Below are 568169 nucleotides of genomic sequence, written 5' to 3'. Positions count from 1 at the left end.
CTCGGAATGCTCCGACCTGACCTCACAGACAAGGAGGGCTGAGAGAGAGAATGTGGGAGGGCAGAGCCGGAGTCTTCCTCAGAAAGAGCCTTCCCAGACTGCCCCAGCAGGTAAACCTGACCCATCACGTCCCCAAATTACTCTGCCAAAGAGCAAAGCGCCAGCAACTTTAACCTAGACGGTTTCACACCAGTCAGCCAGTAAGGGGAAGCGTCCCAGGCCACGGTCACTGACACACTGCCTCTGCGGTGGGAAGCCCTTCGGATCATTTCAGACTTTTCGCTAATTCGGCCTTCGCAGCCCCCATCACCCTACCTCGCGCGGGCTAAACGGCCACCTCATTAGATCTGCATACATGACCCCTCTCGACCGGACTCCTGGTGACTGCGCCTGCCTTATCTCTCGCCTCTCTTCCCTCACATTTTCCGCTCCAGCAAAGCCAAACACAGCCCAGTGGGGGCTTTCACGCTTCTGTGCTTTGGACACGCTGTTCCTTCTGCCTGGAAGGCCTCGGGCCTCCGGCCCCGCCCCCCTCCTCGGCGAGCTCCCATGCATCCTTCAGAACCCAGCCCGGATGACCCCTTCCCCCAGGAAGCCTCCGCTGGACCCCTCGGCCCCACCTCCGCCGCAGCACCCATCTCTGGTTTGCTTCTCCGCACCCTAACCAGAGGTTTCTAGCAATCTCCCACCCCCCACCCCCAGACCCGGGCCTCCTCCCGCGCCGGGGCTGTGCGGGCTGCTCGCTCGCACCCCGGGGCGCCAGGTCCCGAGCTCGGCTCGGAGTGAGAGCTCGCAGCTAGGCCCAGGCTGGCCCGAGCGGCCCCCGGCCTGCTCCGCACCGCCCCCCCCCCCACTCCTACCCCGCCTCCCCTGCGGCCCGGCGGGCGCCCGCGCTGCTGCCTTCCGCGGGCGCGGGGCCGGCCCCTCGCGCGGCCGCCCAGCCCCCGACAGCCCCGGCCGGCGGCGCCCCGGCCGCGCGCGACTACAAGTCCCGGCACGCCCCGCCGCGGCCGCGCATGCCCAGCGGGCCGGCGTTTGAGTGGCAAGTTGTTTGTTACAGCGAACACCAGCTGCTCTCCGCGCCGGGCGCCGCGCGCCGCCGCTCCGCCAGCGCTGCCGCCCTCGCCCGCCGCCCGCCCGCCGCCCGCCCGCCGCCCGCCCGCCGCCCGCGGCCCCTCGCGGCTCGGCGGGCCTCCCCTTTGTCCGTCCCGGGCCGCCCGGCGCCGAGCTCCCGGTCCCCGGGCCGGCCGCCCGCGGCGCTCGGTGCCGGCAGGGCGCGCAGGGGGCGGGGGCCGCGGCTCGCCCCCCGCCGATGAGCCGCCGCGGAGCGCGGGCGGACGATGGAACTCCACATCCTGGAGCACCGGCTGCAAGTTGCCAGCGTCGCCAAGGAGAGCATCCCGCTCTTCACCTACGGCCTGATCAAACTTGCCTTCCTGTCCTCCAAGACCAGGTGAGCGCGCGGGGACGCGGCGCCGGCCGGGGAGAGACAAAGAGGCGCACCCGGGCGGCTGTCCTCGCCGCCGCGGCTCGGAAAACAACTTCGAGCCCCGAGGAGCGCCCCCGCCCCGCCGCCCGCCTTGTTTTCGACGAAGCCGCCCGATCTGCCCTCGAGCGGGGTCCTTCCACCCCGAGCCCCGCCTCGATGCACCCCCGCCGCCGTCTCCCGCGCCCCCCCCCACCCCCCGCCGCATCTCGGCCCGCTCCCTCCCATCCCCTCCCCGAGATCCGAAGGGCCGGGGAGGCTGCAGTGACGAATCCGTGAATGAATGAACGAACGAATGAATGAATGAAAAACAGGTGTGGGGACGCGGCAGTGGAAAAAACAAACTAACACCCCCATCCCCCAATCCCTCGGCTGGGCCGGCCCCCGTAGCCAGGGCCGGGGGAGGGATTCTGCTGAGCGCGGCTACCCAGAGAGCAGAAAATCATAAAATCATTAGTGGGTGTTTATCTCAAGGTGTCTGTGAGGGCTGCGGACGGCGCGCGAGGCCGTGGGGAGGGCCCGAGGAGGGGCTGCGGGTGAGGGTCGCGGTGTTTCTTTCTCCTCCAGGTCCAGGAAGGTTGGGGGGGGGGGGGGTTGCCGAACCGTGGAAGGGGGAGGAGCAGGCGTGTTTATGGCTCAGCCTCGAGGCTGGGCTTGGATGCTGCAGGGGGAAAAATAGTTGAAGGCCTTGGGAGGTTGGGGAAGAAACAAACAAACAAAAAAAACCACGTTGGATTTTCTCCTGCCGGGTCAGGATCTGACTGTGTGAGCCCCCCCGTGGGTGCTTGGTTTGGGGTGTGTTTTTTATGGTGCCGGAGCCCCATGGAGTGTGAGTGCGAGCTGGCCGCTGTAACTTAAATCCCTTGTTTGTCCACCATTGTGACTGTTCAAAGCCATGAAGTTGTTGCTGGTTGGGTTTTTCGGGGTTGGGGCCGAGGCGGTTCCCCCTGGCTGCAAAATGAATGAGTACGTTACAGGTCAAGGTTAAGGTTAAAATGACAGGCCCCTAAGGCTGCCCCCTTGGGCGCTGAGCCCAGGGAAGCTCTGGGGATGCAGGGAAATAATTCCATCCGAGCCTCTTATCTGCCTGTTAAAGTTCTTGCCTGGAAATCTCACTTTGATGTGTGTGTCTGAGCGGGCAGTTTAGTCCCGCCATTGTTTGCCAGATGGAGCGAGCCAGATCCGCCGGTGGGATCTTGTATACTTTCTTCTCCCGGCTGCTCGGTGGGGTATGGAGGGTTGAAAACCTCTCCTTTGCTGGGCCCTGGGCTCCTTTGATTGCAAAGGTAATTATTAAACAGGTCATTTGAAAACAAAAGCCAACAGCTGAAATTCTGAACCTTCCCCCCCTCGGCCCCCCTCTGGCTCTTGACCCCCCCCCCAACCCTCCTCTACCTGCCCTCTGCCCCCCACTCCCTAGCCTGTCTTGCGCTTGCTTCCGAGGCTGGAGGTGAGAGAAACCGGCCTTGTTTTTCCAACCCTTGGCCCTCAGCCCCAGGCAGCCCCCTGGCTGATGTGCCGGCTACCATTCAAACCAGGATGATGACTCAGGCTGTGGCTGTGTGGGGCCTGGGTGGGTGCTGGGAGGAGGGGGCATTTGGGGGCTTCTTAGAAGGGCAGCAAAGAGCCCCTCCCTCTGCCCCTCACCTTCTGTGTAGGGACTGGCCCTCTTCAGCCCCCACCGCAGGGTCTGGTCTAGAGGACTCACAGACAGACATGCTGGGAGGGGGGAGCGGGAGGGGGGAGCAGGAGGGGGGGAAGGAGGTGGGGGGAGCAGTGAGCCCCTGTTGACCTGTCGGACCACAGGATTGAGTCCTGAGTCCCCCTTCTCTGTCCCCTGCTGGAGGCAGCTGGTCTGTGGCCCAGGTGACCAGTCCAGGCTCCAGATGACTCAGAGGTCAAAGGTCATCTCCTTGTTCTCCAGGGTCTGGCTCCAGAAGGTGCTTGCCTCTTCTGCACTCTGGGCCGGAACACTGCCTTCAGGTTGCCCCTGGCCCCTCACTGCCTGAGTGACCGTGACCGTGACCATGGCAGGGTCCCTTTCCTCCTCTGGCTCTCCCTCTGTCTGTGATGAAGACAGCACCATCTGGCCCCCTGCTTCTCCCAGGGCTGCTGTGTGCAGCATGGAATGATTGTGGCCATTGGCTTTATGATCGAAGCTATTTTCGATAAAAAGTCCTCCAGGGCAAACTTTTGCTCCTTTTTGATTCTTCCACCAGCCCCTGCCCCCACGTGGTGGCCCATAGCCCTGTCGTTTGCCCCACCCCTCCCCCAACCTAACTTTAGCCCAAGCTAGTGCAGTATAGACGCATACACCCCCCTCCCCCAGCGTCCCTGTTAACAGATTCTCCACCGCTTCCTGTAGGGTCATATCCTTGGCATGGCCTTTGGGATCTAGGTCCAGAATCCTCGATCTTTACCCATTCTGGCCAATACTCTGGGCACCCACAATTTCCTTTTCCTTCCCTTCACACCTCTGTGCTTTCGTAGTTCCGATTCTGCCCGGAAACATGCCCCTCTGCCAGTAAACTTCTGTTCACCCCTCAAGAGGTAGTGATACCACCCTGAACCTTTCCTGACATCCCCCGCCCCCACTTCTCTTTATCCCCAGCAGACTTAATCACTTTTTCCCTCTACTTTCCACCTGGGTGGAGGGTTGGGGAAGACGTCGCATTGGCAGGGACCCCACTCTGGGTGGGGGTGCCGCTGGATCTAAGAGATGCCGAGATACCCTGCCCCTCCCTCTTCCGAGCCCAGAGCCTGATGGGAGAGAAGGAAGACACAGCTACAATAGAGCAAGGTGGAGTCAGGGAAGGGGGTCAGGTGGGGTAGCAGACAGGCCTGCGGGAAGCCTGGGAGGCTCCCTGCAGGAGGCGGCCTGGGACCTTAGGGGTTTCAAATAGGAGTTAGCCAGGCGGGAAGGGGATCCTAGTCCCAAGTTCCTGCACACGCCGGTCCACCGCTCCGCGAATTGGGTTTTTACACCTCCTCTGCAAAGAAGGAGTCTGAGGCTCAGAGGTCAGGCGGCTTGCTCAAGGTCACGCGGGCGAAGTGGCAGAGGCAGGATTCGAAGCCACAGCTTTCTGGCTGAAGCCCAGAGACTTGCTATTCCAGGGCTCAACAGTTAGGTCCAGCTCTCCTGTGGGCCGCACGCTGTTCCAGAGCCTTTAGGAGCACAGAGCCCAAGCCCTAGGCTTCCTGTATCCCTTCCGTCCTGCCCCTGTGGGCCTTTTCTCTCCCAGGAATGCTCACCGCTCGGCTCGGCTCGGCTCGGCTCGCCTCGCCGCTGGTCACCTGCCACCTCCACCTGGCACTTCCACACCGCCCCGTTCAGGTGCTCCCTCCCTGTTCAGCCATCGTCCTGCACAGCGTATTGTTGGCTTCTTTCTCTCCCACCCAGACGCCAGCCTTACCCTCAGGAAGTTTTTTGAGAGTCGTTTTGCTCACTACTTCCCTCCACCCCCCACCCAGTACCAGAGATACGGGAGCAAACCTTTGATTTCACCCTCCCTTACCAAGAGGGACAGATGCTGGGTTTGGAGAAGGAAGGCGGCTTGCTCAAGGTCACACAGCTGGGAAGAGACAGAATTGGGATTTGAACCAGGTCCTTTCTCCGCTGTGCTTAGCACACTGCTTTGTAGGCGCTTAGTAACTGCCTGTTTGATGGATGTCCGACTCCTGCACAGAGTGACCCAGATTTCAGCCAGTCTCGTCGGAGTGCCCTGGGGGCTGGAAGAGGCACCTGGAGAAGCGAGACCCAGCGCCCCCTGCCCCCTGCCGAGGTGTAGGGCAGCATCTGGGTATGGCTGGATCCCGCCCACGGCACCGCGCGCAGGAGGGCGAGACCCTGAGTGAATAAAATCAAGGCCATCCACGGAACTTCTCTGCCTTCGGGGTAACCTGGGGCTCTGCAGCCCAGCTGAGGGCTCCCTGCAGCCCTGCCCTCCCCTCCCCAGCCTCACCTGTCCCGGCCTCAGCCACAGAGATTATTTCTCCTGCGTGCACGTGCGTGTGCACGCACACACGCCCTATGGCCCAAAGCCTCAGACCTTTGTTCTGTCTGCCCGGGATGTTATTCTTTACCCTTCCCCCTTCCTCCGCCGGCTCATTCTTTTTAGATTCCATTTTCACCTCACCTCCTCCAAGAAGTCTTCCCTGAGTGCACAAGCCGAGCTTAGACCCTTCCTTCGCGACGATGGGCTTGATCTCAAGAAGATCCCAGCCACGAGATATCAGCAGGCTGCTTTGGGCTGCAGACAACAAAAAGCCTTGACTTTTCTGGCCTAAATAATAAGTGTGTGTGATAAGAGGTGGGAGGCAGGGCTGCTCTAAGGTTAATAACTTAAAGGCTTGGTGATGTCCTCAAGGACCCAGGTCTCCCCATCTTTGTCTTTGGCCATCCTTGGCATGACGGTGTGGCTCCCTCTGGAATGGCCGGGGCAGCTGCAGGCTTTATTGGCAGCTCAGGAGGAAACCGAAGGGAGGGAAAGGCCCCTTGCCTCCAGAATGTCTCTGAGAAACCTCTCCAGGAACACTCCCCAGTCCGCTCTGCTCCTGCACCGCCTCCTGGAGCAGAACTGGGTCACATGAACAGGCCTGAACCGGTCACTGCGCAGGGGATGAGACCATCGCAGACCAATCAAGATCCATCGCTGCAGGAGGGGCCCGCCGCCTGGGGACTCAGGGCCAGGAGGAGGTGGAAGCCCACCAGTGTCCTGTAGGACTCAGATTTGCTCTCCGCGGCCCTATAAGGCAGAGCTGGGGTCCACTGATGAGTATATAGTGAAAACTGTGACCGCTCCGAGTCAGAGTTGGAATATTCCCATTCTACAGATAAGGAAAGCAAGGAACACACAGAAGGGGCAGGGCTGGGATTTGAACCCAAGAAGTAAGGCGGTAAAAGCTGTCCTGATGACCAGGCAGCCAGGCCTAAGGGCCCGCCGGCTTGGATGCCCCGTCCCCAGGGGCCACTTAGCAGAGGTGCCGCTGAGAGGTCATAGCAGCAGAGGGAGGACAGGGGCAAGGTCATCATCCTGAGATGCATTCAGGTGGCAGGAAGCTGTAAGACCCCCTCCACCCCCCCCTTTTTTTTTTTGCCCATAAAATGCTCTTATCTTTAAATTCCACCCAAGGAAGTGCATCTCATTCGACTGGCAGAAAAAGCGCCCAGGTGAGTATGTGGTAAGCAGTGCCCACAAAAACCCACACCGCCCACCTGGGCCAGACCCACAGCCTGTAGGTGTCGGGTGCGTTCTGACCTGTGCGCGCCCGTTCGTGTTGCTGCCTGTGGGAAATCTTGCCAACAAGCCATCGTGAGCGCTGAAGATTTAAGAGGCATTTCTAGGAGGGGTGCCTGGGTGGCTCAGTCGATGAGCATCTGACTCCTAATATCAGCTCAGGTCGTGATCTCACAGTCGTGGCATTGTGGCATATAGATAGATAGATAGATAGATAGATAGATAGATAGATAGATAGATAGGCAGGCATATAGGCATATAGATAGATAGATAGATAGATAGATAGATAGATAGATAGATAGGCAGGCATATAGGCATATAGATAGATAGGCAGGTATATAGATAGATAGGCAGACAGATAGATAGATAAATTTTAAAAAGAAGCATCTCTAAGAGAAAAGCTCAAAATTGCAAAAAGTCCATCCAAAGCCCTCATCGTTTTCCTGAGTGCCTTGGGCTGAGGCCACCACTTGCTTGCAGTTTAGGCAAAGGTGGGCTTGCAGCAGTGTCCGGGCCTGGGACCGGGCACCTCGGGTGGCATCCCAGCACTGCTGCCTCCTGGCTGTGTGACCTTGGGCAAGTTGCTTGACGTCTCTGTGCTGTCAGTTTCTTACCTCTCAAACGGGGATCATGATCATGCCTACTGTCTAGGCCGCCGTGAGGACTTAACAAGACATGACAAGCGCTTCAGCGGAGTCTGGTCCGCTATAAGCTCCGATAAGCGTTAGCTGAGAGAAGATGCCCTGGTTAAGCTGGCGAGTGCCAGGGCGGACGTGGAAAAGCCCAGGGTTAGGAGACTTTTTACGGCTCCGCACATGCATACACTCTGATTCTAGCAAGTGGAGATTCTGTCACTGCTCTCCAGGAACCTGCCTGAGGACCTGGGTCACTTAGCCTCGGCAAGGGGAGGCCAAAATGCTACAGGACCCCGGAGCTGCAAGCGGGTAAAGCTTCCTGGAGGAGACGGCACCATTTGAGCTGAGCCGGGGCAGAATGGGAGGACGGCGGGGGGGTGGAGGTGTGGAGGATGAGGGAAGACAGGCAGCTGGAGGGGGTGGGCACCGGTGGGTCGGGAGGGTATGCGTGGAGAGCACGGGGGGGCCCCAGCTGCCGGGCGCCAGGTGTGGAAGGCACAGCATTGTCCTTGGCCTGCCCCACATCCAGCTGTTTGGCGTGGTCTACCTGTCCTCGCCCGTGCCCACTGCCCCCTGCTCCCGCCATGGCCCGTCCTTCTCATCTCTCCCCTGATTTAGCCAGACGGCTTTCCCCTGGGTCCCTCTGCCTCCAGGGCTGTGCAAGTGGCAAGCACAGCCAGAGCACTCCGGGCAGGGGACACAGCACGAGCAAAGGCCTAGAGTCTGGAAGGAGAGGTGTGTGCAGAGCACAGGCTGTGACTTGTGGTCGGTGGGACGACAACTTGTGCTTGGTGCACATGGGCGTTTCGTTCATGCAGAAACCTGGCAGCGTGCACCTGCTGTGTGCAGGGCCCAGCGGGAAACACAAACGGAGCTTCTGTCCAGTGGGAAGAAAAAGTGCATTCTCCACCCGAGATCAAGGGTGAGAAACCCAGAGGAAGGGGGCAGTGGGTCAGGTAGGGGCTGAGCGGAGGCTGTGTGGCCCCAATGGAGTCTGGTGCTGGGGCAGATGTCACGGTTCACTCTGCTTTGCTCAAAAGCCCTTCTCAGACCATCACCTGCTTCTCCCCTGGCATCGTGAATGCTCAGTCTGATTTCCTCTGTCCTGTCTGGCTCTGTCCCGTCTCTGCAGCACACATGCCCTATTTTAGAAGCGGTAGTTGTTAAACATCCGAAATTCTTCGACGCTTTTCCCTTCCGAAGCCAGGGCTCCCCTTCATTGAAGTGGGGCCTGGATTAGCGACTTTCTTCGAACAAGCAGAAGGTGGCAGAGATGATGGTGTAAGCCTCTGAGCCTCGGACGTAAACGGATAGCTTCTGTCTGGCCGTGTCTCTCAGTCTCTGTCTCCCTGTCTCCCTCGGGTCCCTTGCTCCGTGGGGGCAGCTGCCATGTCGCAAGGACAGCGAAGGAGCCCCGTGGAGGGGGGACTGAGGCCTCCCACCGACAGCCAGGCACCTTGAAAACAGACCCTGCTGACCCAGGCAAGCCTTCCAGTGAGCACAGCCTTGGCCAGCACTTGACTGCAGCCTCCTAAGAGGTCCTCCTCCGCAAGTGCCCACTTTCCTAACCCCTAGGACCTGTGAGAGACATAGAAGTTGGACGTACTTTCAGGCCACCGAGTTTTTGGGTAATTTGTTACGCAACAAGTAACTCACACAGTGACTGCAATTTATCACCCGCACGGGGACACTTTGGAGAATGACAGGGCGCACTAAAAATAATTACCCTGGACAACAGGGCAAACCAGAATGTGTGGTCACTACAGCTTTAGTCCAGCCCGACAGCCCTCACCGGTCCTCAGACTGAACATGGATGACCCCGGGGGTTGGCTCCTGCCTCACCTCCTCCAGGAAGCCACCCTGAGGCTGGGTGAGTGGTGTCCTGGGATCACTGGCACCTCGGGGTACAGACTAGGAGGACTGACCCCCTCTGTCCTCACTCCAGGTGCACGTCCAGGCCTTAGGACCAGCGCTCTATGGCACCGATTGATTTCTGCCCAGAGCCTGCAGGGTTTTTTCTTACGACGACCTCTGGGGGTACAAGGAACCAGCCCCGGATGGACCCGCCCGGTCCCGCCAGTGCTTGGGGCCCATTCTGATCGTCCAGCAACCAGACAGGCCCACTGAGATGTATGGCAGCTGACCGTGCACAGTTTGTTGTGAGTGCGTTCGATGAAAACGTTTGAGGGGAGGGGCGCCTGGATGGCTCAGTTGTTCGAGCGTCCGGCTCTTGATTTCGGCTCAGGTCACCATCTTGTGATTTGTGGGTTTGAGACCCGCCTAGGGCTGTGCGCTGATGGTGTGGACCCTGCTCCGAATTCTCTCTCTCTCTCTGTCTCTCTCTGTCCCTCCCCTACTTGCTCTCACTGTCTCTCTGAAAATAAATAAACTTAAAGAACTTACAAGAGGAAACTCACCTCTAGATGCCTTACACTCACCCTTGCCTTAAATGCAATATATTGGACATACTCCGACCTCTGAGATCTATGCTTAAGATCTATGCTTAAACCCATGTTTATGGGCTGCAGTATTCATAATATAGCCCAGAGGCAAAAGCAGCTTTGTGTCCGTCCACGGGTCACATGTGGTGCATACGTTCAATGGAATACCCGTCAGCCTTAAAAAGGAAGGAGGTTCTGACACCTGCTACGCCGTGGATGAACCCGGAGGGCATTACACCAAGTGGAATAAGCCATTCACAAAAGGACATATACTGTACTGCCCGATGCCACTCACGTGACGTACTTAGAGTGGCCGGATGTGTAGACGCAGAAGGTAGACCGGCGGCCGCCAGGGCCTGGGGAGAGGGGGGGATCGGCTGGGGAGGTTGTTGTTTCGCGCGCGTGCTGAGCTTGTGTTTTGCAAAATAAGGAGAGTTCCGGGGAGATGTCGCACAGCGATGTGATGTGATGCACGTAACACTACCGACCTGCGCACTTAGAAACGGTTCAGGTGGTGAGTTTTATGTCACGTGTGCTTTGCAAAAATTTTATGAAAAGAGAAAAAAAGCCCCAGGAGCCTGGAGAGCATGTGGAAGCCGAAGGGCTGGATGGCGGATTCAGGCCGAGGGAAGGAGCTGACGTCCGGCAAGACAGCTGCTCAGAACGTGTTCTGTTAGCTCACTTGGTCCTCACCGTGGCCCTTATCACGTAGGTACCGTCACTGGCCCCATTTCCCAGAGGAGGAAACTGAGGCATCGCATGGATCAGTTCCTTGCCCCAGATCACAGAGGCCGATAAGGGAAGAGTAGGGGGTGTTTTATTTTGTTTTTCAAAGTTTATTTATTGTGAAAGAGAGAGAGAGAGAGAGAGGCGAGCAGGGGAGGGGCAGAGAGGATCCGCAGCGGACTCTGGGCTGACAGCAGGGAGCCCGACGCGGGGCTCGAACTCACGAACCGTGACATGGTGACCTGAGCCAAAGTCGGACGCTCAACCGACTGAGCCACTCAGGCGCCTCAGAGTAGGGTTGTTTTTTTTTTTTTAAATAACCGCTTTACTGAGATCTAATTCGCATACCATGCAGTTCCCTGTCTTCAAGTTTACGACTTGCTGGCATCCAGTGTGCCCACGGAGTTGTGCAACCATCACGCCTGTCTAATTCCAACACATTCTCGTCACCCGCAAGAAACCACACCCGTTAAGCAGTGCCCGCCCTCCCCCCCACCCCCCGCTTCCCCAGCCCCCGGCAACACCCGTCTACCTTCCGTCTGTCTCTGTGCATTTGCCTCTTCCGGACGTTTCTTTTCAAGGCAGTCGCACCACATGGTTCTTTGCGACCGGCTTCCTTCACTTGGCGTTCTGTTTTCAAGGCTCCTTCCCGCTGTGGCTCGTGTCGGGACGCCGTCCCTTTTCACGGCTGAATAATACTCCACTGTATGGCCGTGCCGCCTTTTGCTCATTCGCCCACGGATGGCCATGTGGAATGGCACAGTTTGGCCGTCATGACTAACACTGCTGTGGACACCTGTGTGCACTTGCTGGCGTCGACCCGTGTTTCCGTCGCTCTTGGGTGTTTGTGTACCTGGGAATGGGCGTAGACATCATACGCCATCGCACGGTGACTCTGCGCTTGACATTTTTGAACACAATTTCTCTAGAGTTTCTTTCCTTATTTTGAGAGACAGAGAGCAGGGGAGGGGCAGAGAGGGAGAGAGAGTCCCAAGCAGGCGCCACACTGCCAGCACAGAGCCCGAGGCGGGGCTCGAACCCACCAACAGTGAGATCGTGACCTGAGCCCAAATCAAGAGTCGGGCGCTCAACCGACCGAGCCCCCCCCCCCCCCAGGCGCCCCTGTGCACTGAACGTTTTGAGGAAACACCGGGCTGTTTTCCGCACCACTTGTACCTTGTAACATACCCGAGGTATGGGGATTTGAACCTGGGGCCGCTGGCTGTGGAGTCACCGACTACCACGTGAGCTCAGTGTGGGGAGGAGCCTGGAGGCCCTTACTGGGTGACAACGGCCAGGGCTGCCGAACCTCAGAGCCACTCTGTTGCTTTGTGGGCAAACAGGATTCTGGGGAAATGATAGCCTGCGTAAACGCCTAGCCTGCGGCCGGCCCGTCCCATAGTCCTTCTGGTCCCGAGCTGGCGGGAAGTTGGGGTCACCTGCGTGGTCACACCCGTGAGTGGAGGTGAGGACGTGTCCTATATGGGTTCCGGTGCCTCCTGGGGCCCTCAGAGACTGCTCTGGTTGTCACCGGTCTTGAACAGGTGTTTGCTGGAGGGGTGAGCTTCTAGAGGGTACATCGGCCCTGGGGTGGCCACACCTGGTGGGGGGGCCCCAGTGAGGTGTCTCTGGAGGAGAGCGGCCCCCTCTCTGACCCAGTCTAGGCTGTAGCCACCTGATCTGAGCTGGGGGCTGCCAGGAGATGAGCAGGGAGGGAGGGAGCCAAGGAGGGAGGGCGAGTGAGGTCAGCCCTCCCTCTGCACTGGCCGAGCCCTGGGCTGTAACCAGGTGCTGATTTTCAAGGTAGGGTTAATTTTCCCTCAAAGGCTGGCTCTCCCCTGAAACCAGGCCGGGCCTCCTGGACGCTCCCCTGGACTTTCCCCTCCACTGTCAGGGCCTCAGCCTTCCTTTAGATCCCTTCCCCACCCCATGGTTGACTCCCTTTCCTGAGCAGCAGAGGCAGCGGGTGGAAATTTGTTCTCAAAGTTCAGTGTTTTTCCTTCAGAGCTCAAAAGTCACCAATGCGGTGACCGATCTGGGGAATTTACGGCAGACAAAGCTTAACCTCCGCGATCTTTCTGAAGCGCCTACTATGTACCAGGGGCTTTGCGCCATTCACCCCTGCCACGGCTCCGTGGGCAGGAGAGGGGCCCGCCCCAGTAACCGCCCCAGGTCACACAGCAGACATGTAGCAGATCAGGATTCGGGCAGGCTCCCCTGCTCCCAGCCCTTCCCTGCCTGGGCCCCGCTTCACTCATGCCCGCTCTTAACTCCGCACGGAAGATCTTACGCGAGTGGCCGCTTCTCTGGGATGTGCCTGCCACGGTCAAGAAAACGGGTTTTCACTCCCGGGTCTGTCGCTTGATCAGCGGTGTGACCGCAGGCAGGTTGTCGGGAGCCGCCCCCCGGGGCTCAGTGGCCTCACCTTTAAAATGGGCAGCATGCGGGGCGCCTGGGTGGCTCAGTCGGTTAAGCATCCGACTTCGGCTCAGGTCATGATCTCACAGTCCGTGAGTTCAAGCCCCGCGTCGGGCTCTGTGCTGACAGCTCGGAGCCTGGAGCCTGCTTCGGGTTCTGTGTCTCCCCCTCTCTCTGACCCTCGCCCGTTCATGCTGTGTCTCTCTCTGTCTCAAAAATAAGTAAACATTAAAAAAAAAAAAGTTTAAATGGGCAGCATGGTAATCAACCTCTTTGGGTTGCGGCGATGAAATTTTAGGTCGAGGGCTCAGGCGCCCAGCACGTGGCAAGCTGGTTATCCGTAGGAATTCAGTGGATGTTTATTGAGGACCCTGAAGGGGGCAGCTGCACTGAAATCTGATCCCTTCCCGCACACGTGTCACCTGCTCTGGGGCCGAGTGTGGCCCTGCCACCTGAGTCCCAGGCCCCGGCCTTGCCCTGGGGTCCTCGTCTAGAACACAGGTCAGCTGGTGGCACAAGGCAGCCTGGGGAGGTTCTGCCCAAGTGAGGGCAAGCGTCACAAAAGGCCCAGCCCGACAAGGGCAGGGGCTGTGTTTGCAATCACAGGTGGCCTTGAGCATAGGGACTTTTCCGTGCCCATCCCCCCTGGGGGTCCCTGCACAGCCTTGACCCCTCTCCGTCGTCTTCAGGATGCAGACAGAGTCCTGCGTGTCCACACTGCGTGGTTTGTGGGCGAGTCTAAACGTGGCGTCAGAGGCCTCGGGATGGGTACAGAGCTGTCACCCTGGCTGTGTGAGCCGTGACAGTAGGGAGGAGCCCCAGTGACTCCCGTTCTTCTCAAGGGTCAGAATTTGGAGCCTGCAGGAGGACCTGGAACACTGCCATGGAGCTGCGGGGCAGGGGAAGGTTTCAGAAGGCTCCTTGGACTCTTGCCTCCCGTAACCGCCTCAGGGGTGAGACTGGGTCGGGGTGAGACTGGGTCAGGGCACTGAGGGACGGGAGATGGCCCCAGCCCTCCCATCCGGGAGCTGGGACCTGTCCCTGATTCTTGTCTCCCCGTCCCACGGCTCGGCCCCAGGCAGGTGCAGCTCTGAGGTGGGGGGAGGGCTCCATGGTGAACTGTCTGGGAGAACTCGTTTGCACCCACCACGGCTGGATGCCCTCCCCCCGCCCCTCTCAGCTCAGCAATCCTTTGGGGACAGGTTGCCCACCCAGAATGTCACAGATGGGAGCGAGGGGACCAGAGGGGTTGCAGGGGTCACCTGTAAATGACAGGCTGCCGTATCAGCTCCCGGAGCTGGGCCTCCGCAGGCCCCCGGTGGGTGGCCCAGATGTCAGGAGGACCCGCGCTTGAAGGCAGTGAAGCCACGTTTCTTTTTTTATCTGTTCTTTCTAAATACTCTTCACCCCCCCCCTCAGCTTCCCTCTGGCCATTTCCCTCCCCCAGCCCTTCAGTCCAAATTAGCCTGGTTTAACCGCCTGTAGTCAGGTTCCCCTGGAAAACAGAGAAGGTGCTAGCGTCCGCATCACAGGGCTGTTCGCAGGGTTAGTGTGGTCACACAGATCAAGGTCTCAGTGGGTGCCTGGTCCGGAGCCCAGCGCGGTCAGGGTCACGGGACCTGGAGGCGGTGGCATTTGTAAGATCCCACGTGTCCCCCTGTACCGTGGGCCTGCTTTGCATTTGTGCTGCTAGAATGTCCCAGAAAACTCAAAGCATTGGGAAAACGCCCTGTGTTAACGCCCCAAGGAGTGCTTGTTCCCAAAAGCCGGGACCCCTGAATCCTCCCATAGAGTAAAGGTTCTCGCATCACCCCCACCCCTGCCCCACAAAGAGCCGTCTGTCCCTGTGAGGGCAGGTTTCCTCCACACTTCGCCCCTGCTCCCGCAAAGGAGGGTCCCGTGGGAGCAGCTCAGGTGAGCATGTCTCTGGGAAGCCTGTTCTCCAGCCTCCCGAGGGCTCATCTGTCACCCTGAGGGGCATCAGGCCCTTTGGACGGTGGCTGGGGAAGTCAGGGCCTGCACAGGGGGGAAGGTTCTCCCTTTCTGTCTGTGACTTCCTTATACCTGGCCCTTGAGGCTTCCTCCTTCCTCACCAGCTCACAAGTGGGTCTGGATGCCAAGCCTATGCTGAGTGCTGGTTCCACGGGGGCTCGGACCCCAGCCCTGGAGTTGGGGACAGCCAGGTGGGGGTAGACAGCTCTGTAAACCCTTAATCACACCGTAGTCTGGAGAGAAGGACGTGCTCGAGCACAGGGAAGGAACAGCATGTGCAGAAGCACAGAGGCCTGGGCGGTGCAGCCCATGGTGTGCTGGGGCAGCATGGGGGCTGGAGGGAATGGCCAAGGGTGAGGGTATGAGGGGAAGACAGGGTGGCCACGGGAGCTGAGGGGGTCTGCCCAGGCTCTTTGGTTGGGATCCATTTGTCGGCCTAATCCCAGGGCCAAAGAAAGCTACCAGGGCGGGAGGGCAGACAAGGAAGAGGACGGCTGGGGGTAGGGCCCGGTAGAAAAGGAAGTGAGAGAGAATAAGGTGTGGAAAATAGACACTAGCAAAATCCCCCGCTTGGCCGTCTATACCCAGGATTGAAAGCAGGATTTCGAAGAACTCTTTGTACACCCATGTTCCTAGCAGGCTGTTCACAGCAGCTGAAATGTGGAAGCAACCGCGGCTCCACGAAGGGATAAGCGGAATGTAATCCGTTCCCACGATGGAATATTACACAGCCTTAAACAGGAAGGGGACGCTTCCTTCCTGCCCCAGCACATGAACTCCGGGACATTATGCTCAGTGGCATATATGACACGATTCCACTCACGTGAGGTGCTTAGAGTGGCCAGATTCATAGAGACAGAAAGCTGGGTCCTGGGTGCCAAGGACTGGGGGAGCGGGAACGGGCAGATCCTGCTTTAGGGGTACAGAGTTTGAGTTGCACCAAATGGACTCTTGGGATGGTCGGAGGTGATGGCCACACAGCAATGCGAGTATGTTTGTTACCGCGGAGCTTAAAAATGGTTAATAGGGCAAACTTTGTGTTCTGTGCATTTGAATACAATAACACATACAGAATTGCAATGCAGAAATGCACATGGGGGGCGCCTGGGTGGCTCAGTCGGTTGAGCGTCCAACTGTGGCTCAGGCCGTGATCTCTCAGTTCATGAGTTCGAGCCCTCCATCCGGCTCGCTGCTGTCAGCCTGTCAGCACAGAGCCCTCTTTGGATCCTCTGTCCCCCTCTCTCTGCCCCTCCCCTGCTTGTGCTCTCTCAAAAATAAATAAACATCTAAAAAATGCATACGGAGTAACAGCAGCAACCAATCCACGTTAGCGAGAATAGGAAGAAAATCGAGGCGCAGGGGAGGGGGTGGCTGGAGGGAGAGGACTGTCCTGGGGTCTAGACAGATGTGAGTCTGAATCTCCTCTGTGCCGCCCGTATCCGTCTGCTCGGGCTGCGGTAACAAATACCACAGACCAGGCAGGCAGAAGAGCAGACTGATTTCTCACACGTCCCTGATCAAGGTGCCCGCCTCTGCTGGTCCCCGTGAAGCCTTACAGATGGCCGCCTTCTCCCTGTGTCCTCACGCGGCCCTTCCTCGGCAAGCGAGATCTTTCTCTTTCTTTTATGAGGGTGCTAATTGCATCCTAGGGGTCCCACCCTCGTGACCTCACGTAAACCCGATCATCTCCCAAAGGGCCGTCTACATTGAGGGGTCAGGGCTTCGACGTGGGAACTCGCAGGGAGACACGGGCATTCAGTCCATAGCCCCCCTGGGGAATTCTTTCGCTTAAGTAAATCACTGTTTTCTTTTCTGGGAGGTGGGGGTGCTGCTGCTGCCCGCCCCCAGGGTATTGTGGGAAACCCGTTGTTCGTGTGCGTCCAGTGCCCAGACACCCAGCAGGTGTCTCAGCAGACCTCAAGCGTCGCATGCCGTCTGGAGATCTTGGGATACCTCCCTCATTTGTGGTTCCCCCCCGGGCTCACCCAGCAGCTCTACTGGGAGCCCTGCAGGGAGAGAAGGCAGAACGCACCAGGGTCAGCTTTAGGATAGTGGGTCATTTGGCCTGTTAGGTGGGTCAGGGTCAGACTCTCCCCAGAGACCAGAGGGTTGCAGACGGGAAAGAGGTGGTGCACCCGTCTGGGAGAGGCAGGGAGCCCCATCCATTCTCCTGGCATCAGGTCATGGCCGGGATGTCCCTGGGCTCCAGGTGGGAAATGACTGCCAGGGTCACGGTGCAGGTACACGGCGGGCTCCTGACGCCATGCCCCTAACCGCTGAGCCCCTCCCTCCCGTACCCTCTCGGCGCACCCCAGCGTTACGCCCCTGCCTTTGCAATTCACCCCGGTCCTACCTCCTCCTGCAGGAAGTCCTCCTCACCTCACTGCTTTGTTTTCTCACTTGTAATTTTGGGGTAGATAACAAAGTCACAACTTGTCATTCCAAAGAGACGCAAAGGTGCCCAGCGATAGCTCCCCCCCTCGCTCCCCTGTTCTTCAGCCACGTGGCTCCTGCCCCACCGACGACGACGGGGTTCGTGGGGACTCTTGGGGAGATAAATATATGTAAACTTGCCTCTGTGGTATTTTCCCTCGTTTTTCTTTGCTTTCGTAACATAAATTGGTATTAAGCCACGCTCACTGCCCCCCGTTCCGCACTGGCTCTTTCAGCTGACCCTCCCCTTAGCCGAGATTTCTGCCAAAGTCCCGTCCTTCTTTTTAACTCTTACGCCATCAGCCACAGAACAGGTGACTGTCGTGTCTTCAACCTGTCCCCCGCTGGTGGACACTCGTTCCCAGCCCTCTTTGTTGTTGTTGTTGTTGATGACAGTTAATGCCATAACATACCATTCGGGACACGGACCTCATCTTGCCTGGGACTGCGTTTGCAGGCAAACGTCTAGAAGCTAAGCCGTGGGTCAGAGCATCTGTGTGCTGGGGAGGTCCTCACGCGGCCCCTCCAGAGAGAGGTTCTAGTTTAGACTCGCGTCACGGTGTCGCGGGCCTGCCCCTCACCGTCTTGGTGCCCATCGAGCCTTCAGACAGCCTGCTGGTTGAAAGTGCCCCCTTTACGTCCCCTTCCATTCTGGGGGTGCCTGAGTGTGCGTGCCCGTGCGTGTGGGCCCTGAGGTGCCTGGTCGCCTTCCTGTTGGGGGCTCTTTGCCACCGTTCACCTTAACCTCCCCCCGCCAGCTTGCCGGACCCCCGTGGGCTGCAAGAACCTTGGAGTCTTCCCCACCCTATCCCACCCCCAGCCCCTGCGTACCCAGCCGGAAGTCAGCCCGCAGAGTGAAAGCCCCGAGTTTATTTGCTCCTGTTGTGTGGGTATTGGCTTATCTGGATGGCCAGCTCTCCCTCTGTCCCCCCGACGTGCAGGTGAAGGCAGCTGTCTGTCCACCAGGCCCTGCGGCCCAGGCAGTGAGACCCACACTCAGCCATCCCCGGTGCACCCAGCCCTCAGAGCTGGGTCCCTCCACCCAGGGAACACCCCCTTCCCGGATCCTGGGCTCGCTCTCTCCTCCACGACCATTGGAGACTGTCCCAGGTACCAGGACCCCAGCCGTCCCACCCTCTTGCCGAACTTAACTGATTGAGAGGCTTCAGGCTCTGAGACTGGCTGGGCCTGAACAGCACCCTGCCCGGGGCCTGCATGGAGTGAAAGCTGTCCCCAGAGGTGACGGGTGCCACACCCCCATAGAAGCACCTTCCCACCCCAGGGCTGTGAGTAGGCAGCTTCTGGCCCCTTTCACCCTCAGGGGGCTCACTCCTGCCAAAGATGATCAGCCCTGGGGTCACCCACCTCCTGTGCAGTTAGAGAAGACGATGCCACGGAGGGTCTGACCTCTGGGGCCCAGAGGGTCTACTGACAGCCCCCGCAGACCACTTACCTGTCACGCGTGGCACATTCTGTCCACTTACCAGCTCATAGCCTTTGGCAGGGCGTTGACCTCTCCGAGCCTCGGTTTCTTCATCTGCAAGATGGGACGATAATGCCGACTCGGCCAGCTTGGCCATTTTTATGCCGCTTTCTAGACTTTCTCTCCTTTTTTCTATCACCACTGTCTCCCTCACTTTCTCTATCTCGGTGACTTCGGCAAATTGAACATGGCCCCGGGGGCGTTGGCCATAGCCAAGTGAGAATTCTAATAAAAGTGAGCAATTTGTCCCAAAGCCCGTGGAAAGCCCTCAGGGCCTAGACCTCCTCCCCAGGGGCAGGGCCGGTTGGCCGCTGGACTGTCACCAAGTGCTCAGGGCAGCTCCGAGAGGCGATGACAGGCGTAAACCGGGCACAACCAGATGCGGTGTCCTTGGGGAGGCAGCGCTGGGGAGGGTTAGGCTGTAAGGGGGGACCTGGCTCCGGGGCAGGGTGGGGGGGGGTTGCATGTGTCGGTTTTAGGCCCCAGTCTTGACGCGAAGCCATAATGCAGTTAGCCAGAGTGCAGGGGGCCGTGAGGCAGCTGGGGCCGGGGGTTTGTAGGTGGGTTTCAGCTCAAGTTTGACCCCCAGGCCAGGTGCCTGAACATTCTAGAAAGCTCAGGGGCCGGTGACCTCAGTCCACGTGGTAAACGAAGCCTCGCTCTGGCTGGGCCCACCTGGGGAGAGCAGACTGCCAGGGAGGCTGGAGACAGGGTGTCACATCCGCCCCTCTCCTGTCCCCACCCACAGGCCTTGCCCCCATCATTTGGGTAAGTGCTGTCTTCCTGGGGGAGAAGGATAGCACGTTGAGTCCCTAGTTGTTGGCTGCTCTGGGCAGGACCAAGCCTCGCATCGCGGGCTCCATTTTATTTCATGGATTTGGAACTGAACCCCAAAAAGAAAGGACTGGCCGTGGTGCACGGTGGTCACACCAGTCCCCCAGGGTATGGAGCTGGCCCCGGCCCCAGGGCCCTGCGGGTGGTGTCTACTGAGAGATGTCAGGAGGGCTGTTGCAGCTAAGACACGGGGGTGGCGAGGAGGGAGGGGGGCACGGCCTCAGCTCCTCCTCCCTCCGTGTGATCACGTGTTCCAGCTTCACACACTGTGCTGGGCCCTTCCCGGGGACCCCCTTTCTGCCCTCTTGTCCTTGAGGGTGCAGCATAGAGACCCCACGGGTGGGGTCCCCTCTGGGAAGCTCCCCCAGCTTTGTTCGCCCTTGACGTGGCTCCCCCCCATTCATGGCTGTGGGCCGAATGCCCGTGTCCCCTAAGGCTCACGTGCTGACACCCCAATCCCAAATGGGGACAGTATTTGGAGATCAGGCCTTTAGGAGGTAGTTAAGGTCAAATGAGGTCAGAAGGGTGGGGCCCTGACCCAGGAGGATTAGTGTTCTTATAAGAGGTGACACCAGGGAGTTCAAAGTCTGCCTCCAGCCTCCAGAACTGGGTGAGATCAGTTCCTGTGTTTTAAGCCGCCCAGAGGCTGGTGCTGTGTTAGGGAACTCTGTGCCCTCTGTGTCCCCCACGCCACCCCTGCCCTCCCAGGCCCTGGCAGTGAGGACCAGTGGAAGGAGCCCAGGCTCTGGGCTTATTCAGACCCTCTTCCTTCGCTGACGGGACTGTGTCCTGAGCCTCAGTGTGCCCACCTTGGTAATGGGGGGGGGAAGAGCGAAGCAGGAGGTCAAGGCCCCAGAGGCACAGCAAACAGTTTTCCTGCCCTTTCTTCGTGCCTCAAGGCTGAGCTCCTTGGGGGCGCCTGGGGGCTCAGGCGGTTAAGCGTCCGACCCTTGATTCCGGCTCAGGTCATGATCTCGCGGTTCATGAGATCGAGCCCTGTGTCAGGCTCTGTGCTGACAGTGCAGAGCCTGCTTGGGATTCTCTGTCTCCCTCTCTCTCTCTCTCTCTCTCTCTCTGCCCCTCCCCTGCTCTCTCAGAATATTTATTCTCTCAGAACAAATAAATAAACTTAAAAATTGTTTAATAAAAAAAGAAAAGCTGGGCTCATTTCAAGTGCTCAGGGTCAATGTCCGTCTTCTGCCAGGAGCTCAGCAAACATCAGAAGGACTTTCTGGGGACAGTAGTGAGTCCTGTGTCCCTGAGGGCCTTGCTGACGTTCCTGACATCACGGAGCCAGGATGGAACCCGAGCCTGGAATGGTCCCAGTGCTGACTGGGGGTGGGGGCGTCGGGGGGGAGTGGTTAACCACAGGGGAAGATCAGGGACCGGGGTGGAGGCTGCTGGCGTTCGAGCGAGTGGGGGACCGAAAAGTCCCCGAACTGCACCATCCACATTGGTACCCTCTAGCCACATGTGGCTGCGCAAACGCAAATTAATTAAAATCAAATCAAATCACGGCTTCCTCAACCGCACCAGCCACATCTCAAAGGGCTCAGTGGCCACATGTGGCCAGTGGCTATCGAACTGGACGGCGTGGGTGCAGGACGTTTCCGCTCTCCAGGAAGCTCTCCCAGGCAGTGTGGTTCTAGATCTGCTTGGACTGAGGTTCTTCTGCTTCCCGCTCGGGCACCACCACCTCCAGGATGCCCTCCCTGAGCTCCCGACTCCCCAGCATCTACCTGTTACCTGTCTCTGCTTATTCCCTGAATCCCGTCCCCCCCACCCCCCGCCTTATATAAACACATCGTCACCCACAGCAAACAGCACTGGGCCCGTGGAACCGTGGTGGACAGGCCACGCGTTCTGACTCGAGGAGTGCCAAGGTACAGCCCAAAGCTCAGAGAGGCACAGGACATACCTGGGGTCACCCAGCTTGCTGAGAGCGGGGCCGGGAGTCAGAGCTGGTGCTCCTTCCTGACTCCCAACTGAAGACCCTTGCAGGGGGGTGACAGGCGAGGAGACCCTGAGCTGTGCCTTCCCAGGCTCTGGGCTTGGGCACCGGCGAACTGCAGAGGGAGGCAGGCCGCTCAGAGCAGCGGGCTGCTGAGACTCCCACTTAGTGTCCAGAGCTGGCACATTGGAGCAGGCCGCTTGCTTTGATCTGGTTTACATTTTTGCCCCACCTGCTCCTGACCCCAACCTCAGAGGCCGCCCGGGGAGCTCTGAGCCCCCTCGGTGCTCCAGGCGCAGACCCCACGAGCGATCATATACACAGACACCCCTTGCCATCCAGGAACTTGACTCCCCCCCTCCCCCCACCCAAACCCAAGACCCTTGAGAGCTTTTAGGGGTCTGGGAAGGAAAAGGCGGTATTTGTAAGCCAGACGTGTTTTCTTCGGCCCACCCGGTGTGTTTTCAAAACATTTAAACGCGGAGAGAGATCACAAAACTCCGGATTTCCGTCTTCTCCGGAAAGATTGGAAGACCTTGTGACCCAGGACCCACAGGGTAATAGGTTATCAGAGCTGAGTGGCGGCTGACTCCCCTTTCAGCAGGGAAGGAGCCTCCCCACCGCCCAAGGCAGCCTCAATCCTTTCTGCTTCCTGCCCCCCGCCCCCGCCCCGGCCAGACCAGGTGCCGGACCCATTTGTCATCGTGTTATCACCGACCAGTTTCTTGGGTCCAGAAAAACACGTCTCTGTTCTTCTTTCCCAAAAGTGCAAGGAAGGAAACAGGCTGAGAAGGAAAACCTGCTTCTTGGTGCAATTGGTGGGCATTCCTGGGTGTTTAACATGCAAAGCAGGTCTTAACCCTGGTTCCCTTCACCCGATGAGCTCAGCCGCCTGCCCCTTGCGGGCCTTTGAGTGTAACCTCTGTTCTAGACATTTCCAAGCTCTTCCTTGACTGAGATCCACCCCCCACCCCCGTCCTCCTTCTCCATCCCACCCCCGCTTTGTTTCCTGTCCCTGGGACCCCTACAGGTGCATCTGTGTGCAGCTCCTGATCTTGGGGGGCCCTCGGGCAGGTACTGCTGACTTGGTCCAGACAGTGGTGGCTGGCTGGGCACAGCTCCTCAGGGCTCCCGACTGGAGGGGCACGGGAGGTGGGGGTCCGCCTAGGTGCCTGTCTGACATGGCCAAACTCACGGGCTTCCTTTCCTGGGTCCTGCGTCCCAGAATCCCCCGGGGTCCCCGCTTTGGGCTGCGACGGATGGAGCCTGAGCCCAGTTCCCCCCACCTGAGGGAAGACGGGACCCAAGCAGGAGCAGAAACCGCACAGGGACGTTGCGGGGGACACGCAGGAATGACTCTCCATGCCACCAAAGTGGGCTGCTTAAAACAGACCCAATCTGTTGCCGTCACCACCCCCCCAACCCCGCCTCAGAGGTTTCAAAGCTTTTTTTTTTTTTTTAATTTGATCATGCTGAATGGTTTTCATTAATTCATTTAGTCAAAACTTTACCACCTCGTCTGTGCCAAGTGCTGGGCTAAGGTTTTTTTTTTTACTTTTTTTTTCTTTAATTTAAATCCAAGTTAGTTACCATATAGTGTAATAATCACTTCAGGAATAGAATTCAGTGATTCATCACTTACAGACAACACTCAGTGCTCATCACAAGTGCCCTCCTTAATGCCCATCACCCATCTAGCCCAACCCCCAACAAACACCCCACCAGCAACCCTCAGTTTGTTCTCTGTATTTAAGAGTCTCTTAGGGTTTGTCTCCTCTGTTTCAAAGCTTTTAAAAAAAATTTTTTTTTAACGTTTATTTATTATTGAGAGACAGAGAGCATGAGCAGGGGAGGGGCAGAGAGAGCAGGAGACACAGAATCCAAAGCAGGCTCCAGGCTCCGAGCTGTCAGCACAGAGCCCGACGATGCGGGGCTCGAACTCATGAGCAGTGAGATCATGACCTGAAGTCGGATGCTCAACCTAACTGAGCCACCCAGGCGCCCCTGGTCTGTGATACATATTGATCCCACTTTTATTTTACGTTTGTTTATTGTTTGAAGAACAGCACCCCCGTCACTGCCACCATGGCATTGACGGTAACTGCCTCCTACCCACGCTTACCTTTCCCTTGACTTCTAGTTTGGTCCCATGTATGTATCTGAAAAAGGCACTCTGGCTGTGGGTCATCTTCTGGGCCTTGCTTTTGTTCCCACTCAACGTTGTATTACAAAGTGTAGAAGATGTTACACCTTTCCATGAGTGTAGACGTTCAACCCCATCACCGTAAGACTATTTCCCTTCCTTGAGTTAGGGTCTCTCCATGCAGGATCCCTCTGTGTGCTGTGTCCCCTGCCTAGATCTCTTCCTCCAGGCCTCGGCTTCTGTGTCCCTCCTCTAGCCCATCCTAGGCACCCCACCCATGGGGGGGTGGGGCTTAGGCAGGTTGGGGGGCAGTGGTCAGAATGTGCAGAGAGAGTTCTTGGGGAGAGCCTGAGCTGCTTTTGTGGAATTATGGGAATTTGGGGCCTAGGAAGCCAGCCAGGAGATTTGTTGTTATTGTTTTTAAATACGAAGGTTCATGGTGTCTTTATCCATAGTAGCCAAAAACCGGAAACAACCAAATGTCATCAACAAGAGAAAGGGGTAAATAAAAATATATAATCAATACATATAAACATATTTTTTAGCAATAAAAATAACTATAGACTCGACAGAGAAATGGATCGATCTCAAAATACATTAAAAACATTTTAAAAAATTTTTTTTAATGTTTATTTTATTTTTGACAGAGAGAGAGCATGAGTGGGGGAGGGGCAGAGAGAGAGGGAGACACAGAGCCCAATGCGGGGCTCGAACTCGGAGACTGCCAGATCATGACCTGAGTCGAAGGTGGACGCTCAACCGACTAAACCACCCAGGCGCCCCTAAAAAACTTTTTTTAATGTTTTATTTATTTTTGAGAGAGACAGAGAGAGTGAGAGCAGGGGAGAGGCAGAGGGAGACACAGAATCCAGAGCAGGCTCCAGGCTCTAGGCTCTGAGCTGTCAGTACGGAGCCTGATGCGGGGCTCAAACTCCCAAAGAGATCGTGACCTGAGCCGAAGTCGGACGCTTAACCGACTGAGCCACCCAGGCGCCCCTCTCTCTGTCTTTCAAAAATAAACATTTAAAAAAATTTTTTTGTAAGTTTGGGGTTAAGAAAAAAAAAGATCTGAGAAATTATGATCCAAGCCCAGCTTTGATCTCATTAAAAACATTTCTTGGGTCACCTGGGTGGCTCAGTCAGTTAAAGCATCTGTCTTTGCCTCAGGTCACCATCTCGCTGTTTGTGGGTTTGGGCCCCACATCGGGCCCTGTGTTGGAGACCACATCGATAGAGCCTTCTAGAAATAAGCCACCCCTCAAAAAGGATGGAATGAATCGCCTCAAAAAGGAGTGAGCTTCCCTAACCTAGGGGCATGCAAGCAGAAGCTGGGTCACCCTCTATCCAGGATCCCGTTGCTGAAAGAGGTCGCACACCATGGCCTTCCTGGCTTGACGTTGTGGTTTTTCTTTAACGGGGAACCTGTTTTAAGCTTTCTGCAAATTAAATAAACCCTCACCGCTCCTTTCCCTCTGCTCACTGGTCTGGCTCATAGATCTGAGCTCTCAGGGTGGGTCTGCTAGACGAGTTTACCTGGAAATCTGGAAGGGGACCTTCCTGACGGCCGCGGCCCCGCCCCCACCACCCTTGCCTCCTGTTGAAGGTCCATTGCCCGAACAGGACTCCCAACTGGCCGGGGCTTGTCGCATGCCTGAGGGGAGGCCCGTGTGAGGGCCTCGCTCTGCTGGGCTAGGAATCCAAGAGTAAACAGATCGAGTTGCCAGTGTCAGCTGGGCCTTCCGTAACAGACGCCACAGCAGTGGAAAACGAGAATGTTCTCGGAGATGACTCAACCTCCCGGCCCCCAGGTGGGGGCAGCCCCGGGCCTCGGCTCTGCCCTGGTGACTGGCTGTGGGCCAAGCCCAAGGGGGTGGCCGTGGGTTTTTAGGGCTGAAGACTGGGGTGCCTGTCAGGGTGAAGGGCACACACATGTGGCCATCTTGGCTCTCTGACAGGTTCCTGTCCTCGGTTTCCTCATCTGTGAAATGGGTCAACACTCTCTCTCCCCCAGGGCAGGTGTGTGAAGTGAGTCCAAAGCAACGTAGGCAAAGTGCACGTTGGAAGCTTGGGACCACCGCGGCTGGGACCCTGGGAGTGACAAGGGGGGCCCCCTCAAGGTCCACCTGCATCGGGGAGAAGAAATTACCACAGGAAACCAAAGAGAAGTGTCACTGTCAGAAGCTGGTAGATTCCAGGGTCCAGGGGAGGGCCTTGGCCAGCCGTGTGGGGTCCAGCAGCTCAAGGGCAAGGACGGGAGGGCGTGACGGAAGAGGCTGCGGAGTGGCTGGGGGAGGTCATTGCTGAGCTGAGCAGCACCGTCCAGGCCGGTGGCAATAGCCAGAGGGTTGGCGTGACCGGCTGGGGGAGGGGAGGGGAGGGGAGGGAAGAAGGTGGCGGGCCCGAGGAGGAGATGAGGATCAGGGAGGCTTTTTTTAGGATGTTGGAAACTTGAGCCTGTTGGTCGCTAAGACCAGGAAGCCAAGAATGAGATGGAGTCCCGAGAGGGAGGCGCCTGTGGGAGGGGAGAAAGGGAGAGAAGGTTGCCTTGGGACTGGTTTTCTCTGGCCAGAGACAAGGGATAAGATGGGTGAGAAAACCGAGCTGCTTTGAGAGGGGGCGCTCCCCAGCTGGCCTGAATCTTAGGAAATTGGGGGTGCAGCTTGGGGTGCGGAGGGGGAGGGAGGGCCGAGCTGATCCCGAGAGGGGGGATGGGTAGGAGCCAGGCCCTGGGGAGGGGGCATTTCCGGCTGGAGGCCATTGCTGAGAAGGACGGTGCTGGACAGGGGTCATCTAAGGATGGGGTCAGCCAAGGAGGCCGCCCAGGACACCCTGCCCCAGAGCCAGCCGCACGCGGCACAGCATCGGAGCGGCCACAGGAGCACTGGGGTGACCCGGCAGCCGGGGGCACTCATGGAGTCGCCAGGCAACAAGACAGCAACCCCAGGCAGTGCCCCTGCTTGGCTGTAAAGTCCTGCAATAGCAAGCCATCTAGGGACTCTTGTTTCTAACTAACAGTGTCAGGGACTTGGGGAGGGGGGTGGCCAGGACTACGATTGCTTCGGCGTCCAGTATTTTGGTTCTTGTTTTCAGCATCCTGGCGCAAAGCCGTTTGCATCCTTGGGAGGGCAGGTGGGCAGGCTGTGTGTGTGTGTGTGTGTGTGTGTGTGTGTGTCCTCAGCGGCTGTGTGAGGGTGCCGACCTCTCACCCTGGCCCCGGCGATCAGGGGCGGGGTGGGGGGACCCCTCCTGATGACTGGAGAGACGGGCTCAGGGGCCGTGGAAGTGCCTAAGGACACAGTGCCGACGCCGTCACTGGGACTCGAACCCAGGCCCCCTGACTCCAAAAGCAGTGCTCTTTGCCGAGCGTGAGCACGTGGCCCACAGCACCATCGGAGGGTCACACAGAGCCTGGACCGTGGGGACCGAGTTGGGGAGTGAAGCTCTCTCCGTGGAGCCAAGGTGAACCCCCAAATCACTGGCCAGCCACGGCCGAAGCGGATGAACTGGACCGGGGAAGGGGGGTGCTGTAGTCCTGGGGCCAGTCCCGTCCATCTCGTCCTGGGGCTCTTGTGGATTCTGGCGCCTGGACCCGGCTCCGGCAACCTCTTCCGGGTGGCTCTCAAGCCGCGTTCCCACACGGTCTGCCCTCAGGCCGTGCCTGCGGCCCCTCACGTTCGCCCCAGAGGACCTCGGCCCAAGCGTGTCCCTGTGACCCTCCGTGCGTCCTTGCACAGCCCGCCTTAATCACTTACCTGACCGACTCGCGTTAGCAGGTGCAAAGCCAGAGCAAAAGAAAGGTCTGGACAATAACCTGTGTTTGACCAGAGGGCCCCCCCCCCCGCCCCCTCCACCCCCAGGTAATCCACACCCTTCACCCCCCTGGCTTCTTTTTTTATGTGGTTAGGTTGCTACTACACGTGGTCTTAAAGGTGTTTTGTTTTTGTTTTGTTTTTTAATTTTCACACGATAGCTCCTAATTCCGCCAAAATGTACGACGCTGTGCATCATGTTTGGGGGCTTCCTTTTCCTTCTGCCGTCGTACGGCTGAGACGCATTCATATTCTTGCAAGTCACTGTGGACCGTTCGTTTTGATGGCTGGGTAATCGTCTTCTGTCATTGTCCTTCTCCTCGCCCAGTGATGGGCGTCTGGGTTGTAGCCAGGTTTCTGTTCCTGAGAACAGGCCGTTAGGAATTTTCTGGCCGGTGCCTCCCGTGACGTGTGTGTTTCAGAGGGTGGGCACCTCCGAGGGGAAGAGCTGCGTCACAGAGATGCTGCTGCGGGGCCACACCTGCCTCCCAGCTGTCCCGCCTTAGAGACCGCACGGCATAGTGGACCCGAGGCAGTAACAGCCTTAACCTAACTGAGCGTCAGTTTTCCTGCCGGAGAAGTGGGAACAAGTAGTTATGCCACACGTGCATTCAGTTGGCGCCGATGATGCCCAGACCGTGGCACATCCTGTGGCAGGCGCGGGGGGACCTGGGTAAGAAAGGCTCGGCCCACCGCCCTGATGGGGGGACAGGGAACAGATGGATGGCGGAGCAAAGTCAGATCTGGAAGTGAACGATCTCTGACATTGTCATCACGGGGGAGGTGGTGGACCGGGGCTCTGACCTGCCAAGGGGTGTTGGGCTGGGCTTTTCGGCTGGGGCCCCTTTGTGCGACTGACCCTCCTCGGCGAGGGTTGCGGTGGGGGCCACAAGGAAGGGGGAGATCTGGAATCCGGCAGAGATCATTTAACGCCAGAGAAGCCACGAGCCTGTACGCAGAAGGCGTTGTCCGATCCGCGAGGCCTGCGCGCTCCCCGAGAATGCTGCTGGGGGGGTGGGGGGGGGGTCCAGTTCTGCCCGGGGTCCCCGGGCCAGCTCCTTGACTCAAGGCATCGCGTGACCACACGTGCTGAAGCAGGACCTTTTTTTTTTTTTTTTAATGTTTATTTATTTGTGTATTTTGAGAGAGAGAGAGAAAGAGAATCCCAAGCAGGCCCCACGCTGTTAGCACAGCATGGGGCTTGAACTCACACTCACGAACCGTGAGATCATGACCTGAGTTGAAATCAAGAGTCAGCACTTAACTGAGCCACCAGGGCGCCCCATGCAGGATCTCGAGCACTGCTTTGTGTGCTTAGGGGCTCCTTAAATCCTACCCTACTCTGCAAGGGAGTTATTTCCAAACCTCTTTCAGAAATGAGAAAGCCGCTCCAACCTTGTCTTGGGTGGGTGGGTGTCAAGCCAAGGTCCACACTTAAGCCTTTTCCATCTCAGATGCCCCAAGGAAGAAAGAGAACCACCAGTCAGCTCAGATGTGCTCCGCGCTTGGGTATGTGTTCATGAAGCAAGAGGCTGGACTTCACCCAGACTGTGTCTCCACCCTGGCACAACCTGTTCCATCCTGTCGGGCTGCCCCAGGCCATTGGGACATGCGTAAGGAAACAATAAGGAAGCCACTCTTGGAAGCTTGTGGCCTTGGCCCTCAGGGCGGGGCTTGGCCAGCCCTTTGCCCCAGGTTTCTCACCTTCCCCTGGTGTCCCTGGAGGAAAGAAGTGAGGGGTCAGTGGAGGCCGGAGTCAGAGGTGAGGGCAGTCTGCTGACCTCCCTCCTGGTGCCTCTGGCCAGAGCGCTGGCTGTGGAAGACCACCGTTCCCTGCCATGGCCTTGTGTTTTTTCACCGACCTTATCTCCTCAGCTTGTGGAATCTTGTTTCCTGGCCGCATAGGGACCCACACCCACCGCCGCCAGCCTGGTCCAGCCCCCCCTACCCCGTCCCCCCCAGCTCCTGTCAGCCTCCTTGAAGAGAGTAGCCTCCTAGCTGGTCTTAGGGCCCTCACCTACCCCTTACCCTTGGCCACAAGGTACTCCCCTCCCCTAGGACCCTTCTATGAGTCTTATGGGGACCTTCCCTGTACCTGCTCAATTTTCTTTTTTATTGTGGTCAAATATACATAACAAAATGTACCATTTTAACCTTTTTTTTTTTACGTTTATTTATTTTTGAGAAAGCGAACACACATGAGCAGGAGAGGGGCAGAGAGCGGGATGGGGTGGGGACAGAGGATCTGAAGCAGGCTCTGTGCTGACAGCAGAGAGCCCGATGCGGGGCTCGAACTCGCGGACCGTGGAAGATCATGAGCTGAGCAGAAGTCTGATGCTCACCCGACTGAGCCCCCCAGGCGCCCTTAACCGTTCTTAGGTGCACGAGTGAGTCAGTGGCGTTAGGTATATTCACCCTGCTGTGCAACGGTCACCCCCATCGATCTCCAGAACTTTTCTATCCGCTCAAACTGAAACTCTGTTTCCATTGAATGACTGCTCCCCGGATCCCCCACCCCACAGCCCCTGGCAACCGCCCCCTGCTCGGTTTTAGATTGCAAACCCCTGTTCTGCCAGCCCTCTGCCCCTTCTCCACGTTTTTGATTGGCTCTGTGGCACAAGCATCTCATGCACTATGTCATGTGTCCCACCCCTCCACAGTAAATCCTAATTGTCCAGTTATTTAAGGTGGGGCCCCAGCACCCGAAACAGTGCTTGACACATAAAGATGCTTAGTGATTTGTTTGTCGAATGACTGAATGATCTAGCCGCCGGGTTTAGGCTGCTGCCTGGGTCCGGGAGCTTTCTCCAGACCCCAGTGATTCCTTGTGCCCTCCCCGCCCCCCCCCTTTTTGCAATCCTGTCCGTGTGTGTCACCCTGGAAGCTGCCAGCACCGTCCCCCACACTGTGATTGTCCTGGCCGCCCGTGACACAAGCACAGCGGGTTTTGCCCGTGTTGACAGAAGAAGAAGCCCCTTTTCAAGATCGTCCTTCAAGTCCAGAACTAAAGCTTGAAACAGCAGCCTCCAGTTGCCAAAGACAGCAGAAATGAAACGGAAGCAACCCAAGAGACCTATCGAAGACCCAGGAAAAACATAAAAAAGGCTGGTTGAGAGAACAAAGCCGGACCCACGCCATCCGCCTGGCTTTCCTTTGGGAAGGACCGCGCTGGACAGACCCCGGAGCGCTTCTGTCGCTCACGGTGTGCGGTTGCAGAAAAGCATCAGCTGGGGCCAGCGGGGTCTCGGGAGCAGGTCGGACCCCAGCCCCTCCGCCTCCTCACTGGACATGCTGCAGAGAGAGAGATGTGGCTGAACTTCCCTCGCTCCGGACCGAACCAGCCGCCCTTTGCAGGAAACGCTCCCGGCTTCCCAGACGGAATTTCAGAATGGGCTGGTGGGCATTCAGAGACCCCAGCGGAACGAAGGAACAAGAACGTGTGGAAGCAGGTCCCTGGAACGTGCTAGATGCCTGTTCTGGGCCCCCGTTTGCGCGGCCCATCCCGTGGGCATGAAGAACGTGGGCTCATGTTAAAGCTCGGCCGGCCAGGCTGTCGTCACAAAGGCTTGCACTTACTCTGTGATGAGCCGGCAGGTGACCTCAGCGGGGTCTGGCCGACACAGGGCATCATGACCCTGCAGGAAGCAGGCTCCGGTCCCAGACGGGGTCTGGCTCCCGAAGCCAGCTCAGGCCTCCCCCTAGATTCAGGTCTTCGGCTCAGGATTCCTCACACAGGGAACCCTTGCTGATCCCTGACTGCGTGGAGGGGTCGTCGTGGTGTCTGGGAAGGGAGGGCAGGGGAGTGCGACAGCCTGGCAGGGCCATCAGTCAGCCAGCAGGTGAGTGGAGAAGGTGACAGAGAGGCCCCTAGGGGCCCCGGCCTGATGGCGATGAGGCAGGCCACCTCCCCGGCTCCCCCCACGCGGACGGCCCGTGTGCTCAGCCACGGCGGACATCCGTGAAGATACCCAGGCCTCTGCGTGGCCTGGCGGGATGCTGGGGTGACGTCAGGCCCGGCCTCTTCCCTCGGAAACCATCATCCTGGCTGTCTGCCGGGGGCCGGGATGCCGGTGAGGCGGACGGAGACTTTGCAGCCAAAGCTTGTTGCTTTGGAGGGTCAGGTGTGCGAGAGCTAGGACTGCATGGGACCCTGGAGGTGGCCGAATTCATCCTCCCCTTGGAGACCTCATGCCCCCTGCAGCCCGCTGGTCTCTGTAGCCTCGCTCGCTTGTTTTTTTTTTTTTTTTTCCCCCATGTTTCTTCATTTTGAGAGAGAGAGGTGGGGGCGGAGAGCACAAGCTGGAGAGGGAGAGAGAGAATCCCAAGCAGCGCAGAGCCCCGTGCGGGGCTTGAACTCACCAACTGTGAGGCCACGACCTGAGCCGAGATCAAGAGTCAGACGCTTGACGGACTGCACCCCCCGGGCACCCCGCCTAACTGGCTTCAGAGCTTCTCTTTACTTGGAACACCAGCTGGCCTCCGTGTGGCCTCCCCGCCAGCTACCTCTGCCTTCCAAGAAGAATAAATAGCCGACGAGTTAACTGCTAAGTATAGTTACAACGGGTCTTCACTCACTGGTGCTCCTTTGACAACAACCCTGTGAAGTAGATGCTGTTATTATCCCCATTATACGCACGAGGAGACTGAGGCACAGAGAGGTTAAACTTAAGGTCACACAGCCATAAGCAGCAGCATTGCCTTCACCCCATGGTGCGCGACAGCCAGGTGGTGGCTGGAATCTTCCTCCAGGCCAAAAGGCATGGTCTGGGCCCTAGAACCCCTGTTCTGTTCAACAGAGCCCAGCGATGCACGGGCTCCCCCGAGATGGGGGACTTGCACAATTCTTGGGGTATGTCCCGAACCACAAGCTGCTGTCCCCCCGTCTCTCTCCTTCGTTGCTTGGGGCTGTAGAATTTTACGTCCTGTCTACCTGACGGCTCCGGCAGAACCTGCCCGGTGACAGTCATACACAGTTGCAAGGGTTGTGCACTGCTCAACTCCGAGAGCTCTCTTTCACAGAGACTATGAGGTGAACGAGCCCCACCCCCAGAGTTGTGATACACCACCTGCCCAGCTGTCTGGGCAGCAGATCGGTCCTGGGTTCTTCCCACAGCTGGATGGGATTTTGCCCGCCCTTAAAAGGTGTTCTCCAGACGCACTCCATGGTTCTAGAATCATCTTTCTGTGCCTTCTTGGCCAGGCCCCTTGAGGTCACCCTGCTGTGGAGCTGGCGGGGTTCCACGTGGCCCGAGGTGGAGCCGGATGGGAGCCAGGCCACCTTGAGCCTGCCCCTCACTGTACAGAGGAAGGAAGCAGCCCAGGGCTCAGCAGCCCCGGGTGCCAAGTTGGGACCAGAACCCAGGTCTCATCTCCAAGACCACGGTCTTCACTCTCTCCCCGGGCTGCTTTGTTTTCCCGTGTTGTTTCATCCCGTTCCTGAGTACTTTGAGGGCACGTAGAGGGCACCCCGCTCTCTTCCTCCTCGGGTTTCCCAACAGCAGTTAGCACAGGCTGGGTAATTGCTGGGTTTGGGTCCTCTCTGCAGACCTTCAGAGACAAAGTACAGAGAGGCCACAAACGCCGGGGGCTCAAGCATCTGGAGGATGCTTAGCCATGACTCATTAGAAGGCTGGGACTGGAGACTTTAGTGTCTCCCAAAAGAAGGGTAAGTCAAGGCAGCACCCCACAAAATACAGGCAGTTTGTCTGATCAGGGCTTCTGTGGCTTGGGGGTGGGTCAGTGGCCATAGTTCACTTCTTGTGAACAGTGAGTGTTGATTCTATTCCTACCCTGTGTCAGGTGTATGCACGGAGAATCCAGAGTCCTTGCCAGTGAGAGCTCACGGTCTTCTGGGGGAAACGAGCGTTATTTGTGATAGGTTGTGGAAAGCACCCACGACCATCATGCACAGTTGCACAGATTGTGCACTGCTCAACTCTCAGGGCATACTTCACATAAACTGAGATGAACGAGTTGTGACGCGCAACCGTCTACAGTGGCTGTCATGTCCTCTCGTGGACACAGTGTCAGGCTTCAGGTTGTCAAGGGAGGACGGGCTCTAGACTGGTGGCAGGCGAGGGAGGGGGATCGGTGCCAATGTGGAAAGGCTGTCCCCCAAAGAAGATGCTGACACCGGGTCGTGGAGGATAAGCAGCAAGGCTCCAGCCAAAGAAGAGGGAAGGCTGTGCCGGGCAGTAGAAAGAACATTTGTCAACCTTTGGAGGCTGGGGAGGGAGGCCGAGAGCAAGGGAGCGGGATGAGGGGGGAGGTCACGTGGAGGGGAGTGGTAGACAGAGGAGCTTGAGAGGCAAGACAGGTGGGGCTGAGCGCCACGGAGCAGGGGAACGGGGAGCAGGAAGAACCAGGGGCCCGTCGGTCCCTCCGGCTGATCCGCGCTCCCGGAGGCCCACCCACACCGAGGAGCGCATTTCGAGATGGGCGTCCGGTAGCTGGACCTCAGAGGCCCTCGACCCCGGGAGACGGGTCACATCAACAACACATTTATACCCCGTTTACACAGAGGCTGGAGCGACCGTCTGCTGGTGTTTATGCCTTTCCGGGACGGCTTCCATGGTCTATTTCTGGAGCATCCCTCACGGCCAAGAGGGCACAGGGAGCGAGTGCCGTATCTCCTTGCCTTCACAGACAGCTGGGCGGCCGCTGTGCGTGGCGGTCTGGTGACTGGGGGGGGGGCTGCCGGGGGTCCCCAGGAAGGAGCCAGGCCGGGCCGGGGTTGCCACTTACGGAGGTGGTCCCCGAGCAATTGCAGATTTTCTTTGTCCCCCCAGCATTGCCAGTTGGATGGGGGACAGAGATGTGACGTGGAAACCAAAGAGCCGGATGGAGCTTGAGGAGTGTGTGCGGCCGGTTGAGCAGAGCGTCAGCGGGGAGGAGAGTGACACCTTGCTCACGACTCTGGCACAAGAGATTTCTTTAAAGTCAGATGCGTCTGGGGCGCCTGGGTGGCTCCGTCTGTTAAGCTTCCGACTTCGGCTCGGGTCATGATCTCGCGGTCCGTGAGTTCGAGCCCCGCGTCGGGCTCTGGGCTGACAGCTCAGAGCCTGGAGCCTGTTTCAGAGTCTGTGTCTCCCTCTCTCTCTGACCCTCCCCTGTTCATGCTCTGTCTCAAAAAAAATAAATAAACGTTAAAAAAATAATAATAAAAAAAATAAAGTCCGATTCGTTGAGGTATGCCGCATTTGCATACGGTAGAACCCACCCCTTTTAGGGTATAATCCTTTGCGTTTTGACAAATGCGTGTGATCTTGTAACCACCGCCTCAGTCAAGATACCAAGCACTCCTGTCAACCAAAAATTTCCTTGATGCTGTTCTACTTCTGTCTTTAATTTGTTTTTAACGTGTATTTAGTTTTGACAGGGAGAGGGAGAGCACAAGCCGGGGAGGGGCAGGGAGAGAGGGAGAGAGAGGATCCAAAGCGGGCGCCTCGCCGACAGCAGTGAGCCCGACGCGGGGCTCGAACTCACAAACCTCGAGTTCGTGACCCGAGCCAAAGTCGGACGCCCAACCGACTGAGCCACCCAGGCGCCCCTCTTTCCCGTTTTAACCCCTGTGGGAGGGATAGTTGGGCCCTTGCTGGGGTTACTCGTCAGGCCTCTCGCTGCCGGGGCTCCCCGCGATGGATGGGTTTCGCACGCCGGGCACCGAGCCCGGGCCGGGCCTCCTCGCACTTGAGAGCCACAGCGACGCCAAATAACCACAGGCCGTTTCCGGCTGCTGCTGCCGGTGTCGCTCTGGGGGCCCTTGCAGCTGGATGAGGGACAGGGAGGCAGGCACCAAGGGGCAGTGAGTGCCACACCCTGGCCTGGAGGAATCGAGGGTCTCGTCTGGGGACAGAAATGAGCAGTGCACACCCGAGGCTGATCCGTATTACCGAAGGTGACGGGTGACAGTTGGGGAATCCGGGTCCCCCAAAGGGCACAGACGGCCGCACCTCTTTCTCATGCGAGGAAGAAAAGTACCGTAAAGGCTGGGCTGTCGGTTGGGTGACGTGACTTGGGTGTGGGATGACCGTGGGAACTCCCGAGTTGGTGGGGGATTGGGGGTGGGGGTTGGGGGGGACAGCGGTGGAGGCTTAGATGTCAGAACGTGGGGGGGCCTACAGAAGGCACTTCACCCACCTGCTCCCTGCCAGAGCCCCCCTTCGGCTTCTTCCCCTGGGAAAAAGCGGGATCTAAGCCCCTTCAGCTGTAGTAGGGCAACCTAGAGGCTGGCTCAGGGGTCCCCAAAGATTGGGGGGTGAGAGGGGACCACCAGCCTCTCCAGGCCCCCCTGAGGCCTCGTGAGTCGGAAATGGAGGGTCTTGGCAGGGGGGACTAACACCGTGTCCTCTGTCTGTCTGTCCGTCCGCCATCCAGGTGCAAGTTCTTCAGTCTGACCGAGACGCCCGAGGATTACACCATCATTGTTGACGAGGAGGGCTTCTTAGGTGAGTGCTTCCACCACTGGCGCTCGGCCGGACAGTGGCCTGCACTCCGTGCTGGCTGCCCGCCGCCTTATTTCTGCCCCTCCACCTCCTTACTTTTTGCCCGCCGCCTTATTTCTGCCTCCCCTCCGCCTTCCTAGCGGTGGGTTAGAGAGTCAGCAGGGGGTCTGTTTTCTTCTCTCCCTGTGCCCTGGCTGATCCCCTCCGTTTCCGCTTGTGAGACTCCCCCGGGAAAGGCGACGGCAGAGCTAAAAGGGTCAATAAAGACAGTGCTTACCCAGCTGGGAACTGAAGCTACCAAGAAGGCACCCGGGGCTTGTTTTCTTGAGCACCTGCTGTTGGGCGAGGGGCTTTAAAATGTCCTCAGTCCTTGTTCGCTTTGGAGGAAGCCCTGATTATCTTCCTTTTGTGATTTTCCTTTCCGTTGTTCCGTTTTTCAGATTGAGATATCATTCATGTATCACAAAGTCCACCATTTTATTTTAGTTTTGAATTTTTTTAACGTTTATTTATTTTTGAGAGACAGACAGAGTGCACACGGATGGGCAGAGAGGGAGACACAGAATCCGGAGCAGGCTCCAGGCTCTGAGCTGTCAGCACGGAGCCTGACGTGGGGCTTGAACTCACAAACTGTGAGATCATGACCTGAGCTGAAGTCAGTCGCTTAACCGACTGAGCCACCCACGCTCCCCATAAAGTCCACCATTTGAAAGTGTCCAGTTCTGTGGTTTTTGAAATGCACGGGGTTGTGCAGAACATTCCAGAACATTTTCCTCACCCCAAAAAGAAACCTCGTACCTGTTAGTATCACTCCCCCTTCTCCCCTTCCCCCGTGTCCTTTTGGTTTCATCAGTAAGGTTTTTACTATGTTTGTCCTGCTCTTAAGCTCGAAGCTCCTGGAGCAGAGGGGACGTCACGGGCCCAGGCTCACCAGCCACCAGCTGGGCTCCCCCCAGAGCAGACGTTCCTTCCAAGCCCCTCAGTTCCGTTCCTCAAAGCATGCAGAGAACGCAGCAAATTCAGAGTTTTTATAAAACCCCTATTCCGCCCCAAAGACAACTCCTGGTCACTTTTTTTTTTTTTTTTAACGTTTATTTATTTTTGAGACAGAGAGACAGAGCATGAACAGGGGAGGGGCAGAGAGAGAGGGAGACAGAGAATCCGAAACAGGCTCCAGGCTCTGAGCTGTCAGCACAGAGCCCCACGTGGGGCTCGAACCCATGAACCGCGAGATCATGACCTGAGCCGAAGTAAGGTAACATTTCCTGTGATAGCCCAGCCTCTCACCGTGCACGTCGTGGTGGACGGGGCCTGCCTCCTCACCGGGTCCCCAGCGGTTAGCATCCAAGTTGTTTCCTTGTTCTCTAGTGATAAATTTGTGAACTCCTGAAATGTGTAACATACATTCTTATCCGGGCTGGCTCCTTAAATGGGGTCTGAGACGTGGTGTTTGTGGGGTCACAAGTCAACCATCTGTGTGGTTCTCCATGCAAGCTGAAGGGCGGCCGAACGAGACCGTCCTCACTGGTGAGCACGCGAAACCCTGGGGGAGCAGATACGGCCCCCACCCGCTCTGTCATCGTTACACGCCCCTGCCCGGGGCACCTAGCCAAGGTTGGGGGGCTGCACCCAGCCCCCCCATATCTAAAGGCGCACGGTTTCCCTCCCTCCGAGGGGACAGCTGCCCGGCCACAGCAGGGACAGGACAGGCCCTACGGGAGGCCCTGCCCCATCATCAAAGTTATCTAGCTAGTCATTCATTCATTCATCCGTTGACTCACTCATTCACTCAGCAGATAGTTTCTGAGCCTGCGGGCCGCGAACGAGAACTTTTGCCTTGACCACAAAGCGCGGTCCCGTGAAGAGTGACTGCCTGGGCAACCCGAAGCCATCTGCATTTCTGCGTGGGGACGCGTGCCCTTGTGCGGGAGCACTGAGGAGCGCCCCGGAGTATCTCTTCTCTAGGATCAGATGCCCTGTCTGGTCCATCTCCCCGGACGAGACTGACTCTCTCCATCGTGAGGCTGCAAAGGAGGCATCGCGGGGAGCGGGGAGCCGGGGAGCCGGGCTTTGCAGGCCCTGGGAGCCCACGTGTGCAGGAATTGTCAGTAACTGGGGCGGGAGGTGTCCCGCAGCTAAAGGGCCGCCTGCTCGGAGCCCCCCCGGCCCCCTCCTCTGGATTGCAGGAGGCAGCATTTACTGAGCACCTGCTGTGTGCCGCATCTCGCTGGGCCCTGGAGGGGTAGCCGGGGGTGGGAAACACCACCTCTGACCCCATGAGCCTCAGGGCCTGCCAGCTAATGACACCGTTCTCGTGGTCGGTGCCGTGCAGGGAGGGTGTGGGTGCCGTAACGGCATGTCGCAGAACATACCCTGCTGTGCAGGAGACCCCCTGGGAGGGGCCCTCGAAATAGGAAGCAAGATGAGCCGAGAGCGGATACATGCGCTCCCTGAATCAACATATACTGCCTTATTTCACTGCCCCGCTGGGGCTGCTGTCTGTTGACGTTGTGCCTAATAAGCCCTGGGAAGGACTCTTTTTTTTTTTTTTTTTTTTTTTCTCACGCAAGGCTTGGAACGGGATATAGCATTTAAAAAAAATTTTTCAAGTTTATTTACTTTGAGAGAGAGAAAGAGAGAGCAGGGGAGGGGCAGAGAGAGGGAGAGAGAGAACATCCCAAGCTCTGTCAGCGCAAAGCTTGATGCGGGGCTCGAACCCACAAACTGCGAGATCATGACCTAAGCTGAAGTCAGGAGTCGGATGCTAAACCGACTGAGCCACCCAGGCGCCCCGGGAAAGACTTTTCTTACCTTCGTTTTATAGATGAGGAAAGTGAAACACAGAAATGTGTGTAACCTGCCCAAGATCTCACCGTTGGTGTCCTCTCTGGATGCCTCCAACGGCCAGGCCCTGGGCAGGGGAGGTCAGAAGCGCAGGAATCCAGCCTTTGCCCCTCAGGTCTCGGGAGGACAGAAACACAGGAACCAGAATGACAGCATCAGTGGAGAGTGGCGCTCAGCTTAGCGGGCAGAAGTGCAGTCCAAGAGGACTTCCTTGAGGAGGCAGGGCCTGAGGCAGACCCAAGGAAATGAGTAAAGAGCTACCCAGTGGAACCTATGCGGTTGGGGTTGGGGACACTTCCAGAGTGGAGGGTTGCTTGGCACTCTCAGGGAACTGAGGTCACTGGGCACATGAACAGGGGAAGGAAGCAGGACGAGTGAGACCAGGAGAGGCAGAGGCAAGGGGGAGCCAGTGAAGGGTGTTGCCTGAACTCGAAGGGCTTGCCCGCAGAGAACCGAGTGGGGAGGCTGGCACAGTGAGGACAGAGCAGGAATCGAGAAAGATTCCAGATCAGAATTTACCTGGGACTTTCCTGAGCTCCACTGCCGACCGGCACAGAGCCTCACGTTTTGGGTCTGGAAGAAGTAGTGAGTCTTCTTCAGGATGTCCCTTTCTTGGGGGGGGGGGGGCTCCGAAGAGGAGACTTTGGGGGAGCTCGTGTAGTCAGGGAAGGCTTCCCGGAGGAGGCAGTTTTTTGCTGCCCTTGATGGGCTGAGGAGGGAGAGAGCATGTCCGGTAGGCGTCTATGAGTAAGTACAGGAGAAGAAGCAGAGACCAGGTCCAGTTCTAAAACAGAGGTGAGCAAGGTAAATTTGCACCTTATTCCGCAGACAGTAGGGAGCCACTGAAGATTGTTGAGCTGCAAGAGAGTCATCACTGAGGCTGGATTCAGGTAGAGGCAGCTGGGTGAGTGTACGGGAGGGGAGTGTGAGGTGGGGGCCTCCCTGGGAAGTGTAGAAGCAGGCGCTGTCCAAATTGAGGTCTTGAGACCCTTACTGGCCCAGGGAGGGGATCACCCACCACCCTGAAGCCCTGAGGTTCCTCGGAGCCAGTAACAATCGCCTGGCTTCCCCCCCAAACCTTTTCCAGTGGCAGGGAAGTAACAATAGCAAAGGGCTCATCTGCTCAGTCTTCAAGTCAGGGGAAGGTGGGACCTGGGACAGGTTTGAACTATTCACCCAGCAGGGGCTGGGAGGAGGGGCCCAGCCTCTGGCCACCCTTAACTCTGTGACTTCCAGGTAGGGGGTCTTGCTTCCAGGCTGCAATTCCTGGCCAGCAAACCAGGCTTCTTGGTCATCCATTATTGCCCAAGAAGAATCTAGAAACATCGTGTGCCTCTAATGAAGTGTGCTGTCTCCTGCACTCATGTTCTAGACCTCTGGGGTGAGGGGGGGGGGCGGGGGCGGGGATACACAAAGCCAGACTCCTGTTCACCTGCACAGCCTTCCTGTTATGAGCTCAGTGGAGACGCCTCACCTCATGGGCTCGTTCCAGTGGTTAAGAGCAAAGACCCGTTTTACAAGTGAGGAAACATCACTGTGCGTGATGGATGGGGTGCGGATTTGAAGCAGGAAATGCCTTTGCGACGGTCCGGGCAGAATTAAGGAAAGTACTCTGACAAAGTGGTATGGGGGTTCCAACAACCGAGGTCAGGAGCAGCTGCTGAGAAGGGGGTGGGGTGGCAGGCAGTGGGGGAAGGCTCTTAGAGGCAGGATCTGGGGGAGGGGAGGGGAGGGGCGGAGGGAGCCACACGGTTCCACCTTCTTGCCCAAGCTCTGGGAGGCTTCTCTTCAGAAAGGGAGTTTGGTCTGTGGCCACCTCCGTGGGACACCTGGCTGTGCCAGCTGTGCAAACACTGCTTGCCCCCCAAAGGCCTCCCGTGGCCTCTGTTAGCATCAGCCAGGGAGCCTTGGTGACTGTTCACTGGCGTGGAACTTTCACGGTTGGGAACCGGCCGCCCTTTGCAGTTCACTTGCACGCAAGATGAAGAATCTTGGAGGGGGTGGGGACAGGACGTCAACCAGACAGCTCTTCGTTTAATGTGGAGATTGAGAGTTGGCTCAACTGGATGCTGTCCGTCTGGGTGGCAAACAGAAGCAGGAAGCGTGTGTGGGCTTCGATCTTTTACATATTGAATGAGCACTTACTATGTGCGGTGCAAGGTGTTCTTGGGGACCCAAAATGACAGTCCCTGCCCTGACTTCTGGGTAGTGGGCAGAATCTTAGGTTTGCAGTTTCAGAGGGGCCCGGGGGTAATTGGGCTCCCCATCACGGGCCCCCACAAAGTCCCCGTATCCGAACGTGTGATCCGTCGCACAGTGGCGAGGGGCGAGCTCAGGGGCCGCGATCGGTCCAAAGGTGGAGCAGGAAAGTCGTTGAAAAGCAACCCCTGGCCTCACCCTGGGCTGAGACAGGAAAGACCCAGGTTCGGGTCCAGCTCTGCCACTTTCGCTGCTTATGATTCTGGACGAGCTGCTTCATCCCAAACCCGGGATCACCCTTCCCTTCCAGAAGGCGCGCACGTGGCCATACTATGCACCTGTGCTCCATAGGCATCAGGGGAGTCGCCGCGTCTACCTTGCACGTCCACAGGGGCGGAGAGGGCTGTGCCCGCCAGAGCTCTGAGCTCCTAGCTTGTCATTTACCATTTCAGTAAGCGGAGGACAAAGTGGTGCCCCCAGCGGGGGTCGCCTCTCCAGGAAGTCCAAGCTCCCAGCTCAGTCCGTCCGGTTCTTATTGTTCCCCTAAAGCTGATCCTCCCAGGGAGCACTGGGGGGACAGTGCCCATCTGCATGTGTAGTGGCCTCCTACTCACTCCCCCTCCGCCCCTGCCTCGCGTGAAGTAACACCCCGGAGCTGAGATTGCGTTTGCCAGGGATGGGGAGAGAGGCAGGGAGAGCAATGAGGGAGGGGGAGGGGTGGGCCTTTGAGTGCCTGCCCCCTGCAGGGTCCTGGCCATTCCCGTGACACCCCAAGTTCCCACCCACCCTCCGACCTCCCTCCAGGGCCGCCTTGTGGCAGATCTCTTCCTGGGAGAGCTCCACGGTCTACACCCCCGTGCTGGCCCGCAGTGGCTATGCTTCCTGTCTTTTTATTCCACCCAGTATAGTCTCCTGCTCATTCCCCGATACCAAGTAGCCTTCCAAGGCATGCCTCCCTTCTCTTTACGTTTTGGCAGTTTTCAGACCCGCACCGCAGCTGAGAGCCCACTATGGTAACCGCCCCCGTACCCTCCCCCTGGAAGGGGGACTCCCCACCTGTTAACCTTTGAAGACCATTGCCCTCTCCCTCCTTCCGGTAAACACACGCGCACGCATTTATCATTTGCTGAACCATCCGAAGGACAGCTCACCCCTAACCACCTGAGCACCTGTCATTTGATAATAAGAGCCCCGTCCTGTTCATCGCGCCCGCAGAATGAGACACTCCTTCCGTCTCTAACATCAGTTTTCAGACAGCTACCCAAAGATACGTTGTGTAGCTGGAAAATGTGCTTTTTAACCGGATGTGCAGCGTTCTGTGGCTGATGAGCCGTGGTCCGTCCGCCTGGGTCTTCATTTGAAATCCCTTTGGGTTGAAGCCTCACCCGTGAGTCTGTCGTCGCCCCGCGTGTCAACTGCTCCTTCCCAGGGAAGCCGCACAGTGAGAACACTCTCGTTATGTTTTGCCCGACTGCCGTCCAGAAACCATCGAAACTACCACCAGCAATGTACTAACAAAGTCTCTGGCATGTGGTGAGGGCTCGGATGCCAGACGCTTAGCTAAGCGCTTGATGGGGATTATCTCATTTAATCCTCGAAGCATCTTCTGGACCTGATCCTGATTTCATCATTCTGTGTTTGAAAACTTAAGAAACCGAGGGGGCGTTGACTTTGTGCCCAGAGTCGTATCGGCAGGATTAAACCCTCCCGTCTGACCCCAGGACTCTTGACCCTGCTGCAGGCAGGGGAGGTAGCAGCTGTGTAGCACGGGGGACCGCGGGTCCTACAGCCGGAACAGGGGAGTCCTGGGGACGTGGGGGTGTGGTGAACAGCGCAGGGGGCGCTCTACCCAGCAACAGAACCGCCCCACTTTGTGGCTGGGGGTGACAAGACCAGTTAACCTCCTCCACCACGGAGCGTGTTCAGCTCTGAGTGGCTATTTTTAGGGTCTGGTACTATGTGCAGTGACAGAAATAATCCATTTCGGTCTTGGAATGGGTCCACTGTTCCTCTAGGGAAGGGCAAGCTTCCTGCCTCCTGGTCAGCCTCCTGGAAGCTCATCCCCACGGCCCCAGAATGGCAGCTCGGGCACCCTGAAGCTTGGCCCCGGGGTGAGGCTGGGGCCCGGACAGGCCTGCCTTCCCTCTCCCCTAGAATGCCAGGGCAGTGCTCTGAGGTCCCGGGGGCGGGAAGCAGCAAACAACTGTGGTTTCCAGATGCTTCTGCTCCCCTGGCAAAGCTCGCCCTTTTGGAAGTATGGTGACCACCGGTCTGAAACTGACCACCGTCAGTGGGTTCTGTCCGGGGCCGAGAGCCAGGAGCGGGGGCCCTGAGGCTGGGAGCAGGGCGGGCAGACCCAGACTGGCCAACGGTTGGATTGGCCTGAAATCCTGTGCTCCCACCCCCACCCCCACGCCCCCGTTTGCAGCCTCAGGCCTGGGCTTCTCTCCCCGGGACTCCTCCAAACCTGCCGAGAAAGACTCCCCAGAGCAGAGCCTTGGCCGCACCAGCACCCCTTAGCCATGCACACGCCCAGCGGTTCACCGACGACGTGCCTTCCCCGCTGTATCTGCAGCAGCTCCCTGGCAACCTCCCCTGGGCAGGGTGGAGCCAGGGTTTGGGGTTTGTCACTGTCCGAGAGCCCGAAGCCTGTGTCCTCTGCCCTCCTCCCACCTGCTCTCGGGAGACCCCCCCACCGTGCCCCGCTGGAATGCGGAACTCGGGTCCGCGGGGCAGAGGAGCTCCCACCTGCGCGGTGAAGGCCTCGCGGGGTCCACGGAGACCACATGAAGGCGACGCCTGGGTGTGGGACTCATGGTGTCCCAATTGGAGCCCCTGCTGGCCCAATGCCTCCACTTCACAGTCCTGGAGCTAAGCCTTGCGGGTGGCGGTGGGGGGCTTCCCTGATACTCCAGGGTGGGCTGGTGGCCAAGGTGGGTCTGGAAGGCATTCCACGGTGCCAGAGTGAGATTGCCCTGCCATTTACTACCCAGTGATCTTGGGGTCCGTCAGCTTCCCTCTCTGGGCCTCAGTTTCTGGCCCTGTGAAATGGGAGCGGGGGCCGACTTTTCAGCCTATTGTGCGTCCATAAGTAGATGAACAGCGTTCAGACAGCATCCCTGATTCGCCGATGTCTGGGCCCCTCTTCGGAGCCCCCTCCCTTATTGGGGACCTGGTCCTTCTTCCTGGTCCGTGCCCAGAGCAGAGCATGAGGTCTGTTTCCTAGTCGGACCTGGGTTTGAATCCTGGCTCTTACGCGTCTGGTGCGTCCACAAGCAGATGGGCACCGGTCCCCACTGGTGGATTGTAAATTCAGAGAAGTTGGCCGGCTCTGGGAATCGTCTCTGTGGGAGTGGCATCGGCTGCCCCGGGGCCTTTGCCCGATCCTGGGAAGGTGGATACAAGCAAGGGATGATGTCGGAGGCCACCCCCACCTCGGGTCTGGCAGGGTGATGGAGCGGAAGTTGGGGGATGGGGGGCGGGAAACAGGGGAGGTCGGGGGGTGGGAACTGCGCGGCCCGGACAGAGTAGAGCTGCCACCGCCCCACTCGTCTCACACCTCCGCGGGCTGGGCGCTGAGCCTGGCGGAGAATGAAGCCAACCGGGGCCAGCACCCCGGTGAGGGTGACGCCCCGGGGACTCGCACCCCCTGCCCGGGACGGTAACGACTCACCGTGTGCAGCCATCAGAATTGAAATGCACCAAAATTAAATAAAACTCACAGTCTGTTTTCTTCGCTTGCACCAGCCGTATCTCCTCTGGTGGGAATGGCGACCGTCTGGGGGCAGCGCAGGTGTAGCCCCCCTCCGTCCTTGCACAGAGCTCCCCGCACTCACTGAGGAGAGGACTTTGGCTTTTCTTCGAAGGATGTGGGAAGCCGCTGGGTGCTTTCGGGTTGTGAGCAGCTTGGAATGGGCAGGCAGAGGGTGGCTTTGCCAAAGCTGACGCGGCCTCGTGTTAGCATGCGGCAACATGAGTGAGCCTTCCGGAATTTTCCGGAGAAGGCTTCAGGGGTTCTGCCCTAATGAAAAGGGACACTTAAGATTTTTCGTCGCCAAATATATTACAATGGTGCCTGAGATGGCTGGCCACCATCGGGGCCCCGCGACTCACGGGGTGGACTATCGGGACGCCCCAGCCCCGGGGGGCTCTCAGTGCTGCCCCTTAGAATTTCAGAACTGAGCTCCTGGTTCTGGGGAGCATGGTTCCTCTGGAGGTCTGTCCTGGGGCTCTCCCTCTTCTGACCCCCCACGTAACAGACTAAAAGTGTCTCCCGACTCGTGATTTCAGCTCAGGTCATGATCTCAAAGCTCGTGAGTTCGAGCCCCACGTCGGGCTCTCTGCTGTCAGCACAGAGCTTGCTTCGGATCCTCTGTCTCCCTGTCTCTCTCTCCACCCCTGCCCCTCCCCCAAGATAACACCATTTAAAAAGCCTTTCCTCCTGCTCTTCCTCCCAGACTTTCCCCTTTTGTGGGAAGCCGCCTCCCTCTCCAGCCAGCCTGGCCAGCACGGTCCTTTCTCAGCAGCAGGACCAATGGGCTCACTAGCCTGTGGTTACCATGGCAACCGGAGCTGGGCAGGTGGGAGTCCAGGTGGGGCCTCACTCGGTTTCCCCTCCGTGGAAGCCGTCTTGCCCGAGGCCAGCTTCCTAGGGTAGCACTGTCCTCCTCACTGTCGTCCAGACAGCCCCCCTGATTCCCCAGTGGCTGAGCCCCTCTTCCGGTCTCCCGCCCTGACTGAGGACCTGGCCCTTCTTCCGGGTCAGTGCCCAGAACGGAGCGGGAGGTTTGTTTCCTAGTCGGACCTGGGTTTGAATCCTGGCTCTCACTCGCTAAGGGATCTCGGGCGGTCGCCAGCCCCCTCGGCGCTCTGGTGCGCCACGCCTACAGTGGCAATGACAGTCCTGGTACAGGGTGTGTCTGAGCAGACGCCTGTGATGCGCAGAGAGCCCCGTGTGCAGCCCGCGTCACACTCTGTAGCCGTGCGTTGGAGACACGTGCACCTGCGTGTACCCGCGTCCTGTGGGCCAGGCTCCAGTCCTGAGTCTCAGAGTGCTCTTCTGCGGGACCGGCTAGGACAGGTGAACATTTGGATTCCGGGGGTTTGTGAGCTGGTCGGTGATTACCGCCACTCTGACCCTCCCGGTGCTCACCCCCAGGAGCCCTGGGCTGTCTGGAGGGACTCGGGTGGCATCCTTAGGAACCCTCCTGGAGCTCTGTGTTCTTCCAAGACGCAAGTCTGATAGAAGCAGGGAGAGAAATCCTGGGGGCCCCCCACCCCCCGCCCTGGCGCTGGCCCCCTCTCTACCTCCGGCCCCCTAGGAGGGTCCCAGGAACCCAGTATGAAAACCACAGGGCCCATTCCACCAGTATGAGGGTGGTGATGGCAGCCCGACTCTGGAGCGAGAACTGGAAATAACAAAGTCACTACTGACTGCTGGACACCATCGTTGGTATGAGTATCATGGCGGAGGACATGGAGGCCCAGCCCCATAAGGCACTTGTCACCCAGGTTCCTGCCCTGCTGAGCTGCCTGGCGCATGTCTGCTCGGTGCTCCCGGCCCGGGACCCCGGATCCCATCCTCCTTTGACAGACGAGGGCACCGAGGCCCAGAGGGCGGGGCTGGCCGGGGTCACACAGCCACCCCCGTCCCTGCAGCCCTGCCCTGCCCTGCCCCCCGCCCCCCTCCGCGGGACCTGGGACCCAGCAGTCACAGGCCTGCCTTCCGTGTCCTCCCTTCCCTCCCCCAGAGCTGCCCTCCTCGGAGCACCTGAGCGTGGCAGGCGCCACCTGGCTGGCCCTGAACGTGGTGTCGGGCGGGGGTGGCTTCTCCGGCTCCCAGCCCATCGGCGTGACCAAGATTGCCAAGTCAGTCATCGCCCCGCTGGCCGACCAGAACATCTCCGTGTTCATGCTGTCTACGTACCAGACAGACTTCATCCTGGTGAGCCGGGGCCCCGCCCGCCGGGGCCGTGGGTGGGGTGGTCCACAGTGGTCCCCGGCCCCATCCCGTGATCCGCACAGAGACGTCAGGGGTGCCTGGGGGTCATCGGTCAGGGGTCAGCACCACCCAGGTGGGGCTTCGGGGCCCTGCCCGGCCCCACACACCGCCTGCCTTTCGCAAGCCATGCTTGCTTTGACCCGAGGGCCAGGAAGTAAGGGGCACAGACCTGCACCTCCCGGCCCTCCGTGCGGTGTCCTCTGCCCTGCATCCTCCCAGCTGCCCCTGGGGAGGCGCACGCACCCGGTTCCAGGCTCCCATCTGCGCCTCCCCCCCCCCCCCCGCCCTGAGGGTTGCAGGAGGGTCAGGGGCCACGGGACACTCACATCCTTGAGTCCCCGCCCCCAGGTGCGTGAACGGGACCTGCCCTTCGTCACGCACACCTTGTCGTCAGAGTTCACCATCCTGCGGGTCGTCAATGGCGAGACGGTAGCAGCCGAGAACCTCGGCATCACCAATGGCTTCGTGAAACCCAAGATGGGTGAGTTGGGGCGGGGGGGTGGCCTACAGGGGAGACCCCGAGACGTTACCAGGTCCTACCCCAGAGCGGCCCCAGAGCGGAGCATACATTAAGCACCAGACGTAACACAGCGTAACAATCCTGGTCAGACATTGCTGTCAAGGGTTAGCAAGGAGGGGAGACACAGACACAGCCGGCGATGGCCAGAGGCCACTCCTCACCCACCCAGGGTATCAGGGCAGACCTCCCAGAGGCAGTGACTCTCGAACTGAAGCTTGGGGCACAAGTAGGAGCTCAGCCAAGTGGTGGAGGTTGGAAAGGGCATTCCAGGCAGACAGCAGGGCATGTGCAAAGGCCCGGGGGTCTGGAGGTGAGCCTAGAGAATCAGGAGAGCTGTGGGTGATATTGGAGGCTACAGAAGGGACAAGGGCCAGGTCTCCTCCACCTTCCCGGGCCCTCCTGCCCAATGCTGCTCTTCCCTGAGCACCTGATGTCTTTGCTCTCCCAGTCCAGAGGCCTGTCATCCACCCTCTGTCCAGCCCAAGCAACAGGTTCTGTGTCACCAGCCTGGACCCTGACACGCTGCCTGCGGTCGCCACACTCCTCATGGACGTCATGTTCTACTCCAACGGGTACGGCCCCCTTGGGCATGAGAGGCTACAGAGGTATCAGGGGGATGGACATGACTCTGCCTGGGAGCCCCAGTCCGAGGAGGGAGACACAGACCTGCCCTGAAAGCTGGTCTGGTGGCAGAGGTGGAGGGGGTGCATCACGGCTCTACCCAAAAGGCCCGCTCCAAGAGGGGAGACATTCTTCCTGGAGAACCCCGAAACTGGGGGAAGCCCCAAGTGCACATGTGCATGTAATGAACACCCCACTGTCGTCCCCTGAGGTCCAAGGGCAAGAGCCCAGTCAGTCGAGGAGCCAGGATGTTGGGATTTTTCGCTCAGCAGACAATAGGCTTTGCATTTTTCCTCAGAGCGGATTTTAAGTTTAGGCCAACGCTGAGTGGGGTGGGACCAGGGGCCAGTGAGCTGGCAGTGACCACAGCCTGTGCCCTGAGACTGGGATCGGTGCAGGGACAGAGGACGCTGCTAAGGAAGGGACACGTGTAGTCTGCACTCGGGGCCTGCCGGGTCTCCGGCACTGCGAAGTGTGGTGCACACCTCGGTGAACGCCGTGGGCTCATCTGTATCTCACCGATGACGAGACTGCGGGGGGCGGGGACACAGGTTCAGGGTCACCCAGCAGGGCGGGGTCAGGGCCAAGTCCTGGGGCTTTCCCGGGCTTCCCAGCACTGTGTGCCGAGGCCTGTGGGCAGGCAGGCGGGCCGGGTGGGGGTCCTGGTGCAGCGGGGGCCCACTGCCCCCCCTCACCAGCGCCCCCTCCCCGGCCCCCCAGAGTGAAGGACCCCATGGCCGCCGGTGAGGACTGCGGCCACATCCGCTTCTTCTCCTTCTCCCTCATTGAGGGCTACATCTCCCTGGTGATGGACGTGCAGACCCAGCAGAGGTGAGTCGGGCCCAGGGTGGGCTGGCTCCGTGGTGGGTGCCCTTCGTACCTAGTGGGTGCTCAGCACAGCCCTGCCTCGTGGGTGAGCTGGGCCCATCTTTCAGATGACAGCAGCTCAGAGAGACGAAGGCCTGGGGCCGTCCGGGCGCTCCCCGTCTCTGGGGCCGGGGCTGGGGATGGCATCCCTCGTGCAGATTGGCTAAGGGGGGCATTTGTTCCAAAGCCCGCTCCCAGCCTCGCCCTCCCCTTCTGCCCCGATGAGGAGGGCACGGAGAGGGGGTCCTTGACACCCTGGAGCTCCCGAGCCCCCTCGCTGTGGCCCCGCATCAGTGCCCCGAGGGCCGGCCAAGGGACCACGACCAACGTCAGCCTCTGGAGTTTTCTCTCTTTGTTAAGGTTCCCTAGTAATTTGTTGTTCACGAGTGCGTCCGGAGAGCTCTGGAAGATGGTGCGGATCGGAGGACAGCCCCTGGGATTTGGTGAGTCCCATGGGGCTCCACACCGGGGGGGGGGGGGGGGGGGGGGGGCCTAGCATCGCCGACCTCTGTCTGGGGTCCCTCACCCTGCGGTGCAGATGGGGAGGCTGAGGCTTGCCGAGCCGAGGTCCCCACCGCCACGGGCCCTTGACCGGCGAGCGACAGGAGGCACGGGCCTGCAGAGGACGGGAGGAGCTCCTTCCACCCAAGCGCCCTTGTTTTTAAGCCACTTGTTAGCCCCATCTGCTCACAGGCGGTGGCTGCTGTTGTTTCGATGAGTTTCCCTTGTGTAGATCAATACAGTTGCCGAACAGTCTCCCAGTAAGACTCCGGACACCCCCACACTCACCCCTGAATATCTCACCCTTCCTGTTCTCTCCTCCGTAACCACGACAAACTGATCCCATGGGAAGAAATCCCCAGTGATTCCCCACGACTCCGTCTAGACTCGGTTTCCACAACTGCCCAAACAGTGTCTTTGGGCAGATAGTGTTTTCCTTGAGCATTTTACAAGGGGCCACAGGGCTCAGGGCCCTCGGTAGGTAGCAGGGCCACGTGGCACCGATCCGCCCGGTACTGGGTGGGGGCTGCTGGCCCCGTTACCAGGGATGCAGCCATCAGAAAGGATTTCTTTAGGCTGGACTCACTAGATGCCAGAGCTCGAACCCGGGAGAGGCTGTCAGTAAGTTACAGGGCAGTCGTTTCTGGGAGCATCCTCGGCCAGCCCTGAGCACTGATTTCCCACAGATGGAGTGAAGAATGTTGCAGATAAAGCTCAGACTGCTCCAGGGGCCATCGTGTCAGCCCTGGGCGCTCAGTTCCCGGGACAGGAGATGGAGGTGGCAGAGCATTTTGACCTGAGGGCGAAGGGTCAGTGAGGGAGCCATGTCCTGCCTCCTGCCTCACCCGCCTCTGGGTGAGCCTGCAGGTGGACAGTAACTAGCAGGACGGGACAGGTCTCCCCACCCCCACCTCCCACCCCAGCTCTGCTCACATCAAGGCCAAAGCCAGAGCCATGCTGGGGGCAGGACAGTAGGCTGTTCTCTGGAGTGCTGGGAAGTGTACACTGATGGCTCCTGGTCCGACCCTGGGACCCACAGCCTGCCTCTCAGGACCTCCTTCTCCACAGACCCCAGCCTTTCTCCCGCCTACTTGTGCAGGGTCATGGGGATGTGGAGATGAGCCCTGGGCTGGAAGAAAGCGGCGAGACCGCAGGCAGGCCGCTTAACCTCTGAGCCTCGGTTTCCTACTATGTAAGATAAGGATGACCGTAGATGCTGCGTCCGAGTGGCAAAGCAGGCTGCATGTGCTGTCACCGTCACATGGAAGGACCGGGTGATTGGAGAAGGGTCAGGAAGGGAGGGCTTCCCGGTGAAGGTGACTGGTGGATATTCACCCAGCCGCAGGGAGGAGAGGGCAGTAGCAGCAGAGGGAGGTATGACGTGACACCCAGGTGGCTCCCGGCGGCCGTGCCCAGGGTGCAGAGCCCAGAGGTAGAGAGGGTGAGCTGCTCAGGTCACCACAGGCAGCGCGGCCAAGGCCAGACCGAAGGGCCTGTCACTATTTCTTCCTGAAGGTGGAGGCGTCCGGCAGAGCTCGGGCGGGCAAAGCGGGGGCCGCCGGGGGGTCACCAGGAGACTCAGGCCAGAAGCAGGAGGACACGCGTGTCGGCTCGCCTTTCAGCCCCCAGCTCTGGCTCCGAGTTGATCGAAATAGACCGCGTAGAATACAAAAACAGAAAGTCCAAATAAAGAAGAGATACAGAGGGGATGGGTGGGTGAAACCCAAAACATCTCTCCATCGGCAAACGTCTGCACGTCGCCGTGAGGCTGTTTTCGTCTGCGCGGCCCCGCGGGCGGGCAGCCAGGGGAAAGGGTGTGTGTAAGAATCGGCCGCGGAAGCTGGGTCTGCCTGCCTTCCCGGGACGCCGCGGGGTTCGAAGCCATGCTTCCAGCTATAAATAGCCCCGCAAGAAAAATAGCTTCCCGAGAATCCAAAGGATTCTAGACCGGCAGATCCCATATGTTTTCGAGCGTGGTTTGGAGTAAACACGTTTTCTAATCCTAACCCCACGCGCGCACACGCACACAGCCCAGATTGCATTTGCACAAAACCGTACTCGCTCAAGCTCTGCGCTGCGTCATTTGGTCTTTTCCTTTGCCGTCGCATCATTTTGTAAAATGCTGGCCACCGGCCTCCTAGGTGGGTGTCACGGATGGGTCCCAGCCCACAGTTGGAAAGGCGTCGTTCTAGACTCTAATCTCCCGCCTCCGTCTCTGTCGGGATCGTTGCGTCTGGAGCTAAAGGGTCTTGGATACAACCAGTCTCCACCGCTTGGTGGCAGAGGGTCACCAGATGTGCAGGCCCCAGGCCTGTACAGCCACCAAAAGGGCCTTCGGGTCCAGCCAGGAGCCCCCCCGGCGGGCCAAGCGAAAAGCAGGAGTTTGAGAAGCCTAGCGGGTCGCCACACGGGTCCAGGGCTGGGCTGACAAGATCAGGAGCCGGGGCCAGGGAGTGAGGGGGCAGAGGGGAGGCTGGATGGGGTGATAATGGGGATGGAGATGGGGATAATGGAGGCTGGATGGGGTGTTGCAGTGGTGCAGCCGGGGCTGTTTCCCAGGCTTCAGCCTCAGAGTCACGGGGGGAACTGGTGACCCGATCTGGCCTCTCCCACCCAGTCGGGGACAGTGTTGGGAAAAATGTACCATTGTCAAAATCTGAACAGTGGCTTTGGGAGAAACCACGTGAAAACTTTGAGTGAGTTGTGTTGGTGACTCAGAGTGGTCCTCGCACCCTGGAGGTCTTCCTGTAGGAGGCAGCCTTGAATGGTGCCTTCAAAACAGACAGGATGCTGGAGGCGAGGGACTTTGCAGAAGTCCCGTTCGGGCCCCAAACAAATGCCTGGCACCGCCCTTAGGACAGGCAGAGGTCACTCATTACCCGGTGGGGACTCCCAACGGGGAAGGTTACGCTCAGAGAGAGGAAGTGACTGGACCACTCTGGCTAGAAGAGAGTCAGACGTCGACAGGAGAGAGGGCGTGGACCCATGTCCTCCCGTCAGCCACAGCTCCATCTCGGAGAACTCGAAAGGTGGCGGGGAAGGAGGCCTGGAAACAGGACCGAAGCCGGACAGAGCTGGGCCGTGAGGAGCCCCACAGAGGAGAGCTCGTTGCTGGGCAGGGACATCCGAGAAGGCTCCCGGACGGAGGGGCCTTGCGCTAAGGTTTCAGGGCGAGGGGCAGGAGCGCTTAGATACTGCGGGTGCGTGGCAGGCGCTGTCAGCAGAGCAGGGTGGAAGGCTGGCCGAGGAGGCTGAGCGTGGTCCCCACCTCTGTCCCCAGATGAGTGTGGCATCGTGGCCCAGATCTCCGAGCCCCTGGCTGCCGCAGACATCCCCGCCTACTACATCAGTACTTTCAAGTTCGACCACGCGCTGGTGAGTGTCGAGGGCGAGGGGGCGAGGGATGCCAGTCCGGGGCTCATGGCTACTTGCCCCCCCCTTCCTGCCCCCTGCAGGTACCAGAAGAAAACATCAACGCCGTCATCGGCGCCCTGAAAGTCAGCCAAGCAGAGAAGCATTAGGAGGGCCTCTTCCACTCCTCCCTGTCTGCCCCCCCAGGCCTGGGCCAGGCCCCTCCCCCGAAGATTCTTCTCACAGTATTTCTCACGGACTGGAAAATCGGCCCCGGGGGCCCCCAAGACAGGGCCTCAGGGAGACACCCCCTGATTGCTCACCCTGCCAGGCCTGGGGCCCAAGCCAAGGCCTCCCCATGCCCTCCTGCCTTCCTGGAGCCCCCAGACCCTCCAGAGAACCCCCCCCTCCCCCCAGCCGCTCCTCCTCCCCACCACCCCTACTCCAGAAAATGATGTCTGAGGCCCAGGGAGTCTGCGAGCCGACCCGCCTTCCCCTCTGGCCTGGCCCGCGGTGGCGGGGGGGGGGACAGATGCCGAAGGAAGCAGGCCCCCTCCTACGAGACAATGGGGTTCTGATTCTCGCGTCATCCTGGGGAGCCGGCCGAGCGGAGCCGAGTTCACGGAGACCGGGGAGGCCCCCGTGAGGACCTGAGGCTGGATGTTGTGGCCGCTGGTCTCCGGTTCCGTCAGCTCCGGGCTGGTTCCCGCAGAGTGGAGGCCAGTGGGCGGCCCTCAGGTCACGTGCTGGGGAGGCTCCGACAAGCAGGGGTGGGGCCCTGATCTGGGGAGGACCCAGGCCACCCAGAATCTCACCTGCCATCCACAGGGCCCGCGCCCCGACTCCCAGCAAGACTGCCAAGGGGGCCCTGTCCACACCCTCCCCGCCATAAGCACTCACTCCTGGGGGTGGTTCCCAGGAGCCCCACCAGCCTGGGGCACGAGCTCCTGTCCCCGCTGCTTTCCCTGGACCCTCCTTGGGCAGGCGGAGCCTTGGTTTCCCCGAAGCGGGGGGCATCCCCAGCATTTTGGACCTGGGGTTCCTTGGGTCACCCTCACCCCCCAGCAGTTGACTAGACCAGCACAGGGCTCCCCGTTATCCTGCCCCCTCCCCTGCCCCACTTTTGGGGGGATGTGGAAGGCCTCTGCCCCCAACTCACCTGCCTGCCCGCCGCTCAGCTGGGGCCTGTGGCATTCATGAGTACTTGACCTGGGGGGCAGCTTATCTGAGCCTTAATAGAGAAAACTATACCGTACGTTTTAGTTTCTTATTTAATGTATTCGCGCCCAGGCTGTGGTCGGCGGCAGTTTCAGGGGACAGGGGGCGACGCCTGCTGAGTTCTGTTGGGGGACCCAGAGGCTCAGGGTCCTTTGGCCGACGCCCTGTGGCTCCAGGGACAAGCTTGGGAGTCTGTAGGCGTCACAGAGGTATCAGCCCTTTCTCTGGAGCCACGGGGCAGGGGACAGCCAGGTGTCAGGCCGACCAGGGCAAATGGGGGTGAGCCCCAAGGCGGCCCCTCCCTCCCTGGTGCTCCTTCTCAGGCGACAGCTGCCTTGTGCTGTCCCTGAGAGGCTCAGAGGAGAAAGGAGGGTCTCTCTGGTGAAGGGCTTGTGTGAGCCCCACTGCCCTGTTCTCCCAGCGTCGGGGGACCCTCTGAGCCCGGGACGCCCACCAGATCCTTAAAGATGCTCGGGGCCCAAGCCCTGATGAGGAACCCACTTTTTTTTTTTTTTTTTAAGTTCATTCATGTTGCACAAAACTCTTAAAACAACCAAAACGTGTCCATCTGTTTGCTGGCTCCAAAACGGGGTGGGGGGTGGCCGAGCGGGCAGGAAAGCACCTGAGACCCCGAGTCCCCTTTCTCTCCCTGGAAGGCCTTGATTCTCCGTGGCGCGCCTCTCCAGACTCCTTCCCCGTCGGGTCCCCTGATGATGTCACTCCTCCACGCTCCCCCCCACCCCCACCCCGCCGAGCAAATGTGTCGGCCCCGTGACCCCGGAAACGTGTGCTCCCCAGGCCCACCCCCCCCCCAGGACGTATCTATTGTACACACTTATAAATACCTGTGTTTTATGTTGATATAGATATATACTGTAAATAGCATATATACTTGAGCAATATATATGTTAATATATACTGTGTGAGCACACACGCGTGTGTGCACAGTACGTGGATCGCAGACCCCGCTGTGTGTGCACGTGTGTGGGCGTGGGGGCCTCCTCCCGCCGCGTCTGCCGTGCACGCGGGCACGTTTTGAGCCACCGTATATTTTTAATGCAAGTATATAGGCAATACATTATTCGAGAAGCCCTGACTTGAGAGGGAAAAAAAAACCAGCAGCCCGGGAGCGGAGCCCCAAGACTCCCTCCCCCAGTCTCCCTTGAAAGCTGGATTCGGCCCCTGCCTGCACCCCCGTTTCCATGGTCAAGGCCCCCGGGCACCCTTGTTTTATCTGGGGGACGGTGGTATGGAGGGAGGAGTGTTGGAATTTCTCGCTCTTGAGCAGAAAGGCCCTGTGACCGTTGCTCTTTGCCCAAAGACCTGGGCAGGTAGGTGGTCCCGCCCTGCTTTCCAGCCTGGGCCCCCCTCCCCTCCCCTCCCCTCCCCTCCCCTCCCCTCCCCTCCCCTCCCCTCCCCTCCCCTCCCCTCCCCTCCCCTTCCCCCTGGCTGACTGCTTACCTGGTCCTTTTCACCGGCAAGCTGAGAAACTTCGGCTTCTTTTCTCAGGCCTCTTCCTGGACACTGGCCCCGTCTAGTCAACAAAAGGACCGAGGCCCTTGACCTTGTGTCCAGGCGGGGGCTGGGGCGAGGGCTGGGCTCTCCAGCCGCTTGGGTGTGTTGGCAGCCATCTGGGCCTGGGCCCCGAGCTGCCGTCTGGATCTTCCCGTTCCCTGGGCTCCCCTCTTGCTGTGCCCGTGACGAGCATAGTCAGGGATTTGGTCACCATGGCAGTTTGGGAGGGAAGAGTGCCCCACGTTTGCTGGGTGCGGGGGGCTCTCCAGACCCACCAGAGTGGCCTGAGGGATGTGCCATCGGGGCGGAGGGTGTCTTGGCTCTGGCCGGTGGGGCACATGGCAGGGGCAGGAAAACGGGGTTCCTGAGTGAGGCTGCCGAGAGGTAGGGGTGAGTGGTGGCCCCAACCTACCTCCTGGGCTCTGGGTGTGTATGTCTTTGCCTCTGTGCCACTCCGCGGTAAGAAAAGCTTGCACCAGCTTAAGGCCACCCTCACCCCTCACCTGCCCCGTCCCTGCACACTAAAGAGAGGAGGCGGGGAGACGGGAAGGCACAACCACCCCCTTCTCCCTCACTCCCGGTTACAAAAATCTCTGTGTCTCAACCCTCAGCATGGACTCCTCTGGTTTCCAAGAAACGCCTTCCTCCCTCTGTACCCCTTCCTCCGTGACGGGCTCCAGAGACCAGGGCACACATCCAAGCTGGAGAAGTGTGCAGACTTCCCCTCCCCAGGATTTGGGGGGTCCAGAGCGGCCCGAACACCAGCATCCTCCCCCTGCCTCCCACTCCAGGCCACAGGCCCCTGGTGGGAAGGAAAGGAGCCAGGTGACCCAGAGCTGCCCGCCATGGCCTCCCCCATCAGACAGCGTGGCCCTGGTGACCAGCGTGGTGTCCAGAAGAAGATGCGTGGTCTGGCGAAGCTTGTCCCCTGTGAGATGATAGAGGACGGCGGAGAAGGTTCTGGGTTGATGGGTAGGGTGAGGCCCCTATCCCAAGCCAAGGGCACCATTTGCCTGATAGTCAAAGATGAGGCTGTTAGAGGAGTCTTGTTCCCACCCTAGGCTGCCTTTGTGGGCCTCTGGACTGGACTTGGGGACAACTTGGGTTCCCAGCCAGGGTTAAGAGGGACCTTGAGGACCTCTCAAATGATAGCCAAGCACTCCTGTGCTCTGTGACCTAGAAATGTTTGGTACCACTTTCTGAGTGAACACTGAGTAGGGGGTAGGAAGAAACCCCCCAGTATGTCCATGCCCCCCTGTGCGCCAGGAGCAGCCAGTCACGGCTGTCACAGACGCTGGGAAATGGACCTGTTGTGTGGCTGGCTTGGTGAGCAGAGCTTGAGGGGCAAGGATAACGGAGTCTCCCCCCTCAACCCCAAAGACCAGAGCTTTGGCTTCTCGGGTTTCCCAGACGCTATGCTGAGGGAGGTGCTGGGCCTGGAGGGGGCGGTAGCCCTCCCTACAAAGAGGCCGCCAGAGGGGAGCCAACCAGGATGGCCGCTTGGTGGTCAACCCAGCAGAGGGTGGGCTTGGGGAGAGAGGCCCGGGTTGAGGGCAGTTGACTCCTACTCTAGCTAGTCCCTTTTCCTGTATCTCAGAGCCCATCCCCGCTCTTTTTCTTGCTTTCATTTTCAAAGTACAGGTAGCAAAAGGGCAAGCTTAACTGTCTCTTACTCCTTAGACCCTGGGGAGAAAGCCACAGGGTGGGCTGTGGCCTTCAGCTTTGACATCCACGACCTCCCGTGAAGCCTGCTCTCTTGAGAAGGCGAAGGCAAGGCGGGAGCTGTTGGCTGAGGCAGCCTGCCATCCTTGGGGCCGATGGTGCCAGGAGTGGCCCGGGTCAGAGGGAGAAAGAAGCCTGTGGCCTGGACCGCGGCATCCATGGTGGGGAGGGAGTTTGAGGCTCTCGGAACAAGGTGGGGAAAGGCTGGGAGTCAGGACAGTGTCGTGAGTTCGGCCGCATGTGTGTGTGTACATACACGTGGGGGTGTGCACGCCCTGTGTCCTACACATCGGCGTGTGTGCAAAGCCCACATCCGAGCCAAGGGCCTGGCTCGTTCAGTATTTTGAGGCCTCAAGGGCATTCTTACCCGGGGGCTGCCTGTAGAGTTGATAGGGTGTGGGGGACAGGGATGTCCCCAGCAGGGGCTCTGCTGTGCCCCACAGACCCCTGGCGGCCCACGCAGCCCATGCAGCCAGCCCCAAGGGGCTAGACCTGCCGGGCCAGCTCTTCAGGAGCGCCCAGCCCTGAAGACAGTATTCACGGGGAGACGGGTAGGGTGCCGGTGCCCCTTGCCTACCGGGGGCTCGTCTGCAAAGAGCGTCCAGTGAAGTCGGGGACCAGGGTGGGGAGTGCGGTTGGTGGTGGATGAAAAACGGGCCAAATTCGTGTCCCAAGAGCGAGGTCAAGCCCAGTGCGTTTTCCTGTCCTCTGCCTCAGTTTACCTATTCAGAAAATGGTCCAGGGAGAACTGAGCAGGGTTGGCTCCAAAACTGGGCGGGGTGGAGGTGGGGAGAGGGCAGGGGGCTGACAACAAACAAAATCCCAAGTCCTTCTCTTGCTCTATGCCAAAATTATTTCCGTTATCCTGAGATGGGGGTGCGTGGATGTTGGGTGCATGATGGGGCTCCGAGGGGCCTCTGCCCTGCCCAGGGCCTCGCCTCGGGGGGTCCGGCCCTCACCTGGCAATGCCCCGGGTCACCAGCAGCAGCAGTGGCACTTAGATCTGTCCCGGGGCCTGGGCGAGGGGGGAGCACCGGGTGACCCTACGCCCCGGGGGCCCTCACGCTTACTCTTTTTTCTTGAAGAAACACAAAACCCTCGAGATTCATGTACTGTATGACGGAGAGAAAAAAAGTACCTAATGTTCCCCCCAAAAAAAGACAGTATATTTTGTACTTTGTAAAGTGTTAATTAAAATGGACAAAAAAATGGGTGGTGGCTGACGGCTGTGTGATTCGGGGCTGACCCGGGACCACGTCTGCTATCTTTCCCTTCTCTGCCACGGTCGGGAGCGGGGGTGGGTGGAGGACAGGCCGGGGGTGCTGGGAGGAGGGAGAACAAGGCTTCCAGCCCAACACCCAGAGTCTTCTCGAGAGACGAGACGTGCCCCAGAGCGAGAGGCGCCGAATTGGTTGCCTGGTGCTGCGTAACGAGTGGCCCCCAAACTTAGCAGCTTGGAAAATGACTGTTTGCGCCTGGCGGTTTCTGTGGGTTAGGAATCCGGGAGCAGTCTGAGCAGTTCTGGCCCAGAGCCCCTCGCGAGGCTGCAGTCGTCTGAAGTCTTGGCCGAGGGACCCGAGGATCTGCTTCCAAGGCGGTTTGTTCACACAGCCGGCAGGTTGGGCCCGGCTGCTGGCAGGAAGCCTGTTCCTCTCCGCGTGGGCCCCCCCGCGGGGTTGCTCGAGTCTCCTCGCAGTAGGGTGCCTGGCCTCGCCCAGAGCAAGGGATTCGGGATTCGAGGGCCAAGGGAGAAGCCAGAATGGTTTTTTTCTTCCCAGGCCTCAGAATTCACACACCACCGCCGAGCGCCATGCCGTCATCCTACAGCCCAGCTCGGATTGGACACAGGCCGAGGCCGCTCAGGGGTGTGAGAGCCGGCAGGTCGGGGGCTCGGGGGCCATCCTGGAGACGGGCCACTACACCCGCCATTCCTTCCCAGACCTCTGGCAGAGGTGGGGCCGGGGGGCGGGGGGGTCATGGAGGACAGGGCTTCTTCCCCAAGCCTGGGGCCCTGCTGTGGACGTCACACCCCCGGGAAGGGTTGCTCGGACAAGATACCCTGGAGGCAAGAGGGAGGGCACCTGCCCAGCGCCCCTCCCATGGGCCTCTGGTGTCTGGCTCCTTGCTGCCTTGGTAGGTGGGCATTGGGGCTGCCTGGGCACAGAAGAGATCCTGGAATCTCTGGCATTTTCCGTGGAAGGCAGGTGTGAGCAGGGCGGGGCTGAAGGCCTAGGTCTGCGCTTGGCCCCACCCACCGACCCCCACGCCCACCCCACCTCACCCCTGCCCCTGGAGATGGACGGGCTTGGCGCAGGGGGGCTGGAGCACTCTTACCACCCTGAGCTCCAGAAAGTTCTGTTGCCCTGAAGGCTTTTCCCTCTGGGGTCTGCAGGCTGAGCGCCCTCTCAGGCCTTCAGATGACGCATCAGAGCCAGGACATCCACGGGGACCCAACTGCCCAGTGCCGGGGGGTCAGGAACGAGGGGACGGAAGCGGAGAGCCTGGCACAGAAGACGACTGTGGAGAGGGCCTGGCGTGTGGCTGACGCAGTCCGACCAGCCAGGCAGACCAAGCCCCACCGAGGGCGTCCCTTACAAGTGCCGTGGTCGAGGTGTCCAAGATGGAGGTAGTTACCGGATCCGAATCTGGGGTGGGAGGCTTCAAACCACTCGACGGACCCTGCCCAGCACCATCACTTCCTGCCCCTGAACGCCACCGGGGGGACCCCCGGCATGACCGTGGCCTTCTGGGACACTCCCCCTCTGTAAACCGGCGGGTGCTTTAAGATATGTAGTTCAGGGAGGACAGATTTCTGTCCTTCACCGCTGGGGCGACACGGTACGCGGCCCCACCATGAGTTTTGGGAAGGAAGGTGACAAAGCATTTTCAATTTGTCTCTCAAGTTTATGGGAAACCTTTGCTGTAAAGCTTAAGAACTGGTTCTCCACAGAGAAGAGGAGGTAAGCACGAGCCCGACAGGGGTCCCAGGGCCGCTCCCCCGGATGCAACCTGGCTGGTTCCTGCAGCCTCTGGCCACACACAGCAAGGACTCCTGCTTAAAGAAGTGACCGTTCCACGTTATTTTTTTTTTTTTAAGACTTTATTTTTGCAGCACCTGGGTCAGCTGAGCGTCCGACTCTTGATCTTGGCTCAGGTCACGATCCCAGGGTCGGGCTCCATGCTGGGCTTGGAGCCTGCTCGGGATTCTTTCTCTCTCTCTCTGCCCCTCTCCCCCACTCTTTCCAAAATAAAAAAAAAAAATTTTTTTTTAAACGTTTCTTTTTGAGAGAGACAGAGACAGAGCGTGAGTGGCGGAGGGGCAGAGAGAGAGGGAGACAGAGAATCCGAAGCAGGTTCCAGGCTCTGAGCTCTCAGTACAGAGCCTGATGTGGGTCTCGAACTCACGAGCCACAAGATCATGACCTGAGCCGAAGCTGGACGCCTAACCGACGGAGCCGCCCAGGCGCCCCATAAAGATTTTATTTTTAAGTAATCTCTGCACCCAATGTGGAGCTCGAACCTACAACCCAAAGATCGAGACTCTCCCGCTCCGAACCAGCCAGGCACCCCAAACATTCCACTTTAGACCGCAAAGCGCCCCACATCGCCAGCCCCCTTCCCCTGCTTTTTCTCCACAGCCCGCATAACCGTCTGACCGTATTTTCCATTTTGCCTGTTTACGGTGTTCCGCCTCCTAGAAGTCAGCTTCGTGACACCTGCTCGCGGGGCCCTTGGCCCCAAGTGACCCAGTGTGCTACACGAGCCTGGCATACAGGGGCTGACAGGAAGCATTTGTTGAGTGAATGGACAAAAGGAAGGGGGTGCAGCCACTGAGCTCCCCGGGTTGTGGCACGATTATCAATTATTTCAGATTTCGTCGTTTTCTCCCCACTGAACTGTGGGAGGACACCCTGTTCGGAAAAATTGCCTTCAGGCAGGACTGTCCCCTAAAGTTATTTGTCACTGGCTTCTAGCTGTCTCTTTGTCCAAAGCCCGGCTTTGGAAAGCTAATCTCTAACTGATCAGGTAAAGTGAAAATAAAAGACTTCTTCAGTGCTCAAAAATAAAAAGGCAGAAAATAGGCTTTATTGCAAAAGAGAGTTCTGAAAGAAGTTTTAAGCAAGAGGACAGGTTACGTTACTCCTTCTGAGCCTCTTCCCCGGGGCCGGCCCTCCCGCCAGGCTTCCGCGGGGCGTGTTCAGTGCCCCAAGAATCGGGCCTCGCTCTTCCTCCTGCGGGGGCTCCTCGGCTTTCCCCACCAGACGGGGAGAATGGTTAGGAGGCTCCTGACGGCCGTGGGCCGTGCGTGCCGCCTGGGGCCCACCGGTACTCTCAAGGGACTGCGGCTCGTGTCCCAGCGCGAGCCGGCCGCGGGGCAGCAGAGTCGGGTGACTGGCCGAGGCCACAGCCCGACTCCCTGGGTCAGGCCGGGGCTCGCGCTGGGGTCCACGCGCCAACCGTGAGCTCGGCCGTGGTCAGAAGGTCACAGAAGCCCTGCAGGGGCCCCGATCCCCCTTTAAGATCAAACATGCTGTGGAGCTAAGCTTTCCTCGGACCCGCCTCTCCGGCCAGAGATGATCCCAGGAGCCGTCGTGTGTTCCCCGGAAAGAGCGGAGACGTGTGGATTACCCTCGCCCTGCCAGGGCCGCGCGGCCTGGGACTCGTCTCACTGGAGCTCGGCCTGGTGAACGTGGCAGGTGTCACCCGCAGCCAGAGGGACTGAATCGTGGGACTTCTTCCAGTACGCTCCTGCTAAGGGCACCGGGAGAGCGTGTCACCCTTCACGAAGGGCCCCGATCCCCTCTGACCCCCTGCTGAGCAGTCCAAGTGGCTCTGAGGCCGGGTCCGGGCTCGAGCCGGTCAGGAAGCAGCATCAGATGAACGACTTGGCCAGAGTCACCATGTGATCCACACCACACGCCACATCCACGGGCTCCCCGGGCATCGTCACCTGCAAAACAGGACCCAGCACACGGTGAGGGGACAGGGCCGGCTGGGAGGCGGACGGGCTTGGAGGAGGCCCAACCTGGGCCTGACCCCTGGCTCTGCCTCTTGGTAGGTGACTTACCCTCCCGGAGCCTCGGCTCCCCACCCTGCAAATGGGGGTGCTTCTACCTAGCCGGCAGGCGTGTTAAGACGAATAAATGCGACCACCGTGGAAAGAGCCATCCCGACGTCCCACCCGGCCGATGGCAGACGGGACTCTTCATGCCCACCGTCAGAGAGGCTGCTAGAACATGCCTACTCCCCCAAGTATGACCCTGCCAGAGGTCAACACCTGCTCTCACGCCAGGTGCTTGCTGGCCATCCCTAGGGGTCACCACCACGGGTCACTGGGGCAGCTCAAGAAGCCCCTTCTCCTGCAGCCAGGTCCACTTCGGGAAGGAGGCTCCCGGGCCGGCGTCTTCACCCGAGTTAGCCGCCAGCCTCATTCCCAGGTCGGCCGTTTCCCAGATGACAGGCACCCTCGAGGGGTGTCCCCCGTGTCTCAGACGGTGCCAGAGGCCTCGCCGGCAGTCCCATCGGCACTGGCCACCTGCGCTGACATTTCACCGCACGCAGTCCAACCGGCGAGGTGACATCAGGCTGCCGTGGAGGCTCTGGCCTGCTCGCCTTCAAAAGACCTCTCACTGGGGGCGCCTGGGCGGCTCAGTCGGGTAAGCGCCCGACTCAGGATTTCGGCTCAGGTCATGATCTCGCGGTTCGTGAGCTCGAGCCCCGCGTCGGGCTCTGTGCTGACAGCGTGGAGCCTGCTTGGGATTTTCTCTCTCTCTCTCTCTCTCTCTCTCTCTCTCTCTCTCTCTCTCTCTCTCTCTCTCCCCCTCCCGTGCTTGTACTGTGTTGGTCTCTCTCAGGATAAATAAATAAACTTAGAAAAGAATTTTAAAAATAAAATAAAATGACTCTCATTGTCCTACAGGCCTTGGAAGTGACCACCCCGACCGGCTCCGGGTGGGCCCACAACTCAAGGATTGGCACGTCCCCACAGCCAAGCCTGTTCTCCAGAAGAGGGGCGCTTTTCTTCCTCCTGTGACAATATTATTATCATTATTTTCAAGAGGTGAGCCACTCTCATGGCTCCCCCATAGAATGACATTCAGTGAAAAAGAACGAAAAGGCATTAGATACCTTTTTTCCCCCTGATTTTATTTTTAAGTAATCGCTACGCCCAGTGTGGGGGCTTGAACTCACAACCCTAAACTCAAGAGTCGCACGCTCTTCCTACTGAGCCAGCCAGGCACCCTGGTATTAAATACCTTTTGGACGTTTATCAAATGTTCGTTTATTTTGAGAGGGAGGGAGAGAGAGAGCGAGAGAGCGAGAGAGCGAGAGAGCATGTGCACGTGGGGGAGGGGCAGAGAGAGAGGGAGAGAGAGGATCCCAAGCAGGCTCCACACTGTCAGCAAAGAGCCTGACGTGGGACTCGAACTCACGAACCGCGAGATCACAACCTGAGCCGAAATCAAGAGTCGGATGCTTCACCGACCGAGCCCCCCAGGCGCCCCCTAAATATGTCTCAGTCCCACCCTGTCAGCATCTCCCCCTTTATTCCCACCTTCCCTCGGAACTGGATTTTTAACTGGTTCCATGGCCTTCCAGACAGGATGCTGCTGCCTCCGACCCGATCCAAATGCTGCCACCCTCCCCGGATGGCAAGCGCTCCGCCAGGCAGCGTGACAGCTGGAAAGGGGGTCCGTAGCAGCCCGTGGAGTTTACTGAGCATAAGAGGGGGAAAGGGCTCCCCCAGATGGCCTGGCCTAAAAGCCCAGAGGCAGCGGAGCCTGCTGCCTTCCGTAGGGGGTGGCAAGTCCATTAGGGGCTCCTGGCCGGCAGGCAAATGGATGCGAGTGACTGAGTCCTGCTACCTGCCCCTCCCTCCCCAAACAAACGTCTTCAGCGACACCCAACACAGAAATCACTGAGCACACCGAGCAGCGCCCCCGGCTCATTGCAAAGGCACAGAGGTGCAGAAAGCGGGCCAGGCTGGCCACAGAGGCAGAAGAAAACAGGTTGCCTCTCGGGTGACTGGGCCCAGACGAACTCCTAGCAACCTTCCTGGGCCATTAGAGCGCATTTTGTTGACCTTTCCCGGGGAGGGTGCCGCCCTCGGCACTAATGTGTCCCCGGCCCCGGGCGCTCTGGCCATTAGGGCCCCCGAGCAGAGCAAACCACCTGGCCCTGGTCTACCGGCTCGGAGGCTGGTCGGGGCTAGGGCTGGCCTCTGAGCCCCTTCTGGGGAGCAGCGGGGTTCCTGTGGTTCCCGCTCCCCCTGGCACGTGGGGGCTCCGTCTCTCATGGCCTCTGAACAGCGTCCGAGGGGAGATTGCCCCCGGCCGTGTGCTCTGTGTCTTCAACGAGGTTGAAGTTCCTGGTCTAAATCACTTTATGCTCACGACAGAATTACTACAAAGGGAAACAGTTCCAAAAACTGAACCTACATCTGACCTGAAGGTTTGAGCAGAATCCTTCAGGAACATTCCTCTTCACAACGACAGGTGGTAAGACAAACATCCACGGGACAAAGGCAGGGGACTCAGAGGGAACACGGAGCTGGGCTCCCGGCTGCTCCCCGACTTGGCTGCGTCTGCCAGGTCGTTTGTGGCACCAAGAGGTCAGCTCCCCCAGACACCGTCCTGGGGCCCAGGGCCCATCTGCCAGCCTGTGCGCCCCAACCCAACCCGGTCCTGACCCAAGGGGCACAGGGCGAGGGGCGGCGCTGCCTGCACACAGAGCCCCAAGTTCGGGTCGCAGCCCCTGCTTCTGAGTGGCCATGAGACGGGGCAGCCCCCTTGACCCCTGAAGTCAGTGAGCCCGGCTGCAGGCTGGTGGGGGGTGGGGGGGCTTCAGGGGGTCCTGAGGCCGAGGGAGAACAGCAAGGTGCCCAGCACGCTGGAGAGCTGTCCCCTCAGGCAGGCAGCGACGCTGGCCTGGAAGGCCACACTGCCGGATGGGTGGGGCGCGTGCCCCAGTGGCCTGTTCCCACGCCCACGGTGCCGCCATACAGGTCGGAGGGTCCCGTAAAGACCTGGACGGTGAGTCCCCGCCTCTCCCCACCGCTGGGGACGTCCAGCTCCAGCCCCGGGCCCTCCCAGAGGGCGGCACGGAGAAGAGACCACTGTCTCCAAGTCAGACACATCGGAGTCTGAATCCGGGCCCTGCTGCTTCCTGGATGAGCGGCCCTGAAGACGTCACTGACCCTCCCTGACCTCTGAGTGTCAGTGGGCGGCAGGAAAACCTCCCGGAAAGCTTCCGGAAGGAGAGGGTTTTGAATCGGGTGGCTCTGCGGTCACTCCCTGGGCCCTCACACTGTCGGGGATGGCCGGGCTCTGGGAGCCCAACAGCAACAGACTCAGTGCCATTGTAGGAGCTACAAATAAGGCTTTACTGGTTTTCCTCCCTTCTTGGAATGCTTTTATTTTCTTTTTAATATGTTTATTTATTTTGAAAGAGAGAGCACGAGCAGGGGAGGGGCAGAGAGAGAGGGAGACAGAGAATCCCAAGCAGGCTCCGTGCTGTCGACACAGAGCCCGATGCAGGGCTCGATCTCACGAACCATGAGATCATGACCTGAGCTGAAATCAAGAGTCGGACGCTTAACCGACGGAGCCACCCAGACGCCCCGACCTTCTTGGAATACTTTTAAAATGATAGAACAGTCCCCCCCCCCGAAGATTAGTAAGAAAACACAGTTTTTAAAATGAAAGTCGCCTGTAATTTAAAAGACAGTGAATGCTGGGGTGCCTGGCTGACTGTACAGAGCCTGCTTGGGATTCTCTGTCTCTCCTCTCTGCCCTTTCCTCACACACACACACTCTCTCTCAAAAATAAGTAAACATTTAAAAAAAAGAAGCGAGTGCAACTGAACAGACTAGAGTGAGGTCCGACTGCCAATAAGAGGCTGATCTGATCTTGAAGGAATCCAGCCCCGCTGACCCCAAACCCGGTTCCTGCCACGGCCCTCCCCAGAGCCCAGCCCGACACAGAGCACGGGAGGGGCCAGGCCCCCAGCACCACCCTCTACAGTGCTCTCCTTCGCCGGCCCTCCCGAACCTGCAAACACGCAGGGCTCGGAACACGTGCCAGGGGAGGACGACGGTCTGGCAGCCATCAGGGGGACAGCCCGGGGCGTCCCCTCCCCAACCACGCGGGTGCCCCACTTGCTGAGTAGGGAGTCCGTGGAGGCGGCTCCGGTCTGAACAGCAGGTGGCCCCGGGCCCCGGAAGCCTGCTGATTCCAGCTCCCCAACGGATGCCAGAGCCCAGCCATTTTTCGCTGGTATGGCGATCAGATTTGCAGTCTTACCTCGTGGCGGACCGTCACTCCGATGCGGAGGACAGGAGGGCAGGTGGGGAGTCACGCCGGTCATACATCCAACACCCGGCTGCTCTACCGCGTCCCCAGCTTCCCCTCGGAGTGAAGGCAAGCGGGGCCTCTACCTTATCGATGCTCGCATCGCCTGGCCTGCCACCCGCTGGCCACAACCGGCTGTCCACTCCTCCCACGTCACGGGAATCCCAGGCTCAGGGGAACAGGCGCGTGAGCAGTGAGCAGCCTGCAGACAGCTCTGGTGCACAACCATTTGTTCCCAACCAACATCGAGCCTCAATCCTGCCCTGTGTTCTTAGAGACTGCATACATGGTTTTTATAAAGGGGTCAGGGCCTGCCAAGGTCACAGGGGGCCAGGACGGCGGGCAGCCAAGGGAAAGAGCCCCTAAAATGCTCAAGTGCCTCCAAACGTTTTGCAGGGGGATCTGGATGGGCAAATCCTCATTATTTGATTTAAGTTATAAATTCCTTTTGCATTTTTACATGTCGTTTCAAAAAATGCTTTACACAATTTCAAAACCTATTATTTTTTATTATTTTTAAAAAACGTTTATTTTTCAGAGAGAGAAAGCATGAGCAGAAGAGGGGCAGAGAGAGAATCTTAAGCAGGTTCCACACCCACTGTGGAGCCCGCCCAACATGGGGCTCGATCCCATGACCCTGGGATCATGACCTGAACCGAAATCAAGAGTCGGACGCTCGGCTGACTGAGCCACCCGGGCGCCCCTCACAACACATGATTAAAATCCAACGTTCACAGAAAATACTTTAAGCCGAGCACGCACACACACACACGTGCATACACACACGCTTTCTATGCAGAGCCTGCTGTTTCCGGAAGGGAACATAAGAAACCAGTGCCAGCGGCTGCCTCCGTTATAAGAGATGGGGGGGGGGGGGGGAGTCTCATATTTATAATACCTCTTGCACCATGTACGTTTGTGCTGTTCTCAAAAATACCAACAGCTTTTTCTGTTTTCAGGAGAACTTAGTAAACAACACTGAGATAAACTACAATTTAAGAGAGAACCTTTCTCCCCTTTAATTTTGAAACGAGCCTTTTTTGTGTAATTGCATCCTCCCCCTAAGAAAAACTTATTTTTTTCACTCTGCCGGCTGTGGTTAAGGCACTTTGACTATGAAACAGCCCGCTTTCCTCCAAATTCGCTGTCAAACTTTCCTCTGCACAGGCCTCTGGGGACGGCCCCCCGCACAGCACCTTCTTCGTCTCGAATCTCCCCCTCGCGGGGCCCGGCCTGCGCCCACTTCTCTCCCAGGCACTGGTGCGTCGTCTCCCCACTCCGCGTGCCCACGGCCAGCCTCCCACGAGGCTTCTCCCAGGGCACCGCGGGACCAGAAGCCTCGGCCGGGCGGGCCGCTCACTCGATGGGCCCCAGGACGGAGCCGAGGGCAGCGAGGAGCTGGAGCCGGGCACCGCTCGGGCTCCTCACCACGGCGCGGCCTCCCCTGAAGCCTCGGGGCGGCGGGGAGCGGGTCCCCGTGCTGCCCCCCTGGGGGGGGGGGCCTCCCTGTGGGTGTGGCCTGAGCCCGCCCGTGCAGCCTTACCCTCCACGGGAAATACTGGTCTTCCAGGCGACCGATGCCCAGGCACCCTCGGATGTTCTTGCCCCACACAAACAGCTCTCCTCTGTCTGCAAAGAAAGGAAAACGGTAGCTCGGTTGGGGCCAGGCCAAGGGCAAGTCTCCAACAGGGGGAAGGGTCATGAGAACAGGCTTTCTAGGCACCCACAGGGCCCGACGTGAAATCTCAATTTCTCCCAGGCGTTCACGCTTTCCTCTGAAGGGAACAGTTTACCGCCACCAGAACACGGCCAAGCCCAGACCCGCGCTGTGACCGTCACGTGGGAGGCTGGCACACGCGTGGGGCTCTGGCCACAAGCCCACTCTTATGCACACCCCGCCTCAAATCTCGAAAGCTGAGCACCCTCAATCCCTGGTCATGCCCTGGCGGAGTGAGGAGTAGGGCGATGTATTCCTTGCCTGGGTTTCTCTCTATCTCGGGAGCATCTGGTCGAGAGCTACAAAGTGACCAGAGCCTCTCTGGGCCAGGTCTTCGTCTGTGTGCTGGGAGCTGGGACACAGCAGTGACCGAACACACACACGGTCCCTGTCCTCATGGGGCTGGAGCTAGACACAAACAAATGAGCAGAACTCACTGTAAAAATGCAGGTTTACAAACTGTAAAACGTGCCGTGAAGGAGGACAGACAGGGTACCGTGGAGGGCGGCCGGGAGACAGAACCCAGACGGGAGCTCTGGGAATGCCAACCTGCCCGACGGAGCCCCAGCCCTAGCAGGGCACCGCCCACAGCCCAGCGCTCGCTTTAGACTTCCGTACACATCAGTTTGGGGTGCTCTGTGACACAGAGAAAAGGCTTTGGACACGGGGACTAGAAGAAAGGCCGCGGAGAAGCCGGGACGACAATAATCTGGTCTGATTAAATAAAGAATCCTTTTGTTCCGAGCTGGCAGATCCCCCTGATCCGACCGTCCTCCTTGGTCCTCCGCCCTCAGATGCGATGTGTTCAACAGACCCAGTCAGTCTGGGCCCCCAAAATGTTAGCAGACCTCAGGGTAAACCCAACGCCGACTCCCAGCTGGGCCCGGGGGCAGGGCAGAAACCCAAACTCCGATGCCCCCCCCCGCTAGGGACGGTGACCCCCACGTGGAGAGTGGCCAGGTCTTGGGGGAAATCTAAACGGGGAATTCACCTCAAGGTGACCCACAATGGCCACACGGCACGACCACAAACAGAAAACAGTCGCCCGCAGGCTAACACTCCGTATGGATTTCCGGGCAGGCGACTCTGCACACAGACGCAGAGGCCTGAAAACATCCTGCGAGACACATCTGCACTGCCTCCAGAATCCGTCCACACCGACGCTTACTTGCTAAAAGCAAAATAAGCTTCAAAAAACTCACGTGACTCAGGACGACCCAAACTCACCGTCCCAGCCCAGATGCTTAAAGAAAAAAAGAACACAAACCAGCCAATTCCTAACCGCGAAACGAGAAAAAGGGCTTCTAATTGCAAGGAAACCGCGAGTCTGCTTGAGAATCACAACACGAAACTCAGTTCAGTCTTCCTATTCGACTAACGTGGGCAAACTGAACCAGCAGTCGCTGTGGTTCAAGAGAAGCACGCAAGCTAGAGGGCCACAGAGGAACCGGATGCTTCACGGCCTCGTAGTCTGGCAAACCTGTGCGCAAACCCCGTCTCGCCTCCCCTCGGTCACGCTCCTGCCAGCCCTCCGGGGCACTCGCGCAGACTCACCTCCACAAAACCACAGGAGGGTCGACAGATCTGCCTCTTGCCACCCCACACGACCAGTTCCTAATTACCTGCCGTGGACTCGCCAAACCTCCGCCGGTTTCCGCCGGCATCCCCAACATGCTCGACGGTCCCTCTCCCACCACCGCCTGGGGTCCTCTTGAGAGAACTCACTTTAACGTTAACCCGACCACAAACCAAATGAACCAAAAACACAACTTTGGGATGAAGAGAAGGTACACATCATACGTCCCCAAGCCAAGCAACTCTGGATTAGCCGCTCTCTTTAATTATCCACGCGGAAACATCACCCCACTGCCTGGGGAGACAGCTAAGCTCTGCCCGTCTTTGGGGCCACACGGGCTCGGTCACTTACTGGTAAGGGCGGCAAAGTGGCTGAGGCCGCATCGGATGAGGGAGACTTGGACTTCTGGGTTGAACTCCGTCAGGCCAAAGAGGGTGGGTGGAATCATTTCTGGAAGTGCAGTTTCCACGAGGTTTGGTCCTTTCCCAAGAATTCCGTAGCCCCAGACAAAAACATGTCCTTCTCCTACATTACAGCAAAAACAACGGTCAGTAAGTCAAATCAAGTGCAGCCCGCCCTCATTAGAAATTCAGACTGTACCACCAAGACGCATTATGTCCACATGGATTTTTTTCCCCCTCCTTGCTTGGCAAGAACATACGGACAGATACTTAATGTTTCTTTTCTCCTCTTTCTAATTCTTGCTTGTGGCAAATGTCTAGCCGGCTAGCCCACCTCAGGATACAAATTCCCCACATCTTGAGGGTCACCTGGATGGGCCCAGTTCGTCAATCACGCAGAAGCCCCATGAGCACAGGGGAGGCCCAGAAGGATGGTTTTCCCCACAGTGACACTCTACGTTTCAAACGGATCCGGAGACCAACCCTAGTACACAAAGAGCCTCTGGCCCGATTTCTGCAAGTCTTAGAAATGATTCTTCTCGTCATAAAAGTTTTTAATGCTCCTCAGCGACCCTAGACACTTAATCCCAGGGGCACAGGCCTCGGTATCCAGACCCTACGGCCCTTCTCCTATCTGCCTTTGCCTCCTGGCACAGCCCTCGCTGGGAAGGCAGGGCTGAGTCTCTGGCCGAGGCTAAGGGAGCGGGAGAGACAGCTCGGCCCCTCCGGAGGTCTGCTGTAACGGGCCAGAGTGACTGTGCCTGTCGCTGTCCATCTGTCCACATCTGAATCACGACTATTACCTCTTGCCAACAAGTCAAGCTCTCCCTCTAGTAACTGAGCCCAGTCTAGCTGGACCTTCCCAGGGCCACGCTGCCCCCCCTCCCTCCCTCAGGCTAAGGTCTGTGGCTGTGACGCCAACGGACACTGACCCTTCTCCCGCCCAACCCGCTGGCCGTAGGAGGGTCTCACCATTTAACACCGCACAGCCTGTGCCACCGCACGCGGCCTGCTTCACCCTGCCCACTCCTGAGAAGGGCAAGCACCGGGGCACGTTCACCTGAAGCAGAGCAAGAACCACGCTGTTAGGAAGGCAAACTCGGGAATGTTCCGTCTTGTGGACAAAGCACGGAAGTCCCGGTTTGTTCATTCAATCTACAGATACTTCCTGAACATCCAGGATAAACTAAACATCTAACTGGGCACTGGGAACTCGACAGGGAACAAGAGACTCGGGCCCTCTCTCAGAATGGAGTCTGGTGGAGAAAGCAGAAGCCGGTCAAAATTAACATGAAATTAATCTGCGCTGAGGAGAGTCCAGGGTCTCTGAACGTCGGGGAACCTGATCTAGTTTGGGGGTAGGAGCGGTCAGGGAAGCACCAGGAAGGCTTCATTTGATCCTGTGACCTGAAGGATGAGCAGAGCTAACCAGGCAAGGGGAGAGAGGACATCCCAAGGAGTGGAGATGGCATGTGCACAGGACACCTTCGGGGAGTCTGAACAAGGTCGCAGTGGCTGAGCAGACGGGGGAGGGGGGATACGGAGCATGAGCTGGCGAGGAAGGAGGCCAGATCGGCAGGCCCGTAGGCCACAGTAAGGAGCTGGTCTCTATCCTGAGCACAATGGGGAGCCAGCAAGGGTTCTGGGTAAAGAGGCGATGTCAGGGGACGTGGGAGCCAGTGGAGGACCGGGATGTGGGGGATGTGCCTGCATTCCCTGGTGGATGTACCCAACTCACAGCGCCCAGGGACGGCCGAGTGGAAATGGCAGGTGACGCTCACAGATGCGTGACCCTGAAGAACAGTGTGGGCCCAACGTGTGAGCTGGGGAGTCACTGGCACACTGCCGGTAACTGCAGCCACGGGTGCGGGTGAGACCTCTGAAGGGACCAGACACAAGGAGAGGACCTCCAACGTGTAAAGCCCGGCACAGGAGGAGCACCAGAAAACGAGGCCAAGAAGAAACAAAGAGGGAGTCGGGAGGGTACTTAGGAGTCATTAGGGGGCCCAGGGAGGAGTGTTTTAACAGACAGTCAACAGCTCATGATCAGGGTCAAATGCTGCTGCGAGGTCAAGATGGATAAAGGCTGGGATATGTTCTCCAGAGTCTTGGCTATTATGTGAGCAACATGAAGGCCCTGGTAGCCCAGTGAGAAGCTCTCTGCCAAGTGAGAAGGGTGGAAGCCAAGTGGAATGGACTGAGTAGTGAGCGGAGGGAGACAAGAAGTGAATGTGGCTCTGAGAGTTGGCCCTAGAAGTGGAGGCAAGGGTGGGTGGAGATAAGGGGTGGGGGGTGGGGGGGAGTAAAGACGGGGGAAGGGGCAGGGTGGGTAGAGATGGGGGAGGGGTGGGGGTGGTTAGAGATGGGGGAAGGGTGGGGGTGGGACAGACGGCGGCGGGGGATGAGGGGTGCAGATGGGGGAGGGGGCAGGACTGGGTGGAGACCAGGAAACCCACACAGGGCTTCTACAGACAAAGGCCACAGGGGGTCAGGGGTAAGGATGGCTGGGGAGGGACCAGTGGAGAAGGGGAGGTTGAAGCTATGGGGAAGAAGGCCCAGTAGGTGGAGCAAAGCTCCTGAGAAGGCGGGAGGAGACAGGACCCGGGGCCCAGGGCGGGAGGTGCCTTCCCCCAGCCCTGCCCCCTGCTACAGAAGGGGTGGGCCTGGCTGGAGTGTAAAGGGCTCGGCGTGGGAAACTGGGGGCACTCCCATCTGACAGCACGTGTTTTCTCTACTAATCGGGGGCCAGACATGACACGAGGGTTGGGGGTTTAGAGGATGAGGTGCTGCCCACTTAGCTCTCCAGCAGGACTTGGTGTTGGTGCCTCCACCGAGGCCGAACCCCGGAAAGACAGACCTGAAGTGCTTCAGTGGCGGCCACGAATCTTTACGGAGGTACTTTCAGATGCGGACAGCTGGAGGCTGACAACCCCTCAGTTGACTCAGAAGGAACAGGCGGCCTCACTGATCCAGAAAGCGCCTGCCTGGACGAGGCGAGGCGGTCAGAGGGTCTCTACCTGCCCGTGCTCTGGCACGACGCGCTCGGCAGACGCCGAGGAACACGCCGGCACAGGGCCTCCGGGAACACCCCGCTGCCGTCACCGATAGGACGAGGCTCGGGCCACGGTTAGAGTCGGGCCGCGGTGGGCTGCTTCCAAGACCCACGCCCCCCGCCCCCGCCACGCACACCCGAGTGTAACGCTGCCCTCGTGTGGGGCTGGACCCCCCGACTGGCTTCCGACGAGCAGAGTACCGGGGAAAGCAAGGCGAGGCCACTGCCAAGACTAAATTACGAAACGCTGGCTTCTGTCTCACCGGCACTCTCTCGCCCTCTCCTTTGCCTGCTCTGATGAAGGCAGCTGCCATGTTGGGAGCTGCTACACGGAGAAGCCAGGGACCAAGGGAGCCTTGGCCGACAGTCAGTAGCTGGCTAGCCACCAGCAAGCAACTGGGGCCCCAGTCCAACAGCCCACGAGGATCCGCACCCTGCCGACAAGCACCGGGGTGGTCCTGGGAGCGGGGCTTTTGCCCGCGGAACCCTACGATGCCTGCAGCCTTTGGGGGACCAGGGCCAGAAGACCCGGCTAAGCCACCCCTGGATTCCTGACCCACAGAAACTGTGAGGTAATGAATGCGTGTTGCTTTAAACCCCTAAGTCTGGGGTTTAAACTAAGTTGGGGTTTAAACATATCGCTGATATGCAGCGATAACAATGCCACGACGCCGGACGTGTCCCCCACAGGAAGGCCGCGGGAGCCATTTTTCTCAGGACCGGTAGCAGGAAGTGCAACACTCTTCCCGAAAACAGCATTTGTTTGTCTTATAGAAACAGAGAATCATTTACATGGGTACGTTTTCTTCTCTGCTTTGGCTACTAGGAAGCTCAGAACCAAACCTGCAACTGCTTCTAGCCACTGTGTCGGACCCCAGGGAACGCGTTCTCATCTTCTTCACTGGCTTTTAGTTTCTCTCCGTGCTGATCTCTTTATCAATATACATTTAAAACCCTCTGTACCTTGTCAGCAATTTGGTGGTATTAAGGAATAACGTATGTTTTTAAAATAGTCCTTATCTTTTTTTTTTTCAGTTTATTTATTTTGAGAGATAGACAGTAAGGCACAGACAGAGAGGGAAAGAGAGAATCCCAAACAGGATCCACGCCTAGCATGGAGCCCGACGCGGCACTCGACCTCACGACCTCGAGATCATGATCTGAGCCGAAATCGAGAGTCAGACGCTTAACGGACTAAGCCACTCAGGCACCCCAGTCCTTATCTTTTAGAAATATGTATGGAGACTCTTATGGATAAAACATGACGTCTGACCTGAGCCTAGGTGGCTCAGTCGGTTAAGCGTCCAACCCTGGGTTTCGCCTCAGTTCACGATCTCATGGTTTGTGGAGTTTGAGCCCCGCCTCGGGCTCTGGGCTGACGGTGCAGAGCCTGCTTGGGATTCTCGGTCTCCCTCTGTCGCACTCGCTCTCAAAAATAAATAAGTAAACTTAAAATATATACACAGACCTGGGATTTAATCCCAGGAATAATCCAGGGCAGAGGAGCAGATGGCAACAAACACTGGCCATTAGGGCATGGGGCTTTTGGTGGGGGGGGGGGGGGGGGGGGAGGGAGGCGGCAGGTAATGAAACTGTTCTGGAATTAGCCCACTGCACAACCTGTGACTCCGCTAAAACCCACCAAATTCTACACTTGAAAATGGTGAATTATATGTTTTCTTCTTTTTAAATGGGCCATTAGTTGGTAATCGTTGAACACGGCTGAGAGATACATAGAGATTAATCATGCAGGGAGCTCTACTTTTGGTTCTTATTTGCAATTTCCCTTCACGTTTAAAATCCTGCCGTACTGTACTGACTGCGGGTGACTCCCTTCAGTGAGGAGGAGGAGGGCGCGGTGACCGGAGAGGCCACGGGCAGTGGCTTCTGAAGTACCGTGAGTGTCCCACTGCTTGCGGCGAGGGGGCGGGGGACACAGGCGTCCTCATCCAGGTGCAGACTCGGGATCTGCACCCTTTTGGGGCACTCATGTTACACTGCAATAAAAAAGCACAGGGCGACCCCACGGGAATGACATGAACAGCCTCGTACCCCTCGTGAGACGGGGTACACAGCCACACCTATCAGTCTGCTCTAGACCAGGACTATCGCATCAAAGGGTTGATAACGATGGCTTTGAACCCACGCTTTCTTTCCGGACTCCAACGAGATGGCCAAGGAGAGGCGGTCTTACAGGTGGCCAGGCCTTCACAGCCTGAAGGCCACACTTTGCTGAAGAATTTCTTATAAACACCCTTAACGCTTCGTCGTCTCCAAATCCCCCAGCCCGGCCGTAAGCGACCGCATACCTGCGTGGAGTCCGTGACGGAGGCCAGCTGCAGGTACTCGGAGTTTCCCCAACCGAAGAGGCCACCCTCAGCAGACACGGCCAGGCAGCAGTCACCGTAGGTGGCAAGCTGGACGACGCGCACCCCGGCCAGGTCTCCGCCCAGCTTGGTGGGTACGCTGGTGATATTGTAGTGACCCAGACCTAATACAGTGGGGAAGCGTTACTCTCGATTACCGACTCTCGGAACACTTTTGTAGACTTACTACGCGCCAAGCACAGTTTTGAACGCTTAACAAACATCAGCTCGGAAACGAGAATCTGCCTCTGCACTGTCTGCAACTTCCTTCCCCGGGCTCACTCAGTGCAGGATAAACAACGTAACAGTCACTGTTTATTCGTAAAACCCTTGAGACGGAGTCTGATTCACGCGAGAAACCCCTGTGAGACAGAATACCACTACAGTGAGACCAGAAGACCCTATGACAACACACACAAAGAATTCTCAACCAGCGATCTCTAATGTACTGCTGGACTTGTGAGAAGATAGAGGATGTCTCCGAGAGTGTATCCCACCTCAACCCCCCAACATCGCCCCCCAAAATCACAGCAAACCGAAACTGGCAACCTGGCATGGCAGAGGAAAAGACAGGGCTGGCCAGAGGATATCAGGACGCATATCACTGCCAGCACTGTGATGGCGTTAAGCCCTGGGCAGACCAAGGCAAAATGCACAGCACGGACTCCCGCCTTAAACCAGGCTTCTGTAAATAAACATTTTTTAAAAACAAAACAAAAACAAAAACCCAGGGGTGCCTGGGTAGTTCAGTCCGCTGAGCGTCCGACTTCGGCTCAGGTCATGATCTCACGGTTTGTGGGTTCGAGCCCCGCTCTGGGCTCTGCAGTGACAGCTTTGAGCCTGGAGCCTGCTTCGGATTCTGTGTCTCCCTCTCTCTCTCTCTCTGCCCTTCACCCACTTGTCCCCCACCTCCTCTCTCTCTCAAAAATAAACAAACATTTTTTTAAATAAAAATAGGCCAGGCTTCCGCAAAGGGACCCAGAGCAGCATCAGAATGGCAGCACCCTTTAGCAACAGGTAAAAGCAAATCCGAATCCTCCCTGGAGGAATGCATCTCCAATTAAGGCCCTGAGAATTTCCACCAATTCAATTCAATGAAATATGAGCCCACAGTTAAAACTTACTAAACACATAAGGAAGGATGGCCCTATGAGTCAGAGAGTAAACTGAACCAACAAACTACCAACTGACGGCCTCCGGGTTTCAGACCCTGGGATTATGATGTACAAAATAAAAATAACTCTGTGTGCAATGTTTACGCAAATAAAAGCAGGAATACGAGGCTATCGAAAATGGCCAGGTACATCTGAAAAGGAAGCAATAAGAAATGAAAAAAAAGACAGTTAAAATTCAAAATCTAAACGGATGGACAAAAAGGCAAGCCACCGACTGGGAGAAAACACATACAACACTAGAACTGCAAAGAATACAGATGAGGATAAAGAATTCCTAAAAATCAATAAGCGAAAGACACATAAGTCAACAAATGAGCAAAGAACACCATGTACATTTCAGAGAAGAGAAAATAAGACTGGCTTATAAACGTGTAAAACGGTGGTCACTCTCAAGCAGTTTTTCGGAAAACGAAATTGAAACCTCAATGAAATACTATGTCACACCCACGAGACAGGGAAAAACTTCAAACTGGACAATACCAAGTCCTGACGAGGCAGTGAAATACCACCCTGTGGCCGGGGGTGACTTATTACGACTATTTTGGAAAACAACCGTTTGAAAACAGCTCTAACCCACGACCACTCAAGGCATCTTCACAAGAGCGACGAGAGCTGTGGAACACGTGACCAAGAAGACAGACAGACGGCCCCGGAAGCACTGCTTGACATGTAACAAAAAGTTGTAAACCATCCAAACATCCATCAACACGAAACTGAATAAATGGAGGTATATTCCATGGTAGGATGTCATCCAGCTATAAAAATGGACTGCATTCAGCAAAGAAGCAGAATACAAAATCAACACAAAGAAATCAACTGCCTTTCTCTACACTAACAACGAGCAATCCAAAAAACAAAATTAAGGGGCGCCTGGGTGGGTCAGTTGGTTACGCCTCTGACTCTTGATTTCGGCTCAGGTCATGATCCTCGGGTCACAGGATTGAGCCGCACAGTCAGCACCTGGGATTCTCTCTCTCCTCTCTCTGCCCCTCTCCCACTTGTGCACGTGCACACATGTGCATTCTCGTTCTCTCTCTCAAACAAATATTCTTAAAAAAAGAAAAAATAATTAAGGAAGACAATTCTATTTACAGTAGCATCCAGAAGAATAAATACTCAGGAATTAACTCAACCAGCGATGTCAAAGACGTGTACAAGGAAAACTATGAAATACTGCTGACGGAAATTAAAGAAGGCATAAATATGTGAAAAGACATCTTATGGGGGCGCCTGGGTGGCTCAGTCGGTTAAGTGGCCGAATTCGGCTCAGGTCATGATCTCGCGGTCCGTGAGTTCGAGCCCCGCGTCGGGCTCTGTGCTGACAGCTGAGAGCCTGGAGCCTGTTTCAGATTCTGTGTCTCCCTCTCTCTGACCCTCCCCCGTTCATACTGTGTCTCTCTCTGTCTCAAAAATAAATAAACGTTAAAAAAAAAAAAGACATCTTATGTTCATGGGCTAACAGATCTAATATTGTTAGGACGTCATTACTATTCAAAGTGATCTACAGACTCAATGCAATCTCTACCAAAATCCCAATAATGCTTTTTACAGAAATATTTATCCTATTATTCATACGAAATCTCAAAGGACCCTAAATAGCCAAGTGATCTTGGGACGACTCACACTTCCTGATGTCAAAGCTGCAACAGTCCAAACAGGGCGGCAGTGGCATAAAAGACAGACATAGAAACCAATGGAATAGAACAGAGAGCCCAGGAATGAGCCCTTGCGTTTATGATCATGTGATTTTTGACAAGAGTCCCAAGACCGATGGGGAAAGGGTAGCCTTTTCAACAAACGGTGCTAGGAAAACTGGATATCCACCTGCACAGGAATGAAGTTGGACGCCTACCTAACACCACGTACAAAAGTTACCTCCAAATGGATCAAAGACCTACACACAAGAGTGAAAACCATAAAGCTCTTAGGAGAAAAACAAAGGGCGAGAGCTTAACGACACCGGGTTTGACAACGACTTCTTGGAAATGACCCCAAAGGGATAGGCAACAAAAAACAGACAAACCGGACTCACTACCAACAGGGTAAGAAGGCAACCCACGGAATGGCAGAAAACATTTGCAAATCATATATCTGATAAGGGATCAATATCCAGAACATAGAGAGAACTCCTAAAACTCTACACCACCACCAACAAACAAACAAAGAAAACAAAACCCAAAACCCCAAACAACCCAATTAAAAACTGGGCAAAAGGACTGGAACACACGTTTCTCCAAAGAAGACATCCAAATGGCTGCTAAGCCCAGAAAATGATGATCAACATCACTGAACACTAAGGAAATGCAGATCAAAACATGAGTTATCAATTCACATCCATTAGGACAGCTTCAATCAAACAAAACAAAAATTGAAAGTGGCCACCTGGGGCGCGCGGCTGGCTCGGTCAGTGGAGCGTGTGACTCTTGATCTCGGGGTTGTGAGCTCGAGGCCCACGCTGGGTGTGGGGATTACTTAAAAATAAAAATCTTTCTTTTTTTCATTCTTTTTTTTTTTTTTTTAGTTTAGCTTATTCATTTTGAGAGACAGTGAGCGAGCCAGGGAGGGGCAGAAAGAGAAGGAGAGAGAGAGAATCCCATGCAGGCTCTGCACTGCCGGCACAGAGCCCGATGCAGGGCTCGAACCCATTAACCACGAGAGTATGACCTGAGCTGAGATCAAGAGTCGGACGCTTACCCGACTGAGCCACCCAGGCGCCCCTGAAATAGGTCTCAAAAGTCTACGTCTTTAATTGGGTAGTACTCTCACAAGTGTTGATTTTATTACCACGTTTTATAATTTACATTTATGTTGCCTATCGCTATTTTATTTTTTGTATTTTTTTTAAAGATTTGTAAGTAACCTCTACACCCGACAGGAGGCTCGAACTCACAACCCTGAAGCCAGAAGTCGTATGTTCCACCGAGCCAGCCAGACGCCCCACCTGTTGTTTTTTATTGAGATAAGGTTCCCATGACACAAATTCACCATTTCCACTCTTCTGAAGTGTACAACTCAGCAGTTTTTAGTACATTCACGATGTTGTGCCACCGTCACCTTTAATGAATTTAAGGACATGTTCGTCACCCAGAAAGAAATCCCCTCCCCGTTAAGCAGTCATTCCTCACTTCCCCCCTCACCCTCAGCCCTGGAAGCCACTATACTTTCTGTCTCCATGGATTTGCCTCTTCTGGGCGCTCCATATCAATGGAATCCCACAACATGTGAGCTTCTGTGTCTGCCTTCTTTCACTTAACAGCATGTTTTCAAGCTTCGTCCACGTTGTAGCGTGCATTAGGGCTTCGTTCCTTTTTAGGGCTGAATGATATTCCACTGTATGGATATACTACATTTGGGAGCTTGGTTGGGTTAGCCTGACTTTGGTTTGGTCTGGTCTGGAAAAGGCCCAACGCAATTCGTCTCCAATCCTTCCCTGCACCGTCCCTGGGATTCCCCGTGTAGCTGAGCGGGTGAGCGGCGTGTGCGAATCCGGGCTTAGGGGGATCTGAAGTCCGAGTGTGCAACTCTGAGTTCTATGCCCTGGAAGTGCTTCCACAGGGCGCTATATACAGTCTGTATAGCACAGGACTGGCAAAAGGGTATTTGTGTAAATGACACCTGCCACGGGACGGACGTGAGAGCAGGCATTCGGGGTTGGGCCGTGGACAGAGATGAATGAGGCTGTGCTTACTTCTTCCACTGCTGGAATTTTTCCCTGGTGTGTTGGCTTTTTTTTTTTAATTTATCTTTTGACACCCCCCCCCCCCTTAAATAAAATGAATGTGTGCCGTTTATCCATTCAACAGCTGATGGACATTTGGGCTGTTTCTACTTTTTGGCTGTCATAAGGAATGTTGCTGTGAACATTTGCGCACAAGTTTTTGTGCAGACAAATGTTTTCATTTCCCGTGGGTCCCCGGCTAGGGGTGGGACTGCTGGGTCAGATGGTAATTCTCTGCTCAACTCTCTGAGCACCGGCCAAACTGTCTTCCACTGCAGCTGCACCATTTGACAATCCCCCCAACAACGTCTGAGGGCGCCAATTTCTCCTAAGCCTTGCCAACGCTTGTTATTTTCTGGGTTCTTTAAATAGTAACCATCCTAATACATGTGAAGTGGTATCTCATTGTGAAACCAATTTGCATTCCCCTAATGACTAATTAATGAGGATCTGTTCCACATGTTTATCGGCCATTTGTAGATCTTTGGAGAAATGCCTTCACAAAACTTTTGCCACTTTTTTTTTTTTTTTTTTTTTTTTTTGGGAAAGAGCAGGGGGCAGGCAGAGAGAGAGGAAGACAGAATCCCAAGCAGGCTCTTGCACTCGACACGGGGCTCAAACCCACGAACCATGAGACCACGACCTGAGCCGAAATCAAGGGCCAGACACTTAACCAACTGAGCCACCCAGGTACACTATCTTTTGCCATTTTTGAATTAGGTTGTTTTATCTTGCTATTGGGTTGTGAGAGCTCTTTATATATTCTGGTCCTAGACCCTTATCAAATATACAACTTATGAATATTCCTTCCCATTCTGTGGGTTATTTTTCCACTTTCTTGGTAGCATCCTTTGATGCATAAAACTTTTTCATTTTCGTAAGCCCAATTTACCTATTTTTCCTTTTTGGCTTATGCTTCGGGGATCATATTTAAGAAATTGCTGCCTTGGGGCGCCTGGGTGGCTTAGTCGGTTAAGCGTCTGACTTCGGTTCAGGTCACGATCTCACAGCCTGAGTTCAAGCCCCGCGTCGGGCTCTGTGCTGACAGCTTGGAGCCTGGAGCCTGCTTCGGATTCTGTGTCTCCGTCTCTCTCTCTGTCCCTCCCCCGCTCGTGCTCCGTCTCTCTCACTCTCTCAAGAATAAATCAACATTAAAAAAAAAAAAAAAAAGAAATTGCTACCTAATCTGAGGTCACAAAGAGTATACCCACGTTTTCTTCTAAAAGTTTTACAGTGTTAGCTCTTAAGTGGACTTTGATCCATTTTGAGTTCAAGTTTATTTATTTATTATTTTGAGAGAGCACGCATGCGTGCACACACGAGTGGAGGAGGGGCGGAGAGAGAGGGAGAGAAAGGGAGAGAAAGGGAGAGAGAGGGAGAGAGAGGACCCCAAGCAAGTTCCACACTGTCAGCACAGAGCCCGATGCAGGGCTCGAATTCACGAACCACAAGATCATGACCTGAACCAAAGTCAGATGCTTAACCGACTGAGCCACCCAGGTGCCCCATTTTGAGTTCATTTTTATAGATGGTGTAAGGCAGAGGTTCAGGTTCGTTCTTTGGCATGTATGTAACCAGTTGTCCCAGCACCGTTTGTGAAAGACTTTTCTTTCCCTCACGGAATGGTCGTAGCATTCTTGTCAAAAATAATGGATCACGTAAAGAAACTACGGTATACAGGTACAATGGAATATTACTCAGCCAGAAAAAATAATGACATCTTGCCATTTGCAACAACATGGATGGACTCTGACAGCATTATCCTAAGTGAAATAAGTCAAACAGAGAAAGACAAATACTGTATGGTCTCATATATATGTGGAATGAATGAATGAAAGAGAAAGAAATGGTGAAGGAAAGGCAGACAAACAAGCTCATAGATCCAAGAGAACAGACTGGTGGTTGCCAGAGGTGGGGGTGGGGTGTGAGCAAAGTGGGTAAAGGTAGAAACTTCCAGTTATAAAATAAGTAAGTCCTGGGGATGTAATGTACAGCATGACAACTACAGTTAATAATACTGTACTGCAGGGTGCCTGGGAGGTCTGACTCTTGATTTTGGCTCAGGTCATGATCCCAGAGTCATGGGATTGAGTCCCACATTGGGGCTCAGCATGGAACCTGCTTAAGATTCTCTCTCCCTCTGCCCCTCCCCCACTCGTGCTCAAGTGCGCGCGCACTCTCTCTCTCTCTCTCTCTCAAAAAATAAAAATAAAAAAGGGCACCTGGGTGGCTCAGTCGGTTGGGCATCCGACTTCAGCTCGGGTCATAATCTCACAGTCTGTGGGTTTGGGCCCCGCGTTGGGCTCTGTGCTGACGGCTCGGAGCCTGGAGCCTGTTTCGGATTCTGTGTCTCCCTCTCTCTCTGCCCCTCCCCTGTTCATGCTCTGTCTCTCTCTGTCTCAAAAATAAATAAACATTAAAAAAAAAAATTAAAAAAAAAAAAGAAATAACTCTTAAATGTGAAGGCCCTCCCTTCAGACAAATACCAAAACAAGAAAAGGATTAGATAAGCAGGGTTAATACCTCCCGCCCTTAATCACGTTCTCGTCAAAACAGTTAAATCGAGCTCCCTTTAGATGGCATTTGTGCAGCTATTTGTTGAGCAGCGGCCGTAACCCTGTCCCCAACCCTTCATGGGTTGTTCGCCGTGGGAGCTGGGGGTGAGGGGAAGGAGACAGAAGAGTCTAAGGAAGGGGGGTTCTGGCCCACGAGAGCCCTACAGTCCACAGCCCCCGGGGCGCCACCCCGGGGTGGGGGTAGGTCACCCACCTGTTTGCCCGTCGGCACCCCAGCCACACGAGTACACCTCTCCTTTATCTGTCAGGAACAGGCTATGGTCCTGGCCACAGACGACCTACCGGACAAACAGAGAGGAGGCCGATGAGAAGAAATCCACGGAGGCGCAGGATCCCGGTGGACGGACCCACAGCTTGCCACGAGCCCTACAGCAGCGAGCGAGACGGCCGGGTCCGGCAGGCTGCCCCGCTCGGCCTCCGCATCTTACTCATCCCCAGTCCGCCTCAGCCTAGCGTTTGCGTCCCGCTCCCCGAAACTGCTCCTGCTACAGCCAAGTGCCAGACGTACCGAGGAGACCTCCCCTCCGCCCCACCCCTGGGGAACCTCTCCCTTCTCCGTAAGCCTTTCTTTCCCCCCTTCCGCTCCTCTGCCTCTCTCTTTGGCTCTAGCTCACCATCTGCCCTTCCGAGCCCTCAGGCTGCACCTCCTTCTGCCGTGAAACCTCTCCTACCACCCAGCCCCGGTCTATCTGATACACCTGCTCTCCCTCCCACTCCACCCCTGGCAGACTTAACAGACCTCCTGCGCTCAGAGCCCTTCGTGTACGCACCCGCTTATGTATCTAAGGATTTTTCATAAGTACTTACCACGTGCCAGGCACTGCACCAGGGATGGAAATAAAATGGTGGGCCAGATGCAGCCAGCCTGGGACACACACAGAGCGCTGTGGGACACTGTGACACAGCTAGCCTCACTTGTCTCTGCCCCCTAGAGGGTTACCCCCAAACCTTATTACACTCTGTACCCCCATAACCTAGCGTAAATCAACACTCTCCTGACCTACAGGAGGCAGCCAAGACTTTTTACTAGAATAATTCACCAATTCAGAAAACTGCCCTAACCGAGTTGCCGTCACCCCACCCAGCTTTCACCCCTGCAAAAGCACCCCCGGGGGCTGGCTGAGTGGCTCTCAGCACGTGTCCCTTACCTGAACCACCTGACCTTCGAAGTCCTGCAGTCTAGTGACTCTGTGACTTTCGCTGCAGCCAGAAGCAATTTGGGGAGAAACAAAAGATACGGTCACGGCAAGCACTGTGTGGTCCTGCCCCTCTTGTCACCCCTGATGGCTGCCCCCCACAGGCACACAGTAACTATTAGGGAAATTCTCAAGGTCAAATGTAAGGCAGGGGTAGGCCTAAGCATGAAAGTAAAACAAAACAAAACAACATCCCTTCGGTGGTTTTTTTTTTTTTTTTAAGTAGGCTCCACACCCAATGTGGGCCTGGAACTCACCACGACCCTGCGATCAAGAGTCACACACTCTACTGACTGAGCCAGCCAGGGGTCCCCCCTTTGGCAATTTTAATACGATGTCAGAGATGAGACTGGAATTTAGACCCAACAGTATAATGTGAGGAAGGAGAGGGGAATTCTTTTAAAGACTAAAACAAACAAGGGGCTCCCGGGTGGCTCAGTTGGTTGAGCGTCCGACTTCGGCTCAGGTCATGATCTCACAGTTCGTGGGTCTGAGACCACATTGGGCTTGCTGCCGTCAGCGTGGAGCCCACTTTGAATCCTCGGTTCCCCTCTCTCTCTCTGCCTCTACTCTGCTCATGCTCTCTAAAAAATAAGCAACATTTAAAAAAGTTTATGTGTTATACATATATTATATATTATATATATTTTATATTTTATATTATATATATTTTATATATTACATACATATTTTATATATTATATATATATTATACATATAAACACATAAAGAATGGAACAGAGAGGAATTCTAATTAATTAATTTGGTAAAAATAAAAAACTAATTGGAGGGGCACCTGGGAGGCTCAGTCAGTTGAGCATCCGGCTCTTGATTTTGGCTCAGGTCATGATCTCACGGTTTGTGAGTTCAAGCCCCACATCAGGCTCTGCGCAGAGCGTAGAGGCTGCTTGGGATTGTCTCTCTCCCTCTACCCTTCTCCCCTACTTGTCACTCTCTCTCTCAAAATAAATAAATAAACTGGGGCGCCTGGGTGGCTCAGTTGAGCATCCAACTTCAGCTCAGGTCATGATCTCATGGTTCGTGGGTGTGAGCCCCGCGTCGGGCTCTGTGCTGACCGCTCAGAGCCTGGAGCCTGCTTTCGGATTCTGTGGCTCTCTCTCTCTCTGCCCCTCCCCCACTCATACTGTCTCTCTCTCTCTCTCTCTCTCTCTCTCTCTCTCTCTCAAAAATAAACATTGAAAAAAAAAATTTTTAATAAATAAACTTAAAAAAAAAACCTAACTGGAAATAAGTTCTACACACCACAATCAACGCTAGCCCGCCCTCCCTTCCACCAAGCTAATGTCCGGAGCTCAACCCACAAGGGAACGATGGCACAGCTTTCCAGTGACTTCTCACTGCCCCTCTCAGGCGTCAGGAAGCCTGCAGTTCCCTGCTCCATGGGTCCATCACTTAGTAACCACACGAGAAACGTTAAATGCTTAACGCAACTTGGGGAAGGGCAGTCCTTTGGGGCACTCACCTGTAAATTTCATCTTCGACCACGTTTCTTCCACACTGCCCGTAAGAATTGTTTCCCATGCTGAAGACTGAAGAATACCACCACTGATTAAAACCATTCTGCAGGTTCACGGGATCCCCGCACGTCAGGACTGCAAGGCGGTCTCGGAAGTGGTCTTAGTCCAACCGCTCATCCTCACCGCCTCCTGACCTCCTTCTCTGACAACCCCAGCCCGGCAGGCACACCCACAGGCGTGCTGGGGTCTAGCCCCGCACCAACAGCCCGGGCCACCGTGACTGTCCCTTCTGCCTTCCCCCCCAGGCCCTCGTCCCACCTCTCGAGAACTCCACGTTTTGAGGCCAGCCCATCCTGGGGAAGGCCCCAACAGCCCCACTCCCTGGACCTGTCACTAGGTTGCCCTCCACGTCAAAGCTACTCTTGAAAGAGTTCCTGAACGCCACTGTGGCCTTTTCCCGCAAAGCATGCTTAGCCAGAAGATGAAATTGGAAAAATCTAGTCCAGTGGGCCTTTCCGTAGACACCACCGGTCTTCTGGAGAAAGTCGGTGTTATCTGGACTCCGAAGCCCACCAAGTGAAACAAGTATTAGCAAACGGGCTTCTTTCAGTACAAGGGAAAGAGCTGTCTCCACACACGCACGCGCACACACGCCCCCACAGCCCAGCTCGGGGACTTCACAGCAAAGCGAGCAGGAGGCCTTGCTGCGGTATGCGCGGTCACATTTCCAAATCCCTAAGGTTTTCGAAGAATCGCAGAGAGGAGAGAACACAAAAGAGCTAGCAGAGTCTGCCCAACGTGGTGACCCTGAGCCATCCTACCGACTCGCTGGGGAAGTGCCGACAGCCTCACTGATGAGGTGCGGTTCAAGCAAACGAGCCACTGTGGACCCAAGGGCAACCGCGCGGCTCCCCCACTCCCCCGGGAACCCGGAGCAGGCCCGTTCACCTCCTTCGCGGTCTGTGAGGATGAGGGAATGGGCTCTGCCGCACGAGACCTGCAGCACCTGCGTGTCCTGGGGTCTGTCCAGAGGCAGCGGCACAGGCGAGGGCTCCAGCACATACTCGTATCCCCTGGCTGAAACGAGGACGGCCGGCGTCACAGCACGTCACACTGGCGGAGAGGCACAGCGCTTCGGGCATTAGAGATCACCCCCCACACCACAGTGCCCCGCGGCCAGAGATCAGAGCGGCTACTCAAGGCACGCAGGCGAGGGGCAGAGCGAAGCCCAGAGGCCCGGTCCCCATTTCTGGACCCACGACACCCTCCAGGACGCATCGGGCGGCTGAAAATCAGACAGAGTCTAATTAGCCTCCCCGCGTCAGCGAGCACCATTTGCGCCCAAAGAAAGGAAAGCATTTTGCTCCTGTCATACCCACTACCATTTCTCAGGAAGGAAAACAGCAGCATATACTGGACGATACCGCTTATGTTAAAGCTGCTTACGCTAGAAGGAGGCGGAAAGAACGCGTAGAGGCATCCGCTTGCCTACACGCTAAATCCCTCTAGAAGGAGACAATGGAAGCTGTGGACAGGTTGTCTTCCCGGGGAAAAACCGCGTGGCTAGGAGGGCAGAGGCAGAAAGCAGCCTTTTCACCATACATTCTACCGCACTGTTGGGATCCTAAAGGTACACGAATATGCTCTCTGGTCAAAAAAAAAAAAAAAATTTTTAGGGGCAGCTGGCCGGTTCAATCGGTAGTGCGTGCGACTTGATCTCAGGGATTGTGAGTTCGAGCCCCATGTTGGGTGTAGAGCTTTAGTTAATTAATTAATTAATTAGGAATTTCTCATTTAATTTAATTTTATTATTTATTATCTTTTTTTTAGGAAAATGTGAATTTTAAATAAGCAAGTGAGGGAGAACGTTTTTTAGAAGTCACTCTACAGAAGCACCCTAATGTTCTTTACAATCCTGCAGGAGAAGCCAGAATGGCCTACGTGGGGAATTCCCCTTACAGGTTTTAAACAAAGAGCTTTTCATTTTAACATCTGTAATGTTGACTGAGGTTAAGGTCTGCAAGTACCAGTTCTCAACTTGTCACTAACAACTCCCGTGGTTTCTCCTATGGACCCGTGTTTAAAAAGACTCTACCGAAAAAACGGCACTGTTACGGTCACAAGAGCACGCTTGCTCATTTGTATTCGTCAGCGACTGATAGAATATTCAGAGAGACCTTTCGATCAGCATGGAGTAACTGCTTTATCACTATGAGATGATGTCATTCGAGGCAAAATCAAAGAAACTGGGCAATGCTGTCAGCAGACGCAGCCTCATTAGCTGAAAATATGTGGTGCTTCCAAATACTAAAGAGTGATTCACATACCCCATTACTCTCTGCATAGAGCCCGAAGGGCCTGGGAAGCAGTAATTACCTAACATTTAAAAGGAATCTGGCTCTAAAAAAGAGGGGAGGGAGGGAAGGAAGGAAGGAAAGAGGGAAGGGTTGGAGGGTCAGTGGGTGGGTCCGGCTCTAAATGCAGCTATCAATTGACAGGAAATACAGAGGACAGAGGATCGTGTTAAATGGCACCACAGGGATACATTCAGCAAACTCCAGACTGGAGAATTCTATAGGGTAACCAGTGTGGTTTCTCTTCTTTTTGTTTTTATTTTTCAAAGATTTTATTTTTACATAGTCTCTGCTCAACCGACTGAGCCAGCCAGGCGCCCCTCGTTTCTTTGTTTCACAAATAAAGCTGGATGACTTCGTTGCCAAAGTCATTTCTTTGGCCAATAAGCCTTGTTCAAGGAAAAAAAGATTAAAATAGACTTAAAAGAAGTCTTATCAACAGGGGGCGCCTGGCTGGCTGAGTCGGGACAGCCTGTGACTCTTGGTGTCCCGTGAGTTCCAGCCCCACGCTGGTGTGGAGTCTACTTAAATAAATAAATCTGTACATACATACGTACATTGGTCTTATCAACTGATTGCAATGCTGGGACCTTATCTGGATACTGATTCAAACAAATGTTTAAAAACTGAAATAAAAATCTACCGACATTGATGAGACAACTGACCGCTTGAACACTGACTGGATATTTGATAATATGAAGGGATCGTGTTGTTCATTATTTTTATGCACTTGCTGTTTTTTAAGGGTCTTTTATTTATTTTTTAGATACATACTGAAATGTTTACTAATGAAATTAACAATGTTGGGATTTGCTTCAAAACAAATCAGGATTGAGTTGGAAACTGAAGCTGGCCACAGGACATGGCATGCTTTACAGGACTCGGCCCATGTCTGTGCGTGCCTCTAGGTGCTCCCAGTAAAGGGCACAGCAAATGGAATGTGGCATCTCACAGCCGAGACTTCAGGACTGACTTATAAAAGACTCTCGATATAAAACTAAGTGGGAAAAGGCAGAAAACATACAGTGATCCAAATTGTGCAAAAAACGGGCACATGACTAAGAGAACAAGGAAACAACAAAAAGGTTTATCCAGGCGGTAAAGGTACAGCCGGCCCCCCCTTAACCGTGTGGGATACATCCCAAGACCCCCAGTGGATGCCTGAAACCTCAGATAGGACCAAACCCCATATATACTGTTTTCTCCTGTACGTACATATCCATGATAAAGGATAAGTTATAAACTAGACTCAAAAAGAGGAATATCCTTGCTTATCAGCAAATGCTCTTTAGCCTAAAGGTTCAGTGTCCTTCCCAATGAGGCTGATAATCTAGTCCAGATGGTCTCAAATAACATCCGTTTAAGACGCTATCTTTTCTGTTGTCCCAGTCTGGCTTATGTAATCATGTTCTGGAAAACAAAAGGGAGCTCTCTCAGACCAATCACGGCACAGGGAAGCCAAGGTGACAACACTCACTAGTATCCTTGCGGCTCCTGTGAAATCCAAGCTGGGAATCTTTGTTGAGTCCCATGCCCCAGACTTTCGTAACATCCTTGGTTTTAGAGGACAGCAATGTGAATCCGTAGCCACAGGCAGCAGATGAAATCTGAAAAAGAGTTCCATGAAACACTGATTTGTGATAATCGAGTTTTCTCAGCAATAAATGAAGATTCTTTACCCAAAGAACACGTGCTATTAACGTAGCGAGTTAACATTTTTCTTTAAGATTTCCTTTTTAATTAATCTCGACACCCAACATGGGGCTCGAACTACAATCCCTGAAATCAAGGGTCCCATATTCTACCAACTGAGCCAGCCAGGTACCCCAAGTATAGCGACTAACATTTGCCGAACATTTATTGTGTTGATATGTAGTATCTCACTTAATCTTCATAAACACCCGAGAACGAGTTATTATCATCAACCCCATTCACCACGACACGGTCTTACATGGTAGTCAAGTGAAAACTGCCTTTGTTTGAATCTCAGGTCTACCCCTTACCAGCTCTGTGACCTGAGACAGATCACCTCTCTGTAAAACAGAAATAGTGTCTCTCGTACTGGGTTGTTGTAAGGACTAAATGAGTTAATAAAGCTGAAGCCTTATGATAAATAGTATGTGACTTCACCTAGAGCTGTACAATGTCCTGGTAATTATTATTGTTGTAGTAATAACAGTACTCTGCAGATGGGAAAACTGAGGTTCCTAGAGATTAACTACAGGCTATTGCTTCCAGAGAGCATGCTCTTAACCCTTATGTGGCACTGTGACATTCTCAAACCAGTGCCTAAAGAAGAATTCGTATCACAGCTATGGTAAATTTATTTATTATTTTTTAAAGATTTTTTTTTAATGTTTTATTTTTGAGACAGAGAGAGACAGAGCATGAGCAGGGGAGGGGCAGAGAGAGAGGGAGACAGAGAATCGGAAGCAGGCTCCAGGCTCCGAGCCGTCAGCACAGAGCCTGATGCGGGGCTCGAACTCACGGATCCCGAGATCGTGACCTGAGCCGAAGTCGGATGCTCAACCGACTGAGCCACCCAGACGCCCCAACATTTTTTTTTTTTTAAAGTCATCTCTATACCCAACACAGGGCTCAAACTCACAACCCTGCGATCAAGAGTCATGTGCTCCTCCGACTGAGCCAGCCAGGTGCCCCCAAAATATTTATTTTAAATGTGGTTTGCTTTTGCCTTGTTTTGTTGTCATCCACATGTGATTTTCCCCTCCTGTTGCCTTGTGATATTTTCTCCCACAATTTTCGTATGGAACTTACACACATGCAGCCATGTTCAAAAAATCTCAGTTCTCTGGCCTTCTGTAGCCCCTAAACTTCTGGAATGGCTCCAACTCCACAGAAATGACCCAGTGAGGAAGCAGGAGACACAGAAAAGGAATAAATCCTTAGGTGATACCCGGCACACTACAACTATTCTCTTTGCTTGTGATAATCTGTTTATTCAACCGTCAACAAATATCTCCTAAGTACCTACTTTAATATTAAATCTACTAACAGGCGAAAGGACTTTGAATGATACCTACACACAGTCAGCCTTACATAATTTTTGTGGTAACGTGCCATCGGGGGACTTCCAACTATGGTGGTATGAAGAGGTTAGCAAATCTCTCCCCCCAAAAAACTACAGAATTGGACAAAATTGTAAAACAACAACAACCAAAAACAAACAAACAAACAAACCTCAACCATTTCAGGGATGGAGAAATCAAACGCAAATAGACTGAGAAATGTTTACTTGTGAAGCGCTGGGGTAGCTCAGCTGGTTAAGCATCCAACTAACTCTTGATTTCAGCTCAGGTCATGATCTTACGGTTTGTGAGTTCGAGCCCCGTGTCAGGTTGATAGTGTAGAGCCTGCCTGGGATTCTCTCCTTCCCTCTCTCTCTGCCCCTCCCCTGCATGCATGCTCTCTCTTTCTGAAAATAAACAAATAAACATTAAAAAAAGAGGAAGAAATGTTTATTTGTGAAAAACTGCTAGAGGGGGAGCCTGGGTGGCTCCGTCGGTTAGGCGTCCGACTTCGGCTCAGGTCACGATCTCGCGGTCCGTGAGTTTGAGCCCCGCGTTGGGCTCTGGGGTGACGGCTCAGAGCCTGGAGCCTGCTTCCGATTCTGTGTCTCCCTGTCTCTCTGCCCCTCCCCCGTTCATGCTCTGTCTCTCTCTGTCTCAAAAATAAAATAAACGCTAAAAAAAATTAAAAAAAAAAAAAAAAAAAAGACTGCTAGAACTTCAGGTAACAAGAGCGGGAGTCTGCAGGTTTCCCGTCTGGGGCTGGACCATCTACTCCAGCTCAGTGCTCAAGTTTGAAAAGGCCAGTGTTGATCACCTTTGTGGCCAGGAAGGAAAGACGTACTTTAGGATATAAGGTGAAAACTCATGCCTGGTAGTGAACTCAGCGGGAAACAAACAAGGCAAACAAACCCACAACTCAGCCAGTCTGTGGTTGCGATCCTGACCGGGGGCAAGGGGAGAGGAAGACCAGCCAGAAGGGTAATGGAACGATCCTAGAAATGAAGTTGTCACAGAAGGCTCTCCACACATCCACGGCTGACAGGCAAACTCCACGAGGGGACATGGGAGACCTGAGCACCCAGGGCCACATAAAGCCGAGGCAGACATGAGAAGAGCCTGATCGCTGAACGTGGTCTCCAAACCTATACTCAGAATCAAAGGTAGAAGGTAGAAACCTTAGAAGCCCAAAGTGTTTGAGCACAACCTCTGCCCAAGTCATCGGCTGACCGCAAAAGTACACGGATGGGGGCGACACTCAAGAAGCCAGGCTAAAAAAAGGAGGGGGAGGGAGACAAATCAAAAACCTGAACAAAGACATCAGTGGCCGTGCACCGCAGGGGAGATGGATTCTACAGACGAATACAAGTTACTTAAAAAACCAAAAAACAAACAAACAAACAAAAAACCTCAAGGGAAAAATATCAGAATCCAAAGTCATGGGGACACGTGCTGGATTCATCAAAGACTTCAATAAACCATTGTTCAAAGAATATTTTAAAACCGTGTTTAAAGAACGAAAGGAAAACATGATGACAATGACTTCACAGCTATGGAATCTGAATGTAAAAATAAAAACATTAACAAGTTAAATGGGGGAGGGGGGGAGGGACACCTGGCTGACTCAATGGGTACAGCATCTGACTCTTGATCCCAGTGTCATGAGTTCAAGCCCCATGGTGAATACGGTGCCTACTTTAAACAGTTAAACGGGGGGCGCCTGGGTGCCTTGGTCGGTTAAGCGTCCGACTTCGGCTCAGGTCGTGATCTCACGGTCCATGAGTTCGAGACCCGCGTCGGGCTCTGTGCTGACCGCTCAGAGCCTGGAGCCTGTTTCAGATTCTGTGTCTCCCTCTGTCTGACCCTCCCCCATTCATGCTCTGTCTCTGTCTCAAAAATAAATAAACGTTAAAAAAATTTTTTAAAAAATACTTAAAAAAAAAAGTTAAACGGAATTTCTAGGGTTGTAAAGTATAGTAACAAAGAGAAAGAATTCTCTAACAGGCTCAGCAGCTGATGTGAGATGGCAGAAGAAAGAAGCAGTTCACTTGAAGAAATATCAAGTGAAATTATTCATTCCGAAGAACAGGGCGTAAAAAGAAGAAAAAAGAACAGTGACTCAGAGACCTATGACCTAGGACACAACATCAAGTGTACCAACATCTATGTAATTAGAGTCCCAGGAGGGCAAGAGAGAAAGGGGAGGAGGAGGGAAAAAAAAAAAAAAAAAAAAAAAAAAAAAAAAAAAAACTTTAAAAAATGGCAGAAAACTTACAAATTTTGTGAAAACATAAATCTGCAGATCAAAGCTACTCAATAAATCACAGTTAAACTGTTGACAGGCAAAGAGAAAAATCCTGAAGGCATCAAAAGAAAATGGACTCAGCAAGGACAAGGGAACAATAAGTTTAACAGCCAAGTTCTTATCAGAAACAAGGGAGACCAGAAACCAGAATGACATATTCAAAGTGCTGAAAAGATAAAAAGTGTCCACCAAGAATGAATTCTGATAGCAGGAAAGGCCCAAACAAAGACTGAGCAAATTCAGTAGACCTTAACAAGTCCTGAAGGGGGGCCTTCAGGCTGAAATGAAATGACAGAGCACCCGTTAGCGGAATTATAAAGGTAACTACAAAGCACTGCATGAATAAATCTTTTCTCTTTTTGTACCTTAAATGATTTAAAAGACAACTGCATAAAATAATAATGGTAAAATTGCATTACTGGGCTTAAAATGTATGAAGATGTAATGTGTATCACAATAACCACATAAAGGGGAGAGGAAGAAATGGAGCTTTGCTGGAACAAAGTTGCTCTAGTTTTTTTCAGAATTAGGTCATTATTAACCTAAAGTAGACTATGATAAGTTAAGACGGATATTATAACCTCAAGAAAGACCTCCTCAAATGTACAGCAAAACACCCAACAAAGGCATTTAAAAGGTACACTAGAAAAATACCTATTTAACACAAAAGAAGGGAGCAAAGGACAAACAGAGAAACAAGAAAGACATAGCAAAATGGCACATGTGATCCAACCGCCTCGGTAATTACATTACAAGGACGTGGACTGAGTGACATCAGTGAAAATGGAAGGGCAACAAAGAACTGGCAAGCGTCAGAACCAATTTTTTCAGAACTCTGAAAATTACCCAAAGACTTAAAGCAATCTAGGGAATGTTTACTCAAGGAAAGCAGCTGCGTTTCAGTAAGAACCGCAAGCTCTGCAGCATTTTAACTCGACCTATTCCCATCCACCTCTGCTCAGCTCTGCAGTGGCTCTGAAAAGCAACAGCTCACAATTACAGCGCGAGCCAGCGGTCTTGCAGCCACTGGAGGGGTCAGAAAGGGACTGAAGCAACTTCAAAGCTCCACTCCCGGGGCATTCCCAACCATCTGTCTGGTGGATCCCCGGAAGACTCCATTCACAAGGCTCCATTGATTTGACCTGACCCAAATATCACTCGGTGCGAACAGCCTTTACCCCCAGGGATATCTGTTGAAAACAATCAGCGGCTAACGACGAACACTGCAGCTGCCTGAGCAAATAATATTTTAGCCAAGAAGTTACGGACTAACTTGACCTGACATCAACTCCGCCAACAGCCGAACACACATCCCTTTTCAGGCACACGTGGAACATTCTCTAGGGTAGACCGTACGCTAGGCTACGAAACAAAGTCTCGATACATTTAAGAGGGCTGAAAGTAAAGAAGGTATATTCTGTAGCCACAACGAAATTAAACTGTAACTGATCACAACCCCGACTCCGGGGGTGACGTGCGAAGGACGCCAGTCGGGCACAAAACGGGCACGTTTCGGCCAAACGATAAATGCGAGCAGCGCCCTAACGCCTTCCCCTGCCGGGCCTGCAGCCCGCTCGAGGGTCCTCCTCCCTGACGTCGGACCACCCGGCTTCCCAACTTCTCGCAGAGGGCCTCGGGGAGCAGCGGCGGAGGCCGGAGGGCGCGACCGAGAGAGGGAGGCGCGGCCCGCACCTTCTGGTCCAGCTCCAGGCGGTAGGGCACAGGTTGGATCCTGCGTCGCGGCCGCGAGCCAGCGCGAGGCTCGGGCCCGGCGCCGGGCAGCACGAAGGTGGGCACGCCCAGCGCCCCCGAGAAGCTGAAGCCCCACACGAAGATGCGGTCGGCACGGGCCGCGCGCTCGCCCACATATTGGAACACGGGCGTGTCTGCCTCGCGCGGGCTCCGCGAGCGCCCGGCCGCCGTCCAATGCCCTCGCCCCGGCCTCAGCTCCGGTCCCGACCCGCTCAGCCGCCACCCCAGTCGAACCCTGGCGGCCAGCGCCGCCAGCCCCATCCTTAGCTCCACGCCTCAGCGCCTCCTGGGCGCCGCCATCTTGCGTGACCCTTGGCCCCACTCCGTGACGTCAGAGTCCGAGGCCACGTCGCCTACTGGCTGAAGGCAAAGGCGCCGAGGGCTGCCATTGGCTGAAGGGAGGCGGGGGGCGGGGCGGGGCGGAACCGGGGAGCGGCGGGCCTAAGTGGGCGGAGTGCCGGACTGGGAGTTCGGTCGCTGATCTGCGCTCCTGAGCGCGGCGGGTCTCCGAGCTGCGCAGCCGGCCGAACGACTCGTTATTGAGCTCCGGCAGGAGCGGAAGGCCTTTGTTGCTTGTCGATTAGCAGAGGTAAAACTTAGAGGTGGCCCGCTCTGCGCGACTCCCTTGTGGTGGTCTCCCCTTGTCCCTGTTTTCCTGCCTTGTCGCAGCCTTCCCGTCCGCTTCCAGGACAATCAGTCGTGCTCCAGCCAGAGCGCGCTAGAGTGCAGCTCTTACGGGCGCGGGCGCTGACCCTGACCCTGCCGCCTTCCAGAGTGCTTCCTCTTCCCCAGCTCAACTCGCCCCACAGCCCCGCACGCCACTGGAGTCAGGTAGCTTTACTTGTAATTTCCGAATCCCAGGGCCGCTTCAGGCCTCCCTGCTTTGCACAGAGTGCCTCGAATGTTCTTCCCGCCGCCCTCTTCCCTGCAGATGTCTGGCAGACTCCTGCTAAGATCCGGCACCTCCTCAGAAGTTCCGTGAAGGAACCTGGGGACCTGGGTCTAGTCCTGGCTCTGCTACTGACTTGATAGGTATCTTTAGCAAGTTGTGTCCTTTTCTCTGGATCACACCTCTATAGGAAGGTTTAAAAAAAAAAAAAAAAATCAAAACGTGAAATGAATTTTTTTAAGTGAATGAGCTATCTAGACTTGACCTCTTACAGCCCGTTATGATCCATGATAGATGTTCCCAAATACTAGTCCCTAATGCTGAGGACAGACTGTCCCGAAACTGGGGGCCCCGGAGGATGGTAGCGTTCCAGAACAGCAGAGCCAGGTAGCTGGACTTCGTCGTCACAAGTAAGGTAGGTAGAGTTGGTAGATGAAGCGAGGACAGGGTGGCAACCGCAGTGGCCATGACACCAGCGATCTATGCCGTTGGCTGTCCGACCATGATATTCCAAAGGAGGAGGTATAAGGGCCGACAGCTACAGTGCTGCCTTGACTTGAGGAACCAGAAAAAATCTGACCCCGTTCTCAGACCAGAGTCCAGCAATTGTAAGGGAGGTAGAATCCACTAGAGGAGGGACCCCATAGAGCCAGCACAAGTAGAGGCAATACTCTAATCATTCCCCAAAGGCATTTGTGGTTATTTACCAGAGTTATACACTGGAAAAATGTGTGCAGTGACCCCAGAGAACCTGAAACGCTAGCAAGGACCCCAGTTAGAGTGGGAGCTTACGGGGCCAGGCAGAGGCATGTCTCTCAGTGGGTCAGGGTGTGCGTGGACCCCCCCTGTGGAAATTTCCTTGGTTCTGAGCACACAATTGGGACAGACATACTCAGCAGGAGGTTCCCTCCTCCTGTCTTGACTCAGCCAGCATTAAATCAGGAGCCAGACCTGAGTGCCATCTTCAAAGATGAGGATTCAGGGGTGGTGGTTCCCTGTCTTAACCCCATTCAGTTCACTTGTTTGGCTCCTGCAAAAGGCAGATAAACTACATAAACTTAGCCAAGGGCATATAGCCCAATCATCACTGCTGTGCCAAGGGTAGCGTTTTACTGGGCCAGATCAACACAGCTTCTGGAACTTAACTATGGGATACTGATCTGGTGGATGGGTTTTTCAATTCCAATGGTAAAGACGCTCAAAGGCAGTTTGCCTGTATGTAAGAAGGACAGTATTGGAGCGCCTGGGTGGCTCAGTCGATTAATCATCTGACTTCGGCTCAGGTCATGATCTTACAGCTTGTGGGTTCGAGCTCCACGTTGGGCTCTGTGCTGACAGCTCAGAGCCTGGAGCCTGCTTCAGATTCTGCGTCTCCCTCTCTCTGCCCCTTCCCTGCTCACTCTCTGTCTCTGCCTCTCTCTCTCTCTCTCTCTCTCTCTCTCTCTTGCTCTCTCTCAAAAATAAATAAACATTTAAGAAAAAAAAAAAAGGACAGTATTATACATTAACTTTCCCTGCCCTTTCACTCCTGGTACCTCCCAAATTAAGTATCTGTGTACAAGATCTTGTCTCCAGCTCTGCTTTTATTTATCAATCTGAGACATACATTGATAAAGAAGAATTATGTAAATGTGATCACATTGGTGAGGGTTCTCCAGAGAAACAGAACTAGTAGAAACAGGAGTCCCATGATCCACCTGCAAGCTGGACACTCAGGAGAGCCAAAGGTATAGTTCCCAGTCTGGGTACAAAGGTCTGAGAACCAGGAACAGTGGTGTAAGTCCCAGGTCAGACACACTCAGAAATAATGTTTAACCGTCAGTCTGGGCAGCCCATAGCCCAGCCAAGTTGATGTATTTAATAGCATAATTAACCATCTCAGTTATTAACGTAGTTATAGAATGCTTACTCATGAAATGTGTATCCGGTTTTCAACTGTTCCTGCACAAACAGGACCATCCTTTTATCTGAGTTCATGGCCTCAAGTATCTGTTCTTTTACTGGCCATGATGATAGATTATGCTTTTAAAACATCCTTACTTGTCAGAATTTAAAAATTGATAACCTAGGGGCGCCTGGGTGGCTCAGTCAGTTACGCTTCCGACTTCAGCTCAGGTCATGATCTCGGTGCTTCGGGCTCTGTGCTGACAGCTCAGAGCCTGGAGCCTGCTTCGGATTCTGTCTGTCTGTCTGTCTATCTGTCTGTCTCTCTCTCTCTCTCCCTCCCCCTCCCCTGCTCACACTCTGTCTCACTCTCTCTCAAAAATAAATAAGCATTAAAAAATGTTTTTTAATTGATAACCCTACGTAGGTCCCTTAAATTTATTTTTTAAAGATTTTATTTTTTTAGGGGTGCCTGGGTGGCTCAGTCGGTTAAGCATCCGACTCTTGATTTTGGCTCAGGTCTTCATCTCATGGTCCCTGGATTTGAGCCCCATGTCGGGCTCCACACGGACAGCACAGAGCCTGCTTGGGATTGATTCTCTCCCCCTACCCCTCTCAAAAATAAATAAATAAATTTTAAAATTAAAAAAAAAAAACCACATTTTTTAAAGTAATCTCTACACCCAACATGGGGCCGGAGATCAAGAGTCATGTACTCCATCAACTGAGCCAGCCAGCTGCCACTGGTCTCTTGAATTTATAGAACATTTGACTGTTAAGGTATATCCAAAAGATAGAAGCATTAGTTTGAGATTAAGGGGACAAGAGGCACAGTGATGGATTCTGCAATGTGAGCCACAGCCACTAGGTGGCAATGCTTGCCCATCAATTTTGTGTCTCTTGTTCACCAAGAAATGGGATAAAATCGACTAAAAGCCGGTTTTGCCAATGAAGAGCTGGGTTTGTAGTGACAACTGGGCCTTTATATTTTACTATCAAAACCTGGTTGTTTTATATACTGGCTGTATGCTAATTCTTGCGTTTCTGTCCATATGGTTGCTGGGGAAAAAGATGGTCCTACAGTGAAATATCAGCTCCCCTGGAGTATTAAAATATCTACTAGTGTTAACCAAGCTCAGTTTTTCCCCCCACCTATGATGACGTTTTCCTGTAGACGTTCTCATTTCTTTGTTACATTGGGATAGCTGAAATTCTCTGGTCTGGGAAAGAGTGAACCTACCGAGCCATATATACTTTAATCATTGTTATTAACTTTTAATTATGCAATTAATACATGATGAAGTCTCTTTGTAAAATAATTAAGTGATTTATAGCGATAAAGGTAAAGGCTCCTTCCCCCCCTCCCCCGTGTTTATTTTTGAGAGACAGACAGTGAGCAGGGGAGGAGCAGAAAGGGAGAGGGAGACACAGAATCCAAAGCAAACTCCAGGCTCCAAGCTGTCAGCACAGAGCCCAACGCGGGGCTTGAACTCACAAACTGAGATCATGACCTGAGCCGAAGTCGGACGCTTAACCAACTGAGCCACCCCGGACGCCCCTAAAGGGTAAGGGTTTCTTTAACCATAGCCCCACATGTATCCATTGCCATAGAAAAAATATTTTTAAGTTGTTCTTGCATGTGTGTTTAAAGAAAATGATGTAATATGTACCTCATTCTGCACCCTTGTCTTTTCACTCAAAACTATGTTGGAGATTATTATTATTTTTTTTTTTTTTTAGTTTATTCATTTTATTTTGAGAGGGAGAGCATGAGCAGGGCAGGGGCAGAGAGCGAGGGAGAGTGAAAGAGAGAGAATCCCAAGCAGGCAGCGTGAAGCCCAAACTCACAAACTATGAGATCATGACCTGAACCAAAATCAAGAGTCAGACACTTAACCAACTGAGCCCCCCCAGGAGCCTCCATTGGAGATACTTTCATAGCAATTTATTTTCACTTAGCCCATTCTTTTTCACTCTTGCATATTAGTTTGAATAAGTCTTAGTTAACCATTCTTTTGGTGGATATTTGGGGTTTTTGTTTTGTTTTGTTTTGTTTTGTTTTGTTTTTGCTATTACAATATTACAATGAATGTTCTAGTACATGTTTCCACTTGCACCTGTGTGAGGGTATCTCTTGGGTAGATTCTGGTAGAACTGCCAGGTCATAGAAAATGCTCATTTTAACTTTTTTCTTTCTTTTTTTTTTTTTTTTAAGTAGGTTCCACACCCAATGTGGGGCTTGAACTCATGACCCTGAGATCAAGTCCCACGTTCTGCTGACTGAGCCACTCAGGTGCCCCTGGGAAATGCTCACTTTAAAATTTCTGATAGCTATTTTCAATTCGTTCTCCAAAAGTTGTGCTTCAGGAGTATGAGTTGATTCATTTTTTCTGTATACCCAGCACCTGATAGAAACTTTTTAAAATGTTTGTCAGCCCGATACCTAAAGCATAGCTCTCACTGATTTTTTTTTTTTCCCATTTCTATAATCTCTAGGAAGGTCGAATAACTTGTGGTTACTGGCATTACATGAATTGTTTGGCCATTCATATCCTTGGGCACATTTCTGTTGAATTGTCTCGTATTAATTTTTGGGAGTACTTGATATAATCTGCATGAAACCTTTTGTTCTGAGTTGCAATATTTTCTCCTGTCTTTTTGCTTAATACGTGGTGTCCTTCTTTCTACAAAATTTTATTTTCATGTAGTCAGCACTAATCTTATCCACTAGAGCTTTTCTTCTTATTGCTTTGCTTAGTTAGACTACCGGTTATATAAGATAATATAATTATGTTGTATAATATTTGTAAAACACCTAATCTAGTACTGCACTTTTATTTTTTATATTTAGATATGGAGTTAACTTTTGTGAATGGTATGATTGTATATTTATTAATATTTTATCTGATATATGATTGTCCCCAAATAATTAACTGGCTATAACAGACTTTAAAGATTTAAAATGTCATTTATAGGGGCCCCTGGGTGGCTCCGTCAGTTAAATGTCTCACTGTTGATCTCAGCTCAGGTCTTGATCTCAGGGGCATGAATCCTACTTTAAAAAAATTTTTTTTAATGTTTAATTATTTTACAGAGAGAGAGAGACAGAGTGTGAGCGGGGGAGGGGCAGAGAGAGAGGGAGACACAGAATCCGAAGCAGGTTCCAGGCTCTGAGCTGTCAGCACAGAGCCCGACCCGGGGCTTGAACCCGTGAACCGTGAGATCATGACCTGAGCCGAAGTCCGACACTTAACCGACTGAGCCACCCAGGTGCCCAGGCATGAATCCTACTTTAAACAAACAAATAAATAAACAAAATGTCATTTATAACATATGATGCATTTCTATATACAGGGGTCAATTTTTGGAGTCTGTTCCTTCTGATCTTTTCTTGAACTAAATACAAGGGTTCCACGGCTACAGCTTCACACTATGCTTTGAGTTTTATTCAATCAAGTCCTCTTTGTTCTTTTACAGAATTGCCTTTGCTACTCATAATACTGCCATATAAATTTTAAAATCATCTTGTCAGTTGCATGAAAGATCCCCCTGGGACTTTTGTTGGAACTAGATTAAATTCATGACCTAATTGAGATAAAATCACTAACAAATGCCGTTTAACAATCTTGAGTCTTCCCATATCACATAAGTGTGTGTACTCCCTGCTTGAATGAATTCAACCCTTTGCTTATAGATAAGTTCGTCTATCAGTTTTCTGAGAACAGAACCTTCCAAAGTTTTAGGGCAATAATCTCCAAATCACTTTGATTATATATCCATATGGGTAAAATTTGTGAGCATGAAAAAGCACATATGAATTATTTACACACATTACTGTCCTCATATGTACTTTATGAAACATACGAAGATACTATGTAAATAGCGTGATAAAGATTAAACAATATTTTTTTTAGTAAACAATAATTTTTAAATGAATGTCCTACTTTTTTTGATTTTTAAAGTGTATTTATTTATTTTGGAAGAGAGCGAGAGCATGCACCCGTGTGTGAGCACAGAAGCAGGGGAGGCACAAAGAGAGAGAAAGAGAGAGAATCCCAAGCAGCTCCACACTCCATGCTTTGCCCGACGTGGGGCTCGATCTCACAACCGTGAGATCGTAACCTGAGCCGAAATCAAGAGTAGGATGCTCAACCCAACTGAGCCACCCAGGCACCCCTGTCCTGTTTTGTTTTCTAAACCATTTACTCTCATTAAAAATAGTACTGGTAAAAAAAAAAACAAAAAAACAAAAACGGCCCGATTGGGATCAATAAAAACGCCAAATAGCGTCAAATAAAATAAAATAAAATAAAATAAAAAATTAAAAAATAAAAAGAGTACTGGTTAAAAAAAAAAATAGGAATGGTAGGAAGCTAGCAGTCGTAAGATGACGTGAGAAGAACAGTGTGACGCACGTGCTTAACTTCATGATACAGAAATGTCAACGGCTGAGTCATCAATATCGGGGTAAATTTTTGTATAATAAACTGCACTCATTGAAACTGTACAGTCTGATGAATTTTGAGAACTACTCACTTGTGCGAGCACCACGACTGTTGAGGTGCAGCACGGTTCCATCCCCCTAAAAGCATCTTCTTGTCCTTTGTGGTCAATCCCTTTTTCCACCGCCGGCGCTAGGAAATTGCTGTTTCCCCACACTGTGTGATACAGTTGATCTTTGAACAGTGGAGGGGTTGGGGTGCCCAGCCCCCATGCAGTCTAAAATCTGAGTGTAACTTCAGACTCCCCCCAAAAACTTAGGTAGTAATAACCTACACTTGACTGGAAACCTTACTGACAACACAGTCAATTAGCATACATTGTATGTTGTATGCACTATATATACTGAATTCTTCCAGTGAAGTAAGCTAGGGAAAAGAAACAGTCAAGAAAATCATTAGGAAAATGCATTTACAGGGGCGCCTGGGTGGCTCAGCCATTTGAGTGTCGGACTCTCGATTTCAATTCAGGTCATGATCCCAGGGTCGTGGAATCGAGCCCCACATTGGGCTCCATGCTGAGGGCGGAGCCTGCTTGAGACTCTGTCTCCATCTCTCTCTCTCTCTCTCTCTCTCTCTCTCTCCCCCCCCCCTCCTCTGCCACTGTCCCCCACTTGTGCATGCTCTCTCTTTATAAAATAAAATAAAATAAAATAAAATAAAATAAAATAAAATAAAAGGGCGCCTGGGTGGCTCAGTCAGTTGAGTGTCTGACCCTTGATTTTGGCTCAGGTCATGATCTCGTTTAGTGAGTTCGAGCCCTGCATCAGGCTCTGTGCTGGGCATGTGGAGTCGGCTTGGGATTCTCTCTCTCTCCCTCTCTGCCCCTCCCCTGCTCGTGCTCTCCTTCTCTCTCTCTCTCTCTCTCTCTCTCTCTCTCTCTCTCTCTCTCTGTCAAAAATGAATAAACTTTTTTAAAAGGTTAAAAGTAATAAAAAGGAAAATACATTTACAGTACTTTTTGTTGTTTATTGAAAAAAACCCACATAGAAGTGGGCCCGTGCAGTTCAAATCTTTTTATTCAAGAGTCAACTATAGTTTGCACTTTCTAGAATTTTATAAATGTACAGTCATAAAGTATGGATTCTTTTATGCCTGGCTTCTTTGACTAAGCATGATGAATTTGGAGATTACATGTACCCATAATTCATTTTCATTTTCTTTTTTTTTTTTTTTAAGTAATTGCTACACCAAAATGGGGCTCTGGCTCATAACCGTGAGAGCCAGAGTCACGTGTTCTACCAACTGAGCCAGTCAGGTGCCCCAATTCATTCATTTTTAATTCTGAGTACTGTTCCATTACATGGGGTACCACACAATTTGTTTCTTGATTCACCGGCTGATTGACATTTGACTTGTTTTCTGCATTCAGATATCATGAACAAAGCTGCTGTGAACATTGGCGTACGAGTTCTTGTATTCTCATATATTCCTTTTATCTTGGGGGTAAATTCTTGTGAGTGGCATGGCTACGTCATGTGGAGGGAAATTCTCACCTTTAAAGTGTTTGTGGTCAAATATACATAACATAAAATGCATCATCTTAACAATTTTTAAAGCTACAATTCAGTGCAATAAGTTGAATTCACAATGTTGGGCAACCATCACCACTTCTATTTACAAAACTTGTTCCTGACCTCCAACATTGTTACAATAAAGCCAGCTTTTATCAATGCCCATACACTTCCTTTTGTTGAGGTCTTTATTTCTCTGTATGGCTTCAAGTCACCGTCCAATACCTTTTCATTTCAGCTTATAGAACTCATCTGAACGTTTCCTGCAGGGCAGTGGTAACAAACCCTCTCCTTTTGCTTATATTCAGCAAGGGTGTCAGGGCCATTCAGTAGGGAAAGGACAGCCTTTTGTAACTTTGGTTTGTACAGGTTTTCCTTTCTACAGGTTTTAAGAGAGTAATGCATTTAAAAGAATTATTAGTTTGTGTTTCTGGGCACACAGTGTATAAAGATGTAATTTTTTGTGACATCAGCGATCAAAAGGGCAGGGTTGGAGCTATTCAAGAGCCGAGTTTTCAGACGTCGTTGAAGTTAAGCAAGTGTAAATTTAGAGTGTTAGAACTTTAGGATGTTAAATGCAATCCGCACGGTAACCCCAAAGAAGATAGCCATAGAATATTCACAAAAGGAAATAAGAAAAGAATTTAAACATTTCACTATAAAAGTCAACTAAGCACAAAAGAAGACTGTAATACAGGAAATGAGGAACCAAAAAAAGCTGTAAGGCACCTAGAAAACAAGTAGTGCAATGACAGAAGTAAGCCCCTCCTTATCAGTAAGTGCTTTACTTTTTAAGGAATCTCTATACCCAACATGGGGCTCAAACTTACAACCCCAAGATCAAGAGTCACACTCTACTGACTGAACCAGCCAGGTGCTCCAGTAGTTACTTTAAATGTAAATGGATGAAACTCTCCAATCAAAAGATAGAGATTGACCAAAAGATAAAGACACAAGATCCAAATGTTTGCCATCTATAAGAGGCTCACTTTGCATCAAAGACACAAACACTGAAAGTGAAAAAATGGGGAGCCCTGGGGGGCTCAGTTGGTTAAGCATCCAATCTTGCTTTCAGCTTAGGTTGTGATCTCATGGTTCATAAGATTGAGCCCTGAGTTGGGCTCAGCACAGAGCATTGGAGTCTGGTTGGAAGTTTTTATTTATTTTTATTTAATTTTTTTAATGTTTATTAGAGAGAGAGAGAGACAGAGTGTGAGTGGGGAAGGGCAGAGAGAGAGGGAGACCCAAAATCCAAAGCAGACTCCAGGCTCCAAGCTGTCCGCACAGAGCCCGATGCAGGGCTCAAACTCATGAACCTCAAGATCATGCACGACCTGAGCTGAAGGCGGACCCTTAACCGACTGAACCACCCAGGTGCCCCAACATGGAGCATTAGAGCCCACTGGGGATTCTCTCTCAAAATAAATAAACTTGAAAAAATAAAAACTAAAAAGAAAGTGAAAAAATGGAAAAAGATATTCCATACAAATAGTAACGAAAGAGCAGGAATGGCTATACTGATACCACACCAAATAGATTTAAAAACAATTCCAAGAGACAAGGAAGGACGTTATATATTAACAAAATATAGCAAGATACAATAAACATTCACCCACCTAATGATACACCACCAAAATATATGAAGCAAAAACTGACAGACTTGCAGGGAGAAACAGACAGCTCTGTGATAATAATTAGAGACTTCAGTACTCCCATTCATAACAACGGATCGGGCAACCAGACAGAAGGGGATAAATAAGGAAATGGAGGCATCACTAAGACAATAAACCACCTAGACTTAACAGACATATACAAAATACACTTACAGGAATAAGCTGGCTCTAAAAAGGCAAGTGCTGTGTGACTGTACTTATAAGGCACTTTAATAGGCAAAGTCACAGACAGAAAGTGGAATGATAGTTGGGCAGAGGGAGAATGAGGAATCCTATTGAATGGATATGGATGGAGCGTCAGTTTCACAAGAGGACAAGAATGACAGAGATAGATGGTGGCGATTGCACATTATGAAGGCATTTAATACCACTGAACTGTACCTTGAAAAATGATTAGGATGGGGGGTGCCCGGGTGGCTCATTTGGTTAAGCATCCGACTCTTGATCTCGGCTCAGGTCACGATCTCCTGACTCGTGAGGCTGAGCCCCACATCTGGCTAGATGTGTAATAAATACATCAGGTCATGATCTCCTGATCTGCGAGTTCGAGCCCCACGTCGGGCTCTGTGCTGACAGCTCAGAGCCTGGAGCCTGCTTCGGATTCTGTGTCTCCCTCTCTCTCTGACCCTCCCCTGTTCATGCTCTGTCTCTCTCTCTCTGAAAAATAAATAAAAACATTTTTAAAAATGTTTTTAATAATAAATAATTTTTTTAAATGGTTAGGATGGCAAATCGTATGTTGTGTGTATTTTACCACAATTTTTTTAATTGGGGGGAAAAGCTTATTGGGAATTTTTATATCTGTGTTCATGAGACATAGGTCTTATTAGTGCTTTTCTTGTGATGTCTTTGGTTTTGGTATCATGGCAATGCTGGCTTCCTAGAATGAGTTAGAAAGTATTTCCTCCTCTTTGGCCTTTGAGAAGAGTTTGTGTAGATTTTTTTTTAATGTTTATTTATTTTTTATAGAACACAAGCGGGGAGAAGAGAGAGAGGGAGACACACAATCTGAAGCAGGCTCCAGGCTCTGAGCTGTCAGCACAAAGCCCGACGCGGGGCTTGAACCCAAAGACCATGAGATCACAACCTGAGTTGAAGGTGGTTGCCCAATGGACTGAGCCACCCAGGTGCTCCCGTGTAGATTGCTTTTTACCTTAAAGTTTTGGTAGATACCATCAGTGAAATCATCTGGGCCTGGAATTTTTCTTCATGGGAAGGTTTTTAACTTAACTTTCAATTTTTTAAATAGATACAGAGTTATTCAAGTCACCTAGTTTTCTTTTCTTTTTTTTAAATTTTTTTAAGTTTATTATTTTGAGATGGGGGGAGGGGCAGAGAGAGGGAGACACAGAATCCAGAGCAGGCTCCAGGCTCTGAGCTGTCAGCACAGAGCCAGATGCGGGGCTCAAACTCTCGGACCACAAGATCATGACCTGAGCTGAAGTTGGATGCTCAACTGATTGAAGCACCCAGGCGCCCCAAATCACCTAGTTTTCTTGAATGAGCTTTGGTAACTTGTGTCTTTTAATTTTTTTTTTAAACGTTTTTTATTTATTTTTGAGGCAGAGAGAGAGCACGAACAGGGGAGGGGCAGAGAGAGAGGGAGACACAGAATCAGAAGCAGGCTCCAGGCTCTGAGCCATCAGCCCAAAGCCCGACGTGGGGCTCGAACTCACGGACCACGAGATCGTGACCTGGGCTGAAGTTGGACGTCTAACCAACTGAGCCACCCAGGCGCCCCAACTTGTGTCTTTTAAAGAATTTGTCCATTGCACTCAAATTGGCAAATTTAGTGCCCAGACTTGCTCGTAATTTTCCCTTATTATTGCATTTTTTAAAGTTTTATTTATTTATTTTCAGAGAGAGAGAGGGAGCTCAGGTGGAGGAGGGGTAGAGAAAGAGGGAGAGAGCGGGGAAGGGAGAGAGAGGATCCCAAGTAGGTTCTGTGCTGCCAGCGCAGAGCCCAATATGGGACTAGAACTCACAAACAGCGAGATCATGACCGGAGTCGAAATCAAGAGTAGGTTGCTTCACTGAGTGAGCCACCCAGGCTCCCCTATTATTGCGTTTTTTTATTCTCGTGTTTGTCTTTTAGTTGTTTCAGGCGAGAAGGTGAATCCAATCCTGGTGACCTCATCTTGGCCGAAAGCATAACTCAGGACCTTTTACTTCTGTTCTGAGACGGAAAAGTTACAGGACAACCGTGAGCAGAGGAGTGAAACGAGTTACGGGTTCCAGGATTTTTCCAGTTGCTGTGTTAAGAAGGGTCTGAAGAGAGTTAAGGGCAGGATCAGGGAGACAAATTAGGAGTCTGTTGCAGGAGACGATGGCGGCTTGGACCAGTGTGGTGGTGGTCGTGGTCGGAGGGTACTTAGGAAATCGGGGCTGACTGGCTTGTCTGGAGGATGAGCAGCGGGAATGGGAGAAGCGAAGTAACTGGAAGAATGGCGCTCCGGTAACTGAGATGGGAAAGAACTACAGGAGAATCCCCAGAGAGGGTGGGTCGCGTCTGGCTTGAGCTGCCTCTTCCTCCTCCACGCGAAGTGTCAAAGTAGCCAGTCGGTTGTACAAACCAAGCTGGACGTGAGCGGGCCGGGCTGAAGATACGCGCTTGAGAGGCATCACCATATGGAAGGTTTGTAAAGACCTGAGATTGGACACAGTCATCTAAGGAGTGGGAGCAGGCAGCGAAGAGATCCAGGGCAGCCCTGGGGAATGGTCATGTCAAGTGCTGACAGATCAAGCGACTCACAAACTGAAAAATGGCGAGCGATGCGGGGGTCACTCGTGACCTGGGAGTGAACAGTTTTAGTGGAGTGGGGTGGGGGGCTAACTGGAGCCGGCTCAAGGGAGAATAAGAGGAGAGAAATCAGACTCTTGTTGATGTCAGCTGCTCTTTCAAACCGCTGGCGTGTTTTGACATTTTAAACAAATGGTTCGAAACATTGAAACTCTTCCTGTGGAAGATTTTAAAAAGCGGATTAGAAAACTGTTTCCAGGTTCCGTTGTCAAGTAGGAGTTTTAGGCCGCTCCTTGTTTTTGGCAACAAAACAGAACCAATCCTCCTTACTCATCAATTTCATGTTTGTGAATTCACCTACCCACTCATGCTTTCTTGGTCATCCTCAGACACCGCCCAGTGGCAAGAAAACAACTGGGCATTGCCTGATGCACACTTCCCAGCAGAGGTGGGCACGCTTGTGTTAGCTCTCGCACTGTAAACAAGTGTCCTTTCCCTGGTCTTTTTTTTTTTTTTTTTTTTTTTAATGTTTATTTTTGAGACAGAGCATGAGTGCGAGAGGGGCAGAGAAAGCGGTAGACACAGAATCTGACACAGGCTCCAGACTCCGAGCTGTCAGCACAGAGCCTGATGCGGGGCTCGAACTCCCCAATTGCGATAGCGTGACCTGAGCCGAAGTCAGACACTCAACCGACTGAGCCACCCACGCACCCTTCCCTGGCTTTTTAATGCTACGTTTTCCACATTTTGTGCCTCTTGTTGGTGATTTTGCTGCTTAAAGTGGCTCTCAGACATAGTGCTCAACTGTTGTCTGGTGCCCCTAAGCACAAGAAGACTGTGATGTGCCTTAAGTAGAAAATACCTGTGTTAGGTAAGGTTCCCTCGGGCATGAGCTGTAGATAGTGCTGTTGGCCATCAGTTCAACTAATGAATTGACAATGCATGTTACATAAGGTGTCTTTGAACAGACACACACATAAAACAGGGTTACGTATTGACAGGTTCGCAAAAATGTCATGACCAGAGGCTGGCAGAAACCTAACCTTGTATTACCCCGCAGAGTAGTGGTTCAGTCTTGCTCATTGTTTGCCTAACTTCATAGAACACAACTCTTTGGAATGAGGAGAATCAACTGTAACATAATGGGAATATTTTCCAACATCTCTTTTAAAAATAACATCAAGGGGCACCTGGGTGGCTCAGTCCGTTGAGCATCCGACTGCGGTTCAGGTCATGATCTCATGGTTGGCGAGTTCAAGGCCCACATCAGGCTTTGTGCTGACAGCTCGGAGCCTGCTTCGGATTCTCTGCCTCCTCTCTCTCTCTCTCAAAAATAAATAAACATTAAAAAATAATAAAAATTTTAAAAATTAAAATAATGTCAAAAAAGCAGGCACTTTGAAAAAAAATTTTAATGCTTATTTTGGACAGGGAGAGACAGGGACACAGAATCTGAAGCAGGCTGCAGGCTCCAAGCCGTCAGCACAGAGCCCAACACAGGGCTTGAACTCATGAACTGCGAGATCATGACGCAAGTCGAAGTTGGATGCTCAACAGTCTGAGCCACCCAGGCGCCCCTGAAGCAGGCACTTTTCTAATTAAGTTTTTTTTTTTAATCCCAGTATCGTCAATATACACTGTTATATTAGTTTCAGGTATATAATATAGTGATTCAACACTGCTGTACATCACTGAGCGCTCGTCATGGTAAGTGTATTCTCTTTAATCCCCACCCCCCTCCCCTCTAAGTAACCAGCTTGTTATCTATAGTCAAGAATCTGTTTCTTGGTTTGTGATACTTTCAAAATTACTTGTTGAATTGTTAGCATTACTCTGAAAGGATACGGTTTTTTTAATGTTTATTTATTTATTTAGAGAGAGAAAGAAAGCGTGGGCAGGTGAGGGAGAGAGAGAGAGAGAGAGAGAGAGAGAGAGAGAGAGAGAGAATCCAGGCTTCACGCTGACAGTGCAGAGCCCGACTAGGGACTGGATCTCATGGAGTGTGAGATCTTGATCTGAGGTGAGATCAAGAGTCAGCTGTTAAACCACTGAGCCACCCAGGTGCCCTGAAAGGACAGGGTTTTTTGTTTTTTTTTTTTAACAGCATCTGCTAGGAAGCATATCTTTGATAGACACTTACAGAAAGAAAGTCTCAGCAAATTTGAGACATTTGTCTTTTTGCAAAATAAATGTATATTAGTGGGGCACCTGGGTGACTCTGCCGGTTACCGGACTCTGATCACAGCTCAGGTCTTGATCTCAGGGTTGAGTTCTGCCCTGTGCTGAGCTCTGTGCTGGGAGTGGAGTCTACTTAGAAGGAAAGACAGACAGAAAGCAAGCGTGTACTAGAACATATAAACTGCGAGACAGTAATTACCTGTGGGGAAGAGAAGGGAACAAGAACAGTGCCTTCGGTTGTGTCTCTGTAATACTTCTTAAAACTATGAAATAAATATGGCACACTAGGTTACATGTGAGCGATGGGTAGGTAAATGGTTTCTGTTCTTTTCTCCTTTTGGCACAATAATACACGTAAAGCGTAACTAAGAAGAAATAACACTACTGTAATACTGGGCTGTTTGCTGGAGCGCCACCACCAACGGATGAAAGGCTCAAGATTGGTTGGCGATGGCACTGACCCTACCAAAAGGTCGGGACACGCCGTTACAGTTCCTGACAAATAACTCGATGGCTTCAAGGCAGAGTCTCGGGTCCGTCGAGTTGCAACCTCACCGCTTTAAAGCCACAAGCTACAGGCGTGCAAAATACCATATTAAACAACTGCATGAAAGGAGGCCCACGTCTGGGGGCGGTGTGCAGGGGTGAGACGGGACACGTGCCAGCCACTCATCAAAGGCTGGGGACCGAGGCGCACGCCTGGCCTTCTGCGGACCGCGGCTGAGCCTGCAAACAAATCCGGCGTGCAGCTCCCCTGGATTCCACAGCACCGGAAACGGCAACGCCCACTGGGGGCGCTGCGGACACACGAGTGGAGGCTGCCTTCCAGGAAGCCAAAAAAAAAAAAAAAAAAAAACCACAACGGGGGTGGGGGGGTGAAGAAAGAAAGAGAAAAAGGAGGGATAGTGGAGAGCCGGGCCCCGGCCGCCGCCCCCACGCCGCGCCCCGCCTCTTCGCCGCCAGGGCCGCCGCCGCTGCCCACGGCCGCTCCCCGGCGGTCCAGCCGTCAGACCCCTCTGCCGACCCGGCGCTGCCCGCCGCCGGGGACCTCAGGTGCGTACCCGGCCCCCGCCGCGGCCGCCATTAAGAGCGGGTGCTTCTCCTGGAACTTTCTACGCTCGCGGGGGCTGGCCAGTGGGAAGACTGGGGCGGGGGAGGCAGGCCGGCCGTCCAGGCGCACGGCGGGAGGCGCCCCTGTCGCCGCCCCGGCGGCCCCAGAACCCCGTTCCCCGCGGGGCCGGGCTCAGGAGTGGGGGTGGGGCAGGGAAACCCCGCCGCGGGGACAACGGTCGCGCGCACGGACGCGCAGCCCTGTCCTCTCTGATTGGCTGGGCGGGGGCGGCGGGGGCGGGCGTCTGCAGGCTCTGGGCTCTCTGGGCCCAGTGCGCGTGAGGTCACGCTCGGCCTGGCGTACGTGGGGCTCTCCCGCTGCGTGCGGACGTGCTTGATTGGGTAGGTGAGGGGCGGGGCCGCGGCTGTTGCCTGGTAACTGCCGGGGCGACACGGCGAAGGCGTGGGACTCCGCCCCCCGCGTCGCGCGTGGCGAAGGGTCCCCCGCGTGGGTTCTCGCGTGGATTGTAGCAGCGAGCGGACTGGGGCGCCCTGTCTGTTAGAAGAGGAGCCGCCGACCCCGTGCTGCGGTCCGTCTCGGTGATGGCTTAGAGTTCAAGGGCGGAAGGGCATTCTCCGCCGGTCAGACCCAAGCTTCGCTGTTTTAGTAACGGCTTTATTGAGATAGGTCGTCAGGTGCGCCTTTTATAGTGTATGATCCATGGTGTTGGGTCCACTCAGAGAGCTGTGCGGTCACCACCGTCGTATCTCAGCACTTTTCCGTCACCCAAAAAGAAGCCCCCTTCCCCTTCCCAGCCCCCTGCAACCGCCAGTGTCCTGTCTACCTAGGTGGTTCTGCCTGTTCTGGACGTTTCCCGGTAGATGGGATCATCCTTAGGAGTCTGTGTCTTTAACTTCTTGTTTATGGCTGAGTAGTGATCCATTGTATAGTATAGATACGCCATGTTTCCCCCTCCCCGCCAATGGATATTTGGGTTGTTTCTACTTCTTGGCTGTAATGAGTAATGCTGTACGATGGACATTCGTGCACGTGTTTTTGTGAGGACCTGTTTTTTACTCTTCGGTATATACCACGGAGTGGAATTGCTGAGCCCAAATGTGCCTATCGAGGGGAAAAGGTTTCATGTTTTGGTGGCCTGCTGGTAATGGTTTGTGTGACTGGCACAGGGGGCCTTCAGTACCCACAGGACTTGGTGTCAGGCTGCAACAGGTGTTAAGCTGCAGTGCTGATGTGGACTGGTTCTCAGTTCTACCTGCCTGCCGGTTACTTCCTGAAATGGGCTGCCTGAGCTCTGGGGTCTTTACCAGGACCTTTACCCGGAATGCCTGGACGTTCTCTTCCTCATTCTCAAGCTGCCCAACTTGGAAATCATGCTGGCGTGCCTTCATCATCTTATCCCTTTCGGTTACTCTGTTTCCACATGCCCTGGACCATTTCAGGGGTGGTCTGGCTTTCATGTAGCCTTTATTACCTGCTATTCCGCCCGGTCTATGGAGGTCTGTCTCACTTGAGAGCAGTGGAGGTAGAATTTATTCACCTTTCTTTCTTGGTGCCCTTCCTGTGAGCAGTGTATGCCAGGTGCTCAAAATGTGGTTTTAAGTGTTTATTAATTTTGGCTAAGCTAAAGTTCTTGACTAGTTGTTAATATTTAAACTTGACTAATCTTATTCTGTGACCTTGAAAATACATATTATTTCTTGTTCTCTTCCATATTCCTTGCTAATTGCAGAATAGAATACCTTGTTGTCTCGAAATTTATTGATATTTATTTATTTTAATTTTTTTAATCTTTATTTTTGAGAGAGACTGCACAAGCAGGGGAGGGAGCCACAGAATCCAAAGCAGGCTCCAGGCTCCCAGCTGTCAGCACAGAGCCTGACGCAGGGCTCAAACTCATGAACTGCGAGTTCACGACCTGAGCCAAAGTCGGAAGCTCGACCGACTGAGCCACCCAGGCGCCCCTATTTATGTATTTTTTAATTTAATCTTTCTTTCATTTTTGGAAGGAAGAGAGCGCACCAGTGGGGGGCGCAGAGAGAGAGGGGGACAGAGGATCCAAGGCAGGCCCTGCACTGACAGTAGAGAGCCTGATGTGGGGCTCAAACTCACAAACCCCATGCGGGGCTCCAGTCCATGAACCGTGAGATCATGACCTGAGCTGATGTCAGAAATGTAATGGACTGAGCCACCCAGATGCCCCTGTTGTTATTTTTTTTAATGTTTATTTATTTGTTTTGAGAGAGAGAGAGAAATCATGCGCATGAGCCAGGGAGGGGCAGAGAAAGAGGGAGAGAGAGAATCCCAAGCAGGCTCCATGCTGCCAGCACAAAGCCTGATACGGGGCTCAGTCTCACGAATTCTGAGATAATGGCCTGAGCCGAAATCAAGAGTCGGACGCTCAACTGACTCAGCCACTCCGGCACCCCTGTTGTTACTTTCTTTTAAGTTTTTATCTGGCTTTATTGAGATGTTATCGGCATGTAACGTTGTGTTAGTTTTAGATGTACAGTGTAGTGATTTGCTATTTGTATGTATTGCAATATGGTCACAACTAGTTTAAGCAACGTCACCTCCTGTAAGTTACAAATTTTGTTTTTTAGTGTTTATTTATTTTTAGAGAGAGAGAGAGCACAGACAAGGGGCAGAGAGGGGCAGAGAGAGAATCCCAAGCAGGCTCCGCACCGTCAGCACAGAGCCGGACGAGGGGCTCAGTCTCATGAACCATGAGATCATGACCTGAGGTGAGGTCAGGAATTGGATGCTTTACCGACTGAACCACCAGGCGCCCCACGCGTTGTTGTTTTCTTGTAATGAGAACTTCTAACATTCATCCTCTTAGCAACTTTCAAACATACAGTACAGTGTTGTTAACTCCAGTTGCCATCCTGTGAGTCATAGCCCCAGGACTTCCTATTTTATGACTGGAACTCGGTACCTTTAACCCCCTCCATACATTTGTGTTGAATGGTGAATAGGTCCACTTGAGTTTATAGTTCCCACTTACTGTGGCCCGAACTTTGGAGAAGGTGACAACTCAGGAACTTAATTAAAATCAAGGTCTCCGAGGGGCGCCCAGACGGCTCGGTGGGTTGAGTGTCCCGACTTCGGCTCAGGTCACGATCTCCCAGTTTGCGCATTCGAGTCCCGCATCGGGCTCTGTGCTGACAGCTCGGAGCCTGGAGCCCACTTTGGATTCTGTGTCTCCCTCTCTGCCCCTCCCCTGCTCGTGCTCTCTCTCGCTCTCAAAAATAAATAAACATTAAAAAAAAAAGTTTTTTTAATGATAAAATAAAGGCCTCAGAGACCTGAAAAATTCACCTTTGGAAAGGAAAACCCAGAAACAGTCTGAAAAATAAACTGGGCCACTATTTCAAGATGTGAGGGGTTTGCCAAATGGAGCAGATGACATTCTAAATGATGAACAGTATAGGTGATGGAAGTGAATGCTGGATCAGGGATGGGCAAACTTCTTCTGTGAAAGGCCAGATAATAAGTATTTTCGGTCTCTGTCACATGCATGCAACCCTGTCTTTGCAGGAAAGCAGCTACAGCTGAGATGGAAACATCTGTGTTTCAGTAAAACTTTATTTACAAAAAGACGTGGCAGTCTGGATTTGACCCACAGGCTGCAGATTGTTTACTCCTGTTCTAGATGTTTGCTTTCCATTAGCAAAATTTTGCATTGAGCAGGAGAGACCCACAGCCCTCAAGGATTGCTGGGAAAATATGTGAGATTTGAGAGGGTTTTTTTGTTTTGTTTTGTTTTGTTTTGTTTTGTTTACATCTCCAGTCTTAGAAAAAAATTGGGGCCCCTGGCTGGCTCAGTCAGAAGAGCCTGTGACTCACTCGATCTCGAGGTCAGGAGTTCGAGCCCCACATTGGGTATAGATTGCTCAAATAAATATACTTTTTAAAACCCAATAAATACAAGAGCAAAAGGTTAAGCACTGTGTAAAATCTCTGATCTAAAGGAACATTGCTTATTCTTTAGATTTGAATAGAAACGAATTAATCACCAGGTAAGCTTTGGGAGATTCTACTCTGTGGTACAAGCTCTCACCGTTAAGGAATTTTAGCTTTGTTAGAATGAAACATGAGGACCCCTGGGTGGCTCAGTCAGTTGAGCGTCCAGCTCTGGATTTCGGCTCAGGTCATGTTCTCATGGTTCGTGAATTCAAGCCCTGCATCAGGCTCTGTACTGACAGCCTGGAGCCTGCTTGGTATTCTCTCTCTTTCTCTCTCTCTCTCTCTCTCTCTCTCTCTCTCTCTCTCTCTCTCAAAATAATAAACTTTTAAAAAAAGGGGGGGGGAGAATGCAGTGATTTTTTTCCTGGAAAATGTTCTCAGGGTGGGAGACCCCAGATCAGCTTCTAATCATGTTTCGTTGTATTAAGTAATCGCTACACCCAGCACAGGGCTTAAACTCACGACCCCAGGATCAAGAGTCACATGCTCCAGCGACTCAGCCAGGCAGGCGCCCCCAGCTTTCATTATTTCTGATGCTCCGTTACTGGATGGGGTCTTCTAAGTCAGAAAATTGAAAAGACAAGGTTCCTGCCTGCATTCGTTGCTAGGTGAAGGATGCAACAAAACGATAGTTATGCAACACTCGCTTTTTTGTCATTGCGGGTAGCGCAGTGGATACCAAGTGATCATATCCTTTTCAGTTCCACCTCGCTTGATTTTGCCTATCATGTATTCTCTTGTAAAAACCGGAGTTTTGACATCACAGTCCTCTTAGGGATTACTGTGGTGTAATTAGCAGAAATGATACCTGTACCAGGGGCACTAACAGATGTCAATCAAGCAGCTCACTCTTGGGTTTTGCAGGCAGGCTTTGCTAGAACCGTCTCCATGCAAAAAATCGTGCAAAAGGAGAGATAACGACGGTGCTTGCTTCAGCAGCTCGTACGCTCAAGTTGGAACAACACGGAGAAGAGTAGCACGGCCCCTGCACGTGGATGGCACACAAAATGAAATAGATACAGTGGTGTCCATACCTGCACTTGACTTAGGAGAGTTCAGCCATGGTCGAATTGCAACAGTGAAAAGAGGAAAATCACTATTTAAATATTTTAGGCACCTTCTGTCGTTCCAGTGGAGGAACATCCGACTTACGAGCACGCAGGACACAGGAGCCTGGAATATTCCAGTCCCTTAAAGGGTCTCAGTTCTCAGGGGCCTCTCAACAGGAGCATCTCAAAGCACCATATGGGATTCCAGTGTTTTAAAATGTGCTTTTTGGGGCACCCGGGGTGGCTCTGTCGGTTAAGCGTCCGGCTCTTGGTTTCGGCTCAGGTCATGATCTCGTGGTTCGTGGGTTTGAGCCCCGCATCGGGGCCTGTGCTGACAGTGTGGAGCCTGTTGGGCTCTCGTTCTGTCTCTCTCTCTCTCTCTCAAAAATAAGTAAATATATTTTTTAATGTGTTTTTTTTGGGGTCACCTGGCTGGCTTGGTCGGTGGGACGTGTGTGACTCTTGATCTCAGGGTTGTGAGTTCAAGCCCCAGGTTTGGTGTGGAGATTGATTAAAAATAAAATCTCTTAAAAAATGTGTGTTTTTCATACATCGTGGCCCCTAAACTAGTTCACTGGATGATTAATGGAAGAAACCATGTCAACACTGCAGGGAAAACTGGCTGGCGGGACTCCATGAAGGGTTACGATCAGAGACATGGTCACAGTGAATGTAGTAGTCCTGCCATCAACACGTGAGTCATCAAACAGTGGCATTTCGTGTTCCAGTAGCTGCTTGGTGACCAGCCAAATAGGTGATAAGATTTTAGACAGATGGAAAATATTAAAATTGTGGCTGAAAGACATGAACTCTGAAGATACAGTCATTGATGGCAAAATTCGGAAAGAAAAGGGAGCCCTCCCCCGACCCAAGAAGAATGGCCTTCTGATACGCAGCTCAAAGTCACTCTGAGTGGTTGACATGTTTCAGGACACTGCCTTGAAAAAATGTGCGTAGTGTTGGCAAAGTTGCATCGGGTGATAAAGAGCTAGAAGTCAGCTCCCTAAACAATTAACTCATAGAAGGAAAATGTTCCCTCTGGGACAGATAATTTATTGCTTCCTAAGATAATTTTGGCCATGGGTGAATTTGCCTTTGGACGTACCTACTTCCATTATAATATGGGACTCTGATGTAGGAAAAGTTTGGTTTTTTTTTTTTTAATGTTTATTTATTTATTTATTTTGAGAGAGAGACAGAGAGCACATTTGGGAGCAGGAGAGGGGCAGAGCGAGGGGGGAGAGAGAATCCCAAGCAGGCTCCTTGCCATCAGTGCAGAGCCCAATGTGAGGCTCTACCTCATGAACCATGAGATCATGACCTGAGCTGAAATCAAGAGTCAGATGCTTAACTGCCTGACCCCTGCCCCCACCCCCCTACAGCTTTTTGTTTTGTTTTGTTTTGTTTTGTTTTTTTAGCTGACAACACTCTGTCAGATAGGATACAGAGCACTTGAAATTGTCACGTATTAGCAATAGGAACACAAAATAGTACAGCCACTTTGGAAAACAGTTTAGTCCTTTCCTATAAAGCTTAAAAAGCCTACTTCTCTTGGGGCGCCTGGGTGGCTCAGCCAGTTAAGCATTTGACTTCAGCTCAGGTCGTGATCTCACGGTTCATGAGCTTGAACCCCGCATCCAGCTCTCTGCTGACAGCATGAAACCTGCCTTGGATCCTCTCTCTCCCTCTCTCTCTGCCTCTCCCCTGCATGTGTGTACATGCGCACTCTCTCTCTCAAAAAAAAATTACAGATCTTACACTCAAAAGAATGAACTTTACATAAATTATACCTTAATTAAAAAAATTTTTAAATGACACGAACAGGTCTTTCTTTAATAACCAAAGATGTGAAATGTAATCCTACTAAGGATCTAGTATACAGCAATTATAAATAATTTTAAAATAAAAACTTTCCTTTATTTAAAAGGAAACTGCGAGTGATCCATTTTTTTGACCATTTTTTTCCCTTGCTAAATAAAATCTGCAGACATAAACAATGTTTGAGTTCAGAGATGAGTGCCCCACTTTGATTGCTTTATGCTCCGCTTCATTGAGAGACCTCTGTACTTGGAGGTTATTTTAAGCACATGGAACACCATGTCCTTTTTCATGTTACAAACCACCCACACATAAACAGCTTATAATTACAGACTTCTACTTGTTCTCAAAAATGGGTGTGATAACAAGAAGACACTCAAAGGTTTTAGGATCATTATTTAAAAGCTTCAAATTGGGGGTGCCTGGGTGGCTCAGTCGGTTGAGCCTCCGACTTGGGCTCAGGTCATGATCTCACGGTTCGTGAGTTCAAGCCCTGTGTCAGGCACTGTGCTGACAGCTCAGAGCCTGGAGCCTCCTTCGGATTCTGTGTCTCGTTCTCTCTCTCTGCCCCTCCCCTGCTTGTGCTCTCTCTCTTTCTCAAAAATAAATAAAAACATTTAAAAAAGAATACAAAAAAAAATACAAGCCTCAAGTTGAAGTGTGTATATTTCCTCAATCACTCGTGGCCAGGTCATGCCTGGTATGAAGTCACATTCTATTTCATAATAGGGAGACTGATTTATAAAAAGTTTTAACCAAAAACATTTGCATCCTAATGGTTCTGCTAGCCTATGGTCTGTCTCAGGAAGAACATAAATCTAATTAAGGCATCCTCAAGTGTCTTCAGAGAATTTATTTATTATTATTTTCTTAATGTTTATTTTTGAGAGAGAGAGACAGAGCGTGAGCAGGGGAGGGACAGAGAGAGAGAGGGAGACACAGAATCCGAAGCAGGCTCCAGGCTCCGAGCTGTCAGCACAGAACCCGACGCGGGGCTCGAACTCACAAACTGCAAGATCGTGACCTGAACCAGTTAGACGCTTAACTGACTGAGCCACACAGGCACCCCTATTTTATTTTATTTTATTTTATTTTATTTTATTTTATTTTATTTTATTTTATATTTTATTTTATTTTATTTTTTTATTCTATTCTATTCTATTCTATTCTATTCTATTCTATTCTATTCTATTCTATTTTTAGTGTGTATTTAGTTTGAGATAGCACTGGTGGGAAGAGGGGCAGAGAGTGAGGAGAGAGAGAATCCCAAGCAGGCTCCACGCTGTCAGCATGGAGCCTGAAGCGGGGCTCGATCTTATGAACCATGAGAGCATGACCAGAGCCAAAATCAAGAGTTGGACTCTTCACCGACTCAGCCCCCCAGGCGCCCCGGTTTCTTCACCCATAAAGGGAGGTGGGAGCTAGGTCATCTGTGAGAACCGTCCCAGCTCTAGATGCATACTTAGAGGTCACTGAGGATTTCTACCACTCACTGTCTTGTTACTTCTCTTGGACAGGGATCATGGCCCAGGTGGCGGTGTCTGCCCTGCCCATGGAGAACGAGGAGGCCTCAGAGAGCAGGATGGTGGTGACGTTCCTCGTGTCCGCTCTGGAGTCCATGGTGAGGCGGTCTGCGGTTCTGTACAATGTCCCCTAGTTGGACCACTGTCGAAATCCTAGAGCTGGGCCACACTCTGACGCTCGGCCGCAGTTCTGTACCCTGTCTGTGTAACCGTACCCTTCTGCGTAGAGGTCACGGGCTGGGCAGGTGATTTTAAAGCCGCTTCTTACATGGTGGAAGTAATTCTGTCAATGTGAACTTTCCGGATCTGAAAATTTAATGAAGGCACCTCTCTTCCCTTGTTTGAGAACGTTTCTGCTCTAAATTCAAAAGCAAACCAATAGGCTATTTCTGCACGTCTATTTAGGTCCGATGTGCAAAATGTACCTCGTGGGTAAAAACATGGTGAGAAACGTGTATAACCTCAAAGTGTCTGATTGCAAGATACTTACCGATTAGAAAGGGAAAATCAGCACCTTAATAAAAGTGGAGAAACCTGAGAAACACCCCCTTTAATCAAGCGATCAGAGTGGACATCAGCAGTAATGGGACAGACCGACATCCCACGCCTCCCGACGTGACGCTCCAGGCGGGGGCTTCACCATTTCTGTGCCATTCCTGCCCAAAACGCAAGCCGAATCTAAGGGGGAAACACCAGGCAAGCCAAATTAAGGGACGTTCTACGAAATGACTGGGCTGGACTTTTAATAAACATCAATGTCACGAAAGACAAAGACTGGAGAACCATTTCAGATCGAAGGACAACTGAAGAGCCAGGACGTCATGTAGAAACTGTGACCCTGGGCTGGATCCTTGACCGGAAAAAAATAAATAGATTTTTTCTTTTTCTATAAAGAACACTACTTTTTAAAAAATTTTTTAATGTTTATTTATTTTTGAGAGACAGAGACAGAGAATGAGTAGGGGAGGGGCAGAGAGACAGGGAGACACAGAATCCAGAGCAGGCTCCAGGCTCTGAGCTGTCAGCACAGAGCCGGACATGGGGCTCGAACTCATGAACTGTGAGATCATGACCTGAGCCAATGTCGGATGCTTAACAGACTGAGCCACCCAAGTGCCCCTCTATAAGGAACGTTATTGGGTCTGGGCCCCTGGCTGGCTCAGTCTCAGGAGTATGCGACTCTTGATCTGGAGGTCGCAAGTTCAAGCCCCACATTGGGTGCAGAGATTACCTAAAAGTAAATAAACCTTTAGAAAAAGGATATTACGGGGTCAGCTGGCAAAATACCAAACACACACGAAGCTCCCTCTCATGCACACGTACATGTGCACACACACACGCGCGCTCACACCCCTAGAACCATCATGTTTGAACTAGAAAACCAAATGTAAAGAGAAATTTTGAAAGTAACCCGAAGTAAACTGAATAATGGCCCCCAAGATGTCTGTGTCCTCACCCCCTGTGCCTGTGAATGTTCCTACTTGGCAAAAGGAACCTTACAGATGTGATTAAGTTAAGGATCTTGAGATAGGGACATTATCTTAGGTTATCTGAAGGTAGATAGATAAAACTGTTTTAAAAAAAAACTTGGAATAAATTTTAAAAGAAAGTGTCAGTGTCTGTTTGAAGAACAAACTAGAAATGTTTTACTCAAGAACTGACCATCTTCCTTCCCTTGACAAATGTTCATAAAGTGCCTTCCACGTCTGAGCCCTTTTTTAGGCACTGGGGCCACAAGCTTTTTGAAAAGACAGATAAGGTCCTCCTCAGACGATCCCACGTCCTATTTGGGGAGACAGACGATAAACAAATTCCATGTGGATGTTTATATTGGTAAAGATAATAAATAACAAAAACAGAGGGTCAAGAAACACTTGGAGCGAGAACAAGTGGTTATGGCGGGGTGATCTGGGGGAGATTCTGTGGGCAGTTGCCTTTTATGCAAAGACGTGGATGAACTGAAGACGTAGGCCAGGCCGGTATCCAGCGGCAGAGTGCTCGGTAAGAACAGCTTGTGCAAAGGCCCCGAGGTGGAAACAGGTGTGGTATTTTGGAGGAGCATCAAGAAGTCCAGTAACGCTGCAGCAGGGGGAGGAAAGGAGAGGTGGCCAGAGGTAAGATTAACAAGGCACCAGGTGGCCAGATCATGTAGAGCTCGGGGCTTCTCTCCTCAGGGCTCTGGGAAGCCGTTGGAATGTTCTGAGTGAAGGAATCATTTGGGGGAGTGGTTCCAACGGCAGTGGACTAGGCTGGAAATGGTGGAGGTGGGGAGAAGTGATGGCTCCAGAAGGGTCTGTGGAGTTGACAGGACTTAGCGATGGGTTGGATGTGAGCCGTGAGGTTTTCTTGGGGGAAAAAAAAATCAAGAGTATTTTTCATATTGTGATAAGGTATATAAAGATCACAAAATTTACTGGTTTCACCACTTTTAAGCGCACAGTTCAAGGGCATGAAATGCAACCGCATTGATGTGCTGCTGTGGTCACTGTCCCTCTCCAGAGTTTTCCGTCTTCCTCAATCGAAACTCTGTCCTCATTAAACAAAATTACTCCCCACCCATCCTTCCCCTAACCCTATGGAAATCAAGTAGAGTTGTGTTGTTGTTGTTGTTGTTGTTGTTGTTGTTGTTGTTGTTGTTAAGATTTTATTTTTAAGGGGCGCCTGGGTGGCTCAGTTGGATGAACCTCTGACTCTTGTTTTCGGCTTACGTCATGATCTCACAGTTCATGAGTTTGAACCCCACCTTGGGCTCTGTGCTGACAGTGCGGAGCCTGCTTGGGATTCTCTCTCTCCTTCTCTCTCTGTCCCTCCCATGTGCTTGCTCTCTCTCTCTCTCTCTCAAAATAAGTAAAATAAACTTTAAAAAAAATTATTTTTTTTTAAATAAATAAAATAAAATTTTAAAAGATTTTATTTTTAGGCAATCTCTACCGCCAATGTGAGGCTCGAACTCACAACTCTGAGATCCAAGAGTCACATGCTCCACCGAGCCAGTCAGGCACCCCTGATTTTTTATATAATACACTTTTATTTAGGAATACTTCGTTTTTATTTTTATTTTGAGAGAGAGCGTGCACGCGCAAGCAGGGATAAGGGGCAGAGGGAGAGAGAATCCCAAGTAGGCTCAGACCAGAGCCCGACACGGGGCTCAATCCCACGACCCTGGGAAATGACCTGAGCCGAACTCAAAAGTCAGACGCTCAACCGACTGAGCCACCCAGGTACCCCTGTTTAGGAATACTTTAAAGATTTACGGAAAAGTTGCAGAGTGAGAGATCTCCCACGTGCCCCTCACCTGTCACTTACCTAACTACGGCACATTTGTCCAGATTGATAGATCAGTATTGCTCTCTCACTACTAGCCAGCTCCATACTTTCCTCGATTTTCATCAGCATTGTTTTGTTTTGTTTTTTTCAACATGTTATTGTTTTTAATTTTTTTTAACATTTATTTTTTGAGAGACAGAGAGGGATAGAGTGTGAGTGGGAATGGGACAGAGAGAGGGGGAGACACAGAATCCGAAGCAGGCTCCAGGCTCCGAGCTGTCAGCACAGAGCCCGTTGTGGGGCTCGAACTCACGAACCGCGAGATCAGGACCTGAGCCGAAGTCAGATGCTTAACCGACTGAGCCCCCCAGGCGCCCCAAGATTTTACTATTTTTAAACGATCTCTACACCCAGTTTGGGGCTCAAACTCACAACCTTGAGATCAAGACTCGCACGCCCGTCCTTTCTCTGTCCAAGGTCCACTGGTGGCACCACATTCCTTCCGGTCATCAGGTCTCCTTAGGCGCCTCTCATCTGTGACAGCTTCCCAGTCTTCCCTTGTGTTCCATGACCTTGACGGTTTAGAAGAGGACTGGTCAGGCCTTATATCGAGTCTCTGTCAATCTGGGTTTCTCTGAGGTTTCACCTCCTGTTTGGACTGGGCTTTTGGAAAGAAGACCACAGAGGTGAGATGCACCCCCCCACCCCATCACATTGTATCGGGGCGCACGACATCACCGTGACCCGTCGCCAGTGGGGCTCACCTCGGTCTCTTGGTCAAGGCGGTGTGATGGTTAACTTTATGTGTCGACCTGACCGGGCCACGGAATGCCCATTATTTCTGGGGGCGTCCGTGAGGGTGTTTCAGGAAGAGATTAGCACTTGAATTGCCGGGCAGAGCAAAGCAGGTGGCCCTCCCCACCATGAGTGGGCGTCACCCAGCCCGTGGAGAGCCCGAATAGAACAGAAACTCAGAGGAATGGTCCAGTCCCCTCTCTGTCCGACTGCTCGAGCGGGGACATCCGTCTTCTGCCCTTGCCCTTCTGGCTCTCGGGCCTTTGGACTCAGAGTTGAATCTATACCGTCAGCTCTCGGGCTCTCAGAACTTAGAACTGCCCCTCTTGTGTCTGCAGCTTGTGGACGGCCCGTCATGGGACTTCTCAGCCTCCGTAATCGCATGAGCCAATTCCTTATAAGGACCCGCACATTAGCGAAAGAGAGAGGCAGAGAGAAAGAGAGATCGATTATCTCCTAGTAGGTCTCTCGAGAGAATCCTAACACAAGTAATGTCTGCCGTGTTTCTTCATCATGCAGTCGCTGTATTTCCCCCTCCATGTCTGGTTCTTGGGAAGCAGGTCACAAAGTCCAGCCCACGACTGATGATCCTCGTAATGGGAAGGTGTCATGGCCTCTGTCGCGGTGCTGGTGGGAGTATGAGCCCCGCTGAAATGTTACCTGTAATACGTTTGAAGAAGCTGACAAGAATTGGGGGGCGCTGGGGTGGCTCAGTCGGTTGGGCCTCTGACTTCTGCTCAGGTCATGATCCCAAGGTCGTGGAATCGAGCCCTACATCAGGCTTGGCATTGAGTGTGGAGCCCACTTGGAATTCTCTCTCTCTCTCTCCCTCTCTCTCTCTCTCTCTCTCTCTCTCTCTGCCCCTCCCCCCCCCCCACACACACACACACTCTATGTGTCAAAAATAAATACCTATTTTTTTTTAATGAGTGACTCTAGGGGCACCCGGGTGGCTCAGTCAGTTGAGCATCCCACTTCTACTCAGGTCATGATCTCACAGCTCATGAGTTTGAGCCCTGTGTTGGGCTCTGTGCTGACGGCTCAGAGCCTGGAACCTGCTTCATAGTCTGTGTCTCCCTCTCTCTCTGCCCCTCCTCTGCTCACCCTCTGTCTATCAAAAATAAATATTAAAAAAAATTTTGGGGGGGGTGCCTGGGTGGCTGAGTCAGTTAAGCGTCTGACTTCGGCTCAGGTCAAGATCTCATGGTTAGTGAGTTCGAGCCCCGCGTCAAGCTCTGTGCTGACAGCTCAGAGCCTGGAGCCTGCTTTGGATTCTGTGTCTCCCCCTCTCTCTGCCCTTCCCCCGCTCGTGCTCTGTCTCTCTCTGTCTCTCAATAATAAACAAACATTAAAAAAATTGTTTTTAAATTTTTTAATGAACAACTCTACTGGATACCAGGTTCTCTATTTCAGATAGATTAAATGCCGAATGTCAGGTTCATTCGACACAAACACAGAGAGATTTTCCATGAAGCTAACAGAGCTTAAACTTCCTGCCCTCCTCTTACAGTGGCCCCTCCCGTGGCTGTGGGAGAGCCCCAGCAATATGTGCATGTATGCATTTGCACAGATTTCTAGGTAAGATATGAGCCTGGAGCCTGTTTCAGATTCTGTGACTCCCTCTCTCTCTGCCCCTAACCCACTGGCATTCTGTCTCTGTCTCTCTCAGAACTAAATAAACATTTTAAAAGAATTTAAAAAACAACAACAACATACACTTACTGTTAAGACACTTCTAGAGGTCCGGAGGCAGGAAATGGGGTTTTATGGGGCTCGGATCAAAGGATCACTGAGCCTCCATTCCTCCTGGAGGCTTCCAAGGAGAATACGTGGCTTGCCTTTTCCAACTTCTGAAGGCTGCCCGCATTTCTTGACTCATGCTCCCTTCCAGCAAGGGTCCACTCTGCCCTCTGCTTCCCTTGTCACCTGTTCTTCTTCCTCCTGCCTCTGGCCCTTATCAAGAACGTGGTGACTGCATTCGGTCCACCTGCATAGTCCAAGATAACCTTCCCCAAAACAGTCACATCTGCAAAGTCCCTGTTGCCACAGGAGGGAATATATTCACAGGCTCTGGGGATTAGGATATGGACATCTTTGGGGGGACGTTATTGTGCCTCCCAGGATCCCCTGTGGCAGGGGATACTGGAGTGGACACAGGCACCTTCGGGGTCTCAAAAGGGGAAGCTCCGTTGCATATACGTTTAGTTTTAGTTTAGCTTCTTAGGTGACTTGCTGTCATTTCTGTGTCGAGGTGAGCTATTGCTAGGGACCCCAGCATGGGAACGGTTTCCAGGAATATTCTTACGATCCAGTGGGTCCACTCACCCAGTGATGGGACATCAAGGGGTATGTTACGACCTGAGGTCACCCTGTGGTGTGAATATGTGCTCAACTCCAGAAGGATGTGGGGAGCAGAGGAAAAACAGGTCTTAAATGTGCAGAGCCAGAGGGGCCTGGGTGGCTCAGATGGTTGAATGTCAGACTCTTCATTTTGATTCAGGTCATAATTCCAGGGTCATGGGATCGAGCCGTGCATCGGTCTCCACACTGAGCATGGAGCCTGCTTAAGATTCTCTCCCTCTGCCCCTCTCCCCCGCTCATGCTTGTGCGCGTCCTCTCTCTCTCTTTCAAATGAATGATTGAGTGAATGAGTGAGTGAATCAATGAATGAATGAATGAATGAAGCCAGAAGCTAGTCCTGGAAAATCCTTCCAGTCGTTAAATGGGTAAATTGTAAATAGGGGACTTGTTTCTCTCAAAACAGAACTCCTCTCTGGTCAAGAACAGACTGTCCACTGTAGCATCTGCAGTCATAAATGCACCACACGTTCTTTTAAATCTGTGGAAGGAATTGCACAAAGTAGAATCTTTCAGAATTCTCGTCTGTAGGGCATATAGCCTATAGCACTGTGATGATAGCCGGCGTGTCTTACATAGGAATTTTCATGTTTTATGCATCCCTACCATCAATAATAAAAATGCAATCAACCATGTTGGAGGAAATATTAAGTTATCTCTCTGTTCTCTCTATAGAAAATATTACAGAATTATTGTCACGGGAAGAGGCAATCAAAGAGTCTGTAGCCAAAAATGTAGGGGAAGAGGGCATGTTGGAGAGGCATGTCACTGGTAAAAATACTGCACCCAATTTCGACAAGCAACAAGCACTTCTCTGGCCCCAGTGTCCTGCAGTTTAACTCAGTTCTGACTCTTATCTCTGTGGAGAGAGTGTCAGATCCCACAGGTTAAGGGCTCAACCCTCCGAGGCCGCCCATCGCTTCAGACACTAACATCAAATCCAGGTTGCCAGCTGGGCTTCTGACCGATGGCTATAGATCGGAAGTTCCACAGCCCCCCACGTTGGGTCTGCTTGATTGGCTAGAGCAGCTCACAGAACCCAGAAGCATTTTACTTACTGGATTACTGGCTGATTACAAAAGGATGTAACTTAGGAACAGCCAGAAACAAGAGATGCAGAGGGCAAGGTAGGGGGAAGGGTGCGAAGCTGCCGTGTCCTCGCCCAGCTAGCCACTCTCCCTAAATCACCAAGTGTTTACCCACCCGGGAGCTCCGACTCTGTCCTTTCGGGTTTTTATGGAAGCTTCATAATATAGGCACAGTTGATTACAACACTGGCCGTTAGAGATTGAAATTAACCCCTATCCCTCCTCTCCTTCCTGGAGGCCAGGGAAGCCACTCCTCCAATCACGCGGTCGGTTCCCCTGGCCACCAGCCCCATCAGGTGCCCACCTAGAGTTACCTCATCACCCTTGACCAAAGACACTGCTCTCAGGAAATTCCAAGACTTTCAGGAGCTCTGTGCCAGAAACAGAATGGATGAAGACCAAATATGTATTTTTTAGGTGGCTAATAAAAATATGGCCTTCTCTGGGTTGTATGATGTTTATAGTATTTGCTTAGTGGATGCGTTTCATTTTTCTTTCCTAAGGGGCTTTTCTTATTTAAAAAAATTTTTTTTACCTTTATTTATTTATTTTTTTGAGAGACAGAGAAAGAGCACCAGTGGGGAGGGGTAGAGAGAAAGAGACACACACACACACAATCCAAAGCAGGTTCCAGGCTCTGAGCTGTCAGCACAGAGCCAGACACAGGACTTGAACCCACGAACCATGAGATCATGACCTGAACCAAAATCGGACACTTAACCGACTGAGCCACCCAGGTGCCCCTGTATTTTTTTTTTTTAATTGAGTAATCTCTATGCCTAACATGGGGCTCAAACTTACAACCCTGAGATCAAGAGTCTCATGCTTGAGGCACCTGGGCGGCTCAGTCAGTTGGGAGTCTAACTCTTGATTTTGGCTCAGGTCATGATCCCAGGGTCATGGAATCGAGCCTTGTGTTGGGCTCCGTGCTGTCAGTGCAGATCCCGCTTGGGATTCTCTCTCTCCGTCTCTCTCTGCCCCTCCTCTGCTTGCATTCTCTCTGTCTCTCAAAATAAACAAACATTAAAAAAAAAAAAAGTGGGTGGCTTCAAAAAGGAAAGTTAAAAGAGTCTCGCGCTCTACCAACTGAGTCAGCCTGGCACTCCTATATTTTCTGCTTAAAGCAGAGCCTCTTAGGCTCCGCAAAATCTGGTATATAATACTTCATTCTTTGTTTCTATTTCAGTGTAAAGAGCTGGCCAAGTCCAAGGCAGAAGTGGCCTGCATCGCAATGTATGAGACAGACGTGTTTGTTGTTGGAACCGAGAAAGGACGTGCTTTTGTCAACGCCAGGACGGATTTACAGAAGGATTTTGCAAACTACTGTGGGTGTTAACAGTTTTATCCTTTGTATTCATGACTCTTAAAATACTTGCAGGGAAGACTTATGTAATGTTTTCTTCTACAACAGTCTCAGCAGGGGCACCTTGGTGGCTGTTGGGTGGTTAAGCGTCTGACTTCGGCTCAGGTCACAATCTTACGGCTTGTGGGTTCGAGCCCCGCATTGGGCTCGACAGCTCAGAGCCTGGAGCCTGCTTCAGAATCTGTGTCTGCCTCTCTCTCTTCCCCCGCCCTGCTCGTGCTCTGTCTCTGTCTCTCTATCTCTCTCTCTCAAAAATAAATATTTAAAAAACCTTTTTTAAAAATAGCCTACACGTTATCCTGAAAATGGTTCTGATACGTCTCTTGACTTGGCATACCAGCAAATATCTGCTTAACACTGATAGGTCCAAGAAACATGGTCAGTGTATTTTGTACTTTGTCCTCAGAGGCACCCTGGTTTTATAAAATAAATTTGAGGAACATAGAGTAAATTGTCTTTGATTCCTAAAATAAACCCACATTAAAATAAATTCTTATTTTACTTGTTCCCAGAGGAAAGGGAATAAAAAAAACTCTGGGCTCGTCAGGTGGTCCATTGAGTTAACAACCATTTTCTCTTTTTTCGCTATGGGACCTTCAGAGCCTTTTCTCTTTTCTTTAACGTTTGTTTATTTTTGAGAGAGAGAGACAGAGTGCAAAGGGGGAGGGATGGAGAGAGAGACACACACAGTCTCGGAAGCAGGCTTCAGGCTCTGAGCTGTCACTACAGAGCCCAGTGTGGGGCTCGAACTCACGCACTGTGAGATCACGACCTGGGCTGCAGTCAGACGCTTGACTGACTGAGCCAACCAGGTGCCCCTTTAGAGCTTTTAATGTGTTATAAGTGTCCAGCAGCTCTAGTGAGTGGATGTGGCCACATGCAACAGAAACTAGGATGTTAAAACCTACACCTTGTATAGCAATGGTCTCTACCATGGTAGGTCATCCACCTAGCACCTTAGTATTTTCTGGAACCAAGAAAGGAAAAACAAAACCCACCAAAGTTATGAGAGGATGTAATGTCATTAGGACTGTGGAGAGAGACAATAGATGAATATAGCTGTAGATGTTTCCAAAGGTCGTCAGAGGGGATGGGAACATGAATAAATATTTACATATGTCCAGATCATCAGTATGTATGTAAGGGAGAGAGGGATTGATTGATTCAGATTGGTTTCCAAGACCAAAATTATAGTCTCCATAATCAGGAAGATAGATTCAAATATGAAGCAATCTTTAAATAATACAGTAAGTGTATAATAGATGAACAGGAAGGGTGTCCTCAACTCATTAATGTCAGTTGCCAGATGGATGTCTAATCGTTGAGATTTAATTACAGACTTTTTCAAGTTTCCCAGTTGCATACTCATTTTTCAGATATAGGGCTATTCATACTTTCTATTTCTTCAGTGCCCATTTCAGTAAACTTTATTTTCAACTTTATTGTTTTAAAAAAAAATTTTTAACGTCTATTTATTTTTGAGAGGGAGAGACACAGAGTACGAGCGGGGGAGAGGCAGAGAGAGAGAGAGGGAGACACAATCTGAAGCAGGCTCCAGGCTCTGAGCTGTCAACACAGAGCCTGACGCGGAGCTCGAGCTCATGAACTGTAAGATCACGACCTAAGCCGAAGTCAGATGCTTAATACACTGAGCCACCCAGACGCCCCTCAACTTTATTTTTAACTTGTTCATTTCATGTACGTTGTTGAATCTGTTGGGGAAAAAAATGGTTTATAGTATTTGCTTTGTAATTTTAATGTCTGTGTTGATGTCTCTACTTTTGTGACGGTGAAGGTCCTCCTATGGTCACTTTCAGACCGTATAGCAAATAACATTTTTGTTATCGTTTCCTTTGAACTACTACTGTTCCCTCTGTGTTGAATTATTTATAGTTCTTTATCAACAGATTCATTTCAGAGGTGACCACCATGTTATACTATCCTGTTCATCATAAATACCCTTTCTTGGGGCGTTTGGGTGGCTCGGTCAGTTGAACGTCCCAGCGTCAGCTCAGGTCATGATCTCGTGGTCTGAGTTCGAGCCCCATGTCGGGCTCTGTGCTGACAGCTCAGAGCCTGGAGCCTGCTTCAGATTCTGTGTCTCCCTTTCTCTCTACCCCTCCCCCACTCATGCTCTGTCTCTCTCTCTCTCTCTCTCTTAAAAATAAATAAACATTAAAATGTTTTTTTTAATGTTTATAAAAAAATCTTGTTTTAGGGGCACCTGGCTGGCTTAGTCGGTAGGACATGTGAGTCTTGATCTTGGGGGTCGTGTGTTTGAGTCCCACGTTGGGGGTAGTTTACTTATAAAAAAAGATCTTGTTTTATGTTTATCCATTTCCCCCTCTTTCCGGTATAATACCAGAAGCGTAGACATTGAGGGAATGTTCGGAACAAGCGCTTGAAGACTGACTGTGCCTGTCGCTTGTTTACAGGCATTGCCGAAGGGGTGCGTGAGGCCAGATCCCCATGTCCTGCGAACGGGATGCAGATCGATTCAGGAGAAACAGAAATACTCAGAAAAGCAGTTGAGGACTATTTCTGCTTTTGTTACGGTAAAGTTCACGTCACCCATTAGGATCGGCATAGGTCACTAAGGAGCTGGAGTGTTACAGATCACTTTATTGGTGTGACTGTTTAGATGCCACTAACATTTAAGACTCTACATTCTCCTTAAGCCAAGAGCCAGATCTTCAGGACCAGAGGGCGCCTTGCAGAAGACAGCTTGATCTCTGCTGGTCCATAGAAACCTCTGATTGATCAGCCTTCATTCTTCATTCTTTGCTTCCATTTGAGGGAGCCCCCACTGCAAGGCCAACGCAATTGTACCTGACCCTTGAACCATGCAGGGGATGGGACACCCACCCCACTGCGGTCGAAAATCCATATCTAATCTTTGACTCCCCCAAAACTCAGCTAATAATAGCCTGCTGTTGACTGGAAGCCTTACTGGTAACAAAAACAGTCCATTATTACCTCTTTCGTATGTCATACGTATTACACAATGTATTTCTGCAATACAGTAAGCTAGAGGAAAGAGTTATTAAGAAAATTGTCAGGAAGAAGGGCATCTTGGCCGGCTCAGTCGGTGGAGCGTGTGACTCTTGATCTGGGCGTTGTAAGTTCGAGCCCCACGATGGGTGTAGAGATTACTTGAAAAAACAAATTCTTAAAAAAAAAAAAAAGAAACAGAAAATCATAAGGAAGAGAAAATACGTGTGTAGTATCATGATGTGTTTATTGAAAAAAGTCTACGTATACGTGGACTTGAGCAGCTCAAACTTGTGTTGTTCAAGGCTGAACTATATTAAAGACATTCGCTGCTGGTTCAGGCACCAACCTCAACCTCACCAGTCTCTCCATGTACTCATGTCTTTTTTTTTTTTTAATGTTTATTTATTTTTGAGAGAGAGAGAGAGCACGTGAACAGGGGAAGGACAGAGAGAGAGGGAGACACAGAATCCGAGACAGGCTCCAGGCTCCGAGCTGTCAGCACAGAACCCGACACGGGTTTCGAACCCACGAACTGTGAGATCATGACCTGAGCCGAAGTCGGACACTTAACCGATGGAGCCAGCCAGGCGTCCCTCCATCTACTCATGTCTTCCACAGGCATTAAGAGGGATTTTTCTTAAGTTTATTTATTTATTTAATATAATCTCTACACCCAATGTGGGGCTCAAACTCATGACCCCAAGATCAGGGGTCACATGCTCCATCGAGTGAGCCAGCCAGGCACCCCAAGATAAGGATTTTTTTAATACCTATGCAGAATTTTATCTCCTTTTATTATTAAAAAAATTTTTTTTAACACGTATTTATTTTTGAGAGACCAAGAGAGACAGAGCATAAGTCGGGGAGGGGCAGAGAGAGAAGGGGACACAGAATCTGAAACAGGCTCCAGGCTCTGAGCTGTCAGCACAGAGCCCGACGCGGGGCTCGAACTCACGGACCGCGAGATCATGACCTGAGCCAAAGTCACACACTTAACCCACTGAGCCACCCAGGTGTCCCCTATTATTTTTTTTATTTGAGAGAGAGAGAGAGAACATGTGCACACACAGGGACAAAGGCCAGAGGGGTAAAGAGAGAGAGAGACAGAGAGATTGAGAGATAGAATCCCAAGCAGGCTGTACATTCAGCACAGAGCCTGACGAGGGGCTCCACCCCTCAACCCTGGGATCGTGACCTAAACTGAAATCAAGAGTCAGATGCTTAACCGACTGAGCCACCCAGGCGCCCCCTGGGTGGCTCAGTCGGTTAAGCATCTGACTCTTGATTAGGCTCAGGTCACCGTCTCACAGTTCATGGGATTGAGCCCCAAGTTGGGCTGTGTGTTGACAGTGTGGAGCCTGCTTGGGATTCTCTCTCTCAATCTCCCTGTCTCTCTCTCCGCCCCCTCCCCCTGCTCTCGTGTGCCTGTTCTCTCTCTCTCTCAACACAAATAAATAAACGTTAAAAAATAAAATAAAATCTTAAAAAAGAAAAGCTGGGTAACTCAGTAACCATACAGGCGTTGGGCTTAGTTGTGACACAAGCGCCTGCCTTAGCCTCTCAGAGTCCTGTCATTTTTAGAGAGCGTCACACGTTTATGGGACCTGCAGGTCCCTGTGAGCATTTGACTGTGGGGGACCTCGAGCCTAGGGGATCTCAGAGTCTCAGGCTACGCTTCTGAGAGAAATGGGGCTCCTGCACCTGGGGGCTGGCCAGCCAGCGCAGCACGACTGACCCGGCCCCAAGATGGTGACCCGAGGCCACGTTGACTCCATAACTTCTCCACAGGCAAGTTGGCCTGAGTTGTGCAGAGCCACCTAGGGTCCTTGTGGACCTTCGGGTGGGGGCTCTCATCCTCTTTGGGCACTGAGTAACCGTGGGGCACCCTCTGCTGCCCTGGGTGTGCCACCTACAACCGAATGGAGAAGACCTGTTATTTCCTCTTTCTTATGTGAAGATGTAAAGTAAAACGTCTCATAAGCTTTTCCTGTGGCCCTTTGGGAATTCTATTAACGGGTTATAGAGGACTAGGATGCTTCAGCTGTTACTGTGGCTTCAAAGCCGGGCATTGCCACCTGTGTTTCTTTCTTTTTTGTTTGTTTTAAAGTGTATTTATTTATTTTGAGACAGAGAGGTGGGGGGAGGGGCAGAGAGAAAGGGAGAGGGACCCTCCAGCAGGCTCCGAGCTGTCAACACAGAGCCCGACGCGGGGCTCGATCTCACGAACTGCCAATCATGACCTGAGCCGAAACCAAAAGTCAGACGTTCAACCGACTGAGCTACCCAGGCGCCCCAGCACCTGTGTTTCTTTACTGCACTGAATGCAGCTGACAGGTAGGGTTTATGTTCGTACCATCTAAAGACATCTCCCCTCTTCTAGGCAAAGCCTTGGGGACCACAGCGATGGTGCCTGTTCCGTACGAGAAGATTCTGAGGGACCCAGCGGCCGTGGTTGTGCAGGGGCTTCCAGAAGGAGTGGCCTTTCAGCACCCCGAGAACTATGGTCTCACCACCCTGAAATGGATTTTGGAGAACAAAGCGGGGATTTCATTCATCATCAACAGGTGGCAGGCTCTATCCCCCTCATAAAGCCTAGTTCATTTGAGGATAAACTGACAGCTTAATTTCAATTCGTTTGTTAATTATGTCCTCTTACACTTAGAAGTTGGTTATTCAAATGTTTAATCTGTCTTTCACGTCGGGTAATAGTGTCGGTTTTCTTGCAGACCTTTCGTAGGTCCAGCGAATCAGCTCGGTAAGTGACAGCTTCTCATAATCGGTGACTGCCCTTGGCTACTAAGCCAGTCCTGCTTTTCTTTAAAAAAAAATTTTTTTTTGTTTTAATGTTTCCTTTATTTTTGAGAGACTGAGAGAGACAGAGTGCAAGCGGGGGAGGGGCAGAGAGAGAGGGGGAGACACAGAATCCAAAGCAAGCTCCAGGCTCTGAGCTGTCCGCACAGAGCCCGATGCGGGGCTCGAACCCACGAGCTATGAGTTCCTGACCTGAGCTAAAGTCAGATGCTTAACCGACTGAGCCACCCAGGCACCCCTCCAGCCCTGCTTTTCTTACTTGAAATGCAAGTCTGGTACATTCTAAAGCTTGTGTGTCCCTTGCCTGCTCACCATGGAGGAAGTAACTTCTGGCACCCCGGGGTGGGGGGGGGGCGTGCCTCTTGTGGGGTGCTCAGCTCAGGGAAGGACACACCCCGACAAGAGCTGAAGGGATTCTGCTCCCAGGTCTGAAGCCGGCAAGCTCCCACGGCCAAGCTCCTAGGTCTCAAGCCGGCAAGCTCCTACTGCCCACAGAGGACAGTAGGCCTATCTTGTCCTCGAGTCCAGGGTCATGAGGATGCTGGGTCACTTGATAGTCCTTTGACCCCCAGCCACAGGCCGGGCATCGTTGGGTTCGGGAGTGGATGGAGGAGGTATGGCCATTTCTCGTGCTTCTGAGACTCACCGTCTAGAAGGAGCAAGTCTGTCCAACAGAGAACCAGGGGTGACCCGAGGTCTCCCCAGGATGCCCGGCGGAAATCCCCGGGAGTCCTGGGGAGGGTTTAGAGTTGTATGATCAAAGGGGCTTTGTGGAGCCACCAGGTGGCTCTCAAGCCGAGCAGGGTCTCAACACGTTGGTTCTGCCGGGAGGCCCATCCACGTGCCCAGGCAGAAAGCAACGTGGATGGGTGTTTGAGGCCGAGTTTGAGAACCCGGGGCCCTTCGTAATCTCCTCAGTTTACGACGACGAATGGACCAAAAGAATAGCAATTTTTCCAGAAGCGTTTAGAGATCCACCTCTGCCCACTTCTTATTTTCCCAGATTATTAATCTGGAACATAGCTGGAAACTGTGGGCCGTACCTGTCCTGGAGAGACCAGGTCTGTCTAAGAGGGTGCTGTGCTGAGACTACCTAGGTACAGAGACAGGATGTCCAGAGAGGGGTGGGCAGAGTTCACGAGGCGCACGCGGGAGCGCACAGGGCTTGGGCTGCTCACAGAGCCCAGTCCGTTTCCAGAGCAATGGAACGTTCCCAGAATTCCCTAGCTTATGTTGAAGGGGAGACCTGAGAGGGAGGGGCGGCGGGTGACTGGGCGACCGTTGCCCCAGTTGGCTTGTATTTTCATCATAGAACAGTAATAGCCACACCCGCTAATTCATTGCTTCCGGCATACCCGGAATGGTTCTGTGTTCTTTGCACGTTTTAATTGATCCTCACCCAACCACCATTTTCAGATGAGGAAACTGAGGCCCAGGAAGGTTTAGTGACTTGCTGGAGGTCGCTGCGGCCCCTGTCTACTCCTCAGCCCCCACTCTGCCCACACACACGGCGCGAGGACACGGGGGCCGCTTTGAATTGGTCTCTCCCCACTACTATTCTGTAAAGGCCTGGAGCTGGAGTTCTGTTCTCTCTGTATTTACTTTCACGTTACATGCCTTCGAATGGTGTCATTTTCAAGGTGCAGAAAGGGGCTAGTGTGTGTCTTTTTACTCCTGCACAGGTGGGTCTTTGGTGGTCACGGATGCTAAGAGATCGGTGACGTCACCAAGTGAAAGGTAAGGGAAATAAAAAAATCCACATCTAACCCCAGAGTGTTAGTTTTTAGACCATGGAAAGTTTCCCTTGTTTTGTTATATATTCTTTATTCAAAAGGATGTTTGAGGTTTTAAGACTATGTTCAATGGACTCCTTTAATGTTATAACAGATTATTAAGAACGTTAATGTTACATGAACGAGTTAGTTTTGCATTGAGCTGGATGGCGGGCAGGGGAGGTAGGACGGCGTGGAGATCTGGAGATTGGGGGGTTTGAGTACAGTGCGTCCGGATCCCCGTGGTCACATCTCACCCCGGCCGGCTTGTCTTGACAAGGGTTCCCTTCTCCTTGCAGCTGTGGCCCCATCAGTGTGAAAACTGAACCCATGGAAGATTCAGGTATGTACACAGATGCTTATAGAATCGAGTATTTGGCAGATTATCATTTGACCCCTTTCTTTTGTTTTACTTCTAAAACATGGACTTGCAGTAAACTAAGAATGGGGGGCAGGGCGCTTCCTCAATTTGGTTTTAAAAATCTACAAAAAGCCGAGTGAGAAGCTAGAACCTTTCCCACTGAGGTCAAGAACGAGGAAGGATGTCCCCTCTTGAACTTCCTTCCAGTGTTGTACTGAAAGTCCTTGCTAATGCAATAAGACAAGAAAAGGAAATATAGGGCACACAGATTGGGAATGATGAAATATAACTGCCTTTGTTCACAGATGACATGGTCATCTATATAGAAAATCCTGGGGCGCCTGGGTGGTGCGGTCGGTTGAGTGGCCGGCTCTTGATTTTGGCTCAGGTCATGATCTCACGGTTGTGGGATCGAGCCCCGCATCAGGTTCTGTGCTGAACGTGGAGTCTGCTTGAGCTTCTGTCTCTGTCCCTCCCCCTGATCACTCTCTCTCTTTCTCTCTCTCAAATAAAAATAAATGTTAAAAAAAAAAACCAAAGAATTGACCAGTGAAAGGGGTGGTGGTGACTAGGGCACTAAATAACCTCAATAGGGGCCTTATCCCTGCCTTCCCCCACTCCTCAAAGAAAGAAAAATGGCATTGATTAGAGGGGAAATGTTAAAAGGTCAAAAAAATGTTTTAGATGCAAATGCTTGAGGGATGGGAAAATCTTTGAAAGCATTAAAGGGGCAAAGGTTAGAAAGTACATAAAACCAAAACTCAAAATTCAAGTTAATAAAAATGAACACAAGCTGGGGCACCTGGCTGGCTCAGCCGGAGGAGTGTGTGACTCTTGATCTCAGGGTTGTGTGTTCGAGCCCCATGTTGGGCGTCGAGCTAACTTTAAAAAAAAAAAAAGAAGAGCTGTGCAGTCGGTTAGGCGTCCAACTCTTGATTTCAGCTCAGCTCATGATTTCACGGTTCATGAGATGCAGCCCCCCCGTCAGGCTGTGTGCTGACAGCACGGAGCCCCCTTGGGATTCTCTCTCTCCCTGCCCCTCCCCTGCTGGTTCTCTCTCTCTCTGTCTCTCTCTCTCTCAAAATAAATAAACTTAAAAAAAAAAAATAGGTCTCTTTTTGTCTTTAAGCTCTAAACTGAACCCGGGGCTTGAACTCACAACCCCGAGATCAAGAGCTGCACACTCGTCCGACTGAGCCAGCCAGGCGCCACGAGGCCTCTTTGGTTGATGCTTCCTTTTGGAGATGTGGTTCAGTTTAGACAAAAATGTGCTCCCTACTAACATGACTCTCTACCTTGGATTTCATGATGCCATTCAACTCGCTGCCGGACGGCCCCTGAGAGCCTCATTTCTTGTGATATTTCTGCACCCCTTGCTACACAGAACAAGTGTCAAAATGGTTTTGAGTTTCAAATTTCTCTCTTTCTCTCTCTTTCTCCCCAAAACAAAGTGGCTTCAAACAATGATTAGTCTTTTATTTTTCTTTTATTATGTTTATTTATTTTTGACAGAGAGAGAGACAGAGCACGAGTGGGGGAGAGGCAGAGAGAGGGAGACACAGAATCCGAAGCAGGCTCTAGGCTCTAAGCTGTCAGCACAGAGCCCGACGCGGGGCTCGAACCCACGAACCGTGAGATCATGACCTGAGCCGAAGTCAGATGGATGCTTAACTGACTGAGCCACCCAAGCACCCCCAAACAATGATTAGTCTTTCTGGCAATTCCACACATTGGCCGGGTAGCTGTCTGCTCCCAGGTGACCTCGCTCCTGGGTCCGAGGCCGCTGGGAGAGCCTGGCCTCTGTCCGCTTGGTCTCACGTCCCCTGGGAGCCCGGGCGCGTTCACACGGCCACTCAGTTCCGAAGCAGCATCTCGGACGCACCTGCACTCTTCAGGCCTCGGCTCGCGTCCTGTTGGCCAACGTCCCATTGGCCAAAGTGAGCCATGAGACGAGGCCCAGCTTTACAGGATGGAGAAGTAGCCTCCACTTCTAGAAAAGAGCAAGAGAGACATTGCAGACAGGCATGCACACCGGGTGGGAGAAACCTGTGGCTAATTTTGCATGCTACCACACCTTTCCCTGATGACGGGTTTTGGTTTCACTAACGTAGTTCCCCCAGGTTTTGAAATTTTGAAATTCATGTCATTGTCGTAGGTAAGATTACACGTAGCCACCGAGTGATGTATGGAAGGCTTGAATCACCGTATTGTACCCCGGAAACTGATATTACACTGTGTGTTAATTAACTGGAATTTAAATACAAACTTTACAAAAAAGGGGGGCGCCTGGGTGACTCAGTCGCTTAAGTGTCTGACTTCGGCTCAGGTCATGATCTCGCGGTTCGTGAGTTCGAGCCCCGCGTCGGGCTCTGTGCTGACAGCTCAGAGCCTGGAGCCTGTTTCAGATTCTGTGTCTCCCCCTCTCTGCCCCTCCCCGCTCACTCTCTGTCTCTCTCAAAAATGAGTAAATGTCAAAAAAATTAAGGAAAAAAACCTTAAAAAGGTGACATGTGCAAATGCATATCGCATTGGAGAAGAATATTTTACCGTATTTTGCATAAACGCACGTATGTACGAAGCCTCCTTGAAAAGGAAAATGTTCCCAAACTGGGAACCAGACCTTCTTCTTCCCTTCTTTCCCTCCCTCCCTCCTTCTGTTCCTTTCTACATCCTTCTCTCCTTCCTTCCTTCTTTCCTTTTATATTGATTTTATAGTGTTTTGGTTCTGTTACTTGTATTGTTATACGGGAAAGCCGACTGTTCAGTGTGTGAGCCCCACGTTGTTTTGCTGGCGATCACGTTGCCCTGTTCATCAAGGCAGAGCCTGGAACTGTCCCAGCCGGTCCTAGTTCTCTGTGCCCTAACACGCGATTTTATGATTTTCATTGCTTCCAAAGGCTCGGCACCGAGAGCGACGGCTGTGTCAGTCAAGAAGGAGTCAGAAGATCCTAATTACTATCCGTCTAATATGCAAGGTAATCCCATTTCGTTTTCATTTCCTTCCCCAAATGTTGTTTGTGACAGGAAGTTTTTGTGTCGTATTTTTAAAAATTAATTTGTTTTGAGAGAGAGGGAGATAGAGAATCCCAAGCCGACTCCACACTGTCCGCGCAGAGCCGGACGCGGGGCTTGAACTCGCAAACCACGAGATTGCGACCTGAGCCGAAATCGAAGAGTCGGACGCTCAACCGGCTGAGCCACGTAGGCACCCCCGAGATGAGAAATTTTAATTAGCCCCCATCTGGAAAACAGGCCGAAGCAATACGTTTACTGGGATGTAGCATACTGCCATTTAAAGTAAAGCATTTTACGGTTAGGAAATAGATCCGTGTTCAGCCTAAATCCGCATGCTTCGAGGCAGACGTGAAGACAGAGGTATCCTGGTGCGTTTTACTTGAGCTTGTCTGTTAAGTATTCTTATTTTGCATGTTCTAAAGTATGTCCCCCTAATCCTTTGCTGTCCTGTCTGTCCCCTAAGTTACTAAGAAAATATCGAAAGATCAAGACATTCAGGTACCCCGTTCTTAATAATATTTGCCTCATTGATGTCATACAATTTAAACGGCGGAACAGCAGACACTGATTAGCTGGTGGGCGGTCTATGCACTCGCCTGGCTTGGCCCTGTCCCCAGAGACCGGATCCCTGCCGGTCCCCGACGTGGTACCAGTTTGACGACGTGGTGTTGTGCGGGATGGTTCTAAATCCTCGACCGAGACCAGGTTTGAAGCGCTTCCTACAAAATCTTAATTTTGAAGTTTTCCTGCAGCATTACAGAGCTCTGTAACGTAGACACTTTTTTCAGAATACCTGGGTGGCTCGGTCAGTTGAGCCACCCCCTCCTGGTTTTGGCTCAGGTCATGATCTCAACGGTGCGTGAGTTCGAGCCCCACGTTGGGCTCTGCGCTGACAGAGTAGAGCCTGCTTGGGATTCTCTCTTTTTCTTTCTCTCTCTCTCTCTCTCTCTCTCTCTCTCTCAAAATAAACAAACTGCTTTTTTCAAAAACTCTGAAGACCAGTGAAAAAGTGTCCATTGTCGCGGCACCTGGGTGGCTCAGTCGGTTGAGTGTCCAACTTCGGCTCAGGTCACAATCTCACTGCTTGTGGGTTCGAGCCCCACGTCGGGCTCTGTGCTGACAGCCTGCTTCCGATTCTGTGTCTCCTTCTGTCTCTGCCCCTCCCCCACTCACACTCTGTCTCTCTCTTTCTCAAAAATAAATAAACATTAAAAAATATTGTTTTTACATAAAATACTTAAGGGGCGCCTGGGTGGCTCAGTCAGTTAAGCAGCCAACTTTGGCTCAAGTCATGATCTCATAGTTTGTGGGTTCGAGCCCCGTGTCGGGCTCTGTGCTGACAGCTCGGAGCTTGGAGCCTGCTTCAGATTCTCTGTCTCCCTCTCTCTCTGCCCCTCCCCCACTTGCATGCTGTCTCTCAAAAATAAATACACATTAAAAGAATTTTAATACTTAAGAAAAAATTTAACCAAAGAATTGCAAGACTTGTACACTGAAAACTATAAAACGTTGTTTAAAAAATTAAAGGAGATCTAAATAAACGGAAAGATATTCTGTGTTCACGGACTGGAAGACTTCCTTAAGATTGTTATGGAAATTCAAGGAACCCGGAATAGCCAAAACAATCTTGAAAAAGAACAGAGTCAGAAGACCCACATTTCCTGATTTCAAAACCTACTGCAAAAGCTACAGTTATCGACTGTGGTCCTGGCATAAGGTTAGACAGTGGATATTCAGTGGAATAGATTTGAGAGTGCAGAAATAAACCCCTATCTTTATAGCTACTTGATTTTCAACAAGGGTGCCAAAACAATTCATTGGGGAAAGAATAGTCTTTTCAAAAAAATGGTACTAGAATAACCAGCTTTCTACATACAGAAAGATCCATTCGGACCTCTACCTCACACCATATACAAAAACTAACTCAAAATGGATCAGAGACCTAAATGTAAGAGTTAAAAATTCTCATGCACTTAGAACTCCTGGACGCAGATGGTTGTGACCTTGGATTAGATAATGATTTCTTAGCTAGAGCAGCCAAAGGAAAAAAATAAATTAAACTTCATCAAAATTAAAAACTTGTACTTCAAAGAACTCTATCAAAAAAGTAAAAAGGCCACCAATGGAATTAGAGGAAATGTTTGCAAGTTATATATCAGATGAGGATATCCTATCCAGAATAAGAACTGTTTTAACTGAACGACAAAAATGCAAATTATGCTATTTAAAATGGAAAACGGGGTGCTGGCTGGCTCAGCCAGTGGAGCATGTGACTCTTGATCACGGGCTTGTGAGTTCAAGCCTCACATTGGGTGTAGAGATTACTTACAAATAAAATCTTTAGGGGTGCCTAGTTGGCTCAGTCAGTTAAGCGTCTGACTTCGGCTCAGGTCACGATCTCATGGTGCGCGAATTCGAGCCCCACACGGGGCTCAGACCCTGGAGCCTGCTTCAGATTATGTGCCTCCCTCATCTCCCTGCCCCTCTCCCGCTCATGCTCTGTCTCTCTCTCAAAACCATAAATATTTTTAAAAAAAGAAAAAAGGCTCTGAAGATCCCATAGTGAAAAAAGGGGGCACAGAAAAACAGGATATGGAGTTGGTGACTATTGGCACCAGGGAAGGGCACGTGGAATTATTGTACCATCCCTGCTTCTGTAGGTGTGAAACTTCTCCAGAGTGCAGGTAAGACAACAAAAGACATAGAGAAAGGATCATTTGTGTGAATTTTATTTCAAGGAGTTGAAGTATTTTTCATGTGCATTCCTGCGTGTGTCTTGAACTGTTTGGACGGTTTTAAATGGATTCTTGTTTAGGGGAACCTGGGTGGCTCAGTAGGTTAAGCGTTCAGCTCTTGGTTTCGGCTCAGGTCACGATCTCACAGTTCGTGAGTTCCAGCCTCGTGTCAGGCTCTGTGCTGACAGTGCAGAGCCTGCTTGGGATCCTCTCTCCTTCTCTCTGCCCGTTACTCTTGCTGTCTCTGTGTCTCTCAAAATAAATAAATAAACTTAAAAAAATTCTTTTAAATAACAAACATAAATGGATTCTTGTTTACATTTTGCATTTTGCCCTTTTTAAATATCTGTATCATTTGCTTCCCTTTCAGACAGCCATCATCCTTCTGGGAGCAGCGACGTAATAGACATGGAATTATCCATGGAAGGTTGGAAAAGCCATTTTATGCTTTTTTCTTTTTTCTTTTTTTTTTGGTTTTGTTTTAGTCTACAGTATTTTGCAAAGAACACAGTCTTTGAAACGCCCATGACGCATGTTTGAAACTAAGGCAGCTTCCTGGCATGCCTTCTTAGAAAACCAGATGAGTCTTAGCCCTAGAATGTGGCTCTGGGAATCTGTGAGTCTCTTCCTTCTCCGACCTGTAAGAGATTCTACGTAAAGCACCTGGATTAGAGGTCGCGTGGTGAGAAAACTTCACATCTGTGTCATTTGTTGCTTTATTCTTTTCTCTTCTTGAATGGGTATACCAGAATTCTTTTTTTGTTAATGTTTATTTATTTTTTGAGAGACAGAGCATGAGCAGGGGAGAGCAGAGAGAGAGGGAGACACAGAATACGAAGCAGGCTGCAGGCTCTGAACTGTCAGCACAGAGCCCGACACGGGGCTCGGACTCACGGACCGCGAGATCGTGACCTGAGCCGAAGTCGGACGCTCAATGGACTGAGCCACCCAGGCACCCCAGCGTTGTTGTTTTTCTAATGTTTATTTATCTATTTTTGAGAAAGCACAAGCAGGGAGGGTGCAGAGGGAGAGGGAGACAGAGAATCTGAAGCAGGCTCTCCACTGTCAGCACAGAGCCTGATGTGGGGCTTGAACTCACTAACTGTGAGAACATGACCTGAGTCAAAGTTGCACACTTAACCGACTGAGCCACCCAGGCATCCTTGTGTGGTCTTTTGTTTTTGTTTATTTTATTTTATTTTATTTTATTTTATTTTATTTTATTTTTAACATTTATTTATCTTTGAGAGACAGAGAACAAGCAGGGGACGGGCAGAGAGTGGGGGAAACAGAATCTGAAGCAGGCTCCGGGCTCAGAGCTGTCAGCACAGAGCCCGACGTGGGGCTCGAACCCACAAACTGTGAGATCATGGCAGATGCTTAACCAACTGAGCCACCCAGGCGCCCCTATTTATTTATTTTTGATGAGGGTCATACAGAAAGGGGGAGGGAGAATCCCAAGCAGGCACGGGGCTGGAATCCATGAACCGCAACATTGTGACCTGAGCTGAAATCAAGAGTCGGACACCTTACGGACTGAGCCATCCAGGCGCCCCTGTGTCATTTTTAATAGCTTCTCTGAGGGGCGCCTGGTGGCTCAGTCGGTTGAGCGTCCGACTTCAGCCCAGGTCATGATCTCACGGTTCGTGAGTTCGAGCCCTGCGTCGGGCTCTGTGCTGACAGCTCAGAGCCCGGAGCCTGCTTCGGATTCTGTGTGTGTGTCTCTCTCTGTCTCTCAAAAAAACACGAATAAACATTAAAAAAAATTTTTTGTAAAAAAAGATAGAGGAAGGCCTACATGGGAATCCAGGTAGAACTAGTATGGAGTGAGAATCAGAGAGATGTCACTGGATGTTGGCCTTTGAAATACTTTGTTTCTGAAGAGATTTTTTTTTTAAGTATTTTTTTTTTTTAGTAATCTCCCCACCCAGCATGGGATTCGAACCCACAACCCCAAGATCAAAAGTTGCACACTCTACTGCCTGAACCAACCCACTCCCCCAAGAAGTTTTTTATTATTACAGTACAGCAGGAAACCCATTTATGATACACCTGAATTCGTTTGATTTGGGTTTTTTTTTTTTTACCTTTTTAACTAAAGATTCAGAAAAAGCTGCAAGAAGAGTCAGAGAGGTCTGGTGTCTTCACCCGTTTCCCCCCAAGCATTACGTGTTCCATTACCATAGTCCAATATCCAAACAGCTGATTTGTTTTGCGTCTTTCTCCCTTCGTGAACAATTAATGGAAGGTATTTTTTTTTTTTTTAGTGTTTATTTATTTTTGAGAGAGAGACAAGAATGCTTTCTTTGATCCCTGTGATTCCTGACAACAAGGAAACGCTATGACCACAGGAATTCCATTAGATGGACATTCTGTGTCCCCTGACGTGGGTAACCGGGTGTTGTGTTATAAGATCTGAGAGTTTCTTCTCTCCCCTTAACCCTTATAAGGTTGTCCTTTCTTACCCTGTGATCCCTTTGAAAGTTAAAATTACAGGGGTGCCTGAGTGGCTCAGTCCGTTGAGCGTCCGACTTGGGCTCAGGTCATGATCTCACGGTTCGTGAGTTCGAGCCCCACGTCGGGCTGTGTTCTGACAGCTCGGAGCCTGGAGCCTGCTTCAGATTCTGTCTCTCTCTCTCTGTCTCTCTCTTGGCCCCTCCCCCGCTCATGCTCTGTCTCTGTCTCAAAAAAAAAAAAAAAACATTAAAAAAAATTTTTTTTAATTTTAATTAAAAAAATTTTTTTAATCTTTTAGTCAAATAAAAGTAAAGTTAAAATTACCTTCAGGGATGCCTGGGTGGCTCAGTCAGTTAAGCATCCGAGTCTTGATTTTGGCTCAGGTCATGACCTCATGGTTCGTGAGTTCAAGCCCTGCATCAAGCTCTGCACTGGCAGCAGGGAGCCTGCTTGGGATTCTGTCTCTCCCTCTCTCTCTCTTCCCTGCCCCCACTCGTGCTCACTCTCTCTCTCTTGAAATAAATAAATAAACTTTGAAAATGCTTTTAGGTTTAGGGGCGCCCAGCTGGCTCAGTTGGAAGAGCGGGCGGCCCTTGATCTTGGGGTTGTGAGTTCGAGCCCCACGGTGGATGTAGAGATTACTAACAAAATAAAAATAAACAAAATTGTTTACAAAAATTACCTTCACGTTTATACCTCTACGTGTATTAAGTATGACACATGTCTAAAATGCCAGGATAAGCTCCTCTTGGAAGGCGAGATTACATAATAACAGATGTCATTTTAGAAATCTTTTTTTTTTCAAGATTCCACTCTGCTTGTCCCATCAGAAGCGTGTGAGGACCCCGAAGCCGAGGTGAAAATTGAAGGTCAGTTGCCTAAAGCCTTGTCAGAGTGACACGTGGCTGAGTGTGGCGTTCATCCATTCCTAAAGGGGTTATTGGGGGGGGGGGTGGTATATGTGGGGGTGGGGTGTGTATGTGGGGGGTTGGAGGTGTGTGTGCGTGCGTGTGTGTGTGTGTGTGTGTGTGTGTGTGTGTGTTTTACGCCATGCACATCAGCACCAGACTGTCCGCCCTCCCCAGTGAGGGAAGAAGGAAGGGGGATGGGCAGGGAGGGGAAGAGGGAAGGGGATGGGCAGGGAGGGCTGCATTTCCCTTAGAAAACACACCCCCACTTCCGCTAGATGGATGAAGAGTTTATAGATAACAACTGATCGGGCCTAGAAGCAGTAAACTCCGTTCAACGGCAAGTATCTCACAGAAGTCAAGTTCGAAGTGTGGTTTTAAACAGATTTATTTTTAAGATCCACCACGTAAGATAATTTTCATTAAAAGACTTACACACTGACGTGTAATCTGTTTGGGTTTTGTTCAGATGTCTGTTTCAAAACCACATCCAAGGGGCGCCTGGGCGGCTCAGTCGGTTGAGCGTCTGACTCTTGGTTTCGGCTCAGGTCATGATCTCACAGTTCGTGGGTTTGAGCCTCTCTCTCTCTCTCTCTCTCGCTTTTTTTCCTTTGCTTGTTTGTTTTGTTTCTTATATTCCACATATGCGTGAGATCATATGGTTTTGTCTTTCTCTGATTGACTTATTTGCTTAGCATTATACTTTCCACATCCATCCATGTTGTGGCAAATGGCAAGGTTTTTTTTTTTTTTTTTAATTTTTTAATTTTGGGGAGAGTACACGTGGTGGAGGGGCAGAGAGAGGGGGACAGAGGATCTGAAGCAGGCCCTGTGCTGACGGGTTGACGACAGTGAGCCCGATGTGGGGCTCGAACTCCCGAACCACGAGATCATGACCTGAGCCGAAGTCAAACGCTCAACCGACTGAACCGTCCAGGTGCCCCAAGATTTCGTTCTTTTCTTTATGGCTGAATAATGTTCCATTGGATATGTATATACATCCCTTCCTCTGTGGATAGACACGGGCTGCTTCCATAATTTGGCTATTATAAATAATGCTGCGATAAACATCGGGGTGCACGTATCCCTTTGAATTCGTGTTTTTATGTTTTGGGGGTAAATACCCACTAGTATGATTACTGGATCGTAGGGTAGATCTATTTTTCATTTTTTAAGGACCCTCCACACTGTTCTCCAGAGCGGCCGCACCAGTTTGCATTCCCACCAACAGGGCAAGAGGGTTCCCCTTTCTCCGCATCCTCGCCAACACCCGCTGTTGCTCGTGTTGTTGACTTTAGCCATTCTGACAGGTGTGACGTAGCATCTCGTTGTGGTTTTGATTTGCATTTCCCTGTTGCTGAGTGACACTGAGCATTTTCATGTGTCTGTTGGCCATCCGGATGTCTTCTTTGGAGAAGCGTCTGTCCACGTCTTCCGCCCATTTTTTAATTGGATTATTTGGTTTTTGGGTGTAGAGTTGTATCAGTTCCTTATATATTTTGCATAATTCACGCTTTATTGGATCTGTCATTTGCAAATATCTTCTCCCATTCAGTAGTTTGCGTTTTAGATTTGTCGATGGTTTCCTTCGCTGTGTAGAAGCTTTTTGTTTTGATGTCGCCCCAACGGTTTACTTTTGCTTAAAAGCAAGATTTCCCTCGCCTTGGGGGACATTTCTAGAGAAATGTTGCTACAGCCGATGTCGGAGAAATTACTACCTTGCTCTCTTCAAGGATTTTTATGGTTTCAGGTCTCACATTTAGGTCTTTAATCCATTTTGAGTTTATTTTTGTGTATGGTGCGAGGCGACGCGGTTTCATTCTTTTGCATGTGGCTGTCCAGTTTTCCCATCACCATTTGTTGGAGAGACTGTCTTTTCCCCCTCATATATTCTTTCCTCCTTTGTTGAAGATGAATTGACCATATAATTGGGGGTTTAGTTCTGGGTTTTCTGTTCTAGTCCATTGATCTATGCGTCTGTTTTAATGCCAGTCCCATACTGTTTTAATTACTACCGCTTTGTAATAGAACTTGAAATCTGGAATTGTGATGCCTCCAGCTTTGTTTTCGTTTTTCAAGATTGCTGTCCGAGGTCTTTGGTGGTTCCATACAAATCTTAGGAGTGTTTGTTCTAGTTCAGTGAAACATGCTCTTGGTATTTTGGTAGGGATCGCATTGAGTCTGTAGATGGCTGTGGGGAGTATGGCTATTTTAACAATATTTGTTCTTCCAGCCCATAAGCATGGAATGTCTTTCCATTTCTTTGTGTCGTCTTGAATTTCTTTCACTGGTACTTTTAGTTTTCAGAGTACAGGTCTTTTCACTTCTATAGTTAAGTTTATTCCTAGACATTTTATTGTTTTTGGTGCGGTTGTAAGTGAAATTGTTTTCTTAATTTCACTTTCTGCTGCTCCATTATTAGTGCACAGAAATGCAACAGGTTTCTGTATATTGGTTTTGTATCCCGCAACCTTAGTGAATTCCTTCGTCCATTCTGGTAGTTTTTTGGTGGAGTCTGTGGGATTTTCTATATATGGTATCATGTCATCTGCAAATAGCGAGAGCTTTATTTCTTCCTTACCAATTTGGATGCCTTTTATTTCTTTACATTATCATATTGCTTACATTATCAAACTCTTTCCATTATCAAAAAGGGAGTCCTTTTTAATTTAGAGATAATATTACTTCTCATGAAACACCACAGGGTCTGGATTGATTTTGCCACGATTAGGGAAATTTTGAGAGCAAATGAATGCTCCCATCTGGACTTGATTCTTCCATTTGTACTTTATATATTTGAATTCTAAAAATGGTGTCATCAAGTTCATTGTTCTAGGGGGAAAATCCCTCTCGTCACTATTTTTTTTTAAGTTTATTTTATTTTGAGAGAGAGTGTGTGTGCATGAGCAGGGGAAGGGCAGAAAGAGACGGAGTTAGAGAATCCCAAGCAGGCTCCGTGCTGTCAGCTCGAAGCCCAACGTGGGGCTCGATCTCATGAACTGTGAGATCACGACCTGAGCTGAAATCGGGAGTCGGCCGCTTAACCAGCTGAGCCACCCAGGCGCCCCTCATCACTGTTTATAACAGAGAAAAAGCAGGTGTGGCGTAAGTGCCCAGCAGTTAGCGAAAGGGTCGTGGCCACCCGCTGGGGAAAATGCTCATGGGCATTCCGTGAAAGTCAGCTGTCTGGCTCAAGACAAGTTAGAAACAAAACAGAGGGACACTCGAGTCATATTTTACAGTAGGATCTCAATTTTGTTTAGAAAGAAATTTCATATAGAAAGAGAAAACTTAGGGGGCGCCTGGGTGGCTCAGTCGGCTAAGCGTCCGACTTCGGCTCAGGTCACGATCTCGCGGTCCGTGGGTTCAAGCCCCGTGTCGGGCTCTGGGCTGATGGCTCAGAGCCTGGAGCCTGCTTCCGATTCTGTGTCTCCCTCTCTCTCTGCCCCTCCCCCGTTCATGCTCTGTCTCTCTCTGTCTGAAAAAAAAAAAAAATTAAAAAAAAAAAAGGAAAGAGAAAACTTAGGCGAAAATACAAAAAGAAAGAAAAAAGGAGCCATAGCCACCAGTATTAGAATTAACGTGATTTTACTTTTCTTCCTTTTGCCTTTACCGTTCCCCTGCCCTGCTCCACCGGAAGCATAGATTCGTTAAGTATTGGGGGAAAAGTCAGGTCCTGATGGGTTCTGTGTGAAGGGACCACTTCTCTGCAGGGTGTTAACCCTGAAAGCTTTATTGGGAATTATGTGGCGATGCCGTCAGGATAATTAGACTCGGAGGAGGTGCTTTCCTGTCCGGGGACGATGTCCCTGACCCCCCCAGCCAGCAGGGGTAGATGGATTTTCCCTTAGACGGGTAGATGTGTGCGGATTCACTCACATCCGAAGTCAGGGGGGCCTCAGTGGGTTTAAACGTGATATTTACATTGCCCAATTTCAGAGCCATCATAAGGCCTCCGGTACCTCCCATTCTGAGCCATACGGTGTGGGGCTTTTTCCCCCTAAAACCCCACGAAAGGAAACCCTTAAATTACCTTAAATGCTTTTTATTGTGGTGAAACTCACATCGCATAAAATTAACCATTTTAGAATAAATGATTCCGTAGCATGTAGTACATTCATGGTGTTGGGCAGCCACCACCTCTATCGCGTTCCAGAACATTTCTGTCTCCCCAGAAGGAAACCCTGTACCCATTACCATCCCTCCCCATTCTCTCCTCCCCCCCCCCGTCACGGTCATCCACCAATCTACTCTCTGTCTCTGGATTTACTTGTTGTACATAGTTCCTACCGGTAGGATTGCACAATGTGTGACCCTTGGGGCCTGGTTTCTTTCACTTAAAATCTCCAAAGTTCAGGGCTGGGTGGCTCCGTTGGTTGAGCATCCAACTTCAGCTCAGGTCATGATCTCACGGTCCATGGGTTCAAGCCCCACATCAGGCTCTGTGCTGACAGCTCGGAGCCCGGAGCCTGCTTCGGATTCTGTGTCTCCCTTCTCTCTGCCCCTCCCCTGTTCATGCTCTGCCTCTCTCTGTCTCAAAAATAAATAAACGTTAAAAACAAATTTTTTTTCAATCATGGTTTATCCGTTCTTCCATTGATGGACGTTTGGGTTGTTGCCTCACAGTACTTGTAAGAATATAACAGGGACGCCTGGGTGGCTCAGTGGTTAAGCATCTGGCTCTTGATTTCAACTCAGGTCATGATCTCATGGCTCATGAGTTCAAGCCCCATATTGGGCTCCGTGCTGTCAGTATGGAGCCTGCTTGGGATTCTCTCTCTGCCTCTTCCCTGCTCGTTATCTCTTTCCCTCTCTCCCTTTCTCTCTCAAACATTTTTAAAAAAATATAGCGGAACATGTCAACTCACTGTGTCGTACCCCTGAAGCTATTGTGACGTTGTATGTCACATCTCCTTCAATTGAAAAAGGAAACGGGGGAGCCTGGCTGGCTCAGTTGAAAGAGCGTGTAACTCTTGATCTCAGGTTCATGAGTTTGAGCCCCACATTGGGTGTAGAGATTTTTTTTTTAAAGAAATAGCTTTTTTTATTTTTATTTTTTTTTTCAATGTTTATTTTTGAGGGAGAGAGAAAGAGCGAGCAGGGGAGGGGCAGAGAGAAAGGAAGACATAGACTCTGAAGCAGGCTCCAGGCTCCAAGCTGTCAGCACAGAGCCCAACACGGGGCTCGAACCCACGAACTGAACCATGAGATCATGACCTGAGCTGAAGTCGGACACTTAACCGACCGAGCCACCCAGGCGCCCCTGGGTGAGCACCTTTAAACTAACTTACAGTTGAGCAGTAACTAAGAAAGACTCGTTTACGTACAGAGATAGTTTTAGGAGAGTTAAGGTTTACACCCATTCGTGAAAATACCATCCATTTATTTGAAATGCGCGGGGCCATCAAAATGGGTTAACTGCCAATTTATGCATTAATTACGATCGGATTTTGATTAGTTTGCAAATCGTGCTTGGTATGTTTTATGACAGATTTTACATGTTGAAGAGTCAGTTTTATCTTTATTTTTAAGTTTATTTGGGTTTTTTAAGTAATCTCCACACCCAGCGTGGGGCTCAAACCCATGACCCCAAGATCAAGAATCACACGCTCCTCTGACAGACAGCCAGGTGCCCTTGGAGGAATCAGGTTTAAGGATAAAACATTAGTACTTTATCAGATCATAATGCCTTATCTTCTGACACTGTTTCTTAATTGAGTCTGGTGACCCAAATTAGTTCTGGGCTTTTTGGAGGCTCGACGGCGTAAAGTGCCCTGAAAGATTTTTTGTTTGTGTGTTTGCTTTTTAATTTGAGAGGCGGTGCGGAGGAGGGGGGAGGTGGAGGTGGGGGGGGGGGGGAGACAGAGAGAGAGAAAGAGAGAGAGAGAATCCCAAGCAGGCTCCACATTCAGCATGGAGCCCGACGCAGGGCTCGATCCCACAACTCTGGGATCGTGACCTGAACTGAAATCAAGACTCAGACGCTCAACTGACTAAGCCACCCAGGCGCCCCGGGAAGGTTTTTCTTACTTCAAGTTGATGATGGAAATTGACAGTAGTTTCAGTAAGCTCTTAATGTTCAACCAGGTTGTTAAGGATAGGGCTTTCCAGGACCTACTAGATTTACCAGAAAAATGAGTCATTTTGAGGTCAAGACTTACAAACTTTGCCACATTTCCTCCCCAAATTCTGTGTTTGAAGCAGCCCCGGAACACTGCAGGATAACCTAATGGCTTTTGTTGACAATGTGGCTCATGTCCCTTTGAGGTCTTGCTCTTTAGATGCAGAAAACGGTGGGGCGCCTGGTGGCTCAGTTGGTTGAGCGTCTGACTTCAGCTCAGGTCACGATCTCACGGTTCGTGAGTTCAAGCCCCACATTGGGCTCTATGCTGACAGCTCAGAGCCTGGAGCCTGGAGCCTGGTTTGGATTTCGGATTCTGTGACTCCCTGTCTCTCTTCCTACCCAGCTTGCTCTCTCTCTCTCTCTCTCTCTCTCTCAAAAAATAACAGTAAAAAAATTAAAAAAAAAAAAAAAAAGCAGACGCCAGATGATGGATCGTTCACAGAACACATGGATTGAGCTTTAAGTTCTCAAGGGACTAGAAAGTTCCTTTACATTTCCCACATATAACTTCACTTGTGTTTGTCGTTTGACCAGAAAACGTGATAATGTCCACTCTGCTTTTGTTCTTTAACCCTGTCTGAGCCTTTCCTTGACTGCCTGTTAAATCGTTTTTCAGAGGACGTGTGCTTCTTAAATGTCCTCTTGGCCATTTATGTTCTATTTCCCCTCCCCCTCCCCCTCTTTTAAACTGAGTAACAACAAAGAAAATACACGTTTAAACATCCCTTTGAAGTCAAATTATACCGACTGATGCATTAGAGGCTATGAACTAAATAAAAACTTAGGCTCTTTCCCCTGTGACCTTGACACTGAACTGCAGAGACCCAACTATCAGTTATGCCGTGGCGCCTTGTTATTCTGCAGCTAATTGTTCTCTGAAGCTTTAAAAATCGAATCTGTGCTTCTGACCAAAGTAGCACCTTGGCATTTTTAGAGGAGAATTGACCTAATTTGCTTCGAGTTCTAAATTTCAGTTTCTACTTTTAGGAAGGACAACTGCCTCGGGTATTACACATTCCGCGGTGGGTGTTGAAGATCTTAACATCGTTCAGGTGACAATTCCAGGTATGGAAGCTTATCTGGCTTTATCATTATTTATTTTCTATGTTTCCTTTTGTTCTATTTTTTAAAATATTTTTTTGTTTTGTTTTTGAGAGACAGAGAGAGACACAGCATGAGCGGGGAAGGGGCAGAGAGAGAGGGAGACACAGAATCCAAAGCAGGCTCCAGGCTCTGAGCTGTCAGCACAGAGCCCGACGCAGGGGCTCAAACCCACGAGCTACAAGATCGTGACCTGAGCCCAAGTCAGATGCTTAACTGACTGAGCCACTCAGGCACCCTCCTTTTGTTCTGTTTTAACCATTTTGTGACACGGGTTAGTCCCTCAGAGCTGATATTTATCTATTTATTTATTATTTATTATATTTTGCTTCACCCTGTCAGCTAAGCAATGACAATTCAGAAATAAAAAATACGCTACAGATTGTCACACACTGCATATCTCGCTCATATCAGACATCATCAGATCTGTTTCTTTTCACAGCCATGCCCTGGAATTACCTGGAAAATACCCGCCAGGGCAGGCAACTCCAAACACCAGCTACCGTTAAATTGGAATTGGCCACAGAGGTGAAATTTATCTGCTTCCTGCCAAGCAATCTCTTCTGAATACATATATCTAAGGTCTATCTGGAGAGATGCAAAAGAATCTAATAACCTAGTTTCTCCAAGGAAAGAAACAGACTGAAGAGAGGGATGGGAGAGAGATGTTTCATTGTACACTATTCTGTGTCTCATGAATTTTGAACCATGTAATTTCTTTCTAATCCTACTACATCTTCTTCCTTTTACTTGTCATATTGCATTGGCTAGGATTGCTGATGTTGGAGAGTATTGGTGAAAGTGGACATCCCTGTCTTGCATGATGTTGAAAATGTTCCGAACCTAAAGTAGTATGGAGTGTGTTTACATGGAGTTATAATTTGGCAAATTCTCTGTCATCTGTAGCATTTTCAAAATGCTTAATTACTGCTAAAACTAAATTGAATGATAAGCCAGGTAAAGTGTTTTTTTTCATGTGCCATCAGGCACTTCCTCCAACAGCTTTCATGGGGGCAAATAAATACATCAATAACCCTTGTTTGCTTGATTGTCTAATTATTTTTAGATAACGAGAAGGACCGATTATCCAGCATTGAAAAGATAAAACAACTAAGAGAACAAGTCAATGACCTCTTTAGTCGAAAATTTGGTAAGTTTTTATATTGTTACGTATCCAAAATGTGTATTTTGAAGTATTTCTTTTTAATTGAATACTTTATCCAAGAAATTGATCTTTCTGGGGGCACCTAGCTGGCTCAGTCATAAGAGCGTGTGACTCTTGATCTGAGGGTCATGAGTTTGAGCCCCATGTTGCCTGCAGAGATTACTAAAAAAATTTTTTTAATGTTTATTTTTGAGAGAGAGAGAGAGATAGCAGTTGGCAGAGGGCAGAGAGAGAGGGAGGCACAGAATCAGAAGCAGGCTCCAGGCTCCGAGCTGTCCGCGCAGAGCCCGACGCGGTGCGCTCCAACTCACAAGCCACGAGATCATGACCTGAGCCAAAGTCGGACGCTCAACCGACTGAACCACCCAGGCGCCCCAATATTTTTCCAAAAAGAAACTGATCTTTCTACGAAGGGGTTATGATCAAGATGCGTGTGTATTTTTTCCCAAAGAGCTTTTACACGCACACACGAGTTACAATGATAATAGCTATTTTTGATTTCCTTAGTTCTTACCGTGGCTGAACATTGCTTTTAGCACTCACCTGTGATTAATCATGTACCCTTCACAAACCTTTACCCTCTTTCGGGTGGATGCTATGATTGTCTCTTTAACGGAGAGAGGAACCGGATCTGTTTTACGGCCCGTTGCCAGTTTCCCAGTCAGTAAGATTATTCGAGAAGTAGTAATGGCTGATCGCCCGTGTTGGTCACTTGGCGAGAAGGATTTTAACCTCTTGGCAGTAACCCCACGGTCTGGGCAAAAGTAAGTGACCCACTCAAGTAGGCCTTTCGTTGTCTGTCTCATCCCAGGGGAAGCAATCGGGGTAGATTTCCCCGTGAAAGTTCCCTACAGGAAAATCACGTTCAACCCCGGCTGTGTGGTCATCGACGGCATGCCCCGGGGGTGGTCTTCAAAGCCCCCGGTTACCTGGAAATCAGCTCCATGAGAAGGATCTTGGATGCTGCGGAATTTATCAAATTCACAGTCATCAGGTGAGTGAGAGCTCCCTGCTTGGCCACGAGAACCAACGTGCGGCTCGCCGTGTGCACAAGGTGGGCCTTTTTTTTTTTTTACCCCAGGAGGTGGGCGGTGGGTCCCTGAAGCCAAGCTTCTGCGCCAAGCCGCCTCCCCCACTGAGTTTACCGTACTCTGCTCCTGGGAGCCGTGTGTCCATGTCCCTGGTGACGGCGGCGGCCTCCCCCACTGCACCTAGCGTAGTGTTGACGCTCGCCGAAGCCCGTCAACCAGAACTGACCGGGCAAGAGGGGCCAGATGACCTCTGTTGCATTCACCGTGTCTCTTTCTCTTCAGACCGCTTCCGGGCCTCGAGCTTAGCAACGGTGAGTATCCCGGGTGGCGAGCAGGGCGTTCCGGCACCCAGCGTGCGGTGCGACGCATCTCGGTGGGCACTCCTTGCTTCTTGAGCCTTGAGCCTTAGAGCAAAGCGTGGTGCTCTCTAGATGCAGTTTCTTTTTTCCCCGCTGGCGATCAGGTCCTTTAATTCTGCTGCTCAGCCAGGCATTTCTTCTCCCGCGATGGTTTGGTGCGGCTCACTGGTGCGCCCTCATCCGGGAGCCCTCCAGGGGCTGGTAGGTTGATGCTGAATTAGCCCATCCTAGCCGGTAAATAGGGCCTGTCTGGCCACCACAGCTCCACCCGCCCCGTGATCCCCCACCCAGATCTCCCCACAGTGCAGACCCGAAAGGGGTACTGCCTGGCACAGACAGGGGCTCCCAGGGCCCCCTCAATCTGTTCTGACAGAGCAATGCCCCAGCCACCGTGCGTGGCAGATATCTCCCCTGGAGTCCTTGCACGCAAGTTAACACCCTGGAGGGTGAGTAAAGCAGGTGGAGAGCTGTTCGCAAGAGTGCGAGTCACGAGGGAACCTCCTCGTTTACAGTTTGAAAACAACGAAAACACTCTTGACAAACGCCCGACTGTTATTCCTAAACTCACCTTGTTGCCAAATGAATTTTTTTTTTTTTTGGTACGTTTTTGGTAGCTTTACTGGGGCATGGTTTACGTGCCGTAAAACTCGCTTGTGTGCAGTGTGCACACGTCAGTGATTTTTAGTAAATTTACAGAGTTGTGCAACCATCACCACAATCTAACATTAGGACATTCCTGTCACCCCCAAAACATTCCTTCTACCCATGTCCCGTCATTTCCCGTTCCCGCCCCCAGCCCCAGGCAACCACCGAATTGACTTTCTTTCTGTCTCTGCCTTCATTTTCTTAAAGTGAATTTTTAGGCCTGTGTTTTCTCCCAAGTAGAGCTCACCTGCATCGTGGCCAGATTTCTTTAAATTTCAAACAAGTAAGTTCTGTGCGGTCCCGTGGCTATCTATGACCATGGTCTTTTGTGACTCACAGCAGGTAAATCACGCGCCTTCTGTGGCCATCCATGTCTCTGTTATTTCAAAGTTATCTGGAGACCCAAATGAAAAAATATGCATTAAAATGCAAACATACTGCCACATCATTCTTGCTTAAACCAGATGTGGCAAACATAGGTCCTTGTTGAACTTTACAAAAGATGCCTTTCTTTTGGCTCATGTACCTTTTTTTTTAACTTTTTTTTAAAGTTTATTTATTTATGAGAGAGAGACAGAGAGACAGAGTGTGAGGGGGGAGGGGCAGAGAGAGAGGGAGACACAGAATCCGAAGCAGGCTCCAGGCTCTGAGCTGTCAGCATAGAGCCCAACTTGGGGCTTGAACCCATGAACCATGAGATCATGACCCGAGCCGAGGTCAGACGCTTACTGCGTAAGCCACTCAGGCGCCCCTGGCTCATGGACCTTTTAAAAATGGGAACATGCGGCCAACATTGAAAAGCCAGGGACTTTTGCAGAAAAAAAAAAAGAAAAGGAAAAAGAAAGCCACAGACTTTTTCATAAAAGTCTATTTCTGGGGGTGGGGGGCACCTGGCTGGCTCAGTGGATGGAGCACGTGACTTACTCTTGGGGTCGTGAGTTCGAGCCTCACCTGTGGTGTAGTTTACTTAGAAATTAAAAAAAAAAAAGTCAATTTCCAAAGTTTCTTTTTTTTTTTTTTAATTTTTTTTTTTTTTAACGTTTATTCATTTTTGAGAGACAGAGACAGAGCATGAGCGGGGAAGGGGCAGAGAGAGGGAGACACAGAACCCAAGGCAGGCTCCAGGCTCCGAGCCATCAGCACAGAGCCCGACGCGGGGCTCGAACTCACAAACTGCAAGATCATAACCTGAGCCGAAGTTGGTCACTCGACTGAGCCACCCAGGCGCCCCGTTTTTTTTTTTTTTTTAATTTTTTTTAATGTTTATTTATTTTTGAGACAGAGAGCATGAACGGGGGAGGGTCAGAGAGAGAGGGAGACACAGAATCCGAAGCAGGCTCCGGGCTCTGAGCAGTCAGTACAGAGCCCAACGCGGGGCTCGAGCTCACGGACCGTGAGATCATGACCTGAGCCAAAGTCAGAAGCTCAAGCGACTGAGCCACCCAGGAGCCCCTCCAAGGTTTCTTTAGAAATCTGAAGATCTGGCCACCGTGGGCCCACGTTCCCTCCAGCGGCAATTCGCTGGAGCGGAGGGTCTGGCCGTCCCTCTCCGCAGGGGTGGGTTAACCATGCCCATCCCCCAGCCGCTTTACCCCTGACATTTATCATCATGCTTTTGCAATCATTTTTCGTAAAGAGAAAAAGTGAACTATTTCTTGTCTCCGTGTCTCTATCAAAAGTGGGAAAGAGAAAGATAGACCAGGAGGGCCGCGTATTTCAAGAAAAGTGGGAGAGAGCGTATTTCTTCGTGGAAGTGCAGAACATTCCTACGTGTTTAATATGCAAACAGAGCATGTCGGTGTCCAAAGAATACAACCTCCGACGTCACTATCAGACGAACCACAGTAAGCACTACGACCAGTACACGGAGAAGCTGCGTGATGAGAAGCTCCACGAGCTGAAGAAAGGACTCAGGAAGTACCTCCTGGGGTCCTCAGAAATCGCGGGTCCCGAGCAGAAACAGGTGTTTGCGAACGCGAGTCCCGACGAAAACGCTGCCGCGCAGCCCGTAGAAGACGTGGCTGGGAAATTATGGGAGAAGTTACGTGAAAAAATCAAGTCGTTTGTGGCTTATTCCATTGCAATCGACGAGATCACGGACATAAACAACACCACCCAGCTGGCCATATTCATCCGTGGCGTGGACGAGAATTTCGACGCGTCGGAGGAGCTTTTGGATACGGTGCCCATGACGGGTACAAAATCCGGCCACGAGATGTTTCTGCGGGTCGAGAGAAGTCTTAAGAAGTTTCACATCGACTGGTCAAAACTGGTAAGCGTGGCCTCGACCGGCACCCCCGCGATGGTAGACGTGAACGACGGACTGGTCACGAAACTCAAGTCCAAGGCGGCAACGGTTTGCAAGGACTCGGATCTGAAGTCTGTGTGCTGCATCATCCACCCGGAGTCCCTCTGTGCGCAAAAGCTGAAGATGGACCACGTGATGAGCGTGGTGGTGAGCTCCGTGCACTGGATCTGCTCCCGTGGCCTGAACCACAGCGAGTTCACGACTCTGCTGTACGAACTGGAGAGCCAGTACGGCAGCCTGCTGTATTACACCGAGATTAAGTGGCTCAGCCGCGGGCTGGTGCTCAAGAGGTTCTTCGAGTCGCTGGAGGAAATCGATCACTTCATGTCATCCAGAGGGAAGCCCCTACCTCAGCTGAGCTCTCAGGACTGGATCCGAGACTTGGCCTTCTTGGTCGATATGACAACGCATCTGAACACCCTGAACATGTCCCTGCAAGGGCACTCGCAGGTCGTGACGCAGATGTACGACTTGATCCGGGCGTTCCTCGCCAAACTGTGCCTTTGGGAAACTCACCTGGCGAGGAACAACCTGGCCCACTTCCCCACGCTGAGGTCGGTTTCCAGAAACGAGAGCGACGGCCTGAACTACATTCCCAAGATCGTGGAGCTAGAGACTGAATTCCAGAAGAGGTTGTCCGACTTCAAACTCTACGAAAGCGAACTGGCCCTGTTCAGCTCCCCTTTCTCGGTGAAGATCGAGAGCGTGCACGAAGCGCTCCAGATGGAGGTCATTGACCTGCAGTGCAACACGGTGCTCAAGACGAAATACGACAAGGTCGGGGTCCCGGAGTTCTGCAAGTACCTGTGGAGCACCTACCCCAAGTACAGGGTCCACTGCGCCAAGATTCTGTCCATGTTCGGGAGCACCTACATTTGCGAACAGCTCTTTTCCATCATGAAACTGAGCAAAACCAAATACTGCTCCCAGCCGAGGGGCCCGCAGTGGGATTCCGTGCTCCACATCGCGACGTGACTTTGAACGCGTCCCCGGCCGCGCGAGCCTGCGATCCCCTCAGCCCAGGGGATCGTGAGGTGAGAACGGAGTTATGAAAGGTCGCCGTTTCCTGTTTCTTCCCCACTTTGACTCGGAAATGGAACTTGCCGTATCCCTGTTTGTATGACATTTTATGCTTCACCCATAGTCCAGTAAAAAATCAATACTGTTTTCTTGTATTTCTCTGGCGGTCCCCTTTTCTTAACGCCTGGCGGGTTTCACTCGTTCACCAACGCGCCCGACCCCCGCCGGCGTTGAGGCTGGCACGCCGAAGGTTAAATCAGTCAACAGAGAAACAGAGAGAGGGGTGTAGATCATGGAGGGGTATATTTGCACACACATCGGTCTCCCCGCTTGTTACACGGCGCCCCATGTGCTCTAACGGGTTTGCGAGCTTGGGGACAGTCCGCTGGAGACACATTCACATACTCCTGTATGACCTGTCCCTGCCTCCACGCCAACCCACAAAGGTAGGACTTACCACTGGAAAACCCCAGAAAACAAATAACACGGGCTTTCGAAGGCTAAGTTACTGGTCAAGCCTAGGCTTGAAAGTTGTCTTTTTTTTCCGGTAAACTTATTTGGAGGGGCACCTGGCTGGCTCAGTCATGAGAGCACCTGACTCTTGATCTCCAGGTGGTAAGTTCGAGCCTTGCGTTGGGTGTGAAGATGGCTTTAAAAATAAATACACTTTATTTTAAAATAATTTCTTTTTTAAAAAAATGTTTTTATTTTGGGGGCGCCTGGGTGGCTCAGTCGGTTGAGTGTCTGACTTCGGCTCAGGTCACGATCTTGCAGTTTGTGAGTTAGAGCCCCAAGTCGGGCTCTGTGCTGACAGCTCAGAGCCTGGAGCCTGCTTTGGATTCTGTGTCTCCCTCTCTCTCTGCCCCTCCCCTGCTAGTGCTCTCTCTCCTTTAAAAAAATAAAAACATTTAAAAAATTTTTTATGTTTATTTTTGATAAATAGAGACAGAGCGCAAGAGGGGGAGGGGCAGAGAGAGAAGGAGACACAGAATCCGAAGCAGGCTCCGGGCTCCGAGCTGTCAGCCCAGAGCCCGACGCGGGGCTCGAACTCCTGAGCCAGGAGATCGTGACCTGAGCCAAAGTCGGACGCTTAACCAACTGAGCCACCCAGGCGCCCCCTATTTTGAAATAATTTCAAATATGTAAAGACGTTGCAGACATGAGACTGGTACGAAGAATACTTACATGTCCTCTTGCCAGATTCTCACCTTGTTGAACTTTTACCCCTTTGCTTTACCACTTGTTCACCTGGTTTCTTTCATGTGCGTGTGCGTGTGTACACAGCATTGCCTGCAAGTGTGCACGCCTGAGTGGTTTACATACACCGTCTACCCCTGACTACTTGTGGGAACCTCTTCCAAGAACGGGGATATTCGCTCACACAGCCACGAGTCACCAGCTGCAGAAAATCGAACATCGATGCGGTGCTTTGATCTCGCTCACCGTGGGTGCTCCAGTTCCCTCCCACTTAAGCCAGGAGCGTCCTGATGACCTTTCCTTCACAGCACCTTCCCCGGAGGGGTGGCCTCTGAATGCGTGTGTGCGCACCCGCGCACGCCCTGTGCTTAATCCCTGTTGGCGCTGGAATTAGTGACCCAAAATTGTGACTACTTTCCGGATTGGAGGAATTAATCTGACCAGGGAACGGTGTCCTGCACGAGGCACCCGGCCCCAGCTGAGGCCTGAACCCATGGCCTCAAACGCAGGGAAAATGACCCCAGCCCGGCAGTTTCTGTCCTTGACGGGGCTGACCGCAGGCACAGCTGGGTCCGGCTGGCTCAGAGGCTCCCTTCCGGGGAGGGGGCGGGGCGGTGGGCTGGTTTACAAGGGGGTCGGAGGGGACCCGCCCCTGGTGTACCTGTGACGTTAACACCAGGAGGTGTCACCCCGTGGACCCCCGCGGGCAAAGATCGGCCCCCTCGTTTTACAGACCGGCAGTTAGGGCTCAGAGTGATGAACCGGCCTGCTGAGGCAGCACAGCAGAGAAGTCGTCAGGACTCACACCAGGTCTGTGTGACTCCAAAGTCCATGCCGTTCCGTGACAGGTGGCTGTCCTGTGCGGCTTCCTGGCAGTTAGCCAGGTGATGCCGAGGGAGGGGCTAGCAGGGTTCAGCCTGGGCTGCCTTCTGTGACGGGACCATCCGCGGGCTCTTCTGTGTTGAGTCAACCCTTCTGGCTCCAGCTTCCTTTTTTTTTTTTCTTTTTAAATTTTTTCTTAAGTTTGCTTATTTTGAGAACGAGAGCGTGCACAAGTTGGGGAGGGCAGAGAGGAAGAGCGAGAATCCTAAGCAGGCTCTGCACTGTCAGCACAGAGCCCGACCCGGGGCTCAAACCCACGAACCGTGAGATCATGACCTGAGCTGAAACCAAGAGTCAGACACTTAACCAACTGAGCCACCCAGGTGTCCCCCCCAACCCCCACCAGCTTCCTTCTTTACCCTACATGTGTGTTGGGACCACAGTGGCCCAGCACTGCCATTCATGTGACTGATGTGACTGAGCCAAGCCTGGGAGAATTGAATGAGCAGGTGGTATTCTGGGGTCGTGGTGATGGGGTGTCTGCAAATGAGAGCACTTAGGAGCGGGGTGGTCCGGCCCAGCCCGGGAGCTGGGAACTGGATTTGATGACCTCCATCAATTCCAAGGGCAAAACCCTACTGCACCTGTCCCAAGACCTGTCTTCTCATCCCAGGGTAGACACAGGACACTAGTCACTCCTCCAACACAGCCCTGGGGCAGGTGGCTCAGAGCTCTGGAAGCAAGGCCCCATGTCACCTCCCCCCTCCTCTGAGCACCCATTGGCCCCAGCACCACCACTAGGACTGAGCCACAGGTCAGGAGCACTGGGGGGTCAGGACAAAGTAATGGATCCGGTAGGGCTTTGGAATCAGAAAGAAAAGCCTGGCTCACCTCCCAGCTCTGCCACTTGCTGTGTTACCCTAAACAATTGCCTACAATTTTCTGAGGCTTGGTTTCCTTGTCCATAAAGTACCTACCTGACAGGTCGCTCTCAGAACCAGAAACCATGTAAGGAGCCCGGCTTTATGCCTGGCCTCAAGAAAACTGACCGCATAGGGCACTTGGGCGGCTCAGTCCGTTAAGCATCTGACTCTTGGTTTCGGCTCAGGTCACGATCTCATCGTTTTGTGGGTTCGAGCCCCACACTGGGCTCTGTGCTGACAGTGCGAAGCCTGCTGGAGATTCTCTCTCCCTCTCTCTCTGCCCCTCCCCAACTCACGCCCTGGCTCTCTCTCAAAATAAGTAAAATTAAAAAAAAAAAAAAAAATACTGGCGGCACACACACCATGCCCCTAACTCAGACCCAGACACCTACAGGCACACCCGCCCAGTGCTCTCTGTTGGCTCCACGGGGGACAGCAGAGGCCCCCGGACATGCCCCCCTGACCTCAGGCCCACACACCACCGGGGCCTACACATCAGCACATGACAGGGGGCATCATGAGGCCACCTCCAAGGGGACCAGAAATACAGAAAAACATGGGGGAAAACATTTGATCAGGACTTTAGCTAGGAGACATTGAAACTACAAATTATGAAGTATTATGAAAATATTTTATCTTATACAGTTTTTTTTAAAGTTCTAATTGCAACTGAACAAGCAAAGGGCTTGGGGTTGTTGGTGTTTAATTCTCCCACAGCTTTGTAAGATAGTCCTTGACGGGCTGGACTTTTCCAACAAAGCGGGTCTGCAAAAAGCAGTAGAGCACAGGGCTCAGTGATTTTCTCAAGGCCTTTTGGGGGTCAGATTATCCTCTTGAGAAGCATCGGCCTGCCGATTTTCCCCGACCTCTAAGGGGCCAGCCTTGGCCACCCTCAGGTGCCTCCTTCCACCAGCAGGAACAGCTCTCCCTGCTACCCCATGGCCTTCCCCACAAGCTGCATCTGTTCCCAGATTGCAGCCCTAGGTTGCACCCTAGTGTCTTTGCATTTTGCAAAAGATCGACCAGCAAAGACTTTGAGGCCGTGGGCTGGCAGCAATGCTGGGGTAGGCCGTGAGGATCTGTTCATCACTGAACAATTGCTTTCTGGAACAACCTCCAAACCGGGCAGCGTCTCTGAATAATCAGAGGCGCTTCCTACCTGTACCTCAATTACAATTTCTCTTTGTCACCTAAGGTGCAAACACCGCGCGCTGTGGCACCCTTCTTCAGTGGGACCAAAATTTCCGCAGGCAGTGTCTATCCAGACAAACGGCCAGCGGGCGGACCGCGGGTTCCTCTTGCACCCGACCCTGTGCAGTTCTTGCAACTCCCCCCACCCCAAATTCTGGCCCCAGCAGAGCTCACAGCCCTCAGTCCTAATTCTAGAAATACGGCGTGCCCAACCCAGTCCGGCCCGCTTCTCTACAGAACCTCAGTCCACTCCAGGCAACATTTATTGACAGCGGTTAACAGGTGGGGCGGGGCCCGGGGCTGCCGGAAGCGTCCGGACCTCAGGATCTGTACAAGTGTATACTGGAAAGGGGCGGGACGGGGCGGAGGGGCCAGGGCGCCATCTAGGGGAGACGCAGCGGCCTCAGACCGCGGACGCCAGCTTCCGCTTGGTGCTCTCGCTGCAGCGGTGCAGGATGAGGTCTGCGCTGGGCCGCGGGGGCACCGCGGGCTGTGGTTTTGCGCCTCCAGTCTGCGCCTGTTGCTTTGCTGCGGAAAGCCCAGACCCGTGAGCGGCCGGGCTCCGCCCTTCAGGCCCCGCTCCGCCCTTCAGGCCCCGCCCCGGGCACCGCCCACCACCAGGCAGCTGCAGACACTCACGCCGCCGGCTCCCAGCGCTCTGCGGCCCTGGCCGCGCCTGGCCCCGCCCCCAGGCCCCGCCCCGTCTTCCAGGCCCCGCCCCGGGCACGCCCCACCCCACCCCCGGCCGCGGGAGGCACTAAGTCCAGGGCTACCTGAGCGCTGCGGCTCGGGCCGCGCCTGGCGGCGGCGCTGCTGCAAAAAACGGACACTGTTGCGCCGATAGGTGTCCTGGCTGAGGCGCTTCCGCGACCGCTGGTGGATGCTGTGTGCGTTGCGGATGGACGACCTGGGCCCAGAGGGATGGGGACGTTGCTCAACTCCTGTCCGTCCCCCCCCTTCCCCCTCGTCCCTGCCTGCGGGGACTCGCACGACCGCTCCTGGAGTCCAACGACTGGCCGGGGGCAGTGGAAAGCGGGCCGGGACCCCACACGGCTGGGCGGGGCATGATTGCGGCTACCCAGCGCCGATGCGGACTCCAGTCGGGTCGCAGAGCCCAGGTCTATTTCCCACGCCCTTCGGCGGCCTTCAGCCCGTGTCCTCCCCAGGAAGACCTCTGCACTGCCGCCCCCCTCATGGGCGGTCCCCAAGGACTCTAGGCATCGACGCCTACGCCTTCACCTCCATCTCACACCCCTGCTTTCCCACCGCCCCCGTGCCAACCCCACGATGAAGGAGGGCACGTCCATCCTCGACCCAGTGAGGGTGCGGCCTCCCCAGCCTGTCCCTGCCTCCACCCCGGCCTCCCTCCCCAGCGCTGGCAATGCAGGGCCTGGACCGACCGGGGGACCCGTGGTACACCCCCCCTCCTCGGTCCCGCCCAGTCCCGGGACGCTCGCTCACCTCCGGGGCGGCGCCCCTCGACTCTTGATCTGGCGTTGGGCCTGGGCTGCATCCTGCCCAGACTTCTGTAGGTACATGGATGGAAAGTAGCCTGTGATGTCGCCTTTCCTGCAACAGAGGCAGCCCTTGAACCCCAGGCAGTCACGGCAGGGAGTAGGGGCCTCAGACGTGGGGGGCTCAGGGATCCCTCTAAACAGTCCGGGTTAAGGCAGCTGGGAGGTTGCAGACACCCCGGTGCCCGCGGACACCAGACCCTGCCCCTCTGGGCCTCAGTTTCCTCATCTGTGCAACACAGGCCCCCACAGCTGTGATGGTGGTAGTGGGAGGAAGTCAGCAGGTCCACCTTGCCCCTCAGGGACATGTGTTTGCAATGAAGCATCTGCAACAGCCTGTTTGTCAGATTTTTCGTTTATGGTCACTGCTTTCTGTATCTAAGAAACTTTCTGCCCATCTCCAGGGCACCAGGTTCCCCTATGCTTTCTTTCCAAAAGGTTTCTGTGCTTGGCGAGACCCACGACCCATCCCGAATACATGTGAGTGCTGTTGGGGTAGGGGCCTAGACGCCTTCTCTCCATGTGGACGCCCAAATGTTCCAGGACCACTTGTTGAAAAGATGTTTCTTTCCATTCTCACCACTATAATTTGAGAGCGAGAAAAAAAAAAAAAAACACTTTGCATAATACAAACCTCACTCTGTAAAACTGATTCCTCTTGGCTGGTGGGAGAATCACAGGCAGATTCTCAGAGGTGCGTGGCGGAGGGGGGGAGGGGGGTTAAACTGAGTGATGGTCAGAAAGATTGAGAAACCCTGCCTCGAAACCTCCAGCCCAGGGCCATGCTGATGGTGGGTACCGTGGCCACAGGCTCACTGGGGCCCTGGACAGACTCAGGGCTCTGAAAAGGTGGGTATGGACCTGGGGAGCCCCAGTGGGCCCAAGAAAACAGCTAAGTCCTCAGGGTTCTCCTTTTCTCCAGGAGGAATGAACAGATAAGAATCATTTGCAACAGGGCACCTGGGTGGCTTGGTCAGCTGATCGTCGGACTCTTGATTTGGGCTCAGGTCATGATCTCATGGCTTGTGGGATCGAGCCCCCCAAGAGGCTCTGCACTGCCTAATTGGGATTCTCTCTCCTCTCTCTCTGCCCCTCCCCCACTTGCACGCGCGCATGCTCTCTCTCTCAAAACAAATAAACTTAAAAAAAGAATCAATTGCAGCAAAAGATTTAAAAGGAAAAGGGATGACAGGGCCTGCCTCTACCAGTTCGCAAATACAATAATGAACACAATTGTGTTGTTTATAGAAGGACTAATAGATGGCGAGGTGACCCCAAGTCTCAAAGGAAAAAAGGTCCCCACTCAGACAAGGACACTGAACCCCGAAAGACGGGCGGGGTGGGATTATCCCTGGTCTACCACCAAAATGGAGACTGAGTCCAGAGACAGGCAGTGGCTTACCCAGAGTCACGCACCCCAGTGGGCACGGACCCCAAACGGGCCCTGCCCCAGGCCAGGGCTGGCACTCAGGGTGGGCGCAGCGGGGAGGGAGGGGTGCTCTCCTACCTGACGACCCACCAGCCATCCAGCAGCTTGTGAATGACATCGATGGTTTCGCCCTCCTGCAGGGACACTTCGTCCTCCATCTGGGCAGTGTAGGCTTTGATGGTGACGTAGGGCTCACCTGGTCGTCCGCGGGAGCAGGGACGTGGTGTGAGGGTCCGGCTGCCCCCCCACCCCCGGCTTGCCTCCCTTCCTCTCCTCTCTGGGCCTGAGGCTTCCTGCAGCCCCCGCCCCCGCCACGCCCTCCCTCGTCCCCACCTGCTCCTTGCGGTCTCCCTCTGCAAACTGCTGCCCCCCACCGGTGAGGGGACGCCACTACACCCAGGGGCTCCCACCTCCCACCACCCGCAGCAGGGGCCCAGGCGCCCGGATCCCAGGAGGGGCCCGGCAGGAGGTGCAAGGGTGGAGCGCCCATCCACCTGTCACCTGAGCCCCTTGACGCCCGCCAACTGCCCACATCCGGAGCTGCCTACCCAGTGTATAGACCTTTCCCCGCTTTTCCAGAGAAGCCACAAATCCACACACCGTTGTGAGGTCTCTCCCTTTTAAAATACGGGCAACCAACTCGAACTCGTCTCAACCTCCGCCTGAGCCCCATCCGGCCCAGGGGCTTCCAGTCAGCGAGGATGCCCCCGCCTCCAGGCAGTACGCCTTCCGGACCCTCACCCGTCGGCTTCCCGCCGGCCCGGGGCCCCGGCTGGCCCCACCACCTGTCTCAGGCTGGCCGACCTCAGCGCTTCACCTCTACTCTACCTCCCGCGTCTCCGTCCTAACCAAGGGCACCACCTCCTCCCGGGGCCCTCCAACCGGACTATGGGGTGTCCACCCTGGCTGCCCCACTGCCCAGCCCACAATCCTATCCAAGCCCACAGCGGTCACTTCCGGCTTCTTGGCATCCCAGGGCCCCTCCGGTCCCTTCCCCTCACATCGTTATGGTCGTGGAGGGCAGGCGGTACCTTCATAGTTGGGCTCGGGGTCCTCTGCCTCATCAGGACTGTCCAGGGGCTCCAAGTAGGATGCAGGGACCCAACCTCGCTTTGTCTTCGTTTGGCAGAACCACCAGCCTGTGCCAGGCGTGCAAGGTGGGAAGTCTGGGCGGGCCCGGCAGCCGCCCCCCTCCCCCAGGGTGGTAAGGACGCCCTGACATAGGCACAGAGACACCCAACACTAGGATTCAGAGATGTCACCTTCAGCACACGCCATGCCCAAATGACACACAGCCACACACACAGGTCACAGGGTGAGAGTTCAGAATCCACCTCACACACGTCGTGACCCGGCCACCCGGGGGGGGGGACATAAGCCCCGGAAGTGCACGGGTGCCCGCAGCCTCAGCTCGGGGACAGAGCGGGGAGGACAGTCAGGGCCCCCGAAGGAGCCACAGCCCGTCAGGTGGGGAGGAAGCCCCAGGCCGTCCGAGAGGCTTGTGGCCACGGCTGCGGGCACCAAGGGGAGGGAGGTCCCGGGAGGGCGGGGAGGCTGACCACTCTCGCTCTTCTCCACGACGTCCACCACGTCGCCCGTGGCCAGAGCCATCTGGGAGCCCGAGCTCTTCTCGAAGTCAGCGATGGCGCGGTACGTCTGCAGGATGATGGGGCCCGTGATGTCTGGGCAGAGGGAGGGCAGGGTAAGTGGACGCCGCGGGGCTGGGCTGCCTCCTCCCGGTGGTCCCCTGCGTCGGCCCCCGGGGCCCTGGTGTCCCCGCCCCACCCAGCTGCAAGCACGCCAGAGGGGTATGCACCCTGCCAGCTGGAAAGCAGCAGGGACAAGCTAGTTAAGCCCCTGACTCTCGGTCTCGGCTCCGGCCATGGTCTCACAGTTCGTGGGGTCGAGCCCCAGGATGTGCTCTGCGCTGATGGCTCAGAGCCTGCTTGGGATTCCGTTTCCCCCTCTCCCTGCCCCTTCCCTGCGTGCACTCTCGCTCTTAAAATAAATAAACTTTTCTTTAATGTTAAAAACAACAACAATGATCATGCAGTAAAGATCACACACGGTCATGCCCCTGTGTGAGCCATGAAGGCCACCTTGGCCCCCAGACCTGTTCACTCACTCAGCCACGACATCCCCGGGCTGTGGGCACCAGGGTCGTGCTGGGCAATGCAGCCACAGACATGAGCCCCCAAAGCTTCACGTCTAGTGACCCCCCCAAAGATCCCCACTCTTTAGTGCAGCCGAGACCCTTCAAGGCGCCTCTCCCCCACCCCCGGCTCCTGTCCCTGTACAGCCTGCGCTCGGGATCTCTGATCACGTTCCCAGACCCCACAGGGTGACCCACGTGTGACTGCCCATGTCTCTCACCCGTGACGCTGTTGTTCTTGCTGTCTTTGGGCACCAGGTAAGTCTCTGGCTTTTTCACCCTGCAGGAAAGAATAGTCCGGGTTAGACGGCTCAGAAGCCCCGGGCAGACCCACAGAACTCCCCAAGAGGAAAAGGAAGGTGGGATGGGGGAGGGCACTGTGGAGGAAAGGGCTAGAAAGGCCCCCCAGCCTCCGGCAGACCCAAAGAAGAGAATGCACTCGGGTCCAGGTAAGGATGCACTCCGGGATGGAAAAGCCTCTTGTCACCTCATGGGTCAGCCCCCTCCTCCTGGGGCCTGGGGAGAGCCGCCAACGGGGAGTGGGCGTCCCCGCCCCCCAGGCCCGTGGGAGCTGCCCCGCCCGGGACCAGCGGTGCGTTCAGGGGTCGGTCCACACTGCTGGAGTCTGTCCACGGCGTCCTCACCCATATTCAGTGAGCAGAGAGGACGGAGAGAGGGGCCACCCCAGCAAGACGGCACATCCCCCTGAGAGCTCATGAGGCTTCTCTGATATTTCCATGCTGGGCCCTGAGTACAGGAGACCCCAGGAGCAGGACAGGCGGAGAAGGAGGTGACAAAGCAGAGGTGTGTCCCGCAATTAGCCGTGGCCACCAACCCCCCACCCTGCTGGGGCTCTGAACTTCCCAGTTGGTAATGCTGTCCACGGCATCCATTTCTGCATCTGGCCCTTACCACCCCGGTACAGACGGGAAAACTGCTCTCAGAAGGTTCGGCCAGGCTGAGGATCTAGGATCTCAGGGTCCCGGCCCAGGGAGCCCCGCCCCCCCTGGCACCGGACTCCAGGGAAGAGACTTGGCAGGGCACCAAGTGGCTCAGTCGGTTGAGCGTCTGACTTGGTTTCAGGTCAGGTCACACTCTCGTGGTTTTGTGAGTTCGAGCCCCACCCCCACCCCTGTCGGGCTCTGCACAGGTAGCGTGGAGCCTCCTTGGGATTCTCTCTCTCTCTCTCTCTCTCTCTCTCTCTCTGCCCCTTCCCCACTCGAGCTGTCTCTGTCTCTCTCAAAATAAATAAATAAAACTTAAAAAAAAAAAAAAGACAGAAGGACTTGGCAGGGATGCTGGGGGACGGAGGGGAGGGGTTGCAGGTCACACAGGCCACAGCTGGAATCCCGCCTCCTCCTTTTTCAGGCTGTGTGACTTTGGGCAGGTCGCCTCCCCTCTGAGCTTTAGTTATCTGTAACACGGGGGAGGTCCTGTGCCCCCCTCCCCGGGCAGAGCTCACCACCCTCCCCCACTTCGGGGACAGAGTGACGGGGCCACTCACTGGTTGTCCGTGGGAAGCTTGAGGTCGTCGGGGCGAACCTTGAAGAAGTCGAGGAGGTGGGGACAGCGGGAAATCTTGACAGGCAGGCTCATGAGCGCACCGAAGTACTCGGTGAGGGTGCCCTGGCGACTCTCAGCGACCCGCTGCCCGTCGAACCACCGTGGGGCTGGCCAGGCCAGGGAGGGGCACCAGAGAACTAGTGAGCACCGTCTCAGGTCAAGGTCCCGTGGACGTGGGGGGAGGGCGGTGACCCTGCTCCTCACCTGGCAGGTGGGGGATGATCCTGTTCTCTGCGTTGATGTCCCCGGCCTCAATAGGAAACATTTCCTTTAACTGTTTCTAGACAGAAAACAAAAGGGGCAAGAAGGTCCTTTTTTTAAAAAAATTTTCAAGACTGTTTTATTTATTTTCGAGAAAGAGAGAGAGAGACAGAGTGCGAGCAGGGGAGGGGCAAAGAGAGAGGGAGACACAGAATCTGAAGCAGGCTCCGGGCTCTGAGCTGTCAGCATGGAGCCCGACTCGGGGCTCGAACCCACAGACCGTGAGATCATGATCTGAGCCGAAGTCGGACGCTCACCGAAGTCGGACTGAGCCACCCAGGCGCCCCCGAACGTCCTTTATTACAACACTATACAAGTACAGAGTTGGAAGCAACCCCTCGAATCACTCGGAGTAGAAACTTCTGGAAGCGTCCTTGGTTCTCTCTTCCTCTCTCACTTCACCTCCTTGCCACCAGCAGGTCCTTTTGCTTCTCCTCCTGAAATCTACCCAGAATCTGACCCTTCTCGCCACCCACAAGGCCACCACCTTGGTCTGAGTGCCACCGAGCCTGGGTTCTTACATACTCTCCCACCCTTGTCTGTCCTCAATCAGCACCCTCTTAAAACGTAAACTGGATCATCCGTCCCTCCTCTGCTCAGAGCCCTCCCTGCCTCTCAGCTCACTCAGAATGGAAGCCAAGAGCCTCACATCAGTCTACCGGGCCCCTCGGACCTGTTCCCGCCTGCCTCGCTGACCTCCTCTGCCACCACCCTTCCCTCCCTTGTTCACTCTGTACCAGACGCCCCTGGATACTCCGGGCCCACTCCTGCCCCAGGGCCTTTGCACTTGCTCTTCCCGTGCCTCCCCATTTGCCAATGGCGCTTTCTCTTTTTCTTTCTCCTTCTTCAGGTCTCTGCTCAGATAGCTCCCCTGCAGCGAAACCTTCTCCTTGACGATTTCCCTTCCTAACCCTATCCTCCCCGTCCCCCCTCCCTGCCTTATTTTTCCCATAGTTGTAATAACTAACACACTACGCACAGTACTTACGTGTTGTCTGTGTCTTATCCTGACTCCTCTGCTAGAACCTAAGGTCCACAAGGGAAGGCAAGGACCTGGGTCTTTCTTATGCCCTTGTCACCTTTACAGCACCTCCCGCCCCCCAAGTAGAATGCCCCTGGAGCTTAGGAAGTGCTCAGTAAGTAGTTGCTGAATGGACGAATGAGCCCAGCAGTCAGTAAGAGGGTCTAATCTTACGATGGAACAACCCAGCACACTTCAAAGAGGAGACGCGGAGCTGTGCATGGGCCAAGCAGGAGAGGGTCTCAAACACGTGACCCAGTGACGGTGGTGAGGCCAGCAGGCTGATGGCTTCTAGAAAGCCTGCAGAAAATGCGCGCTCCGCACTCCTGTACCTTGTTCTTGAACGTGTGTGTGTGCGCACTTAGCCGGGGCTGGAGCAGGGATGGCGTTATGGGACGAAGGATGCCTTCTACTTCTTTCGTAATGTTTTATTGCCTTTATCTTACAAAAGCCTTGCGGGGCGCCTTGGCTGGCTCGGTCGGCAGAGCGTGCAACTCTTGATCTCAGGATCATGAGATCTTGTGGGGCATAGAGCTTACACACACACACACACACACACACAGAAAGCCTTGTAGCAAACAGCACAGAGACATTAACTGTGATCCACTACAGTCTTCTTCCCATTTCTCTGCATTTGGTTTTAAACCTCTCATGCAAGAAGTGCGGGAAAGTGCACGGTTCCGAGACTCGCTACCCGGACCCTCCATCCACCTGACCCCGTCTCAGACCAGGACCCAGCAGCCACACTGTGCACACCACCACCACCCCATGACCACCCCCAGCCCCGCGGGGTTTTAGAGCCTATGGGATCCTCTCTTTGAAGCTGGCTGACGGCGGGCGCCCACAAAGCAAGAGAAGTCAGGGTTGCCTGCCCTCCTTCTCACCTCCCCGGGGACCTCATGGGGCCAGTGACCGGGAGTTAAAGAGCAAACTCCTGGGATGACAACCTGGTGGTGACACTAACCAGGCTGTCCCTTTAAGAACACCCCCAGGATCGGGCGCCTGGGTGGCTCAGTCGGTTGAGCATCCGACTTCGGCTCAGGTCATGATCTCACGGTTCGTGGGTTCAAGCCCCGTGTCTGGCTCTGGGCTGACAGCTCGGAGCCTGGAGCCTGAATCGGATTCTGTGTCTCCCTCTCTCTGCCCCTCCCCTGCTCACACTCTGTCTCTCTCTCCTACAAAAATAAACAAACATTCAAAAAACAATTAAGGGGGTGCCTGGGTGGCTCAATTGGTTGAGCGTCCGACTTTGGCTCAGGTCATGATCTCACGGCTCGTGAGTTCGAGCCCCGCATCGGGCTCTGTGCTGACAGCTCAGAGCCTGGAGCCTGTTTCAGATTCTGTGTCTCCCTCTCTCTGACCCTCCCCTGCTCACACTCTGTCTCTCTCTCAAAAATAAACAAACATTAAAAAAATAAATAAAATTATATATGTACAAAGAATGCCACCAGGAGTTTATGCGGACGGCGTTTCTGTGTGGGAAAAGGAAACTACCCTGGAGATGGACGGAAAGGATGGCTGCACGACATTGTGAATATACCTCTTGCCGCCGAAATTGTACGCTTGAAATGCTACATTTGTGTTCTGTGTACCACATCAAAACGGACTTTAAGGAAGGGCGCCTGGGTAGCACAGTGGGTTCAATGTCTGACTTTTTTTTTTTTTTTCAACTTTATTTTTTTATTTTGAGGCGGGGCGGGGGGAGGGAGGGGCAGAGAGAGAGAGGAAGAGAGAATCCCAAGCAGGCTCCATGCCGTCAGCACAGATGCCCAACACGGGGCTCAAACCCACGACCCATGAGGTCACGCACGACCTGAGCCAAAGTCAGGCACTTAACCAACTGAGCCACCCAGGCGCCCCGAGTGTCTGACTCTTGATCTCCGTTCTTGATCTCCGTGTGATGGGGCAGAGCCTGCTTGGGATTCTGTCTCTCCTTCTCTCCGCCCCTCCCCCACTTATGCACACACTCTCTCTCTCTCTCTCAAATAAATAAAAACTTGAAAAAAGTTTTTAAACAGACTTTAAGACAAATGTTCTCTTAAGTTAAGAAATACATAACGCCCCCTTAACTGTGGGTGGGGGGTGATCGGGGTTCTTCAGTCCCTGGCCACAGCACCTGGGCTGCCCCCCCCGCCGTCCAAGGGCAGAGCTGGGAGTGGGGGTGGTGTCCCCTCCCGCCCCCGCCCCCCCGTCCCCCCCCAGTCCCCCCCCGTCCCCCCCCGTCCCCCCCCCCCCCGTGCACACCCGGGCACTCACGTGGAACTCGTAGATTTCCGGGAACCCCCGGTAGACCACCTTCTCGGACAGGTCCTGCCATTTCACCAGGAACATGTACACCTAGGGGGTGGCCGGGGCAGAGGACCTCATTCAGCTTCCTGGTGGAAGCCCAGGGGACTTGGGGGGGGGGAAGAGCACTCTTTGGGGCGACCTAGGCCAAGAGAGGGCACCGGCTTCCTGGACCCCAGAGCTGCCACCCTCCAGCTTTAGGATCAGGGCAAGATGTTCAGCTTCTCTCAAATTAACTCAAATCCCTCCTCCATGAATTGGAGATACAGGGAGGGCCCCCCTCCTGGGGCCAGTAGGAGAGCGACAGGTGGTGAGACAGAAGAGCCCGGGCTGGGACAAGACAGCGTAAGGCTCCGTTTCTACCAAATGTCCAGAATGGACACATAGACACTGCAACGTAGATCCGAGGGTGCGGGGTGCTGGGCGGGCAACGCGGAATTTCTAATGGGTACAGGGGTGCTTTTGGGTGGTGACAAAAATCGAATATTAATTGTACGAGGGCCGCACAAGTCTGTGAATAGTAAAAACCACTGGACTGTACCCTTTACCTAGGTGGATTTGAGGATCGTATCTCAGTGGAGCCATTATTAGAAAGAAAAACAAAAAAACTTGGTAAGGAAAAACCAAAATACAGGCAGGACAATTCTACTCGGCCACAAAGAGGAACAAATTACTGACAGATGGCAGCCACACGGACGAATCTCAAGAGCGTTATGCTGAGTGAAAGCGGCCAGACACAAAAGGCCACACACAGGGCAGGACTCGGTATCTATGATGTTCCAGACAAAAAGCGTAACTAATTTAAGGTGGAAAAAAATCAGAACAGTGGTTGCCTCTGGGGGAGGGTGGAGGAATGGGTGGGGAGCAGAAGAATCTGGGGTGATGGTAACAATCTATATCTTTTTCTTTAATTAAAAATTTTTTTAATGTTTATTTATGTTTGAGAGAGAGAGAGCGAGAGAATGTGAGCAGGGGAGGGGCAGAGAATCCGAAGCAGGCTCCAGGCTCTGAGCTGTCAGCACAGAGCCCGACGCGGGGCTCGAACCCACGAACTGTGAGATCATGACCTGAGCCAAAGTCAGACGGCTAACGGACTGAGCACCCAGGCGCCCCTGGTAACAATCTGTATCTTGGCGAGGATTTGGGTTACATAGGGACATGTACCTTCAAAACTCGGCAAATGTCTCTAAGTCTGGTGGATTTCATTTCACATAAATTTTACATCAAACGAGGAAAACACTAGGGGCACCTGGCCGGCTCAGTCAGCAGAGCCTGTGACTCTTGATCTGGGGGTCGTGAGTTCAAGCCCCACGCCGGGCGTAGAGATGACTTCAATAAATGAATAAACGTCAAAAAAAATCCTTTAAAGAACTTTTTAAAAAGTGAAAGTAAAAAGACAAACAGTGTGATAGAAACATGAGCAAAAGGCATGAAAAGTTCACGGTTATACACCCACACATATATATGTAACCCTAAACATACAAAGAAGTGTCGACTTTACTTATAACAACATCAGGGCAGGGTCATTAGGTAATTGCCAGTTAGTGAGAACAATCGAAATGGTTGTTTGAGGACACAATGGTGCAGTCACACAACGGACTCTTATATACATGTAAAAAAAAATGGGACAGACTTAATGAACTAATTTGGAGGGAACTCTGTGATATTATAGGATCATGGGGAAAAGGCAGGTATAGCATATGTCATCATATAGCTTTGTTTATTGTCTGTGTAAAGAAGGAAAAATAAGAAAAAATGCATATATGTTTTAAAGTTTTATTTATTATTATTTTTTAATGTTTCTTTTTTTTTTTAAACGTTTATTTATTTTTGAGACAGAGACAGAGCATGAACAGGGGAGGGGCAGAGAGAGAGGGAGACCAGAATCTGAAACGGGCTCCAGGCTCTGAGCTGTCAGCACAGAGCCCGACGCGGGGCTCGAACTCACGGACCGTGAGATCATGACCTGAGCTGAAGTCGGACGCTCAACTGACTGAGCCACCCAGGTGCCCCTGAACTTTTATTTACTTAAGTAATCTCTATACCCCACGTGGGGTTCGAACTCACTACCCTGAGATTAAGAGTCTCATATTCCTCTGATGAACCAGCCAGGCACCCCAAGAAAATATTTATACATTTTTCTTCCTCCCTCCCTTCCTTCCTCTGTTTCTTCCTTTCTTTCTTTTTAAATATTTTATTTTTAAGTAATCTCTACACCCACATGGGGCTGGAATCCACGACCACGAGATCAAGAGTCGCTCAGTCCTCTGACTGAGCCAGCCAGGCATCCCCTTTTTTTTACAAAGAGAAATACAGGAAAGATAAATCAGAATGAGCCTTTGAACATATCTTTCTAGAAAGTTTGGTGATCGATTGCATCAAATATGTTAACATATGGCACATTTAAAAATAAAATTAAGAGGCGCCTGGGTGGCTCGGTGGGTAAGCGCCCAACTTAGGCTCAGGTCATGATCTCACGGTCCGTGAGTTCAAGCCCCGCATCGGGTTCTGTGCTGACAGCTCGGAGCCTGGACCCTGCTTCAGATTCTGTGTCTCCCTCTCCTCTCTGTCCCTCCCCCACTCATGCTCTGTCTCTCTCTCCCTCTCTCAAAAATAAACATTTTTAAAATATAAAAAAATTAGATCAACAATGATTAAAAAATTTGTTAATGTTTATATATTTTTGAGAGAGAGAGAGAAAGAGAGAGAGCAAGGCGGGGAGGGACAGAGAGGAAGAGAAAATCCCACGCAGGCCCTGAGCTGTCAGCACAGAGCCCGAAATGGGGCTGGAATCCATGACCTGAGCTGAAATCAAGAGTCAGATGTTTAACCGACTGAGTCACCCGGGCACCCCAGGATTTTGTTTTTAACTTCAAATTGGAAACAAAAACAAATGAACTTCACTATCTGTCAAATGGGTAACAACTGTATTAAAGAGAAACTGGAAAAGAAAAATTCCAAGTAACTTTTAGTTACAGTATTTTACTACCCTCGGTCCAAAAGGAGAAGAAAAAATTGCAAAGAAAGCTTAAAATGTGACTTAATGAATTTGCAGTTTGATTGTTAATAATGGTGCAGGAGCTGTCATTCTGGTCAAACAAGCCCATGTGGATTGCAGCAGTGAGCAAAGGACTAAATATAATTTTGTTGGGAGCCTGGGTTCTTGTGGAGAAAGGAAGGGTCTACGAATATAAAGCGATACAAGGCAAGAATGAGATGAAATGGCCTTCCGCACCCCCGCCCCTCATTGGTCCATTGAAAGGACAACAGGCAATGACACCCAGAGGCAACAAACACACTCAGCTTCCAGATCTAGGGTTTCTAACATCACTCCCCACTGCAAAGAAACAGGGGTCCTTAGTGAAAATGGCTGAGTCCAGGGGTCCGGCTGGAGGGCACCAGACGCTGGAACATCTCGTACCAGAAGTAAGAGTGTGCTCTTGGGGCGCCCGGGTGGCTCAGTCGGTCGAGAGTCCGACTTCGGCTCAGGTCAGGATCTCTCGGTTCGTGAGTTCGAGCCCCGCATTGGGGTTGCTGCTGTCAGTGCTTCGGTTCCTCTGTCCCCCTCTCTTTCTCTCCCTCCCCCGCTTGCGTGGGACGATGTGAGCATAAAGTAAGTTATGGTTCCCACTGAATAAAAGAGAAATCCATGCATCCGTATTGGCATAAGCAAATAGTAAGGAAGAGGGGAATAACTTTATGGTAAAACGCTGACTAATAAACGCAGAGGGAATTATAGAGTTGAAAACTCACTATTTGGCAATCGTTACAGGAATTTGACTCGGGCAAGCGTCATCCGCGTACTATACGACCAATGGGATATTCATATTGTTTCACAGAATCTCCCCGCACGAAGGGAGAAATAGTAACCTTACTTACACTAGAGACACTTGGTGATCAAAATTAGCCATCACCATCGGAAGAAAAAGCAAAATCGCCTGCCTCTGATAGGATCAACGAGGAGAACACAGGGTCACTTCCGGGGTGTTCCTGCCACGGACGCATAGCCTGAATCTGAGGAAGAAGGAGTAGCCAAGTCCTTCTGTAGAAGGGATGTCCCACAAAATGACAGGTCCCAGCTCTACAGAATGTCAACGTTGGGAAGGACCAAGAAAGGTGGATTAAGACTGACCCGGATTAAAGGAGTCTGAAGGGTCACAGGCAGGTGAAACACAGCAGGTGGTCCTGGATGGGATCCTGGACCAGATCATTTTTACTACAGAGGACAAGCAGGGGAACTGGTAAAATCTGAATGAAGCGGGTGGACTGAATAATGGTGTTTCATCTACGGTACTTTGCCGATGTGGACACATTTGCAGAGAATGTTGTTGATTTTAAGAAATACACAGTAGTATTTAGGAGGGGGCGCCTGGGTGGCTCCGTAGGAAGAGTGGCAGACTCTTGATCTCAGGGTCATGAGTTCAAGCCCCACACTGGGCATGCTGCCTACATAAAAAGGGGCGGGCCCCGAGTGTCTCCGAGGGCTGAGTGTCTGACTCTTGACTTCAGCTCAGGTCAGGATCCCAGGGTTGTGGGTGGGATAGAGCCCTGCTTCGGGCTCCCTCGTGGAGCCTGCTGGAGATTCCCTCCCTCCCTCCATCTCTCTCTCTCTCTCTCTCTCTCTCTCCTTCTGCCCCTCTCCCCAGCTCGTGCTCTCTGTCTCTAATAAATAAATAAATAATAATAATAATAATAATAATAATAAAAGAAAGGAACAAACAAGCAAACACAATGTCTCCAATTTCCTCTGGGATGGTTCAGAAAAGTTCTGTTCAGAGAGAGAGGGAGAGAGAGAGAAGGGGAAGGAGGGGGATGGGGGATGGAGAGGAGAGAGGGAGCACAGAGGTGGGTGGAGGAAATGTGGAGGAATTGGTGCTTTGGGGACAGCCTTTCTGTAAGTTTGAAATTATTTCAAAATTAAAACTGAGGACAGGAAAGGATACATTTGTGTCCTGCAAATACCAGACAAAGCAGAGCCCCTCCCCGGCCTTCCTGTCCTCCGGCCTTGGGGACCCTACGGCGGCGGGTGGACATGTCTGGGCAGATAATTCCCAGCCCCGAGGGCAGGGGGTCGGGGGGCCTTTTTGGGCCCCTTGGTGGTGTCACCCTACTAGAAGGGATTCCCCTGTAATGTCGCTGACTCCACGGCGGGCCGGGGGGGAAGAGGGGCGCCGCCAGCACACCGTCCTGGAGGAGCACTCCGTGAGAGCTGGGGTGGTCAGGGAGGGCTGCCCGGAGGAGCGCGCTGGGGGCGAACAGGGCGCCACAGGGAACTCCTGGCCCGGGGCGGGCAGGCCAGGAGGGAGGTGGGCTGGCGGGGGGGGGGGGGGGGGGGGCCAGGGGCCAGGCTGGTTGTCCTCCCACCGAGGGCCGGGGGCGGGGTGGGCGCGCATCAGTTTAAGGGACGCACCTCGGCGGGCAGCGCGGGGACGGCACCGTCGGGCACCTGCGCGGCCCCGACAGGCTCGGCCCCGCGCGGCCGCAGGGGTCCCCCCAGTCCCCCCTCAGGGCGCTCGGCTACTCACGTAGTGCTGGCTGGGGACGAAGCGCTTCTCGAAGCCCAGGAGGGCGATGTGGCGGATGAAGGTGTCCCCCATGGCTGGGCTGCGGGGCGCTCCCCGGCTGGCGGGCCTTAAATGGGCCAGAAAGAGGAAGTCACTTCGGGGGGCAGGGCAGGAGGGGGCAGGGAGGGCGCAGAGGAGCCTCTGCTTCTCCTTTCAGTTTCTGGGATCCCTCAGACTCCCCTGGCGGGGACGTGAGGGGCCACACGCAGGCATGTCCTCCCCTCCCCCACCCCGTGGTCTACGGGCCCCACAGTTTGGGGGGGGTGCCCACCCCCCACCCCTGTCTCTGGCTAACCCCAGGCCCCGCCACACCGGCCTCTCTGCTGCCCCTGGGACACCCCAAGCTGCTCCCGCCCCGGGGCCTCTGCCCTCGGAGCGCCCCCCCCCCCCCCACCCCCGGGACCATCTCCCGCATCTCTGGAAGTCCCTCCCTCGTCCCTTCGGGTTTCTGCTCAAAAGGCACCGCCTCCAAGAGGCCTTTCTTGATATGTTCACGCGAAACAGCAAAACTTCATGCTTCCCCACCCCGCTTTCCTGTTTTTATTCAGATGGACGTATTACGGAGCTCGTGTTTTTACAATGTCTCTCTTTACCGCAATGCGGGCCCCGGGAGAGCAAGGGCTTGGCCGCACCCCCCAGGCTGGAGACCGGCTGGCCGCGCCGCTTGGGGACCGTGTCCGTGGGAGGGCGCGCGGGCGTCAGGTGCACGCCGGCAGGTGTGTGTAACTGAGCCAGTGGCGGTGGGGACGGGCTTGGAGTGAGGCTTGCGTTCAACTCCGATCAAATCCGGGCGCCCGTGGGGCTGAGTCGGTTAGGAGTCCGATTCCGGCTCAGGTCATGATCTCACGTTTCAGTTCGTGAGTTTGAACCTTGCTACGGGCCCCACGCTGACAGTGCGCAGCCTGCTTGGGGTTCTCTCTCTCTCAATCTCTCTCTCTGGTCCTCCCCCACTCGTTCTTTCTCTCAAAACAAACTAAAAATTAAAAAAACAAAAAACCTGATCAAATGGATCCTCAAGGCTGCCTCAGTTTTCTCCTGAGATGGGACCATGGTCTCCGCCAGGAGGGGATTTGGATTTGGGGTGAAGAGATGAGCAGGAAGTGGCTGGGGTTCTCCCACTGGCACCTAGGAGCCTAGGACGGACATGAGGGCCTGGGAGGCTTAGAGGTTATGGGGCTGGTCCAAGGTCACCGGGCAGGTGGCCCAGTCTGGCTGCAGGCTCAGGGTGGAGGGGCCAGTTTGTGTCCCAGACGCGTGATTCCAAGACTGTGAGACGATGGCAAAGGCCAACCAGCACTCTGAGAGCCACGGGTCCCCCTGGACTACTGGGGGGTGAGGGTAGCCTCTGGCAGAGGGGAGCCAGAACAGGCCCTTTTGTGTCTGTTACCACGACTGGTCAGATTGGTGGTTGGATGTTCTTGGTTTTATCCCAGCGTGGGAGCCATGGGGCGCCTGCGTGGCTCAGTCGGTTGAACGACTGACTCTTGGTTTTGGCTCAGGTCATGATCTCACGGTTCCTGAGTTCAAGCCCCTTGTGGGGCAGCTCGGAGCCTGCTTGGGATTCTCTCTCTCTCCCTCTCCCTGCCCCTCCCCTGCTCTCTCTCTCTCTCTCTCTCTCTCTCAAAATGAATAAACTTTAAAAAACAAAGAAGGGCAGGGGCCACGCTCTCTGCTCTGAGATTTGGTCCTGTGGTCACGGGGAGGTCACCAGCCCTGGGTGTTGCCGGCCCTGCAGGGCCTTTCTCTGTTATGTATCTAGAATCTTCCCACACAGGATGACACGGTGCTCAGCAACGAGAAGGAACGGCCACATACCACATGGGCGAGGAAACTTCTAGGCACGCGGTGCAGGGAGATAGGGCACAGAGCACACCTTGGCTGCAGGGGGCCCTCACCAGTCTGCATAGTGTTGGATGGCAGGGTGACCTCTGGGGTGGGGGTGGGAGTGGGGGTGGCAGCCGGAAGGGAGCAGGAGGCGGCAGCTGGGTGCCCTTTCCTGGTGAGGCTACGCCTTTTTTTCAGAAAGGGCGCCGCTCGCTTTCTGAAAACCAACCCAGCCGGGGGCCCAGGGGCCACGGGACTGTGCACCGCCCTTTTCTGAGGGTCTGTTGTGCTTGGATGAAAATCTGCAAATGAGGAATCGATTGAGGTCCCGCGCAGGGCCCTCTGGCCCTTTAGGCACCACACAGACACCCCGCTCGCCTCTGGCCGGCCCTGTCCCACCAGGGGCTGCCCCGCGGTCCCCGGAGACAGCAGCCTCGCTCACCTGGGCGCAGAAGGGGAAGAGGGGAAGTCAGGGGCTTTGCCGCAAGCAGGACCTCCTGAGCGCCGGTCGCTTCCTGCCCTTCCTCCCTCGGTCACTCCACTCTTGCACAACTGGCCGGCCGGGCTGCCCTGTCCCGCAGACACCAGCCACAGCTGTCAGCTGCCACCTTCCTTTCCACTTCCCTCCTGCGGCCTCCCCGTACTTCCTCACGTGGCACCGGCAGGCAGCATGAAGAGACCAGAAATCCTGCTGTCCCTGGCAGTGGCCTCTGTGGCTCAGCGGGCTCAAAGCCTTTGTGAGGCTGAGACAGGACTCACGTGAGTGGGTGGAAAAAGCAAGAGATCAAAGGGTTTTAAAAAGGTGTTTGGGGGGGCGCCAGGGCGGCTCGGTCGGTTAAGTGTCCATTGGGCTCTTGATTTCGGCTCAGGTCACGATCTCAAGGTTCACGAGTTCGAGCCCCCAATAGGGCTCTGTGCTGTCAGCATGGAGCCTGCTTGGGATTCTCTCTCTCCGCCCTTCCCCTGCTCACACACTCTCTCTCAAAATAAATAAATAAACTAAAAATAAACAAATAAATAAAGGGAATGAACAAAGAAGGAGATGATGGATGGATAAAAGGTGGTTTTTTTTTGGGGGGGGAGATACAAAAATTTTAAAAAGCGTTTAAAACTTTTATTGTGAAGTATACAGAAAACTGTAGAAAATGGAGTTTAATGATTATCAAGTCATAACTATCACAAAGTAGATGTCTCACTACCTGTTGGCTGGGGATCACAACAATACCCCAGAGGACCTCCCCACCTCCCCTTGGTGGCTGGGTCAGGAATGCTTTCTCATAAACACCTCACATAAACAGCCTCACAACGAGGCTGTCAGGTGGATACTGTTATTTCCCCCACCTTATAGGTGGGGAAACCGAGGCACAGAGCGGTAAATAGGTTGCTGTGGCTAGCAAGGGAAGCGCTGGGATTTGAACCCGGGTAGTCTGGACCCCAGGCCCACGCAGCCAACCACTAGGCTCCCCTGCCCTGCCCTCGAATGTGAGTGAATGATGATGGACGTAACGGGATTCACGACGGAAGACTCAGCCTGTGTGAACACTGCAGAGAGGGAGACTCTCAAATCGGGCCAGCCTGGGAGGGCAGAGCTTTCCTTCCATGCTTGAGGGTCTTGGCCTCTTTCCAGGTGCCACCTTCTCCACCCCCAGGCCTCCCCCAGATGGGCTGGACTGGCCAGTTCCTCAACCAGGAAATCCCCAAGGCTGGGCCAACAGAGACAGGTTGAGTGGAGAGGGGTTTGGAATAAGAGCCTGAGGTCCAGGCAGTACCCTCAGGGATCCCGTGTTGAGAGGGATTCTAGGGCTTTCCAGGATTGGAACAAATCAGCCATCATTTTGAGGTGGTTCTTTCCCAAGTGTAACGCAGAGCCCTCCTTGGTGGAGAAAAGCCTGGATCAGCAGCCTGATGAGCCCTGGGCCAGCCCTCAGCACCAGTTCTCTTCTGGTGCCTGCACTGGCAGGATGGGGCCCTGGGCCCTGAGTCACCACCGACCGGTAGGCAGACAAACCACTTGGGAGGGTACAGTGGCCGTGAAGGGCAAGGCTCTAATGGCACGCAGGTGTCTCTGTGCAGAAATGCAGGTTGCTGGAGGTCTGCTTCCCAAGGGAACGCAAGTCTTCATTTCTCGGCCAACCTGGGCCAGAAATGGGTTCTGGCTGGGCCGGGGACGGACCTCATCGGCAGAGAGCCAGGTGCCTGCACCCGGGACACATCTGAGTCCCACCCCTGGGAATTTCTTCTCCCCTTGGCCTAAGGATTCTGGAGTGAAGGCTCAGACCCCGCCAAGGGAGGACGCGTGCATGCCAACCGCCGGCCGTGGGCACGGTGGACTCACACCCACTTGCTTGGGACTCAGACGCCTTCACTTCTAGTTCGGAGCCCTTGGCAAGGTAACTTAGTTGTTTCACCTGGAAGATGGAGCTAACAGCTGCAGATTTCGCAGGCCGTGTTCTGGATCACATGAGGCTCAAGTGCTTAGCTTGGCAAATGACTCTCATCAAAGTGCTGTGCAGGACCAGCCCGGGGTGCAGCGGGGTGCAGGGGTGGGAGAGGTCTACTCTGCCAGTTTGGGTGTGTGTGGGGGGGCGCTTCTCACTGTTGCAACTGGGACTTGAACGAGGGCAGGGCCGAATGAGTGGCGGCGGGCAGGTGTGAGGCTCAGACCCCTGGACTGGCTCTCATTCTGCTGGGAGTGGTCACCCGAGGCTGGGACAGAGGCTTTCCCTTCAAGGTCAGGCGGAGGACAGAAACCAAGACCGTGGGCTTCAGCTTGGGGCTGTCCCCACTGCACTGCAGCTCTCTGGCAGAGCTCCGGACACGCAGCGGCCTGGCAGATCCGATGGATGGAGTTTGGCGAGCCCTCCAGGGCTTGGCCTTGTGCCTGCCCCCCTCCACACCCCAAACCCACGGCCTGGCTGACACTTCCTTGCTGACTGGGCCCAGATGTGTCATGCGGTGCGAGTTATTTAAAGCTCGTTGACCACAGAGGATAAATCCAGCAGCAAGCTGCCACCGCGGGGGGTTCGCGATTTGCTTGAGCTTCAAGCTCATTCCAGTAGCGAGGCAATCGCGCCTCCAGGTGCAGTCACCAGGGCTGAGCTGCCGCGTGCACATCTGTCCGGGCCTGGGAGCGGGAAGCCGGCTGGCGGTGTGGCGTCCGCGACTTGCCAGGGGCTCAGTACCTCTGCCATCCCCAAGGGGATACGGGACACTAAGGACGCACGGGTGTGGAGTGAGGGGACGGCCACCTGCAGACAGGTGGGGCACACAGGTGTGAAGCGACCGCTCACGCCATCCTGCAGCACACGGTCTCGCGCCACTGGTCCCTTCTGAAGGCCAATAAGCCAACACTTGCTATGGCTTCGTGACCACACTCCGACCCTGCATTTTTGGAGCCCCTCACCCGTTATCTCTTACGAAGGATTTTTCCTAGAGGCTCTACACTGCTCACTATAAGGAAGAGGACGATTTTGGTCTGAGTTCAATAGATCCTCTCAGGGTCGATCTAGGCCTTCTTACAGCCTGTGACATCTCAGCTTCTGGAAGGCGGTCCTGTATTCTCTGCCTCTGGTTGGGTCCATCCAGTGGTTTTTATTGAAAGGATTGGGGACCTCTCCTACCAGGTCCCCTTGAGCATCGTCAAGGGCATGGTCCTTGATAAGGGTCATTACTGCTTTAGGGAACTTGAGGTTTAAATGAGCAGAGACCACACATGAAGTGGACACTACAAAATGTCCCTCAACCACCTGATCTCGCTTCTGAGAAGGAAACCCGGCAGGAAACCCCTTTACGAACGGGTGTACAAATGGGTGTTATGTCATCGCCAGCTTTCAACTTTGCAGGCACTTCCTTAAAATAAAACCACAAGGTATGCCTGGCTTGGGGGTGAGGTGGGGTGGGGCAGCAGGGGGAGGTAAGGTGATATACAAAACCATTGTTGACCAGACTAAAGAAGCTGGGGGAAAACCGAGTCTATGCACCTTTGTTTTGTATTTAACCCAGTTCTTGGTGGGGAGAAAGCCCCTCTGGGGCAGCTAAGCTAGGTCCACCCACTGTGCTTGTCAACTGGCCACCAGGCCCCAGGCCGAGACCCCTAGGTATACGTGGTTTCATAACCAGCCACAAGCTTTCTCCTTTGAGCTAAGAAGGTTGGCAGCCGTGGGGCAAACCCCTCACCTACTAGAGTAAGAGAGTCCAGACTGCAGAGGTTAGGAAAACAACTTCGGGGGGGGGGGGGGGTCGGTCTCAACAGAAGGACAAACAGCCCCTGACTCACGGGCCGGAAAAGCCAAGCAAGAGCTGCTATGCTAAAGAGAGCAGCCTACAGGTCACCTCAGTTCCTGAAACCCTGCTCCATTCTTTGCCCCCATCCTAGGGAAACCAAGGCGTCCCTGGGGGAGAGCACGTCTTCCAAACACACGCGTGTCCAGAAACCGGGGCTTCCATTTAGGAGAGCTACCCATTGGTGGGTGGCAATTCCCTACCCACTAAAGGTTAAGTCAACCAAGTCCCTTGAATTTCTTTAGACCAGGGCTTGTGGTGTTTAGTGGAAACTGGAAAGGCCAGGTCAGTCTTCCTCTCCCAGATTTTTTTCCCTTCCCGACACACCTTTCTGGTCTTTGGTGGTGGTGATGGTGGGGAAGAAACAAGGCACCAAGGTTGCTCCGAATAACAGACCTACTTCAAAGGGAACCAGCTGCCTGCTGCGGAAAGCAGTGCTGTGGAACATCGCAGGCTACAGATCTGGGCTCAAGTCCCATCCGTCTGTCAGTCTCAGGGGAAGACTGGGGCGGCGGGGGGCGCGACTCAAGTCTTCACTTCCTCATCTGCAAACTCTGAAAGCGACCTCGGCAAGGCGCAAGAGCACACTCAATACCTCTAACCTCCCCTCGGGAACCAGAGGTCCGGAGAGGTCTCTTCTGACGCACTGCCTGCCAGGAAGGACCATCCTGCATACGCTCAGCAGCCGCGTCTGGGTCGGCCGGGCAAATGCACAGATCCCTCCTGACACGTTCCCTTCCAGCTTCGGCGGGGGCCCTTCCCCTCAGCCCCACCCTCTGTGGAGAATCTTCGTTCTCCCCTCCCTCCACCGAAGATCCACAGCTGGGAGAGGGGGTTTGTGCTGAGCCCGACTCCGTGGATGGGATCTAAAGCGTACAATCCCGGCACGGACACATTTCTTGGCTTTTACGGTTCTCCCGAAGGAAGGTTCCTCGAGTAACAACTGTCCAGAAGTGGAGCTTGGATTTGGTCACAAAGCCCACCTTCCCCGTCGCTCCACTTCCCAGAAGGATTGTGTTTAACCAGCACTCACGGAATAAGGAGGCTGTTTTCGGAAATACTAACTGACAAGGCCTGAGCTGTGTTTTTCAGTTCAGTCCTCACTGATCCACCAGAGATCTCGGGGGGCAAGTTTCACCCCCACTCCCTCGCAGAGCCACACTGTGTACCTGTGGTCTCATTTACATACACACTGCTGACTCGTGAACACCGAGCGGAGGCTTCGTCTCCGGCCTTCCTGGGTGCCCCCCACCCCCGTCCATGGACAAGCCCCAGGGCCCCTGCAGGAAGGAGGCAATTGGGGAAGGCGGTCGCCTGGCCAGGAAGCACGGCTGCTCTGAGGCTACGGGACCGCGGGACGCAGGGGCCTAGGGCAACCGGACGCCTGGCCCCACACACAGGCTCTTCCAGCAGGATGGGACGGGAGCACTCCTGGCTGCGGGGAGCTCGTTCAGTTCAGAGGGGAGGTGGAATGGGGCGGGCAGCATTCCTCAAGCCTGTAACAAGTCAGGACGACGGCGGAGCGCAGATTCTGTGCTGTCTGCCAGGAGACCAGGAACAGAAACCGATCCACGGGGCAGATGTGAAACGAAAAAGGAAAAGCTTTCCGACAACATACAAAAATAAAAAATTTGCGTGTGTGTGCCAGATTTGTTGCTCTTGCACTGAAGGGTTAAACAGATCTCCTTGCTGAGTGTGATCCCACAAAATGGTAAAAAAAAAAAAAAAAAAAGTGTTAGGTGTAAGCCTCCGCTCTTTTAAAAGCCACCCGTGGAGGGGCAGGTTCTTAAGCAGCTGGGGGGGGGGGGGGGGCGGGGGGGGGCGTCGTGGGCGAGGGCGGCAGGGCCGCCCGAGCTTTTGGAGACGGCTTCACAGGAATCACGAGGCCCTCTACCGTAGCAGCTGTCACCGCGGTGTCGGGAGGCTAGCGACCAGGGTGCTCGTTCTGCCTTCCCCGAGCGCACCCGCGGAGAGAACAGAAAGTCCCCAGAGTGCATGCGCTGCAGGGTTCTGTCGCAGGAGGAGCTCCGGCTGGAGCGGCCCGGGGAGGGGACGGGGGGCGGCCCCAGCACCGCCCCGAAGGGCAGAGTCGGGGGCTCCCCGGCACGGCGCCCTCCTAGCCCTCGCCCTGCACGCCGCGTACCGCCGAACCTCCCGGGTTCCCCAGACAGAACCACGAAAACACCTTCGAGAGCAATGAGTTAGTGTGTGAAAGGCATGGATGGATTTTATTTATTACCCTATATCTACAATTTAATTTGAGGTAAAATATAAGCAACACATAAAAATGCCTATTTCTGCTACCATGTAATATAATTCTCCATCGTGAATATTGTGATAAAGCTAATGGAAACTCTATGCCGTCACGTACTCTAGCTTCTTATAGCTGGTATTTTACAACTCTCATTGTCTGTGAAATCCCAACACACGTACGATTCTCCCACGAAGGGCGCAGGACTCTCAGAGGGCGCAGAATCAGCTCGTGGGCCCCTCCCTCCCCACGCTGGAGCCTCAGTGCTACACGTCGAGATCTAAAATGGCGAAGGCAATGGAAACGCGTGGGGCCTGACCCAGGCGGGAGCGGCGTTCCGAGGAGACCCGCACCGCCACAGGTCACAGGGCGGTGAGGCTTTAGTGTCTCGGAGCTCGCCCCGACACTCATACCTGATCTTCAGCTTCTGGAACACCAGGCGTTTTATTCGGACGAGAAGTCAGGGTGGGAGAGGTTCCGAGGCTCCGTCTGTAAGCCACACGCCGACATGCTAACCTCTCGCTGGCTGTTAGGCGATCCGGATGGTGGTTTTTTTAATTATGATAAAAAAACATATGAACCATGATAGATAGCTTAGGAAAAGGTTTAGTCAAATATACAGATACTAGCTGTTCACTCAGTCGTCAAGGAGAGCCGTGAACAAAAGGATCATTTAAATGATTTCTCAAATAGAAAAAACCTAAAAGGACTGTCACAGGTGCTTTCTTCACTGCAGGAGCTGAGATGTTCCCGGAGGAGAGATCTTCACTTGATTGGAAAACAAAACACCACAGCTGAAGGCTCTGTTGCTGCGTAAAAAATCTGATGAGATTCATCCCTGCCATTTTCCCTGTCGTTTTTCCAGCATTGCTGTAAAATCCTTATAATACATTCCAAAGTAAACCAGCCATTCCAAATCTACAGTCACTCTGCTCTTTAATTCAATTCACAGAACTGCTGAAAAAGTAGACATTTCTATCTAAAAGTAGAAAAAAAGGTTTGTATAGAAGGTATTTCTGTTATACAAGTATATTACACAGCTCGGGGCAGTAACAGGTCCGAAAAGCTCTTCTCACCCACTGATACTTTAAGCTAAAACAGAAGAGAAAACAAACAAGCGAGAACACGGGTTAATCTGATTACAAGACTTTCACATCCGCAGATAGCACAACTCAATCAGCACTCAAGTCCATGAACTGACAGTATTAAAAAAAAAAAAAAAGCCCTCAGGCACACCTCAGAGCCCACTGCCGCGAAGCTACACCCTCCGACCAGCGCGTCTACATTCAACAGCTGGGGCCCGGGGAGGAGCGACGGGACGGGAGCGGAGGTGGCTGACTCCCGGCATAGGGCTCCGCTCCTGTTAACAACCGGGCCAAGTTCAGGAAGTCTGAACAGCAGGTTCAGGGTTGTAAGTAAATTATGCGAGCTGCAAAATGGATTGAGCAGCTTGGCCAGACTCTGCAAACACCATTATTGTGATTGGGGAAAAAGCCAGCGTGGTGATACGGATTCAGAGTGAACTCCATTCAATGGAGAGGTAAGATCTACCCTACAGATCAGAAACAAAACATTTTTCTTTTAGGGCAAAGCGCTTTTACGTCTTTGGCTCAAAGGCAGATATTGATCTAAGGAAAATCTTTCTGCTTGATCTTCTAACTCAAACCATCCGGTAGGGCTTACACTTGGACCTCATTATGGCCGAAGCAGCATTAGATTATGAGCATGCGGTGGAGGGGGAAGTTCAGACGAACACTAGACGGCATCCCAGACACAGATGCTGATTTACCCTAGGAGGGAAGAGGTCTACCACGTAGGGTCTGGTTCTTGCTTGATCTGAGAGTTTCCGTCAGTCTCCTTTATTTCTATCAAGAAAACCAAAAGGGAACTGATAAATTACACTACGAATGCAAATGTGTATAATTATAAACCCACTCAGATCAAACTATGTGCTAAAATGACTTATCAAGAATTGTAAAGATACTAAAGATAACATTTTCAGAGACAGTGTTTCCCTAACAGTTCTTAATTGTGCCACTTAAGTGTTCACAGTAACAAGCATCTTCTTATGTATCTATTTAAAAATCTACGTTAGAAAGTAGTTATTCCACTGGCTCAGAATTCATTTCGAGTCATTTGGAGAAAACGGAGCAGAAGAACCATGAGTCATCGCCAACACGCCATTTCTGGGCAAAAACGACACATCCAATTCACCCAGAAACAAAAGAAAACCCAAGCACACGGTTCTAGTGAGACGGCTCGAACACCACCGTCAATCCCTTGTCCTAAGAGCGCTCCTGGGGGCCTTCAGTCTTGGACCACCGGCTGCCCTACCCTTTTACCTTCTGTTGCAGGGCCCTCCAACTGGCTTGGCTCAGCGGATTCTGCAGAGAAACACATCAAGATTTGCTGTGACGCTGTTTTAACATTGCTGTGTCTCACTTATCTACAAGGGCCCAGAGGAAGCCAGGAGAAAGCCCTCCACACACCGCACACCAAGCGCAAGTCGCAGATGAAACAGCAGCCACGGCTTCTTGGGATTAAACACACGTGTCTCACGTGTCTCAACTAGTGTCTCAACTAGTGTCTCAACTGGTCTAACAAAAGTCTCCTTTTTCGGACATTTCAGTTTCCTCATGCAACCCAAGTCTTCAATAACAATTGTAGTTTCACATAGTTCTAACATGAGGGAACAAGTTCCTTTTTCACGTCCTTTTCCCTTTTCTGTGGGTTCCCCTTTAACGAAAGCCTTTTTTTGGTTTCAGTGAACCACAGTAGCAGGCTTCAACGCTGGTTTCTAAGGAATGTTTAAAGCCACAATACACGCATTTCCACCCGGCACAATCCGGCTCATGACCAGCAATGGAAATGAATGGCACCGACGGTGAAGTCTAGACAAGCTTCGCCCTCAGAAATTGCACTGTACACGCTTGGCCTTGGGGTCCCTGACCTCCTTCCCAGCTGACGGGGGCACTGGAGTCAAATGGCATATGCCCCACACTTGTCAGTTGGGACCCAGAGCTCGAGCACATACAGGCTTCCAAACACGGGAGTCAAAGACAAAGTCTAAGTGTGAGTGTGTAAATGACTTTCCCTAAAGTTAGGCGAATGTTATTAGCAAGTGAGGCCCCACAATTTTATGTGGTCCATTTTATCACAAAAGCAGGAATAATTCTATGTTTTACCCCACTTGATTTACCTTGTATCACTGGGCCTTCTGACTCACTCTGATCGACCAACTCTGAAAATAAAGTAGATTGATTTAAACAATAACTTAATGCATGCTGTTACAATGGAAAAGCATTTGTACATACATTCTCAATTTGGATGCTCCAACTTGGCCACAACAGGCACTATTTTCCTATGACAAGAAGGGAACACAAGAGTTCTGGCATGTCCCATCAGAAGAACTAATTTATAGTAATTACTGGAAAAGTCTATTATAGACTACTGCACAAGGATGAGAACAAAATTGAACATTTTAAACAAAGTTAAGGGGGCTAGGAGGTTTAAAATACAATGCTCTTTGAACCTAACAGTTATATAGAAGACAGATGAATTGGGATTAATAATTAAAAAAAAAAAAAAAATCCAGGGACGCCTGGGTGGCTCAGTCGGTTGAGTGTCTGACTTCGGCTTAGGTCACGATCTCGCAGTTTATGAGTTCGAGCCCCGAGTCAGGCTCTGTGCTGACAGCTCGGAGCCCGGAGCCTGCTTTGGATTCTGTGTCTCCCTCTCAATCTCTCTCTCTCTCTCTCTGCCCCTCCCCTACTCATGCTCTGTCTCTCCCTCTCTCTCTTTTAAAAATACACATTTAAAAAAAAGAAAAAAAAAGAGGAAAAAATTATCATGGGATTTCTTTAAATGACCAAATTCCCTGGTGTGATCCAAGCTGAATGTCACACAGATGATGAAAATATCTATGAAGCAAGGTGTGTGTCCTCTTTCATTACTGACATCACCACGGACTAACACACTTGGCCCAGACAGAGAATAAGAAAAACAGAACGTATGAAAAAAAAGTCATGGTTTGGGGGTACAATCAAATGAACACATTTTGTGATAAAGTGAAACCCAAAACTTGGGAGGCAGAGGAGACAGAACGAAATCCAGGACACTGAAGAGTGGAGCCCCCAGCGGGATGAACGGCTTGAGGACAGAGGGGCAGGCAGCACCTACAGTCACTGCGTGATTTCCCAGGCCGGCTGGGGTGGGGTGGGGGGGGGGGGGGGAGGGGGGCCACGCTGCTGCTCCGTGGGCCCCCAAAACTCCTGAACACTAAATTGAAGAGGCTCCCCACTTTCCCAGTGAACAGACTACAGACTGAGTACTCAAAGTAGAGGGGTTTTAGAGAGTTATAAAAATAATGCCAATTGGAAAAAAGACTGAAATGCTAACGGTACCGGGAAAGAGAATGTTCACTTTTGAAACATTTCAATGAAGTCGGCAGAACCTAAAACATACCAGCACATGTATATACAGTGTTTGCTCAAAATACAACTTAAAATGATAAGAACATCAAGGAATTGGAAGAACGGACATATATACATTTGCTGGTGCAACAACGTTTGAGAGCACATCGTGCCAGATGGAGGCTTGACCAGGAACGGAAGCAAGGTACGGCTCATTAAAGATCTACTTATCTAGCACAGTGATTACACAGTAACAGTAAAGTTACTGTGGTAATAGTATCGAATACAGATTGTATTTCCTGAGCACATAAAGTACTGCTCTGGGTTAGGGGTCAACAAACTTTTTCATCAAGAGCTAGGTGAGTGCGTATTTCAGGATTTGCAGGTGACGATGCTCTCTGTTACAGCTCCCAACTCCGCCTAAGCAAACAGGCCTTCTTGGAAACGTTCTTTTTATCTCCCCCTCCGCCCGCAATAAAACTTTATTTACAAACACAGGCAACAACTCTCTGATCCCCGTTTAAGAGGTCTGACACGTAATGAGTCATTTAAAATGCTCTAAAGCTCTCAATATGGGTACTAACATCACCATTTTAGGAACAAATAAAGTGAGATTTAAAAGCTCAACAAGTGACCCCATTTCACATGTGTAATGTGCACAGTGCTTTTACACTGAGGCTAAAACCCCAACTTCGCCCAGTTGCTGCTGTAGGTGAACGGAAATATCTACCGTGTGAGCAAAGTGCAAGTGCACACAGTCTCGCACACCCCGCACAGGACGAAACAAAAAGACTTCATGAAATTTACTCACGGTTATTAATCACAAGTCCCGGAAATGGTCTGAAGAGAGAAACAAATGGGGTAACCGTTTATTTTTACTCTACAAGCAGTTACATGTACATTCAGCTTATCTCACTAACTTGTAACTCATGTCACTTACGTGTCACAACGAGCACTGTTACCAACTACGTTTCAATCTCACACTTTTTAATCTATGGACACACAGACACGTGAAGAACTCTACAGGCCATTATTAGAAAAGGCCACAGTAAAGACGGTGAGAAGAGAACAGCAGTGAAGAAGAAAGAAGAGAGGAATTCCGGCAGCAGGGTCTAACGGAAGCAGGCTTTTACCGAGACCCCCGGGGAGGAGCACGGATGACAGACTCGGGTTAAGTGGGACAAAAACTGGGGGAAGATGAGCGGATGCCAGGAAGGAACCTCGGGAGAGGTTACCACGTGAGCTAGCTCCCAGAGCCAGACCTGAAGGACCTGTACCGGACACAGTGGGAACCTGGCAATGAGCTGACTGGGAGGATCTCGTGACAGCCACGTTTCTGGGAGGTGGGAGGAGCGTAAAGACGCCACGGATGCGTGCTCGGGCAGCTGGGAAGGAGGACACCTACTGCCAACCTCCTGGGACAGGCGCACGGTAAGGAATGGAATTCCCGACGGGGTTGGCGAGGAGGTGCGATCATCGCTCCCAACGCTGTGGATAAGGAGCTGATGCTCTCAAAGGTGACAACCCACACTATTGTTGTGCAGACAAGGAAGGAAACAAAAGGACCTGGCTGACTTGGGGTCAGACTCGACTGCCCGGAGCCTGCGATGACGGGCCCGAGACACGGGCTGGCCATTTTTCCTTAATGGGCCAGACAGTAAATATTTCAGGCTTTGCAGACGACGCTGTCTCCGTCCCAATGACTCAGTGTTACCCCTGTACCCTGAGAGCAGCGGTCGGCACTATGGACACAAGTGCATGGCACGGTGTCTTAATATAACTTTATAAGATAAACAGGTAGTGGGCTGGATTTGGTCCACAGGCGACGGTTTGCTAACCCCTTGCCTTAAAAACCAGAGAATCCAGAGTCAGCCCAGGGAGAAGAGAACCTCACAGTAAGATAACTGAAGTATTTTACGTGTTTCCCTTCGCCACATGGTGAGCTGGACTCTACTATTCCCTAGGCCTACATTCCGGAAGACGACGTAGCCTCATGGTCTGCAGATTCATTCTTCCAAACAAGCAGGGAGCTCTCACTTACCGAATGACTGTGAATTTAATGAACTCGGCAGAATCTAAGATCCTTCTCATGGAGCTGATTTCCAGGTAACTGGGGGCTTTGAATGACACTCCAGGAGGCATGCCGTCAACCACCACACAGCCAGGGTTAATTGTGATTTTCCTGTAGGGAACTTTCACAGGGAAACCCATACCAATAGCTTCACCTAGGACAAGACAAACAGCACAAAAGCACAGATTAACCTGTCATCTTAGAAGCGGCTAAAAAGCACAGGACCAACATTTAAACACGGTCTCCGCTGTTAATAAAGGCAATGCACACGACAAGCAACCTTACCTTTGAACCTCAGTTCTGGTCACTTTGATATCGACCTGATGGTCAAGAGTCTGACAGAGCTAAGGTTTCCTTAGGAAAGAACTTTAGAGAAACTCAAACACTTACGTTGAAAGCTTATTTCCTTGCATAACGGGAAATAACAACTATCTGAGCCTAAGCTACAGTCCAGTACTGGAACACCCAAGCTCACCACAAGCAGCACCCTGCAAATGCAGAACTCACCGAATTTCCGACTGAAGAGGTCATTCACTTGCTCTCTGAGCTGTCTCGCTTTTTCGACTTTTGACAGCCTTTCATTATCATCATCTAGAAAAGGTGAGAGGACAGTTCTAGCTTAATAATGCAATTAAAAAATTTTTTAAACGTTTATTCATTTTTGAGAGACAGAGTGTGAATGGGGGAGAGCAGAGAGAGGGAGACACAGAATCAGAAGCAGGCTCCAGGCTCTTAGCTGTTAGCACAGAGACTGACACTGGGCTCAAACCCACAAACTGTGAGATCATGACCTGAGGTGAAGTCGGATACTTAACTGAGCCACCCAGGCGCCTCAATAATGCAATTTTAAAGTATTTAAAAAAATTTTTTTTAATGTTTATTTTTGAGAGAGAGAGGGAGACAGAGTGTGAGTGGAGGAGGGGGAGAGAAAGAGAGAGGGAGACACAGAATCCGAAGCAGGCTTCAGGCTCTGAGCTGTCAGCACAGAGCCCAACACAGGGCTCAAACCCACAAACTATGAGATCATGACCTGAGCCAAAGTCGGATGTTCAGCCGACTGAGCACCGACAGGTGCCCCTAAAGTATTTTTTTTTAAATTTTTTTTTTTTTAACGTTTATTTATTTTTGAGACAGAGAGAGACAAAGCATGAATGGGGGAGGGTCAGAGAGAGGGAGACACAGAATCTGAAACAGGCTCCAGGCTCTGAGCTGTCAGCACAGACCCCGACGCGGGGCTCGAACTCACGGACCGCGAGATCATGACCTGAGCCGAAGTCGGCCGCTTAACCGACTGAGCCACCCAGGCGCCCCCCTAAAGTATTTTTTTAATGTCTATTTAATTACGGTGAGAGAGAGAGAGAGAGAGAGAGAGAGAGAGAGAGAGAAGTGAGTGCGCAGGAGCAGGGGAGGGGCAGAGAGAGAATCCCAAACAGGCTCTGTGCTGACAGCTCAGAGCCTGGAGCCTGTGTGCTGAGAGCACAGAGCCTGATGCAAGGCTTGATCTCATGAGCTGTGATCAAGATCAGAGCTGGACGCTCAACCGAGGCACCCCGGTGCCCCAATAATGCAAGTTTAATTCCAAGTCAAATTTTACGTGCTGAGTCAACCTGCTTTATGTTTTTGGAAGACTGAAGTATTTTACACTACTCAAGATTAAAACAACTTAACCAAATGATTTGAGTATGACAGCAACCTGAAAATGCTAAGCCTTTATTCCTATTATGAAGAGCTTCACCTGCTCTCTTGTACGGATTTCCTAAACAAGACGCGAGGTACTAGCTCATGCCGCATTCGGTAACCTCCTAGAGCGTTCTGCAAAGCAACCAATGAGATGATGTGTTTGGTGAGCGCTTTCTGAAGGGCAGGTGGGGACGCAGTGCTGCACAGGGCGAGCACCGGGAACCTGTCTACTCTAACACCCAAAGAAGGAAAACCCGACTAACGAGATAAAGGCAGAGAAACCATACCTGGAATCGTCACCTGAATGATGTTAAGATCTTCAACACCAGATGCAGTAGTATTAACATTGGGCGATGAATTTATTTTTCCTTAACATAGAAACATCAGATCAGAGTGTACACAGAATAGACTCAAATCCTCTCTACTCATGTGCTTACGATCCAGACTCCGCAAGATAGTATTTAACCTAACTTTGTTCCATGCTTGTTCCTTTTTATGGTCTATTTTGTCATTCTGTGGTATTAAGCTTCTTTAAAGACTTTCTCCCCCTCGCCACCTTTTCTTTCTTGTTGGGATTAGCATAGCACCAGACACACAGAGATTCTCATTCGTTAAACAGACTCCAAATCATAAACCAGTCACAACCCCACTTTATTTTTCTCAAAGTGGGCTCCACGCCCAGCACGGAGCCCAACACAGGGCTTGCACTAACTTATGACCCTGAGATCAAGACCTGAGCTGAGATCGAGAGTCGAAACGCTTAACCGAACTGAGCCACCCAGCTGCCCTCAACCACAACGCTCTGGATTTCATGGCAGTAGACCACTGCTGGGAGAGGGGCTGTGAACGGCACGTTTCCTGTAGCAAGGACACTCACTCGGAGGGCTCTTCGAGGAGGATGTGCTCTCCTTAATTGCGGTCTCAAACATTTCAGGCCTGCAACACGAGAAGAGAGGAAAAAACCATGTTTGCTAATAATCTGATAAGAAAACGTTAAACTTTCAACAAAATTAAAAAAACCATTTACTTTCTGTAAATATACATTCCAACTGTTAGGAATGGAAAAACAGAAAGAACAGCGCCTCAACGAAAGGAACGTATACAAAAAGACCAATTATACTTATGATCGTAACACCTGCCCTGCCCTCCCGAGCTTAAATTAGGGGCTTCTTCGCCCAGTTTCCACTCTACCCTGGAAGGATCCAGTGCTAGACTTGAGAATGGAGAGAGGGAGCAAGGCTGCACATGGGCAGCACGGAACCATAAGCACGAGTCTTTCTCTATTAAGTAGAAGCCGAGGCCTTCACTACTTACTGCCAGACCTCTGCAGACCCCAAAAGGTAGCCATTGCACTTGGTGGTGTTGCCTTCGAGTATTTGCCAACACTGCTGTGGGACTCCAAAGCAAGCACTAATAAATGGAACCTCAAAGTCACTGCAATTAATTTCAGATAATGCTTAAGCACCAATGAGTATTTTTAAATTCCAATTATTCCCCCCTATCTCAGTGGTGTTGGCCTAATTCATAGACCTCCAAGGCAAACAGAAATGAAAAACATTCTGTAAGCTGGAGAAGGAACAGGGCTCCACAAGACTCAACTACTACTCACCTTCCAGCAGCATCGACCAGTAAAATACGACGATGGTCGATTTCAACAAAATCAAGTCGTTAGGCCCTCTGGCAACCTGCAGCCCTCCTTCCCTATTTTAACCAATTATGGAGAACGTGAAAGGTCCTCAGAGGCACAGTTTAAAGAGTTTTGGATCCTACAGCTAATTTGGCCACAAAGCTGAATCCATGCGCCAGTCCGGCTGTGCCCCAGTACCAACTCGTTTCGTCTGCACGTCCTTACTTTATTTTTTGAAGTTAAAACATTTTTCAGGGGCGCCTGGGTGGCTTAGTCGGTTAAGCGTCTGACTTCGGCTCAGGTCATGACCTCACCGTTTGTGAGTTCGAGCCCCGCGTCGGGTTCCGTGCTGACAGCCCAGAGCCTGGAGCCTGCTTCGGATTCTGTATCTTCCTCTCTCTCTCTCTCTCTCTGCCCCTACCTCTGCTCATGCTCTGTCTCTTTTTCTTTTAAAAATAAATAAAGGTTAAAAAAACTTTTTTAACTTTTTAACTTCTTTCTTAACTTTTAGAGAGAGGGAAAGAGAAATAAAGAAAGAATGTGTGCCCATGTTCGCACGTGGGACAGAGAGAGAGGAAGAGAGAGAATCCTAGGCGGCTTCCACATTCCGCTCAAGTCTCGGCATGGGACTTGATCTCACAAACCGTGAGCTCCTGACCGGAGCCGAGATCTAGAGTTGGACACTTAACTGACTGAGCCACCCAGGCGCCCCTGAATGTCCTTACTTTTTAATGATGAACTTGATTTTGGCCTTGTTTCTGAGTATCTTCTCCAGCCTCGGGATGCCAAAAGTAGACGGCCGCCGGAAGGGTACACCCTCAGGCAGGCCCTCCACATAGAAGTCTTCTGGGAAAGACTCAAATAATGCAAACGGCACTTTCACAGCTTGCTTGAGGCCAAGAGCTTCGCCTGTAAGAGACACACACGTTTCTCTTATTGCTCACATTTGCCACTTTCCTAAATTCAACCTTTTTAAAAATGCATTTTAAATCAGTTTATAGATACGAAAATTACTCTTTTTTTAAGAAAAATATTTTAATTATAGAAAAATAGGTTCAATTTTGCAGTGCTCAGAAAAGTGGGAGAGATGATGGAATTCATGCTTGTGAAACCCACTTTCTTTAATGTTTATTTATTTTTGAGAGAAAGAGTATGAGCAGGGGAGGGGCAGAGAGAGGGAGACACAGAATCCGAAGCAGGCTCCAGGCTCCGAGCTGTCAGCACAGAGCCTAATGCGGGGCTCGAACTCATTAACTGTGAGATCATGACCTGAGCCGAAGTTGGGCACTTAACCGACTGAGCCACCCAGGCGCCCCAAACCCAAACACTTTCGATGACAGTAATATTAAAAACAATCTTTTTTTTTTTTTTTTTTTTAGTGTATTTATTTTTTGAGAGAGAGCAAGCAGTGGAGTGGCAGAGCGAGAGGGAAAGAAGGCATTCCACTGTCAGTACAGAGCCTGATGTGGGGCTCGAACTCACGAACTGTGAGATCATGACCTGAGTCAAAATCAAGAGTCGGACGCTTAACCAACTGAGCCACAGGCACCCCAATGATAGTAACATTCAAATACTGAACATTTTATTTTGTGCACATTCTTATAGTTGAAAAAGCTACCATATATATTTTAATACTCATCTTTCAAAATGACCTTACCGCATTTTTCATTGAAAAGATTTTCAACTTTCTGTTTTAGGTCTGTGATCTTGGCATTCCAGGCCTCTGCAAGTAAAAACCAAGACAGTTATTAGTAATACTTACCAAAATACGTCCACGCTCAGGCATTTCTCATTTTATTGTGTGTTTTTAAGAAGTACAGAATAAAAAAACCACAGGTTTTTAGCACAGTCAGGTCTGACAACTACTGTAATCCTACATCATTCAACTGTTTTATTATTACTAATATACTGGCCACAAATAAATGACATAGGCTAAAATAAAAAACAAATGAATACCAAGAAACCTTCCAAAAAAACAATTACAGCATCTACTATCTGCCTACTATCTACTCTGCAAATAATTTAGTATTTATAATCCTCATAATAATCCCATGAAGCAGGAACATTATCCCCATTTTACAGATCTAGAAACTGAGGCACAGGGGTTAAGTAACTATTACAATGCCTTTAATAGCTATTATACACGGACTTACCAGATAGAAAACAACTCACCTAAAAAATTAAAGTATCTGTATTGTTTCCTTTTATTTAAAAATTTTTTTAATATTTATATATTTATTTTTGAGAAAAAAGAGAGAGGGTGCACAAGCGGGAAAAGGCAGAAGAGTGGGAGACCCAGAATCTGAAGCAGGTTCCAGGCTCCGAGCTGTCAGCACAGCGCCTGATACGGGGCTCGAACCCACAAACCGTGAGATCATGACCTGAGCCCAAGTCGTACGCTTAACCGTCAGCCACCCAGGCACCCGGATTGGTTCCTTTTATTTAAAGTGATGAAAGTAAGAAAAAGAAAATCCATATTTACCAAAGGAAAACTCTCTCCCTCGAGGCTTGAAGGGAACATTAGAACCATTAGTCTGAGTAGGGGTTCGAACTGCTGAGGTTTGAGGGTTGTTGTTATTAGGGCCTAAAGAAGAATTAAAAGAGAATCCTGATCAATGCATGCATTCAATCACATTTAAGTACTGCTTACACTTTCTCTGGGACACGTGCCCAAAAAACAAAGTGACACTCAAACAGCACACAAGCATGGCGCAGTGGAAATGGGCAGGACGCACGGTGTCACAGCCCTCCCTCCACTCGTTTATCTACTGCCGTCCCTACAGTCAGTCATTTTTGCCCCAAACGTAATCAATTTTCTGGAACATCGGAGGTGCCCTCGCTTCACTTTGTGCGTCCCCGTGCCCTCTGGAGCCATTGAGTTTTTGGTCAGCTATGTTTGCCCACCTTCCTTTCAACCCTTACTTAACCACAGCTGCAGGTGCGAAGGTCTTTCCTTTGGACACTCTAGCTGACTCTGGAAACACCCTTCCTTTGAATTCTGGGTACAATTTAGAAACAATGTTATAGGAAACCGCTTTCTTCCACTGAATGTAAGGAGGGTTAGCTTAGGTTATTCTTAATAAACCCCAAGCCCTGAGTCTTCTTTATGTAGGGTCACCTAATGCTTAAATAATAAGCTGATTTTTTTTTTTTAATGTTTTATTTATTTTTGAGACAGAGAGAGACAGAGCATGAGCAGGGGAGGCGCAGAGAGACAGGGAGACACAGAATCCGAAGCAGGCTCCGGGCTCCGAGCCGTCAGCCCAGAGCCCGACGCGGGGCTCAAACTCACGGACCGCGAGATCATGACCTGAGCCGAAGTCGGACGCCCAACCGACTGAGCCACCCAGGCGCCCCATTAATAAGCTGATTTTAATCTTAAGCCAGCCAGCAATTTTTAAACAGTAAGGAAAATAGCCAAAACAATGGGAAAATAAAAAGAAATTAAGTTTATTCAGATTTCTTTAGAAAACAACCAATATTCTATTTTTTTATTTTTTTTATTTTTTTATTTTATTTTTGGGACAGAGAGAGACAGAGCATGAACGGGGGAGGGTCAGAGAGAGAGGGAGACACAGAATCGGAAACAGGCTCCAGGCTCTGAGCCATCAGCCCAGAGCCTGACGCGGGGCTCGAACTCACGGACCGCGAGATCGTGACCTGGCTGAAGTCGGACGCTTAACCGACTGCGCCACCCAGGCGCCCCAGAAAACAACCAATATTCTAAAGATTCAGCTTCAAACTCTGAATTCCCCGACTTGCAGAAATATCTGTATAGGCTCTGGACTTTCACCTAAACTACCTTTCTATGGAGTTACCTACTTCCTATGCTTATCTTCACATAAAAGACTTCTGCTTGGGGAACGGTCTGCAGTGACACTGCCACAGCTAAAGGTGCACACGGTCACTGTCCCAAGCACATTATGTGTTTTAACTAACTTAGTGTCCATTTCAACCATAGAGAAACGGGAGTCCCAGGGGTTATGTAATTTGCAGTCGACCGCACGGCGGCCAAGGTACGGGGAGGCGGGATAACCGTCGGGAGTCTGGCTCCTTGGTCTCCACCACCACGTGGTCTCTCTGATGTGCTCGCAGACCCGAACTTGAGTCTTTCCTACATCTGGGCAACGGGTGGCCTCAGCACGGGTGCGGCCACTTCCACCTGCTGTACTTAGCCTGGATGTACACGGCCTCAGAAAACCCTCACGAGTGTCAGAGGCGATGACGTGACTCAAGATGAAATGTATCTGTGATTCTCTATAAAATGTCAAGATGCAACATTCTACTCTAGTTATTTCAGAGCTCGTGAGTCAAAACGACAGCTTCTTCAAGACGGCAAGGTGATGAGAGCCCAGGGACTCTGGGCTAGCTGGCTCCAGCAGCCTGGTTTAGCCGGCAGGTATACCCACACAGAGGCCATCAGGCCAGCAGGCCACCCTGTCACCACGGCCCTCCAACAGGCTACTAGAGGCACCCAGCCCACACCTCTGCTTCTAACTGGATGCTGGCGATTCTAACAGGGTGAGACAGGGAGACACTTGTGGTCGGCAGACAGAACTGAGCGGATGAAAGTATCCAGCTCTTACCCTACGTGAATAAAGCAGCATTCACGCTTATGGTTACGTGAAATAACACCACACACCCACCACCCAGCTACATTTAAAATAACGACAACGTCAAGTACGGCGAGGATGTGAGGCAACTGGAATGCACGTATCCCTGGCAGGAGTATGCAACGAGAAAACCACTTTGGAAGATTGTTTGGCAGTTTCACAGAAGGCTAACAACTCCCCCATTCTCGACTACATAACCCTCGAGGGGAGGAGGGCGTATGCCGCACTTTGTACACAAACGTTTGCAGCATCGTTTTTAGACAAGGCTGGAAACAAACCCGAATGTCCACTGACAAATGTATCAACAAAACATGGTGAATCCACGCCACGGAGGAACACTCAGCACTAAAAATGGAGTGCTAAAATGCCGCATAAAACGTAAATCTGAGAGTGTTAGATGGAGAAAAAGCATCTGACCATAAAAAAAATAGATACAGTAGGACTCCACTTACAGAAGATTCCAGAACAGACAAAAGTATTCCACGGTGACAAAAAAACAGAGCAGTGGTAGCCAGGGGGCCGGGCTGGGGGGTGGGGTGGGGGGGACTGGCTGCTGAGGAGCACGGGGGCATCCCAGGGTGGTGGATGTGTTCCAGAAGCTGACTGAAGTAGTGGGACAAACATGTCTCAAAACTCAAACTGTACAATCACAATGGGTGCGTTTTACTAGGTCGAAATTATACCTAATACATTTATTTCTTAAAGTTAAAAACTCCCAAACCAGCACAATTTATTATTTAAAACAGAATATTAGTACAGTGCAAACAAAATACCACCCACCCACCCCCGGCCATAAATTGGCAGAATGTTCCTGGACACGGACACAGCTCTTCACTAAATAAATCCCCTTAAATACTACATCGGCCTCTGCAGACAATGGGTCCAGGCAGGGCTGATACTGTATCTCCTCTGTGTCTTGCTTTGCACGTACACCTAATCCCAGAAGCTCCACTGGTCATCTCGTATCCGTGAAAGAAGGGACAAGAGGAAACCGAGAAGCCAGTCTCCTAATTTCTGAGCTACTAAAGGGTAATCTACTTTCAAAATTTCTTTTAGGTAAGAAAAACATGCATCTCCCTCTTTGTAAAGTCACAGTTGGTTACAATAGAATACAATCTTAAAACTGTACTTGGTAAACTTACTTCTATAGACCCAATCATATTAACTCTTTATTTCTCTGTTTCTCTAACCTGTAACTCCTAACCAAGAGCTTACCTATACTCTCATTTTAAGTAGGCTCCCTGCCTACGTGGGGCTTGAACTCACGGCCCTGGGACCAACAGCTGCATGCTCTACCAGGTGCCCCGCCAAGATAACAAAATGGGGGCTGAGGTGCCACCTAGTACTATAAACCATTAACACAAAACTTGAGGTTATGTGACAACAAAGAATCATCCTACTGAAGCGGGCCTTTCTTTCTGTGTTAATTGCAGAGACAGAGGGTAGTAACCATCCCGGACAGCAGGCGGAGAGCCACCTATACGGGGTGAAGTACTCTAACCCCGTGAACCTGCAAAGATGAGTCCCTCCACAGACCCCCTGGGAGTGGAGAAGGAGTTAGTTTGAAGATGTAGGAACGAGTTTAATCCAAGGCACTGCTGTTTCAACCATACCTCAACTCTTTACTGCAAAGAATAGGAAAAAAAAAAGAGAGGAGAAAAGAACCCTACGTATTGCTCTCTGCACCCTTTACTTTATTAGGAGGAAAGAAAAGCCTCTCAGGGATCGTCCTGCAAGCAGATTGCAATGTGCTCCAAGAACACCACGTGGACCGTTGGGAAATTCTGAACAGGAACAGTTCTGAAATTTACAAGAGGCAGCTCTTCACACCTAAGCCCAGTTTTGTAAAAATTCATTTGCATAAAAACAAACTGTAAACTGAAGAATCATCAGAAACCTACCCCAGGGTGGCCTTACCTTCCACAGTGACCTCAATTTCAGGAACTTTTGAATTACTCCCAGGGCTTCGTGGTCTTTTTGGGGACTGCAAGGCTGTAAAATAAGCACACGATTACTTCTGTGTCCTGTAAAAAACAAACAAACAAACAAACAAACAAACAAACAACCCAGAAGCAGAGTGCGCCAAACACCCAGGCGCCTGGGTGGCTCAGTTAAGCGTCCGACTTCGGCTCAGGTCACGATCTCACCATTCGTGAGTTCGAGCCCCGTGTCGGGCTGTGTGCTTACAGCTCGGAACCTGAAGCCTGCATCGGATTCTGTGTGTCCCTCTCTCTCTCTGCTCCTCCCCTGCTCACACTCTCTCTCTCTCTCTCTCAAAAATAAACATAAAAAAGAAAAATTCAAAGAAAAAAAAAGAAAGAAAGCAGAGTATTAAAATTTATACAGTCTGGATTTTTTGGAGGAAACCGAAAGGATTCAATTGGAAGTTTAATCCTCCACTGAGTCTCAACAAAGCTGTGGACACGTGAATGAAGGAGGACTGCAAACATGAAATTTTCAACAAAATGTTAAAAAAGAAAAAGGGGTGGTGGTAGTTATGGGGGGGTCCATTACATAAAACACCTGGGGGGGGGGAGCAAGCAAACAAACAAACCGAAAGCCCCAAAAAGATACTGGCCAATGATTCCGTGTGACTTAGGTCATGTCGATAAAGAATGTTTTAATGCACTGAGGTTAATAAAGAGTATATATCATGTCTTACCTTTAGTGTTTATTTTGCTAGCCATTCCCGGAGGCAAATAGGAGATAACTAGTTCAGGTCTAGAAAGAAAACCAAGAAACATTACAAGAGCCAGGACACGATACTGGTCTTCACAGACCGTAAGCATCATCATGACCAGAGATTTTGTTACTAAAGGCTATCATCATGTAATACACAATTAATTCTGTGTATTACAGAATTAATTACCGCCCCCCCCCCAAGGTAATCTGCTACTTGGTTTTATGAAGAGTAAATGACTTCTTTCCTGAAAATGAAAATTCACTAACACCAGTTTAGTTGCTGCAACAGTGGAAATTCTGCAGACGTGTAAGTAAGGAACATAATTGTGGGAATTCAGCTGCACACAAGCTTAATGAGGAATAACGGAGCAGAGAAAAATCTGACTCTTCACCCTCTACTCAGCATTTAGGAATGCTCAAGAGTCAGCACAGCGTCTCTGCCCAAGCTGAACACCACCCCTGCGAGGCAGGTGTTAGCATTCTCCTTGTACTGACGGAGATCAAGTACAGGTTAAGGGATGTGCAAAGGCAGCAGCCAATGCCAGGACCGCAGCTCAGAGCTGTGTCTTCCCATCACGGACTACAAAGCCTTAGGGGTCGCCTGTAGCCAGAAAAAACTTTAAATAGAAACAGAACGTTACTGTTTTAATTCCAGGAATGACTACAGTGGCAAATCGAACTTACTTTTTAACAACAAACTTGATTTTATTACTCCCACGGACAATCCTTTCAAGTCGTGGGATTCCAAACCAGGTAGGGCTTCGGAAGGGAATTCCTTCTGGCAAGCCTTCTACATAAAGGAACTCGGGGTTTGATTCAAACACAGGGTATGGTACTTTTACTGCCTCTGTGAGTCCAAGAGCTTGAGCTGCAGGTGAGGAGAACATAACGTGCGGAAGGTAACATTTTACAGACATTCTTTTATTTTTGTCTGCAATCTTAATAATAAGCTTTTTAAATAACAAAAACCCTTCTTATCTTATCAAGGTGTATTTGACATATAACATTATACTACTTTCAGATGTACAACAGAATGACTGGTATTTGTACAAACTGCAAAATGATCACAAGAAGTCGAGCTAACATCCTGGCATTCTCAAACGTGTTATGCAAAAGTTCCCTACCACCTAGCAATCTCCGCTCACCATTATCTTTTTTTAAGGGGGAGCCTCCACTCAATTATTGGAAGCATTCCGCGTAGCATACCGTGCAAAACTGAAGAAAGGGCCTAAAAAATAAGTACTTGTAAAAAGAACATTCTAGCCAAAGTGATCTCTGTGCTCTGTGCAGAAACGAACTACGGGCCATTTCACGCCCAAAGAGACAAGTGGGCCGTTGAAAGACGAGAGCCGTATGCGGTGCACCTAAGCAGAGCTCATCACGTTACATCAGAGGCAGAGGCGGCAGATTCCAGATTCAGGCCACAGAACGTTCACACCAGGTACAAAAATGACGGATGGGAAGGCCCCAGGGACACTGCTGTCACTCCCACTCCTTACTTCCTTTTCCATGACAGACACACACCCAATCAACTGAAACACTCCTGCTGAATCTCCTCAGAATCCTCAAGACAGCGGTCAACAGCTAGCTGTCACCAAATCTAAGCTGAAACAAACGGGACTTATTTGCCGCCCGTGTGTGGTAGCCGGACTCGAAGTGCAGACGGTGGGGCGGAGATCCCCACCCCCGCGCCCCAGCTTCTCCCCACCACACACCACACAACTGAATCCAAGAGAAATAAAGTAAGGTACTCAGGGTAAGGAGCAGACATCAACTAAAACCCAGTTTCTGGGACCTTCCTTCCGTAGGTTCTGTAGTGCTATCATTCATTCAGAACCTGCCTTTCATTTAGGTTTCTAAACTAAGACATAATCACTGGGTTTTACTTACCAAATTTCAAATTAAAAATCTCCTCCACTTGCTTCCGTAGCTTGGTAATTCTGACATTCCAATCTTCTTTGACTAGAAAGCAAAAATAAACGTAATTAACAATGTTTCCTTCTTGGTGCGGACACACAACTAGGTTGGATGCCACTCTTCTCAGTGATGTTCTTTTTTACATTTTTTTTTTTTAACATTTATTTATTTTTGAGACAGAGAGAGACAGAGCATGAACGGGGGAGGGTCAGAGAGAGAGGGAGACACAGAATCTGAAATAGGCTCCAGGCTCCGAGCTGTCAGCACAGAGCCCGACGCGGGGCTCGAACTCAAAAACCGTGAGATCATGACCTGAGCCGAAGTCAGAAGCTTACGCGACTGAGCCACCCAGGCGCCCCAGTGATGTTCTTTTTTAAAAGACTGAGATGTATCTCATATACAACACTGTGGCAGTTTAGGGAGCACAATCCAGTGACACTCTTCATTCGATTTCGTTTACAAACAAAAACTTTGGGTCTTAAGGAGAAAAAGGATTCCCTGCACCTGTCAAATAGCAGAACTTCAGGAAGATGGAATTCAAGTATCAGTTCACACTGTCAACAAAGAACGTGCCGGCGAGATTGCTCTCGGCGAGTGCTTTACAAGTGGCTCCTCCGTGGAGACCCAGCACAGGATCCTGACAGGTCAAGGAGGACCAGCTGGTACAGAGCCAGGCTTCCCATGCCAGGTTCAACCATATTTCAATTATATTTGAAATCATAATTATATTTGCTTTCTATACAGACATCCTTGTTTTATCAAACGGATGTGTGGCTAGAAATCCGTAGAAAGCAAAATTTCATTATTCACAGAAATAAATGGTAGGAATACACGTTAAAGGGATTAGGGAGACGTCACTAAACACTCACATCTATAATCTGGTTTATTTCTTTACCCCTGTTTACAAGACAACCATCCCCTTAAAAATTTTTTTTTGTTTTTAATTTTTATTTTAAGTAGGCTCCACACCCAACCTGGGGCTCAAGAGTCACACCCTCTACCGACTGAGCCAGCCAAGTGCCAGGACAACCATCCCCTTTTAAATGTAAATAAAAATACAGGGAAATGGGCCATTATGGAAGACACATAGGAGGTCACTTACTTGAAAAGACACTCAGGGCTTATTTGCTGGAGCTGTGGATGGAGAGGGCCTTGGAGGCACTATTAGGTGATGGGAGAGGCTGGACAAATAAAGGAGGGAAGGAAAGAGAGAGAGAGAGAGAGAAGGGTGGGGAAGGCAGAGAGCAAGGGTCACATTCGGTGTGGAAGGGGTCTAGGGGTCTGTGTCTTCGGACAAAGGCAGGGGGAGATGCTGGGCAAGTTCTGGAAATGCTACTAAAGGTCAGTGGTTTCGGAAAACCTTGCAACACACTGTTCACTCTTACTGTAGAAGTACTTTAAAACTGTTCCTTTCAACGAAATCCTAGCATCTCAAGGGTTTACTATGGTGTGCCTCAACCGTTCAGCCGGAGGACATATGTTTGGTACAAACCAAATTTGAAATATTCCTACAAAGACATCCAGATCCCCTTCTCCACGGTCAAGGGCTTCTGCTCACCTACCCAGTTCCTGCCTCACCCAACACCTCCTTAGAACAGCTGGTACCTGCCATTCTAATGCAAGAAGATGTCTGAGCTACTTCGGGAATCAAGTGACCCTTCCTGTTCTGCCCCTTCAAAGCTCAGTTACCTGGCTAACTCCAAGACTTTCTCACGTGTGCCACCATGCAAATCTTTTACCAAACGGAGGGCAGAGTGTCCCCACGGCGTATTTAAGCCTACAGCTTTTACCGAATTGTGTGTCATTCCAAGAATTAAGTCGACCTCTTGAACGGCAAAACTAAATTCTGTCGTGCAGTGAGACTTGAGCTGGGCCAGCAAAAGACTAGTACCTGGTTCACTGGCAGACATTTGCCAACTTTAACTCTTCCCAAGATCACCTATGAATGGTGGAAGGCCAAGTATTATTAATGATTCAGATTACCGAGATTTTTCTTTCGATGACGGGCTTTTCGGCCATCTATGTCAGAAGACAACAGATCAAGTACTGCTAAAAACGGGGCTTCTCAATCCGTGGCGCCGGGCACGTATCGAACATCCTCAGGTTTGCAGTCACGATCAGAATTATTAAGAAGTGATCACATTGGGGCACCTGGGCGGCTCAGTCGGTTAAGCAGCCGACTTCAGCTCAGGCCGTGATCTCGCAGGCCGTGAGTTCGAGCCCCACATCAAGCTCTGTGCTGACGGCTCAGAGCCTGGAGCCTGTTTCGGATTCTGTGTCTCCCTCTCTCTCTGCCCCTCCCCCGCTCACACTCTGTCTCTGTCTCTCAAAAAGAAAGAAACGTTACAAAAAAAAAAAGTGATCACATTAATCACAACCTTGAATTGACATCTGCCTGGAGAAACGAAGACTCATACAGAGACTTCCATCATATTCATGCTAATCCACGTTAATCCGGTTCAACCCTGGGGAATACTTTCTATTACTTCCCTCAGCAAAAGTCTAAGTCATCTCCAATCTTCAGGTCATTACCAATACTGTTTCTTTGCCTAAATCAACAGCAGGCTGAGGAGGTCGTCATGTGGATTCTTGATGCTCAACTGATCACACTGTTTCCCCCGCAGGATTTGGGGCACAGGAGAATTCTGTTTCCCTTGTACAATATTTCTCAATCACTTTGCTCGTGGTTATAAACACAAATGACTTTACAACATAGCCGGCTTACTGGCTGACCTTCACCAGTTGCCCCCAGGTACTCTCAGAGCTGAGGGATCAGTATGTTGACCTTCATTTTTTAATTAATTAATTGTTTTAAAATATTTTTATTTTTAACTAAACTCCACACCCAAAGTGGGACCTGAACTCACAACCCCAAGATCAAGAGTCACAGGCTCCACCGACTGAGCCAGCCAGGCGCCCCTGAAGGATCTGTAGCTTAGTACAGGTATCTTGTATACCATAGCATGTATGGTAAATACCGCAATATTTACCAGAACAATTAGCTGGCCAAGTTCAGAAACGGCCACTACTTCTTGGCAACAGAAGTCTGTAACACTGTAGAAGACGTGCGAGCTGGGGTCACTTTTCCTGGCCTTATGCAGCGGTCAACAAAAAGATGGCAAAGAAATAAAGGCTGCCTTATAGCTCCAATGGAGGAAATAAAACCATTCACACAGCTGAGCCGGAGAGCCCAAGGTTCTGCTGGGCTACGGGGTCAGTGCAGCTGCTGCGATCACAGCCGTGCCGTTAGGACAACAGGCTGCGCGAATAAAGACGAAGGCTGGGATCTGCACGGTCGGCCGCACCGGCCACACGTGGCAGCCAAGCACTTGAAATGTGGCCGCCGCGGTGAGATGCGCTCCCAGTGCAACGTATGCGCCAGAGATTCGCCTGGTCGTGTGTTTACCCACACGGGTCGGGCTACCAGAAACGCCAGAACGACACACGTCACATCCGGCCACCAGAAAATTCAAAATGACACACGTGGCTTCATCTGTGAGGCACAGTATACGTCTACTGAACCCCACTGATCTAAACACACCGCCGAACTCTCTGAGTTTGTGCTGATAAATCAAGAGGACGGTGAGTGTCAAGTGTCCACGTATGACTGGGGGGCGGGGGGAGGAAAGACAAGTACATCACTTTAAAAGATCGTCAAAAAGCTTAAAAAACGCTGATCCAGTTTTTACAAGGGACTCACAACTATCTTACCTGGGGTATTCGTTCTCGGCTGAGTGACTTCAGTAGTACTGTGAGTCAGAAGCTCCGGTCTGTAAGAACGCGGCGGAAGTTAGTAACGAGAGCGCGGGAACACCCTGAAGGCCCTCCCCACGCGGCTGTGCACTGCCAACGATTTCCAACATGGATCATCCTGCCTTCATTTCCAGTGGGGGAAAATCGTTCTGAGGACGCGATCATTTTGAAAACAGCAATTTGCACAGCTTCAGGTTTAGAACCGGTGTGTCTTCAAAGGCATTAGGTACTCAACTTTGCAAAACAGTTGGCTTTTGGCCCCAAACAGTTCAACCTGCCGTTTCTAAAACCTCAGAGGAACGCCCTCCTAATAAAGCTCGAAATACCTATGTGTGTTGTCCTAAAGATCCCTCTCCCCGACACGGTGCGACCCAGTGATCACGTAGACAAATGCACGGGCCCCAGAGAGTAAGCCAGACCTATGGATTCTACCCCTATCGCACCCTTCTGTAGTAAAGACAGCCCTTCTGTATCCTCTCCCTGCCCCCCAATCATCCATTCTGCTACCTTCAAAATCAAGCCAGAAGAATCCTTTTAAAATGCAAATCCAAATTATTATTTTTATTTACAGCAATTTTTTTAAATGTATATTTATTTTTGAGAGAGAGGGAAACGCAGTGTGTGTGTTGGAGCAAACATGAGTGGGGGAAGGGCAGAGAGAGACAGAGGATCCAAAGCAGGCTCTGTGCTGACAGCTCAGAGCCAGATGCGTGGCTCAAATCCACAAGCCGAGAGATCATGACCAGAGTTGAAGTCAGATGCTTAACCAACTGAGCCACCCATGTGCCCTCACCATTTTTATTTTTACAGGAAGCTCTACACCCAACGCTGGGCTTGAACTCGCAACTCTAAGATCAAGAGCTGCACGCTATGTTGACTGAGCCTCCCGCAGGAACCCCTCCAAATCATTTTAAGTGGAACTGGCTTTAAAACCTTTTAATTACTCCGCTGACAGTGTAGGACAGAAGGCCTTCATCCGCGTGCCCACGTCGGCCTGGCTTACCACGCCATACCCACAAGGCACCACCACGTCCACCCAGAATGGTGCGGTTATGTGACACTTCCCTTCTCTACTTTTATTGTTTCCTTCATTTGAAGCCCCCTTCCCACTACTGTTCGTGCACAACTGTCCGACCTCCCCGCCACCCTTACCTCCTCCCCCAAAGCACCTAGTAACACCTTATTGCATGTATCTCTAAAATAAGCCTCCCGAGGACAGGGTTCCTGTTGGGCCCGGTTTTGTCTCTCTGGTGCCTGGTACTAAATAAACACCTGCACAAGGAATGAATCTAAATGCAACACACCTGAAGTTTTAATATGGAGAGTAAGTCCAACTGAGAGAGGAACAAAAGACCTGCTTTCATCAAATTTATAAATCTTTTCTTAAGGACAACATTACATTTGTTTCTGGAGATCATTATCTTACCTTTTAATAACAAACTTAATTCGATTGCCCACTTGAATGATTTTCTCCAGCCTTGGGATTCCGTACCACGAGGGACTTCTGAAAGGAATGTTTTCGGGTAGTCCTTCCACGTAGAGGTCATTAGGATGTGCTTCAAATTTCTGGTAAGGTACAGCCTTGGCCTCCGTGCTCCCCAACGCTTCCGCTTTACACAGGAAAAAACAATGCAGGAGACTAACTTTCTGTTGAAATCACAGTTGAGTACGATCCTAAGCAAGGTACGGGTCAACTTTTTGAAAAGTCTGGAAACACACCCAAGAAATGCTGAAATAGACCCAAGTCAGCAAATGCAAGCTGTTAAGTGGCCCGTGATCACGAGGTAACTTTCGGTGGAGTTGAGTCTCCTGAATCTAAGGCAACTTTTATAGTGCTACGGTCTCATAAACCAACTGTCAATATTGAGAAATAAAAGGATAAGAATACTACCACAGAGGACAAAGAATGTAACTCAAATACTACTTTTCCCAATATTTAGAGGGAGGCTTTTGCTACTTCATGCTTTGTGCAGGTGATACTCCGTTTACTGGTTCCCTCACACAAAGTGATTTCAGGCTATACTTTTACTTGTACTGCAACCATGAGACTGATGTTCTTTACCCCTTAAACCACACGAGTGTGGCATTTTAAAAGGAAATAACTTCTACAAAGAATTCACGGAATGGGAAATAAAGACAGTAAGCAGAGATTGGTTTACATTAAAAGAAGTGTTATCAACCAAAGCCAATGCATGAATCTTGTTTAGATCCAGACTCAACAACAACTTTTAAAGGTACTTTCCGGATGAATGAGGGAATTCAGAAAAGGACTGGACAGGAGTGGGTACAAAGGAACGGCTAATTGTGTCAGGCGTGACAGTGACACCGTGGCTGTGTTACGAAAATGAAAGCACTACTCATGGAGGCACACTGAACACAACATAAACGGCACAGGGCCTGGGATTTGCTTTATAATGCTCTTACGAAGGAAAGACAGGAAAGATGAGCAGTGTGGAAAAATCTTAACGATCAATGAGTCTGAAAAATAGGTATATAGGAACGCAACGCACAGTTTTTCTACTTTTGAATAGGTAGAGAATTGTAATTTTAAAATATAAAATGAAATTTCTAATCTCTGCTCTGAAAACACATCTGAACAGAGCTCTAAAAAAAGGTCTTCTCCTTCCTTATTTCATTAGCACCAAATCAGAAGGGCTCAAGTATAGGCTCTCTCTTTCTCTCTCTCTTTTTAAATATTTATTTTTGAGAGAGAGAGCGAGCAAGCGAGAGAGAGAGCACGTGCATGCAAGCTGGGGAGGGGCAGAGAGAGGGAGGTAGAAGGGTGTGAAGAAGCAGGCTCCATGCTGTCAGCACAGAGCCTGATGTGGGGCTTGAACTCACAAACCGTTGTGAGATCATAACCTGATCCAAAGTCGGACACTTAACTGACCGAGCCACCCAGGTGCCCTTAGACCTCTTTGATATAAAAGCAAAGCATGTATATTTGAAAAACCACACGCACTGTAACAAAAATCCTGACTGTTAAAAGAAACATTCCTTTAAGAAATATGGTAAAGTCTTTCACACCGCGCCTGGGAGAGATCTATAATGTGATGTGTAAAACAATAATAATTATTTGGTGAAACACATTAGCAAAAAAAAAAAAAAAAAAAAAGAATATAATCATAATTCTAACAAACTTCCTATGAAATAAAAAAGAATCAACTGCTGGAGTGGAGCCAGGAAGAGCAGAAGTTATGGGGAAAGGGGAAGAAGGGCAGCTGCACTGGCTGGTCATCAGTGAGGCTTCCCCTACAGAAAAGAACAATCCGCCTGTCTCCCTGTTGCCCCCTTTCCCACAGGCCATTCAACACCTTCTTGCATATGAAACGTTCACGTGTTGCTCTGCGGTGCATCTTCCCTCATCCGGGGGACGGGCACTGCCTCCTGCCCCACTGGGTTGTCGGCACCTGCAGCCTGGGCATTCATGGACGCCAAATGCCTAAAACTGATAATGCTGCTGGGGCAGGGAAACTTTCAAGACTTAGGATGCTTGATACTTCTGGAAAATGTAAGCTTTCCTCTTTTCCCTTCAGGAACCTTAAAGCAAGCAGCAAATCTCTCTAAAGTAGCTACAGTCCCAGACTCACCGAAGGCCACGAGCAAAAACAAAACTAGCTCGACTTTCACCGTTTATACTACAACAACACATAAGCTCTTACCTATTTTCTTAGGTCTGACACAATGCCAAAATATTTTCCACCAGCCACTGTTCACGGGAGTACATGGGCTCGTCAACGGACTCCTCCTTCCACGAGGCTTGCTTGGTAAGCATCAGTGGTGCTAAGAGGTTTGGCCGGCTGCTTTCCCAAGCTCAACTTCCAGAAGCACACACCAGGGCAAAATTTAAGCCTGTTTGTGCAGATACTCGTGAACTATACTGACACTATGGTGGCTTCTCTAATGATGAACAATGTTCTTCACCTGATTCATTTTACTAAGTGCCTTGGAAATATACTGATTTTTTTTTTATTAAAAAAATTTTTTTGACGTTTTATTTATTTTTGAGAGACAGAGTGTGAGCAGGAGAGGGGCAGAGAGAGAGAAGGAGACACAGAAACTGAAGTAGGCTCCAGGCTCCGAGCTGTCAGCACAGAGCCCGACGCAGGGCTGGAACCCAAGGACGATGAGACCATGATCTGAGCCAAAATCAGATGCTTAACTGACTGAGCCACCCAGGTGCCCCAGAAATATACCAATTTTTAAAGTGGTTAAGATTCCTTAGTTTCTAGCTCATTAGCTGATTTCCAACCAGCTGATTTCTAAGAGGAGAGAACGTGTCACTGAGGTCCTGTATTCATACTGCGCAGTCCAGAACACGGATGAGGAGGAAAAACTTAAACTCCGGACTTCCACAACGCCTTCAATTCTCAGGCAAACAGCAAGTACACGCATCCTGCGCATGACACTCCTCAGGGGCCCAAGTTTGTAGCTGCCATCTGAGCTGCACCTACAGGCTGGTTTATTGGGTCCTTTAAGACCCGGTGCCAGGAGCCCCTTTTGGAACCCGCGGGGCAAACAGAGTCCTCACCCAGGAGTCTTGGCTTTTTTGTGGCAGAACTCAAAGGGATTCTTTCACAGCACAGCGAGAACCGCTGCCGTCCTGAGGCCTGTGCCAGCCACCCCCGCCCTCCCCCCGTTGCGGTCTCCCCAGTGCAGGCCAGCCGGGTCCTCCCGCATGTCTGCGGGTCTTGTCAGGGAGTCCAACGTGCACTACACGACCGAGAGGCTCGGTGATTTCTCATGGCTCTAGCCACACTTCAGTGAGACCGACCCGTCCACCCGGAAATCTGTGCTCCAGCACCACGCACGGTTCCAGCAGAGGAGACACGCGGGGTCCTGGCTGTCATTATCTAGCGTGTGGTAGCGGGAGGCAGAAGACAACCGCTAGGCGCTGTGCGGAGAGAAAACGCGACAAGGTGTGGGGTATGGCAGACAGGTGACCCAGCAAAGACCCCACCAGAGCGGCCACACTGAAACGGAGAGGCACGGAAAGATCTGAGGTAGCAGCAGTGCAACCCTCCCCAGGAGGACGTGACCTTGGAAAAATAAAGGACAGGGAGATGGTCATTACGGCTGGTAGGAAGTGAGCAAGTAGGCCAGTACCATGAGGCGACATCAGAAGATTGGGGGGGGGGGGGGCCGGTGGCCATGACCAGGGACTGAGAAGCTTATTCCAAGAACAAAGGAAGGCCACCGAATGGAAAACAGGGAAGGGACAGGCCTCCATTTTTTGTTGGCGAGGAGATTAAAATCTAGCTGCTTGGCGGCCCTGGCTTTCCCAGCAGTGAGGGACAGCAGCCGAGAAAGAGGGGGTATGGATCTGGGGTGGGCCGAAGGTACAGTCAGCAGGAGGCCTGTAACCATCAAGAAATCCAGGGTCGCTCCTAGGGGTTTGGCCCGGACAATGGAGGGACAGGATGGGGGAAAGGAACATATTATGGGGGAGGGGGCACATCAAAGGCTCTGATTAGAATGTGTGATGTCTGCAGAGATATCAAACAGGCAGATAAAAATAAAGGTGTCTGGTGTTAGATGGAGTTTCCAGGGCTAGAAGCTTAATGCGGAAGCCAGCAGGGTATAGACAATCTATAATGTGTAAGACCCCGAGATAGAGAGGGATTACCTGCAGAGAAAGCAAAGCAGGAAAAGAGAAGCGGGGCTCAGGACTCAGCTGCCAGGCAGCTCTCCAAGATGTGAACACTGAACTAAGGGGAGGTATCATCGTGAGTGAAAAGGACAGCGGCCACTGAGACAGGAAGACAGCAACACTCAACAAGGTTCGAAACTGTCCACATAAATAGTTTAAATCGGTTAACAAAAGAAAAGGAAGAAACACAGCCACTGAAGGCCGCTGAGAGGCGGGACAGAGCAGGGGAGAGCAATCCTAGGGAACAAAAGATGCCACGCGTGACAAATCAACCCAAGGGCCAGCGTTTCGGGATGCAAGCCAGCAAGGCCGGGAAACAAGCTGAAAACGGTGTGGGTCACTCCGCGGTTTCCGATACCCAGCCCCTCGGTGACAGACTGTGACCGAAGGCCTCCTTTCCTACGAAGAGTCACAGCAAGTGCTGCTCAGGATCCGCTGAAAAAGGACTCCAAGGCTGCGAGATCCCCTGCACTGTATCAGCTCCCCACGTGCAGGAGTCGCCCCCCCGCAAGAACTCCCGGGGCTTTCGGCGCACTGTCCTCTCCTCTGTGCTGAAACCTTTTTACGATTAATGTATGCTATTCACCAATTAAGAAACAGTAGAGGGGAGTCATATTCACTGTTTTACTTTCTTAAAGCAGAACTGGGAAAATGTATTCAGTAATACAGTTTAGTCACGGGGAAAATGAGACTTACCAAATTTTTTGCAGAAAAGCTGGTCTACCATCTTTCGTAATTTAGTGATTCTGGCATACCACTCTTCCTTCACTGTAACAGGAACAGATACACACGCGTCCTCAGACTGATGGAATCACTAAGCCAGGTTAACTAAGTATTATGATTGTAACTTGGGCAGTACTACTACTCTGTTCGAAGAGTTTCTTTTTTTAACTCGTTAATTTTATTTTAAGTAGGCTCCGTACCCAATGTGGGGCTCGAACTCACAACCCTGAGTTCAAGAGCTGCTTGCCCCACGGACTAAGCCAGCCAGGCCTCCCTGTTCGAAGATTATTTCTGAGATTTCAGAAAGTGTTTCTTAAAAACAGTGCTGACACTGAATAAAAAGAGTAAGAACAGCTCAAACAATGAAAAAATGGAAACGGATCACTGAAGAGTAATTTTACACGGCTACTCTCAAGTGTCATGAACACAACTAGGAAACATCAGAGTTCAGCTCACTCCAGAACAGCCTACAGGTGAGCTGCACGACGATACGTGTAGGGATAGGATAAGACCGAAAACAGGACGCAATCTTTCCGTTACATCAGCTGGGAGTGACGGGACTTGCGGTCTTACGTCCCCACCCCCTGGCCCTCCAGAGCCAAAGGAAGAGGACCAACTGCGCTTGTCTTGCCCCCGAAACACGGCTCACCGACTTCAGTGATGACACCCGTGGCCCTGCGCTCTAAGAAGTAAACCCTTTCATGAGACGTGTATGGTGACGAGTGAGGATTCAGTCGACCGACACAGACCTGGGCAACGACACACCGTCCGGAACACTGTGCCAGGGAACATGTTCACATCTCGCAAGTAGACCAGGCACTGCTCCTTCGGGTCTACCTGGTGTGGGGTGTCTGCCCATATTTGTAACAGATCGTTAGGAACAAAATGAGGGGATTCTTCTAGGGAGCAGAGAACAGTATTTCGATACCGTCTATTTCTTGTATATAATGTTCTGAGTTGACACGGTTTTTTAAAAAAAGTAATCTCCACACCCAACGTGGGGCTTGAACTCAAGACCCGGAGATCAAGAGTGTCAGGCTCCACTGACTGAACCGGCCAGGCGCCCTGATCTGACACACGGGTTGAAACAAGACTGGAGACCTACCTCCTGAAGCGGGTTTATCGAGCTGTAAGTCTTCACGTGTTGAATTCAGAAGTTCATGTCTGAAAGGTGAGGAAAAAGTACTAAGTATTTACCAGGCAATATATGGCAAAAATAGTAACCACTAGCACTTATTTGATATTCAGTCGTGAAGGCCAGTTTTAAAAAGAAGAGACAATCTGGGCTCTTGAGCACAATTAAACCTTAATTTCCAGAGATTTCCAGAGAGTAACAAAACAAAATGGAAATTGCAAATTGTTTCAATAAGGTGCTTCTTGGACCATGTGTCCTTCATTCACTTTACAACCCAAAGGGATCTTATAAAAAGCGTTACCACCAAAAGAAGCGAACATAAAAACTTTAAGTGAGATCCTTTAATTTTACATTATATTCAAGATTCACTCAGTTCAACGTATCTATAAATTGGTTATAAGGACACTAAATATATTTTAATACTAACACATTTGCGAGACAGATTATAAGTTTTTTGGGGTTTGGTTTTCTTTTTGGTAATTACAGAAACCTCCCAGGAAATAATTTCTAGATCACAGAATTCCCATAATCCAACTTATATATGCAATCATTCCATTTTGATGTAATGGTCAAAAGTCCAGTGTTGCTAGTGGGGGGATTGGGAACTGGCTCAGATATCAGCAGGACCATGCCTATTTTAACAACCATCTCAGAAATGCTGCAAAGTAGCACAGGACAGAGTCAATAGTGCATATATAATATTTAAATAACATTAGTGACCTATAAACTCTGCTAAACTCTATAGAAATATCCTTCTAAATAAACAAAAGACTTTACATATATCCAGACTAACCACAGTAACCGTTAGGGAAAGGCTTATTTAAGAAGTCCCTTCCAAATGTGGAGGATGGCCTGCCATGAAGGAATATACTGAACGGACTCGAAACAGGATGCGGGCAGCATAGAGCATCCCGTGATAAGCCTGCATTAACATTTAAACATCCAAACATAGTTCTGTACACTTTAAAGTTAGCAAATGAGAGCAGCACCTAATAAAATAATTTGCCTGTGTTCTTTAAATAGTGTTACTTAAACACAGATTCAAAACCTCTAACGTTAGAAACAACCCAATAAAATGACAGTACAAAAGAGTTCTTAAAACATCAAACTTCTTTATGTATCAACATCCAGGGGGAAGGGGACGCCTGTTTATGGTTCTTGGCCAGGGTCAGGGCTGTAGCGTTTACAGGGCCGCCATCTGGTTTATAATTCAATTTCTGGAGCCTACCGCATCTTGAAACTACAATGTACTTGAAGGAAAACTAACGGTTAGCAACAAGTTCCTCTCTGAGGAGGACAGCTCACTTATTATCTTGCGGTGCCTCTCGGGTCTTTTCCATCCTTCGTTAAATCTCAAAAGCTGTCATCCCCTCACTGAACACCGAGAGGCCAGCATGCTTGGTTGTCATCTCTGATCAGAGTGGTCGTTAAATTCCTCACCTTTTCAACAGTACCAGTGTTCCCAACGTGATGAAGCTGGACACGTCTACCAACAATACTATCATCCCACTACTTTTAGTCACTTTACCGTTTATAGTTCAAGCTATGTCAGGAAAAAGTTTCAAAATCAGTTATAATATGCACACAAATTCAAACAGACTCACTTCCAATGGAAGGACTTAAAATGAAAGCCATGTCTTCCAAAAGAAGCGAACCCAGCGGCCCTCCCTGGGGCAGGAGTACCTCTTGGTCTAAACCCATAACAGCTTCTTTCTCGTGCCTGTACCTGGTTGAAGAGTAAGTACTTGACAGAATTCCAACCAGAGAAAGTAAGGCCACCTTCCAAGAGAAACACAGGCAGTTACTGTCTCTTCCCCATACACTGCCTGGCTGTGAGGCCTAGATTACTGCATCCCGTTCACGGCTGCTCTAAGGAGACGATCAGCCCAAGGAAGGAAGAATCTGGTGAGAGGTCCAAGTACCACTTTTAACCATCCTACCTCTGACCTCCTCATGAGGCGAGAGAAGCATCGTTAACTGTATCAGGTTGACTGACTTAGGGATTTCTGGCCCTTACTGCTGCAGATCCTAACTGCCACCCCACCTCTCCCATGTCAAAAAGTCTCTCTTTCCTTTCACAAATGCTTGGCAAGTTTGGCTGGCTCCCATCATTTGCACTTAGAAAACAGGGAGAATGGCTTGACAGCGTTAATATCCATTGCTGCGTAAAGCAAGCTTACCATCACTGTGACGGTTCATTCTTTATGAATAACCTGGTCTTATTCTCTAAAACCTAGTGATTTTTTTCCCTTATCCTTAGGGCACTAGGACATCATGAGGTGTGGCAAGGTATACAGCTTTCTTTGTCTCATGCTTAGCCCGCTCTGTAATTTTTACAGGCTCGGAAAACAACGGTTATTCATTTTTGATACTTCTAAGTGGGATGTCACTAGATAAAGACTCAACATTTTCATGTCTCATACATACAACTTTTACAATTTACAGGACTAACCAGCATCCAGCCTTTTAAGTGAAAACTTATATTGTAGCAATTATATTTTATAATTTCCGAAAAACTATTCTCCATCCGTTCCCCTTTATAAATACATGTAGCACTTGCTTCACGGATGTAACAGGAAGTTTCCATCTTTCTTCATTGGCTGAAATCTGTTGCAAATGTCCTCAGTTTTGTAAACCTTTCACTTTAATCTTAACAGAATACCAGAGGAAACTATGAGTGTGTCATGTGGCTGCCAGTTTTAAACGCAAGCATTTACGTTCCCAATCACAACTGTTGCACTGATGCTTTTATAAGAGCTCCTTATTGGACCCTTTATGCCAGGCCTTAGGGAATTTATAGCATTCTGCTACCTTAGGCTTTTTTTCCATTCTTCCATGGTTTCACTTATTTTTAATTTTGTAACTTACATGCATTTCCATATATGCTTTTAAAAATTCAGATCAAGGGGCACCTGGGTGGCTCAGTTAGTTAAGCATCTGACATGGACTCAGGTCGTGATCTCACAGCTCGAAGGCTCGTGAGTTTGAGCCCCACATTGGGCTCTGTGCTGATAGCTCGGAGCCTGGAGCCTGCTTCGGATTCTGTGTCTCCCTTTCTCTCTCTGCATCCCCTGCCCCCAACTCACACTCACTCTCTCCCTTTCTCTCTCTCTGAAATAAATAAACATTACAAAAAAAATTTTTTTAATTCAAATCTAAAATCAAGACACTGTTTTACTGATATTAGTTGGTACTGCATTACTTTTTATATTATACTGATTCCTTTACTTAGCAGCAAACTGGAAAAAGAACATGACGGCTATGTGGGAATCACGTACAGGCAGGTATTCATGTTCCGAGAGCCAACTCTGGGCATGACCACGAAAATCTTGTCCACAGACACATTCAAAAGTGGTAAATAAAACAATATATAACTCAATCTAATTAAGATATAGTCCTAGAGATTGATGAATGTTTGGTAACAATATAGAAAGATGCACTAAAGAACAAAGATGAGAGTCCACAGTCTTACTTCTTAATCACAAAACGAATCCTTTCCTTTGCCAGTAATATCCTCTCAAGGCGAGGAATTCCATAAGTAGACGGTCTCCTAAAAGGAATTCCTTCCGGAAGTCCTTCTACATAAAGATCTTCAACGTGTGACTGGAAAAGAGGGTACGGGATCGTCACAGGACCTTTGGCTTTTATAGCTTGAGCTTTAAGGATAAAAAGAGAAAGGAAAAATCATTCAATGACAAGGATTAACCACAGATTGTACAACAGAATAAATGAACACGTACTGCTCTGTACGTTTTGTAGCTTTATCTTTACTTCTGCTTACTGTAACTGAATCATCACAAGAAAAATAGTACAAAAGAACTAAAAGAAAAAGCACACCAAAGGTGCGGGTACTCTAACCCAATCTGCAATCAAATAGTGGATTATTGTGAGTCATGTAGATGCAGCCAGATGTCCTATTGAAACCTGAACCACCCATGAGCCACAAAAACACGTTGGTAAACATCAGCTAACACATACAGTAAAATTTTTCAACAATAAACTTTAGTGTAAGAAAAGAGTTTTTAATGAAATAACTCACGCAGAGGATTTTCTTAATTGGAAAGCTTCTGCCAAGATTGATTTATCCAAAGGTAAACTAATATAGCAGCTACAGGTCAAAAAAGCACGGAGACTCTTAGGAATCAAATAGAAGGAGAAAGACCTTGGTGATTCCATCAAACAAACTGCAAAGGATCAGGTTTTCTAAACAGCAGGGTAGTGTTTCCAGGTGTGATGGTGGAGCTGATATTAAGACCATGCTTTCCTCTCACCCAACTCCCCATTTTCAAATTTTTTTTTTTCGAGTAAGCTTTATGACCAAGGTGGGGCTCGAACTCACGACCCCAAGATCAAGAATGGCGCGCTCTACTGAATGAGCCAGCCAGGCACCCCCTCGATTCCCCATTTTGAATATAGACTTGACAGAGCTAAAATGACATGATGTCCGGGACACCGCAGGTTTAAAATATTAAAACAGGCTTGCATCAGAAAGAGATGGGACAGGAGAGAGCTGACAAGGAAAATACTGGAATGTTAAATACCGGCTGTTGAATCTGGGTGGTGGATACTTAGAGGGTCTGAACATCATTTACATTCTTTTTGTTTGGAAGTTTCCAGAATAAAAAGATTGAGAAAAGCATCAGGTGAGCTCATCCACAACACAGGCACATTGGTCGACAGTAGTAAAACTTTCACAGCTAAACCTTTTGACACGGAGTCAAACACACGCCAAGTGTCCTATGAGTGCAGAGCAGACACGCATCGCTCTTCTCACAAAGGCTTCTACTTCGTTCACGAACACAGCGGAGTCACAGAAAAAGTCTTCTAGCGAGTGTGCGCCGTAAGAACAGCAGAGCCGCTAAGGACGCGGCGAAAAGGCTCCAAGTCCCCAAAGGAAAATGACTTCTGTGCACTCCCTTTCTTCCTTCTCCTCCCGCGGGAATCCCCCTCAGCAGAACAGCTGCTCCTTTTTGCTAGTAATTTATGTGAAATTCGTCTGTTTGCCGAACATTAATACTTGTACTTGAGTTTCACATTCACCACGGTACACGTTAATACGGAGTCACGGTTAATATCCTTTGTTTACACCGTGCACCCGAAAATCCTGTTCCCACAGAACAAGGAAAATATCTTTCCTTGGGGCGATTACCATTAAAAAGGTTTCAAATTGTAAAATGTGAATACCGTGCCTCTCATCTCATAATGGTTGGTAAGCATTATTTTCTCATATGCAAACTAATGAAATGAATCACCATCACAACAAAAGCAAAAACATAATCTGTGCTTCTCTTTGTGAGATTTATAAAACTGTTAGGACAGTAAATTCTTCTTCCTCGAAACAGGACTGCGTTAAGTCTATAATAACACAGCTATAAACAGCGAGCACCTTCTCTGTGCTTACACACCACTTACAGGAAGCTCTTTACACACACTACGCTGTCTGTCTCCTCACATCTTCCCAGCACATCTACGCTCTCCTGACCGTTTCACAGGAGAGGACAGCAAGGCTCGGAGAGGATGAAGGGGAACGGCCAAGCCTCCTGTCCCAGGGCCCGGGACCTTACCAGCACGGGACAGTGCTTAATGTAGAGCGAATTAGGGGAGTCTCTGCTCTGAAGTGGGCCGATTAAAACCACAGGCAAAAAGCTACGGCTTCTGGAGAGGGAGAACTACTAAGAGAACCTGCAGGAAATAAGTGAATGCATTAAGGGCAAGTTACTGAATTTGCTACCGAATTTCCTCTCATTCTAAATCTTCGCTGACAGGTCAGCTGTCATCCATGGAAAGGATACAGGAGCTATTATTTCAAGTTTAGTAAAGTCAATAATGTCAGTGTAGTTTATCATGTAAGAAATTCACCCAAAGCAATTCAGTGATACCGGAGAGCACCCTAAAAATAGGGTTTTCAAGTTAAAAAATTCAATATACTGACCCATTTAAAGACCGTCAGTGAACTGCAAAGTAAAGAATCCTCCAAATAAAAACACAGCGAAACAGCTGATACTCTCCAGCGATGGTTGCTATTTTTAGGTGAGAATTTAATATATGCCGACCAGTAATAACACTGGTTGGTCACTTAAGATAGATGGAGGATAGAATACGAAAAGAAAAGGAGAATGTGAGACCTAACTTAAACAATTATGCATCAATAGCAGAACAAATAAGGACATCTAGTTGAATACTGGACTTAACACAGTGGATTAAGAAAGACTATGACTGAAGAATTTTATCTTCAATTAGCTGTCCAGGGTGCAACACATATGTACGTGAACGCCCAAACGCGCAAGCAGAAGGATTACAGGAGATGCTAACCGATAACCACAGAAACAAAACTTTCCCTAGGCTTCCTAGTGACAAGGTCTGTAACATCTGGACGGACCCTACCCATGACCTTGCGACGGACACATATGCAAGTAAGGCACACTTCACTGGGAGAAGCGGCCTTTTGTACACTGACTGGTTGAAAAGTAACCCCATTATTAAAATGCTTTTCAACAAACTACTCAAGAATTTTTGAGTTCAGACTTACCATATTTTCTTTCAAACAACTCTTCCACTTGTTTACGGAGATCAGTAATTCGAGCATTCCACTTCTCTGAAAAATTGGGAGTCACAGTTACATCTCAATGAGGAATCCCCGTTGGGGGCACTGCTGTGTTGAGATGACCCAACACCTAATGACTTATTTTCTACATCATACATTCAAATTAATTTTTTTCTAATTTTTCCCCCGACGTTTATTTATTCATTTTGAGAGAGACAGAGACAGACACAGAGACAGAGTGCGGGGGCGACACCGAATCTGAAGGAGGCTCCAGGCTCTGAGCTGTCGGCATAGGGACTCAAACCCACAAACCGCGAGATCATGACCTGAGCCGAAGTTGAACACTTAACTGACTGAGCCACCCAAGCACCTCCCCTGATTTCTTATTACATAATCTCTACGGCCGACGTGGGACTCGAACTCACAACCCTGAAATCCAGCGTCACACACTGCACCGAACGAGGTGGCCAGGTAACTCCAGTCCTAATTGCTAATAATCCAACTCCATCTATATGATGTTACTGCTTTCTTAAGAACTTTTCCCTTTTTTGTGGTTCTTAGAATTGGTCCAGTAAGAGATTTTAAGAGATGGTTTACAGTTTATTTTTGAAACACTTCTTACTGAATACCTCTTTTTAGCCTGGTAATTTCTGAAAAGCAGGACAGAAAAGACCAGTCCAATTAAACACTGTACGGTGGAGGCAGAAAAGAGGGAGGGCTCCAAGGTCGTTCAGGAAACCTTCTAAAACATGTCTAAGTTGTGTGGAAATAAGTATCTACGTACAGTTGCAACCTAAACTAGAGTGCCATGTAAACTTACTACTATCTATATCAATTCAATTTAAATCCGGTATTTAGGACTATGACAAATTAAAATACTAAAATGCTATTTAAAAAATGGAGACGTTCAATGTTTTAACTATACATCTTAAAGCAACCCCCTTCCCCCCAAAAAGAAAGGCTAGAACTCTGATCAGGAACAGAAAGCATTTGGAAGGACAGAGAGCAAAGGGGCCTGTATCTGACCCAGAACCTACCGAAGTTGAACTCCCTCACTTTCCGCTTCCCAGCATTGGCAGGCTCCGTGACCGGTGGCTGGGGCGGCTCGCTGCTCTTTGGTCTCTTGGTAGGTGGCGAGTAATCATCATCTTGAAAAAGAAAACCGTCATCACTGGAGGAACGGTCTAAGTGAGTGAGGGCCACCGTCTGCTCAATACTCAACATTCAAAAGGATGGGGGGAGGGGGCTTTCCACGCGCGCGTAGCAGCAGCCATCAGTAGGGTCCCTCTCGGCCTATTCCTTCCCAGGCACGCCTGCAGGTTCCCTACTCTTGGGTGATGTGCTCAGGTGAACATTCCTCACTTTCCTTGGCCTTACTTCATTTTCTTTCGTTTGCTCTCTTCAAATCACATCCTCATAAATCTCCCTTCTCCCCTAACTCCTCTCAGTTCCTAGGATTACAGTTTCTTTGAAGCCTTTCAAGAAAAAGATTTTGATAGACACAGATACCTACAATTATACAAATACATAAGAAAAAGGGGAGGAAATATATAGCTTGAAGAGAAAAATGCTCCAGCTTACACAAAATCCAGGCATGCATAAACAGGGAGGGCGGATACTACACGTCGAACACTTGGAACAAACACAAAACTCACAGAATTAATGAAACAGGGCGGCTACGTTATCTGTGAAACAGATAATACTGACTGAGTGAAGACAAAACCTAGCAGAAATGAGCAATCAGAGATTTCAGCACGGAACGTGGACTACTTAAGATGTTTGTAGACGTTTGTAGCGTGAGTTCATGCCAACCTCTTCACGGACAGGTCTGCAGCTCAACTCTGCTAGGACTTCAGCTAGTACGTGAATTAAGGACATCTGAATAAAGTAAGAGCTGTCAACGTCATCTTTTCTCTAGCCCCTGAAAATGTCACGTGGCACAGTACTAAGAGTTATGCTCAAAGCTCATCCATAAATTACTAAAAACCTCACTCTGAGAAATCCATACTGGAAACTAAATATGGGGTAGAGGAGAAATAGCCACTGTGTTAAAGGCCGTCACCAAAAGATGCCACGCAGGTAAGACAGGTCCCCTTTTAGGTCTTTCTCACTGTCGCCTGACAGTTCAAGACACCGGCGCAGGGAAAGCTAAGTGACCATGTCACAGCACTCGTCAAAGCAGCCGAGATCACATTCCAACCGGCACTCACACCAGCAGACTAACGCGTCACTCTCGCAGAGGCAACAAGAAATCCAAATCTCGCCAAATATACAACGTTGCCTGGGACAGCCACATGTAACTTTTATGTCCTTGGAATGTACATTTAACGTACAAGGGGAAATTTGACCGAAGCCTAAAATACTTGTATGTCGGTCCCATCACAGCAGCAGAGAGCACAACAGACGCTGTCCCCCTGGTTCGTGCACTCTGGGTTCTTCCTCTAATGCCAACCAACATTCCAATAACCTGAAATCATTTACTGATTATTTTATCCAATAGGAGAAAAAGTCACCAATATCACCAATACCAGATCAAGTCACATCAGGACACATTTATGAGCTGGGAAAGACCAAGATGCTACGTTTAGGGGATGCTACTTTAGGGAAATGTTATCAGATGAACGATTTACGACACTATAACTTCCAGGTGCTAACTGCCACTGTAGAAACCTTTGTTCAAATCCAGAACAAAAGGAAACCTACCATAGAAGATTTCAAAGTTACAAACCACTAGTAAAATAAAACTAGCCCGTGTCATCTGGGCTTATTTAATTACTACAAGGATTAGTGGTCAAATGGCTATAAAAATGGTCAAGAGGCTATAAAAGACTATCAAGTAATTAAATTCAACCTAAAAAGACACATTTGGGAAAACATACTGAAAAAAACCACCCCATCTTTTTCAACTCCCAGTTTTAGAAACCTAAGTATATTTTGATGCTAGTTGGTATAAGGTAAAACAAAAGACATTCGTTTCACCTATGAATAGTGTCAAATCATTTTATCTTAATTTTTAAGTAATCTCTATGCCCCTCACGGGGCTCAAACTCATGACCCCTCAGATCAAGGGTGGCAAGCTCTAAGAACTAAGCCAGCCAGGCACCCAAGTGTCAAAGCATTTTAAATGCTTCATGTTAACATTTCTTTAAAAACATTAAGCAATGACATTAAAAACAAAAGGACTGTCCCTGTAGGCTAATGTAACCTATTTCTACAGTCATCATTTGAGCTGACTGTTAACCGAATTACATAAAATGAAAACTGAAAGAGAATAAAAAAAAAAACAAAAACCAAAAAAACAAAAACAAAAAAACCTGAGAGCTGGAGGGTGGTAATGAAAGATACCAGCAATCTATTATATTGATCTCTACTACAAACTCTTTGAAACGGAGGCCAAGGGGAAAGGGCACAAGAGCGTTGTCAAAACCCCTTGAATCAGTTTATTTTAGACCATAAAAGATTTCATAGGATAAACATATTTTATAAACGCAACCTCATTAACCATCAAGAAAAAAAAAAAAAAAAAAAAGAACAAAGACAAATCTAGGGGAATATTTTCGAACCAGACAAATGAGGGAACAGATTGGAACATATTAAAAAGTGGTATCTCATTTCTTTCTCTCCAGCCAGAAATAATGACGTTCAACCTATACATGTGAACAAATGCAGAGAGATGGATTTAATTATTTGTGATAATAAAATATATTACCACACGTTCTAGCAAAAGACTACCCCATTTCATAATCACTTTTGGGGTGTTTTGTATTATGTGACACGTGGAACAAAATCAAAAGATCAGCTACGAACTTGCCCGTATCTCCCGTGGTCTTCTCCGCTCTTTGCGACAAAAAAACCTGTAATTTCTTTTGCGAAGAGCATGAGAAAATGTTATTCTTGACCTCGAAATCCTTTCCACAAAGGATCAAAATTACCTATTTCTCTGCAGGAAAAATACCAAATAGAGCTCTAAATGTTTGCCTCTATCTTCTAACCAGGCCCCGCAGAGAGAACGCTGGCGTCCTAATTATCGTGGTATTTCCCACATTATAATGTGGGAGCCACCACTTTTGTGTTAAAAGACACACAAGTTCAGGGAGCTTCAAATTCAAGCCCGAATTGAAAAGGTTTACTTCATCGATACTAAAAGCTCGTAAGATAAATTTCAAAATATTTTAATGCGAAAAGGTTGCTACGCCCGAGTATTTAGGCGCCACGTTGCCAGTACTAACACAAGCACCCACCGCATCTTGAGAAAAGGCAGCGACGTCCCGGGACTCGATACTTATATTTTATATTTAGAACCCCCCCCCCCCCCCCCCCCCGTCTCTTTTTTGCAACATATTTACAAACACATCTAGGGACAATACAGACTTCTGAGATCAAATGTATTATGGCATTCTTAAAGCTGAATGCATTAATAGAACATGAAACAAATTTTCTGATACTCTTATGTGCAACATACTCAAATGCTAATGTTTTCATCATACAATGTGATAGCTATGTTTTAAGAATTGAAATAAACTAGGCACTGTATCCCCTTCGAAATTAGGCAGAGCCGTTAAGAATTACATTACCCGTTTCAAATTAATGGATACCAGTTTTCACCCATGGACCCAGGTCCCAACTCCTCTAAAATTCTAATCTCTACATAAATAACTGCAATTTCATTAAGTGACTCTTTAGCAGTTACAAAACTGAAAACACAAACATTTCAAATACTAACCTCAATCATCCAGACGCTGTGAACGTGCCAGGAACGTTTGCACGATCAGCACAGCAAGTAAACACTGACGAACAGCAAAGCCTACGGGCTCCACTTTTAGGACACGCCCGGAATTCACCCACTTTTACCTCCACTGCCACCTTCCTGTTCCCAGACAGACAGACAGCCAGCCCTGCGTGGCTACCTACAACAGCCTGCTAAGCCGGTTTTCCGGATTCTGCTCTGGCCTGCTCTCGGTCTCTCACAAAGGAGCACAAAGCAGCGTTGTATCTTCAAAGTGAAGGACAGAACGTCTTGCCCAGAACCCTCCAGGTGGACCTGCCTATCTCGTCCACTCCTCGGTCCTTGGCACCTATGCGGCTGGGGCACATACAAGCCGCCTGGTAGCCACAGAAGGAAGACATGAGTACTTGAGCAGTGGAGTGCTAATTACAAGCAGTAGCCCAAAATTTACGAAGGTCCTACACATGAATATCACAGAAAAGGATACCAACAGAGGACGACGAGTAATCCGGCTGCTGAAGCTCTAAAACTGTTCTCCAATTACAGTCCGTGTGGGACTACATTCCTGGGTTGAAATATTTATGTGTACGTTTCCATGTACACGAGAAATAAAATCGAGTATTTCAAACACAGTTTTACTGAAGAAGATGAAGGATTAATTTCTAAGTGAATCTCTTTACAATCACCTTAAAGAAAAAACGAGGGTAAGACACGAACAGGAAGTGAGGCCACAGCAGAACGCACATGTGTGAATGGCTCAGATTTGGCGACCGATGCCCTGAGACGAGTATATGATAAGGAAACCTCTCTTTTGAGGCAAAAGAACTTTCCTTTATTAACATGCTAAACCCAACAATTCTGAAATATGATTTTCTCTACACTTAGCAAAGACCTGTCAGCAGTCTGGTCCCTCCAAAATGTGGGCATGATGTTGGCTAAATGAAGGCAGGCTTGGTCACATTATTCGGGAGGCTGTTTCCCAGACCAAAGCCATACAAGCCGGGATGCGTACACTGACTTCCGGGACAAACGGGGGTGCACGAGTAGGAGCACACTGCCAGTGATGGGCAGGGCTGTGATCCTAGGTCAGCATCTGCTGTAATGCCAAATGGGCCTCTTCGTTATCCCTACGTAATTTCAAAAACAGAGATCAACGATAAAGTGCGATGGAAAATCTAACAAACTTACTTGATGGCAAGTTCTTTTTTTTTTTTCTTTTCTAGAAACTATTTGGGAAGCGCAAAAAGACACAATGGGAGAAAATCAAAGTTATCCCCAGGCAAGTAGGATTACCTTCATTTATTTGCTCTAAAGCACAGAATTTTCCAAAACAAAACTAACACCAGTCTCTAGATACACTTTTCCTTTCCAACTTGCTCTGTTCATGAAAGGCAGGGATTTTCCAACCTCAAAACTTACTACAGTAGGGGTCTTTTTTTCGGGTCACTTGCTTCAAAGCAAACCAAACAAAAAACCAACGGCACTATTTCCATGCCCGTGCACTTTTCTACACAGTACATTTTATCTTCTAATGATATTTAACTAGTATCCACCGGTTCGCGGTCATCTTTCCAGAAAAAATATACGATATGCTTATCAAACAGATGTGTGTGTAAGTTCTCATTTGACCTTCCTTGTTAATATCACACTTAGAGTTTACCTTCCTTAATGTATGGATAAAAAGTTAATTATCAATTTAACTAAGGCTGATCCATATCATGTGCCTGAATGTATATGCCGTGGAAAAGGACAGCCTGAAAAGCAATTACTTTGCACGGTCTTCTGGCATTTCACTGGTCTTCCGAACATAGTAAAGAAACACTACTACTCGTTAATAAATCAGGATGGCAAATCAAACTTCTGGCGTAGGTCTTAGTTTCAAAGAACCAAGATTTATCTCTCCCTCCAAAGAGTTAGGATTGAAGAGACTGACAAGCGTTAGGCTCACAAGCCGTTTACTCCATGATTGTCTTTAAAGGTCTCTTGCTATAAAAGCAAGCATTTATTTTCTAAACAATTTTAATATAGTCTGTATCTGCTTTAAGGATTCATAAATCTAATGGGTTACTGGTCCTATTTAGAAGTTTTATTCTAATAATTTTTATAATCATCTATTTCTCTTATTCTCTACAGAAAGGACAAAGGTCTGAGTGTGTAGAATATTTATATGTTCGTAAGATGTTCTTCTCTGAAAATTAATGAGACTTCTAACTAAAAAACAATTAAATTCAATTATTTAATGCTGACTACAAACAATTCAAAATTGCTTTTAGGTTAGTAAAATTATATTAATAAAAGAAATATGTATATGAAATTGAGATTAACAAATGAAGTATGAAATAAATACTCATGAGAATCATCAATTTATATCTTAGAAGCAATGAAGACAGACATTTTGAGTAGTATGAAATAGGCAGACACGATAAATAACCAAATGACAACAGGAGACAGTTATTAAGAGAGAGAGACAGAGAGACAGAGAGAGAAAGAAATCAAACTAAGAAAGGTTAGGCAGCAGTTTAAAAAAAAAAACTCCCCAAAACTGAAACACCAAGATGGGGCGGGGGAGGAGGGATTCTTTGGAAATATGATGTAGGTGTATTTCAAATATTCGTTATAATGCTGCATGCTGCAAACACATATATTTTTGTGAAACTAAATATACACATACATGTGTACTTATACACAAAATTACTTTTACATGTATATACAATAAACTGACATCTACCCCTGAGTTTGGGGACTTTAAAACAAGGCAGGGGGTAAAGAAAACTTGACATAGTGCAATTTATTGTAGTGTTTCCATATTTTACCTTAGGAAAGAGCTACTCTGGGGGGGGGGGGGGCGCCCTTAGAGGAGTGGTATGAGACATTAACTGAGAAGGAAAAACATCACTGTGCATTTGGTAATTATGAAATATGAAAAGTGAGACTGTTAATTCTATTAGCTGAATTTATAAATCATTCTGGCCCATGTGCATTCATGCATTACCTTGGCAGAAAAACCAGGTTTGAAGCCCCGTTAGTTACAGGTATTACCTGAGAATGTATTTGTCGGTATGGCTTCAAAAACAGTTTTTAAAGACAGATCGTGTGTTAGCCTTCGACAGTATTCTAGGGGCAAACGTGAAGGAGTAACTAAGTGTCCACACCTTCCCTTCCACCTCACTGGGTTACTAGCTTGCTCTCTTCTATCACGACTCAACCAAGGTCATAAAATGTGTTCGCGAGCACCATCAGGTCTGGTCATGGTTCTCGTTTGTCTGTTTTCGGGTCCTGGGGGTAGAAAAGCATAGCTTGGTCCGCGTGCGGGCCACCGCTCGCGCCCGCGGCCTCCTGTGTTGTCTACCACTCCCAAAGGCCCGGCCGCGCTGCGGGGAAGCGGGCTGCTTTGCTCACACATACACAGAGATGCTGCACTTCTCTTCACAAGCTACCTTGAAGAATGAATGAGATGCACACTTAGCCATGTGAATGTGACAAATAGGTTTATGACCAGAAGTGAACTTTTGGAATCAAGGCTTTGAGACAACTAACCTTCAATAGTCACCTCAACTTCAGGGTCCTCACTTGTTTCTGAAGGGACATGCTGAGTAGAATCTTGAAAAAAATAAAATTCTAAAATGACATTCGTTATAAAGCACTTTCTATATGTTCCAACATTTTACTAATTTGTTACTCAAAAAGCAGCCTACTATATGAAATTTTACTGGCATTTGAATTCATCTCGTATTTGTTAGGTTAAAATATCTGACCCTTTTCATCGTAAACAGGGAGGAGAGAAAACAGAAAATAGGAAAACTCTGGAACACTATTTGATAATACCAAGTTACCTGCATCAATGGACTCAAAACACTCAGATTTTAGAGGAAGGAGATTATAATGGCATCCCTATTGCTTTCCTGCTGGAACTAGAAGATGCTGGGATAAAACCAAAGGCTTTTTTTCTCTTCTGTTTGCTATTTCCCCTCTCATTTCAGAAGTCCTAGGAGGGGTTTATATTGTTAAATAAAACCACAATCAATCTTTTGCTTTGGGGACCCTCCTACCAAGCCAATGACTAGGACAAATGCATACAGGGCTCTATCCCCTACCTTTATATATGCAACATCCTTTTAAAACTTAGATACTTTATTTATAGTTGTTACTACACAAAACCATGTACATCAGAATGTTAGTGCTAGAAAGCTCAGCTAGAGAGCATCACCATCAACTCTCTTTTCATTTTGCAAAGGTTGAGAGATTAATTGATTTGCCAAAGATTATGTTTACTTGTTAGTAAAGGAATAAAGACCAGAACCCAGGTATGACTCAACTCTGTTCATAGTGCAATGTGACAATAAAAATCTCAAACATCAAGTATTTCAAAGCCTAATATCTAATGACCAAATTGTGGACGATGAAGCAATGCAGACTGCCTGAAGAAGCCGTGTGCCATCTGTGTCCTGTACACAGGTATTTCACTGTTGCAAATATACCGCACATCTAAAACAGAGATTTTGTTACAAACGAAACATCTAGTTACCTCCACCCGGTAAAAAAGAAAAAAATTCATCCACATAATTTTCTATAAAAAGATCTCAAAAAGAAATGTAAAATATTGTTGAAAATGAGCATCTCGGTATCTCTGCAAGAAATGTTTCTCAGTTAGAAACCCTAATTCTAAAATTGAATTTGGAAGGCTTAGTCAACATTTCAGGGATCTTGAGATCTCCCTCTACTCAGGTGGAAATTCATGAATGATTTAAAAAAGTTAAATAAAAAAGCAAATATAAGGAATAAAAATTTACAGAATAGCCTCCCTTTTTATTCCAGGGGGGAAAAAAAAAAAAAAAAGACACAACATGACCAGTTTATGAGAGAAATAATAATACTGAAACAAAATTCAGGTACCTCACACCTGTCATTTTCCTTGGGAGAAAGCTCTAAGAATTCTTTTGGAGCTATATAAACTGCTTAGAAATAGGAAGTCATTCTGCATGATAACAGTTTCAACTCAAGGTTGCAAGAATTTAAAAAGCTGTACCACAGTTAAATTTTCACTTAATGCTAGGATCAAAGGAGGACTGGCTGGTAAACAGACAAAGGAGTTCCCCAGGGTAATTGTGGGTATAAAAATAAGCAGAGAGAAAATCCCTCCTCTATTAATCCTATGTGGAAATACTACCCTACTTAAAAAAACGGTGCCATTAAATAATATGTTTAAGAATGAAATATCGACAGAAGCCAGTCATATTTTTAAGTCTAAAACACTGAAGTCACTCTTTCCTAAGAGATTCTTAACATGGCACAAGACGACCAGGAAAAAGGGCAGCATTTTGCAGCATGAAGAGTTTTACTTACCGCTTATGTTTTCATCCCCATACGCTTTATTATTCAATACAGTAAAAGATGTATATTACATCTTAGGACTAAAACAGTAAACCTGTTGGCTAAGAAGGCATACCAAAACAATCATCTTTTTGGTTCCCAATAAGGTGCTTGAAGGGTAATATTCTCTATAATAGAGAGCAAGCAATACAAATATAGAAAATTAAAAATCCCTTCATTTCTAACCTTCGGCTGGTACTTCCATTTCTGTTCCTTCATTGCCCTCGGAAGAATGATGGCTTCCTAAAGAGAAAATAAACCACATATACTAAACCAGTAAAAACTTACATTGGAAGAAGAGAAACTAGGTAACAGTGCAAATAATTTAAGACTTATCATACAACATATACAGACTGATTAAGTCTTTCGTAATTACAACAATGTGATCTAATTCAGAAAAACATGTAACACTTCTATTTGAAAGCACAAAAAATTGTTTTAAAACATAGATAAAGCAAACCTAAGTAACTTTGGGGATTTAATATTATTTACTGCAACTACACATACAATTACTGGTAGATGTTGGAATTTGGATCTAGAACAATTATGGCTCAAGGTACCACGCTCATCTGTCAATGACGCACACACAAAAACACAAATCTTTGCTCACAGCCTCTACTTAGTCTAGACAAACAAGCTCAGGTTTTGCTATAAAATGTTTCCTGCTTTCCATTTTAACAATGTCGGAAGCTATGGAAACTAAATCCCCATCATTTAATCAAAGTTGTACTAAAAGGAAACTCGGAAGTTAAAATTTAAGACACTACCTTTAGTCTCAAAAGCATTTTAATTCAGGTAATATAATCTGCCTGCTTCTAAAAACTGGAACATAAAGCAATGTGTCAGGTTAGGCAGTCACAGGTAAACAGGCTCATCCTACAGAGCAGAAGTCTTACTCATAAATAGGAAAGAAGTAATCCACAACATTGGAGGGCCACTTAGGATTAATTGCCCGAACTGCCCCCCAGAATAGTCATCCTCTGTCCTGAAATGTCTGAGCTACGAACACGGAAAAGGCTGAAAATCACTGCCTTCATGTATTAATAAAACATATTACCTAGGAGTAAGGAGAAACCACACAGGAAAAGGAAAATCCAATCTATCTTGTCATCCACTGATAGCTGAGCTGATACTTAAAAACATAGGTTTTAAGTATATTTTACCTTGATTTTTAGAGAGCATCGATTACACTTTCAAAAACTGCCAGTGTCCAGTATTTTTTAATTTCAAATGCCATGCTAAGGTCAAATACTTTGGGTTTTTAAATGCCTAGCTTTCTGATGCCATAATTACTTAGGATTCTTTTCCACTTACTCCATAGTATAAAAACTCACCTGAGCTCAAAATGCTAGGCTAATCTACAAATCTAGAGCCACAAATTATTCTTTAATTAACTTTTCAACTATGCTTTCTCAACCCAGTCCCAACCTCCACCCCTTTAACGTTGTTAACATCTGAATGCAAGGAGCCCTGGGTTCTCTGACGGTAAAGTCAAAGAAAACTAAGGTGTAAGGTCAAAGGATAATGGAGCAGAGAGCAGCATTTAAAAATGCAGGGTGGTTAAAGGATAAGGAGTTAAGGTGGTTGTTCCACCCTATACTACAAGAGGGCAGGTCAACAATGATTCTACGTGTCCTTTCTGGTTTTGCTTTTGTTTTTTGGGTTTTTTTTTTAATCTGAAATAAGCAATTACATTGACATAAAACCAAAAAAAAAAAAAAAAAAAAAAAAAAAAAGGAAAGAAATCCCACCCAAAGAATAGATAAAAGTAAAAGCCATCACAAATAGCCTATGATCATCAAGTTAGGGCACTCTATACGACAATTCCCAGAAAAGTATTCAAGTAGCAAACTTTGGGATTCATTTACAAAGTGGCATTTCACAATCTTTCTAAAAACTAAGAATCAACATGACCTTATCGATATTTACATTCCTAACTACACAATAAAAACCTTATTTCTGACTATTCTGATATAAGGTATAAATGTGTACTTTACCTTAAATATGAAAGTGTGTCATGTACCCATTTCGAGATTCATTACTAGATTCACAAAAGGGAAAATTGGTTTTGAAAAATTGTTGCTTGTGAAGTTCATTTATGTTTAAAAAAAAGGCCAATACATTTTTTTCCTTTTCCATTTAGAAAAGTAACAATACAGATAAAATACTAAAACACAGTCTGTGCAATATAAAGAACATAACATGAGAACAGTATGTGGGAAAACAGAAGTGAAGAGGTTATACCTTGTAAAGACTTCGAAAGGGGGAGTTTGTCATCAACATCATCAGTTTCGGAAGGGCCTGCTTTGGAATACAAAGATAATACTTCAAAAGTAATCCCAAAAATGTATTTTGGGTCACTTTAGCAAACGAATTTGGGTGAGTGAGATGGAATAATACAGCCTTTTCATGAACAACAACAACAAAAAGGCAAAATGAAAAAAAAATGACGAAACGAGTGGCATCAGCTTATGGTCTTACTGAATGGAAAAGGTGTGCTCAGATGAATTTGTTATATAGACGGTCCAAAGTGATTTTGAAAATGACCAGACATGTGGATCGAACGGGAATGACAGGTCTCAAATGGCAGACATGGGTTTGTCTAAACAGTACAAGGTTGGTTTGTAACAGCAAACTGCAACTTTTATACTTCATACAGGTTTTAAGTGCAGGTTTATCTTATAAGGTGTATTTCTTCCTTCCTTTACAAGTATTTGCTTAATCTTTTGTCATGCTGAAGAACACTGCAGAATCAAATTGTTATATCTTCCTTAGAATCTCTAGAATCACGTAATTAAAATACCAGTACGCTTGAATGTCCACTGAAACAGAAACATGACAAGCTAAGTTATTAACTCAGAATTCCGTCTTTCCTGCAGGCCCACAGGATTCTAACTTCACACCGTTCTTCCCAATTATAAATGTAGGAAGTATTCTGAGTTAACTAGACATTCACATAATGCTATAAACATTGTGATGATATATTACACATAGGAACAAGCTTGTTAGTGATGAGAGTAATCAATCTAAAACAGAGAACAAAACATTGTGTTTTTAATGGCTACTTAAAATAGGGTTCGTGTATTAAAATGAATACCAACCACTTCACTATCTCGGAGTATGAACTGGATAGTACCCTAAGACTTTTGAAAGGTGTCGCTAACGAAGGAGCAGCTTCACAAAGCACCCAACTAAGCAAAGAAACAATTTCCTAGAAAATGCACAAACTGTATTTGTAATTTCAACTACGAGCAAGAGGCTGAATTCACTGCTTCCCAGTCAAGTGTTCCTGGGTAAAAAATACACAGAAAATAATTAAATTGTAACTAAGGTTGCTGCTTGACCTGTAAGCGTAGCTTTAGCTGTTTTTTCACAAGTTTGGTTTTGGAGTATTCTCAGTAATGCTCTGTTCTGTTCCAAGATTTTAAAAGTAAGGTCCTCTTTAACACAAAGTACATTTTTGTAGGATTTTCAATGTATAGGATTTCTATCTTTTAAATAACCTGTTTACTCTGGATTTCTCATTTTACTAATTATATTATGTACAGAGAATTTAAGATTATCTGTGATCTGTGAATCACAAGATTATCTGCGAACAAGTCCATTTTTGTAAAAGATCCACGCTTTGTAAATTTATCTGCTGGGTGCTGGGTGAGTTCTATATGTGCGTATCAATTGGCTTATCTTTCCAAACTGTAGAATGCAAATATTCTATTTATCATCTATAATAAGTATTCGTTGGCACATGATGTCTCAGTTATCAATGGCCACTTGTTGGAATCTCCCACATGACTGTAGATCTAAAAACTTATTACAGTTGTGTCAATTCTTTATTTCTATTTTAATTTTGATCTATATTATAAGGGATATATGAATTAATGCCCACTATATCAACTCAGTGAATTATAACTATCCATATCATGTAGTCTAACTTTGTATACCTGTTACTTTTTTCTTTTTCGGCCTCAAATCAATATTGCTAAGCTGGATTTTGGGCAGTTCCGATTTGCCCAGTATGACTTCACAGATCACTATCCCTTCACATCACCTATGAAGTTGGTTGCATTTTAGCTCTGTATGTTTTAACAGCACATATTTGGGTTTTCTTCATCGTAAAATACGCAGCCTACTTCACCCTCACGCTCAAAACGCTGGTTGTGACTACCCAGCATGAAATCAAACATTCCCAGTGCTCACACCTGAACACCACTATCCTGGGGAAAGACTGGTAAGTGCACGGAGATATGTCCTAGCCCATCTTTTTTTTTTTGTCCTAGCCAAAAATTATGGAAGAAAACACGTATGTGAAAGAACGAACTACAGCATAATTACACAATGTACTATCACAACAATACCATTAAATCTCTAGGTGACAAGTAAATCTCAAAAACTCACACTGAATGAGGGACACACAAGAACACGTACGTACCAATATATACAGTACAACACTGTGCCAAACTGTGCCATCTGTGTCAAACTTAAAAAACTAAGAAAATACTGTGTGTAAAATGCATGCTCACACAGACACTTTTGTGGGAACAGGTATGCAGTAAAGGCATAAAATCTTTGTTCGTAAGGACAACCGTCAACTTCAAGAAAATGGTTAACTCAGAAGAATAGAAAAGAAAGCAGAAGGGCACCTGGGTGGCTCTCAGGTCATGATCTAACGGTTCCTGAGATCAAGCCCCGTGCTGGGCTCTGTGCTGACAGCACGGAGCTTGCTTGGGATTCTCGCTCTCCTCTCTCTGCCCCTCCCCCTTCTTGTTGCACGCGCACTTGCTTACTCTCTCGAAATAAAGAAATAAACATTAAAAAAAAAAGAAATGGAAATTTGGGACCCATATTAACATGTTATATACTGGTGTGTTTTGGGGGGTGGGGAGGAAAATGATGAAATAGTAAAGATTCTATAAACCTTGGCAGATGTACGTTATGTGTGTACATTTCAATATTTTATTTAAAAAGAAAGCATTTTAGAAATACAATGCAGCAATGCAAATAAGCGATCTATAAGCATACCCAACAACATGTCTCACAAATTTTAGGTTTTATGTAAGAACCCTAAAACAACAGTATGTGCAAAAGGATTCCATTTATGTGAAATACAGAACCAGACAAAACTAATCCAAGTTCTTACAGGTCAGAAGAAGGGTTACCCCTGGAAGGGGGTTGCCTGGAAAGGAGCCCCAAGGAAGGAGCTTCTAGTGATGATCCTGGCACCTAACAAAAGCCCCCTCAGAAAGCACGAAAGGAGAAACAGATCAGGAGGCAGCTGGAGATCTCAGAACTGTATCCCTGAGGGAAAGAGCAGTCAGAAACAGCAGTAAGGCCAACAGACCTAGACGACTCTCAGCCCACCTTAACAAAGTTTAAACAACGGAAAGTATACGAAGAATAGTCCCCAGTTGTAACAGAAGTGGACAGAAAATCAGTAACAGAAAGATATCTGAAAGTCCCTAAGTATGTGGACATTAAAACTACACACTTCTGGGGCACCTGGGGGGCTCAATCAGCTGAGCGTCCGACTTCGGCTCCAGTCATCATCTCACAGTTTGTGAGTTCGAGCCCTATGTCGGGCTTGCTGCTGTCAGCACAGAGCCCGCTTCGGATCCTCTGTCTCCCTCTCTGCCCCTCCCCTGCTCACACTCTCTCAAAAATCAATAAACACTAAAAAAATTTTTTTCCAAACCCTACACACTTCTTCCACTATGATCTACATCCTGGGTATCTATCTCCCCAAAAAATATAAGAACACTAACTCAAAGGGATACATGCACCACTATGTTTGCTGCTGCATTACTTACAGCAGCCAAATTATGAAACAGTCCACATGTCCATCGACTGCTGAATGGATAAAGAATATGTGGAGGGCTCCTGGTGGCTCAGTCGGTTAAGCATCCGACTTGAGCTCAGGTCATGATCTCGTGGTTCCTGAGTTCGAACTCCACATTGGGCTCTCCGCTATCAGCGTGCAGCCTGCTTCGAATCCTCTGCCTCTCTCTGCCCCTCCCCTGTTTGCGTTCTCTCTCTCTCAAAAATATATAAACGTTTAAAAAAAAAAAAAAAAGAATACGTGGAATATAGCCACAATGGAGTACTATCCAGCTATCAAAAGGAATGAACTCTTGTCATTTGCAACAACATGGTGGGAGCTGGAGTGTATAATGCTAAGCAAAATAAGCCACAGAGAAAGATGAAAACCTTAAGTTTCCACTCATATGTGAAATTTAACAAACAAAACCTTAAGAACCAAAACAGAAAGGGACGCCTGGGTGGCTCAGTCGGTTGGGTGTCCGACTTCGGCTCAGGTCGTGATCTTGCGGTTCTTGAGTTCGAGCCCCGCGTCGGGCTCTGTGCTGACAGCTCAGAGCCTGGAGCCTGCTTTGGACTCTGTGTTTCCCTCTCTCTCTGCCCCTCCCCTGCTCATGCTCTTTCTCTGTCTCAAAAAAAAATGAAACATTAAAAAAAATTAAAAAAAAAAAAAAAAAAAAAAAAGAACCAAAACAGATGAACACAGGAAAAAAGAGTGATAAATCAAGGAACAGACTCTTCTTTAAAAAAAAAATGTTTATTTATTTATTTTGGGAGAGAGTACGAGTAGGGGAGGGGCAGAGAAAGCATCCCAAGCAGGCTCTGCAATGTCAGCGCAGAGCCTGTCACAGGGCTCGACCCACTAACTGTGAGATCGTGACCTGAGCCCAAATCAAGAGTAGGATGCTTAACCAAGTGAGCCACCTGAGCGCCCGCAAGAAAGATGCTTAACCATAGAGAACACACTGATGGTTGCCAGGGGTGGAGGTGGGTGGGGATTAAGGAGGGCACCTGTAGTGACGAGCACTGCGTGCTGTACGAAGTGTTGAATCGCTATATTGTATGTCAACTGCTACTATATTTAAATTAAAATTTAAAAAATAGCTACACACTATGGAAAAACCATAGAACAGAGGGGGAAAATGGATTTTTTTTTTTTTTTAGAGAGAGAGCAAGCACAAAAGCAGAAGAGAGTGGCAGAGGGAGAGAGAGAGAGAAGAATCTCAAGCAGGCTCCACACTCAGTGTGGAGCCCGACATGGGCTTAATCTCATGACCCTGGAACCATGACCTGAGCCGAAATTAAGATTCAGAAGCTCAACTGACTGAGCCGCCCAGATGCCTCGGTAAAAGCTGGATCTTTGAGAAAAATGAAAACATTTGAGAAAGCTCTAGAGCTGGACCAATGGTTCTCCACTGGTAGTGACCGTGTCCCCACCCCCCTGGGAGTGAATATATCCTATAACGTTTTTGATTGTTACAACTAAGGAGATGCTTCTGGTACCTAGTGGGTAAAAGGCCAGGGAGGTCTGCTAAACATTCTACAATATAGAGATAGCATAAAAAAGATACCAACGACAATGCACTGTTTGCTCAAAATGTAAATATTGACATCTTGAGAAACCTTGAGCTAGAGCAACCAAGAAAAAAAGACACAAATTACAAAATTGGCAACGAGAGGGACATCACTATAGACTTTGCAAATAGTAAAATTTAAAAAACACTACTTAAGGTAAAGTAGACAAATTCCCTGAGATACAAACTGCCAGAGCTCAATCAAGAGGAAATACATAACCTGAACAATCCTATAACTATTAAAATACATTTAAAAACTAAAAAATAGACCGAATTTGGGCGCCTGGGTGGCTCAGTCAGTTAAGCCTCCGACTTTGCCTCAGGTCATGATCTCATGGTTCGTGGGTTTGAGCCCCACATCGGGCTCTGTGCTGACAGCTCGGAAACTGGAGCCTGCTTTGGAGTCTGTGTCTCCCTCTCTCTCTGCCCCTCCCCCACTCACGCTCTGTCTCTCAAAAATAAACATTGAAAAAAAAACTTTGTTTAAAAAAACAAAAAACAAGCTTAAAAATTTTCCATTATGGAAACCAAAAGGTCTAGGTAGCTTCACTGGCAATTTGACCAAACAAGAACAGAACAATACCAATTCTACCAAAAAATTCTTCCAATATATACCAACAAATTCTTCCCAATTTGTTTTATTGAGGCCAACATTATCAAAACCAAATAAATACATTTACCAGAAATCATCTAGTATCTCTTAATAACAATCAATAATACATAAAAAGGAATACATTATAACCAAGCAGGGTTTATTACCCCAGTAATCCGTGGCTGGTTGAACAAGTGAAAATTAATTATCAACTACCACTTTAACAGACTAAACAAGAAAACCCTATATAATCATCAAGGGACACAGAGAAGACCTTCTACAAATTCAACATCCAATAATCATAAAAACTCTTCCCAAACTCTGAACACAAGAGAACTTCCTCAAACGGATGAAGGGCACCTACCAAAAACCCACAGCTATCATACTGAAAGATTTCCTTCTAAAATTGTGAACAGGGTAGCGATGTCTCCTCTCACTACTCCTATTCAGCTACTAGAGGGTCCCAGACAGTGCAATTACACAAGGAAAGGAAATGGAAGAAATAACACTGTCGACCTAGAAAGTCCCAAAGATTTTACCAAAAAGTTGCTAGAACCAGTAAGTCATTTTTAACGACATCACAAGATACAAGGTCAGTATGTGAAAATCAATTATCGTTCCATGTATTGGCCATAGTTGGAACCTGAAATGCAAAAGAACAGTAGCATTTACAGTAACACCAAAACCCATTAAATACTTAGGTATACAATCTCACAAACTGTGCACAATAGGATCTCTATGCTGAAAACAAAGCACTGATAAAAGAAATCTAGTAAAAACTAAATAGGTAAGAAATATAAACCATGCTTATGAATCAGAAGATTGGATATTAAGATACTCAACCCAATTAGCTGTATAGATTCAGCATAATCACTATTAAAATCCCTATAATTTTTTGATCACCAAGCTGATTTTGAAATTTATATGAAAAGATAAAGGAGCTATAATAGGCAAAATAATTTTAAAAAAGGAGAACAATTTTGTAGGACACTCACAATCCGAATTCGTAACTTACTATAAGCTGTAGTACCCAACACAATGTGATTTTGGCAAAAGGATACACAGAGACCAACGTAACAGAACATACAGAGATGTAAAGGAAATGCAGTGGAGAAAAGTTTTTTCAACAAATGGTGCTGGAAAAAGTGGACCACACAAAAACTAGACCTAAACTGATGAAGACCTATAGGTAAAACTACCGATTTTTCATAAAGCATAGATGAAAATCGGTGACTTTGGGTCAAAGATTTCTTACCTATGATATTTAAGGACAATCCATACAGTGAGGGGGGTGGGGATCAACAAACTGGACTTCATCAAATTGAACTATTTGTAAATCGTATCACACAGGACTTTTATTCAGAGTATCCTTTTACACAGAATATACAAACTCAATTGCTCAGAAAAACGTCCACATTGCGTGGACTAGATCTCTCAGCTTGCTAGCTCCTACCTTCTTCAACTGTACTGAAGATACTATCATTTCAAACAATCTTTCCCTCTAAAGCATCAGATTTCCAACTCTTACTTCTCAGGCATCACCTTTAAATCACTCACACTCACAATCTCAAAAGGGAACATACTCGTGGCGGGGAATAACACGTTGCTCAACAGGCAATACCAAAGACAAAGGCAGACTTTTTATTTTAAAAATGAAACATTATCTGCATATAAAAAGACTATTTTATTAAATAGTTTTTATCAAATAAATTAAACTTATTAAATTAATACACATGTATTAGTAAGGTACCAAGAACTCCATTTATAAAGGCTAAATATTTTCCAAAATTTTAACTGTTTAATTGAAAACCCATAGAATTATCTCAATCTTCTAGCCATGTGATTACTAATGTCAAAAGCAATAAAGTGTTCAAAACTGACAAATAAAAATAATGATATTCACTATGAAATGGTTAAATGTATGTTTACAGATAGTCACATGATTACAAATCAGAATACATTTTTCATTAAACTTTTACAATGCTCCAGAACTGATGAGGGCTTATCTTGTTAAATGAGCTACAACTATTCGGCGAACACAAATTACAACTGAAATGAGGTCTCAGGAGACAACCACTGAAATGGTTAAAAAGAGACGACTGACCGGACAGGTGTCGGCAAGGACGTGAACAACTAGGAACTACTTGGACGCTGCTGGTGGCAATGTAAAAAGAGTACAAGCACTGTGCAAAAATGGTTTCGCAGTTTCTTATGAAGTTAAATACCTACCATGTGTCCCAGCTATTCCATTTCTAGAAATCTACTCAGGAGAAATGAAGGAATATTTCCACACAACAATTTGCACACAAAAGTTCACAGCAGCTTTGTTTTTAATAGCCCCCCAAAGTAGAAACAACCAAAATGTCCATCAACAAAGGGATAAACCTGTGGGGCAGCCAAGCAATGGAATCAGCTACTGACACATGCAACACTGGGGATAAATTACAAAACAATTACGTAGAATCAAAGAAGGCACACCCCATCCCGACAAAACAGTACATACTTGATAAGGATTCCACTTATACAAAGTTCTAAATGACAGAAACTAAGCTAAAATGACAGAAAAAGATCAGTGGTTGGCGGGGGAGGGCAGTGATTGTAATAGAACACAAGGAAACGTGAGGGTTATAGAAATCTCATTTCGAGTGCAGTGAAAAAAGTTTTATCCGAACGTAAAGACAACAAAACTAATCAAGTTTTATACTTTAAATACTTTAATGTATTTTATGCAGCCATAAACACAAAACTGACTATAAAATATCAAAAACGTTCTTCTTCTAAACTAAAATCCAATAATGTGTGAAAACGTGCTGCATACTGTGAAACTACAGCCTTCCATTCCTCCCTAAATAAGCAAGCCAAAAGATATGGAACAGAGTGACCAATAACAGCTAATACTTACTAACGTCATACCTTTTACAGATTTTTAAGATAAGGATAATGCTTATACGGGTATTTTGTGTTGCACAAACAGAGCCACCCAAGGTTCAGAAGACCTCTTGGGTCTCCCAAATAATACTAGAAATTGGAACTGAATTCTAAATTGTGCCCCAACTTTTGCTTGTCCTTTTAAGAATATCAATGGCTATTTTACATTTCTGCTGTAGATTACTTATCTCACTGCCGCATTTTTGAAATCTATTTTATTGTAGTGATCAATCATAAGCACGCATGCCAGTCACACAAGCAAGAAGTATTTAAGGAGTTCAGACAATCAATAGATTTGAATTTTAACCGCTGATAACTTTTGGAAAGAAAACCTGTATTAATAGTATTACCTTGAATGTTATATTGATAGTAATCAGGATCTTCTGATTCTTCCTTTACTGTCACAGCTGCCATTTCCAGGGAAATACCTACAAAAGAAAATGACATTATTTACTTATACTTTAGGGAATGCGTTAGATGGTGTAGGAAAATCTCTTCTGTCCTAAAATAGTACAGAACAGAAGTGAAAGAACAGTGAAGGAACTAGTGAAAGGACAGAAGTTCGCTAGGTAGCTAAGGGACAAAAATCACCTAAAACCCAACCTACACAACGTTGTAATTATCACTAATTTTCTGGGATTACTTGCTGCTAACTTTTTTTCTCTGACATTCTTATCTTTGGAATTGGAGAACATCAGTCCTACTCTCTTTTCACTCAACATTAAAAATGCTTTTACAGGGGCACCCAGCTGGCTCACTCAGGAGAGCACACGACTCCTGATCTCATGGTCTTCAGTTCAAGCCCCACACTGGGCGTAGAGCTTACAGAAGGAAGGAAGGAAAGAAGGAAGGAAGGAAGGAAGGGAGGGAGGGAGGGAGGGAGGGAGGGAGGGAGGGAGGGAGGAAGGAATCAAATAGATAGATAGATCTTTTACCAACCACTGAAAAGCACTTAGTCATCAGTTATAATAACTCACTACTCTGCAGTTATGGTGGCATAATTTTAAACCATTTTAATAAGATACATAGATTTTTTTATCCTAATAAATCCCTTTATTAACAAGGGTACAAAATACACCTTTCGCATAATGCCTTGCCTACAATGAGGACAGATCATCTGGCATGGGCCTTCGTGGCTAGACATGAAGGAGCACGCACGGTACAATTCCACATGCAGGAAAGCCAACCACAACCATACAGTCCTCTGATCAACTTCATACTGAGCCGGTGCTACGTGACTTGAGAAGTTGGCATGTAATTTTTTCAACTGAAGAAAACAGCTCAAAAAGAGCTAGCCTGACGTACTAGAGGACACCTACCCCTAACGCAACGAGCAATTACCGATGGGAAACTGATTTGCTTCCCACGACGGCGACAGGGAACAGGTCTGAAACCGCTCAGATTCTGCAGGCTGTCTCTTTACCACACGAGTGGTCATCAGCAAAGGTTAAGAGGAAATCACAGCAAACAAAAAAGGCAGATCCACTGGGGATTTAGACCCTTCAGGAATGAAGGTCTGGGTCGCCTCAACCAGGGAAAGGTCAAGAACCTTACCAGCTAAGGTCCTGACCGAAGGCAAAGAAAGAAATACAATATAATGGGTCATGGATTAGGAAGGTGTGGACTTTTTGTGACAAGTTGTTGAAATGTGGACACTATACGTATTTGCTTCCTTGTTGGGAGTGTTTCTTTCTGCAAACACGTGTATCTGGATATACCAACTGTTATCTCTTCTCCTCTGCATTGTTATTTTACAGAAGTTTTGTTAGGTTTCCCTTGCCACTTAGCCTTTAGAAAAAAAGAATATTCAAACAGGCTGAGCGTGAATGTGAGACCTAAGTAAGATAGCTCAGGAGAGGACATTAATCAGTCTCCCAGAGAAGGGGACAGAAACTGCTAGAACCCTGGAACTCCTCATTTTGGAGAGAGAGCAAAAGTGGAGGAGTCTGTAGGAAGGGCAGCTACACGCTGTGAGACGGAAACAGTTGTCCTTTTGTTCCAAGGAAGCCCAAATATGTAGGGGCGGGTGTGGATGAGCAGCCACAGGGGCAGCAGCCAGTGCGGTCACTGAGCTGCTGTCCCAGTTCCAGACACCCTCCCCGACTCTGCTGGAGCCTGGACCGCAAACCGGTCGGGCTCCTTGCAAAAACTCCCCAGGGAACGCAACGGGGAGGAGGCTGCGAGGCCAGAGATGAGAAAACCAACCCGCGTCTCGTTCCGGTCAGGGTCACTCACTGCTGGCACCCTCCTTCAATCTGACACTTCCCACAGCGAGAGCAAGACCCCCTGGGAAATTCTTCCGACCCTAGCAGGACCAGTTTTCACACGTCGCCTCAGACAGCGACCGTCCCACGGCCTCCCACCTCAGAAGGCAAAATTGAGACTTTAGGGTGGCGGCCAGCTCCTCGAGTCGTTACTCACAGGGCTCCTCAGCTACTCCTTCTAATACGAAGTTAATCATTAGTTAACCTTTACATTAAATTGTCTCCATTCAAGAAATATATAAGAAAGAAGTAAGGGGTGCCTGGGTGGCTTGGTCGGTTAAGCCTCCAACTCTTTGGATTTCAGTTCAGGTCACCATCTCACCGTCTGGAGATCAAGTCCTGTATCGTCAGGATCTGCACCGAGCGCGGACCCTGCTTGGGATTCTCTCTCTCTCTCTCTCTCTCTCTCTCTCTCTCTCTCTCTCTCTCTGTGCCCCCCACAATCGCACGGGCTCTCTCTCTCTCTCTCTCAAAATAAATAAACATTAAAAAAATTAAAAATGGAAATATTAAAAGCAATTGCAGGATAAATTAAGAACATAAAGATACAAAGTACAAGGAGAAAAAAGAAACCCCTAGAAGAGCAGTGCTATTATATCCCCAAAGATGGTTAAAGAATTCAGTAAAATACAATCTTTCTCAATTCAGCACGTTTATCTTTAGATACAAACTATTCAGGAGATGACTCTATGAATAAAAGAGAGAAAACAATTTGCAAAATGATGATTTAGGTGCAATCAACTAAAAGCTAAACAGAAAACTGACGTTTCCTGTGGCATGAAAAACAACAACAAAAAGCCTTCTGTAAAACAATGCAACAGATTCGAATACTTCCTCCCAATAAAGACATTCAACACTACCACTCTTGCAGATCTCCCCAAAAAACGAACACTCGGCCTGTCTGCACCACACACAAAAGCTGTCCCCGCCCCACGCACACACGCAGGCACAATTAACACAGCTTCCCCTTTCCCCAACTATTCACCCCAAATGCCATTAGAGGGCACTGAGCAAGGCAGACAGCGGCACGGGGCGGTTCAGTGCAGCAGGGTGGGCCGGCTGAGTGAGAAGTGTACTCACACGAAGGGCAGGGGAAGCGAGGGCCTTAGGAGACCCAGGCTGATAAGAGGGTAGGCAGGGCTGCGGACAGCCCGACAAGGAACGTCAGAGCGGGAGTCCGGGCAGGACAGTGACGATGAGACATGGGTTAGACAACGGGACATGGGTCAAATGAAGAAAACAGACTAAGGACTCTCATTGCAACAGAGGGATACGGAAAACCCCTTGGGATGTTAAGAGAACAGAAGATGTGGGCATGAAAAACTATAGCTGTAAATGCATGTATGTATATATTTTTGTGTACACAAACTCCCCCCACACACGGATTCCTAAGCTGCGTCCACTGGGAAGCAGTAAGGGCAATGGACGCACCTCCCACCAAGATACTGACATCTTGAGATCATTCTCCTCAGAAAGGACCCGGGGTTTCTTGGAATGGTTGACCCTAGGGCTGGATTAGAGAAAGTGCGAGGAACCTTGACCACCTTGTACTGCAAGAAAGGAAGTTGTGAAAAATTATGGCGAGGGGCGTCTGGGTGGCTCAGTCGATAAAGCATGCAACTCTTTTTTTTTTTTTTTTTAATGTTTATTTATTTATTTTTGAGAGACAGAGAAAGAGAGCACAAGCAGGGGAGGGGCAGAGAGAGAGGGAGACACAGAATCCGAAGCAGGCTCCAGGCTCTGAGCTGTCAGCACAGAGCCCGACCCGGGGCTTGAACCCACAAACTGTGAGATCATGACCTGAGCTGAAGTTGGATGCTTAACCTACTGAGCCCCCCAGGCGCCCCAGGCATGCAATTCTTGATCTTGGGGTTGTGAGTTCCGACCCCACGTTGGGTGTAGAGATTACTTAAAAAGAAAATCTTAAAGAAATAATAAAATAAAATAAATAGTATGAAATACCAAAGCATCATCTGTAAGAAAGCAACAATTTAAACAGTCATCAAGAATTTTTAAGCCTGTGGCACCTGGGTAGCTCAGTAAGTTGAGCATCCCTTTTGGGCTCAGGTCATGATCTCGTGGTTTGTGAGTTCGAGCCCCGCATCAGGCTATGTGCTGACAGCATGGAGCCTGCTTGGGATTCTGTCTCCTATCTCCCTCTCTCTCTGTGTGCCCTTACCCTGCTCACTCACACACACCCTTTCTTTCTCTCTCTCTCTCTCAAAAATAAATAAATTAAAAAAAAAACAAACTTTTAAATCTGTTTCTCCCTGTTCTTTGTGGAGTATGAGCAGAATGTTTGCCATCTGCTAGCTAAACTTCATCTTTCTTGGATTTTTATCTACATTTCCTTAACTAGACTTGGCATTTTCCCTTGCTTCTACAATCTTTGATCGTTTATTTTTTGGATTAGCTCTTTATAAGTCAAATACAACAAGGTTTGTCATTTGTCTTGCAAACAGCCATTCCCTGTGTCTCACATGTGCTTTGACACATTTTGGCTGACCTTGTCATCCTTAATGTTTAATTCTTTCTTAGTCAAACATATTGCTTAGAAATCACTCAAAGGACTACTAATTTTTTTTTCTAAAGGCTTTAATTCTAAACTCTTATTATATCTGGAATTCTTTACAAAGTCACATCAAACTATCGGTATTTTGTTTCCCGTTTTCTAGTTGATTCTCTGGTGTTCTACATTCATAATCACACGTACAAGTCAATGGTGCCCTCCACTTTCTAATTACTTACACCTCATACTTGTACTGGTTTGTACTAGAATTCTGGTAAGAAACTGGTGAAAAGCTGCCTCTCTGTTTTACAAACAGTGCTTCTGGTAGTTCACTCTTAAACACAATGATGGAGGGGGTGTCTGACTTCGGCTCAGGTCATGATCTCATGGTCTGGGGGGTTCCAGGCCCACGCAGGGCTCTGCGCTGACAAAGTCTGTCTCCCTCTCTCTCTGCCCCTCCCCCACTCACACTCCGGCTCTGTTTCTCTCTCTCAAAAATACATACACATTAAAAAAAAATTCAACACAACGATGGGCTGGCATTTACAATTATGTATGACAGCCTGACACATCAGGTTAAGGATTTCCGCTGCCTTTTTATCATCTACTCAGATGATATATTATTTCTGGTTATTTCAGTAACATGAGAAAGGGAGTTTAGAGATTTTCTAATCTCATCCTTACGTTCCTAAGTGAATTTTAAGTCTGAAATTCACTGCACAAGGTAATTTGTTTTTAAAGATTTTTTTTCTTTTTTTAAGGAATCTTTCTACCTAATGTGGGACTCGAACTTACAAGCCTGAGATCAAGAGTGGCACACTGTAACAGCTGAGCCAGCCAGGAGCCCAGGATAATTTTTTAACCAACTTGGGAGGATGGTGAAAGCCCCACAATGACAAGTTCTGCAAGCGTGAATGTGATGTGACAAAACTGACAAACGGCTTCCATCCCCTGCAGGAGATCAGTCTGAAGATGTCACTTTTTAGCAATGATACAAAACTACATTTTACACAATTGAAACTTTTGGACCCCAGCTATAGCTGACGCTCAGGTTATAGTTTACGTTATGTCTTCAATACGAAAAAGCAGTAAATGTCCATTTTTTGTTGCCAATCACCAAAGCTAATCATTAAATATATTCTTAGTAATAATACAATGATCTTTTAAAGCTCTGTATTATTTTTTAGAAGATATTTTTTTTTTCAACGTTTTTTATTTATTTTTGGGACAGAGAGAGACAGAGCATGAACGGGGGAGGGGCAGAGAGAGAGGGAGACACAGAATCGGAAACAGGCTCCAGGCTCCGAGCCATCAGCCCAGAGCCTGATGCGGGGCTCGAACCCACGGACCGCGAGATCGTGACCTGGCTGAAGTCGGACGCTTAACCGACTGCGCCACCCAGGCGCCCCAGAAGATATTTTAAAAAATGGGGGGAGCACCCGGGCGGCTCAGTCAGTTGAGCATCCAACCTCAGCTCAGGTCATGATCTCACAGCTCATGAGTCTGAGCCCCACGCTGGGCTCACTCCTCTCAGCCTGTCAGCACAGGGCCTGTACAGATCCTCTGTCCCTGTCTGCCCCTCCCCCGCTTGTGTTCCCCCCAAAACAAACAAATAAAAAATAATAAAGTTATGTATTATTTTTAAACACAAGGTTGCTGTCATTCATAGAACCAGAGTAACAAAAAATCCTAACAATAAAATTGTCATCAAGTCAGGAAGAGCTGTATGTCTTATAAACAGGCAGAACCACTTGTGCCCTAGAAATGGGACATGGGGAGAAGCAAACGTTAATTGAAATATCCAAGACCATGCTCAGTTCTGAAAGTACTCGAACAATAAAAATCAACTTAAATATATGGTAAAAGTGGGAAAGGGGGGAAAAAAAAGTATTGAAGATAGTAAAAAAATTATATCCTCATTTTCCATATGTTAACAGATAATAAAACCAAACCTTAAAACGACAGGAGATAGAGTGTACTATTGGTCTAAGACTGGGGGGCATCTGAGTTCAAGGAAACAGAACTGAAGGCACAGAAGTACACCTGGTCACATGCTGTCTGACAGGTGCTGAGGCAATCCAACGAAGAAACGAGAGCTTTTCAACAGATGCTGGGGCGGCAGGGTAGTCCACACACAAAAGGATGAAATCAGACCCTTCCCTTCCCTTCCAACAAGCACAATGAACTCAAAACAGATCTTAGGCTTAAACATAAGAGTTAAAACTACACAATTCCAGAAAAATGCAGTAAGTGAGAAATTCTTCATGACCTCAAGTTAGACAAAGATTTTAGGTTTCCTAGGGGTAACACCCAAAGTAAAAGTGATTAAAGAAAAATCTGAAAAACTGAACTGCATCAAAATCAAAGCAGTTTTAAGGCTTCAAAGGATACCGGTAAGCAAATGAAAAGAAAAGCCAGAGTAGAAAAATATATTTGCAAAACATTATTTCTAATTTCAAAAATCCAGAATATATAAAAGAACTCTAATAAGTAAGAATTAAAAAAGAAAGAGGAAAAGAGAAAGAAAAAAGAACGAAATCTTGCCATTTGTGACAACATGGATGGACGTAGAGGGTATTATGTTACATGAAATAAGTCAGAAAGACAAATACCATATGATTTCACTTCTATGTGGAACTAAAAAACAAAACAAATGAGTAACAAAAAACCAACCAGACTCAAATACAGAGAACAAACTATTGATTGCCATAGCAGAGTTGAATCAGGAGATGGGCAAAGTAGGTGAAAAAGATTAAAAGGTACAAACAGTTATAAAATATACACATCATTGTGATAAAAAGTACAGTATAGGGAATATAGTCAATATTATAATAAGGTTGTATGGTGACAGATGGGGACTATATTGAATAATGTATAGAAGTATCGAATCACTACGTTGTACACCCGAAACTAGTAACACTGTATGTCAACTCTACTTCAATAATAAATAAATAGATAACCAAAAAGAAAAAAAAAAACAACATAATTAAAGAACAAGCAAAAAAATTAAAAAGACATTTCATCAAAGGTAATATATGAATAGCTAATGAGCACATCAAATGATGTCCAACATCATTAGGAAAACGCAATTAAATGTGTTCTGTTTGTTTTTTACTGTTTATTTATTTTTGAGAGAGACAGAGCATGAGTTGGGGGAGAGGGGGGACAGACAGAGAGGGAGACAGAATCCGAAGGAGGCTCCAGGCTCCGAGCTGTCAGCACAGAGCCCGATGCGGGGCTCGAACTCACAGACCACGAGATCATGATCTGAGCTGAAGTCGGACGCTCAACCGACTGAGCCACCCAGGCGCCCCAGGAAAATCCAATTAAAACCACAATTCTAGGACATTCTGGAAAAAGGAAAATGATGAAGACAGTAAAAAGATCAGTGATGGATGACCAGGTGTTAGAGAAGACAGACGGAAGAACAGGCAGAGGACAGGGGAGTTTTAGAGCAGTAGTACTATTCTGTATACTATAGTGCGGGATAACAGTAATCATACAGTTATCGAAACCCACAGAATGCACAAGACTGAACGCTAATGTAAACGAAGGAGTCTGGGTAATAATGGTTCATCATTTTTAATACCAATGTGACACGGGATATTAATAGTTTGGGGGGGAGGTATTGCTATGTATGTGTGGGGGTAGAAGATACATGGAAACACTCTGTACTTTCGTTCAATTGTCGTGAACCTAATAAAACTGCTCTAAAAATAAAATACCTATTTACAAGTGCACAAACAAAAAAATAAACCCCACACCCATACACAATGAGACACCACTTCATATTCACTAGAATTGCTATACTCAAAAAAGAGAGACAATACCATGTGTTGCCCAAGATGTGGAGAAAGTGAAACCTCCAAACACTGCTGCTAAGAACATGCAGCCACTTGGGAAAAGAATTTGCCAGCTGCTTAACTAGTTAGGCACAGAGTTACCATAGGACGAGCAATTCACTCCTGGGTATCTACCCAAGGGAAATGAAGACATTTTTTCTACACGAAGACAAATAGGAGTATTCCTAACCATCCATGTTATTCGAGACAGCCAAAAAATGGAAACAACTCAAATGCCTGCCAAACGGTAAATGGATAAAGAAATGGTAGTATATGCATACAATGGAATAACATTCAGGTATGAACCCTACAACTATTGTCGAAGATGATGCGGAGTAAAAGAATCAAAATGCAGAACACCACATATTGTATGATTCCATTCATAGGAAATGTCCAGCTAAGCCTACAAAACCCAAAAAGTAGACTAATGGTGGGAACAGGGCTTCTATTTGGGCACCAGCTTTCCATTTAGGATGACAGAAATGTTCCAAAATTAGACTGTGGCAATAACTGCAAAACTCTATAGATGTACTCAACACCACTGAATCTTATACTTTAGGGCAGGTGAATTCAATGGCACGTAAACTGTATCTCAATAAAGACATCCAAAACTATCTATATAGAATAACACTAAAAGCATGACATTTAAAAATAAGGAATTCAGGGGTGCCTGGGTGGCTCAGCTGGTTAAACACATGACTTAGGCTCAGGTCCTGAGCTCAAGCCTCACATCAAGCTCCCTCTTGTCAGCACAGAGCCTGCTTTGGATCCTCTGTCTGCCTCCCTCTTTCTGCCCCTCTCCCCCACTCATGCTCACCCTCGTTCTAAAATAAATAAATGTTAAAAAATAAAATAAAATAAGGAACTCAACACTCAAACCAGCTTAGAGTTAAAAGCAGTCTCCTTGGAGGGCAGAAACAAGAGTGCAGGGGAGAAGGGACAGTAAGAGGACATTTGATGGGTTTGTATAAAAAGCACTGTAGAACCAGCTGACATTTTACACTATTATTCCTATATAACTGGGGGGAAAACCTAATAATAAATTTTGTTTACAAATGGGTAATTAGCAACAAACTTCTGGGTAACACTTAGTAACTCAACTTTTTAGGTGTTAAGCATAATATGTCTAACACTTAAGAAATCATGTCACCGGTGGAATAAATTTGTTCTGTCTGCTTCTCATCAAAGCATTATCGGAAATAATGCGTCAAAATACAACCTTCTAAGTTAAGGGAAAGGTTTCCTTACTTAAATTTCCTAGAGGACTCTAAAAGCACAAGTACATACCAGAATCTTCCGTGGGCTCAGTTTTCACTTTGATGGGGCCACAGCTGAAAAGAAAATAAGGCAGGATAAAGCAGTGCGCAGGTGCGGGCGGCCACACAGCAGTCAGGTCCTCACGTGACCAAGCTCAACGCAAACCTGACTTAACTTTAAATGTACGTATTTATTTCTTTGCATATATAACTTGTCAACTGAATTTAGTACTTTAATCCCAATCAATTTTTGGGTACAACAGTATAATAGTAACTTGCAAATTCCACTGTACTACAAGGCCCTCCTATTCCCCATGTAGTTATCAATCTATCACATTAGCTTCCCCCAGGAACTACTTGGTCAGAAACTGCATTTTCATAGGACCCCAAATCAATCAGCTGAATATAAAACATCAAGATATGTGATATGGTACTTTTTAATATTCTACTACCTCAAATTCCTAAAGACTAAAAACCGCTATGGCATGGAAGTTTATTCGTACTGATGAACTATGTTTTACCTTCCACCCGGAGATAGCATTGACCTTTCAGCGTCTGTTACCATCACACGACCACCTATGTACAAAAAAAAAAAGAAAAGAAAAATGAGATTCAGGTTTTTCGCACACTTTCAATATGACTAACATTTCCAAAGGCCCTGAGCAGACAGTAGGGGAGGAGGGGTGCCCACAGCTCTGGATCAAGCTGGAGGGAGTACCCGGTGACTCCACACGACAGTGTCCTTTGTCCTCCCCTGTAAGGAAAGGAAGTGGGGTGACAATCCTGACGGCGTTCATCCCCTCACCGGCCAGCACCCTCCCCGACTTAAGGAAAAAGCTCCTATTTTTACCGATGCAATAAAGAAAAGCAATGTACTATTACCCTGCCAATGTAGAAGAAGCCTCTACTGATGCAGGAGTGCTGACAGAAAGTTCTATCATGACTCCATTTGGCTCACGAGGACTGGAAAGCTGTGACTGGCTAACAGGTACAGGGTTTTTATTTGGGGGTGACGAGAATGTTCTGGAATTACATGCTGGTGACGGTGTCCATCTTGTAAAGATACCAAGACCCATGGAAGCATACACCTTACAACCCTGAATGTTACATATACTAAAAAAGCATGCATTTTATGTTTGAAAAACATAAAAAGGAAACAAGAGAGATGGATGCCACCGCATGTTGATGAAAAAGTCGAGTTAACTGGAGTGCTCTCCCTTCTGGCGGGAACGGCCAGTGGAGTAAATCTTGCTGAAAACCAGTTTGGTGCTTTCCTAAAAAATTAAATACATAACCACCATTTGCCACTCCAAATTTAGGTATTTACTGAAACGTATGCTCGTATAAAGACGTGCCTTCAAACATTCACAGCAGCTTTCTTTATAATTAAGGCCAAGATATGGAAACTCAAATTTTCATGGGCAAGTGAATGAGTAAACAAATTGTGGTATAGCTATACATTGGAATACGAATCAGTAAAATAATGAACTACTGATAGAAAGAATAAGGATCAATCTTAAAATAAAAAGCAAAACAAGAGACGCCGAGGGGGTTCAGTCAGTAAGCGTCCAACTCTTGTTTGCAGCTCAGGACATGATCTCACAGGGGTCGTGAGGTCGAACCCTGCATTGGGCTCTGTGCTGTAGCAGGGAGCCTGCTTGGGATAGTGTCTCTCTGTCTCTCTCTCCCTCTCCCTCCCTCCCTCTCCCCCCCATTGCCTCCCTTGCTCACACTTGCTCTCTCTAAAAATAAATAAACATTAAAAAAAAAAGGAAAACCAAAAAAGTACCTACTATGATTCCATTTATACTTAAAAATCTAGAAAAGCCAGGGGCGCCTGGGTGGCTCAGTGGGTTGAGCATCCAACTTTGGCTCAGGTCATGATCTCACAGTTCGTGGGTTCGAGTCCCATGTCGGGCTCTGTGCTGACAGCATGGAGCCTGCTTGGGATTCTCCTTCCCTCTCTCTCCCTCCGCCCCTCCCCCGCTCATGTGCCTGTTCCCTCTCAAAATAAATAATTTTAAAAATCTGGAAAATACAATCCCATTACAATCTCAACTTTCTAATTACTTTGCAAGTTGGTATGATAAAAAAGTTGGTATACAAACCCACCTGCTTGCACCACTCAGTATAAAATATCCTATAGAAACATAGTTTAGGGGCACCTGGGTGGCTCAGTTGGTTAAGTGTCTGATCTGACTTCAGCTCAGGTCATGATCTCACAGTTCATGAGTTCGAACCCCACGTCAGGCTCTGTGCTGACAGCTCAGAGCCTGGAGCCTGTTTCGGATTCTGTGTCTCCCTCTCTCTCTGCACACCTCCCCTACTCACACTCTAGCTCTCTCTCAAAAATAAACATTAAAAAAAATTTTTTTAAAGAAACATAATTTAATTAACAACCAGGCCCCAATGTTTCAAAAGAAGTTTCTAAAACAGAAGACTTCAAAAAATACAAGTGGCAGATTAAAACTAATCTAGAACACTTCAGGGAGAAAAATATCAAGAAAAAAGTCGAAGCTTTAATTGAAGAAAGACAATAAATCTTTTCTCTCTCAATCTTAAGAGGGACATCTACAGAAACCCCACAGCTAACAAATGGCAAAAGCCTGAATGTCCTCCTCCTCATGTGGACAGGGCGATGTCTGTTATGGTCACTTCCATTTGATACCGTATTGGACATTCTTGCTAGAAGCACAAGATCAAGAAATAAAAAGCACTCAGACTGCAAAGATGTAAACCGTCCTGATTCACACACACAAGACCCACTATGCAGAAAGCCAAGAAACAGGCAGAAGAAACAAAAATGCCAAAGAAATTCTGGGGAGAAAGGTCAGTCTTTTCAACAAACCGCTGGAACAACTGGACAGCCACGGGCACAAAAGCTGAATTTACACGCTTACCATGCGCCATAATAAAAAATTAGCTCAAAACTAACCGCAGGGGCACCTGGGTGGCTCAGTCAGCTAAGTATCAGACTCTTGATTTCAGCTCAGATCGTGACCTCACTTTGTGAGGGTGGGCCTGCCATCGGGCTCTGTGCTAACACGGAGCCTGCTTGGGATTCTCTCGCTCCCGCTCTCTCTGGCCTCCTACCCACTGAGTGCACTCACTCTCTCTCAAATAAACATTAAAAAAGAAAACAAGAAAACACAAAACTGACCTAAATGTAACAACTAAATGTAACAACACAGGCTATAAAAGTGACAGAAAAAAACACGACACATCTTCACAACGTTGTGTTAGGCAACAATCTTATATACAAGATCAGAAGCACAAGTGATAAAATAAACTGGGCTTTGCAAAAATTAAAAACTTTTGTCCCTCACAGGACACTGTCAAAAGACAACTTGTCAAACTGGAGAACATCTTTGTATCAAAAATATGTAAGAACTCTTACAACTCAATAATAAAAACACAAACAACTTTGTGGAAAGGACCCGAACAGACCTTACTCCAAGGAATATACAGAATGGTCAATAAGCACATGAAAAGATATGCAACATTATTAGCAATTCGGGCTATCCCAATCAAAACCACAATGAGACCACTTCACACCCACGAGGATGGTTAAGAACGCAAAGTCACTAACAAGTGTTGACAGGGACGCGGACAAACTGGAACTCTCAGACAGTGCTAGCAGGAACATAAATGGTGCAGGAACGGTGGAGAGCAGTGTGGCAGTTTTTTTAAAGCTAAATGCAAAATCAGTCTATGACCCAGCCATTCCACTCGTAGGTATATATCTCTAAGAGAAATTAGAGTACATGTCCAGACAAAAACTTGTTCAAGTATGTTCACAGTAGTAACAGCCAAGTGGAATCTACTAATCTAATGCTCTACCAACCCGTGACTGGATAAACAAGTGGTATATTCATCCATAGGGATACTTAGCATTCAGCAAGAAAAAGGAAATAACTACTGATATACCCAACGATCTGGATGAGCCTCAACTGAATTATGCTGAGTGAAAAAAGATAATCTCAAGAGGTTACATTCTGTAGATCTAATTTATGTAACATTCATGAAGTAACAGAGAAGAAGATAAAAATATTCTAAAATTAGATTGTGACAATGACTGTAAACTTTTTAAACTTTATCACTGTAAATTTACCAAAGCCCACTGAATTGGATGCTTGAAACAGGCGAATTTTATGGCATGCCAATTATACCTCAACAAAGCTTCTAACAACTTAATCTTTTCATCATGGTAAGAATGAAACAAAGGTTACTTAACAAAAAATAAAATATATTGGGTGTGTATATATTATTTTGTCCTTTCTTCCTTGTACTGGTTAAGAGGTCGCCAATGATAATGGTCATTTATTTCCAAAAGTCTCAAACAAACGTGCCTCCAAAGGGCACCAGTCTCCTAAAAATCACTTTGCCCTTCAAATGCAATGGCTTAACCTTCCCCAAAGGAAGTTCTGTTGAAATCCTCCTCGCTCTTCAAGGACCCATCTTAATGCCCTTTCCAACTCGAAAGCCTTCCTGGGCTATACACAAATCCTTCTTACAACAAACTTGCAAAGCATTTTCTTTAGCTATCCCTACACTGTGCAGCTATGCTCTTGATGTAGTGACTTTATGGGCTTTTTATCTCTTTCCATTAAAGCTCAAAAGCTTTAATGCTTATGCACAGTTGTGTATCCCATCCCCACCCAATCTTATGCTCACTAATTCTGTGCCTGATCAATGAACACTAGATAAATTAAGCCATCCTCTTAATTCTGGCTAATGATGGCAGATCCAGTCTATGATTGAACATATTGCCCACAATAAAACCTTGACTATGTCATTAAAAAAGTAGCAAAGCAAGTCTCTACTTTTTCAGCTCAGTGACCTTTCATTGGTTTATATATAACACCCCACTCCAAAAGGTCTTATGTCATATTCTCAAAGAAAAAAGAGAAATTAGTAAAACGTGTTAAATTTGGCCCAAAAGACAGTTTAGGAAGTATGAGTAAGCAAAATAATCACTTACCTAGGTGCTTCTTTGGCTCCAGGAAAGGTCTGTATTAAAACAAAACAAAAAACTATACATGAATACACAAAATTATTGTAAACCTTAAATTTAAATGACTTCTACAGTAAACAAGAGTTTTTAAAATATATGGGGTGCCTGGGTGGCTCAGTCAGTTAAACATCTGACTGCGGCTCAGGTCATGATCTCACAGTCCATGGGTTCAAGCCCTGCATCAAACTCTCTGCTGTCAGCGCAGACCCCGCTTCAGATCCTCTGTCCCCGCCCCCCCTTTGCCCCTCCCCACTCATGGACACGCGCGTGCTCGCTCTCTCTCGCTCTCTCAAAAATAAAGAATTAAAAAAAATTTTTTGATATATTAAAATAAGGTGAATATTCAACTTTATATGAATAAACTCTTAATGGGCAAGGGAGAAAGTACTTCACCTCTTAATAATAAATGAAATTCCTGCTTTGTTCTCTAAAATCCATTTCAAGGTGGCAAGATCATAGTTCTCGGGGTGTTTAAAGGCAACTCCTTCCGGAAGCCCCTGCACAACCACAGCTGACTGATCTCGTAACATCTTCTCATATGGAACAGGAACCACTGTTGATTTGCCTAAAGCTTTCCCTGGGGGTGAGGGACAGGGGTGAGGCAGAAAGAAGTAAACATCATTCAATGTTAAGATTAAAAAACAAAACCATCATTAGTTTATCATGGCTTCACAAACGGCATTCATACTGTTTTGTAATATCTGACTTCAAAGCGACTTCAAAATATCAAGAGGGCCCTATTCCCATGTTAGAATTTCTAAGCCTGAAACATATCCACATGAGCAAAATAAAAAGTATATAAAATATTTATATAAAACCTACACAAAATGAAAAGAACAATAGCTCATTTCTTCCACTACTGTCTTTCTTTACAATGGCCTTGCGTTGTTATAACATGATCTTTTCATATCCAATTCAGCACCTGACAAAGCCTGGCAAATCCAACTGTTAAAAATATCCGGCGATGTTTTGCCAATATTCTCATCAAAAACTTATTACATAAATACGATCGCCATTCACAACGAAGTGTGTTCTAGCACTTTTGTGTACGGACATCAGGCAGTAAGCCCAGAGATGCTAGAAACCCCATTCCCCAGAGATGAATTTTACCTACGGCCTCACAGTGGAACTGGTATCCTCTCCCTCTGACTGTTTTTCTTAAGAGCTTTGTTTGCCGTGTGATTAGGTTAACAAAAAAGAGGGGATCGGTGAGATCAGCACATAAGTCAAAAACCAACAGGTCTCTGGGTGATTATGAGGTGTTAATGTAGGTTCTCTGGTGGGGGGGCGGCTATGCATGTATTGAGCCAGGGGCTACACAGTAAATCTACCTTCCTCTTCCTTTTCCTATAAACCTAAAACTACTCTTGAAAAGAAGAAAAAGAAAACAAAAAACCTTACCCCACAGCTCTAATAGGTGCATTTGCTTACTTCTGGGTTCTAGTTTGAACCAGAACTAGAAAGTGAGATCATTCCTGATGCTACCCCAAGAGGTCTGGGCAGTCTGTCAAGGTGTGCTGTACGAGTGTTAAACCAGTTACACCATCTACCCTTTACATAATGTCTCTTTTAGAAAATGCAAGTGTAGAACCTTACCATAGCAAAAGCAGAAATAGTCCTCAACTGTTTTCCTGAGCGTTTCAATCTCTACAGCGTCTACACTCATCCGATTTGCTGGGGTTGTAGATTTCATCTTATGCATCTCTGCAGCCTTTTCCTCTTCTTCAACACCTGTAAAGCAATTAATGACATAAAAGGCTCATCTCCACTACCTTAATACCTGGCTTTCAGTAAGAGTATTTTGTCCTAGGGGTACCTGGGTGGCTCAGTCAGTTGAATGTTGGACTTTTGGTCTCGGCTCAGGTCATGATCCCACGATTCAGGAGGTTGAGCCCTCGAGCTCCGCACACACAGCATGGAGCCCGCTTGCCATCCTGGCTCGCTCGCGCGCTCGCTCGCGCGCTCTCTCTCTCTCGCTCTCTCTCCCACCTCTCCCTCTCTCAAAAATAAATAAACTTAAAATTGTTTTAAAAAGGGTATTTTTTTCCTATATTCTTTGTTTCTCGCTTTATTTTTGTCAAATTTTTAAATTCTAGCTAGTTAACATACAGTGCAATGTTGGTTTCAGGTATTTTTTTTCTATATTCTAATATTTATGATTTGTTATAAAAAGACAGAGAAAAAGGGATGAGGGGGAATTTAAAAATAATTAAGCTTGGCTGGCTTAGTCAGTGGAGCGTGCGACTCTTGGATCTTTTGGGCTGGTGAGTTTGAACCCCATGCTGGGCACAGGGCTTACTTGACAGATAAATACAATTTTTAAACTTTAAAAATAAAAACATAAGACATAAATGGCTTGAATAAAAATACTAAGAAATGATCATTATCTCTGAAACAAGTGTTGCTATAACTAAAAATTCTGTAAAGTAAAAATTAACTACTAGTAGTTTTAAAAAAGACACGTCTTGGGGTGACTGGGTGGCTCAGTCGGTTAAGCATCCGACTTCGGCTCAGGTCATGATCTCACGGTCCGTGAGTTCGAGCCCCGCGTCGGGCTCTGTGCTGACAGCTCGGAGCCTGGAGGCTGTTTCAGATTCTGTGTCTCCCTCTCTCTGACCCTCCCCTGTTCATGCTCTGTCTCTCCCTGTCTCAAAAATAAAACAAACGTTAAAAAAAAAATTTAAAATAAATAAATAAATAATAAATAAACATTTAAAAAAAATTTAATAAAATAAAATAAAAAAGACACGTCTTTAGAGTAATTTATCAGCTACAAACTTGAATATGAGATTATCACCACCACAAAACACAGTCCAGGTTGGAAAAGTCTAACACATAACCACCTGTGTGTGGCTAATGAACACCTGAAATGTACCAGTCCAAACTAAGATGTGCTGTAGGTTTGCAATACATACTAGATTTTGAAACTTAGTACAAAAAAAGAGTACGCAAAATATCCCAGTCATAATTTTTAGGTTGATCACATGTTGAATGATAATGTTTTAAATAGACTGGGTTAAACTATAACCAGTAAATAAATTTCCCTTGTTTCTCTTTCTTATGAATGTCGTAACTAAAAAATTTCAAATTCTAGGAATGATTCGCATCATATTATTTCTCCTGGATAGTGCTTTTCCAGCCCCTGGGAAAGACAAGTCTCCCCCAAGAATTTCTAAAACTGACTCATAAACCTACTGATTAGGTTACAGAAGACCACTATTGATCCTTATCTGCAAAATAGATTCTATAAACAAATATTATGCACTTAAGAATTACAACCGAAGATTATTCTCTGGAGCACTGAATTACTGGTAACAAAAAGAAAGTATGAATACTAAATAGGCAGGGACTACAGTTTGCAACTGAGGACAAGTCCCCCTAATGCTTAGCTCTAACCACTGGAGAACCACATAAGCAAGGCAGTGTAGGGAACGGGAATATAAACACAGCTGCCAGGGGGATTATAGTATTCATGGGACAGATGGCAGCTGATACACACATAATCAAAACATTATTACTATAAACTTAAACACACAAACATAATCGAAGCCTTAAAATTCTCAAAATGATCAGAAATAATGAAAATAAAATTTTTAATGAATTATACTGCCATAAAGCTTATAAAGATTATAGTGGGGGTGGAGGGAGGCATGCAGTGGAGAGAAGATATTTTTTTTAAAAGGACTAAAAATACAATTGACAACTGAAATTAATAAATTAAGAAAACTAATTTTATTCACCCATGATCCACTCAATTTATCATGAACTGGATCTAACTAGATAATGGAAATTTAAGTTTGGCACTTAAATATATATACTTAGGAGGGGCACCTGGGTGGCTCAGTCAGTTAGGCAGCTGACTTCAGTTCAGGTCATGGTCTCCCAGTTGAGTTTGAGCCCCGCATCAGGCTCTGCGCTGACAGCTCAGAGCCTGGAGCCTGCTTCGGATTCTGTGTCACCCTCCCTCTCTGCCCCTCCCCTGCTCACAGCCTGTCTCTGTCTCTCAAAAATGAATAAACTTTAAAAAAAAAAAAAAAGATATATACGTATATTAAATGCCTATAAACAGACATCCCCACCATTTTGTTCTCTTTCCATGTTGAAGTAGAAGCTATATCATTGAGTCAACATAAAACCTGTGGACAGCGTTAGGTTAAACACAGATACAGAAGGGGCGCCTGGTGGCTCAGTCAGTTAAGTGTACAACTTCAGCTCAGGTCATGATTTCACCGCTCGTGAGTTCAAGCCCCGCATCGGGCTCAGCTGGCAGCTCAGAGCCTGAAGCCTGTTTCCAGTTTTGTGTCTCCCTCTCTCCCTGTCCTTCTCCCACTCACGCTCTGTCTCTTTTCTCTCAAAAATAAATAAATGTTAAAAAAAATATATTAAAAAAAACAAAAACAGGGGCGCCTGGGTGGCTCAGTCGGTTAAACGTCCGACTTCGGCTCAGGTCATGATCTTGCGGTCTGTGAGTTCAAGCCCCACGTTGGGCTCTGTGCTGACAGCTCAGAGCCTGGAGCCTGTTTCGGACTCTGTGTCTCCCTCTCTCTCTGACCCTCCCCCATTCATGCTCTGTCTCTCTCTGTCTCAAAAATAAATAAACATTAAAAAAAATTTAAAAAACAAAAACAGAAACACAACACAGATACAGAAACTGTGGGTCTGTGAAAGGCCATAGGTATTAACATCTTATGGCACATTTCTCTACTGCATTTGTGCCAGTATCTAGTAAGTTCTCACCGACTGGATGAACTCCCAACTGGAGGGTCCCAAAACTCACTGAGGACTCTGACCAGCTGGTTCCACTAAGAGAATCAGAGACCTAACTTTGCATTGTGCTTACACGAATTTAATGCACACTGAAAGACCTGTTTTGAACACACCAAATATCTATCAAGAAAATAAATGTTATTTAAATAAGAACCTTAAATCAATTCAAAATTTCTCTACCTTCTCTCTTTGTGCCACTAATCCAAAGTAATGCCGAGAAAGGAACACAGAACAGTACACATTCACCATTTTTCTTACACTCTTCAGTAAAATTTACCCTTATATATTACCATGCCTGTGATTTATTTGGAGCACGTGTCTGTAGACATTTTAGAACATCCTTTTAGTATAAATGTCATTCTGCTTAAGGCATAATAAAAGTATAATACTTACAATATTTTACAAAATCTTTCTGAAAATCCTTTCTGGTGTTGACAAAAGCACGTCCTCTCTCGGTTCCAACGACAAACACATCTGTTTCATACACTGCGATACAGGCCACTTCTGCCTTGGACTTGGCCAATTCTTTACACTGAAATACAAATAAGCAAACCTTATGTTACATACAGGTGTTTAAAAGTACTATTTCTGCCGGATGAATAAAACATCTCACTTCAACTCTTACTACAGAATCTGGAATTAGATGAAGTTCCTAGTTTCTGGCTTAGATAATCACATAAAGAAGAGAGTCACCATTTTTTACAAGTAGCTCTCTTTCTACATAGTTTTGAACCCCAATTTTAAACAGGAGAAAGCAGAATTTTTAAGAAAACAAGGCAAAAATCCCTTGCAATCTGTTACAGGCCAAATCCCCGTGAAACAGACTCAGATTTGCACACGGGCTTACTGGTGGGTACTCTCGATAGCAACACCCGTGAGACGTGAGGGGCACCGAACTCGGCACAGGCACAGGGAGAGCTGATCACTGGTGCAGCTGCATCAGGGGAGCTCCAGAGCTGGGATGCTCCCCCCCAAAGAAAGGGGAGACCTTGGGCAGGGGAGCCTCGAATGCTCACAGCAGCTGGGGGAATTAGTGCCATCAGTCCTAAAGGGAAGTTGAAGCCACATCACAACATCTACCACATAATGCCAACTCCACAAGTATCTCTGTATGAATATACACAATGGGAATCGTGTTGGGCGAGTATATTTTTACTAAGTAGGGCTTCTCCTAAGTACATTCCTATGAAATTAGAAGTTCTTAAAAATCTTAAAAGCTTCTATAACATTCCATTTTATGGATGTACAATAATTCATTTAGTACTAATATTATTGGAAATATCGGCGATTCTAAGTATCATTCCTTAAAATAACATTGAAATAATAATCCGGGGACAAAATAGAAACAAGAGTCAAAAAACTTTCGACTCTGAAAGCAAATACTTCTAAGGTTCTCAAAACCTACTGCAGACTGCTAAGAAGCTTCTATCAGTTTACACTCCCATCTGAGCTTCTACAAGAGCGAACTCACAAAAATCTCAAAAATGATACAGTGTAACATTTCAAGAAACATTTTAAAAGGGTATCTTAGTATAATCAATAATCCACTAATTAGCTAGCATCAAAATTAAAGAGTATTGTACCTTAGATATTTTTCTATAAATTAACATATACTCTGCTTATTCTTCTATGTTAGTAGTCTGTTTCCCTACTGATGCACAAAAGTACCTCACTTATTTTAGGCACAGAAAAGCTGTTTATGAAATTAAATATACAATTATATATTTTTTCTTCTGGTTTTTAAAATTTGCCCTGATATATTATTTTTTTTTACTCATCTAGAATTTCAACTTGGTACATAATAAACACTTGAAGTTTTTTGGGTTTTCTTTTGGTTTTTGTTGTTGATTTGTTTTGTTTGGACCAAATACTCTATGTTCTCAGTATCATTTGTTGCAAACCACAGCTTTCCTCTATTTGGTTTTTATTTACACAAGGACCATTCCCTAATTTCTTAAATAAAAATGATTTGCATAATACTGCTCTACAACATTATCATGTATAATTTTAAAACTACTGAGATGATCAGATATCTTTTGAAATATAATAAAGTCACAGTGCAGAACTTCTGACCTAGAGAGGAGTCAACAATTGTTCTGAGCATGAAGAATAACGCCATCCTATAATTTCGTTATGTTATATTTACATGAGATATACTGTGGCTGCTCACCCAAAAGGAAGTGTTATTTACTTACTTAGGTATGGACAGGGTGCTTGCCTACTCCACTATCCACACTTAGTTGGACATTCCTGTCACCAAAGGCAGTATTTATGAAATGGCAAAGCAAGATGCATGTACAGCCCAAAGATTAGATCAAAGAAATCTATGAGCCAAAGGAAAGATGAAACTGACCTATACACCTATAATGATACTTCATAATTTACAACCAGGAATGTGAGGAGGAAATAAAGGCTGAGAATAATGAAGTGACTTTGCCTAAGAAAATTATAAAGACAGTTTAAAGGAAGAGAATGGGTCCTATATGACCATGTTCTTCTACGTACAGTATAGTATTAAAGAAAATTATTTTAATAAACAGAGTAGAATTTAATCTCTAACCTATCATTTAACATTACAGCCACAGGGGCACTTGGGCGGCTCAGTCAGTTAGGCGTCTGACTCAATTTTGGCTCAGGTCATGATCTGAGGGTTTGTGGGTTTGAGCTCTGCATCGGGCTCTGTGCTGACAGTGTGGAGCCTGCTTGGGATTCTTTCTCTCCTCTCTCTTTACCCCTCATTCTGTCTCTCTCTCTCAAAAATAAATCAACATTTAAAAAAGAAATAAAACAGGGGCACCTGGGTGGCTCAGTTGATTAAGCGTCCAACTTCGGCTCAGGTCATTGTCTCATGGTTTGTGGGTTCGAGCCCCACATCAGGCTCTGTGCTGACAGCTCAGAGCCTGGAGCCTGCTTCACATTCTGTCTCCCTCTCTCTCTGCCCCTCCATGGCTCACACTCTGTCTGTCTACCTCTCTCCCAAAAATAAACGTTAAAGGGGCGCCTGGGTGGCTCAGTTGGTTGAGCGGCCGACTTCGGCTCAGGTTATGATCTCACGGTCCGTGAGTTCAAGCCCCGCGTCGGGCTCTGTTCTGACAGCTCAGAGCCTGGAGCCTGTTTCGGACTCTGTGTCTCCCTCTCTCTGACGCTCCCCCATTCATGCTCTGTTTCTCTCTGTCTCAAAAATAAATAAATGTTAAAAAAATAAATAAATAAATAAATAAATAAATAAATGTTAAAAAAAATTTTTTTTTAAGTAAATAAAATAACAGTATAGCCACAAACGTTGGCTGGTTTTAGGAACACAAGGTAGAAATAAGTTACGTTCAGAAAGTAACAGTATACAGCCACTGAACAGATACTAAACTTTCTGTCTTTAAGGAAATTATTTTTCAAAATTCTCAAATAGTACAAAGAAGGAAAATAATGCCTTAAGGCGGGGAGGGTAACCAACCCCCCAATTATTTTATACTGACACCTGTGAGATTAAATGCTATCTAATACTAGTCAATAACTAGGCTGGAAAATACATAGCCTCCTCCTACTTAGAGTATACTATATTTAATTTCAACATCAGAAAATACCTAAGTCTGATGCATAGAAATCTGCAGGATGAAATACTATGTTTCTAGCTATAGTTCTGTAAAAACATGATTAAGTTGTATTACTACCATCACAGTAATACAAAAATACAACAAAAGAAGAATACTTAATAGTTTGCTATAATTAAGTATACGATACAGGTTTCTTAAAAATAAAGAGCTAGGGGCGCCTGGGTGGCTCAGTCAGTTGAGCGTCCGACTTCGGCTCAGGTCACGATCTCGCGGTCCGTGAGTTCGAGCCCCGCGTCGGGCTCTGGGCTGATGGCCCAGAGCCTGGAGCCTGCTTCCGATTCTGTGTCTCCCTCTCTCTCTGCCCCTCCCCCGTTCATGCTCTGTCTCTCTCTGTCTCAAAAATAAATAAACGTTAAAAAAAAAATTAAAAAATAAATAAATAAATAAATAAAGAGCTAACACTACATACGCAGTAAAAGGCGGTAGGGTAAGGTGCACTGTGGGTCACAGCACATATGAACAGAAATAGTGAGCAGGCTCTCAGGGCCTCCATATCCTGCCAGTGTTCTTTATACAGATTCAATAAAACACCAGCACCACCCTAGAATATACAAACTCACTCTGAGTGGCTCCAAATATTACACATAAATTCAAAGCCAATGCTTGCAAAACAAGATATTGCCTAAGATATTGGTAGGTAAACAATTGCAATTGAATGTAAAACATAAAATATTGACCGAAGTTAAGAATATTCTGAAACATGGTAACAAAATGATTTGAAAGGCTTAAATCCATAATTATTATTTAAGCAAAAAACCTCTTCTTATCATACCAGAAAGCGTACTATATGTTTACAAAAACAAATCAGTCTCACCCACCAGCTCAATCCTATCCAACTATAAAAATTTTATAGGACAGTAAGGCCATCTCACCATGGACTCAAGAGCAGACATAAGGAACGTCACCACCATCCTGCTCTCCGAGGACTCCTCATCTTCGACGGGCAGGGTAGACATTGCTACTTGGGCCATGATCCCTGGGAAAGCAGTAAGAAAGTGAGCGGCAGAAATTCACAATGTTCTTCTAAACATACGTTCAGAGCTGGTGAGGGTCCCCCACAGATGGCCTCATTTACAGTTTTCTTGCCTGAGAGAAAACATAAGGCTCAGAGACTGAGTATTTGAGTTGTCAAAAACTCCTACCCTCTAAGATAGAAAATCTATCCCCTAGCTGTCCCACTAATTTCCATAATATGTCGGCATAACCCCCCAAAATAAATTCAGATGTCACCCACAACCAGTTAAAATCTCTCCCAAGTGAGAGTGAGAGGAGACTGTAAACTCCACAACCCAGTGACAGTTTACGACAGTTCAACACAGGACGTGGATGCAAAGCGGCGTTCATCCCAGGCCCACGCTGAGTGGGTACAGCAGACTGACGCTGTGGAAGAGAATTTCTTCTTTCTTACTGAGGAAATAGTTTGCTGGACAAACGATATCTAAGATTCCTTTATAATAAGCCTATCGGTCTCTTTGGAAAACACTTTCAGATACTCGGGTATCAGCAAGGAGCCTCAGCGGAATCTGAAACACTGTAAAAATACAACACATAAACACCAAATAGTAAATGTTGGCGAAGATGTGGAGAAAGCGGAACCCTTGTGCACTGCCATTAGGAATGTCAAATGATGTTCCACGGTGGAATACAATTTGGCAGTTCCTGGAAAAATTAAACAGAATTATCATGACACGGTAATTCCACTTGTGGGTACATACGCAGAAGAACTGAAAGCAGGCACTCAGCTGGGTCTACACCCATGTTCACAGAAGCATCACGCACCACAGCTACACAGGTGGAAATGACCCAAATGTCCACGGTCAGCTGAACGGATGCGCAGATGTGATACATCTATACGACGGAACAGAACTCAGCCTTAAAGAGGAAAGAAGGTCTGAAACATGCTACGACGTAAGTGAACCCTGAAAATATTCTTCTATGTGAAATAAGCCAGACGCAAAAAGACAACTGTTGTGATTCTACTCACATGAGAGACCTCGAATTCGTCTAATTTGTAGAGACGGGAAGTAGAACGGTGGTTGCCAGGGACTAGGAAGACTGAGTGGCGGGGACTTATTGTTAGTGAGCATAGTTTTAGTTTGGGATGATGAAAAGCTCTGGAACTAGATACTGGTGATGATTGCGGAACAATAATGAATGCACATAATGTCAGGGAAGTACTTTTAAAAATGGTTAAAATTGGAGTGCCTGGGTGGCTCAGTCGGTTAAGCGTCTGACTCTTGATTTCGGCTTAGGTCATGACCTTGCAGTTCATGGGTTCGAGCCCCGAGTCAGAGCCTGGAGCCTGCTTGGGATTCTCTCACTCTGGCCCTCCCCTACTCAGGCTGGGGCCCACACTAAAGTAACAGAGCACAGATACTTAGGAATTAAAACTTGACAATGAAAGACAGTAACAAAAATAATGACTACTTATCCCTGGACCTGTGAACAAATAGAAGCAATTCTGTTTTCTAAAACAAGATCTCTGTCTTGAATGGAGATGGAGTCAAGAAAAGCAGCATTAAGCAAGAGAATGGTTAGAAATCATTTTCCCTAACAGTTTTGGTCCCATTCTTACCTCTTAGACAAATAAGTTTTTTTTTAATTTTGGTTAGTGTTTATTTTTGAGAGAGAGACAGTGCAAGCAGGGGAGGGGCAGAGACAGAGGGGGACAGAGGATCCGAAGTGGGCTCTGTGCTGACAGCAGAGAGCCCCATGTGGGGCTTGAACTCGTGAATCATGATATCAGTACCTGAGCCGAAGTCGACGCTTAACTGACTGAGTCACCCAGGTGCCCCTCGGATAACTAAGTTAAAGTAAATTTATATTAAAATGTGGTTCACTCAATAGGGCGCCTGGAACTCAGTCGGTTGGGCGTCCGACTTCAGCTCAGGTCATGATCTCGAGGTTGGTGGGTTCAAAAGCCCTGGGTTGAGCTCTGTGCTGACAGTTCGGAGCCCAGAGCCTGCTTCGGATTCTGTGTCTGCCTCTCTCTCTGCCCCTCCCTGACTTGTGCTCTGTCTGTGTCTCTCAAAAATAAATAAAAACATTACAAAAAAAAATTTTTTTAATAAATAAATAAATAAATAAATAAATAAAATGTGGTTCAGTAAAAATGGACAACAAAGGTATATCATTTGCCATAGTCAGAACATTCACCTAGGATATACCGTCATTATTTCTCATAGTATTTCTTCATAATCTCAACTTTTCATTCAATTCTCCAGCAAGGGAAAGAGGAGGTATGTTCTCATTTTACGAATGCAGTGATGTGTCAAGGTCATATAGCCACTATCAGTGCCAGAACACAACACTAGGACAAAAGTTTCTGCCCACTGCTATTTCCACTATTCACCCTAAATTGCTGGAAATCTGTCATGAGGCCATTCGTGTTCAATGAGTGTTAAGAAACAGGAGACAGAGGCCACGCCGACAGCCCTGTGGGGGTGCCACACGCGACGAGAGGTCCTATCTCATTACCAGAACTCAGGAGGCATGTTCAGAACAGCAATGTTCAATGGGAAGAACGTTGGAGGTGACCAGTCCCGTCAAGCTTGATGGGGAAGGATGAATTCTGTTTGGGGCTTTCTGTTCTCAAGAAATGTGTGTATATCCGCATTACAACAGAAATTCTCTGAATTGTTCTCTGTCCGCCCCAAGAGGTCATTTCCCTGGATAGCTGAGTCAAGACTACTCAAGGAACACTCCCTGGCACCCTCCCTGGGCAACCGCTGCCTTTCTCTCCTCTTTCCCAGAAAGGAACTGCCATCACATAGCGGCATTAACGACAGATACCAGGGACACACGCCAGGCCAGGCTGCTGACACAAGCTTATGGGACAGGAGACGTGACAGTCACTGTAAGGGAGAAAGAGAGGACAAAAGCAAAACAGAAGTATTCACAGAACCTAGAAAAAAGAACTTCACAGGAGACGGTGTTCCCATAAAATACTTGAGCAGAACCCATGTAGTCTTTCTTCTTGCTTTATTTTAAAAAGGGTGTGTGTGTGTGTGTGTGTGTGTGTGTGTGTGTGTGTGTGTGTCACTAGAAATGAACAATAAAAAAAAGCACCACTGAAAGCAACTAAAATAGGGCAGTTAGCTCTGTGCTCAAGGAATGCAAATAGGCATATTTGTATCTCTGAATTTCATTAGTGATATTCTCTGGAACAAAAAGGAAAATGAACAAAATAATCATGTACTCCATATGACAGTAAATACAAAAACAGAACGGATCCCTTTGAGTCTTTTATATACAGGCAAGGAAGAAGAACTGACCTAAGACAATTCATAGGGCGAACCCACGTTAGACAAGAAAATGACTTCTGGTTTCTGGATTTGTAACCTGTGTTCACTCCCCACTGTATCTCTGATGAGGTCTTAGTAAAGGAGGGGTGGTAGACAGAAAAAAGGTGATCACTTTATAAGGCAGTCATCCAAGGCAGAAGACCAACGGTCAAGGAACAACCCAGTGGGTGTCCAATACTTAGAGATGTACTATCCGTACTATCCAATATGGTAGCCAGTAGCCACATGTAACTATTTTCATGAAAAACTAAAATTCTGTTCCTCAGTTGTACTAGCTACCTTTCAAGAGCTCGGTGTCCACATGTAGCTAGTGGCTACTATATTGCAGATCACAGAACATTTCCGTCATCACAAAAACCATACTGCTACAGAGATTACACCATGTCGCATAAGTCCATCTAAGCTTATTTGTGAGAAGTAATTCTCATGACCCCTTGAGCCACCATGGTGGTACCTGTAATTTCTCTGGTAGGTGTCCTGAGAGGAGGAACACAGAAGTACAGTTTTATGATACGTTATGATTAAAATGCCCATGAGACAGCAGGGACATAGACTCTCAGGATAAATTACTAAAATTCCAAGGAGGCTAACCCCCTATCAGGGCAATGACCTTGCCTCCATGATCAGCCAGCATCATCTACTTGCCACATTACATATTCTTATAGCATAAATTCTTCATCCCAGCTATGTAACAGCCCATCAAAATGGAATCATAACAATTTCTCTAAGCATCTTCATAAATATATCTTTTGTCGGGGCACCTGGGTGGAGCTCAGTCATATAAGCGTCTGACTTCGGCTCAGGTCATGATCTCGCGGCTCGTGAGTTCAAGCCCCGAGCTGGGGCACAGAGCCGGCAGCCTGCTTCAGATTCTGAGTCTCCCTCTCTCTGTCCCTCCCCCATTGGCGCGCTCTCTCTCTCTCTCTTTCAAAAACAAACATTAAAAAAAATTTTTTTAAATAGATATATCTTTTGCCTTATTTCCATATTTTAAAATTCTTCATACTGAAAGAGATAAATTGTATGAACATCTTTATAGCTCTTGATATATCACACCAAAATTTTTACACTGTTTCCAGAAATGTTTAAAATATACGAAATTCAGGGTGCCTGGCTGGCTCAGTCACTATAGCATGTGACTCTTGATCTTGGGGTCATAAGTTTAAAGCCCATGTTGGATGTAGAGATTATTTTTAAAAAGCACATTATTTAAAAGAATAATAATAATAAATTATGCTAATTCACCAGCCTCACCAACACTTTGGATGCACAGCTATGACCTAATCACTATGAATACCTTATTACTACCAAAGTAGTCGAATTTCCTTGCTTATTAAAGAAACACTTTTCATAGTTTTATTATTTATATTTCTTCTTAGGTGACTCAGATCCTAGGTCCATTACTAAACTGATGTCTGATGGTTTCATATTTGCATAAACTGTCAATAATTTTTTTTTAAAGCAGGCTCCATGCCCAAAGTGGGGCTTGAACTCACGATCCTGAAGTTGAGTCACATGTTCTACCAAAACTATCAGTAATTTTCATTCCCAATCCAGGCTTTCAATTCTGATTATTATTATACGAATGAATATTTTTTTGTGTGTTTTTATGTTTTTTCGGCTCTTTTATGTGTTTAATTCTGTACTTCCAAATGCAACATCATTTTTGCTTCAATCTTTCATTTTATTTAACCACACATTTAAGAGTCTTTGTTTATTCTCTTTGCACCTCAAGACTTTCCTTCTGCCTGAAGTTAATCCCTTAAAATTTCTTTCTCATGGCAAACTTTTGTGTGCTAAAAGTCCTTTATTCTTCTAAGATATTTTCACTAGAATAGAAATCTAGGTTGAGAACTTCTTACTTTCAGCACTGAGGTTATTTCATTATAGTCTGGCCTCCATCCTGTGAAGATAATCCCCATCTGTACGCCTGCTGTTTTTAGGATGTTCTTTCTTCGATGCATCTAGATGCGCCCTTCTTTCTATCCAGTATGTCATTCACTGGGCTTCTCGAATGAGGATTCCTGGTGGTAAATTCTCAGCTGTTACCTCTTCAGATACCGACTCTGTCCCATTCTCTGTCTGCCATCCTTCTGTGAGACTCAGATGGAATGGGTGCTGATAACTAAGACTCACACCCTCTTCTGCATTTTTCTCATTTTTCCTCTCTTTCGTAAACTCTTTCCTCAGACTCACTTTCTGCTTCACTAATTCTTTCTTTTTATTTTGTTCACAAATTTCATTTCTAAGATTCCTATTTGTTGTTACGAACATTTTAGTCTCCTACTCCCTAGAGACTTTGAAGCCTGACATACGTCTTTAAATACAAGAGAGGTAAGGGATGCCTGGTGGTTCCATTGGTTGAGCATCCAACTTTTGATTCTGGCTCAGGTCAGGATCCCAGGGTCATGGGATTGAGCCCCATGTTGAGCTGTGCAGTGGACACAGAGCCTCCCTGGGATTCTCTCTCTCTCTCTTCCTCTGTCCCTATCCCCTGCTCGTGCTGTCTCTCAAACATAACAGAGGTGGTTGTTTTATGGTCTCTGATAATTCAAAAAAAATCTTAGCTGTATTTCTATTGCTTATGGTTCTTGCTCATATTCATGGTACTTGTTCCCATGTATGCCTGATTATCTTCTACTATGTGCTGGTCACTTTACATTAAAAAGTTATTTTGGGGGCGCCTAGGTGGCTCAGCCAGTTAAGTGTCTGACTTTGGTTCAGGTCATGATCTCACGGTTTGTGAGTTCGAGCCCCGCTCTGTGTGGGGCTCTGTGCTGAAAGGTCAGAGCCTGGAGCCTGCTTCGGATTTTGTGTCTCCCTCTCTCTGCCCCTCCCCTGCTTGCACACTCCCTCTCTTCTCTCAAAGATAAATAAATGTTAAAAAAAATTTTTTTTTTACTCCCGGGGGGGTGGGGGGTGGGGGGTGGGGGGGCGGGGGGGGGCGGGGCTGGGTGGCTCAGTTGATTAAGCATCTAACTCTTGATTTCAGCTCAGATCATAATCTCGTGGTTCGTGAGTTAGAGCCCTGCATCAGGCTCCAAGCAGACAGCACAGGACCTGCTTGGGAGTCTCTCTCTCCCTCTCTGTCTGCTCCTCCCCCACTTGTGCTTTCTCTGTCAAAACAAATGAACATAAGGAGGAGAAAGAGAAAAAAAAAGAAGAAAACATTTCTTTAAAAAATTATTTTAATGGGACTCCTGGGTGGCTTAGTTGGTTAAGCATCTGACTTTGGCTCAGGTCATAATCTTGTGTTTCATGAGTTCGAGCCCCACGTCGGGCTCTGTGCTGACAGCTCGGAGCCTGGAGCCTGCTTCGGATTCTGTCTCCCTCTCTCTCTCTCTCTATCTCTGCCCCTCCCCCAGTCACACTTTGTCTCTCTCCCTCAAAAATAAACAAACATTAAAAAATATATTTTTTAATTGTTAAAAACATTTATTTTAAATGTGGAGCCTAGAGGCACCTGAGTGGCTCAGTTGGTCAAGCATCAGACTCTTGATTTTGGCTCAGGTTATGATCTCATAGTCATGAGACTGGGTCCCACATCATGTTTTGAGCTGAGCGTGGAGTCTGCTTAAGATTCTCTCTCTGGAGGCACCTGGGTGGCTCAGTCGGTTAAGCGTGCCACTCTTGATTTCAGCTCAGGTCACGGTCTCACGGTTCGTGAGATCAAGCCTTGCCTCCGGCTCGGCACTGACAGCACGGAGACTGCTTGGGATTCGCTCTCTCCCTGTTTTCTCTCCCCGGCCTCCAAAATAAATAAATACAATTAAAAAAAAAAAAAAAAAAAGATTCTCTCTCCCTCTCCCTTGCCCCTCCCCACCAGCCTCAGATTAAGACAGGTCCCTCCAGGTGTCTAGGAACACTACCTGCCTTGGATCACCATAATCCAAGTTCAAAGCTTCAGGTTCCTTGGGCCACCCAGATGTTAACACAGACCACAAATAGGGATGCAGACTAGCTTAATCACCCTCTGGAGTCTTACTAGGGGAAAAAAAAGGTCTATTTGACCCCCATGTTTTGTGCAGGCTCTGGGCTTCAATTTCTGAGCCTCTCATCCCACAAGGTGGTAAAACTGGTAGATACCCTCAGGACAAAAGTGATTTTTCATTTCTATTATCTAAGTTCCCACTTTCTTTTTCCTAGCAGCCTTTCTGTATTAGCCCTTCCAAGTTTCCATCTTATCAACTTTGTTATTTTTACCAGTTTTGTTTTATAATCTCTTAAAAATTATTTTAATGTTTATTTTTAGAGGGGGAGAGAGAGAGAGAGAGCGCACAAGTGGGGAGGGACAGAGAGAGGGGAAGAGAGAATCCCAAGCAGCCTCCACCCTGCCAGCGCAGGGCCCGAAGTGGGGCTCAAACTCACGAACCATGAGATCACGACCTGAGCTGAAACCAAGACTCAGACATTTAACTGACTGAGCCACCCAGGAGCCCCTGTTATACAATTTTAAAACATTCTTATTAGTTCCACCAACTTTGGGAACCACAGCTTATGACATTCTTTATTCTGAAGAATAACTTTATGAATTTGCTAGAACAAATTCCTATTTCAAACCACCCCAAGAAGGGAATTTTTACTGTTTTAGTTAATTATTCAGCCTAAAGGTTGCACCAGCTCCACCTGCAGCTAGATCCAGGAACACAAGATGTCACTGGAGTTCGCTCTACTCCAACAGTGTCCTTGAGCAGATGGGTTTCTTCCCTAAGGCAGAGATGAAGGCCACATGTATCTTTAAGCTTCCCACACATCTGGTACCGTGATCTCAGAGGCAGCAGACTATTGTATCTACTACATTGTGCACGAAATTCTGGGAGTTTGTGTCCCCAACCTGCCCCCAGCCTAGCCTAATTACAGTGGTTGGGCAGAACAAGATTATCTGGGGCACACTGGGGCTGGCAGTCTAGCCAGACCCACATGGAACAGTCAGGCAGTTGGGGGTGCCTGGCTGGCTCAGTCTGTAGAGCATGCAACTCTTGAGCTCTTCATCTCAGGGCTGTGGGTTCAAGCCCCACGTTGGGCGTGGAGCCGACTAAAGGAAAAAATAAATAAAAAGGCAGAACAGTGCTTGCCTGCAGCCACCTTACTCTGCTGTATGTTCTTTCCCATTTTTTCAATATCCTTAATTCGTCCACTCTGAGTGTTGTCTGACTTTATTTTTGTTTCCCTGATTTGACTTTAATTCTCCTTTATGAGTTTCAAAGACGAACTTAATTGGCCTGTTGCCGTTTCATAGGTCTTTTATCCTGGTCAGCTATTGTTTAAGATGTGATGCCTATTCTCTCTCTCTGAAAACAGACTCCAGTCAATCTTTACAATCTTCTTCTGTTTCTTGTTGGAGATCCATTTCAGGGATTAGGTTTATTTGTGGTCTTACTGTTCTGATCTGCTCTACCTCAAAATAAGCCAGTAACGAATTCCATATAAATTTTCATTTGGCCATACTTCTGCTTTTAGTTTATTGATCCTTGCTGTTAATGCTAAACAGCAAAATAACAAAAAATATTTTATAGTGAGTCAAATCGTGAAGATTTTCACAGGTGCCATTATCACTCTAACAACAACAACAACAAACCCTGAGGTCCTTAATATTTATTATGGTGAGCTCTAAAATATTACTGAATGTTCAGTATTTCTGATTCAAATCTAAGCTCCGGATCCCACTGGTAAATGGGGAAGGTACTAGATTACACTGATCCTATCTTTTTTTAAATTACATTCATGCCCTATTTCTTTTTTGTTACTTTGTTAATTTCAACAAGTTATCTTTCCATTTCAATCTTACAACACATAATCTTAGGTCAAGGAAAAAAAAAAAAAAAATCAACATATTTTGGTGCAACCTCCCTGCTCCATTATGTTATAAATGAGAGGTCCAGCCCAGAAAGATTAGCTGTCTTGCTAAGGTCATAAGGAAAGTTAATTTTATAACAAGCGACTGGAATCTGGGTCTCCAAATTCCAAATTACCTCTTTCATGCACAATAATAATCAAAGAAAAGCAGGTTAAATAAAAAGGAACCCAAAGTAAATAATTACACAGGGATTAAAACTGTAATACTAGGCAATCTTTATGAGGCAGTAAATTAACTGCCACCCACTGTAAACAAACTGAAGCAAAAGGAAAGTATCCTTTTTGTCCATAAAACAAAGATGACGGTGGACACTGAGGAATACTTTATATATATCAACATCGGTCACGTTCTATGAAGAATATAAAGGATTTGATTCAAAGCAAAAAAATGAATTACAAACCTAGTGTCTAGATGAACACGTAATTTGTGTCACAAAATGCTGACAGGCACGATCAGGAAACGTATCTCCTCTAACAACTACCAACAGCCCTCAGAATTGACTCAGTCAAATCTTAGTTAAAAAATCTAAGACCCAGGAGCTACTCTCAACCAGGAGGAAGTGGATTCAAACTGATAGAAGTACCAAGCCCATTATTTTATTCTTTTCTCAAAAACTTTATTTATTTTCAAATTTTTCCGCAGACTGCTAGGGTTATCTCAGCTATTTTTAAGCAATTAAGATCTAACCTGTGTATTTACTTAAGTATGGTGAAATAAACTTCAAGACTGCAAAAATCAGGAACTTTTCTAACTCAATGTTTTGTACAAAAAACCCAGCCAGATCTGGATCAATTAAAACAGAAAAATTTCAAAAGTGGCTAAAAGATCTACCACTAGGATACTGTCCATGGAAGACAGAATTCAGAATTCAGACAATTCAGGACAGATAATGGTACTACTGAATTCTGTAATTGTTTATCAGGCTTAAGTAACAAAACAAAACAAAACAAAACAAAACAAGGAATACTTTGACCAAGAGTAAAATCTTGAATCTTTTCAAATAGCTGAATCTTTCATTCAAACTTCTTCAATTGTTGACTTCTACCCTTCAATACAGTGTGGGGGGTGCCTGGCTGGCTCAGTTGGTGGAGCACGTCACTCTTAACCTTAGGTTCGTGAGTTCAAGCCCCTTGCTGGGTGCACTACACGCAAGACGAATATGATATGTTAAAAAAATGCCGTGTGACTTTCCATTATTATGAACGGTCTTTTTCTGGACCAGTATTTAAGATGATCTCTTCCTTGGTTTTTTGGTATCAGTTCCAGTTGTCTCCATTCTCTGAGATCTAGTCACACAGGTTATTATTTGCATATGAGGTAAAATGCAAATTTACCAACTCATTTTATTTAGAAACCTTAAAGTCAAGTTTTGACAAAATTTGACAAAAGCACCATCATAGTCTAAAATATATAAACTAACGAAAACGTCTTCAGGGAGAAGTATAAAATAACTTCAAGTATCATTTAATTCTAAGGAAAAAGTAAAATGGGATCTCAGACTTTTAAAAACATAAATTGTTAGGGCTCCTGGGTGGCTCACTCGGTTGAGTGACCTACTCTTGATTTCAGCTCAGGTCATGATCCCAGGGTCACGGGATGGAGCCCTGCATAAGGCTCTGCACTGAACGTGAAGCCTGCTTGAGATTCATTCTCTCTCCTTCTGCCTCTCTCTCTCTCTTTCTCTCTCTAAAATAAATAAATAAAATAAATGAACTGTTGGGATGCCTGACTGGTTCAGCTAGTGGAGCACGTGACTCTTTACTCAAGGTTGTGTGTTTGAGTCCTACATTGGGTACAGAAATTACTTAAAAACCAAATCTTTAAGTATAGTTATTTATAAAAGTTTCTTCAAAATGATGAGAACTAAAAGTTAAAATTCATCATCTGGGATGTTGCACATTTTGTCATAACACGGTCCCTAAAATAAACGGAAAGAATCCAATAGTGTGATCAGCCATCTTTATCCTTAACAAGATTTGGTTGCATGAAGATTAACTTGGGTGATCACGTGATACTGTATTCTGACAATCTTCTAGGCTGCCTAAGTCTTTCTACCTTTGCAACTGACGATACTTAATACCTTCACGTTCTACCTATAATTACTAACAGCTAAAAAATCCGTCTTTCAGGAGAAGAAACATTCATCCCTCAAATGGCAGCGTGCATTGACTACAATCAGCTTGGACTCTGCAAACACAGAACTTGTGTCTCAAACTTTTCTCAACACGCTACCGCTTGTTCTAATTACATCTGCTCGGTAGCTTCTGCAGAAAACGTGTTGAAGGTAACTCACTGACCCTATTCGTGTGTCTTCTGAAGGATACCAAAGGAATTAACTTGACGTGTTTATGACAAAAGGGGGGCATCTGCCTGACCTATTTTACAAAGAACTTTTTTTTTTGTATTTAAATTTTTTTATATGTTTTTACTTACTTTTGAGAGACAGAGACAGATCATGAGTGGGGAAGGGGCCGAGAGAGGGAGACACAGAATCCAAAGCAGGCTCCAGACTCAGCTGTCAGCACAGAGCTGGAGGGGGGTGGGGCTCGAACCCATGAACTGCAAGATCATGACCTGAGCCAGTCAGACGCTTAACTGACTGAGCCACCCAGGCACCCCAAGCGGAACTTCTTTTTAAAATCTAAGAACAGGGGCGCCCGGGTGGCTCAGTCGGTTGAGCATCCGACTTTGGCTTGGGTCAGGATCTCACAGTTTGCGAGTTCGAGCCCCTTGTTGGGCTCTGTGGTGACAGCTGGAGCCTGGAGCCTGGATTTTGTGTCTCCCTCTCTCTCTGCCCTTCCCATGCTCATGCTCTGTCTCTCTCTGTCTCTCAATAATAAATAAACGTTAAAAAAACATTTAGAGACCCCTAAAAAAATAAAATAAAATCTAAGAACAGCTTATACCTTGGAAAAACAAGGTAAACTGCTCAAGATTACAGAATTGTTAAGTAGAATCTAATCAAGATCTGACTGTTCTTAATTCTCCATGTTCTTTCAAACCACACCACCTACTATAAAATTTAATCTGACTTTTAATGTTCCCCAAATGCCACTATTCACAGTATTTAAATTACAGAAAAACCTTTAGTTTTCAAATACTTGGACAAAATAAAAATTCCCAGCCTCTAGAGAAAAAGTTTATCCTCAATTCTAAAGAGAGAGTTTCATTATCCCAAATTATTTCCACACAAAATACTTATTAACAAAGCCAAGCCTGGCACACACCAAGTGATCAAAGTTAACAACTAGTCAGGGAACAGACAGATATCATGTGCCAACCAACAGAACGTACTAGTACTGTGATACTCCCGCCTAAATGCATGGACAAACTCAAATTGAGGGACATTCTGTAAAATGACTACCCTGTAACCTTCAAAAAGTTCAAGAGTACGGAATTCAAAGACTGAGAAACTGTTCTAAAGTGAGGTGTATTAGAGGGACAAGACACCTGGGTGAAAATGTGATCCTGGATTAGACCCTTTTGCTACAAAGTAGCATCTGGCAAAACCTGAATGAGGTTTCTGGGTAACAGGTGTGTGGGAAAATTTTGTTTGCTGCTTCTGTAACTATTTTGTAAGTTTACAAGCGTTCCAAAATAATTTTTAAAGCACTAAGTACATATGTGCCAAGGAAGAAGCTAATTAAAATGTCTCTACTTTTGCCTTATTTCATGGGTGTTAAAGTCTTGCTGTTTTTGCTATCAAAGGTAAGTAGAATGTTAGAACTGGGAGAAAGGCAAAGAATGTTAAATAGTAACTTATTGATTACAATTTGTCTCTACTAGCTTCAATAAAACTGGAAATGGGCTGTTTTTCTCTCTGTTTACATTTGAAAGAGGGGAGCCCAGAAGTGAAAGCGCACACACACACACACACACACACACACACACACACTTCACTTCAAAGGTTATCAAACTTCTCTACAGACTGCACATCAACTGGTAAACCGGGGTCTTTTAGTTTGGACGGTATTTGCCACTGACCGTACTTCTGTCAACGGGTAGGTGGGGGGAGCCTCGCACCCCAGCACCAACACAGTGGTATCCTGCATAGCGAGCACTCTTCACACGTGCTGAATTCAACAGTGAACACTGGGCTCCTGGCTGGTGTTTTCTCCCAATACTAGAACTTAGTCCCACTGCATGCTATCAGAGTAGATCACTGGATAGAATGCATGTCAGAGTATGTAATCGATAATGTGACCCCAGGTATGCGTACGTGATTTTTCAACCTTGTAGCTATCTTCTTTACTAACAGTTAAGTAAAATTACTAGTTTATCACTAATATCTTCCCTATACTTTTTTTTTTTCAGAGAGAGAAAGAGAGAGAGCGCGCGCGCGAGCGTGAGCAGGAGAGGAGCAGAGACAGAGAAAGAGACACAGAATCGGAAGCAGGCTCCAGGCTCTGAGCTGTCAGCACAGAACCCAATGGGGGGTCCAGCTCACGAGCTTGTAAGATCATGACCTGAGCCGAAGTTGGACGCTTAACTGACTGCACCACCCAGGAGCCCCTCATTACCTATACTTTATAAACGTTATTATCAGAACTGGAAATTAGTATACCGTGGTGGTTAAGCATGGGCTCTGAATCCAACTACTTAAGTTTATACTAAAACAATCCCTTAGGGGGCGCCTGGGTGGCTCGGTCGGTTAAGCATCTGACTCTTGACCGGGCTCAGGTCATGATCTTGCTGTTAGTGGGATGGAGCCCCGCGTAGGGCTCTGCACTGCGGAGCCTGCTTGGGATTCTCTCTCTCTACCGTTCCCCTGCTCATGCCTGTGCATGCTCTCTCTCAATGGATAAATAAACTTAAAAAAAAACAAAACCAAAACATTATCCCTTGTGGTGCCTGGCTGGCTCGGCTGGTAGAGCATGCAACTCTTGGCGTGGGGGTTGTGAGTTCAAACCCCCATGTTGGATGTAGAGATTACTTAAAAATCTTTAAAAAACAAAAATCAAAAAACCTGTCCCTCACTATGGGTTGTTTTGGATTAGTTAGCATCCCCACAACCTCATTTTCCTCAACTTTCAAATGGGAGTCCTAATAAAGCCTGCCTACCTTGGGACACAGGATTGATTGCTCTGACAAGCGCCCTGATTCAGGTAGCGCTTAGAATAGCAAACACATAAAAAAACACTTCAAAAATGTTACTAGTGACTGGTATGCTTGCCCAACTCTCTTACTGCCCCTCAAATTTTGAAACATCCCAGAGAGCTTGTTACTTTTAATATTTTTTTAAAGATTTCAAGTAATTTCCACACCCAACACGGGGCTTGATTTACAACCCCGAAATGAAGAGTTACACGCTCCACTGACTGAGCCAGCCAGGCGCCCCGAGCTTGCTACTTTTAAATTTGCAATTTGCAATTACCGGACTGGTTTAATATTAGTCCTCCTAATAAATCAAAATCTGTCCCTGTGGCATCTTCCTCCTGGAAGAGCCTTATTCTACAAAAAGGCCCTTTCAATGCACTGTGCTCCTCCAACACTCTCATCTCAGAATGAGCATCCCCAGTCTGTCCTGTGCTTTAGCCCTAACATCCTTTAAACCTTCACCACACCATCCTCAAAATATTCCCGTTTGTCCAGGCAATGTCCCAGAATTGGACATAACATTCTGGGTAAGATCAGTTCATCAGACTCTACACTAGGACCTGCAACTCCCAGAATTTCCTTATTCCTTGCCTATTACCACGGAGAAATATTTTAATTCACATTTCTAAGAGCTTATCTCCACAGGCTTAATAGGTATTTTCCAAAGAGAAGAAAATTAGGTTAGCGTTTCATTCAAAGGTTCCATTTTACAAATATTTAATAACAGAATGTAAAATCATAATTTATATCGTTAACATATATACTTAACATATATACTCAGCAGACAGAAGAAACGGAGCCAAAGACCCATTTTAGTTCACTTAACTTCCATTAAATGTTAGAAATTCTATGTGATGGCAAGGGCTTCGAAATAAAATTAGAAATCCCTAAGACAAACCTTTGTTCAGATTTGATTTTTAAGTCAAGGCTTTTAAGTTTGTATAGTTGGCTCTGCTTACATTTTAAAATGTAAGTGCATGGAGCTCACGACCCTGAGATCAAGACCTGAGCTGAGATCAAGGAGTCTGACGCTTAACTTACTGAGCCACCCAGGTGCCCCTGAAAGGTTAGGATTGAAATGATCTGTAACTGTGTTATACATATACTTAAAACTTGACACCCTTCTCCACCATGTTTCAAAAACATGTTGAGATACCTAACAAAAATAGCTAAATTTAATTTTTTTTTAAAAACCCAGGTAAGGGGTGCCCGGGTGGATCAGCCCATTAAGTGCTGGACTCATGATCATGTGGTCATGGAACGGAGTCCCTTTCGGGCTCCGTGCTGCGAGTGGAGCCTACTTAAGATTCTTTCTCTCTCCCTCTGCCCCTCTTCTCCACTCATGCTCTCTCTCTCTCTCAAAACATTTTAAAAAGCCAGGTAAAAGGAAGAATGGCAAAATAATAAAACGAAACTGGGGAAAGAAGGTCTGCCCAGGTGAGGGATCCCACGTTCAGTCCTGAGCCTCAGGGTAGCCAAAGCAAGGGTCTTGAAAAACAAAAAATCTTACCAGCTATTCAGGAAGATCTGTAACTTTTCTTGGTACTACAGTTTGAGAGAAATTGTTTGCAAATGTAGAAGTTATCCTTTGAAACTGATGGTCCTTTAAAAAGCAGCAGCTTACTCTGCCAATACACAAACAATGTATCCCTTTGACCTTACTACAAGCTTAAAAATCATTTAGTACTGGAAAAGCTGGATCACTTGTTCTTTTTCTAACTTTGTATAAATGGGAAGAGGAAATGAAAATCAAGTAACTATGATCTAAAAAGTCCATCTTTTTTTAGTATACTGCTCACAGATGTTAGGCAACAGAGCACAGTATTTATGAACGCCAATTCTGGAATGACACCCAAGTTCTGAATTCAAGTTCTATCTACTAGAGAATGACTGACCTTGGGATTCTTTAACCCCAAACTTACTAGTCTTGAAAATGACAAGAATAGGTGTACCTACCTTACACACTTATCAGAACGTAAGTTAAGTACTTGACAGTGTTTCACACAAGCGTTCAGTAAATTAACCATTTAAAAATTTAAATTTTATTAAAATAGTTACTTGCAAAACACACATTTATGTATCTATTTACATACAAACTCTCCAAATCCAAGTCTGATAAAATGAAAATTTCCCAACTAATTGCTTTAATTACTACTAAATAAAATAACCTATTGTCTGATAGGGCAGGAAAACTAATAGAAAGTGTCAAAATAAGTCACTGCTTTTTTTCTCCCACTTATTTTTATTTACTTGTTTTCCCCAACTTCATTGAAGTATAACTGACATATAACATTGTGTAAGTTTAAGGTATAAATAAATCATCGCTCTGAAATGCTTTTAAAGCATCCATGTGTCAGCATGAAAAGTTGTTTACATCAAATGTAGTCCTCAAAAATTATGTTTTAGGGGCACCTGGATGGCTGTTGGGTGGTTAAGCGGTCGACTTTGGTCAGGTCATGATCTCATAGTTCGTGGGTTCGAGCCTCACGTCAGGCTCTGTGCTGACAGCTCAGAGCCTGGAGCCTGCTTTGGATTCTGTGTCTCTGTCTCTCTCTCTCTCTCTGCCCCTCCCTTGCTTGCGCTGTCTCTCAAAATTAAAAAAACAGTAAAAAAATTTTTTTAAATAGGTTTTAAATTTAAGTTAAAAAAGTCACCTTACTCCAAATACCTAAAACAAAGAAACTAGACTGAATATACACACTGAACTAAAGAGTCTTTACCCTGAAGCTCTCAACAATATAATTTGCCTAGACCAGTATTTTCCAAGAAATAGATTGTCCTGCGGCTTCACAGAATAGCTTACACACCCAGAAGGCCCTCAATATGTTGGGTAAGTGAATAAATAAGTACTGTTCCAAAAGCAATAAGGGATCTCTTCTTTTCCAAAGCTTAAAATACAGCAGATGAATAGTGAATAGCTCACTCATTTTGCTAGTATAAGAAAACTGTTTTTCCTACAGATAAGGCTATAAATAAAGAAAATTATGAAATAAGTAGACTCAGAAAGTGAATATCTAGTTAAGTGACTACCGCACTGTTTCCCAACACACCCAAGAAAAATTATTCTAAAAGCTCTGCAGAAGCAAACAAGACGACAAAAATACAGAATCAGAAAATAATTTTTAACTTACTATAAAAAAACCACTAAGCTAAGGACTATGTGTGCAAATAGAATCAAAACTCACACAGCTATTCTCAAAAGTATGAGACCCATACAATCAGACATCTTCACAGGTTCTAACCAGGGCTCGTTTGAACCAAATACCCTAAATCGGATCAAACTCTTCACTACTCCCTACTTCTACAACTATGCTATGAAATATTCACGCACAGTAGTTTCTTTGCCGTACCATAAAAACAAAAACTTCAAAAATCCAAGAACCACTGTAAGGATTTAAAAAGGAAGTAAATCCCGACACGCCCTTCAACATGGACGAACCTTGAAGACATTATGCTAAGCGAAGAAAAACAGTCAGGAAAAGACGAATACTGTATGACTCCACCTAGATGAAGTCCCTAAAATCCTCAAAATCACCCACAGAAAGCAGAGCGGTGGGTCCAAGGGGATGGGGTGAGGCGGAAAATGGGGAGTATTATTTAATGGGCAGATTCAGGTTAAGAAGATGACAGCGTCCTGGAGATGTGACAGTTGTTACAAAGTGATTGTACTGAATGTCTCCACTGTACATTTAAAAATGGTTAGAATGGGATGCTGGGGAGCCTGGGTGGCTCAGTCCGTTAAGCATCCAACTTCCTCAGGTCATGATCTCGCGGTTCGTGAGTTCAAGCCCCCCATCGGGCTCTGTGCTGACAGCTAAGAGACTGAAGCCTGTTTGAGATTCTGTCTGCCTCTCTCTGCCCCTCCCCTGTTCATGCTCTAGTCTGTCTGTCTCTCTTTATCAAATAAAATATCAAGTAAAATAAAATATCAAATAAACATTAAAAATTTTTCTTCAAAACATGGGTGCCTGGTTCCTTCACTTGGTACAGCATGTGACTCTTGATCTCAGGGTCATAAGTTCGAGTCCCACTTCAGACATGGAGCCTACTTAAAAAAGTTTAATAAAAATAAAAATGGTTAAAATGATTACTGATGTGATTTCTCTGTAGTACCTTTACTGAAAACATTATGTAGCTATCATAATAAATAATACACTACAAATAAATAAGCAATATAGGGCATGTGGGTGGCTCGGTGGGTCAAGCATCCCACTCTTGATTTCAGCTCAGGTCATGATCTCATGGTTCCTGAGCTAGAGCCCCATGTCGCACTCTGCGCTGGCAGCACAGAGCCTCATTGGGATTCTCTCTCCCTCTCTCGCTCTCTGCCCCTCCCCCACTTGCTCTCTCTCATTCTCTCTCTAAAATAAATAAACTTAAATAAAACAGGGACAATAAAAATAAATAAGCAATATAAATGAAAAAACGGTCAAGTTCTTTGGTGTATGTATATTTCACAACTCTTTTTTAAGATCACTGTAAGGAACCACTTGAAAGAAAGAGGTGTTCATGTTAGAAACGGTAGTCCCGGGGCGCCTGGGTGGCTCAGTCGGTTGGGCAGCCGACTTCGGCTCAGGTCATGATCTCGCGGTCCGTGAGTTCGAGCCCCGCGTCGGGCTCTGTGCTGACAGCTCAGAGCCTGGAGCCTGTTTCGGATCCTGTGTCTCCCTCTCTCTGACCCTCCCCCATTCATGCTCTGTCTCTGTCTCTATCTCAAAAAATAAATAAACGTTAAAAAAAAAAAATTAGAAACGGTAGTCCCAAATTTACTCTTTACAAAGGGAGCAAATGCATTTTACATAAACGCATTTATTCTATACTACTGGGAGATCTGTTCAGATCCATCCAAATTCTTCTCCAAAAAAAAAAGCATCGACAAGAAAAACAATGACCCAGCAATTCCACTCTTAAGTATTTATACACAAAAGATTTGAAAACAGGAGTCAAAATGTACTGGGGAACCAATGTCCATAGTTGCATATTCATAACAGCCAAAAGTTAGAAACAATCTAAATGTCCATCAACAGATGAATGTATACATAAAATGTGGTGTATTATATAATGAAACATTATTCAGCCATAAAAAGAAATAAAGATCTGACACCTGCTACAACACAGATGAACCTTGAAAACACTTTGCTACATGAAATAAACCAGATACAAAATGACAAATGTTCTATGATTCCACTTACAAGAGATATGTAAAACAGGCAAGGGGCACCTGACTGGCTCAGTCAGTAGAGCGAGACTCTTAACTAGGGGTCGAGAGTTCAAGCCCCACGCTGGGCATAGAGCCTACTTAGAAGTGAACAAGTAAAAGAATAAAATAGGCAAATTCAGAGACAAAAAGTATATTTGAGGTTCCCAGAGACTGAGAGAGAGGACAAATGGTGAGTTATTACTTAATGGGTACAGAGTTTCTATTTGGGGTGACAAGCAAAATGTTAGAGATAGTGGTGATGACCGTACAACATTGTGAATGTAATTAATGCCAAAGAATAAAAAATGTTAAAAAAAAAAAAAAAAAGAAAGAAAAAGCAGGAGGAAGAAGTGAAGCTAACGGATTTCCTTGTAACTGTTCAGACAATTTTCAAATGAATTCCAGAACTAGGGTTAATTTCTATTTCCTTACTTACAAAGCGGGCACAGGGAGATCGAGCCCCGAGTTGGGCTCTGCACTGATAGCTAGAAGAAGCCTGCTTGCATTTCTCTTCCCTTCTCTCTGCCCCTCCCCCACTCACTCTTGCTCTCAAAATAAATAACCATTAAAAGTAATAATAATAATAATAAGCCCGGTGGGCATAATACATGCTGTCATCCTTCTCTGTCAAATTATCAACGAAATAATCTAAGTGTCTGGGGCCTGGCCACAAATAGGATAGCTAAGCTTTTCTTACCTCCTTTAATTGCCCTGTAAAGGCAAAATTACAAATACCTTTCAGTTCCTTTACTAGTTTTCTATCTCAAATACATCAACATCACCAGCAGGGAAAGAAGGCACTACCTCTAAAACTTATAAGGGCTAAAGACAGTAAATGGGTGCAGTGAACTTAGGTGTTAAGTAAGCAATTCTAGAAGGTTATTTTTCAATTCAAATTCAGTATTCACAGGGTAGACATGTTTAGTCTCCATAATACAAACTTACAGATTCTGGGCTCATTTTAACTAGATACCCTAAATAAGACCAAACTCTTCAATACTCTCTGCTTGTAGAATTATACTGTAATATAATCATACAGTACTTTAAGGGGGGGGGGGGGAAACACACAATTTCCTTTGCCATCCCACAAAAACAAAACAACAGTCCCAGGGGAAAATCCCAAGAAGTCCTTGCCTTTCCAGAGCTTCTATTCTCCCATGTGGAAAGATAAATCTTGTAGTCAGTATTACTGGGATAATTTTTATTTTCTTTAAAAAATTTTTTTTTAATGTTTATTTATATGGGAGGGAGGCAGAGCGTGAGCAGGAGAGGGTCAGAGAGAGAGGGAGACACAGAATCCAAAGGAGGCTCCAGGCTCTGAACTGTCAGCACAGAGCCCAATGTGGGGCTCAAACTCAGGGACCGTGAGATCTCGACCTGAGCAGAAGTTGGACGCTTAACCGATTGAGCCACCCAGGTGCCCCTTTATTTCCTTAGAAAATTCCATTTCTCTTGGGGTGCCTGGGTGGCTCAGTCAGTTAAGAAGCCAACTCTTGATTTTGGCTCAGGTCATGATCTCACAACTGGTGGGATTGAGTCCGGCATAGAGTGAGCTCTTGGAGCCTGCTCGGGATTCTCTCCCTCTCTCTGTCCCTACCCTGCTCGTTTGTTTGCACATGTTCTCTCGCACTCTCTCTCAAAATAAAAAATAAACTTAAAAAACTTTTCAATTTCTCAAAAGTATCAAACATGGTGCTTTTATTGCTAATATTTACTGAATGCTTACTGTTGGCCAGATACAATCCCAAGCAGTTTTACCTCCCTCAATCTTCCCAACAATCTACAAGAGAAACAGGTTCTATCATTATCTTTCCTATTTCTTAAAATAGGGAAACCAAAGCACAAAAATGTGAGGTGAATTGCTCAAGGTAATAATCAGAAGTGGCACAAGCCAGGAGTTGAATCCAGGCAGTCTGATTTCGGAACCTGTGTCTATAGCCACACTAAGCCATCCTTCATCTCTTGCAATTTATAAATTCATTTTGTTTCTCAAGTTACATTGTAAACAGACTAATTCTTTAAAAATCCTCTATAGTTTTCAGCCAAGTTACAACCAAGGTGCAATGAGTCAATTCTCCCATCAACTCTGAAAATTCCTGACTATCTAGAACTTTCTCTTACTTTCCCACTAGGCCAAAGTGGAAAAAAAGCAGTGCCAGCAAGAAAAAGTAAGTGCCAGCAAGAAAACAGAAACGAGCCAGGGGTAGGAAGGCAAGGACTGTAGAAACAAAGAGAAAGAAAGAAAACAAAAACAGGAAAACTGCAGTGGGGACAGTTCCAGCAAACTACAGACAAGAGAGAAGAAAATAGTACAGGGCAAATGAGAAAAAATGGAAACTTGAGTATCGAGATACTACCTTCAGCACTCACGATGATTTAGCCGCATCATTTTTCCAGTGTACATATGACTTCTTAACTTTATTTCCCAGACAGGTCCCTCAGGCTACATGCTGGTTAAGTGAATATACTGCATGTTGTTATTTTAACAGCATTGATTACAAGGAATCTCAACTCTACAATTATAACCAAATGACTGATTGCATTTCCCATTTTCTTTCAGTTAGTAACAATGAATAAGCTTAAGCGGAACCGAAGTATACAACTTTTAAAGAAAAGTGCTACCGGTGATTAGGAGATTGCTAGTGATAAAATTCTTGGCCATTCTCTTTAGGGTAAATTGTCCTCTAATGTATTTCTAAAAAGTGAAATGCTGTTCTCAGAATATTACTTCTCAAACAACTCTTCACAAAATACTTTCCCTTAGACATACCTAAAAATCACTCGATCAGCATCTGTTTCAGCTAGTGGTTAAAACAATTTCACGTTAATGATACCACAGCAGTTATGAGGAGAACTGCAATATTTACACTCATGTTTTCAAAGAAGAATGAAACCACGGTAGAACTGAATTAGGTGTGGAATGCAATGTACAAGCTAGTCAGCAATAATAACAGGAAAGGTTAAGTGTTTAGTGATTTGTCAGTGTTTTATTTACAGCTCTCTAATAACAACCTGGAGAAGGGCCATGGTCTTTTCTATTTTGTTTTGGAACACACGAGCAATCTATGGATCATCAAAAATGACAGAACATAACTGTAAACCAATCCCATTCCTTCTACCTAATTTGAGTTACTTTCTTCCAAAAGGAAATCCATTATAATAAAGGAAAAATCTTCCTTTCAAGACTTGTGCTCCAAGAAAACGCCAGAAACCTACATTTTAAGGACAGTCTTTGCAGTCATTATTAAAAGGGAACCAAATTGGCATGCCAGGCTGCTCAGTCAGTGGAGCAAGTGACTCTTGATCTCAAGGTCCTCAGTTCAAGCCCCAGGTTGGGCATGGAGCTTACAAAAAAAAAAAAAATAAATAAACCAAATCACTGGAGGTACCCGGGGCTTGGAAGGAGTGGGGTGGGGGGAGATTCTGGGCTACAGGTGCTCAGCACCTCCCCCATCTAAATGTCAAGTTCAGGCCTATCACACTCCTTTCTGGCTCCCAGACTTTAGACTCTGTGGTGGAGATGGGATGCCTCAGCCATCTCTGGGAGAAGATAATAAATGCCAGTGCCATAAATAAATTGATAAATGACTGAGTGGGGGGAAAAAAAAAGCCACGATTATTTAGTCTTCTAATTTTATCCTATACTTAAATCCATGGCTCCTTTTAAAACCGGAGACTCATTAAACTTTTAATTTCGTAATCATAGCTAGCAAAAATTCTCAACTCTCAATCAGCTTTCCAAGCAATCGACAGTAAGCAGTCTGAATTATTTTTGGTTCCTTAAGACGCAGTTTTAAAGTAATGAAAAGCTTTAATGAGAATCTAGAATCCATTTCCCACACTTACAACTTAATTTTGCACCGCGGTGAATGGCTCTCAAAGTGCCGCGGCGGCGCGGCCTGGGAACTAGTTAGAAAGGCGAACGCCCGGGCCCCACCCCAGACCTGCAGAATCGGAATGTCTGGGGTGCGGCCCGGCAAAGAGTTTTAACGAGCCCTCCAGGGGTTGCTGATGCTCCAGACTTTGAAAGCCACTGGCTTAGGGGTTACGAGTCATACTGCCTCGGTTCAGATCTTGGAGTCAAGGTTGACTTGCTGAGTAATCAAGAGTAAACTACTCCGCTTCTCCAGACTTGTTCCTCATCTACACAGGGGAATTACGGGGCTGTTTTGAAGATTAAATAAGAAAATACGCGTTAAGCGCTTAAGAGCGATGCCGGGCACTTAAGAAACATTCAAATGTTAGCTATTCTTACTACTGTATACAAGGCTCTTGGGCGGGGAGTACACTTCGAGGGAGACAAAGGCGGAAAAAGTTTAATCCCTAGCCCTCCTACCTACCTACCTACAGACTAGTACACCAGACAACCAAACACACTCCTTGGGTAAATAAAATAAAGATGCCCTCCTAGGGGCAAACAAGTTGATTGGGACCTCGTACGAACAAATTCTGACCGAACAACGCAAGAGACGGATTCAAGCGATGCCTATAAGCAAGAAGGGAGAGCTTGAAGGGAAGAAAAAGTCCTTCCGGCCGAAAAGTGTGAGCCAAGGTCCAAACAAGTAGGCAAAAGGAAAGAAGCGCCGGGCAGAACTCGGGCTGAAGAACTGACAAAACACACAGTCGCAGGAGTAAATGTCACAGTCGTAGGCCTTAGTCTCGGGAGAAGGCTCGGCCTCCTCGGGGCACTCTAATGCACCCACATTTGCAAACTAACTTCCCCCTTTTGTTTCCAGAACACCCAAAGACTACTTTTCTGCATGGCCTATCAAGCCATTGTCTGCGAGAGGTGAGAAGTCTGCACGGAGCCACCCCATCAGCAGGAGCGAGCACTGCTCCAACAGTGTAAGTAGACCTCTGACCATGCTCAGCCGCAAAACAAAACAAAACAAAACAACCCAACTTGCTTTATTAAAGGGCAAAACTTGGATAAAAGTGGAGGGAGGGAGAGAGAAGGGAAAGAGGACAGTTTTTTTATCTTCTTCCCTCCCCGAAACCCCGTCTGGGTGCTGGCGGGATCCAGACGGCTTATTTTCATGGCCTGAAGGCTGAGGTTTTCCTTCCGGTCATTGTGTTTATTTCCCCCAAAGAACCGGGCCCGCGGGGCCGGCGCGCCGGCCGGGCCCGGGACAAAGCCCACTCCGGGCTCCACCTGGGCGCGGGCAGGGGCGGGGAGGGGCAGGGGCGGGGAGGGGCGGCGCTCCCGGGCCCGCCGGCCCGCCGGCCGCAGTTACCAGGCAGCGCGGCGGCGCCGCCCCGGCCGCCCGCCGGCCAATCCGGCGCGTCTGCTGCCCGGGCGCACGAGCCCCGGAGACACCAGGCCGAGCGCGACCCCACGGCTCGGGCCTGGCACCGCGCGCGCACCCGCACCGCCCGAGATGGCCAATCAGCGGCCGGGCATGCGCAGCCCGCAGGCTCGCTCGCGCGCGGGCCTCACGCGTGAGGCCCCCCCACGCAGCGCCAGCGCGCGCGCCCCTCCCCCACGCGCACCCAGGCGCGCGCGTGCAACTGTCGTCCCCCGCGACCGCGTCTGCTCCTGCCCCACCCCCACGCCGGCTGGCCGAGTGGTTGGGGGGGGGGGGGTGGTCGGGTACCCCCACACTGCGGCCGACGACCCCCAGACCCCAGTGGGTGCAGGCCCCCGAGGGGGCGCGTCTCAAATAAAGGCCCTACTCGCGATGGCAACCGGGGCGGGGGACGGGGGATGAGGCGACAGGGACTCACCCGAGTGCAGCCGCCTCCAGGCAGCGCCGGGGCCGGGGGAGCAGAAGGGAAGCGAGTGTGGGCCGCGCGAGAGCTGCAGCCGCGGCGGAGCAGCTTCAGGCTGAGGCGAGTTGGCGAGCGGGCAGGAGGTGAGAGGGCGAGGGGCCCGGGCGTCTCGGCCGAGCTCCTGTCACCGCCGCATGGCCGCCCGGCAGGGCCTCGCTCAGCACCTAGATCCGATCACAGGGGACCGAGGGAGAGGCCGGGGTAACCGCGGCAGGCGGGCGGCCTCAGCTAGAGAGCGCGTGCGGGGAAGCGGGGGGGCGATCGGTGGCCCCTTTTCTCTGCTCTCCGAGCTTCTCTCTCACCCTCCTCCTCCTCCTTTTTTTTTTTTTTTTTTTTTTTTTTGTTCCTCGAAGGCGCGCTGCGCGTGCGCACCCGCAGCGCCGCCCAGCGGGAGTTGTAGTTTCTGATCGGTCCCCACCAACGCGACGGCGGGGGCGGTGGACTACGACTCCCAGGAAGCCTTGCGCGGGCGAGCCCCGAACCCGAGGACGCGGCGAGCGCGGCGCCCGGCCCTCTCCGGCAAGGACTGTCAATGGAGGCGCGGGTGGTGGGAGCAAGAACATGGCTGCACCTGGGGCCTGCGCGGCCGCCTGGGTGGGGGAGGGGAGCCGGGGCACGGGGGCGCAAATCGAGGCCGGGGGTAGCCCCCGCCCGCTCACTGCCCCGATGCAGCCGGCCTCAGCCACCGTCCGGGACTCGCACCCACTCTTGCACCCCAGAGTCCCTGCCGATTGCGAGGCCGGAACTCGGCAGAGGCCGGGGAGCCCCATCCGGCCTGCCGCTCTCGGTGCTCCGCCAAGGGACTTCCTCCGCGCTGCACCACCCTTCGGGACACAAAGAACTTCTGTTAGTTTTGAAAAGCTTGCCTCAAAAGCGTCCGACAGAGACTGTTGCCCCAACTTTGGACGGGCGACGGGAGGGGACTCTCCTGTTTTTATTTACCGCCCTTCACCCCAGGCTTGCTTTCCTCACGCCCCCCTCACTCAACATTTAGAAGGAAAGTTGAGGGAAAGCCACCGAGAGCAGAAAACCTGCCGTGTAGCCCGTTTTGTTCTGTCAACCGCGAAGAAAGGTCACCGAAACCTCTCCCCCCGCGACTAATTCTTTTGCTTCTCAACTTGAGCTCTCGAATTTCGAAAAGGATGAGACATTGCTGTTCACCTAAGCGAAACTCCAAAGTTTACCAAACTCGAGCCCCGAGGGCTTAGACAGTTCTGTAAAGCACAAGATCGAGTGCTTTTGCGATTTTTACCCCCCAGCGGAGATGGGGGGGACCACGCCGGCCATCCTCCCCCTCCCCCTCCTCCTCGGTAGGTGGCGACCACGGCGCTTTTTCCAGCCTTTGTCGCTGGAAAGAAAACTTTCCGAGCAGCCAGGCTTTTGATGTAGGTCCAAGACCTTCCCTTTGACTCTTCGTTCCAGATTGGCGTTCCCCATCTTTCTTGCAATAGACCGCACCCATAAGGCAGCCGAATCTAGAATTTCCATGCTGGGATTCTTTAAGATAGAGGGAGACTTTAAAGATCCCTGCAGAAGCGGTCCGATTGCAGATTTCCACATTTTTACGATTTCCCCTGCAACGTTTTTACAGGCATTTTGTCCCCGCCTAACTCGATTGTGACTCTCCTTTGTCGAGTCTGTCCAAAGCGTTCATTTCGTTTTCATGAAAAGTTTTCTTTTTGCACTCGTATTTCATTAACATGCCGGACTATTAAATTCCGTATTCCCAGTAGCACGTAAAACTGACATCTATGTAAGGAACAAACCAAATTTTGAGAAAGTCTGCAATTGAGCTGCTGGGAGCAGTCAGCCTTCCAGGGACAAACATTCAGCCGCTGTGAGCACCGGTGAGTACGTTTTATGCGGCCGCAGTCTTAGATGGTTTCCTGAGGACACTGGATGTTGAGGACAGTGAAGGAAGGATTCACTGGGTGAATCGCTGGTGTCATGAAGTAGCATTGGGGAGTGTTAGAAAGTGAGTTAGTTGGTAAGGCTAAAAAAAAAAAAAAAAGAAATTCATTTGGCCAAGATTATGCCTGTCACCATTAAAAACTTGTTTGGGAGATAGCCCCTGGCTTCTATGCATTTAACACTTCGGTGTGGAATTTTGAAACTGCCGCTCCATGAACAACTCCCAACTTCTTTGAGGGTGAGGCAGTTCCCAAAAACTCTTAAATCCTGGGGCGCCTGGGTGGCTCAGTGGGTTGAGTGACCGACTTCGGCTCAGGCCATGATCTCATGGTTTGTGAGTTCGATCCCCGCATCGGGCTCTGTGCTGACAGCTCAGAACCTGGAGCCTGCTTCCAATTCTGTGTCTCCCTCTCTCTCTGCCCCTCCCCTGCTCATGCTCTGTCTCCCTCTGTCTCAGAAATAAAAAGATATTAAAAAAAAAAGATTTAAAAAATAAATACATACATACATAAAAACTCTTAAATCCTAAAACACTTTCTCAAGCTTTAGCTAGCTTTGAATTGCCTCTAGATAGAAAGCTGGCCCTTTTGGGACAGCGAACAGCGTATGGAATGGTGTGTGGTTTGAAGGGTGTGTGGGGGCCAACTCTTTTTTCTTTTTTCTTTTTTTTTTCTTCTTTTTTTTTTTATTTATTTTTGGGACAGAGAGAGACAGAGCATGAATGGGGGAGGGGCAGAGAGAGAGGGAGACACAGAATCGGAAACAGGCTCCAGGCTCCGAGCCATCAGCCCAGAGCCTGACGCGGGGCTCGAACGCACGGACCGCGAGATCGTGACCTGAGCTGAAGTCGGACGCTTAACCGACTGCGCCACCCAGGCGCCCCTCTTTTTTTTTTTTTTTTTTTAATCTGCCTACTGTTGTTGGGGGCTGTACCCCTCACATTTCTGTCTTATAGTCACGGATACACTTTTATGGTCTTTCCGAAGGCCTGGCTCACCACCTTGGCAGTTCCCGTTACACTTGTTCCTTTTTGTTGGCCAGTCGGTCCCTCTCCTCGGGGACAGGTGCTGTGTTCATTGTGATCGTGGTATGATGAGCCACTGAATACCATCTCAGCACCTCGAGTTGTTTTTCCATAGGATCAAGTTGCTGGTTTGGGGGGTTGTGCAACAGATGGGAAAAAAAAAAAAACAAAACCACGACTTGTGTTTAGGGGTGGAATCCTTTGTTAAGTTGCGCTCAGCTCACTGTGTTCAGAATCACACTCAGCATAGCAAGATGTGCGTGCTAAGCTTGATGTGCAGCTCTTGGATCGCGCTCACTTAAGACCAAAGGGCACAGAAGCCAACAGGTGGCAGAACCTTGCGTGTTATTTATTTTGGATTTTTTCAAATATTTCTCTTTTTAATGTTTAACCTGGTGTGTGCAGACGAGTATCCATATAGCATGACTCCGTTCTACTGAATACCTGAGAGACAACAGCCAAGTCTAATGGGCCTTGGCCAGTCAAGAGATGGATCTAGACCAGCTGTGAACTCTTACACCAGGCACAAATGCATTTTCATATAGACTGGGTTTACAGCCTTGTTGACTGCTTTTTTTTTTTTTTAGGTTTATTTATTTTGAGAGAGACAGAGACAGCTCGAGTGGGGAAGGGGCAGAGAGAGAGAGAGAGGGAGAGAGAGAATCCCAGGCAGGCTCCGTGCTACCTGCGTAGAGCACGATGTGGGACTTGAAGTCACAAAAGCACGAGAGCATGACCTGAGCCCAAACCAAGAGTCGGACGCTTAACCGACAGAGTCATCGGGTGCCCCCACTGCTTTTAAATAGCAAGTGGTAATGTCTGAATGTGTTCACCAGTCTTTAAGAAAAATGATCAGGGGCGCCTGGGTGGCCCGGTTGGTTCAGGGGCCAACTTCGGCTCAGGTCATGATCTCGCAGTTCATGAGTTCAAGCCCCGCAGCAGGCTCTGTGCTGACAGCTGGAGCCTGCTTCAGCTTCTGTGTCTCCCTCTCTCTCTCTGCCCTTCCACCGCTCTCTCTCTCTCCTTCTTAAAAATAAATAAACATTTAAAAGTAAAAAAATAATCACATTCTCCTGGGGTTTTTAATGCTTGGTATCAGAAGTATGCCTTCTCCATTAGCATGGGACTATTTGACATGGACCCACCCTGGATAGGAAACCCTGACCACCCATGCCGACAGAACCCTCAAGGTTACCGTTGTTGAGAGATCATTTAATGCTCTTTTTAAAGATACTCTTTTGAATCCAAACTGCATAAGTTAATCTTTCTGTGACTCTGTCATGTATTTTCGATCGTCCAAAACGGTCATTCTAAGCAAAAGTTGAAGTGCTCTTGACATACCCATTTTTCACAACACACCCAGTCTTTTGTTTGTTTGTTTGTTTAAAGATCTATTTTTAATTTTTAAGTAATATCTACACCCATCCTGGGGCTCAAACCCACAAGCCTGAGATCAAAAGTCCCGTGTTCTACCAACTGAGCCAGCCAGGCTCCCCAGTCTCTTTTTTTAATATTTTATTTTATCGTATTTTTATTGAAATACAGTGGACACAATTTACCTTAGTTTCAGGAATACATCCAGGCTTTTGATTGAAACTAAACAGAGGCCTTTTTTCCCATAACGGCCCCGATGCTGGCCCAATATCTTCTGGGTCCGGTTTCTTGGTTTTTCTTTACAGTATGCATAAGCACTGTTTATTGAGAGAATGGGCCATAAAATATATATCATTTGTAAGGTGCCAGTGTGATCTCTTATATCAGTGTTCTCAATTAGGATTTGTACAACTCCATCCAAATCACACAGGTTGGGCCACAGTGACATCGTTAGATTTTGGAGGGTATCTCCCTGTTAGAAGATAAATCCTTCGTTATTACAAGGATACTTTTTTTTTTTTTTAATTTTGTTTACTTCAGAGAGAGAGAGTGTAAGTGGGGTAGGGGCAGAGAGAGAGGGAAAGAGAGAGTTCCAAGTAGATTGTCAGCTCAGAGCCTGATGTGGGGCTTGAACCCATGAACCACTAGATCACAACCTGAGCCAAAGTCAGGTGCTTAACCAACTGAGCCACCCAGGCGCCCTACAAAGATACTTTTTTAACTGATTCTAAACCACTGTTTTTGGACAGTTTTCTGTTTGGATAATTTGAATATTTAGAATGCTAGATAAATGATCTTTTATCAGAACTCTTTCAAAAGTGGAAAACAAAAACAAAAACTAGATCCGAGCTATAATTTATTCATAACAATTAATAATGTAGATGTGATCTAAACCGACCTTCCAGCTCTTGCTGTGTCTTTTGTGCAAGCACCTGCCCTATGCAATAAACCTACTATCTGTGTAAAACTTGTTGAAATAAAGATATGGGGGGGGGGTTTACAGGATTTAGATGAATATGGTTTTCTATTTAACATTATGTTCACATTGCTGTAGTCGTGTAACAATTTTTTACTTTTTTAAACTTTATTTATTTTGATAGAGCTTGTGTGCACAAGCAGGGGAGGGGCAGAGAGAGATGAAGAGAGAGAGCCGGATGCAGGGCTCGAACTCACTAACCGGGAGATCATGACCTAGGGCCAAAATCAAGAGTCGGGCGCTTAACCGACTGAGCCACCCAGGCGCCCCATGTAACTTAATTTTTAAAATGTAAAAGCTCCGTAATATTTTCTCTGCCTTCCTCAGGGATTTGGGGGAATCAGATGATATGTAAACGAAAATACATTAGAAACTCTAAGTTGAGTGTTCTATAAATATTACATGGTATAATTTAGCATTCCAAACATTATTTTTAAATGCGAACAACACGTCCATGTTTCTTTTCTGACTGAAGAAATATATTGCTCATTGTAAAGATGCTTTATAGGCTAATATTTGAGAAAATACATTTACTGAGGCGAACTCTTATCATTGAATTAAGGTGGACCCGTTAACCATATCTGACTGATGAGATGATATAACTAATGACATAACTAGTAATGCAAAAGCAGCACACCCTTTCAGAATATATATCTGTCAAAACTATTGTAGAAGACTCAGAAACCTCAGTGTAAAGTTGTGTCAGCAAAGTTATTTCCAAAGCAAATGCATAACCTATAGCCTTGCTTTGATAACACCAAGAAAAGGAATCTCGTTTACATACTGAAAACAAATATCCCCATTCCTTCCTTCTTCTCTTTGTCCAAATTCTTGGGTCTTTATCTTTGCATTTTACAAGCCTTTCCTCTTTCTCTGGTGAAAAATGCTTTTTTTTTTTTTTAAAGCATATTTTATTTTATTTTTTAAATGTTCATTTATCTTGAGAAAGAGAGAGAGATAGCAGGGGAGGGGCAGAGAAAGAGGAAGCGAGAATCCAAGCAGGCTTTGTGCTGCACAGAGCCTGACTCTGGGCTTGAACTCACAAACCATGAGACCATAAGCTAAGCCAAAATCAAGAGTCAGACATTTAACCGACTGAGCCACCCAGGTGCCCCCATAACCACCTCTTTAACCCCCTTTCAGACCTTGTGTTTATTATAATAATTAAGGTACATGCACTTGGGGAAGTTTTCAGCTAAGAATAAAGGGAATTTTTGAACAATGGATTAGAGAGGAAAAAAGAAACCAGGGACAATGAAGCTGTTCAAATGTGCAATTAGCCACCATGGCTGTGTCAAGTACTTCCAGTGGTCTTCCGAACAGTGGGAAGGTGTTAAGTCACCCTCTCCTTCCCCTGCACCTGGGGAGCAGGCTGGCCGGCTCTGGGTTGTACCTGGGCTCTTAGACACACTTCATTTATTATAGCAAAGTGTGCAGTCCCATCCCAAATGAACTCAGATTGGCCCTGAGATCATCGGGGAAGGTAAGGGACACATAAGCAACTGGAAAGAATCCGAGTATCTATTCCATTTTGGAAATCTTGTGAGACTGTCTCAGTTGTCCAGATAAGACCATTCCTTTCCTTCAGTGCCACATACTGTGCTTAATTATTGCATTGCACGCTGACCTCTCCCCCCGCACCTCACACACACACACACACGCACACGCACACGCACACACACACACGCACACACATAGCCCTGTGCTGAGTGCTCAGAACCTCCCCCTTTGCTCAGAAAGCTTGAAGTACTTAGCCAAGAATACATAGATGGCCAAATCTAGACTCTGATCTAAATCGGCCCATATCCAAGCCTGAATTCTTAACTAGTACTATTGGTAGGCTACAGCCATCTCATCCAGCTAGATATGATAAGTGAATCAAATACAAGGTATACTCAGGTTCATGCCATGAGATGGTACCAGAAGGTTGGAGGTAAAGCAAGACATTTTTCATGGAGGAGGTTGCATTTGCAGTGAATGGATGGATGGACTTTTTTTTAAAATTTTTTTTAATGTTTCTTTTATTTTGGGGGGAGAGAGAGAGAAAGAGAGAGACAGAGCAAGCACAAGTGGGGGAGAGGCAGAGAGAAAGGGAGACACAGAATCCGAAGCAGCCTCCAGGCTCCAGGCTCTGAGCTGTCAGCACAGAGACTGATGTGAAGCTTGAACCCACGAACTGTGAGATCATGACCCAAGCCAAAGTCAGATGCTTAACCGACAGCCACCCAGGTGCCCCTGGATGGATCGATTTTTAAATTTTTTTTTTTTAACGTTTATTTATTTTTGGGACAGAGAGAGACAGAGCATGAACAGGGGAGGGGCAGAGAGAGAGGGAGACACAGAATCTGAAACAGGCTCCAGGCTCCGAGCCATCAGCCCAGAGCCCGACGCGGGGCTCGAACTCACAGACTGCAAGGTCGTGACCTGAGCTGAAGTCGGACGCTTAACCGACTGAGCCACCCAGGCGCCCCAGGATCGATTTTTAAAAACAGAATAACATGAATATGGTTTAAAAAAAAAAAAAAAAGCAGAAGTTCAGAGGACTCTCTTAGCCTTCTGTATCTCAACAGCAAAATGATCACAACAACCTGTGCATCTAAAATATTGACACACGTTGCCAACTTGCCCTTCAGAAAAATTGCACCACTGTACTTACAGGGTGTGAACATGTCAATTTCCTCCACACCCACCCAGTTCCAGTGGAAAGTAGCACTTTTTTCCGCAGCTCTTCTGTGCACATTGATTATGAACCGAGTAGAGTTGTCTTTTCATACTTGTATTTGCCATTTGCATTTACGTTTCTGCAAACAATATTCATGTTTGCATTTGCTCAGTTAGATCCTTTGCTTTCTCCCCCATGTTCTTTTGTGTGAGTGCTTTATAAAATGAAAGAAATTTGCATTTCTGTCCTTAGGTGTGTTACAAATATTTGCCTGGTTTGTCTTTTGACCATGACTTTTTTTGTGTTGTTATACTCAAGTTTCATTGTTGACCTCGTCGAATGTATCCATGCTCAGTGTTAAAAATCCCCGGTGAGGGCGCCTGGGTGACTCAGTCATTCGGTTAAGCAGCCGACTTCAGCTCAGGTCATCATCTTGCAGTTCATGAGTCCAATCCCCACATCGGGCTCTCTGCTGTCAGTACAGAGCCTACTTTGGATTCTCTGTCCCCTTCTCTCTCTGCCCCCCCAATAAATGAAAACGTTTTTAAAAACATTTTTTAAAAATCCCTAGTGAGAAAAGCCTCCCCCACACCAAGATCTATACAGACATAGATACAGAGACATAGATCTGCCGATAAAGGCATGTATGTATATAGGCACACGTACACACGCGTTCTGTCCAAGCAAGATTTCTGCATTTCCATCTCTGTACATCTCACTTGTTTGCTTGAGCCGTGTGGGCTTTCTATTTCAGGGTGCCTTTAAGGCTTTCCATCCCGGTCGGGTCCTGGTCTCTGTCCAGCCAGGCTGGCGGCAGGACCCCGCGCTATCTTGTTTCCCCTGCAGCCCAGGGCCATGGTTTTCCAGGTGGGGGCGCTCTGCCCTTCCCGCAGGCTCCCACCGCCCTCGGATCAGGCCTCACCAGAGGCAGGGAGCTCTCGGGTTCTGGGCGTGGCCGCAGGAGTGTTGGCAGGGCACTGGCAGGGGTGAGGATGTGGGAGACGGGGGAGGATACTCCTGAAAGCTGGTGCAATCTCTGGGGCAGCTGCCAGCGAGCGCAGACGTCCCAGTGCAGGTAGGGATTCCATGCCTGCGCGTTTGCGGACGGGACCTGAACAGCTTGAAACAAAAGCCCCGTCCGCTCCGTCTGTCGTGTCTGTCCGTCTTTGGAAATGGTGCCCAGGTGAACAGTATTCTGGTTTTGTAGCTCAGCCGGCCTGAGCTTGCTTAGTATGACTTAGCCTGCCCAGTCCTCGTCCTAATCCTGTTTGCCAGACAGCATCGTTGGCCCAAATAGTTGAGAGGGGTTTGGTTTTCGTTGCGGTAAATGAAACATATATAACATAAAATGTTCCGTTTGAACCATTTGTAAGTTTGCGGTTCAGCGGGATTCAGTACCTTCAGGATGATCTGTTTCCAGAACTTTGTCATCATCCAAAAAACTCTACCATTGGGGCGCCTGGGTGGCTCAGTTGGTTAAGCATCCGACTCTTGCTTTCAGCTCAGATTCGTGAGTTCAAGCTCCACATCGGGCTCCGTGCTGTCAGTTCAGAGCCTGCTTGGGATTCCCTCTCTCTTCCTCTCACCCTGGTCCTCTCCCGTTTGTTCTCTCTCTCTCTCTCTCTCTGTCTCTCTCTCAAAATAAATAAAACTTAAAAAAAAGAGAATTAGGGCTACCATTCAGCCCTAATACCCCATTTTCTTCTCCCTTCAGCGCCTGGTAACTTCTGTCCTACTTTCTGCCTATTCTAGATATCTCCTAAAAAGAGACGCCTACGATGTTTGTTCTTTTGTGATTGGCTGATTTCATCTGGTGAGTTTTCAGTGTCGTACAGCACGCAACACAAAATTCCTTTTTATGGCTAATACTTCACTGTATGTATATACCATATTTTGCCGATCCACACAGCTGTTATTTCCACCTTTTTGGCTATTGTGAATAGTGCTGCTGTGAGCATTCATGCCCAAATACCTGTTTGAGTTTCTGTTTTCAGTTCTTTTGGATATAGTCCTCCAAGAGGAATTGCTGGGTCCTATGGTAATTTCATGTCGAACGTTCTGAGGCAGCACCAAACTTTTCCCCCGGGGGGCGGCACCATTTTACATTCCCACCTGCAGGGTACTGTTGTTACAGTTTCCCCCCATCCTCGCTGACACTTGTTATTTTCCATTCTGCGAGCGCGTGCGCACACTCCCGTGTCTGATGATAGCCATCCTCCCTGGCGTGAAGCCGTGTCCCATTGGGGGTAGTTTGCGTTTGCATTTCCCTCATGACTAATGAAGCTGTGACCATGAGTATATCTTTGGAGAAATCAGGTCCTTGGTCCAATTTTTTTAAAGTTTTTATTTAAATTCCAGTATAGTTAGCATGTAGTGTTAGATTAGTTTCAGGTGTACAATATAGCGATTCAATACTTCCAACCCAACACCTAGTGCTCACCATGACAAGTGCACATTTTGATCCCCATCCCCGATTTCAACGCCCCGCCTCCCCTCTGGTAACCATCAGTTCTCTGTAGTTAAAAGTCCGTGTCTTGATGTGCCTCTCTCGTGCTCTCTTTTTTCCTTTTGTTTGTTTTTAATTTTTTTTAATGTTTATTTACTTATTTTTAATGTCTATTTTTGAGAGAGAGCACAAGTGGGGGAGGGACAGAGAGAGAGAGGGAGACACAGAATCCGAAGCAGGCTCCAGGCTCTGAGCTGTCAGCACAGAGCCCAATGTGGGGCTCAAACTCATGAGCAGTGAGATCATGACCTGAGTCAAAATCAAGTGTCAGTCTCTCAACTGACTGAGCTACCCAGGAGCCCCTTCCAGACTTCTTATAAGGTGTATATTCCTTATTGCATGTGGTCACTGACATTTCTTTTCCATTGTCTCTGCGGTCAGCCAGTAACCTGGGAAGATGTCCACCTCCTCCCCCCCTCCCCCCCCCCCCCCCCCCCCGCAAAAGGCTGTTCCCTTAAATCTTTCAATAGATAACTGCCAGGGAAGCTGCTGTAGCCTAAGGGCAGGTGGGGGGGGGGTGCCCAAAACTAAGCTAAGCGTCTACACTAGTCCCCTCCGGTAACCACCGGATTAACCAAAGTGTATGATCCCAAATTAGTGAAGGACAAGATCCCCACTGCCCTCCCTGGCACCTGTCCAGCCAGTCCAGGAACATAGGCTGCTGTCCCCACCTTCATGGCGGGGGCTGAGGAATGGGCAATAGTAGCTGCTTTGTGCACACTGGTTACGAAACAGCAGTCTCTCCCTCCTCAAGCACTCTTCTTTCTGGTTGTTACAAGGGTTTGATCAGGCTCCAGAGTTCTGAAATCGTTGATTACAGCCATTCCTTTCAGCTCAACATTTGCTTCAGTTGGAGGAGGGACCAACCACTAGGGCTTCCTATGTAACCTTTTTGTGTGGCACTGGAATGGATTTTTTTTTTTTTTTTTTGGTCATAGGTATTTATTTTTTATGTTTTCTGCCAGCTTTATTGAGATATAACTGACATAACACTGTGTATGCTTAAGGTACACAACCTGATGATTTTATGTATATAGTGAAACAGTTATAATAAGGTTAGTTAACACATCCATCACCTCACATAGTTACCTCGTGTGTGTGTGTGTGTGTGTGTGTGCGCACATGTGCGATGAGAACAAAATGGACTTTTTTTTTTTTTTTTTTTTAAGAGAGAGAGAGGTAGAGAAAGAGAACGACAGAGAATCCCAAGCAGAATCCATGCTTGGCAGATCTCAGCCTGAGGCTCAATCCTACAACCCTGGGATCATGACCTGAGCCAAAATCAGGTGTCGGATACTCAACCAACTGAGCCACTCCGCTGCCCCCAAAATACATCTTTTTTTTTATTAACTTAAATACACACCCATTTTAGGAGTATAGTTCTCAGTTCTTTGAGTTTTTATGAATACATGACAACCGTTGTCATAAAAATAGAGCCCATTTGTAGCACCCGCAGTCTCCCTTACGCTCCTTCCCATCCAATCCTCACCCCTTCCTCCCAGCTCACGAATCCTTTCTATCACCGTAGATTAAAATTGTCAGTCTTGGGGCACCTGGGTGGCTCAGTGGGTTAAGTGTCCAACTTGGGCTCAGGTCAACTGTGGATCCCACAGTTCGTGAGTCTGAGCCCCACGTCGAGCTCTCTCTGTCAGCACAGAGCATGCTTCGGGTACTCTGTCCCTCTCTCTCTCTGCCCCTCCCCGACTTGTACTCTCTCTCAAAAAAAAAAATTTTTTTTTTAAATTTTAAACGGTCAATCTTGACAATTTTATTTAAATGGAGTATCATAACACGTAGTTTTCCGTGTCTGTTTTCTTTCACTCAGCAGTTGTTGACATTCATCTATTTTATTGTCCATATTAGCGGGTTTTGGTGTTTTGTTCTGTTGTATTTTTTGCTGAGTATTTTACTGAATAGGTACGCCACAATTTGCTCATCCCTTGACTCATTAATTAACATTTGGATTGTTTCCACTTTGGGAATATAAAGCTGCTATGACGGGGCGCCTGGGTGGCTCTGTCAGTTAAGCGTCTGACTCTTGGTTTCAGCTCAGGTTATGATCTCATGGTTTGTGAGATTGAGCCCCGAGTCAGGCTGACAGCATAGAGCCTGCTTGGGATTCTCTCTCTCAGTTTTCTCTTTGCCCCACCGCTGCTTGCACTCTCAGCCTGTCTCAAAATAAATAAATTAAAAAAAAGCTGCTATGACTATTTTTGTACAAACATTTTCATTTTTCTTGGGTAAATACCTAGAAGTGCAATTGCTAGGTCTTGATGGTAAGAAATTTTATAAGAAACCGACAAACTGTTTTTCCAAAGTGGGTGCTTCATTTTACATTCTACTTTTCCCCACTGGATTACCTTGGTGTCTTTACCAAACATCAATTATTAAAAAAAAAATCAATTATTTGTGGGGCACCCAGATGGCTCAGTCAGTGGAGCATCTGACTCTTGATCTCAGGTATTGAGCTCAGGGTCATGAGTTCAAGCCCTGCATTGGGCGTGGAGCCTACTTAAAAAAAATAAAAAATAAATAAGAATAAAATAAAAATCAATTGGTCATATATAGGTGGTGTATTTCTGGACTCTGTTCTGTTCCAATGATCTGTATGTCTATACTGATTTTTTTTTCCATTTGAACTAGTTCTATTAAGTTTCCTTGTTAAATATATAAGTGTGCTTAAATTAAAAAGAATTTTTTTTTTTTTAAGTAGGCTCCATGCTGGGTGTGGATCCCGATGAGGGGCTTGAACTCAACGACCCTGAGATCAAAACCTGAGATGAGATTAAGAGGTGGATGCTTAACCAACTGAGCCACCCAGTTACACCTGAAACTCCGTTATATATAAATGTACGTAAAAATTTATATCATAAGTATTATAAGTTATAACATATTATAAAAATTATAATTATGTCTTCATTTTATATATAAAATAATGTTTTATTTATATATAAACATGGTAGGAATACATATAAATATAAAATGTAAATATAAAGTATGCAAATATATAAAATATATAAATATAAATATTTAAACTATTTAATTTCATAAAATATAAGTGTCTGTAAGTATAAAATATAAAATATATAAATATGATATTGCACGCTTTCTACCAACTTTTGCAGGCTCCAAATGGCACTTCCTTCAAGAAATTTTCTGTAGCTGGGAAGAAAATACTTGTGAATAAGTTATATTTAACTTAGCATACTCATAATGGCAGAAAAGTAACTACAGTCTCAGTGCTCAACAATAGGGCAATAGATACCATAATGTTGCATCTCTGTTATGTGATAAAATGCAAAAAATCGGGATTCTGAAGCAACAATGGTGTAGAAAATGCTCACACTATATCTTGGGCAGCCAAAAGCAGGCTATAATATGGTATGTCACTTTAATTAAGATATAAATAGAGGGGCATCTGGCTGGCTCAGTCAGTAGAGCATACAGTGCTTGATCTCAGGGTCATTGAGTTCAAACCCCACATTGGGCATAGAGCTTACTTGAAAAAAAAAAAAAAAAAAAGGAGTACACATAGAAAATAAGGTTGGAAGAAATACCAAAGGGACGCATGGGTGGCTCAGTCGGTTAGGCATCCACCTCTTGATCTCAGCTCAGGTCTTGACCTCAGGGTTATGAGTTCAAGCCCCATGTTGGGCTCCACACTGGGCATGAAGCCTACTTAAAAAAAAATAAATAAGAAAGAAAGAAATACCAAGGTGTGTGGAGGTATTATGATTGAATGTTTTCCGATAGTCTTTTATATGTTTTAATCGTCTGACTTTTCTATGATGAGAATATTTTATTTTATAATTGGGAGGCTCTCCATTGAGATGTTATGTCTTCCTTCTCTGTTATTTTATAGCTCTGTAAATCTGGTAGGTTACCCATCACATTCTATCTTGTATTATAGATATCTGTGTACTTCTCATTTATTTGTTTCTAACTTCTTGAGAACAGAGATCTCATCTCATTCATTTCTTTTTTTTTTTTTTTTTTTCATCTCATTCATTTCTTGATGTCTGATCCTGGCACAGGGCAAGTGCCTGTCACATGACAGATGCCTGATAAAATAAATATGAGTAAGCCAGTTGTTCCCAGTCAGGAACATAGTTCCATTGTCACCAGATTTTCTGATTCAGAGAAGCTGGAAATTTGGATATTGGTAGAACTCTCCTGATTTTTAATCATAAAATATTCAGAGTACAAAGTGAAAAAAAAAATAAATATGAGAGGAAGGAGTTTACAAATGAGCATTACGGATATTGGAATAGCGCTAGTTCTTGGGGCACCTGGGGGGCCCAGTCGGTTAAGCATCCAACTCTTGGTTTTGGCTCAGGTCATGATCTCAGGGTTGTGAATTCAAGCCCCGCATTGGGCTCTGCGCTGCCAGTAGGGAGCTTGCTTGGGATTCTCTCCTTCTCTCTCTCTCTGTCTCTCTCTCTTTCTCTCTCTCTCTCAAAATAAATAAATTAATTAAAAAAGTAAAGAGTCTCTTATGGTTAAAAAATAAAATAAAAAAAAGGATGGGGCGCCTGGGTGGCTCAGTGGGTTAAGCGTCCAACTTCAGCTCAGGTTATGCTCTCTCGGTAGGTTTGGGCCCCTCACTGGGCTCTGTGCTGACAGCTCAGATCCTGGAGCCTGCTTCAGATTCTGTGTCTTCCTCGCTCTCTGCCCCTCCCCCACTCATTCTCTCTCTCTCTCTCTCTCTCTCTCTCTCTCTCTCTCTCACGCACTCAAAAAATCAATAAACATTAAAAAAAAAAAAAAGGAATAGTGTAATAGCTCTTTAGTTTGCAGAATTGGCTGGTTTGGGTTGTCTGGAATCTGAAAATGACCCTGGACCTCATTTACCCTAGTCACATTTAACACCTGAACATTGTTTACTAAGCAAACAAAACAAGAAACCAGAAGGTGCTAACTTGGAATTAAACTGTGGGAAAATTTTGTTTCCATGTATTAGGTAGGTAGTTGTTCAGTTTTAAAAGGTATTTGTTTATTAAACAAATTTGTAAGAACAAATTGAGACAATCACATGGGGCAAAATCCTAAGAAATCAATCAATTAAAATAGATACAGGTAATGTTACTCAGCCCTAAGAAAGAATGAGATCTTGGGGCACCAGGGTGGCTCAGTCAGTTAAGTGTCCGACTCTTGGTTTTGGCTCAGGTTGTGATCTCACAGTTCATGGGTTTGAGCCCCACATCGGGCTCTAAGCTGATGGTAAGGAGATTCTCTCTCTTCCTCTGTCTCTCTGCCCCTCTCTCAAAAATAAATAAACTTTATTTATGTATGTATTTATTTATTTACACAACCTTTTTTTTTTTTTTAAGTTTATTTATTTTGAGAGCAAGAAAGCACGAGCTGGGGAGGGGCAGAAAGAGAGGAGAGAGCAAGAATCCTGAGCAGGCTGTGCACTGACAGCACAGAGCCTGATGTGGGGCTTGAACTCACGAACCACGAGATCATGACCTGAGCCGAAGTCAGTCACTTAACCAACTGAGCCACCCAGGCGCCCCCAAAATAAATAAGCTAAAGGAAGGAAGGAAGGAAGGAAGGAAGGAAGGAAGGAAGGAAGGAAGGAAGGAAGGAAGAAAGGAAGAAAGAAAGAAAGAAAGGAAGGTCTTGCCATTTGTGACAACATGGATGAACCCAGAGGGTATTATGCTAAGTGAAATAAGGCAGACAGAGAAAGACAAATACCGTATGATTTCACTTATATGTGGAATCTGAAAAACAAAAAAATGGACAAACAATCAACACAGACACAGACCCATAAATACAGAGAAGAAACCGGTGGTTGACAGAGGGCGGCAGGGGGATGGGCAAAAGGGATGGAGGGGCGTGAGGTCCAGGCTTCCTGTTAGGGAATGAGTCAGTCACAGGGATGAAGGGGCACAGGGAATGACTACAGGGAATGTAGTCAGTGGTGGTGTAGCCGTACCTGACAGACGGTAGCTACGCTTGTGAGCACAGCATAGGGCGTAGACTTGTGCAATCACTGCGTTGCACACCTGAAACTAATGTCACACGCTGCAGTTTAGAAAAACAGGGGCGCCTGGGTGGCTCGGTGGGTTACGCGGTTAAGCGTCTGACTCTTGATTTCGGCTCAGGTCACGAACTCACAGTTCATGAGATCGAGCCCCATGTCGGGCTCTGTGCAGAGTGTGGTGCCTGCTTGGGATTCTCTCTCTCCCTCTCTCTCTCTGCCCCTCCCCTGCTCATGCACACACGCACAAACTCTCTCTCAAAATGAATAAACATTTAAACTAATAATAATAGGGGGCGCCTGGGTGGCTCAGTCGGTCGAGCGTCCGACTTCGGCTCAGGTCATGATCTCGCGGTTTGTGAGTTCAAGCCCTGCGTCGGGCTCTGTGCTGACCACTCGGAGCCTGGAGCCTGCTTCGGATTCTGTGTCTCCCTCTCTCTCTGCCCCTCCCCGCTCATGCTCTGGCTCTGTCTCTCTCTCTGTCAAAAATAAACATTTAAAAAAAAAAAAAAGATTTTATTTTTAAGTAATCTCTACACCCAGCCTGGGACTTGAACTCACACCCCCGAGATTGAGTCACACGCTCCACTGACTGAGCCAGCCAGGCTCCCCACCTCTTTCTGAAGTTTATGTAAACGGAATCATGATGCATATATACTCTTTTTTTTTTTTTTAATGTTTTATTATTTATTTTTGAGAGAGAGAGAGACAGAGTGCAAGTGGAGGAGGGGCAAAGAGAGAGGGAGACACAGAATTCCCAAGCAGGCTCCAGGCTCTGAGCTGTCAACACAGAGCCTGATGCGGGGCTCAAACTCACGAACTGTGAGATCATGAGCTGAACCTAAGTTGGATGCTTAACTGACTGAACCACCCAGGCTCCCCTCTTTTTTTTTTTTTTTTTTTAGTTTCATTTAAGTAATCTCTTCACCCATCATGGGGCTTGAACTCAACGCCCGCAAGATCAAGAGTGCCACACTTTTCCGACTGAGCCACCCAGGCTCCCAGAAGCAGCAATAATTTGGTTTCATCATAATTTGACACTAGGTTTAGTTCTTACAAAGGCACAAAGTGAAACACAGGTACCAGTTTCTCAACTGCATTGTTCTGGGTGGTACCATGAGGTAAGATGACGTATCAGAATTTTATCCATTCTACCAATAAATTGGAAAGGAAGAGAAAACTTTATTTGGCTCCAAACAAAAGGTTATACTTTGTTTTCAAGTCAAGTGAAATTATCTGTGAGCAATTTTCAAACATATTGCAGACAGACATAGGAAATTAAAAGATTTTTTTTAAAAATCTGACCAGCAGAGTCTACTGCCTCAAAATTCAGTTTCAGAAAATGAGATGGGACAGAACTTACAACAAATACCAGAACATTTGCTACATTCCAGCCCTGTTCTAGGCACCCACAGAGCCATGACATTTATGCAAGGTTCACATTCTAGCCAAAACACAAGCCGTGCCAGCACGAACCTCGTTAATAAAATCAAAAGAGTTTTTATAATAAAGTACAAAACATAGCTGTGATGGGACACCTAGGTGGCTCAGTTGGTTAAGCGTCTGACTTCGGCTCAGGTCATGAACTCGCGGTTCGTGGGTTCGAGCCCCACATCGGGCTCTTTGCTAACAGCTCAGAGCCTGGAACCTGCTTTGTATTCTGTGTCTCCCTCTCTCTCTGTTCCTCCCCTGCTTGCACTCTGTCTCTCTCACTCTCTCTCAAAAATAAAGATTAAAAAAAACCTTACCATTAAAAAAAAGCAAAAAACAGGGGTGCCTGGGTGGCTCAGTCGGTTGAGGTCCGACTTCAGCTGAGGTCATGATCTCGCGGTTCATGAGTTCGAGCCCTGCATTGGGCTCGTTGCTGTGAGCCTGGAACTTGCTTCAGATACTCCGTCCCTCTCTCTCTGACCCTCCCCTGCTTGTGTTCTCTCTCTCAAAAATAAATAAAACATTAAAAAAAAGAAGAAAACAGCACAGCTGTGACTATAAGCCCAACAAAAAACTACGAATCCTTTAGCCAAACTAATCCCTGAAGTCCATAGCTGGCTGCCTTTAAGAAGGGTTATGCTGCAGTTCCGTGGGTTAGGTCCCTCTGGGGTGGGCGGGGGTAGGGGAGGAGACAGCACCTGTTGTGCCCACTCCTGCATGCTGCTGCAGACTGTAAGGGGGAGGGAGGGCGACTCGAATGAATGAATGAATGAATGAATGAATGAATTCCCTCGTGTCTCCATTCGGCCTATGTTTCCCACTATTTGTGAGCCTCTGTCCTCCATGAGCTCACTGACGGCTGGGACGGGGCTTCATTCACCGTCCTCCCTCTGCACCTGCCACTTAACAGTGCCACATCCCGCCCCTGAGGTCTTCAGCATCATCGCCTGAGCTCTGGGAGCCTCATGTCCTCATCTGCAAGTTGGGGAGAAGGTTCGGAAGGTTGTGAGTCTCTGTTTAGCTAACTTAGGCCTACCATCTTGCCCAACAGACATTCAAGGAATGTGCTAGGTACTTGGAAGGAATCAGAGCGAAATACGGCACCACCCTGGCTTCGAGGGGTTTCCGGACTGTGGGAGGATGGGAGGAGGGAGGACAGGAGGGTAACAGCCTATAATGCAATACAGTGTGGCTTGCAGAGCTGTAGGGAGAGCCCAGAGGAGGTGGGGAAGAGACAAGCGCTTGAGTCCAGCTTTCAAGGATGCATGGAACTTCCCCAGCAAAAAGGTTGGGGGTGAGTATTGACGGCAAAGAGAAGAGCAGGTCAAAGACACGGAAGGTGTCAAAGTGCACTGCTTGCAGAGGGAATTGGTAAATAGTTTGTGCTGGCCGGGGCTCAGGGCCAGGGTGCAGGACGGGCTGGAGAGAGACTCTGCGGTCTGGTCACAATGGGCCCTCTGTGCCACCTAAGTAGTTTGTGCTGGACACGTCGGTCAGGATGCCTGTCATTCCAGCTTGTTTCCAGGCGAAATGGTGCCACCCACTTGGGGAGGCTAGACTGAGCTGCTTTTTTTTAAAACAAAAACAAAAACAAAAACAAAAACACCTTTATCGAAGTGTGTTATTTACGCAGAATCAGATGATTCCTTTTTATGTGTTTCGTTCAATGAGTTTTTGACAAATGTATTTACCTGTGGAACCCCCACCAGAATCAAGATCCAAAACATTTCTGTCACTCAAAAAAAGCACCCTTGTGCCCCTTCGTGCTCGTTCTTCACCTCACCTTCCCACATCCCAGGCCCCCGAAATCTTCGATCTGTTTTCTTTCGCCGGTTTGCCTCTTCCAGAATTTCATAGAAATGGCCTCATCCGGCTTACAGCGCTCACCCAGCCTAACGCTTTTGGAGTCGGATTCATGTTATTGTGTGTATTAGTAATCTGTTCCTTCTTGCTGCTGAGTGGTATTTCTTTGTGCGGCCACAGTCACTCCATCCGTGATGAGCATTTGGAGCGTCTCCATGTTGGGGTTATTGTGGATAAAACTGCCGTGGATGTTCTTATATAAGTCTTTGTGTGGACATGTTTTCACTTCCCTTGGGTAAGTGGAAGTGGAGTTGTTAGTTCTTAAGGTAGATAGATGCATGTTTAACTTTTAGCAAGTGTCAAACCGAAAGAGAAGAGAAGGGGAGAGAAGGAAAGAGAGACACTCAACACAGACGTTAGCTTCCCTTGGCTGGTGAGGGATTATGGTAGGAGAGGGGAGGGGGCATGGGAGCTGTCACTCATCCACGCACCCACATCTCTGTGGCAGCCCAAACCACCGTGGCCACTGCTGGCATCCCAAGGAAGTCCCTTTTTCCCCCAGCATGTGGAATATTCCATGGGACCAGAGAAGCCCCCATGGAAATGCCAGGGCAGGTGCCTCGAGTCCCCAGGAAGCTGAGGCCCATGCAGGTTGGGGGTGGGACGGCTGGAGACGAGGCCTCAGGGAAGGTAGGGAGGGCAGGACATGGGCAAGGGGCTGTGTGGACAAGCAGTGCCTTGAAGGAGATCCGGTGGCCCCAGGAGCCAGCCCCACACCCCACAACCCCTCCCCCAACCAGGCCCCAGAAGTGGCCATTGTCACACTTGGGCAGTGGAGGCCAGTCTCTTGCAAGCCTTTGTGGTTTAAAAAGGAAGGACAGAACTATCTAGACAAACTGCACAGCAACAGAAGGTTAGGGGAAAAATAACAGTCCTGAGGCCTCGGTGAGGGCCCTCCCCACCACATTCCTGATGCCCCATCTTTTTTTTTTTTTTTTTCGTTTTTAAGTTTATTTATTTTGAGAGAGAGAGAGCGAGCACGAGCTGGGGAGGGGCAGAGACAGAATCCCAAGCAGACTCCACACTGTCAGCACAGAGGCCAATGCGGGGCTCGAACCCACGAACCGTGAGATCATGACCTGAGCCCAAACCAAAAGTCGGACGCTTAACTAACCGAGCCACCCAAGCGCCCCCTGAAGCCTGTCTTTGGAACATGGGTGAAGCCGCAGGTCAAGCCTCCTGTGTCACTCAGGCTGCTGACCTGTGCTCGGCCCTACCCTGGCCCTGCCGCCAGAGGACAGCCAGCAACGCCTTCTACGTTTTTGTAAAGTAAGGACACAGCTGTTTTCAGCATGGAGGCAGTAATAAGTTGTCCCTGATGGGCTCTGTGTGAGAGTCCTCAGGGCACCTGCTCCCCTCTCCTTCTTGGATCCAGCCTACCTTGACCCTGGGCCAGGCTGGCATGGGAGCTGCAGAAAACATGGGGAGGCATAGGAAACAAATCCTCAAAGCCAAATCTGCAGAAGCAGATGAGTCTTTTGTGAAATTCGCAGGCTAGTGCTCCGAGCCCCCAAGGCCCCTTTGCACACACCTGGCCCTGGGTTTGATCTCAGAGGTGGCGGCTCTTCCCTCCTGCAGCTGGTTTCATGTCGGGTTTCAGTTCCAGGTTGCATCCTGAGAACCCTCTCTGCAGGCCCATTCTTGTATAACTTAAAAGACCTTGACCCTTGCCAGTTGCCGAAAGCACACTTTTCTGCTCGTCCAGGTAAAACACCTGGAGAAGCAGTTTCACGAAACAGGCCTTCAGTGGCCCCCAGAGATGGACTTTGTCCCAAGCTCAGTTCTTTTTATTTATTTTTTTAAGTTTGTTTATTTTGAGAGAGAGAGCGTGTGCGCACAAGTAGGTGAGGGCAGCGAGGAGAGACAAAATCCCAAGCAGGGTCCGTGCCATCAGCACGGAGCCCGATGGGGCGCTGGAACTCACAAACCGTAAGATCATGACCTGAGCTGAAATCCACTCGGACGCTTAACCGACTGAGCCACCCAGGTGTGCCACCCCCTGCCCCGCCAAGCTCAGTTCTATCAGAATTGTGTGTTCGTGAGTATGTGTGGATGTGTGTGTCTGAGTATGTTTTACATACTTAATCGTAAAGTTCAAACTTTCAGACCTTCCGCTTTCTGGTTGTAAATTTGATGGGATGCAGTTGTGATTAGAAACATTTTGCTTCCAGGGACACCCGGCTGGCTCCGTCGGAAGAGCGTGTGACTCTTGATCTTGGGGTTGTGAGTTAAAGCCCCATGTCGTGTGTAGAAATTATTTAAATCAATAAATAAGCTTAAAAGAAAAAACATTTTGCTTCCCCAAAAGGGTGCAATACTTGGAGTAGTCATGTTCGTAGAGACAGAAAACAGAAGGGCAGTTGCCAGGAGCCGGGGGCAGGGGGGAGGGGGGAGTCGTTTAATAGGTATGGAGCTCCAGTTTTGCAAGATGAAATGAGTTCTGGAGGTCAGTTGCACAACAACACGATGTGCTTACCCCTAATGAACCGTATGCTGAAAATGGTTAAGACGGAACATTTTATGTTATGTGCACTTTACCACAATTAAGAAACAATCTGCCGGGTCTGCAGAAGATCATGAATATTTTGTGGCTTTGTACGACCTGACACTGGATGGCTTTGTGCCCGGGGATCATTTTCAAATGCAGTCAGCAGTTAGGATGTGCCATAGATGTGGTTAGGGTGATATAACAGAGGTGTTTCAGGTATGCATAGTGGCCACATCCCAGTGGATGGGTGGCCCCTAACAGAGAAATCCCTGGACCCCAGCAGCCTGAGTTTTGCTTTTGACCAGAAGTCTTAGTGTGTGTGGGCTGCTCTCTGGTTTCCAAGGCTGTAGGAAGAGAGTATCTCTATTTTGAAGACAGGAAGTTCATTGCACATTTGTTTTTTTTGTTTTTTTTTTACCAAGACATGTCAGGACAACGTTTTACAAGAAAGCCTGGAAAGGGAAGTGGTATGAAAATTGTTTGGGTTTTAATACGGAATATATTTTTTTAATTTTGCACATATTTAGAAAAATTATGAGTTCCATCCAGATATATGCAGCTACCTTCCAGAAAAAGGGGATATTACAGTAAATTCATCTTGATCAGGTGGCACAGAGAAAACTTCTGGAATAGTCACATTTGAAAATTCCTTATTAAAAAAATTAGTAATAAAAAGAGAAAATGCCTTATTAACGAATGCCTTTGCCTTAAAACTGATTTAGCCAAAAACTGTTAATATTTTCTCCACAGAGCCTTCATAACTTGGTCACAACAAATAGTACTTGAAACAGTAAAGACAAACAAACAGACAAAACCAAAAAGCAAAAAAACCCAAAGAACCACCTGAATTGAAACATCATTTTGGAGAAGAGAGAAGGAAGGAAGGTGTTGAAGTAATATATTGGAATAGTTATCTAGTGCCGTCGTTCACTTGACCATTAATTTCAGAAGTGTCCTTATAATTATGTTAAATTAAAGATCTTGCAAATTATAGGTCACAGATATCCACTTTCAATGTGGAATAAGTCTATAAAGATGCTCGTTAAGATGCTGCTCTAAGATCAGAATGAAAGTGTGTCCATTTAACTCGGTGAGGTCAGGCCCGCTTTATACCCCAAGGGATCTGCAAGGCTGGATTTGAAGCAGTTAACAGATTCATTTAAGCAAAATCTTTGGTTTCTCGGCTGGCAGTGTCCTTAGCAAGGAAATCACGTGACCACTCTGGGTGAGGCAGAGTCCCTTCAAGGACATTCAGAGGGTTTGGGAAGTGGCTGCTTCAAATTCACACCCCACCCAGAGGGACTGTGGCCATTGCCCTGGGCTGGGGCGAGGGCTCCAAGGCGATTCTGACATGCAGCCAGGGATGACCAGCGGCCCAACGCGGATCGACAAGAGGATTATGACTTTGATCTTATTTCCATCGTCTTTCCTGTGTGGGAAACAGGCAAAGGAAAAAAAAGAAAAGTCAGCGGGTAAACATATTTTAGCGACCCGATAAAGTATCTGCTGTAATTCCAACCAACTGGTGTGGCCCAGAGGACATTCTCCCCTTTGCACTCGGCAGTGCTGCGAAAAGGTATTGTCATTCTGTCTGCTGTGGAAAACCCTAGCTCTGGAGATCAGGTGAGGGCCCAGCTGGTAAGAGGCGGAGCCAGGGCTCAGACCGGCCTAATCCATCTGCCCCTTTGTTCTGGGACTGAAACAATCCTCTTCTGTGAAGGCCCATCCATTCTGTGTTTTGTTCCCTGCACTTGGGCTAGCTCCCTTCTTTTCTTACCCTCGTTTTCCTTGCTCAGGGCGGAAACTGAGATCAGCATAATGTCTGAGCAAATAGAAATTCACAGGACAGCCGGCCCGAGAGTGCGGAGTAAGAGGCGCGCTCACTTGGTGTGAAGCACGAAACACTTCCAGATGCCAAAATCACTTCCCGCCCGCCCCACGTTGTTTGGCAGGGCTAAAATTAAATCCTGCTTTCTAGTAGCTGTGGTGGGAATTGAATTTTGCATCTTTCGTCTGACCGCTCCGAAATGACCTTGAAAGACAGGAGAGCCTCGGTCGGTATTAGTGGGTAGAAAACAGCGTCAAGGGGCGCCCAGGTGGCTCAGTAGGCTGAGCGTCTGACTTCCCCTCAGGTCATGATCTCATGGTTCGTGAGTTCGAGCCCCGCATCCGGGCTCACTGCTGTCAGCACAGAGCCTGTGTTGGGTCCTCTGTACATGCCCCTCTGGCTGCCCCTCCCCCAGTCTCTCTCTCTCTCTCTCTCTCTCTCTCTCTCTCTCTCTTAAAAATAAGTAAATATTAAAAAAAAAAGAAAGAAACCAGCTTTAATTTCTAAATCAAAGAATTTTTAACGCATAGATTTTATTCAAAGACAGGCAATGTTGAAAGAGATCTCACTCTAATGGCAAACAACAACAACGACAACGACAACAACCTTGAATTTTCAGCTGAGCTCATTTTCCAGGACTGCTTGAGCAGCTGCTGCCACCTCATGGAAAATTTTTATAAATTTCCAGTTGAGGCAAGAATCCACCATCTCCATGGTCTTCCGGTTACTGCTACCAACGCACGTTCCCTCAGACCAAAAAGCCCCTGGAAGTCTTTGGGCCTGCCAGCCCAAAGCAGTTGAAAAGCAGTTAGAGTATCATAGACATGTGGCGATTAGAAATCAAGCAATTAAAAAAATTAAAACATCAACATTAAAAAACAAAAAAAGAGGGCGCCTGGCTGGCTCAGTCTGTTCAGCATCCGACTTCGGCTCAGGTCGTGATCTTGCCGTCCGTGAGTTCGAGCCCCGTGTCGGCCTCTGTGCTGATAGCTCGGAGCCTGGAGCCTTGCTTCGGATTCTGTGTCTCCCTACCTGTCTCTCCGCCCCTCCCATGCTTGTGCTCTGTCTCTCTGTCTCTCTCTCTCTCAAATAAAGATTGAAAAAAACAATAAATAAATGAAAAAAAAGAAAACAATAAGTAATATTTCTCTTAAAAATATTTCAGGGGCGCCTGGCTGGCTCAGTCAGAGGAGTTGTGCTACTCTTGATCTTAGGGTTGGTCGTGAGTTCGAGGCCCCTCTTGGGTGGAGAGATTACTTACTAAATTAAAAAATAGATATTTTATTTATTTATTTATTTATTTATTTATTTATTTAGTGCTGAGAGGAGAATCCCAAGCAGGCTCCAAGGTCTGCATGGAGCCCAAGAAGGGGCTTGATCCCACGACTCTGGGATCACGACCCAAGCCGAGATCGAGAGTCGGATGCTCAAACGACTGAGCCACCCAGGTGCCCTCCAAAATATGTATTTAATTTTTTTTAATGTTGTATTTTTTTTTCAGACAGAAAGTACGGGTGGGACAGGGGCAGGGAGAGAGAAAGAAGGGCAGAGGATCCAAAGCAGACTCCAGCGCACTGACCGTAGAGGGGCTCAAACTCACGTGAACCACGAAATCATGACCTGAGCTGAAGTCAGGCGCCCCTCACAATATGTATTTTAAATGTAAAGCTTTTTTTTAATTTAAATTTAAATTTTTAAAATATTTTTGGTTTAAATAAAATGTTATTTCAGTTGCAATTGAAATGAGCAGAGAGAGAAGACATAATGATTAAGAAAATTCTTCCGTGGGGGCACCTGGGTGGCTCAGTCAGTTGAGCTTCTGACTTCAGCTCAGATCATGATCTCACATTTCATGAGTTCAAACCCGCGTGGAGCCCCGCATCGGGCTCCGTGCTGACAGTGCAGAGCCCGCTGGGGATTCTCTCTCTGCCCCTCCCCACTCATGTGTGTGTGCGCTCACTCTCTCTCTCTCTCTCTCTCTCTCGTCTCTCTTAAAATAAATAAAATTATATAAAAAAAGAAAGAAAATAGTTCTGTGTAGCTCCTCCTCCCTATGATTTTAAGGAGAGCACTTCTGTAACATACAGCCCGATGCTAGCCGCACACCGTGAGCCCCTGCACGGCTGTCTGCTGTCACACCGACTTGAAACAACCTTCCCACTGTTGGGTTCTAGTGAATTCTTTTTTCAAGGCTCAGTGGAAACTCAACTCCACCAGGTAGAGTGAACTTCTTCTGCAGGACCCTATGCCCACTGCCAGAGTCTTATTTATTTATTGTTACCGTATTTACCGCTGTAGCACTTTATTTGTTCTGTTTTGATAGTTTTGTAGAGGGAGGGAATAGCACGATAGCTAAGCACTCCGGCTCCAGGTTCAAATCCAGACTCTGCCCGTCACCGGCTGTGTCACCTTGGGCAAGTTTTCTCTGCTGCGAAAGGGAGCAAACAAAAGCATCGCCTCAAAGGGTTGTTATGAGCTTTAGTTGCGTTAGTCTTCAGCAGGTGCTTAGAGCTGGGCCTGGCACAGAAGGAGCACTCTTGAAGTGTGACCTCCCACTGCTACTGTCCTCGTGTCATTGTCCACACACAGGTCCGTCTCTGAAATCCCCTTTGTTGACAAAGGATGTCAAGCATGGCTCGGTTGTGTTTGGTGAAAGCAGACGTACACGAACGGGGCACACTCATATTGTCACAGTAGAGATCTTTGTGGTGGGCCTGGGTGGCTCAGTGGGTTAAGTGTCCAACTTCAGCTCAGGTCATGATCTCATGGTTTGCGAGTTCGAGCCCCGCACCAGGCTCCGTGCCGACAACTCAGAGCCTGGAGCCTCCTTCAGATTGTGTCTCCCTCCCCCTCTGCCTCTCCCCCACTCATGCTCTGTCTCTCTCAAAAATATATAAACATGAAAAAATTTTTTTTTAAAAAGGTCTCCGAGGGGCGCCTGGGTGGCTCAGTCGGTTAAGCGTCCGACTTCAGCTCAGGTCACGATCTCGCGGTCTGTGAGTTCGAGCCCCGCGTCGGGCTCTGGGCTGATGGCTCGGAGCCTGGAGCCTGCTTCCGATTCTGTGTCTCCCTCTCTCTCTGCCCCTCCCCCGTTCATGCTCTGTCTCTCTCTGTCTCAAAAATAAATAAAACGTTAAAAAAAATTTTTTTTAAAAAGGTCTCCGAGTAAGTGTGTGTGTTTGGAGATGTGGGTCACTCACCACTGCCCTGGCATGTTCAAGCTCCACACACCAAGTCCAGCCCCAACATGTGCACATCATACCGGGCAGCCTCTGCCACATAAAGTCGACAATAGCTAACCTGCAGCCCAGAACAGATGCCATGATGGTAACGCATTGGTGTTAGGAGCCCAACATGGAAAATAGGGTTTCCTTTATAGACCCTGAGACACAGACATTGCCATTTGTCTCCTCATTATCGCTGTTCTCCCTCTGTCTTAGTTAATTTTTTGTAAGTTTATTTTATTTTGAGAGAGAGAGAGAGACAGAGCATGAGCGGGGCGGGGGGGTGGGGGGGCAGAGAGAGAGAAAGAGAATCCCAATCACAGAGCCACTCAGGTGCCCCAAGAGTACATTTTTAAAAAGAAGTGTAAGATTTGTATACTGAAAACTATAAAACATCATTAAAGAAATTAAGGAAGACTTCATTAAATGTAAAGACATCCCATGTTCATGGATTGAAAGATTTCGTATTGTTGAGATGGCAGTCCTCCCAAGTTGATTTCTAGATTCAAAGTGTTCTCTATCAAAATCTTAGTTTTTTTCCTCCAGAAATTGAAAAAGCTGATCCTAAGATTCATATAGAAACACAAGGAATCCAGGGGCGCCTGGGTGGCTCAATTGGTTGAGCGTCCGACTTCGGCTCAGGTCATGATCTCACAGTTCGTGGGTTCGAGCCCCGCATCGGGCTCTGTGCTGACAGCTCAGAGCCCGGAGCCTGCTTCAGATTCTGTGTCTCCCTCTCTCTCTGCCCCTCCCCCACTCACACTCTGTCTCTCCTTCAAAAATAAATAAACATTAAAAAAAAAAATTAAAAAAAAAAAAAAGAAATATAAGGAATCCAGAATAGCTAAAAACAATCTTGAAAAAGGAGCATAAAGTTGGAGGACTCACTACTTCCTGATTTCAAAATCACTACAAAGTTACAGTAAAAAATAGAGTGCAGTACAAGCTTGAGGATAGACATAGAGATCAATGGAATAGAACCAAGAGCCCAGATGTAAATTCTCACTTTTATGATTGGTTGATTTTTCAGCATGGGTGCTAAAACCATTCAATGGGGGGAAAATGGTCTTTTCAACAAATACCCTTTTACAAGAGATCCCAGAGAGCTCCTTCCCCACTTCCATTATGTGAGATTAACAATGAGAAGCTGGCCCTTAATGAGGAAGCAGGCTCTCACCAGACACTGACTCTGCCAGTGCCTTGATCTTAGACTTCCCAGCCCCCAGAACTGTGAAAAATAAATTTCTGTTGTTTATGTGCTACCTAGTCTATGGCATTTTTTTATAGTAGCCTGAATGAAATAAGACAATCTTTTTTTTTAATTTTTTTAAACATTTATTTATTTTTGAGAGACAGAGACAGAGCATGAGCAGGGAGGGGCAGAGAGAGAGAAGGAGACAGAATCTGAAGCAGGCTGCAGGCTCTGAGCAAGCTGTCAGCTCGAACCCACAAACTGTGAGACCATGACCTGAGCCGAAGTTGGATTCTCAACCGACTGAGCCACCCAGGCGCCCCAAGACAATCTCTATAATAGCCAAAAAAACCAGAAACAACCCAAATGTCCATTAACTCATCAAGAGACTTTTTTAACGTGGTATATTCACACAATGGAATATTATTCAGCAATGAAAGGAAATAAAATACTGAAACATGCTACAACAGGGATCGACCTTGAAAATACTGTACTAACTGAGAGAAGCCAGGTACTATGGGGCTTGAAATGTAGTGTGGCTGCTAGTAAGTAGGGTTTTTTTTGAGGGAATGACAATGTTGAAAATGGTGATGATAGGGGCACCTGCGTGGCTCAGTCAGTTAAGCATCTGACTTCAACTCAGGTCGTGATCTCACGGTTCATGAGTTCGAGCCCCGCATCAGGCTCTGTGCTGGCAGCTCAGAGCCTGGAGCCTGCTTCGGATTCTGTGTCTCCCTCTCTCTCTGTCCCTTCCCCATTTGAGCTCTCTCTCTCTCTGTCTCTCTCAAAAATGAAAAGAAAAGAAAATGGTGATGATAGTTGCACAACTGTGGAAATATACTAAAAACCATTGAATTCTACAGTTTAAATGGGTGAATTGTGTCTCAATAAGCTGTTGTAAAAAGTAAGTTATACTATATAACTTGTTGGACTATTCTATGGCCATTTATTTATAAACATTTCAACCATAAAGAATATGTTCAGGGGCTCCTGGTGGGCTCAGTCAGTTGAGCATGCGACTCTCGATCTCGGGGTTGTGAGTTCAAGCCCCATGTTGGGTGTAGAGATTACTTAAAAATAAAATCTTAAAAAAATATATGTTTATAGTATTACAATCATTTGAAATAATAAGGATATGAAATTATATCTTATCGACTAAGTAAATCTATTTGTGTAGGAGACACTGTTGCCACACATCCTCCTTTCCCTCTTCTTTCAACCTAAAAGACCATGTGACTCAGCGGAAACTGGACCCAGCTCTGGGGGTGATTGCTCTAAGTCAATGGCGGTAATCCCACCATGTAACCAAGTCTACACTGGTCACTTAGCCTGTAGCATTCCCAGTGATAGCATCTGGGTCAGGAGTGGGTGTGTGCAAATCAGACTGAAAAGGAGACTTTCAGCCCCTCCATCATCTTCCTGCCTAAAAGACCCTCGAGATGAAGTCAGTGTTTGGAAGGGAGGAAAATCACCTGGGTCCTTGAGAATGTCATTGTTCTCCACCAGCCTTGACATCTGACTGCCTCTAGGTTTCCTGTTCCCTGAGGCCGTTAATAGCTTTCCTTCCATTTTAGCTTTTTTTTGAGTCAGGGTGGTTTTTGTTATCTGACAAAAACATCCCAGCACAGAAGCACTACATGCACAGAAGAAAGAGTGGAAGGAAATGAATAAAAATGTAAGTTACAAGTATCTTTCAGTGGTGGGGTTAGGGGTGTTTGAGATTTCTCCTATTTTTCTGTGTTTTCAAGTTTTTCTGAAATTGGCATGTATTACACTTTCCATCAAAGTAAGGTTTAAACACAACGGCAGACGCCTGGGTGGCTCAGTCAGGTAAGTCATGGTTCGTGAGATCAAGCCCCACATCTGGTTCTGCCCTGACAGTGTGGAGCCTGCTTGGGATTCCCTCCCTCCCTCTCTATCTGGCCCTCCCCAGCTCATGTTCTCTCTCTCTCTCTCTCTCTCTGTGTCTCTCTCTCAGAGTAAATACATAAACTTAAAAATAATAATAATAATAATAGGAAAAAGGAAAAGGCAATATAAAAGAATATGTGCCCCCATATATTTAGCCAGCCACTGAGGGAACATGGCCGCCAGCATCCCCACCCCCAAGGTTCACACTCTTGTGCAGTCCTCCCCTGAATTATACAAGGGCTGTTGCGTGTAATCAGTAGCATAAGGCTGAAGTGATGACATTAGGTCATGAAAAAGACAGTGGTTCTGTCTCGGGTGCTCACTTTCTCTCTTAAATCATTCTTTCCAGGGGGAATCATGCTGCTATATGTGAGCAGCCCCGTGGAGAGGCCCAGATGCTGGGAAAGTGAAGCCATTGGCCAACAGCCACGTGAGCGAGCTTGGGAACAGATTCTCCTGCCCTGATTCCAGGAGGTGACTGCTACCCAACCATGGCTGGAGTGCAAGCTCCTGGGATGCTCACAGCCAGAAGCACTCCTCCAGCTGCTCCTGGATTCCTGACCCTCAGAACCAATACTAGACAGTAAGTTTGTTTTTCCTTAATTTATTTAAAAAAAAATCTATTAAAAACAAACAAGCAAAAAAATAACTCCACACCTAGCAGGGGGGTGGAACTCACGACCCCGAGGTCAAGAACTGTATATCGTACCAACTGAGCCAGCCAGGTGCCCCCGCTCCAGTAAGGTTGCTAAGCTATTAAGTTTCAGGGCTCTTGTTTCACAGCAAAATGGAGAGCAAGAGACACGCCAACTCTTCCACTCAGTAAGCCACTTAGGGGAAATCGTAACTTCAGACACAGAAGCAACGAAGGATGTATCTAGAGGATGTTTATTGCCACTGCCTTTGCCTCAGAAAAATATTGGGCATAATTAGAAATGAGGGTGATACCATTCTGTGGGACCGTTGCGCAGTTTTTGACAGGTCCGTAGTGTCAATCTGGAAAGATCCACGGCTTGTCAAGCTCGGGGAGCAAAACAGTTGTAGAATCACGTGTGTGGTATCTGTGGGAGCCATTGCTGGATGTAACTCCTCAACATCTCTCCTCCACTTCCTCCTTATTCACAGATCATGTTTCCAGCTCCCAAACTAAAATCTCGGGGCACCCGGTGGCTCAGTTGACTGAGCGTCAGACTTTGGCTCAGGTCACGATCTCGTGGTTCATGAGTTCAAGCCCCACATCGGGCTCGCTGCTGTCAGCGCTTCAGATCCTCTGTCCCTCTCTCTCTAACGACCCCCACTGCTTGCAGTCTCTCAAAAAACAAAACCAAAAACACCAAAACACTAAAATCTCGGTTTCTCAGCTTCCCTCGCAGCCAGGCACAGCCACGTGACATGTTCCTGGCTAATGAGATGTAACCAGAAATCCACAGGAAAGTTACTGGTTTTCTAGTAGCATGTACTACACATATAACCGGAGTCGGCCGGTACGTGCCTGTCCCCTTGTGCCTGCCTTCTTCCTCCTGCGTGGAACAGACTTGGTGCCCGGAGGGCAGGGCCGTCTTGTGACTGTGGGGACCCAAGTCACACTCTCAGGATGGGGAAGCATAAAGGCATGGAGCATGCGGCTTCACGGCCACGGCACCGTGCACTATGTGACCCCAAGCTTGTTGTCACCTGAGAAAGAGGCAACATATTTCTCAGTTAAGCCACTGTTTAGGTTTTGAATGTAATCCCGGTTACCGTTTTCATCTAAAAGAAAAAAGGGAGAAAAGTCACGTGTATGTGTATGTGTGTGATTACTTACATGAGCATGATGATGTAGGAGGACACATAGCTCACTGTTAACATTGACCGTTAGGGGCACCCGGGTGGCTCAGTTGATTGAGTGACCAGCTTCGGCTCGGGTCATGATCTCTCGATTCGGGAGTTTGAGGCCTGCATCGAGCTGCTGTCAGTGTGGAGCCCGCTTCAGATCCTCTGTCTCCCTCTCTCTCTTCCCCTCCCTTGCTCGTGCACGCTCTCTCAAAAATAAATAAAAAATAAAAATAAACTAAAAAAACAACAACAACAAACATTGACAGTTCACTGCAAGGGGTAAGACTGGAGGCAGAGGACAGCTGATGAAGTTTTTATTTTTACTCTGTTTACATCATTATACCAAACATTTATTAACTTTGTGACACACTATAATAATGTCCACAAAGCTTATAAAAAGAGAGGAAGAGTCGATGTGCTGGCTGGCTCAGTCAGAAGAGCATGTGACTCTTAATCTCAGGGTCGTGAGTGCAAGCCCCACATTGGGTGTAGAGATTACTTAAATAAATACTTTAAAAAAAAAGGAAGAGTCACATATACTAAAATACATGTTATATATATATATATATATATATATATGTATATATATATACACACACACACACACATATATAATACATACATATGTAATATACACACATATATAATATATATAATACATAATTATAGAGTATACCCACACATATATATAATATTTACACATGTATATATTTATATATAATACATAATTATATAGTACATATGAGAGAGAAAGAAAGAGAAAGTGTACAATAGCATTCTGGAATTACTGGTTATCACTCGACCAGCTCAAGCTCAAGTTCAAGGCAAAGCCAGTCCTCAGTGACTGGGCCGGTGCCTCCCATAATGCAGGGAGCTAGGAGTGGACAGGCTGAGCAAATGGAATATTTGGTATAGTTCTGCAGTTTGAGCCAACACTACAAGCTTCAGATTTGTTGCACAGGCCTTGGTGTGGAGGGCCAGATACTCAGGAGATCATCGGGACCCCACCAGGAGGCCCGGAGGCACAGTTGCAGCCCGGCAGAGAAGGGAAACAGACAGGGAAGCTGGGGTCTGGGGTCCGGGGCCAAGGGATGCAAGGCAGGGCACTGGCCTGTGACCTAGCACGGCTCTGGCACAGGGCGCTGGTCCCGGGCTCCCCAGAGATGGGTCCGTCTTTTCAGGAACAGGCCTCAGTCACCTTCCCTGCTCCGAGGACCTGGGCTTGTAGCTGGATCCCACCGTACAGGCACCTGAGCAGGGCTGAGGCACATAGGAACCGGGCGTCTAGACCAAATCACAGCGTCGTGCAGCTGACTGTGGACGTGACATATGTCTTCTTAGTCAGTGGCTCTTTGCTTCCTGGAGCCTTCATGGCTCCTATTCTGTGCTGGGCCCCCGTGCAGCCAAGGGGTTGGGGGTGGGGCGACAGGGCTGCTGTTGTGGACCCGCCTCCCTCCCCCGTCCCCCCCACCGCACTGATTTCCTCTCTTGTGGCCCCAGGGGTTTCCTGTTCTCTCCCCTGTCTGAACAGCTTCCCCATTTCTTTTGCAACATCTTGCAGCAGGTGTCTGGCTTGCTCCTGCTCTCGGAAGCTCAGACAGGCTGGGACCTAGCAGAGAGCCTCCGGGTTTGGTCCAAGGTGTGCCATGGGAGGAACAGCGGCTCAGCCGGGCGGCCGGGCCACGTGCAGGGGGAGCCCATGGAGGGGAAGGCGCCATTTTCCTGAACTGGGTTATGACCCAGATATCACACGGAACAGATTTACACTAAAGAATTCTTTGTCGCTTATCCAAAATTTCCATTTAACTGAACATCCTGTATTTTTATTTGCTAAATCTGGCAACCTGATCCTAAGACGGCTCAGCTTTCAAAGTTCTCTAATCAGATGTTCCAGAAAGGGAAGAGAGGGAGGAGAGAAGACGGCAGGAAAGAAAAAACTCCCCATGGAGAGAGAGAGCCCAGCCGGTGTGTGACTCCACAGCTGTTCCTCCCCTCCCACCCCCGAGGGCCAGAGACTGAGGCCCCAGGGGAGAGGGCAGGGCTGGGAGAGGTACCCGGTGCCAATCCCTGGCTCAGCCACCAACTTCCTGTGGGTCACCCTGGGCAGTGGCTGGGCCTCCCTGGGCTCCCTCGCTGGCATCTGTGGCCTCCAGCACTCACTCACTCATCACATTTGTCCCAAGCACCCACACGTACCCCTGCTGTGTGCCAGACCAAGTCTCAGAGAGGAGCCCTTAAGCAGCTGGCTGGCTGATGGCATGCGGAGGATATAGACATGAAAACGGATCCCCATGATCCGGGAATATGGAATTTCCACTTCCCTCCTTCCAAGGGAGAGCTACTCAGTCCCGGCCGGGCCCTGCACCTGCCCTCTCCCTCTTCCTGGTACCCAATGGCTGCTCGGGGATCTGGGAGGGCTCCCTCCCAGGGGCATGGGCTGTCGTGGTGCTGCCGTCCTCAACTGAAAGCCCTCCACGTGGCCATGCCTTGTCCGGTGGCCCCAGAATGGTGGCTGTGAGCTTCAAGAGCAGTGAAGTGTTCTGGGGGACTTGCTTTCCCTGGACCAGCTGGGTTGGGTTGATCAAGGCGAGCTTGCATCTTTCAGATGCCCACCTAGGTGCCCAGGGGCTTCAGATCTCCTGGTGGGCTGAGGACAAGACAGAGGTGGGAGTCTTTGAAGGGCAGACCCAGGGTGTTGTTAATACTACCCGTTTTTCCCAGCATGTTCCCATGGCGGGAGAAAATGGAAGGAGGGAATTTGATTTTGATGACCAGGGGAGCCACCATTCACCTCCACACAGCAGTCAGGATGCTTTAAAAAAAAAAAAAAAAAAAGTTTTGTTTTTTTTTAATTGTGGTAAAAATATATATAACATAACATTTACCATTTAGGAGTACAACTCAGTGGCATGAAATACATTCACAATGTGATACAACCATCGCCCCTATTTCCAGAGCTTTTCCATCATTCCAAACAGAAACTCTGTACCCATTAAACAATAATTCTCCTCTTGGGGCACCTGGGTGGCTCAGTCAGTTGGGTGTCCGACTTCGGTTCAGGTCATGATCTCGCAGTTCACAAGTTTGAGCCCCGCATCCGGCTCTGTGCTGACAGCTCGGAGCCTAGAGCCTGCTTCGGATTCTGTCTCTCTCTCTCTCTCTCTCTCAAAAATAAATAAGCATTAAAAAATTGCTTGAAACAATAATTCTCCTCTCTTTTCCCTTCCCTCCCAGCCCCTGGTCACCTCTAATGTACTTACTGTCTCTATGAATTTTCCTGTTCTCAATACCTCATTCAAGTGGAACCACATCCAATCTGTCCTTTTGTGTCTGACTGCTTTCATTCAGCATACTTTTTTTTTTAAGTTTTTATTTATTTAAGTAATCTCTACATCCAACATGAGGCTTGAACTCACCACCCTGAGATCAAGAGTCACAGGCTCTTTCAACTGAGCCATCTCGGCGCCCCTCGGCATAGTGTTTTCAAAGAGCATTCCTGTGGAAGCATGTATCAGAGCTTCATCCCTTTTTATGGGTGAATAATGTTCCATTGTGTCCCTGTAGAGGCCATATCTGGCTTATCAATTCATCTGTTGGTGGGCACTTGGGTTGTTTCTGCCTTTCGGCTCCCCAGAGTGGGTACTGCTGGGTAAGAAGAACAACTCTGTTCTCGACTTCCGCTCATCGGATGTGAGGGGGTTTTCCAAAACCAAACAATTCTCAGATGCCTGCAGGATGTCCTACAATTTAACTCAATGCTGACACTATTGACTCGCAGTTAACATCAGATCCCAGAGGCTGAGGGCTCGGTCCTATAGGACCACCCCCAGTTCAGACACCTGCGCTTCTGATGGGCCAGCTATAAACCGGAGGTTTCTGTGACCCCCTCCTCGGGTTCGGGCATTTGCCAGAGTGGCTCACAGAACTCGGGAAAACAGTTTACTTATTAAATTTCTGGATTTATTACAAAGGATATTTAAGGACATAAATGAACAGCCAGGTGAAGAGATACATAGGGTGAGGTCCAGAAGGGTCCAGGCACAGGAGCTTCTGTCCCCGTGGAGTTTGGGGAAGGTCACCCACCCATGTGGATGCATTCTTGTCCACCAACTGGAAGGGCTGTGAACGCATACTGTTGGGATTTTATCTATCTATCTATCTATCTATCTATTTATAAATGTTTTTATTTATTTTTGGGAGAGAGAGAGACAGAGCATGAGTGGCGGACGGGCAGAGAGAGAAGGAGACACAGAATCCAAAGCAGGCTCCAGGCTCTGAACCGTCAGCACAGAGCCCGACGCGGGGCTCGAACTCACAAACCGCAAGATCATGACCTGAGCCGAAGTCGGCTGCTTAACTGACTGAGCCACCTGGGCGCCCCATATTTTTAAGTTTATTCATTTATTTTGAGAGAGAGCGAGTGTGTTGGGGGTGGGGGGGAGAGGCAGAGAGAAAGGGAGAGAGAGAATCAGAAGCATGCTGTGTGCACTGTCAGCGTGGAGCCAAATGTGGGGCTCGATCTCACGAACCGAGATCATGACCTGAGCTGAAATCAAGAGTCTGCCGCTCAACCAACTGAGCCACTCATGTGCCCCAGTGTTTAGGAAGGCTTTCACTGATAATTAATTCAGTCTCTAGCCCCCTCCCTTCCCTGGGAGTCGGATGTGGCCATCCTTAGGGGCTTTCCAAAAGCCACCTCATTAACTAAACTCCAGTGTTACCAGAAAGTTCCCAGGGTTTTAGGTGTTGGTACCAGGAATGCAGGTGAAGGCCGAAATATATATATTTGATTATATAACACTATCCCACCGGGTCATATGATGATTTTTTTTTTTAACTTTTTTCCCCCTAAGTTTGTTTATTTATTTATTTATTTTTAAATGTTTATTTTTGAGAGAAAGCACGAGCAGGAGAGGGGCAGAGAGGGTGGGACGGAGGACCCCAAGTGGGCTCTGCACCATCAGCACGGAGCCCGACGCGGGGCTCGAACCCACGAACCGTGAGATCGTGACCTGAGCCAAAGTCAGACGCTTAACCGACCGAGCCACCCAGGCGCCCCTCATGTGATGATTCTATGTTTAGCCTTCTGAGAACTTGTTTCCCCTCGTGGCTGCACCATTTTACGTTCCTGCCAGCAATGCGTGAAAGTTCTAGTTCTCACACATGCCCACCAACACTTGTTATTTTGTGTTTTATTCTTTACAACTGCCGTCCTAGTGTTACCCATAACTGGGTCTGCCTCTTGGTGGGCATCGAAGCCAAAAGACACAACGAAGCCAAAGAAGGGAAGGGTATTCCTTGCGACAAGTAAATGAGGACCCTGGGACCGTCTCCCAAAGTGGTGTCTCCTCAAACCACAGAACTGGGAAGTTTTAAGCCAAGGATGCATATAGATTCGTGAAGGGGCTTGTGCAGCGGGGGATTCAGCTGGGAAATAGGGCAGGTCGTCTTAAGGTGATCTGTCTGTCCAGGGTCGAAGGCACGAGGGCCAGCAAGGGTCGGCCTTGCCAATTCTGTGACTACGTTTGAGTTTTATTTATTTTTATTACTTATTTTTTTTAAATGTTTATTTATTTACTTTGAGAGTTCTGCGTCAGCGCGGAGCCTGATGCGGGGCTCGATCCCACAAACCGTGAGATCGTGACCCGAGCTGAAATCAAGAGTCGGACACTTAACTGACTTGAGCCCCTCAGGCGCCCCGAGCCAGAGTTTTGATCCTGTAAAGATAACTCAGGAATGTGTGTCAGGACGATCTTGATGTTGAATCAGCCCTGGGAGTTTTGTCACTGATTTGTTGCCCCTGATATGATTAGGTTATCTCCTGGCCTGACAGTGGCTGTTTGTTCTTATTCTTTTGTTCCCTTTAAATCAGTTCAGGATACCCCAGGAAGCTCTGCAAGAAATGTGCTTTGGGCCGGGCGCCTGGGTGGCTGAGACGGTGAAGCTCCCGACTCTTGATTTCAGCTCCCGTCATGATGGCACGATGCGTGGGGTCGAGCCCCAAGTCGGGTCCGTGCTTTGAGGGCAGAGCCTGCTTGGGATTCTCTCTTTCTCTCCCTCTCTCTCTCTCTCTCTGCCCCTGCCCTGCTCTCTCTCAAATAAATAAACATTTATAAATAAATAAATAAATAAATAAATAAATAAATAAATAAAAAACAAAACCAAACATAAATTGCAATCTGTTGCTCCCCTGACCAGATGGACTCTGGCTGTGTCCTCCAGGCCCTCCGGTGAAGTCTCGCCTCTGCTCACCTCTCCAGCCTCACGGCCCTCTCCCCTTCACCCAGCGCTCACCACCTTCGCAGAAGGCAGGCCTCTCGCCTGCACCGCACCTCCCCCACCCCCCCACCCCCCCCCCCCGCCCAATCTCAGGGACCATTCTGTGCTTCCTCTTTCCGGGGGGATCTGTCTTCCTCGTGCCCTTGGCCTGGCGGACCCCAGCCTTGGTCCCTACACCCCGTTCATGTTCCTTCCCGGCTCTGGGCTGCATTTGCGGTTGGGAGTCTGCTGTTTCCCCTGCTTCTTGTCCATCCCAGGCAGGAGGCTCTGGGTCTTGGCAAAGCACGTGGCTGATGCTTGTTTCGTGGCCAGATGAGCCAACGAATTGTCTCTCCCGTGGGCTCACGGCCTTTTGGGAAGACACCGTGGTCACTTCAACCTCCCGCCCCTGACAGCCAACCCAGGAGGCTGTGTCTCACGAACGTACTGAAGTCACACCAGGGAACTCCCCAAACACTGCAGTCCCTTCCCTGTTTGAAGATTTTCTTCCAACCGTTCTCTTCCTTTGGATCCAGGGAACCAAGGTGCTGAGGCCCTGAGGACACCCTGAGGACACCCAAGGTTCCGGAGAGGAGAAACCCCTCAGGTAATGGGTGTGACAAGCGGGAGCTCACCCAGAGCACTGGGAACATCTCTCTTTCTCCACTTTATTTTATTATTTGAGAGAGAGAGAGAGAGAGCACAGTCAGAATCTTTTTATTTACTGATTTGGGGGGGGAGGGAGGCAGAGAGAAGCAGAGAGAGGGAGACAGAGAGAATCCCAAGCAGGCTCTGCACTGTCAGCGCAGAGACTGATGTGGGGCTCGAACTCACAAACTGTGAGATTATGACCTGAACCAAAGTCGGACCAAAGTCTGTGTCTGGGCCACCCAGGTGCCCCAGAGAGAAAGAGAATCTGTGAACAGGTTCCGTTCTCAGTGTGGAGCCTGAGGCAGGGCTCAATCCCACAACCCTGGGATCATGACCTGAGTCCAAATCAAGAGTCAGAAGCTCAACCGATTGAGCCACCCAGGGGCCTCTCTCTCTTTAAAAAAAACCAAACATATATTTGGGGTGCCTGGATGGCTCAGGTGGTTGATTGTCTGACTTCGGCTCAGGTCATGATCTTGCGGTTTGTGAGTTCGAACCCTGCGTCAGCCTCGCTGCTGTCGGCACGGAGCCCGCTTCGGGTTCTCCGTCCCCCTCTCCCTCCCCTCTCAAAAATGAATAAACATTTGAAAAGTAATAAAATTAAAAATATATATTTGTCGAGGTGCCCTAGGAGCATCTCTTGTTAGGAGGTGGGGCGGGAGTAAAAGAAAGAGAAAAAGAAAGTCCCAGAAGCAAAGGAGACAGAAGCAGACTGCAGCCACAGAGCTGGCCAACTACAGGACCACACAGGAGGGTAGAGCAGGGAGAGCTTGTGGGGAAGGACAAAGCATCAGAGACCAAAAAAACCAAGAGGCAACCTACTGAATGGGAGAATATATTTGCTAATCGTATATCTGATGAGGAATTAATATCCAAAATATATAAAGAACTCTTACAACTCAGTAGCCAAAAAAAAAAAAAAAAAATCCAATTAAAAAAGTGGGCACAGGATCTGAATAGACATTTTTCCAAAGAAGATATGCAGGTGGCCAACAGGTACGCGAAAAAGTGCTCAGCGTCGCTCACCATCAGGGAAATGCAAATCAAAACCACAGTGAGATCTCACCGCCTGCCTGTTAGGACGGCTTGTATCAAAAAGACCAAAGGCAGCCAGCGTTGGCGGGGGTGTGGAGACAACGGACCCCTCGTGCACCGTCGGTGGGAATGCAAATTGGTGCAGCCACGGTGGAAAACGGTGAGGAAGTTCTGAGTGTTTCTCTGAAGGAAATAAGAACACTGACTTGAAAAGATGTGGACAGCCCGTGTTCACTGCAGCATCATTCACAGTAGCCGAGACACGGAAGCAACCTACGTGTCCATCGATGAGTGGATGGCTGCAGAAAATGTGGTGGAGGGGGGCTGGCTGGCTCAGTGGCTGAAGCGCGCGACTCTTGATCTCGGGGTTGTGAGTTGGAGTCCCACATTGGGTGTACAGATTACTAAAAAGAAAGAAAGAAAGGAAGGAAGAGAGAAAGAAAGAGAATGTGGTGTGTATATACAATGAAATGTTAATCAGCAGTAAAAAAGGAGGAAATCCTGGCATTTGTGACAACATGGGTGGACCTTGAGGGCATTGGGCTAAGTGAGGTAAATCAGAGAGAGAAAAATACCGTCTGATCTCATTTATATGCACAATCTAAAACAACAACAACAAAAGTCCCCAAACTCTCAAGAACCAAAGTCCTAGGGGTGCCTGGGTGGCTCAGTCGGGTAAGCAACCGACTTTAGCTCAGGTCATGATCTCACGGTTTGTGGGTTCGAGCCCCGCGTCGGGCTCTGTGCGGACAGCTCAGAGCCTGGAGCCTGCCCCGGATTCTGTGTCTCCCTCTCTCTCTCTGTCCCACCACAGCTCACACGTTGTCTCTGTCTCTCAAAAATAAACATTTAAAAAAAAAAAAAAAGAACTAAAATCCTGGATACAGAGAACAGATAGGCGGTTGTCAGAGGTGGGCGGTGGGTGAAATGGGTGAACTTACACCAGTTATAAAGTAAACAGGTCCTGCGGGGGTTGGTGCCTGGGTGGCTCAGTCTGTTAAGTATCCAACTCCTGATTTTGGCTCAGGTCACGATCTCAGGATTCGTGAGATTGAGCCCTGTGTCGGGCCCCAGCCTGACACTGCGGGGCCTGCTTGGGATTCTCTCCCCCCGTCTCTCTCTGCCCCTCTCTCGTTCGCGTGCTCCCTCTCAAAACAAATAAGTACACTTAAAAAATAAATAAATAGTACAGCATGGTAGGGTGGGTTAAAGGGAAAAAAAAGCAGGCTTGAAGAAGGATGGAAGTCCTGTATCTCAGAGACTTCATAGCGTGACATCTGCAAGCCTGCAGGGAACAAAAGAACATTCTTTTAGCTGGAGGATATTTAGGAGATATTAGGAGCTTCTGTTTTAGGCCAGGCCTTCAATATCTTTTTCAGGGGACAATGGCACATGGCGTTGAGAGCACCTGCTGGGCTGGGCTGGCCTTGGGAGGACCTTTCTGTTGGATCATAAAGCGGGGCGGCCCCTTGTCAAGCAAAGGAAAGGGGAAGGGCCAGCCAGGCAGAAGGCCTGGGCAGAGGCGTGGGGGTACAAGAGGCTCTAGAATGTTCTGAGAACAGTGAGGACATTGGTTTGGCTGGAGCTCAAGGCACAGCGGGAGATACAGAAGGAGCTGGTGGCCGGGCCTCGGGTGCCAGGGTGAGGCCCGTGGATTTCCTCCTGGGGCAGCAGAGGCTGGAAGGGGTGAGCATTAGCAGGGGTGGCGCATGCCCAGAGCTGTGGCTCAGGTCAGCTCCTCGATGCCGCATTTTCTTTTTCAGAAGCCAATTTCTCAATATCCTCAAGCGGGGCTCTACACTGCAGTCGTGGATTGCGACACCTCCTCTAACAAGTTTTTAAGTGTGGGTGAGCGTGTGCCTGTGTGTGTGACCGTGTACGTGCGAGTGTGTGTGAGTGTGACTGTATGTGTGTGTACGAGTGTGTGCCTCTGGTCCCTCCAGCTGTGGCCTCCTGATGATGTTCCTTTCCTGCGGACTGAGAGCAGTGTCTGGTCTGAGCAAGCCCGAACTAGCTGGTACCCATTTCTTCCTTTTCCAGTGTACCTGTGTGTGTTTGTTTTTTTTAATGTTTATTTAAAAAAAATTTTTTTTAACATTTATTCATTTTTTGAGAGACAGAAAGAGAGCACAAGCAGGGGAGGGAGACACAGGATTCGAAGCAGGCTCCAGTCTCTGAGCTGTCAGCACGGAGCCCAACACGGGGCTTGAACTCATGAAACGCAAGATCATGACCTGAGCTGAAGTCGGATGCTTAACCGACAGAGCTACCCAGGCGCCCCTTTATTTGTTTATTTTTGAGAGAGAGAGTGAGTGAGCAGGGAGGGGCAGGGAGAGAAAGAGAGAGAGAATCTTAAGCAGGCTCCGCACTGCCAGTGCAGAGCCCGATGCGGGGCTTGAACCCACGAATGGTGAAACCATGACTTGAGCCGAAATCAAGAGTCAGCCGCTTAACTGACTGGGCCACCCAGGCACCCTGCCCTGTACTTGTGTTCTTTAAACAAGGGGAAAACAGGGGGCACCTGGCTGGTTCAGTCAGAGGAGCATGCGACCCTTGATCTTGGGGTCATGAGTTCGAGCCCCCCCCCCCCCCCCCCCGTCGGGTGTAGAGATTACTTAAATCAATAATAATAATAAACTTTTAAAAAAGGCGGGGTACCGGAAGAGAAGCTTCCCCGAGCCTGAAGTTGCCTGCTGCTTTTCCATCCATACTGGGAAGGGCAGTTGAGCGCCGGATCCACCCTGAGGTGGTCTTGGTGGCTTGAATCTTAGCTTTTTGTTTTGTTTCAAACACTTGTTTTAAGTTTGTATGTTTATTTTGAGGGGTGGGGGAGGGGTAGAGAGAGAGAGAATCCCAAGCAGGCTTTGCACTGATAATGTGACTCAGGGCTCGAAACCCACAAACCGCGAGATCATGACCTGAGCCAAAATCAAGAGACGCTTAACGGACTGAGCCACCCAGGTGCCCCTAAACATTCTTTTCTAAAATCTGTTTATTTTGGAGGCACCTGGGTGGCTCAGTCCGTTAAGCGCCTGACTTCGGCTCAGGTCACGTCTCGTGGTTCGTGAGCTCGAGACCCACAACGGGCTCTGTGCTGCCAGCTCAGAGCCTGGAGCCTCCGCCTCGGATTCTGTGTCTCCTTCTCTCTCTGCCCCTCCGCCACTCATGCTCTGTGTGTCTCTCTCTCTCTCAAAAATAAACAAACAGTAAAAAAATTACTTATTTTCCTTTAATTAATCTCTACACCCAGTGTGGGGCTCGAACTCACAATCCCAAGATCAAGGGCCGCGTGCTCCTCTGCCTGAGCCACCCAGGTGCGCCTTGAATCTTTGCTTTGAATCCTGGCTTGGTGCTCAGTTTTTCCCGGTCGTGTCACCCGGGATCGAACCCTTGATCTTTCTGAATCTCAGGTTCTTCATCTGTGAAAGGAAGAAACGTTTACTTTGCAGGGCTGTGAGAATTAACGGTGCACACAATCTTGCTTGACGTTAGGCTGTGACGTTGTAACATTTAGTGTATTTTTGATGTTTTGATGATTTTTGCAAAAGTTGCATCCAAGGCGGGGCACCTGAGTGGCTCAGTCATTTAATGCTCTGACTCTTAATAGCTCGGGTCATGATCTCACTGCCCTGGGATTGAGCCCCACTTTAGGCTCTGCTCCGAGTGTGGAGCCTGCTTAAGATTCTCTGTCTCCCTCTCTCTCTCTCCCTCTCCCTCTGCCCCTCCCCTGCTCACGTGTGTGTGCGCATGTTCTCTCTCTCTCTCCAAAAAGTAAAGAAACAAGCGTAAGCAAGGCAGAGTGCTTTTGGTACCTCTTCTGGCAGCTTCCTCTGCCTCTTCTGGCACCTCGTGTTTCTCCTAAGTCCCATCACCTGCATCTCAGGTGAGCTGTTTCAGGGACCTCAGTGTCGAAATCTCGGGCCTCTGGAGTGCAAACACGTGGCCAGAAATCAAGAAAGCGAGCTTTCATGGCAGAACAGGCAGAGGCACCGGTCATGGTTCCCCCATAATGGATCCCGGAGGTGGAGGTAAGGTGGGGGCGAGGTCACTGGAGTCACGTAGGAGGACTTCGGGCTAAGGGATCATCCGTTCTCTGCTCTTTGTGCATATGGGTGTGATTGATTCGTGAATCCCTGAGGCCACGGCGAGCGGTACTCCTGTCCTGGGCTCTGGGCTAAGTACCAGGGTACACCGTCCCCGCCATCATAAAGCTTAAAGCAGGGGTGGGGGCACCCAGGCGGCTCAGTCGGTTAAGCGTCCGACTTCAGCTCAGGTCATGATCTCACAGTTCGTGGGTTCAAGCCCCGCGTTGGGCTCTGTGCTGACAGCTCGGAGCCCAGAACTTGCTTTGGATTCTGTCTCCCTCTCTCTCTGCCCCTCCCCCGCTGGCGTCTGTGTCTCTATCTCACAAATAAACATTAAAAAAAAAATGAATTTTAAAATCGTGGGGTGGGGGCAATCTGCTTTGGACTGGGTGTTCTGGAAAGGCCTTTTGAGGAGGGCACATTTCGGTGAAAGGTAAACCCGGGAGGAGGTGCCACGCTGAGTTGGGAAGAAAGGGAGGGGGCCGCGTGAGGAAATGGAAGAAGGACCCCCCAACCCCACGTGAGGGAAAGGCGGGAAAGGCGGCACAGCGCAGACAGCTCTGAACATGGCATCTGAGAAGCACGAGGCAGAGGCGAAATCATGCAGAGAGTCTGAGGGTCACTGGGTGCTGGTTTTGTTTTATTTATTTTTATGTTTTTATTTTTATTTATTTTGAGGGAGAGGGCAAGAGGGGGAGGGATGGAGAGGGAGGGAGACAGAGTCCCAGGCAGGCTCTGCGCCCTCAGCACAGAGCCTGATGCGGGGCTCGAACCCACGAACTGTGAGATCATGACCTGTTAAGTCTTGCCAATGGCAAGAGTCCGTCGCTTAACCGACCGAGCCACCCAGGTGCCCCCATCGGGTCCTGTTTGCATCCACATCTCAGCTTCTTCCCACATCCCCACCTCGTACCCTCAGACATCACCCTGGACGTTGCCAACAGGAGTGGTACATTCTGAGAGCCGCTGCCCTGACACTTACCAGCCCGCAGCCCTGCCCCTCCACTCACCTCGTGCCTCCGTTTCCACAGTGAAAAATATTTTTTCCCCAAAGAGCATTTCCCTTTCACTGAGCCACTCCATATGGCGCCACAAAATTAAAATAAGTGAAGGGCTACTGTCCCTCTCCATCCTGGCTGGGCTGGGTGACAGGGAGGAGACTATACAGCTTGTGGTTCAGTAGACATCCCTTAATAAGCTTTTTATTTTTAAGTTATCTCTGTACCCAGAGTGGGGCTTGAACTCATGATTTTGAGATCAAGAGTCACAGGCTCTACCGACTGAGCCAGCCAGGTGCCCTGTAAAGCTCTGACTGCTTAAGAGAAGATCCTTTGCAGGATTCTAGCAAAGCCTCTGCCCCTGGAGCTCGGGATCACCCTCTTCTTAGCAGAAGGGAGGCACCTGGGCGGTGAGGGAGGAAGGCTGCAGGGGGAACAGGTGCTGGAGAGCCGCCCCTCCTTCCCCTCCCCTCCCGCCTCACCCTAGCTTTGTCCCTGCGCTGATTATTGCTTTATTACTGTTTTCAGTCAGATATAATTCCGGCATTTTCTACAATCTTGATCTTTTCACTGATACCAGATTTTTGTACAAAGATTTGTATATAAAATGATTATGTACCCACCAGAATACATTCCCCAGCAATTAGAACGTTTAAGATGCAGCTCGTAACACTCCTTCTGCACATTCCTCATTTATTACTTCTGAAAATGTTTTGTGATTTTTTTTTTTTTTTTGGTGGATGTGTTTACAAATCCAATAACAATCCTCATTTAGAGTTGCAAAACACGAAGCCATTTTGAACCCAGACAGATGGCAGCTAAATGAACTTTAATTAAAGAATGAGTGCTTTGAATCAAATCACTTTAAGAAGTACAGTACTCTGAGATTCTGGAGAGGTTGCATAAACAGCATCTGGGTTCTTCTGCAGGAAGCAGGCCTGCTTGTGGGAACTAGGAAGGCATCCCCAACGGATCCGGGCTGGGCCGGCACTGGGCACCGTGGGCAAAGCGAGGGGGCGGCCGGCCGGCCAAGCGGCCCAGAGCGCAGAGCTCCCGAGACAGGAGGTGAAACCGACGTAGGCCACCTCTTGGTGCAAAGGTTGCCCTGGGGGTGGGGGTCCCCCCTTCTGCTTTCGTGCAGTGAGGTCGGGCCGAGGCGCGGGGTTTTGCTGCACAACCCGATTAGGTGCACGCGCCTGCACAGCGGGAGTGGAAGCAGACAGATGGCGGAGGCCCCGCAGGCCGAAGCGCTGGGGTTCCCGGGCCCTCACCGGGCGCTCCACCCCCCCCCCCCCCCCCCCCCCCCCGTGCAGCCGCCGGCCAGGCAGGAGCCACTTCCGGCCGTGGCCGCGGGTCTGGGCGGGGGCGGCGGCTCGTCTCTAGGCGACCGAGAGGCGCCGGCCGGCCCGGGCGCGCTGCGGGGGCGCCCGGGGAGGCGGGTGTCCGGGCGGAAGCCGCTCGTGCCCGGTGGCCGCGGTGGAGAAGGAAGGGGACGGACGGTGGGGTGAGAGGCAGGGGAGGGGGTCGGAGGGGAAGAGCCCGAACCGCCCCGCCGCCGGCCGAGAGGTTTGCGCTCGGTGCGGGTGGGGCGGGGGCGGGGCAGGAAAAGCACCGGCGGCGCCTAATCCGGGGAGACGGGATTAGATGGGGGAGGACGGCCCCCAGGAGCGGGGTCTGAAGGCAAGGTGGCAGCTGCAGGGTTATCCTCGATTTCATAGTTTCTGCCTCGAGGGCGGTGGTGAATGTGGGGGGGGGGGGGCGCCCCTGCCCTGATCCTGGAGATTTGAAAGGGGCAGGGGTCTGAGGGTGGACAGTGGAGCGCCCTGGTGGGTCCTGGGGACACTGCAAGTGGTGGCGGCAGCCGCCAGAGGAACAGTGCGGGCACGGCCTGCCAACCTTGTGGCTTCTGGCTTCTTGCGTCTTTCCAGAAGGAAGCCGAGTCCGGAAGGCTGGGACGGGGCCTTCCCTCCCCATCTGGGCACCTCGCTGACCCCATGGGTTGGCAGAAGCTTCTGGCCTGTTTTGATCATGTAATTAGCTGACTCAGGACTCGGTTCCTCCAAGTCAAAGGCCTGGCTCTGGCCCTTGGCTAGACCCTGCGGTCACCCTGACCCTTCCGTGCCCCAGCACTTCTGTCCAATTGACTTCCAAGTCCTGTTGGCTGACCTCCTTGTTGTTCTCCACCTGGCTGGAACCTCGGCCAGCTCTTCCTGGAACAACTACAGGAGCCTCTGCGTGGTCTCCCAGCTTCCCCCCCCCCCCCCCCCCCCCGTGGCTGCCCCCTCCCTCCAAGCAAAGCCGCCGGGGCCTGGCCCCCAGGGCCTTCCACACTTCCACAAGGCCAGGGAGGAAAGGGATGCAGACCGGCCCTGGGGTGCACAGCTTTGCCCCACTCCCCACTTCAGCCTGGCTCCGAGTGCAGGGCCCTGCCTGGGGAGTGTCCCCAGGAATCCCTGGTCTCACCTCCAGCCACACCTTGTTCCTGGAACACCCAAGGTCTCGCTTGGCACAGCCCCCCTGCCCTTGGCACAAGGGGCTGTCCCAGAAGGCCGTCCTGCCCCACGTGTCCCGCTCTGCCTTGCCAACCCCAGCCTCGCTAAGTCTCAGCATCACGGATGGTTCTTGATTCGGAGCCGGGGGAGGCCGCCCTGCCTCCCCCATTAGCTGCCCAGGGCCAGGCCCTCTCAACCCCCCACCCCTTCTGCCTCCAGTCTTACCCCTTCCTTCACCTTCCCACCTGCCACCAAAGTGGCCTTTCCGAGACACAGCTGTGACCCATCCCTCTGCTGCTCAAATGCCCTGAGCTCCATCAAAAAGCCACCCCACCCCTCCAGGTCCAACCCAGAGCACCTCTGCCAAGGTGCCTTCTCTGCGGCCACGGAGATTCCACACTTGATCACAGTTCACACTTTGGACTTCACCTCTTCCTGGAGCTCAGGCAGTCCCCTACCACCTTGTGGCCCCGAGGCCAGGGGCTCAGTCTGGCACTTGGCCTCCCGGGACACGTCATCTGGAGGTCACGCAGAGAAATGAGTGAAGTCAGTCCCCAGACACCACGGCCCAGCGGTCAGGGACACCGCCTTTGCTTTGGCAAAGGAAGGGGGGACCTTGGCAGGCTGTCTGAGCCAGGTTTCCTGACCTCGCCTCAGTGACAGCTGTTAATTCCAAACGAGACTACGCAGAAGTTATGAGCAAGGGCAATACTTTTTTTTTTTTTTTTTTTTACTTATTTAAAAAGGCCTTGGTGGCAGGAATATAGTGTAAAAATCATTGGAAAAACTAAAAGGCATCGATACATATCCGAATATACACTTTGTACATAAATTACATTTCCTTTAGTCTTTCTGAGTGAGGTCCTGATTCAGCACTGAGGTCTAATAATTCAGAGGTCCCGGGAGCTGCACGTTCAGGCCGGCATAGTCCACCATGTACATTGGCCATTGCTAGAGAGAGGGGGACAAATGGCCCGAGTTAGGACTCCGGGTGACCCAGAAAGAACACCAGACCACTTAGCTCTGCTTTCTGAAGGGATTCCCCACTGGATTCATCTGGAGGCAGCCTGATGGTCCAGATGGGACCCGAGACCCGTCCAAGGTCATGCATTTTGCCAGTGGCCCTGGAGCCTGGGCTGGGGCCTTCTGACTCGCTCCCACCCGTGTGCCAGGGGCTATTCCGTGGACCAGGGGGAACCGAGGATTCGCTCAGAGAAGGTGAGCACCCCCACAAACTCCGCCCCCTCCCCGGCCTTATGCTAAAGAGCCAGTCCCATCTCTTGGAGGTGGGAAAAGCCAGTGACCCTCTGGAGGCACCCCTAGGTGGGGACAAAGGTACAGCCTACAGCCTGAACTTTGGGGTTTGCCAGGTTTAAAGGGAGGCACGATTATAGGCGCCTGGGTGGCTCAGTCGGTTAAGCGTCTGACTCTTGGTTCCGGCTCAGGTCGTGATCTCAGTTTTGTGGGTTCCAGGCCCGTGTCAGGCTCTGTGCTGTTCGGTGCAGAACCTGCTTGGGATTCTCTCTCTCCCTCCCCCTCTTTGCGCTCTCAAAATAAAAATTAAACTTAAGAAAAAGGGGGGGGGGGAGCAGGGTCAAAGGACAAAGACATCTCCAAGTCATCACCAAATGTGTTCCAGTATTCTCCCCACTGGGACTCAGGACTTCCGAGCTAGTGTTTTGAAGTCAGAAAGAACTCTCGAGTGTGTGTGTGTGTCCCTAATGAGGCTTGACCGCAGTAAGGCCACAGTCAACCAGCCTCTGCCCCTTGTTTTCCTCCTCCACACACTGTGGGTAACGCCTACAACCTCACGGGGCTGTGGTGAGGCCCAGAGCATGCGATGTGAGCAGAGATTAACCTGGCGACCGCACGGGGGTCCCCGTTCTGGCACCGCCCAGGGGAGTCCCCCGTCCCCTCTCCCGGGGTGGGGGGTGGGGGCTCGGCTTGCCCACCTGCCCAGTGGGGGTTGTGACTTCCCGCCCAGGGCAGGGACGCGGGAGCAGCCAGTGACAGGGTTGGACTATCTGGTGGGCCCATCGGGCAGACGCGACTGCCACCCCGAGGCTGCGGAGCCCCGCTCAGACCCAGCGCTTCCCCGCGCCCCAAACCCACGTCCCAGAGCGGCCGGCCCTGCCCGAAGGCGGGGCGAGGGCCAAAGAGCAGAGCGGTCAGGCCCGGATCTGTGCAACTTTACCACGAGTGAGAGCTGGTTGGTAGACGCCACGGACTCTGGGTTAGAGGACGAGGAGGAGGAAGACGAGGAGGAGGAGGAGAAGGAGTTCCCTTCGGAGACCCGCTTTCTCTTGCGCTTGGGAATGCTGCTGTCTTTGGCTGGCGGGAAAAAAGGTTGCTGACGCCAGACGCCAGGGCTGCTCTGACTCGGCTTCGGGCCCCTCTGGGGGAGGCCTCTGCTTTCGTGCTTCAAGTCCCCTTCTCAGCGCTCAGGGCTCCAGAGCCCCCAGACACCCCCGGCCCCAAGGCCCATCCCTCCAGCCCCCTTCCTTAACCAGGCCGCACAGCCCAGTGGCTCTCCGGCCTGCCTCGTTCCCCGGGGGTGGGGGTGGGGGGTCCCTAGTGGGCTCAGTTCAGGCCCCGGCCCTCTTTCTGCTCCCAGACCGTCCAGCCCGTGGGGCCTGGCCTCCCCACAACTCCTGGGGTGAAGGGCTCGGCCTCGGCCCTTGGGGGAAGTCACTCCACGGCCTTGTGCTTCCATTTCCCTGCGAGTGAAATGTAAGATCCTGTACGGTAGCTGGGAGGCTCCCGTGGACAGTATGCCCGGGCCCCCAGAACGACTTAGCGACCGAGAACACATATCGACGTTGGTATTGTTAGCTGTGGATGTGGGATGACCCTGACCTGGTAACGCTGTGACAGAGGACGGTCCACAAGTACCGTGAGTGGACAGGCAGCGCCCCCGTGGGAAGAGACTCTGGTTTACAGTCAGAGGTCGTAAATTCAAATTCCGTTACTGCCATTCCTAGCTGTGTGACGCCGGGCAAACTGATTCACCTCTCTGAGCCAAATGGGGAAAACAACGGGACGTGAGCCTCAAAGGAGATCATGTGTCGGCAAGAGCCTGGTACCCCGCCTGACACGAAGCACGACTCGGCAGGTGTTCTGTTGCTACCGAATTAAACTGGTATGAATATATGGGACTTCGAGAAAAGATGTGCCCCCGTGTGCTACACAAGCAGGGCTTGGTGCTTGACTGAGTGGCCAGGTCACTGAGTAGAAACCAGAAGGGTCGTAATAACACAGCATGAGGGTGGGCTGGGCCCACGAGGTGACTGTCCAGCTGGTGAAGAAATACCAGAGGCTGGGGGGTCTGTGACATGGCATAAATAGACACCCCGGGAAACAGAAGACTCTGGGGGGGCAGTAGGAGCCCTGGGAATGGGTCGGAGCAAAGGGATTTTGTAGAAGGCTCCGCCCGAAAATGAAGTCAGAGGTGCCGGCCCAGGGCGGTGGCCAACCCAGCGTCACTGTAGGACCGTAAAGACAGCCAAGGTCAGGGGAGGGCAGACGCAGGTCATAGCTTCTACCCTCTGAGCATGTGTCCCAGACTCTCCTCCCGAGGCCTCTGAAGGGCCATCTGCATTCTGCCTTCAACCTAGGGACAGCTCCCAAGCTCACGGCCTCCCTGCCTGCGAATCTAGTGCCGCACCTGGCCCCTGTGACTGGCGCAGGATGGGGGGGGCGGGGGCTTCTGGTCGGGCCGTGCCACCCTAGGCCGTGGAGTTCCTGGGGGACCTGGACCCACCCGGAGTGGGGGCCTCGGGTCTCAGGCCAGCATGGGGGCCCGTCACTGTCCCCACTGAGCCCTGGGTGGGGCCTGCGTGGTCCTGACGCCAGGCTCGAGGTGGCCACCAACTCCCCAGGTGGCCCTGCCGAGCCCCTTTCCCTCTCTGGGCCTCAGTTTCCCAGCTGCACAACGCGGTTGGGACGAGATGAGTGCTCTGAATCAGCGGCACGTCTCCCAGTCACCCGGGGAAAGCATCCCACCAGACAGTCTCCCAGCTTCCTGTGAACCCCAGGCTTCTGGGAGACAGGCCCGGGGCTGGCGTGGGCCTGCCTCCCCCTGCTGGCCACACACATCGGCCCTCTCCTCCCAGGTGGCTTCCGTGATCCCATGTGACATCCTCTCCTCCAGGCTCCCGCCTGCCCTCGTTGCCTCCAGCGGATCTGACCCGCTCAGCCGCCGCTGTGGCGGGGCCCCCTCTGGAGGGCACCTGCAGGCTCCCGGGGCCTTCTGGGGATACTGGCCCTGCAGGGGGAAGGCTCAGGCTCCCCGTGGTCATACTGGGCGGGGGCGCGACACTCTGTAGGTGGTCAGCCACCTACTGCATGCCACCTGGACCAGATCTGCCCGCAGACTCTGGTCCCCGAGAGGCAGAGAGGGGGCCTCCTCGGCCTCCGCCTTACCTGGCACCTTGGCGTCATTGCAGATTTCTGCAAAAGGTCTGAAAGACGAGAGACAGGAGGTGGCGGTTAGAAAATGCGGTTTCCGCTCTTCTTTCTCAGCTGCTCCCCGCAGGTGGGCGACCCCTCTCATGAGACGCTGCCACCGCCGCTGGACGGCCAGTCAGGTAAGACCCGGCTGAAAATGGCGAGCACCCGCCAGAGCAGGCAGACGATCGCCCCTGTGCGCCTGGTGTCCTCGTCCAGAATTCGAGGGTGACGCTCGAGCGAGGGATCGGGAACGTGTGCCTAGATTTATCTAAGTGAATATTCATCACGGTATCTTTTTTTTATCTCTTGATTTTTACCGTATTGATTATTTTACTTTGAGCATTATTATTTTGTTTTCATTTTTTAAGAATTAAAAAAAATTTTTTTAAATATTTACTTATTTATTTTGAGAGAGAGAGAGAGATTGAGAGGGAGAATGAGCATGCGAGGGGCCAAGAGAAAGGAAGAAAGACAAAGAATCCCAAGCAGGCTCTGTGCTGCCAGCACAGAGATCTCATGAACTGTGAGATCGGGACCTGGGTCGGAGTCAGACACTTAACTGACTGAGCCACCCAGGCACAAAAAAAAAAAACAACAATTGTTTTGATTTTTAAAGTAATCTCTACCCCCAACATGGGGCTCAAACTCATGACCCCAAGGTCAAGAGTCACATGCTCCACTGGCTGAGCCAGCCAGGCACCCCTAGAAATATTCTAGTCAATGAGTGTATTTTAAAAAAGAGACTATAAGGGGACACCTGGGTGGCTCAGTCAGTTAAGTGTCTGACTTCGGCTCAGGTCATGGTCTCGCGGTCCGTGGGTTGGAGCCCCGCGTCGGGCTCTGTGCTGACAGCTCAGAGCCCGGAGCCTGCTTCGGATTCTGTGTCTCCCTCTCTCTCTGTTCCTCCCCTGCTTGTGCTCTGTCTCTCTCTCTCCCTCCCTCAAAAGTAAATTATAAATTTTAAAAACACTTAAAAGTCAAAATAAAAAGAGACAATAAGGACATATGGTAAAATATGGACAGTAATTATCTCTGCACGATGGGAGTACTAAATAACCATTATTTTCTAAATAACTGAAATGGGGAAACATTAATGGTATAGTCAGAAAAAGTCAAATTTCATTAAATTTTTAAAAATAAACCGACACCCATGAATGGTGAGGCTGTGTGTTTGGAAAGGGATGGAATTAGGAAACACGGAGCTACGGACTGGAAGTCTGGGTCCCCCCTCTCCCCCCCACCCCCACTAAACTGGTTTTTTTCTTCGTAAACATAAAAAAAATTTTTTTTAATGTTTATTTATTTTTGAAAGAGAGAGACACAGAGTGCAAGCAGGGGAGGGGCAGAGAGAGAGGGAGACACCAAATCTGAACAGGTTCCAGGCTCCTGAGCTGCCAGCACAGAGCCCGACGCGGGGCTCGAACTCCCAAACCGCGAGACCGTGACCTGAGCCGAAGTCGGATGCCCAACTGACTGGGCCACCCAGGCGCCCCCCTCCTGAACTAAATTCTTATGTGGGGACCTAGTGCCCAGTGTGATGGCATTAGGAGGCAGGGCCTTTGGGAGCACTTAGGTCACGAAGGAGGAGCCCTCAGGAATGGGATCAGTGCCTTATAAAACAGGCCCCAGAGAGCTCCCTTCTCCCCTTCCAGCATGTGAGGACGCGTATGAGGACACAGTGAGGAGATGGCTATCTAGAAACTACGAAGTGGGTCCTCCCCAGACCCTGAATCTGCCACCACCTTGATCCTGGACTTCCCAGCCTCCGGAACTGTAAGAAGTAAATGTCTGTTGTTTATAAGCTCCCTGGTCTGTAGTCTTGTGTTACAGCGGCCTTGACTGGAGTGAGACCTCTGAGTTGGCAGCCCAGCTGACCCACCGTGACTTATACCGGCCCTTTCCTGGCTCTGGGTATCAGTTTCCTCATCTTTAACATGAGAGTGTCGGGGTGCCCGGGGCGGGGGAGGGGGGAGGGGGAGGGGCGCTCCGTGGGTTAAGCATCCGACTCTTGGTTTCGGCCCAGGTCGTGATTCCACGGTTTGTGAGATCGAGTCCCACATCGGGCTCTGTGCTGACAGCATGCACGGAGCCAGCTTGGGATTCTCTCTCTGCCACTTCCCTACTCTCTCTCTCTCTCTCTCTCTCTCTCTCAAAATAAATAAATAAACTTAAAAAAAAAAAAAAGATGAGAGTGTTAAGCTAGCCTGTCTCCTGGATTCTGTGCAAGTGAGAAGCACCTGTCTGTCCGTCTGTCTGTGTCTGTCTCTCGTCTCCTGGCTGGGCCTGCTTTGGGAATTTCCCCACCGGATCCAAGCAGTACCCTCTCCCGTGGCCCTTGTTCACTGTGCCCGCCCTGCCCCGGGCGCTGGGGGCACTCACTGGAGCTGGTTGATGATAACCATGCGGACGTGCTCTCGGGCCTTCAGGATCTTCTCCAGCCGGTGGATGTCGTATGTGTTGGGGTTCCGGAAAGGGATGTCGTCGGGCAGGCCCGTGACCTCGACGGCATCCGGGCTGTCCCGGATCAGTTTGTAAGGGACCAGCACAGGCCGGTTCAGGCCCAGAGCCTCACCTAGAAGACACGGCGGGTCAGCGCAAGGGGGAGGTGTCCCCTGTAGGGGCCAAGCCCTCTGGGGAAAGCGCTGGATGCTGGCATGGTCCAGCTCAGCCAGCCACTGTCCTAGGGAGTTTATAAATCTATACACACGCTTTTGTTTTTTTTTTTAAATCCACTTAGCAAAACTAAAAGTTTAATACCCAGTGCTGACAATAAAATGTACTTTCGGGGCACCTGGATGGCTCAATTGGTTGAGCGTCCGACTCTTGATTTCGGCCCAGGTCATGATCTCACGGTTCGTGAGTTCGAGCCCGGTGTTGGGCTCTGCGCTGACAGCTCGGAGCCTGCTTGGGATCCTCTCTCCTTCCCTCTCCCTGCCCCTCCCCGGCTCATGCTCTCGCTCTCTCTTGCAAAATAAATAAATAGAAAAGAACCCTACTATTATGTTAGAAGAAATACAAAGCCCTCACTTAAATATTTATGGATATGACATGGTGTCTTGAGTTTGTTTTTAAGTACTTCAAATACAGAAGTGTGTACAGAAGAAGATTGGTAAAATGTTGGCAATCGTAGAAGCTGCCTTTGGGTGACATGGTGGGTCACTCCCCCACCCCCATACGTGTTTGGATTCTGATTGCAAAATAACAAGTGAATAGAGAACCACCAGCCGAGTCGCTTCTCATCGTTCTGGAAATGAAGCCCCCATGCCTTCTTAGGCCTGCCCACCGTCCCCCCAGCTGCTCACCCGGTCACCCAGCTGTCCCCTCCGCCTGGCAAACTTTTCCTGGAATATGCATCCCCTCCTGACATTCGAGTCTTGGGGGGGGGGGGAGGGCTTCCCTGCCTGCCCCCCACCCCACCCCGTCCTGCCACTGCAGTTTTGTCTTTTCCTTCATCACTCTCTGAAATTCTACTTAAAAACATTGTTTTTATTCCTGTCTTCCTGTGCAAAGTGAAGATAATATTAAATTCAACACAAAGACAACGTCACGCATAGCGTGGCACTTAGCGATCGAGAGATGCTCACTTATAACCGTAGAGTTATTACTAAAACTCTATTTGACTTGATTTTTAAGATTTTATTTCTAAGTACTCCCTACACCCAACGCAGGCCTTGAACCTACACCCCAAGATCAAGAGTCGCAGGCGGCACCGGCTGAGCCAGCCAGGCCACAGGTGACCGTATTGTTAATTGTCCCATCTTGGGCTCCGCCCTGGCGCCCCGGATGCCGTCAGCACAGGGCCTAGCATCTCGTGGCCTTTACCTATTCCGCGTCCACCTCCCTGCACAGATTCTGAGCCCCAGGTTGGCAGGGATGGGACCTCCTTCCCTGGAGTCCTCACGGCTTAAATGTGTGCTGGGCAGATGCACGAACCGCGTCTCTGCCACACAGCCCGGCCCTAAAGGGGCGGAAATGCTGACCGCGGTCACCGCCCTGTTCTTTCCCCTTCCTCAGTCGGGGGAGTGGAGGGGTCGGCTGCCGGCAGTCGTGGGCAGGGCGGCTCTGTCCCCAGGGAGCAGGCAGGCCAGCTGGGGGTCACTGGGGGCCAGGCTGGCCGTAGAGGGAGGAGGGGCTGCCAGGGGAGGCGGGCCCCACAGACCCTGCCCCGCGGGCCCCGCTCCTGACGCACTGACCGTATTTCTCATTGAAGAGCTCCTTCACCTGCTCGCGGAGGATCACCTTCTCCCCTAGTCTGTTGGCGTCATCTTCATCTACAAGAGGAAGACGTTGGGGTGTGAAGGTCGGCAAGGGCGCGCCCCTGGACAGGCTCCTGTGCGACACCCACACCCTCCCCTGCCGCTGGGCTGCCCTGCCCACCGAGTTTAGTATAAGGCAGCCCTTCATGGGCACCTGCTGTTGGACCCTCGGCTCCCCTCGACCCTGTCCTTGGTCCAAAGGAGCAGCGGGTCAGATGAGCCCCATGACAGCGACTGGGCTGCGCAGGGGGACGTGGGGGAGGGTGTGGATGGGCCCGAAGGGTCCTGCGGGCTTGTGTCCTGGGGTTGGGGAGGGGGCTGGAGTTTCCAGGCAGGGTGCTCTGAGCTGGCTGGGCTCCCAGGGGCGGGAGTGCAGTGGAAGCAGGCAGGGAGCCAGGGCCTGGGAGACGTGGGGCAGAGCGGACAGAATGGATTTGTGGAGAAAAACAACTCCTGTTTTCATCTGGAAAATTTCACAGTTGCACGTAGGAGGCCAACTCAGGACCGGCGCCTGGTGTGCGCCTGGCTCCGCCCTCCCCGCCCCGGGGTGGGGGCCGCCCGCGCTGCCTGGCACTGCTCGATGCCCCTTCTTCCCGGGGCTCTTTCACCTGCCGCCTGGGGCCTCCCAAGTGCCGTCTGTGCCTCGTGTGGTCCCGGTCATGCCCACGCTCCTGACTCTGGATCTGCCGTGTCTCGGAGTTCTGCACAAGCCTCTCCAACCATGACCATCCAGCCACCCGGGTGCCCCTGACACGCGGCAAATGTCAGGCTTCCCAGCTAACGTCCTCCTCCTGTGTCCCCCTCTCGGGGAGTGACGGCCCCATCCGTCGCACCAAGACACCGAACTCAGCCCCCCTCGGAGCCTCCTTCTCCCCACATCCCCCAACATGGCTCTTCCAGACTGTCTTCAGGACCCCACATTGGCAAGAATCAACCCGATCCTTCTCCAGGTCCTGAGCGGACAACCTGGTGACCCAAGGGCCACCCAGAGCCTGCGGGGAGGCTGCAGACGCTTCCCATCTCTGCAGAGGGACTGCTCTGGTGGCCAGGGCTTTCTGCACAGGACAGGGAAGGACGGCCTGGGTTCCCATCAATGGGTGTCACATGCTCTGCCGGCAGCTTTCCCGGACACGATCACAGCCACCCCTCACCACCGCTAAGGACGCAGAGGCTCAGAGAGGTTAAGTAACCTCCCAAGACCACAGAGCCGCTAAGAGCCAGGAATAGTGTCTGTCTGACCAAGAGCCCTGGGTTCCCTGAAATCTGTTTCCCCGTCTGTAGAAAGAAGGGTTGACCGTGAGGGTGGTGTTGCCTCTGAATCTCCTGTCCTATCAGCTCACGGTCTCATCCGGATCTCAGGGCAGACACAGCCGCACTTGACAAAGCCGGCTGGATCGAAAGGGAGACGAGACCAGTAAGCTGAGGTCACTGTGGCTGTGGCCGTCTCTGGTGCATACAGGTGTCTCGCCCACCCTGCCTTGGCCTCAAGGCTCCGGCGGCTACGCGGGCGGAGAGAGACACGCACAGGACAGGCCTGAGCCTCACACCGCCCTCACCCCGGCAGAGGCCACGCCAGCCCCCGGAAGGGCACAGGACCTGAAGCCACAAAGCTGGACTCGCGCCAGCCCTGCCACATGGAGGGTCACGTGACGTCCCCCCCTCGGTGTTTCTGCTCAGTCTCGACACCGTATTTGTCTTGGACAAGTATTTCACAAGCACCAACCCCCACTGGATGTGGTGCCGTCCCTGGGCATTTAGCAGACCACAGAAAACAGCCGTGGCCCGAGGCGGGGATGGTAAAGGATGCTTGGTGACCCGCTGGCCTTGACAACTGTCAGTGCAGGGCTTGTGGGAGCACACGGGGGAATCCTAACCCAGCTGAGAATCAGGGCAGGCTTCCCAGAGGAGGTGACCGCCGCACCTCCCAAGGCCCCCTGGGATGCAGCCTCACGTGGGCGGTGTGTGACGCCCCCGGGCTTCCCGTGAGTGCTCAACGCACATGAGTGTGTGAACCCTGCCTGGTCTGGGCAGGGAGAGCACGGGGAAACCAGGCTGTAGGTAACAGGGAGGAGTGACACCAGGGGTCAGCCAAGAGGCAGCACACTCGGGTCCCGGGCGGCAGCCGGAAATGGTGGGACCAGTGACATGACAGGAAAGCGAGACCTGGGCCATCTGAGGGGTGCTGGTGGCACCGGGAAGTGTCCCGGACACCTCTGGAGCGTGGCGGGGACACCAGCTCCTGCCGTGTAACCAGCACATCCCACGTGGACAGACGGCCAGGCCCGATTCTCAGCTCGGCGCCAGGCCTCAGAAAGGATGCCTCTTGGCTTCTCCCACCTCTTTGTTTTTATTATTTTAATTGCAACTTGTCATTAATATATTATTAATTACCATTTATATTAACTTATTACTTTAAATGGTTTATTTTCTATTGGGGGGGGCGGAGAGAGGGAGACAGAGGATGTGAAGCCAACTCCGCACCGCCAGCACAGAGCCCGACGCGGGGCTTGAACCCTCAAACCGAGAGATCAGGACCTGAGCTGAAGCCTGGCGCTTAACCGACTGAGCCACCCAGGTGCCCCTGTTTTTTCTTTTTTTTTTTTAATTAAAAATTTTTTTTTTTTTTTTTTTTTTTTTTTTTTTTTTTTTTTTTTTTTTTTTTTTTTTTTTTTTTTTTTTTTTTTGCGGGGGGGTGTCTGGATGGCTCGGTCGGTTGAGCATCTGACTCTTGATCTCGGCTCAGGTCTTGATCTCAGGGTCGTGAGTTCAAGCCCCACCCTGGGCACGGAGCCTATGACAAAAAAAATAATTTTTTGTTTTCATTTAATTTGGAGGAAGGGAGTTCCATTTTTCTTAAAGGATACATATCTGAATGAAACAGGCGAGGGTGGGTTCTGGTGGGGCCTGGAGGGGAGAGGTCCCTGCCCCTCTGGGTGCTCAGAAGAAACAGGAGGTGGGACCGCCCAGGCCAACCACAGGGGGAGAGCTGGCCTGCACGGCCCAGCCAAGCGGCTCTCTGGGTAGGCTGCGGGCAGGTCATGAGACGGCGTCCCGACAGAGCCAGGCTTCTGCCACCACCATCCTACATTCACCATCCGGAGAGGGCGAGGCCAGGCCTGCTGGTCACCAGGGACTGCCCCAAGCACTGCCGTGGGGACAGCTGCCCCAGTTAGCCTTGGCTGGGGCACCACAGGCCCCAGGGGAGCTGTCACTCCCAGTCTGGTCTGCTTGTGGGCAAAACAAAGACCAGGAAACTGCCTCAGAGGACACAGGGTGGGGCGGAGAATACAACCACTGGGGGCCCTGTGGGGCCCCGGCCATAAACCCAGTGGTCTTCTGGAGCCTGAAGGGCAGCCCTGAGGCCAGGAGTTCGTGGTTGACTCTGATACCTGACTGCTTGGGTTCAAATCCTGCCTTTGGTATCAGCTCATGACCTTGAACACTTCTCCGAACCGCTGGACTTTGGGTCGCTACCACAACAGGGGAAACCGAGTGCAACTGCCCCGAGGACCAAGTGGGGCATTATGCCCGTGCCCGGCACGGCCCACGGGCTAGTTTTACTGCCCTGAAGCCTGAGTCAGCAGAGCTATTCTGGGGGGACCTGCCCGAGCTCCCCTGAACCCAGGCTGGCTATAAAAGACACCAATGGTTGCCAATAGTGTAGAATGTTCTCCATGTGGAGAGGTCACAGGTAGGGCTCAACGTGGCGTGTGTGTGCCCTCAATGCACCTGGGTGACTCCGTCTGTTAAGCGTCACGGTTCGTGAGTTCTGGCCCCGCATCGGGCTCTGCGCTGACAGTGTGGAGCCTGCTTGGGATTCTGTCTCCCTCTCTCTCTGCCCCCCAAATAAATAAACAGACATTAAAAAAATATATATACCTGCTTGAATGTCTGTATGAAGTGGGGAGGAAGGGGGCCCCCAGGGTCAGTGATGGAGGCGGTTTGGGGGGGGGCGGTCCCTGGCTCAGCAGGCTGTGAAGCAATCTTGATTCTACCCCTAATGTGATGTGGTGTTTGCAAAGTCATTCAACCTCTCTGGGCCTGTTTCCACATCCCTCAGCTGGGAATCCGGGCCGGCCCGGAGGATCCAGTGATATCACATATAAAAACGTTTAAGGCCTCACGTCATCAGAGTCAGGTTGTGGCTGACGTTATCAGTAGATCAATGTTTCAATTATCCTGCAGTCTCAGGGAATTAAACTTTACATGAGAGATTCTTCCAGATGATGGATGCTTATTCTCTCAAGTCCCCTGGCTTGGTTGTACCTCTCCGGGACAAGGCATTTTCTAAAATGCATCAAGTATACAGGGCGGGGGCGGGGGCGGAGCGGGGAGGAGGAGGGGTCACCCTGGGGATCCGTTGCACCTGCCCAGCGGTGGTCACCCGTACCCCCCACCCCGTCCCCTGGGCGGTGACATCCCTCGCGGACAGGCCGGCCCTGTGGGCATTTCTGCCCCCTCTTCCTGCTCATTCCAGCTTACTGGTCTCCTCTCTCTCCCTCCGGTCTGCCCCAGGAGCTGTCATCTGGTCGTGTCTAATCTGTTAGCCTGAGGATTAACTGAATTTTGCCCGAGGGAAGAAAGCAACCAAGCTTATTAAATCACAGCCACGCTACGTACACAATTCTAAAGCAGTCGGCTCGGCTCGGGGGCAAAGTACGAGAACCCTCAGCAGCTGTGTCCTCTCTCCACTAGTTTGAGGTCTGCAGCCAGATTGGTGACTGTGGACTGACAATCGTGATCCCAAGGCAGCAAGGGAGGGGCTGCTCGGAGCGGGACAGACGCAAGGTGGGGAGGGAGGGGGAACGATTTCTCCTCTCCCTTCTCCTAGCCCTTCCACGGGCCCCCTCCTCTCTGCCAGGCCCGGGCCGGGCGATCCAGGCACAAGGCAGACTCTCAAAAGAACAGAGGGCAGACAGCCACGGGTGGCCCCACCTTGGCAGGACAGCTGCCCTCCACGTCCCCTGCTCAGGGGCCCGGGGGGAGATCAGGCGCCTGATTTCACACACCCAAGAGAAACTTTTCACGTGTGCGAAAGGAAGCCCGTTCAAGAACGCTCGCTAATGGCACTCTTCTTAACAGGAAAACCACGGAAGCAGCCCAAATGGCCTAGGACAGCAGAACGGATGGGTCGATCGTGGTGCAGGCACCCGATGGAAACCCATGGAGCAGTGAGAACAAACCAGCGCAGCGTCACATTTCAGGGTCATGTTACATAAGGTCAAGTGAAAAGAGCGAGTCCAGACTTGATACATGAGGACGTACCGCGCTTATAAAAGGGAAAAGCAAGCAAAGATGAAACACTTTTGGTTTAAGCAAACACTGCACACAACGAAGCCACTTAAGAAGTCGCCTTGGGGGGCGCCCGGGTGGCTCCGTCGGTCACGCGTCCGACTTCGGCTCAGGTCATGATCTCACATCACAGTCCGTGAGTTCGAGCCCCGCCTGGGATTCTGTGCTGACAGCTTGGAGCCTGCAGCCTGCTTCGGATTCTGTGTCTCTGTCTCTCTCTCTCTCTCTCTCTCTCTCTCTCTCTCTCTCCCTTCCCCACTCGTACTCTGTGTCTCTCTCAAAAATAAATAAACATAAAACAAATTATAAAAAAAAAAGAAGTCGACTTGCGAGCGATAACTATCATGGGGGAGAAGAATAGATATTTTTGGGAAATTTGAATACGGACGGTATAGGAAATGATAGGGAGTTATTACATTTCCTAAGTGTTATCACAGCGCGGTGAATGTGTAAAAGAACACCACCGTTCTGAGATGTGGGAGGGATGTGCTGAAATATTTAGGCATGAAAGAGTCAAGATGTCTGCAACTCACTTCGAGTGGAGACAGAGACAGATATAATTGGGGCAGGGTCTCTGGGGGGAGGGGAGGGAGGGAGGAAGGGAAGGAAACATGGCAAAGTGTTAAGAAATAATGAATCCAGAGAAAGGATATACTATTATAATATAGTCATTACACTATTCTTTTTTTTCCTGCATTTTTCAAATTTTAGAGGAAATAACAAGAGAATGACAAATACAGGTGCAGCCCGGAGATACTGCGGGTTCTGTTCCAGACCACTGCAATCGAACAAGTCAAATGAAATTTTTGGTTTCCTAGTGCATATAAACCTTATGTTTCCACTTATACTGTAGTCTATGAAGTGTGCAATAGCATTGGGTCTAAAAAAAACAATGGACACACCTTAATTAAAAAATACTTTAGGGGCTCCTGGGTGGCTCAGTCGGTTGAGCATCCGACTTCGGCTCAGGTCATGATCTCACGGTTCGTGGGTTCGAGCTCTGTCTTGGGCTTTGCACTGATGGCGTGGAGCCTGCTTTTTTATATTTTTATTAAAAATTTCTTTTTTAATGTTTATTTATTTTTGAGAGAGAGAGAAAGAGAGACAGAGCGTAAGCAGGGGAGGGACAGAGAGGGAGGGAGACACAGGATCCAAAGCAGGCTCCAGGCTCTGAGCTGTCAGCACAGAGCCTGACGCGGGGCTCAAACCATAAGCCACGAAGATCACCACCTGAGCCGAAGTCGGATGCTTAACCGAGGGAGTCACCCAGGCGCCCCATGGAGCCTGTTTTGGATTCTGTGTCTCCCCACCTCTCTCCGCCCCTCCCCTGCTCACGCTCTCCCTCTCTCAAAAATAAATAAACATTAAAAAGATTTTCTAAATAAGTTTAAAAACATACTTTATTGTGTTCTAGTCCCCCTTTGTTTTCAGTGCAAAAAGGGTGGTTTTATTAAAGCACAGGGACAGGACTCGTGGGCAAAAAGAGCTGCTCTTTTTTTTTTTTTTTTTAAAGGAATCCCCAGACCGACGTGGGGCTCGAACTCGCAACCCCAGGATCAAGAGCTGCACACTCCACCAACAGAGACCGCCAGGCACCTCAAAAACACGTTACTGCTAAAAAAACGCTAGCCGTCCTCTGAGCTTTCGGCAAAGCGTGATCACTGATCACAGATCACCACAACAAATGTGATCAAGAAAATGATGAAATATCACAAGCATGACCAAAATGTGAGCAAATGCCACTGGAAAGAGGGCGCCGACCAACTCGCGTGACACAGACCTGCCCCAGGCCGTCAAGGTGCAAAACAGAGAGTTTCTGCAAAGTGCGGTAAAACAAGGTGTGACTGCACACAGTGGTTCCCCCCAATCCTTGGGGGTTCCAAGACCCCCGGGGCATGCCTGCAGCCGTGGATAGTACCGAACCTTATACACTGGAGGTTTCTCCCTATGCACACATACCTATGATGAAGTTTAATTTATAAATCAGGCACAGTAAGAGATGCACAATAATGATAACATAGAACTGGAACAATATACTGTCGTAGAAGTCACGGGAACGTGGTCTCTCAAAGCATCTTAGGGGACTGTACTCCCCCTTCCTGCGATGACGTGCGATGATAAAGTGCCTACGTGGGGAGAGGAGGCGAGGTGAGCGATGTAGGCGTTGTGATGCCGCGTTAGGCTACCATTGAGCTTCTGACGATATATCAGGACAGTCATCGGTTTCTGGGCCGCAGTTGACCGTGGGTGGCCACAACCGCGGAAAATGAAACCGCAGATAAGGGGGGACGGCTGTATTTGTTCTGGGGAGAGAGGAGGGCAGGATGAGGGAGAGCACTGGGGCGGGGGGCACATTATTGGTGCTGTTCTAATTCTTGGATGGATGGTGGTGGGTTCATGGCGTTCACTGTAGTATTTATTAACAAGAAGACAAATGAGCAGGAATACGAATAAAAATAAAAACAAATCGGGGCGCCTGGGTGGCTCAGTCGGTTGGGCGTCCGACTTCGGCTCAGGTCACGATCTCACAGCTTGTGGGTTCGAGCCCCGCGTCGGGCTCTGTGCCGACAGCTCAGAGCCTGGAGCCTGCTTCGGATTCTGTGTCTCCCTCTCTCTCTCTGCCCCTTCCCCACTTGCACTCTGTCTCTTCAAAAGAAAAAAATAATAAATATATATATATAAAAAGAAAAACAAACAAATGAGTGCTATGTGCAATGTCATATCCTAGACTGGATTCCAGAACCTAAAAAAACATTAGTGGAGAAACTCACAAAATCTAAATATAAAGCTTACAGCGTAGTTAATCGTGTTGCACCGATCAATGTCAATTTCTCAGTTTTGACAAAGGTACCCAGGGGCACCTCAGTCGGTTGAGCGTCCGACTCTGGATGTCAGCTCAGGTCATGATCTCACGGTTCGTGGGATCGAGCCCCATGTCTGCACAGAGTCTGCTTGGGATTCTCTCTCTCTGCCCCTCTCCCACTGTGCTCTCTCTCTCTCTCTCTCTCAAAAATAATAAAACAAAACAAAACAAAACAAAAAACAACACCCTCCTGCAGCCCTATGGCTTGAACCTGCCAGCCAGGCTTAGCAGATCAAGAACCAGGTTTTCTCATGGGGGGTTTATCCAGGACAGGCAATCCTGGGGCCAGCCGCACACATGATCCTTCCCGAGGGACATCACCTCCTTCTCTTCTGTTCCTTCTTCTGACATCCCAGCTACACAGTGGACAGGGCGAGCGACAGCCCTGACCCAAGGCCAGTCAAGCCCTAGGCTGAACCGTGGCCACGACCAGCCAGGCCCAGAATGCCATGCACTAAGTGTGATGAGCAGACCCGATGGGAAGACGGACAGATTCGGGCAGTTGAGGCACAGGCGAGGGCACAGAGAAACACGTGGGGATGGCAGAGTGTCCAAACCCCAGGCTTATGATTGTGCCGACTCCTTCTCAGAACCTGGTTTCTACACGTCAGGGAGGGGAGAGCAGGTCCTTGGACGCTGTCCACACTGCAGTCCTTCCTCCCTGTCTCTGCACCCGCACCCCCCAAACCCATGTTTCCAACTGCCTCCTGGAGCACCTTTGATTCTGCATATCCCCAAACAGCCTCACACCCGACCCTCCTCCTGGGCTTCCTTTTCAGGTCCCAGGCCCCACCCTTTCACCTGCTGGCTCAGGAGAGAAACCTCAGCTGCCTTCAACCCCACAGAGGGTTGAGCAGCGGCCCCCAGGCTGTCCTCATCCTGGTCCCTGGAGCCTGTGACTACGTTTTTTTTTTTTTTAATGTTTTATTTATTTTTGAGACAGAGAGAGACAGAACATGAGCAGGGGAGGGGCAGAGAGAGAAGGAGACACAGAATCCGAAACAGGCTCCAGGCTCTGAGCTGTCAGCACAGAGCCCGACGCGGGGCTCGAACTCACGGACCGCGAGATCATGACCTGAGCCGAAGTCAGATGCTTAACCCACTGAGCCACCCAGGCGCCCCTGTGACTATGTTTCTTTACGTGGCTGAAGACAGCGGCTGGTGTGATTAAGGTAAAGCTCTTGAGACGGGGAGGGTGTCCTGCATTATTTGGGTGCGCCCTCAATGTAATCACAAGAGTCCTTGTAAGAAGGAGTCAAGAAGGTCAAAGGCAGGGGTTGGGCCGGGAGAAGCAGAGGTCAGAGTGAAGAGCTCTGAAGCTGGAGGGGGGCCACAAGCTGAGTAATGGAGGCAGTTTCTAGAAGCTGGGAAAGACAGGGCAGAATTCTGCTCTCAGAGCCTCCAGAGTTAACCTGCCCTGCTGATACCCAACCCGAGCCCTTTAAGACTCATTTCGGGAGGCGCCTGGGTGGCTCAGTTGCTTGAGTGGCCGACTCTTGGTTTCGGCTCAGGTCGTGACCTCACGGTTCGTGAGTTCGAGCCCCTCGTCCGGCTCTGCACTGACAGCACACAGCCGGCTTGGGATTCTCTCCCCCTCTCTCTCTGCCCTCCTGCATGCTCCCTCTTTCTCAAAATAAATAAACTTAAAAAAAAAAAAAAAAAAGATTCATTCTGGATTTCTTACCCTTACAAGTCTAAGGGGAAAAAAGAGATGTGTCGTTTTAAGCCCCTAAGCTTGGGTGATCTGGTTCAGCGGCCACAGGAAACCCATGCAAACCCGTTGTGTCCCCCACGCCATCCACAAATGCAGGCGGTCACCACGATGGGCCACCTTCCCAGAGACGCTTCCTGCAGGCCCAGCCCACGGCCCATCCTACTGTGGCGAGAACTTTCCACCTGGCCTCCCCAAGCCCATTCCCTGCTCCGCAAGCCCTGTCCACCATTCTGAAGAGTCTATCCGACCCTGTCATTCCTTTGCTTTAAACCTGCTGAGGACTCTGTGGGGCAAACCCGTCCTCCTTCCCCCGGCACACAAGGTCCACTCTGCTGCTGCCACACTCCCCGTTTCCAAACGTCAGACCAGACGACGACCACAGACGTCACGGGGAACCTGCTCACTAGAACAGAACACAAAATGGGAACCCGGGGCTCCCCTGATTCATGGAGCGCGTGGGGCCAACCGGTTTCTCCTGCCCTGTCTTGTGTGGCATCTATACTCTGGCCACCGCAGAGCCACCACTGCTTAGAGCCTGACCCCAACATCTCTGCGAGATATTCAGCCGTCTCTGGGCCACGTGGGGCCTTCACAGCCACAAGCGGAGAAGGTTCTGCCCCAGGGAGAAACGGGGTTTTCCGCCCAGCTCCAGGGCACCCCCCCACCCCCGTCCTGGCTCCCCTCCCTCTGGCCAAGTTCCTTATCTTCCTGACCCACAAAGGACTGCTGAAGGGCACCTGGGCCACAGCCCTGCGACTCCCCTCACTCCTGATGATCTCATTCTGTTGTAGGGCTTTCAATACTAGGGACAGGCTTGTGATTCCCCAGGTGATCCTTCAAGTTCAACTGCTCCCTTGGACCCCCCACTTGTGCATCCAAATGCTACTGGATGACACCCCAGACTCAACACGGCATAAGTCAAGTGCTGATACTCTACCCACCCCCCCCCCCCAGCCCCCGCGACTCCTGCACCTGCCCCGTCTCGGCTACCTCTGAGCTACTGGTACCTTTGTGTTCCAAGAAGCCCAGCTGGAATCCGAGGTCAAACGGGACTCCAGCAAGTTCTGCTGGCTTTAGCTTCCAACTAGACCTGGAGACGCTGACTTCCCACTGTCCTCACCGCTCCCGCCAGGGGCACCACCACTGGGCCGTGACTTCCACCTCCCTCTGTCTCTTCCTGCTTCTAGCCTGTCTGTCCTCACCGAGCAACCAGAGGGACTCTGTTCAGTCCTAAACTGGATTCTGTCTCTCCCCTGCTCAGAGGCCTGCACTGGCTCCCAGCGAATGAGCAAAAGCCATGTTCTATCCAGCCTCACATAATCTGCCGCCTCTCCATTTCCACCTCACCTCCTACCTCCTTCCTCTGACGCCCCGGCAGGTGACCCCAGGGCCTTTGCAATTTTCCTCTCTGCCTGCACTGCTCTTCCCTAGCCCCCTGGCTCACCACCACCTGCTTTATTACTCAAAGGCCCTCACTGGCCACCGCCTCGCTCGTGTTGCAACCCCCTAAAAATAAACTCCACCTCTCCCATCTGCTTCCCCGCTTCTCCTGAGCACGCATTGAACGTTCTTTACATTTTGTGCGTTATTCTCTGCATCCGCACCAGAAGGTCAGCTCCATGAAGCAAGGCTTTTTTTTTTTTTTTTCCACTTGGTGTTGATCAAAAACCCAGCACCAGCCCACAGACACCCTGGAACAGTTCATGGACGAAGTAATACACCTGGGCTCCCAAAGGGGACTGTCCCAGTCCCCGTGCCTGGGGGGCTTCAGAAGGCTAGGGCTGTGTGTCCCCTACCCCCACCTCCCACCAGGCGGCCTCTTGTCGCCAGACCCCTCCCTGGGAGGCTGGAAAGATGGAGTCCAGCCAGTCAACCATACGTGCTGACCTATACTTGGTGCCTGGCCCCCACGCCTCCACTGTCGTGGCTCAAAGATGCATTTATCAGCCAGCGAGAAACTTCTGTTCACGTGGTGCCCAGCGACCCTTTGAGTCGATCTCATTCCAGCCCAGATTAAGGTGCTGGCTGTTCCTATGAGCTTGGGTGGTTTGAGCCAAGAGACTGGCTTCTGTGTGGTTTTCTGCAATGTTCCAGAAGAGTCTGAAGCCCCCCACGGCTTCCTTCCGTGGAGCCCCCAAGTCTAAGGATCTCTAAGAACCGTGGGGTCCCCCTCCCCAACTGGCAGGGCCCGGGAGGACAGGGCTGGGACCCCTAGCCAAGCCAGGGGCGGGATGGCGCTGCAGGGACCCAGCTCCCCACGGGCCTCCCGACGTGACACCGTTCAGCCGCCCACCGAGCTGCCCCGCCTGGAAGAAAGGAGGCAGTGTGCCAAGGCTGGGCCCGGCAGCGGGGCATCTGCCCACAGGGGCCCCCACGCCCTGCCCTTGCAGATGCCAGATCTTCCAGGGAAGGCAGAAGGGAGATCGTTACTGGAGCCTAATTAACAAAGAAAAGCAGAGATAATTAAGCGGAGAAACATGTGGCTGGCGCTGGAACTGTGATATCTTTAGAAACTTGAGAAAGGATGGTTTTATTTTGAGCTCTCGAGAGCGTGACAGCGTTGGAAGGGTGGGGAGGGGGTGGGAGGGCTGACGGCGGGGAGGGGGGCAGGGGCCAGAGGAAATGACCCTCCGGGCGGCTGAAGGGAGAGGGCCGGGGGGCCACGGAGCTGGGGGCCCTGCTCTGTGTGACCTGGAGGTCCAGAGACTGGAAGTTAACTTGTCCAAGATCACGCAGTTCAGAAGCGGTGGAACCTTCCTGAGGGCGCAGAAGGGGACTTGTCACTGCTCCTGCTGGTTAGTCCCCTTCCCCTCCATCCTGTGCTGTGATCCACCCCATGCTGGCTTCCAGGCCCCCCTCATCCAGGAAGCCCATTCCCCACAGCACCTGCTGAGTGACAGGAGACCCCACAGAGAGACCTAGTAGGGGCCCCGGTGGGGTGGGGACAACGACAAGAGATGCCATTCCCTGTCCCCCCTGCAAACAGGCCCTCAGCCCTCTGCTTGAGAGGCCCCACACCCACGGCCAAGCTTCTCAAACGGGGCCTCAGGCCGTGCTGGGGGTGCGAAGCGGGTGAAGTGCGATTACTTATTTTCCTCAGCGGAATAACTGAACGCAGTTCCTTAAATTAAAACTCATTTTCAGGGGCACCTGGGTGGCTCAGCCGGTTAAGCATCTGATTCTTGATTGTGGCTCAGCTCACGACCTGAGGGTTTATAGGTTCGAGCCCCACATAAGGCTCTGTGCTGCCACTGCGGAGCCTGCTTGGGATTCTCTGTCTCCCTCCCTCTCTGTCCCTCCCCTGCTCATGCTCTTTCTCTCTCTTTCCTTCTCAAAAAAAAAAAAAAAATAATAATAATAATAATTTTCAGTGGGGAGTTTAGGACGCAGACTGTCGGGGACTTCCGAGATAAAGCTGGCCCCACCCCCCACCCCCGCAGGAACTTCGGCTCTACCCCCAGGGGGGCTCTGGCTCCGGCCTCGGGGACGTCAGCGGAAGGGCTTGCCAAGGCCGGGTCTGCAGGGTCGAGTCCACGCTGCAAAGCCAGGCCTTCCAGGCCCTCCACGCTCCGCCTGGCCGGCCTCTCCGCCTCGCCACCTCCCGCACACGACGGGCCACCCGGCCCTCCCCTCCCGGCCCTGGCCGCGCGCCCCAGGACGCCCCTGGCGTGGCACCTTCCCGTTCCACAAGCAGGGAAACCGAGGCCCAGGCAGGCAAAGCTGACTTGCTGGAGTCACACAGGAAGTCGGCAGCCCTGCTCTGTCACTGGGACCCGGAGCCCCGGCTCTGGGGCGGCAGTGGGGAGGAGGGGGGCCTGCCTCTTGGCCCCCGGCTGGTCATCGCTCGAGCTGGCGGGGAGGGCTGCACCTCTGGGGTCGGGGGAGAACCAGGGGAGAGATTGCCGACCTGGGCCCCCAGGGAACCAGTGCACTCGCCCAGGAAGGAGCCGGGGGCCGGGCGGCCGGGCCTTGTACCCGGCTCGGGGTTACCATGTGGTTTCCAAACACCAGAGGGGGCCCCTGGGGAAGCTCGGGAGCCGGGAGGCCCCGGGAAGTGTCGAGGTGCGAGAGGAGGACCCTCGGAGCCCTTCCAGGTTCGAAACGGCCAGGATTTCCCTTTCTCCAGGCTGGCAGGTGCAGGTCAAGCCGAGGTGGCTCCGGCTGGGAAAAGCCGGTCCTCCCTCCCCAGCAGCACACCCTGTGGGAAGTGGTCTCTCTGCTGAGTGGCTGCTCAACCTCCACTGAAATGCCTCCAGGGACAGGGAACTCACTACCCAACAAGGTTGGTTGTTTGTTTTTTTTTTGCCACTGCTATTTGAGAAAAGTTCTAGAATGTGATTCTCTTCATCTTGCTCGTGTTGCCCAGAAGGACCTTGCTCTCAGCTCTTTTTACCAGCAAATTCTTCCACCTCCTTTCCCCGGGCTCCGCCTCCCTCTGTTCCTTCACAGGCTCTTTTCCTTCAAGGCCCTCTGGAGGTCAGTGTGCCCCGTGGGCCCTCTCCGCTGGCGACACACTGGCCTCAGTGGTGACGGCACCTGCCACCCTCACACAGAGTGCGCCCAGCCCCGTCGCCAGCCTGCTCTAAAGCACCGATCGGGTCCCACCAAGTGCCCATTTGCCCCTGGATGTCTCGTGGGCCCAAAGACCCAGCTTTGGGCAAAGGTACCATCATCATCACCCTTCTGGAACCTTCCGCCTGCCCTCCCTCCCACACTGCTGCCACCTCTAGATCCCAGCGCCACCTGTCTCCAGGTCCTGCCGCCTGCCGCCTGGGGTCAGCTTCCGCAACCCTCCCTGGCTTGGATGCCCCAGTTTTGCCTTCTCCAATCCACCCCTGGTGGGTGGATTCACGGTTGCCATGGTAATTGTAAGACAATTCAACTCGAATCCTATCATTTCATTGACCAAGAAAAAAAAAAGCCTCCGATGCTACAAGATAAAGCTTGAGTCACCAGCAAAGTCTGGGTCCGGGCCTTTCGTGATTCCGGCCTCATTCTTTTGCTACCCTCCTCCCCTAGAGCCCAACACCCGCTGCTCAGGCTCCAGAAGAGCACAGACCTGGGTACGACTTTGGCTCCGTGCTAAGCCGGGCTGCCTCTCGCAGCCTCAGTGTGCTCAGCTGTGAAATGGGCATAGCAGCATGTACCTGGTAGGCTTGTGAGGGGTGACCTCTGGGGGTTGCTCACCCCCCCCGGTCCAGTCTCAGGTCCCCCATACTTCATCTGGCCCAGGTGGTCACTCTGTAAGACTCTCACTTGGCTTCTGGCCACCTGCCTCTCCTTATCTCTCCAACCCCTACACGCAGGAGGGACAGAGCTCACATTTCGACCCCTTCCACTTGCCCACACTCTCCCCACTGTGATCTGGTTTCATGACTACAATACATTAGGTGCAAAATGGCTCCCGCCCTGCACGTCTCCAGCAGTCCCCGCTCTGATTTGTGGATCTGCTTCTCCAACCCAGCCACTTGGATGACACTCAGACCCCGACCCCTCTCGCCCTCCAGCTGCTCAGGACAAAATCTGTTGTTCACACCCCACACTCACTCTATTGTCCATCTTGTTAGCCCTACTTTCAAAATATGTCCAGGGCCTCAGGGCCTTTGCACGGACTGCCTCCTCCCGCAGATGCTTCGACTGGGATTTCTACACGGCTCATACCCTCATTTCCTTTCAGGCCTTAACTCCTGCTGGCTTATTTAAAATTGTCCTTTTGACAGTCCTGTGTTGAATGTCTCCACAGCACTTGTCACTATCAAATATGTTGCTATTTGTCCTTATTTATCTGTCTCCCTCGTTAGAAAAAAAAACCTCCACAAGGGTAGAGATTTTTTGTCTATTTTGTATTCCTAGATCTTGCTTGGCATAAATCTGGCACTATATATGAACACGCGCACGTGCGTGCCGTGTGTGTGTGTGTGTGTGTGTGTGTATGGTTTTTTTTTTCATAAGTAATCTCTACACCCTATGCGGGACTCAAACTCACAACCCTGAGATCAAGAGTTGCATACTCTTCTGACTGAGCCAGCCAGGCGCCTCTTCCATATATTTTTTTGTACAAATAAACCCAAAGGATTAATTGTGAGCCTGAGGGGGGGGAGGCAGGACCAATGTTATAGATGCTGGTAGCCAGAAGGGGGCAGCAAAGAGCCACCCAGTGTGGATAAAAGATTGGGGAGGCATGGGCACATGCTGTGTGACCTCGAACAAGTTTCTTAACCTCTCTGAACCTCGGTTTCCTCCAGTAAGATTAGTTATTGGGGGAGAGCACGGGGGCTGCTGTGGGAAGGCTTTGTAATCGGAAGATCAGAAGCACGATATGGATGTTAGGTGTCCACGGTGTGTGAGGAGTCGCCCAATGTCCCCAGTTAGGGGACAGGGCAGTTATATAACGATGATGCAGCCTGATGAGGGAATATCATAAGGCATTTTAAAAATATCGGAAAATGCTTATGTTTCCAGTGTGTGTATGTGTATGAATCTATAGAAAGAACAACAGTGAGATGTAAAATTAATAAGCTCGGGGGAAAATCTGGAAGAAATGTATCATCATAAAAATGAACAGCCATCTGGGCAGTTAGATTTCTGCACTTGCCAAATTTCCACCATGGGCACATATCTGCATCTCCCTTCAGGTTTTATGACCTGCTAGAATGTTCTGGGGTTGTGACTACACCAGCTCCCTGGGCTGAGGGCCTCTCCTTCCTCTGCTGCCACGGCTCCTTCCCAGCATTCCCTTGATCAGCTTCCTCTGCTGTCTTGGGTGTTCACGGCGGGGGGAGGGGGGTGCCCTCTGGGTTTGGGGAAAGTGCCTGGACTTGGTCTGCTGAGAACACACTCCGGGCTCACCCAGACCCCCTCTGTGGCAAACACCACCGCTGTGCTCAGTGGGGGCCCGATGACTTGTGGCCCCTGGTGCGCACCCGTTCCCGAGAGCGGAGTGCCTGGGACTTTGAGGGCAGAGAGTCCTAGGGCTCCCCAGCCACCTGCCTCTCAGCCCCACCCCGCCTCCCTGCTTTAACTCCGTGCCCTGCACGCAGGTAGGCGAGGCGGGGAGCAGCCCAGCGAGGGGGCAAGGAGCTTCTGCAGCGTGGATCCCCCCTGGGCCTCACTCACTAGGGCTCCTGAGGCCTGGGTCACCTTGGCCCACTGAAGGCAGGGCTGGGGCTCACTCTAGGACAAGCAGAGGGCCTGGTCCTGCCGTCCCTCAGCAGCCCCGGCTCCCCTCCCAGGCCCCCTCCGGCCAGCATCCCTACCCTTAGGGGTCCGTGAAGCCCACAGCTCTCCTGACCAGAGGCCCGAAATCCCACCCGCTGTCCTCTGAGACTTCGTCCGACGCCATCTTCTTTAGCCAGGCTCCCGCCCAACACTCGGCATGAGCAGAAAGGGGGAAACGGAGACCCTGAGGCCAGATGTGATGTCCCCAGTGGGGGCAACACTTACAGGCCTCTGGGATCATCTCTGTTGACCCGGAACAAAACTGGCCCAGGAACGGCCGTACCCCTCGCACCACTCTGGCCCGGTCCACAGATCCAGGAAGGATTGTGAAAAGGCCCAGGTTTAACGACCAATTTATCTTCAAAGCATAACGGTTTTCTTTAGAATTCACTTTCTCGGGTGGTTCTGTTAGGAAAGGCTTCTACGGGAGCCTTTGACAAACAACCTAGGAAATCTCAGAGCCATCTCCTCCCAGGAAGCCCCCCACCCTTCCCAAGCCTCATGCTCCTGCCCCCCCACCCCCCGCCCAGTGCTGCACAGTCACCTTCCCACGACCTGGTTCCACCCTCCCATCCTTGCATGGCCCGCTGACAAGGGCCATCCCCAGTCACTGGCCTGCTCATGCTCAAACCTCCACAGTGTGCAAGGGGCTACAGGGGCGGGCTTCACAGAAGGTTCCAGGCCCCGGGGAAGCCTCAACGGGTAGGAATAAAGGGCATCTCTCCAGCCATCTGCACGGACAGATGTCCGTGGGTATCTTGTAGGTACCAACGCAGACACGTGACATTCAAGACCGGGGGCGCCCTCCGCCTAACTCCTCGGCACTACGGATCCCTCCTGAACTTGGACACAGGCCCAGGGGAAAGGGGAATCCTCAATGGACTCAGATTCTGCCGCTACGCAATGGGGGGGCTTTCGGTAGAAATCTGGTTCAATTTTACATGTCTTGCGCTTCTGAGTTTGCATTCGATATTTTTGGAAGAGGACAAAAGAAACAGGAAAATGTCTTGAAGGCCCCACTGTGCCCAGGATGGGGCCTGTGTCTCCGTCATGACGTGCCACACCCTCCTGGCCACGGGGGTGTCACCCCCCCGACCCGTGCTCCAGCCACGTCCCCCGACAGCCCCTCTGGGCCTTCACTGAGGCTGGGCCCTGCATCAATAGCACCACGCACTGTTTTTGGCTCATCTCCGAGGCCTGGCTCAATGCCACCTCCTCCAGGAAGCCTTCCCAAGCCCCAGGAACAACCACCGCTGCCCCCCCTGCCCAGTGGCTGAGCACTTCCCATCACAGCTGGTCCAGGGCCGAAGCGTTTACAAACATCTCACTCAGGTGTCAGGATGCAGCCTCCCCAGGACAGCGGGGCGAAAACAGTCCTCACCCACCCCATTTACCTAGTTCTGCCCACCTAAGGGGGCACGCATGCCTTTTTCCATCCTACAGATGAGGAAGCGGAGGCTTGGGGGTGTGAAATAATGAGCCCAGAGTCACCTGGCCAGTAGGGGGGCGGTGCAAGGATTTGAACCCGGGTCTGTCTGAGCACCAGCCTGTGCTTTCCCACGGCCCACATGCTGCCATCTACCCACAACCCAAGTCAGATGATCTGCCACCCCTCCACGTGCCCAGGGCACCCGCCTCTGGTTCAGCCCACCTTCCCCCATATCGTGGCACTCGAAAACATGCCGCCGGAGACCTGAGCTCCTGCTCCAATTCCCTTTAGCGACTGTCCGATGGAGGGTTTGGGAACAGCCCTTTCTGGGACGGGAACGGTTCTCAAGTGGCCTCCGGTGAACCCTCGGAGGCCCCAGGAGCCTGGACACCTTCCCAGCCCAGCGTGACGAGCGACATGAGTAAGCACGGAGCCGGCTCGCCAGCCCGTCTGTCCCGGCCCCTCCAGGCTGCCACCGGCCGGGGATGCCAATGCCTGGAAAGGCGCTGGCAGGTTCCCTCCTGAGGGCTGGCCCAGAGCTCCCTCCCCATCTCCCCTTCCAGGCAGCCTGCCACCCTCTTCCATACCACGTGGGCAGACAAAGCATTTCCAAGGGCTCTCTCTGCGCACAGAAGAGCCAAAGCAAAGGCCGGGTGGGTGGGTGGCCAAGCGGACTGGCACAGAGGCTGGGGGGGGGGGGGGCAGCCGCCCCCCTCCAGGGGCAATGGCTGAGATTCAAGAAGCTGCCCCAACAGCCAGTGGGCCAGCGAGCTCCCCGAGCCGGAGGGCAAACCCTCGTTAGTGGAAGGGCCCAGAAGCGCTGCGGTCTGCGTGAAGGCTGCTGGCTGACCCCCCCTCTCCCGGCCCCAGACGTTCCACTGCTTGGTGGCTGTTCTGAATCCCAGGCCACCCATGATCACGGGGCCTCCCTGCAGGCCGCCAGGCTCTGGAGCTCCTTCACTGCAGGTGGGGCAGCTGGGCAAACCGCCGATGTCCCCCCACCCCGGCTCAGTTTCTTCCTCCACACAAAGCAGGCAGGAAAAGGTCACAGTGCAAAGCGCCCGTCTCGCAGCCCGGGACACGTTAGGTGTCACGAATCACTTTTCCTTTCCTGCTTTCCAAACTCATTAAAGAACGCGCTATGCGGCCCAAGCAGTCAAGCAGTCACGTGTTCGGGCCCCCACGAGGACGCCTCCTTCTGGAAGGAGGGGCTGGGAGCACACAGACCACCTCGCTGCAGTTCTGCTCTCCCTAAGCAGAGGGAGCCTGGCCATTCTTCCCGCTGCTGTTCTGTCCTTTCTCTGCTGCCCAGCAATGACAGTGACTCAGGCAGAAACCCAGGTGGGCCAGGCAGGGACTGGGAGCTGGGTCAGGGGCACTCAGCACTGAAGTCTAGCAGCCCCGGAGCCTGGAGCCAGCCGGGCCTGATGCCGCAGACTGGGCCCCTGCCGCAGGGCGGGCGAGCGGACCACAGGCTGTCTACCACGGTCCTGGAGCAAAGCAGGTCCACAGAGGGCCGAGCAGTCTGTCACGGCGCAGGGACAGGCCAGGGGCCACGGGTGGCTCCCACGGCCGGTGAGAAGGGAGCTGTGCAAGCCCCTGCTCTTGCTCCCCATTTTCGGGTCCCCACGGGACAACAGCAGTCGCCCCATCACTACACCCCTCGGTAAGTCCTGTCCCCTCGCAGTTTGATGGCCTCTCCTTCCCCAGAAGCTCACCGAGCCAGGCCTGGGCCCAGGGACTGAAAGCTCCAGGCAGCAGGGGTCAGTGTCCACCAAGGTGGGCAAGGGGACCAGTCTCCGTGACCGTGAGACTGGATTCCTGTCCTGCGGGTTGTGTTGGTTCCAGGCACTGGCACTCCTCCATTCCCAGCACATCAGTGCAGCCCCCCTAAGGGCGACATTCCCTAAGGGCGAGGGGCAGCTGCAGCGTCTTCCGGGCGGGTGCCAGGGCGGGGGCGAGGTCAGGGACAAGTCTCTCCGCACACAGGTTCTGGGGTCAACAATTCAGCACATGCAGCCTCAGCCCCGCAGACCCTGGGCGGCCCAGAGCACTCACGAGATGGTCACGTCACCCCTGCTCATTCCGGGTTTGGGTTTTTTGCCTTTTTTTTTTTTTTTGTAATCTCTATGGGGCTCATGGGGCTCGAACTCATGACCCCAAGATCAAGAGTCGCGTGTTCCACCCACTGAGCCAGCCACGCGCCCCTCTCGTTCAGGATTTGGGAGGACCAGGGCACAGCCCATGGAGGAGGTGGAGGGGGCGGGGGCCTGGAAAGGCGATCAGGAGAAGCATCCTACCATCAAGGCCAAGTAAGCACTTACCCACATCTTACCACCAAGCTCGCCCGCTCGCGGGTCCTTATGCGCAAGCCCCTCCCTCTGGTTAGAAACCACCTGTCAGCAACCTCACCCGCACACTCAGGTCAACCCGGCCCCTAATTAGGAGTGGAGGGCACCGACCTGCCCTCCTGATCCCTGGCTGGGCCTTCCTCTGGCTCAGGTTCCAGTGTGACCTTCCTCCTCGTGCCCGGGGCTGGTGCCCAGAGGACGTGGGAGGACGGAAGGGCAGGGCCTGGTGTCCCACGGGCATCTGGGCTCTGGCCTCTGGCCCCCAGCGCAGCGGCCGCCCCCCACGCCAAGCAGCCCCCCCTGCCCCTCAGGCCAGTGCCTCTTACCAGGCTTTGGGATGAGTCCTTGAAAAGGCCTGGAAGAGAAACAGAGACGGGGGCATCAGAGCGAGGACCTGGGAGCAGTTCGGAAATGTTTGGGGCCCACCCGACACCTACTGCATTGGAGCGGCATTTTAACAAGATGCCCGGGGAGGCGTCACTGGGGCAGGACGCTGACCAGGGGGCGGCCTGGTGACCGGGGCCTCCTGCTAGTCCCGCCCTGGTGGTTCTGTGACCCCTGGGCAAGTCTCTCGTCTCAGGGATCTCCCCTCTGACGTGGGCTGACCGCCCTTCCTGGGGGCTGGGAGGGCAGTGAGTGGGTGCTGCGGGCAGGTAGGAGGTGTCGTGAGGGTTATCCCTGCTGCATGGTGGTTGAGTGGGGTTCCCTGCACCCTGGCCGGCCCTCTGCCACCTTTCTGTCCCCCACTGGGACCCAGGATGGCACCGGAAAGCTGCCTTGTCCAGCAAGGAGGGCAGAACGAGGCAGGACCAGATCAAAGGAAAGGCCAAGGGCCCCCACCCGTGCTAGTCTTGCCTCCTCACCCTTCCCCTGAGCACCTGGTGACCGTGAACTTGATCTTGTCAGCCACTGCAAGGATCCTCTCCAGGTTCTGGGAGCCAAAGGTGCAGGGCTTTCGGAAGGGGATTCCCGGGGGGAGCCCCTCGATGATCACCGAGCCGGGGTTACTCTTGATCCGCTTGTAGGGGACCTGGACCGGGTACTTGATGCCCAGGGCTTCTCCTGTGGAGGAGGGACAGATGTGTCATCAGAAGCTAGAGCAGCGCTGGAGTGTGGCACGGGGGCACGCGGCGGGGGCCCGGGAGTCAGCAGTGGGTCGTGCAGGGGTGCGGTGTGTGTCCTTGAGGGGCTGAGGAGCGGGCAGGGCTCATATGGCTCCAGCCGCTGGGGAGAGGGCAGCGGGTCAGGCTCCTCGGCCTCACCGCCTGAGAAGCTGCAAGCCCCTGTCCGGGATGGTACCTGTGGGCGCAGCGGGCCCCTCCCTAGGAGGCCTGGCCCTCGGCCAGCGCCCCCCTCCCCTCCGGGGCCTGCCTCGCGCAGGCTCAGGACCAGCCTGGCCTGAGGGCAGACTGCATTTGGGGGCAAGGGCGCAGCCAGCCCGAGGCCAGCAGGGTTCGGCTCAGACCTGAGACCACCCTCCGTCTGCGTCTGGGCTTTGACCTTGCTCCCTGCACCAGCCCTCTGCGTGTGCACCCGTGTGAACGTGCTGGGTCTCACGGTGGCCTAGGGGCAGTGCTGGGGCAGCACGGCCACTGCTGAGCCACCCTCCACCGGGGCTTGCCGCCTGCTGTCAGTGGCCGTCCCCGAGGCACAGCACGGCCGGTCCCGTGGCTCCTGTCCACAGCGGCGAGGGCACAGGTGCAGGCCTGGGTGCCGTGAGGCTGACTGGATGGTGTCCACCGTGGAGCCCCTCCTGGGCAGAGGGAAGGTGCACACTGCGGTCCTTCTGGGGACCCAACAAGGGGCTTGTTGTGGTGCAGGATGTCCCTTTCTGAAGACAAAATCTCTGAACGACTCAGCACGAGAAGGAACAGCTGAACCTTCTCTGTGCAGTAAACTAATTTTTATCTCAGGGACACTGGGAATTGTGTAACTGGCCACATTTCCCCTTTTGCTCTGGCTCCCGGGAAACTCACAGCCTGATCTGTCGTCTGTATCTACCAAGTACAGAATTTCTGTGCCTTCGTATTTCCCCTGGCTTCTTGCCAGTGTTCCGGCCTGTTTTTGCTGGTCTATTTATTTATGTGCGTATGTATGTATGTGTTCTTTTATTTAAAAAAAATTTTTTTTAATTTTAACATTTATTTATTTTTGAGAGACAGAGCATGAACAGGGGAGGGGCAGAGAGAGAGAGAGAGACAGACAGACAGACAGACAGAATCCGAAGCCAGTTCCAGGCTCTGAGCTGTCAGCACAGAGCCCGACACGGGGCTCGAACCCACAAACCGTGAGATCAGGACCTGAGCCGAAGATGGCCACTTCACCGACTGAGCCACCCAGGCGCCCCTGTTCTTGTTTTTTTAATTGAGATCTAATTCCCACACTACAAAAATGACTGGTGTCACTTATGCAATCCAGTAGTTTTTCGAGGAGGTTGTGAAATTATCAACACACTCTAATTCCAGGATGCATTCATCACTCCAGGAAGAAACCCTGTACCCAGCAGCAGTCACTTTCCATCCTTCCCTGTGCCCTGGCAACGGCTAATCTACTCTATTTTGATAGGTTTCCCGTCTTTTTGATTCTTTATCCTGACTTTGTTGCTGACTAGTTTATATGGTAGGTATTGCTAAGCGATCTTTTTTTTTTTTTTTAAGTTTATTTATTTTGAGAGAGAGAGGGAGAATACATGCTTGTGTGCACGCGAGGAGAGGGGCAGAGAGAGAGAGAGAGAGAAAGAGAGAGAGAGAGAGAGAGAGAGAGAGTGAGGGAGAGAGAGGGAGAATCCCAGGCAGGCTCCACACCGTCAGTGCAGAGCCCGACTCGGGGCTTGAATTCACGATCCGTGAGACCATGACCTGAGCCGAAACCAAGAGTCAGATGCTCAACCTACTGAGCCACCCAGGCGCCCTGCTAAGAGATCGTTTTGGCAATGAAAAATAATTGGGACAGAAAGGAAAATGTATACCCATGATCCGTAAACAGGAACACTGCTGTCTCCACTTCTCACCTCCAAAACGGCTCTTGCTCCAATGACCCGTGGCCTGCAGGGTGCCTGCATTTCTCTTGGCCAAGTTTGGCACAGGTGACCGTGCTCCCCTCCCTGAAGCCTCCTCCTTGATGTCTGTGACCCCATACTTTCTTGGTTTCTCACCTTTCTGGTCACTCTGCCACTGCCTGGACCTGACCTCTACATACCAGGGCCCCTCGGCGTCTGGTCTGGCTACTCCTTCTTGTTCCTCTACCCAATGGCCTAATTTTTACATCCAATCCAGACCCTTCTCCTGAACAGCAGACTGGATCTCCACTTGCCTACGGCTCATCTCTGCTCAGCCCTCAAACTCAACACATCCAAGATGGAACCCATCACCTCCCCTTCAAGCTGTCCCCTCTTGGTGAGGGTGCTGCCCCTTCTCTTTAGCCGACAGCGTGGGTGTCCACCTGTCTCCACCCCCACCTCCCTTTTGTCACAGTGACAGGCCCAGTAACCCAGTGAGCACGTGGCACTTCCCTGCCACAGGGCTTGGGTGAGGGATGGACATGGGACTCAATGGGGGCCGATGAGAAGCAAGGGGAGGGCTCAGGGAATTCTAGGAAAGAAACCCCTCGCTCTCTGGAGAAAGGCCGTGGAAAAGCCAGTTCCCACCTCCTTCCTCAAGGCATAGGTGGGATGTCTCAACCTGCTGTGGTCATTTTGCCAGCAAGTGGGAAGCCAGCCTGGGACGATGCCAACATGGTGGAAAGACACCAAGGACATCTCTGAACTGCTGGATCCAGTTGGTCCTGAAGGCCGCCCCACTGCTGGATTTCCCATGCTATGAGTTATGGCTGATTATACTGTCCACAGACGGCCGCCCCAATATTTCTCCCATCCCACGTGCTCCTCTTAACGTCACATCGACACTCCCCCACAGAGAACTGGGGCCTGTGTCCCCTCCCCTGAACCTGGGCTTGGTGGGGACTTTGTAATGACCTCGACCAATAGAGTATGGCAGAGGTGACGACGCACAACCTCTGAGGCTGGGCCACAAAAGGCAACAGCTTCCACCCGGCCAGCAAACCCAGCTGTCCTGGAGTCGCTATGCTGGGGAGCCCACGCGGAGGGACGGCATGGAAATGTGGAGAGATGAGAAAGAGCCAGTGGCCGCTATTTTAGGCTGCTCGGTTCGGGGCGATCTGCTCTGTGGTCATAGTAACTGGATCAGGAGCCGATCTACACCCCTGATGGCTGAAGCCAGTGTGACTTTGGTTTTGTTACTCGAGACCATATAGCATCTAACTGCACTGGCCTGTTTTCTCCAAGCCAGGACTCAAACCGGACGCCTGCCTTTCCCTCCCTGCTCGCCCACTGATCCTACTTCTGAAGCTCACCTTGATTCCATCCGCTTTCCTCCGGCATCCCGGCCAGGGCCACCCAGGCCGCCATCACTCCCGCTCCACCCTCCGAGCTGGCCTCCCCACCCTGCCCTCTTGCCCCATTCACCTTTCTCATGGGGAGCCAGGAACATGCTTTAAAACCACAAAGTGGCAGGGCGCCTGGGTGGCTCAGTCGGTTGAGAGCCCGACTTCGACTCAGGTCATGATCTCACGGTACGTGAGTTTGAGCCCCGTGTCGGGCTCTGTGCTGACAGCTCAGAGCCTGGAGCCTGCTTCGATTCTGGGTCTCCCTCTCTCTCTGCCCTTGCCCTGCTCGTGCTCTGTTTCTCTCAAAAATAAACATTAAAAAAAAACCCCACAAAAACTACAAAGTGGCTTCTGTCACTTCAGTCCTCACCATAAAATACAAAACCGAGAACACGGTTGCCTCTAAAGGCCCTAGGTGATGGGGTGTCTGTGTTCCGGCCACCTCTACAGGGTCCCTCTCCTGTAGCTCTACTCCCCTAATTCAGCTTTCTGCCCCTTCCTAGGATAAGCCTCAGGGCCTTTGCACGTGCTATGACCTCAGCTGGACTGCCCTTCCTGCATACTCTGGTAGTAACTCCTTACCCACCCCTTCAGTTCTTTTTTTAAAGAGGCCTCTTTCTTTAAAGAGGCCTCCCTGGCTCCCAATTGAAGGTAGGTACCCAAGTTACTCTCTCTTGAGCAGCTTGCTCTTTTCCTGCAAAATTGTGGAACAGAGTCTCATTGTTATTAGATTCTGTGTGTAGTTTTTCTTTTTTTTTTTTTTTATGTTTGTTTATTTTTGAGACAGGAGGAGGGGCAGAGAGAGAGGGAGACACAGAATCGGAAGCAGGCTCCAGGCTCTGAGCTGTCAGCACAGAGTCCCAATGCGGGGCTCACACCCAGGGACTGTGAGATCGTGACCTGAGCTGAAGAAGGATGCCTAACCGACTGAGCCACCCAGGCACCCCTATAGTTTGTTTTTGTTTTTTTTTTTTTATGTGTATTTATTTTGAGAGAAAGAGAGAGACAGAGAGAGAGAGAGAGAGAGAGAGAGAGAGAATCCCAAGCAGGTTCCACGCTGTTAGCACAGAGCCTGACATGAAGCTCAAACTCAAGAATCATGGAGACCGTGACCTGAGCTGAAATCAAGAGTTGGATGCTTAACCGACTGAGCCGCCCAGACACCCCTGTGTGTAGTTCTCGAATTACAAGCCCAGTCTTGACCCCGCTGGTCTACAGTGCCCAAGAGGGCAGGGCCTCTGTTTCTTCGCTACCGTGTCCCCAGCGTCTGGCACATAGTAAGTGCTCAAGAAATGCCTGTGAGCGAGCGAATGGTTTCCCCAGAAATGACCACGGCTACCAGCAGGAAGCGTCTGCCTCTCTTCCCGCGGCAGCCAGGCTGCCCTCCCGCCCGGGCACCCCGGGGCTCACCGTATTTCTTATTGAACAGGTCCTGGACTTGCTCCCGCAGCGTGTTGGCGATGTCGATGCGCGAGAGTCGAGCGTCGTAGTTTTCTGCACAGTGAAAAACAATTACGGATTTGAGGCTGTCCAATTAAAAGGCACTTGGGGACTTTTAAGGAATAGGATTGCCTAATTATGGGGAACTCCTCCTCAGAGCAGGCCCCTCAGAGTCCTTCAGAACTAACATCTAGACGGAGATGTAGGTTTTTCCGGAAGGACGCACACTGTTGTGACAACAGCAACGAGTGGGAAATTTAGTTAATTGTTGACATTTGAAAACCACTAAACCAGTAAATAAGCCTGAGAGGTGAGAGACGGCACGAGGAAGAGCAGGCTAGGAGCAGGGGTTCGGTGGGGAGGGCCACCCCGGGTCCCTCTCTCACCCGGGGTGGGGGCGGGGTATCTGCTAGGGAGCCCATGTGCCAGCCCATGCCATGGGGGCCCCAGACAGGCCCCTGACCTCGAGAGACTGCAGCCTGGCACAGCCTGGGGAGAGAGAGAGGGAGGGAGGGAGTGGACCTCTGGGCGGTCAAGTGGTGGTGGGGGGGGTACGGTGAGGACCCCAGTCCTCTGTGAGGCTGGGTACAAGGAGTCACGGGTGGGGTGGGAGTCGTGAGCGCCCCTCACTGCGGCAAGTTCTGGCTGCCCGGGAGGGAGCGAGAGAGCCAGGGCAGTGAACAGCCGTCCCCCTGGGATTGGGGTCCTATCTCTGGGCCCCCCACTCCCTGGGCTGGTCTCGCTGACCTCACTCTCTCCTCAGAGCCGCAGGGACCACCCAGGGGCCACCCGGGGAACAGCCCACCCTCGGGGACTCATGGCCACACCCCGGAGCTGTCCCAACTCGGCACGTGGACTTCCTGCTTCTGGCTCTCCCCTGCATTTGCTCAAGCTTCTCCCGCCTTCCATCCATCTTCCGCCCCACTCACTGTCCCTCACCCCTTCGTGGCCCAGCCACGGTTCTCCTTGTCCATAGAACCCCCTTGCACTTGGGGACCTCGCCCTTTTTTGGCTTCAGGCATCGAGCACAGCTGACCGCCTCCCCCCGAGGGGACAGTGGGTGCGCTCCTGCACCCTGCCATCCCCCTGCACTTTTAGGGAGACTCTTCTTCCCGCCCCACCTGCCAGCCAGCCTCACTCAGACCCCCAGGCCGTGACGATGGGGGCCAGCCCCTCCCACCCACAGCCTGGCCCTCCAAACCCAAGCCAGGTCAAGGTCATGGCACTGGGACGGCGGACCCCATCCTGAGCTGCAACCTTACCTTGAAAACCCTGTCTCTTCAGGCTCTCGTCCACAAGAGGGTCCCCGGAATCCCTCTCTGGGGGCGGGGAAGGGGGAGGAGAGAAGCCAGGGTGAACAGCCAGCTCCTGGGACCCGGGGACAGGGGCAGTATCTCTAGGGGGGATCCCGGTGGAGAGGGCAGTGGGGGACGCCAGGGGAGGCGGGACCAGGAAAGAGGAAGAGGGAGAAGGGATGGTGGCAGAGACCTGGGACCCCTCCCACGCCCGGCGGGCGCCTCAGCCCGCGTCCCTGAACGGGGTACCTTGGCTGTCCGCGATGGGCTCTTTGACTCCCTCGGTGAGCAGCTCGGGTCTGGAAAACACCACAGCAGGGTAATCGCTGAGGCCCCTCCGGGCCTTCCTGGTATAGCTTCAGTCTGCACCCCTGGGCCTCAGCTTACCCAGCTGTGCAACAGGCCCTCCCAGCCCTAGACAGCCCAGGTGTGGGGTCCCCGTCCTTCGCCCTTGTCCTGCCGACCCACGTGTGGTACTGGGGGGGCTGTGCTGGGCTCTGAGGACCCCGCCCAGAGGGAGGCCAGCCTGACCCCAACCCATCGTCACTCAGTTCTGCGATGCTTCCCCACGGGGCCAGTTTGAAGTGCAGAAGCAGACGGCAAGATCTCAGAGCGACAGGGCAGGTCCTGGGTCTCCGACTCACACCCGAGAGCTGCCGGGTCACTTGCAGTCGGGGCCTCGGGGACCGACCCCGCTCTGCACTAATACCTGTATCTCCAGACCCCAAAGAGACCCCCCCAGATGTCATGGCGCGCTCTCTCGACCCCCTTGAGGCGGGTACTATTTCCATCACTCCATTCACAGGATGCGGAGACTGAGCAACATGCCCAGGACCACACAGCGGGATCGGGCAGGGCTCAGAAAAGGCCCCCGCACCGCCTCACGGCCGAGACACCTCCCCACCAGGGCCTCTGCTGTCTCGTCTGACACAGCGGGAGCCCCGCTTGGCTCCTGACTCTCGCAGGTGACAGTGGGGACGTCATTTCACTTTCTGGGACTCAGTTTCCCCATAAGGAGAAGGGGAAGAGGTAGTGGAGAAGTTTCTAAATGCAGCCTGAGGCCTCTTCTGGCCCCTGAGGCTGGGTTCCAAGGCAGGGCTGTGCGTCCTCCTCCCTCAGGCCCTGTGAGCCCAGCTCGGGGCACGTGCTCACGTGCCCACATGCCCGCTGCCAAAAAAGGCAGCAAATCCTCATCCACTGGCCGCCTGACCTGGGGTGGGGGTGCCCTGAGTCTGGCCTTTGGTCTCCCTTCTAGGCAGGGTCTCCTCTGGGCCACTTCTTGGTTACCCCGGTGATGGAGAGCTCATTACCTCTCCCAGCAGCCTCACCCACAGACCCATACTCACACTGAACCCTGGTCCAGCACCCCACCCCCACGACACCCGTCAGGAGATTCGAAGGAGTAGTTTTCCACTACCCGTCCCACTCCATCGTCCCCCCTGGCCCGTCAGCCCTCCTCCAGCCAGCCTGACCTCCCCAACATCCTCAGCCTGCCACAGACTCCAGAACATGCCTCCCTTTCTTCGAGCAGACAGGCCTGCTCTAGCTGGACAAGTCTGCATTACAAACGGCATTTAGAATCCGTGCTATATGATAAAGACTTTGGTCTCTGTCTCTGGTTCCTGGGAGGTAAACTCTCATCTTTGGTTATTTCTCGAGTGACGGGAGCGTCTTCGTTATTATTATTCCTGGTTGGGACCCTGGGATCACACCGAAGTTTCTGCTAGGGAGATGATTTGGGATTCTGGAAGACTGACCACGTGATCAGAGGGCTGAGGCTCTGAGCCACCTGCTATCAGCCCACCCTCCTAATTTCTACAGACTGAGCTCAGTCTCCTGGCCAATGACCCGATCGAGCATGCCTATGGAAAGAATCCCAATAATAATCATGGACACTGAACTCGGGGCTGGAGGGTGACATATGCCCTGATAACATGGGGACCTCGCCTTTAGTGAGTGCCATTTGGCTGGTCCTGGTCATTACCCTTTATATAAAACGGTAATTGTAATACAGCACGTTCCCGAGGTCTGGGAGTTGTTCTAGCTAATTATTGAACTTGCAGGGAGTTGTGGGAAGCCTCAGATTTAAGACCAGATGCTCAGAAGTGTAGGTGGCCTAGGGACCCCTGAACTTGCAGCTGGGGTCTGAAATGGGCGTGGTCTTGTTGGAGACCATGCCCTGAACCTGTGGCATCTGCTAATGCCCTGTGGTCAGGATCAGAACTCAGTGTAGCGTTACATCAGCCATAGCCCTCCGCCACGACTCCCGGGTAGCGATTTCCTATCCGTGTGAACCCACCCACAATTTTAAGTTTCCAAAAGGTTTCTAAACTTTGGAGAATTTGATGAAAGCAAGGGGTCCTCTCCCCACAAGAATGCACCAAAGAATATGAACATCTGGCTTACAAGCTCAAGGATCGGGGTGTAAAGAATGCTTTCCGATCAAAAGTTTAGAAAGTTTAATCTGATTTGTGCCAGTTGTAATGACTGGTAGAGGTTGTCCAAAGTATGTCCTCCACAAGGATGTGGAGGTCAGGTACAGGCAGAAAGTGTGTCGGTCAATTACTGATGTCTCCTGTAGGTGATGACTTCTCATATATACAAATGTGCAGTTGACCCTTGACAGACATGCGTTTGAACTGTGTGCGTCCATTCACATGTGGATTTTTTTCCAAAAAATACAGTTCAGTACTGTAAACGCATTTTCTCTTCTGTACATTTTCTGTATATAAGTTTTTAAAAAAATTTTTGGTGCTTAGTTTTGAAAGAGACAGAGACAGAGCACGAGTCGGGGAGGGGTAGAGAGAGAGGGAGACACAGAATCCGAAGCTCCAGGCTCTGGGCTGTCAGCACAGAGCCCAATGCGGGGCTCGAACCCGCGAACTGTGAGATCATGACCTGAGCCGAAATCAGACGCTCAACCGACTGAGCCATCCAGGCGCCCCTCTGTTTATAAATTTTTTAAAATGTTTATTTATTTTTGAGAGAGAGTGCACGTGCATGTGGGGAAGGGGCAGAGAGAGAGCGGACAGAGGATCTGAAGTGGGCTTTGTGCTGACAGCCCGACTCGGGGCTTGAGCTCCTGAACCGCGAGATCATGACCTGAGCCAAAGTCAGGACGCTTAACCGACTGAGCCACCCAGGCACCCCACTTCTTTACATTTTCTGAACATTTTCTTTTTTCTAGCTTACTTTGTTGTAAAAATATGGTATATAATACATACAACATACAAATTCGTGTTAACTAGCTGTTTATGTTATTGGTAAGGCTTCCGGGTCAACAGTGGGTTATTAGTAGTTACTTTTTTTCTTTTTCCTATTCTTTTTTTATGCCTGATTATAGTTGACATACAATGTTACATTAGTTTCGGAGGTAAGTAGTTAAGTTTTTGGGGAGTCAAAAGTGATACGTGAATTTTCAACTGCATGGGGACTGGGGGGTGTCAGGACTCCTAACCTCCATTTTTTTTTTTAATGTTTATTTATTTTGAGAGAGAGTGCACGAACACATGCTTACATGTGTGTGCGTGCACACGAGCAGGGGAGGGGAAGGGAGAGAGGGAGAGAGAGAATCCCAAGCAGGCTCTGCACTCTCAGCAGAGAGCCCTACATGGGGCTCAATCTCATGAACTGTGAGGTCCTGACCAAGAGTTGGACACTTAACCGACTGAGCCACCCAGACACCCCTCTAATCCCTGTACTGTTCAAAGGTCAACTTTATATTTTTATGGGCTGAACTGTATCTCCCCCAAATTTCATATATTGAAGCCCGGACCCCCCCGTACCTTGGGATGTGACTGTATTTGAAGCCAGTGTCTTTTAAAAGGTGGTTAAATTTACATGAGGACGTCGGGCGGACCCTCATCCCCTGACTGGTGCCCTTATAAGAAGAAGGAATTAGGTCACATGGAAAGAGCCACCTGGGAGGTATGTACACAGAGAAAAGGCCATATGAAGGCACAGTGAAGAGGTGACCACCTGCAAGCCAGAGAAAGAGGCCCCCAGAGAAACGCGACCTGCCAGCACCTTGATCTTGGACTTCCGGTCTCCAGAGCCAGGGGAGATAAATGTCTGTTACGCTTTGTTACTGCCGGCCCAGCACGCTAATATGCATATCTACATACATATACATGAGGCACATACATATGCCTTATTCGGATGGAATGCATATACCATAACATTCATCTTTAAAGTACACCAATCTCAGGCATCTGGGTGTTGGTTAAGCATCCGACTTCAGCCCAGGTCATGATCTCACGGTTTGTGAGTTCGAGCCCCGCGTTGGAGTTGGAGCCTGCTTCCGATTCTGCGTCTCCCTCTCTCTCTGACCCTCCCCTGCTCACACTCTCTCTTTCTCAAAAATAAATAAACATTAAAAAAAAAATTTAAAGTATACCAATCTGTGGTTTTCAGCACGTTCAAAGTTGTTTATACAGCTGTCCTTCTACCTAATTCTAGAACATTTACATCGCCCCCCAACGCACCCTTTCCTAAAGTAAGATTAAAATGAGACGTGGCTCTTTCTCACTTAATACTCCCAACAGTAGTTTTGCTGAGTTTTAAAATGAGAAATAACAAAGTAAGTACACTAAGCGCTCAGTCTCTTAAAATTACCCAGCAAAGCCTTTGCTCCACAGCCCCAAATGCCATGCCCGGCAAAAGCCATCGCTCTCTCCCACTTGAGCCATTTTCTTTGCTTGGCTTGCAGAAAACTGTAATCAGTTAAACTTACTTTTTATTTTATTTTATTTTAGTTTAGTTTAGTTTATTTTATTTTACTTTATTTTATTTTATTTATTTTACTTTATTTTATTTTATTTTATTTTACTTTATTTTATTTATTTTGAGAGTGGGCGAGTGCAGGGGAGGGGCAGAGAAAGAGAGAGAATCCCAAGCAGGCTCCACATGGTCATTACAGAGCCCGATGCGGGGCTCAAACTCACGAACCGCGAGATCATGACCTGAACTGCAATTGAGAGTCGGACGCTTAACCGAATGAGCCACCCAGGCGCCCCTAAACTTGCTTTTTAAAACTGATATATTTTAAAAGACGTGAAATCCTTATCCAGGCAACCACATGAATTTCTCTCAAAAGCTAAGAGAGAGAAGTCAACTCAAAAGGCTGTGCACTGGACCGCTGCATTTGAAGGACATTCTGGAAAAGGCGAAATGATGACAGAAGGTCGATCGGCAGTTGCCAGGGGCTCTAGGGTGGCCAACAAAGGGACACGGGAAATTTTGGGGGTGATGGGACTGTTCTGTGTCCTGATTACAGTGGCGGTTATACGACTGTAAGAGCTTGTCAGAGTTCAAAGAGGGTACACTTAAAAAGGGCGAGGGGCGCCTGGGTGGCTCAGTCAGTCGAGCCTCCGACTCTTGATTTCCGCTCAGGTTACGACCTCTCAGTTCATGAGTTCGAGCCCCACAACGGGCTCCATCTGGCAGCACACGGCCTGCTTGGGATTCTCTTCTCTCTCTCGGCCCCTCCCCTAAGTCTTTCTCTCTCTCAAGGTAAATAAACAACTTTTTTTAAAAAAGGGTGAATTTTGCTGAATATGAATTAAACCCTAACACACCTGATGCTAGAAAAAAACAAACCCATCTTGATCGAGTACTTACAGGGCACCAGGCCCTTGGCTGAGCCTTGACCTCCACACTGCCGCTCTGGGAAGCGTATGGTGCTTCCCATTGGACACCCCGAGCAGCTTGCCCAAGGTCACGGGCAGTTAACAGGAGGTGCAGACTCAGCCCCAGGAGACCGAGTGTCACCAGGCTCATCGGCCTCCCTTTCTAAGTATAAAGGGGCACAAAAAAATGCTCGTGAGCACAGGAGAAAGGCTGTCCCTGCACTAAACATCGAACCAGGTCAGCTTACCGAGGAGACGCTCTTGACTTGGCTCCTACCTCCGAGGCTTTCAGGTTCTCGATTTGGAGGGAGGGACGGGGCAGGCAGCCCCCATGTGTCCCTTCCCTCCTGAATGTGGACATTCAGGACATTTAGGTCCCAATGCCCTGTCCCCACCCTGACGTCTGCCCTGCCCAGGGGGTGAGTTTTGGGTATCCACCCACCAGAAGGCCCCCCCTCCACGCACCTCAAACACAACACGCGTCAGATTGACTCCTGACGGCAGCCTCCACCCCTTCCATCTCAGAGAATGGATTACCGCCCCCCCAGGGGATCAGCCTTGACGGAGTCATTCGGGCCCCCCTTTCGCTCCCACCCCACGGCCAACATGTCAGCAAATCCCGACAGCCCGTCTTCAGAATGCTGCCTGAACCTGAACTTCTCACCAAGCTCCTACCCTGTCCATGGGGCCAGAGGAAAGCCTCCTCGCTGGTCCCTGCTGCTGCCCCTGCCCACAGTCCCCAGGTCGCCCTCCACCTCATTTAAAAAAAAAAAAAAAAGACCAGATCATGTCATATTCTCCTCCGAATCTTCCAGCGAGTTCTCATTAAATGTAAAATAAAATCCGAACTCTTGAAGCCTGTCCGAGACCCTGCATGATCCAGCCCCTGCTCCCTCCCAGGCTTTACCACTCTTTCCTCCCTCAGTCTGCCCAGTCACACCAGCACCTCACTAGTCTTCAAACATGTGAACGTGCCCCTGCCTCAGGGCCTTTGCACCTGCCGCTCCCTCTGCCTGAACGCCCTTTCGCCAGATATCAACATGCCTTGCTTCCTTAAATAGGTTCCTCCTGCCCCTCTCTGCCCCCTGACCCTGTGTCATAGCGTTCGCCTTTGCCCGACATTATATGGTAGTTTTAGTCAATGAGACTGGCCAACTCAAAGGTAGAACTCAGCATTTGCTGCTTCTCACAACCTGCACATGGCTGGCACTCAAGATGTACTTGTTGAAGGAAGGCACCACATGTCCATTATTTGGGTCCCTCGGAGCACCCCCTTCCTTGTTCCTCCTGGTGCAAACCAGGCCCCGGGGGAGGGCGCCCTGCTCCACACCCCGTCACCCGCCTGCCACTCTAGGCACAAAGGCTGCCGTGAATCTCCCAATTTGGGGGGCCATCTACTCCCCCAGGGAGGGGGGACAAACTCTTAAGACTCTCCTCTTTCTTGCCACTTTCAACCAAACCAAGCCTAAATTTACGTGATGTAACAGCAGCAACAAACAGGTCACCCCAGACACCCCTCCCCGCCTTAAATCAGTAGCTGCCTCCACCTTTTCCTCAGGGATTTTATATCTGAGTTGGGCACACAGGCTGGATCCCCTGGCGCTCCGCTGGGCCCTCGAAGGCAAAAACAAGGGTGCCTGGGCGGTTATCTCACGGCTTTGTGGGTTCAAGCCCTGTGCTGGGCTCCGCACTGACAGTGCAGAGACTGATTGGGATTCTCTCCCTCCCTCTCTCTCCATCCTCCCCACTGGCTCTCTCTGTCTCTCTCGAAATGAACAAACTTAAAAAAAAACAAAAAAAAAAGACAAAAATGAGACGATTTTTTCCCCCCACGATTTGGTGCTTCTCCTAGGCGCCGGGCAAGCCCGGAGGGCCCCCCCGTGGACGCGGCCAGCCCTTACCTCTTGATGACAAACTGGATGCTGTTGCTGGCTTCCAGGATCTTCCGGAGCTTGGCGATCCCGAAGCAGTTGGGCCTGCGGAGGGAGATGCCTTCAGGCAGCCCCACCACAAACAGCTCCTCCGGGTACATCAGGAACTTGGAGTAGGGCACCTTGACGGGCTCCGAGATGCCAATGGCCTTGGCTGCGGAGACACGGCTGCTGTAGGGCCACCCAGGGCTACGGGGGCTATGAGCCTCCCGCGTCTGTGCGGGGTGTGTGCGTGTGTGTGTGTGTGTGTGTGCAGGTGCGAGGGCTCTCGAGAGTCAGGTGTTAGTTGACCCCCCCCAACCTTCCTGAGAGATGGATAGTGTTACCCCCAGTCTGCAGGTAAGAGACCGGGAGCTCAGAGGGGACATGATTCAGTGGCAGAGCCCCAGGGCTGCAGGGTGTGAACCCGAGTCAGTGGGACCCCCAAACCCACACATAGTCAGTGCCCTCATGCACTGAAACCACTGATGGCTGGTGACACCTGGGATTGGCTCCACCCAAGCCCCCTATCCCCTGTGCTGCTGGTACGGCCTTCCGGAGTCCCCCTCCCACCAGAAATAACCCCCAAACTCTGTGTGGCCCAGCACCGCAGCTTAGGAATGGGATACGTTGGAGACCCAGGCCAGCCACTCACTGCCACTAACGCTCAGACAAGCCGAATCATCTCCCCAGGCCTTACTTTTCCTCATCTGTAAAATGGGTATGAGGACGCAAGGGTTTTGTGGGACGGGAGAGCTCATGTGAAACCCTTAGCCAGTGCCCGGCAAACCACTGGGGCCTAACAAAAGAATAGCCTCCTCTCCCCTCCCATACCCTCTTTCCTGGACTCCCAAGTAGGAAAGTCCTTGCTATGTAAGAGTCCTCCTGAGGACCCTGGATGAGGCTGTCTGTGAGAACAGAAGAGCGGTCACTGCAGTGAACGGAATGGGCTCTCCAATGTGCGGCTGAGGCAGACCGAGGGAGCGTGTGGATGAAGAAGGCTGGGGGCCGCGTTTAGGGGGGGGAGGGCAATGCCTCAGTTTCCCTGGGTGTCCCCATCCCCTTCCCAGTGCGCCCCAGCCCCTGCCCCCCCCCGCCCCCCCCCTCCCTTGCCCCTGTGCAGGGAGCAGCGGGGCCCAGAGTCCCTCTGAAAACAGGGCGGCTGGAAGGAGGGCCAGCTGCCCTGGGCCTGTCCGGCTCCTTGCTCACCGTATCGCGTGTTGAAGAGCAGTTCCACCTGCTTCCGCAGGGGCCGGATCACGTCACCGTGGCTGTCTGGAAGGCAAAAGGCAGCCTGTTGGGCCTCCCCAGGGGCAGCAGGACCCCGCTCCTCAGCTCATGTCCCAGCTCTGCCAGCACCAAGAATGACCCCGCATTGGGACCTTGGAAGGGGGGGAAGGCCGGGTGGCGGCGGCGGGTAACCTCTTTCCCCAGAAATGGCACCCCCAGACTGGTCTGCAGGGTTCCCAAACTCAAACGTCTGCTCTTAAAATCGGGTCTAAGGTACCACCAGGGCTGAATGGTGATTTGGAAGATTTTGGCAATTTTGCGGCCGAAGAATGACCAGAGACCTTTCTAAGGGTGTGTCTGTCACTCTAGACCAGCTCGGGAAGTGACTTAGCTAGTGGCAGAATGGTAAGCCTGTAAATTGAGTATGCTGCCACCAGGTGGCAGTGGAATTTTCTATCCCTGCCCCTGGTCAGGCTGGGTTTGGGGAAATGACCATTCTCTCCTCTCACAGCCACTCATTCCGTTCCAGGGGCAGAAACCCCCAAGAGGAAACACACACACATCCCCACTCTGACCTCTCTTCCTGCACACTACTCTCACTCAACAGGAAGGGAATGAGCCGTGTTCCTGAGAATGAGCCGGTCTGTTGGACACAAAGCCAATTTTATGCTTTCCGGACTCCATTCTACTTGCTCAGTCTCCAGACTTAAAACCTTTGTGAAAGAAGCATGGTGTGTATAAAAAGAAAGAGAATGCTCTGCATTTCGCGCACCAGAAAGAGCTGCTTGTACCTCTGACCAGGTGCCTCCTAGTTCTAGAAGACACATCTGTAAACTCCTCCCACCTTTAGGAAGCCCACAGGACCCTCACCTCCAACGGGGTGTCGGAAAGAACTGGAGACAATGGGGAGAGGAAGGGCGGGGGAGGCGAGGAGAGGTGGGGTGTGACGGGGAAGGTGGACAGAGCCTCACCTTCTGTGGGCCTCTCCTCAGGCCGCGGGTCCTCGCTGGGGCCTTTCTCTGAAAGAGAACAGAGGGTGCCAGGAAGCCACGTGCATCATCTGCTGGGCCCTGTGCTGCAAAAGTCAGGCCGGACAAGTGGGGGGCGTAGAGCACAGCATGGCAACTCCCCAGGTGGGGCTGGGGACCCTGACCCCGCACAGGGACTAAACTTGCCCTCCTTGTGAAGGCACGAGGAGGGCACGTTCAGAGACCAGGTGTCGGAGCACATTTGGTACCTCTGGGGACCAGACCCGAGTCAGTCCGTTCTTTCCACGTGCTGGGTTCTGTTCTAGGCACTGAGAACACACGGGAACAAGACAAACCCTGTCCTGCTGTGACGCCAGATAGAACATGTGATGCCAGTCAGCAGTGATGCCGTAAGAGAAGCAGTTGGATGAGGGGACAGAGGGGGAGGGCGAGCGGGGAGCGTGGACCTATCCTGGGTCAGGTGGTCCAGGGGGCTCTCTGATGAGATGGCACTGACCTTGGCCTAAGCTCCCAGCTCGGACCCAGCCTCGTCCCCAGGAAGCGAGGACATGGTGAGTGAGCAACTCGAAAGGTGGGTGGTAAAGCTGCATGGGGGTGGGGGCTCCTGGTGGCCAGGGTGGGGGGGAAGGGCTGAGGAGAGGGGGCTTCCTGCAGGAGGGGGATACCCGCCTGGATACGAGGGTCTATGATACGAAAAGCAGCAGGGGGGGAGCAGGGAGGGAAGAGCAGCTTGGGTGGGGGGTAAACTGAGATTTTGGCTGCAGGAAGAAGTACATGTATGTGGATGGGGGGGGGTGCTGGGGCGAGGGGGCAGGCACACCGCGGGGCCTCCCTGAGCAGCGGCCCATTATTGCCAGGGTTTGGAGGAAGGAAGGCATCGGGGATTTTCAACGCTTGAAACAACCGGAAGGAGGCTATCATCTGGGAAGCCCGCTGGCACTCTGGGCGGCCAGGTGCTTTCACACGCGGGACTGACCCTTCACGACGTGTAGCGGAGCTGGAAAGTGGTGCAACAGGTGGACCCCAGGCCTGCCACACTCCCGGCCGGTGCCCGTCTGCTCCCCCGCCAACTCCTGCAGGGAGCACTTGGGGACAGAGGGATACAGGGTGCTGTCCCCGGTCCCGGACAGGATCGTGAACAGGAAGGAAAGGGGCTGATCCTGGGGAGAGCCGCCAAGAGTCAAAATTCGCTCAGGATGGAGGGAAAGTGAGCCTGCGTCTGGGATCACTGGACAAACCCAAAGTTTGGGGCTCAGCTCCGAAGGAGCTGAAAGGTTCTGGAGGGTTTCGCCTATGCTCAGCTGACTTGAAAAGGTAGAGGGCCAGCCCTGGGCACCCTGTGGGCGGTGGGTGCTGGGCCCTCCTGACTCTGCACGAAGGATTTACTCTGGCTGCAGTGACAACCCCAGCAAGCTGTGGTCCAGCACAACAAACCGCCTGGAAACGGCTCTCGACCAACGACACAGGGCGATTTAGAGGATCACTATCCCAGCTCCCTCCTCACTTGGCTGCCTAACTCCAACGCGTGCTTTACGTGGCTCTCTGGTCCCGTGGCTCAGTGGTCCGCAGCGGTAACGGGCCTCGTAACACTTCCTGCCTCCCACCCCACGCCGGCACACCTGGATCTCCTCCCAAATAGACGCATGCAAGCAAAGCCTTATCTCAGGGTCAGCTTCTGGAAGGTCCTGCGGTTTGTGCCATTTCTAGAGGAAGAGGGGGGCGGACAGGGAGAGAGGAGTGTGGTGGGACCGGCAGGGCCACCAGGGGATTTCCCTGGGCAGGGACCTGTGACAAGAGGAGTCAGGTAACTATCAGTCCCAGGTGAAGGGAACCGCCCAGTGTGAATCTGGAGCACCAATGAAGGTTACAAGGTGGTCCAGAGGGACACGAAGCCAGAGGGAGACCTGGCCAGGGAGTCCGTCCCTGCTGCGAGCTGTCCGTGTGCCGTCTTCCCGGCAGGATCAACAATCTGGAGAGCTGATAGGGATAGGACCAGCCCCAGCTCCCCACCGAATCCAGGCATCTTCAGCCCCACTATGGAGGGGCTTAAACTGGGGGGGCAGCACCTGGAGGGCTCAGTCAGTTAAGCATCCGACTTTGGCTCGGGTCATGATGTCACGGTTCGTGGGTTCGAGCCCCAAATCAGGCTCTGTGCTGACAGCTTGGAGCCTGGAGCCTCCTTCAGATTCTGTGTCTCCCTCTCTCTGCCCCTCCCCAGCCTGTGCTCACTCTCTCTCTCTCACTCTCTCAAAATAAATAAATAAGCATTGGAAAAAAAAAAAAAAAAAAAAAGGAAGGAAACTAAGCTGGGCCGACTCCTAGGGGCTCTGACCCATGTGCGTTGGGGTCCCAAATACCAAACGTGGGGAACTTGCCGGACCCTCCACCCAGACGTTGGAGGCTGGGCTATTTACCCTGAACGAGCCCACTCACGTGCTCACCGCTCCCCCGTTTTCAACCGTGAATAACCGGAAATAGCCTCAAGAAATGATCAACGACACGCAAATGCCATGGTGCCGTAGAGAGACGGCCAAAGCACCAGCTTGTGCAAAAGAGTAGCAGCATCTACATCCTACATCTAAGGATGTAGCATCTAAGTCCTACATTAGGACTTAGCAATGTGCAGAAAGAAAAGACACATGAAGTATGGATGCTAAACTAATAGCTGCCCAAGGAGGGGGCAATGCAGCTTTCCCTGCACGGTTCTATAGCATTTATTTTACAATGCACACGTGCAACCAGAAAAACACATGCCTGGACACACACACACCCTTCTGATCCACGGTGGTCCTGAAAACCTTCAAATCTTCACACTTGACCAGTGCCGAGCGGGGTGCTTTGAAAGAAGCCTTGGGTCGGCAGCCCAAGGCCAGGCCTCAGGTTCCCACTCGGCCAAACCAAAGAAGAGAAGCCTTTCCGATAGAAATGGACCAGGGTAGGGGTGCCTGGGTGGCTCCGTTGGTTAAGCGTCCGACTTCGGCTCAGGTCATGATCTCGCGGTCCGTGAGTTCGAGCCCTGCGTCGGGCTCTGTGCTGACAGCTCAGAGCCTGGAGCCTGCTTCCGATTCTGTGTCTCCCTCTCTCTCTGACCCTCCCCACTCACACTCTGTCTCTCTCTCAAAAATAAATAAACGTTAAAAAAAAAAAAGAAAGAAAGAAAGAGAAAGAAATGGACCACAGCCATACGGGTCCACGGCCGCCCAGCCCCCCTGGTGTCCAGACCTGAGACAGACACCCACGGTCTTCTCTAACAGCGCTGTGAACACAGCCAGGTGCCGTGCGACCTTAGCGGCCGGGCCGCTCTGTCCGCTCATCCTGAGCCTCCACAGTTTCTCCAAGACTGCTACCAAGTCCGGTCCTACCCGGCCCATCGAGAATATTCTTTCTTCATTTCCAAGGTATTAAAAGCACATCATAACCGATGGAGGGAATTCCGAAAAAGATAACTCGCTTAACCTAACATAGCTACTGTTCTCGCCGATCCTCTGCTTTGTTTATTGAACCAGTGATTATGTCTTCAACGGTTGCAAACAGCAGCCCTGTGCCCTCACATGCTCCCCGCCTTGTTGCCTATTTTTGGTGGCTGCTGACAGCCCGTCAGGAGGATGCCATCAACAGCTCCCCGGACAGGTGGGCTGGCTCTTTCCAGGTTTTCGCCGCTACCAGTAACATGGCCACGAACGTCTCTGTGCAGAAAACGGTGTCCGTATTTCAGATGATTTCCTAGGACTGGACCCCTGGAACTACCGACATCACTCATTTTGATGGCTCTTGCAGCTAGCAAATTTCTTTAAAAGGCAACTCGGGGATGCGCATTCTTCCCAGGACTAGGAGCACCCAGTTCCCATATGCTCCACGGAGGTTCTGCCCAACTAAGGGGTGCAAAAGAGATGCCCCTTAGTCCGAGCCCTCGTCTCTCGGAGGCCGCACGCGTCTGTTTTGCTGGCTGTCGCTTTCTTTTTTTGTACAATCATCCGTTCACGTTGTGGTGGACACTGGGACGTCCCGCTCCGGTCCCCTTCGAGGAAATGCTTGTTGGCCCAGCAGCAGGGAATGTGGGCAGCTGGCGGCAGGTGCCCCCGTGAGGGGCGGCTCCCATCCCACGACTGGTTGAGGATGTCCCAGCCCAACTCGGAACAACCCCACGGGGCCATTCTGGCTCTAGAGTTTCCCATGGTGCTGGCAGATGCCGTTGCTGGGGCTCCATCACGGCTCTAACTCCCCAGCGGCAACCTCCCCAAACTTCCATCCCCTGTCTTACATAGATGCATCTAATGACCCCCCCACACACATTAAACTCCATCCCAGAGTCCGTCCCCCGGGGAACCCTGCCCATGACATGGTCCTCGGGTTGTGAATGTTTCCTGTGGATTCCAGCCCGGTGTTCTGGCCACTGACGGCCATGGGGAACATCACTCCTCGGTGCACCGTCCATTCTTTCTGGAAACTGCATCGTCTTGCTGTCTGAACCGCCTTCACCCAACTGATAAAAAAAAGAAGGAGGACCGAGCCCAGCAGGACACCGTGGGAAAGCTCCCCCAGGAGGAGGCTGGAGTCCCCGTGCAGCCCTGCGTCCCCGGCTGGCCCACAGTCAAACCCAGATCCCGAGCCGACTCAGTCCCAAAGAATGAGCCCACGCTGCCTAGCTCCCTTCTAATGGTCCAGTCATCTGTGCGGAAATCTGTTTCCGAACCGAGCCTGGGACAGGTGCACCTGTTTGCAGTTTGGACAAACCGTCCTCTGGAAGTCTGTTTCCCATGGCCGGCTCATCCTCTGTCCCCCCATGACTTCTCAGGCGCTGTGGACAGTGGATCTTACGTATTGTCTGCCTGGGATCCAATTCCTCAGAAGCTGGAGACCTCCACTCCATCACAGCGGCTCTGTAGACCCTATCCCCTCACTGAGTGGGACTCCCAGGTCCTGCTCAGCTTTCCTGTTTCCAGGCCATTCTCTCTAACAGAGAAGATGGACGCGGACACGGAGCAGAGACGTTCTGCTTCCATTCGGTCACCAATTAACACGGCCCCATCCTCCTGGGCCAGCAGGAAACCTCCTGTATTTCTCCAGTCATGAATCTGTTTTTGGTTGGGGAAAAAATTTTAAGTGCAGAAAAGCACACAGAATGTCATAACAAACACCCATGTATCCACCAGCTGGAAAGGATATATGTTAGCATTTGTCATATTTGCACCTAATTTTTTTTACATGTTTATTTTTGAGAGAGAGAGAGAGAGACAGAGAGAGAGACAGAGAGAGAGTGAGAGAGACAGAGAGAGAGAGAGAGAGAGGGATTGCACCAAGGAGGGACAGAGAGAGAGGGAGACACAGAATCCGAAGCAGGCTCCAGGCTCTGAGCTGTCAGTACAGAGCCCAATGAGGGGCTCGAACCCATGAACCATGAGATCATGACCCGAGCCGAAGACGGACACTTAGCCGACTGAGCCACCCAGGCACCCCCTGCCCTAATTTTTTAAATAAAACATTAAATCACACCGTTTTTATGTTTCTAGACTTTCATAAATTCTGTATCTCCCCTACCCTTCTGCACTTGCTTTCCACACTGAACCTTACATTTTTGAGACCTCTTTGCACCGTTTGTTTATTTATTTTGTTTTCCTGTTGTTACATAATCTCTACACCCAACTCGAGGCTCAAACTCAACGACCGCGACATTAAGAGTCGCACGCTTTACCAGCTGAGCCAGCCAGGTGCCTCTGTGCTAGTCATTTATTTATTTTATTTACTTTTATTTTTTTTAATTTTAGAGAGAGAGTGCACGAGCAGGGCAGAGGGGCAGAGGGAGAGAGAGAGAATTCCAGGCAGGATCCACGCTGCCTGGAGCCCAATGTGGGGCTCGAACCCACGACCCTGGGATCATGACCTGAGCTGAAATCAAGAGGCAGATGCTCAACCAACTGAGCCACCCAGGCACCCCTGGGCTGGTCACTTAAGTGCCATATGGTAGCCTTAAGCACCCCCACTGCCCCCCCTCCCCAATAAGGCCTACACGGGGCATCACACACATGGGAAACAAACAAAAGCCAGTCCCCTCCTTCAAGTTTCATGGTCTGGCCCTGCATCCTTTACTACAGAGATTTCCAAATTTGAATCATTTGAGTACTAACGTCATTTTCTGCCGTACCTGTGAACCCTGTGTACTATATATTTTACGTACTACTTGTTTCGTCTTTGTGATAATCAACTTCTAAACTTTACCTATGAAAATTCTTATTTTTCCCATCTATAATAATCACAGAATGTCTGTTAATAATGCTTTGAGATGGGAGTTGGGCACCTGAGATTCATTAAATAACTCTTTTCACTTTTGGGTGTTTTTGAACACTTCCAAAATGAAATTAAAAAGACAAAACACAGAGAACACCGCGCCCTCCCCACAGCTGTCTACCTGCTGAACCACTCCTCTTGGCTAGGATAGCACAATAGACTGTGTCTGCCTTTGTTCTCATTCTTCCGTGGTTTATTCTCAACCCCACGGTCAGAGCAAATACTGTCAAAATGTCCCTCATGAGCTCCAACCACCCCCCCATGAGAAATTTCTGTCTCCTCAGAGTCAAGCCCTCACTCCTTCCTTCGACGTACTCGCCCTGCATAACCCACACCATCACCTACCTCCTTGACCTCGCCTTCCCTAACTCACTCTGCTCCAGTCACCCAGGCCTCCTTGCTTCTCCTTGAACATGCTGGATGCAACCCACCTCAGGGCCTTTGCACACGCCGGTCCCACTGCCTAGAAAGCTCTTTCCTGACGTCCAATGGCTCCCCCTCCTTCAGTTCTTTGCTCCAACGGCACTTTCTTAGCGAGCTCCTCTCTGACCACCCAAGGCCTGTAATAACCACCGCACGCCCACCCCTTCACACTTCCCCCTCCTGGCTTGTTCTCCCCCGACTGCATTTACCACCATCTGACTTCCTACTTTACCTATTGATTTCTTTACTCTTTGTCTCCCTACACTAGGAGCACAGGGACCTTGGTGTTTGGTATACATACGTCTCTGTCCCCAGCACCTCCTGGTACACAGTAGGTGCTCAATAAATACTTGTTGAACAAACGAACACATTAATTCACATGGGGGTTCCTGGGAACAATGCAGAGGCCAGACAATGTAAACCAAGGCCTACTTCAAGTTTCCAGAAAAAAATCTGGCCTGTACAGGGAGTCAGGCATACCCTGGGTTTTCTCTAAGTCAATAGCAAGGAAAGCCTGGGGGCTTCCTGGCCCACCCCTCCCAGTACGCCCCAGGGAGGTGGGGTCCTAGCCCGTTTCTTACCAGTCAGCATCTCCATCCCATAACCAGAATCTTCCGAGGGCAGATGCCCAGGCATTGAGTCTGTCATTTCCTCCGAGGCTGGCGAAGGGTCTGGGAAATGACAACAGCATCTTCTGTCTATCCTACCCTGTCACGGTCCCCCAGGGACCCCCCCAGAGCAGGACCCTTAAGGAAGCCGTGTCCTAGAAGTCTGGGAGGACAGCTTTAGTGACCAGTTGTGCCAGAGGCCAGGCAGGTGCCTGAGGGGTGTGGGACCCCACGCTGAGCCTCCAGAGACCAAATACGCTCTCTTCTTCACAGATGTGGAAACTGGCACAGGGGGTTCTAAGTCTGGAATCAAATGCAGGCCCTCTTATTCCTATACCTTTTCTTCTCCTCCCTCCTGCCTACAAACCCCAGGGGAGCCAGGCCTGAGCAGGAAGGTCGGAGGTGGGGAACTTCAGGAAGGTCTTGGAGCTGAGAGACATTCCCAACACAGAGGGCAGACATGGCTGCAGGAAGCGCAGGTGATACCCACCGCTGCTCGCAGGGTCAAACTAGAGAAACAGCGGCCTGGAGACCCCTTCTTGGCCCTCGGGAGACAGAGAGGACAGCCGGGGAGGGGACATGGCGGTTCTGGCAGGTCCAGGAGCCCTGCTCTGGGAGCTGCTCGATTCCTATAGGTTCAGGCTGGGCAGGCTGGGTAGGAGGGTCAGCCCTTCAGACACCTGTTCCTTACCTGGGACAGTGACCTGAATGATATCTAGATCTTCTGGTTCGATTTTAATGGGCCTCAGCCCACTCAGCTCCCCTGACGTTCCTGTGAAGAGGAAAGGAGGGGTCAGGTGTGGGTGGGTGCGAGCTGGGCTGGGCAAAGCGAACTGATTCTGGAGCATTCCTGTGTCTGTGACTTGTTAGTAGGGCCCGGGAAAAGTCAGGCTGGCCCCAAACTCCTGCCCAGACCAGGAGTGGAGGGTCAAGCAGGCCCTCAGGCCCATCCTGGTGTCTCTGGTTTATAGGCTCGGCAACTGAGGCACACAGAGGAGAAGCCACTTGTCACAGAGTAGTGGTAACGCCAGAATCCAGGTCTCCTGACATCCCCCCCACCTCCAGCCCCCCCACCAGGGAGCTCCCAGCATGCTCTGGGGCCTGGGGGGCAGGGGTGGGCAGAGGTAACTCATTAGTAGGACTCCCAGCTCATGGTCTGAGCTGGTCTCCTCCCCAAGGCTGCCGGGTGGGGCTGGCAGATGCCCTCTTACCCCAGGACACACACAGCAGGGTTCCGCGTCTCCTTACCTGGCCCACAGTCTTCAGACACGCCGTTCTTGTCTGACCTGTGGGAAGGAAGGAAGAAAGGGGGGGAGGGAGGGAAGGAAGGAAGGAAGGAAGTGGGGGAGGGAGGGAGGCAGGGAGGGAACGAGGGAGGGAGGGAAGGAAGGAAGGAGGGAGGGAGGGAGGGAGGGACGGATGGAGGGAGAGAGGGAAGGAAGGAAGGAAGGAAGGAAGGAAGGAAGGAAGGAAGGAAGGAGGGAGGGAGGGAAGGAAGGAGGGAGGGAGGGAGGGAGGGAGGGAGGGAAGGAAGGAAGTGGGGGAGGGAGGGAGGCAGGGAGGGAACGAGGGAGGGAGGGAAGGAAGGAAGGAGGGAGGGAGGGAGGGAGGGAGGGAGGGAAGGATGGAGGGAGGGAGGGAGGGAGGGAGGGAAGGAAGGAAGGAAGGAAGGAAGGAGGGAGGGATGGATGGAAGGAAGGAAGGAAGGAAGGAGGGAGGGATGGATGGAAGGAAGGAAGGAAGGAGGGAGGGAGGGAGGGAGGGAAGGAGGGAGGGAGGGAGGGAAGGAAGGAAGGAAGGAGGGAGGGAAGGAGGGAGGCAAGGAAAGAAGGAAGGAAGGAAGGAAGGAAGGAAGGAAGGAAGGAAGGAAGGAAGGAAGGAAGGCGGGAGGGAGGGAGGGAAGGAAGGAAGGAAGGAAGGAGGGAGGGAGGGAGGGAGGGAAGGAGGGAGGGAGGGAGGGAAGGAAGGAAGGAAGGAGGGAAGGAGGGAGGCAAGGAAAGAAGGAAGGAAGGAAGGAAGGAAGGAAGGAGGGAGGGAGGGAGGGAAGGAAGGAGGGAGGGAGGGAAGGAAGGAAGGAGGGAAGGAGGGAGGCAAGGAAAGAAGGAAGGAAGGAAGGAAGGAAGGAAGGAGAAGGAAAGAAGGAAGGAAGGAAGGAAGGAAGGAGGGAGGGAGGGAGGGAGGGAAGGAAGGAAGGAAGGAGGGAGGGAGGGAGGGAAGGAGGGAGGGAGGGAAGGAAGGAAGGAGGGAAGGATGGAGGGAGGGAGGGAGGGAGGGAAGGAAGAAAGGAAGGAGGGAGGGAGGCAAGGAAGGAAGGAAGGAAGGAAGCCAAGAAACAACACACGTCAGCCCTAGCTCTCCCCTCCAGGCAGCCAGGAACCCACAGAGGCTGCCAATGCCGAACGCACCCCTGTCCACGGTCACTCCTGTCCTCACAGGATGGGCCTCCCCATGAGCGAGATTCCCAGCGCCTGGTCTCTCAGGACAACAGTTGCCGGCTGGCCCAGCAGAGATTCTGCTTCCTATCCTGGGGTGAACAGTCTGGGCACCCACCTTCCCCACCGGGTGGGAGCTCCTGGGGCCTGGGTCTGGCCAGTCTGGGAGCCCCACAACTGAGCACGGTGGGGTTCAATCAGCACTTCCTGGTGGGATGGGGAGCTGAGAGGCCACCAGCCTGGAGTGGGGACAGAGGTCTGGGAAGAGAGGTGGGCAGCAAAGTTGGGCAGGGCCCCTGGGATGGGGAATTCAGTAACTCCACAGAGCACTGTCGGGGAGGCCTGGGCTGGATGCGGTGATTCTGGGACAAAGGGACCATCCCTGGCCCCCAGGAGCCCAGAGCCCAGGTCGGGGGGGCACCGGTGGGCGGTGACGACCAGGCCGTGAGCTGAGCGCAGGGCCTTGTGGACACGCAGGACCGCTGCCTGACCTAGTCTGGGTGCAAAGGAAGGGCTCCCGCGAGAGACATCAGGCAATATCCGGCTAAGATCCTGAGTGGGGACAAGGGTTCTCCAGCTGGAAAACGGTCGGCAGAGAATCTGTCCCTTCAGATTCTCCCTGGCCCGCAGCAGGGTGGGGACACAGGCGGGAGGGGGCTCTGCGTGGAATGACCCTGTGCCTACCCGGGGTGTCGCGGTGTGAGGCTGTCAGGAGACGCCGGGCACAGCATCCTCTGGCCAGCCCCAGGCCTTGCTCCCCGCTGCAGTGACACTATCAGCCCAGCGCCGGGGGGGGGGGGGGGGTCTTACCGAGCGGTCCCAGGCAGGTCGAGGGCAGTGGCACGGGAGACCTCTGTAGAGGTGTCCTCCGGTGGGCTGGCTGGCTCCAGCTTTGTGGGGTCTTTGGTAAACTTGTTCCCTGGGTGGAGAGACGAGGAAGGTCAGGACAAAGGCCCGCCAGCCTCCGGCCTGTGGGACACGCGGGCACGGGCCTTGGTGGGAGGCTCTCGGGGGCGCCCTTTGTGGGTCGTCTGGCCTCTGCCAGGCCAGGAACAGGTCCTGAGCAGAGATGCCTCCTGGGAGAAGGAACATGGGCCCCGGCGCCGGAGGAGGCCAGGGATCCGGGAGGATTACAGGACGTCTGTCCCCGACCTCACATACACTCCTAAGGCTGAGGGAACCCTCCAGAAAATGGCTGATGCCCCCAAGGCCATACTGCGGGACCCCTCTCTCACTTAATTAGCGGAGAACCCCAGAGGAAGTTGGGTGCCCTCATCGCCCCCCGTTTCACAGATGTGGAAAGTGAGGCTCCTATAACCCTGCCCAGGTCACAAAGCTGGCGGGCCGCAGGGCCAGGACCAGGACCCAGGTCTGCTGAGCTCCAAGATCTGTGCTCCCTTCGCTGCATCACGCAGAGCCCTCCTCTTCTTCCTGAGGGGCGTGCCGCCTACTGGTTACGGCCCGGGCTCGGGGCCACACGCCTGGGTTTGCGGCCAGCCTCACGGCTTACTGGCTGGGCTTCAGGGAGAAGAGCAGAACCCGCCTCACAGGACTGTTCAAAACGAAATTAAAGTAGAACGGACAGGCTCCCAGCCAGCCTGCCCGCCGCACGTTAGTATTCAGCAAACGTTAGCTTTACTGCCCCTGAAGGGGGCATCTGCACCGGGAGCTGGGGGCTGTGTCTGCCCAGGGTGCGGTGGCCACGCCCAGGCCCCCTCCCCACGCCAGGGTCCCCGTAGGATGGCGTCTCAAGCCCTCGGGGGCATCAGCTCAGAGGTTCAGAATGGACGGATGGTACCCGCACATACCTGTGAAAATTCGCTCATCAAACATCCTGGGGAGAGGAGAGAGACAGGTATGAGAGCAATGCAGGCCAAGGGCTCCCCCACCCCCCCGGGCTCAGGGACAGGCCTCCAGGCCCCCTCGGTGATGCTCACTCCAGTCCCAGGCACACGGCTGCCGCTGCAGCCCGGAGTCCTAGGCTGGCCACGCGTGGGGGAGGAGAGGCCACCGTTCAGAACAGCCAGGAGCACTTCTCTCCAGCCAGGGCGGGCTGGTCCTGGAGGGTCCGAGCTGTCCACCCCGGTGCCCCAGCCCCGAGCTCCTTCTGGCCATAGGTGGCAGACGATATATACCCCTTTCCTGCCAGGGCCCCGTGGGCTTCGACCCATCATGTCCTGTGTCTCAGTGACAGGTACGGGGACCGACCCTGCTCCCAAGAAGCTCCGTGTTGACTGCAACGAGCCAGGCCTGTCACCACATCGTAGCCATGCGGGTGACACAGGGGACCCCTCACACGGGAGCCAAGGCACCCCAGTCTGAGAAGGAGTCTGGGAAGACTTCGGGAGGGAGGGGAACAGCCTTCCATGCTGGGCTCGGGCACGTGCTCTCTGCCCTGTGGGCAATGGGGAGCCCCCGAGGGCAACGTGGCACTTTCAGACCACCCCATCACCACACAGACCGCGGACTGGAGGAGGGGTGGCTGGGGGCCTGCGACCATTCGGGACCCTCGCGTCATCCCGGAGAGACAATTGAAGTCTGAGCCAGGAACACGGGGGTGGGGTGGAGGTCGGCAAGGAAGCTGGGGTCAGCTGCCTGTCGGCCTTCAGGGCTGGTATTCTTTCTGTCCACCCGGGCTCCCACCTTGGTGGCACCCACAGGGGTGGGGAGCTAGTGGTGGGGGTTCCTGAGCAGAGTCTGTGTGCCATGGAACAGCCGGACGAGGGGACAGGGCCTCGGTTGTGACACTCAGGCTACAGATGCTACACGAGACACAAGAAAGGATGTCGGAGCCCGAACACAAGGGCCTAGTAACGCCCAAGGCCAGGCCGGCAGAAAATTCAGAGGCCAAAAAGTCAGCGTGGGAGGCAGGCAAGGCCCGGGGTCTGACCTCCCGTTCTCGTTCTGAGGAGCCCCGCCTTCCCCGCTGCTCCTGGGGGTCCCCACTTATCTGGGTCCCCTAAGGCTGAGAAGGAGCCATGGGACTAACTCTGGGAAGACCGACTTCCTCTCCGAGCCCTGCTTCCTGCTTCCTCTGCCCCACCCGGTGACAGGGAGGCTGCTGGCCTCGACTCTGGTTTTATCATTTACGGTGTTACCGTCGTCCATCAGGGAGACAGCGCCCGTGGCCTGCCAGGTTCCCTGGGAGGAGGATTGGGGGGCAGATGACAGGGAGGTCTGACGAGGCTCCAGGACCATGACAGATGCCCTCGGGAGCCGCCAGGCCCGCAAGGGCTGCTTGATGGGCACCGACCAGCAGTTGCGGTCAATCTTCCGAACACACCCCAGAGTCCCCGGACCCCCTCCGCATGCTTTTGCCCCTTATGTTCTGCCTTAGGTAGAACGGATGTGTCTGCCCCTCAGGTGTCAGCTTGGACCCTGACACTCGGGGCTGGTGTCCTGGTGGGAATGGGCGTTTGGGGGGCCAGGGAGCCCCCTACCGCCGAAAATAAGACCCCCAGGCCTTGTGGATCGGCTTCTCCCCCTGACTTGCCCCCGACCCTGCAGACACATGGGCCGCGGCAGAGAAAGCCTGCTGGCAGCTCCCAAGCCCTGCCTCCGGACTCACTTCTGCCCGACTCACATCTCAAATGCTCCACCGACCAGGCGAGGATGTGTAACAGCAGAAAAGGTCCGGAGGGCTCGGGAGGGAGGAGCTGCTGTTCTAGGTACTTCGCTCACCTCCCGCCATGTGGTCTCCCATCAGCGCCGTGAGGCAAGGACCACCACTAGCCCCCTTTTACGGATGAGGAAAGTGAGGCACAGAGCAGTTAAGTGACCTGCCCAAGGACACACAGCTGGGAAAGGTAGGGCTAGGACCCAAACTCAGGCCGTCAACACCGATGCACTTGACTACTTCTTTATATGTGAGGAAAATGAGGTCAAGTGAAAGGACTCATGTTTATTGAACATCTACTATAGGTCAGGTGTGTTAGGCCTGCCTCCTCATTTAATGTTGAGAAAATCTTGGGGAGAGGGCCACACCATTGTCCTTATTTTTACAAGCGAGAAACAGGCTCAGAAGAGAAGGGCTATTCAAGGTTATCACGCTTCGAGTGACTTTAAGCCCAATCTGCCTGATGCCAAAGCCTCCTCCTTCAGGAAGCCCCACCGGCTTGCCGCTCGCCACTTGCCATCGACTCGACACTTGGAAACCTGTTGTCCTCTTGTGCCCTGAACTCATCACAGGAGTGACCATCCCACGCCCCCTGCCGTGACTGGTGGTGGCCTCTGGGGACTGACTGCTATCTGTGAAGTCCTCAGTAGAGCCCAGCAAAGGGCTGAGCCTGTAACAGGCACTTGGCAAATACTAGCGAAGAATTAATTAAGCTCTGGTTTAGACTGAGATCAAGGTCAGCCATGGTGAGGACCCAAATACCATGGCCAGGCACATGGTGGGACGCTGGGGTGTCCCTGAAGCTTTCTTCTCACCTACCCTGTCCCCCTCCCGAGAGTCAAGCAGGAAAAGAACTCAGCAGCAGCAAGAGACATTTAAGCTACACAACACCAGGCACTGGCTGACAGAAGGGCGACTGGTTTCAATTCACTTCCAGAACGTGGCGGGGGGAAATCCTTTCTGAACGAGGGCGCCGGGGAGGACTCTCAGACCAGAGGTAAGCACACCTTGAACGATGAACACAGGTGGGAAGCTGGGGAGAGCTGATCCGGGCGGAGGGAGGAGCCTCAGCCAAGGCCTGGAGGCAGTAAGGCGGCCCGGACTCAGAGAAAGGTGTCCAAGGCTGTGCTCCAAGTGAGGGAGGGAAGGCAGGGGGGGGTTGACGACCTGCCTTGGGGCCAGAGTATGCCCTGTACCCCGGGGGCTGGAAAGGGCTCCAAACAGGAGACCCACACGGTCAGGGCGGACTTCCAGAATAATCTGCCCTCCCACCACGCCCCCAACCCCCCACTTCTCAGTCTCCTTGCTGGTGGCTCCTCCCTGCTTCCTCCTCTCCCTCCTCCTCCTCGCCCTGGCCTCTAAAGTGGGGACTCCCTTCTCCTCTCTCTCTCCACCCTGGCGAGAGCCCTACCTGGCCCACGAGGACAACTCTCAGAAATCTTATCTCCGACACAGACCTCCCTCTGGAGCTTCTGACTTCTCAAAATTCCGTATCCGAACATCTCCAGGTTAGCATACCCCACGCGAACTCTCCACCCCACACCAGACCTGCTTCCCCCAGTTGTACGCCCAGAAACACGGCGTGATCCTGGCCTCCGTGCTCCCCTCCACACTCCCACCGTCCACCCACCGGCGAACCCAGCAGAGCTCGGAATCCACCCCAAATGGAGCCAACCTCTCTCCTTCCACCCACCGCCAACCGGGATGATACCACAGCACCCTCCCGGATCTGCCCACCTCCAGGGCCCTGGTCGCCCTAGAGCCTGCTGTTCCCGCCCCCCCCCAAAGCAAAGGGGCCCAGCAGACCCCGCTCTGGCCTCCAGCAACCCTGCAGAGGTCCTGCCCACTGCTCTAGAACAGCTCCGTGCCCTGAGTGGATCCCCAGCCGCTTGCCCAGCCTCCTTGCACCCCCGGACGAGTATTTGTTCGTTCATTCACTCATTGCACACATACACAAGGGGCACCTACTGCATACCAGGGGCTGTTCTAGGCACTGGGAATTCAGCCACGAGCCACGCGCAGTCCTCGCCCTCAGTGCCTGCCTCTAGTCCAGGAAGCACGGCCGTGAGTACACGCACACCCTGGAGGCGTGCCCTCAGAGAGCTCCCGGAGCAGGTGCCCTGTTGCCTGGAGGCAGGGGGCTGGACGGCATGGCTTCTGGCCACCCTCCGTCTCTAACCACTTAGGAGGAAACATCCCAGGGAGTCCGCGCGTTGCCCGGAGACCCCGATGCTTGCACGGTGGGGGTCCAACCGGCTGTGAGGGCAAACTCCTTGCTAGAGTCTCGGGCAACGACACTGCGGGATGGGCAGCAGCAGGCTCCCCCCACGCCCCAACCCAGCCACCCTGGGGGTTTGCAGCTCTCAAGTGCATCCTGTCCTGCCTTCTCGCACCTACCCACACCTGCGCCAGGCTGCCTAGGGAGACAGGAGAGGCAGTCAGCCTACCAGCAGGTAGGGCAGCCCAAGGTGGGGTGTGACCTCAGGTGGGCCCCCCTCCAGGGGCAGGTAAGCTGAAAGGCCTGTCTTCTTTAGGGGGAGGAAAACACCTCTTACTAAGACCTTACCGTGCCTCAGTTTCCCCGTTCAATCCTCAGAAGAGGCCAGGAAGGAGGAGCCTTCCTGTCAGATTAAGGAGGCCGACTTCTCTCCCTGGCCCGCCCGTCCTCTCGGTTGTCAGAGCCCCTTCATCCCACCCAGGCGTCATCATCGCCTCCCCGGGCCCGGCCTCGCGCCTGCCGTGGCGCCCTGCCCAGCCCTTACACCGCGGCGCCCCGAGCCCAGGCCCGCACCCTGCCCTGTACCTCTTAATGATGAAGTGGATGCTATGTCGCTCCTCCAGGATCCGCTTCAGCTTGGGGACCCCATACGTGCAGGGGCGCTTGAAGGGGATCTTGTCAGGGATGCCCACAATTTCCACGGCCTCTGGGTCGCAGGCAATCTTCCTGTAGGGGACGGGGACCATGTGGTCCAGGCCCAGGGCTTCCGCTGGAAGGGCAACGGCAAGGCTGAGCGCGGGACGGAAGCTGCAGGACATGCGGGGCCCCAGGGCCGTGGTCACCATCACCTCCCCCCACCCCATCCCCTGCACCCGTCCGGCCATGGAGCAGCATGTCACTTCCCTCTTGAAAAATGCCCACGGGCTCCCATCCCCCTCGGTGACAGCCGAAGTCCTACCTGGGCTTACGAGGCCCCACGTGACCAGGACCCCATCACCTCTGACTCACCTCCCTCCTGTGCCCCCTCTGCTCATCCCCGTCTCTGCAGCCTCCTTGTTGCCTCCCTAACACGCCAGACACGCACCTGCCCCAGGGCCTTTGCACATGCTCTACCATCTACTCAGACTCTCTCCTCCCAGATCACCAGACACTGCCCTTCCTCCCTCTCCCCATTCAAGCGTCCCCCCAGATGTCACCTTGCCAGTCCCCTCCATCTCGCCCTGCTTTGTTTTCCGTCCCACATTCACCATGACCTGACACTATACATGTTTTCGTCTGTATGCTGGTTCACTGTCCAGAACCTCAGTTCCACGGGGACACAGGCGGCCAACCGCTCCTCATCTGGGATCTATCTAGACAGGATGGGACACAGACTAGCTGCTCCCTGTACTCGGTGAGCGAGTGAACGGCAGCCAGGCTTGAGGGGGCTCTCGGCAGGATTCCTGCAGCCTTCCAGACATGCTCTTTCCTCCAGGGAGGTGTCGGGGGGGTGCACATGATGCTTACTCATCAGGGCCAGAAATGAGACTGTAGGAACTTTGCCAACAGCAGTGCAGGCAGAATCCGGGTTTACAAAGTGGGTTCCTTGTTCCTTCCTTGTGGACCCTTGGGTTCAGTCTCAGGCCATCTCAATCATTCACTTATGTCCCATCTCCGTGTTCTTACTCATTCAGGCACCAAGTACTTCTTGAGCACCTACTATGTGCTTGATGGGACTTTCATGGGTCCCTGTTCCACCCCCCTCCACCCCCAGGGCCTGGGAGGTCTCAGGAGACCTGCTGGGCTGGGTGTCTGCTTCCCTCCTGCCTCATCCCTCCAAACTTCCCCAGTGGTCCCGCGTCTCTGTGCCCTTCCTCAGGCCCTTCCCCATTCCGGCCGCACCGCGTTTTTCCGTGTCCCAGCAGGTGCCAGCTCCGAGCTGGACTCCCCTCCGGCCACACCCGGAGCGGGACGGGGCCGAGCTGCCTGGGGCCCTCCCTGGCACGCCGTCAAGACTGTTTTTCTGTTGACACAGCCGGGTCTGCGTTGGCGGCTCTGGCAGCCAGATCCCACTGTGAAGCCACACTCAGCTCGTTGTCAAATTAAACCCTCGAAATCTCAACAGCTGTCAAACCATGTCTTTCCCCCAACCCCCAGCCCCAGCCCGTCAGCGGTAGCTTCTGCGAGTCTGTGTGAATTCATCTCCACTTGGGTTCCTCTCATTTGCTGGGCTTGTCTCTTCAGAGGCAAGGGGACCCAGTGCACAGAGGTCAATCCCACCTGGCCTCCAGCCTCTGCCCACTGAGACGGGAGAATGGAGGATCCTCAGTGCCTCGTAGTCTCAATCTCCTTCCGGGTGACAATGTTCTTGAGGCTTCCTGGAGGCTGGGGTTCCCCCCATTTCTTCTCTGTTCTATTTCCCTCCCCCCCCCACTCTGCACCCCAGCCCCATTGCTGGCCCACTCCACCCAGAGCTGGTGGCTGAAAGGGCAGAGCCAGGGACAGGATCCACTTATCCAGGGTCTGCGGGATACCTCAGGCCAGCCACAGCGTGCCCCTGGGGACTGCCTTCTCCCCAGCACAGCTGCAGGGAGAGCTCAGAGTTGGGGAAGCCGGAGAAGGGACACGGCCTCAACCACTCCAAGCCCAGTGCTTCTCCTTGGATTTGGATGTGGCCAGGCCAGGTGCCGGCATCCGCAAAAGGTTCAGCGTTCCGGAAACATCCAGAGGGCACTACAGGCGGGAAGACTGGAGGCCGCCGTGCCAGCCCGGCTGGGGCAGAAGGCTCCCAAGGCAGACAGGGCCAGCCCTCCCCGGATCCCTCCCCCTACTGCCCATCCAGCTCACACCTGCCTGGGGCGGTCCAGGCAAGAGGGGAGGAGCGGGTCTACCAGAAAGACCACATCAAAGACGCCCAGGCTGCGCCGGATTCCTTACTCGGCCTCCAGAGCCTGGCTCAGCCCCACCCCAATCCAGAAGGCACAGCCTGTCAAGCCTGCAGGCCTAGGCTTCCCTAGCCCCAGCGTGGATCAAAGGGCACCTCCTCCACGAAGCCACCCCTGACCGCTCAAGCCTGTGAAGACCTCACCTTTTTCTGTGTGGTCCTGTCTTTCCGAGGGCTCCTCCCACCACCCTCCACCACCACCCCTCCGCCAGGCACTACACTACAACCCGAGACACATCTTCAGGCACCTGCTGAAGTGCCTTGAGACCAGCGTTGGCTTGAGTGCACGACACAAGGTGGGAGGGCTCAGGATGCATGACTGATAAGTGGGTGAACCAGTGAAAGCGTGAGAAGAAAAAAAGAAGGGAGGGAGCAACTCGTGATCTAATAAGAAGTCCATGTGTGGCCTTGGACTCAGGTTCTTGGGGATTTCCTGAGAGAGAGGCCTGAGAAGAGCCTTGTTATTTATATTAAGCCCCTTTGAACCCACCTGAGTTTATGATAATGAGGGGGTGCCCCCAGATCCCTCAGGATGGGGACTGGTTTCGGGGCGGGGGGGCACGTGATCAGAGGGTTGCCCCTTTCAGCCCCACCCCCACCGCCCCGGACAGAGAGGGGCCGGAGACTGAGCGAATCACCACGGGACAATGTTTTAACCAATCCCTCCGACTTACTGGGACCCCTGTAAAAACTCTAAACCAAGGGCTCCCCCGAGCTTCCGAGCTGGCGGACGCACGTGCCGGGAGGGCGCACCCCAAACTCCACCAGGGCAAAAGCTCCAGCGCTCGAGAACTCGCCAGGCCTCACCCCGTGTACCTCGTCCTCTAGCTGTTCGTCAGTCCCCTTCACAATAAACAGGTAAAGGTAAGCAAGGTGTTTCCGGGTTCTGTGAGCCACTGTGGCAGGCTGGCTGGCTGAGCCTGAGGGGTCACGCGAACCGTGGATGTGTAGCAGAGGCGGACAGAAGCGCGGGTGCCCGTCTGGAGAACCATCCGGAAGACGCGGGAAAAATGACCGTAGGCCTCAAACGGCCTAACCGCGGGGCTGTCTTTTGGGACTGGGCCCTTAACCTGTGGGGTCTGCGTCGGGACTGAACTGTAGGACGCCCAGCTGGTGTCCAGAGGCCTGGAGAATTGTTGGGGCTGGGAAACCCACCCTTCCGGTGTCAGAAGTGTCGGAGAAAGGGTTTTCCTTTATCGAGGCAGGAGGGGAGGGTGGAAAAGAGAGCGAGGACAGAAAGACAGAAGGAGACGGAAGGAAGAGAGGAGGGTGAAGCCCCACGCTGTCCCTTCTGCTCAAGCTGAGAAGGCCAAGGTTACCGAGGGTGACGGCCAAGTCCAGGTCACCCGGCAAGTGGCTGTGGACTCCCAGCACAGTGCTCGTTCTGGACCGTGCACGTTCAGGGAGCTCCCGGGGCCCCTGCCCCATCTCCTCCCTTGGCCCCATCCACGGAGGGACTCCCCACCGTGGGGCGGCACCACTCAGCGGGTGGTGGCTGTCACACCTGCGGTGACCTGCGGGAACTCGCGTCATCTCTACAGTTAAGTGAGAGCCGCCCACGCAAGCAAGGGCCACACGTGGCCATCCGCTGAGTGGGGTTTACAGGTGGAGCTCAATAAAGACAGAGTGAGCAAGGACTGCCAGGGAGATGGGAGAGTGGGTGTGTCGGAGCGCGTGGCATGGGGTGGGGGGGTGGTGTTCAGAGCACCCAGGGTGGGAGGGGCTTACAGACCACCTGCTCCAGCCCCCGCCTTCCAGCCAACCAGTGGCCTCGCCGTCCACTGGGCGTGAAGCTGGACCGCGTGGAAGGCACGCCCACCCCGGCGACCAGCCAGGTGCAGAGGGCAGACATGCGCCCTGAGCCCGGCTCTGTCCCGGGTGCTGGGGACACAGGGAGGGGCTGGCGCGGTCCTGGCCGTCACGGGAACAGATACACACAAGGGGCATCAGGTGCAGGGCGTGTGACAGAGAGAACCCCATCACGGCTCTGGGGGCCCGGCCGGCCTAGGCTGAGTCTCGAAGAACGAGTGGGAGTGTGCTCCCCAAACACGCGGGGGGCATGGCGGGCGGAGGGCAAGGCCCAGAGGCCCAGAGGCCCAAAGGCACAGCGGCAGGAAACAGCGCAGCGCGGGGCGGACCCTGCAAGTGCGCGAGGCCGACCCTGCAAGTGCGCGAGGCCAGCGGCCGTTTTTCTGGGTCTTCTGGATGCCGACCCGCCCGCCTCCCACAGGTGAGTCAAGGCTGGGGCTCTGCCATCAGTTCCGCCCCCCCGGAGAAATCTGGAAGGGAAATATTGACACAACCGCCCCCCAGCCAGACAGGAGATGACATTAGCACTGCTGTGTGCCAGCATATGGCTCCCGCTGTCATGTTAGGGAACACAAGTGACTGCCACGTAATGAGATGCTCAGCACATTGCCGGGGCCACACAGCGGGCCGGGCCGCCCACTCACCATATCTGCTGTTAAACAGGATCTGCACGCACTCCCGGAGCGTGTTGATGTCCTCGGTTTCCTTTATGAAGGCGTCCCACTTCTCTATCAAAACACAGGAGGTACGAGTGAGGGCGGGTCGGAGCGGGGAGCCCAGGGCCTGGCTGCTTCGTGACGAGCGTCCAGCTCCCCGCTAGACCCTCCTCGCTGGGCCGGGGCACCAGGACAGCCACACTCCTTCCACAGCCGAGGCCACCGGGCTTTCTCCGGCAGAGCCCCCCGGAGGGGCCTCACCCCTTCCACCCACTCCCACGGGGGGCCCTGAGGCCCCAGCCTCCTCCAGGAGACAGCCCGACACAACGCCCTGCTGGTCTCCACTCCTGCTCTCTCCTCTTGCCTCTGTCTGCCCCCACGGGCAGTGGCTAATGACGTAGGCTCAGCCCGTCCATCCTGGGTGTCTCCTGCCCTAGACGGGCAGGGGGCTGAGAGGGTGCTCTCCCTGAGATGCCGAGTCGTGACCTCAGACCACTAACCCTCACACTTTGTACGTCTGGGGTCTTACCCAGCCTCGCTGGCAGCACAGAGCCTGACGTGGGGCTCGAGTTCATAAGCCCCGAGACCATGACCTGAGCCGAAATCAAGAGTTAGATGCTTAACTGACTGAGCTACCCAGGCGCCCTTCAGGGGACTAGGTCTTTTTTTTATTTTCATTTTTAAATTTTTTTTCATTTTCATTTTTTTTTAATTAAAAAAAATTTTTTTAACATTTATTTTTGAGAGACAGAGCGGAAGTGGGGGAGGGGCAGAGAGAGAGGGAGACACAGAATCTGAAGCAGGCTCCGAGCTGTCAGCACAGAGCCCGGCGCAGGGCTCAGACTCACGAACTGTGAGATCATGACCTGGGCTGAAGTCGGACGCTTAACCGACTAAGCCACCCAGGCACCCCGACTAGGTCTTCTTAAGGACCCTCTCACTGAAGCCGAGGCTGAGATCTCCACAAGGCATAATGGCTGGACAGTCTTGCTTCAGCCCTTTGGGTATAAATGAATCCCAAATACCGTGTGGTACTTTTAATATCTGCCCACATAATTTTTTTGTCTCTCATCTTCAAGAGGTGCAGTTTAATTCCTCTCGCTCCCTGTGAGTGTGGGTGGCTCATTTCTGGCTTCTAAAGGGTAGGACACGGGGGCACCTGGGTGGCTCAGTCGGTTGAGCATCTGACTTCAGCTCAGGTGATGATCTCGCAGTTTGTGGGTTCGAGCCCGGCGTCTGGCGCCATGCTGACAGTGCAGAGCCTGCTTAGGATTCCCCCTCTCTCCCGCTCTCTGCCCCTCCCCTGCTCACACACACACACACATACACACACACACTCTCTCTCTCTCTCTCTCTCTCTCAAAATAAATAAACAAACCTAAAAAAAAAAAAACGGGTAGAACATGGCAGAACTGATGGTGACCTGTGACGTAGGTCATGAAAGACATGTGGCTTCCTCCCTACTCTGCTTGGGATTGCTAACGTCAGGAAACCAGCCGCCACATCACGAGGACACTCGAGCAGCCCCGTGGGGGCCCATGCAGTAGGAAGGAGCCTTCTGCCACCAGCCACGTGAGTGAGCCTCCAAGTGGATCCTCGGCCCCGGTCAAACCTTCAGATGAGCGCAGCCCCCGCTGGCAACCCGATCACAACCTCATGAGAGATCCGGGGCCAGGACCACCCAGCTAAGCTGCTCCTGAATTCTGGACCCATGCAAACTATGAGGTGGAAACACTTGCTGTTTTAAGCTATGTTCCGGGGTAGTTTGTCACATAGCAATGCAGAACTGTCATACTCTGGTTTGACTCAAGGTCCCTCGTGCACAGCTCTCCTTTAAGACCCAGTGGATACATCTCCATTTCGGGAAGCACCACCCCCAGCCCCGGGTCCCCAGTCTGCTCAGGGCACTGCTATGGGCACCGTCCTACCTGACTTGTCATGGACGATGGAGAAGAGGATGCGCTTCGAGGCGTGGACATTCTGGATGAGAGGACCACCAGGCCCGGGGGGCTTCTGTCCTGGACAAGGCAGAGGAGAGGCACAGGTTCAAGGTGGGCCCCAAGAGGGCTTCCCCCAGATCTGGCCTGGGGTAACAGCCTCATCCATCAGGGAGACCCCAGAACTGAGCCCTGTGATCGCGAACTCTAGGCAAGTTCCCTGACCAGGGCCAGAGTCTGCTATCCAAACGGGAGATCAGGGAGAAGCTGTGATGTCCCAGGACACCTTTTACAGGCGGGGACACCTATTTCGGGTGTGTAAGTCCCACCCACCGCTCAGCCCACACATTTGGCGGTGGGGAGGGGAGGGAAGCCCTTTTTTCTCCTCCTGATAACAGCCCCCTCTAAGCACCTACTATGTACTAAGCATTGGACTCAGGGGTTTTGTGTGTGTGTGTTTAATTTTAGAGAGACAGAGAGCACAGGTGGGGAGAGGGGCAGAGGAAGAGACAGAGACAGAGACAGAGACAGAGAGAGAGAGAGAGAGAGAGAGAGAGAGAGAGAGAATCCTAAGCAGGATCCACACTCAGCATGGAGCCCGATGTGGAACTCGATCCCATGACACTGGGATCACAACCTGAGCCAAAATCAACAGTCAGATGCTCAACTGACTGTGCCACCCGGGCGCCCCGGACTCAGTGCTTTAATACAGCAGTTCTCAAGCTTGAGCACCATCTGAATCACCTGGCAGATTGGAATACACAGGCAACTGGACCCCGTCCCCAAAGCTTCAGATTCAGCAGGACTGTGGCAGGGCCTGAGAATCTGCATTGCTGACTGGCCCGGGAACTTAACCCGGACGATAACCTTGTGAGAGGTTCTACTGGCATCTGCACTTGACAGATGAGGAAACTGAGGCTCAGAGAGGTAGAGATTTGCTCTAGGACACAGTCACTAAGCCAAGGAGCCCAGGATGTGAACACAGGTCTCTCTCACATCCAGGTGTCCCTTCTCTATCTCCAGTACCCCCAACCCAGGCTGGGGATGTAGCATGTGACCGATTAGCATGTTTACGGACTCCAGACTCCTCTGGACATCGCTTGGCCCCAGGCCAAGGATACTGTTCACAGATGGCTGAGGGGAGGCCCAGGGTCGCCAGCTGTCCTGTCCCAGCCCCTTGTCCCAACGTGCCTCCTTCAGCCTGGGGTGGGCCCGGGCACCCGGACCTGCCCTGGGAGGGTGCCCCCACACGAGTGACCCCTGTCCCACCCTCAGACTTAGGGGTCCCGGCAGCAGCTTACCACAGCAGTCGGGGAAGTCCTGGGCACCAGAGGCCTTGGGCTCAGGCCCGGGCCGGCCAAGGCCCAGGTCGCTGGGGGCAAGCGGGCAGGCGGGCGCCTCCTGCTTGAGCTCTCTCGTGGTGTGGTTAGGGAGTGCACTGCTGTACAGGAAGCTGGCCACAGAGGAGGTGGTGGCGGTGGGGGGTAGGTCCTGGGGTGGCCCCTTGGGGGCCTGGCCATGCAGGCCACAGTCCCGAGACCCCTTGGCTATCAGGGAGACGCCGTTCAGCTCCACTAAGGCCTTTGAGTCCCGCCCGCCATCCTCAAGCGGCCTGGGTGAAGGAGAGAAGGACACGTGATGGCTTCATACACCTGACCCACCAGAAGGTCCCATCTCTTCCTTTAGACCCCCAGCCCGGCCCCTGCACAACATGGCGGCCTGCGAGGTACACAGGACGGGAGCTAGTCCCCATTTTACAGGCAGGGGTGCAGGCCAGGGCAGGGATGTAATGTGCCCAGGGCCGCTGGAGGAGCTGGGCCCTGCCCCTCGGCCTCCGTGCCTCCCACCCAGCCATCACATGCCCGGTCGCCCCCCAGCTCCTACCACATCCCTCCTCTTCTGGGCCTGTGCGCAGAGGGTGGTTGCTGAACACCCATGGGCAATGCCCCGGCCTCGGGCCGGTCTCCAGGCAGCTCCAGCGCTCGACCCAGCTCGCCAGCCTCCACCTCCTCGCCTCCCCCCAGCCCCTGACATAACCCCAGCGAGCACACATGATATGGCTCCCGGCCAGGGCTGTTCCAGCCTCTTTGCAACACCGAAGTCCCCTGGGGGCCCCCGTGACACAACGCCTGGCTCAGATCATGCTCTACGACCGGGCATTTGCCTCACCTCCACCGCCAGGCTGGGAGCTTTTAGTCCCCCTCGGGTGTCTGAAGTCCCCTCCCCGTGACTGGGTAAGTGGCCACAGGTGGCTGAGCCAGAATGGAAGCAGGTCGCCCTCCTGGCCCGTCCTGGTCCGGACCTCACAGTCCAGCCACCAGGCCCCGGGCCCACTCACCTCTTGAGCTTGAAGCGGATACGGTGGCTGTGCTCCAGGATGGCCATGAGGGCCTTGGGGTCGTAGTCGGCTGGCCTCCGGAAGGCCAGGCCCTCGGGCAGCCCCTGCACGGCCAGCAGCCCCGGCTCCCTGAGCAGCCTCTCGTACGGCAGGGGCACCACGCTGGCCCTTCCCAGGGCCTCGCCTGTGGGGGAGGGGGTCGAGGAGAGGGTCTAGTGTGAGAGGGCAGCCAGGCTGGGCTGGGGCCGCGTGGAGTCACTCCCTGTGGTGCCGGGTTCCCAGGAAACTGGACCCCACGGGCCCCTTCACTGTGAGCTTCACACAGGACAGGCTAAGTGGGGGGGGGAGGGGTGGGCGAGCACTAGGGACAAGTCCCCTTTGTGTGCACCCGAGGGCCAGGGCTCCCCCACGGACAGGGCTCCCAGCTTCTCTCGCCATTCTCTTCTCTCAGGGCACCCGGGCGGAGGGGAGGGTGGGGTGCAGGGTTGCGGGTGGGAGGTGAGGAGGAGACACGGGGGAGAGAGAAAGGAGGGCGGGAGAGAGATGGCAGGGAGGAAGGGAAGAGGTGAGGGGGGGGAGTGGAAACAGGAAGAACAGATTCAGGAAGAGAGGAAGCACACGGACAGAAGGTGGTGGGGTTGAAGAAGGGGTGAATGGAGGGGAGACTGGCTGGGGACTCAGAGTGGCCCAGGGGCCCTGGGTGAGGAATGACTGTTGTCACTCCCACCCTGCAGCCCCACCTGGAGCCAGTAAGAGGCCGCTCACCTCAGGGCCACCTCAGGTTCCACCGGCGGTGGGACAGAGTGGGGCGAGGCGTGTGGGGGGCTGTGGGCACCAACCCCGTAGCCGCCAAAAGGGCGGTGGCCTGGCCAACCACGTGTGACAAGTCCTCCCCTCCCACGGTGGCCAGCGTGCCCACCCAGACCCTCCGGGCCTCCCCTCCCACCCAGGCCTCCTCTTCCTCCTGACATCTAGACGACAGCGGGAGTTTCCCCACAGACCTTTGCTCCACACAACCAAAGGCTGCAGTAGAGAAGGGAACAAAGCCAGAGGTGGGACCCTTAGGGACCTAGAGAGTGTGAGGGCTACCACCGGGCCAGAGATTCTGCAACTTGACGCTTCTGAGGGAGGCCAGGCCCGCCCACCTCCCCCACAGGAAGGACTCGGCTAACTAGTTAAGTCAGCTGTCGCTCAGTCGTTCAACAAACACCCTGTCAACATCTGCCGCTGCTGGGCCCTGAACTACAGGCTGGGGAACAGCGGAAAGGGCAAGCACAGACCCTGACCCCAGAGAGCACTGCGCTGGTGAGGGCACAGGACACGGTGGGTACCCAAAGGGGGCATTAAGCCAGTGGAGCAGGGGGTTGCCCAGAGCCGAGCCTTAGACAATAATGTGGCGTCCACCAGACAGAGGGGCAGGCAGTCTGAAAAGGCACAGCGGTGCAAAGGCGAGGAGGTGTGAAACGAAGCCGGAGTGTGCTGGAGAACAGGAAACGGTTCCGTCAGGCAGGGCAGCGTGGCTGGGGGTGGGCGGCACCGGCCATGTGGGTGCTTAGGCCACATTGAGGGCAACGGGGAGCCCCCAGGGCAGTGGGAGGAAGAGCTTCCTGGTCAGACTTGTGTTTTAGGAAGAGGCCCTTGGTCAAGGACAGGTGGGGGCAGCAGGGAGCCGGCCTGGAGGCGAAAAGAGACCAGGGCGAGCCGGGGGCCATTTCCAGGCGACAGGTGGCAGTGAGCAGCGCCAGGCAGGCCGGGGCAGTGGGGACGGTGGTTCAGGAAGCAAGGCCGGGGTGGAGGAGCCATGCCTGGGGATACAAGACGAGGGAGGGCTGGGGGGGGGGGGCGGGGCACACCTTGAGGTCTTGCCCTGGGCCCGCGGTGGGGCCGGGAGGGGCCTCCTCAGCAGGGCAGGGACCGGGGCTCCCACCCGCCCGGGGGCCCCAAATGGAATGAGGAAGGATCTTACTATAAAGAACATCAAACACCTCCTCTACCATCTTCCGCAGAAGGTACACGTCCGAGCCGTGCTCCAGGGAAGACCGAGGGACGTTCCGGCCGCCACCCTCGCCCCGCGGCACCTTCTTGGGATGCTCTGCCTCCGGCTCCTTCCATGGGGCCCCTCCTGCGGGACACAGAGCATGTCGGGCCATGGTGAGCACCCATGTTACCACCTGCCCAGCGAGCTGGCATGTCCCTGCCCCGCGCTGAACCCTGCAGCAAGACACTCAACACGGAACAGGAATGAATGAACGAATGAATGAACGAACGAACTAACGAACAAGCGGGCCCTGCCCCAAACCCCTGCCCAGGGCGGGGCTGGTCATCTCTGAGTTCCTAGTGCCTAGCATAGGGCTTGGGTTTCCTCCTGGTCACCTCTAACTCACTGTGTGACCTTGGGCAAGTCCCTTCCCTCTCGGGGCCTCAGTCTGTGAGCTCTCGCATAAAAACCAGCTGGCCTGGCTCAGAACTGGGGTTCAGCCAAGGTCTGTTCCATCCAACCCTCTCTGGGCTTTGACACTAATGCTGTCTTAGACGATCGAGTCCCCAGTTTTCTGCTCTGCCAGACGAGGAGACGATGGGGACACCGCCAGGAGGCCAAGGGGCTGCAAAGAGGCAGGTTCATGCCAGGCTGGGCCAGGGTGGGGCCCTGGGAGTATCAGTGAACCTTTGGGTAGGGAAATGCTAGAAAATGCCTTGGAAAAGGGATGGGTGGAGGGTCTGGAGGGCCCCTCGCAGCTTGGAGCCGGCTCCCCTCCCGGGATCCGTGGAGCTTGAAATAAACCAGCCGAGCTCCTGGCTATAAATAGCAGCTCTGCCTGGCTCCGGGAAGCCAGGTGCACACGCCCCAGCCTGGCCGATCGGGGGCCACAGGACCCTGGCGCTGTCTACTCTACCCTGGTCCAGCCCCCACCCAACCTGGGGAGAGGGCACAGGCTCTGAGAGCTGAGTGGGAGTAGGGGTGGGGGCGGCTGGGGAAGCATCTGGAAGCTGGGAGCACTGGAAGTCCAGTGCCAGGGGACAGCCTTCCCTGAAATGGCTGATCTAGGGTCCAGACCCCGGGTATAAGGCAGATGCTAATATAGTGGCAAGGACAAAAACAGCCGGCGTATATTGTGTGTAAACCACGTGCCCGGCACTGTTCTAACCTCTAGGAGGTTTGTTTCATTCTCGGATCGACCCTCGAGGAGTGCAGCACTGTCCTCCCCTCTCACAGACAAGGAGGTTAAGGCCCACTGGGCAGCAGGTGGCGGAGCCAGGATAGGGCCCCAGACGTCTGACTTCAGGGCCTGCTCTTAACCCCAAGAGCTCTGAGTCCCAAATCGTGGGCTCGAATGGCCGGGGGGATGCTGGCCTTCAGCGCTGGGGCCAGGCCCCAACCCTGTAGGACCTAACCCACCACAAAGGTGACGCTGACCTCGCTCAGGAGCTTACCAGGAGCACGCATGGAAGCTTAGGGCATGGGAAGCTGGCACAGTGTGGGGAGCAAGGGCTGGGGTGGGGGGCAAGGAGTGGGAGCGGCACAGAGGGGGCCTGGGCGGGAGGAATGTGAATCTGGAGGCCGGGGAGGCATCTGCGGGCAGGGGAGAGGAGGGAGGGCCTTCCAGTGGGCAGAGGTGAGAATGCACCTGGAGGTGAGCCAGCACTCAGCACAGCACCGCCTGCGGTGGGGACGCGGGATGCTGGGAGGGGAGAACGCAGAGCCAGGGGCTGAGTTATGAGGGTGTAAAGGCCCAGGTAGCGTTGAGGAGTTGGAGGCTTCAGAAAGACCCCTGCTTCAGAGCTCCCAGCAGGGGGGGCGGGGTGTCCTGTTGTCCCTCCCCTATTTTGAAGGGGCGTAGCAGAAAGAGCACGGCGTTCAGAACAGAAACCTGGCCTCTACCGCTTGTCGGCTGTGTGTCCCTGGGGGACGTGGCTTATGCTCACTGGGCCTCAGTTTCTCATTGTAAACCAGAGGTAAGTATTTCCTGAGCACACGGCTTGGCCCAAAGCACTATGGATCGAGTTTATCAAGCATTTCCTTCGTGCTGCATGGGTCCTCAGTCACTTGGTCCCCAAGAGCCACTAGGAGGCGGCTCCAAGATTGTTACTATAACAATGAGAGTGCCTACCTGCCCTGGGTAACTGAGTTAGCATTGTAAAGGGTGCTGCACACAGCAGGGACTGAGCAAGTATTAGGTGAACAGATGCACTCGGTCCCCATGTCAGAGACTCACAGGAACCGGGCAACACTGGGCCTCAGTGTCCCTTCTGTCAATGAGCAGATGGAGGGGTCGGGCCTGGCCCCCCCTGGGGTTTGTGTGTCTGATTCCAATCAAAACTCTGCCCCCCCATAACGACGCCACACTGGGAAGCCTACATAACCCCACCCCCCACCCCGACACAGGGCCACCTGGTAATGCTCTGGGGACCCAGAGATGCGCCAGAGCCCCTGCCCTCAGGGACCGCAGGCCCCGCCCCGGAGCCCCGGGGTACTCACGGCAGAACCTGAGGAAGTCTGATTGCAGCTCCTTCCGTGTGCTCAGGAACATCCTCCCCTTCTCGGTGCCCACCACGAAGGCGCTCTCATCGTGCACAGCGACACAGGCCACCTCCGCATTCAGCTTGGAGAGCGCCGAGCACTGCAGGGGGGAGCAGGGTACGTGAGCCCGGGGAAGGCTCCCCCTGCTTGGGGACACCTCCAGTGACGGCTCTGGGGGTGCGACGGGAGTTCCCAGCTGCCTGAGAGCCCACCAGCAGCTCGAGGGGGAGGTCACCCCTCCAATGTTCTCAGTCAGTTCTGCAGCAGGAATGAGTGAATGATGCCCCCCGCCCCCGCCGAAGCTTGGTCAAGGTCAGGGGAGAAGACAGGAGAACGAAGACACATGGCCTCTGCCCGTCCCTCCTCCCAGGTCTGCCTTGCGCTGGGGGCAGGTGGCTTCCGCGCTGAGGCTTGGCCCCAGCCCCAGGGACAATCCTGTCTTAGGTTTTCTCAAAGTCCTAACTGAGGAGGAGGTGGGGGGCCCCAGGAGAACCAAGGCTCAGACAGATCCAGGCTTCAATCCCCCATCAGCGCCTTCCTGCTCTGGGACTAATGGGGCCAAACGGCCCAGTGCCCAGGCTTTCAATGGGCTTGGTCGTGGGGCCTGGTTGGCATGAAAACACATCTCTAAACCGGGGCACCTCGTGTGGGTACACAATCGGAGGGGTTACTTCAGCAGTCCCAGAGTTGAGGTTGGCCGGCCCACAGCACAGGAAGCCCTCACACAGGGGCCCTGTGGCCGAGACCACGAGCATTTCAGCCCTCTGACCTAGGTCAGCAGAAGAACTCTGCCTGCGAAGCTCTCAGCTTGCATTCGGCGCCTCATAAATGCTGGTTTTTATCTGAGTTAGAGCTCTGCTGGCAGTCAGGAAGCCTGGCTTCTCATCACAGTCCTGCTGCTGTGTGATCTAGGACAGGTTCCTCAACCTCTCTGGGCCATGATCATGCCTCTTGCGGCAGCTTCAGCTTCAGAGTCGCTCTGCTGAGGAGGCGGGGGGCAGGGACATTGTAGAGCCAGCAAGCCTGTCCCCTAGGCTCTCCCATGGTGAAGGGTGTGTGCTGATTTCCTCTGAAGATTAAAGCAACCTGCTGTTGGAGGAGATACTCACTCCCCGGGAACTGATGTCCCCAGAGACACAGAGACCTGGACTGTGAGGAAACGCCCTAAAAGAGGTCTGGCCCCATGCAGACCACCCGAGGACCCAGGCCCCGGGCCCCGGGCCCCAGACAATGCCACAGCCAGGTCACGGCCGAGCAAGTGTCATTGTTATCCTCAGGGTCCCTCAGGAAGGCCATGAAGGGACCCAAGGCCGGGGGAGGCGGGTCTTGTCCACGCCCCCAGGACAGCCACAGGGCCACTGCTCCCCCGAGGAGCCTCCGTGACACCCTCTAGGGCAGTGCCGCCCAACAGAACTCTCCGTCTCGATGGGAATGTTCTGCCTGCACTTCCGATGCCATAGCCACGAAGCCCCGGAAATGAGGCCAGCGCAACTGAACAACTGAACTACCGTATTTCATTGTAACTAATTACAACTTATTTATTTGGGAGCCACAGAGACAGCGGGAGCAGGGGAGGAGCGGGGAGGGGGGGGGGGAGAGGGAGGGAGAGGGAGAGGGAGAGGGAGAGGGAGAGGGAGAGGGAGAGGGAGAGGGAGAGGCAGAGGGAGAGGCAGAGGGAGAGGCAGAGGGAGAGGCAGAGGGAGAGGGAGAGGCAGAGGCAGAGGCAGAGGCAGAGGCAGAGGGAGAGGGAGAGGGAGAGGGAGAGGCAGAGGGAGAGGGAGAGGCAGAGGGAGAGGGAGAGGCAGAGGGAGAGGCAGAGGGAGAGGGAGAGGGAGAGGGAGAGGGAGAGGCAGAGGGAGAGGGAGAGGGAGAGGGAGAGGGAGAGGGAGAGGGAGAGGGAGAGGGAGAGAGAGAGAATCCCAAGCAGGCTCCATACTATCGGCACAGACCCGACGCGGGGCTCGAACCCACGAAACCGTGAGACTGTGACCTGAGCCGAAACCAAGAGTCGGACGCTTGACCAACTGAGCCCCCCAGGCGCCCCTCGACTAACTACAATTTAAATGTCAATTACCACAGACAACTCAGTGGCTGTCGTGGGGGTCGTAACTGCCCATTGTCACAGCTGACCTCGCCATCGCCGCCCCTGCAGCAGGCAGGGCTGAGCTCCTGGGGCTCCCCTCCTCACGAAGGACGCTCTGCACGGGGACGGGGTCGTACCCAGCCGACCTCCCCAGCGGTGCCTACCGCCTCTGGCCCACACGCACCACCTCAACAGCGCTCGAGCTGCCTAAGCAGGAACAGCCTGGAAGGAGGCCCTTGTTCTTGGAAACCGTAGACTTTGCACCCGAAAGGCCACTTTAAAAACTGATCATGCTGGGCTGCCTCAGTCGGTTAAGTGTCCGACTCTTGATTTCAGCTCATGATCTCAGTTTGTGGGATCGAGCCCCGCATCAGGCCCCGCGTGGACAGTGGGGAGCCTGCTTGGGATTCTCTCTCCCTCTCTCTCTCCCCCTCCCCTGATCACTATCTCGCTCTCTCAAAATAGATAAATAAACATTAAAAAAAATTTTAGAGACACAAACATGTTAAAACTATAAAGATGAAGGGGTAACTGGGTGGCTCAGTCGGTTAAGCGTCCAACTCTTCTTGATTTCAGCTCACGATCTCACAGTTCGTGGGATCGAGCCCCACGATGGGCTCTGAGCTGCCAGTGGGGAGCCTGCTTAGGACTCTCTCTCTCTCCCTGCTTCTCCCCAGCGTGTGCATGTTCCATCCCCGCCTCCAAAATCACTAAATAAACATTTTTAAAAAATAAAACAGAAACTGGCCAAGCTGTGTGACTCCAGGCAAGGTGCTGCCTTCTCTGGACTTGAATTTCACCATCCTAAAATGCAAGGGCGCAGCTAACTGATGCAGACAGATTTTAACACCCACCTACCCTCTGTCACAGAACTTTCCCCCAGGAAAAGGCTACAGGAAAATGACATTACTATTTCCTTACTTGGAATAAACTACCATAGGGTTAGGTACAACTTCTGAGGCCGCGTTTCTCTCTCCTGGTCCCGAGATGCAGTCCCAGATCTTGCTTTTAACATCAGGGATTACAGCTCTCGCACGAATCTCGCACGGTAGCCCACACGCTATCCTCCAGGGGACCCGAGGGGAGGGAGGGAAGCCTGGGACCCTCCCAGGGATGGGACTCGAATGACACGAGGTAATGAAGAAGAGGGGACGAGGGGACAGCGGTTACTCGCAGGGCTGGATTTTTCCATCCCGATCACTTAAGCCTCCCGCCCGCTGATGTGGGCAGAGGGCCCTGTTGCAGACGGGGCCACTGAGACTCAGGCTGGGGAGTGAGACCACGGCTCTGCGGTCGGCTTCGGCTCCTCCAGGGCAGACGGGGGCACTCACCATGGAATCTAAGGCAGACACGAGGCTGGTGATGATCTCGTCTTTGCGGGTGAAGGCGGAGCTCCAGCGGTCGGGCCCGCAGCCGTTGGTGGGAATGTCGCAGCGCTTCCCCAACAAGGCCATGGTCACCTGGAGGGAGGGAGGAGGAGGAGATGGGCGTGCGGGGCACATTCGGCAGCTGCCCACTGCCTAGGCCCCCAGGGGCCGCCTCTACTTCCCAGGTGGGACGAATCAAGAGCTGGCCACCTCTTCACACCAGGGTCTCGTACGCACGAAGGCGTTAGAGCCCCGACAGGCCTGGAGACACAGTCGCCTGCACACAACTCCACGGGGGCACGGGCAGAGATGGCAGGGAGACTGGGGCGTGTGCTCCACGAAACATCCCCCAAACCTGCAATGCCGGTACCAGGGCCAGTCTGCCTGGCACCTCAACCGCCAACTCTCCCCCTGCACGTAGCTCTGGCAGTGGCTCTGCCTCGCTCACACACCCTCCGTGGCTCCCTACTGCCCACCTCTGGACTCCTGTCCCCCATCCAGCTCCCCGACTCACACCCCACGCTCCAGGTACGCCAAGCATCACCGCCTCTGAAACATACCCACATCCATTCTCCCCGACCGGAGTGCCCCTCTGTCCTCTACTGACTGCCCGCCCTGCTTTTAATGGTCACCTCTGCTGGCAAGGTGCCCTCCGCTGCCCCACCTCCTGCCCCTTCCTGCCCCAGCTGGGCCAGGCATCCTCGCTGGCCTCCCACATGTCCCCAGCCTCCTCCGTCACAGCTTTCTCTCAAGCCACAGGCTTCCCCAGGCCAGGCCACTGCCCCGAGGCCCCCCGAGCTCAGAAAGATACCGTGGGGCAGAGGCCACTTCATCTCAGGACAGGGTTTCCCCAAGACAGGACTTTGTCCCATAGTCACGAGGATCCTGGAGGACAGAGGTGCATTTTCCCCCGCTGGGACACCCTCAGACCAGGGCCCAATGTCAGGGCTGCCCCAGGCAGCCCAGAACGGGCACCCACTAGATACACAGGTCAGCTTCCCCTGCTTCCAGTTCCTTCCTGCCCCTCCCTCACCAGAACCCCAGGAGTCAGGGCCAGGGTTTGGGGGCACCCCCCCACCCCACAGGCTGTCCCAGTGCCAGGGCCTTCCAGAGGCGGCTGCTCTGTCGCCAATCCAAGCAAAGGAGAGGGCAGAGAGTGGAGGCAGGGACTCTGGGTTTCCCTCTCTGGGCTCAGCTCCTCCAGGGCTCTGTGCATGGGCCCCAGGCCAGGTGCCGGTGGCCAGTTCAGGGGAGTGAGCCTCAGAGGGAGTCTGTGGATCCCGTCCCGTTCGCTTCCTGCACACGGGGACGCCGGGGACGGGCTGACAGCTGGGCCTGCTACCTTAAAGGGTGCCAGACCCAGAATGCCTTCTGTTACCACAGCTGCCCCTTGGACTGTAAGCCCTGTGAGGGCAGGGGCTGGTGACCCCCGGGGCCCAGCTCAGGCCCGATGTGCATGACGGGCCAAGGGGGGGTGTGGTCCACACCGCAGTCTGTAGGCTTCCTGTGAGTCATGGGTCGGTGACGCAGAACAAGTGTCAGAGTGCCTCACACATAACCAGGTGAGAAGCGTCCGAACTTCGGTTATGGAAACACGCAAACGAACGAGGAACACTCTGGAGCCCGGCTCCGGCCTCGGCTCTGGCCCCAGGCTGCTATTTGGCTGTGAATAAATATTGATTTTAACAACGGGCCAGGCAGCCGCTGGCCGGAATGTGAATTGGGTTCACTTCTGAATGTTTATAAAATTTCTTTCTTCTCCCAGGTTGCAATTTTACAAATGCTCGAAGTCCACAGTATTAAGGGATGCTGAGGGCATGACAGGCCACGTACGGGACATCCCAAGGGCCCAGCAGGCAGCCGGTGGCCTCCCCTGGAGCCTTCTGTGGCGCGAAGACCACCGGAGGGTCTGCCATGTGAGAAGCTGAGAGGTTTGCCCGCCCGGGGCGCTGGAAGGCTTCTCCCCTCCCTTCGGCCACCCCTCGAGCCGTCCCCAGACGGACCTCAGCCTGCCAGCCTCCCAGCTGCTGAGGCCCAAATTGAATCAGGGCAAAGCAGGAGGCACCAGACGGCCCCGGCCTCCGGGTCACCCAGACCGCTGTTGGCTCCTTCCTGCAGAGTCCTAATCCATTTAGGAAGGAACCAGGGACTCAGAGACGAAGGGAGGGAGGAAAAGGGGGCTCGGCTTGGGCTGTCCCGACTCCTTGTCCCGAGCAGGTGGGCGCACTTAGGGAGGCAAGACGGAGAAGAGTTCCCCCTCTGACAAATGGCCAGGGTTCGGAGAGAGGGTCCCATGTGGCCAGAGCTGCTGTGGACGGGACAGCAGGGCCAGAGCGCCGGGCCGGGAGCCGTACGCCACACACACAGGGGGAGACCCAGACAAAGGCCTGCCAGGAGGACCACGTCGGGTCAACTACCCCAAACCCTAGTTTCCTCATTGGTTTTAAAGGGTTTCTGGGGGGCGCCTGGGTGGCTTAGTCAGTTAAGCATCTGACTTCAGCTCAGGTCATGATCGCACAGTTTGTGAGTCTGAGCCCCTTGTGGGGCTCTGTGCTGACAGCTCGGAGCCTGGAACCTGCTTCAGATTCTGTGTCTCCCTCTCTCTCTCTCTCTCTCTGTTCCTTCCCTGCTCGTGCTCTGACTCTCTCTCCTTCAAAAATAAATGAACTTTAAAAAAAAATTTTGTTTTTTTTAAAGTTTATTTATTTTGAGAGAGAGAGAGCGAGCGAGCAGGGGAGGGGCAGAGAGAGAGAACCTCAAGGAGGCTCCACACTGTCAGCATGGAGCCCGATGTAGGCCTTGAACTCACGACCATGAGATCATGACCTGAGCCGAAATCAAGAATTGGACGCTTAACTGACTTAGCCACCCAGGCATCGCGCCTAGTTTCCTCGTTTGTAGGGTGAGGGGCTGGCTCTAACCTGAGGCGGGGAGAAAACACTCAATAAAACCAACAGACTACACAGAACAGAGAATATGAAAATGAGAGTGGTAAAGCAGGAGGCAAGTGCCTGGCATAAACAGGACAGACTCCGGGGGCCTGGGGGCCCGCGGTGAGGACAGAAGCCACAGCTGGAGCCCTCGAGCACTGGCGGCCAGGGCCGGGCCGGGCCGGGCCAGGCTGGAGGCAGCCAAGAGCTGCTCCGGGGTCCCCAGGAGGGGACGCCAGAAGTGACGCCTCAGGTGACAGGTGGCTGGCCCCAGAAGCAGGGCACAAGCAGCGAGGGCCTGCCAGCCGCCCTGGGGCTCCTGGGTGGATGAGGCCTGTGAGGGCCCGGAGGCCACGAGCTCTGTCTCTCTCCTCTCCTTCGACAGACTCTTCTCTAGAGGCTGCCAGGGTGCCGGCAACCTGATTCTCCTCCTACCTCCTGGCCACTCACACTGCTGGCATCGACTGCTAACCTAACCCGGGAGGAGGGCTCAAGCTCAGTTCCCACCCACCCCCACCCCACCGGCCCTCCTCTTCCCCTGTCCAATTCTGCCCCTCGCTGCAATGTTTTGGCTTAAATGTCACCTACAGGCTGGTGACTCTGGGCTTCTCTCTCCCTACCTGTCCTCTTCCACGTCTAACAAGCAACTTAAACGGAGTAGGCCCCGTGTTTCCCTGCTTAGACCTGCCTCTCCCGGCCATCTGCCCAGGTGCTCAGGCTCAAATGGAGGCCTCGTCCTCATCTCCCTTCTCTCTCATTTCTTTTTTTGTTTTTAAAAATTTTAATTTTTTTTCAGTGTTTGTTTATTTATGGCAGGGGTGGGTGGGAGGGGGAGAGAGAGAGAGAAAGAGAGAGAGAGAGAGAGAGAGAGAGAGAGAGAGAGACAGAATCCGAAGCAGGCTCCAGGCTCTGAGCTGTCAGCGCAGAGCCTGATGCGGGGCTTGAACTCACGAACCGTGAGATCATGACCTGAGCTTATGTCAGATGCTTAACTGACTGAGCCACCCAGGCACCCCGATTTTTAAAAGAAATTTTAACGTTTAGCTATTTTTGAGAGGGAATCCCAAGCAGGCTTGCACCATTAGCATGGAGCCCAATGTGGGGCTCGAACCCACAAACTGTGACATCATGACCTGAGCCAAAATCAGTCCTGGGACAGTCAACTGACTGAGCCACCTAGGCGCCCCTCTTTGTTTCTAAAACAGTCGGGGGAGAATCATGCTGCTGTGGCTCCAGAAAGCACCCAGATCTGCCTGCTTCTCGTCACCACCAGGGCCACCTGACCACCCGGGCCACCTTCCTCAGTTGCTCGGCAATGAACCCCTCGCTGTCCCCCAACCCCCGCCCTTCTCCTGCCCCCATGTGTTGCTCCTGCAAACAGCAGCCACATCGCTCTCACGCCGCCCTCCTGCTTAGCAGAGTGGAGAGAACCTCCCTGAGCACGTACCCCATGTGACCTGGGCCCACTTGCCCTCTCTGGCCCATCGGCCCTCTCCCCTCTGCAATGGGCTCTGGCTCCCTCCCCCTCGTGTCCCTCACCTGCCACCTGCACTCCCCTCCCCGGGTCTCCTGCCTGCAGTTCCCCTACGCAACAGGCTTTTCCAGGCCTCCAACTCCCACGGCTTCCCCCGCTCCACCAGCCCCAACTCCTCTGTGCACAGCCCCTGACCACGCAGACCACACAGCAGCACGCCCCCCCCCCCACTGATTGCCCAACTCTTTTTTTATAAATTTATTTTGTCTTTCTTTGAGAAACAGGGAGAGAGGGAATCTCAAGCAGTCTCCGCACCCCATCTCCGGACCTGAGCCGAAATCTAGAGTCGGTTACTTAACCCACTGGGCCACCCAGGCGCCTGGCTCCCCGTCTCAGAACCTGCTGCGATCTGAAGGGACCCGTTCATGTGTTTCTCACCCGACTTCCCCAACAGGAACGTGAGCGCCGGGAGGCCAGGGCCATGCCTGCTGGGTTTACGGTGTGCCCACTGCCTCGAACGCCTGCTCGGGTTTTCATGGGCACGCCCTGAATCCTCGGGGAACTAACCGGTGTGACAGTCGGCCACGTCAGGCAGGAACTGGGACGCTCACAAGCTATAAACAGAGTGACAACTTTGGGCTTGCCAGGCTCTCAGAAAACTAAAATTAAAAGGGGGGGGGCAATGTGGGACACTACAGTGCGGGATGTATTTGGATCAGAGGAACAGTCCAGGAAGTGAAACTGACAGAGGTTGCTGGCTCAGACAGGTGTCCTGGACAGGTACTCCTCTGAGCAGCCTGCATCGGTGCCCCTGGACACTGCTCTGTGGTGGGGCATCAGTGGCGAGTTAACCCTCTTTGCTTGCTTCCTCCTCCAACGCAGAGGCGCAGAAGGGGCTTGCCCGAGGCCCCCAGTCAGTGGGTAGCAGGGATAAGGTCTGTCTGTCTGTCCTCAAGCCTGGTCCTGTCTTCAAGAGGTGGTAAAGGGCGCCTGGTGGCTCAGTCGGTTGAGCATCTGACTTCAGCTCAGGTGGTGATCTCATGATCATGATCTCACAATCTGTGCTGACAGTGTGGAGCCTGCTTGGGATTCTCCCTCCCTCCCTCTCTCTGCCCCTCCCCCACGTGCTCTGTCTCTCAAAATAAATAAATAAACTAAATAAAGAAGTGGCAGGGGGACTGTAGTCCTCACACCCACCAGGACTCGGGGAACAGACAGATCAACTGATGGACTCCACGGATGATACACAAGGAGGGCGACCAACGTCCCCTGGTTCGCCTGGAACTTTCCTGACTTGAGCACAGAAAGTCCCCTGTCCTGGGAAACCCCTCAGTCCGGGGCAAACTGGGACAGCTGGTCACCCCACGACACAGGGCCTAATATACCAGAAGCCCAAAACGTCCCTGCCAGCTGCTGAGAACGAGACAGACAGGGAGGCAAAGGGATGGCCAGTAGGTCCTGTTTCCAGGTCCGAAAAATCAATTTTACCTAATAAGGTGAGAGGCAGGCTTGGGGGGGTCCCGGGAGAGGGGACAGGACCACTTTGTCCAGGGAGACCTCAAGGACAGGAGGAAGGCACTCTCCTGAGCTGTCTGAAGACCAGGTGTAAGCCACAGAGAACGGTCACTAAGAGGCGGAGACGGAGGGAAGACACCTGCCCCACCACTCTGTATCTGTGATCCCAGCCTCCTGCCCCCTAGAAGCCCCGAGGCGACAGGTCAGCAGCCGGGCTGGGGACACTGTATCTTTAAGTTCCCGGGCAAGACTGACCCACAGCCAGGTAGAGCCTGGATGATCTCCGGGCACGGTTCCAGTTTCCCAGCAGCTCTGCTCTCCCTGCCTGCTGCCCACGTCCCCTGCAGCTGGGGACTCCCTTGCCCAGACAGCAGCGGCTTTGCTGGCCGCCAAGAGCTGGAGCCAGCCCGGTCTCTGAGCCAAAGATTAGTCAAGCGCCTGTGTCCCTGTCTGAGTCACCATTGCCCTGACCCAGGGCAGACCTGTCTCCAGTGGGGAGGCACCCAATGGGAGTCAAGCCCAGAAAGCCCACCCCGGCGGGCCTCGGGGGCCAGTGCTGGCAGAGAGCACCCTCAGCTGGGGACCCCGATCCCAAACACCTTGCACTGCACTGGGCACTGCAGGCCAGCTGGGAGGCTCTGTGGGGGGTGTCCTTGCGCTCGTCCTTTCCGCCTCCCATGGCCTGCATGCCTGGGGAGACAGGAGCTTGCTCTGCCGGGCACCTGACCTCCCACAATGATCGCAAGAGCTGGCCGAAGTGGCTGATGGGGTCGGAGGTGGGAGAGGGGTATGCGAGCAAAAAAGTCATGGCTGCAGATAAACCCCCAGCCCTGCCCACTTAAAACTCCCCTTCCTGGGGGGCGCCTGGGTGGCTCAGCATCTGACTTAGGCTCAGGTCACGATCTCACGGTTCGTGAGTCTGAGCCCCACATCAGGCTCTGTGCTGACAGCTTAGAGCCTGGAGCCTGCTTCAGATTCTGTGTCTCCCTCTCTTTCTGCCCCTGTCCCGCTCACATTGTCTCTCTCTCCCTCTCTCAAAAATAAATAAACTTGTTTTTTAATTTAGGAGAAAAAAAAAAAAAAAAACTCCCCTTCCCAGACACCTAGGTGGCTCAGTCAGTTAAGTGTCCGGGTTTGGCTCAGGTCACGATCTCATGGCTCATGAGTTCGAGCCCCACACCAGGCTCTCTGCTGTCAGCACAGAGCCCGCTTCTGATCCTCTGTCCCCCTCTCAGCCCCTCCCCTGCTCTCTCTCAAAATAAACATGTAAATAAATAAATAAAGTAAATCTCCCCTTCCCCACCAGCATCTGGATGCCCCCTCATCTGAGGGTCCCACACCCCCATTCTCCCTCCCCCTCTCCCAGAGATCACCCTCATGACCACCGACATAGCTGTCCACCAGGGCCCTCTCGGACACTGCTGTCCCATCCACAAGCACCCTGACATCTGTGACCTCTGTCCAGGGAGCGGGCAGAAGGGAGGGGACTCCGCCCATTTTAAGGGCAAAAAAACCAAGTCCTGTAGGACATTCCTGCTCAAAAGGGAGCAACCAAGCCAGAATGACATTGGGGACATCTGGCACACACAGCCCCTTTTTGCTCCTACTCGGGGCGGGACTCCTCTAATTCTGATGCATGGGGCTCAGGGTGGAACCCCAGGCATGGTGACAGGCCAGCAAGGTGGCCGAAGGGACCCGTGGGGCTGGCCAGGCTCCCTGCTGGAGGCAAGCAGAGAGAGACTGAGGCAGGGCTTGTGCGCTGGATGGCAGGGGCTCAGGTAGGTACCAGTCTTCCGCACCGTGGGCCCAGGGGTTCAGAGCAACACACAGGGGACGCCCGAACGGACCCGGGCCCCAAACACCAAGTGTCAAAGATATGGGGCCGGGTCGCCACTCTCCACCGGGGGCTCAGCAGAGGGGAGTAAACAGAGCAACGTGGCTGCCTCCTGAGTACCCAGGAGGGTTAGACCCCGATGTCTGGTTAATCCTCTCAACCACCCTCACTTTCCAGAACAGGACGTCGAGCCTCGAGCACCCTGACTGTCAGCCCCGGGGCCAGGATGTGGCAAAGGCAGGGCCTCGGCCCAGATCACCCCGACCGAATCGGGGACCCCGTGAGAGCAGCCTTCGGCCACTTCCCTCTGGGATGCCTACAGGTCGGTGGGCCCGGCCCGGCCAGCAGGGAGAGGAGGGCCCATGGGGCCCAGGAAGGCGCAGGCGAGGAGACCCCGGCTGGGCCTGCGGGAAGTGGGCCTAACCCCCCGAGCCCTGGGAATCCACAGCCTCCTCTCTCTTTCCTCCTCGAGTCTGCTGGGGCCGGAACAGCACACGGTTAAGAAATCAGGAGTGTGAGTGGGTGTGCGGGTGTGACGGTACGTGTCTGAGACAGAGTGCAGCGTGGAACGGATACGGGAGGGCGAGGAAGGAGACGGCGCGGGCACAATCCCCACGGAGCAAGAGCAGCCCCTGGCCGTGGGGACGGCACGTGGCCCGGCCCACCAGCCGGGGAGGGTCGCCTGTCCCCCGGGGGCTTGAGAGCCAACCGAGGAACAAAAGCCGTCAGCCCTCCTACCGTCAGCATGTCTAGGGAGTGGCGAGTGAGGGGACGCCCCCGGGCTGGGTCTGCTCCAGGCCCCTCTGTATCAGGGACATGGGCGTCCCTCTCCTTCACACACTTGCTGATCCTCAAGGGTGCTCACCGGCCACCCAGCTGGGCCGCAGGGGACAGAACAGAGGGCACACCCCTACCTGGCCATCAGCTGGGCCTCAGTCCCCGGGCAGAGTACTGTTTGGAGGGGGAGGGCCAGCCCACAACAGCACGGCAGAAGCTGAGGCCTGGCTACCTCTAAGGAGGCCCCGGAGAGGGGGGGGGGGGGGATGTTTCCCTGGCCTCCCTTCACCCCAACCTGTTTATTCAATCCTCCTGGGAGCCTGCCCCGGGTTAGGCAGACTTGGAAATGACTCAGACAGCCCCACCTGCCCTCCTAGTGCTCACAGGGCCAGCCTGTCTACAGAGAATTACTGGACCATAAAATGAGGACAGGAGGGGAAGCTCGCCCGGGCTACAGAGCTTGACATGGGGGACGGGGGTTACCCACATTTTCTGTTTATTTTGCTTCGGGGGAGTAGGGTGTCTCCACACACGGTTTCCCTGAGTTGATGAATATTGAGATGGGTTTTGAAGGGTGAATAGGAGTTCTCCGGGAGCACAAGTGGAAAGACGATATTACCGTTTCTGTGGAGAGGGGCACAAGGAATCTTGCTGATACACAGCCTTCACTGCAGAAGTAAAGGGAAGAGTTTGGTCGTACTCACTGAGTGTCCACTCGCGAGTGTCACCCTCAGATTAGAGTGGACACCCAGTGGCCTTTGCTGGAATGGGGCGAGGGGGAGAGAGAGAGAGGGTGTACCTACAAGCGTATCTCTGACCCAGAGGTGAGTGTGAGGACGGGTAACTCAAACACTCATACACGCTCACACGCACGCACAGGTGCACGCACGAGTGTGCTCGATGCCAGGCCTCCTGGGGCCAATTCCAGCACGGTGCACTCCCTCAGGGTGCAGAGAGACCCTCACAGAGAAGGCGCCAACCAAAGCCCAGCAGGCCGACAGCACCACCCTGCTGAGCACACGGATGAACAGGACACAAGCCTTGCCCCCCGGGACCACGGTCCTGTCGGAGTCATTGCCACACCTCACCCCTACTCCATGCCCCCCACCCCCCACCAGCCTGCAGGCCCCTGGACACGCCTGTCCTCTGGCTTCTGGGAATCAGCACCTCTATGCCCTTTGAAAGAGACACCCCTGCCCTTTGCCTGGCCCGCTCTTAGCGGCTGTCAGGCACGTCAGTGCCTCGGGTCCTGACCCTCCCGGCTGGCCCGCTGTCCCCTGGCTGGCCACCCACAGCTCCCTCTTCCTCCCTCCCTGCAGCTCTCCCTCTGCCACGACGCAGAGGTATCTAGGTCCCCATGAGACCGCCGGCTCCTGCGTGCCTCCCTCCCTGGGCCTGCCAAGAACCAGCTCAGTACACAGAACTGGGCCAGGAGAGGTGTCTGGGGTGGAGGGGCTGTTTATGCAGGTCTGGAAGAATCAGGGGACAAGCAGAAGGTGGGGGGGGCAGGGAAGATGGGGAGTACTCTGGCCAGGAGGCAGCACTGGCAAAGGAACTGTGGCATCGGCCGGCGGGATGTGGCATGGGGTCCTTGGTGAGGCTGGGAGGGGAGCCAGAGCAGATCCTTGGGCCCTTTCAAGACCATAGTCAGATTCTGAGACTGTCGAGTGGGAGACACCCTGTGCTCTGTCCCCTACTCAGCCCCAAACCCCAGGCTTGTCCTTCAGAGGGGGCCCTGCTCCAGCCCCCCTCCGAGGGACAGCCTGAGAGGACACTCCCCCGCCCCCAGAGCATGAATGTGCCCCCAGAATACCTTGGAGGTGCTCAGGCCCCTGGAGTCCACTGGGCAAACAAATCCCCGTCCTGGGCCCTTCGGGGTCCTCTTCTCTGGCATGTCCTCCCTTGGTGGCTTTAAACATGACAGCAAATTCTTTGGCACATCTCCCAACAAGTAGAGACATCCAGTTCCTCTCCTCTTGAATGTGGGCCTTAATATTCACTTCTGGGGGTGCCTGGGTGGCTCATTCGGTTAAGCGTCCGACTTCGGCTCAGGTCATGATCTCACAGTTCATGAGTTCGAGCCCCAGCATCGGGGCCTGTGCTGACAGCTCAGAGCCTGGAGCCTGATCCATACTCTGTGTCTCCCTCTCTCACTGCCCCTCCCCTGTTCACGCTTGGTCTCGATCTCTCAAAAACAAATAAACGTTAAAAAATCTTATAAAAAAAAAATAACGTGCTTCTGACCAACAGAGTACCCCCGCAGTGCTGCCACATGACCTTCCAAGGCCAGGTTCCAAAGGGCACTAGGCTTCTCATTCTCTCCCTGAGATACTCGGCACGGGAGTTCCGAGCCGACATGCGTGAAGTCCAGCTGTCCTGACGCCACTGTGGTAGACAGGTGGGTCCAGCGATGCCTGAGGAGACCCAGGTCTCTCCCAGGGCAGCCGCCAGCGAGTAAGGAAGTCTCTGAGACAACCCCAACCCCAGCCAGCTTCTGCCAATGCAGGAGACCCTGAGCAAGAACCATCAAACCAAGTGTAGCCAAGCCCCAAACCGAGAGAGATTAAAATCTGAAATGACTGCTGTCTGACATTGCTAAGTTTGGGGCTACTTGTTACGCAGCGGTAGGTAACCGATACGCCCCACAGGCACACCATGCCGATGCAGGCACACCTCTGATGGGCAGCTGTTTGCGAGGGCGGCTAGAGCTTGGATACGTGTTTGGGGTGCCGAGTGCATGTGCACCCCCCCACCCCCCGCCCAGTGCAGACACAGCCGAGTTGGGAATAGGAAGGGAACCTCCATTTGCCCTTCTCTTCCTAGCCGGCATGTATTAGCCAAGAATGGCTGCTCTAATTTGCCCTTAGAGACTCACAGCAGGCCCAAAAGGGGCCCCCAGAAGACACTCATGCCCTAATCCCTGCAGCCTGTAAATGTCACCTTATATGGAGAAATCACTTTTGCAGATGCAATTAAATTAATGACCGTGAGATGCGGAGATTATCCTGGATTATCTAGGTGGGCCCCAAACGCCATCGCATGTATCCTCGTAAGGAGACGGGAGAGCTGACACGCAGGGACGAGAAGGCCATGAGAAGCGGAGCAGACAGAATCTGATGATGGTGGCTCCGGGGAGTGAGTGACGCGGCCACGGGCCACAGATGCCAGCAGCCGGCAGACGTTGGAGGAGGCCAGGCATACAGCCTCTGGAGGGAGCACAGCTCTGCCGACACCTTGATTTTGACCCAGTGGTACTGATTTGGGTTCTGGCCTCCGGAAGTGGGAGAGAACAGTTCTGGTTGTTTTAGGGCACCACGTCGACGGCAATTTGTTATGGCAACCTTGGGAAACAAATCCAGGGCATCCTCACCCCTCACTCCCCACCTATGAGTCCTAGTCCACACCTTCACACACGACCCCCCCACCCCCCACCCCCACCCCCACACACACTCCTCAGCCCAGACCTACAAAGCTCAGGCCCGGACTTGCCGGAAAGTTCTGCAATCCTTTCCTCATGGGAAACTCCAGAACCACCATGGGACAGGGCTGGATTTCTCTGGATGCCGGGAGAATGCCTCTGAGTCAAGTCTCAGTGCCCTAGGAACCAGCGGGCCTCAAGAGCAGGTGGGAAAAAAACGCACTCAGCCACGCAAAAGGCAAAGTCAAGAGCAGATACCACCCAAACACGGCCCCCACACCATCCGCCACCATATGCTTGTGTTTCTTGAAAAAGAAGCTTGAGAGAACAAACAAAAAGGAGATTCTCCTCCGGGGGGGGGGGGGGTGAGGGGTAGGGGCATCCCTCCTCCCCAGCAGCCTGCCCCCCCCCACTTCATTTCTTATCACAGGGGCTCCCCAGTGGGGACAGAATTGCCCGGGGCCCTGAATTCCTGCCCCTGCCCACTGTCCACCATCACAGCAGCTGGCAGAGAATAAAACAGGTCAAAGCCCTGACTTCCACTTCTACCTGCCTAGGAAGGATCCAGGCGGGGCAGCGGGAAGGGGTCTTACATCAGCCGCGGTGCACTGCAAGGCAGTCCAGACACCGAGTCCCAACCCCAGCCCTGACCCCTTCTTCCTGCGAACAGAGCCCTCGTTGTGTCCTGGCATCTAAAGGCAGGTGTTTGGGGCAGCGAATCATGGGGATTCTGGAGCGCTTAGATCAATCCCTTACCTGGGACCGGTTTAAAGAGAAGCATGCAACCCAATCCTGGCCACTGAGACTCGAGGGGCTTCTAGGGAAGTTCTCCTTGCTCTCAGGGCACGACTGAAGCCAGAAATGTCCTCCTTCTTCTGCGTGTGACACCCCCAGCCACGACAGCATGTGGGGACCAGGAGAGGAGCCGGCCCAGGAGGCGAAGCCATCATGCAGACAGCAGCACAGACCCGTGAAACAATGTGACTGACCTGTCATGACTCAGAATCTACCAACCTCTGGGCTTCGGGTTAGGTAGTAAATGTCCACGTTCCTTAAGTCGCCTTTTTTTTTTTTTTTTTTTTTTTAAGATTTTATTTTGGGAGGCAACTGGGTGGCTCAGTGGGTTAAGCATCTAACTTTGGCTCAGGTCATCTCAAGGTTCGTGAGTTCGAGCCCCGCACTAGGCTCTCTGCTGTCAGCACAGAGCCTGCTTTGGATCCTCTGTCCCCCTCTCTCTCCACCCCTCCCCTGCTCTCTCTCAAAAATAAACATTTTTTAAAAAAGATTTTATTTTTAAGCAATCTCTACACCCAACATGGGGCTCGAACCCCCAAACCCAAGAGGAGAAGTTGCACACTCCATCGACGAGCCAGCCAAGTGCCCCACTGAAGCCACCTTTAACGAGGTATCTTTCCCTTGTGGCTGGATATACATGCGTATACACAGGTAAAAACTTATCACACTGAACGTCGCACTTTTTAAAAGGTTGAAACCAAAGCGTCCTAGTGAGTCAGCATCTACTGGTTATAAAGCCACCCATTAGCTCTCGTGTCCTGGTCTATTTGATAACAGACTGAGATGCCCTTTCCAGTTGATGAGTAGACAGCATGTGTCCTGTTTGGTACCCAGAGCAAGAATCTAAGGGTCTGTAGCAGGACCCCCATGTGACCCTCTTCTCCCCTGCCCGTGGAACAGGTGCCAGCTGCCCCTTTAGGCCAAAGTGACCAAAGTCACTGCTTAGCATAGAGCCAGAAGACGGAGTGCTGGTTCCTTTGACGTCCCTGAGCCCAGGATGGGCCGCCCACCTCCAGACGTTCTCGTTACAGGAGAAAACAAGCCCCTCCCTTCTCCAATCCGTTTATCAGGTTACTTCTAACTGAGCGCATTCCTAACGGAAACCGATTCCACGGTATGCGTTTTCAAATTATATTCACTTCCGGCTCCGTTGTAAGCCATAACTCTTACTTTACTGCCCTTTTAATCCCATCTGACTACAGTTTATGTTTCCGTGGGAGTCTTTTAAGTCGCTTCTGAAATAAGGTAGGATGTAAATAAGTGAAAGTAAATTGATCCAATAAACTTTTAAAAGCCCCAGTGTTGGGCACCATTCGAAGAAAGACCTGCCTTCCCCAGGGCTAGTCTAATGAGCAAGTTATTCATCTCCCTGAACTTTGCTTTCCTCATCTGTAAAATGGGGCAAGTCAGACCTATCTCACTGCACTGTTGGGGGGGCAGGTGGAGGGGGAGCTAAGAAATATTAGTTGGAATAGACTCTATTCTTAAGAGACCTGCGTCTTGGGGCGCCTGGGTGGCTCAGTTGGTTAAGTATCCGACTTTGGCTCAGGTCATGATCTCACGGTTGATCAGTTCAAGCCCTGTGTCGGGGTCTGTGCTGACACCTCGAAGCCCAGAGCCTGCTTCGGATTCTGTGTCCCCCTCTCTCTCTGTCCCTCCCCTGCTCACACTCTGTCTCTCTCTCTCAAAAATAAACATTTAAAACAAATTTTTAATAAAAAAGAAAAGAGACCTGAGTCTCTACGATTCTCCTGGTAAATGTCACCATCCCTCAGTCCTTGTCCTTGCGGACTCTGTCCAAGCATCAACTAGAGAAGTTCTGCCTGCTACAGCCTCTCCACCTGCTTCCTTCTAGCAGGGGCATCTGGAGACAGAGAGGATGCGGCCTGTCCTTGCCTCTGCCGTGATCCCATTCATGAAGGCCCCTCCTGGCCCTCGGACAGTCAGAGGTGATAGAAGGAAGTAGGACTCTGTCCCATCCCTGGTGTGCGTCCCAGGGCGGAAGAAGTCTCGGCCGGATGCTGGAGAAATGGACTCAAGCACTGGGTAAGGACTGGAGGAGGTGACTTATCAGATCCACTCCAAGGTGGAGATCTTACATTAGAGTAATGTCGGTAAGCATACACAGTCTCAAAGGGATATTTATACACCCGTGTTCACGGCAGCAGAATTTATAGTAGCCAGAAGGCGGGAGCAACCCGAGTGTTCACCAGTGGATGAATGGATAAAGAAAATGTGGTCTATACACACAACAGGATGTTATTCAGCATAAAAAGGAAGGAAATTCTGGGGTGCCTGAGTGGCTCAGTCAGTTGAGCGTCTGACTCTTCGGCTCAGGTCATGACCTCATGGTTCGTGGGTTCGAGCCCCACATCGGACTCTGTGATGACAGCTCAGAGACCGGAGCCTGCTTCAGATTCTGTGTGTGTGTCTCTCTCTCTCTGCCCCTCCCCTGCTTGTGCTATGTCTCTATCTCTCAACAATAAACATTAAATTTTTTTTTTTCAAATAATACATAACAATTCTAAAAAGGAAGGAAACTGCAATATGCCACAACACAATGACCCTTAAGGACACCATGCTGAATAAAAGAAGCTGGGCACAAAAAGGCAGATGCTGTATGATTTCACTTGTATGAGGGACCCAGAGCAGTCGTATTCAGAGACAGGAAGCAGATCAGTGAGTGCCAGGGGCTTGGGGGGAGGCAGAGGGGTAGTTAGTGTCTACTGGGGACAGAGTTTCAGGGTGGGAAGATGAGAAAGTTCCAGAGACGGTTGCACAGTAATGTCATTGTACCTAACTCTACTGCACTGAACATCTAAAGATAGCTGTGACAGTCAATTTTACATGATGGGTGTTTTACCCCAGTTAAATAACCACAACAGCCATTTACTGAGCATAACCAGGCAACACCCACGACAGCAGGTCTGGGGATGCGCATGGTCTCCCCGGGCCTTGAGTCCGTCACTGGCTCTGAAGTCCCACACCAGCCCCAGGCTTGCTGACATCATAGCAGAAGTCACAGGGATACGGGCTTTGGTTTGACCCAAGGAAACACTTCCCAACCAGGAGGGCCGTCCCTGAGTGGAAGAACAGGACACCACGTAGGCATTGGGTTCCCCATCCCTGGAGGTCTGCAAGCGGACGCCGGCTGTTGACCAAGACCTTTTAACGAGTGGGGAGCCTGGGTGGCTCAGCCGGTCAAGCTTCCGGTCAAGCTTCCGACAGGATTCTGGCTCCGGTCATGATCTCCCAGCTCATGAGTTCGAGCCCTGTGTCTGCCTCTGTGCAGAGAGCACACAGCCTGCTTGGGATTTTCTCTCCCCCTCTTCCGGTACTCCTCCCCGGCTCACTCACTCTCAAAAATAAATAAGCAAACTTAAAAAAGAAAAAAAAAAAAAGACCTTTTAAAGAGAGTCTAGAGACTTCCACAAGTCACCTGGGGGAGGGGGAGGGGGAGGGGGAGGGGTCTCGCAGGCAGAGGTCAAGGACAGCTCACGGTAGCTTTGGGTAGGTAGGAAGTGAGGCAATATGGAACCAGGACAGCAAGAGCAAGTCTCAACCACTTTGGAAAAGCAGCTCTTAGCGCTTCTAAGTATACGATGTCAGAGCGTGCAGAGCTGGGTGGGGGCCCCTCACCCAACTGCTTCCATGTGCATCCGGGGAAACCCAGAGGGGACAGTCCGCACCCCAGATCTCTGCACACCCAGTGCACGTTTGGGACATGATGCCACCGTGCTCTCCCGTGCGCCTAACTGCTCTGTGCCAGTTGCAAATTCTTTCCTATTCACTGGTGCAGGTGCTTCAGGGAAACCAACTTGATTTCTTTGAAAATGGGCAACAATTCCGACGGTAGGCATCCCGGTTGTAGGGCAGTGCCCGCATGTGCTTGATTCCAGTGCGTTCTCCCGGGGGCCTGCTCTGTTGAAAAAGGCATCAGGCATATCAACAAACCACAAGTAGGCGCAGCACCACGGGCCGAGTCTCTCAAATACGACGAAAGCACCCAGGAGTGGAAGGTTACACCGTAGGGGTCCATTTACGTGCGGCTCAAAAACATCCGAATCCTGCGTTAGAAGTCAGGATGGTGGTCATTTTGGGGGGGGGGGGGGGTGGAGGAGGGTGGCTGGAAGGAGGCATGGAAGGCTTCTGGGAGCTGGGAATGTTCTGTTCTTGATCTGAGCTGTTACCTGGGTAAACTGGTTTCTAAAAACTTATCGAGCTGTTGACTTACAACAAATAGCTTTTCTTCTCAACACCAAGTTTTAAAGCGACCAGGGGAACTGGAATCCCCAGGGAGGCAGCGGACAACAGGAAGGCGGTCTTGACAGACCTCAAGAGGCTGTTGCAGCGAGGCCCCACCCTGTGACCAGCCGATTTCATGTCTATCAATCTACCCCGAGGAAATTACCCGGAACGCAAAGATTGATGTGCAAAGGCGTTTCGCCAAAGCATGCCACACAGCCGGAAATAACACACAGCACACACACACACGTAAGGGAAACAGCAGACAATCCCCAGTGCCCCGTGGGGCCTGGAGCCAGCACTGGACGGATGACCGGCCCCGGGCGCACATGGAAAAGCCAGGGATGAAGCAGACTGTCCGCCTCGCTGGGCTGGATCCATAAGTGACTTACCTTCCCTCTACGTTTTTTTTTTTTTTTTTTGTACGGTATCTGAGCTGAAGAGCTGTCATGGTGCGATTTGGAAAGAAAGAACAGAAACCTTCCTCCTTCCAGCAGCCCCGCCCCCAGGACAGGAAAGCAGGCCCAGGCCACGGGCAAAGGGCAGCCGCAGGGAAGCAGAGGCCTTGGGCTGCTTTCCTGGAAATCAAGGGAGGCCTCCTGCCTTCTCTGCCGAGGAGAAGCTAGGGGAAAGGGCAGGTCTGTGGCCTGGCCCTGGGAAGCCCGTCTCCTCTGAGCCCAAGGGTTCCAGAAGGTACGGCTTTATGCCGGGGCTCCCCAAGACCAGGTCAGGGCCATGCCTGTGTACCGGGCACTATGACCACGAAGAAAACCCTCAAACTCAGGTTTTGTCCTTTCTCTGCCGCCCCGCAGAAGGGAGGGTGCTGCTGGAGGTACAGGGTGGCCGGGTCGCCCCGCGCCTGCCTTGCCAGGAGGGGAGGCTGGGCTCTGGTGGGCAGACGCTCCGGGATCAGGTTTCCGCCCCGTTATTTAAAGCCTGGCTCCCGGCTCCTGGCGGGCGGGCAGGGGCAGCCGCCGCCTGCGTGACTAGGATGAGAAATGGCAATCCTGACTCGGGCCTGCGTGCCTATGGCAACTGGCGTCGTGGCCTTGGAGACTAATCTCCAGGCTGCCAGCCCCCAGGGGCCTCTCCGGGCAGGGCCCCTGCTCCCTGCAGAGGCCCTTGGCCGGGAAGGGGTCCAGCCCCTCTCCCACCAGAGGATGGGGCATCTGACCTTGCAGGGGAGCCCCTGGCCAGGCTCAAAACACACCAATACCCCCAGCCCCAGCCCATGCCACATCCCCCAGTCATGGTCACACCGGTGGGGATGTGGCCACCGTGCACATCACCAACGCATTTCATTCTGCACGGCATGGGACCCTCACAGCAGGTGCTCCTGCCCGTGGGAGCGTCCCAGGCTGGGGGTAGATAGGACACAGACAATAAAATGGGCTATTAAGGAAAAAAAAAAAAAAAAAGGTTAAAACATGGTGATACAGGGGCGCCTGGGTGGTCTGTTAAGCGTCTGGCTCTTGATTTCGGCTCAGGTCATGATCTTGCAGTTTGTGGGTTTGAGCCCCAAGTCGGGCTCTGTGCGCTCTCTCTCCCTCTCTCTCTGCCCCTCCCCTACTCGTAGGCTCTCTCTCTCTCTCTCTCAAAATAAAGTTTAAAATCAAACATTTAAAAAAATGAAAAATAAAACACAGTGATACATTTTGATTTGAGTGGTGGTTACCTAGGTGTATACACAGGTAAAAACCCATCATGCTAGATGCTGAAGATTTACGCATTTTTACTGTAAGTTATACTTCAGTTAAAGATAAATAGAAGTGGGGCGCCTGGGTGTCTCGTCGGGTAAGCGTCCAACTTTGGCTGAGGTCATTATCTCGCCGTTCTAAAGTTCGAGCCCCAAGTCAGGGTCTGTGCTGACAGCTCAGAGCCTGGAGCCTGCTTCGGATTCTGTGTCTCCCTTCTCTCTCTCTCTCTCTCTCTCTCTCTCCTGCCCCTTCCCCACTCATGGCCTGTCTCTCTCTCTCAAAAATAAGCAAACACTAAAACAGACAAACAAAAAAAGGTAAAAATAAGTGACATGTAAGTAGCATGGCCTAGTGGGTGGGGAAGTCGGCGGGGGGGCTCCCTGGAAGAGGTGACATGAGTGGAATGGCAGGCCGCGGGGCAGCGAGAGCTTGCAGGGCAGGGACAGAGCCAGGGGAACCGTGCCAAGCACTGCTCATCTGCAGGGGGGGTGACCATCCTGCCCCCCACCCCACCCACCTCCCTGGAAACAAATGCCGAGCAAATATGGCAAGACCCGTTTGAAGGAGTGCCAAATCACTGGCTGTCTGGGAAACCCAACCACCAGCCCGGCCGCCCACGTGTCTTGTGTCTCGGTTGGGCCGGAGCAGGGTGGCGGGTGGGGAGGGGCCGGCTCTGCCTGGCTGGATCATCCAGGTCAGGGCAGGAAGCAGTGGGCGAAGAGCCAGGCTCAGCCATGGGGACTGGGTCAAGGACCCTGCAAGGTCATCATTCAGAGGCCAGGAACCACTGAAGAGTTTGGAGCAGGGGCAAGATGTGGTTAGATGCGGGGAGCCTGGCAGTATTTGGCAGATAACGGATCCAGAGCCGGGAAGCCAGCAGTTACCAAGCTTCTGCAATGGTCCAAGCCAGAGACGGCCAGGCCTGAGGTCGAGGGTAGCAGCAGGATGGAGGACAGGGTGGCTGGGACCAAGGAAAGGGTGGAGATCTGTGACAGTGTGGACGGGGGAATCCGAGGAGGCGGCACTGGGAGTGATGCCCGGGTTTCTGATTCTGATGATGGAGAGGATGATGGTGCCCTCAGCTCAGCGAGGAACAAAACGGCGGGGGGGACCAAGAGGTGGAACCTCCAGTCAGGAGGGCCACCTGTAACCAATCAGGGGCTGGGGGCTAGGTGGGGAGCTCTGGGCTAACGGGGCAAGATCTGAGAGATTCAGGAGCAGCAAAGGCCCCGGGGGCCAACATGGTGGGAGAAGTCAGAGGAAAACTGAGGACGAGGGAGAGTCGAAGAATCAGAGGAGGGAGAAGGGTGGGAAGTTACAGGTCCGGTGGCCTATCGAGGGACCTACAGGAGCACAAGGGCTGGGATGGCACCCTGGGGTGGGCAGGGGAGTGGGTGTAGAGGGCTACAAAGGGCTTCGTGGTCTAGGATGGGAAAACCGGAACAAGGGGGTTGGATGGACACACTCCCAGGTCCTTCCAGATGGATCTCAGCACCTGAGCCAGGCAGGAGCCTCTCCTCCCCGGCCCTCTGTTGGTCTAGGAAGATGAAGGGCCCCTGCCCCGTGGCTGCTACGTTCCATTGGTTGGGGTGCTGTGTGCAGGACCGGGGAGGGGAACCACAAGCCGGCCCAGGGAGGTGTGCACGCCGGGGCAGGAATTTTGTTTTGTTCGTGGCTGTGCCCCAGAACCACGCATACTTGCTTGGTGGACAATCCAGAGGGGGAACCACAACATGAAGCTTAGCCAAACCGGACCGTCCTTGCCTTCCAGCCTCCCCACACGGGACCCCGGCTGCCCTGTCGGCACCAGGCTGACCCCTCGGCGCGCCAGGAGCGGGGAGAAACGGCGGGGAGCGGGCAGGTTCAACCCAAGCAGGGCTTGAGTTCCCCACCCAGCTCCCACCGGCCTGTGATGTCCATGGAGGCGGACGCCAGGCCTCAGTTTCCTCGTGAGTAAATCCGAGCCACCGATTCTGCTGCTCTCAGCATTTTGAGGAGGGCGCAGCTGACGTGAGACGAGTGACTGGCACAGGGCCGGAGATCACAGGCGCTCATTAAAGACACGGGAGCACCGATGCTGACATCACTGCGTCCCATCAACTCTGGGTTAGCTCTTGCACGATTCCAGACAGGCAGCACACTGTCGCTTCTGTTCCCGCCTCCAGGAGGGGGCGCTCGGCCGGCCGTCAGGGGACCCCGGCACTCTGTCCCCTGGTTCTGGGTGACCCCGCCAGGTCAGCGCATGCGGGCCGGGGGCGTACGCGTGTGTGGGTTCTTAAGCATCTGCAGCGCGTCAAGGGCGGGTGTCAGGAGACGGTGGGAAGAAGCCAGCGCCGCGGCGGTGCCAGCCCCTGGGGCGATCATGTCTCCCGAGAGCCCCCTTGCCAGACGTAAACAGGCCTTCTCAGAAGCATGAGCAACATGGATGAGGCGCATCAGGCCCTTTCTTGTCGGGAAAAGGCTGGGCGGAAAAAAGCTAATCACGGTGGGTGATCTAACGCCGGGGCTCTGGCTCACGGGCTCCCACCCCAGCCAGCCCTCCTGAGCCGCCAGCTCCCCCCACCCCTCCCCGCTATACCACGTGACCCGGTCCGCTGTGGGGGAGGTCCCAGGTAAGGCCACGCCCAGCTGCAGGCTGGGGATGGGGAGACCTGCCTTCTAACTCCAGACACCACCCCAAAGGGGGCCTTAACTGCTCCTATGGAAATTGGGAACTCAGGCGCAAAGTTCCCCGAGGACCTTCTCGCCCTCCGCCCCACGCGGAAAGACCACCACGCCCCCTCGCCTGGAGTGTGGCCTCCACACCTGCCCCGATCCACACCAGGGCAGTGATCACGGCCACCCTGCCCCCAACCCCGCACCTCTTGTGCCCGCCCTTTTATATCCCAACGCCACTTCCTGCAGGACCCTTTCCTCCTGCACCCCCCATTCCAGGGGCTCCCCCGTCCCAGCCCTGGGCCCACGCACCCCTGTGGGCGTCACACCCATCTGCTGGATGCGTGGGGCACAAACCCAGCGCAGGGTAATCCCACTGCACCTATACACCCCAGACCCGGAACGGGGGGTAAATCAGGCCCGGTCCCTGTGCCTGGAGCGCCCAGGTGGGGAAACAGAAGCGGAAAGTTATAAATGGTGACCACACACAAAAGAGGAGGTTCAGATGTCCGTTCATCAGGTATCCGTCAGATTACACCTGCCGCCTCTCCAGGCCTGCTTGCTGTCTGCGCATGCACGTCACAGCTAATGCAACGGCTCCCTGCCCCAGTCATTCCTCCTACTCGGGCCCACACAGTCTGTCCTGGGGGCATCCTACTTAATGACCTGGCCCCTGGGGGATGACACACTTTATTTTGTGGCTGGAGGGTCACAGGCACAAACACGCAGGTGCAGCAAAGCCCCCCACCCCGTTACAGCTTTCACACTGCATCACGTGTGATCCCCCAGCGCCCCAGGAGAGAGGCAGGACGGGACAGGGACCATCATCCATCCCACGCTGGACAACGGATGCACAACATGTAGGTGACCTTCCTATGATTACACAAGAACCGTGGGGGAGCCAGGACTCCATGGGCACATCCGTGCTCTGTTCCTGCAAAGCTCACACATCTCATGTGAAAACATTCACTGCAGCCCTGCTCACCGCTCCCTCACTTGGGCGAGGAGTGCCTGGCCACCTCCATCTACCAGGGACAACCCAGGCCCACCCGAAGCTCTGGCCAGGTAGTGTGACTCCACAGAGTGACCCCTGCCTGCCTGCCCTCCTCTCCCAGCCCCGGGGACGGGAGAACCTGGAGGAGCCCAGCCCAGGCCCACAGCATCCCCTCCCTAAGGGCCCAACGACCGGTGACAGAGCCCGAGTCTCAGGAGTGTGCACAGGGCCCGTCCTCGTGAGATCTGGGTCTAGACAAGGCTCTGCCAACCCAGCGGCTGGGTGATGCTGGCCAACTTGCTTCCCCTCTCTGGGCCTCAGTCTCTGCCTCCAATAAAGACACACATCCACAGCACCCCGCCTCTTCCTCCCTCACAGAGCAGTGGTGGGAGGTGAAAGCAAGACCCAACAGAGTCTTTCTATCCAAACCCTACCTTGGCCTTGGGCCTAGCTAAACCCCATGTCACATTACGGCCATCATTACCATCGGCAGCCACATGACTGCCCAGTGCTGTGCTGTTCGTATCCTTTTAATGTCCTGCAGCAACCCTAGAGCACAATGGTATCCCTCCCGTTGGACAGATGCAGACCTGGATGCTCAGAAAGGCTGAGTAACTTGCCCAAGGTCACACAGCCAAAAGAGTCAGGGGCCAGCTTCAAAGCAAAGTCTACTAGAAGGAGCAAACAGGCACCCAGTCCCTGACAATGTCCCCCAAGCAGCTCCCGGCACGCTCACTGCCCAGCGACTGGTGCACAGATATTTGCAGAAGGGCTCTCCTTCTTTGCCTCCCCCAGACGGTGAGAGGCTTCAGGACAGGGGCCAGGCTTCCTGTCTGGGGTCACGGTGAGGCCCAAGGAAGGCTTCCTGGAGGCAGTGTGGCTCCTGAAAACCAGAAGGGACCTCGAGGTATGGAGACATCATTTTTGGACCCAGAAACAGGGCAGAGGGCCCACAAAAGGGTCCCATGCTGCCAAGATCACAGGCCTTCTGGGATGGTGGGGGTAGAGACAGCACAGCAAAATGCCAGGGACCACCTGCCCTCCACACAGACCTCAGACTCAGGGTTGCCTGGTCTGCCCCTGGCCCCCACCACCCATCCACAGCAGCAGACACAGAGCCCCCCCCCCAAAAAAAAAAACGGGAGCAAGGAGTCACTGGCTTCCTGGCCCAGAAGGAACCCCTTCTAAAGCCTGGGATGAGAAAGTCACTCCACTTCCAAAGCCGTGTCCCCGCAGGGATGCAAGTCAGAGGGGAGGGGGGCTCCCCGGCCTTACTCCTGGCATCCTCATACCCACGTCCAGGGCACCCGCTGGCCTTCCAAGGCCTGCAGCCTGAGAATGCTCCTCGGGAGGCTGACACAGCTCTGAACTGGCTCCCTGAGGAGGGTGGCAGGAACCTGGACGTGAGCCAGCTCCAGCCCGGTGCCTGCCCTCCCCGCCCATACCCACCCAGGGGATTGCAGACCTCCCAAGCCTCCAGGGTGGACACGGCCCACATGCCAGCGGCTCCACATCAACGCCAGGATAAACCCAGGGCCTGCATCACTGAGACTGGGTCCACTCGTCTGCCCGAAGAGGGTCGCCACCCAAGATATCCCACCGGTTCCCGGTCAGGGTCTCCTGGGGTCTCTCCTTGAGGAGGTGCTTCCAGGCTGTCAGCCCCACACTGCAGGCCACGCCTGCTGGGATTCACCTGCACACATAATGGGGCTTCAGGGTGACCCGATGTCATGGGTTTCCAGGACAGAAGCCAGTGCCATGCTCTCGTGCCTCTCCCCAGGGGCCACCAGCCACTCCCACGCTTTACCACAATCGACCACGTCGCACCTCCAGCCTGCGAGCACAAGGTGCAGCCACCCTGTGCCGTCGTGGACCCTCTTCTCTCCTCGTTTAGGGTGTCTTAGAGGCCCTGACCATTCCCACTTCCTTACACTGACACCCCCCCCACCCCCCCCGCCTCGCCTTCCACCTGGGTCTGCTCCAAAACCTCCCGCCGTTTCGCCAGACCAGCCAGACAAGGGAGGCTCCGGGGCACCTGCGGGGGTGGGGGGGGGGGGGTTGCAAGGAGCCCTGGCCCAAGAGTCTCGAGATGAGGTCTGGGATCTTGAGTCTTACCACTCTGGAATCAGCCAAGTGCCTTCCCAGCCCTGGCCTCAGTTTCCCCATCTGAAAAGGAAAGGAGGTCAACATATTCTGACGTCCCTTCCAGCTCTAACTGTTCATGGACCAAAAGCACACGGCATACCCCATCCAGGAAGGTCAGGAACAGCAGAGGCAGAAGGGGGTGCCCGAGGAAGGTGACAGGAGGGGGTGCCAGGGCAGCCCTCGGCCCCAGCCCTAGGCATAAGTCACATGAGTCATCCTGAAAGACTCAAACTCAACGGTTACATGCATAAGGAGGCCTGCCACCAACTAAAACAAATGGAATGGCTAACCCTACATGGGGTTAATCCAGAAAGGCCAGTCCCCGGTTCAGGATGGGTTCCAGAAACTGAAGGGTAACACACACGGTGAAAGTCACGCTTTCCGGCGCACTGTGCTAGGAGTTTTTACAAATGCATACTGCTGTTTCCTCCACCACCATCAAGGCACAGGGCAGTCCTATCAGCACCCCAAGTCAACCCGCCCCCACGCAACTCCGGATCTGCTCCGTCCCTATAGTTGCGCCTCTTCCAACCTGTCACAGAAATGCCACGGGACACGACTTCCCGAGTCTGCCACCTTTCGCCCAGGCCGACGCTTCTGCGATTCACCCCTGCTGTCCGGATCAAGAGTTTGGTCGTTCTCAGCACTGACCAGTCTTCCTCGGTATGAACCTACCCGGGTTTGCTTATCCACGCACCGGCTGGACACCGAGATGGTTTCCAGTGTGGGGCAATTGTGAATACAGCCACTTGAGATATTTCTCTTCTTCAGGTTCTTATGTAAACCCAAGTTTTCATTTCCCTTGGGCAAATACTGAGGAACAGGATTACCAGGTCATACGGCAAGCCCGTGTTCAACTGTATAAAAAGATGCCCCAAATCCACAGAGATACCATTAGTGGTTGCTAGGGAGTGGGGGGTGGGGGGGAATGGGAAGAGACTGCTAATAGATGTGGGGTTTCTTTTGGGGGGGTGATAAAAATTCTTCTGGAATTAGATAGTGGTAACAGTTGCACAACCTTGTGACTATACTAAAAACCACTGGGTAGAATACTTTGAAATGGTGAATTTTATGATGCAATTATATGTCATAAAAATGATAAATAAATAACTGCCAAACTGTTTTCCAAAAATGGCCATGCGGCTTTATACTCCCACCAGCCACATGTGTCTGAGCTCTAGCCCCAGCGAGTTGTAAAGGCAAGACGTCCCCTGGCTTGTTCTGGGTTGCGGGGCACAGAGGGGCACAGGACCTGAGGCAGGACCTAGTGAGCCCTGGGCTACAGGCCTCCTGGGTTGAGTAGATAGGAGGTCTCTGGATAGAGAGTCACAAAAGTCTGGCAGGTGACTGACAAAGTGGGGTCCCCTAAGGCCCCAGACGCCAGTGGTAACTCTGGTCTGTAGAACAGCCATGCACCCATGATCAAAGTCCCCACCCTACCTACTGGGGGGCTCCCATCCCCATTCGTGCTCCTGGAGAAATGAAGATGTCCACACCAGTCTGGGCCACGAGGGGCAAAGCCTGCCCAAAGCATTCCCAACCCCCTTCCTCCCCAACAGGCATGCCTCTTTCTTCCCAGTTCCCTTACAGCAAGGGGGCATCAGAGGCCCAAAGTCCCATCTGTGCAAAACTAAAGCTCCTGAGGAGAGCGTGTATGAAGGCAAACCTTTGAGAGTAGAAGCATTCTGCCCTAACTCCCTGTCTCCATCTGGACCATGGGTGTGAGGACTGGAGGGAATGCAGCCATTCTGTGACCACGATGCATAAGCGTGAAGACAAAATCCAACAAGCTAAATCAAAATCACACAAAATCACAGCTCGGTTAGTTAAGCGTCCGACTCTGGCTCAGGTCACGATCTTGCTGGTCAAGGGGCTCGCGGCTGTCAGCGTGGAGGCCACATCGGATCTTCTGTCTCCCTTTCTCTCTCTGCCCCTCCTTCCCAATAAACAAAAACGTTAGAAAAAAAAATTCACGTGAGATAGCCCTTCACCCTCACTAGGATGGCTATGATCAAAAAGACGATACCAAGTGTTGGCAAGGATGCGGAAAAACTGGAACCCTCACACATTGCCGGTGGGAACATAAGATGTTGCAGCCGTCACGCAGTTCCCCAGGATGCGAAACACAGAACTGCCACTATGACCCAGCAATTCCATTCCCAGGTGTTTAGCCAACAGAACAGACAGCACACTGCACACAAAAATCTGTGCACAAGTGCTCACAACAGCCAAAAAGTGGAAATAACCCAAGCATCCATCAACCGATGAATGGATAGGCAAAAGGCGGCCCGTCCACACAGCAGAATATTATTTGGCCGTTAAAAGTGACAGGTTGTGACACCTGCCCCAACTTGGATAAACCTCGGAAACGCGATGCTGAGCTTAGGAAGCCAGACACAGAGGCCACATGTTATAGGGTTCCACTGACATGAAACGTCCAGAATAGGCACATGCAGGGACAGAAAGCGAACCAGTGGTTGCCAGGGGTGGGGGGCGGAGGGAGCAGAGGGCTGACGATGTAATGGGTTGGGATTTCTTTTTGAGGGGATGAAATGCTCAGAAATTTGACCGCACAGCTCTGTGAATGTATGAAATCATACTTCAGCGTATGCTTCAAAGAAAATATATTTTTTTAATGTTTCTTTATTTTTGAGAGACAGAGCGTGAGCAAGGAAGGGGCAGAGAGAGAGGGAGACACAGAACCGGAAGCAGGCTCGAGGCCCTGAGCTGTCAGCACAGAGCCCGATGCGGGGCTCGAACCCACGAACTGTGAGATCATGACCTGAGCCGAAGTCGGACGCCCAACCGACGGAGCCACCCAGGCGCCCCTAAAGAAAGTAATTTTTAAAAGAACTTAATCTAACAAGCTAAGGAGGAAAGAACCGAGCCCCTGAAGGCATCACTGAGCCCCCATCCCAGCCTCTGACCGCCTACCCACGGCTTTTTTTCTCGGGAGGAATAAAAGCCCTTGTCGAAGCCATTAAAGTTCAGTCTTTCTATTACCTGGAGTCAAACGCACTCCTAACCGACAGACTCGTCCCCCGTGGCCACCTGCCGGGCCTACAGGGGCTCTGTACCCTGAGCAGCCCTGGGGCCAGGCTGGTGGTCGGGATTCGGCTAAATGCCAAGTCATCCAACACAGTCCCCACCGGCGGCCTCCCAGAATGCCACACATACGTGTGTGAGCGCACACACGCACAAGCGTGTGTGTCTAAATAGCCCAGGGGATTAACTGTTCTGACGCGCCACACTTGTGCTCTGTCCATACACACACCAGCTGCCCTTCACAGAGGGGAAACCCCCCCAAACCAGTCTACACCCAACCCACGGAGACACAGGGCCCCGCCACCACCCCCTCCAGATGCCCCTGAGAGTCACAGCCAGGCCAGAAACGGGAAGCACGGGGGGGTGAGCCGGTGAGAATCAGTATCCGAAGGCAGAGAAGGCCCTTGACCTTCCAAGGCCCCACCCCTAGTGGCCCGACACCTCGCTTGCTTCTAACTCACTTAACAAGTTTACACTGGACACTCGCTCTGGGCCAGGCAGGGTGCCGGGGGAGGGGATGTGGAGGGATGAGGCGCCAAGGCCTGGACCCGTCGGAAGGTGACAGGCCAGGTCAAGGGCAGCTGGAACCCTCAGGGGCTGTCGGAACACAGAGGAGGGGCACCTAACACGGGCTCGGAAGGGGGCACAGGGAAGGCTTCCAGAGACACGTGGCATCCAAGCTGAGCCCTGCAAGTAAGAATCGGCCCAGTGAAACGGACAGGGAGCATTAAATACGTTCCACGGAGAAGCAACACCACACAGGGAAGCAAGACAGAAGCACGGTATGTTCTAGAAACCGAGGGAAGCTCACTGTGCTGGCACGGAAACAGGTGGGGCCTGGCCATGCCTAGTCGGGGAGGGAGGCGATCAGATGAAGGTCTTTGCCCAGACCCAGCACCTCGCCGCTTCTGCAGCAAAATGCTCACTTGGCCACATGCATCGTCATTCCTGTCTGTGGACCCTTAGGTTGTCACCCCCCTCCTCGAAATGTCCACCCCAGACTACTCCTGGGTCTCCACCCCACCCATCCTCCAGGGGCCAGTGAGAAGTCACCTCCTGCGGGCTGCCCTCAGGCATATCCCATTGGGAAAAGACGGCTCTCCCCAAACCAACCACAGGGCCACTGCCCCTGGGTAGCCCCAGCCCCAGGGGACTAACCAGCTCTACCCTTGGGGTTTTCCCAGCTTGCAGAAACAGAAACTGAGGCATGGCACACCCCATGCTCCATGAGCAGAGGCGGTAAGAGCACAGCAGGAAATGATGGCATCCGGTTCCTCTCTGGGCACGACTGGGGCTCCCAGTCCCCACCCGAACGAACGCGCTAGTCCTCCCAAGAACACTGCAGTGTAGGAACAAGCAGCCTCAGCGGTTCAGATGAGGCTCAGAGAGGTAAAGGCACTTGCCTGACGCCACACAGCAGGTCAGTGGTGAGAACTGGGACTTGCACCACGCCTGCCTGGCTTCAAAGGCCCTGCTGTTTCCATGGCACCCTGCTGGGAAGTAGGGAAGCCCCGTGGCAGGTAAAGGAGCTCCAAGGAGGGGCACCGGCCTCTGACCGGGGCAAGGAAGAGCATCTCTCCCTTGGACAATGGAACAGGACCACAGGGACGATGTGGTAGCCTTCCCCGCCCAGAGGGCTGCACCCCCAGCTGGAAGGCAGGGTGAGCCCGGGGGAAGAGGGGCAACCACCCCCCTTCCCAAAGGCCCTACCTCTCCCAACCTGGGCCTCTCGGCTGAAAGCCGGCACACCTGAAAAACCAGCTCCTGGATAAACATGAGAGAGACACCAGACTGGCCCAGTCCTAAGGCCCCCCTGGAGCCCGCCAGGACCACCTTGGAGCTGGGTGGGTGGGCAGGCAGGGGTCCTGCCTGCTCCAGGGAGCCACCCAGGAGCACCCTAGGGCCCTTCTGTATGGGCCTAGCCTGCACGGTCCTTCCTGACTTCCCACCAGCTACAGCTCCAGGGTCGGACTGAGGGGTGCAGGCTTTGCGACTGGGCCGGGGGAGGAGGAGGGGGGAGGGAGGAGGGGGGGGGGGCCGGGGGCAGCTGGGCTCATCAGGAAAAGCAAACGACTTGTTTACAAAAAAACAAAGTTAAAACCCCTCAAATCTCTTGAGGCACCCAGGCAGGCCGTGTCAGCCCCCAAGGAGCTCCCTTTCCTCAGGAGCCCGCACACCCCGGGAGGCCGGCAAAGCTCCCATTGGGCCCCCTACACTCAGACACCACAGTTCCCGACGCCCACCCACAACCCGCCCAGGTACTGCCGCCTCCTTTCTCAGACGGGCAAACTGAGGCCCAGCGACTGTGCAGTGTTCCAAAGCACACGCAGCGGGCAGGCAGAGCGGGAATCAGCCTGACCAGAAGCTTCCGTGACCAATCGAAACCTCAGGACTGCCCGCACGAACGTTCAGAACAGCCGCTGCCCACGAAGGGCCAACTTCTGGCAGACGATTTTATTTAGAATACCCCAACAGGTACCGTGGATACAAGTGGCCCTACTCTGGCTCAAAATGGGCCAGGGAACCAGAGGCCTGCACATCCCCACCTCCTCCCCACTCCCAGCGGCCCCCATGCCCTCTAGGGCTCTGCGGAGGCCCCCCGGCTGGTGTAACCACAGCTAAGTCCCTCACTGGCCCTACCATTTACAGACGACCAATCCGAAGCACAGAGATGAAAAGTCACTTGCCTGAGGTCACACAGCCCCCCCCCCCAAGGGACCCTAAATCATGCTCCTGACTGCAACGCCAGCCTATTCCTGGCAGCAATGTCCTGCCCTACCCTCCTCTCCCCGCACCCCCCGCCCCCTGCGGAGGACAAGCCCTGGCCTTGTTTCAGGAAAACACAGAAGTTCAACCCCAGGCTCCAAAGCTGCAGGAGTGGAGACCTGGGAGGCACTGCCAGGGACCCCCAGACTCCGGGGGAGCAGGGCACACGGAGATGGGTGAGACACCACAGGGCGCACAAAGCTCCCCGCCCTCCAGGCTCTCACCCGCCCCCCAGCTGTCCCAGCCCCGGGAGCATCACTGTCCCAGGAGCCCACCTGCACAGCAGAGGGCAGCCGCAGGAGGGTGTAATTTCATCGGGGGCTCGCTGGCTGTGTGAGTCACCAGAAACGGAGGATGAAATTCTAGGCTCTGCGGACAGAGGTGTGCACCTTTCTTGGCTCAGGACCGGCTCTCAATGGGGGTGGGGATGGGGGTGCAGGCAGTGCCCCTGTGAAAACGAGCACAGGCACCCCTCTTCTTCTCTGGGTGGTCCCGAGCAGGGCTCTGCAAACCCCGAGTGCTGGACTGCCACCAGCACAGGGTGGGTGGGGCCATGTGGCACATCCATACCGTGGCATGGCCCTCAGCAACCAAAAGGAAGCAGATTCCAATACGCTTGGGTCTAAGAAGCCAGACTCAGGCTGCATACTGTGTGACTGCATTTATGTGCCGTTCTGGAAAATGCAAAACTACAGAGACAGAAAACACACAGTGGTAGAAAGAAAGAGAGAAAGAGAAAGAGAGAGAGAGAGAGAAAGAGAAAGAAAGAAAGAAAGAAAGAAAGAAAGAAAGAAAGAAAGAAAGAAAGAAAGAAAGAAAGAAAGAAGAAAGAAAGAAAGAAGAAAACAAAAAAAGAAAACACAGTGGTTGCCAGGAGCTGGGGGAAGGTAAGGGGCTGGCTGCAAATGAGCTTGAGGAAACTTTAAGGGGTGGTGGAACGTTCCATGCCTTTGCAGAGGCCGGGCTGCATGAAGCAGCACATTGTACACACAGTGGTCAAACCCCTTAGAAAGCACATTTAAGACTTGAGCATTTCAGGGGATTCCCTCATCCTTCACCAAAATACACACCCACCCATGCAGTGAGGCTTTCCTCCGTGCGGGCCTGGGGCTGGATGCCAGGACCTGAGAATCTGTAGACCTGGGGCATCTGCAAGTTTCTCACTGCCTGGTGGAGTGACAGATAGACAGATGGACAGATATAGACTCCCCTATATGGTGGTTCTGCCAGAAGTCAGAAAATACACCTTGAGACCCCCCCGCCCCCGCCCCCGATCAGCAAACAGGCCTGGCCCCGTCCAAGCCTCCAGGACAGAAGCAGCCTGAGGGCCTCCTCCAGCTACGGGCTCAGCCCCCCATCCCCAACTATACAGACTTGCTGTGCACCTGCAGGCTACCCACGACCCAAGGCCCTCGGGCCAGGACCACTCACCTCTGGCTTCCCACATGGTCTCCACTCCAGGCCTGCACTGGGGTGACCCACATATCCACGCTCTGGAGGCTCCCCCCGTCCATCCACAGTATCTGAGGCTCAGGCAGGAGAGGGCGTATCATCGCCATGCTACATATGAGCACACAACCCAGACTTGGGGGCAAGGGACATGGTACACAGGACCCTGCCTCTTATTTCTTGGCTATAGCCACGGGGGCATCCCTCAAGGGACTGCCCCTCACCGCCTGTGACCCAACCCGGCAAAGATGCTCCCTTACCAGGGGCCCCTGAGGCAGGATCTCTAAGTCTTGAAGTGGGGGGAACCATCAGAGAAACGGCCTCCCAGCGCTCAGGCCTCGCTCTGTAAACCTTGATGGCAAATCCTAACTTGGGTGTCCGATACAGTGTCCCCAGCAGCTTCCCTTCCCCTCTACCCGCCCCGCCTCCCAACCACAGTGGCATAGAAGTCTCCGAAAATCAGGGCTTCCCAGAGCCCCCCACACCACCCAAGCTTAACAGGAGATCCGGACCCTGGGACCACAGACTAGAGAAAGCCGGACCGAGGTAACAGGAGTCAGCGCTGCCTGATTTAAACTCCCCCGGCCCATCCCCTGGAGCTTTGGGTTGAGCCCTGACCCCAACTCCAGGCCTCAACCACTCCCTGAACCTCTCTCCCCAGTCCCCGACAGTCCCCCTGCCCAGAGGTCACAGCTGCAAGGTTGCCAGATAAAATACGAGACCCCCGGTTCAGCTCCAGCTGAGCAAAGTCACATCCTCAATCCCGCATTATCTGTGGCTTATCCGAAATCCAAATTTAACTGGGCATCCCTATTTTTATTAGCCAGATCTGGCAACCAGAAGCAGGTGGTCCTGAAGGAGGGAGACAGGTGGGCACACAAATAGCTCTGGGTTGGCCAGGCCCAGCTCCGGACCAAGAGGAAGAGTGTCGGGAACAAGGGCTCTGCCTGAGACACACCGACCAGCCATCCCCAGCCCAGGTGGGGACAAAGTACAGCCCCCACCCAGCCCATTCAGCAAACTTAAGTCCCCACAAAGCGAACAAGGGCTCAGCCCCTTGCGCCAACCCCCCATCCCCCGGGGCTCTGAGTCCCTTACGGTCATCAGCCACAACCCACAGCACTGAGTCTGAAATGACAGAGTAGCTACCCCAGAGAGCACGAGGGTCCCAGGGCCCCAGCCAGACACGCCTGCAAATGAGGGGCCTTGGAACCAAGTGGGGGAGCTGGCTCCCCTTGGGCCCCGCCTGGACACCCCAACATCTACACACGTGTCTGCACTGTCTCCCTGCCACCGAAGGCGGGAGGTGGGGGGGGGGAGGGGGCACACATCTCATTTGCTTCTTCTAACCAATTCCATTTCTTCTCCAGTTCTCCCACATAAAACAATCCTTCCAATGCTCCACCTCTGCTTATGAATTAATTCCTGCTGGGAATTCCCTTGCGGCGGCCCTAAGGGTCCGCGTCTCCCGGGCCCCACAGCCTCCCGGAAGGTTCCGAGCCCCCGGCCCCGAGTCCTGCTCTGCTCCCCGGTGTTTGTGAATTCACCCTGAAAGTCGTGTTCCCGGGTGCCCCTTGAGGCCTCCGCAGGCCCCTGGAGCTGGGCACACATTCCCGCTTGTCCCAGGGAACCTGGCTGTGAGGCACTGAAGAGTCGCCCACAGACAGCCAAGAACCAGAAGTCTGAGAAGCAGGACAGAGGATATTCAGGAGTCTCACCATGGTGGGGGATCCTCCCCACAGGTAGGGATTCAGGGATAACAGGCTTAGCAATATGGGCCAAGGCTCTGAAGCCAGACTTCATCCATTCATTCCCTCAAGCAGCCACTCAACAAGTATTTGGGTGCCAGCCCTGGGCACCAGGGAATCAAAAGCAAGCCCCGGTCCCTGCCCTGCCCTTAGGGCACCTGGGGAGACAGATGTGGAGCCTCTGAGTGAGATCAACGTTGGGACAGAGGAAGGACAGGACGCCACGGGGGACACAGAGGTAGCACCGAGGCCAGCCCTGGGATTCCAGCCCGAGGACCGTCAGTGTAGTCTTCACGGAGAGGAAACAGGCAAATCCTACCACCCGTATCCCCGACTCTAGGCAGGGCCACCAAAGGAAGTCTCCCACCCCCTCAGAGGAAGGATGCGAAGAACCTTCCAGGGAAGATGAACAGCTCATGCAAAGGGCATTCAGGAAAACCGAGGGACTCAATGAACCGGTCGAGGTGGCAGTGGATGGACGGATGAGTGACGGAACCCAGAACAGGGATGGACCAGGCGATGCGGTCTGTGGCTCCAAGGTCACATTTTTAGGAGACGAACGCCCCATGGCGTCACCCTGAGATCCTCACCTGGGGTTTCTGACCATCCCCGACTGCTGCCAGACTGTGCAGGCGCTGGCTGCTGGGGACAGGTTGTGAGAACATCTGCCTCCGAGACCCCCATCATTATGTCTGCCTTTCCGACTATCTCCAAGCATCGAACACTAACAACCGCCACTGTGCCGGAAGGCGAGCCTGGCTCTGGGAGAGACTGCCTTCCAAGAACAGATAAAAAGTATTTGTGATGAGCACACTGCACATAAACGACCCTTCCTCTAGCACCTGGTGAACAGTCCTCTTAAGTAGGTTAAACGTGTCCCGACAACGCTGTCGTTAAGACCCAGGGTTGCCACCCTCGGCCCCAGGTCTCCCACATTTTATTTATTTCGTTTTTAAACTTTATTTATTTTGAGAGTGAGAAAGTGCATTTGCAGGGGAAGGGCAGAGAGAGAGGGACAGAGAGAGAATCCCAAGCAAGCTCCGTGCTGTCAGCTCAGAGCCCCATGTGGGGCTCGAACTCACGAACCATGAGATCATGCCCTGAGCCAAAATCAAGAGTCTGACGCTGAATGGACTGAGCCACCCAGGTGCCCCTCCCACATTTTAAATGTACCAGCAGAGTTCCAACCTTTGCTTGTTTCCTCTGCTGGGGTCCTCTGGGACCCTCTGAGTCACAGCCTCAACTTTCTAGGTCACTCTCCCAGCGGGCTGCAGAATGGGGTGTGGTCTTAAGCCTCTCAAATCCCAAAAGCAGGTGGGGGGTTCTGACATCCCCTCACCTTGGAGCCAAGTCTGTCCCTTGGTCCAGCGTCCCTGTTTGGAAGAGGTCAGAATCTACCTCAAACCCTCCTGGGCTCCCGCAATGGGTGGCTTGGGATGGGCACCTGACCACCCATCTTGGCCACCCCTGCGCTCAAGACCACCCCACCAGCAGCCACCAGCCTCCCAGCCACTGCTGCCTCCTGCTCCGAATAAATAATCAATGCCAGTGCCCTTTCCCTTTGGGAATGACACTGCTGAAATAAATGGCTGCTTGGAAGGCACCTCCCAAGCCCCGAGGACCCGGGCAGTGCCGAGGAGCAAGCAGTCCCAGCCCGGAGGCCACCAGAGGAGGTCAGAGCAGCTTCTGGCCGCCTCTTCCTTGGGAAGGCCCCTGCCAGCGCCCACTCCTCGGTCCACGCCTGCCCCTCACCCAGCTGCGCCCCCCACCACCAGGACCCCACTCCATCCAAGGACAGCGCTGCCCCCACTTGCCTGGCAAGGAGACCCCTGCGTGCGGAGTTCTTCCCTCACTTCCGCGGTGATGGGGGACACAGGGGTCTCCCCCCACCCAGGTCTGGTCCACGGAGGTTAGGTCACATGGCCAGATGTCCAGGAGGGCAGAACTCTCAGCTGCAACATCCCCCTCTGCCCTGGGCCCAGGCCAGGACATCATCCCTGTCCCTGGCCACACGCCGGGGCCGGAGCCCAGGAGAGGCACCGAGCCCATCATTTCGAAGGACTCAGGATGGGGGGGGGGTGGGCATCAAGCACCCCGTGACGCTCCACAGGCCTCCCTGCCCGTGTGCGGGAACTCAGAGACCACCTACATGCGGGGCACCCCCAACTTGCTCCTCTGAATGCTTTGTGGCCCCCACCGCCATCCTCTGAGACTCTTCCCCGCCCTCCTCCACAGGTTCAGCTGCCGCCACTCAGGCCAGCCCCCTCCCCGGGGTACCCCAACAGGAACCACTGTGCGGGGCAGTCCTCGCTGTGTCGGACTCAGCTTGCGAGTGGGGGGCACCGGCCGGGAGATGGCCCAGCCCGAGGAAGGCAGAGGTGGGGGGCGGGGGGGGGGCGGGGACCGGCGGCCTTCCCAGCCCCCTCTGCTCCCACACTGGCGCCCGCCGCCGCGGGCAGCACGACTGACCTCATTCGCCAACTGCAGCAGCCTGCGGGCGCCCGCCGCCCGCCCGGGACGCCCCCCACCTCCGGAAGGACCGGGGGGGGGGGTGACAGTTCCCGGCTCCCACCCCCCTCCCGGCAGGTGAGGGCGGCCGGCCCTCCCCGCCGCCACCAACCCCACCCCCCCCCCCCCCCGGCCCGAATTATAATCCCAGTCACGTGCCTCCCAAGGCACCCGAAAACCGGACCCAGATTCTGGAACACCTTGAGGGGGAGGGGCGGGGGCCACGGGGGTGGGAGGAGAAGGGGAGAAGGGCCTCGGCGCCCGCCCCCCGCAAAAGTTTCTCCTACCTTGGAGGATCCCCAAGCGCTCCTGCCAGCGGCGCCCCGGCCCCGGCCCGCGGCCAGGACTCAGCCTCCTGCCGCTGCCTCCTTAATTAATCCGGGAGAATGGGGGAAGGCGCGGCGGAGGGAGGCGCGGCGCGGCGCGGCGCGGCGGGGGGGCGGGGGGCGCGGGGCGCGGGGCGCCGGCCGGGGAGGGGCCGCGGCGGGGGCTCTCGGGCCGGCCGGGGGGCTGGCGCTCGGCGGCCCCCACCCCCGGCGCGGGCTGCGGCGGAGGGCGGGGCGCGGCGCGGGGAGCGGAGCCGAGAGCGGGAGCGCAGGGAGGCTCTTTGTTCTGTAATCCCAGTAAGATTGCCAGCCATTCGCCCCGGCCCTAATCCCAGCCCCGCGCAACACCACCCTCCATTGGCTGCCATTTACATACGGGATTAGCCCGCCCGGCCCGCCCCGCGCCCCGGCCTGGGCACCGCGGGGGGAGCGCCGCGCCCCCGCCCCGCCCCCGGCGCCCCGAGCGCGCGCCGCCCCAGCGCCCGCCGCCAGGGGGGCCCGCGGGAGGGGCGCCCGCGGCCTCGGCGCCCCCTGGCTGCCCGGCGACGCCCCTCCGCCTCCCCAGCGCCCCGTCAGGGGCGGATTAGGAAGCCGGGGCGCGGGGTTCCCGGGGCGCAGGGTCAAGGTCACTCAGCGGGCGCGGGGAGACACCCTGGAGCAGGGCCCGGCGCCCTGCGCGGCGGAGGCGGCGGCGGCGGCTGGAGAACCGAAGTCGTCGGCTGACTGGTCACTCCCACCTTGCCCAGGTTGGCTTCCGGTGGCCGGTCCAGGTACCTCTTTCAGCCTTTGTCCCCGGGGATGCGAAGGAAGGCAGTGGCCTGCCCAAGGTCGCAGCAGATCCAGCTGGAGGCTCCAAGGCCCATCTTGCCTGGGCAGCCCTCCTTCTGATCCCCGACTCAGGCGTTTGCCACCCCCTTCCCCTACCATACCAGCCGTCCTACGGAATCAGGGAGCACACCTCTCATCCTGTCCAAAGCTGCGCATCTTCATTCAGTAGAGGGAGTGGTGCCCCGAGCCCTGTGCTGGGCCCTTGCTATGCTGGGCACTCCTGGGAGGGACACGAGCCAGGCAGGCCCCAACCCCAGGGAACCCCTGGCCTAGATGGAGAGAGCCAGATGGAGATTGAGAACCTTGGAGGTCCCAGCAAAGCCCACGGAGTCTTCCCCCAACCTCCTTGGGGCCCTGCTGGGCGCACAGCGGGCACTTGGTAAAGGATAAACTTGGCTGGGCAGGTCTAGCCCACGAGCCCATCAGACAGAGCTTCTCCTGGGCAGGCCAGGTCCACAGTGCCCACCCCAAGGCCAAGCCCAGAGGGGCCCCTGGTGCCCAGAATGCCTTGCCCACGGTGTTGGTCAGAGGAGTGGGAGTGAGGAATGAGGCCACAGAAGCCCCCTTCGTCACACACTGCCTTTGCCCTCTCGGGGGTACCTCCCTATCCCCCTCATCACCAGAAGGCCTGGGGGACATCCTGACACCCTGTTGTTGTACTGGCCTCGTTTTACAATGAGGGGAGGTGACCCGCTTAGGGACGTACAGCATGTGCATGGCGCGGCTGGAACTGTCTCCATAGCCCCGGTTGAGCCCACTGGCCTACGGTCCATCCATCCAACTGCAATGGTGGTAAGGCGTGGCCTCAGTGGGTCCAGCTGGGGCAAGCTGGTCAGGAGGGGCTGGCTGGTTTCTGGGAGAATGCTTTCCAGACCCCCAAGTCCTGGGGCAGAGTGCCGGAAGCCTGTGTGCCCCAGGGCCTGGAGGAGCGGAGAGGCCTGGTGGGGAGGGAGTACCGGTGTGTGCTCACTACTGCCCTCTGCAGGCAGAATCCAGAGCAGCAATAATGCGAGTGGGGTGTTGCTGACCGATGCCCTCTTCCAACCTCTGGGCTGTTCTTCCCCGTCCAGAACAGCCAGTCTGCCCCCAACCTTGCCCAGGCAGACTGGGGGCAGCGCGCCACAGCAGAAGGCCTTGGCCCGGCACGTCTAGCCCCTGCCCCGCTACGTGTGACTAGGGTATGACCCCTGGCTTCACATTCATTAACTGTATGTCCTAGGCCAAGGCGATTGCCCTCTCTGGGCCTCAGCTTCCTGATCTGTAATATGGAGCCAAGGTACTCCTTTCTCTGTGTGATGATTGGGAGGGCTGAATGACATGTGCCACAGGGGAGATGCTTAGTGCAGTGCCTGCTGGGTAGTAGGTACTCGGCAGGGAGTAGTTCTCAATTTTTTAATTTGTTGGCTTCTTCTAGAAGAAGTCTTGCTGGACCGGGTCTTCCTGCAGAGGTGAGGATTCTAAGGACAAGGTCAGGGGCATTCCATTTTTGTCAAGTTCGGTTCCTTCCCCGGAGAAGGGCAGCAGGAGTTCCCTCGGCCGGGAGGGGAGTTTGGTTGAGAAGTCCTTGCTGGTGGCTGCTCCCCGCCTATAGGAGCCTCCACTGGCCTCACCCTCCCTCAGGCCTGGCTGCATCCCTGTCCTACACAGACGTGGAAACCGAGGCTGCTCTCACTGCCTTCCCCTTCATAACCTGGAAGTCACAGGACTCCTTCCATCACAAAGCCTCTTCCGTGCCCTCGTTCATCCCACCTTCCTGACAACCCTTCCGGCAGGTGGACCTGACAATCCCCATTTCACAGATGAGAACGTAAGATGCCAGGGCATCTGCGGAAGTGTGTACCTGTGCGTCCTGTCAGTTCAGGGACTCCCCGGCAGGAGCTGATCTCTCTCTCCTGGCCCAGTGCCTGTATCCCAGGGTCTCGGACCAGTAGACTGGCCAGAACTGCCCCCAGGGACTCAGTTCCCTGCTTCCCTGGGGTGTGGGCCCAGTCCTGGCTCCCTGACCTCCTGTGCGCATCATTTCCTTTCCCACGATCTTGGCCACGTCTCTTGGGTCCTTGCTCCTTGGAGGTAAGACTCCAGGGAGTCATAGAAGAGATAGAAGGACAGCCTCCTTACCTTGGGGCAAGCCTATGGGGAGGAGCCTAGGATATGCTACCCTAGACGTGACCACAGGGGCCAAAGGTGAGGACAGTGAAATCGGCACCTTCCATCTCACCGAGGGGGGAAGGGCTGACACAGCAGCCCAGTGGTGCAGGTCGGGGATGGACCTCAGGGCTCCCGATCCCCAACCCGCCGCTCCGTTTTGCCATCTCTGTGGGTTTCCTTGGATTTTCAGGAAATGATTTTAGCTGATAATTAGTATTCATCCTTTAAAAATAAGACTCAAACGGTTTCTGGAACCAGCTATGCCTCTTTCTCTTCAGAGCGTACCTCCTGTTCCATCGTGGAAATCAAAGGGAAAATGAGATTCGGTGTATGGAATGTGCAGGACCCATAGAACCCGTAGCCCAGATGATAAATGTTATCCCTACCGGCCAGGGTGCTCAGGTGATATGGGGGCTGCATGGCACCAAAGGGTAGCTGATGGGCTTGCTTGGGGACCTCCAAATCCTCCCCCCGCCTCCCAAGGCGGGCCATCCCCCAGGTCACCAGCAGCAACTCTTTTCATTCCCAAATCTTTCTTTCCGTGGCTCATCCAGGCCACCAAGGACAGAGAGCATTTCCTTCTCTGGGGTATTTGATCAGTCGAGTCACCTCTCAGAGTCCTCCAAGGCTTCCGGACCCCAACAAAATAGAGCCCACGTTCTGGGATTTCAGGCACCGAAGCTGGCAAGCTGGGGTAGGAAGCCAGGAGGTCTTCCACGAGGACCGGGCAGATCTGTGCCTCAGCCTCCCAGGCCCCAGGGTTTGGCCCTGGTAAGTAGTCTGGGGCAGTGCTGGCCAACAGAAATAGAATGCGAGCCACAAATGCACACCGCAGAGGAAATTTTAAATTTCCTCGTAGTTAGCAAAAATGAGAAAGGAACAGGTGAGATTAATTTTAACGATATATTTTATGTAACCTGACATATCCAAATTGTATTCGTTTCAGCACGTAATAATATTTTAAAAACTGAGATGTTTTCCGTCCTTTCCCTCATACGAAGTCTTCGATACCCAATGTCTATTGTAACACAACACATCTCAGTTTGGACAAGACAGGCTTTCATATGTGGCTAGCGGCTAAGGGGTCACCTGGAAGCATCTTCGGTCTCAGCTCGCTGCTGATTTGGAAGATCCTGGGCATCAGGTTCCTCGCCTCGTGTGCCTGTGAAAGGTGCAGGTCCGGGCCCTTCCAGGAGATGTGTTGACTCAGACACTGGCCGGGTGGGAGAGAGGCCCGGGGACTTTGCACTGCAGAACAGGGTCCCTGGCTCTTGTGATACACGGTCAAGTTTAGGGAGCGCCGTTCAAGCTCTGGCGTCTCTGATTTAACCACACTCAGCCACGCAGTACTGGCTCACTGCCATGTCCCTTGTGCCACGGGGCACTCGGTGCTGGCTCTCTGTCACAGGCCTGGCATCTGCCTGGATCAGACTGGCCCTGAGACGGGAGGGCCTGGGTTGTATACCAATGTACCCTGTCTGTACCGGATATCGTACAGACCCAGACCCTGAATCTGGGGGCTCTGGGCCGGCAGCTGTGGTGTGTGCAGCAATGAGCCAGAGGGGGGGGGGGCATCCATCTCAGTCTGAGGCCATGCCCCTGACCCCATGGGGAATAGGGAACCAAGCAGATGGCCCCCTCTGGCCCCCGTGCCAAAGGCCCACTGGGCCAGGGCCTCGGGGCTCGCTAAAATGTTTCTCTCCTACCTCGGGATTTTCTGGGAACCCAGGGTCCTCACCCCCAGGAGAAGGGTCCCTCCTGGGCGCCCCCCCCCCAGCCTTCCAAAACCCTCTTCCCCCAAAAGAGGGGTCTGTCCAGGCCCTGGAGTCAGATTTTAGCTTTTGCGTCGTGGAAGGAAAGCTGGCCTTTGCACAGTGTCCTGAACCCAGTGCCCTGCCTGTCCCCCACGGGGCCAGCCCCTCTTCCGGTAGGTCTCAGCCTTCCTGACCTCACCGGCCAGGCTGCCCGCCTAAGTGCCCTCAGGCACTCTTGAGTCCTCGGCCCGGTTGATTTTATGCTGGGTGATGCTTATTCGCTCCCCGTTGGATTCACCCATTCAACCGAAAGCTCAGGTAAGGGAGGAGGTGGGACGGACACTGTCACGCACCCAGGCCAGTGAGTGTACAAACATCTGCGAAATGAATGAATGGATCGACACGGGCCTCCTCTGTCTACTGTCAGGTGCCTCGTTGATCTCTGTTTTCTCCCTGCATGTTTCTCTCCCATCTGTTTGTTGCTGTCTTTGTAGGTCGCTCTCTTCAACACTACCCCTCGCTCTCTGCACCCCCCCTACCTCATGCCTCCTCTCTCTGCCTCCTCCTCCGACTCTCCACTGGAATCTGTCAAGAACAGAGAGAGGCATGTAATTGAGTTGGGGCCGTCTCCATGGCTGCAGCCGCGAGTCACTGAAAGATCAATTCGGAAAGACTGTCTCTGTAATAATTGCGGCTTAATAGTTTCTCCGCGGCAGAGTGGGGCTTGGTGTGAGGCCGTCAGGACAACCTCGGGACCCTGGCAGGAAAAGGCCACCTGGAGCCCCCGCCCCCCGCCCCCCCCCCCCTGCAGCCACCGTATCCCTGGGCCAGGCTCTGGAGGGGACTTGGCCTCAGCCAGAAACAGGAGGGGAGTGGGAGCAGGGGAGACAGGCCGGTCTCACCCCGCCCACACACACAGCTGTCCCTGCCCCCTGCTCTTACCCACTGTGCCCCGCTCCTGTTTATAATTTATGCTTATGATCGGAATTATCAGCAATAATGATAACATGATTATAATTGCCAAGCTTCCTGGCTCGATTGCAGCTCTGTTGGTAAATATTATGATAGAGAGTAGCGTGAGGTCACTGCCTCCCAGGGTTTGAGGGATGGCGTGGGGGATGGTAGCACCCCGAGGGGTTGCATGGTCCCTCCCTCGCCCCCAGCCAAGCCCCCACCCCCCCAACCCCAGCCCTCTCCAGAGAACCTGCGGCTGCTCGAGCATTGGCTCATCCATTTTAACACCCAACAGTCGTCCCTGCTTAAATCTAACTTAAGTCGCTCCTGCTTTTAGGCTCAGCAGGAAGCATTTAGAAGCCTGTGGGGTGTGCGGGACCGCATCTGTCACCCCACCAACAGAGGGCACTCCAAGGCTGTGTTGTGACTTCTGCCTGGAAGGCGAGGTGGCCCAAGGATGGTCCTTCCACACCCAAGTTGGTGTGACTGGCGATTCAGTCCCACAGGAACTCAGAAGCGGCCGAGGGGTCCTGGCGGGGGGCTAAGGGGCAGGACAGGGCCACTGTCCCAGGCACAGTTCCCTGGGGAACAGGGGACATCTCCTGCATCCAGGGGCCTTCCTTCAGGAGAAGCGCGTCTGGAGGCCCAGGGTAGAAACATGCACTCCAGACTGCCTTGGACATAAAAACAGCCCCTTTGAGGAGCACCTGGGTGGCTCAGTTGTTTAAACGTCTGACTCTTGATTTAGGCTCAGGTCGTGATCTCACGGTTCACTTCATGAGATCCGGTCTCGCGTCAGGCTCTGTGCTGACAGCACGGAACCTGCTTGGGATTCCCTCTCTCCCTCTCTCTCTCTCTGCCCCTTCTTCGCTCACGTGCTCGCTCTCTCTCTCTCTCTCTCTGTCTCAATTAAAAAAAAAAAATAGCCCCTTTGAGAGAGCCCAAGACAACCCGAGGCCTGGGGCGAGAGGTGCCTAGGGCAGCTACCCAACAGCCCTACTCAGAGCTGAGCCAACTCGGTCCATGGAACCAGGCCTTCCCTCGGCCTGCGCCCTCCAGCCGCCGGGGACTGCCTCATTCTCTGCTCTGTTCGACTGCTGACGTGCTCAAGTACATGTTAAGGAGAGGCTGGTGACACTGAGAACCAGATGAAGTCCACGAGCAAGAACAGCAGTGCCCAAGGGGAAGGCCGAGGTGGCAAGGACGGGACAGCCTCCGTGGGCCCCTCTGTGGAGGCGGGGAGAGGCTCAGGACCCCCATTTATGGCTGGGGGCTCTGAGGCTCAGAGCATCTCCCCAAAATCACTGAGCAGCAAGTGGCAGGGCGAGCTCTGCCCCAGGCCCGCGTGTGGCAACTTCAGGGACAGGACAGAGCTCGCCTGGCCCCCAGCCCCTGACTTGCTGCATTATTCATAAGCCCGACATTCCCGCAGGGGTAAACATTCAGGAGGAGCGTTTCAAATCCACTTTCCTGCTCTGAAAATAAATAAATGAGCAGAGAATGCCCGCGCGCTTGGAGGCGGTGGGCCCAATGCGGCACAGCCCTGGGAAAGCTCACAGATGGCCTATTTCTGTCCCCTCACCCGGGGCCCCTGAATGGCGGGCCCGAGACCCACGAGGTGGGCCAGCTGAGTGTGGGCCAGATTTCAGCCACAGTCTGTCCTCTCGGGACAAACCACCTAATCGCTGAGGCCTCGCCTGCCAGGGCCCCCAAGGCTGAGCCCCGGACCCCTTGAAGTCTCAGAAGGGGCGGTGTCCCTCAGGCGACAGATGGGGGCCTGTTTGCTCCCATTGGAGACTCTTTGTCTTTGTGTCTGTGCTGTGCAACTACAGACAAGTCCCTTCCCCTCTCTGGGCTTCAGTTTCCTCATTTTTAAATGAGAGGAGTTCTCTAACATTCTAACGAATTCCCCCCAGTTTAATCCTAAGTGGTGTCCATCTGAGCCAGAACCAAAGAGAACCAAGTGATAAAGAGAATGAGGTTGTCCAGCGGAGTGGTGAAGAGTGCCAATTCTAGGGGCGCCTGGGTGGCTCAGTAGCTTAAGCATCCGACCTCGGCTAGGGTCATGATCTCACAGTTCAGAGTTTGAGCCCTGCGTCGGAATCTGTGCTGACAGCTCAGAGCCTGGAGCCTGCTTTGGATTCTGGGTCTCTCTCTCCCTGCACCTCCCCTACTCGTGCTCTGTCTCTCTCTGTCTCTCAGAAAAATAAAACATTAAAAAAAAATTTTAATGCTAATTTTAGCCCTGCCCCTTGCTAGCTGTGTGTCTTTGGGCAAATAACCTCACCTCTCTGTGCATCAGCGACCTCACTGATCAAACGGGGGCAAGGAGCGTGCCCACCCCGAGGGGGTGCTGTGGGAATGAAATGAGTTCTGCAGGCCAAATGGTCAGAACTGTTCCTGGCACGTATAAGGCCCCGTGGCATTGGCTGTGAGTGCCCCCGCTACCTGGCCTCAGCACCCCCAGCCCTCTGCAGCCTGAGGGACCCTGGCGGGGAGGAAAGCCAGACACACTGACATGTAGACCGCCTGCTCCAGGCTTCTGAGGTCGGGCAGCACGCGGGCAGGCAAGCCGGGGCCACACTCAGCTCACCAGGGCTCAGTCCCAGGGCACCTCCTCGGTCCGCTGCATCTGCCTGGACCAGAGCCCCTTTCTAATTTGCTCAGAGGCCACCAGCGCCCTGCCCGCCGGGACTGCCTTAGAGGTGCCCTTTGACATTTGCGGACATTTGTAGGTCTCCTGCCCCAGCTCCTAGAGCGACATCCGGCTCTGAGAAACCCTCTGCCCGGGCCCACCCGCTAGACCTGGAGCTTCGTGTCGTTGCTGACGGCCAAGACCACCTCGCGCCAAGCTCTTGGTCCTTTCCGGCCAGCTGTCGCGTCGAGGCCAGGGCTCTGCTCCGCGTTCTTCTCGGCTCTGTGTCCTGCCCCTAGAATACTCCCTGCCTAAGTAGGATCAGTAGCTGGGTGTTCACTGAATGAGGGGTGGTGGGCCTGGATCTGGAGTGCTGGGGCTCCCCCCCCGCCCCGAGGTCCTGAAGGCTTCATGGAGCCGCTGCTCAGGGGGACACATGTGCCAGGGCCAGCCGGGCACTTGGAACCCCAAGGTTCCGAGACCAACGGCCACTGGGTGTCCTGAAAACCTCCTTGTCTGCCCCCCAACATTCTTTTTTTATTTTTTTGTTTTTAATGTTTATTTATTTTTCAGACAGAGTGCACGCAGGGGAGGGGCAGAGAGAGCGGGAGACACGGAATCTGAAACAGGCTCCAGGCTCTGAGCTGTCAGCACAGAGCCTGACACGGGGATGGAACCCACGAACTGCGAGATCAGGACCTGAGCCGAAGTCAGATGCTCAACCGACTGAGCCCCCCAGGCACTCCCATACCTTAATTTCAAAGTACTTCATTGCTTAAAAACTGCTAAGCCTCACCTGTGCTCTCAGTGACCACTGATCACAGATCATCGTAACAAATATCATAATAACGAAAAAGTTTGAAATCTTGTGAGAATTGGGGCGTCTGGGCGGTTCAATCGGTTAAGCGCCTGATTCTTGATCTCAGCTCGGGTCTTGCTTTCAGGATCATGAGTTCAAGCCCTACCTTGGGCTCCACGCTGGGTGTGGAAATAAACAAATAGGAAAAGAAATATTGTGAGAATTACCAAAACGTGACCCAGAGACACGAGGGGAGCGCATGCTGTTGGAGAAAGGGCACGAATAGACTTGCTCCGTGCAGGGTTTCCACAAACCATGCGTGTGTAAAAAACACAGCATCGGGGGCGCCTGGGTGGCGCAGTCGGTTAAGCGTCCGACTTCAGCCAGGTCACGATCTCGCGGTTCGTGAGTTCGAGCCCCGCGTCAGGCTCTGGGCTGATGGCTCCGAGCCTGGAGCCTGCTTCTGATTCTGTGTCTCCCTCTCTCTCTGCCCCTCCCCCGTTCATGCTCTGTCTCTCTCCCAAAAATAAATTAAAAAAGTTGAAAAAAAAAATTAAAAAAAAAAAAAAAAAAAAAACAACACAGCATCTACGAAGCACAATCGAACACAGGAGGTCTGTATTTCGTTCTTTCTCCGGCAATGGAAACACTGTCCCAAACTTACTCAACTCTGTCTGTTTCACTTCTTGATACACATGCATTCGACCAACGGCCTCTCCCTTTGGCTAATGATGTGCAGAGGAGCCTTGGACACTTTGTGAGACAGTCATCCCCTTCTTTCTATGTCCGGAGCAAGTTGGAACAGAAAGGGGGCCTCTCGAGGCTGTCTGTCCGCAGCTCTTTGACATGATACGTGTACTTTTTACTTCGAGTCTCACCGAATTCTTGCTCATCGTGGAGTTCCGTGCCCGTGGGTCGTTCCCAATGATGAGGACCACACCCCACGCGAATATGGTGGCATAGGACACGGGCACGCCGTTCTAAGTACCCCCTCTGTCCCATTCATGCTCATTGTCCTATTGGACTTCACCAAAACACACATCCAGGGGCGCCCGGGTGGCTCAGACGGTTAAGCGTCCGACTTTGGCTCAGGTCATGATCTCATAGTTCGTGGGTTTGAGCCCCGCATTGGGCTCCGTACTGACAGCTCAGAGGCTGGAGCCTGCTTCAGGCTCTGTGTCTCCCTCTCTCTCTCTGCCCCTCCCTGCTCACACTCTGTCTCTCCCTCTCAAAAATAAACAAACATTAAAAAAAAATTTAAAACCCCATGCACTCAAAGATAAAATTCTTAAGGATTTTAAGGCCGCAGCGACAGAGCGTTTAACCAAGCGCAGAGCCCTTCTGAGCTCAGTGTCCTGGGTGGCCCAAGAAGCAGGCTGTGCCAAGGAGAGCACAGTTGGCCACACACTTGTTTGCACAACGTTGGTGCCCACCTGTAGGACTGCCATCACCGGGGGCCCCACCCCAAGGCCGGTCAAAACCATTGCCACCAGCGGGCCTCCCTGAGTACTGGGCCCAAACTTCTGCTTCGGCTGGTTTACGTTCCCACCCACTCCCCCACCATCTCCATCTCCCCCCCCCCCCCGGCCCTCCATCCCACCCAGAAACCAGAGACCTGCCTCCCCACACCTGCAGCTGCACACGAGCTGTGCAACCTCAGGTAGGCCCCTCCCGTCTCTGAGTACCAGTTTCTCTGGGTGACGGCCGCAGGGCTGTGGGCTTGCCATCGGCCAGGTCAGGGGAGCGGCTGTCCTTCTATCCTGTCCACCTGTCCACACGCGGAGACGTTTTCGGGAACTCTCAGAGTTCACGGTGCACACAGCCCGGCCCCCTTCTTGGGGTGAGGGAGTAATCATCCCAAAGTGCGATGGTTTCTTACCCGCTTGGAGTTTCCGCTGACACAGCCGTATTTTCAGCACCGGCATTGTGCTTGTATTTAGGTCAGACCTATTTTAACTCCGTTGGGACCGGAGCTGAGCTGAGCTGGCCTTCCGGGGCTGACACAGACAAGTGCTAGGGCTGGTTGGTTCAGCCCAGCGGGGCTGTTGAAGGCCCCGGAGGCGGCAGAGGGAAGAGGAGGGAGGTGTGGAGGGAGGCAGGAAGGGGCAGACAGCCTTGGCCCCCAAACCCTGGCCCGTCTGAAGCCCCCTCGCCCTCGCTCTTCCTGGGAGACCTTCGACACCCACTTAGCTGGCGAGAAGGGAAGGGCACCCTGGACGGAGCCTCGGAGGACTTGGTCTGTGTTCACCAATGTGCGGATATGACTTTGGCGAGTGATGTCCTCTCCTGCCTCAGTTTCCCCACCTGTGTGATGATGGGCTGCTTTAGTGAGGCTGACCAACACGTCCGGGTTCTTGCTTCCCTGAGGTTAAGAGGAACCCTGACTGGTGTCCTGGTGCAGCCACCTGCTAGCTGTGTGACCCTCTCAAGTCACAAAACCTCTCTGTGCCTGCATGTCCCAGCTGCAAAATGGGGATAAAAATAGGACCGATCTCATGAGGCCGTTGGGATTAAGATGACAGAAGGGGGGCGCCTGGGTGGCTCAGTCGGTTGAGCATACGACTTCGGCTCAGGTTATGATCTCGCGGTCCGTGAGTTCGAGCCCCGCGTCGGGCTCTGTGCTGACAGCTCGGAGCCTGGAGCCTGCCTCCGATTCGGTGTCTCCCTCTGTCTCTGCCCCTCCCCTGCTCACGCTCTGTCTCTCAATAATAAATAAACGTTAAGGAAAAAAAAAATTAAAAAAAAAAAGATGACAGAAGTTACGTGCGAGTGGTCGGGTGGTCATGTGGCTTCTGTCCTGTCCGTGGTAACCGCTCTGCAGGAGGTAACTGGTGGTGGTGCTGTCTGCATCCACGACCGGTCGTCCAGCCAGGGTGCCCCTCACCTCCCACCCCGCCTCAGCCCAGGCCCCGAGCCACGGAGACCCGGTGCTCATTGACATTCCTACCACCGGGATCCTTCCCGGCCTGAGCAAACCTAGCCCACGTCTATCGCCAGATCTGGTAATTAATACCCTTGACGGTTTTTATTGGAACGAAGCAGGGCCTACACATGACTTGCTTTTTAATTAATAACCAGCCTCCCTCCTCACTCTGCTCCCCTCCCCTTGCTGTCCTTGAGGACAGCCTGGGGTGGGGGGCCCAGAGTCACCCAGGCCAGTTCAGCCAGCTTTGGAGGGAGGGGTGAATGGCAGAGCCCAAGGAGGCAGTCCTGTGGCCATTCCCTCGCATACACCCCAGATATTCTCTGCGCAGGGTGCAAGAGTGGGCTCCAGGCAGGGCCGGGCCCAGGGGATGCCCCACACGTGGCCCCCGACCTTGGGGAGCTTGTAGCCCGGGGGTGGCCAGACCCACAGGCACATCGACCCCGACAGCAGGTGCTATGGGAGAAGCATCTGAAGAACAGAGCCCAAAACAACCAGCTTGGCCCAGAGGCCCCAGGAAGGTGCCTTTGAGCTGGAGCTGGAATGATGACGTAGCTCTCCTGGTGGAAAAGAGGAGACACCAGCTGTTCTGGGCGGCAGGAGTGGTCTGTGCAAAGGCTCAGAGCCAGGGTGAGGCCGGGGTGATGAAATGGATGATCCCTCGGCAGGAGCCCTTGGGAGCACCTGGGGACCTGGGGCGGGGGGGGGGGGGGGGAGGAGAGGGAGCAGGCACAACAGGCCTTGAGCGCAGGAATGAGGCTTTAACCTGGGGGCAATGGGCAGCCTCAGCAGGTTATATACAGAGGAGTGACATGGTCACATCTGATCTATAGAACCATCGTCTGGGTGTCCAGTGCGTGGAAGAGACTAGTGGGGAACAAGACCATAGGGGAGGCCCCGGGATGTTGGCGGAGGGCCCAGGCTGAGGCTCCGAGGCCCCTTCACCACACCAGGGGCCCAGGAGCTTGGACCTTCTCAGCCGTGGCGCCTGGCGGCCTCTCTCCCACCCCAGGCTTACCTCCTTGCTCCTGCTATTTTTAATGTAGCCACCTTGTTGAGATTCAAATGAGCATCTCCAATCTGGGCTCCTTTGCATAATTTCCCTCAATTAACATTTCCAAGGTGCCAAAAAGAAGACAGCACACACACCCACAAGTGGGGACCCCCTCACTCTGGAGGGACTCAGACTTCCTGGCAGAGAAGACAGTCCCCTTGTCCTAAGAGCTGAGCCTCAGGCAGGGACTTGAGGCTAAGTGCAGTTGGGCGGGCTCTCGGCCTCCCTGGGCCTCAGTTTCCCCATCTGTGAAGTGAGGGCCTGGGTGCTGTGATCCTTATGGCGATTTGCCCACTCTTCGCTCAGAAACCACACGGATAGTCTCCTTTCCTTCTGGCAAACTTGTGAGGGTAATGAGGAGGATGAACCCATTTAACAGATGAGGAGACAGAGACTGGAGAAAAGGAGGAATTTGCCTGCAGTCACTCAGGGCTTTGGTGGTACGATTAGGCCCAGTGCTTTCATCTCATGGAGTGGGGACCCCTGTGGGCTCCCAGGATATTTGGGGAGACCAGACCCTCGTGGGAGAACCCTGTAAGAAAGAGCGAGGCAGCCGAGCCGGACCACATGATCCCTGAGGGCCGAGCCAGCTGGGAAAACTTTCCTTTTGTTCTCCAGGTCTCAGCCCCAGCTTGCCTCCTCCGAGAAGTCTTCCCAGATCTCTGGCTTCCCTGAGCTCCTTCATCCCCCGCTGCCCACATTGCCCAATGTCACCCATCGTCCTCTTCTACCAGGATGCACTGGTCTCCCCTCTGGACCATGGCTTCACCAGGGCAGCGCTGGGGTCCCCTTCTTTCCCGGCCTTCTTGCCTCCTAGTACCACGTGTGGCCTCGTGCAGGCCCAGGCAAACAGGACCAGCCGTCCTCGAACACCTGCATTTCCAGCAAATGGCAGGATACTCCACACGCACTGGACGTGTGGATGAGCGACAGTCCCGAAGGGCAGGGACCACTCTGTCTCCTCTCTTTGGCCCACACCTCCTACCCCAGGATTTTCTTGTGTGGGGAACACTGTCGGTGTTCCTTCCATAAGGCGCTCGGGGGGTTCAGTCAGTTTGCTTCTCACCTGCAAAAGGAAAACCCACGGGTATTTTACAGAACATCGGCTACGTGCCAGGTGCAGTGACAGACCCTGGGACCCGCAGAGCAGATCTCACCACCCCTGTCTTCTCGGAGCCCAGCGCTAGTTGGGGAGACAGGCACACCTAGGAATAAATACCAGGTCATTAGAAAACGAGAGAGGAGAAGAGAGATAGAGGGAGGAAGATGGAGAAGAGAGAGACACCAGTGTCTGAGCTGGACATAAATGGTGGGAGAGGACCTGGAACAGGAGGGAAGGAACAACTCCAACACAACCCTGGCGACAGAAGACAGTGCAGGAAACGTCGGGAAGGAGTTGTCCGGCTGGACCCAAGTGAGGGAAAGAAGGCTGGAAAGGGAAGCGCAAACCTCTCAGAAAGGGCCCTGAAGTTTCGGGGGTGGCTCGATCATAATGTTGGAGGGGACGTGGCACTGCTTGTGGAGGGGACATGCCCTTGACTCACCTGGAGTCACCTGCCGACAGCTTCCTGGGACTCTGCCTGAGGGTGATGTCTGGCTCCAGGTGAGTTCCTGAATTCCCCAGGGGGGAGGGGGAGACCCTTGACCCCTGAGGGGCGGGAGCTGGTGACTGAACGACCCCCGCCCCTGGCTGCCCCCTCCATAGGACGATCCTGAGGCACGTGGTGCCCAGCTTTCAGAGGGTCCCTAGCAAGACTGAGCCCCCAAACTCAGCTGCTCACTGATGCATTCTTCACTGGCTTCCCAGGGTCCTCACAGACACCCCAGGGTCCCCTCCTGACCACTTGCGCCCAAATCGTTGGGGAATCCAAGTGCAGACGGTCAAAATTCCTAGGTCCCTGAGACCGACTCCGTCAGGAAGGAGAAGAGGCATCGTGGAAGAGGTGGGAGAAGTCGCCCAAGGTGGAGCTGCGGAAGCCATGGGGAAGAGCGGGTGTCTCTCGCTATAAAGGTTGAGACGCTCCAGGGGCGCCTGGGTGGCTCAGTCGGTTGAGCGGCCGACTTCAGCTCAGGTCATGATCTCGCAGTCCGTGAGTTCGAGCCCCGCGTCGGGCTCTGTGCTGACAGCTCAGAGCCTGGAGCCTGTTTCAGATTCTGCGTCTCCCTCTCTCTGACCCTCCCCTGTTCATGCTCTGTCTCTCTCTGTCTCAAAAAAAATAAACGTTAAAAAATAAATAAATAAATAAAGGTTGAGACTCCAGACGTAAGGATCTATGGAGACACTTTCAGGTACTTACTTAGTTGTCCAAACTGCATTTCAGAGAGGATTGAAACCCACTTTTATGCACACATATATAGCACTCGTGGCAGTTGGGATTACCCTGTGCCTTATGAAGTGACACTGTCCCATTGCAGGGGCTTGGTCCATTCAGCCTCCTGTTGTGTACTCTGGGGCTCACTGTTGCCGCGACTGGTTTGTCTGGAACCCTCTGCCCAGACCAAAGCCATCCTCTGGTCTCTGTTGGGCGCCTGAGAGTAAATTTCATGTACTAGGTTTTTATCTTTTTTTTTTTTTCTTATTGATTTGTAGTTCTTTATATATGATAGACCTCAACTCTTTGTCAATTATGCACTCTGCAAATCTTTTCCTAAACTGAGATGCGTCTTTCATTTTTGTTTTCAATATTTATGTATTACAATAATTTACATCTTTTATGTATTCGGAGTTTTAGATTTTAAGTTAGTCACATTTGTCAATATTTTCCTTTAACATTGATGCCTTTTGTATCTTGTTTCGGAAAAACTTTCTATGGCCAATTCTGTTGGTGGCCTCCAATATCCAATCTAGTTTTCTTCCTTTATAATGGAATTTCAGTTTTTTAGCTAGACGTAACTGAAAGATTACATTTCCTAGTCTCCTTTTCAGCTGGCCATTAGACTGACCTCTGGCCAGTGAAATGTGAATGAAACTGCTCTGCGGGACTTACACGACATTTCTCTTCCTCACCTTTCTCATTCTGCCGTCCAGAAGGCAAATGTGAGTGGGGTGCCTAGCTGGCTCAGTTGGTAGAACATGAGACTGTATCTCTGGGTCTTGAGTTCAAGTCCCACATTGAGTGTGGAGCCTACTTAATTAAAAAACAATTTTATTTTTTTTTTTTTTAATTTCGGAAGGCAAATGTAATGGCTGGAGCTCCCACAGTCATCTTGGATATTGAGGTAATCTCAATATGAAAACAACATGCTGAGGATAGAAGGGCATTGTTATTTATTTATTTATTTATTTATTTATTTTAACATTCATTTATTTATGTTGAGAGAGAACACAAGTCAGGGGCAGAGAAAAAAGGAGAGAAGCCCAAGCAGGCTCTGTGCTGTGAGTGCAGAGCCAGACACAGGGCTCAAACCTGTGTGGGGCACTTGGGTGGCTCAGTTGGTTAAGTATCCAACTTTGGCTCAGGTCACGATCTCACAGTTCATGGGTTCGAGCCCCACGCCGGTCTCTGGTCTCTGTGCTGACAGCTCAGAGCCTGGAGCCTGCTTCGGATTCTGTGTCTCCCTCTCTCTCTGCCCCTCCCCACTCACACTCTGTCTCTCTCTCTCTCTCAAAAATAAGCATTAAAAAAATAATAATAATAAATCAAACCCATAAAGCATGACATCATGACCTAAGCTGAAACCAAGAGTCGATGCTTAACTGACTGAGCTACCCAGGGGCCCTGGGCATACAGTTAGAAGCTAAAGTCTTGATATCACTGTATCAGTCACAACAGCATTTCTGGTTTTATCTTGTTTTGTTTAGTTGCTTACCTCTAGGGTGATGATACCCGAAGTGATCATAAAGAAGAGAGTTTACTGAAGCCCCTATTGCCTTGGGTTTTTCCAATCGAATACACTTCCCTATCCTACACCTTGTGTTAAAAGTTTACAAGTTCACTTTTCGCACATAGTTCTTTAATTCATCTGGAGTCAGTTTCTGCTTCTGTGGGAGGTGGCAATCTAATTTTATTCTTTTCCATATGGACAGCTAATTGTCCCCGCATCAGTTATTAAATAGTCCGAAACAAGACATCAGGTGTGTTGGAAGAAATTTAGTGCAAGTTCCTCCAGACCTTTATAGATAACACTGTAACGTTAATGCGGCGACGTACATTTTAAAAACACGTAGGTAAACGGAAAGATATACCACGCTCTTGCATAGGAAGATAATTCCCTCCTGAATTAATCTAGAAAGTCAAAGCCTTCCGAATCAAATCCTGATGTGGGTTTTCCAAGGTGTACATGCAAGGATGAAGTAAAACAAAACAAAAAAAAGTTGGGAAATGAGGGGGAATCAGGGCAGGAGAATAAAACCAGACCAGAGGGCTCATGAGTTTGTCAGACGCGGGCCACACGTTTCCCTTCGAAATCTTTGGCAACCAATACACGGGGAAACACGATCCGTTTTTATCTAAAGGATTAAAAAAAAAAAAAAGCACATCGTTACCAGGTAAACACGATTGTTCCTGGGAGCGGTAGGAAGGCAGGGGCGGGTGGGGCGGGGGGGGGGCGGGTACAGCTAAGGGCACATGGTTTTTTTGGGGGGGATAATAAAATGTTCCAAAATGTAGTTAAGGGTGGTGTCACGATTCTGAATCTCCAAAAAGCCATCGAACCGCGCACTTTAGGGGGGTGAGTTGTGCAGCATGTGAATTACAGCTCGAGAAAGCTTTTTAAAAAAAATAAAGGAGGAGCAAAGAGGAACACTCAGTAAGTCATTGTAGATGTGTGGGTGGGAGCCTTGTGGCTCCTGACAAGCCCCCTGGGATAAATTGGCCCTAAATCACGCATCAGGAACTGAGCTGGGGGGGCAGCGGTGGGGGGGGGGGCAGATTTGCTGAAATGAGTTCTTACCTAAAAGTCTGTAAAAGCCTGGAGCATTTCCAAGAGTTGTGGCCCAGGATGGTGGGTTCTCATGGAGATAATTAATGGGCTGGCCAGATCTGGTCCAGGCCCTGGGAAAGCCATATCCTCTGCCTGTAGGAGAATACTTGCATTTTTGCTTAAAAAAAATTTTTTTTTATTTATTAAAAAAATGTTTTTAATGTTTATTTTTGAGAGAGAGAGAGACAGAATGCAAGTGGGTTAGGGGCAGAGAGAGAGGGAGACGCAGAAACCGAAGCAGGCTCCAGGCTCTGAGCTGTCAGCACAGAGCCCCGACGCGGGGCTCGAACTCACGAGCCGCAAGATTGTGACCTGAGCCGAAGTTGGACGCTCAACCTACTGAGCCACCCAAGCGCCCCTAAAAATTTTTTTTTAATTGAGGTGTTGCAGGGAAGTATATAAATCATACGTGCACAGCATATTGGGTTTCATAAACAGCAATTCCATGGGACCAGCACCCAGGCGGGGAAATAGAAGATGCCAGACCCCCAGAAGTCTCCTTATACCTCCTGCTGGTCATTACCTTGGAGGAAAACTACTCTGACTTCCAATAGCATCAATCCTGGGGCCTGTTTTATTCTTCTACACAAGGAGCCCCACGGGATGTACTGTTTCCTCTGGCATCTTTCATTTCAACGGATCTACAGTACTTTAAAAAAAAAAAAAAAAAAAAAAAAAAAAAACACTATTACTGGGGCACCTGGGCGGCTCATTCAGTGAAGCGTCTGACTTTTGACTTCGGCTCAGGTCGTGATCTCCAAGTTCGTGGGTTCAAACCCCACGCCGGGCTCTGCGCTGATAGCACGGAACCTGCTTGGGATTCTGTCTCCCTCTCTCTCTGTCCCTCCCCCGCTGACTCTCTATCTCTGTCTTTCAGAAATAAATAAATAAATAAACAATTTTAAAAAACCAAAACTTTATTTTCTCTCCTTTATAGCCGAGGGTGAGGGGTGGGGAAGGAGGTGAGACGTGCCTGAAGGACAGATATTCTGCGGGATCCTGGTGTTGGTCCCATGACCCTGGTTCAGCCACATGATCCCAGTGGTGGTCATGGTGGAAAGTGCTGGGTCGGGGTATCTAACTGGACAGCCTGAGTCATGAGCCCGCAGGTGAAGCAGCGTAGGTGACCCCAAAGATGATCCCTGTTTGGGACACATGCTACAGGTGTCCCGTGCTCCCTGACCCTCAGCCCGTCAGGCCTGTCCTTACAAGCTATCTCTGCAGGTTGCTATGTGATAGTGCCCCCTGGAGTCGTGCAGCATGGTGGCCCAGGTGTCACAGTGCCTTCTGGAGGACAGGTCTGGACCATCCAGGAAATCAGCGTCCAGGCAGCCTGGCATGAAGCTGGCCCAGGGGCCCGGTGCAGACCCTTCCCTAGCCTTCCTCGTGCCAGCTGTGAGGACTCCAGCATCATGTCCAGCTGCTGTCCCACCAGAGGGACAGGGCGTCTTGCCCGGCATTTCCTCCAGGTCGGTGGCATGCTAAGGGGCAGAATCAGCCCTGATCCCGAAGGCATGGGTGTAGAGACCACAGATTCAAAGACTCGCAGGTCCTTCGACGAAGCCCCACTGGCGTGAGGTTCCAGGCAGCCACGTGCTTTGGAAAATCAAGGGTGCCCTTTGCACAGAGGGGCTAGTGAGCCCCTCGAGTCTCCTGGAATGAGGGTTTCAGGAAAAGCAGTTGTGAAAGGCCGGGAGGTCCCCGGGGCAGCCTGAGGGGCCAGGCAGAGATAGCCAGGGGGACCCGAACCTCCTGGAGGGCACTGTCGGCACCTGGGGAGAAGCAGAGGGGGGGGGAGCCTGGACCCGCCATCCCTCCCGCCACTCACCAGCCCTGTGACCTCGAGCAAATGCTCACCCTTCTTGGGTCTCATTTGCTCAGCTGTGAAACTGGATTGATGATTATACTAGAACCCTGCTTGCACCCGGGTTGTAAGAACCGAATGCCTGGACAATTAAAGACAAGGAATCACAGAGAAGAGTGGGGATTTTACACGGAGGAAATCGGGTGGCTCAGTCGGTTAAGCGTCCGACTCTTTTTTTTTTTTTTAATGTTTTCATTTATTTTTTTTTAATTTTTTTTTTAACGTTTATTTATTTTTGAGACAGAGAGACAGAGCATGAACGGGGGAGGGTCAGAGAGAGGGAGACACAGAATCTGAAACAGGCTCCAGGCTCTGAGCTGTCAGCACAGAGCCCGACGAGGGGCTCGAACTCACAGACCGCGAGATCATGACCTGAGCCGAAGTCGGCCGTTCAACCAACTGAGCCACCCAGGCGCCCCTGTTTTCATTTATTTTTGAGACAGAGAGACAGAGCATGAGCAGGGGAGGGGCAGAGAGAGAGGGAGACACAGAATCCGAAGCAGGCTCCAGGCTCTGAGCTGTCAGCACAGAGCCTGACACGGGGCTCGAACTCACGGACTGTGAGATCATGACCTAAGCTGAAGTCAGACACTTAACCCACTGAGCCACCCACGTGCCCCTAAGCATCCGACTCTTGATTTCGACTCAGGTCATGATCCCAGAGTCACGGATCGAAAGTTGAGTCGGATTCCGCGCTAAGCGTGGAGCCTGCTTGAGATTCTCTCTCTCTGCCCCTCTCCCCACTCGCTCGCTCGCCCCCTCTCTCTCTCTCAAAAAATTAAACATGAAAATAGATAAATAAACTGAAAAAATCTAAAGCCACCATCAAAGTGAAAATCCACAAATACAAACTTACAGGTTTAAAACCAGGAAGTCGGGCTGAAAAGTCACCCTGAGCAACAGAGAGAAGAGGTTTAAAATAATGGTAAAATAAAGTGACAAAATGAATGTGATTTAAGGTAGAAGATCAAAGCCTGAAGTCTGAGATTAAAAGATTAAACCCGTGAACCTTAAGATGTAAGAATTTAAGAAGCTCCAGACGACCACCCCTGAGACAGATTTCCCAGAGGACGGGACCGTGGATGAACCTACTCAGAGAACAAAGACACAGTTCATCTTCTGAACATGAAGATGTTACTTTAATTTTGTTATATATATTTTTTTATTTTTTTAAGTTTATTTATTTATTTTGAAAGAGAGAGAGAGAAAGAACAAGCAGGGGAGGGGCAGAGAGAGAGAGGGGCACAGAGGATCTGAAGCAGGCTCTGTGGCTGGCTATATATATGTGGGCACATATTGTTTTCATTGCCTTTTTCTTTTTATTATTTTTTGATTATTATTTAAAAAAATTTTAACACTTATTTAATTTTGAGAGACAGAGACAGAGCATGAGCAGGAGTGGAGCAGAGAGAGTGGGAGACACAGAATCCGAAGCAGGCTCCAGGCTCTGAGCTGTCAGCACAGAGCCCAATGTGGGGCTCAAACCCACAAACCGCAAGATCATGACCCGAGCTGAAGTCGGACGCCTAACCAACTGAGCCACCCAGGTGCCCCTATATTTTTTTAAATTTTAAGCAGGCCTCATGCCCAGCACAGAGCCCAATACAGGGCTTGAACTCATGACCCCGAGATCAAGAGTCACACATTCCACTGTCTGAGCCAGACAGGTGCCCCAGGAAGCACTTTTTTTTTTTTTTTTTTAAGAGAGAGAGAGCGTGAGCTGGGGAAAGGGGCGGAGGGAGAGAGAGAGAGAGAGAGAGAGAGAGAGTCTTAAGCAGGCTCCATGCTCAGTGCACATGGGACTCAATCCCACAACCCTGAGATCATGACCTGAGCCGAAATCAAGAGTCAGACGCTCAGTTGAATGTGCCACCCAGGTGCTCTGAACATTTTTTAAATGGAGGGTGAGCCTGGCAATGTTTGGAGCTCAGGGAGTAGCAAAGAGGAGGGGCAACATTGAAGATTTAGGGGTGTGTGTGTGTGTGGGGGGGCGTGCATTGAGCATCTACGATGTTCCAGGCACTGGGCTAAAAGTTAGGGATACGAGGGAGCCCATTGTGGAGCCTGACCATGGAGAGACCCAGGTATTAAACGGGTTCCCTACAAGGATGTCCCCTCAGACAGAGATGCGTGCCGTGAGGGGGTGGGGGAAGGCAGGGGAGGAAAGGGTGTGGGTGTGCGTCACTTGCAATGGCTTCTCTGGGGGGGTGGGGGGTCTGGGCCGGGATCTAAGTTTCCCGGTTATTTGCCCTGTCCCATGTTGCCTTCTGAATTTACTCTGGACCCCAAATTACAGTCTTAAGACATTTTTCAGCCACTCATGGGGAACAGGAGAGGGACCAGGGTGGGTGTCCAGAGCTGAGAATGGAGAGGGCCGAGTGGTGACAGTTTAAGACAGAGACTCCAGGCTCAGGAGCCAGCTCTATGGTTGGGGGCAGTGCCTGGAGTCAGGAGGGCAAATCAGCCAGAAATCCTGCAGGGTCAGGGTCAGGGTCGATGGTGGGGAGTGGGCGCGGGGTGGGGTGGGAGGAGCACTGTGATGGGAGCGGGGAGATTTCAAGTCCTGGCCTCTTGGGGTCCTGGTGATAGAAGGAACATCCATCCTCCCCCTACTGTCCCAGATGGACACTCATAGGGAGGCCAGAACCACGTCTGGGAGGCCACATCTGCCTCGAGGCAGAGAACTCTAGGGTCAGGAGCTGAGACATCTGGGTCCCCAGGTGGGGCTGGCTTGTGAACTTGGCCCCGAGCCTTCAGGGCTCTGGATTTCAGTCGTCCCTCCCATCCACGGATGCGGATTGAGAGAGCCGAGCGCGACACCTGGTGGTGAGCTGGCAGCATTACAGGCAAGAGGGCCGGATGGGTCCCCGTGGAGTCAGGGGTCCAGGCGTCACCGAGAGCAAAGAGGCGAAGTGGGACGAGAGAGGCCCCTGTTCTTGAGACCACTCCCTAGCATGTGACAGACCCTGGGCTGGGAGGAAGGGATGTGGCATTTGATTGTCATAACAAGCCGGTGCAATGTATTCCGTTGTCCTGGTCATATTGGAGATGGGAAAGCAGGGGCTCAGGGAGTTTAGGGGCTCTGGTGAGGTCGTAAACCAGCTAAGTGGCTGGGCTGGAATTCAAACCCGGGCGGTCTCATTCTTTTTTTTTTTTTTTAATCTTTATTTATTTTTGAGGGGGCAGGGGGCAACACAGGAAAGGAACTGAGAGAGGGAGACACAGAATCCAAAGCAGGCTGCGGGCCCCGAGCTGTCAGCACAGAGCCTAACGCGGGGCTCGAACTCATGAACCGTGAGAGCAGGACCCGAGCCGAAGCCAGACACTTAAATGACTGAGCCATCCAGGCGCCCCCAGACGGTCTCATTCTTAAGCCTTTTCAGGTTCCTTTCCTAGCTCGGGGGGCCAGTGCTGTGAGCATCGGGTGGGGTGTCGAAGGGACCCCTGGTCCCCACTGCCACCCACAGTGGCTCAACCCCCACCAGAACACTGCTGCTCCGAGTTCTGAATCTCCCCAAAGCGGGCCCCACGGCCCCACCCGATCCCATCCCAGGAGGAGTGACCCAGGGAAGGATGCTCCCCCACACCCCCGCCACCTGCAAATTGCTGACATTTCCCTCCGCGATCCCCCATGCCTGGGGATTACACTCCCCACTTTACAGATGAGGAAACTGAGGCTGGGGGTTGCCCAAGGTCACAGGTGGGTTAGTGCCTGAGTCAGGGGCTCAAGCCGCAGTATGGTGCTGTCTCTTGATGACAAATGTTAGCTCTCAGGCACTGTTAGGCAATTCATGCCCATCAGAAACATACAAGGGGACTCCAGTCGAGGGTGATAAGAGAGAGTCAGAGAATTGCTTTGGATAATTCTTTGGGGGGGGGGCTGTCCGGAAGGGTTTTGTTTTTTTTTTTTAATGTCTATTTACTTTTGAGAGAAAGAGAGACAGAGCGCGAGCAGGGCAGGGGCAGAGAGAGAGGGAGACACAGAATCTGAAGCAGGCTCCAGGTTCTGAGCTGGCAGCACAGAGCCCGATGTGGGGCTTGAACTCACGAACTGTGATATCATGACCTGAGATAAAGTCGGACGCTTGACTGAGCCACCCAGGCGCCCCAGGAGAAGGGAATTTAGTAGCAACCCTGACCTCTACCAGTAGCGCAACCTCCCAAATGATGGACATTTTTGTGACCACCAAAAATGTCTTGAGACTTGCCAAATGTCCCCTTAAGGGAAAACTTACATTAGGTTGAGAACCACTGGCTTGAACAAGTTGCCCTTGGGATTATATCCTGTGAGTCCTGCTTGGCTCTTTGTCTCCGGCATTCTGCAAATTCAATGTAACGTGCCTCGGTGTGGATTTCTTTTTTATTTATAAAATAAATAAAACTCGGGATTCTTTGCATTTCATATCTTTCACCAATTCTGGAAATTTCTCAGCTGTGTGTTCTTTAAATGACGTCCCTCTACAGGGTGTCGGTTTAAGTGTCTGACTTCAGCTCAGGTCGTAATCTTGTGGTTTGTGAATGAATTTGAGCCCTGTGTCTGGCTCTGGGCTGACCCCCTCAGAACCTGGAGCCTGCTTTGGAGTCTGTGTCCCCCCCCCCCTCTCTCTGCCCCTCCCCTGCTTGTACTCTCTCTCTCAAAAATGAACATTAAAAAATTTAAAAAATATATTTTGGGGTGCCTGGCTGGCTCAGTCAGTGGAGCATGTGACTTGACCTTCAGGTTGTGGGTTTGAGTCCCACATTGGGTGGGACTTCCTTCCTTCCTTCCTTTCCTAAGTTTACTTATTAATTTTGAGAGGGGAGTGAGGGACATGGAGGGAGAGAGAGAATCCCAAGCTGTCAGTGTCGAGGCCGATACATGCACAGTAAGATCATGACCAGAGCCAAAATCAAGAGTCAGGCGCTAGCTTAATTGAGCCACCCAGGCATCCCTAGTCCTTATTTCTTAGGGAGTTGTAGCTCAGTCATTTTTGACTTTTGACAGGCATCTTGGTTCCAATTTTCCACCTTGCAAAGCTTTGTCCGCTGAGCCCCTTGTGGCCATAAAATCCCAAGCCTCGGGGTTTCCAGCACTGGCAAATGCCCTGGGGCAGCTGCCGCTTACAAGGGGCTTAACCACTCTCCGTGGCAGACATTTGTTTTGGGCCCTCGAGGATTTCCCGTACTTGCCTGCAGGCTCAGCTATAGGCTCAGAAGCATGTGGGTTGTATTTCATCCGGCACATTCCATCAGGAGAAATTATATCAAGAGGAATTTTTTTTTTTTTTTTAAATGACGTTTAGCCGGCTTTACGGCCAGAAACAGATCTCACCGTGTCTTCCAGCGCGTTCGTGACTTCTCTGGATTCTGCGGGCAGATTGTGTTCAGAGTTTGGTTCTTTGGCTCTGACTCTCCCCAGCAGCTGCTCCTTTGCCTTTCTTTGCTCTACCCTGGCGAGCTTTCCTTTCTCTTTCCTGCCTCACTGGTCTGGGAAGTGCGGACAGTCAGAAGCAGGGCTCTGTACGCAAGGGTTTGGTCCAAGCTGCGATTCCCAGCTGGAGTGTGGGTGGGAGCCTCGTCCTCAGTGGGACCCTCAGGATGCGCCTCTGCTCCGCCTCCTGGGGGCTGTCGTTGGGTTGACCGCCTCCCCCTCCCTGTCCCCGCCCCCCCCCCCAGCCCCAGCCCCAGGCAGCTTCTCAAGGCTTGAGTCAGGGACTCCGGGGCTTGGTTGATGGCGACAGGCCGTCCAGACTCTGCCGTCAGTTTGTCCATCCTATTTTATTAATAATGTTCTTACCAACATTCGTCTCTTCCCATGTCTTCATGGGCAGAGTACACAGTATTTCTCATCCTGGCTGAGCATCAAGAGAGGAATGGATAAAGACAAATACTGTATGATCTCACTTATATGTGGAATAAAAATTTTAAAAAGACCTCATACATGTAGAGAACAGATGGGTGGTTGCCAGAGGTGGAGGGGGCGCAGTTTGCAGGGTGGGTGAAATGGGCGAAGGGGGTCAAAGGTACAAACTCCCAGTTATAAGACACATTTTTTTTTAAATTTTTTTAACATTTATTTATTTTTGAGACAGAGAGAGAGCATGAACAGGGGAGGGTCAGAGAAAGAGGGAGACACAGAATCCAAAACAGGCTCCAGGCTCTGAGCTGTCAGCACAGAGCCCGACCCGGGGCTCGAACCCACGGACCATGAGATCATGACCCGAGCCGAAGTCGGGCGCTTAACCGACTGAGCCACCCAGGTGCCCCAAGACAAATTTTTTTAGTGTTCTTCTTACTTTTGAGAGAGAGGAGACAGAGTGCAAGTGGGGGAGGGGCAGAGAGAGACAGAGAGAGGGAAAGAGAGGGAGAGAGGGAGACCTAGAATCTGAAGCAGGCTCCAGGCTCCGAGCTGTCAGCACAGAGCCCGACACGGGGCTCGAACCCATGGACCGCGAGATCATGACCTGAGCCGGTCAGACGCTTAATCGACGGAGCCACCCAGGCGCCCCATTCTGGGGTCTCACTTAGGTCCCACAGTGTGTGAGAACGGTTTTATTTTCTGTATGTCACAGATGAGGAAACTGAGGCTCAGGGAAGAAGAGCAGGGGGGGCCTGGTCCACACAGTCAGAGGGTGGCAGCTGGGCTGGATGTCAAGGATGTCCTGACAAGGGTGCCTGTGCTCATTCCAGAGGGGTGCTGAGAACCCCCACCCCCACCCCGAACACACACGCAGGGTCAAGGCCACCCTCCAGGCCTTCCGCTTTGCACACACCCTCCCGAAGCCCCCACCCCCTATCCTTGGAGCCTTCTGTCCTTGAGGCTGTGAGCCCCTGAGGACGGGACATCTCCCCTTCCTCACCAGCCCCTCAAGGAGTTCTCTCATCCCGGCGCAGGCGTCTTCTATCCGGCACCTCTTGGGGGCTCCTTCCGTGAGATTCGGGCCCTCTGCCCTCTGGCCTCGTGTCCCCCGCACCCTCAGCGCTGGTGACAGTAAGACTTGTGCTCCAGCCTTGCCCCGGGCCTCTCCCTGAGCCACCAGGTCCCCTACTCTCTCTGACACTCCCTGCCTGCTCCCCTCTTCTTTCCTCCCTGCACCCAGCACCTTCTTCTTCCCAGCAGGTAACACGGGGTCACCCTGACTGCTGGCTCAGGAGCCTTGAATGGGCAGGGGCTTCCGGTCTTTTCTGGCCACAGGCCCCCAGCATGCAGTTTGCACTGAAGTCTGAACTGGTCAAAGAAACACTAGCCCCCCACCCCCCACAACACTACCGGCCCCCATCAGCAAGAGTGATGCATTTAGGGCCCTTAGTCTCAGTCGGTGATGGGGGGCCTGGGCGGGGGGCAGGGGGAGGCAATGGAAAGGAACCAGAAATCACAGCGGTGTCCGAGAAGCCTGGAGAGGAAAGAATCCTGTTTGCAGGAGCTCTCTGAATCTCAAAAGGTCGGTTCCAGAAGGACAGAGCCCATTAACATCTGAGGCCCCAGAGCTCCCCATTTGTTCCCACCCCCTCCCCAGACCCATTCTGCACCCCCTCTCTCCGGGCTCTGTGCGCCCAGGGGCTGGCCTCTCCCCCTCCAACAGGCTGCCTTGCCTGGGCTCCCGGTTGGGTTCCTCACCCTCCAGATCCTGCTCGCCTAGATCGCACCGCCTGGGGTGGGGTCCCCTCCACAGCTGCAGCTTTTGGTTTCACTCACAGCTCCTTTACTTTGCCCCTGTGGGGTGGCAGTGGTGCCCTGTGGGTTCCCTTAGCCGTGGCCACACCTGCACACACGGCCCCTTCCTTAAGCCCTTCACCCGAGGACTTCCTCCCCCTGCTTCCTCCCACTGTGCTGATGCAGCGCTCGGGAGACCGCACGATGCTTCCAGACTCAGCTGTCAACCTCGATAGCCTCATTCGGTCTCCCAGGGAGGCAACGTCTACTGCAAAACCTGTAAAATGACCACAGAGCTTGCAAAACCTCGACTGTTCCTTTGATCTCTAGAAAGCTTGCTGCAGGAGATAGAATTTGCTCACTAAGGTTAAATGTTCTCCCCGAACTCACTGAACTAGTGTTCGTCATTTGGCACGTCAGGGGTTTTCGTTCTTTTCCTTCTGGGCCCAGTCATACTTCCGGCAGATTCAAATCCAGACCCCCAGCCCTGCCCGGCCGCCTTGCCGTGCCTCCCGTCCCACTGACCTATCTCTCGGGCTCGTCCCGTCCCTGCTGGGTTCCTGCTCTTTGGACAAGGCCAGGTGCAGTCTCCCGGACTTCTTAATGCCAGGCCCTCTGAGGCCCCCATCAGTCATTCACAACTGAGTAGGAATTAGTTGGCAGCTAACGGGACTATCGACTCCTGGCATGCACTGGGGCGCCCACAGAGAAAAGCAGACAACGAAGGCCCCAGACCTCAGTCACAAGCTTTATTGTCTCGAGCACAGACTCGCCACACTTCAACAATTCCACTTTGGGGAGGGCAAGGGTGCGGGAGGGCTTGGGGACGGGGCACGGCTGAGCCCACACCGGACAGGCGGAGACGCTCGCGGCCAAGTGGCTTCTTTGCCACCTGCCAGCCGCCTTGGGGGCTCAACCCCTCCTGGTGTGGGCCTTTGGCTGTTAGTAGACTAATCAGTGCCTCCCGTAGGAGGGGCGAGCTGCCAGATTTTGCTGGAAAGAGTAGTATTTGACTCTGGGTTAGGCCACTAAAGCATCGCTTCTAGACTGTTGTTAAATAAAACCGCATGCGAGAGCTACCAGAAGCCAGTGGGGAGGTGGGGGGCTGATGGGACGAACTGGCTGCCCCCCCCCCCCAGGATGGGCTGAGTTTGGGCAAGGATGGGAGCCACACGCATCTGTGCCTGGGAGCACCCAAAGGCCACCAAGGTTGTTCCCAGGGCACAGTCTGCGTACCCATCCTGGCGCATTGCGGGAACACCACGATGGGCCATCAGGTTTCCCTTGCGAGCCTCTGGCAGGGGAGGGCCCCGAACGAAAACCCTCCCTGAGCTGCGGGAGGTGGAGGCAGGCCCAAAGCGGTACCCTGCGGGCCCTCCAGCTCTAGAGGTTTTTCTGAACTGGCTTTTCCCGCTACACACAGGTCTGGAGTAACTCAGCTGGACTCGGGGGGCAGAGGAGAGAGGCGGCTAGATTTTTCTCGTCATCAACATCCCTTGGGCTCTTTCCTTGGCTATAGGAGACGGGCTTACAAAGCTCTGGACAGGTGCCTGGTAAGAAAGGGGGCTGTTGGTACGTGTGCATTCCGATGCACGTGTGTGGCACACGCATCCCTGAACGCTCACCCACCTACGTATACCTGGGCGTGTGGGCACGCAGCCAGGTGGCAGGAACGTTTGCAATGTCCGTGGGCGCGGGCCTGCCAGACCTGGTGCTCGGTCCCAAGAGCGTGTGTCCTGTGCACCCCAGCGTGTGCGTCCTGAGCGCGGCTGACTGCAAATGCCCCACCCCACCCCCCACGACCGCGTGTGCGCACCTGCTCCCTCCGTGCGTGTGCCAAGGGTCAGGGGGTGCGCGTGGCGCAGTCTGCGTGGGCGTGTCCGCAGGGCACAGGCCCAGATTTGGAGCGTCTGGTCAACCCAGGAGACACGTTCCAGACCAGTCCAAACGCCCTGCGGCCACCCTGCCCCCGCTCCAAGCCAGGTCCGTGGTGGGGGATGGGGAGAGGGGCTTCTGAACTTTCCTAATACTGTGGCTCCTGGCCCTGGTGGCTACCCTCTGGCCAGCAGCTTGGAGCTGTGTATGTGAGATGGTGTTGGGGGCTGGGGGGAAAAGGACCTTGCCCCCAACACCTTGAACCCGGGCCTCACTGGGCAGACGGGCCGACGGGTCTCGGACCACTGTTTGAAGAAGGCTCAGCCTGTGGGGGCAAGAAGCCTGGGGACTGCGTAGGCCCGGAAGTGGCTGCAGAAAAGGGGGTCCCCACCTGGCTCCTGAGGCTTGGCCTGCCTTCCTTGGTGCCTAGCTGGGCCCCCTCTGACCCTTTCCCAGGACGATGGCTCTCTGGGGTCTCAGGGGAACCCGGGAGAAGAAGGAGAAGAAAGGGAGGGCAGGGACACACCTGGGGTGCCAAGATGGTCCTCAGGGCAGCTCGAGAGGGGCCTGGCCGGATCACCTCAGCCTCCCCAAACTCCAGAAACTGCCGGGGCGTCCAGGGTGTCCAGGCTGAAGGTCCCGGGGTCCAGGCCAGGACTGTACCGCTCGCTGTGGAAGGTGGTGCTTGAGGGAGCCTCCCGGTCCGGCAGGGGGGTCGGGGTGGGGGATTGTCCGCGGCAGTGGGCACGTTATCGTTACAAACACTGTTCTTGTCTCCAAAGTGACAGTCCTGGCCCCTGCCTGGAGGGGGCGCCGCCGGGGCAGGCCGGAGGGGCTCTGCTGCGGACTCGGCTGCTCCACGGTGTCCCTCAGGGTCAGTGCTTCTCCTGGGGGGAGCAAGGCCTTGATCAGCAAGCGTGTCTCAGATAGTGAAGGGAGTGGGGTGGGCTGTTTGAGAGCCCACTTGTGCCAGGTAGCGGGGACAGCACATGCAAAGGCCCCGGGGCAGGAAAAGCCACTCTGCGGTGTCTGGGGTGTAGTGAGGCAGGAGGTAGGGTGGGAGCAGTTTAGGGGAAGGGGTGAGAGCAGATGGGTCTCACGAAGAGCACCGAGCGCCCGTGTACACAAAAATGTGGCCAACGTGGCATGACATAGACCGTGGAAAGGACACTTGTTGACTTTTGAGAGCAGGAACAGGGTGGCAGAGGGTCGTCTGTCGGACCTCAGCTGGGAATGTGCACGTCAGGTGACTCGAATTTTTCTCCCCTCTGCACGTGTCCGTGAATGACCACACAAGTGCCGTGAGTATTGATTCTGGGGTCACAAATTTTATGGAGGAGGTAGGTTTGCAAGTAAGGAATCTGTGAATAATGAGGACCGACTGGGTATGCACACACACACACACACACACACACACACGCACACAGGAAAGTTCAAGAAGGATATCATTTAAAAATGTCAACCTTGGTCACCTCTGGGTAGGAGGACTATCTTCTTTATCTATTTTGGGTCTTTCCCCCCACCAAACGTTTCCTAATAGACATGTTTTAACTTTTATTATAAAAGTCCTTAAAAAAAGAGACACGAGACTAAAAGAGCAGATGATGGCCGAGCCAACTTTAACTGCACTGGCCCCAGGTCGTGAGCGACCCGACGGTAAAGCCTCTGGCGCAAACGCACCGTTGTGATTTTGGTGGCTTTTCGGGGTTTTTTGGCCAGAGGAGTCGGCCAGGGTGTCTCCCCGGGGCCAGGGCGCCCCTTACCTCTTGTTTGTGGGCCTTGTCTTGCTGGTGGATGCCGTTTGCAGATCCGGAATTGGGGACGGCCTGTTGAGGGAGAGTCATGCGCAGATGCTGAGAGGTTCACCAGGCAGCAGTTCCTGGTTTGGCCCCTAGGTGGCGAGGTGTTCCCCTTGGGGCCACCGGAGGCTCTTCGGAATGCGGGTCCCAGGACCCCGGGGGACCAAGGCTGCATCCCCAGCTTAGTCTGAGCTCCTCCTCAAGATCAAACCACGTACCCCTTGGGCCGGGACTCCCGGAGGACAGGGCCACGCTTCCCGAAGACAGTGCCCCGTGGCCGGCCGCCGGGTCAGCCGCCCTGGCCCACGGCTCACCTGGGACTTGTCGGGGCTCCTCATGGCCTCCACGAGCTTCTCCACCTGCTGAGCCTGGTCCAGCGCGTCCCGCAGAGCATCTTCTGTGCTCATCAGCTGGTGCTGCAGCCGCACGAGCTCAGGCGCCGAGGACGGGTCAATGAGCGAGTAGCGCCTCTGGTCCGACAGGGACTTCTCTTTGTCCTGGAAGCAGCAGGGAAGGGAGGGGGAGTACGCACGCGATCGTGTGTGTGTGTGTGTGTGTGTGTGTGTGTGTGTGTGTGCATGCGTGCATGTACCTGTGCACATGTGTGCTGGGGGGAGGGCAGTCTCTCCTCCAGGCAGGAAACTCTCCTGGCCCCCCCTGATCTCTGGGCCAGGCCTTCCTCCCCCGCTCGAGGGTCCCCACTGAAGTATCCTCTTTGTCCCCCGCCCTGAATTCCCAGGCTGTCAGATGCTTCAGATTCTCCAGGTCCTGAAATGCAGGACGCCCTCCCTTCTTTCCTTCTTGTGGCCCCCACTCCCCCCTTCCCCCTCCCCCACTGTCTTTATGTGGGTCCCTTCCCTTCACCCCTAGACCCACGGCTTCATCACCTCTTACCCTCCTCCCCTCCCCAACAGGACATTTGTGATGTTCAGCTCCCAAGTCTTCCACGACTGACCCCTGCCCTGGAGGGGAGGCCTGGAGATACACCCGCGAGCCTCCCTGCTCCCACATAAACTGCCCCTGGGCTGCATGCTTCCAGATCCTTCCGCTCCACTCTTATCGTCCGTCCACCTAAAACTCCCTTACTTTGGGGTTTTCTAACCACCAAGCCCTTCCCCAGTTTTCCCGTGGCACGGGGGGGAGGGGGGGGAGGCAGCTCAGAGAGACACAGGAGAGGCCGCCCCTGGGTAAAGGGGAACTTCCCACATCCATGTAAACTTGACCAGCCCGTTCCCCATGGAGAGGAGCCAGAATGCCACTGCCCCCACTCCATGAGGCTCAGGGAAAGTCTCAGAATCAAAACTCTGAAGTCTCCGCCAGCCCCAGGGCCTTGTCTTCTCCTGAGTTAGGTCCAGACTCACAGAGCCACAAGGACCGCAAGGGCCTTGGAATCCTGCCTGCTGGCTAGACCCGCCAGGATTGGAGGGGTGTGTGACACCCCTTAGCCCTTGACCCTACGGGCCCCCACAGCTGTGGGCGGGTCCTGCTCCTCCCCTCCGGCCCTCAAGGCCTCCCTTCTTCTGTCTCCTCCAAAGGCCAAACCCCGGCGGCTGAGCGGGAGGGCAGGGAGGGGCTTTGGAGCAACTTCCTAGGACAGCAGCCTGTCTTCCCAGACAGGGTCCTGTCCTTCCCTTGCAACTGACTAGGCGCGGTAACTGGCCAAGGGTTGTCCTCAACGCACAGCCCGCTTACTCCAGCCCCCACCTCGGGGACTCAGCCCAGTCAGGCTCCTGCTCCTGATGGAGGGGTCTCAGCTCCCAGAACCCCAGGGTCAGAAGGTGCTTCGATATACCCATCTCCCTCCTTCGACTGATGCGTGAGTCCCCACTGCCAAACCCTGAGCAAGGAGTTGGTTTCTGGCTTGATTCCTCCCCTGCATGGGGCGCTCACCCTGAAGCAGTCCATCCTAGCTCTGGACAAGCTCAAGTTCTTCGGAAGTCTTCCTTTGCCCTGAATCCCCCAGACGACCACATGGCCGGCTACAACGTCTGCAAACGGGTCGCCCGTGGCCCCTCCACCGGCTACATCGCTGACCCGTCATTCTAGGGCCTTCTGAACCCTCCCTGTGACTTGGCTCTAGGAGGCTGCCAGTTGCCACGGCTGGGGCAGCCTCAGCCCACCCTGCCATCCCCCCATCCCCAGGCCACCCCCTGGCCCACATACCAGCCCAGTGAGCTTTTCTCGCAGGCCCCGGATGTCATCCTTGAGTTTCTGCTCCTTGATCCGCCACTCAGCCTTGTGCACCTCACGGCTCAGGTCCCTCTCGGGCCCTGGCGAATGGCGATTGGCCTCCAGCAGCAACACTCGAAGTTCATTCAGGCTCCTGGCAGGGGCCAGTGAGGGGCACAGAAGAGCTAGTCAGCCCTGGCCCTCTGTTCCCACATTGTGGAGATTCGCCGGGATCTTACAGACAGGCCACCCTGACAGGGACACAGCACCTGTGCCACGAGGGGCCGCTGTGGAAACACGAGGCATGAAACCAAGAGGGGCCAGATTTGGGGATGGGATGGTCAAGAGAACTGGGTCTCTTCCGGAATGTTTTTCAAGTTAAAAAAAAAAAAAGAGAACAGGGGCCCCTGGGGGGCTCAGTAGGTTAAGCATCTGACCCTCGATTTCGACTCAGGTCATGATGTCATGGTTTGTGGGATCGAGCCCCATGTCCAGCTCTGTGCTCTCCCTTTCTCTCTGCCCCTTTCCTGCTCACATGCACACGTGCACTCTCTCTCTCTCTCTGAAAATAGATATATAAGCTTAAAAAAAAAAGATAAAGAGAGAACAGAAGGTTTAATTAAAAAATAAAACAAGGGGCCCCTGGGTGGCTCAGTCGGTTAAGCGGCCGACATCAGCTCAGGTCATGATCTCACCGTCTGTGAGTTCGAGGCCCGCATCGGGCTCCGTGCTGACAGCTCAGAGCCTGGAGCCTGCTTCAGATTCCGTGTCTCCCCGCCTCTCTGCCCTTCCCCTGCTCATGCTGTGTCTCTCTCTCAGAAATAAATAAAACATTAAAAAATAAATAAAACAAAACAAATAAAACATTCACCCAAGAGAGCTCATGTGGTAAGACATTCTATTTTTTTTTTTTTTACTTTTTAAGATTTTTTAAAAAATTATTATTAAAAAAAATTTTTTTTTAATCTTTATTTTCGAGAGAGAGACAGAGAGAGACTAGGGTTGGGAGAAGGGCAAAGAGAGAGGGAGACATAGAAATCTAAGTGGGCTCCAGGCTCCGAGCTGTCAGCACGGAGCCCAACATGGGGCCTGAACTCACAAACTGTGAGATCATGACCTGAGCCGGTCTGCCGCTTAATCGAGTGAACCACCCAGGTTCCCCTGCTTGCTACAATTTTTTAAAGTTTACTTATTTTAAGAGAGACAGTGACAGCACAAGCGGGGGAGGGACAGAGAGAGAGGGGGAGAGAGAGAATCCCAAGCAGGCTCTATGCGGCCAGCACAGAGCCCGATGCAGGGCTCGAACTCACAGACCGTGAGATCACGACCTGCGCCGAAACCAAGGGTCGGGCGCTTCATCTCCCCAGGCACCCTAGCTTGTTGTGATTTTTAAATGGATTAGGAAATATTTTAAAACTTCTGCTTGAATTGATAACATGGCAAATACAGAAGAAATAAGCAGAAGCTGTGGGGGAACCCTCATGACCTTGAAGTGCTGAAGTCACTTGGTGACTTGGTGCGGGGACCAAGAAGTGTGGGAACCACTCATCTTGCCTCCAGGCTCTGCCGCCTGGAGATCCGTGTCGACAAGGATTCCGAGGCTGCATCTGAGCTCGGCGGGGGACTGCGGCGGGCGCTGGCCATTGCCAGCCACCTGCCCCTCCCGCCCCGCCCCTGCCCTGCCTCTCAGGCAGGTGGAGGGGCGCCAGGGTCGGGGCCCGACGGGACCACAGCGCCCACGGCTAACTCACCGCTCCTTCCTGAGCAGCTCCTGGCTGATGAGGACCAGCTGGCCCGAGGCGTCGTGGGTCTTCTGGGACACGGCTTCCAGCTCAGCCTCCAGGCGCCGCTTCTCCTTCTGGAGGGTTTCCGCCTTCTTCTCTCCCGCCTTGCACTTGGCCTCCAGTGCTGAGGTCGGCCGGCAGGGAAAGCAGAGAGAGGGGCAGGATCGCCATGGGAATCTGTCCCACCCCGGGGGGGGAGGGGGGGCGGCGAAGGCCCCGGGCAGGGAGCCGGGTTTCTCGGGGGGACCACAACGACTCCACACACTCTACTGAGCGGGTCTCTCTCGTCCTGCAGAGCCGGGCAGCAAGGGGCCGAGAGGGCAGCTGCACAAAGCAGGCCACGGCCCCAAGCACAGCAGCGCAGGCCCTTCGGGGCCGGGGGAGCGGTCCGCCCTGCCCGAGACAGGACCCGGGCGCTTATGACCGTGTCCTGGACGAGGGAAAGCAAAATCTTCACCTTAGCCTTCCTTGGAGGGGTCTGAGGTCAGCTGACCTTGGCCGGGACCAATGAGGCCACGTGAACGTGGTGGGAACTGGACAGAAGTGGGGGGTGGGAACCATTCCCCAGGAGGGGGGCGGTCTCGTGGACACCAGCACTGGCGTTCTGGTGGGAGAAGCAGGGCCGGTTCACGAAGTCACCAATTCCAGACCCCTGCCTCTCCCCAGGCTCCCCCTCTGTCCTCGTGTCCTCTGTGTCTCGTCCCCTGCCGCGGCCGGCATCCTTCCCCCGGAATCTGAAATCCTGGTACTTCAGCTAGAAAGGCACCGGGGGCAGCAGCTACTCTATCTTTGTCACCCGTGAAATGGTCCTCAAGACCAGAGAGCAACCTGGTGGAGTTCACTGAGAGAACACGGAGAACTGGCCCCGGGGGAAGAGGCCGGCCGGGGTCCTTCATGGTCTCATGGACACTGTGGGGGCCACACCGGCCCTCTCACCACGGCTCAGGTGGAAACCCAGTGCGGGTGGACTGGCCCATGGTGCCCTCTGAGGGCAGAACGGGAGAGGGCGCCCTGACCCAGGAGCCAACCCACTCCACGCCCGACCGGCTGAGGCCCCCCCGTGAAAGCCCCCCGCACCTGCCCTGCAGGAAGGAGACTTACCACTTACTTGGGCCCTGAGCATCTCGGTTTGGGACATCAAGGCTACCACCTCTTTGTCCCTTTTGTTCAGCTTGTCCTGCAGGCCTAGGGGAGAAGGGAGAGACAAGGGGTCTGTCTGCAGTGTTCCAGGTGCAGGGGCGGAGGGGGTGGCCTTCCCGCAAGAACCCTAAAACGAGGCCACATTTGGCCTCCAGGGTCCAAACGCTCCCCCACACCAGCCCTCTCTCCGGGTAACCCGCTCTGGGTAAGACTCCAGCACTGTGTGGTCTCGGGCCACTTAACTCTCAGAGTCTCAGTTTCCTCGAGTGAGAAATTGGGGTCCTGGTACCCGTGTCACCCAGTCGTGTGGGTTCGAATACTGGATAGCCTCAAAGCAGTGCTAAAAAAGATAATCTATGGAAAGCGCAAGAAACATTACATTTCTGTACGCTACTTTATAAATGTAATGCCAATATAAATACCAATACGATTTTAGTTCTTATGGAACTAAATCAGCTGATTCTATTTTTGTTTTTGTTTTTTTAAATTTTTTTTAATGTTTATTTATTTTTGAGACAGAGAGAGACAGAGCATGAACGGGGGAGGGGCAGAGAGAGAGGGAGACACAGAATCGGAAGCAGGCTCCAGGCTCCGAGCCGTCAGCCCAGAGCCCGACGCGGGGCTCAAACTCACGGACCGCGAGATCGTGACCTGAGCTGAAGTCGGACGCTTAACCGACTGAGCCACTCAGGCGCCCCTCTATTTTTGTTTTAAAGCTTATTTATTTATTTTGAGAGAGAGCGAGAGAGAGAGAGGGCACGGGTGCTCACACGCACGAGTGGGGGAGGGGCAGAGAGAGAGGGAGACAGAGAATCCCAAGCAGGCTCCGGGCTGTCAGCACAGAGCCTGACACGGGGCTTTATCTCGCGAACCGTGAGATCATGACCTGAGCTGAAATCAAGAGTGGGATGTCTGACTGAGCCACCCCAGGGGCCCCCAGACTAGCTGATTCTAAAGCCACCTGGACAATAAGCAAGTCTAGCCAAGAGAGTCTGGCAAACACTTCTTCAAGGCGTTAAACACAGAGATGCCATATGACCTAGCAACTCGAAGGTGCACACCCCCCAAAGAACTGGAAACAGGCACTTGCAAAGCACCTGCACATGTGTGCTTACAGCAACGCGACTCACAATAGCCAAAGGGTGGAAACAGACCAAACGTCCACCAACAGGCGGATGGATAAAAAGTGGAGCGTATGACGGCATATTATTCAGCCGTAAGCAGGAATGAACCTGGAATACGGTATGCTAAGTAAAAGCAGCCAGACATAAAAAGCCACATATTGTAGGATGCCTTCTAAAGTTTTTTTAATGCTTACTTATTACTTTGAGAGAGAGACAGAGCGTGAGCGGGAGAGAAGCAGAAAGAGAGGGAGACACAGAATCCGAAGCAGGCTCCGGGCTCTGAGCTGTCAGCACAGAGCCCGACGCGGGGCTCGATCTCACGGACGGTGAGATCGTGACCTGAGCCGAAGTCAGACGCTTCACTGACGGAGCCACCCGGGTGTCTCGGGATGCCATTTATGTCGATATCCAGAATGGGCAAATGCAGACAGAAAGCAGACTAGTGGTTGTCCGAGGCTGGGGAGTGACTGATAATGGGTATGGGATTTCCTTCTGCGGAGATGAGAATGATTTGGAACTAGACAGAGGTAGTGGTCGCACAAGACCGTGAATGTACCGAATGCCCACTGAATCGCTCACTTTAAAACAGTTAATTCTATGTTAATGTTGCAACAGCTTAAAAAAAAAAAAAAAAAAAGAACAGGCAAAAAATTTTGAAAAAGCAGAGCGGGAAAGGCTAGGCTTGCAGTCATTATGATATAAATAAAGCTTCAATAATTAAAACGTTATAGGGGCGCCTGGGTGGTTTGGTTGGTTAAGCGACCGACTTCGGCTCAGGTCATGATCTCACGGGCCGTGAGTTTGAGCCCCGCGTCGGGCTCAGTGCTGACAGCTCAGAGCCTGGATCCTGTTTCAGATTCTGTGTCTCCCTCTCTCTCTGCCCCTCCCCTGTTCATGCTCTGTCTCTCTCTGTCTCAAAAATAAACGTTTAAAAAAAAAAATTAAAAAAAAAAAAAAAAAACGTTATAGAACTGGCCCACGAACAGACAGGTTACTAATGGAATAGAAGGTCCAGAAATAAAGTCAGTTATATAAAGGAATTTGAAGGTGGTAAGATTAGTAATTTGAATCAGTGGAGAGCTTGAAACGAGTTTTTCAAAACTGGTAATAGGACAAACAGGTACCCTTTTGGGAGGGAAAAATGGTTCCTCCTTCGCACCTTATAGAAGGATGAATTCTAGGTGGACCAGAGATTTGAGCAGAGAAAATAAAACTAAAGGAGTACTAGAAGAAAACATGGGATACACTTTAAAAATGAGAAGCCCAGAAGCCAAAAATGAAAAGGTTGACTTTTAAATGATTTATCCATTAAAAAAATTTTTAACGTTTATTTATTTTTGAGAGAGAGAGTGAGTGCAAGTGGGGGGTGGGGCAGGGAGGGCGCAGAGAGAGAGAGAGAGAGAGAGAGAGAGAAAGATTTTGAAGCAGGCTTCAGGCTCTGAGCTGTCAGCACAGAGCCCAAAGCGGGGCATGAACTCACGAACCACAAGAGCATGACCTGAGCCAAAGTCAGACACTTAACCGGCTGAGCCACCCATGTGCCCCTATTTATTTTTATTTTATTTTTTGAGAGACAGAGAGAGAGAGAGAGAAAGAGAGAGAGAGCCCATGTGCACACGTGAGCAGGGGAGAGGCAGAGGGAAAGGGAGAGAATCTTAAGCAGGCTGCACACCCAGCACAGAGCCTGATGTAGGGCTCAATCTCACGACCCTGGGATCGTGACCTGGACCGAAATCAAGAGTCAGCAGCTTAACTGACTGAGCCACCCAGGTGCCCCAGAAAAGAACGATTTGAAACAAATCCGCACGGCACATACGACCCTGAGAAAAGTCCAAAGACAAACCACAAATGGGGAAGGAATGTTTGCAATGTCGTACCTAGTTTGTAAAAAATCAACAGAAAGATGAACCACCCGCGAGGAACAACATGGGCAAAAGACGCCAAGTGGAACTGGAAAGGAAGCTTCGCTCACGGTAAGAGAGAGGCAAGGTGAAGTTATCTCACGGGAGAACCACTCGGACTGGCAAAGGTCACAAAGTCTGATGAAGTTTGTTGGCGGTGAGGCTCGTGGGGAAACACACTTTGAACCACAGCGTTCGGGGGTTAAACCCGTTGGAGCCCCAAAGAGGGGAAGGTAATTCACTGAAGCAGTGGTTACAATAGACAAAGACTGGAAACCGTTGATAAGAACGGCCTCCAAGATGCGGCATCATTAAATGGAAAGGAGAAAGGGGGGCTGGACAGCAGGGAGGCGTGGTACCATCCGGTACTTACGGGTTTGGATGAGCATAAACGTGTCTGGAAAGTAAACTGAGGTTGGCCAACGCGGTGCCTTTAGGGAGGGCACTCCGGCAATGCGGAGGGGGGACAGGGGTGGGGGGAGGCGGTGAGCAGAGGGCGGGCAGATGACGTCAAACAAAAAGCCCAGGGTCCCACCCAGCCCAGCAGCCACTCACCCTCCACAGTCTCCTTCATCCTGACCTTCTCCCCTGAAATGTCGTTGGACTCGATCATCTGAAAGAAGGCTCTGGTAAGAGGGATGCTTGGCCCCTGCCCCTGCCCCAGCCGGCCCACCTCACCCCTACACAGGGTGGCTCTCAGGGACTTGGTACGGTGGCAAGGATGTTCTCGGTCCTGCCTTCCTGACAAGAGAGGACCCCCGCCTGCCCCCAGCGCCCCCGAAGGCTGTTTGTGCAGCTCCCGTGTGAACACCTCCCACTCCTTCCTTTGTTGAAAACGTCTATTATATTAAACACATGTCTCCTTCCCTGGGACGCCCACAGAGATTAGTCCTGGAAGTCTGTTTCCATCATCTTCCAGAGGCAAAATCCCAGCCTTGGTTTCCACCCGTAAAACAAGCATCGGCTGTCCGAGGGCTGCGAACGAACGCAGAGCACGCCCCGGGGCCAGCTCCCGAGGAACTTTAATAAATGCTACTACTTTTTAATAATAAACCCAGAAACCAAAGAAGAAAAGATCAATTAAGAAAAAAAAAAAAAAACCTCTGAATGGCAAACATTAACAGGCTCCCCACGGCTTCTTGGAAAAAAGTTTTCAGCCTCCTGCCCAAGCAGGCTCTCCTCTGAGCATGCTGTCTGCCAGTCTAACACTGTGGATCAGACCGGCCCAGAGCGGAGCAGGCAGTCACCTCCATCAACCTGCCGCTCATACTTCTGCTCATACATCCCAAGCCCCCTTTTTCAGTCTCAGCCCATTGTCTTTGCACTGAAACCTCTGCATCTGGGAGTCATGTGGGTCCCGGCCAAGGCCCCCGGTGTGTGGAAATGAAGAGAAGGGCCTTGCTGAGATCACCGCCCACTCCTCGGGCTAAGGTCTGTGACCGAGAGGAAGGGGCTGTCCTCTGGAACCACAGCAGTCTAAAACGTCCTCTGCTACAGGAGTCCAGGTGCTGGGGTCCCAGGCCTGACTACCCCTGCTCTGAGAAGGCAGTGAGGCCATTTGCACACAAGCTACTCAGAGACTGTTCCTTTTCGCTCTGCCCAGGATCCTGGGACGGCACTTGCTAAAACAGTCCCTCCCTGGGAGAAAGGGGGCAGAAAAGGCTGCCACCCTGGGAGGACAAGGCATCATGCAGGCAGGGCTCCTTTTACGAAAAAGGTATCCTGTTCCTTGAGACTCCTCAACACTTCCTTATTGCTGGAACGCTAACTTCTAGTTCAAAGGCACAAGGGGAATCAGAAACTCGCGAAGCCCCAGGGCCCGTATGAAGGCAATGACCATGCTGCCAGCTGTCCTTTGGGTAGGGTTTGACTTTTGTCATCCTGGGCACCCTTTGTTGGCCTCCAGCTGCGGGGCTGGACTTGACCTCTGCCTCTGGTGGGCGGGGAACCCTGGGAAAGTTTCTCCGTCTCAGCCTCGGTTTGCTCATCTGTGAAACAGAGCGAACGCTGACCTAGCAAGAGTTAAGGTGAGAAAAGGCAACGTCGGTCCTGACCCCCCTCCACCTCCCAGCGCCCACTCTGGAGGCCCCCACACTGCGGCCGCTGGACGGCTGCTCGGGCTCATTGGGACTGGCGAGAGGGAGCCACCCGCAGCTCAGGTCACCTGGGTCGGCATTAGGGTGGGAGACGGGACGCCCCCCCCTGGGGACAGGCAGAGCTCGAGCCCCACGGAGCTCCCGGCTGCTGGCTCCTGGGGGAGGGCCGGGAGCCTGCGCAGTAGGACACGTGTGGGAGGCGCAGAGACCCGGGGGTCGGGAGGAAGCCTGTGCTCTGTGCTGGGGTAGGCACCTCTGCAGGCCTGGGCTGCGGGGACCCAGCCAGGTCAGCTCAGGCCACCTCGGGTCCCCACGGTCACCCTGCACTACTGACGGAGGCACGAGAGGTGCCCTCCGTTCTCGGCCGGGCCTGGCTGGGGAGGGGGGGCCGGCCGACACCGGGGCCCCCGTGACTGTGGGGGCTCCCCCCGCCCCTCCCCCCCCCGCCCCTCCCCCCCCCCCCCCGCCCCCCGCCCGGCAGGAGAGGCGGCCGCCTACGTTGCCGTGCTGGGACGAGCGCGAGGACTCCACGGCCTGCAGTCTGTTTTCGGCAACCAGAAGCCTCTCCCGCAGCCTCTCGGCCTCCTGCTTGCTCTGGGCTTCCGACCGCTGGAGCAGCTCGTGGTCCCGCATCTTCCTCTCGGCCAGGGAGATCTGCTCCTTGAGGAACTCGATGGCCTGCGCCTGGCCCCGGTACTCCGCGTCCAGCTTCTCCAGCTCGTGCACCCGCCGCTCGGCGTCGCGGCGCCGGTCCTGGGCCTCCTGCAGCTCCAGCCGGTGCCGGCTGGCCTGCACCTCCAGCTGGGCCTGCCAGTGCTGCCGCAGCCCCGCCAGCTCCTCCTGGGCCTCCTGCAGCTTCTGCCGCAGCCCCTCCTTCTCCTTGACGTGCACGGCGGTCTCGATGTCGTGCTTGGCTCGCAGGTTGCCCAGCTCCAGCTGGTGCTCCATCTTGATGCCCTCCATCACGGCCTTCAGCTCCCCAATCTCCTTCTGCTGGGCCCCCGGGCCCGAGTTCAGGGTGGCCTTGAGGTCCTCCAGGGACTTCTGGTGGTCCGAGGCCAGCGAGTCCAGCTTGGACTTCCAGTTGTCCATGAGCCCCATGTTCTCGCTGGCGGCCTGCTGCACCTTGGCCTTGAGGTCCACCACCTCCCGCGCGTACCTCTCGTTGGCCGCCCGCAGCTTCTCCGCCTCCGCCTGGCAGGCCCGCAGGGCCTTCTCGTATCCGTCCCGCAGCGCGCCGCTCTCCCTCTGGTGCTCCTCGCTGGCCGACAGCAGCCGCTCGCGCAGCCGCAGGGCCTCGGCGGCCTCGGGGCGGTCGGCGGGTGGCGGGCCCGAGGGCAGCAGGCGTCGCTGGAGCTCCTCGATCTCGCCGCGCCGGAGGCTCAGCTCCTCTTCCAGCTGCAGCACGCGCGACTTCTCGGCCACCGTGGTCAGCTGCCGGGGACGGAGGGAGACGGAGGTCAGCGGGCCGGCGGGCGGGCGAGGGGCCCCGGCCCCGCGGGGGCAGGCTCGTGGAGGGGGAAGGGCGCCCACCCCGCCGGGGCGTCCCGGCCTCCGGAAGGGCTCCCTGGGCCTGCGGCCCTGGGATCCCGGGACGGGACGGTCCCCGCTGCCCTTGGTGGCTTGGGACCCAGCAGTGGTTAAGAGAAACCGCCTGTTGGAGGTTCTGGCTTTCTTCAGGAGGGAATTTTGCATCATCTGGCAGCCGGATGGGTCGACTCGCGGAGGGGCTGGCCAGAGAAGGGCCTGGTTTCACTGAGGCGGTACAAAGTTGACGCTCCCAGACCCAGCCCCTGATGGAAAACGGAGATCAGAGGCTGCGTCTTCCAAAAACCCATTTGGATCACGACAGCGGTCACGGATTTGGACACAGTACGTCCATCGACACGTTTTAAGTCTTTCGCCAACTTAAAACCGTCTCTGAAGGTGACCTGTAGTTCAAGAAATCTGCTTTTGTTTTCAGAATCAGGCTGAACCCTAGATCAAGGCGCCTCAGTGTGGGGGGCTCCAGCCTGTCAACGTGACCGGCTCAGTTTCTGCAGGCGGAGCCTCCACGCACACGTGTGTGTACCACACGAGCACGTACGGTCACCCAGCGACGACCAGGGTGTGCAAAGGGACCCGTGTGTGTCTCCAGACTCCCCCCCGACACTCGCACACACTCGCGTGCCGAGGCGGGCCTGCAGAAACCGACCGTGGCTCGCCCCGCAGCCCTCCCTGCTCAGATGGTTTGAACTGATCACCGCTAGCTGGCTGTTTAGCTCCACTGCCAGAACCGCAGCTGGGCTGGGCCGGCCGGCCGTTTGGACGTGGGTACCTGCACAGGGGGCCCGGCCCCGGGAAAGGTATGGTGGGCACCGAGGGGCCGGCGGGGCCCAGAACCCGGACCTGGGCCTTGGCAGGACCTCCCCCTTGCTCCAGCAGAGATTTCCCTGGTCTGCTGTATCTCACCAGCCCCACCCTGGGTCTGACACGGAACCTCACGCCCTATGGACACCCCCACTCCCCAAAAGCCCCAGGTCCTTCTGGCTGGCCCCTCCTGCAACCATAGTTAAGATCCCCTAGGGGGCGCCCGGGCGGCTCAGTCGGTTAAGCGGTTAAGCTTCAGCTCAGGCCATGATCTCAAGGTGCGTGAGTTCGAGCCCTACATCAGGCTCACTGCTGTCAGTGAAGAAAGAGCCTGCTTTGGATCCTCTCTCGCTCAAAAATAAACATACATTAAAAAAAAAACAAAAACCCCTAGGCTAGAGAAACTTCGGTCTGCAGCCCCCTGACCGCCCGCCTTCCTCAGCCTCCCCAGCCCAGGGAGAAGGGAGGCGCCCCATATAAGGGGCAGGACGTTCCCGAGAGGCACCCCATTTCTGAACACGACAAAGCCTTGTTGTGGCAGTGCATGGGGCGGGGGGGGGGGGGGGGGGGGGCGGGGTCTCACAGGACATTCCCAGCCAGTGGGACCCTGAGCCGGGGCCCGAAGTCCCGGACAATCAAGACCCCCTGCTCCCCAATGGGCGTCACGTGGCAATGGGGTGGAAGGGTTCCCAAGCCTCGACTTCCCTCCTAGAAGGGGCTCGGAAGGCAAAACAATGAGGAAAGCAGCCAAAGACAGAGAAAATAATAAAACAGAGAAGCCGAAGGAGGCGTGATGGGGCCGGAGGGCGGCGTTACCCTGTTGTCGGCTAGTTCCCGGAGCAGACGCTCGGCCTGCGCCTTCTCCAGCAGCAGCCTCTGTTCCAGCTCCCCAATGCGCGCGTGCTCCAGCTGCGTCTGGGTCTGGTCCACCCGGGGCGGGTGGGGAGGCGGGCCAGGGGAGAGGAGTACAGGGCAGAGGAAGCCAGAGGAAGAGAGAGAAAGAGAGAGAGAGAGAGAGAGAGAGAGAGAGAGAGGCGGCGTCATCTTCCGTGAACAAGACAGGAGAGCGGGTCAAGGAGAGAGGGTGGCTCCCGGACAGAGGAGGTCTGGGGAGGGGACCGGGCTGGGTGGGTTTAATGGCAGAGGAGGGGCTGCCGCAACCCCGCCCCAGCCACCCCGCCCCTGGAGAGGGTGGCAAGAGGGCCCCGCGGTTCCTGCCGTGCTCCCCAGGTGGTCAGTCCTTCCCCTGGAGGCTCTGGGGAGGGGCCCCAGCCTCCTCGCGCTCCCCATCGGGCTACTGCTCATTTTAGGCACAGGATCCTGCACACAGGAGGCCCTCAGGATGGATGTGTCAGCAAATGAACCCAGGACTCCTGGCCCCGGGGGCCTGAGTTGAAAGTATAAGAACCAATCCGATGGGATGGTTTTAAAAAAATCTGTCTACCCCCCTTGCAAGGCCCTGCTTCCCGCTGCCCTGCCCAGAGCCCGGAGGGTCAGTGCCCCCCCCCCCCCGGGGGCCCCGCGGAGGAGGCCCGGTCTCCCAAAAGCACCAGAATGCTTTTGTCCTAGCTTCACAGGCCAACGAAGCCCGACGTTCTCAGGGCATCCAGCCTGGCATTTGGGTTTCCTCTAACAGATCTGCGAGGGTGGCAGGGGCCAAGGGTGCCGGCTCCAGGGCCCCCGGGGCAAACTGGAGACCCAAGTTCATGATGGGGAGAAGCCAGAGAGTCCTCCTCAGCCTCCCCCATCCAGGAGAAGCAGTTTAAGGCCAATCTGTGTGGCCATTCCGACGAGGCGGGACTTAGCCACACACATGCCCGTCTCTGGCAAGGGTGACGGGGACAGTGTAAACCCATCTGAGAAACACGCTTGCCATTCATACAGAGCTAGAGAGACGTTAACGTCCTCTGGCCTGTGATCTTATGCCTGCCAGTTTTCCTAAAGGAACAAGTGAAAAAGTACTCTACTCTCTCTCTCAAAGAGGGCGGCAGGCCACAGCGCTCACGAGCAGCCATGCTCCGTCTCTTCCAGAAAATTACAGGCTGACCGTGGTGTCTCCGGGGCCTCGCGCCCACCCTCCCCTCCCACAGAGGCTGGGCACCGCCACTCTGCCCGGGACCCACGCTAGGTGGCGCATGCCTGGTGGCCCCATGGGCAAGAAAGAGCCCGCAGCTCCACATTTCAAGGCAGCTTTACTTGGTGCTCCCAACAGGACTCCCTACACCCCCCCACCCAGCCCCATCAACCACTTTCCCAACTTCTAGACTCCTGGTCTGCGGGTTGGGGTCTCCATGGAGGCACAGGGGGGTCCAGTGTAATTGCTTCAGATGCTTGTTTAAGATAAACGCAACCACCGGACCCCGGAGGGCGGAAAATAGCCTTAGAGGCTAGATTTTAGGTGGGGTGAAGGACCTGGTCTTCCATCTGCTCTGGGGACACCGGGCAGGGTGGGAGGAGCGAGGCCACCATGTTCCTGCTTGTCACTCGCAGGTCCCCTGGAGTCGATGGTCGCAAAGCTACGGTCAAGCTGCGCGAGGCGGTGCAGGGGTGGCTGCGACTTTTGTCTGGTGCGCTAACTTTAGAACCCAACCCCCGCATAAGGGGCGTCTCAGCTGTCTCCCTGGGTCACAGGAGGGAGCGGCGACTCCAGAGTCAGAGCCTCGGGTGCAGAATCACACAACTCTGGCAGGCCCAGAACTCAGACGCCCCAGATGTCAGGACTGGTGTCTTTTCCCCTGAGCCGGCCTCACTCCATGGAGGGGAGACACAGATTTCTAGCAGCAACACGGGCCATCGAAGGAGGGTCCTGAAGTCGGGGACCCCCACTTCCTGCCGCAACTCAAATCCGGGAGCTCAGCCAAGCCTTACCTACGCCCTACTTGTAGTTCGTCTTCCCCTCGCAGACCCTGTGTCCGCACCTTTGCGAGGCACAGAGCCACCGCCTTGGGGTACCCCTCGGGTAACTGAGGCCTGGAAACGTTCTTTAATGGGGGGAGCAGATTCCCCACCTGCCCTGGGGGCTCCCGAAGGTCAAAGGCACACATCACCGCTCGTGACCTTCTCTGAGGTCTCACACAGCACAAATCAACAAAGAGGATTCTGAGTTCCTAAGCCCGGCCCTTAGTGTTACCGTGCGCTTCCCATGCAAGTGAAAAGTAACTAGCAAAATCATAACACGAGACCCCTGGATGATTAAACCACCACCACCACACCCCAAGAAGGTCACGTCTAAGGCGGCTACCCGACGTCCCCACTCAGGAGGCAGCAGGGAGCGGTACGCACATTTCCCTGATGCAAGGTGGCAAAGATCTGTTCCAGAACCATAAGACACGTCCGCAGCCCGTGGCCTGGGGTCGCCACCCTGGGAGAAGCACTTGCCCGCGCTCCTGACCTGTTCTGGCAGCGGGGACATAAGGGTGAGCGAGACAGAAAGGGTCCCGGCCCCTGCAGGGCGCCCATCGCGGGGAAAGACGCAAACAATGCAGTGCTATGGACAAGGCACCGGGCAGGGGGCGCGGGGGACGGAGAGAAGAGCAGAGAGGCAGAGGTGGCCTCTCTGAGATACAATTAGAGGCGAGGCCTGAAGGAGAAGCAGGAACCAGCACACGGAGAAGCTCAGAGGCAGAGCTGGGGGCGTCAGAGCAGCTCGGTGCCTGGAGCACAGGTGCACAAGGCCTGGGTCCAAGCGTCTTCCCTGGGCCACCCTGAAAGAGCCTCGGCTTATCTGGGGCCGTGGATCCGGACGGGTGAGCAGGGAAGGGGCAGGGTCTGGTCTACCTTTTCAAGAGATTCATTCGGACAGATGTCTGCGGTCTGCTTTAAAAATAACACAAGAGAGGGCTGGGGGTGGGGGTAGCTAGGGTAAGACTGGCCGTGAGTTGATAATCACTGAAGCCCGCTGACGGGCGAATGAACCTACTTACGTAGGTTCAAACTTTCCCACCGTTAAAAATCGAAAGGCTGTAGCGGCACCTGGGCGGCTCAGTTGGTTGAGAGTCAGACTCTTGATTTCGGCTCAGGTCATGATCTCACGGTCCGTGAGTTCGAGCCCCACATCGGGCTCTGTGCCGACAGCGCGGAGCCTGCTTGGGGTTCTCTCTCTCTCTCTCTCTCTCTCTCTGCCCCTCCCCGCTCATGCTCTCTCTCAAAACAAATAAATGAACATTAAAAGAAAAATTTAACAAGCTAGGGTGTCTGGCTTCAGCGTGGAGAATGGGCAGTGGAAGAACACGGGAGGAGACATAAGTGTCAAGTCGGGGTTGGTGCACTTGTCCGAGGCGAGGTGCTGTGGCCTGGCCCGGGTAGGTGGCCGTGGGGAAGAAGATAATTTCAGAAGCAAGGTCAAGGTCAAGAGGACTTTTTGACGGACAGATGAGGGAAAGAGAAGATTCAAGACGAATCAGCCATGGGCCCAACTGCTGAGCTGGGTATCGGAGGGCGTGGGGGGCAGGAACACACGGCACGTTTGGGACGCTCTACTGGGTTGAACGTCGTCCCCCCACATCTCACATTCACCCGGAACCTCAGAATGGCACTCTGTTTGGAAGGCCTTCCCGCACTTGGTTAGTGAAGAAGAAGTCATCCTGGATCTAAGTTGGCCCCAAACCCAGGGACTGGTGTCCTTATAAGAGGGGCCAAGCCAGAGACACGGGAACACGCAGGGACGAGGGCCATGCGGTGACAGAGACAGTGACGCGGTCACAAGCCGAGGAATGTCGAGGGCTGCCAGTGACCCTACCGGAGCTGGGAGTGAGGCACGGAACAGATTCTCCCTCAGAGCCTCCGAGGGAAGCCAAGCCTGCCAATCCCTTGATTTCAGACTGCTGGCTTCCAGAACAGTGAGAGAGTAAGTCTGCGTTGTTTTCAGCCACCGAGTTGCGGTCATTTGTCACAGCCGCCCCAGGAAAATGCTGCAGGCGGCGGTCGCCCCTGCTCCTGGCGGAGATGGCCAGTAGGCACGCCGGTGTGGAGCTCGGGGGGAGACCAGAGGCATCACGGGCTCACAGAGGACACAGACTGGCACGGACTGGAAGGTCTCAGGGGCAGCGCAGACCGAGGGGCGAACGGACCCTTGGACAGGCCAACATTTCGATCAGGAAGGAGGCTAAGAGGCTGGAACTGGGGAGTGAGGCCAGGAGGCGGACAAGCAGAGAGAGGGGGTGACAGCTGGAGGGAGACCAGGAGTTCGCAGGAATGTTCTGGGTTTTATTTTTGACTCTTAAGATGGGTGGGGATGAGTGGGACGTTGGGACCATTTGTGTTATGGTCGTCACGAATATGATCATAACAAAAGCAGCAGCAAGGCGACTCCAGTGCCCCTTTGGCTGACTGTTGCCGTCTATTCCTGTCTCTCCCTGTGTCCCCCACTTGGAGCTGTAGGATCGGCTGAAGGGAGGGTGGCCAGGAGTCACACAGTGAGAGAGAGAGACACACACAGACGTGCAGCCTGAGCACGAGTCAAGCAAGAGAAGAGGGAAGTCCCTGAGCAGAGAAGGAAAGGGCTTGGCTTGGCTCCTGAGGCTATTTCTTGCTTTGCGTCCTTGAACTGCTGGTGACACTTCCCCGTAGCCTTCGAAGCGAGGAGGGGTCTCTGTCCCTTGCAACCACGGGCGCTTTTGCCAGAAGCCCATCCCAACTCCTGCAAGAGGGCAGCTGCCCAGCAGGAAAGCCAGCCAGACGCAACCACGCGACCGGTCCCCGCGGCTAAGAGGGAGACGTACAACAGATCGTCCTAACGCCAGGCTGGGGCTGCTACATCGGGGCTGCACCCCGACATCCATCCTTTAAAAAGGCTCAGGCAACAAAATCTGCTCCCAGAGGGGCAGCTGGCAGTGACCCTACACAGATCACACACGTCCCTCCCGATGAGCAAACTGAGGCCCAGGAAGGGAAGAGGCTGTCCAAGGTCAGTTAGGGCCCGGCCAGCGTGGGGAGGACTGAATCACTGTCCCCTGCCCCATCCGGCAGCTCCAGGAGCCCTCGTCCCTTGTTGCCTCCCAGGGAGCAGGGAGGACCACAGCAGTGAGCCATTCCTGCCTGCCCAACTGTGGCCTCGTGAGCCCCGAGGTCTCCACACAGCATGGTGAGGAGAGCTGGGGCGGCGGGGGACGTTTACTGACCGATGGGAGCATCCCCCGTCCCTCAGCTCAGGAGGGTGTGGAACGGAGGGCGGAAGGTTCACCTCTGCCCAGACCACCCGTCCAGCAGTTGTAACTCAGGTGCCATCACTGGTCATCCTTATGGGCTGAGCTCAGGAACCAGGAGTCCTGGGTCCTGGTCCCAGGGACTGCTGCCTTGCCCCGTGCCTGGGTGACAACCTTTGGCTTTCTGAGGCTGTCTGGCCAGCTACAAGTTCTGTGACTCAACAGCAAGCTACCCCCAGCCAAAGTTTCACCCGGAATCCAAGAACCCAAGGGATACCTTTTAGGACTATTGTCCAACAAAGAAGGGACAGGGGAGTCCAGCCACTATGTCCTCAGGCCACATCCTGGGGATACTCAGTTCATCCCGCCCAGGTGCAAAACAAAAGGAACCACGGCCCCTCTGGGGCTCCTGGAGCTGAGCCATCCCGCCTCTGACACCCGAGTCTCTTGTGACCTGCCCCCTCCCCATTCTCCCAGGGGACCCTCCTGGGTTTCTCCCCCCACATGCCCCCAGCCCCCTCCCAAGGGGCCAGAGTTGCTGCCTGGACCTCAGGACCATCTGCCCTGCGAGGGCTGGGCCGGGGTTGCGGAGCGAGGCGGGGAGGGGCGGTCCTCTGGCCGTTACCTCCAGGTCTCCCTTGGTGATGGATTCCTCCTCCACTCGGAACTGCAGATCCTCCACCTTCCTGCAGGGGGAGACAGGGCTGAGCGCGCGTCGCCCAGAGCGGTGGGCGTCGCCCAGTGACGGCAGAGATGGGCGAGGCCACCAGGTGCTCAGACCCCGAAGAAGGCACTGTCCCAGGGTCATGGCCGATGGGGGCAGGGCCTCCTGGAAAGCTCCGGGCCTCCCAAATTCCCACCGTGTGCTCTACTCAGAGGCCGCCGGCCTCTCTAAAATGGGGGCGTGGAAGCCAACGTCCTTCCTCCCTAGGGTGGCGGTGGGACCGGGCGGCAGAACAGGCTGTAAATTGAAGCACATTGGTGCTGGGAACCTCACTGCCTACCAAACAGACCAGTCTGCGGGGACAGAGGGAAGGCGGGGGGGGTTTCTTCCCCTGCCGACCTCATTCTCATCCCCTCCCCTCAAAATCGGGCAGGGCTGCTCCGTGATGAGGGCCCCCACTGCCCCACTGCGGGCATTGGCAGGGACCCTCCGGGAGGCACATTCACCCACCCACACGCCAAGACAGCACAGGGGAGACACGGACACGGTAACAGCTCACCAAGCTGCTCTTCCCGGGGCCTCCTGACAGCTCCCGGCATACGGGTGAGGAGATGGGGCCCAGAAAGGGCAAGAGACCTGCCCAAGGTCACCCAGCAGGTATAGGGCCCTGAACACAACCCCCGGGGCATCTTCAAGTTTTTATTTGTCAGCATCAGGCGTGTTGCCATGGGAACCAGATGTGTGGGCCCCAAGAACAGTCTCAGGCAGATATAAATAAACTCTTCTCTCTCCAAGTCAGACCGTAACAACAGCCTGTGGCTCACAGGCCTCGGCTGAAAGCCCAAACCCAGACCCAAGGCGAGGGCTGAGGGTGGGGGCTGCCTGAGGCGTGGGGGAGCGGAGGGAACCACAGAAATCTGAATATCAGCCAGGAGACAGAAGCCCCGGGCCGAGAGAAGCCCTGTCCCCTGTCAGCTCTGTCCCATTGGGTGACCCAGGATCAAGTCAGGCCAGAGGCCCTACACCGAGGGAACCACAGTCCCGGCTCGTCACTGAGGCAGGAGGGAAAGAACCACATCATCACCAGCAGGCCGGTGGCCTCAGGCGAATCCCTTGCCTGCTCTGAGCCTCAGTGTTTTCATCTGTGACACGGGGGCAATACCTGCCTCCTGGGCTCGTGGTAGGATTGAGAGAGACCTGGGACCAGGGAAAGCGCAGAGCAGGGGGCTGACACCTCAAAACACGGTGCTTCTCTGAGCCTCAGTCTCCAGACGCAGACGAGCTGGGAGCCGAACACACAGCACACAGCCCAGAGGGGTGCTCCGCGATGTGAACCGGTCTGGGGCATGGGAGAACCCCTAGTTCGGCGAACCCCCCCCCCCCCAGTCTGGATGGAGGGCAGCGGATGGACGTGGTGCGTGGTGACTCCCAGGCGGGGCGCTTCCCTCCAGCCTGCAGAGATGGGGATCATCACCCCACTTTGCAGATGAGGGGCAGGCCCGCGGGGCTCACGCCACTGGTCGGGGTGACGCAGCCAGGGTGTGGCGGAGGTCCTGAGCCCGGGCTCCGCCTGGCCACCGCTAACAAGGCCCAGAGAAGTGCCCCCCGGGACCAGGGCAGGGGTGGCACACACCTTCTCTCCTCCTCCAGCTGGTTGGACAGGTCTGCCTTCTCCTTCCGCACACTCTCCACGAGCAGCCGGGCCCGCTGCAGCTTCTCCTCTGCTTCTGCAACATACTGGGCCCCGAGCAAGGGCCGGGACGGGGTCAGCCTCCTCCCGGAACCAGGCTCCAGGTGGCAGAGGCCACTCCCGCCACCATCACGCCCCTGCCAGCTGGCCAGGCACAGACCGTGGGCCAAGCTGCGAGGGAGGAGGGCCCGGCTGAGTGCCGGGCATGGCAGAGGCCAGCCTCTGGCCCACCGGTCCCCAATCCCCTCCACGTCCCTCAACACCTAAGGGTCTAAGACTCCGCTGTCTGCAAAAGGCCTCTGTGACAGCCTGGCCTTAATGATTCCAGCACTTGAGGGTGGGGTGAGCCAGGCTCCGAACGGGGACGGGGACCCAGGAAGGATCCCTCACGCAGGAGACAAACATCTACATCAGGGAAGAGGAAACACTGGACAGCAGGAGACTCAAGGTTACGGGCGAGGGCTCGCCTCCCTGAAATCCAGCACGTGGAGCTACTTCAGGGCACGATCTGGAACGTGGACGGTTGTAGACAAAAAACGTGTAGACGAGTATATTCAGACAAAGTGAGTAATTGGGAATAACCCGAACAACTACAGGGACGGGCTGCGTCGGTAAGGACACGCCCCATGACGGATGGGAACACAGCCGTTCAAACAGGGAAGAATTTTCCATGACCCAGAAAACGCTCCCGCTGTAGCAAGTCAGAAAGAGCACGATATACCCAGGTTCTGGATCCATCAGGAGGAGGAGGGGTCTTCGTATCCTCTGCACACCCCTAGTTCTCTCTGCATGAGGGTGACTCACAGAACTGGCCCGGGGAGGCTGCTGGCGCCCTCTGGGTGCCCCCACCGCCCCGCCAGCCCAGCTACCTGCTCATGCTGGGCCTTGAGCAGGGCGATCTCCTTCTCCACTTCACAGATGTGGCTCGTGGCCTTGGCCACCTCGGCCCGCTCCAGGTCCCGCTCAGCCAGCAGCTGCTCGATGTGCTGCTGCTTCTCCTTCAGCGCCTCTTGCAAGGCAGTTGTGCCCGATATCTTGCGGGCGTAACGCGAAGAGGTCTCCGTGAGCTGCAGGAAGGCGTGGGTGCAGGCAGGACTCAGGGATCTGGAGTACCATCCAGACGACAGCTGGAGCACCTCAACTCCCAGGGTCCTGCTCCTCCCTGCCAGTGCCCTAGACAATCTACGCAGGGGGGAATCGTGATGTTTGAGATCCAAGGAACGCTCCCCAAATCTCAGGAGAGTCACGGCCTCTGACAGTCACGGCTCCTGGGCTCTGCCTCATGGTGGCCTCCCTCACCTGGATTGCATGCTCTGGAGACATCCTAGACCCCCAACCTAGACTGGGCTTGCACAGAAGACCCTCTGTCCAGCAGGGCAGCCTCACCTTCTCCCCTCACCCAGGGTGACTGTGGCAACCTTTCGACTCCCTGCTCTGCACCTGTATTGCCTACCCTCTACCCATATCACTTGTCCTGTACCCGTATGACCCTCCTTAACTCCCAGGAAAGGGGTTAGGCTACTGATAAATCAGTAACACAAAAATAACAATAAATGTAAATGGATCAATCTTCTCTATTGAAAGATATGGACTTTCATCTTTGTTTTTCTTTTTCTTTTTCTACGCCCAATGTAGGGCTTGAACTCATGACCCTAAGATCAAGGGTTGCATACACTACTGAGACAGTCAGACACCCCTAAGCTTTCATCTTTGTTCAAAAACCCCACAGAGGGATGGGGCGCCTGGGTGGCTCGGTCGGTTAAGTGTCTAACTCTTGATCTTGGCTCAGGTCATGATCTCACGGTTTGTGAGTTCGAGCCCTGCATCGGGCTCTGTGTTGACAGCTTGGAGCCAGCTTAGGATTTTCTGTTTCAATCTCTCTTCCCCTCCCCCACTTGTGTTCCTGCTCTATCTCAAAAATAAATAAACAAACATAAAACAAAAAACAAAAAGCAAAAAACCAAACTCACAGAGGAATACTTGGAACCAGAGCAGGAGCAAGTCAGGGGTCACTGGCTCACCTGGCTCCTTCTGTCCCAATCCCCCCCCCCCACCACACACACCAGGTTAACCCTCCCCGGCTCCACCCTCACCAGTCCACTGCGGCTGGGCCGGCCCCCCACGGAGGAGGCCACCGAACTGACGGAGCTGATGGAAGAACTGCTGGGGCTGTGGGTCAGTGCCGAGACACCCATGGCCATGCGCTTGGTCTTCTTGGCCTTGGCAGGGCTGGTGGACGGGAAGCCGATGCGTATTACCTTGTGGATGGGGGCGAAGAGGCCAAACTTGGGCGGGCATTGGAAGTACCTGGGGAGGCAGGACAGACACACACTGCCGTCATGGTCCCACAGCCTGGAGCCACCCCTAGCCTACCTGAGCAGAGAGGTTTGGCCTTGGGGGTCCCAGCACCCTCACCCCACGACCAATGGATGGGACTCCCAGAAATGGAATAACAGTGAGTACAGTCTGAGATTCTCTGCAGCCATAAGTAGCCAGTGGGCATATTTTGGAGGGGAGGGGAATTATTGAGCACCCACTCTGTGCCAGTCCCTTTACATGAGTGCTATTTTCAATCCCCCAACCAGTCTACTGTTATCCACATTTCACAGATGAGGAGATTTAGGCTCAGAGAGGTTAAGTAACTTGCCTGAAGTCACCCAGCTGGTTAAGTGGCAAAGCCAGGACAGGACCCCCCAGTCTTCTGGGTTTGGCTCCCTCACACCATTCAGTGCCCCCCCCCCAGCCACATCTACAGCCCCACTCTCATGACTGCCCCTGGGCTACCCCAGCCCCAAGGAACGCCACTGGCCCTCTGTGCACAATGCTCCCAGCACAGAGCAACAAAAGCCTGAAGGAGATGCCTTGGAGGTGGGGGCTGAGGCTCCCAACCTGGCCCTGAATTCTGAGAGCAAGAGTGAGTGGAAACATCCATCTTGAGAACAGGAAGGCCAAGTGTTGTCCCGGAAACTCTGGATTGTCTTCTCCCAGAACCTTCCTGGGCACAGATTCCACATGGGACCAGAGAGCTGGTGCTGTCCAGTTTCTGACTCTCCTCGAAACTGCCACCCCATCCCGCCTCTTCCTGTATGCAGGTCTTTGCTGGGACTGTCCTCCCCCCCCCCCACCCCTGCCCCGATAGAGCAGATCTTCCTCAAGCCATTCCAAAAACAAAACCCTACTTCCCTTCAAGACCTGGTTCAAGTATGGTTCCTCCCCTGGCAGCTTGGCCTGCACCACCTTGGCCACTCCTTTTCAGAGCTGTCACAGCCTCCCCTGGGCCACACAATCTAGCCTCGGGACAGCCAACACAGGCTCTTGGGCCACTGGGCCTTAGCCCCACGCCCCTGCCACACACTGCTCACCCAGGACATCACACCCCCAGCCCCAGCCTTAGACCCTCTTGACCCAGCAGAACAGGCAGTCAGCTCTAAACAGGGACAGCAAGGGACCTGGAACCCAGTGGTGACCCCACTCATAGCTGCTGGACACGGGCCAGTATCAGATTATTTCCTGTATCACCCAGGGGAACTCCCGGAAGGCAGGAACCGCCTCCTCTTTTCTAGGGCTCCTACCCCACGTGTGGCATGGAAGAGGGAACACAGAACCAATGACCCACTTAGCACTTGCCCGTGACTCTGTGCGACCTTGAGCAATGACCTCTCTGGCCTCTGTTCTCTCACCTGTAAAATGGGGGTGCTTTTCGCAGCGCCTGCCTCAGGCAGAAGGAAGCTGGCAGCATCTATACCGTGGTGAGTGGCACAGCTACCCACAATGAGGGTACCCACAGCTACCCTCAATGCTGACCTCCTCCGATGCCCCAGCCCTTGCACCCACCCACCCCCGGAAGAGCAGCCCCCTCCCAGACTCCCCCGGGGGAAGCCCGCCATACCTGGTGCCCGCCACCGCCCCATCGTTCTTCCCGAGGGGCTCGTCCAGCTCCACACCGCACCACTCGCCCTTGGCAAAGTCTGTCTCCCCCACGTACCGCACCACACCCGTCTTCGTCCCGCCGACCTGTTGGCGCACAGAGACACTCAGGTCCAGAGGACGCAGCGGGCACAGGCAGGGATGGCCAGGCTCATCTCCCCTCTCCCTTCCAGTGTGCAGGGGAGAAGGAAGAGGGGGTGAGGAGGAGGAGAGGCCCGAGGACAGCAGCGAGGGATACGGGTAAAACCAGAGCTTCCCAGGGCTGTCCCGTGCAAGGGCTCTGGAGACAGACCGACGTGCCCTGAAACGCTGCCACTTACACGCTGTGTGAGCTTGGGCAAGTTGCCTAACCTCTCTGAGCTTCAGCATCGTCGCCTCCAGAAAGTTAGTTAGTTAGTTAGTTAGTTAGTTATTTTCCCCCCTTCCTGAGGATTAAGCACTGAATGTGTGCTGTCTGGCAATACCATTATCAATACCTAACGTCTCGATAAACGTTATCCTTAAAAAATGGTTAAATGATGGTTGGCTGCTGTGTGGCTCAGTCGGTTGGGCGTCCGACTTCGGCTCAGGTCATGATCTCGCAGCCTGTGGGTTCGAGCCCCGCATCGGGCTCTGGGCTGACAGCTCGGAGCCTGGAGCCTGCTTCAGATTCTGTGTCTCCCTCTCTCTCTCTGCTTCTCCCCCATTCATGCTCTGTCTCTCCCTGTCTCAAAAATAAATAAACATTAAAAAAAAAAAAAAAAGCACATGAAGAAATAACCTATTGGAGCCTTTGCATAATGGACAATAATTTTTACTCTAGCCTCACTTTTGCTTAATTGAGGTAAAATTCCCATAGCATAAAATTCACCCCTTTGACCACTATAAAGTGCAGAGCCCTGGGGCTTTTTAATTTTTTTTTAAATTTTTTTTTTCGACGTTTTTTATTTATTTTTGGGACAGAGAGAGACAGAGCATGAACGGGGGAGGGGCAGAGAGAGAGGGAGACACAGAATCGGAAACAGGCTCCAGGCTCCGAGCCATCAGCCCAGAGCCTGACGCGGGGCTCGAACTCACGGACCGCGAGATCGTGACCTGGCTGAAGTCGGACGCTTAACCGACTGCGCCACCCAGGCGCCCCCCTGGAGCTTTTTAGTACATTCGCAACCATCATGTTTCTGATCCCGGGACATTTTCGTCACCCCCCCCCCCCCAAGAAACCCTGCGCCAAGAAGCAGACCCCCACCCCCACCCCCAGGCAACCACTCTTTTCTACAGATTGCCTTATTCTGGCCATTTCCCAGAAGTGGAATTATCAGCGTGTGACCTTCTGTGTCTAGTTTTCCTTCATTTGGCATCATGTCTTCAAGGTCCACCCACGTCTATCCGTGGAAGCACTTCATTCCCTTTTATGAATTCCAGCATACGGGTTCCGTCCCATTTTGTCCGTCCGTTCGTCCGCTCTTAAGACACGTGGGTCGTTTCCAGTGGTTCCAGTAAACCACCGTGAATCAAGGGGCCGTGCACATCCACATACAGGTCGTTGTGTGAACGCCTGCTTCCAATTCTCTTGCTTCCCTCACGGTTGAAGGAGTCGGGCTGGGTCTCTTCCTCCAGCCTTTCGAAGCTCCCTCTCTCTGTTTCCAGGGTGGCTGTTGACAAGTTCCAAGCCAACCTGAGTCCCGATCCTTCGGGTGAGCCTGTCTGCCCACTCCAGAAACGGGCAGAGCTTGCTCTGTCTCAGGGCTATGCAGGCACATGGTGAGGTGCGTTGGGTGTGGGCCTCGTCCCTTGCCTGGGCTCCCGTGGGCCCTCTCAACCAAGAAACCCTTGTCAATCCCGGGGAATTTTCTCGCATTCCTTCTTTGACTTCTACCCTCCTCTTCCTGTTTCCTTTCTGGAACCACTACATTTGGAAGCTGGATCACCTGGAAGGTTCTCTGAGGGTATTATATTCTCTCCTGTTTCCATCTGTCTTTTCGTTCTACTTCCTGGGAGATTTCCTCAAACTTATCTCTTAAAAAAATTTTTTTAATGTTTATTTATTTTTGAGAGAGAGAGAGAGAGAGAGAGAGTGGGGACGGAGCAGAGAGAGAAGGAGACACAGAATCTGAAGCAGGCTCCAGGCTCCGAGCTGTCAGCACAGACTCCAATGTGGGGCTTGAACCCACAAACCGTGAGATCAGGACCTGAGCCGAAGTCAGGTGCTTAAGTGACTGAGACACTCAGGTGCCCCTAATTTATCTTTTTTTTTAACAAGTCCTCTCTATGCCCAAAGTGGGACTTGAACTCACGACCCCAAAATCAAGAGCTGCATGCTCTACTGACTGAGCCAGCCAGGCGCCTCCTCAAATCGATCTTCTAATGCTTCTGTGGAGTTTCTTATATGTGTCATACTTTTTTGCTTTCCCAGAGCATTTTTGTTCACTGAACATTCATACTCACGTACATAGTGGTGTTCTGTTCAGATCTAATGCCTATAGGACCTTCTCTAATTTGTTAGAGGACTGGCCACTTTCCCCAGAAAAGCTTCTTGTGCTCACCCTGAGGAGGGTTCTAGAAGACGCCAGCGGGGAAAGGGGTCAGCCATCAGGATAGAAATTTCATTGAATTGGGGCGTACGGGCGGTTCTGTCGGTTGAGCGTCTGACTCCTGAGTTCAGCTCAAGTCATGATCTCTTGGTTTGCGGGATCGAGCCCCATGTCCGGCTCTGCACTGAGAGTGCGGGGCCTGCTTGGGATTCTCATTCTCTCTCCCTCTCTCTGCCCCTCCCTTTGCTCCCTCTCTTCTCAAAAGTAAATACACATCAAAAAAAATTTTTTTTTGAATGTGCATAGCTTGGGACACTTGGGTGGCTCAGTCGGTTAAGCGTCCAACTTCAGCTCAGGTCGTGATCTCGCGGTTCACCAGTTCGAGCCCTGCCTCGGGCTCTGTGCTGACGGCTCAGAGCCCGGAGCCTGCTTCGGATTCTGTGTCTCCTTCTCCCTCTGCCCCTCGCCCGCTTGTGTGTGCATGCACACGCGCTCTCTCTCTCAAAACAAACATTAAAAAATAAACAAATAAAACATGAAATACATACACACGGTAAATAAACATTAAAAGAAAAAAAAAAACCTCCCTTCCCTGTCGTTCTCAGGCAGGTTCAGGGAAGAGTGGAAGCAGACACGCGTGTTTATCCACCGTGTTTGCCGGAACCTAAATGTTACCTCCTCTGACACCCCCAAGTGTGCCTGAAAGGGACCAGCTCGCTAATCAAAACTCACTCCACTCCCAACGTCTCTCCCACACCGACTGCCTGCCGGGCACATCGAGGACACGATTTCTAAACGTCACAGCGCTATGCGGTGTGCAGCATTACTCCACTCCTAGATGAAGAGACTGAGGTTCAGAGTAGTCAGGGAGCGGAAAAGCCTGCTGGACCTCTCTCTTGCTTCTTCGGTCCTCACAGGGCACAGCTACCAGGCTCCCCTCAGGCGGGGGTCTGTGGCTACAAGCGCACTACCCACCTCTCCCCGGCCCAGGAGGGTACTGCCTCACCCTTGGTCCTCAGCTGCCTCCGGACCCAAATCCTCTCCTTGTCCCTTCCTCCTCCTACAGCACAACGGAGCCAGGTGGGTACCCTCCCCGAGCTGGGAGCAAGGCAGAGGCAATGGAGAAGTTTCCAGAGGGGATGGGTGTGGCACTGACCGCCCCACCCTGGTCAGCACAACCTCAGGACACCGGTCTCCCCGACGACCCCCGAGATTCTGCTCACCGAGACCCCAGCCCGGGTGTGGCAGGCCTCACCCTCCAGACGGAGGACATCAGCCTCTTCTCTCTCTCTTTTTTTGATATAATCCTTCTTTACTTTAAAAAAGTTAATAGACTTCTTGGAGGCAATTTTAGGTTTATAGAAAATGTGATTAGGTGGCTTAGTCAGTTGAGCATCCGACTCTTGATTTTGGCTCAGGGCATGATCCCAGGGTCAGGGGATCGAGCTCCGCACTGAGCCTGTTCAAGATTCTCCCTCTTTAGGGGCGCCTGGGTGGCTCAGCCGGTTAAGCGTCCGACTCTTGATTTTGGCTCAGGTCATGATCTGTTTGTGGGTTCGAGCCCTGCATCGGGCTGGACGCTGGGGAGCCTGCTTGGGATATTCTCTCTGTCTCTCACCTGCTCTCTCTCTCCAAATGCGTAAACTTAAAAAAAAAAAAGAATAAATAAAAGAGAACACTTCCTGGCACCCAGCCCCACCGCGTGCCAGGCCCCAGCCTCCCCTTTGCTCCACCCACAGGTTATTTGGGCCGAACACCAACTGCATCCCAGGTCTCCCAGAGCAACGCTGGTGGGCAGGCCAGGCTCATCTGTTTCTCGGGGACTTTCCTCTGAGGAAGTCAAAACTGGTGACTCACTTCAAATGCATGCCTCTGCCGCAGATCAGGGTAGCGCCCACACGGCGAGAGAACGGGGCCCCCGGGCCGTCCAGCTCAGCTCTGCCATCAGGAGGAGGGGCGGGGGGGGGGCACGCCGAGCCCACGTCACAGGGCTGCTGAGAGCACGGCGAGGGGCTCACGGCCAAGGCCGGACCAGCACCTGCCGGGATGCACCCAGCACCTGCTGGGCAGGGTGACATCAGAGGCCTCTCTCTCCGAGGAGAGCCCATGGGGCAGAGGCCTCGCGGACAGGGGGCATCGAGCTGTGGGAAGCTCTGGGGGACAGTGTCCCCTGTGCAGGGACCAGCCAGGGACACTGGAGGAGAGGACAGAAGGCGGATGCGGCCGGGCTCGGCCAGGGAGGGAGGGACGCCGGGTGGCCCGAGGGTGGGCGGGCAGTTGACAAGTGTCTGGGGGCCATGGGAAGGCAGGTGGGCCTTATCTCAGGTGAGATGGGAACCTGTGCAGTGCAGGGACCTGGGTGGGGGCAGGGAGACCAAGGAGGAGGCGGGCCCTCCGTCCAAGAGAGAGGAGCCTCCCAGGGGAGGCGGTAGGATGGGGACAGATTCCGGTGTGTTTTCGAGACAGCACCGGGGACTTCCAGATGAGTCGCACGGCTGGGGAGGAGAGAAAAACAGGGCACAAGGCTGAGTCCCAAGTTCCTGGCCTGGTCGCTGGAGAGGCAGGTGAGTGTTCACAAGGACGGGGAAGACGGGAAGAGCAGGTCAGGGACGGGGTGGGGGATAAACAGATGAGTTCTGCCTGGGGCATGTGTGACAGGTTGACCCGTGTCCCCTAAAAGAGATACATTCAAGTCCTGACTCCCCCGCCCCTCCCCATACCTGTGAATGTGACCTTATTTATTTATTTATTTTTAAAATTTTTAAAAATTTTGTCTTAATGTTTATTTTTGAGAGGAGAGAGAGAGAGAGCATGGAGGGGAGGCGCAGAGAGAGGGAGACACAGAATCGGAAGCAGGCTCCAGGCTCCGAGCTGTCAGCACAGAGCCCGATGTGGGACTCGAACTCATAGACCGCAAGACCATGCATGACCTGAGCTGAAGTCAGACACTCAACCCACCGAGCCACCCAAGCACCCCACCTTACTTATTTATTTTAAAGTTTATTTATTTTAGTTACTTATTTTGAGAGAGCATTCTGCTCTCTAGCAAGTGTGAGTGGGGGGAAGGGCAGAGAGAGAGACAGGGCAAGAGAGAATCCCCAGCAGGCTCCACTCTGCCAGTGTGGAGCTCGAACTCACAAACCACGAGATCATGACCTGAGCCAAAATCCAGAGTCGGATGCTTAACTGACTGAGCCACCCGGGCGCCCTGAATGTGATCTTATTATTATTAATTATATTATTATGTTTATATTATTTAAAGCTGAGGTCCTTCAGACGGGATTAAGTGAGGGGAAGTCATTAGCATGGGCCCTAATGGGATGTGACTGGTGTTCTTATAAGAAGAGGAGAGACACGGACACACGGAGAGAAGAGACCGTGTGAAGGTGCGGGAGGGGCTGGGTGAGGTGGCTGCCGGCCAAGGAATGCCACGGGATGCCAGCAGCCTCCAGAACCGAAGAGAAAGGCACGGAATGGGTTCTTCTCTTGATCCTTCAGAGAGCGAACGGCCCTGCCAGCACCTTTGACTTGAGATTGCTAACCCCCAGAACGGAGAGAAAACCCCCTTCCTGTACAGGACTAGTTGGTGGCAGCTGTTGGAGCAGCCCCGGGAAAGTAACACACGCTAAGCAGGGATGCTGCGTAAGCACTTGATCTAAGACACCAGCCACCCCTGGGCAGTGGGACGCCCCATGTGTCCCGACTGTTCTAAGTCACAGGCCCAGATGGTTCCAGCAGGGAGACTGCACAGGGGGAGACGAGCCAAGGCTGGAGTTTGGACCTGACCTGAGGCAAGGAACACCTCCCTGCTGGCCAAGGAGGTAGGAGGAAAGCTGGGGTGGGGGGAGGGAGGAAGAAAGTGCTTCCAGAAGGAGGCAGGGAGATGGACGGTGCCCAGTTCTGCCGGGAGGGGACATAAAGCCAGGACAGAGAACCGGTCGCTCTAACTTGTACTGTGCAGATCTGTGGCAGCCTCAGTTTCCCCAGAGCAGAGGGTGCTGGACAGCAGGGGTGGAGACCGCGTGCACAGAGGGGGCTTTCAAGCGTTTAGCTGAAGGGAGGTCAGAGAAGTGGGCACGGCTGGAATAGACATGGGGCAGGGGCTCAGTTTTGGGGTTTTTTTTTAATGTTTATTTATTTTTGACAGAGAGAGACAGAGCATGAGCAGGGGAGGGGCAGAGAGCGAGGCAGACACAGAATCCGAAGCAGGCTCCAGGCTCTGAACCGTCAGCACAGAACCCGACGCGGGGCTAACCCATGGAACGCGAGATCATGACCTGAGCCGAAGTCAGACGCTCAACCAACTGAGCCACCCAGGCGCCCCTCAGTTTGTTTTTAAGGTGGGCGCAGCCGGGGCAAGCGCGTGGGGAGACTGGAAAGGGGGACCCAGAAAGGAAAAAAGAGGCCCCTGTGCAGGGGCGGGCAGGAGCTGGCGGCGGAGGCCCCAGACGGTGCCCCGGACGGTACCCCGGACGGAGGGCTGAGGGTGGTGGGGAGTAGAAGAAGGGATCAGAAAAGCGTGGCTCATCGTTGGAGGAATTCCAGGCACGGATCAGAAAGGTTATCCGTGTGTGTGCTGGGGCAGGGGAGGGGCGGAAAAGGACAAAGGCAGGGCAACCAGCCTGCGGGCCCGAGCACGTGGTTGACCAACGAGGGCCAAGGACACCAGGCCGTCATGAGCTGCTGTGACTTCAGGGAGGCTCTCTGAGCTCCAAGCCCCTCACTGCACCTGGGACCCCTGTGGCCGAAGGGAACACCCACCCTCCAAGGACTTTAAGGCTGGTAAGAACTAACACTCAGAGCTGACTTAGGGCAGGGCTTCTAAACAGCCTGCACACCCGGCAGGTGAACTATTCTCCCATCTTCCAGGTGAAGGGACTGAGGCACAGAGAGCGTAAATAAACTGCCCGTGATTCTTTAGCTGCTACCTGCACCTCAGGGGGTAGCGTTGAGGCCCCAGTGACACCAGGATCCATAGGTACCTCTGAAGAGCAACATGACTTAAAGACCATAAATAATACTGCTCATGCCTTTGACCCAGTTCAGAAGCAGGTTTAACAGCCGGTGAAGCTAATACAGCTTCTGCACCGGCCTCCTCCAAGGCCCTGGGAAGGGCCCTGATAATGCATTTATAGGATCACATGATTTATAAAATCCGCAAAAGCAGTTATATTTTTTGGATATTGTCTCCTGTCCTCAAGTAAGTTCCAGCCTCCACAGTCACCCACATCCAGCATATAATTTTTTAAAGGGTGGAGTAGGGACAGGAAGGTGACGTAGCAGGTGTCCACAGCAGGCACAGGGAGAAGCGAGTCCTGGGGTCGGCTGAGCCAGCTGGGTCCTGGCCGTGAGCAGTGGACCAGGCTGCAGGACTGACCCTGGAGAAGCTGCACACTCCGGTGGGACGGGGGACACATGGGGCTCCATCCTTTCGGTAGAAGCAAACCCCGTGTGTAAAGTCCTCCCCCCCACCCAGAATCCACGGATATCCTGTTTCTAGGGCAGTCTCAGTTGGTAAGTATAAATAGAGGGATGGGTGGCTCAGCCGGATGAGCGTCCGACTTCGGCTCAGGTTGTGATCTCGCTGTTGGGGAGTTCAGCTGTGCTGACGGCTCAGAGCCTGGAGCCTGCTTCGGATTCAGTGTCTCCCTCTTTCTCTGCCCCTCCCCCGCGTGCGCATTCACACGCTCCCCCTCCCTCTCTCTTTCTCTCTCAAAAATAAACACACATCAATAAATGAATGAATGAATGAATGAATGAATGAGTGAATGGCTATTACCTCCTGGCTGCGTGACTCCAGACCGGCTGTTTCCAGGGCTGAGCTCAGTTTCCTCATCTATGAAATGGGAGGGTAACTCCCAGCTTCTAAGGCAGTGGGCCGGACCCAAAAAGAGTAGGTACAGAAAGTGCTGGGCACAGCCCCCAGCGTGAGGGATGCCCCCAAGACCGCGGTAGGAAGCCAGCAAGGCCCATCTGCTTTGGCTGCCACCAGCCCTGCTGATGGGCTAGGGCCTGGCAGAGACTTCTAGAGCAGTGCCCACCCTGTGCAGGCTTGTATGCCCCCCTGCCCACTCCCTAAAAGGGAAGCAAAGGGAGTTCCAGACAGGATCAAACTGGGGATCAACCTCCCCACTCCTGCAACCTGAGAACCAACCAGTGCTGGCCCATAACCCCCTGGGCCTCCACTTCCCACCCCAAAGAGGTCTCAGACCACACCCACAGCACTCACGGGACTCACCAGGCCCCGCGTAACTGTGAACACTTCACGTCCACCAGCTTTCTTAATGTTCTCAACGAAAGCAGCCCAAGGGGGCTTCTACGCCCATTTTGCTGAATGGACAGATGATGAATGAATGAATGAATGAATGAATGAATGAGGGCGAGGCTCAGTTAAGTGACTTGCCCAGCATCACACAGGCGGGAAGTAGCAGCAAGGGCACCAACCTGTACCCAATCTCCCTATAGTGGTCAACGGCCAGCAGGTGCCCTTGGCCCCCGGGCACCCCCAAGACAGCTCAGTGAGACTGTATGCCAGCTTGCCTGGGTCCCATCAGCCAGGTGGGGACGGCTTCCCGGGGAGCCGTGGCAGCAACAGTAGAGCAACAGCCCCACCACAAGGACCCTGACTAGGAAGTCACAAGTGCCCCGAGAGTCTAGCCCCCTGTCCCCGGAGCTGCCACCGCAGCCCTCTGCCACTCCCCTGCTCCACTCTTGCCCCCTCCCATCCTTTCCTCGTCAAGCAGCAAGCGGGATGCGCTTAAAGATGGACCTGCCCGTGCCATGGTCCCTCTGCAAATAGAGCAAACCCCCTCCACTCCTTCAGGGTCAAGCCCACACCAGCCTCACAGGCACAATGCTGCCCAGCACCATTGCTAACAACAGCTCAGCCCTGCTACTCTTTTGTTTCTCTAGTCCGTTCCCTCGGCTCAGCCCGAACACCGGCCTCGGGGATGCCCCCCACCAGGTCAAGCCTCCGTGATGGGCACTCACCCGGATCTATAAGGAAACACTGATGTCTGTCTCTCTCCCGATAGACAGTGAGCTGGAGGGCAGGGACCAAGTCTGGCCACGCCCTCCACCAGATCACCGAAGCGGGTAGTTCTGTCCACAGGGAAGCAGGTTGGGAAACCGGCCCCTGGGGTGGGCAGACCCCAGAGAGATCACCAGGGTAGAGAGACTCAGGAAGGCGGGCTGCGGGGGCTGGTTTGAGTCTTTGTAAGTTACTACGTAAGTTCTTAAACTTCTCTGAGTCTCAGTTTCTCCATCCACAAAGTGGGGATAAAATTACATCATGGTGTGGGCTTGAGGATTCAACAAGGCAATGGGTATAAACATTTCCTCTATTTCCCCTGCCCCTGCCCCTGCCCCAAATACCCTACCCAGAAGCCTCCAGGGGAAACCTTGGCGTTGTGTGAGGTCCTCGGGGTAGGGAGGGAGAATCCCAGGCAACAATACTTTCCTGCAGTCCCCACAAGGGGACCCTGGAGCCCCCCAAACCCTTCCCCATTCAGCCTTGGAGCTCCAGGTAGCTGGTCCCCATAGTCCTGCAGAAGACTGATGAACACAGTGTCCCCCACCAGCTGACTCTACCCCCACTGGCTTCTCACACCCAAGCCCACCAGATGCCCTTCAGAGACTGCCTCGTGGGTTACTCTCTCTTTTCCAACACTGTGGTTCTTGACGGGGGGGGGGGGGGGGGGGGGGGGCAGGGTCAGCTCTGGGGTCACCTCGGCCACCCTAACCCTGGGCTTGGTACAGCAGGAACATGACCCTGTCCTGCCATGACCTTGGCACCCGCCCCCCCCCCCCCCAGCCCAGCCCAGCCCACAGCAGGTGCCAGGGAAACACTGCTTCATTCGGACTTGATGAATGAATCCAGATGATGAATCCAGACTCTAAAGGACTTGGGGCCACTGGCCCTTCCAACGTGGCCCAATGACAGGGAGCGGCAGAGAAGAGGGGCCCCCGGCAGGAAGACTTGGCTGATGGTCCTTTTGGCTCCAAAGAGTGACCCAACTCTCTCCCCGACGCCAATAGTGATCGTTGCGTAACAGCCGATTAGGTGTCTGAACCACCCGACCCTGTGGTCCTCGGCCTTTTCCAGGATAGGCCTGGGGCATCCATGCTGGTCAATGGATAATACCATTGGGAAATACCATCGGGCGGGATCCGTGGATAAAACCAACAAGAGCTAACATGTATGGGGCACCTCCTAAGTTTCTGGCACCGGCTAGAGGCATTACACATATTCATGCATCCCAACCCATTTTACAAATGGGAAGACTGAGGTCCAGAGAGGTTAAGGCGCTCGCCCAGGGTCACACGGCGACAGTCTCCAGAGCCCATTGGACCGGCATCCCCGGTCACTCCGTGTGGTTCCGATGAGGACTGGGCGTCCCAGCCCGGACCCCCCCCCCCGAGCCCCCACCCCCCACTCCCACCCCCGAGTCCCCTCCCTGCCCAGCCCCCGGGGTCCAGCTTGCCCCTGAAGGTGGGGCGGTGGTGGCAGCACTCACCAGCACGCGGTCTCCCAGGCGCAGGTCCTTGTCGCCCCGCTTCACGGAGCCGCTGTCCGAGAGGTTGGAGCCCGACTCGTTGCCCGTCTTGACCGAGCTGTTGAGGACGCTCTCCCGCAGCGGGATGACCCGGCTGCTGAGCGGCGGCGTGGCCGTGCCCGAGTGCAGCGACAGGTTCTGGGCGGTCAGCGACTCCACCGAGTGGGCGTCGCTGCCCGAGCCCTCGGCCGTGGGCTGCCGGGTCAGCTTGGAGGGCCGCGTGAAGATGCCCTGCAGGGCCGGGCACTCGAAGTAGCGCACGCCGCCCACCGCGCCGTCGTTCTTGCCCACCGGGTCGTCCAGCACCACGCCGGCCCACTGGCCCGGCGCGAACTGCGTCTCGCCCAGGTACTGTACCACGCCCGGCTTCACGCCGTTCACCCACACCCGCTCGCCCACCGCGAAGTCCCCCAGGAAGTCATCGCCCACCTCGGCCGGCTTGGGGCCCGGCTTCTCGGCGGCGGGGGGGGCGGCGGCGGCGGCGGCCGGGCCCGAGGCCTGCTTGTGCAGGGGGGAGCCTGCGGGGCGGGAGAGAGGCAGCGGTCAGGGCTCCGGGGTGTGCGGTGGGAACCGGGAGGCGCCCCCCGCGCTGGCTGACGGATGGGGAAACTGAGGCACGCACGGCGGGGGGGGGGGGGGCGGGCAGCGCAGCCTTGGGCGTCCCCGAGGTCTCTCCCTATCTCCCAATCCCTCCGGAAGGTTCAAGGATTTAAAAAAAGCTCAGGGGGCACCTGGGTGGCCCAGTTGGTTAAGCGTCCGACTCGACTGCAGCTCAGGTCTTGCTTTCACGGCTCTGTGAGTTCGAGCCCCGAGTCGGGCTTGTGTGCTGACCAAGCGGAGCCTGCTTGGGATTCCTCCCTCTCTCCTTCTCTCTGCCCCTCCCCCGCTTGCGCTCGCTAAGTCTCTCTCAAAAATAAATAAGGAAACTTAAAAAAAAAAAAGGGCAAACTCAGGAAAGCACCTCCTCAGAGCCTCACCTTTCACAGCTCAGGGTCACTCAGGATCGAGGGCCAGGAATGAACCCATTCTCGAGGGTTACAAACTGCCACCTCCCCCTCCCAGCGGGCTCAGGCTCCTGGCTGTTAACCTGAGACCACTCATGGCCCACCACCAAGGGGAAGTGGTCTCTGTGTCCCCCACCCTGCACCCCAGCCAGCTCGGGGCCCAATACAAACAGCTCCAACCCATTCCCTGACAGCTGGGGACAGCCACAGACACCCTGGGGCAAGGAAGGAGCCAGAAAAGCCTCTTGCTCTGCTGCTGAGTCTCCCCTCCCTGAGCTGCAGCCCAAAGCATCAGGACTGCATAGACCAGGAAAAGGGGGGAGGGGGAGGTGCATGGGAGACAAGTCCTTCACTTCCAACATCCTGGGGCTGACCTCTGGGCTCTCCGTGCCCTGACCCAGCCCCTCTTTAGAAGAAGAATGACCCTGAGGCTCAGAGAGGCCAGGGCCTTGCCCAGAGTCACACAGCAGAAATGGGACTCAAACCCAGGGAAGGGGCGTGCCCCCTGGGCCCGGGCCCTGAGATGCTATAGACGAGGACGTGGAAGGCAAGAGAAGCAACTTGCTCAAGGTCACTCACGAAAAGACAAAGCAGAACTTGAACCCACATGCCTTATGCATATCTGGGCCCCACGCAGGGCCTCCTGTGCTATGGGGCTCAGGAAACTTCCCCATTTGCACCACGAGGTCTGGAGGCTGTCCCCCACTTCCTGCCAGACTCAGCATCAGGCAGAGAAGGACCCACCTTTCTCTGCTCCAGAGGCTGATGTGTTTGTGAAACAGTGATGCCTATGTTTCTAGTCCTTTCCAGGGGCAGCCAGTGAGGGGCTACAGGGAAGCAGCTCCCACCAGCATCTTCCTTTCAGCCACCGCCAAGAGACCCTGGGCCCAGGCCTGGCAAGAAGCTCAGGACTGGAAGCCAGAGCTTCTAGGCGCTGGGGAAGCCATGTAACTCCAAGGCCCAGCCCGATGTGCAAGACCAAGCATGTGGTTCTCTCTCTGGGGCGCTGGTGGCGGGAATGGGGAAGCACGTGGCACCCGAGGCCGGGGCAGCCGGGATGGGGGGGGGGGGTCCTGACAAAGGGGACCTCTCAACTGTGGACTGGGCTCTTGGGAGATCAACGGGCTCCGTTGCTGAACTTGACTAACAACCACGGTGATCAACCCACTAACTGATGCTCTGTGCTAAGGGCCTGACATACAGTAGCCCGTGTGACCTTCACGGTTAATCCTGTGAAGTCATTTTGTTATCCCCCCTTTACAGATGAGGAAAACTGAGGCTCAGAGAGATCAGGCACTTTTACCTAGGTTGCCTGGCTAGAGGCCTCTGGCTCTTGGTGTAGGGTACACACGTATATTAAACCAAAAATAGAGCACTAAGCACCTGCCAAGCCAAGCCTCAAGCTACAATCACCCCAAATCTTGGACTCCCTTGAATGAACCCATTTTCCAGAATCTGCCCAAACCCTACAGTTCCTTATAAGCAGGGAACAATCTTGTCTTTTACTCCGTCCCATGTAGAGACGTCCCCTTTGCTTCCTGTTAAGAGAAAACCCCTAGGCGGGACCCTGGAAGGGGGGCCCCCCCCAGGCTCTCTTCCACCACTGAGATGCCATGAGGCAGAGGCCACACAGTGGCTGAGGGGGCAGGCCCTGGAGCCCCAGAGACCAGCAGCTCCTAGCCCCACCTGGGTCTCCTCCTCACCTGCACCTTGGTTTCTGGGGCTGTTCTCGGTGCCTGGCCCAAGCCAAGGGCACAGTGAGGGCTGACTGTCATGTTATTTTGATAACAATGATTTATACGAAGACTAAAGAATTAAAAAAAAAAAAAATTAAGGGACACTTGGGTGACCCTGTCCATTGAGTGTCTGACTCTCGGTTTCAGCTCAGGTCATGATCTCATGGTTCGTGGGTTCGAGCCCCGCGTCGGGCTCTGTGCTGACAGTGTGGAGCCTGCTTGGGATTCTCTCTCTCCTCTTCTCTCTCTGCCCCTCCCCTGCTCACGTGCTCTCTCTCAAAATAAATAAATGAACTTTAAAAAATATTTGTAAACATTTAAGAACCACAAAGGGTCCCAGGAGGCAGAAGAAGGGCTCCCAGGCAGGTTCTGGTGACCTTGGGAACCCCACAGCGGTTCTCCCACTCATCAGATCAGGCGGACACCTTCCTTAGGAAAAGCCACTCCGAAAAGCAGCCAGAGGAAGCCACATATTGGAGTACGGCCCAGCCCCGGCCCCCATCATAACCATGCCCAAGGTGCTGTGGTCCATCAACGAGAAGAGTCGGGCAGCTACTGGTCTACCAGCTAGGAAGTGCCAATGCCACGCCCCCTCAACGGGCTGGATACTTTCTCCACGTTACATTCTTTTTGATTTTTTTAAAGTTTATTTATTTATTTTGAGACAGAGACAGCATGAGTCGGGGAGGGGCAGAGAGAAAGGGAAAGAGGGAATCCCAAGCAGGCTCTGCACTACCAGCACAGGGCCCGATGCGGGACTCAAAGTCATGGAACCACGAGATCGTGACCTGAGCTGAAACCAAGAGTTGGACGTTTTAAAACGACTGAAGGGGCGCCTGGGTGGCTCAGTCGGCTGAGCGTCCGCCTTCGGCTCAGGTCATGATCTCACGGTTTGTGGGTTCGAGCCCCACATCGGGCTCTGGGCTGACAGCTCGGAGCCTGGAGCCTGCTTCGGATTCTGTGTCTCCTTCTCTCTCTGCTCCTCCCCTGCTCATGCTTTGTTTCACTCTGTTTCTCAAAAATAAATAAATGTAAAAAAAAATTTTTTTTTTAACGCCTGAGCCACCCAGGCGCCCCCTCTACGTTACATTCTTACCATGCAGATACTCTTGTCCAAAGTTACCCAGGCAGGAGTCAGGCCCAGCTGGTCTGGCTCAGAGCCCTCCCCCTCAACAGCTCTCCCACAAGGCTCACATGTGTGGCACCTGCCCTTCCGGTATCTGTTTCTAGAACACGTGCCTGTGCCCAGCGGCTCCATGATGTCTGCTAACTGACCTGGGCAGCTGTGACGCAGGTGAGCACCTGTGCCTACCCGGCCTCTTTGCTCAGAGCACAGAGGAGGGTCCCAGGTCGAGGGGGACCCCGTGTGGCTCTTCTCAGTCAGAAGCTGCCCACACAGCTGTCCTCCCCAGCTGTCCCGAGTCAGGCAGACCCTCAGGTAATCTTTCTTCCCCACCCGCCCCTTCTAAGGTCATAGGCCCAGAGACCAGTTGTTCTAACAGCTGCTAAAAGCCAGGTCCCAAGCCCGTGGCGACGGCGCGCGGGGGTTTTGCTTCATTTTTCCTCTTCGGTGCCCTCGGCGGCCCCAGCCTCACGGGACAAGCCCTCATCAAATTCCCCCCTCACACCAGGAAGCTTCCAGAGAAAACAGGGATCGAATCCCCTCCCATCCAGGGAGCCAGGCCTGGCCAAGCCCCTTCCTGGACCTGCACCTGTTCCCCCACAGGATGGCAGAGGGCGAGGGCAGAGCGGCCAGGACCTGACAGTCTGTGCATCCCTCCCTGTTCTCCCAGGGCTGTCAGACCTGGCCGGCTCTCCCGTCACACCCACCGTCACACCCACCGGGCTCTGAGGCAGGTTCCAGAAGCTCCCTGACGGCAGGGCCTGCCCCGCCCCCCCCGCCCTCGGAGCCTCTGCACAGAGCAGCCTGGCCCGGCAAGCCCCCACAAAAGCGAAAGGCGGCAACAGACTTAAACCGCATTTGAGCACTTGGTCCTTTCCCCAGACTCCAGGCACGAGGGAATCTACTGCCGGGTTTCAAGTTCAAAGCAGGACTTTGAAAAAAGGGCTAAGGGGCGTGGGGTGGGGTGGTGGCAGCTGGCGGCCTGTTGCAGCGGAGGCGGGGCACCCAGGCAAGGAAGCACCCGCCCCTCCCCCCTCCCCCCCCCCCCCCCCCGCGGGGACTTGGGTCCCTCCCTGCCTCAGGAAGAGGGGACGGGCCTTCCAAACCTCAGCTCCCGGGGACCCAGTTCTCTGAGCACCCAGGGTCAGATGCTAGGGACTACAGGCACGGCCAAATGGGGGCTCACACCAGGGTGGGGTCCAGATAACAAGAGAACCGCACAGCCACAACTCAGCTGGCCACCTCCCCGACTAGAAGGAACTAGATCCGTGGGGGCCTGGGGCTGGGGAGCGAAGGTTCACTGTTCCAGCTTGGAACGCCCTTCTCCCTGTAGAGGCAAACTCCCGTCCCCCTTCGGTCTCCCCAGGGACCCGCCTCCCCACCATCGCTTGCCTCTCCTCCGGTCACTGGCTCCCCATGTGTGCCACGAACACCCCCAGCCCGCAAAATGACAGCTTGCTCTGTGCTGTGGGCTCAGAGCCTGGAGCCTGCTCTGGATTCTGGGTCTCCCTGTGCCTCTGCCCCTCTCCTGCTCATGCTCTATCACTGTCTTTCTCTCTCAAAAATAAATAAACATTAAAAAAAAATTTTTTTTTGAACAAAAATAATTAGCTCTCCAGGAGAACAATAATCCTGATTTGTAGAGTTTGCCGATTTCCATAACGTAAATTCTCCCACCGTGGTCAATTTCAAGCTACCAGCATGATGTCACTGAACACGGATGTGGAAAGAGATCATACGGTGTTTCTACCACAGAGCAATAACCTTACAAACACAGATACTATAAAATCCTACCTGTAGTAAAACAGTAATATTTTACCAGTAATAAAATGGTGGTATAAACCCTACTAAAAGCACTAGCAGAAGTCATGAGTTTTGAGTATTTGTGACCCATGTTTTTAATAGAATTTATTAAATTGTAAGGTCACACAGTCTAACTTTTTAGGGAAAGGCTGCCTTTAACATCTGGCTCGTAAAATTCCTGACAATTTCACCATGGGTTCTTGTGAGCCGGTAGGGGCCGGTGCCAGCCCACACCCTGGACAGGTGGCCAGCCTCAAAACCCACCAAAATTCTCTACAGACGCCCTGAATGACAGGCAGGCTAGAAGGCACACAAGCACCAAGTCTCTGACCCGTCTCCAGTGCAGGGAGTAGGAGGGGAGGGGCGAGCTGCAGGAGGTCAGGACCTGGGGAGCCCTGATCTACACGGTGCCCCCTACGATCTAACCCACACCCGCACCTTTAGCTCCTTACGTGCTGCCACACCCCTGCCTTCCTGAAAGACGTGAATACATTCTCCTCGTAAAAGATCCAAATGACACAGGAAGATATAGTAGAAATTGGGCCCCAATTTCTCTCTCCAGTCCAGATCCCTTCCCTGCTGCCAGACCTGCCCCTTCCAGCAGCATCCCCTCGATGTCCCCTGGGATCTCTCACACTTGACGTTCTGAACCACAGTGATCCCCTCTCCAAGAGTGCCTCCTCTGTACCCCTCATCTCTGGAGTGCATCCCCAACACCCACTTAGACCACAAATCTTCCTTGCTCTTTCCCCTACTGTTTACCCTCAATCCAATTATTCATCAGATCTCGTAATTCCACAGAAGTAACTCTGAAATGCACACCTCCCTCTAGGGTCTCAGAGGGCCCTCCTGAGATCAGGCCTGCGAGATTCCACACAGCTTGCCGCAGAAACCTCCAGAAGGGTCTCTCTCAGCCTCCAGCACCCCCTGCCCTGCTTCACCCCTGTCCAAAGCCATCCGGGACCCCTGCCAAACACAAACCCACTCACGTCATCACCCCCCACCCTGGTCATTTCAACTCTAGACAGGGAATACTTTCTAGTTTCACCTTGGACTGGTATAATGAGCCTGTGTTAATTTGGTTAATAAAATGTTTTAAAAGTGAAGTACAATATTTTCAATGAGAAAAAATTAAGTAGGGAGTGTCATCTTTGGTCCATTTCCCAAAGAAATAATTTAAAAGAAGAAACGGACGTACTGACTTGTCATTCACAAAAGAAACAACAACAGAAATCCTTGGGAGCATGCGACTCTTTGACCTCAAGGTTGTGAGTTCAAGCCCCATGCTGGGTGTAGAGATGACTTAAACATAAAAAAAAATCTTAAAACAACAACAGAAACGAGACCCTCAATCTAAGTGCCCCCAAATACGGAAGCAGTTATATAAATTATGGTCAAGTCTTTCAGATTCTTCTTTTAAAAAAAATTTTGTAATGTTTGTTTATTTTTGAGAGAGAGGGAGAGAGAGAGAGAGAGAGAGAGAGAGAGACAGAGCATAAGTGGGGGAGGGGCAGAGAGAGAGGGAGACACAGAATCTGAAGCAGGTTCCAGGCTCCGAGCTGTCAGCACGCCCCAAGTCTTTCAGATTCTTGAGCAACTTTAAAAATACTTCTCTCAGGTTATACAGAAAGGTGTTTCTGATATGATACTTGGTCAGAAAGGAGGGCTCAAGGGGCGCCTGGGTGGCTCAGTCGATGACACGTCCAACTTCGGCTCAGGTCATGACCTCGCGGTCTGTGGGTTCAAGCCCCTTGTCGTCGGGCTCTGTGCTGACAGCTCAGAGCCTGGAGCCTGCTTCAGGTTCTATGTCTCCCTCTCTCTCTGCTTCTTCCCCACTCATGCTCTCTCTCTCTGGCTCTCTCAAAAACAAATAAACATTAAAAACAAATTTGTTTAAAAAAAGAAAGAGTGTCCTAACATAGACACGGATGCCTAGATGTGGGTGGTGGGAAGAGAAAACGCGATAAAAAGATACCAATCTTACAAAAACACAAGAGGGGCCTTGCAGGGCCTCACAGAGACGGCATGTCATGAACTGAAGGGTGTAATGAAGTCTGCCCTGTGTCCCTGAAGGCCAGAGGGAAAAAAGCATGCCTATGTAAGACCCAGTCCCCCAAGGAAGCAAGCATTCCCTAAATGATCTACAGACCATAGTTCCACAAAGGTATAACAGATATTATGAACATGAACACTGAACCTCCAAATTCAAAGAAGATTGAGAAATTGCAGCTTAAATAAAGTTGAGGTTACTTTGCTGCAGGACTTGTCAGAGCCTTTAACGTGCTAATGAGCACCATGACTGCTTAAAGGAGGCGACGATATGATTCGTCATCCAAAACCAGACACCCTGAAGAGAAAGGAGGAGTTATTACTATAGCGTCGTGCCATGACCACGGACATAAACTAGGGCTGTCCCAGACAGAACGGTCACCCTGGCATTTTCCTCTCTGTGTCACCTAAGGATACCCTGCCTGTCCATCACAGCAGCTCCAACATTCTTCACTGGCACAGCCACTCTACACTCTACAGGACTCCGTTTTCCCTTGGTTTGCACAGGCTGCCTCGGGGATACATCTGAGTCCCACACCGACTCCCCTCTCCATCCTCGGAGCCTGGGACCAGGCCGAAACGCAGGCTGGCCACAACACTGACCTCCCCTCCCCGGGGGCCCCAAAGCAACATGACATAAATGCGCCACAAACCCAAAGCAGCCTTGTGCTCTAAGCCCTCTCCTGTCCCCAGCAGATGCTCAAGGCGGAGGTTACGAAGGAAGGGACAGGGTCCCCATCGCATTCTTCAAGGGTGCCGGCTTTCCCACCGCGAACCTCCCAGTCCAGTCCACTCCCCAGTCAGTCGTTCTGACAGAGCCAGCTAATATGGCCTCCAGGGAGGACTGAGTCCACCCCCCTCCCCTGGCCCACCCTCTGTGGCCACACAGGCCCAGCATCCACCTGCTACACTGCCTTCAGCCATCCCTCGCCGAAGAAGGAACCCTCTATCAGCCCACTCCAAGGTTGTGCCCTGTCCTAAGGGTTGTTCACTGTTCCTTCCTGAGCCAAATTGAACTCAGAAGTCCCCTTTGGTTCCCCCTACTCCCGAACCAGGAGGACAGAGCCCCCGCCCACAGACTCAGGTGGGGACCCAGGAGGAGAAAGATGTGGGAGGCTTACCCTGGAAAGAGCAGAGCCAGCTCCCCATGGAGAAGCCCTGCTCCGGCCACAGCACGGCAGACAGGCGCGGACAAGATGGGCCCCTGCGCGTCCCCCCCCCACCCCGGGGTCGATACTGGGCGACGTCAGGAGCATTAGGAGGCTGCCCCACCCCCCACCTGCCCTGCAGCCCAGCCACAGAAAAGCTCAGCTTGGCTTTCCCCATCCTGATGCCATTAAAAAGTTTAGGATGTGGTTAGGGGAGGAGGGCTGGAGAAGCTGACCTTGAAGGGAGATGAGTGCTGCCTGGGGCAGGATCAAAGGCGGGAGGTCTGTCCCCGTTCTGCCCAGGTTTGCACGGCATCTGGGACAAGTCACTGAAAACACGGGCGGGATGCCACCTGCTCTCCCAGGGAGCCGGGCACCAAGGTGAAAGACATAATCGTCCAGGAGTGGAGTAGGGTAGGGCCAGTGCCTAAGGCTACAGGCCAGCTCCAAGCTCTGGCGGCCCCATCTCGGGCACAGTAGGCTGGCTCCCGTGTCTGCAGCGCCCACAGGGGATGGAGGACATCGGGCCCCAGTTCCATAAGCCAAAAACGCTCTGGGACCAGCCCTGTGCAGGCCCTTTCGGGGGAATCACAGTATAGGAGGTGAATCCTCTAAGCCCCGTGTGGCCCACTCCCTGCCTGAGGGGAGCTCCCATGCACACTTATCCTTGACCTCCTATGTCCTGGGTCCCCAGCGTGAGGAAAGGCCACAGGCGCATTGGGGGACAGCTGTGACCAACCTACGGAGAACAGATCACTCCTCCCACTTACCAGCTGCCCAAGACGGGAGCCGAGTGTGCGGGGCTGGGACTGAACTGGGGGTCCCAGCCACGCCTTCCCTGTGGCAGGGTGGCAGGTACCGGCGGCCTGAGCCAGCTTCAGCCCCAGCCCAGAGTCTCCATCCCAGCGCCACCACTCCCTGGCCCTGTTATTCTGGGCAACTTCGATGACAGCTGAAGCCTCAGTTTTCCCATCTTTAAATGAGAGGAAGAGTTATCCCACTGGGTTGTTAATGAGCAGAAACATGGTCAGACGCCTGCTTGTGAAGTAGAGGGTGGCAAATGCCGAGGCTTCTAAATGAGATGCCTCGGGGGCCGGACCACAGTACAGGGGGTGGGAGAGGCCCCTCAGGGACCTGCAGGGGAGGGGCAGGGGCAGAGGGAGCACGGCAGTGACCTAGGATCGGTCCCTTGGCCCAGCAGCCCTGAGCCTCCCCATGTCACCGTGGCCAATCTTGCTGGCCTGGCCTGCCTCCACCTGGCGCCCAGAAGCAGGCCCCAGGGAAGGGCTGAGGGCCCCTATCTGTCCCTTCTCTCCCACCATCACAGGGCCCTGGTGGACCCTGCCCGATCCCCACAGGCGGCTCCTGACTTGAAGGGAGGGCTGTTCCCCAGCAGCCAAGACGGCTGCCAGCCTAGAGGCCTGGACCCCCTTCTCCCCCCTCAGGCCCAGGATACATTGCAAAGCCCCAGGCGGCCCTGGCACCAGCTTCCAGCTCTCTGCTGGGGCCCTGGGGCCCCAGCGCCTCCCCCGACCCATTCCCAATACTCCCCCCTCGCCCACTCGAGGTGCTCTCCAGCCCCCAGGCATCTCAAGACTCAGGACCTTTGCAGATGCTATTCCCTCTGCCTGGATGCTCTTCCCCTAACCTCGGCTGGGTTGGTTCCTGCTTGTGGCTCAGATCTTGGTACCAATGTCACCTCCGGAGCGAGACCCTCCCTGACAGTCTGATCTGAAGCAGCCGCCAGGGGTGTGCCCCATCCTGTCTGGCCGCGCTGCCCCTGACCTCTCCAGTCTCTGCCCACTGGTGGGGCCCAGACCCCCCCCTCCTGCACACCTGCCGTTATGACCACCTCTGGGCCCCATCCCGCCCTCCCCCCGGGAAGACAGTCCCCCTCCAATGGCCCCCTTGTTCCTGCCGCTTCCTGTGTGTCACAGCTCTGGGGACTGACAAAGCTCCCCTCCCCTCCCCAATTTCCACAGGGCGGGAGGTAGGGGCATCAGTCCAGGCCCGGCCCTTGGCCAGACCCTCTGCCCGGAGGCTGAGCTCATGCTTTGGGAGGCAGCCATTGCCCGATTCCCAGAGCAGAGCCTAGTACCCCCTCAATCCCCCACCCCAGGCTCCAGCCTCCACCAGACTCACCTCTGAGGCCCCAGTGTCCCCCACACAGGGTCCCAGCCTCCTGCAGGGGTGGGCAGATGGCCAGTGCCATGGGGGAGGTAAGGGAGCCTGAGGAGCCGGTGGGGAGGGGGGGGTTGGTGAGGATGACACTGTCCTTTTCTTCTACCTGCCCCTCCCCCTCTCCAGAGACTGGGGGAGGGACGAAAGCAGCTGTGGGCCTCACACATCTTCCTTCCCTGCTCACCAGGCCAATTGCTCTGGGCTCCCTGCTCCCTCCCTGAGCCTGGACATCTTGCTCTGACCTGCAAAGGCAGCAAAGGCAGCGGGTGCCAGGGACAGAGGGAGGGGAGCGCCGAGCCCAGCTGTAGACTAGCGCCGGGCATGGGCGGGCACCGTTCTGCAATCAATCGGGCATTCACTGAGCCGCTCCTCCTCTCTCTGGAACAGTCCTGCAGGGCGGGGGGCCCAGGCAGAGTCAGACCACCCAGCCCCCACCCTCAGGGGCTCCCAGACCACCCTGCGGTGTGACTAGGAAGCAGCCCGTATGCCACACCGTGTGGCCCTTTCCCATGTCCCTCGAAAGCCTACGTAGCCCTTCGAGATGATGCAAAGACCCTGTGGCAGTGCAGCGGGAGACAAGAGGTATGGAAAAGTGACACGTAGGTTTGGGCACAGCCCGTGATTTCACCGCTTCAAACAGTAAGTGCGATAGGAAAAAAGACTGGAAGGAAATCTGCCACGGTGGTGGCTGTGACTGGGTTAAATGGAAGGGAGGTGGGTGCCTGACACTTAGAAATTTTTCAGTAAGGAGACCCTGGATGGGGAAAGGGACAGAAAGGAGTCTTTAATGAGTTTTGTAGCTTGCAGGCCCTTCACACTCGTTAACTCTCTGGATCCCACCAGAGAGAGGTTATTATCCCATCTGGGGCTCAGAGAGGTTAAGTAACTCTTCCAGGGTCACACAGCGGAGGCAGTTAGAAGGGGCATTAAGGGCTGGGTCAGAGCCGGAATTCAGGCCCCTGTTGATCAGGGAGGGAGAAATGATGAAAATAACCCCAGAAGGTGCTACGGGGCTCTCTCTCCAGTAGACAAGAGGGTGAGGCCTGGCTGGTGACCTTCTCCAGAGAAGGTGCTACGCAACCCCCACCTCCTCACCCCCCTACTGGCCCAAGCTCAGCCCACATAGTGCCTTTGCCCATGCTCTTCCTCCACTGCCGGCCGGCCTTCCTCCTCCTCCACTCCATGTTTCAATTCCTCCCGTTCTGAAGGCTGAGCTCATTCCACCTCCTCTGGGAAGCCTTCCCTGATGGCCCACTCTTGGTGGTCAGCCCCTGACCTCTCCCAGCCCTGGCAGCGAGCGCAGGCATCCTCTCCCGGGCGGCCACATATGCCTCCCTCGATGGTCTCACCACCCGGCTCAGAACCCCCACAATCTGTCCTCCGCACAGCGGGCTGAGGGATGTGAGCGCCCGGCCATTCCTCCAACAGCTCCCGTCACTCTGAAAACAAACCCAAACTCCTGCCCTCCGCAATCTGCCTCTCCCGCCCTCCCAACCTCACGTCAGACTCCTCTCCACCCAGGCTTGTCTCCCTTCCTTCTCTAACCATGCCTCAAACAAAGTCAACGCCGGCCTCAGGGCCTTTGCATCACTCTATCTACCTGGAACATCCTTTCCCCTTCATTTCCTCTCTCCGGCCTCTTCGCAGTGCTCAGGAATGCCTCCCATGAGTAAAGAAGGCTTTGCCACGTCGGAAAGCAAGTCTGGGCCTCCAGCAGGCTGTTCCGGGCAAGCCCTGCTGGCAGGGGCCCGTGCATGGGCCACACCGTGCAACCTCCTTACCCTCCCACCCTGGCTGTAGGTCTCTGCCGGGGCCCTGGTTCTGCCAGCTCAAACCTTCCCTGACCCCACCCAGGGCCCAGATTGCCTAGTCTGGTCCCTGGCTATTACTTTTTGTCTCCCTAAACTTCTATACCAATCAGACGGGACGGACAGTGTCTTACCCTGCCAGCCGCAGTGTAATCAAAGCAAGGATTTGTGCCCCAAGACATTCATCACGACATCATTTATCAAAGTGAAAAATAAGAAAGAATCATCCCCAACTGCAAAGGATGGGTTAAGAACACGTTTCCCATTCTTTTTTTATCCTATTCCTTTTGATTTAAAACAACGGCTTCCCGTTGTTATTATGACAGAAGTGAAATGACTCGGACAACCCCAAGCTGCCCCCACCCTGGCCCACGCTCTCCCACCAGCACACTTGTCACTGGCCACATGCCAGTCTCTTGCCATGCGTTGTTCTGCCACTGGACCTTTGCACGAGCTGTCCCCTCTGCCTAAAATACCCTCCCCTTTTCAACTAGTAAACTGTCACCCTCCAGACCTCAGCTCACATGTCCCCCTCCTCGGGGCTGACCTCCCAGACCTGGTCAGTCCCCAGTTCTAGCATCTCATGACACTCAGCCTCCCCCCCTGCCAGACCGGCAGCCCCGAGGGCTGGGCCCACATCCATTTTTGCTCAGAATGAGAACTCGGATGGCTAAGACCGTGTCAACAAAGCAGGCCTTTGACTTGTATTTGTTGAATGGACAGGATATTCTACGGCCATTAAACATGACACGGAAAAATCCGCTTGATCACATTAAAAGAAAAAAAAAGCAGATTTTCAAATTATACACGCGGCATGATGGCAGACGATTCAGAAAAGAAGGAGAACATAAACCGAAGGACCAGTCTGGCCGATAGGGGGTGGGATTACAGGCAATTTAACCTCTGCATCAAACTTCCTAAATATTCCACCCGGGACCACCTCACTTGCACCGTCACACAAGCAGACAGCTGTCCTCTATCCATCTGCTGTCGGGGCCGGTGCCCCCAGCCTCCAGCCTCCGGCCCCGGCCCTCACGTCCGCCCACCAGCAGGAAGACGAGGGGTCAGATACGGGAAGGCTGAAGGGCGTGGTTCTGGGTGGCAGACAAGAAGGCGGGCGGAAGATGGGGCCGGCTCACTAGGAGGATCCCAGGGGCCCCTGTCCCCGAGGGCAGCCAGCAGTCGTCCCGCCTCCCAGTTAGGGAGCATGAGAGGGAGCGATGCACGTAAAGCATCCATGGGTGCCTGGTGCTAGTTGACTATGAGAAGGATCGCAGCCGGACAGAAAGGAGAACTTCCACGTACCGTTAGCCCCCCGCCCAGCGGCTCTTCCAGAAGAAGCACTCCCCACGCCCGGCCCCTCACCCACCACCTCCGGCCCCGCGCACCTTCCTTGGAGCCGGTGGCCACCGCGGCAGCCGACACCGCGGCCGACCCAGTGGACGTCCGGCCCACGGGGCTCGAGTGCTTCCCCCCGCGGCCGGGGGGCTTCAGGCCGCTGGGCTTCTGCATGGTGGGGCCACTCGGCGTGTGGATAAAGGTCCGCGGGGTCACGTCCTCTCCGTCATCCTCATTCACCTGCAGGCAGACGAGAGGGATCGCGTCACAATGTCACCACTTGTCGGGGCACGCCGATGGTGACGCAGCAGGATTCTTGCACCCCCTACCCAGTGGGCCAGGGACCACCCCACCCCTTTTTCCTAGACGGGGAAACTGAGGCCCTGAGCAGCAGCAGCAGCAAGCGTGGGCCCAGTGTGGCCTGCCCGACATGTGTCCTGGTCCGCGGGCCGCCGAGGTCGGGAGTGCTCTCTCTGCCCACCTCCTGGGCCCGGGAGGCGAGAGTCAGGAGCAAGCTGGCTTGGTGGGGTGGGGGAGGGCAGGCGGTCTGTCGCAACAGCTGTATTAGCCCCCATAGCATTCCATCAGGACCACACAGGTCGGCCCAGCCACCGACGGCTGAGTGTGGCGCTCACAGAGCACGGGCCGGTACAGACTCTGGCACACGAGGCCAGCCGGGGGCGGGGCGGGGGCGGGTGTCACTCTTCGATGGCCCCTAGACCCTCTAGGACCAGCCAATGATTCACATCTCTCCCGATGCAGGGTGGACAGGGGGACACCTAATTCAATCACGGTTCCACCCTGTCACCCCAGAGCCCCTGTGCCCACCCTCCCAGCACCTGCCCACTCCACGCCAGGTGTGGGGGCTCGTGCACACAGACGCCTACGCCTGCCTCGGCCCCCTGCCCGGATGGACTTACCATGCCCTCTGCCCGCCCTCCACCATCACAGCCCCTGCCTTTCCAAGCAAGCAGAGGACAGGATAGGAACACGACGCGGCAGCATTTAACAAAGGTGCGTCCTGACACAAGAAAGCCTCGTCTCCAAGGCAATCGACTCAGGGCACCAGATGCCGGCAAGAGGGGGCTGGCTGGCTGCGGGGGGACTGGAGGAGAGGCGGGCAAGACAGACCCGCTGTCCCCTGGCCGCCCCCTCGGCTTTCCTGCGCACACACCCTCTCTTGTACCCGACGTTCATGGAGGGCTCACCAGGGGCCAGGCCCTGTCCTGTCCCAGAGCTGCGGGGCTCTGTCTGGGGAGCACGCTGTCCACTCAGGAGACAGGATACAGAGCACCGCCAGATGGGTGGAGGATTCTGGGCAAAAGCATCCCCCCCGGGGACCTTGGGAAGAAGGAAATCAGCGTCCTCTGGCTGCTGAACTCTGGGGCAGTAGGAGATGCTCGTCTAGCCACCTCCTTACCCTGTCCGTGGACCCAGAATGTTACTCCCTTTCAGAGAACCTTTTCTCCGCTCTTGATCCGTAACACTTCTATAAACTTTTAAATTTTTTTTTAAGGTTTATTTATTTTTGAGAGAAAGAGACAGAACGTGGGCCGGAGATAGGCAGAGAGAGACGGAGGGTGACACAATCCGAAGCAGGCTCCAGGCTCTGAGCTCTCAGCACAGAGCCCGACATGGAGCTCGAACTCACAAACCGTGAGACCGTGACCTGAGCCAAAGCCGGACGCTTAACCGACGGAGCCACCCCGGTGCCCCGATCCGTAAGACTTCTAGAGGCTGACCCTGCCGCACATGCGGGGAGTGGACACATGACCCAGGCCTGGCCAGAGCCCCTGTGGTTAGTTAAGGAAAGATCATACGGCCTAAAGAGCATCAGGGTCTGGACTCTGGCTGCCTTTATCTTTAGGAAGGTTCTTTCCTTTCTTGGGGGCTGCCTGGGTGTGGGTTGGATGCCAGGGACTACAGGGCCATCCCAGCTACTGCACAGAGAAGGCTGTCAGGGAATGATGCCAACAGGGAGAGAGCAGAGCCGAGTTGCTGGATTTGGAGGGCCTGGATCCAGCTGAGCCTGAAGCTGGTCACTTGAGCTCTGCACTCAACACCAGTCCACAAATCCTCATGCACGGGCATCCTTTTCTCTCTTCGCCTAAACCTACTTGAGGGACACGGTCGCTTGCAACCAAAAAAAAGTTCTGACGAATACAGAAGCCAACCCACAGTGCTCGGGGCGGGAGTCTGCACGGTGCCCTCAGAACGGCTCTCAGGTCAGCAGGCTGAACAAGCGACAGTCGTGGGAAGGAGCCGCTCCTCACGCGGGGCTGGACAGCCCTAACAGCAGAGACAAGCACGCTCCCCCCCAAGGCGCACAGCGGGGACACCCACCTACACACCCAGGTGAGCTAACAGGAGACACGGCTGCCGGCCTTAGTCTGGTCCTGGAGCCGGCCAAACCAAACATGCCAATCCCCCGATGGACGACTCTGACCCCCGGACCCCCGGAATTCTGGGGCCCAGGAGTCACTCAACCAGCTAGAGTATGAGGCTACTCCCTGGCTCCCCAGAACCCGGCCCTCTAGGAAGCGCGTGCCCCGGGGAACTGCAGACATCCCTCTCCGGCTGGGTTAGGCTGTGTCGACACCCCCGAGCCCGAGCCCTAGCGACTCGCTGAGCCAGCAGGGGCGAATAAGCATGCTCTCTGGGGACAGCGAATATCCCACCCTGCGGGTGCCGAACTGGCCTGTTCCAGCAGTTTAGCAGGGGGGCCTCTGACCCAGGAAATCCTGATGCGGGGCCCCACGTGTGTGACCGAGGACCCTCCTGCTGGGATTAGGAGATGGAAGGAGCCCCCTGTGCATGCCTTCTGGGCCCCTTCTCTGCCTAAAACTCTCCCAGAGAGAAATGTTACAAATTATACATCTAATAAGAAACTTATATTTGTTTCTTTTTTTTTTTTTTACTTTTATTTATCCATTTTGAGAGAGAGAGAGAGAGAGAAGGAAAACGAACAGGGGAGGGGCAGAGAGAGAGGGGGACAAAGGATCTGAAGCAGGGTCTATGCTGACAGCAGAAAGCCCGATGCGGGGATCAAACTCACAAACCTTGAGATCATGACCTGAGCCGAAGTTAGATGCTCACCTGACTGACACCCAGACGCCCCAAACTCACATTTAAAAAACAAAAACAAAAAGCTTATATTCAGAACACATAAAGAACTCTCACCACTCACTCATCAGAAGGCAAACAACCTCATGGAAAATGAACACAAGATTTCAACACCCAGAGTGCCCGTCTGGCTCAGTCGGTAAAGCATGAGACTCTTGATCTGGGGATTGTGAGTTCAAGCCCCACGCTGGGTACAGAGATTACTTAAAAATTAAATAAACTTAAAAAAACAAAGTTAACTGTACACCTACCACATGACCCAACTGCCCAAGAGAATACAAACACATATTCATACAAAAATTTGTAAAAGGAACACTGTTCATAGCAACTTTATTCATAATAGCCAAGAAAGGGAAACACCCAAACATCCATCAACTGGTGAGTGAAAAACAGTGAATCTATACGAGAGAACCCTACTCACCAATAATAAGGACCATGACATATGAAACAATATTGACCACCCTCATCAATGTTACACTAACTGCAAGAAATCAGACACAAAACAGTACGTGTTGATTCTTATTTATAGGGAATTTCAAAACCATAAACACAGAAGCAGATCTGTGGCTGCCTGGCGGTGGGAACAGGGATGGACCACACACAGGCATGAGAGAACTTTCCAGAAGGTAGAAGGGTTCTAAAAATGGATTATAATGGCCGTACAACTTATATTTATACTAAGGAGCAAATCTGTCATCAAACCATACATTTAAAATGGTTTTTATGGGAAGTTAAATCTTAACTTTTAAAAATCATATAAAAGAATAAAATCCTTGAAGGCTCCCCATAGACGCTAGTGTGCGGGTCTTTAAAGCCCTCCTCATCTCTTCCCTCCAGCACTATGGTCCTCCCTTGCTCACTTCACACTGGCCCCACTGGCCTCTGGCCCCTCCTGGATCACACTAAGCACACTGCAGCCTCAGGACCTTTGCACACGCGATTCCCTCTGCCTCAAATATCCATGTTCGTTGCTCAAGTCCTTCGAGCATCTGCTCCAATGTCCCCTTCTGAAATTACAACCCCTACCGAGTCCTCCCCATCTCCAGCCTCCTTTGTTTTTTGCCACTGATCAAGGAAAGGGACTAGGGTCTGTTTTGTTTACTATGGTACCCTTAGTCCTGACAAGGGTGCCCGGTGAATACAGGTGCTCAATAGACCACTGTTGAAAGAATGAATGACACTGGCCCAAGGGGATGACAGGCCTAGGAGGCCCCCCTCACCTCCTCAGCACGTAGGACTCAGTGGCTTGTGGTGAGCAGCCCAGCTGACAGTCTGATGCTGTGGCTTTTTACGTGGCCCGTCTGACTTGCCCGCTGGCCAGCACGCCCTTTGAGGCAAGGCCCAGGCATTAAGACGGTGTCCCCAGCACCTGCCACCCTCACCACTTGCATTCCCTCACCACCCACCTGACACTTTCCCACCTCCCAGACCCCACTCTGACTTTTCTCCCACCTGCCTCCCTTCCCCTGTACCTAGCCCAATGCCGCCTCCTCCAGGAAGTCTCCCAGAACCTTTGGTTCACAGAGACCTCAGGACTGCACGCTGAGCCGAGGAGAGATGATACTGTTCTCGTTTATCTTCATCTCGCCTCCTGGGAGCCCATGGGCAACCCCAGGCGGGGCCACAACTTCTCTGAGGACCCAGTCCCAGCACCGGGCCTGGCACAGAGCCAATGATCCAGAAACGTCGTGTGAATGCACACCTGCCATTGCCCAGAGGACAAAGGCCTCCGAGGCCGCAAATCCCCAGCACGCTCCTCCCAGGGGAGGCTTCCGGAGGCTCCCACAGTTGCCCTCCTCCCTCCCGGACCCTGACGATCCCAGCAGCCTCCAGGATGCAGAAATGTGCCTGCCAGGCCTCGAAGGAATGTGGCCTCGTTAGTCCTCCCAAGCCCTGATGAGCCAGGAGCCGTCTCACGGGAGGAGCGCCGGAAGCTCAGAAGAGTTCAGGGACTCACCCAAAGTCACCTGCCGCTCAGAGGCTGTGCTGGAACCAGACCCGGGGCTGGCCCGCCTCTGCCTCCCTGGGCCCGGGCTAGCTTTTGTGAGACCCGTGGCCTCGCTGCCTTGCCGACAAAGGAAACCAGAGGAGCCGGCTGCATTCGCTTGGTCCCGCCACCAGTGCTGGGTGGTGACTCAGGGACGGCCAGGGAGGACAGGCCGGCAGCCACCCCCACCCCCCAGGGTCTCCAGAGCCGGGGGGGGGGGGGGGGGGAAAGGGGGGGCGCGGCGGCGCGAAGGGGAGAGGGGAGGAGAGAACACATGGTGAACAGGAAGAAGGGGAGGAGCCTGGGGCCAATCACCCCTTTGTGACTCAGCCCTCCTCACGGGATAGAGGAAGGAAGGGCTTTCTTGGGAAAAGCTGGGACCTGGGGATAAATTGGCTTCTGGCCACACTGTGGGGGGCGGGGCAAGCCTGGGAGACAGGAGGGAACAGGCTTAAGGCGATGTGAGTCCAAACCCCAACCACCACGCGTGGCTGTGGGTCCTTGGCCCAGCGTGAGGCTCTTGCATCACCCATAAGACGGTACCAGTGAAGGTACCGCTGCCCCGTGGGGGGCACAGATGAGCAAGTCCGAACACGCCCTACAGGTGTCGCCCAGTGCCTGGCACACGGGAGCCGCCGGGAAAGGGCAGCTGCCACAACCGCTCTCTATTGAGATCTCGGGAGGCCCGGGGTGCACACGTCGCCTCCCCCAGGGACTCAGGGCCCAGACAAGGCGGGCGCGGGAGGGGCGGAGGAGGGCGGGCGGCATTCAGACCAACAGGCCCCCTTTGTGCCGCCCTCAGTCGCCATTTACCGAAGACAAACCCGGGCTGCATTTCAGGGTTTCCATTTCAGCTGCAAGGGGGTGGGCGGGCCGCAGTCTGAGTGGGGACGAGGCCCAAGAACTTTCCGCCAATCGGAGGCCCAGGGTGTGGCCCCGACAGAATGGGGGAAGGTGCCAAATAGGGCAGTGGAAAGCCCATGCCCGGGGGCCAGCGTGCAAGAGGCCGGCACCAGGAATCCGGCTCCGGCTCCGGAGACCCGGCCGCCACTCACACCCGGGGCCTCTGGCTGGAAGGAGGCATCTGGCAAGACCGGGCTGCTGGCCAAAGCCCAGCCTTCAGGTCCAGGCCTGCCACCCCCAATGACAGCGGTGGCTCTTCTGGGTGATTCCCCCTCCTCCCCTTCCTCCTGCCTCAGCTGTCAGCAGCCAGGGTGCCCACACTCCCCCCTCCTCTCCTGACCCTGTGATCTGAGTGCCGGGCAATGTGGCACCCACAGATGAACTTCGTGTGGCCCCCAACCACTCACCGCAAGCCCTAAGGCTTAGGCCGCAGCAGCAACACCCTGGGGGCGGAAAGGGAAAGCTCTGTAATAGGGAGCCCAGCACACCAGGGGCCAGGCAGGGGAACCTCAAGGAGCAGGCCATGCTCTGCAGGTCAGCCAAACAGCTGGAGATTTACTGGCTAAAGTGTGTGCGTGTGCGCGTGTGCGTGGCGGGGGCGTTAATCCAGAGACTGGGAGGGACAGCGGGGTCTCCCAGCCACACACGGGCATCAGCCTCAATGGATGAAGGTCCACGGAGGATGTCAGACAAGGGGTGCGACACATCAGATGTGCACACTGGCAAGACCGCTCGGGAGGGGATGAGGACACTGGGGGGAGCGAGGGAGGGGAGGCCACTGTCCCGGGGCTGCTGGGATACATAAGGGACACGACAATGCAGCCTGAATTGCGCAGAGGCGGGGGCTGGAGGGGACAGAGAGGAGAGAGGTGCCGAGCAGCATTTGGTGGCAAACAGTGTGGGTGCAGAGGGAGCACCCAGGGTCCCACTGGGAGGGACCTGGGAGGAGGCGGGGGCTGGCGTGAGGTCCCCGAGGGACCCTGGGGAGGGGCAGCAAGGGGCAGAGTGATGGGGCCCTTGGGAGAGTCGCCGGGGACGGCCAAGGCCAAGGAACCTCACAAGCTGGGAGCACCCACCAGTACGTGACGTGACGGAGGACGACGTGAGGGCACCCCAGACAGACAGGTAAGAACAGACGACAGGTAAGACGAGGAAGCCTTCGAGGAGAGGACGCGACCGGACAGCCACCGGGCCTCCCAGTCAGCAGGGAAATGCAAATCCGTCGGCCTGTGCCTGTGCCTCCACACCCACCCTCCGCTCCCACCCGGTCAGCGAGGCCCCAGAGGACGCTGGAGCCAGTCCAGGCGGTGCAAGCCCGGCACGCATATGGCCGCTGACCAATGCGGGAGAGGGTGGTGATGGGCCTTGCTTAGGGTGCGGGGTCACCCTGGGAGTACGAGGAGCCTGGCAGCCATCCAGAACCGGCCCGGGGAAGGGACCCGCCCGAGCCTCACAGCAGAGCTGGAGCCGGAACCAAGCTGGGAAGACCGCATGGACGCGGAGGGCGGGGCACCCGCGGGGCGGAGCAGGGGACAGCCCCGGGGCCCCAGATGACCCCAGCTTCTCCGGCGCCTGAGGCTGCGAGACGAGCAGGGCCAAGTCCGTCCAGAAGACGGGGCTCCCGTGCTCACCATCCTCGCACCTCTCGGCCTCTGAGCTCAGGGCTGTAGATCCCAGTTTGTAAGCTGGCATCTTCCCTGTCCTGCCCGTGGCCCGGGGTGACTACGGAGCTCTGGGAGTGACCGGCCTGCCAGTCTCACCTGAGCTGCACACACTGGAGCGCGGCCATCGTCCCTCAGGCTTGGAGGTGGTTCAGATGCTGTCCTCTGCAGAGCAGAGGGGACCAGGGCTGTGTCGGGTCTGGGGAGGGGAAGGGACACCAATGTCAATATACTTCCTGGCCTTATACACACATGCGCACACGCGCACACACACACGCGCACACGCACACACACACACACACACACACACACACACACACACACAGTTGGCACGTTCAGAAACAGAGGACAACCATGGTCCCGAGAGCCCGCTCCTGACTGTGGGCCACTCACAGCCCCAGCGACTGGACAGCTGGGGCCCTCCTGCCACTGACCCAGCCTGGTTCTGCTGGATGAGGTCCCGGCCAGGCCCAAGGAGAAGGGCTTGGGAACAACATGACTCAAGTTGCCCTATGACCCACCTTTATTCCCATTTCACAGAATAGGAAACCGAGGCCCAGGCTGATGATCACAGAGCAAGTGAACAGGACGGTGAGATTCAAGCGTCCAAGTGACCGAAAACGTGTGCTGGGCAGAGGGGTCCCCGAGACCAGAAGCAGTCAGAGGCTGAGGGAGGGAAGGGGCCTGCTGAGGTCACCCAGCGATCTAGGCAGAACAGGCAGAAAAGCGCTCCTGCGTCCTGTCTCCCAGGCCAGTGTCCTGACCCAGTCTCTTTTCGCTGCAACTACATCCAACACACGTAGGCCAGGAAACACCCCAACACCCGGGGTCTCCTCCCTAACCCAGCCAGCCGGGCCTCCTCCCTAGGGTTAAAATCTGCACAAGCAACTTAAAAAATACCCCTGAGCCAAGGATGATCTTTACAACAAGTGGTTCTGGGTCCCCATAACCACATGGGGAAAAACAAATCATGACCCACCCGTGGTTGATAGAACAATGGCCCCCCGCCAACGATTTTCATGTCCCCATCCCTGGAATGTGTTAACGATGTTAGCTTACACATGGCAAAGGGAAACTGAGGTTGTAGATGGAATTTAAGGACGCTAGTCAGCCGACCTCCAGATGGGAAGATTATTCTGGATTATCCAGGCAGGCCCAATGTGATCACAAGCGTCCTTACAAGTGCAAGAGGGAGGCAGGAGGGACCGAATCACAGGAATGGCAGCGTGCCAACAACTCAGGGTGACATTGGTAGCTTTGAAGATGGAGGAAGGGGCCACCAGGCAAAGAATGCGGGCAGCCTCTAGGAGCTGGAGAAGGGCAAGAAACAGATTCTTCCCCGAGCCTCTAAAAGGAACACGGCCCTGCTGACATCCTGATTTTAGCCGGGAGAGATCCATTTCAGACTTCTAGCCTCCATAAATCCAAAATAATACATCTGTGCTGTTTGAGGGCCACTGTGTTTGTGGTCATTTGTCAGGGCAGCAAAGGTAGACAAGTATATTTACTTCACGTCATACACGAAAACCAATCCCAGAAGGACAGCAGGTCTAACTGTGAAAGGCAAAACAATACAGTATTTAAGAGACATGAATAAAGACTGAGATATGCAAAGATTTCTTAACAGGATACAGGAAGTACCAGAAGACAGGGAAAGGACGGATAAATTGGACCAGATTAAGAGCTTTTGGGGGCACCTGGTGGCTCAGTTAAGTGTCTGACTCTTGATTTCGGCTCAGGTCATGAGCTCATGGTCTGTGGGATCAAGCCCCACGTCAGGCTCTGCGCTGACAGCACAGAGCCTGCTTGGGATTCTCTCTCTCCCTCTCTCTGCCCCTCCCCTGCTTGCTCTCTCTGTCTCAAAATAAAACAAATTTTTTAAATGTTTTTTGTTTATTTTTGAGAGAGCGTGAGCAGGGGAGGGGTAGCGAAAGATGGAGACACAGAATCCGAAGCAGACTCTAGGCTCTGAGCTGTCAGCACAGAGCCCGACGTGGGGCTCGAACTCACAAACCGCGAGATCATGACCTGAGCCCAAGTCGGAGGCTTAACTGACTGAGCCACCTGGGCACCCTTAAATACATATTTTTTTTTAATTAAAAAAAAAAAAGATTAAGAGTTTCTGTACATCAAATGATACCACTGAGAGACAGAGAGACAGTGTTGTGTGAGGAACAAGCCATAGAAGGGGGAAAACATTTGCAAGCCCTACATTCCAAGAATGATTCATATTCAGAATGCAGAGAGAAGTCCAACAAATCAAGTTGGAAAGATCAGCAACACACCTCAAAGAGCACTACATGAAAAGAGGGTATTTAAAAGACCAGCAAACCTATGGAAAGACGTTCTCCTTTGTTGCTCGTCTGGCTAACGTCACATTCACCAGAACGCAGAAAGTGAAGCAGACACCAGGGGTGGGCGAGGCTGCAGAATGTCCAGACCGCTCGCCCACTGCCGAGATGAGAGTCAACTGCTAAGCGATTTGGAAACCAGTTTGATCTCACCTACTAACCCTGATCGCGACCCAGAGACTCCACTCCTAGGCACGCCCCCAAAAGGAATGCGGACATAAGCGCCCCAAAGACAGACTGTTCCTAATGCTCCTAAACTGAAAGTAACCCAAATATCCAACCCCGTGAGAAGGAGTAACTAAGGCAGGCTCTCTTCCTGCAATGGAAGAAAATACAGCAATGCAAATGAATGAACTACAACTCTATGCAACCACGTGTCTGAGCTCTGTGATTATACACTTGTGTGTTGTTTTTTTTATTTTTTTTAATGTTTATTTATTTTTGAGAGAGGGAGAGGCAGAGTGTGAGTGGGGGAGGGGCAGAGAGAGAGGGAGACACAGAATCCGAAGCAGGCTCCAGGCTCCGAGCTGTCAGCACAGAGCCTGATGCGGGGCTCGAACCCACCAACTGTGAGATCATCACCTGAGCCAAAGTCAAATGCTTAACTGACTGAGCCACCTGGGCACCCCAAAATAAACTTTAAATACGTACATAAATATAAACAAACAAATAAATAAAAATGAACTCAGTGGACAATCATTACTGATGATATAAAAAACCAGGGGGGGCTCCTGGGTGGCTCAGTCAGTTAAGTATATGGTTCTTGATTTCCACTCAGGTCATCATCTCACTCGATCGTGGGTTCGAGCCCCACATCGGGCTCTGTGCTGACAGTGTGGGGCCTGCTTGGGATTCTCTCTCTCCCTCTCTCTCTGCCCCTCCCCCACTAGCACTCTCTCTCAAAAATAAATACATAAACATAAAAAAAAAATCAGGGAAGGGGTCCCCCTTGGGTCAGGGGTACTAACCGGAAGGACAACAGGAGGGGTTCTGGGGAGCCAGCAGGGTCTCATTATACAAGGATTTCAGTTTGGAAACTTCACCAAGTATGCTTATGTCATGCACACTTTTCTGCGTGGATACTGTATTTCAATAAAAAGGCTTTAAAATTCTTTTTTTTCTTTTTTTCTTGTTTTTTTAACGTTTATTTATTTTGAGACAGAGAGAGACAGAACATGAACGGGGGAGGGTCAGAGAGAGGGAGACACAGAATCAGAAGCAGGCTCCAGGCTCTGAGCAGTCAGCACAGAGCCCGACGCGGGGCTCGAACTCACGGACCGGACCGTGAGATCGTGACCTGAGCCGAAGTCGGATGCTTAACCGACCGAGCCACCCAGGCGCCCCTAAAATTCTTTTTAATTACCTGGGCTGGGGGTGGGTGGCAGCGGAAGTGGAGGAAGCAGGGGTGGTCCCAGCCCCTCTGGGTCCTTCCCGCCTATCAGACAGCCCCGGGCGGTGGTGCCTAACCATGGGGACCCACGGGGCATCTGGCTCCCCGCGGTTCTGCGAGCTCCCTGCGGGCAGGCCCAAGCCCCATGGACGTCAAGCACCCGGGGCCTGACCCACAGCGGTGCCGTGCTCACTGCACAACCTTCCCGAACACCAACCTTCCTCCCTGAACAAGGCGTGCCAAGTCAGCACCCCAGCATCCTCTCTCGAGCTTTGCCCTGCAGGGAGGAGGCTGAGCCCCCCTGAGGTCTGGGCCTGTGGGGACAGTATGCAATCCAGGGCCCACGAGGCAGCCTGGAGAACGCATGAACCAGCCAGGGGGCCAGGGGCACCACCTACACCTCTGAAGGACAAAGGGCAACCCAGGGCTGTGGGTGGGTGATGGGACGGGATGGGCGCAGGAGGAGCAGAACCTGGTGGCCCCAGGGGTGAGGTCAGTCACTAAGAAGCCCTCCTGGTGTTTTAGTGCTTCCAGAAAGGCAGCCACCACCCCCAGCCACCAAAAGCTGCCTGAACGCCACAGACGCCCACCCACACCCATACACATCCTACCACATCCCCAGGCCTTTGCAAACACTGTTCCTTCTGCCTGATGCTGGTCCTCTCATCCGCTGGCAAACTCCCTCACATCTCGCTGACGGCAGCTTTAAGAGGGCAGATTCTTTGCAGATCGCATCCATTGCTGAGCTCTCGGTACCTAGGACAGCGCCCAGCACATGCAGCAGCTCAAAACGCCTAACGAGCACGCGAATGAATGAAGGAAACACGAACGCGTGGAAACGCCCTCCCTCCGCTACCACCCTCTTCCTCTCCACATCCATGGCAGCTTGTTCACACACCACAGCCGCACTCACTGGCCGGCTTGGAGCGAGCTCTGGGAAGGGCAGAAGGTTCCCAACAATTAGCATCGGGCACAGAGTGGATGCTAACCACATTTGGGTCCAACGAACAAAGAGGCAGGCAGTGAGCCCCCCATCACTGGAGGAGATCAAGCAGAGACCAAGACCTGTTCTCAGAGCAGGTATCTGCTCCTGGTGGCACAGCTGCCCCGCGAGGCTCTCCCAAACTCACACAGCTACTATTACTGTCCATAACAACACTAACCAACTATGTTGAGCACCGCCCCCCCACTCAGGGCTGGAAGGGTGACCCCATGTCCACACCACTCTCTGTCACAGAGCTTGATTCTTCACTGTGCTGGGCTCAGAGCCTGTGTGGGTGCACCTGGTGCAGGGGGTCCAGGTGGGATGGGCCCCCCCTCTTCTGCTGAGCTGTTCCAGCCTAAGGAGACACAGACCCACAATATCTGTTCTGCTCCACACGCCGGCCCAAGTGCTTTATAAATACTACCTCATGTAACCTCTGCAACAGCCCTGTTATGAATTCCATCCACTTTACTAGTGGGAAACTGAGGCCTGGAGTGGTCAATCATTTGCTTAGGGTGACACAACTGATCCAATAGTAGACGTAGAATTCGAACTCGGGCCCTCTGGCCACACAGCCTGAGTTCTTAACCACCCTTCTTGACTTCCTTTCTTGACTTCCTCAGAATCAAGACCAACTCTCCTCCTGGCACCCAGGTTGGGGGGGACAGGGCAGAGGTTTCAAGGACGAGGCCAGGAGGACACCCCCCCAGCCCTGGGTGCCAAGGCCATGGCCTGTGGTCTCTCTGCCCACTAGCCTAGGCCCTGCCTGCCTCTGGCCTCATTTCCTGGGAACCCTGTCCACCAGCACCCTTCGTTCCAGCTTCCTTGAGTTTCTCATTGCTCCCTAAGACCCCTCCCCCCGTCGTTCATTCTGCCAGACGCCTTCACCCTTCTTCTATCCTTCAGCCAACTCCTGGGGCCGACTGGGTGCACTCATGTCCCCCAGCCTCCTCGGGAGATGGGGATTCTTGGGCAGGAGCCAGTGTGGCTCCTAGCTCATCAGCTCTCACGCACCCCTGGGGCCAGGCAGACCCCAGTGAACTGGCTGGCTGTGAGCAAGAACCCTGGCTCTCAGCGGTCCACAGGGACCCTCCAGGAGGAGGCTTAGAAAGATCAGAAGGCAGAGTCACCTGGGTGGCTCAGTCGGTTAAGCATCCAACTTTGGCTCAGGTCATAATCTCATGGTTCGTGAGTTCAAGCCCCAAGTCGGGCTCTGTGCTGACAGCTCAGAGCCCGGAGCCTGCTTCGGATTCTGGATCTCCGTCTTTCTTTGCCCCTCCTCCACTCACACTCGCTTGTTCTCTCTCTCTCAATTTCTCTCAAAAATAAACAAATATTTTTTAAAAATTTAAAGACAGAGGGGCGCCTAGGTGGCTCAGTCGGTTAAGTGTCCGACTCTTGGTTTCATCTCGTCATGATCGCGGGGTTTCATGAGTTTGAGCCCCACATTGGGCTGTGCGCTGATGGTATGGAGCCTGCTTGGGATTTTCTCTCTCTCTCTCTCTCTCCCTCTCTCTCTGTCCCTCCCCTGCTCACGCTGTCGGTCTCTTTCAAGACAAATAAATAAACTTTAAAAAAAAATTTAAAGAAAGGAAGATCAGAAGGCAGCCGCTCTCACCCTCTACCTTCTGGACCAAGGGCCATACCAGGACCACAATGGCTGGCAGCCCGACCCTTAGGCTTTAGTGGTATATACAGCAGGGCTCACAGGAGCCAGGTGACAATACAACCACTCAAAATACCTGCCTCGCCCTCAGATCAGGCTACTGGAAAGCTCAGAGGCAAGTTACCTGCCACGGAAGGTACGGCAGCCCCTCCAGCTTCGTTTGATTTTTGCCACCCCGGCTTTGCTCTTTACCCCGGTCATTTTCATCTCGTTATGGGGCGTTTACCTTTGCGAATCATCTCCAGCCCTTTCCGGAGTCACACAAAGAACACACAAGACCCTCTCGGATGTCTCCCCTCCTCCGCCCTGAGCTCCCGGGACTGGGCACAACCCCTGGCACAGAAACTGAAGTGTGAGCTGTGTCGGAGAACCAACGAATTTATGCAAGGAACAGTCCACAGTAGAAAAGGGAACAGCCTGAGCAGAATGAGGACACAAGGCAGCAAAACATCCCCGGGCGCCAAATGCTGCTCCCTCCCTCGTGGCAGCGTCCAGCTTCACACTTGACTTAGGGTGACACACTTGTGGGACCACAAGTGACTTAGGGACCACACGAGTGGTGGGCTTTAGGCTGAGAACTCCAGGCTGGAAAAACAGGGACTCCTTGTGAGCCTGAAAGTCCACCCCCTCGTGGCAAAGAGGCCACGAGGGTGAAAAGGGATGTGTGCAGAGCAGGTGTTTTCCTGGGCAGAGTCAAAGGCAGATTCCAGGGATGTACCAAGAGCTGCCCAGGGAAGACAGAAGCATTAAGTGGACAAGGGCCCGAATTTACACCTTGTTGATAAAAACCACCTGACACGCTCTGCTTTCTATTTATTTTTTTAAAATGCTTATTTATTATTTTGAAAGAGAGAGAGAGACAGAGCACAAGTGGAGGAGGGGCAGAGAGAGACAGAGAGGGAGACACAGAATCCGAAGCAAACTCCAGGCTCCGAGCCGTCAGCACAGAGCCCGACGAGGGGCTTGAACCCACGGACCGTGAGATCGTGACCCGAGCTGAGGTTGGCCGCTTAACCAACGGAGCCACCCAGGCGTCCCATCTGCTTTCTATTCAGAAGGGACACACTTCATTGTCATTTTCAAGCATTTCCTCTGAGATCCTGAGTTTTGTATTCCTGTTTCTGTGCACCGACCCTTGGCAGCCCTGGAAGGGGGTGGTGGGACAGGGTGGGCAGTGGGGTGGCCCAGGTCTCCAGGTCCTGAAGGGAGGAGCCTCATCTGCTCCTGAGCCAGGGCTGGGGGTGGGGAGGGCACCCCCGGTCCCCACGCCGGCCAGGCTGGGCCACTCCAGCTACTCCCAAGAAATGCCGCTGCCTAGAGGTGGAGACCGCAGTGGAGACCGCAGTTAACTGGCTGTGGGTCCGCCTCTCCCGTCAGATCCAGTTTTCCAGGCAAGCAATGCCCCGCTCACCCGTCCTCCCCCAGCACACACCACGTGGGCATCCTGCAGCGGCTGACACTGTAGTTGGTGCCCGGCGCCGTTTCCCCGCCCCCACCCCCAGCCCCAGAGATCACATGGCCTGCCGCCCACCAGCCGGGCGCCCAAGACTGGGGGGAGTGCCCACAGGAGGTCCTGTGGCCTCAAGCTAAAGCCCCCATTCAGGGCAGTCACATCAGCAACCCAGAGAGACACAGGCTACCAGGAGAGAAGATGAGAGGCAGAGAAAATGAAACCGCAGTCCAGAAAAGAGGAAAACCAGAGGAGGGGCCGTCTGCCAGCATCCCAGGTCCTGGGGGAGCCGGGCGGCCTGCAACTGTTTGCTGCAGAAGTTTCCTCTCCCTCCTAACTCTCCTTTCACTTAACCTAATTGGAGAAGCTTCCTGTTCCCCTGTAAGAAAATAATCCCGAAGACGTGGGTCAGGGCCCTCCCTGCTCACCAAGCCACGCCCACCGCTCCCAGCTCCTTAAGGCTGAGACACGTCTGGCTAAGGCCAGCGTGGGAGGGTGGGGAGAGCCGGCCGGGAAGCCAAGGCACAGCCAGCTGGGGGGGGGGCCGGGAGCCAGACAGGGCTTGGACTTTGCACTTGGGCAACCGGGGTGGTGTCTGAGGAAGGCACGGCCCAAACCAGGCTTTAGTGAAACGCACGTGGTAGCGTGGCACGAAAGGCCAACAGGGAAACCTCTCTGTGCCCCGACGTCCTCATCTGTAAAATGCAGGCAGCGTCGTGAAGGTATCCACAAACGGAAACACGCATTTAGAGAGCTCGCCGACGGTTCCTGGCACAGAGTAAGCCCTCGGTATGTGTCGTTTTCTTAAAAACCTACACAAAAGCTGGGGTTCCCCATCCCCCCCAAGAGCCATCAGGCAGGTGGTATGGTCTGAACGTTTGTGACAACCCCCCCCCCCCAACCTCCACATTCATATGTTGAAACCTAAGCCCCAACGTGAGGTGACACTGTCAGGAGGCCAGGGGCCTTGGGAGGTGACAGGGTCAGGAGGGAGGGGCCCTCCAGGACAGGATCAGTGTCCTCATAAAAGGGACCCCGGACCGTTCCGCAGCCCCTTCTGCCGTCTGTGAATACAGGAAGTGTGCGACCCGGAAGAGGGCCTCCCCTGGAACATGCTGGCACCCTGATCTTGGACTTCCAGACTCCAGAACCGTGAGAAATCGATTTCTGCTGGGTATAAGCCACCTGGTCTGTGGTATTTTGTCACCGCCGCTTAGACGAGGCTGGCAAGGAACCAGCAGGGTCAGGGAGGCCGCTGGCCCCTCCTCTGAGCACGGAAGCAGAGGTGCGGGGAGAGGGCATCAGGAGGACAGGGTCAACCTTCAGGGTGGCGGGCCCAGGGAGGGGACACCAGGAGGGAACTGTCCCCCACGTCAAGGACCAGAATGGAGGGGGCAACTCTGGGAGGAGGCCGCGGTGAGCGGCCAACAGGCAGGCACGGCTGCCCCAAGCAAGGACACAGGCTGGGGGACGGACGAGCCACGTGTGTGTGTGGACGGGAGCTATGTGGGTAGAGCAGAGTGATGAACACTGGTCACCAGCCCTGTCACAGTGCACGCACTTCACACACATCCATCCGTCCGATTCTCACAACCCTAAAAGGTGGATACCATAAGCACCCTCACTTTATAGACAGGGAAACTGAGGCACAGAGGTGCAGTGACTTGTCAGAGGTCACACAGCTAGGAAGGAACAGAGCTGGAATCTGAACCCAGGCTGTCAGGTGCCAGCATCCAAACGCTTACCCGCCAAATCAGGCAGCAGATACTGCAGGGGGGTTGGTACCTCTGTGGGTGGGTCGCCCTCCTTGGGAGTTTGAGCTCTGGGTGCAGAATTCCAGAGAGCACCTTCCCAGCCTGCCGGGTGCACCTAGAAGCTTGCTGGTGCAAAAGCTCATGTGAGCCGAGGCTCTTCCCAGGTTCCCTCTGCAAGGTCCCTGCCTTTGAAGCTCCACTCCAACCCTCCCCGCTCCACCTGACCCGGAGCCCGTACCCCAACGTCTCTCCTGGGCCAGACACTGCGGGTGCCAGCGCAATCTGGGCTTATAGCCCCTGGAGGAAGGTGCCTGGCCACCCCCTCCACCACCCCCCTGCCCCTCCATGTGCAAAAGTAGAAGGGACAGGGGCACCCGGGTGGCTCAGTCGGTTGAGCTGCCGACTTCGGCTCAGGTCATGATCTCACAGCTCGTGAGTTCGAGCCCCACATCGGGCTCTGTGCTGACCGCTCAGAACCTGAAGCCTGCTTTCGATTCTGTGTCTTCCTCTCTCTCTGCCCCTCCCCTGCTTGCGCTCTGTCTCTCTCTCCTCTCTCTCTCAAAAATAAATAAGCATTAGGGGCGCCTGGGTGGTTCCGTCGGTTAAGCGTCCGACTTCAGCTCAGGTCACGATCTCACGGTCCGTGAGTTCGAGCCCCGCATCAGGCTCTGTGCCGACAGCTCCGAGCCTGGAGCCTGCTTCGGATCCTGTCTCCCTCTCTCTCTGCCCCCCCCCCCCGCCCCGCTCATGCTCTCTCTCTGTCTCAAAAATAAATAAAAACATTTAAAAATAAATAAACATTAAGAAAATTTTTTTTAAAAAGTAGAAGAGACAGAACAATCCCTTCCCTCAAACCCCATGCCCCAATCACCTAAATGCTTTACTGTTCCTCCTTCCCATCAGCCACGAGGCCTCCTTTTAGGACTCCAAGCACTTACCCCCACTACTTCTCCTGCCTGAAGCTCTTGTGTGGCATCCTGGCAGCAAACTTATGCACGGTGCCCCCATCAAGCTTCCTGCTCCACCCCATCCTCCAGGCGTCCCTCCTCTGTATTTCCAGCTACCCCACCAAGGCACTCATCAAGCAAGCCACCAAGACTTGCAGGGCTGTGCCCTTTGGGGGCAGCGAGGCCCCTGCTCTGTGTACCTGCCAGCTCCTGGCAGTGCTGGGCCAGGTGACAGCAACTGGATGAATGAAGGGCTCATTGTTTACATTACAACTGGTGAGGAGTCTTGCCCCACGTGGTGTTCCCTGCACTCTCCTCCTCCTCTGCCAGCAGCCCTAGGCCACTGCTACCCCCACTAACCTCCCTTGGGCATCTTACAGGGGTGAGGACATCTCCCCCCTCACATTGGAGAAGCGGGGTATCCAAGGTTGGGAACGCGCTGCTGGGTGTGTGACTCGCCCCCCCCGCCCAAGGTGCCCCCTCTGTCCGTCCTTCCCAGGGTGGGGCCAGGGCCTGCGTGGCAGTGCCCAGTGGGCACCCGCCCCGCCCAAGCCCCGCCTGAAGGGCCCAAACGGGCGCGCCCTGGAGGCCCAGCAGAGCATCTCGGTGGCGATGGCCCCTCCCTGTGGGGAGGGCAGAAAATCTGCTGCCTCACCAGCTACCAGCGCCAGCCTGGGGGGGGCACCCCTGGCGGGATGCCGCCCCGCCCCAAGTCTCCCCCATACCCCCTCCACCATGCACTTCGACCAAGTTTTGCAAAGGGAATCGGCCGGGCGACCCCAGCCGGCGGGGCGGGGGCTCCGTGTTCTCCCAGGCCCGGGGTCTGGAAAAGGGGGCTGTATGGCCGCGCCCACCGGGCTGTGCCCCCCCCCCCCATTCCCCCACCGCCTGGGAGCTCAGAGAGCCCTGCGGCGCGTCCGGCCTCCCGGCGCTGCCCTTGAGAGCCGGGACAGGCAGCCCCCACAACAGATGTGCCGAACCCCAGTCTGCGGATGCGGGCGCCGACGGTGCCGGAGATGCCTTCACCGAAGGGACTCGCAGCCCGGGAAGCACCCCCCCCCCCCAACGCCAGCAGCGTCCTCTCCTCGCCTGCGGGCGACAGGGAAGTTGGGGGTGCACGGGGAGCAGCTCCCGCTCACGCCCACCCGCCGGCCCCCGGCCCTCCGGCCTCTCCCACGCCCCGACAATGCCTGCCGGCGGCCGCCCCGCTGCAGCTCAGGCCGGGCCGCCGCCGCCTCCCGCATCCCTCGCTCCTTTGTTGCCCGGCGAGCCCCCTCCCCCGGGGGCCCTCCGGCCGCTCCTACCTGCGCCCCTCCGGCTGCGGGCTGCGCTGCGGGAGGCCCAGCGCCCGGCCTCCTCCGCTCCCGGCCCGGACGCCGCGGGGGGAGAGGATGCTGCGGCCCCTCCCCGCGCGCCGCTGCCCACCGGCCGCAGCCCCTCCCGGGGCCGGGGCTCCGCGCTCGCGCTCCGGGCCCGGGCCACGCTCCGCGGCCGCAGCCGCAGCCGCGTCCGGGCGGCGGCGGCGGCGGCGGGAAGACGGGAGGCGCGGATCGAGCAGCCCCGGCCGCCGCCTGCGCGCCCCGCGGCCGAGCCGAGCCGAGCCGAGCTGAGCGGGAGCGGAGCGAGCGGCCCGGCTCCGGGAGGGAACAAAAGGGGCCGGCGCTGGGGCGGGCGCGGGAGGGCGGGGCCTGGCGCGGCGGGGGGTCAGGCGCGCGTTCACGCGGCCTCGCGTTTCTCCGGCCGCCGCGCCGCGCCGCAAGCGGGCGGGCGGGCGGAAAACGCTGCCGTATACCTTGTCCTCCGCCGGAGGCAGTCAGTTGTGGGGCGTCTGGGGTGCGCCCACACCCGCCTCGGCGATGGTCCCCTATCGACGTTGAAATCGTGTTGATGCTCGGCTCACAAGGCTGTCTCAGACCATTGGGAGAGATGCAAACTCGAGATGCTGGGAGAGATGGGGAGGAGCTTCCCCGGAAGGCTTCACGGAAGAGGTGACATTTGAACTGGACAGGAACTGATGAGGAGGGGATGATGTAGCCGGTAGAGCCGAGCTGAGAACCCCAGGTCTTACTGAGCTGTCCTGAGGCCAAGGCAGGTGGGGGGGAAAGGCACGGGGGTCTTGGTGATACACTCCCAACCTGTTATTGGAAAAAGTGGTACTCAAGACCCAGATGAATATTACACCCTCCTCCCCGGAGTAAGACCCGTCTCCTGGGGTATCAGAGGAGTTGACACAGCTGCCAGCACCCCCCCCCACACACACCCCGGGGGGGGGGGGGCAGAGGTTAAGTGGCAGCCCAGGAGCAAGAAATATCGGACTCCCGACACCCATAGGTGCTTGCACTGTGACTGGCCTCTGTGCCTCTGTGCCACCTTCCCCGGCCTTGATAAGCTAACCTCGGAGCCATTGCCCTTAGTTCTACCTGTAATGCCCTTGTCCCCTTCTCTATTTGACAAATCATCCTTCCCTTTCAAAGCCCAGCTCGAATTCACCTCCATTTCCCTTGAGCATGAGAAGGCGGGTGTGTTGAGGAAGGTTGTGGTCCACACAGTGACACTGACTCCAAGGAGGACAGGCAGGCACCAGGCAGTCTTCTTCATGTCCCCTAAGGCACCCAGGCCTGTGCCTGGCCGAGGGTAGACAATGACACCTGAATGAATGAATTGGTTCAGTTACCACCACCATCCCTCCACCGCTCTGGTATCCATCATCTTTGAGAAATGAGTTAACCTCTTAAGGGTTTTTTTTTTTTTTTAATGTCTATTCATTTATTTTGAGAAAGAGAGAGCACACATGTGCAAGCAGGGGTGAGACACAGAGAGAGAGGGAGAGAGAGACTCCCAAGCAGGCTCCATGTTGTCAGCGCAGAGCCCAGTGTGGGACTTGAACTCGCACATCACGAGATCATGACCTGAGCCGAAATCAAGAGTTGGATGCTTAACCCACTGAGCCACCAGGCGCCCCAAGGCCAGAGGTTTCCCAAGCTTTTAAGGACACGCAAGCCTTCGAAACTTTGAACCCTGGGGAGGATCTCCCAGAAATGTATAATACACACATGCACATACACATGTGCACACACACACACACACACACATTCATGCACATACATGTACACACAGAGTTTTGCAGACAGGTTCAGGCAATTCACAGACCCCCTTGGATCCCCACCTGGTCTGTACACCCAGGTTCTAGGGTAGAGAGCTCAGAAAAGATGGGGATGAGTGCATCAGGGGGGCGGGGGGCAGGGTGTAGTAAAGAGTATGATTTACCCAAATGAGTGGGTTTCTGGCCCAGATCAAATGGCACCTGTATTCTGGGGGCACTTCTCCCTTCTTTGACACATAACAGCTTCTGGAACCAGGAAAATGGCCAAAGTTCCCAGGACATCAACCCACCAGAAATAGACCAAGAAGGTTCCCTGTTGGAAACTAAACCATTTAGTCCGACCCCTCCTTCCACAGGTGGATAAACTGAGGTCTAAAGAGAGGCAGGAGGGGCGCGCCTGCGTGGCTCAGCTGGTTGGGCGTCCGACTTCGGCTCAGGTCATGGTCTTGCAGTTTGTGGGTTCGAGCCCTGCGTCAGGCTCTGTGCTGACAGCTCAGAGCCTGGAGCCTATTTCGGATTCTGTGTCTTCCTCTCTCTCTGCTCCTCCCCCACTCATGCTCTGTCTCTCTCTCTCCTTCAAAAAAAAAAAAAAAAAAGAGGCAGGAATAAAATAATAATAATAATAATAATAATAATAATAATAATGAAGAGAGGCAGGGATTTATCCAGGTCACAAGGTCCTGCTGTGATGCATTTGAGCTCCCCTGTGCCTGTCGGGGTTCAGCCACCCCCTCTTGCCTTCCACCCACCCCTGAGCCCCCCTCCCACCAGCCCCTCCCTCACTTACAGCCCCCAGTGCTATTCAGACCAACAGTGCACACAGAGTACTAGCTTCCCCAGCCTCGGACTCCGAGGGTGGAGCTCCGAAGGTGGTCCTGGGCCAGCACCACCTTCTGCCCTTACTGCTGCCACGCTTGTTCTAGATGAGAAAAGATTCTTTCTCTCTCCCGGGAGCTTGGATTGGGGTTTGCTGCTTCCTGCAGCCACGCGAATGCTGTAGATGTACAGGGTAGAGCTGGGCAAGATGCCCCGGGGCATCAGGCCTGGGGTGGGGCTGGTGTGGGGGGTGAGGACCAGGGGAGGAGAGCCCTCCCAGCTGACCTCTCGGGCAGGGCTTTGTCTCCCCAGAAAGCGCTGATTTGGCCATTTTCTTGCTGACACTGGCCCTGACTGGCAGCCCACAGGACGGGGTGGGGGGAGGAGGGGTAGGTGGGGGGGAGGCTTTCATAGGAAGAGCACATTGGGAATAAGAGGGGGGCCAGGGCAGAGCCAAGAGAGGCCGGACTGCCCAGCAGGTTGCTGCCTCTCTGCTGCACTTTTTACTGTTTGAATCTTGAGGATCAACACCACATCGGTCCTGATGGAATATTTTACAGCCTCTGAATTGCTTATTCTACTAGGAATTTGTAACAACGGTCCTATATTTAGGTCAGTTGAAAAATGCATGTCACATACACCTGAAACTGACATAATCCTGTGAAGTTAATTATACTTCAATTTTTTTTTTTTAATCACATCATAAAACCCTGGGTGTGGTAGACTTTCAACCTTGTCACCTACAGAGGGAAAAACTGGTAACCCTGGGGCTTTGGAGGGGAGAGGGATCTCTGAGATATTTCTCTCCCCTTTTCTGTTATTTTTCTACAATCAACATGTGTTACTTAACTAACAAAAGAAATTTAAACCCCACCCCGCTTCTGTTAAGACGATTGTTTGGATGTTGTGTTTCTGCTAAAAACACAAAAAAAGATTGTTTGGAGGCTGTCTCGGCAGCCTCGGGCTGGGAGTGACATCACCATGGAGATATCAGCCGAGGCCATCCCTCTGAAGGCCACACCCTGTCTTGCAAACACGTGGACTTTCTTTGCCTTCCCTCCCAGAGAATCACAGCACCTCCCTCCGGGTTGATACAGCCCCTTAGTGTAAGGAGCCCAGCAGCTAGTGGAGACGAGTGCTTCTCTCTGTTGGAGGTTTCCAAGTTCCGGGGGCTTTGTCCGGGCGGCCTCCCGGATCTCCTGAGGACAGATGGTAAACCAAGGCTGGCCGAGTGAACAAAAAGCTGGCATTGCTGAGTACTGATTATCTACTGAGTAGATTTCAAGCGAAGAACTGCGCTTGGGTTGCAGAAATAAAGGAAGAAGGACCCCTTGGAGGAGAACGAGCAAAGGGAGTTTCTCCAGAGGTTGCTATATGGCAAAGGAGTCAGCCCCATCACTTGTGTTTTTGCAAAGACTCCAGGCGGGCAGGGGGCAGGAGAGCCTCAGTGGGCAAAAGGGAAGATGCGGGTATGTCTGGATGGGAGGCTGTTAGCACAGGGAAGCTGGAGGCAGGATAACTTGAATCGGGATGTATGTCACCACTGTGACTGGTGAGGGGAACGTCGGTGAGGCTTTTTCTGGCTGGTCCTGAGCTGGCAGTGGAGGCAAAAACTCAGGAAGCTGGCAGTTACTGATGGAGTCCAGCCCATCTGGGGCCCATCACGACGGGGGTTAATCATTTGTCTTCCCGGACCGCAGGGTGTAAATTGTGGGTCGCTTCATTTTCATATGTGGTCGGGCCGTTGTATTTAGAGAGGAGGAAAACGAGTCACAGAGAGGTTAAGGGACAGGCCCAAGGCCACACAGCTCCTGAGTGCAAGGTTGGCCAGGCCTCCGGGCTTCAGTGCTGGGCGTAGAGAGAGCAGAGAGAGGCCACCTTGAACTCCGATGTGAGCTCTGCCACCTTCCGGCCTTGTGACCCGCAGCAGGCAGCCTGGGAAACCGGTCCCTCAGAGCCACACTGAGAGGGACCTCTGCATGCAATGTGCTAGTTCCATGTGCACCTGCTGAGGGCCTACTGTGTGCTCTCTCTATATGCCGTGCATGGGTCTAAGCAACTGAGAGCCTGTAAACTCGTGTCGTCCTCAGGATGCCCCGGGAGCAGGGTCTGTTTCTGGCCCCCTTTACAGACGAGGGTCTGACACAGGTTCACAGGGCAGGTAGGGAGCGGCGCTGTGTGGAACCCAGGGCCCCCAGGGCCCAGACTTGATGTTTTAGTGCCCGCACTTCCTGCCCCTCGGACAAAGTAGAGACTGAAGGAACAGCAGGGGCGCCTGATGAGGTGAGCTGCTTTTCCTTGGGTGACTCCTGAATGGGCTTCTCCAATGCAGGGGGTAGGGGGGACTTTGGGAATGGGGGAACGAGGAGGGCACAGGCCACCCCTCGTGGGAGGACGACATCAGTACTCACCAAGAGTCAGGGAAATGCCTGTCTCAGGGCTTTGCTGCTGGGTGGTTCCTGATGAGGCGGAAAAGAGGCCCCAGGTGCCTCCGGCCTCCACTCCTCCTGGAGTTACTTGGGTCCCAAGCTGGGCCAGCCGCCTGGTCTCCTCTTGCCGAGGAAAGTTTCTAGAAGGTGCTGGCTGCAGGGCCCCTGGGCAGTCCCTTGGTTTCCAGCCTTCACAGCTGTTATTCCTCATTCCTCTCTCCTCCTCCTTGTCCCCAAGTGTGGACATCTGGGCCTCGCGTCACACCCCGGGGGCGTGTTTATTCTGTGTTTCTGCGAGCCTCTTGCCTGGGGAGACCGCCAGTGTCTTTCTCCCTGGGACACTGCCCACTGGCCTTTACTACCCCCCACCAGGGCTTGCCCACCCCCTCACAAGTGGCCCGGGTCCAAGGGGACGTCTCCTTTGGGTCCTTTTGAGTTCTTCGGAGAAGTCATACCGATCACCCATCACCCGCGCCAAAAACACGAAACCGGAGACCGGCAGGAATGTTACCCGTTTGTTACTTCACCACGAAAGGCTGCTGGGAAATGTGCTGTCACCATTTCCTGTAAGAAAGGGTGTTTGGGCACCAGGAAAAGGTGAGAGCATCCTTTTGGAAAAAAGGACGGCCCTTTAAGTACCTCTAGCCTTCTGGAAAACTCTTGTTCTGTTCACTTTGCCGCTGATGGGGGAACACTTGGTCAAAGTTGACAGCCATTCCCGGAATGTTTGGGACCGGTGTCCTGTGGAGGGTGCAAACTCCAGCTTGGAGGGCCCAAGGCGGTGACTTTCCTGGTCCCACCCCAATCCTGGTGTTCTCAGACATCTTGCTTTCCTAATGGAATTGCACTGCCCAGTCTGGCTTTTCTTAGACCCGCTCGCACATCCTTCCCTTTCCCCCCTGCCTTCCGGGGCCCCTCTGAGCCTTGGATGTCGTTACACGCCCCCCCCCAGCCCCCCTCCGCCACCATGTCTGCGAGCCAGATGTTTGGGGAGAAGCGAGGAGGTCATCTGTCCAAGCCCAGTTTTGCAGCAGCAGAGATAAAGCACCATTAGGCAAAGCACCATCAGGAAAGCTACTGGCCCTCTTCAAAGTCGCAGTCCCTTTCTCTACAGCTTACCCTGTGGCCCCTTCATCCCACAGATGTGGTCCAGGTGTGTGTAAAATACAAACACTACAACTCTCATTCAAACTGCAGTTGGCCCAGCAACAAAACCCCTTTTGCTACTTTAAATCCTGTGGCCCCTTTTCCGCCCGGCGTGTGGCTACGAAATTGCTCTACGTACACAGGTGTATGTAGTATAAAATGTTTTTTAACGTTTATGCATTTTAAAAAGAAATTTTTTTTTAAAAGAAATTTTTTTTTTACATTTTTTATCTATTTTTGAGAGACAGAGCACAAGTGGGGGAGGGGCAGAGAGAGAATGAGACACGGGATCCGAAGCAGGCTCCAGGCTCCGAGCCGTCAGCACAGAGCCCGATGCGGGGCTCGAACCCACGAACCGTGAGATCATGACCTGAGCCGAAGTCGGACGCTTAACCGCCTGAGCCATCCAGGCGCCCCCAGGTGTACAAGGTATAAAGTAATAGGAGCTCTGACGGAATTATGGGCAGGATGCTTTGGGCTGCATCTAATTCTCAAAGGCAGCTTCCTGGAGGAGGTGACAGCCTGGATGTGTCTCCCAGGATAAGTGGGTGGCAGGCAGCGGGGGCAGCCTCAGGGTGACGTTGGGAGGAATCTTGAGGAGCTCAGGAGGCAGGGACACAAGGAAACCAGGGCTCAGATGAGGGCCGAGGGGCAGCCGGCCTGGTCAGCGAGGGCCTCATAAGGGCAGGGCTGCGGTGGTGGACTTTTTTCTAAGGGCAACAGGGAGCCCTGAAGGGTTCTAAGCAGGGGAAGGACATGAGTTTTAGGCCTGAAGCCTGGCTCCCTAGGCCTCCTAGGAGGAGGAACACGGCGGTCAAGGACACGGGGCTGGGGCAGAGGCCCTGTGGACAGACAGGCAAGGTCACTGGCATGCCTGGCATCCCTGGCAGGGACTGGGCTGCGAAAAAGAACATCATCGAGGATGGGACCCCCCCCACCAACGCTCTGGGCTCCCAGCTCCTCTCAGCAGGAGGAAGCCCCCCAGCCCCCGATGCCTGTAGGCGGGGGAGGGTTTTGCTCCCCACAGTTCGGGTGAAGGGTGGGCTCCAACTGCCTAAGAAAGCTCCCAGGGGTCCGGGCAGTAATTAGCCCAGCCCGGCAGGCGGGGACAAGGACACCCTTGTTTTTCCAAGCCTGCTGCCCTGCCCTGACAATCTGCATTCTCCCAGCTCCTGAAGGGGTGTCGTGTTAGAATCCCATTCTCTGGGCACAGAGCTCCCTGACTCAGGAACGGAGGCTGGACCCAAAGAAAAGCGGTTCCCCAAACAGGGATGTTTTGGGGCGGGGGGGGGGGGAGGAGGGTCCAGATCGGGTGTGGGGAGCACCCCGCTGGGTATCCCTCTGGCGCTGTGGTAGCGATGCAGTAACATGGATGTCGTCATGATGTGACCCTGGACGAGGGCCTCATGGCCCAGCCTCAGTCTTCTTGTCTGCAAAATGGGAATGGCTGGTGTCTGTCCTTTCGTGTTGGCGGGGTAGGAGGGGCAGAAGCAGAGAAGGTAGTCCGGAGCGGGTCAGCCCTGATCAAGGATGTGGCAAGGGACAGGGGAAGCGGCCGAAACAAACTTTTCTTCTCTGGCAGGAGGGAGGGTGTCTGTGAATGTCATCAGCAAGCTGGTTCCTCTCCTCCCCCAGCCTGGAGAGCTGGAGAGACTCTGCATGAAACTTCCTTGGGGCTCTGTGCGAGACACGAACGGCCCCTGCCTCAGTTTCCCCACCACGACAATGCAGCTCCTTTTCCTCGTTTAGCCAAGCTCCACGGGGTCCCAGGGCTGGTGCCCTGCAACGGGTGAGAGGGCTCCAGCCCAGTGCGGGGAGG

At 52.2% G+C, this 568169-nt stretch overlaps 7 protein-coding genes, 2 long non-coding RNA genes and 1 other non-coding gene across 28 annotated transcripts; 5 read left to right on the top strand and 5 right to left on the bottom strand.

Moving 5' to 3' along the window:
- Positions 1–1291: 1291 nt before the first annotated feature.
- On the top strand, positions 1292–58698 carry CASTOR2 (cytosolic arginine sensor for mTORC1 subunit 2). 2 transcript variants are annotated; one of them, XM_042971475.1, is made up of 9 exons: positions 1292–1453; positions 35965–36035; positions 46826–47019; positions 47425–47557; positions 48045–48168; positions 48938–49048; positions 49445–49527; positions 52866–52960; positions 56281–58698. In XM_042971475.1, exons 1-9 carry the CDS (start codon positions 1341–1343, stop codon positions 56728–56730), a joined length of 1374 nt encoding a protein of 457 aa, XP_042827409.1. In that variant the 5' UTR covers positions 1292–1340; the 3' UTR covers positions 56731–58698. The 2 variants fall into 2 exon arrangements, with proteins under 2 accessions (XP_042827409.1, XP_042827410.1); XM_042971476.1 differs by lacking the exon at positions 56281–58698 and adding an exon at positions 53041–54946.
- On the top strand, positions 30986–34577 carry LOC122234571. Its single transcript, XR_006212395.1, has 3 exons — positions 30986–31427; positions 34109–34250; positions 34377–34577. It is a non-coding gene; the product is annotated as an uncharacterized LOC122234571 (long non-coding RNA).
- A 2757-nt stretch (positions 58699–61455) lies between the features above and the next one.
- RCC1L (RCC1 like) lies at positions 61456–95748 on the bottom strand. 2 transcript variants are annotated; one of them, XM_007073860.3, is made up of 11 exons: positions 95378–95748; positions 89829–89958; positions 86946–87074; positions 86003–86069; positions 84472–84523; positions 83517–83601; positions 75798–75979; positions 71409–71496; positions 70387–70560; positions 68286–68371; positions 62169–62342 (listed from the first exon to the last, which is right to left on the bottom strand). In XM_007073860.3, exons 1-11 carry the CDS (start codon positions 95696–95698, stop codon positions 62265–62267), a joined length of 1392 nt encoding a protein of 463 aa, XP_007073922.3. In that variant the 5' UTR covers positions 95699–95748; the 3' UTR covers positions 62169–62264. The 2 variants fall into 2 exon arrangements, with proteins under 2 accessions (XP_042827802.1, XP_007073922.3); XM_042971868.1 differs by lacking the exon at positions 68286–68371 and having other exon boundaries at positions 61456–62342.
- A 15981-nt stretch (positions 95749–111729) lies between these two features.
- Positions 111730–160074, top strand: LOC102959053 (general transcription factor II-I repeat domain-containing protein 2B). The gene is given in 17 exon segments (XM_042971514.1): positions 111730–111867; positions 120237–120340; positions 128937–129075; positions 131549–131668; positions 134488–134671; positions 134834–134862; positions 136601–136655; positions 136990–137033; positions 139949–140026; positions 143172–143228; positions 146065–146127; positions 153278–153355; positions 154458–154541; positions 155368–155451; positions 155454–155550; positions 155870–155898; positions 158271–160074. Coding segments are annotated over 16 exon segments (2844 nt in total). The 5' UTR covers positions 111730–111867; positions 120237–120241; the 3' UTR covers positions 159875–160074.
- Positions 116776–116883, top strand: LOC122234789. The gene has a single exon (XR_006212741.1). It is a non-coding gene; the product is annotated as a U6 spliceosomal RNA (small nuclear RNA).
- Positions 160075–164297: 4223 nt separating the features above from the next.
- NCF1 (neutrophil cytosolic factor 1) lies at positions 164298–179917 on the bottom strand. Of its 2 annotated transcripts, none has more exons than XM_042971710.1 (11): positions 179804–179917; positions 174249–174329; positions 170915–170984; positions 170652–170817; positions 169369–169427; positions 168555–168677; positions 168027–168134; positions 167074–167191; positions 165514–165621; positions 164826–164959; positions 164298–164580 (listed from the first exon to the last, which is right to left on the bottom strand). In XM_042971710.1, the coding sequence occupies exons 1-11, from the start codon at positions 179873–179875 to the stop codon at positions 164456–164458; spliced, it is 1164 nt and encodes a 387-aa protein (XP_042827644.1). In that variant the 5' UTR covers positions 179876–179917; the 3' UTR covers positions 164298–164455. The 2 variants fall into 2 exon arrangements, with proteins under 2 accessions (XP_042827644.1, XP_042827643.1); XM_042971709.1 differs by having other exon boundaries at positions 170915–170990; positions 179804–179914.
- An 8231-nt stretch (positions 179918–188148) lies between these two features.
- On the bottom strand, positions 188149–295785 carry GTF2I (general transcription factor IIi). 9 transcript variants are annotated; one of them, XM_042971799.1, is made up of 35 exons: positions 295452–295775; positions 270142–270245; positions 266052–266190; positions 262488–262622; positions 261285–261468; positions 260859–260887; positions 256399–256453; positions 255909–255952; positions 246357–246434; positions 237346–237405; positions 235288–235344; positions 233269–233331; positions 226043–226153; positions 224991–225056; positions 221934–222117; positions 218432–218490; positions 217300–217371; positions 212380–212563; positions 210912–210970; positions 207174–207245; positions 205968–206151; positions 205264–205322; positions 204519–204593; positions 200471–200572; positions 199646–199711; positions 198714–198897; positions 197239–197297; positions 196649–196729; positions 195189–195272; positions 194652–194835; positions 193422–193450; positions 191398–191439; positions 190541–190582; positions 189988–190063; positions 188149–189290 (listed from the first exon to the last, which is right to left on the bottom strand). In XM_042971799.1, exons 2-34 carry the CDS (start codon positions 270238–270240, stop codon positions 190005–190007), a joined length of 3000 nt encoding a protein of 999 aa, XP_042827733.1. In that variant the 5' UTR covers positions 270241–270245; positions 295452–295775; the 3' UTR covers positions 188149–189290; positions 189988–190004. The 9 variants fall into 9 exon arrangements, with proteins under 9 accessions (XP_042827733.1, XP_042827735.1, XP_042827734.1 ...); XM_042971801.1 differs by having other exon boundaries at positions 237346–237402; XM_042971800.1 differs by lacking the exon at positions 295452–295775 and adding an exon at positions 286038–286376.
- An 11-nt stretch (positions 295786–295796) lies between these two features.
- Positions 295797–349596, top strand: LOC107179743. Of its 4 annotated transcripts, none has more exons than XR_006212473.1 (6): positions 295797–297343; positions 326222–326455; positions 334482–334552; positions 346188–346345; positions 347728–347792; positions 349308–349596. It is a non-coding gene; the product is annotated as an uncharacterized LOC107179743 (long non-coding RNA). The 4 variants fall into 4 exon arrangements; XR_006212471.1 differs by lacking the exon at positions 295797–297343 and adding an exon at positions 308700–308799; XR_006212472.1 differs by lacking the exons at positions 295797–297343; positions 326222–326455; positions 334482–334552 and adding exons at positions 342149–342218; positions 344243–344424.
- On the bottom strand, positions 344074–459229 carry GTF2IRD1 (GTF2I repeat domain containing 1). 2 transcript variants are annotated; one of them, XM_042971809.1, is made up of 27 exons: positions 459170–459229; positions 422852–422980; positions 419396–419537; positions 416885–417040; positions 414919–415102; positions 413882–414192; positions 412572–412661; positions 410632–410715; positions 405841–406024; positions 401230–401255; positions 400232–400340; positions 398238–398275; positions 397681–397761; positions 396963–397052; positions 389656–389703; positions 388664–388729; positions 387446–387629; positions 380167–380216; positions 379885–379941; positions 378593–378676; positions 373657–373840; positions 373105–373133; positions 351849–351926; positions 350035–350227; positions 347629–347666; positions 345401–345537; positions 344074–344157 (listed from the first exon to the last, which is right to left on the bottom strand). In XM_042971809.1, the coding sequence occupies exons 2-27, from the start codon at positions 422972–422974 to the stop codon at positions 344089–344091; spliced, it is 2835 nt and encodes a 944-aa protein (XP_042827743.1). In that variant the 5' UTR covers positions 422975–422980; positions 459170–459229; the 3' UTR covers positions 344074–344088. The 2 variants fall into 2 exon arrangements, with proteins under 2 accessions (XP_042827743.1, XP_042827744.1); XM_042971810.1 differs by lacking the exon at positions 379885–379941.
- Positions 459230–487459: 28230 nt separating this feature from the next.
- CLIP2 (CAP-Gly domain containing linker protein 2) lies at positions 487460–560314 on the bottom strand. Of its 4 annotated transcripts, none has more exons than XM_042971222.1 (18): positions 560161–560314; positions 548413–548512; positions 540690–540879; positions 526411–526967; positions 515347–515471; positions 513551–513764; positions 512327–512524; positions 511401–511504; positions 509729–509789; positions 503777–503881; positions 501110–502045; positions 499071–499128; positions 495452–495535; positions 494318–494474; positions 492561–492720; positions 490712–490894; positions 490362–490424; positions 487460–489485 (listed from the first exon to the last, which is right to left on the bottom strand). In XM_042971222.1, exons 3-18 carry the CDS (start codon positions 540811–540813, stop codon positions 489474–489476), a joined length of 3141 nt encoding a protein of 1046 aa, XP_042827156.1. In that variant the 5' UTR covers positions 540814–540879; positions 548413–548512; positions 560161–560314; the 3' UTR covers positions 487460–489473. The 4 variants fall into 4 exon arrangements, with proteins under 4 accessions (XP_042827156.1, XP_042827157.1, XP_042827159.1 ...); XM_042971223.1 differs by lacking the exon at positions 560161–560314 and adding an exon at positions 548835–549165; XM_042971225.1 differs by lacking the exon at positions 503777–503881.
- Positions 560315–568169: the final 7855 nt, after the last annotated feature.

The sequence above is a fragment of the Panthera tigris genome, chromosome E3 (assembly GCF_018350195.1).
Source record: "Panthera tigris isolate Pti1 chromosome E3, P.tigris_Pti1_mat1.1, whole genome shotgun sequence".
Classification (NCBI taxonomy): Eukaryota; Metazoa; Chordata; class Mammalia; order Carnivora; family Felidae; genus Panthera; species Panthera tigris.
This window is presented reverse-complemented; position numbering and strand designations above follow the sequence as displayed.

Excerpts from the sequence above, each read along its gene's own strand:
- CASTOR2 (XM_042971475.1), top strand. The coding sequence starts at position 1,341 with ATGGAACTCCACATCCTGGAGCACCGGCTGCAAGTTGCCAGCGTCGCC. Across the intron at positions 36,036-46,825 it reads TGACGAGGAGGGCTTCTTAG|AGCTGCCCTCCTCGGAGCAC; the intron begins GTGAGTGCTTCC and ends TCCCTCCCCCAG. Across the intron at positions 52,961-56,280 it reads TCAAGTTCGACCACGCGCTG|CATGGACTCCTCTGGTTTCC; the intron begins GTGAGTGTCGAG and ends CTCAACCCTCAG.
- RCC1L (XM_042971868.1), bottom strand. The coding sequence starts at position 95,698 with ATGGGGCTGGCGGCGCTGGCCGCCAGGGTTCGACTGGGGTGGCGGCTG. Across the intron at positions 75,980-83,516 it reads GGGTGCCGACGGGCAAACAG|GTCTGGGTCACTACAATATC; the intron begins GTGGGTGACCTA and ends CCACTGTATTAG. Across the intron at positions 71,497-75,797 it reads CCGTCACGGACTCCACGCAG|GTGAACGTGCCCCGGTGCTT; the intron begins GTATGCGGTCGC and ends GCTCTGCTTCAG.
- NCF1 (XM_042971709.1), bottom strand. The coding sequence starts at position 179,875 with ATGGGGGACACCTTCATCCGCCACATCGCCCTCCTGGGCTTCGAGAAG. Across the intron at positions 168,135-168,554 it reads CGTGGAGAAGAGCGAGAGTG|GCTGGTGGTTCTGCCAAACG; the intron begins GTCAGCCTCCCC and ends CGCCTGGCACAG. Across the intron at positions 164,960-165,513 it reads CGAGGGGCGCCGCCCCGGAG|GTCGTCCATCCGCAACGCAC; the intron begins GTGAGCGAGCGT and ends CTCTGGGCCCAG.
- GTF2I (XM_042971799.1), bottom strand. The coding sequence starts at position 270,240 with ATGGCCCAAGTAGCAATGTCTACCCTGCCCGTCGAAGATGAGGAGTCC. Across the intron at positions 256,454-260,858 it reads GGAGCCAAAGAAGCACCTAG|GTGGTCGTGTGATGGTAACA; the intron begins GTAAGTGATTAT and ends TTTTGTACATAG. Across the intron at positions 206,152-207,173 it reads GATTTTTAATTTGAAATTTG|CTCAAGCTCTTGGACTCACA; the intron begins GTAAGTAAAACC and ends CCTCACCTGCAG.
- GTF2IRD1 (XM_042971809.1), bottom strand. The coding sequence starts at position 422,974 with ATGGCCTTGTTGGGGAAGCGCTGCGACATTCCCACCAACGGCTGCGGG. Across the intron at positions 378,677-379,884 it reads GAAGAGACAGGGTTTTCAAG|AAAACTACGACGCTCGACTC; the intron begins GTAAGGTTGCAG and ends TTCACTGTGCAG. Across the intron at positions 351,927-373,104 it reads AGGACTCATCCCAAAGCCTG|ATGAAGATGACGCCAACAGA; the intron begins GTAAGAGGCACT and ends TTCCTCTTGTAG.
- CLIP2 (XM_042971222.1), bottom strand. The coding sequence starts at position 540,813 with ATGCAGAAGCCCAGCGGCCTGAAGCCCCCCGGCCGCGGGGGGAAGCAC. Across the intron at positions 492,721-494,317 it reads GAGCTGCTCAGGAAGGAGCG|GAGCCTGAATGAACTTCGAG; the intron begins GTGAGTTAGCCG and ends GGCCCCTGCCAG. Across the intron at positions 490,895-492,560 it reads GAGAAAAGCTCACTGGGCTG|GACAAAGAGAAGTCCCTGTC; the intron begins GTATGTGGGCCA and ends TGCTGCTTCCAG.